Genomic DNA, 576,716 nt, shown 5'->3' with positions numbered 1-576,716 from the left:
CCTCACCCCAAATTTTGGTATCATCAGCAAATTTATACAGGTTACTTTTCACCTCATAGTCCAAATCACTGATAAAAAAATTGAACAGTGCGGGCCCAAGGACCAAGCCCTGGGGGACTCCGCTGCCCACTTCCCCCCAGGTCAAATATGACCCATCTACCACCACCCTCTGAGTACGACCCTTGAGCCAATCTGCAATCCATCTGACTGTGTAGGCATCAATGCCACAGTTGCCTAATTTTTTAATGAGGATGGGCTGGGAAACGGTGTCAAAGGCCTTGCTGAAGTCCAGAAAGACTACATCCACGGCGACACCTGCATCCAATGCTTTTGTGACCTGATCATAAAAGGCAATCAGGTGGGTCTGACATGACCTGCCCCTAATGAAACCATGCTAGTTGCCTTTAAGCATCATCCCTGAAGCCGGCCCATCACAGATGCGCTCCTTGAGGATCTTCTCAAAGAGTTTCCCTAGGATTGAGGTAAGACTGCTGGGCCTATAGTTGCCTGGGTCCTCCTTTCTCCCTTTTTTAAAGATGGGGACCATGATGGCTATCTTCCAAACATCTGGCACCTGGCCTGAGCACCATAAGCACTCGTAAAGCCGGGCCAAGGGCCTTGCAATAACCCCTGCTAGCTCCCTCAACACCCTGGGGTGGAGAGCATCTGGACCCACTGATTTGAACACGTCCAGCCTCTCCAGAAGCTCTCTAACCTGGTCCTCCCCAACCTGAGGTCTGAAAGTGTTCCCCTTGAGTCCATCCTTCATCACGGTGGGGAAGTCCTGGTCCCTGCACAAGAAAATGGAGGTGAAGAATTGGTTAAAGAGGTCTGCTTCCTCCTCTGGCACAACCACCAGATTGCCCAGCATATCTTGCAGGGTCCCCACGTTTCCCGGTGCCTTCTTCATCCTCCCTATATATTTGAAAAAGGACTTTTTATTATCTTTGATCTTGGACGCTAGTCCTAGCTCTATGTCCTCCTTAGCTTTCCTGACAGCCCCCCTTATGTCTGGGTTTGAACTGGCTATTCTGAGGGCGAGTTCTTCCTGTTTGTTCCCCATACTAGCCCAGGCAGAGGAGGTATACTCCTCTTTGGAGCTAGCACCCCCCTTCCACCGGGTGTATGCTGCCTTTTTGGCAATCAGGCATTCCTGGATGCCCTTGGGGAGCCAGGGGGGATTTGGGACACTCTTGCCCCCCCTTGCATCTTGTTGGGATGGTCACCCCTTGGGCCCTGAGTATCGTCTCCTTAAGAAACGACCACTCATCTTGGGCACTGAGTTCCCCTGCCCTTGAGGACCCCAGCACCTCTCCCGCTAATCTCCTCAACTCATTGAACTTGGCCCTCTTGAAGTCTAGGGCTACCGCCTTGCTGCAGGCCCTTGGCACCCTGCGCTGAATGGTGAATTCCAGCAAGCGATGATCACTATCACCCAGGTGGTCAAGAACCTGGAGGCCCCCAGGACCAGGTCAAACAGGGCATTTCCTCTGGTGGGACTGTGCACCTCCTGAATTAAGTGGAGGTCCTGTATCTCAGCCAGGAACCTCCTGAAATGGTCCGACCTGGCTGACTGTTCCTCCCAGCAGATGTCAGGGTAATTTAAATCACCCATGACAACTACATCCCTTGCCTTAAGTGCCTCTGCAAGCTGGCCCGAAAATTCCTGGTGCAGCTCCTTCCCTTGGTTGGAAGGTCTGTAGTAGACCCTCACCGTTAAATCCCTCTCCCCACGGCCCCCTTGTATCTTGACCCAGAGCACTTCAGCTTGCCCCTCCTCTGACCCCATTCTGCTGGCAGAGGATGTGTACAGCTCCTTGACATAGAGCGACACACCTCCACCTTTCCTTCCTTCTCTATCCCGCCTGTAAAGCCTATAGCCCCTAATGCTAACTGCCCAGTCGTGGGATGAATCCCACCATGTTTCTGTAAGCCCTATTATGTCTGGGTTTGAACTGGCTATTCTGAGGGCGAGTTCTTCCTGTTTGTTCCCAATACTACGAGCATTGGTACATAGGCATTTAAGGCCTTGCATAAGCTAAACTGAAAAAGCTGTCCAACTGGAAGAAGAGCTTTCACATAAAAAGTTATAGTGGGCTGAGTGTAACACTTCTATTTACACACAAGGGATTTCTGTGGGCAAAACCTTTTATTAGACCAATTGCATGAAACTTAGAAAGAAGGGTAGATGTGCACCTTATAAACTAACCAAAATGTGTGTGAGCGCGTCAGGGTGGCCATTCCTCTGGCTTTATAGAGCACAGTCTGGTTTTCTAGTCCTCTGTCCTCTACTGGATGCCTTTATGTCCTCTATTTTGCAGCACACAGCACCCTGCCCTCCCTCCTCCACACGTCAGGAGGCTGGGGGGGCGGGGCACTGTCCTCTATTCTTGAGATACCTCAATGGTCACTGTGTATGTGTGTGTATAGCACAAGCTTTCATTAGCTAAAACTTACTTCATTTAGATCCTATATAAGGATGTGTACCATAGGTGCCAAGTACATAGGGGACCAATAGCCCTGGCCCCCCTCAGGAAGAGGGCAGAGTGACCACCCATCCAAAAGGGGAATATCAAGTCCTAGTTCTGGGCTGCATGACTCCAGGACAGCATTTGTTCCAGATTCACAGTATTCTGCAAGGAACCAGGTTTTCTGTTCACTGTGGAAAACCATGGGAAATGGAAGGTTTCCCCTTGCGGGCTGGCTGAGTTCCAGCCTACAAGGGGCTGTAGTGAGAGGGACACAGGGGGCACCATATACATGTGCTTTCATGTACACATGCACATGGCCAGGAATACTGCCCCAAGCAGCAGTGGAAAGCAGCTTCCCCAGCTGCCTCCAGGTAAGTCAATGTGGGGCAGGCAGATTGAGGCCCCCATGGTGAGGCAGGGAGTGGAGCAGGGGCTGAGCCATGGACAGCTCATCCAGGGGGCAGAAGGGGCAGCCCCCTGCTGCTGTGTGCACTCCTGGAGAGGAGGGCATGGGGCACACACGTGTCACCCAAATTTGTGCGCAGGGTGGGGGCAGATGTGGGCTGCCCACTGTGGGCTTGGGGCTCCTTGCCCTGCTGCCATGGCCCAGCAGGGGTGGCAACGGAGAGCCAGGCAGGCAGAGGGTGCCTTACCATGGTGGCATGGCCAGCGCAGGGCTCCCGGGGACAGGGCAGCAGGATGGGGAGCTCTGAGCCCAAAGTGGTTAATCCACATCCATCCCTGTTCCCCCACAGGCTTCACTCAGTTCTGCTCCAGCTATGCTTCATTGGGGGGCATCACCTTAGGCCACCATCTGGCAAAAATAGAAGCCGGCACCTATGATTTGTAGAAAGCAAAGTATACGGAGAAAGAATTTAGAATACAAAAGACAAGGGAGGAGAGAGGGAAGAGAGAAATAGGGGGAAGAAGGGGTGGGGTAGTGCTAAGAGCACAAGTAAACAATCAGTAAGCCCATAGGAACAAAGGAGTCACCAAAGCTAACCCAGATAATGGACTAAGAAACCGTAGTCCCTACTTAAACTATACTTAACATAGTCCAGTCTGTGGATGAATTCTTGTTCTCCAATTTCCCACTGAAATCTGTTTTTAAATGTTTGCTCTCTGAGAACAGCCACTCTTATGTCAGTAATGGAGTGTCCAGGGAGGTTAAAGTGCCCTGCCACAGGTCTGTGCGTCTTTCTGCACAGAATCAGAGCTGTATTCTTTCTTTCTGTTGCATTGGGATCACTCAGTCCGTCCTATGTAGGCAACAGAGGGGAACTGTAAGCAGGTGATGGCATTTATGACATCAGTGGAGATACAACTGAAGGATCCTTGGATGTTACAGTCCATGCTATTCAATCCAGTGATGATGTGGTATGTATTGATGTTGAGATACAGAAGGCATTGGATCCAATGTGAGACCTGCTGCCTTGGTAAGAACGGGAGTTAAGTAGTCTGTTGCTTGAGAAACGCCATTTGAGGTTGGGAGCTGTCTGTGAGCCAGGACTGGTTTGTCCGCCATGACTATTTTGACCTGGTCATCCTTTTGCAGGAGGGGTGGGAGGTCATTAATGATATGTCTAAGGGATTCAAACCAGGGGAAGTAGGGGACAACCAGAGGGATTCTGTTGGTGTTGTCCCTGAATTAGTATATTGTAGCAGGTCAGAGTGAGGTCTGAGTTTGGCTCTGTTGATTTGAGTGGCTACACCCCATGTTATTCTGTTATATCATTCCTAAGCAGACAAGCCCAACAGCAATATTTACTAGGGCTGTGCGAGGCTTCAGACTGTGCTTTGGATCTGTGCTTCGGATGCTTCACTCACTGTACCTCACTCATAATTCTCTTAATCGTTGCTATTTAACTCATTAACACCTAATTAACACCTACAAAACTACAGACTAAGAGGAGGAAATAATCAATACAATCAACTGCCCCAAGACAGACAGTCAGTTGCACAAGCACCCATGTCACTAGTTTTGCCTGTCAGCAGCTAGAGGTGCAGGGCCCCAAAGCCCAGAAGCCCTGCACCAATCTCCTCAACAGCTGGCAGGCTTCATGGCCTCAGCAGGGGCTAGCAGGCCTGCAGCTGTCACCCCCGCTATGCCTTAACACACACTGTGTCACCCATGTCACGTGTTTTGCTTGTCCGCAGCTTGAGGTGCAGTTCCCCCCAACCCCCTGCACCAATCTTCTTGAAATTTGGCATGCCATCCCTGTAGTTTCCATCCCCCTGTGGTATAACACATAGACATGACATGAGTTTTGCTTTCAGGAATTTGGGGTGCAGATCCTCCCAAACCCCTGCACCAATCTTCTTGAAATTTGGCAGACTTCATGCGCTCAGCAGAGGCTACTACCCCTGCAAGTTTCACCCAAATTGGACAAAAAACAAAACAACAAAGTTATAGATATTTCATTGATTTCCCCATTATACCCTACGGCCAGATCTCTGAGGCAGCTCTGAAGCTTCGGAGCCTCTTCAGCCGGTTCGAAGCAGGAACCTGGTCTGGATCTCCAGATCAGATCCCTGGCATCTGAAGCAGCCAGATCTGAAGCTAGATCAAATAGTTGCCTACTCACGCAGGCCTAATATTTACTGGCTTTTGCTGATTGTACTTGACTAGAGGAATTGGACTCACCCACAAGCTGTGTACCATTAAAGCAGTTGTCTCCAAAGTGGGGTGCACGCACCCCAGAGGGTGCACAAGATGATCCATTGGGGTGCAGGAAGAAAATATTAGAACTTCTATTTATATAGATAGGGGTACACAATCAAAAAAGTTTGGAGACCACTGCATTAAAGGATTGCCCTGCTTGTCATTTTTGTCATTTCATAACTTGAAAACAAGTTTGTTAGAAATGGAGGTGGATCACACTGGATTAGAACTGCTTCAGGAACTGCAAAGGAGGAATACCTGCCACAAGTCACTTAGCACCTGCGTATCACCATCTATGCTGGTAATTCAGACAGCTCCTACTTGAATTTATTAATCTTTAAGTTTTTTTTCTCTAGTCTCTTTTTGTTGCTGTTTCTGTTGTATGTATGTTTTGCTGATGGTCTTTTGTGCACCATTGTGCAGCTGGGGGCTATGGCGGCAGGAGGGGAAAAATAAAATGGCAAAGACATAACTAAACCCATGGGGCCTTTGTACATGCCACAAAATTCATTTAAAGCAGCTTAAATGCTCCTTTGCACCCCTTCAGTGGCATTACCGTTTGCACGCTCGGCAGTGCATTCCACTTTAAATGAGTTTGTAACATAGTTTGCTACCCAACCAAGTGCAACAGTGCATGGGGTGCTGGAAGCCAATGTGCTCAGGGAAGCTCAGAGCAAGCGTGGCAGGAGTCACACTGTGGACCGTCCCTGCCACCAGCACACCGAGCTGCCCTCCTGCCAGGAAGCACCAGTCCCTGTGCAGCTCAGGGCCTGTGTGACCTGGTGGCAGCCCATGCCTGACAAAAGGGTAAAAAAGTAATGGTGACAAGCCTGATCTTTTTTCTTTTTTCTGTCTTGGAGCCTGCCTGCCTGAGCTGCACAAGGGCCCAGTACTTCCCTCCACAGCTGCGGGGGGCTGTTCCCTCTGTGGCTGTGGTGCCCCCCCTCTCCCCACCCCTGTCCTCCCCACCACTGGAGAGGTAGCTCTAAGGATCAGGCCCCCACCCTTGTGTACATGCTCTGGGGGTTTAGTTCGGTTTAATTCTCCCTAAATTGAAACGGTGGGTTTTTAAAAACCAAACTGAATTAAACCCCCATGACATGTATAAACGCCCCTGGATAGTTAAAACAATACAGTTACATGTTGCTTTTTAATACTATGTTGAAAGCATTTCATATGGATGATTTTTGAGCATGATGGGCTTTATGTTTGTTGCTTTGATGGGTACATAGTACTAGGTCAGCCCTGCACTGATTAAGCAGAAACATCTGTATTCTCTGAGAGTAGGCTGGGCAAGAATTTTTCCAGTCTATAGACTGTTCATAATGAGTTCTCATGGCTCCATAAAAGCCAAGTCTTCTCTCCAATATATTCTTATTTTATCACTACATCAGTGCCAGAAATGTTGAAGGGAAGGCCTATTTTCAATCAGCAGCAATGCCAAAAAGGATAAATTTTGCCATGTCCATGACTGCAGAAGTCCACAGCTGTAGCAGAGCTGCTACAGCATTTATGAAATGCCTCAGAGAAGATATTAATTCATCCTGGATCCCAGCTCCACAGACTCTCTTTAGCTGCTATTGCTCTAAGCCAGGGGTGTCAAAGATAAGGCCTGTGAGCTGTATGTGGCTCATGGAGCCCTATCATCCAGCCTCTGGTGCTGCCTGTGGGTCTCAGAGTTGACCTACAGACAGCATGCAAGGCCTGCTGGATGAACCTATGTGCCATCCATGGTGCCCACTCCACCCACTCTGGGACTATGCACCATGTGGCCCCCACTCTACCATGCATCCACTCCAAGCTGGCTCTAGCACATATCCTGGAGCAGGCAGCATGTGCTATATGGCCCTGAGTGGCCAGACCAGGCACCATGTGTGGAGCTGGTCCAGGACTGGCTGGTCCAGGCCTGCACTGCACTCAGTGCCCACTCCAGGTGCTTGGGGACACATGCTGGATATAGCACGTGGGGCCAGTCTGTGGGCCCAATCCATGGACCAGCCCTGTGCCACTCATCTGACCTGTGGGACCAAATGAGTATGACATCCTTGCTCGAAGGGCATTAAGGTAAGATAGGAAGGGGGAAGGTAAAATGCAGGTGATGGGGTAGAACTATCAGATTTAAAGTTACATACATCCATCATCCTTTGTTCCAAGTAAGCAGGTAAACTTTGTCTGCAATATCAGCTAAAGAGCTGTCTTGGGGGAGTATTTAAAATCTTGCCTCCACAAAGAAATCTAATCCAGAGCCTAGCCATTCAGAAGGCATGCTGTGTCCAGACCTGGGGCAAAAACAAGCCTCTTAAACTGTTTTTATCTGGATTCCTAAAAATTTGACTTTGTGCTGTTAATGGTTCAACACTAGTTTTTTTGTCTGCAAATACAATACCAATATGCCCCATTAAAGGCAAAGAATTCATGACGCACTTAAAAAGGTGCCTAATCATTCTGTGTACAGCCATTTGCTTCTTTTGTCAGTGTTTTCCTGCATCACATAAGCTGACTGTGAAAAAAGTGAGACTAACTGACTCAGAAACTCTCTGACCTGTATCTAGGAGTGCCATCTGGCTCAAACAAGTGGTTCCAGATCACTGGAACACGACAGTTTGTACACCTCAAAGGCTCGTAGAACAATTTGGCTATATTAACAAGCACAAACCTGCAAAGGTGCTAGTCTCATACATTTACACTGCAATCTTGTGACCAGCTGAGTCAACGTAACTGACTGGCTGGAACTGAGCTTGTGAGAAATGCTAACTTTAATGAAACATAAATGAAAATTGATTCAAAGAGGAGAAATGGTCACATGAAAGCTAAGAGAATGTGGATTATAAGAGTTCAGGTTGTTATACTCAATGAGTGCATCTCCATGTGCAAAGGTGTGTGTTACTAGGAGCACAAAAAGCAGCTGTACACATTTGTGCTGCTGCTTTGTGCCCCACGGCACATCCCTGCACATGCACTCCAGCATGTGCCAAATTGTCCCAGGTAGGGTAGGGAAGGCTGGAGCCAGCACCTGGGCTGGCCCCAGCAGCCTTACCTGAAATCCATGGGGTCTCCTGGGATAACAAAGGCATCAATCCAGCCACATACAACCTGGCTGGCAGCCAGAGCATGGCTCTGAATGGCCAGGCTCCATTTCTGGTAGCTCACACTGCTGCCACATCTGCTGCTCCGCTTTTTGCAGTGGTTTCTTTTTTTGATACGAGGACTTTCTGGTATCAAATTTTGGCCTGACCCTGCAAATTTCCAGTACAATGCACATTGCACATTCGTCATGTATGGCTTGCGGTGCCACAAACAAGTTTGAGGTGCTGCAAACTGCCCATGTGTACTTGTCTGGATGCACCCAATTAAACCATGTATTTTTATTTTGAAAGTCAGTGGTTAGGAATAACGTAGCTCTTATTTTAACTAATGAGAGTAGTGTGTTAAGGTTTCCAAAATCAAAGACGTCATCCAGAGTTATTGGGTTCTGATTTTGCAAATGCTCTGTGACTAGGGACAGACATTACACATAAACTAGTTTAAGTGATCAGTGGTTTAAACCTGTAACAGAACAGATGCCCAGTGCACATAAACCAGTTTGAAAATGGCGGAAACTGGTTTGAGATAAACCTGGTTGAATGTAGTATCATAATTAACTGATTTGGCTCAAATCAGTTTATGCAATGTCTGTCCCAGACCCCTTCATGATTTAAGATAAACCAGACACCCCCAGCATCCAGGCATGCTCTCTGGGCTGGGCGGGGCTCTCTACTCCACAGCAGAGCTGGCCCCTTGCCTCTGCTCCTTGGCTACAGATCCGGCAGTTTCTGCAGGCATCTGCCTGGCTTCTGCTCCCCACCTCCCCTACCCGCTGTGTGCTAAGCAGGCATTCCCCCATCCCTCACAGACACCTCAGCATTAGCTATCAGACCACGTGCTGACTACATTCCATTCTGCGGGAGAGGACAGAGGCAGACAGGCTTTTTGGAGCCAATTAACAGATAGCTTAATGTCCTTCCTTTGAGATGCTGTTTAAGAGCTGCTTGATCTCCGCCTCCCCACTCCCTGCTAAGCAAGAATTGGCCCCTCCCCTCTGCCTTGCTGTGGAGGTGTCTGTGTATTAGCTAACAGACCACATGCTGGGTCCATGCTGAATCAACAGGTAGAATCAAGTGTCAAACACGATTATCTACCCCCTCAACCCTGGCTTGCTTGCCCCTCAGTTTGCTGCAGACAGTATACAGAAGCAGGGAGGGAGAGTGAAAAACTTTGTATCGTCAACAGATGCATGCACTGCACACACACCCCACCCCTTGCCTCAGAGTGCTAGCTGAGGGCTGCAGGCTGGCAACACTCCCGTCTCTTGAGCAGCTGGAAGGGAAAAGCCTGGGACTGCAAGCAGGGTGGGGGTTTACACCCCTCCCTATTAAAAGCCCTGCTGGGGGCTAGCCATGCCCTTCTCTACTCAGTTCTGCAAAGGCAGGGAGGGCTGCTCTAGCACTCCCATGGTTCCAGTCTGAGCCACTGCAGGCACGTGCCTGAATTTCCTCAGTCCAGAGGGATTGTCTGTATGGTTGGAAATAGGCTTAGCCTAGCCAGGTTAGACTAATCTGCAAAGGTTGAATCACTTCAGGCTTAGGCTTCTTGAATATCTGTCCCTATCCTGTGTGTGGGAACCCCAGTAACTTCAGTGGAAGTTTTGCTCATGGAAGGTTTACAGAACTAAATCCAAAGGCTAATTTTCTATGTGCTCATGCACACATACACACACACTTAACTGGATAGAGAGGGAGTAGTTTGAAAGGGAAAACAAAAGAGCAAAATCAAAAAGTGAATAGGAGGGGCAGTGGGGTGGGAGGGAGGCAGCATAAGAAATGCAAAAAACATAGAGCACAGGAACATTTAGAAAAGAAATGTTGCAATAAACTTTAGAAAAGTATTGATGAGAGACTGTAAACTCAGTTATAAATGTTTGAGAGGTTGTTAGGAAGAGCGATATTAAGAAGGATTGTAAAAGTAATGGCAAGTAGTATCATTTTTAAGTAATTGGGGAAGCAATGTATGAACTAAGAATGGTGATCTGTGGCTATGGGACTTCAATAAATTTAAGAAAGTTTATCATTGCATTTCATTTATTGCTATCACAGGAAATACTCATGCATAACAACTTTAAACGAATTGAGATAATTGATCACCCAGGGAAATGCCTAAATGCATTCAAAGACAAAACATTCAAATAGCAATTTTAAATGAACAAGAAAAAATGATGTTAAAGCCCATCAAGGGAATATTTTAAGTTATTAATAGGACACCAAGTCCTTTAGAGAAGAAATATACTCTGCTTTACAAGCTACGTGAAACTTACTTCAGGGGAAAGAAGTGTTTGCGAAGCAACCCTTCCAGTGCATCTCAGCTCCCACCCACAACGCGGCACTCACAAACAAAAATGCAGGTACATAAGCTGTTAAAGAAGCACACCTTCCAGTCATTCACTAGTAGCCCAAAGCCCAGAAGGTCAGCTCAAGCTGTGACTGCCTGTGCGCTTTTAGTTGTGGCTTATTGTTTTGCAGATTATAGTCCATTCTGTGTTGGCCACAAACAAATGCACAGCTACAGAGTCACTGCTCTGAAGATCTTACATTTAAGTCAGTCAAAGTATAGGAGAAAGAAAGTATCATTAGACCCACTTTATGGATGAAGAACTGAGGCAGAGCAGGCTTATGTGACACCCTGAAGATTACACAGAATCCATGCCAGAAGCTAAACCCAGATCTCCCAGGTCTTAGCCCTTAGCCTTCCAAACCCAAGACTATTCTTTCTGCTTGTATTCCCCACCCACAACTATGATGAGATGACCCTTCTCAGGATGATCTTATCACAGAAAAGGGACAATCTACCCACGCAGACAGGGGAGTTGAGAAACTCAGGGACAGGAGCTGTAACTGTTGGGTTCTCAGGTCCTTAGGGTGAGGCAGAGTTGTAAGTACAAGGGAATATGAGATGAGGAGAGAGTGAGTAGGGGAAGTGCCATAAAATTGGCATAAAAATGTGTACATGTTGACTGAGTATATAGGTATCTTGGTGGCAGAGTCAAAGTGATGGGCATGAGCTGTGGGCAGAGTGGAAAAGGAAGGAAGGAGATCCTGAAAAGGCAGTTAGAAAAGATCACCAGGAAATGGGGTATAGGGAAGTGGAGGGAGAAAAGGAAGGAAAAAAGGACAGAAAAGAAGAAAGTAAAAGGAAGAATCGAGTCTCATGAACAAATATGAATGAAAGAGAAAGGAGACAAAATGGAGAAGATAAAAAATGACAGTATTTTTTTTTTTTTTTTTTTATAGATTTCATAGACATTAGGGCTGGAAGGGACCTCGGGAGATCATCGAGTCCAGCCCCCTGCCCAAAGGGCAGGAAGTCAGCTGGGGTCATAGGATCCCAGCAAGATAAGCATCCAATTTACTCTTGAAGGTGTTCAATGTAGGTGCTTGAACCACCTCCGCTGGCAGACTGTTCCAGACCTTAGGGGCTCGGACAGTAAAGAAATTCTTCCTTATGTCCAGCCTGAAACGGTCTTGCAGGAGTTTGTGACCGTTCGACCTCGTCATCCCATGGGGCGCTCTGGTGAACAGATGTTCCCCCAGCTCCTGGTGGTCACCCCTGATAAACTTATAGGTGGCCATCAGATCACCCCTGAGCCTGCGCTTTTCCAGGCTAAAGAGTCCCATGGCTCTCAGCCTGTCATCGTAAGATCTGTTTTCCTGATCTCTGATCATGCGCGTGGCTCTCCTCTGGACTCTCTCAAGCTTCTCCACATCCTTTTTGAATTGCGGAGCCCAAAACTGGACGCAGTACTCCAGCTGCGGCCTCACTAAGGCCGAGTACAAGGGGAGAATGATGTCCCGGGATTTGCTCGAGAAGCATCTATGGATGCACACCAGCATTTTGGTCACTTTACTAGCCGCAGCATCGCATTGGAGGCTCATGTTCATCTTGTGGTCAATGATGACCCCCAAGTCTTTTTCTTCTGTAGTGCTATCCAACGTAGCACTGCCGAGCCTATAAGGGTGCTGCAGGTTTTTCCTCCCAAGGTGGAGAACCTTGCATTTTTCGGTGTTAAACACCATGAGGTTCTCGTCTGCCCATTTGCTGAGCTTGTCCAGGTCAGCCTGGATCACCCGCCTATCTTCTGGCGTGGATGCTTTGCCCCAAAGTTTGGTGTCATCGGCGAACTTGGCCAGTCCACTCCTGACTCCAATGTCCACATCGTTAATGAAGATGTTGAACAGTATGGGTCCCAGGACAATTTGGAGAGAAAAAAATAGAAATCAAGGGATAAAAAGGAAACTAAGGGATAGAAGCCAAGAAAACAGCATCAGTTACAGTATTAGGGAAGTTTGGTGGCTGGATGAACTCCCTGAATATGCTCAACAGTTGATTTTATATGCTAGTGAGATCTTGTCACGGCATTCACAGCTTTAATCACTACCTCTTTACAGTGTTTCTGAGTCTGTAAGTAACAGGTGCTTAAAACGGTTGGTGAATTAAGGGGAGGTATGGTAAATTTTGCAGGTGATTCATAAGGTATTCTCTCTAAAGCTACATGCCTATGTGCCAGGCAGTTTAGTCCTGCCCTGAAGGAATTGGAAGGCAAGTCACATGAGCTGGAGGAATCCCATTGAGTCACTATGATAATACTCTCCATCTAAATCACAGTCCAGGCTCGGGGGAGAAGGCTTCAGCTTCCCACCTGCCCCATCTGCTCTTTAATAGATGCCCATGCTCTCCTGTCCACTCTGCTCCTACATGACTCTCACATTCCTCCTTCCTCCGGACTCTTTCATTCTGCTTATGTGTTCGCTGCACCCTGTTCCTTCAAACTGTCCCAGCTGCCTTTAAAACAATGCAGAACCCTTTGAATGTTTCATGGAGGAGGAGCGTATACATTTGCTGACAGTGTGTGCTTCATAAAGGCATTTGTTTGAAGATCCTCCACTAATTAAATTGCTAACTGATGTGAGATAGTTTTAAATAAAACCATGCTGAAGCAGGGAAACCAGATATGTGAGTTGTGTTTATTTTTACTGCAGATGAAGCAGTTTTAAAACTCTGAAGAAAAGTGGAAAATTAACAGAATATTAAGTACAATAAAATAATGTATTGGTAGCTAGGAGAGAACTCTCTTGTAGCTTGGAGGGGGTTACTGAATTAATTTGTCAATTTATTATAGAAAGCTAGTGACATTTGGAAGCCTTCTGCCTTGTAAACTCAAACATGTTCTGGCTGAAACTCAGCAAAGAGTGGAGGCCAATAGAGAATTATTCTGCATAATAGCATCATCAAGTAGATAATAATAAGAGAGCAAGCCAGTTAAAAAGGTATCTAGTATTGGAAACATGGGGTTGGACACTGATGTTCCAAATCCATGCTTTGCTTGGCTGACTGTTTTTTTCCTTTCTTTCTTTCTTTCTTTTATTTTATTTTGGGGGGGGGAGCTGTTCCAACTCCCAGCTATGCGCACCTGGGACCTCATCATCAGAAAGCAACTACAATCCATCTCTGCTACATGTGGCACCTTTAATGGAAAAAAGAATGGAGAAACACATAAAAATCTCTTATTTGTCTTCTTTCCCTCTCTTCAGAACTGCACCTCACTCCCTGTATGGCTTAACTCCACAGACAATTTCTTGTTTGCTAGAATCTGCCCAATCATCCCACTGAAGAACAGAAATAGTAGGCAAGGCTGTGAAATAACACCTTCCTGGAGACTCTCTCTGTGGGCTGGGTAAGCAGTTATTCTCTGCCCTGGAAATAGCTTCTTCCTACTTATTTTCAATACAAAAGTAAACATCCCTGCCTGGGATTTCACAAACATCCACTGAATCCTGAATGTTTTGAAGAAAACATCTCAGGCACAGCAAACTGATATTTTCCATCAAAATGTTGCTCTTTCAAAAAAAATTCCAACCAGATCTATCATATAGCACCTCGTTTTTCCTTGTGCACCCAGACACTAGATAGGAAGGGGTGAAGTAAGTGGAGCCAGACAGTTAGGCCAATGTTCCTGTTATACTTATGGTGCAAGTCGGTCAAAAGCTGTTCTAATAAGTTCTTGCCTCAGATGTCATTCTTCAAACTTCCCTCAGGCTTCAACCACTTTGTTACAAGGTCAGATAAATGTTGCAGCAAAGCCCATGGATCCTTTTTCTCTCTTCTTCTTAGCTCTGAACACCTGCCAGTAGGTCTCAGGGTTAAAATCCAGCCAGTAAAAGATTTCTCTCTTTACTTTATAATAATCCATATCTTCATCCTGCGGCATAGCTCCATAGGCTGCTTGGGCTTTTCTTATAAGCAATACTCCCAGCTGTCCAGCCCAGTGGGATTTCTCAAACCCAGCTGCCAACACTGCCCACTCAAAGCTTTCCAAGAATACCACTGGGTCATCATGCACTGACATCTTGGGTACTCTGAGTTCCACCGCATTCCTCTGATGCCACGCCTGCTGCTGGATCCAGCCTTCCTCCAGGGCAAGCTGACGAGCCCACTGTTGTTGCTATTGCTGAAGGACTTGACCCATCAAAAGTAACATCTGCTGAATAGGGTCTCTTCTGCCTGCAGCCGCCGCCATCAAGGCTTCCATATTTTCAGCTTCCCCTCGGCTGTCGTCAGAGTTCCCGGCCAATGCACCACTTTGTCAGGAGATCACCGTCTATAGGTGTGGGCCTCTGTGTCCCGTTGACATTCACTGGCTTTCTTCTTTCCCAAGGCCAGCACCAGTCAATCTTCCTCGCTGTTATCTCGCCTGCCATGACTTTGATGACTTGATTAATTAGGAAGGGGTGATGACTCCCCAACCCAGAGTTGACTGTCACTTGCCCCAGTGTCAGACCAGGTAAAAACAACAACAACAACAAAAAAACCCTCTTTGCAAAGGAAAAGAAAAACAAATGAAACTTACTGTTTGTTCAGTGGTTCTTCTCCCTGCTGCAGTGAACTCTGGTGCTGCCTCTTTCTCTCCCTTGTCCTTGATCAACATGCACTTAATCACCAGAGCCACGATATAGTGGGTTTTTTTCTCTCTCTTCCAGTAACTGATGCCCCACTGGCTCAATTGACCACCTGTGGTGGCCAATTAATGCAGAAGCATTTTGTTTTGTTTTTTTTCTCTCTGAGCTCCTCTGAGCTCTGAAGACCCTGTGGGCCTATTGTCCCATTCCCATGAACTCCAGTTCTGGGCATCAGATGGGCATTTACCCTCTCTGCCTGCCCTTTCCCTCTCCTTTACTGTACTCCTTCGTCAAAGGTGTCCAGAGCTGGGAAAAAACCCCGGCAGCTTAATCAACCCAATCCACCTCACCCCACAAGTTGATAAAGTTGCACCAGGGTAGATTGGGAGCTCCCTTCAGAGCGTGCCCATGCTGTTGCAGCTGGGCGGACTCCCCTGGCCAGGGGTCTTCTCCCGGTACATACTCTTCATCTTTTCACAATGCGGTAACTTCACTTAAAACACAAGCACCCCCATGTTCAAGCTGTAAAACACACGTTAAGCGTGATCATATTGTGGCAAAGTTATAACCTTCCACAGAAGGAATATTTCCAGATTGTTAGGTAACATGTGTTCAGAGTCCTCCACAGAGATGATATGAGTTCAAGACTCCAGTGTGGTGTTAAACAATTCATAAATTCATGGATTTTAGGGCTGGAAGGGACCTCAGTGGGCCATCTAGCCCAACAACCTGCCCCAGCAGGCAAGAAAAGGGTCACCAAACATGGGGTCATGTGAACCCAGCCAGGTGCCTGTCCAGTCTCCTCTTGAAGACCCCCAAGTACGCGATGAGCACCACCTCCCTTGGAAGCCCATTTCAGATCCTGGCAACCCTGACCGTGAAGAACTTTTTTCTAGTGTCCAGTTTAAACCTTTTCTCCGATAGCTTATGGCCATTGTTCCTTGTTGTTCCAGGGGGTGCCCTGGTGAACAGATCATCACCTGCTTCATGTTGCTCTCCCCTTATGAATTTGTACACTGCTACAAGGTCCCCCCTCAGCCTTCTCTTGGAGAGACTGAAAAAGTTGAGGTCCCTTAGCCTATCCTTGAAGGGCCTTCCCCACAGGTCTCTAATCAGATGAGTGGCTCATCTTTGGACTCTCTTCAGGCTCTCTGCACCCCACTTGAACTGCAACGTCCAGAACTGCACACAGCACTCCAGCTGTGGCCTGACCAGTGCCACATAGAGAGGAAGAATCACCTCCTGGGACCTGTTTGTGAAGCACCTATGGGTGACGACTCATGTTCATCCTGGAGTCAACAGTGACTCCAAGATCTCTTTCTGCCTCAGTGGTGCTGAAAAGATCGTCCCCCCAGCCTATAGGTATGATGGCAGTTCTTTCTTCCCAGATGCAGCATTTTGTACTTGTCCTTATTGAATTCCATCCTGTTGCTCTCTGCCTACTTCCCCAACCTATCTAGGTCAGCCTAGAACTGGTTCCTCCTCTCTGGGGTGTTAGCTTCACCCCATATTTTTTTGTCATCCATGAATTTAGACAAGGTGCTTCCCACCCCCTCGTCCAGGTCACTGATGAAGATGTTGAACAGCACCGGCCCCAGAACTGAGCCCTGAGGGACTCCACTACACACATCTTTCCAGATTGACACTGACCCATCCACCACCACTCTCTGAGTGTGACCCCTGAGCCAGTTTGCTATCCAGTCTACCATCTAATCATCCAAGGCAAATCTCTTCAGTTTATTTATAAGGATGATATGGGATACTGTGTCAAAGGCCTTCTTGAAGTCCAGATAGATAACATCCACCTCGACTCCTGCATCTAAACATTTGGTGGCCTTGGTGTAAAAAGAAACTAGGTTAGTCAGGCAGGACCTGCCTGCCATAAACCCATGTTGGTTACCTCTTTGCATCACATTAGCCAGCAGGCTCCCACAGATGTGTTTCTTGATGATTTTTTCTAGGATTTTCCCAGGGATAGAGGTAAGGCTGACTGGTCTATAGTTCCCCAGATCCTCCTTCCTCCCCTTCTTGAAGATTGGGGTGACATTGGCCCCCTTCCAGTCCTCCACAACCTGACCCAAGCACCATGAGGGCTCATATATCCTTGCCAGTGGTTCAGCTATGACACTTGCTAATTCCTTCATTATCTGTGGATGGGGTCCCTCCAGTGCCAGTGATTTGAACATGTCCAGTCCCTCCAAGTGTCTTTTTACTGTGTCGGCACTGACCATTGGTCAGCTGATGTTCCCCTTGTTGGTGTCCATGCTGTATGTTGAGGGTTCGCCTAAGTTCCTATTTAAGAAGACAGAAGAAAAAAACTCATTGAAGAGCTCTGCCTTGTCCCTGCTATCTGTCACTAAGCCCCGCTGCCTGTCCTGTAGGGTCCTATGCTACCCTACCCCCTCTTTTTGCTCCCAATGTACCTAAAGAAGGACTTTTTATTGTCCTTAATCCCTGCCACTAGCCTGAGTTCTAGAGCTGCCTTGGCCTTCCTGACCAACTCCCTACAGGTGCAGGCCAAAGAAGTGTACTTCTCCTTGCTAGGTACCCCCTGCTTCCACTTTCTGTATACCTCTTTCTTTTCCCTTATGGTATGCTGAATGACCCTGGCTAGCCAAAGGGGCTTCCTGGCCCCTTTGTCCCCTTTCTTCTGCCATGGGATTGTACCACTCTGAGCCCAAAGGATGGTTTCCTTGAGGAATGACCACCCATCCTGGACCCCCAAAGTATCTAGGCTCTTGGTTCCTAGTACCCTGCTAACCAGTCCCCTGAGCCTATTAAAGTCTGCCTTTTTGAAGTTTAACACCTGTGTCCTGCTGGGTATAATGCCTGCCCTTCTCTGTATAGTGAATTTTATCATTTGGTGATCACTATCCCCTAAGTTGCCTTGAATCTGCAGGTCTCCCACCAGGTCATCCCCTGTGGCCAACACCAAGTCGAACAAGGCATTACCCCTGGTAAGACTCCTTACCTCCTGTGTTAGCTGGAGATCCTAGATACAGGTTAAAAACCTGCATGAGTGGTTAGATCTAGCTGACTGCTCCTCCCAGCATATGTCTGGGTAGTTAAGGTCCCCCATGACTACCTTGGTCTCTAGGCCACACAACCTGTGAGAGCTGCCTGGAAAATTCCCAGTCTAGCTCATCCTCCTGGTGTGGAGGCCTGTAGTAGACCCCCACCACCAGGTCCCTTCCCCCCACTGATCCCCTTGGATCCTAACCCACAGAGTCTCTGCTTGTCCATCCTCTGATCCCAGTTTGATTAGGGAAGACGTGTACTGTTCTTTGACATAGAGGAGGGAAAAAAGGAGGGGGTGTTGCTCTCTCTCTCTCCTATCCAACCTATAGCACTCTATTCCTACCTCCCAGTCATGAGTAGATTCCCACCATGTTTCAGTTAGTCCCACTAGGTCAAAGTTATTGCTCGCAAGCAAGAGTTCTAGTTCCTACTGCTCATTTCCCATGCTCCTGGCATTTGTATATATACACTTAATTCCCCTGGTGGATGCCCCTGGAACTCCCTTATACTGCTATCTAATAGATTCTTCGATACTTACCTGGGCTGACCTTGTGGGTGTCTCATGGTTCAGTGTTCCATGGTGTAATAGTAAGAGCTTTGCTAAGAGCAAGAGTTTTGCATGCTGATTCCATAGTAGGCCCATATAGCGGCACATAGCCTCCTGCTCTGTGAGTGTGACCAGGCCATGAACCTAGATAGTAGAATGTTGTGATACAGTGGAATGTGGCAAACACCAGGTGTGTTGGATCACGACTCATCCCCACTCTCCTAGCTTGAGATAATGTTTACTTCAGACTATATAAGCTGTATATTCTTGGGTTGCTATGGGTTCCTCCACTCTGGCAAGAGTTCCGACTTGCACGGAGCCCCGGCACAGGCTATCGCATCCTCGGGATTGGAACACTCCGGGGCCAGGGGAACCACACGGGGTAGTGACTGCTGCCTAAGGTCGATGTGAGGTGACCGTCCTCTCTGCTCTGTTCTATCACCTGCTTCTGTGAGTATCCTTAAATAAAGCTTTGCAAGGGTGAAGACAACCATGAGTACGTCCTTTGTTCAAGTGTGGGGAATCTGCTGAACCCAGGAGTTCAGTCCAAGACACATGGATCCCTCTGTCCTCATCCTCCCCTTCCCCCCAATGAATCTAGTTTAAAGCCTGCCGGAGGAGATCAGCCAACCTGAAAGAGAACACACACTTACCTTTGGGGGACAGATGAAGTCCATCCCACCCAAGCATGTCTCTTGTTCAGAAGTATGGGTTGTCATCCCAAAAGCCAAAGCCTGCCTTGTAACACCAGCTCTGGAGTCTCAAGTTGACCTCCCTGATTCAGTTCTCATGATGTGGTCCACATCTGCTCACTGGGAGAACAAATGAAAAGACCACCGGTGCCCCTGTCTCCTTCAGCTTGGCCCCCAGAGCCTTGTAGTCCTTCATGAGGTGGTCTGGAATGTTCCTAGCCACATCGTTAGTCCCCACATGGATTAGGACCATGGGGTAATAATCAGTGGGCCGGATAATGTCCAGGATCATCTCTGTCCTGTCCCAAATCTGAACTCCGGGCAAACCGGAGACTTCACATGTCATGGGATCCAGCCCCTCTGTCCCTCTCAGGATGGAGTCGCCTATGATGAGCACCCAGTGTCTCTTTTTCTGGGTATTCTGGCCTCCTCCAGTCTGTGCTGTGCATGGAGTGGCCTCCTCCCCAAGGGTTTCCTCCTCTCTTTCCTTTTCCTCCAATGTTGCCAGGGCCTCATACCTGTTCCCCAGCTCAACTGGGGGAGCTGATACTGCACCACCATGATTTTTGGTCCCAGCCCCAGGATTACCCTGTAGCCAATTCAAGACTGCCAGCAGCAGAGACCCAGCTTGCCCCATGAATTCAGCAGCAGCTGCTGATCTGGCAACAGTTCCCTATGCCTCCCTCTGCTCACCACCAGCAGCAGTGATGCAGCTGACCCTGGCATGCCAGGGGTACGCCCTCTAGGACTGAGCAGCGCTGGGTACATGGTGGGAAGGACACAGGCTCTGGGCAGGGCTTGCATGTCCTCATGAGCTTGCAGGTCCTCATGAGCAGACCTACGAGCTGCAGTGCCCCACGCTGTGGTCAGTGTTGGGGGGAGCAGGGAGGCACACACAGCTTTAGACCTGTCAGAACAGGCTGAGATCATAGTAAGCATTACCATGCAACTGCTCAGAACACACTAATTTTTAATAAGGCACGGCATACTATGATCAAAATAAAACACCTGCTAAGTGTCCCATGTGACTTGGAATGAGAACTTTATGGTCTGCTTCTGCTTTAGAATGAGAGAGATGCAAGTACTGTGGTTAGTATCTTATTCCTGGCAATGGGAACAACTTTCTCTGTAGTCTTTGAGCAGTCATAATGGCATATAGGAGAATCTGCAGCAACATGATGTTCTGGGCTCATTAGGCATGTTCCAAGACAAGAATTGACCACTTATTTCAGTTACCTTTATGGATGTTCTTAAGGAATAGAGACAAGATAAGAGGAGAATGAGTTCATTGCATCCTCTTCTCTCATCAGAGTTCTTCACAGCCTTGATTATGGTTCAGAATTACACACACAATGATACTTATTTTAATAAAATCAACAAATGTCATTTAACATCAATTTTCATTACAGTTTTTCATATCTTTCCTTCACTTTACCTTTCTCTCTCATACAACAGATTTATTGATTCCTTGGATTCTTTTATTGTCTGCTATTTTAAAAGCCCTAATTTTAAAAGAAAACAATACAGAAAACAAATGCTACTTGAAAACTGGTGCACTGTCTAATATATTTGCAAGTAATGGATAATGATGGCCTCTTTTGGATTCTCTACAAAGGAAGGAATTCCTCTAAGAAGTTTAAAGATTTCTAAAATCTTTCTGTATTAATTATAAAATACAATTTGTCAAATAGGGGTATACATTGTAGCCGTATTGGGCTAAGAGCATAGGCAGACAAGGTTCTTTGGATAAATCTGATACCTTTTATTAAACCAACTAAAATAGTTAGAAAAATTCTTCTTTGCAAGCTTTTGGGTACCCAAAGAATTTTTCTAACTATTTTAGTTGGTTTAATAAAAGGTATCAGTTGTCAAATCAATTTTTCCAAATCAAAATTAAATTAATGAATTTTTTATGAGGGTCTTGTTCTCAGACAGAATCCAAAATGGCAGCTCACCATACCTGTCTACCTGGTGAAGTCCAAATGTGGTACACAATATTAAAAGGCTCAAGTAAGGGGTAAAATTTCTTAATAGAGAACACTTGAAATATTGTAAGATAGTCATTCATTTCCTTAAGATTCAGGTTCTAAATACGGATCTCATGACCACCATGCTATCCTGATGTAAAGAGGGCACCTGATACAAAAAGAGGACTTTGTTTATAGAGAAATCTCAGAACCATTGGACTAGCATGAAAAGCTCCTAAAAACCTGGTGTCACGATTCCCAGTAGAGTGTAGGCAGATTTATGACTAAAATGAGTGATGTGCCTTGAAAGGACATTTTAGATGGAAGCTTGAGAGAGCTGATGTGCATAACTCGAAATCCTGCAGTGAGTCATCCACTAGTAAGTCTTTTTAGTGTAGTCAAATACACTGAAGGTGTCCAACATTTCTGTTTTCTGCAGAAATTTGATTTTTCCCAAAACAAATTTTTAGACTCTCTGCCTCTCTCTCAAACCTATTTCCCCTCTCTTATTTGGAGTGGAAAATCTCAGCCGACTCCAGCTTTGGGGAAATTTGAAGGCCTGTGAGGAAAAGAAATTAAAGGGAAGGCTTGCAGACATTTACATGTCCAGATATTTTTCTTCCATGTTAAATATTGCAACATCAGAAATATCTAGTTAAAAAGGTGAGACTGTCTTACAGGTCTTAAAACTGTATAGTGTAGCCAGACCCTTATACAACACTGCCTGTTCCCACAGACAGGCCAATCCACATCTGCTGTCAGCTTAGTCAAATAGAGAACTTGAAGTTGAATTTGATGTCATTAATTTCAATGCATTTAAGACTGGAATCAGCCTGAGACATAGCATGGAAAAAATACACGAAGGTAGTCTTCTCTCTCCCTTCCCCCCTCCCAGATCTCTGCTTCTACATTCTCACTTTCAAGTGCAGGAACAGCAGCAAGTACAGCACCAGGAAATGTCATGGTGTGCAAGGCACTCTGGGAATCCCTAGAGTAGTGGAGTTTGCTGCTGCCAGGGAAAAACGTTCATCCTTTTTTTTTTTTTTGCTGCTGAAGGCCAGGTCCTGAGGGCAAAAAAACTGCTGATTTTAGTTGCAGAAAATGGGGATCCATTCTTTCCCTCAAGAGCAGCAAACTCCACTGCTGCTCTACAGAATTATGATTCCAAGAATGCTTTGTGTTCGGTGATGCACATTGTCTAGGCTGGCAGAGCTCAAGCAGGCAGAGCAGAGTGAGGCAGACAGTAGCCCTGGGATCAGGCACCATCTTCTCATTCTTCTGGGGCCACTCAGACAGCACTGGAGGCACTAAACCCCTCTCTTATCCCACATTTATGCTACTGGAATCAGTGCCTTAATGACACAACAACTGATCCATGGAAAAGACATTAATTCAGACAGACAATCGCATCTTCCTTGCATCAGATCCTCATCCATATAAAGATGATCAGTCTGCCTAGAACCAACTCATTTCAAAACATCCTTTTTCTGACTCTACTCGATAACCCACTAGGCCAGTGAGCTCAAGCTTCTGGCCTTGTGGTCTGGTTGAGTAAGTAGAGTTAGTCTATGGAGCAGATCCTATTGGCAGGGTCAGCAAGCAGTCTGTGAGTGCAATCCAGCGGGCTGGCCCGACTCTGTGCAGGATCCAGCTGTGGAATGGCCACACCGCTGCTGCCTCACCATCACATTTCCAGCTCCATGGGGAGCCCCACAGGATGAATGACCCAGCCCTGGAGGCCGGCAGTTGAGCACCATTGCCCTAGGGAATACTTGTTTTCTTCCTGTGCTCCACTTGCAAATTCTGAAACTACTAATTTTATACAAAAAACCAAAATGATACTAGGAGAGTAGAAAATGGCATCATAAGAAGTTACTTTATTCTGTTAGGAACACAAGAATGGAAACAACCATCTGAGTCATCAAGTCCAGCCCCTGGGAGTCACAGGTGAAAATATAAGGATGGGAAGTCCAAAGGGGTCCAACAAGAACTCCTATGTATGCTGTGAACCACAAAGCAATTCTTGACATGTTATAATACATTTAGGATCTTTAGGACAAAATCCCAAAGGTCTCAAAACTACAGGGTTCTGCACAAAGAAAGCAAGAGACTGAGAGTACTACAAGTACCTCTGACTGGCTAGGAGTATATTGCCAATACAGCATTAAAAGCATGGAGTTTTACTGCATGTCTATCTGGCTCCTGCCCATTATGCAGCTTATTGATGGCTGCCCTCAGGATACTGGAACATGCTACCACTGTTAATGCTGGGTTATATTTGCAGACTTTTTCTTCCAAAATTGCACCTCTTAATTGAGTAGAAAATGAAATCTACTGCATTCAGCAGAGGGGATAGAATCAATAACTCTATGCTTGCAAAACAGTAAAAATCAATAGGTGTTTGATGGAGTCTTTCAGGGCAATAGAAATTTCGTGCATTTCTCTACATTTTTCTTATTTCCCCCACTGTAGCTTCACAGGAACTAAAAAAAGAAAAGGGTGGTTTTCTAGGCTTTCTTAATGAAAGGGGATACAGTTTTGAGACTGTCAGATTATCAGCAAGCATTTGTTTCATTTCTTCATTTCCAATACACCGCATTTGTAGCTCTATCTCTGAAGATTTCATTGATTTCATAGACATTAAGGCTGGAAGGGACCTCAGGAGATCATCAAGTCCAGGGGCAGGAAGTCAGCTGGGGTCACCATATCCCAGCAAGATAAATGTCCAAATACTTCTTAAAGGAGTCCAGAGTGGGTGCTTGTACCACCTCTGGAGGGAACCTATTCCAGGCCTTGGGAGCTCAGACAGTAAAGAAGTTCATCCTTATGTCCAGCTTAAAATGGTCTTGGAGGAGTTTGTGACTGTTGGACCTTGGCATCACTTGAGGTGCTCTGGTGAACAGGCGTTCCCCCAGATCCTGAAGTACACCCCTTATTTACTTACAGGCTGCCACCAGGTCCCCCCTCAAGCCTGTGCTTTTCCAGGCTGACGAGTCCCATGGCTTCATAAGGCCTGTTTCTCCTGTCCTCTGATCATGTGCATGGCTCTCCTCTGGACTCTCTCAACCTTCTCCACATCCTTCTTGAATGGTGGAGCCCAGAATTGGATGCAGTACTCCAGCTGCAGCCTCACTAAGCCCGAGTACAGCAGGAGGATGACATCCTAAGATTTACTTGAGAAACATCTACGGATGCAAGCCAGAGTTTGGTTTGCTTTACCAGCTGTGACATCACATTGGTCGCTCACGTTCATCTTGTGGTCAGTCATAACACCCAAGTCTCTTTCGGACGTAGTGCTAGCGAGTGTAGCACTGCCGAGCCCATAAGCGTGCCACAGGGTTTTTTTCCCCCCCGAGGTGGAGTACCTTATATTTGTCAGTATTGAATGTCATCAGGTTTATACCTGCTCACTTTTTCAGCCTATCCAAGTTAGCCTGGATCACTAGCCTATCCTCAGGTGTGGACACTCAACCCCAAAGTTTGGAGTCATCAGCAAACTTGGCCAGTTCACTTCTGACACCAGTATCCACATCATTGATAAAGACATTAAAGAGAACAGGTCCAAGGACAGAGCCTTGGAGGACATCACTGGTCATGGGGTGCCATGATGATTCACTTCCATGGACCACACCTCTCTGAGTCTGGCTTCGGAGCTAATTCCCCAGCCATTGGACTGTGGTGTAGCTGAGGCCACAGTCGGCCAGTTTTTCCAAGAAGAGATCATGGGACACCAGATCAAAGGCTTTTTTAAAGTACAGATATATGATGTCAATCTCTTCTCTCTTGTCCAGGTGATATGTCACCTGGTCATAGAAGGAGATGAGCTTGATCAGGCAAGACCTACTGCAACAAGCCCATGCTGGCTATCCTTCAGGATGCTGCCATCAGCTAACTTGTCAATAATGGTCTCTTTGATGATTTTTTCTAGAATCTTTCCAGGGATTGAGGTCAAAGTGATTGGCCTGTGGTTCCCTGGATCTACTTTCCTCCCTTTCTTGAAGATGGGCACCACAATGACCTTCCTCCAATCTTCAGGTACTTCACCTGAGCACCAGGAGTTTTTGAAAATCTTTGCAGTGGCTGGGCTATGACTTCTGCCAGCTCCTTAAGTACTCTGGGGTGTATTCTGTCAGGACCCAGTGACTTGAAGGTGTCCAGCCTCTCAAGGTGTTCCTTTACAAGGTATACACTGATGCTGGGTATAAATTTACCATCACTCTGGCTGTCTCGCATCTTGCTAGGCAGGGCAGTCCCTTTGGATTGATGAAAAACCAATGTGAAGTACCCATTAAGCAGGTTAGCTTTTTCCTGGGTGTCAGTTGTCAGTTGTCCCATTTGGTTTAGCAGGGGTCCAATGTAACCCTTGAGTGACATCTTTGAGTCTTACCTGGACCAGAATTCTAGTGAAGCTGAGTGGTGATATGATGGTTCAATTATGAAATTACATGTTAGGAAATCACAACCATTAAGTGAGACAATATGTAGGCTTACCATAAGGAAATGCAGGACATTCACCTAGGATATTTAGGACACTGCACATGTCAGGCACTCCGCACTTCTCTGACTCTTGGCCAGACTGTGTCCTTTGCCCCTGCATATCCAGGATGCCCATTAAAATTCTCAGCAGCTGGCTGGGCCTGGCCTCTGAAATCTCAAACTTTCCTGATTAAACCATGACATATGATGGTCACCCCAACAATATGGTATTATTGAAGGAAATTATAACCTAAGATATGCGCAAGAGAAGACCCATGCTCTTGCTCAATATTCAGGCAGAAGAGGTCTTCTATCCCAGGACTGTCCAACTTCTGAGCAGCCATGGGCATTGGCAATGAGGTGGAGGGGGCATGGATTTCTGCACCAACACCGTGACACAGGGCTGCAGTCTGGCTAGAGTCAGGGCCCAGCAACGGTGGGGGTGGCGGCAAAGGTGATGTAATTTCTGCACCAGCAGTGTGGCATGAGGCTGCAGCTCAGCTGGATCCAACAAGTGGGAGTAGTGGGGGCGGAGGTGGCAGTGGGTGCACAGAGCTGTGTCCCTCCCACTGTCAGCACTTATGCATTGCCTATGACCAAGGGCAATTGTCCAGGATACTCCATGGGATGTAGACTGCAAACCAAGGATCCACTTGCCATGTAGACAGCACACCCCCCAGGGCTCTCCTATGCTGCATTGCCTCTCCTAATGCAAAGGCAACCCAGTCTGGGTCTGCTCTTCAGTGGCATTGTGGGTTCACTGAGTGTCTGGGGCCAGGGGGCAAGGTGAGGGCATGCCAACCACTGTGGACAAGTGGGGGATGGATGGACAGAGGTGGGTGAAGGGAAGAAAAGGCCTGCCTACTTTTCCAGGGTACTGCTACTACTGTACCAGTGTCAGCTCTACTCCAATGGCAGCAACACCATGGCCAGGCTCCCTGCAAACCATTAACTCCCTCTCTCACCATGCATATATATTGGATGCAGGGCTATAAGGCTAGTCAGGAATGAGAGTACTATTCACTTACTCCCCTTGTCCTGCACCCTCAGATATACCACAGGGCGTGGAGCTGCCCTGCTCAGCTCCTGACTGGGCAGAGGTGGTATAGGACCGCCACCACTGTGTCAAAGACTCCTGGCAGAAGGGATCCCAGTACTTGGGGTGAGGGCTCTGCTTCTCCCTCCCTCATTACACTACTGTTCCCCACCAGCCACACACACACAGTGTAAACAGCCTGGTGCTCCCCAACTTCCCAGCTACATACACTGCCTGGGCAGTCTAGCTCCCCCCCAACTTCTCAGCCACATGTGCCTCATAGGCATTCTGGCTGCCCCCAGCTTCATTGCTATTTCTCAAATAGTGTAAAGTAATATCATCATATTCCATATAACTTTAGACATTTCTCATAGTATTGCCTACCACGTATGTCAGAATCCAAGAACTATACCTGGAAAAATATGCAATAAGCTGTACTCACTCAACTTATTAAAGTACACAAACAGAGTAATAGTCTGCTGGCATAAAAAGACTAAAATAATTTTCATGGTCAATAAACAGTATCTGAGGAAGCCCTTCCTCTTTGCACAAAGGTACATTTGGTCCTTCATAGTTAACTTCCTCATACTTTTTGCTGCAGAAAGCCTTTGTTATTGGTTGAGAAATAAATGAATAATACATAGTTGCTAAGTACATTATTAAAATATAGAACCCATTGATAGATTTTATCATAGAGAAACTCTAAATCAATAGAAATATTTTGGCAGATGAAATCTAGGTTGAAGAATAGGTAGAACCTTCCTGACTACGAGAGTGGTCAAGCACTGGAACAGGCTACCCAGAGAAGTTGTGGAATCTCCATCCCTGGAAGTTTTCAAGAGGCAGTTACAATGAGACTTGGCTGGGATGGTTTAGTCAGGGATAATCCTGCCTTGGGCAGGGGCTGAATGAGGTGACCTCACTAGGTCATACATGGGCCCATTACGATAGCCCAAAGAGTGCTAGTACAGCTGGATGAGAAAACAAACCACAAAAGGTTACAAATGAGACCTTCAGTAAATAGAATAAAATTATGTGCGAATAGAAAAGACGATATGACCATATGTTGTATTAGTTTAGAAATAAGATGATCACGTATGAACAATGATTACAAATGGCGTTCAGTTCTCTGATCATGCTGTTTATCAGCTAATACAAAGACATCAATATCCTATATTTGCTACCAACTCAGGGGTGCATTTATACCATCTTGCAATTTTTGATTAATTCCATTAAGTTAAATGAAGACTATGTCATCTTTAAACCAGAGCTTTCTTCAATAACTAAGATTTTATTGAAAGATGTATGCTTTTTAACTGCACTTTCACACAACAATAGTGAAATCCAGTGAAAAAGTAACTTATCTAATAGGATGTATACATGAGTGAGAGAGAAAGAGAGACAGTCCTTTCTAGACTTTTCAAATCTTCACTATAAAAATATTTTAAAAAACCCCCAAAAAGTCAAAGTGCAAAAGTGTGTGCCACTTGCAAGGGCAAAGCAGGAAACACTTGTCAGTAACAAAAAGCCTGTATCAGCAGGGACTGAAACCCCCTACTCCAAACAACCAGTTACACATTTCAGACTAGCTGTCTTGCTTCTAGCTGAGTGCTCCCACAACACAATGTGGTCCACAGTTTGTTGCAAGATGATTCAACTTAAATGAGATACAAGAAACGGGAGAGCTGGAGGGCACTTTGGAGCTGACCCCTATAAGCTGGTGTCTGCAGATTTTTTTAAGTCACCATCTTGGTCTGTTCCAAAAGAGAAAGAGTGAAAGAGAACTGATGAGGAGAGAAAGAATAATGAATTCTTTTTGTCTGTTCTTGTTAAAAAGTGTATTGGTCTTAATTTAAAACAACTCCTAGTAGCATTTCAAAAACAAAACACTGTACATAATTTCACATCTAACTTTACTTGTGGACAGTAGGTTAGAACAGTAAAGACACTTCAATGATCATCATCCCCCCGCAAAGGACTCATTATGGAAAAATTACATTAGACAATTTAAACAATGTAGCTGAAAATTTCACACCAAACACTTTGGATGTAGCTCTTCTTAACAGAACTGAGCACTATATTTAGCTCAACAGGGTAGAAAACGTGTTTTGGATAAGAAATGGGTTTTTATAAGACAGAGAATAATGAATATCACATCTACAGAGATAGGAATGTTAGGTTATAACATTTTATCATCATAATAAAATTATTATATTTTCTTGTGGATTAAGAACTTTGCCTGACAAGTTAATGTGTTTCACACATAGCTGTGGAATCAGTAAGAATCAATACAGACCATATCATACTCAAGATTCATGGCTAAATATTTTACAAACTTTAAAAAAATGACAGGAAGAAAATACATTAGCTTACACGATTTACTTTTTAAACTTTTACTATAAAAATATTTTTAAAAGACCAATGTGAAAGTACAAAAGTGTTCGCATTACATTACATTAAATGCATTAGCTTAACTTGTCAGATATAAGTTAAAATAAAAATAAAAGCATCTGAAAACTAAGCAAGAGCTAAAAACAGAAGAAACATGGTTGGATTACATTCTGTCATTAGACATTTCTGTGTTGTCCCATTGGGTTAAAAGAGTGCAACCACATGAAGGAAGAATGTGGTTCTTAAAACCGAAGCAGCCAATGAAATCTCACAATCCATCACAGATAACTTTAGTAGAAATCAAGGAAATGACAGTACCTGGGCAATCACATACATGAAATCTTGTGTCAAATAATAAATTTTTCATCTTTAAAGACAGCCAGGCAACTTAAGGTTCAAAATAAGGTAAGACTGATTGTTCATGTTTTTAAAAGACAGTAACAGTAGAATCGGGCTGAATACCCTCTGAATCAAATTAGCACCCGAAGCTTCACACAGCCCTAGTTCTCCCTGCATGCTAGGCAGTTTACAAAAACTGAGAACAGACACTGTACTCCCAAAGCCCATACACTCTAAGGAATCACAGAGGCATCTGTTCAGATTTATCCACATACATTACCCTAGAGTGAAGGTTAAAATCAGCAAAGTTTTGAAAGACAGCAGTCAGAGACCAAAGACTGAATGAAATGAAGGTAAGCGACTCTTCCAGTTATAATGTTCCATGCCATCGTTGCTTCTATCTTACTAAAGTGCTTCCTTCATCCACAGTCTCCATAATTGTTAACCTGGCACCTTTCACAAGCACTCTGATTACTTGAGGGCGGGGATAGTTTTTTAACATCTAAATGGCTTACAACTGTTATAGCCCTGGATGAGATAGCTCAGTGATCCCTTAGCAGTGGAAACCTGTTCCACCCTTTTTTGATGATGAAGCAGCCCCAATATTACAAATGTCAAATGAGACTGAAGAGGAAATGAGAAGTTTTTGTATTTCATTATGAGACTAAGCATGATACTTGGCAGAGAGAAAAAAAAAGAAAGAAAATTAAATGGAGAGAAAGGAAAGTGAGAAGGCAACCTAAGTGACTAAACAGTTCAGTTGATTTGGAATCCTGATTAATCCAAGATAAGAGCAAAAAGTAGAGGTGAGAAGGTGATAAAGGAGTTTTCCAATGTGGCAACAATTTAGATGGAAATCTACAGATAGATCTATTGAATTGTCACTGAAGAACTCCAAAGGATTTCCATCGACTTCAAGGGCAACATAATTTAGAAGTTTTTTTATATACAAATTAGGAAAAATATTCTTAATAGAGACCTAGAACCGCCAAAGACACAATAACTCATACTGATTTTATTCTTTAAGAAGATTTAATGGTGGAGCTAGTCAGTGCAAGTGTAATGGAGGGCTGAAGCTAATACAAGGTTTGCCATTTATAGTAAAACCTTTTTACAGCTCTTGGACAGAATAAAGGGCTTCCAGGTGGCTGTAACTTATTTTGTACTCACTGAAAAGCTCCTTTACTTTGCCTGGGGAATGGAAATATGCCTTAATGTATTTGAGAATTCAAACCAGAATAGCTACTTTAAAAATTAGCTGCATGGCAGTCTAAAGGTTTAGATCATAGCAATGAAAAATTACCACTGATATGCTGGGATGAAATACATACCATAAAAACCATAAAGCAGTCAGACTATAGGATAGAAGGAGGGAACATGTATACTAGATTACCTGGATTTACTACCTGAAAATAGGGATGGATCCCAGGGAGAAATGGGAGATGCAGTGGTATAGCTGCACCCCGCTTTGATTCTGCTCCATTCAAAGAAATCTCATGAGGTTGAGCAAGGATAAGTGCAAAGTCCTGCACTTATGATGAAATAATCCCATGCACCTGTATAGACTGGGGGCTGACTGGCTGGGCAGCAGCTCTGCAAAAAAGGACCTGGGAGTTATAGTGGACCAGAAACTGAATATGAGCTAACAGTGTGCCCTTGTTGCAAAGAAGACTAATGGCATACTGGGCTGCATTGGTAGGAGTGTTGCCAGCAGGTCAAGAGAAGAGATTCTTGCCCTCTATTCAGCACTGGTGAGTCCACATCTGGAGCACTGTGTTCAGTTTTGAGCTCCCCACTACAGAAAGGAAGAGGATAAATTGGAGAGAGTCCGGTGAAGGGCAACAAAAATGGTTCTGGGGCTGGGGTACATGACTTATGAGGAGAAGCTGAGAGAACTGGGCTTATTTAGTCTAGAGAAGAGGAGACTGAAAGCAGATTGAATAGTAGCCTTCAACTACCTGAAGTGGGGTTTGAAAGAGGATGGAATTAGACTGTTCTCAGTGGTGGCAGATGACAGAACAAGGAGCAACAGTTTCAAGTCGCAGCAAGGGAAGTTTAGGTTAGATATTAGAAAGAATTTTCTCAGTAGGAAGGCATTAAAACACTCATGGGTGACTGGTGCCTCCTAATACTTGGGAAACACCAGCAACCGATCACTGACCGGGAGAGGGGAGTCCCCCAGTGGCCGATCGCTGACACCAGCAGCAAAACTGGAAGTGCCAGCGGCACACCCGGAAGTGCTGCCAGCGCTTCTGTCAGAGGGGCACGGCCAGTTTCAGGAGGTTCATGTGCACCCGCATGCACCCCCTACATGGCACCCGTGAAAACACTGGAATAGGTAACCTAGAGAGGTTGTGGAATCTACATCACTGAAGGTTTTTAAAACCCTGCTATACAAAGCTTTGGCTTGGATGATCTAGATGGGGGTGGTCCTGCTTTGAACAGGGGGTTGGACCAAATGACCTCCTGAGGTCCCTTCCAACCCTAATTTTCTATGATTCTACAATCTGTACACTCTTTTCAAAATCCAAGATTTGCCCATAGGTAGTTAGTTGTGTTAGTCTGAAGTTTGGCAAAAGGCACTCTATAGGCTAACCCGTTCAGAGGTTTACCACCTTCATCACAAGACGAGTCCAATGTCCATATAAGTCAATTTATATCAAGTTTCATTAAGCTAATGGGTAGTGGATCTCCTTCCTGTTTTGTAAACCTTTTTTCTGATACCCTTTTGTCCATTTGTCCTCTGATTTTCTGTTTTCTATAAGGGAAACAGGAACCTTTGTAATCCATCATTCAGAACACAACATAGGTACAGAGTTAGTATAAAGTAAGAATGATGTTGTAGCCGTGATGTTCCAGAAATTATGTGAAAGGCAAGGATTTCTTAGGGTGATGCTTTTCATTGGACCAACTATGTAGTTGGGATAAGCTTAGGCAAGCTTTTGAATGCAAGGCATTCTTCATCAGGTTTCCAAATTACTATATTATGATTCAGTTAGTCCAGAAATGTTAAATTCATTATGACAAATACTCTTTATAAATATGCAGATATTAACAGCCTAATGAGACTAACAGGAAGATCTCTGGTTTGGTAGAAGAAATTTTTATTAAGAAATCTGAACATCACTTAGAAACAAACTACAGAGTTCTTTGTAGAAGATGGTGAACTTTCTAGCAATCACACTTTATTGCTTCAAGTTTTATTATAGCTGGCTTATAAAAGATATAGTAATGCTGAAGCATACAGAATACCTAATTCAGCACTGCAGAGTTATTATCAGCATAAAACATTCTAGCTAGAAACTTGATCTAAAGCCCATTAAAGTTGATTGGGACTTCAACTGTTGGAACGGTTATGCTGGAATTCTATACTGCTTTTAGCACCTGAACCAGTGTAGGCTGAACACATTAGGCTAAATTAGTAGTTGCAGTGAACCCAATAAAATGAATCAAGTGATCCCCTTGATTTGACACATTACTATACTACTGTGTCATATTATCTGATTTCAGTCCATAAGAGTAAATAATTACATTGTAGTTACAAGATAACGAAACTTTGCACATATTTTTATATATAATTAATATAAGCAGAAAATTAAGGCTTGAATTACTCTATAGTATTATTCTTAATACATATATGAATAGACTAGGGATATATTAATTACACTGCGTATTCATTGCAAATATTCACAATTATACACTGAAGCTTCCAATTACAGGAAAAGGTGGTATTATAGCTATCGAAAAGCATAACTTACAACATAAATACAACATAAATATATTTACTGCATTAAAAATGTAATCTGTTTGGTAAACACAGGTTAATTTAGAAGTGATGAAAGGTTCTGAGTTGGGAGCAAATATTATTTAGAAGATTCATAGGCAGTAACAATGCCCAAGCCCAGCAAAAGAAAATATATTCCTAAGGGGAAAGATTTTTGTAGGCTTTTGCTTCTCAAAATAGAAGAAAAAAAGAAGATTCAGAAAACTGACCTTGATAATCATCCTTAACACACAGTGGGTGCATCACACATGCAATTAATACAACACAATAAACTGTGGAGCAATTTAAATCAGGGTAAAATACTCCCGGGGGCAGAGTCTACACATGTGCCTGGGACAGCAGAAATTTGAGCCAGGGTGCAGCACGGCCCCAACTGGCCGGGCTGACTGGGCGTAACTTACACCTGCAGTTTATGCCTGAAATTTACATGTGCATTTCAGTGCAGTAAATTACTCTGCCGTATGATAGCACCGTCTCTGACCGTACCATTTTTCAGGTCTTGCAGCTGAACACTAGAATAGAGTTTTTGTGCACTGCAAAACAAAGTTGTAGGTTTCTTTATCAGAAATTATCTAGGATTCAAAAAAATACTTATACAGACATGCTACACTGAAATATTTTGGCAGCCAATGATAGCATTATAAATGTGGCTTCTAAACTGTTATTCCTGGATATGCTTATTGATATAGAGTCATTAAGAACTGACATGAAGGATGAGGCTAGAAGCTTCATACTTTATGGAGCTGTATAAAAGTAGAACGGGTTGACACCCAGCTCTGATCACCCATGAGGCCAGCTTGCATAACCCACTTGTTAGATTTTCAAACCAATGTTTTTGTTCCTTCGCACAGGCTGTCTTCTGAAACACTACCGCATTATTCTTCTAAAACTCTCCTTTGTTGTGATGCCCATAAAAATGATAATGTGTAGGCTATTTGTCTACTAAGACCACTGTCTATCAAGTAATCAATGTTCTTTCCCCGTCCCTCTTTTTCACAGTCATTGCTGCCACATGTACTTACAGTGCTTTTTCTAAGTCTGCTTACTAAGTCACCTGACTTGTCTCACTCAGTTCTTTCCCATATGTTGTCTTCTGTCTCAACTTCAAGGAGTGAAGTGGAGGATAGGTAACATCAAATTGTCCATACAGCTGAGTAATTGTCCTATTACTTTTGCAGTCCACATCCTCTTTCCCTTTTCCTTTCCAATCATGTCTCTCTAATGACCCTCATTTTTTCACATGAAACTTAGACTGCTGGCCCTTTGTAAGTTGCTTTGCACATCTGACATGTTTATCAAATAGAGTACACAGAAATATATCAGTAATGTTAGAGTAATATGTTCTATGGGCCAAATAATGGCTTTCTAAGCTGCTGGAAAGAATGGGGTATAGTAGGAGAGAAAAAGCCCTGTATTGCCAAAAGGTATGCATAGAAACTTTATGTCATTAAAATGATGCCCTCAGGAACAAGAGGGGCATGGAAGGGAAGGTGGGAAGCAGTGCTTTTGCTAAATGTTTACCAAGGTGTAGTTTATGTGCAACCTCCAATGCAGCCAGGTGAGCATGGTTATATGGTGTACAGGGTCAAGGGGACATCTCTCCATGCAAACTCTGGTGTGGCAAGCACTGGTGGCACGCTCCCCTTCTCTCCTAGAAAAACTGTGACTAGTTTCTATGCGAGTGCTGGTGTGGAATGGAGTGGAGGAGCTGGAGATGAGAAGGAGTTGCCTATGCCCTTCTGGCTTCTCTCCCTCCTTATTGTACCAGCCATAATTTGACCCTGCATTCTTTTTATAATTCCTCTTGTTCCCCAATCTGCTTCTTTGCACCACCCAACCACCACCCAGGAAAATTTGGGGGCATTGTGCAGCAAAGCTTTTACAATTGTCTTACCTGACTTAAATCATCAAAATATTAATAAAGTTAAAACACATCTTTTGTAAACAAATCCACAGGCCTTATTTTGATTAGAAAAGAAAAGAGGGTTAGCTAGCACATATTAAAATCCTAGTACAGAACCACTTGTAGTTTGAACATGCTTTGGGCAGTAAGATAAGATTTGTGCTGTTCTCTAAGGTTTAATTTGGCTAGTTAAGGTGCTATAAAACATACAATTTCTTCTCTAGACACATGTCTCTGCCTCACAATATTCACTCTGGTTGCTTTCTGCTATTTTTTCACCTTACCTTTTAAATGAGCTTCTTCAAACCATAGGGATGGAGCTGGTTCAGTGCTAAACAAATGGAGTTTGCAAATCCCTGCATCATGCTTTCCAGTGGTACACAGCACAGCAGGAATGCCTGCCCTCACTCTGCTGCTTGATTATTATTGAGTCATTTGTCCAGATAAATGAAACTTCATTAATTAGAAGTAATGACTTCGGAAGAGAGACATCAAATCTCATTGGCAGAAGATGTGCTATTTTCACTTTGAGCTCTAACCAATTGCTCCTTCAATCACTGCTGGAACAAACATGGTGAAATTTTAGGTTGCAACAGCATTAGTAGAGTTCATTTTTGAGAATATGACTTCTAACAGCAGATTGCATTTAAATGGGTGGATATGTAAGTAAGTAGTCTATGATTCATCTAGGCGCTGTGATCCCTTGCTTTCTGAATTCATTATTCTAGTTAAAACTCTTCCCCTTTCCCCTGGTAAATAACATAACTGAAGATTTTAATGCATGAGTATCACTTCCCCTGACCCTTAATTGGTAAAATAATATAACAGATGAACATTCTGCCAAAAATCCTGTATTTCGTTTCCAAACTCTCCCAAAAGGCCCACATCAACAATTACTTTGAAAATTAAAGTAGGACTGTTTACAAAATGTATTTGGAAAGATGAAGCAGTTAAAGTTTGTGCTAAGAGGGCACAGGCAACCATCAGCTAAGGTGGCCTCTTCTTGCCAAGACTCAGCATCCCTAGGCTACCAATCAGATGTTTCTTCCCTAAATAAGTCACTTTCCTAACTTTGATAGACATAGCACCTCTAAAGTTTAGTGTCTATAATTAGGGACCTACCTGAATTGCAGTGCAACAAAGTGATTTTTGTGGGCTGCTTGTGGCGCACAGAACCAATTTCACGGTCTTTTCCGGGCAAGCCCCCCTTTGCTGCTGACAGTAGCCCTGCCCCTTGCTGCTGATTGGCCAAGTGGCCAATCACTCATCTTCAGACTGCAGCATTACTGCAGCATTGCATCTGGCTGCTTAAAAGATGGCACCAAAATCCTTTCATTTTCCTGACTAGTCCCTTCACTGAGTCAACATCACTAGCTCAGCCTCAGTAGCTCTCTCTCAAACCACATGCTGCAGGGATTGCTACATGTTCTTTGTATTCCAGTCAGCTTTTCTGGGGGTGGGGAATTCTGCACAAAATCGTGGGAAACACCATTTTTCAAGGTGATTGCAGAAACTGATGCTTTCTGTGGTTTCCATGAAAACCATGAAACTGCAACTTAAGTAGGTCCCTATGTGTAATGTAGGCTACTAGTGTTTGATACAGGAACAAATTACACAGCGCTACTTGTTTAATGAAATAGATATTCATCTTCTGTTGCAAAGGTTGATAAGACACGTCTGTAATAGTTCAAAACTAATACATGAGTTTTTCTCTACTCTCTTTAGGCAGAATCTTCAATCCCTGGAAATTTGTAAATCACCAATATTTTGCTCAGTAGCAAAGGACATCACTGAAAAAAAAATATTCCAAACAACATATCCACACAAAGTTAGAGGCAGCAGGTGCTCACTACCAACTAGTCTACTCATTTGAGAATGCAAGCTTGTTACCTAGCCTGTACTGTGACAGCTGATGTTTCTTACTGGAGCTGTTGCAGTTCTGCTGCTCAAAGCCACTGGATTTTACAACAGACATCTCAGTGAAGGTGACTTTTTATTGGTCTGTTTTTAATAGAAAAAATGTCTTGAAAAGAATCATTGATCATGGCTGTTAACAACTAAAATATTACATGGTATAATTCATAGAGCAAGCTGTTCAAAAACAGAGCATTCTTGACTCTTAAAAGAATGTCTAATTCATTTAGGAACTGCTTATGGTAAGAACTGTGCAGAGAAAAGCAAAATTCCAGGGCTAAGGAAACTATTAATGTAATAAGGGAAAAATAACCTCATCATTATTAGATATGATCACATGTTGGCTACTGTGGTGAGGGAAGTTTCCATCCCCTGCCGCTCCTTAACGAAAGTTGCTGTACCGTTCCATGCAATATTAAGTCATTTTTATTATTCCTCTTTTTGTTAAGTCCTCACTGTTTAGATCACCTCTCTGTCAGCAACTTGCTTTGACATCCAGACTTTGTTAGGACTCTGCTATGGGGCACACTCAGAGTGAACTCTCATGGGCTGGAGCAGCACGTTTCCAGGGGGTAATACTAGCTAGTGTGTTTCCCTGCTGCCAGAGTTCTTCCAGAGACTAAAAGGATTTTTAATATTTGCAGCTCAATGTGAAATACTCAGCTATTTGTACAAGGCTTTTCTCAGCAAAGTGGGTGGCAGAAGAGCTGCACATCACTTCTGAAAGATCATCAAGAACAATTTCGGCCTAAGACTGCAGAAAGGCCTTTCAAAAAAGCATGGTACTTGCCATCCTGAGGTCATACTGTTGACCACATGCAGAATAAGTGAGAGAAAAAAAGAAAACTTTCAAGCATGTATGGTCTGCTGAAGAGAGTCCTGAAGCCAAGAGATGCATGTTATTTGGCAAAATGTTGTCTGTTTGTGGGACACAGGTGTTTTGATCATTTGTTCTGTCCTCTTCACCCCCAAACAGCTAGTTTGTTCTTTGGAACAACAAAAACTCTTTTCATTAAACCATAAAGTCTCATGTCAGTTTTTTTTCCAGGTTTCTCAAGGAAATCAAAAAATGAAATTTCCTTTCAGCCTTTGCCAGCCTATGGGGACATCACAATCAAACCCTATGTGGGAAAGTAAGGTTCAGAGATAAATTTATCTTTCTGCATCCTATGTCTTAAGCTGGCTCACTTGAAGCTAATAAGAATTTACACAAAGGAGTGCAGCCAGGATAGAGGGAAATGGTACCAATGTTGTGAAAAGATATCAGTTGTAATGCTTAGCAGTTGCATAGAGCTTTTCACCTCCAAACGCTGTTGCAAAGATTAGGGAAATTCCTTTAAAAAAAAGATTTCAGTTTACATTTACAGTTTGGCTTGGTTTGGTTTGAACATCAGAGAAAGGAGCAGGGATAGCAGGCAAGGATCTGAGGGCCTGACGCTACAAAAAAACCAAAACAAAAACAGGAAAGAGAAGGATTCTGCTTGAAGAGTGAAAAGAGACAGAAGAGGAGCAAGGTGAGAATGGAATAACCTAGTCCCAAAAAATAGGTGTTTCCCATAAAACCTTTATTTGAAAATGAAAGGTGCAGGGTTAGAGGGACATAGCATTTTCCTGTCCCATCATGAACACGTGCCTGGCAATCTTCATTCCCATTCTAGAAGGTGCACTGAGTACATACATTACTGGTGCAGAGCTAGGCAAAGGAGGGAGGAGCATCAATAGAGGGGACCAGTGATGATTTTAGTGAAAAGGATAGGTTTGGTTTCACCACATAAAAGTCACCAATGAAATCTGTGACACAGGACACCACCCGGTTACTATTAGCAATTCCTGCCAGCTTGTTTTGCAGACAGGCATGTAATTTCTCCCTTGAAGTATAGCAATTGAAACCAAGAGATGAGAGGATGAAGATGTTTTGTATGTGGTTTTTGAAAAATGAGTGAATGTTGTAGAACCTGTAAGTATTAAATCTGAAGGATGCAGAGCTTTAAGACCCCATAGGACAAAAATAATCTCAGAGGAACTTGCTAATTCACTGCAGGAAATTAAATATCACTTTATAGAATGAGTAGCAATAAAGGATGTCCATATGGCTGCAAACATCCTAACTAATCAAAAAGGAACAAGGTAGTGGTACTTCCCAAAGACTGACTGCCTCTGCACAGGCTCCAGTGCTAAAACACAATGCATTTATTTATAGTACCTATCCTAAATTATAATGACCTTACTGTTTTATAGGAAAGGAGACCTGATGTAACTGTGATTTATAATCCATTTTATTCTCTTCAGACGATATTCCTTTTCCACATTCAAGGATACCCTGAATTCAGATACTGTATTATAAAGACAGAATGATCAAACCTCACAATGAAATCACCATGTGCTCTCTCACTGACTGAATTGTATCAGCTTCATAGAAACTAAGACACCAAAGCTGGGGTTTGTGAGTAGCAGCTCTAAGCAAGCAAACTGAGGGAACTGTTGAGCAAGCCCACGTTCTCTATCCTGTCAGCTGGCAATTGCATACATATTATATAGAAGGAGGCAGGGAAGGGTGGCGCCTTGGAAACTAACTTCCAGAGAGGCACGACCTTTTATGGGTAACAGTCTACTCTGCCACATGTTGTGATCTACAGTATTGTACATAATGCTTCCCTTCACCTGATATTTTTTTACAATTAGCATCCTGCAAATCTTTAATTCTGTCCTACCTCAAAGGAGATTCTTCTCCCCCTAGCGCCACATACTGCCCTTATGTAAACACAGAGCCATCTGGGGTAGCCAGATGAACAAAAAATACCTCTAGAGATGTGCACCAGTTCAAGACTGACTACTGTAGCTGTTGGGAGACTAGTTCGGGCTGCAGTAGACTCAGATTCAAGCCCCAACTTTGAATCACACAGAACAAGGACACGAAGTTGCCACCCCCACAGTGCAGGTAAGTTCCCTTTCCTTGTGACTATCTGTGGCAGCTATTACTTGTTTTCTTACAAAGTTTTGGTTTTGATAGATCAACATTTTCTGACCAAAAAAACCTCAAGCCCTAACCAGAACAGAACAAAACAAAACAATCAAATCATCAAGGCTAGGTAGTGACATTCAGAAAGCCTGAGGTAGAATCAATCTGAGTTGCACTGTTTTCTGTAAGTGGCATAGCTTAGATCAGTAGCAAACAGAACACATATTCACCCTTGGGGGAGCAAATCCTAGACCAGTTTCCACCATTTTTAAACCTGTCTGCATTGAACTTCTGTTCCATTAGGGGTAAAGACCAGTTTTTGGTCACTTATACCGGTAAAAGTGTAATGTCTGTACCTGGCCCAAATGTCTGGCTGCATGTCACTGTTCTGGCTGGAATCACTCTCTCCTACTTACTGGGTGCATCTACACAAGACATTTACTGCAGAGTAGACTAATTAGCTCTGCAGTAAATATTGCATGTCTACACATATGCCCCTATTAGGCTGGAATAAACTAGTTAACTTCACGGGAGGATAGTACTTACAAGTACTATACAGATGCAGAGTTTTTTACTCTGCAGCAGTGCACATGTAGACACTTCCCCAGCTGGCTAGGGCATGAGGGTATAACAGTATGGAGGCTGCCTGCCAGCTAGCCCCACACTAGGGCACCCTTATACCTCAGCCAGCACCACCACAGCACATTGAGCTGTGGGGGGAGCAGCCCTGGCCTGGCAGGCTGACCCCTGGGGCCCCCTGCCAGCCAGAGCTTTTCCAACCCAGCTCAACATGCTGCAGTCTCATGCGTACATTCAAACAGCATGACCAGGAGCAATAAACTCCTGTGCAATAAGCACTAAAGCTTATTGCTTCACATTAATTGCATGTGTAGATGGGCCTACTGTGACTCCATTTAATGGTATGGTTGGAAGAAAACCTTATACTAAAAAGCATGAGCCCCTTTCTCCCAAAGTTACTCCCTGCCAAGCCAATTCTCTGTAAATCTCCTTAGGCCTATTTTCCCCCCTCTCACATACCTATTTGGGAATTCCAAGATCCTCACCTTGTACCAGAGAGACAGGACCATTCCTTCTTCTCCCATCCTAAGAATAGAAGTTGGATGGTTGAGGTAAAGAGAAACCCAAAATCAAAGGCTTCTAGAGTTTGGAATAAGAAGCTGTGGTTTACCCAACCAAAGGCTTTCTGTTGATTTAGGAAGACAAGGCTGATGATCAGACAGAAGAGTTCCACAGCTGTTAGCAGGTCACATAGCAGAAACAGATTGTACTGGATGGTTTTGCTGGGTATGCAGTAGCTCTTTTTGGAGCCTACAACTGAGGCTATGGCTGTTTTGAGGCAATTGGATAGGGGTTTGGTCAGAAATTTGTGATCAGCACATGAGAGATACCAGCCACAAATTCTTAATGTCACCAAGATCTCTTTTGTTTGGCAGCAGCATGAGGACTGCACCACCAAGAGCTGACTACTGGTAGGATGCCTTCTTTGGGGCTTTCCAGGAAGATGTGCAGGAGGTCTGAGCTGAGGAGGGGCCAGAGAGTCTTGTAAAATTTGACAGGTAATCCTTCAAGGCTTGGCTCCTTCATTGCGGTGAGGCCCTCAATGGTTGTGGTCAGCTTTGCCAAGGACAGTTCTTGTTTGAGCTCATGAGCCTCAGACATGGAGATTTTGGAGAGGGCCTGGTGCAGGTGTTGAATAGCTTCTGGGTGGGCAGGCTTGGCTGCAAACAGCTCTGTGCAGAAACTAATGGCACATTTTCAGATCTTGGCCAGATCTGAAAAATACTTGGCCCAATGGGGTTTTTAGTTGGTTTATGTTCTTTTGTTCTCCTTCTGTGCACTCCTTCTCTAGGGTGAAAAAGAATTGGGTCCATGCATTAGATTCTGTTAGCTCTTAGAAGCAGACTTGAGTTCTTGACCCCAGGTTTCACCCTATCAGTTCTCTGAAGCATTTTTTCCTGGAGCCTGAGGCTTTTATGCAGCCGATGGTCATTATTAGTATCCCTCAGGGCAGCCTGAAACTATACAATGTCTTTATCAAGCTCTTGTACAATGTGGCAGTGGGCTTGGATCACCTGTTGTGTATATTTTTTTATTTGTGCTTTTCCCACTTCCAGGAGGGGAAGTCACCTCTTGAGGCCACTCAAGTCTGGCAGAGCTATGTGAAGCAGTCCCAAAAACTGAGGGTCCTGCAGAAAGCTAACATTGAGGCACCACCAGCAAGATGCTCAGCTGCAAGGCGAGTCAAGAAAGTCCAGTTCACACCAAACTAGGCTGTAGTCTGAGATTCCTGATGGAGTAATACAGCTACAGTGAAGCAGAGGCAGGTGGTGTTCAGTGGTGTAGACCCAATCCAGGTGCACCATGGAGAGCCCATTGGCACTCACCTTTACCCAGGGATATTGCCTCATGCTAGGATGGAGATAGTACCATGCAACAGATAGACCTTCTGCCTGTAGGGTGATCCATAGCTATCAAGTGGAGGGTGGATGGGGTTCCTGCCCATTCTGGCCAAGCCCTTCCTGGTGAGTACAGTTAAAATCACCCTGTAGGATGAATAGGTAATTGTTATCAGCTGCAGTCTGTAAGAGGTCAGCCAGTATCTTGAAAAACTGCACCTTTTCCCACCTTTCATTGGGTGCCTAAGTATTAATTAGAATGAGGCGGTGCTGGTCTGAAGTTACTCAGACCATTAGCAGCTGACTGGGGACAACTGGGAAACCACTGAAGCCAGAATTTGTGAGATTTGTGAGCAGAGGATGGTAATGCCCACAGTGGAGCTGGAGCCATGGCTAAGTTGAGCTCTTCTCCTCCAGGCCGTGTTCCAGTCTTCCTCCTTGATCCTGGCTGTGTGCATCATTTGCAACAAAGTGACTGCCCTACATTGCTTTCACAAAGAGCTTGTTCACTACTTGCTCAATTGTTTCAAACCATTTGAGTTTCAGACCCTGCTTTCTTTTCCTCCACAGTTGGCCAATGGCCATGGTCAACCTATCTTTGCAAAAGTGGCATTGACTTGGACATAAGAAAGAGGGAGACAAAGATGCTATAATTGCAAGAGCTGCAGCTTTTCTTGCAACTCTTACCTAACTGGAGTAACCAACCCAACATTACTCAGTATCCTGGCATTAGTGGCATAGATAAATGATTGATTTGAGGGAGATATCCATGACCTCTCACATGAGAGGATCTAGGATGCTGAAAAGAGTGATACAACAGCAGCCAAGACTGGAACTCTCAGCAACGAAGTGGTGGTGTACAGTACACCACTACACCAAACTGGATCCATCCCTGTCTTTTCTACACCCTCAGGCCAATAAGGGGACTCTAACATGAAGCCACAATACTAACACAAAGATGAACTTCCCTATATCTAGCAAAGCCAGAACCAGGATCAGTGCTAAGGCAGCTCATTGGGTTACAGGGAATACTCTTATTACCCACCAACTACATTAGAACTAGTTGCAACAACTGTAATGAAAAGCCTCAAACCAGCTTTCTTATATGAATACTGGCTTAAATGTTCATGCCTTTTAAGCCTCAGAAGGTTTTCCTCTACTACCATCACAGTGAATATGTTAAAACTGGAACCTCACCTTTGTCTTTTAGATATTTATTCCTCCAGTATGCACTGAAAGAAGCAACTCTCTGGTGTCAACTGTAACTTTATTTCCATTGTGCAAAACTGGTAGAGAGGTGGCTCACTGGAAATTAAATTTCCTGTTAGGCTATTTCAATTAAGTTTCTATTTGTAAAACAACGCATTATTTTTCAACCACCAGAAAATTTCTGGAAAAATAATTACCTCCAGCTGACTAAGTTAAATGACACTGCAGGATCCATTCACATAATTCTACAGCAATTTCATTTTAAGACCTACAGAACTCTGTAGGGAGCTATAACAAGGGCTATATTTCCTTAAGCAGATACAATACATGCTTTTTTGCAACAATGTTTTCTCTAGTTGAAAACTAACACAAGTTTCTCTCCTGTTCCCTAAGGACTTGTTGCAGAAGGGACTTGTGTGTTAGGAGCTATGTACATTGAATTACAATATGGGTGTGTCTATACATGCATATTAATGTGAAACTTATTGCTCTGAGGCATCATTTGCAAGTGCACCCAGGACTGCATCATGTTGAGCTGGGTCAGAGCAGCCCTGGCTGGAAAGGGATTCTGGGGGTCAGCCTGCCAGCCTGGGGATGCTCCCCCCAGCTCAACATGCTGCAGAAGGGCTGGCTGGGACACGAAGGTGCTCCAGTGTGGGAGTAAAAACAAATGCAGCAGACAGTACTTGTATGTACAGTACTTAGAAGTATTACAAGTACTATCTGCTGCAGAGTAAATTAGTTTATTCCAGCCTAATAGAAGCATGCATGTAGACAGACAATGTTTACTGCACAGCTAATTAGACTACTGCACAGTAAGCATCTCATGTCTACTCACCCTGTATGCACTTAAAAGGGATAATTGAGGAAGTCTAGAGGGATTGCCTTGCTGCCCACCACAGGAAAGACTGCAAGAACCCTCCTAAATCATCTACTTCCACTTGCTGAAGAGCTCCTCCTGGAATCTCCGTGTAGGTTTAGGGCATCACAAGGCACAACAAACATGATCTTCACTGCTTGCCAGCTGCAGGAAAAATGCTGGGAACATAAATCTCTCTATATGGCCTTCTTTGACCTCATGAAAGCCTTCAATTCTATCAACTAAGAAGCACTGTGGAGGATTCTTCTGAAGGTGCAGACGCTCACTGAAATTCGCCACCATTCTTCGCTTGCTCCATGATGGTATGTGAGTGTTAGTTCTCAGTAATGGATCTATTACAGGTCCCTTTGAGGTTAAGACTGGAGTTAAGCAAGGCTGCATCATCACTCAAAATTATTTTAAGTATTCCTTGCCATGATACTAAATCTCACTAGCAACAATCTTCCAGTTGGAGTGGAACTAAACTACCAAATAGATGGTAAAATGTTTAATCTCAGCCAACTCCAAGCCAAAACCAAGACTACCCTGGCCTCAGTCATCAGGCTCTAGTACACTGATGTTGCAGTGCAGGGGTGTGCAAAATATGGCCTGTGTGCTGGATCCAGCCCACCAATTGATTTTATCTGCTCTGCAGGTGGGTGGCATGGGTGGCAGCACTGTATGGCAGGCCTTGGGTAAGCTGTACTCAAGCCCCTGCCTCTGCTGGTGGGCAAACAGGGTAGTGGCTCCAGCTCTGGCCTCTGCTGGTGCTATGGGGACGTTGAGTGGAAGCAACCCCACCTGCTTGTTACTGAGTGGTGACCTGACAGATGGAGTCTGGACCACCCAAAGCCTATGGGACCAGAATTCATCTTCCAGGCACCACGTGGGATAGTGGGCAAAAGCAGCCCTGCCTGTCCACCTGGTACCATGCAGCACTAGCACAGGCTGAAGCCAGGGCTGTTGCCTGCACCACCCACCAGCTGCCTGAGCACAGCTTACCCAGGGCCTACTGTGCAGTGCCAGGTGGGGCTGCTTCCACCCAGCATCCCCCATGGTGCTTAGGAGATGCAGCCCATCCCTACAGGCCCTGGGCAAGCTGTGCTTAGTCCCTGGCCTCTGTTGCTGGGTGGCACTTAGGTTCTGGGGGACCAGACTGCATTTCCTAGGTGCCATGGGGGACATCTTCATGCGGCAGGCCATGGGCAAGCTGCACTTGGGCTCTAGTGGCTCCGGATCCAGCTCTGGCTACTGCATGATGCCAGACAGGTGGGCAGAGCTACTTCCACGCAGAAATAACAGGGGCCTGAGCACAGTTTGTCCAGCCCTTGCCCATGGGGGATGGATCCTGGCTGTAGGCCTCTGAGCTGTCCCATTCTGCCCTGCCATCAGGGCTCCTGGGAGCTGCAGGGTGGGTGGGGGAGGTGCTCATATGCGTACCAGGAGTCCTGATGGTAGGACAGGACAGTGTGGAGGCCAGGCTCTATCTCCTGCTCCCCCAGGTACAGATGCTGGCTGGTGGGGGTGCAGTGGGCTGGAGCCAGGGAGCACGCACACACACACATGCGTGTGTGTGTGTAGCCCTTGACAGCTCACCAAAACTCATTAAATGGCCCTCCAGCCCAACAAACTGCCCACCCTGCAGCAGTGTACACTTACTCTGAAGCAGAAATTCAGGCAACTGTCATCTTTACCAAGGCATACAAGAAAATGGGACTGACATTTAACATTCAGAAGACTAAAGTCCTCCATCAACACACTCTTAATGACCAATCCCCAGCTCTGGCAATTCAGATATACAGAGACTCTGGAAAACACTGAGTATTTTCTGCATTTCAGAAACATCACTTCAAATGTGCAAGTGCAGCCTTCGGACTCCTAAAGAAATGTATGTTTGAAAATCATAACATAAGATTTGAAACTAAGCTCATAGTTTATCAAGCAATCTTGATCCCCACCTTACTGCAGGGAGCTGAGACATGGACAATAGGCCCCAGCAAAGGGGCTAGTATTCACTTTGGATTTGGATTCAGCCAATTCATGGCACAATGATTTGATTCAGTGATTCAAATCACCGTCCTAAATCGATTTGGCCGAATCTTATTTGGAGATTCAGCCACATCCAAATGGGCTGAATCTCTGAATTGAATAGACCCCATCCCCTACCGGTCCTACCCAGCCCCAGCATTCTGGCACTTAAAAAAAGAAGCAGCCCTGCACTTACTAGTTCCTGCCAGGCCGGGGGGGGAGAACATTCCCTGATGCCTCCAAAGCCCCCAGAGGCCCCAAAGGCCGCTGCAGCAGCCAGTGTGTGAGGTTTTTGTTTTTTGGGTTTTTTTAAAAGTGCCAGGACACCAGGGCTGGGCTGGGGAGCCATTGATGGGGCTGAGAGAGTGGGCAGGAGATGGGGCCTGGTGGGGGTCTCCCCATGGTCCTGTTCCCCCTCCTCCAGTTCTCCCCCACCACTTACCAGCATGGAGTCTGGGTCCAGCTCCCTGCAGCAGTGAGCAGGGACTTCCCAAATTTCCGAATCTTCTCCAAATCTTTTCTGAATTGATTCAGAGGCTTTGAATTGATTTAAACCTTTTTATTGGTCTCCCAATTCAGATTTGAATCTCCTCCAAATCAAAACAGCAACCGAAGCTTTGCACAGCCCTAGTGGACAATATACAGAAGATACCCCAAGCCATCGGAGAAGAACTATCAGTGCTGCCCATGGAAGATTCTTCAAATTCAGTGGAAAGATAGATGTACCAATGTTAGCATCCTCTTGCAAGCAAACATTACAAGCAATGAGGCAATGATCATCCCATATCAGCTTTGCAGAAATTATTTTTCCTTTCCCAGCTCTGAGGACCAAACTTAATCCTCTGCTGTTCAAGTCCTCACAGAGTTGTGTCAGACATAATCTTCTAACCTTCTATCCAAATTGTATTAAAATTTGAAATGGCAGCTTCAAGAAGTCTGTTTCATGTCACCAATGAAATCGTTACACCTGGGATTAGGTAGCAGTCAGAAGTAAACTTAACCTCCTGGAAAGGAAATATAAGAGATGGTACATTAACCACTTGGCGCTACAGGTCTGTATTAGTCATAAGCTCCTTGACTTTAGTTAAGCATCCACAGCATTTCTAACACATCAGATATATTTTGTTCCTAGTAACTGGATAATAATGCATAATTGCTACAGGCTGTTGGTGCAATTTATCACTTCTGGTTGCCACTGTTTCCCTGGTATTTTTTTCCTCTCAGTTCAGAATTAAATTTATTTCACACTTTATCAGCTTGTGCTTCATTAGCCTTCTTTCACCACATTTGCATTATATATTTTTTCCTATACATGTCATTGAATCTTGTGAAGAATAGTGATGTAGGGGAAAAGAGGGAGGAGAAATTAATTGATATAATTTCCATCAATATACTTCTAAGCAGTAATCATCAAGATGCCTCTTATTTCACCAGCGGAGCCAAGAAACATAATTTAGGATATCGATCAGCGCTGCATAAATTAAAATGAAATTTAGAGCATCTTAAGGCAATAATTCCTTCAAGGCAATGAGTTTTCATTCATTTTCCAAGTTTCTTTCTTGATACTTTCTTTCAGAACACTATTTTCTTTAAAAAATTGTCACTGGACATTTTTTTTTTTTTAGATGCCTGGTACCTACAATTTCCAAATAGCAAAGACAACTGACTACATGCTTTAGAAGGTCCAGCCAGATATCTAAGTAGTATTTGGAAAAGAAAAATTCCCTATAGCTTCCAAAGTAAAATACATGAAAAAAACAAACCAACCCTTTCAGCAAAGAATTGATAGGGGGGACCTAAAAGCAACTGTTGCAATTATGAATGAATAGCATGGATAGCCAATGACTAAATGAACCGAAGTCTCCAGTGGCTTCCTATACAAGGTATCAAAAAAAGTGTAGCCCGGGCACACCCAGGGGTGTGCCCTGTCCGCAAGTGGAAGGGTTGGGGTGGTCAGACAAGAGAGGGGCCTGCCTCTGGAGAGCAGTTCCCTCTTTGCTCTATAGAGCCAGGAACTTAGCCATATACAAATGTAGTGCTATACAAAAATAAATATGAATAAGGGACATTAAATATTTACAGTAGACTTGGTATGTGACACCACAGGGCGTGTGTAGATGAAATGGGGGCCCTAAATTGAAGCAGCGGGTTTTAAAAAACACAACTTCAATTTAGGGCTGATTAAAACCCTGTGTTGTGCATACACCCTGCAGACTTACCTGCCTCTTCGGTGGAAAGGGGAGGGCAAACTGATGGCAGGCTGAGCAGTCCCTGGGCTGTGGCAGGGAGCTTGTGCTTTCCTCCATGGCAGCAGTGGCACCACCCCAGGCGGCACCTGCCTGCAGGCACCTGGCTTGGGCGGTCCCAGGGGGAACCACAGTCACGGAGGGAAGCACCAGGCCTCTGCGCAGCTCAGGCAGCCAGGGAGGCTTCCGGGGGCGGGGGGGGAGAAATCAGACTCACTGAGTTTCTTGGGTGAAGCCTGCTTTCCTGGGCTGCTGCCAGGCTGCCTTCAAGGCAGGGCCCAGAGCTTCATTCCATGGCTGTAGGGGCAGCAAACAAACTCTTTGAAGGAGTTTCAGTTTGCTGCACCCCAAGTCATTTAAGGCATGTTACGCCACCAAATTTCCCACAGGGGCTGGAACTAATGTGCAATACACTACCGAGGCGTGCAAACACTGACACCATTAAAGCAGTGCAAAAGTATTTAGCCCACTTTAAAGTGTCATGCACACACGCCTCTCATTTCATCTACACACAGCCATATACAATAACCTTCAATCAATACATTGCGCCATTGCAAGGCACTGCAAAACATAGAACAGGTAACTGGGAACTTGGTACAGGTGATCCACAGTGTAGGCAATAATTAGCCCCCCCACCCTTGCACAGGTGAACATTAACACTCTGGAACAGGTAAGTCAAGGTATCAACACAATAAACACATATAAGCATCAACTCAGATAAACCCAGGTAAGTTGAGGTAGCAATGCAATAGATTACAGAATAGAATAGAATACAGGCCACAATACTGGTAAGTTCAGATAATAGGCAGTAAACATATATGTTACCTGTCAGCAATGAGTTCTTAGGGAACCCTAGCACAGTATGCACCCTGTCTGACTCACAAAGGACTCCACCTCCCCGCTCCCCACCACCACACACACACCTCTGTCTGACAAGAACTAGTTAGAGGAAGGGCTTACAAAAGTCAATGAAGATGCAGGGGGAGATGCATCTAAAACCTTCCAGACAATAGCAATAAGAGTGAAGCAGCTCCCCTGGTCTCATTTACATTGAAGATGGAACCAGATGGCAACTCATTTACATGGGACATAGGACAGGAAAGCATCTTCATTAGCATTCAGGATGGAGAACAGAGAGTCCAAGGCAAGGACCGCACTGAACTCTGGGACCAGAGAAGCAGGGGAGTACTGCATGATGGGGGATCCCTGCTCCAAATGCTAAATCAACCCACATCTGTACATACCCAGCTCATCATTTATCAGACCAATTCTAGTAATGACTCCATTAGTGGTATCTAAAACACTGAATCTGCCTGTGTGTTTTGTGAGCTCCCTTCGAGTAATGCCACCCATAGCCAGGAGTGATCTGTTCCTATTATCCAGCATATGAGCTATCATTTACCCACAAACAAACCTAGTGCTCTCCCTTGAGCCATTGTTAGTTCTCTACAAAAAACCCCTACCCAAGCTCAAGTTTCTGTCCTGGTGCTTGGATCCAAAAGCTGCACCAGTTCCACTCCTTTTCTGCCTGGAAGCCCTCCACTGGCCATGCTGAGGGCTCTGCCTGTCTGCAAGCTCCAACAAACACCTGGGAACCTCAACTGGTTCAAGCTTCGCTGAGTGGTGAGACTCCAACTCTCTCTCTCTCTGACTCCAGGAACCTGACTTTTGCTTTCTTATGCCAGGCACAGCTTTCTAAACCTGACTTTTGTTGATCAAACTTGAACTAGACTTCCATAAATACCTAATTGAAACTATGTAGTATTGTAACTGTTTTATTTGTCTCTCTTGTATGGCTGTTACTACTGGTATCATCATAAGTTCATACACTTGGCAATAAATAACTTTTATGGTCAAGCTGGTTGCTTTAGTCTGTCTGAACCTCACTTACTCTTCCTTCCCCTTGACCTCCCCATTTGCTCTGCAGTAACACTTCTTTTACCTAAGCCAAAGATCCCTGCAATCCCCAAAACTACAGTGGGGTCTGCTCATCAAGGGAGTTACTACTAGGACCATTGTGACAAGAGATTGGGACGTGCTGAGTTTTGAGGTGCATGAGGGTATCAGCTGAAAATGATGATCACACCTAGCCTGCTCAGATGTACTCTGTTAGCGTGTGTATGTGTGTCTAACTGCATTTATCATTGATCTACTAAAATAAGGGATGAATAGAGTTCAAAGTATATGAGAATGTCAGCCTGTCAATGCTGAATAACTCAGCCTGGCTCAAGCGTTCCCTGCTAATGTGTGTGTATATGTGCATATGTTTGACTGATTTGGTGGTTGGAAGAACCCAGCCCCATTGAAAATGAGTCCTGCAAGATAGCTCCATTGGGGATTAGTGCTTGCCAAAGGGAGAGATACAGCTCCATAGAGAAGCACAAGTAACACAAGCAACACATTGATAGAATTACAGAGATCCCAGAAATAAAACCCTAACAAATGAGCACAGCCCAAAGTGATGGGCAAATCTGGTAACATATACAGATAATGAAGACAGGTAAACCCATATAAAGGAGTACTCATAACTATATTAACATCTACAGTATGAAGCAAAAATCAATCACAAAATATGGGGTGCAGAACCCCACAGGGTGTTCCCTGGAGCCCCTCCCTTTTAGGGCCCCAGGATGTGGACACCCCTCCCACACACACAATGGAGGGGGGTGGAGGCTGCACCCATTTCCCCAGCAACTCCCGCTCCCACTCTGAAGCAGATAAGGCTCATCCCCTGGTGGCCAGTCAAGCCAGGGCCTCTCTCTGGAGGGGCTTCTGGCTCTTCTTGGTGGCCTGGTGCCCCGCACTGGGCAACCAGGGTGCTCCTATGGGAGTCAAGCCCTTACTGGCTCTGGTTCCCTGGCCTCACACAGAGGGTCTTTCCCTGTCCCGGGCCCAGCTCTGGGCACTGGAGCTCTTTTAGTTTAAAGCTGGGCCACACTGCAGGGCTCCAGTTACCTGGCCTAGAGCCAGGGCGAACTTGAGCAGCCTTGAGCTGCTCTCGAAGTCGGCTCTCCCTGAACTGACCATGTGGGACACGAGCAGCCTTGAGCTGCTCCTAGAGCCAGCTCCCCATGTGCTGATCCATGCACCACCCACCCAGCCACTTGCCGGGTTTGCAGGCTCAAGCCGCCTCGAGCAGCTCCCAGAGCCTGAGCACCGTGTGCCAATCCGCACAGCATTAAGGCTCAGGTGGGGTCCCGATGACAGTCTTCCCCGGAGCGCCTCTCCCCTTGCCATCCCTCATCACGTCTGCTCCCAGCCTGCTGAGCATGTCCCTTTTATACATTTCAGGGGCTCTGCCCCCAAAGTCCAGTGGACCTGCCGTGCTGTAGTCCACAGGCCAGTCAGGGAGCTCCTCTCCCCGTCCTTTCTGGAAAGAGGTGGTGCCCGCTTTCCCACAACTTGTTCCTAATTGGTTGATTGGCCCCGCCAATCGGAATTCACGATTCTTGAGCCCCTGGACATGGTGGAGCTCGATCAGGTAAGTTTGTCACAAAAGTAAAGCTTTTCTACTGTGTCACTTTACAAAATATTTATTCCAAAGAAAGGCAGTGTGTAATGCATCTTGTTCAACAGACCTGTTCCCTGTGCTTTTGAATTACATCTTTGTAATTCACCTTCTGTTCTGCTGTAGCTCCTAGTCTTCCACATAAATAAATCTTCCTTTATTTTTCCAGCTGTTTCCCAATAGGGGCATCTCTCCCATAGTCTGTCTCCTGCTGATCATTTCCTTCAGTTTTTAAAGATGTGTCCTTGTCTCTTGCCCTTCAGCTGTCATTCTAGACTCAGAGCCTCGTCAGCAGAACATTTTCTATACAGGCCTCATGATCACGAGCCATCCACAGGAACCATTCACAGCATCTGCATCTGACTGCTCTGGGGCCTTCACTACCTGTCCTTTATAGCCTTACACATGTGTAGATGAGAGCAGGGATGAGGCCAGAATTTCTTCTTTCCAGGGACTGAAATACCTTGAAACCAGATCTAACAGGATCCTGAATATGCACACAGCTACTCGAGGCTCTAGTGAAAAAAAAGCAATGAATCTAAATGACCATGTATTTGAAATGCATACACTTTACTGTTTCCTCATGGTCATGCCTTGCTAGCCATATTTCACCACTTTTGTCTGAAGAGGAGTTAGGAACTATGTGAGATATTTGCCTTGAAGAATTAAACAGATACAATAATACATATAGGAGGCCTTTCCTTCTAGTGACCAAAGAACACTGCGATTGAAGCCAATTGTGCCTGGTTCTGCTTCAGCAGTTTTTTAGCCAGTCCACAGAGAGTAATTACCCTTTAAAGTAGCTGGCACAGTATGGTTTGGTCAGACATATTCCTCCATTTTCCAGCAAAAATGCCCTGGGAGGCCCTTAAACATGGGAAACGAATTCTTTAAAAGCCTTATACATAGGGCCAAACCAGCCAGACTTGTGAAAAGAGGAGATTAAATGAGCACAACAGTGACATCCACAGGTCAGAGAGCAGTAATCACACTTTTACCAGACAGCATTTAGAGCACAAAATGAGCTCAGAATTCTGTATACGCTTCCTACAATAGTACTAAGGCACTGTATCGGATTCCCCCCATCCCTCACACATGCAGAACTTTTGCTGAGCAGAGGCAAGATAGTGAACATTCTCTTTCGAAAGACCGTTGGCAAACTTTTCCCTCCTCTCTCATGCAGAAAATTAATGAAGCTGCACCTTTCCTGCAGTCTTCTGTGCTCAAAGGATCTTTAGACATTGCCCACGCATCTGTTACATTCTGTATAAAATTACTGTAAACCCTGGTGTGTGGGTATGGGCATAAGTATATTGGGTATGTGCATGTTTCTTGTACCTGATCTATGATCACGCAGCTTAAAGCAAGCCGTGTGATCACAGACTAGAAGCAGCTTGTGCACACATTGGCTGCTGCTGAGAGCTGTGCCAGGAACCCAATCTAAGACGGGGTGGGAGGGATTGGGGGAGGACTGGCAGTTCTGCAGGGGAGAGATGTCTGTCTGAGGGTGGAGGATTCGGGGGGTCAAAAATAGCAGTGTCAGGGGTGGGTAGGAAGAGTGAGGCAAGTGTCTGGGTTTTCCCAGACCTGGGGCTGTGCTATGAATATGCGCAGATGTTTGGTAGATGAGACTAACTTGTTCCTGAACTAACTTAGTTCATATCCACAAGATCTGAGGACATGATCAACCTAACCCAAGTTAGGTCAACTGAAGTGTAATGGCTGCACAAACCCATTGAGGTACATTATAGATGTCCCATGGACTTGAAAGTAAGAATTATATTACTTACACTATCTGAAATTTTGCAAAATGTGTAATTTCCATATTTACTCAACTTTAAGATGGTCCTGAATTTAAGATGACCTCCCCCATAATTATTAGATTCTATATATAGAAAATTGATAAATGTGTTATAGTTTTCCAGGTATAGAGTCTAATTATTGGAAAGTTTGCCTTGAATTTGTCCCCTTCCACTGCTACAGCAAGGAAAATAAATCAGGGAGGGGGGTGGTCAGGCAGCCATAAATCAGGGAGGGGGGTGGTCAGGCAGCCCCCTTGACCTCTGCCACACCAACTTCTTCCCCTTGCAGCCCCTTCCTGCCCCCCCCCCACTTACTGCCAAACCCTGCTCTCCCTGAGCATGTGGAAGTGAAGGGAACATTTGAAAACAATGACCTTTAACTAAACATACAGGTAAATTACTATGGGTACCTATAGACTTAGTTTATCCAGAATTGATGCTTTTTCCTTTTTGAAACTGCTGCAAGTTTTAACACAGGTAGTCCATAAACACATTTTTAAGCAGCACTTTTGTACTTATTTATATATAGCACAACCTATGCATAATATCAGTCCAGGGCCAAAAGGCTCATGACTTACCATATAATTCATTAGGCTGAGTCCCAACAGAGTCCAAAGCATTTCAAGCCACGGTGACCCTACAGCTCAACACTGCTCAGTATGTGTGTGTCCTCCAGATACCCCGCACAAAGGATCCATGTGCTAATTAAACCTCCCCCAGTCACTCATGACTGGAACCAGAAGTTTGTCACAAGTCCTGTGATCCTCCAAAAACTGATATACAGATTAGGTGCAGGGTGAGCTGATCCAGCTCCACCTCCTGCAGAGTAGGGCCACACACATCATATGTGGCAGCCTGAGAGAGGGGTTAACAGAGGGATTCTGGGTGAACTGTTTAGGGCCCTGTTTAGTGATGAATGCCACACATTTAAGGCTGGTGAAGAAACAGGAATCATTGGAAATGGGAATGAAAGGCACAGTTCAGCTGTGGGAGTGAGGAGGGAGTTGAAATGTATTTACTGTAGTGGCTCAACATGACTTGGAAAAGAATAAGCACTGAGGGAGGGCTGAGCACAGTGGGCAATACCATATATTTTATTTAGATGGCTTGCATTAATGTAGCTTGTACGTTTGCCCAATGCAGGCCATGTATTTTATAGTCATGCTTGACGTTGGCTACATTTAATAAACTTTAGAGTTGATTTCCATTACTGAGCACTAGCTGTTTTTAGCAGCAGTTTAATGATAGACAATGTATTTCATAAGGTTTCCTTGTATGGAAATATAAGACAAGGAGCTGTTTTCCCCCATGCTGATTGGCGGTGGAGGAGTAGGACCTTGTCTTCTACGTGAGTAAATACAGTATCTGGGGTGCCTAAGTTGAGAACTTTTCTAGGGGCCTGACATTTCAGCGAGCAAGTACTAAGGATTCTTTTGAAACTCAGGTTTCTAACATGTTTCATAAGGGGTTGCAAAAATCTGAGACACCCTAAATTACTTGTTTCTTTTGTAAATGTAAGCTGAAGTGGAGCTGATCCAATATGAACTCATTTTAAACTGACCCCCCTGCCCAATTGGTCTTTAGTGCTAAGGAAAAGAGAGCACTTTTCTTAGAGGTTTCCCTTTGCTGTGTTATTTCTTCACTTTTAAATGTTTATACTGGTTGTTTTCCAATCAAAATAGGGGATGAGGGAAACCCCTGTTCTCTCTTTTCCTGCTCCTCCATGATAATTCAATAATACCCTGGGGTTGCATAGCATAAAAGTTCAGATCCAACCAAAACCTTATTTTCATTGAGATTTTAATTTTAGGAAAATATTTCCAGTTATATCAGGGATCTAATATTTTCCTTTCCAGTATTGTATCCTTCTCAGTTCTAAGCTGTCTGTCAATAAGCTAATATAATCCTGTTGACTATAATAGAGTTAAACAAGCAATAATTTGGATCTATCATTCCTCCAAACAGATAGTCCTCTTTTCCACTCTGCCCCCCTCAGTAGCTCTAGAAGGTTACAGTGTCATATGCTTTCCATGAAATTAATCATGGGGGTTACTTGAATAAAGACAGTTAGAAGATTGGACCCTCAACAAGGAGAATTATTTGCTAAAGTGATTATGGAATGACCTTTTATATTAAATTTAAGAATATAAGAACTGTCATTTACCACACAGCTTCATCTGGTATCCTGCATTACAGTGGCAGCATGCTGAAAGGGAGAGTGAATAGGGTCTGACCAGGGTTTTTTCCAATGTTTCTCTCCCACTTGTAGCCTCCAACATTTAACAGAAGATACTTTCTGGAAGAACACATTCATGGGTTGAAAAATAATAATTTTTATCGTTTGGGCAAACCTAGCAGAATGAAAAAAAAAGAATGGAATAGAGGTCTTGACATCTGGGTTTCAGTAATAAAGCTAGAATAGAGCTCTACTGCTTGTAAAGGACACAATGCTTAATACATTTCATGTTGCTATCATTAGTATTATGGAAATGACCTGTACACATTGAAGAGCAGACTAGACCCACTTGACTTATTTCTCTTCCTCAGGTCTGCAAAGGAAGTGTTAGAACATCAGGAAGATTTACAGGAGGGCTATTTAGAGGCATGTAAGGAAGAACGATGCAAAAAAGAATGCACACCAGATGTTTGAGAACTATGACTCCAAGGCAGGCAAGCTGTACTAATAAAGTGGCTTTTTATGCTGATTCAGCACACCTTGAGTGTTCTGCACAGATGCAGCTACATCAGCTCATCCATGCTGATGGCTACAAACCCAGAACAGATGAGCTCTTGCTCATCTACCTGTGGAGGGTGGCATTCCAGTTGCTTGCTTTTTCTGCAGCTTTAGATGGCTGAAATCACTTTTCTATATCCCTGTTCCTCAGCCACAACAGCTCTCAGTCACCTTTCAGGTCTCTTCACAAGTTGTGTCATTTCCTTACCTTTCCCTATTCTCCTAATGATAATTTGGATGAATAAGAAATTTGAGATACTTGAAAGATATACAAAAGTCAAGTTGTACATAGCAGTATTGTAGTTCTTTATATAGCATTTTCACTTTCATCCATGGATCTCCGAGTACTTTTCCCAAGCGGCAGATAAGTATTATCATCTCCATTTTAGAGATGTGAAGCTAAAAAGCTGATGCTTTGTAGCTTGCATAGGAAGTTAGGCTTCATTGGCTGTGTCAAGACAGAGAAGACCAAGCTTTCATTCTCCTACTCTGGAGCTACATTCACTTTCTTGTCAGTCCCACTGTGGTTATTCTGGCCATTCACAGAGCACCTGAAGGGCCTGGAGAGTTCACGGCCAGTGGAACTTCTGCTATTGTTTTTGTTATGTTTTGGTTAGATCCCAGAATAAAACCTTTTTTGTGATACAGAAACCCTGCCTTTCAGCCAGTTCTAGTCCCAAGTACTCTCTGCTAAAGAGACTCTGAAGGTTGATGTTTCCTCAGCTCTGATAATTTCATACTTTGATGGATAAGTTGTTCAGCACTAGCTGAATGTTTCTAGGGCTAGGGACACAAGTTACTTATAAACCAGTTTAAGTGACCAGAAACTGGTTTAAACCTGCAACAGAACAGAAGTTCAGTGCACATAAACTGGTTTCAAAATCACTGAAACTGGTTTAAGATAAACCTAGTTGAATATAGTATCATACTTAACTGTTTTGGGTCAAACCGATTTATGAAACTTCTGTCCCAGACCCTTTCCTGGTTCACGTTAAATCAATCAAAGTCCCCCAGCATACTTTCCAGCACTGGGATGGGCTGTGCTGTCTCCTCCGGCAGAGAAGGGGAGGTGGGGGGAATAGGGGAGAGAGAGGGGCAGGGATTACTCTCTCCCGCCCCCAGCAATTCCCGGCTGGGGTCTCGGGCAGTGGTAAACCCCTGTCCACTAAAAACTTACTTCTGGCTGCAACTGTGGATTACAAAACCCAGAGGCACCCGGAAGCAGGAAGAAGTAGTGATGAGCAGCCCTGCAGAGTTCTGCTGCTACAATTCTGGATGGACCTCTGGGGCAGCAGGAAGAGGGAGTGCCAGAGAGTTTTGCTATAGCACCCCTCCCCCCACCCCAGCTTCTGGCCTGAGCCACTGCAGGCAGGTGGCTGCATTTCCTGACTCAAAGGTAAATGTGTATCCAGTTGTTTCTCAGCTTAATTTTTGCAGGTTAGACTAACCTGCAAAGACTGAATCGGTTTGGCCTCAGGCTTTATCACTGTCTGTTCTTAGCCTAGGTGACAAGAGAGGTGGGGTGGAATTGCAGTAGGGGTCTAATACAGAAGGAAAAAGGGGAGCAAGACTGATTTTCCTTAGCAGAAACATCCAAAGAATGGGGCCTAGTGGTAAAAGGGCTTTAATCACCGAAATCTATTAGAAAAGCAATACATCAAGACACAGCCAGTTCCACAAGTCCCTGGAATGCATTGTGGACAACTTTAAGTTTCAAAATGTGGAGGAAATTATTAGAGTAGCAGCTATTTTAGATTTGATTCTCACAAAGAAGGAGGAACTTCTGATGAATCTGAAATGGAAAGGTAATTTGGGTGAATGTGATAAAAAATGATAGAGTTCATGACTCGGGAAAGGGAGAAGTGAGAGTAGCAGATTAAGGACAATGATCTTCAAAAAAACCCCAGACCTTGACAAGCTCAGAGAACAGGTAGATAATGTTTTTTGAGAACAAGTTCTAAGGGACAAAGGAGCTCAGGTTTGCTGGCAGTTAAAGGAACAAACTATCCCATTAAGCACAGAAAATATAGGGTCTCGAATGAAAGATCTGCATTGCTGTATGAAGATATCTTTAAAAGGAATCATACAAAAAGTAGACACATGGGCTAAGCAACAGCACATGGAGATATAGTAGCTAAGGTACAAAATAATTTACAACTACCAAGGGAAATGAGGCATAAAAGAGACTAAGAGACCATGAGAACAGCTTCTATAAATATAATAGAAGCAAGAGGGAGAAAAAAAATAAAGTTCAGGAAGAGAAAACAATGGATGGCAATGAGAAGGCTTACGTATTCTGTGTCTTTTTTTCTTCCAGTCTTTACAAAAAGAGGTTAACTGTAAATGAATTGTGTACACAACGCTATTAATTTTACCAAGGAGATAAGAGGAGCATGTCAGGGGCCCTAGCAGGTATCCCAGACTAGGTTAATTGCCTGGTGAGCCACAACTGCTTGGGGCTTTGACTGGCAGCCCTAACCTAGTTAATGACTCCAGTTGTCCACTGTCTGGGCTTTTGCATTAGCTACCAGGAAAGCAGCTTCTCCATTAACCTCCAGCTGTGGCAACGGACTTCAGGCCAGCCCGCAGTTCTGATTAAGGTTTGCTTTAGTAAGCCTCTAGATTGCTGTGCTCTCCGGCTTTCCTAGTTCCTGATCCTGGATGGTGCTGTTCTTGGACTAAAGCTTAGGGATTTCCCCTTGGATTTGGCAATTTAGCAGCGAATTCCTGGACTCTGCCCCTGCATTTCCTTCTGGATCCGGTAACTCATTCTCAACCTCCTGAACCTTGACCAGGCCTTTGTTTTGGACTTTGCCCCAGGGTTTCCCCCTTGGATCTGGTAACTTGGCTCCCAAACCTGACTCAGCCAGTGTTTTAGGCTCAGCAGCCTAACCACTAGGTGAGACCTCCTAAAACCTGGTCTATTAAACTGCAGCCAGATTAAGGGAAAAAAGAGTTTAAAGAATATTTAGATATATTTGAGTTGGCAGGGCCTGATGAAATTCACCTAAGTGTACTTAGGGAACTAGATGAAAGAATCTCTGAACCATTAACAATAATTTTTGAACAAGCACCAGGGACAGGAAAGCTCCCAGAGGACTGGAGAAGGTCAAACAAAGTACCTTTAAAGTACCTTTAAACTTTTAAAGTACTCTTTAAAAGGGGCAAAAGGAGAACCTAGAGAATTCTAGACCAGTTACACAAAAAGAATACAAACACAAAAAGAAACAAGCAATGTGCAAACACATAGAAGATAATAAACAGCCAATATAAATTTGTGAAAAACAAATTGCATCAAACCAACCCATTTTCATTCTTTGATCAGGTAACTGGCCTAGTCCACAAAGAACAGAATGTAGGGTACATCTTAACTTTAATAAAGATTCTGAAGTTGAACCACATGGCCTTCTTATAAGTTCGGGAAATATGGTCTACAGGAAAAATCACTGTAAGGTGGATATATAACTTGTTGGAAAAAATAAATACATAGTAAGAGAATTATTAAAGGTCCACTGTCAAACTGGAATGGAATTTCAAATGGGGTCCTGCTATTCCAGGTCCAGTTCTACTTAATATTTTGGTTAACAACTTGGATGACAGCATAAATTTGAAAAAAATTATTAAATTTGCAGAGGAAATTATAGAAAGGGTTGCAAGGACTTTAGAATACAAAAGGACCCTTTCTCTAATTGATCAAGGGCAGCATCAACAAGGCAAAATTCAACAGAGAGAAATGCAAAATACTACACTTTAGGTGTGTCTACACATGTCGATTTAAGGCGCATTAGTCATTTTTAAGGCTCATTAAGGAAATGGGTCTACACATGCATGCCCGTAATACACCTTAAAATGGAATTTTTAGGCTATTTGGACCTAACTTTGATACCTGCAAAATTTAGGTGCAAATACCAAAAGCACCTTAACATATTTAGATCTGTAGGTGCATTAACACTGTGTATGGTGACTGACTTGGGACTAACTTTAGTCACAAGTCAGTTTGCACACTATGTTAATGAGCATTAGTGCATGCACATGTAGACACATACCTAAACCACCTTAATGCACATTAGGCAAATGTGCATTAAGTTTAGGTGTGCATAAATGCATGTGTAGACATGCCCTTTAAAAGGATAAATACCCAAGAGAAAATGTGGAATAACTGGCTAGAGAATAGTACCAAAGAAGAGGATCTGGGGATTATAGTGGATTCTTAACTAAGTTGACAATTTGATGCAGTTGCAAAACAACCCCCCACCCTCAAGAAAAACACAACAAACCCTTCATATCTTTCTAGGATTTCTGGCAGAGATGTAGTATGGAAGGCATGGAAAGTAACTGTTCCCTGTACATGGTATTGGTGAGGTCTCACTTAAAGCATTATGTTCAGTTTTGGATGCCACTCTTTAAGACAGCTGTAAAAGCACTGGAGAGTCAACAGGAGAGCAACAAGAATACTAAGATGTTTGCAAAAATAGAAAAAACTATCCATGAGAGAAAGTTGAAAAAGGAGGAGATGGATATGATGACAGTCATCAAATATGCCAAAGGTTGTTATAAAGAGGATGGAGGTCATATGTTCTCTGTGTCCTCAGTAGTAGCACTCAGCTTAAAGGACAGCAAAGAGTTTGGTTAGATATTAAGAAAACTTTCTAATTGCATGGACAGTCAAGTGCTGGAACAACCTAACTAGGGAGGGTATGGAAGTCCTTCATTGGAGCCTTTTTAAGAACTGGTTACACAGACCTCTGTCAGGGATGGTTTTAGTCTACAATCATAATGGTGCCTCAGATCAGAGGGCTGGACTGGATGACCATCCAGACCTTTGTATCTATGATGTTTTATTCCATAATGTATGTGTCCTCCAAGCCCTGTCTTCTTTCAAACAGCTTGCACCCACTGTATTATTATGTGCAGTGACCATATCATTAAGTGTTAGTACAGCCAAATATTTCTACATTTAGCCTTTCAAACCTGAAGCTATAACAACAGCCTTAGGGTTGATAAATGTAGCACAGCTGTTGCTTCACTAATGAAGGGGAAAAGAAAGGTCAGCTGTAGTAGAAAAGGAAAAACACTCCTTGTACAGCATGAGGCTAAAAGCAAGTTTTAAAACCAAAAACGTAGGTATCTAAAGCTACCTAGCAACTACTCATAACAACCACTGCAGACATATACAGTCATCTTGTTTTCACTGAAAGTTATAGCACATGCTGTTTAGTCAGGCATAATGGTTAATTATTGTAGTTTTCCCACATAAAATATTGTATATTCATTTTTTTTATTGCTATATTAAGTCATTCATTCTTTTAAAGAAATCTTAAAACCCATTTAATTTGAAAAAGCAACTGAACCCAGTTCCCTGCAGATCATTCTTACCCAGCTTTACACAGTGCAGAATTTTGCTGTCCTCCATCAGCAACCACTACAGTATGGCTATGGCATTTTATGCCTTCTTTCATTAAAGACAAAACTGCCAGGCTTCATGTACTGGGGAGCACTGGTGTTCAGTCTTAAACTGATTATTAAATCAAGAGAGCCCAAATGTTCTAAGAGCTTATATCTGTGCAATTTTTCCAACTATTTAGTTGTCTAATAAAAGATATCACATTTAACCAACGAACCTTGTCTACCTACATCTATGTGAGGCATTTGCTTTGTATGCTGCTGTGAGACAGTTATCATTACACTGTTTTTTAAAATCTGCCCCCTCACTACTCCTCATGTAAATTGCCACAACTTTGGTAGAACCACACACTATTTTAAATGAGTGAAGTGAAGGGTCATCTCCACAAGTGTGAAGCAAAGGCTGGGGGGCCTCTTCACATCTGCCATCCTAGCCAGAGTGAAATGGTGCATAACCCCAGCAAGCTCTCCAAGTGTAGATAAAGGATACGCTACACCTGTTTGCAATGTGCTGAGATATTTTATCTGCTGCATAATTTAGGGCAGGGGGGATGGGAGGCATGATGGAGAACAAGGAACTGCAGATGCACCAGGTCGTATCATCTTCACTGGCTTCAAATCAGCACTCTCCAAAGGGAGTGGGAGTGGTGAGGGGAGCTGTTTCCCTAGCCAAATTTTCTTTATCATCTGTCACTTGAAATATTAAATCCTAATCTTGTATCTAACACTAACATAACACAGCAGTTCATAAATGCATCGGTCAATAAATAGAAGAGTCTGAATAGGCACAGTGGAGAACAACAAGATAGTGGAGCTATTAAGCGTGAAATGTTGCTTTTGATAGGAAGCAGAACCTGTGGTTACAGAGCCCCAGATGAGGAAGAAAGAGTGGGCCATTGTTTTCTCAGCAACTCAGTCTACAACTGAGATCAGCAGTGTCAGCAAATACCTGAAGATGAGCCCTGGTTTTGCACAATATGGCCAAAGCCTGGCCAACAGTTTGGTCTTTCCCAAAGCCAAAAACTGCTCCCTCTCAAGCCAGTGATATAGGAGGGGATAAGAATAGGACAGGGGCTAGAGACTCATCTGTCCTCTGTGGTTACTGCCTTCCACCTCCTAGCATGTACACAGTATGTTTCTTGGGCTCCCCCTGCTTGTGAGGAATACTTCCGCTTGGGATTCTTCCCCTCTGAGATAGCTTCATCTGGGCTCAACCTCTTCTTCAGAACTATTCCTGCTAAAACAATTGACTTGGGGAGCAAAATCCAGGACACCCTAAAGATCTTTCAAACCAGAAGTTATTTTCAAGACTTACTGTTCTGGCTAGTATGGCCTACGTACTATTGTGCCGAAGAAAGGTTAATTAGCTTTAGTGAAAGGCAGAACGAAATAACTTGGGTGTACTGTGGCTATACTACTTGAGTCTAAGAAGCAGATGCCTGAGCTGGAATCAGTAAAGCAGTATTCCCAATTAGACAGCATTATGCTGAGCCCATAGAGATAGCCTGGTGCTACAGAGACATTGCAAGAAGTCTTTGGCAATTCCTTGCAGCTGAGGTTGACTGTCTTCCATGATTGTTTTATCTGTGTATTTGCAGAGAGTAAATGGGAAACAACCAATCTAGGACCAATTTTCTAAATTCAGGACAAAAATCCAATTCAGGGAGCCTTCATGAACACCAAAATGTAGCCTTGAAACTGTCTCAGAAAAGTTGGGACAGTTGATTAAGTACTGCTGTTGAGCTGGGTTGCTCCAAATCCATCAAGAGGCTTCCTCCACCCCTGTCTCTTTCCTGCCCCTTGTTTCCTAGCCCTGAGTCCCCTCCTTTGCCTGCTTTTTCCCTTTCTTACCTAGCCTCCTCCCTTCCCCCATGCTTGCCAGTCTCTGAACAACCTTCATCTCCATACCACTAATTGTGTCTTGGAATAATGGAAAAATGTATAATTTTTGTTTTCAACATGCATCATCATGCTTAGGTAATGATACAGAGAAAAATTACTCATTGGAGGATGCCATCCAATCAACTGGGTGGGGCCCCAGACTGCTTAAACCAGGGGTGATCACCTTCTGGCCCGTGGGTCAAATGAGGCCCACAGAGCCTTGGCATCTGGTCCACCAGGCCCCCTACATGTTAGGAAATTTGGTGATGAGGGAGTGGTGGCAATTAATAGTTGCACCCTCATGCACTACCAAATTCCCAAAGCCAAAGTCCCATGTGGGTCAGAACCAGACCACACCCCCTTCTCTCCATGTGACTAGGTTGTGGCCAGGCCACCCTCCCTCCCCTCCCCATCCCAGTGGGGCCAAGTTGGGGCCATATCAAGCTCCCTTCCCCCTCTACAGGACCCTCTTGAGACTGGGCTGCCCAGTCCCACTCCCTCTCTGCAGCCAGAAAGGGCCCTGTCATGCCCACTCCAGGTGCTGGATCAGGACTGCCAGTCAGATCTGACCTGCAGATGGACCAGGCAAAAAAGTTGAGCACCACTGGCTTAAACAAGTCATTCTTACCCAGAACAAAAAATCCATTTTAATCCTTGCAACTGGTTTGCTTCACTTAAGGTACAATGTGTATATGTACACACCAAGCTTTCACATTTATATAGCCTAATCCATCAGCAAATCTCACCCTGCTGGGCAATTGTTAATTTAACCCCTACAAGAGCTATTTACATTAGGCATTATTCTCCTATTTTGTGGATGGGGAAACTGTGAGAGAGGACAGACTAAAGCCTAAAAGTCTTTGGTTTGGTTGGGTTTAGAGGGGTGTGGTTTCTAAGAGGAAGGAGACATTTCAAGTCTCTGAATAGGGAAGAAGGATATGGCAAAGCTCCTGAGCTAGGTAGTGGAAATTTGAGTTCTGTGAAATGAGGGGAAAGGGTTCTTAGTGAGAAATCTTCTGAGACAAGAATGAGAGGGTGGATGTTCTGACTCTGGAAAGTGCTAAGGGGTAATCAGGAAGAGATGCACAGAAAAAAGGCAGTACACCCCAATACTGTGATTGGACCTGCATACCACAGAGTACAATTGAGCTATTCTCCAGAATGCCGAAATTGCCTCAGTCCACACTAAGAGCAATTTAAAAGTTTTTGGAAAGATTTGCATGTTTATGAGCACTTCACTTCTGTAAGAGTGATCAATATTCTGGAACAGCACAAATAGAGAAAACTTATTTACCCTTTTTGGAAGTCTTAACATTTTATAAGTGCTTCTCGTTGGGGAAAAAATAGAGTTCTGTACTTGTCTGGTGCTGAGAGTACTTCAGAAGTGCTTTACAACTGCAGGAGGGCTGCAGGCTCCATATACTCCAGTAAATCACAGCAGAAAGTACAAGTAAGCAGTCCCTGCTGATTAAAGGGTAGTGAAATGATTTTATTGACTGGGAATAAAACCCCCAGAGATAGATCATATTTCTGATGGAAGAGTAAATTGCACCTCTTCTGCCCTATCAAATTAGGTATTTTATTACCTGCTTAAAAATAAAACATTCTTCACACTAAAATACACTGCTAAAAATCCTATTTCATCTTCTTTTATTTTACTTAAGTAAAATTATTATTTACTTAAGTACTGCAAGGTAAGTACATAACTGATTGGATCACGACACTTGATAAGTAGTTATCAATAGCTCAATGCCTATTTGGGAGAAGGCATCAAGTAAGGTTTCCCAAGACTCTGTTCAAGGTTCAGTATTGTTCAACATCTGCATTAATAAGCAGTAGGATTGAGTACAAACTTCATAAATTTGTGGATGACACCAGTTGGGTGGAGTTGTAGACACTCTAGAAAGCAGGACTGGGATCCATATGGCCTGTCTGGATAGACTAGGAAAATAATCTTCAATCAAACAGATGAAATTCAACAAGGACAAGTGCAAACTCCTGTACTTGGGACATAATAATTGCATGCACAAATACAGAATGATTTGCTAGGCTGAAGTACTGCAGAGAAAGACCTGGGGGTTGCAGTAGACCAGGGGTTCCCAAACTGTGGTATGCATACCCCTAGGAGGCACAAGATATCTCTGGGGGATATGTAGGAGAAATCATGTAATGGCAGATTTAGTTTTTATTATAATAGTAATAGGCATTTAAGGGGTTAATATGATGGTGAGGTATGCAGACAGCTGGTAAAATCTGGATGGGGGTATGCAATAAGAACAAGTTTGGGAACCTCTGCACTAGACCATTAGCTGAATATGAGCCAACAGTGTTCCTGTTGCAGAAAAGGCCATACAAAGGTTGTATTAGCAGGAGCGTCACTTGCAAATCAAGAAAACATTCTTCTTCAATATGCAGCACTGGAGAAGTGTCACCTAAAATACTGTGTCCAGTTTTGGGCCCATACTTCAAGAAAGATGTGGATAGATTAGAAAGAATCCAGCAGAGAATGACAAAAATGATTAGGGACCTAGAAAGCAAGATTTACAAGAAAAGACTGAAAGAGCTAGGGTAGAAAAGACTAAAAGAGCTAGGGTTAATGTAGCTGGAGAAGAGAACACTGAGGCGGGATTTGACAACAGTTTTCAAATACCTGATGAGTGATCAGAAGGAATGGAAATGGTTTTTCTCTATAACCATAGGGAACAAGACCAGGAGCAATGGAAATGTAGGCTGATGATTAGGAGGAAGTCTCTGACTACATGGGTGGTTAAGGATTGCAACAGGCTACCCTGAGAAATTGTAGAATCCCCATCCCTGGAAATATCCAAGAGCAGGCTAGGATGGTTCAAGTTAGAGATGATATTGCCTTGAACAAGGGACTGAACTAGATGACCTTGTGAGGTCCCCTACAGCTCTACTTTCTATACACTTCCCATTTTTTTCATTCTTTCAGTGGCATCAACTCATGGGCAGATCCAGGATTTACTAGAGGGGTGTAGAGACCACCCCTTGGATTATGGGGGTGGAGGGATGGGAGAGAGGTGTGTCTGGAGCCCCTGGGTTTGGCAGCTAGGCAAGGAGCAAGTGCACAAAGTGGGCACCTACCTCAGGCAGGGACCCATCCCAACCCACCAACACTGCTGCCACTATTTCCAGCTGACTTGGGAGAAAGGGCAGGGGACAGAGCTTTTCTTGGCCCTACTCCAGCTTTGGGCTGTGGGGAGTGGCTGTGGGGGGTGCTGGACTCAGCAGGAGACAGCAGCAGCAGTGCAAATGTTCCTTCTTCTAGCACCTGCTTCCTGCTTACCCATCCCCCACAAGTGTCCCCTCCTGGCCAGGAGCAGGCACTGGCTGGATGAACCTGAGTGTCACTACCCCTGTCCCCAGCCTATCTTGACTCCCTGTTCAGCCACTCTCTGTAGCTCATAGCTAAAGCAGGACAGGAGTGCTTCTGGGGCTCCACCTCTACCTGCGTCAGCCGGGGACAGCAGTAGCGGTACACAGGTCCCTCTTTTCAGTGGTCATTTCTGGCTAGTGGGTGACACCTTCAGGGGAGGGGAAGGCAGGGAGCAAATGCTGCAAGGAGGATCCTGTGCACCACCACTACCATCCCCTTCTGAACCTGGCACCCTACACTATTACAGCCCACAGTTGGGGTGTCACACAACAAGCTCTAGGGCTTCCCCTGCCCCTTGATCAGCTGGGGATAGCAGTGGAAGGGGTTTGCATCTCCACTGCCACACCTCTCCTAGATCTACCCCTGCAGCAGCCTTAATGCTTCCCTTATCTACTCACCTGGTGCCATTTCCAATGGCCTGGAATTAGCTGCCATCTTTACCCCTCTCAATTCCACAGAAAGTGAACTAAAATGAAAAAGCTTAGAGGAGTAAAACCCAGGACACAGTCTGGAATCAGAGGTAGTCCAGGCCACTTCTGAGTCTGCCTAGTCTGTATTGTGAGCATGTTAATTATTTTGCTGAGAGACAGAGAAATCTAGCTCGGGCACAGCAACACATGAAAGCTCCCATCCTGCTTGGGAGGTAACCCATGGCTAACTCCTGAATTGGGAACAGGACAGCAGCATTCACATAGTGCCAGGCACCATTGAAGGAATGTTAGTAGGAAACAGTCTTTCAAATTTCAGACAAAAGCCCCATTTCAAGATAATTTTAGGGACACAAATTTGGACCCGACCTGGAAATCTGGAATGATAGGTTGCCTGAATACTTCAAGAAGTTGGGAAGAGGGAGGATGTATGGAAAGAAAAGTTTATTAGAAAGTATGCGGAGCAAATGTTATTTTGCTCCTAGCAATGCTGATAAGGATTGGGTGTCATTTCTTGGCAACCTGACATGAGACAGGTTTACAGAAGATTAAACTTTTGTCACACTATCCTATAAAAGCAGATAAAGAAATGAATAATGCTAGTTTAGAGAAACTCAAATGGAGACCTGTAGCAGAGAAGTCAGAGTATTGGATATTTGTCAGTAGCTACAAATCAGCACCTTAATGGTATTCTGCTCATGCAGCCTGTTATTCTTCTCAGGAGAGTTCCTTGTACAGCACTATATTGGGTTGTTCAGGTTGATCCATCTGGAGTCATTGTTCACTGCCTGTTTTGTTTTTCATGTCACTTCTGATTGCACCAGAGAACAAGTGTCATTCTTTATTCAAGTTAGACACCTAGAACTAACCCTCATGGGCAATTATGATGCATGACATCAGTAGGACTGGTTATAGAAAGTTTAAGGGTGCTTTTGATGCTTTGGGCATTATGTCTGGTATTTGTGTGTGAGGGTTGTTTCCTGAAGTTTTTAAATAGCAGGTTACACAAGCACTTGTGCTGGAACACTTGTAGCCTACAAGACCTTATTCATCTCTGAATTAGTTACCATCTAAGGGTGCCTGTAAGCATGCCTGTAGACACGTAATTAAGCACGTCAGAGCAGACTCGATTAATCAAGTCTGCTGGAACATGCTAATTAGCATGCCTCAGCATCTTGTGTAATTGATTAAGAAATTAAGTCCGTTCTGAAATGAAAATAGGCCAAATATGAAATAAAAACAAAAAACAAAACAAAACGCTGTTCCAGTAGTGTTTAAATAAAATGTTTGACTGCTTCAAAATTGCTCCCCCAGATTTTTCAGATCAAAAGATTAATCAAGAACAGTTTGTTCTCCTGAAACTACGTTTTTCATAACATCTACTTACCAGGCTTTAAAAGCAACTTTCTGTTTCAAGTCTAACATTGTCCATTGTGCAGCTGTGGCACTGTTTGGCATCACGTCATGGTACAGTATTTCTTCTGTCCTAATTGCTTGATGCACAAAAAATCTGTTCAGAACATGGTTGAAAGCTTTGAAATATTTTTGGTTTTGTACTCTTTTTAGAATTTTTTGCAAACTAAAAATGTTTGATCAGCTAGAGAGCTGGTCATCAGCTTTCCAAATTGGGGGGGTATTTTCCCTTGAAACCCCATTTGCTTTTTATGAAAAATCTAGAATGCGATTTTTAAGGGTACAAAAAGCCATTCTATCCCCTGCTCGCCACCTAACTCCTTTTGAAAATCTACCCTTTAGTAAAAAAGATATCAAAATTAAAAAAATTCCAACTAGCCTAATACAGGGATTGGCAACATACAGCTCGCAGGCTGGATCTAACCTGTAGGGCCACAGGGCTTTGCCTTTGCCTGTGCTCAGGTTTTTCTGGCTTACAGCTCGAAAAAGATTTCCAGTCCTTGGTCTACTACACAATTTTATCCTACATTATTTCAGGATAAACTGTCTGTTTAAATAAGCTTAAGTTAGCTGGAGCTTTGCACTACAGGTTTTGTTTTTCTGCCTGAAGTCTCTGCACTAGTAATTCGACTAAAACATTGTTAAAAAGCTGTAAACCACCTCTTATCGCTCAGTTGGATCCTTTGAGTACATAAAGTTTTTTTTTCTTTCTTTCTCTCTTTTTCTTTTTTTTTTTTTTTTAAACTCAAAGGTCTTTTTTCTATTGTAAACAGCAGAGCATTGACTGCAGAAAAAGGGTTTTGAAAAGGTAACTTTACCAAAAAGAAATGAAAATTGGGACACTCATGATTTGCAAGCTATTGTCAATGAGTAACACCTCTACAGTGCCATGAGCAGACTTGTCTTTTTAAAAATATGTCATTACATTGCTACTCAATAGGCTGTGCAATAACTTTTTATAAATAAAAGTTTTAGTTGTCCACCAAGGAAAAGTACTCTTTTGCACCAAACTTGGCACAGATCTGTGCAAAACTTAGACAAAAGACAAAGTAACCCAAGTAGCTTCCCTTTTTCTTGGGCATCTGTATCATGGCACCAAAATTTATGCTTGGACAATGTCTTATCTCTGGTGGTAGTACTAACCAGTGATGGTAATATGATACCCTGAGTGCTGTATCTACACTTCTAAAAATTCAGATAGCTACCTGGGGAACACAGCCCCATCTCTTAGACCTGCGGTTAGCAACTTACCATTTATGGGCTGGAGCTGGCCTGTAAAGAACTTGGATTTGGCCTGCCAACATCTGATTTGGTGAAGGGGAGGTGCCAATTTAAAAAGGCTACATTAAAGCAGCCAATTAAAGCTGCCTTGACACCTAATTTGTTGTTCCCTGATGGGATTCACCATGGCTTTCAGCAGCCCCTGGTAAGCAGAACTGAAGGCACAGAGCAAGGAAGGGATCAGCAGCAGGGATGCAAAATAAGCAGCTCACAGCAGTGTCTCAGTCTCAAGGACCTGATGCACTGCTGTAAAAGATTGTGAACCCCTGTCTTAGGCTAGAGGGTCTTGCATGGGAGGATTCAATGATCCTGCCATCCCCACAATGGCAGGATCATTGGCTTGGATTCCACGCATACATTACTCTGGGTAGCTCCTGACAGGGATTTTTTTGAAAAAATTAAGTTTCTTGTTATTTATGCTGATAGATAACAAAGCAAGAATTAAAAGAAGCAAACCAAACAAAAAAGAAACCCTTAGTTGTATCTAAATGTCTAGCAACACTCCTACTCAAAAATGTACTGTAGAACTCTCTACCCAAACTTAACTCCGAGGCTGTCACTTTAAGAACCACTTGATTAAAGACATATTTTAAAACTACTGAGCTATCCACATTATGCTCTCTTACCCTCAGGAAACTGCATTAAAGAGCTTAGCATGGAACTTAAAATACAGCAAAACTTATGTAAGTCAGATAGCCAGTGTGTGAGAATACTCAACAACTGTTGACTTTCTAATGAGAACCATTGTAATTTTAATTAGGGCAAAAGTTTCTAATTTAACTCTGTGTTACATCTTGGGGGGGGTCATCCTTTTGTTGAATTCTATTGCTAGATATGCTGTAAAAAAATACTGCGCCTCCCCAGCCCCTTTCTTTAACAAAATTAAAATCTGTAAAATCCTGATGTAGTTGGCAGGAAACTTGCCTGTATCTGTCCTGATTTACTACAGCACATGAAGCTCATAGCTCTCCTGTGGTTGTAAATGTTTTCAAGGATGCATGTTTTTAAGGGGCATCTGATTCTGAGTGCATCACCTGAGGCATCCAAGGCCTGATTCAGAAGTATGTGGAACACCTCCAACTGAAATCAATGGCATCTCCAGGTTCACCATACCTCTGAAAAATCAGACCCCAAGGGTCTCAACTTTCTGCTAGAACTTTCTGCTCCAAGCAACTGCTAAACTGTAATTAAATTCCAACATAGAGGATTTTTTTAAAAAAAACCTTATAGGTTTTGAAAAGCCCCATTGTTTATCTACAGCTACATTTATTTTCAAAGCTGATTAAGTCTGTCAGCTGATAACAACAGTGTGGCTTCCAATCTTCATTTAGAAAACTTGAGCACCTGAAAGCAAAGGAAGTGAATAGTTAAGGATACTATAAATTGTATGCTTGCCCTAAGCTCAGGCTCATGAATGCTTATGCTTTAGTTTGCCCTGATTTAGTCTATACGGTGCAAATCTACCCTGCCTTCTTCCTCGTGAACAAAGACATTTTTACCAAGCATAATGAAATGGATATTTCAAACACATCCACTTTCCTTTCTTTTGACTCGAGCACCTCACTTGAAAGAACATGCTTTATATTAGACCAAGCTGGTTGAAAATTTTCTGTGGGAACAGTTTTCTGCACCCCTTTGCGCTGTTTTTCTAGTGGTGTCTCAAACGAACCCAAGCTCAGCAGTGACTGTTACACACTTTTACTTTACATTTTCAATCTTCGTTTGGAACTTTAGGAGCTGCCAGTTTTAAACAAGTTCAAACTACACAGGTTTGGAGGACCATTAAGAGTAGCAGACAGGACACTGTCTGTATAAATATAGCCATGTTCTTGCATAGCATTATTATTGTAGCATCACTCATACCTTTTTCATGCACTTCCTCTGTAGTCATTGCAGAGGAGGATTACTGCAGAGGAAGTTTATGCCACAGATTGAGAGTTTTGTCACTAACACAGTGGTTCTCAACCTGTGGCCCAATCAGTACACTACTGCAGCCCTTGTGACATGGATACACAGGAAGTAAGTTGTGTGGGTGTAGCCCACATAACACATGGCAAGTATGGTCCACTATGGCAAACAGGTTGAGAACCACTGCTCTAGTAGCTAACTCAGAGGCCTACTTGCTATCCCAGAAATGTTGGCAGAGATAGTTTCATAGTTTGTAGGGTCGGAAGGGACCTGAGCAGATCATCTAGTCTGACCCCCTGCCATGGCAGGAAAGAGTACTGGGGTCAAATGACCCCAGCAAGGTGTTCATCTAACCTCCTCTTAAACACCCCCAGGGTAGCCTGCACCACTTCTCTTGGAAGTTGGTTCTAGACCCTAGCCGCCCTGACTGTGAAGTAGCGCTTCCTGATGTCTAACCTAAACCTACCCTCTGCCAGCTTGTGACTGTTATTCCTGGTCACTCCTGGTGGTGCTCGGGGAAACAGTGACTTCCCCAATGCCTGCTCATCCCCCCTGACTAGTTTATAACAGGCCACAAGATCCCCCCTCAGCCTTCTTTTGTGGAGGCTGAACAGGTTCAGGTCCTGCAGCCTGTTCTCATAGGGCCTGCCCTGTTGTCCCCATATCATATGAGTGGCCCTTCTCTGGACCCTCTCCATGCTGTTGACATCCCTCTTGAAGTGTGGCGCCCAGAATTGGACGCAATACTCCAGCTGCGGCCTGACCAGTGCTGCATAGAGGGGGAGGATCACCTCCTTGGACCTGCTCGAGATGCATCTGTGGATGCATGCCAAGGTGCGGTTGGCCTTCCTTACCGCCTCTCCACACTGCCGGCCCATGTTCATCTTGGAGTCAATGATGACCCCCAGATCCCTTTCCGCCTCCGTGCTGACAAGAGGGGAGTTCCCCAACCTGTAGGTATGGCGCCGGTTGTTCCTCCCAAGGTGCATCACCTTGCACTTGTCTGTGTTGAAACCCATCCTATTCTCATCCGCCCACCCTTGTAACCCGTCGAGGTCTGATTGAAGCCTGTTGCATCCTTCCAATGTTCCCACATCCCCCCACATCTTAGTATCATCAGCAAATTTGAACAGGGTGCTTTTTACCCCCTCATCCAAATTGCTGATTAAGATGTTGAACAGTGTGGGCCCAAGGACCGAGCCCTGCGGAACCCCACTGCCCACGTCCTTCCAGGCTGAGAAGGACCCATCCACTACCACCCTCTGGGTGCGGCCCTCCAGCCAGTTGGCGACCCATTTGACTGTGTGGGTGTCTACACCACAGCCCCCCAGTTTCTTAATGAGAACGGGGTGAGAGACAGTGTCAAAAGCCTTCCGGAAGTCCAGGAAGACTATATCCACTGCTACCCCCGCGTCTAATGATCTGGTGATCTGATCGTAAAAGGCCACCAGGTTGGTCTGACAGGACCTGCCACTGATGAACCCACGTTGGTTGCCCCTAAGCATGCAGTCCCCTGCTGGCCCCTCCTGGATGTGTGCCAGCATAATTTTCTCGAACAGCTTGCCTAGGATCGAGGTGAGACTAACCGGCCTATAGTTTCCTGGGTCCTCCTTCCTGCCTTTTTGAAGATGGGGACCACGTTGGCCCTCTTCCAGTCCTCCGGTACCTCACCAGAGCACCACGAGTGCTCATAAAGTTGTGCCAGGGGACTTGCAATGACCTCGGCCAGTTCCTTTAGAACTCTAGGGTGGAAATCATCCGGGCCGGCTGACTTGAATACGTCCAACCCCTCCAGAAGCTCCCTAACTAAATCCTCGCTAACCTGTGGCCCAGGTGTGCCTCCCCCGGGGCCTGAGGGGGGCCCAGCAGGGAGGAGGCTGTTTGGTCCCTACTTAGGAAGACGGAGGCAAAGAAATCGTTAAACATGCTAGCTTTGCCGTCTGGTGTGACGACCAAGTTACCCATGTCGTCCTGCAAGGGCCCCACATTACCCGGGACTTTCTTTTACCCCCTACGTATTTAAAAAAAAGACTTCTTATTGTCCTTAATCTGGGAAGCCAGTCCCAGTTCCATCTCTGCCTTGGCCTTCCTAACTGCTATGAATGAAAGGCCTGGCTCTGGTCCTCAGGGGAATCCATGGATTTCTCAAAACAACAAGAAGCAGGAAGGAATGAGAATGCAAGTCCAAAGTTTAAAAACAAGAATATTGGATGGGGATACTGAGGAGAAAAGATGTCCACAGTGCCTACTGATCTGCTAAGGAGTCCAACGAGTCCATGAATGCCTCCCATAAGAGCTCTGCCTCATGGCATGAGAGAATCAAGAAGCACAAGTAGACCACGCAGTCATAGAGGACTTCCCCAGCAAGTTTCATCACCTTCGACTGATGGGTAGCCATTCAAGCCACCACTAGGAAAAGACCAATGCTCAGGTCTCACAACATACTGTCTCAAGCAGTGAACTTTTTGCTGAAGGTAGTTAGTGAAGAGCAACACTATCTTCCTGTCATGGAACATACTCTTGAATTTCAGTAAATAAAGAAGTCCCAGAGAATGCTACACGCTGCAATGCAAGGAGCTGAACCAACGGCTATTATCACGTTATTGTTGCTGGTCTCAAAGTGGAATCTGATTTATCAATTTATTTTTTTAATCGGCCTTTCTTTGTAGAATAGCTCTGAGCCTCCTCCAGTCCCTGTCCCTTCCTGCATTTAGAAGCACCAAATAGAGTGGGTAAGGATAAAGGAGAAGGTGGTAATGAAACAAACATGCTAAGATGGTTATAACACAACAGAGCTGCTGAACTAGGTTCTGACACGTGATATACAGTACCAGCAATGCCAATATGGGAAGGGTTTGAAAAAGTGTGCAGATCAAGTACACCTCAGGTGAACCTGGCATTAGGACTGCACTGAGATATGTCTCCCTGCTGTTGCTAGGTGACAGGGGATAACAGATCCTTCCCCCTATTGTCATGTTTGATTTTTGCTCTGCTATATTTACATGAGTTATTTTATTATCGCTGTTTCCCCTCACTGGTTTCTGTTACAGCCTGGAGGAAAGAAGAAAAGTGCCTTTTGAATCCAGCCATACAAAGAAATCCAAGCTGGTAGCTATATCTTAAAATGTGTCTATAGTTCTTGCCATTGCTTCATTTAAGTGACAGAGAAACCCAGCTCCTCCTTTTTGGAGTGTGACAGTGCAGAACAAGGAGGCAACCTTATGTGTGCCTGGGCTGTCTTGGAGAATAAGAGCAGCCCTATAATGAAGAATAGGATTCAAACCCTTCAATTACATTTAGGTACCTAACTTCATTTGAAACCTGGTTGGGTCAGTCACAGCTCAGCTTGACAAGACACTCTGTAGGAGTGTGTGGTACCTGAAACAACCCCACAAAATGGGAAGTGAAGACAAATACCCACAGAGTATCCACAGGCTAACTGATTCACCCCAACAATGAGTATAGGTGTTGCCATGCTCCTCATCACTCACTCGACACTGGAGATTTACCACTACTGTCCATAAGAAACCTTTTCCCTGATTCCAAAAGACATTTTGATCAAACTCAACTTAGAGACAACCAAATGACGTCCAGTGACCAAATGACAAGGACAACCGCACCCCCATGCTTATACCATGAGCAGCTCTTAAACAGTGAAACTAAGGATACCACTACTGCTCCCTCAGAAGCCTGTCAGTCTCCATCACCACTTTATTCAACCCTTTTTCTCTTGCTTTTCCCCCATCTGTGTAAATAAAAGTGCAATTTAGTTAGAGAAAAGTCATCAACCCTTACAAGCTTTTACCAGAGATAGGCTTTAAAAAAATAAAAATAAAAAGCCAACCACCACAACCTCAGCCACAATATGCATTCCTATTCTGGGAAAAAAAAAAGATTGCTTGGTGCTGGAGCAATTTAACATTGCATACAATACGTGTATTATTTTCCAGCAACTACACGGAACGCACTTGGAAAAAAATGCATTTTCTATCTCTCTCTCTTTCTCTGCACGTGTGTCTTGCTATAAGAAGACTTAACAAAGACTAAAGCCTACCACTTACAACTTAACTTCTCCCCACCTAGCAAATTTTATTTGATATTGTAAGAAATTTGTATATGCTGCACAAAATAGTTAAATGAATTATAGCCTGCTTCCTTAGCAACAGTGGAAAGAGGTGCTTGTGAAGGAGTACTTGCTTATATCTTAGATATGCCAATTACATTTTGTTCAAAATTGTTTCTAATTTAAAGAAACCTGTTCCACTCTATTGCCTTTGCCAAATGCAAACTATCAGCTTAAATACATCTTGCAGTTTGCATTCGCTGGAAACAGCAATTTGAGCTTAGTTGACAATGAGATTTTACAAAAACACACACACATAAAATTGTCATATTCACAAATGCATTCATGAGTGTAGCAGCTGGAATATATCAAAAGTATCCTGTCACCTTTTCTGGCACCTTTTTTGGTTTTATTGGGTGGGGGGAGGGAAGTTGTTGCTAACACTAAAATATATGCACAGTAAGAAATGAACTCATTATACCATCTGCTACACCTGAAACCTCTGTCACAGAAACAGACACAGCGCATCAGCTATTCAATCTGATTCATCAGCTTTTGAACAAACCCATGCTGCGTAACAAAATAAAAAACACTAGTAAAAATGTGAAGGTCAGCAGTAGCCATGGGACACTGACTTAAAGGAGCCCTATAGTAAAAATAGATGTCACCAAATGAAGTGGATCAGCTTTACCGGTATGTGTCCTGGTACAGCTGATCGACTTCATTGGGAGAAACATGTTGCCCATTGTCCTGCCTGTTGATGCTGCAGGACACCAGGTGATATGTTCTCCCAGGGCTTGAGGGGCCTGCTCCTGCACAACCCAGAAATTTCTGAACAGAATCAGTCCCCTCAAGCCCTTGCTTTCCCATTTACTAAGGAGCATGCCCAGGATTTCTGGGGCTCATGTTGTTTCACCAGGAAAATCACAAGAAACCCCTGACTCACTAATCAGGGAAACCCCAACCTAAAGGCAATGTTTATAACCCTAGAAGCAGATCCTGTACGCATGGAAGTCCATGGTAAGTTTGTGGACTATCCCAGACTATCCCAATTGGAGTCAATGCAGTTAATTCACTGCTATTTGCAAAACATCCTAGAGGTCTAGAGGGTCCAGCATCAGGGTACTAGGCACTATATAAAAGTAGCAAAAGCTGGTCCTTGCCCAAATAGCATAAAAAGTACATACAAAACAAGAAAAAATCCAGCAAATACAAACAGCTGGGCAAACATGAGGGAATAAGGAGAGAAAACAGGTCAGCATCTTAACTAGTGATCTTTACAAATCAGCTACCTAAATACTGATGAATCTTCTGTAAATATCATAACAGAGATGAGTTTCAAGGGGTATAAGTTTGACCCAGATCAGTGATAGTATTTAAAGTCCCAGTTGCCCATCCATTTAACACACCTGACTAGATTCTATGCTCTGTCTTACCTTAAATGGGTGTCTTAGGACAGATTTAGATGCAATTAGTAGGCAAAGGGTAGTTTACTGTTTAAGTGCTGTTAATAAGCAGTCCTCTCAAAGGGGCCAAATTCATTTCTGATGTCAGTGGATGCTGCTTTGCTGAAGTTTTGCTAGATTTAGAATTTGTCCCAGAAGAGCATTAACTGAAATTACCTATCCATGCAGAACTCTGTTACATCACCTTAAAGGGACAGCAGAGATGGAAGAGAGCAACTCCATGCCCAAAGCAGTGCTCGCTGCTGTGCTGCCACTAGTGGCAGTGTGGCCAGCTGTAATGTGGCTAACTGTAGCAGCAGGTATTTTGGGGGGAGGTGGGGAAGGAATCTGGGAGTAGAGAATACAGCCACCCCTGCAACACCACTCCCTGCTCCTGCACCCCCATTTACAAAATCCAGGATACACCCATGTGCATATATGCATTCATGTATTTTAGCTGTTTTGGACATACTGGGGTGGCATTATACCCCAAGGTAGTAGTATGCCTTCCCAGTGGCACCTAATAATACCTGAGGATTATGGAGCTAGTTAGGAATGGAAGAATGTATAAAAAGCCAAGACTTCACTTAGTATGTGAAATCTTTTTCTGAACTCATTGCCTTTCAGGGAATGAGTTATGATCTGGTCTGCAATGATGATCTGTCTATGGTGATAGATTAACTTCGGAGCTCCACTTAATATTTTACAAAGGCATGATTATAGAAAATAAAAATTGAGACCAAAATCAAGTCCAACAAACATCATAATAACTGACTATTCAGAAATAAAAATACCAGTGCAAGGGAGATAAACTGCTAGCATCCAGTATATAAACAGAATAAGATGACACTAGTTTTGGATCTGGCAGCTTTTGAGAAACTGAATCTAGTTAAGTATGTGCTTTCAGCTCAAGATGACACCATATTCATGCCTCCTGATGATCCTCTTGGCCATCACAGCCCAAACCTGGACAGGCTTCTTGGGTAGAAACCAATTGTTCCAGAACAGAAGCAGCAACCATGTCCCTATAGGAGGAAACGTACCTGCAAACACAACGCACATATGATGTAGAAAAAGGAAACTGGTCTTAATAGCCTATGGCTAATGAACTTTGTTTGTATATGCAGACACACGGTTGCCAGAAGTGCAAGTCAGCCAGATCCCAGAGTAAGGACTCAAGTCCATTAAAATTTATAGGAAAATTTTCTCACCAAAAATTAAGCAGAAACTGGATCTGATACTTTGTTGTCTGGAGAAGAAAGTGAAACCTCCTGAAAGGCTCACAGGGACTTGTCAGCTTCAGAAAAAGGGGAATAGGAAAGTAAAGACTCACACCAAAGAAACATTCTAGTATGCGAAGTGGGCCGTATTCAATTTGGATTCAGCCGAAGTCAGGGACAGTGATTTGATTCGTTGATTCAGCTCACTGTTCTAATTTGATTCAGCCAAATCTGAATTTGAAGATGTTTGTGCTAATTGATTGCATCATTATTGTTAAGAGGGAAGATGTGATAATAGAAGCTGTAGTTTGGAGATGCTCCCTTACTTATGCTACAGAGATTAGGAATTGGGAGATGGTCCCTCAGTTAATGAGCCAGTTAGATGGCAGAGGTCTGTAGAAGTTGCCTACTGCTCCACAATTAAAGTTTGTTGTTCTTGTCATTCTATAGTGTTACCATATTTCTAGTTTCAAAAAAAGAGGACACTTGTGGGGGAGAAGATGGGGAAGGGATATATGATTGGGGAGGGGCAGTGATATGCATGCATCTTGCCTATGCCTCTCACTCCTAACCCACTGTACCCCATCTCCCAGACCATGCTGGTGTCCCTCACTCTCAACCTGCAGCCCCCTGCCCCACCCGACCCTGCTACCTATGCAGCATTCTCTAACTCTCCCTCTCACCTGCCTGCAGCTGCAAGGCCCATGCCAGAGCAAATGATCCCCCAGCCTCCAGTCACCTTCCTCTGCTGCCCCCAGCCCCAAAGAGCCAAACTAGAAGTGCCTGGAAAAAGCAGAGGCAGACCAAAAACCCAGACATTTGCTTGCATTTCAAAAAACAGCCTGGATGGAGGATAGAGGAAACCTCAAATGTATGGTAACCCTCATTCATGTATACCTGTATTTCTTGAACTTGATGATCACGACATGATCCATCTTTGTGGACTCTGCAGAACTAAAGATCTTTACAATCTCTACAAAGGATTAGGGAAATTCCCACCATCCAGGACAGTTCTCCATGCTTGGCATTGATGGAGAGCCTCAGGACAGTCTGATGAAGAATAGCGTGACCTAAAAACATCTTTAAACAAATGTCTGCAGCATCTCTTGGAACCCACCTGTAGATCTCAAGAGACTGTTTATGCCAACTCTGTGACATTATCAAGATGTGTTTTTGCTGCTTTCTAAAATGTCAGCCACCTAACCTTTCCAGGCTCTTCTCACACACTGCCTGCTTTTCCAAAACTAATTAAAAATAGCAGAGACTTTGAAGCCTGTGTAAATCTTGCAGTGAAATGCAGTGGAGAGAGAATGTTCAAAAGCTTAAATCCTGTTCTTTGTTCTATGTTTCTGGCTCCCTGCTGCTCAGCTTCTTTATCATTGCCTGTGGTGTATTAATGGGAAAAGATGTACTCTCATCTACACCAGACTAGCCCATTATTGATCAAGTTCTGAAGCTCCATTGAAACCATAGGGGTTAAGGGCGTGCGAAATGGGCTGTATTCAATTTGGATTCAGCCTGAATCGGAGACAGTGATTTAATTTGTTGATTTGGATCATTGTCCCCAATTCGATTCGGCCGAATCCAAATCTAAAGATAAGATACTGATTTGGAGAATCAGCGATTCAGCCATAGGCATAGCACATCTCATGAATGCTGCGATGCTGGGGCAGATGGAGCGTCCCACAGGAGCACAGGGGGGCCCCCCCACATGCTCAGTGGCGAACCCGGAAGTGGACTGGAAGTACTTCTGGTCCACTTCCCAGTCCTCCAGGGATCACACGGGGGGGCCCTCCCTCCCGCACCCTCCTGGCTTGGTGATTGGCCACAGGGGGACCCCAGGTGCCCCCCTAGACCCAGAAGACTCCAGTCACCAAGCCAGGGAAGTGCACAGGGGCCCCCCAGAGTGCTTCCCAGCGGACCTGGAAATGGACCAGAAGTGCTTCTAGTCCACTTCCGGGTCTTCTGCTGATTGCGCGGTGGATCCTCTCTCTCCCCCCTGCCCCACCTCCCCATGGTCCTGTGGAAAGCCCCATCCACCCCACCATCTCAGCATTCACAAGCTACCTGGTACCTTGAGGTATGTAGAAAAAACATTTAAATCTGTGTCTATGTCTGAATCACCAAATCTTTCCAAAGTGATTCAGAGGGTTCCTATTCATTGATTCATAGATGCTAGGGTTGGAAGGGACCTCAACAGATCAGATTCAGAGATTTGGCCACTGAAGCCGGCCAAATCTCTGCCGAATCAAATCGGGGACCAAAGCTTCACACAGCCCTAAGGGGGAATGGCAAAAGTTGGCAAAGGTTGTCAGAAAGGGAAGACATTAAATTAACCCTATACTACTACATTTCTTGTCTGTACTGCTTTTCATGCAATACTCAAAGTACTCTAGAAATATCAATATCAGAGAGGTAGCAGCAGCATCCCCCATTTTACAGGTGGGGAATCCCGCACACACAGGGAAAAAACTAATACGTCTCAGTAGAATATGAACAGAGACCACACAATACGTTGTCAGGTGAGGTGTGATTTGACCTAGGCAAAAACTGAAAACACAACAGGGAACAATTTGGTGGTTCTACATTATTGCTAGGTTGCTATTTTCATTGCTTAATAGAAACTTGGTAATTTGACTAGATTGGTTTCTATAGTCTTCTGCTACTGCAAACAAAGCAAAGAAGTGTGTAAAAATGCTTCTGTTAACACAGTTTGTTCATACCACTGAAACTTTTTGTCACAAGCAAAAAATAAAAGTGCATCTCCAACCAAAAGACTCTGTTAACACGCATATTACATAAACCATTCTTCACTGTTTTAATTGTCGTGTATATAATTGACAACAGTGAGGTTAACAGCAAGCAAGGGCACAGCACATGGTATTTCAGGGCTGGAATTGGTGTAATGCTTTTTTATATAAAAGGTATAAGATATTGATTGTGGCTCTGAATTCAACAAAGGTCTCCACTTAGCTGTCTACAATGACACTCAGCTCCCTATCTGGAGTTGCTATATCTAATTTAGAACCATGTAAGATGTGAAAGCAGTAGCTAGGTCTTTTCTTCCTAACAGTGTACTAGTTATCAGCACAAAATTTAATTTACCATCCTGTTGCCCATTCACCTCCTTTACCTTGATTTTTCTGCATTTCATCCAAGTCCCCTCTGGTTCTGACTCATTTAAATAACTTCCTTTTCCCCCTGCAGCATAAGCTAAAATGGGGGGGGGGAAGGAGGAGAGTTTTAAAAATCTTTTTAAAAATTGATAAAAATGCATCTGTCTTTTCATTTTTGCAACTGAGAAAAAAAAATTTCTAAGTGTCGGGGTAGATTCACTAATTTTCAGATTCTTTCTTAATAAAAAGGTGAAGCTCAGAAGCAACAGCTGTTGTCATTTCTATGCAGCCCACTCATTTCTGAATACCAAACACAGAACACGGTACAAAGACCTAGCAACTGGAAAACTGTTCTTCTTTTTAAGTTACAACTTCAAAAGCTTTGAGCTCAATTGTTTACCATTGCATATGTATTTTAAATTTCTTGTTAATGCACTGAACAGTGGGCCACAAGATCCATGCTTATGGCACAGTCACAATGGGAGGGAGGAAAACAATACTGAGTAATGAAATGTCCAACACCCAGGCATCATGTCACCTGGTGGCATCCAGAGCCCTGAATTAGGCATCCAGCATTTCTCTAGAATGCACAAGGGAGGTTTAAGTTAAATCTACATCAGAAATACACACATACGCACACACAGACCTCCTCTCACTTGCATTCTGCAAACCCAGAACTGCATTGGTGAAGGTGCCCAAGCCATCCCTCTCTGTCAGCTCTTGGTCTCCTGTGTGCTTGAGAAAAGCTTCTGGGGACGACCTAGAGTAGCTTAATCTAGGTTTGGAGCAAGCAGGAACAAATGGGCAGGGGCATCTATGCTACTGTTCTGATATCCTTAGGGGAAAGAGCAAAGGAAGAGTTCTGAGAAGTCAGGCAGCTGTGAAATCTAAGAGTGGAGCTGGGGGATAAGGACTGAATTTTAAGCCCCTAAGCAGCAGATCTTGCTAGAAAGAAGTATTTATTTGTAAGTAAACAGGCACCTCCTTCCACTAGGCCTCCTCAGCCTGGAAGTTCTTTCCTGATGTTAGATATCTAAACATGCTTTTTCTCCATTCTCTAGCAAAAACAGAAATGAGACTCTTGACTAGCCAAAAGCCTAATAGTTAGACCACCAATCTGGGATAGTGGGCTCAAATCCAATTCTATATAGATAAGTGCACTAACCACCAATTAGCTGGTTTGGGGCAGGCTCTTCTTGGTTGTTTTTGCTAGAGCTGTTCTACTTTTTACTATATATTCACCAGGGGGCAACGCATAGGGGGTGCATACGGGTGCACATGCACCCCCTGAGCGTGGAGGTGCATCCCCTGCAAAAAGGTGCTCCCGACACTGTCAGTGGCATATGCGGGCAGTCTCTGCTCGCCACCCCGCCGCCAACACTGCCAGCGGCGTCTGCAAGTGGTCCACAGTTCCCGCTGGCCACCATTGATGCAGCCAGTGGTGGCTGTGGGTGGTTGCCAACCCCTGGTCAGCGCTCACCACCACCCCTCCCGACAGCAGCTGCAGGAGCTTACCATCACTCCCGCTGCCACCGTGCCTACCCCCACCACCAGGGGCACGTGCCATTTATGGTATTCACTAGGCAAGAGAGGGGAAGCACTGGCTGGGACATCTATTTGGGGTTGGTGAGAAATTCAAGTCCTTTCTCCAATAAATATTATTTATGCAGTGGAACAGCTTCAACAAAAAAGAGCATGTGGGACCCACTGTGGTAGAAACAATAGTTTGATAGGCAGGTGATTCACCTGGGGTGCAGGAAGTTCAAGTCTCTAAAGCAACCAGGCCAAATTTGGGTGTCTCTCACTGTGAATCATGGGTGGATGAAGAGACTCTAGATATCTTTTGTGAGGGGTCCATCCAGATAATCTGTGCTCAGAGCACACCTTTGCAATTGAGCAGACAGGTGAGGGGAACATCTGGCTTGAAAACCCAACTTAGGTTCCCCCTTTATCAGGGCTTCTCTTGAGCTATAGATATGAGCAGCTTGTTAGTGAGGCAGCCTTAGCACTGAGGTGATTTTATCCATGCTGACTGGGAGAAACTTGGGATGGTGTGGGGTGATGTGGCAGCTATACTGTTTTCAGGATATCAGTTGCCCAAGGCAGCTAAGCAGGTAAGTACCTTTGAGGATCAAGGGATAAGCCACTGATTCCCTTATATCTAATTTTCTCTGATTAGTTGTTCTGGGTTAGTTAAGTGAAATACTGGACCCCAAGGCAGAAAGCCCATGACAGTGTAGAACATGGAGCCATTTTAAAGCATACTGCATTATACACAAACCAGTTTTAAAAAGGTAAAATCAGAAGGTTTTTGGTAATCTGGTATACAGACAGTCAAAAAGTCCAAGGCTGTACTGATTCAGTTGTTGCAAGTTAGTCTAACTGCAGAGATTAAGCCAAGAAGCAAGTGAACAGACATTCACATTTGATTCAGAAAATGCAGCCACATTCCTGCAGTGGCTAAGGCCAGAAGCCGGGGTATGCTAGAAGCATGCCTGCCAGCTGTTACCAAAGGGAAGGGACTGAAGCTCCAAGGCTTTTCCCCCACTACCTGCTGGAGCAGAGGGGGCATGGCCAGGCCCCAGCTAGGGAAATGGGTGCTTTAAGCCCACTATGCCCCAGATGAGCCCCCAGCCTGGGTCTGCTTGAGTAGGGAGTCTTACGTAAAAAGGTGCATCTCCTTACAGGCAGAAATTTCAGAAAGTCCCTCTTGGGGAATCAGCAGGTAGTCTTAGGTGTTGGAGTGGGGATTCCACAGACCTGATCTCTACTTGGGTTTTCACAGGTGCACTTGCATCTCTTCTCCCCCTCGGGTGCCTTTACTTCAAGTGCTCTGACTGAAACACAGGCCTAAAATCTGGGTTTGGGCAGGTTTGGGCAGACAAAGCCAAGGCCTGCGACTTCCAGTCCCAAAGCCTTGTCACTAATCCGATTGGTTCTGGGGCCCATGGCAGCTTGCCATGCGTCACGGGAGCGGGGGAAAAAACAGTTTCCTGCGTATCCATCTCCCAGGTAAATTTCTGTACCCACACCCAACCTTGGGCTCACAACCTTCTGCCCAGGAGCTCACCCTGCTAACCCCTAAGCCAGGCAGCAAGACAAGCATTTGAGCGTTTCCCATTTTCCTGCCTACCCCAGGACCACACTCATATACATATGTACATACAGTACTACTGTTGCACGCTTCAATTAAAAAAAAAATTCAAACTCTTGATGGAGATCCCTGTGCCCCACAAGAAGAGGTCATAGGCAGCTACAAATGCCCCCCTTTTCCCTGCCAGCATCATGCTAGGCCCCAGAAGTACAATGCAAACCTGAGGGCCTGCTGGCTACTCTGCTGCTTGAGCTGCAACGAGCTTGGCTGGCCCAACATTCAAAAAGAAAAAAGCCTCCCCATTTTGGTCCCATCAACTTCCCCTTCCTCAGAGACACTCAGAGTGCTCTGACTGAAGCATGGGCCCAAATCTGGGCCTCAGCATGGCACTGGATTTTGGAAGGCCACGCCAAGGCCTGAAGACCAAAGGCACGCAACTAAATGATTTCACCAGGCCATGTCGACACCTGCAGCTTTCAGCCCCAGAGCCTTGCTCTAGTCCAATTGATTCTGGGGCCCATGGCCATGGTATTCAGTGTCTTTCGTCTCTTCTTAGGTAGTCCAGTCTCCCATCTTTTATCAGTTCTGCTTCATAAGGTAAATGTAGTTCTCTGCTTTCTTTTAACATGCCAGCCCAAGCAGTCCCTCTCCTGCTCCCTTACCGCCATCTCCAGCACATATATTTGATGATTGTGCTAGGTTTTTGCCAACACCTAGAACCTGTGTCTGGTCCTACAGGGCTTGGCCCTGTGCTCAGAGGTGGCAAAGGACCAATCCCTCCAGCCCCAACTTCCCAGTGTCTTCCCCCTCCCTCCTCCATGGCCTGGGGGAGTTGAGGGGAATTACGCCCCCTTATCAGTGGCTTGGCTGCCTCAGTCTCTGCCAGAAGTGGGAGGGGGTGAAGTCTACTGGTCTCCTGCCTGCTAGAGAAGTGGGGATTAAAGCCCCCTGCCAGACTCCAGCCTGGCTTTGCCTGTGGGGGCAGTCCCTCTCAGGCTACTGACCTCCCTCCCGCACCCAGCTCCAGTGGAAAGCAGGGGCATGGGCAGCACACAGAGCCAGGGAAGAGGGTATTAAAGTCTCTCCCAGACCTCATCTGGGGTTTGCCTGGGTAGGGCAGTCCCTGTCAGGCTGTTGCCCCCCTGCACAAGCACTGCCCCATGCCCCCGCCTTCTCCACTCCACCAGGGAAAAGGCTGGGGGGGCTTCCCTGCCCCCCACCCCGATCGGCAGACCCAGCTACAGTCCCCAGCCAGGTTTCCCACCCCCACCCTCATCAGCCAGTGCTCACTTCTCTGGCTAGGGAGCAGAGGGGTGGGGCCGGCCCTGCTCTCTGGAGTACACAGCACAGCCCAGCCCAGGGCTGCAAAGCATGCTGGGAGACTCTGATTTAACTTGAACCAGGAAAGGGCCTGGGACAGAAGTTCCGTAAACCAGTTTGACCTACATCAGTTAAGTCTGATACTACATTCAACCAGGTTCAGCCATTTTGAAACTGGTTTATGTGCACTGAACTTCTGTTCTGTTGCAGGTTTAAACCAGTTTCTGATCACTTAAACCAGTTTATGTGCACCTTTGGTCCCTAGCCCAGGAGTCTTCCTAAACACAATAAAACCTGCTCTCTTACCACCACTAAGCACTGACATAGTTCATGAAAATGCTTTATATACGTTAACCAACCTTCTCTCAAGGTTCTAAGTGTTATCCTCTTTTGCATGTCAGAATATAGATGTGGAGTTACTGTGTTTCTCTGAAACCAAAGAGTATGCTAGTATCAGAGATCAGTAATTCCTTTCTTCCATTTCTGTACTCAGACTGCTGTTTGACATAAGCAGCAGCGTTTGGGAGCTGAATCTATTTTAAAGAGTCAGCAGATTTGTCAAGTCATTAAAAAGTTCATTGTGGGGCCTGTTAGGTTTCTAAAGTCATTTGAACACTGGCATAACAGTTTGCATGCCAAATTACAGAACCTGAATCTCAATGCAGCCCTACAAAAAGAACTGGCTGAAATGACAACTCTGAATGTGACGCTGTGGAGATGACCTAAATCACAACAGGCATTTCTAAAAACTGATTAATGAGGAGCTAGATACCAACCTGGATCAATACAAAGCACTCATTCATGTTTCCTTTTTGAATAAGGCAAAGTAAAAATGTTATTTCTTACTCAGCACATGCACTTCTAATCCAGAGTCAAGTCCTTTCCCCACACAAGTCCTCAACCTTACTTCTTACATCCAGTTGATTGGCTCAAAAGCCACAGCTTAAGTTAACACAACTCCTCAACTTCCATTAAACAAATACATTGCCTATAAATTAAAAGATGACAACTAACCAAGTGTAATGAAAAGCTCAACCCCTACAGCAAAATAAATGTGATGACCTTGGTACAGAGTCCCCAGACTTAAAGGCAGAAATGGAGCATTTGGGCCTTTTGTGTGAAAAATACAACACTCCCTCTTCCCTCCTACCCTTTCATAGACCATGCTGACAATATAAAAATGTTTCAGTGTATAATACCATTTCTGAGGCTTGATGCCTATGTCAGAAACAAATAACGCTAAAGACGGTCTTGCCCAATAGCAAGGCTGAAGCCAATAAGCAAGTTGTTTACTAATATTTTTAAGCAAGAGAAAATGCTGCCAAAGGGCACTGATACTCAGTTTACCGAGAGGTGGAGAAAGCAAGCCTATGTTATTTTTCTTGAGGCTGATCAACACAGAGCAGCTGTTGCTCTAAGAATTATTAAATCAGTTAAAAGGGATTGGGGAATGACAAACATACTCACATTAATATTATAGGCCATGGGGGGAAATGAATGTATGTAGGTTTATAAGAAACATCTGCAGAAAGCTGATGATAAGATTGTTAATGCGAAAATACAGATTTTTAAAAACTTAGAGATATGTCAGCTTTACTGCAAAATATCTTTGTGAAGTAAAATAGCATTCCTGAATCCTAAACCAGATTCATGAAGCATACACACAAGTTGGGTTGGCAAATAGGCAATTGCCTGGTCAAATATTGTCAATTGACTGCATGATTTTTGATCTGTCAAACATTATAGCAATTTTATCCCCAACATTTTTTGTGTTGTTTTCTTGACAGGAATGATTTTTATTGTTTTTGACACAATGGCAAATTTGTGCTTTTTCTGTGTATTATTTAGATCCAGCGGCAATTTTTTTTTTTTTTACTGATATTTGACTGAACTTTATTTGATCAGTTCAGACCCATACACACAAGGAGTATTTCCCATTTGTATTAGAAACAAAACTTTACATTCATGATCAGGAAAATCTAGAAACTAAAACTCCTTAAGCAACATGCTAGTTTCAAGATAAAACCAGGCATCTTACAACCTTCAGAGGAATTCTACCCATTTGAAGTTGCTGCTTACCATCAGCATTATTTAAAAGCAATCTGGCTATTGATCATCCTCTTGGTAAATCTTAGCAATTTAAATGCACCTCCTGGTACTATTAAGAAATAGTCAATTCTGTGCGGCCGGATAGATTTGAACTCCTGTTATTTTTTTGAAGAGCTGTCTGGAATGATGAGTACTGGGAACACAGTATCTCCTTATTCATAATATCCCTTCAGTTCTGTATGTACAGTTCACATTATAACTTTAATAGGAGTCATATTCATGCAACAGAAGACTGAACAGCATCCTTTTATTAAACGAGATACTCTTGAACAAGTGTCTGCTTTTGTAATACAGCTCAATTTTGGAGAAAGCAAAAGAAGATATTTACTAGTCCTGTGCAAAGCGGCTAGTATTCGTTTCAGATTTGGGTTCAGCTAATTCTGGGGACAGTGATTCAATTTGGTGATTTGAATCACTGTCCTGAATTGATTCAGCCAAATCTGATTGGGATATTCAGCCACCGCTGAATCAGCTGAATCTCCAAATCAAACAGGCCCGCTCTCCCCGTCCTGTCAGTGGCTACCCCATCTGGCCCCAGTTCCCAGCTCTTTAAAAAACAAAAAAAAAGCTCCCACTCAGCAGTTGCTGGCTGGCGGGGGCGGGGGGGAAATATCCGGGGGGAGGGGAATATTCATCCCCCATCCCCTTCCCAGTCTCTCAGCTGACCCAAACTGTGGCTGCTCTGCCCAGCCCCAGCATCCCAGCTCTTTAAAAAGCCCCTCACTCACTGGCTCCAGCCAGGCAGAGGTGGGAGATGATCCCTGCTGCCCCCGCACTGCCCCACGTTGCATGGAGGGCTCTGCCACAAGCCCCCAGGGGCCCCAACGGCTACTGCAGCAGTCAGTGAATATGGGGCTTTATTTTTTTATTTTTTTTAAAAGAGCCAGGAGCCGGGCCGGGCAGGGCAGCTGGTGGGGTTTGGAGGGTGCTCAGAGGGGCTGGGGGGAGCAGGCAGAGAATAGGGTCTGGTGGGGGTTCCCCCATGGTCCCCTCCCCCTCTTCCAGCCCCCCCCCCCGCTTACCAGCATGGAGTCCGGGTCCAGCTCCCTGAAGCGGCAAGCAGAGACCGCCCAAATCTCCAAAGCTCCCCAAACCTTTTCTAAATCAGTTCAGAAAGCTTCAAATTGATTCAGACCTTTTTATTGGTCTCCTGATTCAATTCAGATTCTGGGATTTGGCTGTTGAATGGTGCCAAATCTCCTCCGAATAGAATCAGCACCTGCAGCTTTGCACAGCCCTAATATTTTCCTAGATTATAGGCCTTGCTTACACCAGACTGCTCCTGCTGCCTTAGCCTCTGGCATTAGAGAGCAGTCAAACCAGGGTAACTGCCAGAGTGTATCTACTACCGTGCAAGTTTTCTGTGGTTACATGCAGTTCCTGCCCGATCCACCTGGTTCCACAGAAGGCTGTGTTGTACAAAGTGCACCACGTTCAAGCACATCTGTTAGAAAGGGTGAAACAGCAGGCAGAAGACACCAGTATATCTACACGTCCCTTCTGCTTGCTGCTGGGTGGCGGCAGAAGCTTGCATTTCAATCACAGACCTGCTGTCGCTCTGCCAGTAGAAAGAAAGAGCTCTGTTGCTACAGGAGAACTGTGAGAGCTTTCCCAGCAAAACAGCAAGTGCATCCACAAGCTTTCTGGGACAGAAAAAAAGAACAACATCATCTAGTAGATGTGACACTGGACCCAAGTTACAGATCTACCACTAACTTGTCATGGGACTAAAGGCAAATCACTTCACCTCTTCCTACATTTCACTCTTCAGTTATCTTCTTTCATTTATTTAGATTGTGAAGTAATTCTGGGTCAGAGGCTGATTTGTGCGATGCATATGCCTAATGCATAGATGTTTTGCATACTGTGTGCTGGCCATTAACACAAAAGGACTCGAAGTCTGTAAAACTAAACTCTCTAATAAGAAAACTATGTACTGAGAAGTTCTAAATGCTGCTCTCATTCATACCTTGCACCACGAGGCTAGTGTACCAAATTTAGGACCAGAGCATCATGTGCCTCACCCAAAGTTTTCCCTCTTGTAACCTGTGCTCCTCCCCATTTTACCCACTCCCAATGCCATGGAAGTTGCTACAACAGACTCCTGTTCTCAGGTGGCATCTAGATGCTACCTGTATACAAATAAATAGCAGCAGCACATAATCTGCCATGGCTAGGATTTACCCATGTCAAAAAATGATCTGAAATGGGCAAAAGCCATGTAAAATTACATTCTGTTAATTTAGACCAGTACTGAAATCCCCATTACTATACAGCCTGATCCTGCTTTCATTAATGAAGTTTTAGTTATTATGCATACTTGCAGCAGAGTAGAGCCCATAAAATTACTCAGTCATATCAATCGTACTTCACAGAATTCCATCAAGCAGTTGTATGTCTTGATGGCAAATGGATGCCAATTATTTCCCTAGGTCATTTCCCTTGTATACAAAGTCTAGGTATTTTTGTAAAAACCAAAGTTAGACTAGCAATGGTTCTAAAGTTTTTACCAACCCTTTGTTGGTTCTTCAACTTGTGTATCCTGAATCTTCTAAGGATTAAATGCTTTCTTGAATAGGGTGAGGCTAAAATATGGTTTGCTGAATTCAGGCCTTCACTTATTCTCAGTGCTCTAAAAGAACATTTTGGAGGAGTGGAAAGCAGCAAATTCTTAGAGCAGTGAAAACAAAAAAAAAATTAGACTGTTTTGATTATTACCAGAAATCATTGCCCCAGAGATGTATACATTCTTACAAAATATTTACATCTTGTTGATTTAATATTTTTCCCTTGGAATATTATTTCAGCAGAAAGTTTTCAAATAGCTCTCACTCTTTTGCAAATAAGGTCTGGACTGGAACCCTGGAGACGAGCATAATTCACAGGTCTCTGCCACAGACACCTTGTACAATGTTAGGCAAGTCACTTATTCTCTCTGTGCCATGATTCTCCACCTGCAAAAGAGAAACATTGCTATGTCTCTCTCACCCTTCATCTCGTCCACTTAGATGGTAAGCTCCTCGTGGCAGAGAGCCTCTCTCTGTGTTTATACAGTGCAACAGGGTCCTGGTTTCAGATGAAAACTATACACAGATTTAATACAAATAATCAACAGGAGGTTTACCCTGAACAGCTCTGAGCATCTCTTCTTCCCCTCATCAAATAGCATAAGCAAGGGGAAATGGACTAGCTCCTACTCTGAAGGAGGAATGTAAAGCCGGGAAGAAGATTAATAACTAGTGAGAAGCAAACCTTGATAAGTGTTTTTCCCCAAGGTAGTCAAACAGAGATTTTATTTGACCCCTATTATAAATTTTATATTCAGTTAATGCTATTAAAGTCAAATTTCCAGGGTGCTGGAAGCTTTCAGGCTTTTTAAATGATTATTTTGGTTTGCAAAAGGAAAACTAATGATATTCTAAAGTATCGTTTAAGAAGCCACATTTTTCCTTTGTTCTTCCAAAAAGTATTTGCATAAACCTACTGGCAACAACTATAAGGAAAACTAATAAAATTATAGCTCATCTATATGTACATAATCTATATTAAAAACTGAGTTCTGGTTCTTTAGGATATTGAAACTTGTCTTACTGTTTTGGAAACTTTCCCAAGGATTCCTGACTTCACTGGCAACACAGAACTGATATTTAGTTATAAAGCACCTGTAACTCTACTTAAGAGTTGTATTTCAGTGCCTCTGAGAGCTAATCACATAACTGTAAATAAATAAATAAATAAAATATCACATTACTGCTGTTTTGTGGATCTTTACCCATGATGGACTTTGTCCAACTTTCCCTACTCCACCTTAATGTAAAACAAACTCTTTAAAAAAAATACTAAATTTGAAAGTGAAGTTCACAACAATTTGAAAATGCCAAAAGGTGTCCAGATAACCTTGTTTCTGCATTTGACAGCTTCTTATAGGAATAGACAACCCGTGGCATGGTTGCCAGCATGTGGCACTCAAAGGCATTTTGCTTGGCGCACATGCCTCAGGGCAGATGGCAGGAAAGGGGCAAGGGCTGCACTACCACAACAAGGATTGGGCCCCTCACAGGTCCCCTGCCATCCAGCCCTGGCATGCCAACATCTTACTAGTTGAAATTGCAGGTGTTTTTGACACAGCCCAAAAATGTTGCCAACCCCTGGTTTATTAGATGATCAAGGATTTTCAATGTTTCATTAATTAGTACACAGATTAAACAATGGTCCATTAATGAGGCAATTAAGCATCCAGTATAACTGCTTTGTTGCATGCAATAGGGTTTGAAGGGAATTGAACACACTTCGTTCAGTCCCTAACCTGAACAACAAAGATTCTGTAGAAATAGTATGTGACCATGCATAATAACAAACAGAGTTAGGGTTACATGCTTGGCTGTCTTAAAATACATTTTATTTAAATGGACCCTGGTTGCCAATAAATCCAAATCACTCTGTACGAATTCTCCTTTTCCATCATTATTTACCAGTAAGCAGATGTTTGTGATCTATCAGTTTTCATCAGCAGCGGTTGTATATTTGTTCCAGATTATAATGAAAATGCTGAATGCCATGGGCCTACTGTCCAGCCCTACTAGAAACATTAGTAGAAACAATGGTTTCCAAATGACAACTTTGAGGCCTGTCAGCCAGACCAATTCTCAATTAAATTTAATACATGCTTTACCACTATTGCACAGTGCTCCTATTTTAATTGGAACACTGCACAGAAGTCTAAGTATTGTAATTACTAAATTTTAAGATGAGGTTATTTTCCCTATTTATCATGGGGAAAACAAAGCCTTATCTTCAAACTGAGCCTCACAGCTGGGAGCTGGGAGAAGGCTATGCGGAGAGTCCAGCTGGGGCAGGGACAGCATCAGTAGCATTCAGCAGCAGCAGCTGTTCTTTACCTGGATTCCCTCCCCTCTTCTCCTTCCCTTGCTGGCAGAAAAGCAGGCAGGGAAGGAAGAATCTGTGTGTGCTGCTGCTTTGGGCCTACCCTACACTGCAGGAAGCAGCTGCACTGAGAGCCTGTGGGGAAGCAAGGGAAGGGAGCAGGGCAGGGAAGGAGAAATCCTCAGGGTGCAGAGTTGGGCTCCCAGCACAGCTGCTTCCTGCAGCATCAGGAGCAGCTCTGTAGCTCCACTTGCGCACAGACCAACGGGGAAGTAGGAGAAAGTAAGTGGTGGGGTGGTACTCACCGGGGGACAAAGGATGAGGCGAACAAATGCTTTCCTGCCCCTGCTTTCCTCCACTGTTTACCCCTGCTTCCCACTACATCTGCCACCTCACTTCTGCTTTTCCCATTGCCTGCCCCCTTGCTGCTGTTTTCTGCTGCAGCAGTGTGTGTGTGTGTGTGTGTGGTGGGAGAGGGGGAATTTAAGATAATCCCTCCCATAATTAGATTCTAGACATGGAAAATTATAACAAATAAAGCAAATACAGTAGGTCATATCTATAGAGTTGTTATAATCAACCAAGATTTCTGATTTCATCAAAGAATCAGATGCTTTTGACAATACCTACTCTGCATAAAATCACGTTGACTGGTACTCCTATGCTCTAATTATTAACATAATTCCATATTGGCTGGCTTTTCCATTATTTTGCTTGGAAATGATATTAGGCTAAGTGTCCTATGGTTACCCTGCATCATTTCTCTTGCCTTTCTTGAATACTAACAAATTACCATGGGGTGGACAAAATATGGTCCATAGGCTGGATCCAGCTGGCCAACTGATTGGATCTGACCCACACTGTTGGCACCCACCGATTGATTGCGTCCAGCCTGCAGTTGCCACAGCCTGCAGTATTCTACATGGGATCATATCCAGCCTGCAGTACTTCACATGGGGCTGAGCTCCACTTGCTCTGGTGCAGGGCAGCCCATGGCTGTGGTCCCACCAGCCCTGGCCCCAGGCCATCATGCACAGCTTCCCAGCGGCGCTGCTCCCAGTGCAGCTGCAGCCACTCAGATACCACTCATTTCCCCACCGTCTCGAGCAGCTGCTCCTCCTCCTCTTCCTGCCCCTGCTGTGCTGCTCCTGGCAGCAGGAAGCAACAGCAGGCATGGGGATGTGCACTGAGCACATGCTTAGCCAGGTGGCTCCTGCCCCAGTGCACAGGGCTCCAGCTCTCAGCTGCCTTCCACCCAACTCTGCCACTTTCCTGGGTGGAAAATCGCAAGGAGCTGAAGCTGGAGCCCTGCACAGTGGGGTAGAAGCTGCCCAGCTGAAGTACCCTCCTCCCCCAGCTTGGCATGGTGCAACAGGGGCAGGAAAAGGAGGAGGAAGAAGAGGAGCCACTAGAATTGGGGAACCGAGCAGTACCCAGGCAGCTGCAGCCACAATGGGAGCAGCCCCGCCAGGAAGCTGTGTGCATTGGCCAGGGCCAGAAGCATCCTGCGGGTGCAGTTAGGAGTTGTCACAGGTGCGGCGCTGTCACAGGTGGGAGTGGGCTGGGTTCAGCCTCATGCAGAGTGCCACCGGGGCAGGCAAATGCTGGACCATGGGGGGAGAAGCAGAACACACCTGCAACAGCACCACCCCAGCAATGTCTGCAGCACCCGCTCCCTGCTCCTCCTCCCTCCACCCCCATGGCTTCTAAGACTTTAGGGAGTAAGTTCTCAAGACTTGTTGATTTAAAAATGTATCCCTGATTAAATATTTTTAACATCCTCCTTTATGACCTATGAATGGGAAGATACCTCCCAATCCTCATAAAAAGATATATTATCCTGCTTTGGCACAATGAGGCCCCCATGTAAGAGTGGGGCCTCATTGTGCCAAATGCATTACCTACAGAATGAGAGATGGGCCATTCCCCAAAACACTTTCAGTCCAAAAGGAAGTATTAAGGCTGTAATTTTGTCCATGTTTGTAGTGCACTTACTACAATGAAGAGCGATACCCAACCTTGATTGAAAGACAAATAAATAAAACAACATTCATCCGTTTACTGGTACAGAGAGATTAAAAGGCAAAGCAACTATATCAAGGTCACCTTGAAAGTCTGAAGAAGAGCCAGGAACTGAAGACAACATAATGCTTGAACTGTCCTTTTTTTTAGGCTCATCAGCTTCATGCTAAAGTACAGAAAATTACAATAATCAGGTCTAGAGGTCATGAGTGTTGGCTGCACTCTGGGGAAAGACAAGTCCAACTCTGAAAAGCATGTAGTCTTCCTGACAGTGATAGAAAAGGGGCACTCACAGCTGTCTCAATTTGCACATCCAAAAATCAGCAAAAAGTCTAGGAGAATATTAGCAAGTTTGGCAAATCCCTCTCTGATTTATCCCCAGGATATTTGTGTTTGTGTTTATATAAGCATGCTTATTTTATTTTATCAGAAACAATATTTCCTGCTTTACATTTTCTACTTTGTTTTTATAACACCACAAAAGTCTAGAGAGCACTGGTGGCATTGTACAAAATACCTAACTTAAATCTAACCTATTACTCATGCTTAGCAACACGGCATACAATGGATGTCCTGTTGAGTGTCCTACGTTTGTCTTTTTATCAATATTATTTTATAACAGATGTTGATAGTTCTTATTCCTTTGGTAGATGACAATATCATTAACCAAAGAAACAACTTCAAAATGCTAATAACCTCATATAGTGCAAATTGGCTGCTGGTCTGTGACTGAGGTTCCAGGGCAGTAGAGTGAATAAAGCAAATTTCCATATAATTGTCCAAGCAGATTTGAACAGGGACTCTGAGTCACTCTAAATGACCAGGAGCAAAAGAAAAACAATACGGTTATTTTGCCATTAGAAATAGTTCTGCAGGAGGATTTACATAAAGTACTATGATATAAGCCCATGAATTTAAGTCTATGGCATCTCGCATTCTGCCACACTAAATAGTTGATTGTTAGTGTTGTAGCATTGAAGCAACTGGATAAGCATTTAGACAGTGATGGACTACACTGCCCCCTGCCATGGAAACAAATAAACCCCCAAAATTGTAGCCCAGTCCTGTTCCCTGTATATAAATGAAAGTTTTGGAAATGTTTACACTTTTGACCTGTTGTCCTAGTTTAGGAAGTTGGGCAGCACAGAAATTTGTTCTAGTTCTGGCAGGAGCTTAAGATGAATGATAGGAAGAGTTGCATGATTGTGGGGTAAAAGCAAGAGTGATTGGTTGGAAGGTAGAGAGTGATACAGTGAGAAATGAGTGACAGGTACAAGAGTGACATGTTGTTACTAAGTGGGAATGATTGGATAATTGTTTCTGTCAATCATTTGAAGGCTATGAAAGCTTGTTTTGCCACTACTTGAGTGTGGGTGGTGAGAGTTCATGGGGGATTTGTTCTGTGGAGTTTGAAGGGAGAGAAGACTCCAGTGAAAAAGCCATCTTAACAGGAAAGGCCAATGGGTGAGGACCTTTCAAGACCCCCCACTCCAGTGTCCAGGAGGCACTGGTCAGGAAGGCCCTGTGAATATAGGTGTATGGATATGGATATCCCCTGTTCCTGTCATTGTGCTTACTGCTATATTTCTCTTCCACTACTGTTAATAAATTCGGATTGGTTGAAGCCAGACTCTTTTAGCTTCAGTAATCGCTATCTTTCTACCCACCCTTTTGCTTCAATTGATTACTAATTAATCAATTAAGTTGGCAACACCATTACATGTGAACAGGTAAATGCATGCAAATACATTAATTACATGTGAACATGCAAAGCAGACTAGAACACCAAGACCTGTGTAGAGTTTTTGGGAAATTGTTTAATTCAGTGGAATGGGAATTGGGATGTAGTAGGTAAGCAAGGAGTAAAGCTTCCCACACCTACAGAACCAAAGGACAGAGAAAAAGGTCCTTCCAGATCAAAAGCAGAAGCCGTCTTTGCATGGATCGCTAACACCTTGACTCAGTCATACTAATCCAAATGTCTCCAGCAGCCTGGCTTTGAGCCCCTGCCTCAATCTTCACCTCTAAATCTTGGCAGAAGACCCCACGAAGCAGGAAAAGACAAACTTTATGGTACCAGACAGAAGGAAATGGTCCTGCTGCAGAAATTCCTTCTTCCTTTCTGAGGAACCAAAGCAGCTGTCACTCCACAAGAACCCCTCTGCTCATACAAATCAGTTGTCCAGCCCCATGCTTTGATCAAGCTGGTTCTCTCCTCCAGTACATCTGCAAAGAAAACCTGAATTAGACTAAACTGAAAAATATTTTAAGAGTACATTCTAATTAATCACTTCAAAACAGGAAACAAAACACAAACCACTGTCCTCTCACTGTTTCATAGACATTAGGGCTGGAAAGGACCTCAGAAGATCATCGAGTCCAGCCCCTCACCCGAAGAGCAGAAAGTCAGCTGGGGTCATAGGATCCCAGCAAGATAAGCATCCAATTTACTCTTGAAGGTGTTCAATGTAGGTGCTTGAACCACTTCCGATGGCAGGCTGCTCCAGACCTTGGGGGCTCGGACAGTAAAGAAATTCTTCCTGATGTCCAGCCTGAAATGGTCTTGCTGGAGTTTATGATTGTTCAACCTCGTCATCCCTTGGGGCTCTGGTGAACAAACGTTCCCCCAGATCCTGGTGATCACCCCTGATAAACTTATAGGTGGCCATCAGATCACTCCTGAGCCTGCGCTTTTCCAGGCTCAAGAGCCCCACGGCTCTCAGCCTGTCGTCGTAAGGTCCGTTTTCCTGACCTCTGATCATGCGCGTGGCTCTTCTTTGGACTCTCTCAATCTTCTCCACATCCCTTTTGAATTTTGGAGCCCAAAACTGGACGCAGTACTCCAGCTGCGGCCTCACCAAGGCTGAATACAAGGAAAGAATGACGTTCTGGGATTTGCTTGAGAAGCATCTACGGATGCAAGCCAGCATTTTGGTCGCTTTACTAGCCGCAGCATCGCATTGCAGGCTCATGTTCATCTTGTGGTCAATGATGACCCCCAAGTCTCTTTCTTCTGTAGTGCTAGCCCACATAGCACTGCCGAGCCTATAAGGATGCTGCAGGTTTTTCATTGAGTCTTCATACTGTTAGGCTCCTGTCTTTCCAGAGTCACTATTTTAACTCATTTGGTACCTTTCACTCAAGGATCTCAAAAACTATTTTTCAAATGCAAACTAACCTTCACAACCTCCTTGTCAGTTACGTCAGTGTCTTTCCTCCTCTCTGGAACCAGTATATGAAAGCACAGGATAATTTAACACCTTTCCAAAGGCTATACAGAGGGTCTGTGGCAGACAGAGGTTTGGAACCTAGGTTTCTGGATACTACCTGGTGCTTTCACTAGTTAGTGCTCTCTTTGCACAATATGGTTTGCAACACGTAGTTCAAGGGTGTCAAACATACAGCCAGCAGGGTAGATCCAGCCCCTCAGCCGGTTTCTCCAGGACTCCCAGAGGGGCCAGAAATTGGGAGGCAGAACAAGTGGAGGATTAGGCCTGCCACAGAATTCAGGGCCACTGGGAATAGCCTTCGGCAGGTGGCGAGCAATGGCTATTCCAACACAGCATCACTTGCTTCATCACTGCTTATCCCAGATCTGGCCCCCAAAGAACCTCCTTGTCCAGATTCAGTGCCAGGCATGGGAGAAGTTTGTCACCTCTGTTGTAGTGATTTACCAAACAGGAACTGGAGTGCATGCCCACGTGAAGATAATAGCTGCCTGGTTTCATGCTCTTCATTCTCAACAGCTTCTGGCTGGAAAAATATAAATCCTATCCTGTTTATACTCCCACTTGGAGTAGAAGAGCTGGATACCTCACAACAACACCGTGCTTTTGTAAAACCTCCTCCCTACCTGAGTACTTTCAGTCTCAGGAAAGTTAAACAGCTTGGACCAATTTCATATTAGCATTAGGAAGACCAGCTCGAAAGCACTCCTTTAGCCAACTGCAGTCTTCCTCAAGCTCCCTCATTTTGACCTGTATTTGATGAAATAAGTGATTGTCTACAAAATCCCAGGCATCAGGGTGGTACTCTGCCCTGCCTTCAACTACTTCTCCTCAGGGAATGAAGGACAGGTCCAGTTATGGTTTGCTTTCCATTGGTATTTTCAGTCTACTGAGGAAGTGCAGAAGCATTATCTATATAGCAACGTGACACAGCTACACATACATCCTGACTTTTGGGTGCCTGCAAGTTCCAAAATGGTACCAGTTATAAATCCACTGTATTTAAAAAAAAAAGAAGAAATGAGAAAACAGAAAATCTCATTTTATGTCAGTCTCCACTGTCAAAATAATAACAATAACAATAAATAGTGTCAACAAATTGAAACAAATTATAGTTGTGATAACTGTAGCTCTACTCCTAACAACAGAATCAGCCTTATTCAACTTGAGTGGTGTCATTCATTCTTGGCTGGTCAGCAGCAAGCCCAGAAAAGCAGTGGACACAAGGAGGGAACAGACTTCTTCTCATGCACTGGCAGATCACTAATAAACTATAGAGGGAAAGCACTTTAGAGAGAGAAAACCCAATACTGTAAATGCCTCCAAGCACTTACTTGTATTTTCAATCACGTAAGACAAAACCGGTGTTTAAATTGGGGTCTAAGACACTGAGGTGGTGAAATGGGAAAGAGAGTTATCATTCTACAGCCAATAAAGCTCACTCAATGAGCAAACTTCAGGTAGTCTGCTGCCCACCACCCACTCCACCTACCCTCCCCCTAAACACAAATCCAAAGTAGAAATGTGAAGGAAAGGCCAAAATTACTTAAGTCCCAAAATAACAAATGTTAATAGTCTCCCCTGCTTCTTTTCTTTCCTTATGCAGTTCAAAGAACAAACAAGAGAAACAACAGAGCTCATGACAGTCCTAGTTCTAAAAAAACCAAACAATTTTTGAATATTCATTTCCCCTACCTTCTCAGACAGAAATGATCTGCATTCTGCCTGTGAAGGCTTAACTGATCCTTAATTTCAAGCAAAACGATATTTTTGCATTTTTATGCTTCCTAGCGTGCTTATTGTAATTCAAGATTTGCATAGCAGTAACTTGTGGATGATCACATGTAGGATTACAAAACCATTCTACAAGACACTGTATAAACATAAGACATAATACAAGGCTCTCTCAAAGATCTTGACACTTGCGCATTCTATCTCCCTGCCAGGCAAAAGTTGAATCTGTGCAAGATAATCTCTATGGAACTGTACCAAAGCCAGTACAGGTTCATATGAACTATGAGAATGTGAATCTAGTCATAAGATAGAAGTCTTATTGCTGTATGCAGATGTAAATGCTAGCACTTCAGGTACGGTGTATTGTCCAAGCCAAACAAAGCCTGCACACAGCTGAATGAGGAGCTATTATATTCTCTACTTTACCCTTACCCACACTTGAGAGAAAGGAAGATCCATTCTCCCTAGAGTAATTTTAGTTTTTAGCATTTCCAGTGTTAAAATAAAACAGATGCTGTTTCAATCACTAGTTACGACATAATCTAAAAAAAAGGGTGGGGAAGGGAGGAAGAAAGCACCTTGTCTAGTTGATGAGCTGCCTGAGCTAGAACGTTGTCTGACACTTTTCCATCTGTGTAATAAATGACAATATATAGTTTTATTTCTGTAACATAATACTCTCAAGAATTCTAAGGTACTGAAAAAGCAACAGTGATATATAAAATACAAAATAAGGAGGTAACATAGAACCAGAGAGAAGCAGGGCTAGAAAGGACCTCCAGGGATGATCTAGTTCAACTCCCTGCCTGAGGCAGGATCCTCCCTATTCAAACTACTCTTTACCATCCATAATCTAAACTTTACATAAGACTACCATCAACCCTGACACAATACATACCTAACACCCTAACCTGCCACAGGTGAAGCAAGTGAACTATGACAGCCAACATCCTGCTTCTATGAAAGACTGTTAACATATGGTCAAGAGATCCCAGGTAGAGGGCTATGCCTTCCCAGCTACAGAGAAAGGCAAAAATCTCCACAGGCCACAAATTAATCTGACCATGGGCCAAAATTCCCCCCCATATATGGTGAGTGGTCTGACCTTGAGTGGGGGGGCAAGGCCTTCTAGCTAGGAACCTCCAGCTTTGGTCCTAGCAGGAGTATTGGCACACCCCTGTCAAGTCCCCAGCCTTGGCTATAACTAACACCCAATGCCTCTAAGGAAGACTTAAAAACACCCTGAAATACATAGCAGAAGGGGAGGTAAGTGCAACCAGCATAGCTCAGAAGCATGCGAAGTACTCATATGCTTAGATCATCCCTGACCAGTGGCTACGCAACCTCTCCTGAACACCTCCAGTGGTGGAGTCCACAACTTCCTAAGCAGTCTATTCCACTGCCTCACTGTCTAACAATGTTTTTTTTTCTGGGTATCCAATCTAGACTTACTTTGCTGCAACTTCCATCCATTGGTTCATGTCCTCCTCTCTGCACCAAGAGAAAAAAGGTGCTTTCCTCCTTCTTTACAGCGGCCCTTCAGGTGTTTGAAGACTGCTATCATGTCCCCTCTTAAGTGCCTTTTCTACAAACTGAACATGCTTAGCTCCTTCATCTTCTCCTTGTAGGACTGCCTTCCAAAGTCCTTGAACATCTTTGTTGCCTGCCTCTGGACTCTCTCTAACTTCTCCATGTTCTTTGTAAAATGTGGATCCCAGAATTGCACACAGTACTGCAGATGAGGCCAGCCAGTGTCGAGTAGAGAGGCACTATCACCTCCCATATCTTGACCTGATGCTTTTATTGATGCAGCCCAAAACCGCATCTTTTGTGCAACTCATATTGAGTCTGTGGTCTACCAAGACTCCCAAGTCCTTTTCCATAGAGCTGCCATCCAACCAGGTGTCCCCCCATTTTGTATATGTGTTGTTGATTATTCCTCCCAAGGTGTAGCACCTTGAATTTGTCCACACTGAACTTCATCCTGTAGCTCTAGACCAACTTTCCAATCTGTTGATATCCTTCTGAATTGTGTTCGCATCCTCCAAAAAGTCTGCAATCCTTCCCAGTTTTGTGTTGTCTGAAAACTTGCTCAAGAAGCTTTCTATGCAAGTGCCCAAATCATTAATAAATACATTGAACAGCATATCAGACCAAGGACAGATCTCTTCAGGACTCCACTTGAGACCTTGTGCCATTCTGACAGACTCATTAATAATTACCCTTTGCTTGTGGCTATTGTGCTAGTTATCGATCCACCTTGTAGTAGTTTTATCTAGCCTACATTTCTCCAATTTGTTCATGAGAAGGTTGTCATGAGGGACCTTGCCAAAAGCCTTTTTGAATTACAGATGCAATATACCTACAGCATTCTCTTCATCAACCTAAGTACTTACTTTGTCAAAGAAGATCAAGTCTGCTTGATACAATTTGTTTCACATAAATCCAGGCCGGCTGCCTCTGATCAGCCTTTCCTACTCCAGATGCTTACAAATGTCCTTAGGATACGCTCCAGTAACTTCCCAGGTATTGAGGTGAGGCTAATCAGTGTGCAGTTCCCCAGGTCCTCTTTTAAAAGAGAGGCACTATATGTTGGCTCTTTCACAGTCCTGTGGTACCTGACCTGTCTCTCACTACTTCATGAAGATCATTGCCAAAGACTGAGATCTCCTCTGCCAGTTCCTTCAGTACCCCAGGATGAAGTTCATCCAGCCCTGCTGACCTGAATTCATTCAGAACCAACACAAGTTCTGTGGCCACCTCTTTTGTTATCTTTTTGAGCTTGCCCTCTTGCTTATCCAGATAATCCCTATTAGGCGTCTAGCTGCTGCTTAATTTTTTGGGAAAGACTGAAGCAAAGTAACTGCGTAGATCTGCTTGCTCTGCATCTTTAGTTAGGAGTGTCCCCAGGCTCATTAACAGAAGACTCACAGCTTCCTTGGTACATCTTTATAAAACCTTTTTTTGTTGTCCTTAACCTTCCTTGCCAGGTGCAGCTCGTTCTTTATCTTTACCATCCTGCTTTCATCCATGCAGGTCCTTGCTATTTCCTAGTAAGCTTCTTGGTGACCATTCTTCCATTGCTTCCCTTTTATATCGGAGGCCATTAGAAGCTCCTTGGGCAGTCACAGTGGTCTCTTGTCATTCTTCTTGTGCTTCTATTGTGCCTGGGCAGTTTCTTGCTGGGATTCCAATACTGTGCCCATTAGAAGTTCCCAGCCCTCCCGAGCACCTTTATCCTCCAGTCTATCCTCTCATAGTAGTTTCATAGTTTCAGAGTAGCTAGAGTCGGAAGGGACCTAGGTAGATCATCTAGTCCGACCCCCTGCCTTGGCAGGAAAGAGCACCGGGGTCAGATGACCCCGGCAAGGTGCTCATCTAACTTCCTTTTAAAAATCCCCAGGCTAGGAGCCTGCACCACTTCCCCTGGAAGCCGGTTCCAGGCCCTAGCCGCCCTGACTGTGAAGTAGCGCCTCCTAATATCTAATCTAAACTTACCCTCCTCCAGCTTGTGACCGTTATTCCTGGTCACTCCTGGCAGCACACGGGGGAACAGGGACTCCCCCAATACCTGCTGATCCCCCCTGACCAGTTTGTAGCAGGCCACAAGGTCCCCCCTTAACCTTCTCTTGTGGAGGCTAAACAGGTTCAGGTCCCGTAGCCTCTCCTCATAAGGCCTGCCCTGCTGACCCCTGATCATACGAGTGGCCCTCCTCTGAACTCTTTCCATATCGTCCACGTCCCTCTTGAAGTGTGGCGCCCAGAACTGGACGCAGTACTCCAGCTGCGGCCTGACCAGTGCCGCATAGAGGGGGAGGATCACCTCCCTGGACCTGCATCTGTGGATGCATGACAGGGTACGGTTGGCCTTCTTGACTGCCTCCCCACACTGCCGGCCCATGTTCATCGTGGAGTCAATGACGACTCCAAGATCCTTTTCCGTCTCCGTGCTGGCAAGAGGGGAGTTCCCCAACCTGTAAGTGTGGTGCCGGTTCTTCCTCCCCATGTGCAACACCTTGCACTTATCAGTGTTAAACCCCATCCTATTCTCATCCGCCCACCGTTGCAACCTGTCAAGGTCAGCTTGTAGCCTATTGCACCCTTCTAGTGCACCCACATCCCCCCACATCTTAGTGTCATCAGCAAACTTGAACAGGGTGCTTTCTACCCCCTCATCCAAGTCACTGATGAAGATGTTGAACAGTGCGGGCCCGAGGACCGAGCCCTGCGGAACCCCACTGCCCACGTCCTTCCAGGTCGAGAAGAACCCATCCACTACCACCCTCTGGGTGCAGCCCTCCAACCAGTTGGCGACCCATTTGACTGTGTGGGCATCGACACCACAGTCTCCCAGCTTTTTGATGAGGACAGGGTGAGAGACAGTGTCGAAAGCCTTCCGGAAGTCCAGAAAGACTACATCCACAGCAACCCCTGCGTCTAATGATTTGGTGATCTGATCGTAAAAGGCCACCAGGTTGGTCTGACAGGACCTGCCACTGATGAACCCACGTTGGTTGCCCCTAAGCATGCAGTCCCCTGCTGGCCCCTCCTGGATGTGTGCCAGGATAATTTTTTCAAAGAGCTTACCTGGGATTGAGGTAAGACTAACTGGCCTGTAATTTCCCGGGTCCTCTTTTTTTCCCTTTTTGAAGATAGGGACCACATTGGCCCTCTTCCAGTCCTCCGGCACCTCACCAGAGCACCACGAGTGCTCATAGAGCCGCGCCAGGGGTCCCGCAATGACCTCGGCCAGTTCCTGTAGAACCCTAGGGTGAAGGTCGTCCGGACCAGCGGACTTGAACACGTCCAGCCTCTCCAGAAGTACCCTAACTAACTCCTCGCTAACCCCTGGCCCAGGCGTGTCTCTCCCAGGGCCCGAGGGGGGCCCAGCAGGGAGGTGGCTGAACTGGTCCCTACTTAGGAAGACAGAGGCAAAGAAATCGTTAAATATGTTAGCTTTGTCATCTGGCGTGACGACTAAGTTGCCCATCGTGTCCTGCAGGGGCCCCACATTACCCGGGACCCTCTTTTTACCCCCTATGTATTTGAAGAAGGACTTCTTATTGTCCATAATCCGGGAAGCTAGTCCTATCTCCATCTCTGCCTTGGCCTTCCTGACTGCCCCCCTACATCCTCGGGCGACCGTAACATAGTCCTTCTTGGTGATGACCCCATCCCTCCATTGGGTATATGCCTCCCTTTTAGCAAGGAGACATTCCCAGATGCTCCTAGTGAGCCATGGGGGTTTATGTGCCCTCCTGCTCCCTTTGACCCTTGTTGGGATTACCTCCCTTTGGGCATGGAGGATCGTCTCCTTAAGGAGCAACCACTCCCCTTCGACATCTGGTTCCCTTCCCCTCTGGGTCCTCAGCGCTTCCCCAACGATCCTCCTTAGCTTGTTGAAGTTAGCCCTCCTAAAGTCTAGGGCTGTTGCCTTGCTGCAGCCCTTTGCCACCTTACGCTGGATGGTGAATTCCAGCAAGCGATGATCACTGTCTCCCAGGTGGCCCATCACCCGCAGCCCCCTCACCAGGTCATCACCCGTGGCCAGCACCAGGTCCAACAAGGCGTCTCCCCATGACACCATGTCTATTAATTCCTTGAGGCACATGAAATCCACCTTTTTGAAAACCAGTGTCCTTATTTTGCTGACTTCATGCTTTCCCATCTCAGAGTCTGGAGTTCTATTATATTGTGCTTGTGTCCTCCCAAGTTTCCCATCACCTTCACATATAATATACAGGCTGTGAAATAGGAGCTTCATTTCCAGGAGGCAGGTAACAGACAGTAGCAATGCAGACCAAAGGATAGCTTGATTGGTAGAACTTCAAAAACAATTAAAAGGAAGAGAAAGTCATTAAGACCTGTGGAATGAAGAGTTTAGAAGGAAAATCCTTGTGCCTGAACCATAAGGGACCTCACTCCCCTCCCCCCACACACTTTCTTTGGACTCTTGTGACCAGAAGTCAACTTATTTTGATTAACTGTTGGTAGCTTCTTCTGTATAATGGTTCAGGTTATAACAAAGCATCCCTACATTTGCTTTGTGGTCCCCAAAGTAAGTGGGGACCACAGAGCAAAAATATTTACATTAGCTGGTCCATTTGATGGGATTCATTTTTATACCAGAGGGCATAATGTGTGATGATTATTAGGAGGAAACACCCCCTCTGCGCATGCTATGAGTCAAGTATGGGGTCTCTTATATTGAAGACAAATCTGAAGAATTTGGTTATGGGCCACTCCCAGAGGAAGAATTCTGGTTTAGAGGAACCACTGGTTTAACTGGGTTTGGCTATTCCTGCATTAGAATGAAATTAATTTTAAGACTCACTTCAAAACAAAAAAAGGAATTGCTCTTTATGGTGTTTGATAGTTCACTATGAAGGGCAAAGAAGAACACTTATAAAAGAAAGAAAAAGCAGGGTATTGTCTAAAATCTTTCCTTAGGAACAGCGAGTGAGCATTTCACAGGACAGCGGGAGATGCATGAAAGGGGAGAAATAAATTTCATGATCATTTTAATGAGATGTTTGCTGTCATGTTGTCAGCAGAAGAGATAAAGAGAAGCAGAAAAGGGCATGAAGGACCCATATAATAATATTCCTGTCAGCCACAGAATTCAAGCAGATATGCTTGTTTGCTTACATTTGAATTAAATCTGCCCCTGTAATTTTCCCTCTTCCAAGATGAATAAATTGCATTTTTTTTCTGAAGAGACAACAATCAAGTGTCAATCACAGTGATGGGCTCCAAGAGTACTGGTCTTTAAATAAATTAATTCTGCTAAGATCTGATGGTGCTCAGCTATAGAAATGCACTGCACTGACACTGTTCAGAGATTATGCACCTGACAGAAAGCACAAGTATAAGAGCAGCCCTGGACACACTTAATTTTTTTTTTTAAGTCAGCAACATTGAGTCACTTATTGTGGCCAAAGGAACGCACACAACCAGGGTCTTTTGTTTAATCAAGGATACTTAAACACAAACACTATCATTTGATAAGCACGCAAGACTTCTCCCATTGTCTTTAATTAGCTACACAGCTCAAGTGGCATAGTAGTTATGCTACATTTTGATGATGGCTACCCACTGTTGTGGTTCAGCGATAGAATCCTTGTCTACCACATGAGACCTAGGTTTGATTTCTGGGCATGCATATAACACTACAGTCATCGAGGCACCAAAAGCTGAGACTCGGTCTGGCCTCTGGATTCTGTCTCAATGGCCTAAAAGAGGGGTGGAAGGTCTGGGCAGCCTCCACCCCTCCATACTCCCGGCTAGGTGCACGTGTCAAAGATCCTGGTGACCTCTCATGCATACACTATGATCCAGAATGACTGATGGTTGCTTACTATCTAATGAAGGATGGACCTTCTGCAAGGATGGCTATTGCAAAATTCTATGGCGATAGGGCTCCAAATATGTCTGGACAACATTTTGGCATGCTGAATTCACCAAAAAATGAGTCCATGTCCATCCTATAATAATTTGTGAGATTACTGAATAGTTTCAGCTGGGAAAAAAGTTGAAGGGCTACATTCACAAAGCCACCAGAGGTGGAAGTGACAGAGGAAGCTGCAGCAGTGTCCACCATATCTCAGTAGTTAGAACATTCACCCAGGATGTGGAAGATTAGGTTCAATTCCCTCCTATACCTGAGTTCAAAAGGTCTTGTGAAAAAAATTCACACCTGCGCACCAGGCATGACCAGTGTTTTCAGTCAAAACCATTCACATGTGGATTCTCTCTCTCAGAATTTCTTCTGGGAGGAAGCTCAAAGATGCCTCAGAATTTAAGCTGTATTGATGTCAAACATAAGCCTGAATGAATTTTAAAAAGAAAATGTTGGAATAGATATTCAGCTTCATGTTTTGAGCTGCAACTGGAAGAGTTGCCTGCCCTGAAATTTCCTTCTTTTAAACTTTCTCCTAAAACAAATCCAGACCCATCCACTCTGGAGAAGACCATGAACACTAAAGTCACAACTTATATACTATGTTTACTTTTAGCTCATCGTTTCAGAGAAGAGATTCTGTCTCAGTTTGCTCTTTATTTCATCCTTCCTTTGGTCAGTTTATTTTTCTCCTGGATGCAAGCCAACCAGTTTTGCCTGTTACCACCAAGTACTCCATGGGCCACAGAACTTCTGCACTAGCTTGACCTACTGCTCTCAGATGTTGTTCATCCTGCTATTAAACAGATTTTCCACATCCCTTTGTAGCTGAAGGGAAAGGAACTGTGCTGCTCTTCATTTCCCTATAATTTACCAGTTCCTTATCTTGAGCGCAAGTCTTAAGCGTAGTTTTAGCAGAAGAAAATAGACTGCCTGTCATTAGGTAAGTCTAGTGTTTACTTCTGCTGCTTATGCAGGATTGATATACATCCTTAGGTGTCTCCCATGAGGCAGCAGCCAACATTTCCCTCTTATTTACCTGTTGTCACCATGACAGACATTATCAGAAGTTAAACCCATGGAGAAACCCAGGGAACCATGCAATTACAGATAACAGGGCACAAAGAAAATGTTGGAATCAACTGTACTCCACTGCTTGCTTAAGGTGGTGGACAATGTAGGGAGATTTCACTAAAACAGAAGGCCAGTTGAAATAAAAGGAGTAATAATCTGCAACACAACTGAGGTTGATGTAACCCTGGCACAATTCAGTTTTTTGTTTTTACACAGAGTATACACAGAACTCTGTTTTTCAAGCAATAATGCTCTTACTCCTTAGGCAGTAACATCCTTTAAACTATCCTACTATTTTGGTTCCATTAAAACTAAAATAAATGAGGACAGCAAACCTGGAAATCTTCAGCTTCAGAAGGACTGCTTGGGCTCTTATTTTCATGCAGTTTGATAAACTTACAGCCTGCTGTGGTATCAGACTGTGGCTGATAGAATTGGTTTCAAAAGCCTGTGGATTTGTGTGCACCTGCACACACTAAAAGCAATTTCTTTTACTGTTGGCATAAGACAAGCATGGAAGACAATTATCCTCGACTGCAAGAAATTGCTCAAAGACAACTGTCAGCAAAGCACCAGGAGAATTTCAGACCAGCTGCAGCTATTTTCAGAAATAAAAACTCTTAGTTTAGTAGAAGACCTCACTTTAGCAGAAGTTACGTCTGCAGCTGCAGTTGGAGATGCAAGGCCAAGACAAATCGAAGGCTGTTGTCACTACTACCACTATCCTCAGATAACTGGGCACAGGGGGAGCACCCCAGAGTGGCTCCTGACTTGCTCCGGCCACTGGCTGTAGCTGCATAGGGTGCTGTGGGGACAATGGCAGAAGATGGATGACTTCCTCTTTCTGCACCCATTACTCCCCCGCTATGATCCGTGCTGGCCAGGAGCAGAAGCTGGAAGGAGGTACCCACTCCATACCACTACTGCTGTCCCTGGTTGACACAATGAAGGGAAATCACAAAAGCCCCCCGCCTCACTCCAGCTGTGGGCTGCATGAAGCAGCTGTATGGGGTGCTGGGCTTGGCCAGACACAGTGACAGCCATGCACAGGTTCCTCCTTCTAGTGCCTGCTCCCAGACAGAAGGGGACATAGGGTATGGTGAGTACCCTGAGCAGCTGTTCCTTGGAGCCTGCAGCTAGAGCAGAGCATGGGAGTGCTCTGGGGCTCTTTCCATATCTAGGGGACAACTGGGCACAGCAGCAATACATGGAGCCCCCATCAAGTACCTGATCTCTATTTCCCCAGTTCCCTGCCAGCCTGGCGGCTTCAGACACTCCTCACCCCCATCCACCACAGTCTGAGGGGTGGTGTGCCAACACCCCAACCCCTTAGGAAATTCTAGATTCTCCCCTGAACAAAGCTAATTCTTAAAAGCATGCACTAATCTAATTTACAAATATATGAGAATAGATTGGAATAGGGAAGGCAAAGGCCTTCTTAACTAAACCCCTTTCCCCCTCCCCAAAATGGTACATAGAACTAAAAAGGTGATTTTAGGGTACACACACACACACGCGCGCGCGCGCGCGCACATGCACACACACACTTTGTCTTTCCAAACTGGTATCTTCAGGATGCACAGTCTATACCATAAACCGCAGTCTGGTGAAATGCGGAATAGGAAGAGCTTGACCCAACAGAGACTAGCAGATACAGTGAGAAAACGGAATGAGAAGAGTGGTTAAGGTAGGAGAACATGTTAGGAAAATGGAGGAGGGGGGAAGAGAGAAAGAGTGAGAGCATGCACACAAGAGAGAATGAGTGAACACAGAAGAGGAAGAAACAACAAGAGGGTGGGGAGGAGAGAGAGAGACTGGGCTTTGTGCCTTTTAACTTCAGATACAATTCAGCTCTATAGCATTTATAAAACTATGAGAGAATACTGAAGGCACTGCAAAATATGCAACACATCTCTTCATTGACCCTGCTCAGGATGGGTTGGAGGTTGCCATTAAACAGTGTTGCCAACTCACATGACTTCATCACAAGTCTTGCAATAATTCAGTACTTTTCATCTGACTCCTAGAATCAGATTAGATGAACATCTCATAAACAGTAAAAAGAAAGCATTATTTACTTTAAGCCAGTCTTTAAACTTGATTTTTACAGTCAGTCACATCCGGCATTTTGGGTCTAAATGCACAAAGTGGGCAGGACTGTACTAGGGAAACCAGGGAAGGGATGATTCAGTCCCAAATTACATTAAGGATCACTTGATCCCAACATGCTGTGCAGCTAGCATGAGACGGTTGCAGCTGCTATTCTTGTTGATTCCAGGCTAAAGCAGTGACAGTTGGAGAATTGGGCAGCTACCCTAAAATAAGACCCTAAGTTTAGGGGCTGAGTCTTTCCCCTTCTCAGTACCTTCCTAACAACTACTCTAAGCTTTGCAAGGGTGAAATACAATTCATCTTAGAGGAGATAGGAGAGAAATAGACATAAGCAATCATCTACTACTGTAATTCCCAGTGTGCAGCAAGAGCAACAGAAGTGTGCTCCGAGATCCCTATGTGAGGAGATAAGTGCTCTCCTCCACCATAGGCTCCAACTTTTAATTTTTGCCCAGGAGGGGCCCAAGATGATGGACATATGGAAAGATTTACATATTTCAGGTGACAGCGCTCTTCCTGAGGGTCCTCAGGTCCCCACATACTTGGCATCTCTGCCCCCCACCCCAATTTGGCACTCTGCATCTGTCCCAGCTACTCTAGTAGTGCCTGCAGCTGCTCCTATGAGAACTGCTGCTGCTTTCCCCTGCCTTTCCCTGTCCTCAGGAAGCCCCTGTACTGCCCAGCCCCCTCCCACACACTCCCAGCAGTGCACTCTGCTGCAAGTGAGTGGATGGATACACAGATGGAGCTGTGCTTTGAAGCCTGGCTCATCCCCTTTACTCCTCTCGTGCTCCCAGGGCTGGCAGGAGAAGCTATGGGGGTAGCTGCCAGATTGTGAGAGTAGGACTGCCCTCTTTCCCTGAGGTACAAACTGAGGGAGGAGAAGAGAGGCAGTGGAAAGACAGGGCACAGCTGGGTGAGGTCCTGGTCCTGCCCCTGCCACCCTTAAATTGCACCAGCTAGATTAGTACATCTCAACTTCTTTACCCTCAAGGCCCCCTCCATATTTCTTATGAATTTAATCTCAGTGATTTTCGACTGGGGTGTATGGAGGTGAGTTTTGAGGCTAAAAAGCTGGAGAATCACTGGTATAGAGGGTAATCTTTTGCTTAAAGAAAGATGTTTTTGGTGTCTTTTTTTTTAAAAAAAACAGTCCATCTCAGAACTGATATGAGTTGTTCTGGCAGGGGGATGGGTGTTTTTTTGCGGGGATAGATTATGTTTTTTTTGTAGGGGATGGAAATTACATATACACACACCTACCCCTTTTCAGGTATAAGACTGAAGTAGGCTGCTACTTTGAATTTAGACAAAAAGTGTGCCCAGGTATTAAAAGTTTGGGAAACACTGACCTAGGACTTTATGAGCCTTAAAATGTTGACTGCAGTTTTTCTTCATTGACTGCCATAAAGATGGCCTCATCTAGAAACCTGAAGAAAAGCTTATTTTAAAATCTTCAGCCAGGGATAATTTAAGGGGGGAAAAAAGGCCTGATTCTTATTGATCACTGTGGCCTTTTCACCACTTCAGCAATTTAGACAGGCCTTTAGTTTTTGGATCTGATACTGATGTAAACTAAGACCCAGTTACATTCTCTATTTGTAAAAATCCATAGACCCAAAAGAAATTGTCAAAATCTCACTTTTAAGGGGAAAAACCCTCAATGTTTCTTTTTGCTTTTGCAAGACATCATCAAGTACACAACACAACCCCCCAGCCACAGATAAATTAAACTCTAACTGCCTCAGTCTTGCTGGAAGGCTCTCAGGACTGCAGCTTCTATGTTGTTTGATCGTACTGCAAAGCTGACTGTCTTTGCCATTCCTGAAGAAGCATGCATTGTTAAGCCTCGATTTTTTTTGCTACATGTATTCCTTTATTTGCATTTCTACATATTCCATCCATGAGTATAAAATTACGGGGCTTCTGAGACCGCAGAACAAACAATAACATAAGAGCAATCCTTTGAACAAATGCTCAGTTAGACTAACACTTCAGCAATTGCAGTCTTGACAGTTATGCATTCCCTGAACAAAAACAATTTCTCCAGTTTTTTCCTTCCCCATCTTCCCTTTCTGTGTTAGGTAATAAATAAGAGTTTGTTTGCATAGGTCAACCTTGTCTGACTGGCCACAGTCTGCCTTAATTTTACATCCCTAGAGCCCCCTTGCCACAGAGGCTTCACTAGGGTATAACTGGAGGACGAACATATCCATGATTCTGAATATATTCACTGAAAAGATTTCCCCTTTGGGCTGAGTGGAAGTGCATATTCACCAAGTGAATCATGTGTACACTGACAGATTGTTCATACTCAAAAACAAAACAAACAAACAAAACAAACAAACAAACAAACCACAACCAAAAAAATCCCCAACATAACAACTCCCCTTCCCCACAATCCTGCCAGAAAAACTGGAGTGGTAAGAGGCTATATTTTGCCCACAGTGCCAGGTGATGTGCTTGCCTAATGGGAGAGAAAGAAGAACAGAAGGCAAAAGGAGACTGGAGACAGATACAGAATCATGTGGGCTAAGCCAGACACATATGTACGTACACCCTTGTTATAATTCAAGAGACAAAAGTTAATAAAAGGTACACAGTATTCTATGAGGTGTAACATTTCAAATACTATATACAAAAGCTTCATACAACTCCCCACAACACGCTCTGATAACTGGCTACAATCTGACCCATTAACTAATAAAGCCAACTCTTCTACACATTTCAAGTGCTGCTTTTCCATTTCCTCATTCTGGCTATTTCAAAACTGCCCTTCTGGCAGGTTATTTCTAGTTACAGATTTGAGCCTACATAAAAGGTGCTAATTATTTTAAGGCTGGTTTAAAGCTTTTGTTTTATATTCCAGTAGGGATCTTTGAACAAGAGCTGTGGACAATCTCTTCACCACAGTAGTAAAAGTAATATCCAAAACATGACATTTAACAAACCATACAGAAGAGGTATGCCACAAATATAACTGTGTTGAATCATTACAGAAATTTTTCTTTAAGTGCCCCAAAGCAAAAGCTTGTCTTGAGGTGCTTTGAGATTATATTGGCAGGTCCCCCCAAACACCAATCATCCAGAGCTTTCACTGTTTCCACTTTTCCAAAAAGGCGTTCAAAATGGGACACAGAGAAAATACGGGGCTTTATGGAACATAACATAATTAGAATTTAGACTCGTTTTTTATTCAGCCCAAATATGTTCAGCCTTTCAAAGAAAAAAAATAGCTACTGATAAAATTTTAATTAGCTTCCTAAGAAGACCATTGTAACAAAAAGCACTATACACACTAACAAGTTTCTTGTGGAAAAGGTAAAATACCTTTTAAAATTACTGATCAAGTTTTCTTGCTTCCATCCTAATTCACACCACTGTGTGATGCAGTCATGTGCCAAATGGATTTTTATGACACAGCCATATCCCATTAACACCCCTGTGAGCATCATCGGGTTTAACTGAAAATGCCAAGGCTTATTTTAAACATTGCCAATTAATTGCAGCTGACCTCCAGATAAATCTTGGTGAAGAAAACGTTAACATACTGTGGCAGGGCACCTGTGGTGCTTGCCACTTAAAGAGCAGCAGACAGGCAGGAGGCTAATGAGGGCAGCCATTTTGGACCCAGGGACATAAGCTGGGCTGCAGTTCACTGCAGGAGGAAGGAGAAACATCAGACGGAGAGGCTGCTCTGGCCTGATCAGGAGGTAAGGGCAGGGGCTATGTGGAGGAGGTGGCCCCTCGTCCTGGGTAAGACATAAAACTGCACCCTGCCAGTGCCTGTCTGGTGGGGCTTCTAGTGGCATAGGGGCCCTCAGGAAATGCCAAGCCAGTTATCCCCGCAGTGAAAGGTGGGTCGGGGCACCTTATAACCCCAGCCCCACATCCCTGGTAGTGTTATAATGAGCAGGGGAGCCCAGGGTTCATTAAGGAGTCCTGAGCCAGAGCTCAGGCCGGAGGAGGGACCTGGGGCTGCGCCCAGGGGGCAAGGAAAAGCCTGTGCGAGAGGGGCGATGAACAGAGCAGCCCGTGAGTGTGGGCAAGTGAGGATGCCCATAGTAGGCTGGTGAGGGGCTAGGAGTGAAATAGACCTACAGTCATACAATCACTCAGTCTACGCTCAGGTGTGGGTAGCAGGAGATATCCAACAGTCTGCACCAGGGCTGACAGAGGAGAGGAGAGCTAAGCCCAAAGCCCGGTGAGGCCAGGCAGCATGAGTGTGGCCCCTGAGAGAGGGCAGTATGAAAGAGGCTGGGTGAGAGCTAGCAAAGTGAGTGGGACCCGGGTGAGAGAGGGGTAGTGTGCAAGTGGCCCTCCGGGGCTGTAGAAAAGAGCTACATTTGTGTGCCCTGTTTGCCCAGGCCATAGGCCAGAGAAATAACATCAGAGTAATATCTGCGAGGCATGGAACCTGTGGAGGGGAGGTCAGAGTGGGTATTAGGCCCTTGTTAGCAGGGCAAGTAATGGGTAGCCTCCCACCTTATTAACAACTCTCACATTTTTCCATCAAGGCATGGCAGATGAATGAATCGGGTAGTTACCCCAGGAGCAGGGCAGTCAGTGACAACCTGATGAGGAGGCCACCCTGTTACACATACATTAACAGAATCTGGATCTCTGAAGAATAAAGTTTGCTTGCACAGTTGCTAACACTGTAGTCTGCATTATTATTTGTTTTTATCCTCTAGAAATCCTAGATGAGATTAGGGCTTTGTTGTGTGTGGCACGTTCAAACATCTAGTAAGAGACTGTGCCCTGAAGAGTTAATGATCTAAACCAGCAAGCTAGATAAAGTGTTTTAAAAGGAAGCAATAAGAATTTGATTTTACAAGGATATTTTTTTTAAGCAGCACACAAAACCATACAGAACATCTGCGGCAGAGCTAGGACCTGAACCCAAACTCTTCAGTCCCAGCCAAATGCCTTAAGACAGAGGTGTCAAACATATGGCTGGTGGAGCCCCATGAGCTGACCCTTGGTGCTGCCTTTTTTTTATGCACCAGAGCATGCCTGTGCACAGTGCCCAGGAGGTGCATTGCCCACTTGGGTCAGTCCCAGGCTGAGCTGTCCACAGTGCTCACATGGGCTGGGTCTGGAAGTGGTCTGAGGGCCTGATCTAGCCCATAGACTGGTACCAGCTATAGCTTGTGAATGCTGAGATGCTGGGGTAGATGGAGTGTCCTACAGGTTCATGCTCCATGGTGAACTCAAAAGTGGACTGGAAGTACTTCAGCCATGGGGGGACTGCGGGTGCCCCCCAGACCCAGGAGGGACCAGTTGCCAAGCTGGGGGGGATGGGGTGAGGGCCCTGCCTGCTCTCCAGTGGACTGGAAGTGCTTGTGGTCCACTTCAGGGTCTGCTGCTGAACACACTGGGGACCTCCTCCCACCCACACTTCCGTGGGACACTCCATGTGCCCCAGCATCACAGCATTCATGAGCCACCTGCTACCTAGAGGTATGTAGAAAAAAAACATTTAAAGCTGTATCTGTCTGAGTCTCTAATTCAGAGGTTCTGATTCAATTTGGAGAGATTAAAGGGTGTTTGGATTTGGAGATTCAGCCACTGAACTGGGGCACATCCCTGTTAAATCAAATCAGGAACTGAAGCTTCGTATAGCTCTACTTTTTACCATCAAATAAAATACATTGGGATGCATACAGTTTTATCCATATTCCAAAGACATTTATTTAACATTGGACTCAATCCTGATCCCACTGAAGTCAACAGGAGTTCAGACAAGAAGGAAAAAAAATCACCTATTTAGACCTCACTCCATCACTTCTGAGAGTTTTTTTCAGTTTGTGGAGAGTGAGAGAGACCTAGAACATCTAAATGAATTTGCTCAAAGCCACAACCTTTCCAGCTGAGAGACCCTGTCTCTAACATTCACTTACCTACTTACACTATTAGTATGTCTCTCTGTCACTACCTATTCTTACACCAAGTAGATAACAATTTCCTCCATTGGCAGCTAATTTAATTTCCAAATTAATAGGTAGTGATTAATAACTTAAAAAACAGCAACAATAATGTAGTAGGATACACCATGTAGGTACAGCACAAGATCTCCTGAAACTTATTTAGGTTTTTCAGAGTTAGACTGGAGTATGCAAGAGAGAACTTTCTTGCTTATTTTTCCACAGGAATGACTTGCGATAATTAGTCACACATGGTTCATGTGGAGGAAAATGTTCCCTTTCCTACTCAGGATAAGAGTCTCTTCCCCTTATCGTTTAAGCATCTCCTCACCTTACCTTGGTTCTTCCAATCGCTTTCAATTCATCTACAAGAGGCAAGCATTTTAGTAACACTTCAAGTTCATCTGATTCCATTATGCAATAATGGAGCCATGCTATAGCAAAAATGGCATACACTGGTGACATCTAGTGGACATAAGGAAGAAAAACACAAAGCCAACCACACTTTCCAAATTCTATTTATAAACATAATATTTGTCTGTCTTTCTACCCATTCTCTGTGCTCTGAAGGAATCATTTTAATTTACTTTTGCTAAAAAGCCTGAATGCATTCAGAATCATAGTAATACATATCGATTTATGCATAAGGAAAATGAAGTCACTGGAGTCAAGATACTATCCACACATGCTCACTTGTGGGTGAACCTGATGACCTTGGGTGTCAGGGTGCAGGAAAGCATAACTAAGGGCAGAGGGGGGGCAACTGGGGCAGCAGCCCTAATCACCAACTTGGGGTCAAGGGATATAAAAATAAAAGGTGCTGCTGGCAACTGAGATCTGCTGCTGTCCTGTGTGCTGCCAAAGCCCAGGGCACAAAGCTGTCCTGTTACGTCTCTGGGGGTATGACCAGGTGTTGGCAGCTGGGGTTTGATCCCAAAGCAGGGATTCTTTTAAGGATGTTGCACAGTATTAACGCTATTGTGTATGCTAACACCCACAGGATTCACAAGATAAACCCAGAGGGATGCATCACAAGATAAACCCCAGGGACAAATAGCAGCTGCACATTTTCCTGCCACTGCTACTTATTCCCAGGTATGCCCCTGCATGCATGCTGTGGCACCAGGCAAATTGCCCTAAGTGAGGTAGGAGAGGCTGGGGCCAGCACCTGGACTAGCCCTAGCAGTCTTGAGTCCTGGGGACCTACCGAGGCTGCAGTGGCAGCAATCTGGACACAACGAGCCTGGCCAGCAGCCAGAGCATGGCTCTGCCTGGCCAGGCCCCAGTTTGGGTGGTGCACACTGTTGCCAGATGAATCGCCCCACTTTTTTTGGCGTCTGTGTTTTTGTTAGTTTTTTGTTTTGTTGGTTTTTTTTTAAAAGATACCTGGATTTCCCAGTATCTAATTTTGCTCCTGCGTTACAAATATGCAGCAGAGCAAACAGATTAAACACGTGCTACATGCATTTTGTGGTGCCGCAAAAGGCTTTAAGGCACCACAAACTTCACATTCCTGTTTGTGGAAATACAGCAAGAGATGTCAAATAGGAATCCTTAGACACTGAGCTCTTGTGTTTTTTCTGAGTTCTTTGTAACAAAAGTATTGCTCTATTATTTTTCAAAATGTCAAAAAAGTGAAAGCTCATAGCTGGCATTTTCCAATAGGAGGTACAGGGGCTTGAGGCTAAATAGCTTGAGAACCAGAGTCACAGAGGGTCACAGGCCAGAGGGATCAGGAACAGAAAAGATGGAAAGCAAGGATCCCAATTAGAGGAAACCAGGAACAAAGAATCAAAGAGCGAGAAAACTAAGAACAAGAAATCATTAGCCTAAGGCTAGGCAGAGAAGTATTTGTCCCAATAGCCTGTTGGGCAATGAAAGAGCTGCTGGCTATAAGCAGGCAGCTGTGCCCATGCAAGCAACTGCAGCCAGCTGGGGGTTGATAGGCTACTGGCAACCAGGCCTATGCAAGTGAACAGGACTAGCTGGGGAAGTTTAGCCTGTCTGTTGCCCCAGCTCCTGACATCAGGTTTACCTGAGATGCTTTTGCTCTAGAAGTACCCATAGAGTAAATTCTAGCCCTGCCCCTTCTCATGTCCCATGCCAAGGGAACAAAGGCAGGGTTGCTAATCCAAGTTTGTTTTTGAGGGTTTTTTTACTGACAATCTGCACACTTTTTTCTAGACAATCAACTTTTTTTTTTAAACGCAGAAGGTAAAGAGTGTACAAAGTACCAAAATACAGAGACAACTTTCCCAACTACTTCACATCGTAATCTCCTGCCTGCCTATACACTCCAGAAACTGCTCCAGGCATCAGACACTTTCCCAAATAAAATTCCCTTCTCAGTACAAGGAGGGGGAAAGGTGGAGCTATCTCTGAGATAGCTGAGATGCAAAGGGTCTCCTGACTGCTCCTCCCCTTGCGGGGAGCAGCAGGTTTCTCTCCCCCATGTACTGCTCCTCCCCTTGCAGTAGATAGGAGAGAGAAACCCACTACTGTTGTGAATGGGCTGTAAGCAGCACCCTTTTGCTGCAGCTGCTTCTCCCTGACTTGTTGCAGCACCAAAAGGCCTGCTCTGCTTCAGCAGCAAACATCTTCTCCATGCGGAAAACTGTAGGGAAGCAGTGGAATGCACAGGGGGCACATCTAGGAGGCGGTAGGAGACAGGGTGGACAGGAGAACTTAGCACAGAACAGGGACACTCAAAGCCCTTCCACCCTGTGCATGGATATGCTCCCTTTGCCTTCACTTCCCCTCTGAGGGCAAAGTGAGGAGAAAAGCTTAGTCTTCTGCATGCAAGACCCAAAGAGTTTACAGAAACACTTGAAGGTCTCAGTGGGCAGCTGTGGGAGGAAGCAGGGTTGCCAGGCATCCATTGATTTTTACGACCATCTAAATATTTTGTTTAAAGACTTTTAACCATTTTTTTAAACAGGCTGTCCATAAATTCATGAATAGTTGGCAACCCTAGATAAAGGGCAGTCTTTACTTCCTGCTCCTTAGCTGTCTTTCAGTAGCAAAGTCCTGTCTAAATTTGACATCAGTGAAGAGGGGCAGGATGGCAGGAATCTAATGTGAAGAACTCAAGGGCTAAGGACATAAATTACACACAAACAAATATGAAGGATCAGAAACCAGTTAAAATCTGTAACACGATAGAACTTCAGCACACGTGAACTGCCTTCAAATGGCAAAAACTGGTTTAAGATAAACCTGGATGTATGTAATACCAGACTTAATTGAATGAGGTTAAATTGGTTTATTGAATTTCTGTCCCAGATCCCCTCCAGATTCAAATTAACTCACAGTCCCCCACTATCTCAGGATGCTCTGCACCTCCTCTGCAAAACCCCACTTCCAGGGTGGACAGACTAGCCTTGGCCCAAGCTGTCTACTCCAGCGGAGAATGGTGCTGTTCTACCATTCCTGGATTCTGGCCTGGGCCACTGTAGGCATGCGGCTGCATTTCTGGACTCAGAAGTAAATGTCTGTTCACTTACTTATTGGTTCAAACTATGCAGCTTAGACTAACCTGCAAAGTCTGAATTAATTTAGTCTTGGGCTTTTTGACCGTTTGTTCTTTGCTCAGTTTCTGTTAAGTAACTTCGTTTTCTTCTACTTCTAGTAGTGCCCACATATACTGTAGAGTTCCCAACCTGCTGAAGAGTGAAGCATGTCCTGAGGTCTTTGCTAATGGAATGTCTGTTCCTTTCTAGGGGGCTCTCCTTAATGACAGTCTGTACTGGTGGCAGTGTTGGGAGTCAACCTCTCTAAAGTTTCTAATGAATGGTACTTGAATTTGTGCTTATTAGGCAAGATGAAACAACCCTAACAAGCAGAGCATGGCTCTGGAATACGTGGGTCTTTTTGATCCTGCAGCAACTACTCAGAATCTCATTTTGAGGATTCATGTGTAGCTGTGTCCTAGCGTGCATACTTGCTTCATTACCAATGGCCATGAAATTCAAGCCTCCTTATAATCCTGTTGCATTGATTCTGCACCCTTATGGCAATGAATTCTACAGGTCAATGATTCTGGGTAAAGCTGTGCACAGTATTTCCTGTCTTAATTCGGTTGCCTTTGGTTTCCATCACATCTTGTCATTATCTATCCACTTTGCACTCTATTTTCCATCACTAGTGAGGCATTCAAAGTTTAACACATTCCTCAGGCCAGCACTTTTTGGCACATCCTGGTTTTGGCTAGAAAGCTGATGTTCATGAATGCTAGTAATGTAGCCTTGCTTGTCTCTATTCTGGTAAACAGATGCATAGGGCCCCATGACAGTTTGCAGAGTACTCCTGCTTCTGACAGCAGTAATAAACATCACATATGATGCGAGAACCAAATGAGGATGTGTGTGAATGGTTAAGCCTCTTTCCAGAATGCCTCTCTTTCTCTACTGGTACAAGGCTGCAAAAAGCTAGGAGAGCCCTCTGCAAGGTTTTGGGGAAGTTAGAGCTGAAGCCATCAAGTTCAAAACAAAATTATTTGTAAGCTTTCTTATTTAGAAACAGACAGTGTGGTCCAGGGATAGGAATCTTGAGGCCTGGTTTCTAAGCCATACTGTGATAGTGACTTGTAATATCACGCAAGTCACAACATCTCTTTCAGTCTCCTCATCTGCAAAGTAAGACTATTTACCTATTTTATTGAAGCACTTTTAATGAAGATGTTTAATGAACATCTCCCATGCTTGTTCTCATGGCTATTTCTAAAGTAGTTTAAAATTTGCTAGCAAGAAGCTTGCCATGCCTAGGAAACCCACACTTGTTACTTGTTGTTTCCTCTTTTCTGTACTTGTAAAAGCCTTCAAATTAAAACGCTATATATTTCCTTTCTCTGTGAAAAAACAGCAAATATATTTTTATACTATAACATTTACATGTAATGCATCACACACACATTGAATTGCTGTAAACGTTGACACAAATAGTAGTGCCTCTTGTAGTATGTGAATTGATGGATTATGCCCAAAGCAACGTTCCCTCCTTCTAACAACTGAGCTTGTCACAATGAGTACAGCTGTTAAACTTCACTAAGGAGAATGAATTAATCTTAAATTAATCTTTAACTCCCTGGGAAAATAATCACTGGCAAACCAAATTGGTTCTTCCCTCAGTTATTTACAATTTATTCTGAACACTATTTTAATGCAGCAAACATCTAATAATTGCATTCATTTGCTCCACTTAATGCTTTCATGTTTAGGAAGCATCATTTCTCTATTCACTTTTTATTATGTGACAATTTATTCATCTTAGCTTGGATTTGAATGGCAACATGTTGATGGAAGTGGTTTTTAGAAACCCAGTTATCTAACATACATTAATTAATAGGAGTTCCAGTTAGTAATGCCAAAGACTTTGGGCAGCTAAACCCTAAACCAGTAACACTTTGTTGCCTTGGAAATGTGAATAGAATTATTTCAAATTATTTTACAAGTACTGAGCCAGCCTCATAAGTTATCATGAAGGAGGGTTTAAAATACATAGGCATCACTTTGATCATCCCTGAAATATAGCCAGTTCTGGGATGGAAAGTAGACATCCAGTAAGCATATAATCAACACCAGCAACAGTATATATAGAACAGTGGTTCTCAACCTTCTTAGCTTTAAGGCAGCCCTCCATAACTTTTCTGGATTCAGTGGGACTTCATTTCAAAAACCAATTTGTTTCTTATAGAATTGATCTCTCACACCCTGCACCCTTCAAGGGTCTCATAGGATGACAGAGCACCCCTGAGAGCACAGCTGGGGATGGTGGTGCATGGTAGTGGCAGATGCTGCTCAGCACAGCAGATTGGGGAGCTTGAGGTGAGTCATCAGTAGGCCTGTGCAAAGCAGCAAGTATTTGCTTCAGATTTGGCCAATTCAGAGGGGCAGTGATTTGATTTGGAGATTCAAATCACTGTCCTGATTTGATCTGGCTGAATCGAATCTGAAGATTCAGTGCCACTTCGGAGATTCAGCCATAGACTAAACAGACAGCAGTGCTCGACCATGCTGGACACAGCTGCCTCCAGCTGGTAAATCTGTTGTGGTGGGTGGAGAGAAGGGGCATGGGGGGCCAGATCAACACCCGCACAATGAGGGAGGGATTAGGGCTGGGACAAGCTGCCCAGCTGGGGCAAAGGGGAGCAGGACTCAGGGAGGGGGGCACAGGATGCAGGTGCAGCAGCACTGGGAGTGGGGACTATGCCCTGCAGCTACTTGTCCAGCCAGGGCAGGGGGTGCAGTGCAGGTGTGGCTCGCTTCAGGTGGAAGGGGGAAAGTGGCAGCAGGGCATAGCTCTTGCTCCCAGTGCTGCTGTGCCCACATCCCATGCCCTCCTGCCCTGACTGGGCAAGCAGCAGCTGGGGCAGGAGGGCTCAGGATGCAGGTGCCGCAGCAGGGCATAGCTCCCACTCCCAGTGCTGCTGTACCCACATCCCGCCCCCTCCTCTCCCCCACCCTGAGCCACACCGCCCCCTCCCACCCTGGCTGGGCAGCTTGTCCCAGCCCCAATCCCTCCCTCACTGTGGGGACATTAATCTGTGCCCCTATGCCCCTTCCCTCCCCCCTCCACCCACCACAAGACTTACCAGCATGGTGCAGACTGCTGCCTGTTCAGTCTATGGCTGAAGCGGCGCCAAATCTTTTCCCAGTCAATTTGGAGGCTTTTGATTCAATTTGGACCTTTTAATTGGCCTCCTGATTCGATTTGTATTCAGAGATTTGGTTGTCGAATTGAGCCGGATCTCCTCTAAATCAAGGTGGCTACTGAAGCTTTGCACAGCTCTAGTTATCAGACCCCCTGAAGAAGGCAGCTGACTCTACAGGAGGCAGATAAGGGGGTGGAATCTATACAGGCTATACACAATGGAACATATACAGGCTATGGACATCAATAAATGATTTTTGTTTAATCTAAAAAACCAAAGCGAAGCACTTTTAGGGACAAAGGCTGCTTGCAGACATTAAAATAAATAAATAAATAAAATGTGCTTTATTGGAAGCAGCGTGTTACTTCAACCTGGCTCTGCATCATCTCTATAGATCAGGTGCTTTAGTGGGGATTTTTTGGTGTTTTTATCTAATAGATGAACTAAATCAGCTATTATTGTGGCAGGGGAAACCCCCACAGGGTTTGGAAACACTGAGGGCAGACACCGGAGCTCCCGAAGAAGGGAGCAGGGACAGCCATGCCCCAGAAAACTTACCTCCTAGGCAGGCCGGAGTGGAGAAAGTTGTGTGAGCCATCATTTCGCTGGCTCTTCAAGAGGCTGTTCCTCAAGCTGGGCAGTGGTCAGCTGATGTTAGCTGGGGCCACTGCCACTGCAAAAGATTTAAAAACACCGCCAGATGGTGGGGAGGACCAGCTGGGAGAATGTCAGGCACACCGAGACCCAGCGTGCCAATAGCAACAGAACTAATGACTCTGCCCAGGGGCAGGGGAGTGAGGGCAGGAGCTGGATCCTGGCCGGGAAGTTTGCAAAGCCCAGCCCCAGAGCGTTAGGGGCTCTAGGACGGCGATTTTCCCTGAGAGAGTCAACCAGCTTTATATACCCTCCCGCCGGCACTTAAGGCCTTAGGGTCAACCTGGGAACCTGGGCAGTCAGGCTGATTGCCCAAGCCTGCACCATGTATACAGTTGTGGAGGTGGATTCACCTCAGGGCTATGCCTGTGCCATAACCCTAAGTCAGGGATACGGCATGAAGACTGACGTGGCTGGCAAGTGGAGGAAGTGTAGGGGAGGTGGAGTCCTGAGAACAACCAATGGCAATCCCATAAGTATCCCATCTTTGGGTCTGGGGGAGGGAAACATCACTGAACCCCCTCTTTACAATTCCATCAAGCTGTGGCAGGTGAGTCAGGGACCCAGACCACAGAGCAGGAACAGACTCACAGCACTAACTGGGGTGCCAAAATTAGATAATAGCACCAAAAAAAATTAGATAATAGCACCAAAAAAAATCCCCATTAAAGTGCCCAATCTATACAGATGTTGGGGGACCCAGGTTCAACTAACATGCTGCCTCTTCCAGGCATGCAACTGGGCTCAGCAAATGAATTTGCAATTTGAAGTGAAAAGCCATTTTGGGGTTTTTTTTGTTTTTAAACATCTGCAAGCAGCTGAAGTGACTGAAGTGACCGTTAATGGAAAGTCATTGTTTCACAAAATAAAAAAAAAAAATAGAAGAAAGTATTGGTTCTGACATTTCTTTTCATTCCCCATTTGAGTGACAACTAGACCTTTAGAAATTATTTTTTGTGAAAAGAAAAACTCAGCTTAGAACAGTCATTGGTCCATTGGTATTGTCCGACACATGGAAAATCCAGATGCAGGTTCTAAATTTGGCACAGCAAAACTTTCCACATCTCTGGAGCATCCTAGCCACTGAGTGGCTGGTTACTTTGGACTGGCTCTGTGTATGGACTTCAAAAACCTTCCTGGTGAAAATGATGCTGAAATAGTTCTGTAGAAAGTTTAGTTGAGTTTGCATTTTTCAACAACAAAAAAACCCATTCCATCAACTAATTCCTTAACATCTCTGTTCCTAATACCAGCCACAATGCAATGCTTCATTAACTTAGGAAGGTATACCCATTAATCATCAGTAGCTTCTTCTGCAGTACCAAGGTAGTTTAGAGGTTCTCATTCATGTAGCAACACAATCTAATGCTGGTAAGAGGACCTGCTGCACAAAATCAATTGAAGGTTGCTTATTTTCAAAGGGCAAAGATCAGTATCTAGTCTGTATGAAATCCTTATAGAATAGTAGCTTTGAATTACCTAGATGTTTGACTTAAGAGAAAGAACTCTATCTATAACTTCAGAGCAGTATTTCTGAGATTTTGTAGGTCATGTACCCCATTTTGAGACTTTTGTACTGCTAGAATCCAATGTTATGGATAATAAAAGTAACCCTTTATAAATCACAACCATTCAATGTCTCCAGCAACCATGAGTGACTATAGAACTGTTTTTCTTAATTTTGGTGTTTCTTCCCTTTTCTCTGTTTATATTTGTTTTCTCCCCTTCTGCTCTCCCAATCTTTCCTCTCTTGTACCTTCCAAAAGATGGCTGCATACCCTCAGAGATGCTTGTTCCTGTTTATAGAAATTTAGCTATTTGTTGCACTTCTGCTACACTGGCCATGGAACCCCCCTCTCTCCTTTAAGTCTCCATCAAAGGCTTTCCAAAGTAATATAGTCACAAACAATAGGAACCATGATGCTTGCTTTTTCTTACTGAGATCTTCAGTTCCAACTTCATTCCTGTGGAGTGGCTCAAATACTATATTTACTTGAAATCAAGACAAGTTCCTCTTCCCCCCTTCCCCCCCAGCACAGGGAAAAGAGCTTTTTGTCTTGGATTTGAATGCAAGGTAAGGTGGCAGGTGGCTGCCACCCATGACACCACCCGCTCTCTACCACCTCTGCCCCCCTGCACTGCCTTGCCCCTACCACCAGCCACCCACCATCAGTACTTATCCTGTTGCAGGTGTGGCTCCAGCACCAGCTTCAAGCATGCAACACATAGTGGTTTTGCTCCCTGCCCCTGCCAGGTAGCAGCAGTTGCAGCGGCAGCAACTCTGTCCCCAGGGACAGGACAAGGTCAAAGCCCAGGCCAGGGCTGAAGCTACTACCGCCACTGCTGCTTGGCTGGGTCCCAGCTATAGCTACCATGTTGCTCTATGCCCCAGGCTACAACTAGAGCCACAACAGATGGTAAGCACAGGCCCAAAGGTGGGGGGGAAGGAAGGAAAGGGGAGATGAAGCGGGGCTATCTGGCCTCATTGCAGTAGTGAGGAGGGCAAAGTTTAAGATGATCTTCCAATAATTAGATTCTAAACATGGAAAAAATTACCATTTATAGAATCTAATTATGGAAGGATTGTCTTAAATTCCAATTCAAAGTAGATTTGGATTCAGGTAAATATGGCACTCAGCAAAAGGATACAAGATATAATAATAATAAGTCCTTCTCCCACCAGCTGTGATTAGGGTTCTCTCACCTTATATTCCACAGGCATGTCATATCCTGCATTACCTTAGACACAGGGGTCAATATGTGAAAGGGGCTGCAGCTAAGACTGAGAAAAGGCAACAGGGCAAACAGATTGTAAAAGCCAATTACAGCTCCTGCTACTGGGTCATGATCTCATTGTGACCCAGAGGCTGGTACAACAAGATGTCCACCTAATTTCTTTTCCTTTCTTGTTATCTGGTTTCACCATCTTCAACAAGAAATGTCAAAATACTGCTGTACATGAGCAGTATATAGAACAGGAATAAGAAAAAGTAATCAGGAACTGCTAAAGTGTAGAGACCTATGATTCAAATACAGGAAAGTAACAGTTAGCTGTGATGGAGTTGAGAGGAAAGACAAAAATTTAGCAACATATGCTGTAAGAGTTAAGATTAAAACAACAGCTGCCACTGTTGAACAATAACTTCTTAAGAACATAATTATGGACCTGACTCAAAACCCCCTAGTTTGAAATCCAGATCTAAATTTTACAATTTATACCTATCATTACACATTTGGGAATTATTTATGCAAGAGAATCTGTACTGTAGTAAGATGGTTAAGACTTTTCAGTCATATTTTAAATCATACATACTTTGTTTGCTGGAAACTTCTGGTTCAAAAGGAAGTGGAGGCAACTTCTGTGCACTAAATTTCCATGACAGAGTTTAGAACTGTTACCATTTCCCTTAACTAGTAAACACATGGAGAAAGCTACTTACTCCAGAAAAAATGGTTTATAAATAAAATACTAAATTAGTAGTTAGGACAGATAAAGTGTTTTAGAGTAATGCATAGTAGCTCTTAGCCCTTTCTTGCAGATAGAAAGCTAAAGAATTCCCCCCTGCTCCAATCCCTTTCCCCCCACAAATAAGCAGCAGAGTTGGGTCTTTAACCTAGGTCTCCTGACCATGCCAAGATGAGATGGTTACTTCTGAACTCACTTTATCAAGCCATGCAGAAAAACAAGTAAACAAGTTATTTTAAAAGCTGCTACTCACTATACATAGTTAAACTTGTCACTAAGAGAGAAAAGGAGTTGATCTGATCAGGATTAAATTTTCCAAAAAGTGTTTAATCCCTACTGACTTTCGACAATTTACGAGGCTCATAACCACCTTGTAAATTGTATTCCAAAAAGAGATCTTTCTGACTCAATACAAACAACCTGAAACAAGAGAGACTCTCTTATTAAAAAAGGATAATATGCTCATAACCACATTAAAAGGACTAGAAACCTCTACTTATGCTGCAGCTGACACAGGGTTAAGTCTACACATTAGGAGCATTAGTGGAAGTAAGTAGTCCATTGGATTTCTAATGCTATCAATATTTAGATCAGGCTCATCAGCTCTCACTCTATACTGCTCCCTTTTACTGGCCCAAGTGGCTTCACTGAATGAGTATTCATTCAAAGAAAGATTTGCAGGTTTGGGTAAACAGCTATGAAGTTTAAATTACCCTTATTTATTAATATGGAGGACAGAGACTACATACCTACCATTGCAAGAGCATTGGGATCTACAGGGGGAAAAACACAACAAAAACAGAAACTCAACAACCAAATTTATCTTACATATGTGAAAGAGCAGACTACCACTACTTGCATTTTACTTGTGCATAGAGGCTCAAAACAAAACAACAGCAAAACCAACAACCCTTCTCCCCTTACCCCCTGCCACCTACAGTAATCTAGGTAACATTAAATTAGGAGGCAGGATAGATCTGCACTGTTTAGAGTGACCAAAGTACATAGATAGGGAGGTTGATCAATTAAACTTTTGTGAATTGAAGCTCACTTCATATTACTCGCTTTACTATATAGACAGCTGCATCCTTACATTCTGACGGATTAGGAAAGGATGTTCAGTTCTTGTTTACAAAACTTTTATACAGGAAGTTAAGATACAAAAATAATAAAGACCATCCTCCTCTCCCCCCTCCCCTAGAAGTTCCAAAACATGGTGCAACCGGCTACAGCAAACGTAACAAAAAAAATCAGCCACTGGGTTTTGTAAACAATATGTCAAGTGGTTTCTTAGCCTTTACAATTTAAGCATCTCAAAATAGATGCTAATATAATCCATATAAATGTACTGTTTTATCTGGTCACTTATATTTAAATAGTTGCATCTTTTACTTAATAAAAGGTAATAAAGCAACACACATGGAGGATTACTTTTTTTTAAAAACCTTACAAGGTAAGATACATGTGGTGACTTTAAAGATAGAATGCGAAAACATGGTAAAATTTTATTTCAATCCTTTCATATGAATGAGGACTGACCTAGAAGAATTATACCATAGAGACTCCATTAGAAGAAAAAAAAAGTTTTGTAAATGGCTTGCATATGTTTTCCCTTGGGGATGCAACATTAGAGTATATAATACCTAATAGAAGTACACTGTGCTGGTTGGCCCATAGTATGCCAATCATTTCTAAAGCAGAACTCCTCACTAAAAATCAAACGGAGAATTTTGCTAAACACAGATGATATCGTGTCATTATGACAGAAGAAAAGCACAGCACACAAAAATATTTTTGTGCTGTCGCTGTTGATTACAGAAGGAGCTAGGTTGCAAAATTTAGCATTCACAATGAAGGAAAAATGTACTATGCACACAAGTAAGTTTACAAGACAAGACTACAGAACCTGAGGTTTTCTTGTAGAAAGCTAAATAGAACAACTTCCCCTAGGAGTTGAACAATCCAATCAACTGTTTCTCTCAATATTATAGATTGAGTCTATCCTGAAACAGTTTAAGAATATATTGTATTTCAATACCTAATTTTCAGCCCCCAAATTAACAACATGCTGCTACCCTATATTTAAGATTTGATCCATGTTTTTCATAGTGAGCCAAACATGTAATTATGTACACTTTGAAAGTGATTCATTACATTTTAAATGTAAAACAGATTTAATTTACTTTTAAGGTTTAAATCTATGTTCAAGTATATAACTTGATGTTGTAATTAAGTTTTAAAAATGTGTAGTATTCATACTGATATTGAACTTCAATGTTTTAGTTTTAAATTACTGTATTTGTTGTTTAAATCCTTCTTCAGTAACCTGCTTCAGACAGATTACATTAGAAAGATTTGAAAAGTACAGTAATTTAATAACCTACTATACAGTCCTTCTTGGCTGCAAAAAGTGTAAGTTAATGTACCTAAGTATGTTTAAAGAATATTACAATTTAAGAAATATTTTTCTTTTAATTTCCACTTTGAATATTGTGAGCTTTTTTGACCAGTTACCTCCTCCCGTCTGCATGATTCACTGTTTTTATTGCTCACCGTAAACATAAGCAATGTAGCGCATCATAATTTTAGATCAGAGAATTGCTTCCCCAGCCTTTGGCTTTAATGCTGAAGTTTCATTGCTTCTGCTAAACAATAACATAAAATCCCAGACTTAAGGGGTGAGAGAGACAAATCATTTAAACAAGAGTGTCATGCTGGGAAATGAAATTTTGCAACTGTGTTATTTTATTTCTGCATCGGACACATGACCCAAAGTCTGCCAAGATACTAGGGATTATTAGTTTAAAGCTTAGAATTAAAGAAAACACTTCTTAACTTTTAACAATGCTTTTGCATAGCATGTTCGTAAGACTGTGAACATTGCATACTTTCTTTGGCATTTACTGAAAGCTGTTTTTAAATTAATCACTGTGTTAGCTCTGCAGGTAAAGTGCACCTTCCTCCACAACATTAAAAAACAAAAACAAAACCTGACTCTGTTGGGGATTGCTGAGTTAGAAACCAAGTGTTATCAGGTTTTTGTCTTTTCACACCTCAACATGAAAAGCAGGGCTGTCACTGGGAAACTGAAGGCCACAATGATTTTTCTTATAAAGCCTAATATTTAATACAAGTGTTTACAATTGTGCTAGGAACAAATGCAATTAAATGCATTTTTTTATCTTAATTAAGAAAAAAATAAATAAAAGTTTCTCCCACATAAAGGGGCAGTACCTGAGTGCTAGGTATTATTTTACGGAAGGGAAAAAAAAAAATCAGGAATATTCTTTTCAGTGCAAACCTTGTAATCTTTAAGAAAGTCTGATTACAAATATCTAAATTCAAATGTATTTTTTTTTAACTTAAGTGGAATGTTGCCTCACAAAGTATGTCTAATGCCTTTAACCAAGTTGCAGCCTTTCAATTAACCCTCTCAAAGTTAAAAGTTGTGCCTAAAACTTAAGTGTTTACAAAAACAGCATAATTTCTTAGACAGTGGCTGGATCAACTGCCCTCAACCATTGTATCCATCAATAATATGAAGGCCAAAAAACGTTCTGAATTCAGTTGCTGGTATTGGTTACCTCCATGATATAAAATTGATGCCAAAATGTAATTTGCTACTAGACTGGCATCAAAAAACTCTATAGTATGCAAGGAGATTTTTGCATGCATATCCTCTGCTTGCAGGAGTACTCTTTTTGAAATTGGAAAGAATTCCTCTGCATGCTAATGAGTTCTTTAATGCACATGTTAGACTTCAGCAGAGAAAGTGTGCCTGATATTTTTGAGGGAAAGGAATACAATTAATTTAGATAGTCAATGTGTGTTTAGATATGCATCCAGAATAGTTTTACAACACTGTGCTTTTGAAATTATTAGCTGGCATTTTAAGAAAACTGCAAAATAGGCACCTTATTACATACTTTAGAAATTGCTCCTCATTACAAAACTTCTGGTACTAATGGCCGCATTGCTTCAGAAAACAGCAGCATGAAACATCAGATGGACAAGAACTTTTAATTTTTGTTCTCCTTAAAAAAAAGAAAAACAAAAAAACCCACAATACTTTAAACCGCAAAGCACTCAAGATAGAAATTCTCTCTCCAGTTCATATATAGATGGCCGACTAGTCTTGCTCTTCATCCTGCATAAAGGCACTGTGCAGTCTCTGTTCTGACCTTCCACATCAACATCAAGTAAGGAGGGCATATGGCCTTTAGTTCTCTTCTCAGAATCTGGTAAAAAGTTAACATGCGGGCCTAAATCACCCTCTAAATAATCTGCCTCTGCAGAGTTTGGTTTTATAATCTGTGGAAGCAACTGCCAAGAATCTATTTTGCTTCTCAGAGAAGAAGGTCGAGGTCTAGATATAATATTGATGTTTGTTTGTTTTTGTGGTGACATATCACTTGGTATACTTCTTTGTGGAGATGGAGAAGGAAGGATTCCAAAAACTGGGAGAGTAGACAACTTGGAGACTCCATTAGCTGAAGGTATTCCATTAGCTAGATCAAAGGGAAGACAAGACAATGTTAGATGATCACTTGTAACTTTATCTTTCCTCAAATTTGTAAAGAGGACAAGCAAAGAAAGCAAGTGTTAATGGTTGAACTTTATCTCCATTAAAATTTATAAAAACTTAGTAGGAATTAATGATGTCCCATAAATATTCAGCACCATCAGATACAATCTGGCTCAGATAGTCAAACCTCATACAGAAATAATTCCTTTGAGTCAATATTATTCTCGTGCTGGAAACGCAGAGTTACTGACTGAGGAAGAGAAGTAGGCTGTCATCCCAGTAACTGGATGCATGCCATTACTGGAACAAAGTGGGCAAAATTTGATTATCTTTTCAAATCATTTTGTTTAAGCAAGGCATAAACACACAGTGACAGGGGGCTGTCCCCAGCCAAGCTCAACATTGGCCTGCCCACCTGTCAAGGGCAGTCTGCCCTCACTTGTTTGCCACGCCTTGAGGTCACAAAATAGATGAAAATGCAGGAAGCTGCCCATTATAAGCCCTGATGCCAAGGGCAAAACACACAGCTCCGACCACCTATTTACCATCTCATGCCTTGCAGATGGCACCCAAACTGCTGGCAACTCTGGCCTGTTGCTTGGCCAAACTCTGCCCTTTGCCAAGCCTCAATCACACTGCCCCTCACTGGGCCTCACCCATTCTGTCCTACTCTGCACATCCCTTTGGGTTCCATCCCGGGGTCTACTCTTTGGGCTTCATCACTCAGACATTTCAGCCAGCCTACCTGCAAGGCTCGCTGTAGACTCTCACTGCCTGCCTCCAGCCTCCCCGCCCCCGAGACATGGCCACAAGTGCGGGCTCTGTTGGGCACGGCCGCCGCAGCTGGAGCCAGCTAAAAGTGGTGCAGGGGAGGGGAGGGATGAGGACTTGTGAGTGGAGGGGGGGATGGGGGGCGGAAAAAAGAGGCAGCCCTGCTCCCCACCACCAGCTGCGCTCAAGCCAATCCTGCCAGGGGACGGGCGGGGATGGGCTATGCTGTTCTAAAGACTGCATAGCCTACACTCTTGTATAGCCTGCATCCATCAAGTTTGTAAAAATGTGTATAGCCCACAGGCTATATGCGTGAAAATACAGTACTTCAGTCTTTCAGCCCACCCACAGGCCCTACTCTACATGGTCTCCAGCTTTCTGTCCCACAACAGGCCAAACTCAGCCTCTAGTCCCTCTGGGCCACTACACTGCCCCTCACTAGGCTCCTGGGCCTTACACCCCTTTGGCATCAGGCCCCATTCAGTGGACCTTGACCTCTGCCTCAGGCCTTGTTCTATGGGCCTGTGCCCTATGCTTTTCTGCCAGGGTATGCTCCCCTAACCTTTCTCTTCCATGGGATACCCACAAGGCAATCGGGGGCTGAGGCTCCATAGCGCCCTATCTTTGTGTTTTACTGGGGAGGCACAGGTGTGGCATTTCCTGGAGTCTACCCCATCACAGCATCCAACCCCAGCAGGGTGCAGTTTCAGGTCTTACCCATGACCAGAAGAAACCTCTTCCATCCCAATAGTTCCTACTCTGACCTCCAGGTGTTTCAGGAGGTGCTGTACTCAGGTTGGGCTATGCTGCTCCACTGGCCCCTGCCTCAGCTCCTAGGGCCAGATCTTATACCCTGGCTGCCCAGCCCTCATCCAATGGAGGAGCTCCCCTCGCAGTCATGTAACCACCTAATTGGGCCTAACTGCATCTGTCAGCTGCTCCACAGCCCATTCAAGCCCCTTTAAGTGGTCCTCCCACACGCACATTCAGAGAAAAAGAACAGTTTGAGGAATTCAAAAATAAATTATGCGTCTGAAGAATACTGCATTGCACTGTGGAGCAATACTATTCATAACAAGAGCTCTGGGTATGTTACCCAGAACAAAATAATTCTAGTATCATAAATAACTACCCATTTCTCTCTGCTACTAGTAGATTTGAGGATAAGATTTAAGCTTCTATTTGTCTTAGAAGTTGGGCAGTCCTGAACTAAAAATCAGAGGGGACCAGCAGGCACTGGGGAAGTCCCTGTTCCCCCCAAGCACTACCAGGAGTGACCAGGAATAACAGTCACAAGCTGGCAGAGGGTAGATTTAGGTTAGATATCAGGAGGCGCTACTTCATGGTCAGGGTGGCTAGGATCTGGAATCAACTTCCCAGAGAAGTGGTGCAGGCTCCTACCCTGGGGGTCTTTAAGAGGAGGCTAGAAGAACACCTTTCTGGGGTCGTTTGACCCCAGTACTCTTTCTTGCCATGGCAGGGGATTGGACTTGATGATCTGCTCACCTAGGTCCCTTCCGACCCTAGAAACTATAAACTGTTAAGTTCCAAAGGGCCACATGCCCCATTGCACTCTCCCCCACCACCCCAAGTGCAGTCCCAATTTCATCTCCCCCTGCCAGTGGCCCAGATTCCATCACCTGCTCCCTCTTACTGCCCCACAGTCCAGACTCACCCTCAGCTGTGTTGTACTGCCCAATCCCCTGGGCTAGAGGCAGTAACCAGCAGCTGGAGAAAGGAGGGGAGGGCCTGGAGACTCTGACTGCTGTTAGAGCCAGGTGAGAGTTGAAGGGTGTAACCAAACCCTTTGCAAGCCACATGCAGTCTACAGGCCACTAGTTGGACAGCCCTGGTTTAACTGTTAAACATCCAGCATGTGACTGGACTCCCAGAAAGCAGTCACTAAAGTGCCACCCTGTCCTAACTAATTCAAAGGCATGAATTTTCCTATGCAACAGCCTATTTTGTGGACTTCAAGATTGCTCAAATCTGTTTTTCTATAACTCAATAAATGAATAGTAGTCATAGGGCACCAACCAGCCTCAACTGACCAATTGTCAAGCTATTTTAAAACTATGTTTAGGATTTCTTTCTGCCACCTGAAGCCCAAATACTACAACATTTGCAGAAACAGCAATGCCAGCTACTATGCTTGGTAGTTTTGTTTCAAGACCCAAAGTATGAAGAGACTCCTTAATACAGGACCAGTTTTGATGATTTCATTGGCAATACTGTTCTAATGCATGCTGTTCACAGCAGGTTCCAGAAGACTTCCATCGAAGCAGCCTGAAACATTAAGTGAACCTGTATTGCTGTTTATTAGCAACATTTTTACTGGACTTCAAGGGCACTCATACACAAGCGCAAAGTCTGCTCCGATGTGCTGGAATTCCAGTGCATTGGAGCAGACTAAATTAATCGAGTCTGCTGGAGCGTGGCAATTGCTGCCACCTGTGCCTTGTGTATCACTGTCTCCATGCTTAAAAATGGTGGTGGAGGTGCTTTATCTAAAGGTCAAAGTAACTTTAGTTCAAGCACCCCCACTGCCATTTTTAAGTGCAGGGATGCTGATACACAAGGCACAACAGTGATTTAATTAGAGCAGCTCTCCTTCCCCCAACCCACCCCAGTTGGGGCACATATACAAGTGCCCCAACTGACCACCTCTCCTTTAACAACTTGTTATTATTTATCAGTAACTTTCAGAAACTGATGAACTGCAGTTCCATAGGATTTTCATTTCTACAGTAAAAACTCCTTTTTTGATATTTTGTATTACTTACTTGTAGTCTGGCAAGCATTTCCTTCTGACAAAGTTCGTCGGTGACCCAACACCCTCAGTTTTGAGGAAGAAACATTTGGCACATTTTCAGATTGCTTAAGAGGATGAATAGGAGATGGATTCTTTAACATTGCAGTATCAGTGTCAAGAACCAGCTTTACCCTTTGTTCCTTCTTACTTGCAGGAATTTCAGATGAAAAGCCAGCAGTGGGAATGGTTGGGTTACAATCACTGGGCATAATGCTTACAAAAGCATCTTCACTGTCAGACTGAAGCAAGCATTTTGTGGAAATGGAAGAGACAGAGAGAAGGTTCACAGTATTTGCAGAAGGATTTAGGGATGGAATATTTGTTTCCTCCTTTTTGGACTGCAATCGTATAGGACTTGCACTCCTGCGAAACTTTGAAGCACGCTGAAATATTCCATCCCGTTTCTTCTTTTCCTCTTTGAGCATGAGTTCATCTGGAACCTGCGATCTGTTCAGCTCTCTAATGTCCAAGCCCAAAGCTACAGATGCAAGGAGAACCGCACATCCATACAACACAGAGTCAGTTTTTTTTTTCTGTGATGTTCTATTAAGACTGTTTGTAGGAGTCATTTGTGGAGTACTATTTGCAGAACTAGTAGAGGTTCCTTCTTCAAAGCTTTCATGATCTACAGCACTCTCTCCCTGATCATCCTTCCAAAGAGGTAGATTAATATATGCCTGATTCGGCAACTTAATTGGCTTTGGTCTTTTACAGTCCAAATCTTCAGGGAAAAGTCTCTGATCTGTACAAACACCTATAACGAAGTATTAATACTTTAGTACTCAAAATAAAATGCAATTTCCTCTACCTTGCTCCCTATATGTACCTCGAGATTTTTTATATTTGTTATTTTTGCTGTGAGTGCAGTCTGCCTCATTTATGTATTTTACAGGCTCAAAGAAGCAAACCCTGTATGGAGCTGAGACGTGGACAGTGTACAGGAGATACCTCAAGCCATTGGAGAAATACCATCAACACTGCCTGAAGAAGATTCTTTCCAGGTGCTGGGGATGATGACCAAGCAGCAATTGTTCTCATTAATATTTTAATCCTAACTCTATATTTCTGGTCTTTTAGATATTATTTAATAGCTATTATATTGTTTTGCAGGTAGATTCCTCTGCCCCTACCAACCCTGAAGTACTGCTTAACTGATTTAGCTCTTTTTCAGAAGAGTTACTCTATTTTAATAATACAAAGAGCCTTGGCCTACATGGCAGCATGTAGGTCCTCAAATGTACATTCTTTAAAGAAAATTAGCAAATTTACAATAAAATTTGTTTTAGTCTTAAGTATCGAGAAAATAATTAAAAAAAATACAAAGAAAATGTAAATGAACCAGACAAAGATTACTTAAAAAAAACTCTAGTCTTCACAAAACTGAGATGTCAGCACAGTGTTTAAATGTATATACCAAAGCAGTTTAAGTTCTATTTTTGCTTCAGGTAAAGAGTATGCATAAATCTTTTCAGAAGTGGAGCGCTAAAATAATTAGGGCAACTTCTACCTTAACACAAATAAACACCTACCTTCATCTGCAAATAGTGAAGCTAATGGAACTCCTTTCTGATTTTTCATTAAAATTGTTGACCAAGGATTGCTGCCGTCAGAGAGAGGTCTTATTCTAAAATAAGAATGATTCTTTTTGACACAGTCCAGACCAGCATATTTATATAAAACGTTTATTAGGAACTACCACAGGCTAAAATGAATAAATGTTTTGCAAATTAGACATTTACTGTACACTGCATGCAACATTAAAACCTTCATAATTTAAAGGATCTTAAAACAGATTAAGTGGGTTGATATGGGGTTATAAAATGCATTATAACATCTTTACAGGAGACCTATGCAAAAACAAGTCAAGAAGCGTACAAAAGGGAAGCTGCATTTAGCAGTTACGATTGTATACTGAGATATGCTTTCAAATCATAAATGTCCATTTTAACTGATAAAGATTTAAAAATTGGATAATAATTTACTTTCCCAGAAAAAAAGTAAAACGGGTCTAAAAGTAACAAGTAGAAATATTATCAGTAAAATCTCTGAGGTTTTACTGGTCTCAAATGAAATTATTTAAAAGCACACTGCTTTTCAAAATCAGGAAAAAAAATTTCTGCAGCACATGAATAATGTAGAATTCATGGCTGAAGCTAGTAATATACAACATAAATTTGAGTCTTTTCTTCTCCACGATAGACTGTTTTAGCATGAACTACCATTATACTTATGTATGTTAAGAATGACATGGGGGAAATAATATTACATTTCAGAAAACTCAGAGAGCTTTCTGAGGTCAGAATAAATTTTCCTGAATGCAGTACACAATTATCCAGGTAATTTTAGGATTCTTTTAAAAGTTTTCCTTGGTATGAATCTCATTTATGGTATGTATTCATGCTTCACACAGGCAAAATAATCGTCTTTTAACTAACAGTGTCCACTGGGGCCAAGCTTGAGCCCTCCGTGCTTTCAACTTGTAACACCCAATGGTATAAGAGACAGGAATGCTGACTTTCTTTTGCTTCCCTCGTTAAATTCAGAATCTCAGGAAAATACTCAAAAGGAGTAGGGATGGAAGGTCTCAGAGAAGACCAAGTTCATGAGAGGATGCCACCTGTGAGGACAGCTAATAGTTCTCAGATGAATAAACAAGAAGAGTTTGAGAAGTCCTAGCTACAACTGGCTAGCTAATGGCTGCAGAAAACTGCCTTCTCAACTTGGATATTTGATCTGTGCAAGAGACAAGAATTCATGTGGATGATATATTTTATTGGACTAACTAACTGCATGACTGGAATAGACACAGCCAAGCCTTCCGGTATCACAGCACCCTTCCTCTCATACTTAATCTAGTCACAAAAAACCAGTTTTCAACATAGTAGTCATACCTCTCCTTACAATCTGCACACTCTTTTGTTTGAACAGAGCTTGGCCCCCATGTACAACCTTTCTTTTTAAAATTTCTCTTCACATCTTCAAATTCCTCTTGGTGAAAAGCTGCGCTTCTTCCCCAAGTTTTATTGCTGTCATCTGAGGTTACTAGAGATGGAGAAGTAGATTAGCAATCATTAATGGTCCTTGCAAAATCAGAGAGATATTTAGATTTTGGCAGAACAGACTTCTCCACTCTAACAACATTTACCCCACAGCAAATAAAGGTGCAATTGAAAGATTGAGATGCATTTTTTCCATAGAAAAGCCCATACATATACTGCAACAATTCAAAAGATAAGCAAGCAAGGAATAATTTGTAAACGGGAAAGGAAGGTGCAAAATTAACAAAAAAGTAGGAAGGATTCTTTTTCATGCTTATGACTCAAAATCTGACATTGAAAAGTAATGTGGTAAGTGAGGTAGATTGAGCACTTGGTTAATACATTTGTTCATGGGCATTTGTGATCATATATCTTTATGAACATATCAAATTAACTCAGTGTCACACTCAAGATATCCATCTGATTAAATGTGGTTTTGTTTTTCAATAAACAAACACTGAAGAGATTTTCTGCATACGTGCTCAGTCTATCACTTGAATTCAGCTATAAAATTAATACAACCAACCCCTTTACAACTGAATTGAATCTTGCCTTTTTTCATAACCCCACTGGGAAGCTCATATTCACTTGTGATATCTACATCTTGCTGGTACACATACACACTGTTTCTTCGGCCATTAGTTGCATTTGTGTCTGTTTTGGAAAGCACTAAGGAAAAATTAAAAGAATGCAGTAGAAATCTTAGTTACTTTAATTTATAAATCAAAGGAAGGACTGACTCTTTCTTCATTTTAGATCTTGGAACAGAAATCCAGATCTAGAAAGCTTCCAAGCACCTCTTAATAAGAGCTTAGCATTTACAGCAAAATGTGAGGGTGCACTGCTCATTCAAGGATTGGCCTTGATTTGTGGATATGATTCAACTAAACGGATTCCTGCATCAAGCCAGGTCTAGGCTGATAACTGGAGAGGTAAATCTACTCACAACCAAAGTTATTGTACAGACATAACAATATCAAACTCAAAAACTTGTTAAAAGTCAGCTTCATGTATAGACTGTTTAGACTTCACGAGTTCGAGCTCTCTTGCTGCGACCCTTCTCCCCATTCCCTTTTAAAGAAATTAACCTACTCTACATATCATAGCTGATGATTTATCTTCAGTAAGCTATGATATTACAACTGAGTTTTCAGATTTCTAAAGAGTTAGCATTAGCATTCAAAAATGGAGTTCATTTTTTCTGACTAGTTTTTTTTGTTTTGTTTTTAAATGAGGAGGAGCTTGGATTCTTTCATTTTAGAAAGCTATTTAGATTTGGAAGCCAGAGGATATTAAGACAGAGGGTTAATCAAGCAACCAAGTATTAAATATTCTTGTTCAAAGTGCTCATACTTGAATAAATTTTAACCAAAAGACATTTTGAAGTTAATCAAGATAAAAACAGCACTGAAGGGGGGTATTTATTTTTACACAGGCACAAGGGATGTGGAAATTAAGCTGTCTGAGCCAAATAGCCTTGAAAGATCTAGCAGGGCTTTTTGACAAACCTTAGCAATCCAAACTCAAAGAAAGCAAGTTCTTCATTTGAAATCCACCTTTGCATACCTGATGGCCCTATAAAAGAAAATCCTACTTGGAGAATTAGGTCCTGAAACGGAATGCTTCACAGGAAGAAGCCTACACAGATGAAGCCTCTTCCAAAATATAAATGTCAATTATTTTCTACCTCTCCAAAACATTAAAAATTCTAGAACTAAGCTAATCAATGGCTTCTTTGTTTGGTTTCTATGGTGATGAGTGTCACAGGTAAGATCTAATAGTAATCAAAAATAGCATGCTAGCATGAAAAGTTAGTTTTAAATGAAGGTGAATACCAGCTAATTTCTCTTAGGACTGTAAAAAAGGTGGGGGGAGGGAGGAGAAGAGAGCAGGGGGCATTACAACTATACTAGTTAACATTCTGAAAAGGATATCACCCCTGAATTTTCCACTGAAGCTTTTTTCAAGCAAAATTTGAGCTTCATTGGGACAGGCTGTATCAGACTCCCTTCGTTCTTAATGAGGAGTGCAATAACTGAATGCTCAGGACCTGGGAAAATTAGATCTACTAATTGTTATTACCTTTTTTTAAAAAAAAAAAAAAAAAAAAATCTTTCAGTGCTTCCAAAGCCAATTTAAGAACAATTTCCTAAAGCAATATTTTAACTAAGAGATGCATTACAATTTACTGCATTCTTTTCAGCCAGTTAACCTGAAATAATCCCTAAAAACAGTCAATAATCCAGGACAATTCTTTCTTTATCCACAGTAAATTGTCATGGAACATGTAATTCTATCACATCAATGTTCAAGTCCACCTCTAAGCTACAGCTACCAGTATTTCAATGCACTACAAACAAACATTCACATTGTTTAAAGAAATTAAATAAAATAGTGATGAAAACTTACATTGTATAGCTCGAAGACGAGGCATTATTGTAGGGCTGCTTGGTGGACTAGAGTTGTTACTGTTTAAACTTCTTCGCTTATCCAGATTAGGGGATGCTTGAACTGTTATTTTGTGCTGGAAATCTGTTATAAAATAAGCAACACACAAATTACAGCTTCTAAATAAAGTTTTGGCTTTCTAAAAGATTGCACTGCTGTAATTTAGTCAGAAAGAAAGTTGTTAGTTTCTTTCTACGGTAACACAGCCAAATTGAGTACATTACTAGTGCTATTGGTCTGAATCTTCAGTCACAATTGTAGGGGTACCACAGCTTTACTGTTACCACTTGATGGGCCAAGTACTACTGTGAAAGCAGTCTGGTAGCCCAAGGAGGGCTGAATTGATAAACACTGACATCAAAAAAATGTGCATCTTTCCTGGAGCTCAGCAGGAATACTGAAGATAAACAGGATATGGTAAGAACTTGTTTGATTTCAGAGTGCCTTTATAAGTTGGCAAAGCATTATGGGGAAGTTGTACAGCTTTGAAATATACTTTTCCTGTTACAGAATAGCCAAGGGTTTGTAATCTCTAGGGCTGGGGGGGAGGGGTTGGCATGTTTAAGCATACTTAATTCACATATACCAAAAAAACTGATGAAAGAAGTGTACACCTGCCAGAACAAATTTTCATTAAAAAAAAATACAGACAGTGAACTAACTGCAAGGAATATGTCTGACAACATGTTAAAATAAACCTACCATTAATATTTAAGTACTGCAACACTTTACATAGCAAAATTTATCCATTTAGCTTTGTTTTACAGTTAACAAAATTAAGATAAGATTTTATGCATGTATGTAAAAATACATATGCAAACATTCACCTTTCAAGACTTCCAACATAGTAAAAATGACCTGTTAGGTGCATAAAACAAACACTGTAAAAGTGCAGTAAGTAAGATCCATAACCTGAATTGGGGGGAAGGGGGTTAAACATACTATTTGAAGACTAGATCTGTAATAAGGTACACAGTGGAAACACTCAGGTTGGAGTATAACCATACTGCTGTCACAGGAGTGCACACATTTTAAAGACTTTGGAAGATCAGGAGTTAAATGGCATACTTGATTAAAAGTACCAATATATTATTACTACCTTCCTCAAAATATGGGAACCACATAGTAAGCACAAAAGACTAGTTGTCAGTAAGGCAAGATGTAAACCTAGTTTTTGAAGACATTGGGATTAACATAGTAAGCCACTGGGCTGTGTTATGACAAAGTACGTTTCTTCAGGACAGGAAAACTTGCATTTGAAGAATGCTGAGTAGCACTCTAAACCATCCTTGCATTGTTCCATTTGTCTTTTATTTCTGTCCCAAAAAGCTATGAGAATATTAAATGGTAATAAAAATCTCTTATTGCACTGACAGTAAAAGGATGTTACCAATGTTAGTAAAATCTTTCACCTGATTCTCTAAGTTTTGACTTCCTATGATTATCTAGCAACACCTTTAATGAAATGTAAGTGAAAAAACTGACTCTTGTAGCAAAACTACTTGGGGAAAAAGCATGGTTGTATGTCCCTAGGGTTTAGATACTATGATGTTCAGGTTATATTGCACGTCAGAAAGTGAAAACAGCATATCCTCTGTAACCCACTGGGTGTACTGACATGGGTATCATCAGCTTTGCTCTGATCTTTTTCTTCTGGTCAACGTGATTAAAAAGTCTAACTGACAAAGGTCACGTTTGGACAATAAGGAGGTAGATTAATAAAATTATTCCATCACAGATGTTTTAGCCTCCATTTGTGTTCAAGTTCTGCAAATCTGTATACCAACTGCATATTTGCAACACTTAAATCGAAACCAGTCAACTGACACATCATTCTGAGAAGACAGATTACACATTTTTGTCCTCACTTTGAGAAAGGTTACTACCACTTCTGCAGATTTCAATACAAATAGTTTTGTTTTACACTACTGAATCACTTTCAGTTTCCCCCAATACCTCAGAACTTGCTTATGTGGGAAATCAGATTTTATGGAACTATTCTGCCTGCTTTAAAGGGCATTTAATTAAATTAAATGTTACATCTTTAAAAGATACTTCCCCAATATTATATGAGGTGAAAACACGATGTTCATTATGCAAGTCATTAGGTGCATTTAAATCCTGGACTTTCAGCCCTGGACATACAGTCATTTGTGCTACACATTTAGTTGTCTGTGCACCAACCAGGAGAGGGAAACTTGATGTACACCTTGTTAGTAGGTTACTAATTTGCCTAACAAAAGTAAAATACTGGAGACTATAAATCATGAGTTCTATTTCTGGCTTTGGAAGGTGCCTATTGTTCTGGGACAATGCAAGTCTGGTGTCTCCCATATTAGAAGCATGGGATTTATTCCCAATTCTGTAGGAAGCAATATTATGCCACCTCTCAGTCTGTTAAGAGATCCAGAGCTGGTAGTTCAAGTACATGATCTTATCAAGGGTAGGGTAAACAAAGCAGTGGGCAGAAAAAGGTGAGTGAAATTCAGATACCATTAACAGCAATAACTACCAGACAAATAAGAACTCATGATCCTTTGGATCCCAATATAGCACACTTTTCCTAAGAAACATTTTTGAATAGGAAGAGTATCTTCGACTGATCAACTGAAAGGAGGAATGTTCTGCAAAATATGATTTAGTTGGAAGTTCTAGTTATATCTGTTAAAGGCTCTCTTGAAAAAAAGAAAAGTTGTTTTATACATTTTATACTAATAAAGGTCAGACACATGGGTATATTAGGCATCTATCTTCAGGGTTAATATATAATATCTAGATGTTAAAGCAAAGGAATCTCAGTTTATATAGTTCACTGTGAACAGGGGAAGAAAAAAAAAAGGCATCAAACCTGAAGGCAAGCTAATTCTATGTCCATCCTTAAGTTTTAACCGGCTCCTTTTAAACTTCCCCTTCCTCTTCTTTACATTAGGGTTCTCTTGATTTAACTGGAATATCAAAATTTTCAGCTCACGCTCCAGGACATCAACCTCCCGTTCCACTAACTGCTGCTCACGACGTTTTAATAATTCTTCCTGAGATTTCTGCTGAAGGGCTGCTCTTGTCAGTTCTTCCTCACGTGATCGCAGCTCCTTAAAATATGATTTACACAAACATGGATCAAGGAAATTAGAAAGAATTGTACTATTAGTCTTTTTTACAATGCAATATACTAAATTAGTCCTTTATGAATTTTCCTTGTACTTTATAAGTAAGTAAGAAAGTGTGGGCTAGATGAATGGACTGGAAGGTAGATAGAAAACTGGCTGCAGCATTGGGCTTAGAGCAGGCTTGTCCACCATGCGGCCCGTCAAGCCATTTTCTGAGGCCTGAGGTGCTGCAATGGGAAACAAAAGTAAACACTGCCTGTTTTCATTCCCACCCCTTGTCCCGCCCCCAGCCCTTCAGCAGCTTCCTAATGGAGAAGGGGGCGGCGTCCTTTGGTCAATCCACTGTGTGATAAAAAGTTCATCATCCAGCCCCACATTCAAAAAGGTTGGAAATCCCTGGCTTAGAGGGTAGTGATCTATGGCTCGATGTCTGGTTGGCAGCCGGTATCATTGGGCCTGGGGCCAGTCTTGTTCAATATTTCCAATAATGACCTGTAAGATGGCATGAGTGCATCCTCAGCAAGTTTGCAGATGATGCCAAGCTGGGAGGGAGTAGTAGATATGCTGGAGGGTAGGGTTAGGATTCAGAGAGAATTAGACAAATTGGAGGACTGAACCAAAATAAATCTCATGAGGTTTGATAAGGACAAGTGCAAAGTCCTGCGCTTAGGATGGAACAATCCCATGCACCAGTACAGCCTGGGGGCTGACACTAGGCAGCAACTCTGCAGAAAAGGACCTGGGATTTACAGTGGACAAGAAGCTGAATATGAGCCAGCAGCGTGCCCTTGCTGTGAAGAAGGTTAATGGCATATTGGGCTGCATTAGTAGGAGCATCGTCAGCAGATTCAGAGAAGTGTTTCTTCCCCTCTAATTGGCACTTGTGAGGCCACATCTGGAGTATTGTGTCCCATTTCGGACCCCCCACTACAGAAAGGATGTGGACAAATTGGAGAAAATACAGCAGAGGTCAATCAAAATGGTTAAGGGGCTGCAGTACATGACTTCTGAGGAGAGGCTGAGGGAACTGGGCTTATTTAGTCTAGAGAAGAGAAGACTGAGGGGATTTAATAGCAGCTTTCAGCTGACTGAAGGGTGGTTCTAAAGAGGATGGAATGCTTGTAGTATGGGCAACAAGCAGGAAGAACTCACCCTCCTGCTGGCTGACACCAGCCCGGACATGGTGGGGATTACAGAAACGTGGTGGGACACAATGCATGATTGGGCGGTGAATGTCAAGGGCTATAGGCTGTACAGGAGGGACAGGATAGGAAAGAGAGGTGGGGACGTGGTGCTCTATATTAAGGAGGAATGCACATCCTCGACAATTAGCAAGGAGTCAGGGGAGGGCCACTCTGAAGTGCTTTGGGTTAGAGTACAAGGCAGTCGAGGGGAAAGAGACTTAACAGTGGGAGTCTACTACAGACCTCCCAACCAGGGAGAAGAGCTTGACCAGGAATTCTTGGGTCAGCTCACAGAGGTAGTGAAGGCTAAGGATGTGGTAGTCATGGGAGACCTGAACTTCCCGGACATCTGCTGGGAAGAGCAGTCAGCCAGGTCTGACCGCTAACATAGGTTCTTGGCCAGAGTGCAGGACCTCCATCTAACCCAGAAGGTGTACAGACCCACCAGGGGGATGTCTTGTTGGACCTAGTGCTGGCCATGGGTGATGACCTGGTGAGGGGGCTGCGGGTGCTCGACCACCTGGGCAACAGTGATCATCGCCTGCTGAAATTCACCATCCAGCGCAAGGTGGCAAAGGCATGCAGTAAGGCAGCGGCCCTAGATTTTAGGAGGGCAGATTTCAACAAGCTAAGGAGGATAGTTGGAGAAGCGCTGAGGTCCCGGAGGGGAGAGGAGCCAGGTGTCCAAGAAGAGTGGTCGCTTCTTAAGGAGACAATCCTCCAAACCCAAAGGAAGGTAATCCCAACGAGGATCAAAGGGAGCAGGAGAGCACACAAGCCTCCGTGGCTTACCAAAAGCATCCGGGAATGTCTCCTTGCTAAAAAGGAGGCTTACACCCAATGGAAAGAAGGAGTCATCACCAGGGAGAACTATTCTGTAGTTGCTCAGGGATGTAGGGGGGTAGTTAGGAAGGCCAAGGCAGAGATGGAATTGGGACTAGCTTCCCGGATTAAGGACAATAAGAAGTCCTTTTTTAAATACATAGGGGGTAAAAAGAAGGTCCTGGGTAATGTGGGGCCCTTGCAGGACGCGATGGGAAACTTGGTCATCACACCAGATGGCAAAGCTAACGTGTTTAATGATTTCTTTGCCTCCGTCTCCCTAAGTAGGGACCAGAACAGCCACCTCCCTGCTGGGCCCCCCTCGGGCCCCGGGGGAGGCACACCTGGGCCACAGGTTAGCAAGGATTTAGTTAGGGAGCTTCTGGAGGGGTTGGATGTATTCAAGTCAGCCAGTCCAGATGATCTCCACCCTAGAGTTCTAAAGGAACTGGCCGAGGTCATTGCAAGTCCCCTGGCACAACTTTATGAGCACTCGTGGTGCTCTGGTGAGGTACCGGAGGACTGGAAGAGGGCCAACGTGGTCCCATCTTCAAAAAAGGCAGGAAGGAGGACCCGGGAAACTACAGGCTGGTTAGTCTCACCTCGATCCTAGGCAAGCTGTTTGAGAAAATTATGCTGGCACACATCCAGGAGGGGCCAGCAGGGGACTGCACGCTTAGGGGCAACCAACGTGGGTTCATCAGTGGCAGGTCCTGTCAGACCAACCTGGTGGCCTTTTACGATCAGATCACCAGATCATTAGATGCAGGGGTAGCAGTGGATATAATCTTCCTGGACTTCCAGAAGGCTTTCAACACCATCTCTCACCCCGTTCTCATTAAGAAACTGGGGGGCTGTGGTGTAGACACCCACACAGTCAAATGGGTCGCCAACTGGCTGGAGGGCCGTACCCAGAGGGTGGTAGTGGATGGGTCCTTCTCAACCTGGAAGGACGTGGGCACTGGGGTTCCGCAGGGCTCAGTCCTCAGGCCCGCACTGTTCAACATCTTCATCAGTGATTTGGACGAGGGGGTAAAAAGCACCCTGTTCAAATTTGTTGATGGTACTAAGATGTGGGGGGACGTGGGCACACTGGAAGGATGCAACAGGCTACAATCAGACCTAGACAGGTTACAAGGGAGGACGGACGAGAATAGGATGGGTTTCAACACAGACAAGTGTAAGGTGATGCACCCCGGGAGGAACAACCGGCACCATACCTACAGGTTAGGGAACTCCCCTCGTGTCAGCACGGAGGCAGAAAGGGATCTGGGGGTCATCACTGACTCCAAGATGAACATGGGCCGGCATAGTTTCATAGTTTCATAGTAGCTAGAGTCAGAAGGGACCTAGGTAGATCATCTAGTTCGACCCCCTGCCTTAGCAGGAAAGAGCACCGGGGTCAGATGACCCCGGCAAGGTGCTCATCTAACTTCCTTTTAAAAATCCCCAGGCTAGGAGCCTGCACCACTTCCCCTGGAAGCTGGTTCCAGGCCCTAGCCGCCCTGACTGTGAAGTAGCACCTCCTAATATCTAATCTAAACTTACCCTCCGCCAGTTTGTGACCGTTATTCCTGGTCACTCCTGGCAGCGCACGGGGGAACAGGGACTCCCCCCCCAATACCTGCTGATCCCCCCTGACCAGTTTGTAGCAGGCCACAAGGTCCCCCCTTAACCTTCTCTTGTGGAGGCTAAACAGGTTCAGGTCCCGTAGCCTCTCCTCATAAGGCCTGCCCTGCTGACCCCTGATCATACGAGTGGCCCTCCTCTGAACTCTTTCCATATTGTCCACGTCCCTCTTGAAGTGTGGCGCCCAGAACTGGACGCAGTACTCCAGCTGCGGCCTGACCAGTGCCACATAGAGGGGGAGGATCACCTCCCTGGACCTGCTCGAGATGCATCTGTGGATGCATGACAGGGTACGGCTGGCCTTCTTGACTGCCTCCCCACACTGCCGGCCCATGTTCATCGTGGAGTCAATGACGACTCCAAGATCCTCTTCCGTCTCCGTGCTGGCAAGAGGGGAGTTCCCCAACCTGTAAGTGTGGTGCCGGTTCTTCCTCCCCATGTGCAACACCTTGCACTTATCAGTGTTAAACCCCATCCTATTCTCATCCGCCCACCGTTGCAACCTGTCAAGGTCAGCTTGTAGCCTATTGCACCCTTTTTGCAGTGTGGAAGGCCAACCGTACCTTGTCATGCATCCACAGATGCATCTTGAGCAGGTCCAAAGAGGTGATCCTCCCCCTCTATGCGGCACTGGTCAAGCCACAGCTGGAGTACTGCGTCCAGTTCTGGGCGCCACACTTCAAGAGGGATGTCGACAGCATGGAGAGGGTCCAGAGGAGGGCCACTCGTATGATATGGGGACAACAGGGCAGGCCCTATGAGGAGAGGGTATGGGACCTGAACCTGTTCAGCCTCCAAAAGAGAAGGCTGAGGGGGGGGATCTTGTGGCCTGTTATAAACTAGTCAGGGGGGACCAGCAGGCATTGGGGGAGTCATTGTTCCCACGAGCACCGCCAGGAGTGACTAGGAATAACAGTCAAAAGCTGGCAGAGGGTAGGCAGATATCAGGAGGCGCTACTTCACGGTCAGGGCGGCTAGGGTCTGGAACCAACTTCCAAGAGAAGTGGTGCAGGCTTCTACCCTGGGGGTGTTTAAGAGGAGGTTGGATGCACACCTTGCTAGGGTCGTTTGACCCCAGTATTCTTTCCTGCCATGGCAGGGGGTCGGACTAGATGATATGCTCAGGTCCCTTCTGACCCTAGAAACTATGAAACTCATCAGGGGAGGGAGACGACAGAACAAGGAGTAATGGTCTCAAGTTGCAGCAAGGTAAGATATTAGGAAAAAACTCTCTCACTCGGAGGGTAGTAAAACACTGGAAGAGGTTACCCAGACAGGTGGTGGAAGCTCCATCCTTGGAGGTTTTTATTTTAAGAGCTGGATAGATAAAGTCTTGGCTGGTATGAGATCTAGTTGGTGATGGCCCTGCTTTGAGCATGGGCTTGGACTAGGTGACCTCCTGAAGTCCTTTCCAACTCTAATTTTCTACGATTCTATGATTTTAAAGCACACAAAAATCCATTATATTCACATTTGCTTAGTTCTTTACAAGTCACCTATCTTTCTGTAGAAAAAGATCTTCCAGGCATTGCACAGATCTTTTAGGTATCACTTTTACATCACTAATTATGTAGGCTGAAGCAGAAGCAGCACTGTGACTAACATCACCATCCTATGTTAAATCAAGGACTTGTAATGAGACCTCTGGCGATCATAGAAAATGTGTTCTAGTCAGCTCTCTCATTAGGTTATAAATTCCCTTTCTTATTTTATGTTCATCTTGCACCTATACAATGTGCTTTATACAGCATGTCTATACCATAAAGAGACCTCTCCATGGTTATATCCTAGCAAAATTGCTGCTGGGGTTAGCTATGCATATAATGGTGCTGGTGGTATGAAAACAACTGTATAGCTTCTCTTTAACAAAGAACTATTTCAAATTGAGTGGCATAACTATACCCCAATCACTCTTGAAAAAGATATATACAGTTCTGAAGACTTCAAAGCAAGTCACAAGACAATCTGTATGTACTTTCAGACATTATTCAATCCAGGAATTTTTAATTATTTTTTTTAACAGAATATGCCAAACAGAATACGCCATACAGAAAATGTCATCGCTACATTTTGAGGCCTTCCTTGATATTTTTAATTTAAACGTTAATAGATTAATAGTAAATATAGGGTGTAAGTATTTAAAAATTTTAACAAATGTCATCAAAAAGAAAATTCACTAAAATTTAATTTTAAAGAATTCAATTAAAAACGCCAAAATATTTATTCTACCACTTTGGTTTTAGTAGATAGCAACAGAATCACAAGTCTACTCATTGAAAGTTTTATACTGTAATGATTAAAAACTGATGAGAGCGGCAAATTATGACAGATCAGTATTACAAAGGAATTTGGATGTCATGGCTAAGAACCTGCATTGGCAATTATGCTGTCCTTTCTGACTGAAAGGACAGTACAGAGCTAAAAAAAAAAAAAAAAATGAGGACTTCCTAGAGAAGCCCATCAGGAAGAGAGGAACTGGTCACTTAAGAAACCAGAGAGAGGAGGGAAGGCAGAGTAGGACCTCTGGCAGTTCATAAATATCAATGACAAAAGGAAAAGGCAACAAACGCCTAAAAGCAAGCAAGACTGTAATTACTTAAAAGAAGAGGAGCAGCAGAAGTTTGCAATTATTATCATATCCTCAGTGTAGAAACAGAAGTGACCTCTGAAGATCTTGCTGGTTACACAGAATGCAAAGCTATCTAAAACAGTTTTGAATGGCTACTCAACCCAAACCACAAGAGAAATCAAGCAGGCCCACAAGAGATCTTCAGCCAAATGACTGGGTACTGACTGTGAAGGAGTCAGAGTAACGTTTTGGGGACTAGCAAACTACAGGATAAATACGCCATCTTCTTGGACCTTGGATACAAGATGCAACTTTAAAACTGAAAAGGCTTCTGAGGTCAACAAACAAAAATTTAACTGGGATGGTTCACATTGTTGCTCAGAACATTGCTTTACAAGATATCATGCAAATTGTTTCCCTTCTGTCATCTTCCTTCTACTGCTTAGAAAATGGTGTAACGTGAGAAAATTTGGTTTGGGGAAATACTGTCTCCTAGAAAACTGGTTCCCCCTCTGCTAATCTGGAGGCCATCAAAACACTATTAACCCTTCTCCTTATAGAAGATGAGTTAGTCTTCTGGGGGCCAAACATGCTAGACTTTAAAAGAGGGTATATTAAACTAACAGAGGAAAAAAGGAAAGTGTTACCAAATAAGCATTTAGGAAAAATCAAACATGCCAAAGGACACTCAGGAAATTACATACCCATGTACCAATGCTAAAATAAAAGCCTCAGTCACTGCAAACAATGAAATTGCTATCTTGGAACATAAGTTCAACCTATATGGATGGTACTACTAAAACCTGCTGGAACAGACTCATGTGACTGGAATGCTTACAAATGTTTACAGCTTGTTTAGGAAGAAGACCTAAGTAGTATTCTGTTCAGATTTTGGGGAGAAAAGTCAAATGATAGATGAATATCATATGCTAAAATGCTTTATACTCCAAGGACTAAATAGAGGCTATTTTAAAAAAGATCCCAAAACTAGAAATTTTTAAAAGTCAGCAGCTCCAAATAATTTACACTGAATAATTTTTAAAACATCTCACCGAGGCACTGTTTGGACCATTTCTTCCCTAATGTTGCATACATTTTTAGATACATAAGTATGCCTTGCAAGTACAGTAAAAGCCGTGTTTATCCAGCTCTTTACAAACCAGCACGCTCTACTAACTAGCATGCCAGTCGACACGCAAAATTGAAACTAGAAGTGCCCACCGTGACACTTCCAGTTTCATAGAATCATAGAAGTCGGGTCGGAAGGAACCTTGTACATCAAGTCCGACCCCCCGCCTGGGCAGGAGAAAAAACTGGGTTCAAATGACTCCAGCCAGGTAGGCATCAAGCCTCTTCTTAAAGACCCCCAGGGTAGGAGCCAGCACCACTTCCCTTGGAAGTTGGTTCCAGATCCTAGCCGCCCTGACAGTGAAGTAGTTTCACCAAGCCCCTACGGCCTGAGGCAAAGCAGCCTGTGCTGCCAAGCCCCCACAGCCTGGGGCATAGCAGCCGTTCCCCAGTGTGCCTGGGGCCCCCTTCCCTGACCTCCTGCACTGATGCAGCAGGAAGGGCGGGGGCCTTAACAAGCAAAGACACCTGTTCGGGCCTCTCAGGTAACTGGTATATTTGGTTATTCGGCACCCCCTGTTTCCCATGGGTGCCAGATAACAAAGCTTTTGCTGTAGCACATGTATCTAAATATAAGATGATCCTGATTATAAAACGACACCCCAATAATTATATCTTATATATGTAAAATATACTAATTTGCTATAATTTTTCAGGTGTGGAATCTAAATAATGGAGGTTTGCCTTGAATTTGTCCAGTTCCCATTACTACAACAGGGAAAATTAATTGGAAGGGGGACAGGGCAGGGAGAAGAGTCAGGCAGCCTCCTTCCCGTTTGCCTCCACCTTACTGTTGGACCAGACCCTGCTCTCGCTGAACACATGGAAGTGATGAGCAAATCTGAAAATACTGACTTTGAAATTAGAGATGGGTAGAATAACTTGTATATAGTATCCATTGGCTACGCCATTATCATACCTTTCAAGCAGCACTTTGGCACCTACTTGTATATACTACAAACTATGCATGATATTAGTCAAAAGCCAAGAGGTTCCTGATTTATCATGCAGTTTATTGGGGTTGGCCCCATTAAAGTCAGCAGGATTTCAAACCAAGGTGACCCCACAGTTTAGCACTGCTCACTATACATATGTACTCCAAATAGCCCCCAAAAAGGATCCGTGTACTAATCAGTCTCCCCACTCATGACTGGAACCAGTTGTTCTTGTTATGACTACTGGGGTCTTCCAAAAATATGCAGATGAGGTGCAGGGCTACTTGGTTCAGCTTCATAAATCTTTGTTGATTGGTGGACGTTGATACTGATTTTTCTTATGATAGATTTGACAAGTTCAGTTAATTAAGGTAAAGATGCTGATGTTTTATTGAATATATTACATATAGTTGACTTGGTATGCATAATATTTTAATTATATAACTGAATGAAACAATCAACACGAATGGATAAAAAAAAGAAAACAACTACCTAATAGTTCTCAAAAGTAACTGTAAAGAAGGAGTTGTCATTAAATGGGGTGTTTTTAACAGGGTGGCACAAAGACTTGCTTTTTTTGGTCCCATATGTAACATTTTATTGGGAACCGAGAAGGCCAAAAAAAAAAGACCACTAAAAATGTGTAGATAATAAGATTGGAAGAGAGGTAAATAATAAGGATGACAAGTCACTACAATACCTTGTGACTAAACAATGTTAGTGTGGCTAAATGCAAGTCATACATGCAGGAAGGGAGACTATAAATATTTATGGCCGCTGAGGAATGTGAAAATAAAAGGAAACAGCATTTTACTTTCAGGTCAGCACACTCGCACCAAATGCAGCACATGCCCGGAAGAGAAACTGCATCAGTTTGTCCCTGCTTGCCCAATGTCTGTATAGATCATGCACTTGACCAGGGCTTTTTGGTGTTTTTATCTAATAGCTGATTCAGCTATTAGATATAAGTGCCAAAATGCTGAAGCTTGCAGTCTATGTAGATGCTGGGGAAGCAGATGAAACTGATGTGGTTCCTTTTTCAGTAAAGCACCAGGGTTTTTTTCTGCCAGTGACCAACATGATAGATGACTACCTTAAAAAGAAGCAATGAAGAAAGACTTGTAATTTGGGGTGGATATTAGCTGAACAAGAGCAGCCAATGCAGTACTGCTGCTGAAAGAGCTAATGTATGAACAAGGGAATACTGAGTAGGGAAATCACACTACTGTTAAATACTGAGGCAATTTAGTGAATAGTGACCAGTTTTGATGTACATAGCTCAAAGAATGCTGAGGGGGAAAAAAGAAAGGGTTTAGAGAAGTCGCAGAATGATTAGAGGATTGCCTTATATCTAGGGACCTACTGAATGTATGGCAAAGTGGGTGTGCTGTGGCCCCTTTACTCTTATAGGTTCCCCTGAACCCCACACCAATTGGTGAAGGGGTCCCACTGGCAGCTCACTCCTGATCAATGGGGAGACAAAAACCGTGGTTTTAAATATGGCGCTGTTTTTGCCTCCCGCCACCAATTGGCTGAGGGGCCCCAGAGAGCCTTCCTGTCTGCTGATGACTGGCAGGGCAGCAACAACGGCGCAGTGGTTAAAACCACAGTTTTAGCTTCCCTGATTATCAGGAGGGAGCAGTGAGGTCCTCCACTAATCAGCAGTGGGGGAGGGCATGGTGGCAAGGGGCGCTTGGGGGAACATGCAAAATTAAAGAGCCACTGCGCACTACTTCTGCTGTGAATTTGGTAAATCCCTACTTGTATCAGTAGTGCTCAACCTCCAGTCTGAAGGGCTCCCCCCATGGGTCTGAAAATTTGGCACTGTGGGAGTGGTGGCAGCATCAACTGCCACAGCAGTTGCAGGAAGTGGCAGGAAACTATTAATACCACTGCTCCCTGCCAACAAACTTCCACACCTGTGGAGAGCCTTATGAGCCAGATGACAGTACCTAGGGTGCCAGATTAAGGTGGAGCATGAAGTTACTCTATGACTGCATCCAGGCCAGTGTGTTAGACTGCACCTATGTATTGACCCCATGCACCAACCCCATGCTGAGTCTGGCCCATGACTGACCCTGCCTGCAGGATATGACCTATAGGGCCAGAAGGTTGAGTACCACTGCCTTATACTGAAAGGCACATGGAGCTGAATCCAGTACGCTTAAGGAGTAAGAATAAACACTTCCTGCAAGAAAGTGTGGGGTAGGGACTTGCTACAGAGCTGCTGACATATAGTAACTGATCATCTACTTGCTCCTACCTTGTGATAAGCAAAAGGTAAGCCAAGACAATTTACCCTTCAGTGGAACAAGGGTAGTCTGTTGCACTTCAGCTCCCATTTACTCTGGGGACAGTTTACTCAGTTACTGAATATCAGCTACTCTATGGCAATTACCCACCTACTTTTAATTTGCTGCAATGTATTTGTTTGCCCATATACAAACAGAAGGTTAAAAGGCAAGTTTCAAACGTTGATCTAATCTTGCCATGGATTTCCTATACCATGAAACAGTTAAAGACATGTCCACCAAAAAGGAAGTTTGTTTTGTTTTTAACTTTTACATATAAACAGGATTTCAAACCATAACTATGTAAAAAGGAATGATTTTTCCAGTCAGTACTTAAGTTTGAGCCCAGTGTTCCTACTGTGTGGAGATTAAAAAAAACAAACACACAGAACAAAAAAACTGGCAAAACTATACATTGGTTGACTTTCTGCATTCTGCTCCAGATTTATAGGCTTTATTTTTACTTGTTTAAAACTAAAGCATGAAGGAAAAAGCAAAAGTCCTTGAACTCTGAAACAAACCATGCAGTTATTAGCTCTATAAATTATTTTGAGAATAGATGATATTCTAAATAAAATTGGAATCAAGGCAATTTATACAGTTAAAAAGGGCACATCTGCACAGACAATGATGTTCAAGTTTACCTATAAGAAAAGTAAAAATATAGGGTAGAGATTTCCAACATTATTTTTAAAAATTTTTAAAATTGTTTTACTGCTGCCTGGCTTTAACCCCAGAAGCTCAGATGTGACCCCAGAAGCTGCTCAGCTGGGTAGACAGGGGCTCAGAGCAGGGGACTCATGCAATGACCCCACAGCTAAACTGCCACAGCCCGGTGGTTGGGAATCTCTGATATAGGAATTATCTTAGGCCTGAGCTATACACATATTCAGACTTCTGGCATCATTCTGGAATACTGCCAAAAAAGGTCCCAATCCCACTTGTAAAAAAAGCCTGTACCCACTAACCTATACACCAGCAGTTCCTAGTTTTCCTACTCCTTTATTACAGTTATTATAGTTAGAACTGGAAAAATCCACTTACTTTTTCTTTAGTCCTCAGTTCATTGAATATTTGTTGTATTTCTAATTTCCAGTCATCTTGCATGGAGTGAAAGGATTCTTGAGGCATTTCAGTCATAACTGCCTCTTCAATGGCAGTAAGCTGTTCAAGAATTAAGGCAAACGATGGTCGAATATGAGGATCTTGCTCCCAACATTCTGAAATTCATCAAAATCCAATCAGTTACACTATAAGGAGAAGCTTACAATTATACAATCCATAGTTTTCCAATTCAAAGTTCAAGTGCTTACCCTCTTCCTAAGAATTGCCTACGTTCTCTTTGTTGCTGTAAGTCAAGCTTACCTACAGTATCACAGGGCTTTTCAAAGTGTTATAAAAGTCAAATTTTTTTCCAAACAACTTCTATTTTTAGGATCTGAAGAAGCAGACTACCATAGAATTATAGAAAATTAGACTTGGAGGGACCTCAGAAAGTCATCTAGTCCAACCCCCTGCTCAAAGCAGGACTAGCCCCAACTATATCATTCCAGCTAGGCCTTTATCAAGCCGGGCCTTAAAAACCTCCGAAAATGGAGATTGCACCATCTTTCTAGGTAACCCATTCCAGTTCTTCACCACACTCCTAGTGAGAGAGGTTTTGTTTGGTTTTTGTTAAATATCCAACCTAAACTTCTGTTGCTGCAACCATTGCTCCTTGTTCTGTCATCTGCTACCACTGAGAACTATAAGCACTATGTTAATAAAATGAACAACCAGAAGGCAATCTCTGACACTGCAACATTAGTCCGCAGTTCCCTCACTTCTTTTTAAAGAAGGGATGGCTGAAAAGAACATGTTTGGACATCAAGGGATGACTGTGACATAACTGTGGTTTCTGATGGAAGTGATTTTTAAAGTGATGCGACACAGTGCTGTATGGCTTATACCAGGAAAGTAAAAGATATGGGCCCTAGGTTGGGTCTGGCCTGTGGAGCCCTATCACCTGGCGCCATATGCAGCTGGCAGCACAAAGGGCCAATCTGTGGGCCCAATCAGCCCGAGAACCAGCCCAGCATCACTCATCCAGACCACGGCGTTTGACAAGTTCGACACTCTTGGATTACGCTGAAATGTGCTGGAGTGGCAGGAAGGGGAGTAAGGGTAGAGAGGAATCACTACATTATACTTGGTTGGCATACTACCAGATGAAGTGTTTGAGTTTTAAAGTGATTGTATAACCCAGCATAAAGAAAGCACAGATATTGCAGAAGGACATGTATGTTTTGAAGAATAAAAAAAGCAGTATAAATACCTTTCATTAGTTTAGCAAATGGTTCAGGACAGGTGGATGGAATGGGCAAAGTAAGCTTATTGACAGCTACTCCATAAGCCACAGCAAGACCATCAATGCCACGGTAAGGAACTTCTCCTGTAAGCAGCTCCCACAGCAACACTCCATAACTATAAAGCAAATTTTAAAATGGTTAGTTTTATCTTCCAAATATGTTTATTCAGAAACAAACCAGTTAGCACTTTGTCCAGTTATGTACTGTAATAGATAAGGTCTTTAGTGTCATAGGTAGGGACCTACTGAAATCCACAGGATAAAAAAGAAACAAAAAAGAAAAAGCAAAAAAACTCAACTTACCAAGCACTGTGGCAGCTTGCTGGGGGGGAGGAGGAATAAAGAAGGTGCTGCCTGCTCAAAGGGGTGCCAGAAAGATGGCTGCTGCCCCCACCCCTAGTCACTAATTGGCTGAAAGGGCTGCCTATCATGTGCCCCCACCCCTTTCCACCAATTGGGTGCAAGGTGCAGGGCTATGTGATGGACAGCTCTTGCAGACAATTAGCAGTGAGGGGTGGGGCCACCAGGCCCCTCAGCCAGGGGGCAGCCCCTGCAAATTAGGTAGGTCCCTAAGTCATAGGCGAAGGGACTATTTCACTTTTGTCACCACCTCTTTCTTATATCAACATTTAATAACATTGTGTATACTGGCCAAATGCAATGGCTCGCAGTCCACTCACTGCCTTACACTGACTGACAACATAGCCACATGAAAAACTTGGGAAGAGAAAAACAAACCAACCCTTTTTCTATTAGGTACTGTGTGAGGCTTGATGGAAAGAAGATGAGTGGGATTAAAGGTGGGAAAGGAAAGTATAAGGAAGGAAAGGCAGACTTTAAAAAGAAGCCTTCTAGATATCACTCCATTTCAATATCAACCAGACCAAACCAGAGTTTGTCCAAACATATAAAGATATCATTTTCCCTTCAAAAGAAAAGACACTATTTGAAACCTGAAATTATGCTTTCCCATGACACACTGTAAAGTAACCTCTTACTTTTTTAACCTTCTTACAATTCATGTAGCAGGACCTGAGATACCGCCACATATACAATTTCATTTTTCTAATCTGGGGGAAGATGGTGAGGGGAATATATTGTCTCTGTCAAATAAGCAGAGGAGGAAAATGTCTTGAATTTTAAAGCACTAACATTTTGCTTCTTGATTTTCTATCAAATACCAAAACAATTAACTATCCTTATGACTGTTAATTATATTACATTAGCTAAAAGAAACTGTCAGAATTTCTTGAACTGACTTTCCCCCCCTTTTTCAGCTAGCTCTGTGGACTCTGTTACCACCTTATACTTAAAAAGTGAGCCTTATAGTTATTCTTTTCACTCCAATTATACAGCCACAAGATGCAGGAAAAAAAGACACTAAGGGTAACCTTCTCCTAATTTAGCAACTGCAGAAGGAGCAGCCTAGGAAAAGGAAGAAAAACAAAATAAAACAAACAAAAAGGGTAGATAATATTCTCTCCACTCTCACCCACACAAGTCACCTGCAACACTGCTTTTCCTCCACAAAATGTGTTGGGTCAGCAAACAAACAGAAACAACTGCATCGTTCTCTGGCTTTGGCTCTCCTTAGAACAAAGTTGTTTAGCATTTGTATGAATTCTTACTGCTTTATCAGAAATACCAAGACACTATATAGTGCAACACAAGTACCAACAGAAGACAGTTTAAAAATGTACATTAACTGAATAACAAGCAGTGTCTGTCTAGAGCTACATTCAAAATCTTGACTTCTCAAAGCCTTATGTTCTCCTTGATTTGGATATGCAGGCTACTGAACTAACATTTGTTTAGAATTAATGAGAAAAAGCACTGAAAAAGGTATACGAGACATATTGGTGAAGTCTTGGGCTTTTTCAGTAAATTGATTTACCAAAGAAGAGATGCTCCCAGATAATATAGACCAGTATGCATCATCCAAAGAGAAAAGCAAACTCACACTCCAACAACATATTTAAGTTCGACATAGTTACTTGAAACAATATTGAGTAGTTCAAACTGTACTGAACTTTACACAGGTGAAGATCTCTACCAAACCACTTTCTTGCTTTTAAGCCCAATTCTGGGCACGTAAATAAGTCTTATGCTTTCTGGTATGGTCATAAACTCTGCTCCCAAATATAAAGCAGTGAATAATCTGTACTAAAATAAACCAAAAACGTGTGTTGAGAACTTTAAATGAAGTTCAGCAAAGCAGCAATGCATTTGGCTAAGGCGGCAGGGGAAAAATGTGCCTCAACTAGATTTTCATTGTACTGTCCAGGTTCAGTTACCTTCTGAATTCAAAGTTTCTAATGCTACATAGTTTTTAACACTGACAGAAAGATAGCTGTGGAATTCACTCACACCAACACAGTAACAGTCTGAGAATGCCCATTTTAATTATAGAGACTGAGCATTAATCTCAAGAGCTGTTCAAGAGCCAAAACCAGGGAAAGGAGGGGCAGTGGACGGAGGGGGAGGAGGAGGAAATGAAGGGGGGGAGGGAAACCCACAGTCTAATTTTACCAAGCGCGGGTTTTGCGAGGCACTGTTCTATCATTATCTCTGATAAGTAGTTATTACCTCCCTCAGCTACAGAAGAAGCTATTTGTGCAGTAGATTCTGTAAACCCAAATACAGTCATTCTAGGCATTTATTCCCAGCATTTAACAGGAAGCACCTTTTAAAGAAAGTGCACAGAATCGTCTAGCTATTCTTACATCTTCCTGCGTACAGGCATTAAGCCCTTGAAATGTATTCCCTAATGGTTGAACCTGTTAAAATTTAGCTTATTTTTCTTAACGCCATGGAAGTGTTTCACTATTTAAGTCCATCCTCAGGTATTAAGACAGAGTATCCATTACATATTCACTTAAATCTAGACTCATGATTCTTATAAACAATTTCCTACTCTTATGCCAGACAAACAGTTAAACTGAAATAATGACTGTTTTTGAAAAATACATTTTATTTTCTCCTCCACTCTTCTAAACAAAACAAAAAGACTACATGCAGGCGACCTCGTCCAGATGAACTTCCCAGCACTAGTAGATTTTGAAAACCTGAACACTGGAAACCTGTCAGTCTCCAATGCTTTTGGTTATTTTTTTTTTCTTTTATATAAAGTCCTGAGGAGGATTGTAAATACTGTGTATATTTAGTTTAATGCTAAAACATTCCAAAAAGAAAAATCTGTCACAATTTAGCTGTTCTCCATACGACCTGTAAAGTGCCCTACTGAAACTCTTACATGTTCTTCATCCAGAATGCTATTTATTTAAAAAGGAATAGCATTCAGTGGGACTATATTGTGCAACCAATTTATTCTAGTTTTCTATTAAGGAAAGAGTATAGAGGAACAGAATAGATCAAGAAGCAGAAAGCAGGCAATAGACAGCAGGACTGACAGCAACGTGTACAACACAAGCCTTACTAAATAAAAACCTCTCCTGTTAGGACTCCATCATTAAACTAAATACTTACATTTTTACAATAGAGGCGTGCAGGAGAGAAGGCGAAGAAGAGAAATACTGTAGATTCCAAAAATGTAAACTAATGTTGCAGAAGAATATAAAATAATTGCACCAAAGCATACCCCCTCAGATACCTAAAAGACTGGACAGGACCTGTAATTAAGCATGGAATACAGCTGGTTAGGGAAACACCTCCACCCAACCTCCATCCCAGCAACATAAAAACAACCTGGTTTTCTCAAATGGCCACCAACTCAGACTGATGCAAAACATCTGGCCTAAAGAATGAGGGTTCAGACTTCTTACAGATAATAAGTACATCAGAAACTAGGAGTGCAGCCTACAGAGCTATCCTGATTTTACCAAAAACATGACTTCACAGTGCAGAATAGCGGTGACATATCTAAGCTGACCCTATATGAGTTAAGAACCACACATCACAGACCTTGTACAAACTTAGATCAGGCAATAGATTATGTAGCATTAACCCTTCCAAATTTGTTGCTTATACATTTACTTGAAAGAGCTAAAAATTTGAGGCTATATTTGGAAGACACAGCCAAGAGGTAGAGGGGAGTGGCTAAGCAGTGTGCGAGTAGAGAAACTTGGAACCCCCTAGCCAGTGGTGATTGTTTTGTATAACGCAAAAAAAAATAATAATAATAATAAAAAAATGCAACTTACCTGACCACACAATTATTTCTTCCCTTTGATACTCAACATATTGTAAACTGCATAATTCAAGGAGCACTGATCCTAGAATTCTACCCAATTCACTCTTAGATTACCCATGGATTTAACTTATGGAAATCCCCACCACCCTAGTGGTGAAGTAAAGTTGTTTTTGGCTCAAATACACCTCTATCTTCCTCATGCTAATAGAAACTCATTTAATGTCTATTTATGTATAATCTCTAATTTAAATTCAACTTCACAGTTCATATCTAAAAATAAGCACTTGTTAGATTCATAAGTAACAGCACCAACTTAAGTTAACATTTGGCAAAGTTAAAGTGACAGCCTCTTTACCTCGATTTGCAACTTTTATTCATTTACCAGATTTACTGCATATGAGGTAATCATCAACCAGTCTCAGTACTATGTCTTACATACCAGGCAAACTTTCCAGAGACTGGTTAAGAAGTTAATGTATGATCTGCCTCTTCATAGACTACTTATGCACCAAGGGTAGGAATCCTTGTTTCCCCTATGTAAAATACCTATGGGCATTTTAACAAAAAGAAATGACAGGCTTCTCTTACCGAGTAATTGATTTAAGATATTAATGTTAAAATAAAAGGATAAGAGAATTATGACTATTTAGACAGGCCAATTGTGGTATATTCTGAAACAAGAATTATACTCAACAGGTGGTAAAATAGAAATTCAGAACACCTTACAAACAAAGGGTTTCTTCACATATCAGTTTCTCCCTGCAAAATCTTAAGAGGAGAAAATTGCTTTTAAGCAATCTGATGTAGTAATCTGAAGTAGACAAAGCACTTACCTCCAAATATCACTTCCTTTAGAAAACATTGAGCACTTGATAACTTCTGGAGCCATCCATGCATAGGTGCCTGCTGCACTCATTTTAGTGGTTTTGTGCCATTCCCTAGCCAGACCGAAGTCTGTAATCTTCAAAGTTTTATTAAAAATGTCATCATTCTCTATCTTCTCCAGTAACAAAACTACGGGGGGGGAAAAAAAATTTTTGTGAGCATTTCAAAATGTAAATTACCTGCCACCACAAAATTTGAGTAAAATGCTGTTTCAAATTAAATTACAATGGTGAATCAAATGGGCACAATCATGATACTTAATTTAATTTTATTATAGAATAAGGGGGAAAACTGCAAACTTTAATGCTGCAGTATATTACACACATTCACTCTGAATCGGACTTATTTAAAAGTAGGGATGCATTGCCAATGTGTAGGGGGTGCAGGTGCATGCACGAGCATTTTCAGCCCCTGAGATTGGCTGTGCACCCTGCTATGAAAAGCACCACCGGTACTTTTGCCAGCGGTGATTACCTGTTGGGGGACCCCTCTGCTGGCAGTTGGCTGCTGGAAGGACTCCCCCAGTATTAGGAGGTACCAGTCACCCATGTAGGGATGTGAAAAAATAAATAATTAATTGTTTAACCGATAAGCCCAGTGATAACTGGATATAGCTTCCTGGTTATCGTTTACTGCAGAATGGGGTGCAGGCCAGCAAGGAAAGAGAATTTGGGAGTGGAGGGAGAAGGGAAGCTGTGCAGTGCCCCAGAAGGGACTAGATAGCAGCAGGGCTGGTGAGAGGGAGGGAGGAGCAAGGAGGAGGGGAGGGAGGTGCTGTTTGTGGCACGCAGCCGGGAGGCTGCAAGCAGTTGCACTGGGGTCTGTGGAGGCTACCTATTAGATACTAGTCCCCCCTCCCCCTTCCTGCTACTCTGCTGTCCACAAGGAGAGCATCTCAACTCTGCTCGGGGGAGTGCAGAAGTCAGAGGCGACCTCTTTGTTCCCCATGCCTGGCTAGGTGTAATGCCTTTTGTGGCTGAAGCTACTGCTGCAGCTGCCACTGCTGGCAATGCCCACACGTGCCTCCCAGTCAGACCCACAGGGGCTGCAGAGCCTGGCAGGGCAACATAGAGGTAAGGGGGCATAGGCTGGCTCCCCCAGGCATGTGGCTCAGCCCTACAGCATGCCCTTCCTGCATGTCCTGTCTGTGCCCAGGACCAGAGAGGACCCCCCTGCCCAGCCAGCTTCTGAGGTGCGGCCCTGGGGAGCTGCTGAGTCCCCGCTGTACCTCTGAGGGCTGCAAGTGCTTCACTGGTGCTGGACCGGGCAAGGGTGCCCTGTAAGCTGGGTCAGAGCAGCCCCATGTGGGCCAGGTTGGGGGTTGCCATGTCACTTAATTGTTTAACTCTTATAATTGCAACAGGTTAAGTGGATATTTTCTAATCAGTATTTACATCTATTTAAAACCTTAACTATTATGTTCCATTACAATAGTTTTGTGATATACCTCCTATAAGCTATAGAAAACTGTGATTGATAGTGTGTTCTGACTCATAACTGGGCAGAAGACAGGGTAGAGATCCATTGTATAGATTTGTAAGAGCTCACTTCATCTTAGACCTATCAGATATAATTAACCTACAAAGTGCAGCTCTACCTTGCCTCTTTTGTGACTTGAGAGTAACATAGTACCCCTCTCAACTTATAGTTGAAATCCAGATCACCACCTTACACAAGAATATCCTCCAAGCTTACTCATCAATGCCAAGTTTCTACTATTCCTGCTGACAGCAGCAACCTCTTATTTTAGCATTTAGATCACAAAGATCAAAGGTTAAACAACAGATAAGACTACTTAGCACATAAGTGTTCTCTAAAAATACAAGCTGCAAGGAACAGCATAACAAGGTAACCCACCAAGTAAACAGTAACTGAGGCATTACCTTGCTTTATGAGGAATTTGTTCCAGAAAAAACTAATGACCTTGTAGCTGGCAATTGCAATAACTGAGCACTATTTTATTTCAGAGCAATTAAAAAAAAAAAAGTCATTCCAGTCATTTAAAAAAAAGTCTTAAAGTAAATGTCATGCAAGTAAAATACTGAACAAGTATTCCATTTCCAATAAACTTTTTAATACACCACTAGAGGCAAAATTAAGGCCCAAGTATAAAAATAAAGATCTAGGCAATTAGTACCAAGAAAACAAGTTAAAATTATGCAAAAAGTTTATGCATTTAGATTTGAATGAAAGTCCTATTGTTTTCAATTCTATTTCAAACATGTTCAGCAGAATTCCTGAAATTCCTTGTCAGTCAATGTGACCGAAACCCAAAACAGCCAGTTTTGCAAAGGTAACAACTGGCATTTCACCAGGTTTCATCCTACAAAGGGACAAAGGTTCAAAATGTTTCAGACTTCCCCTTCCTGTTGGTAGGAAAAACCATAGTACTGTACATAGATTACTTAGTGGGTGGAAAGTAAAATGCTCAACATACCTACTAAGAGATAGTAATGCAACTGCGTAAATTCCTGTGGTTTGGTAACTTAGCAACCTGTACTAGACCATCCTTTGGTGATTTCTATAGATTTCTGACTCTCATTATCTTCATTCCATAATAATTAGCCTTTACAACCTTGTATTTAGCTCATTTACTGACTTAATTCCAAGCTACTTGGATTTTTCACATAGACAGAACCTCCACATATCTGTCACCAACTCATTACATATAAAAGGAGACCAAATCAGGTGACTTCAAATTTAAGAGAATGAGAATCAAGATAAAGTGAACATTAAATATAACATTTTCTAGCCCAAATGAAAACTCCAAACTTTTAAAGCCAGCGTAAAGCACAGAGGCTACAGAATGAGAGATTTCTGTAGCAGCAATTGGATGTTGGAGAGACTTGAATAAAAGCTCTCCTGGTATTGTAACTAATGGTGGGTCCTGGGCACTACTTGTGGAGGGATGCAAAAATGTCCACCACCACCACCACTGCCGAGGGCACAGAAATGGCTTGTTAAGCCTCTCCTTTCTCCCCCTTTCCAGAAGTACCCCGTCTCCTATTACTGGGGGAAATGGCAAATACCCCTATGACAGTGTCATCAGAAGCAGTTTAAAATTTTTACATGACAAAAGTTGTGGAAACCTAGCACACAACTTAATTCAATGCTATATTTCCTAATACACAGGGAAAGCCTGAAATAACTATATTCAAATCATGCATGTGCTAAAGGCTTAAAGAGTAAATAGCTGCACACATACCATGTACTGGCTGAATAATTTTTATACCCTTTCATGGCTTTCAGGGGAATTTTCTGCCCTTCAAAACATACATGTAGATAGGAAAAACTCTCTCCGAGTCAATTTGACAGCAAACCTGAAGGAGGATGCAGACAAAACAACTTCCTATCACTGTGACAAGGGTTGTGTGCGCAAATGGCAGGGACATGTGGCAAGGGATCATGCCATCTGCCCTGCCCCTCACTGCGGGGTGCAAGGGGGGGCGGGGGTGCAGGGAGGTGAATTTAAAATGGCCTTCCAATAACAGTTTTCCATGTAAGGAATGCAATAACAAGTTTATAATTTTCCATGTATAGAATCTAATTATTGGGGTTAACTTATATTTGAAGTAGTCTTGGATTCAGGTAAATATAATACTGTCTATTCTGTTCAAGGTAATTCCCCCGCAATTACAGACTTCCAACACCTTACAGTGCACTGTTGCAAAGGAATCCTTTTGACTTTCTGATTAGCTTTATTTATAGCATAGATTGTTATAATTAGCTTTATTTATACTGTACAGTCTCTATACTACACATCAGGTCAATGCCAGCCTACTAAAAAGACTGGTGATGAACACATGCTTCTGACTTGTGCTGCAGCTGCAGACAGAAACCAGTACTCCACTGTGCAAGGCACTATATACACATAACAAGAGACAGGCTCAAGGTTCTTCTAGCCAGGGAAAGATTTACAGAAATGCTTAAGTCCCCCAGTATGCGAATGGAATTCACAAATCCAAATGAGGCACCAAAATCCCATATAAAGTGAAGCAAGAATTTTAGGTGCCTAGATCTGGGACTCCACTAGCATGTTAAGCAGGGACCGCCTAAGCCAGACAACAGAAAACATTAAAGAAAAAGCATGTCTGAAATCCTGTCTCTCTGAAGCCTATGTATGTACCCACAGCTGAAGTAGTTATGAGACTGGAATTCATTGCCCAAATCCGATTCTCATCCTTACATTTAAGATTACAGGCAACTGTCACACTTTTCAAAAAAAAAAAAAAATGTGATGTTGCCATTTTATTCTATAATTGCATATTGCTTAGAACACTCTTTGGACAAAGGCCCTCCACTGTGGTTCAAGGCCTTCCTCAGCCTGAGCGAGTTCAAACCAATAACTCCTACCTCTTTGGAGACAGCCATAACCACCAGGCTATTGAACGTTTGGTATATTCTTTCTATACCTACTGTTGAAGCCAGGTCACTGCACAAAGAAGAATGCAAGCATCATGGGATCAGAAAGAATAAGCAAAAGGAGACTGGATTTGTTGCCCAGCTCGGGTTCCCTACTCCACTTCCAATGCTGTTCTACATATCATTCAATAACTCTTTGGTGTAAAGTAGCAGCAAAAGCTGGACCTAGAATTCAGAGCCTTACCTACCAGACAGTGCAGCCCAGGTCTCCCCAGCCATTCACATTCTTTTTGGTTTTTATTAGGTGGTTTAAGGAGCACAAATATGCAGCATGCCTGACAGGATTCTTCAGATACACGGAGATTTCCCCTTAGCACCGGCATTTCCCCTCTCTCACATATTTGTTCATTCTCTGCAGGTCCATTACATCTGAAATTTCCGGCTGTCTCAGGCTTTTTCACCCCCTCCTTATAGGGGGGAAAAGTATATAGTTCCATTTAGCATAGGCTACTACATCCCTCTAATTATAATTGTTTTATACCCCTTGTTTAATAAATGATACATAGTTTCATAGCTCATAGATTTCATAGACATTAGGGCTGGAAGGGACCTTGGAAGATCATCGAGTCCAGTCCCCCCACCCAAAGGGCAGGAAGTCAGCTGGGGTCATAGGATCCCAGCAAGATAAGCATCCAATTTGCTCTTGAAGGTGTTCAATGTAGGTGCTTGAACCACCTCCAATGGCAGGCTGTTCCAGACCTTGGGAGCTCAGACAGTAAAGAAATTCTTCCTGATGTCCAGCCTGAAACGGTCTTGCAGTAGTTTATAACCATTCGACCTCATCATTCCTTGGGGCGCTCTGGTGAACAGATGTTCCCCCAGATCCTGGTGGTCACCCCTGATAAACTTATAGGTGGCCATCGGATCATCCCTGAGCCTGCGCTTTTCCAGGCTAAAGAGCCCAATGGGTCGGACTTGATGATCTGCTCTGGTCCCTTCCTACCCTACCAACTATGAAACTGCTGATCGTTTTAGCAGAAGTACCCAGTTAACATGATTTTCCACACCATCTCAAACTTCATAGTTATCAAAGAATCATAGAATCAATGAGTAGGAAGGGACCTAGACAGCTCATCTAGTCCAACCCCCTGCCATGGGCAGGAAGGAGCACTGGGGGTGGCAGGGGTCATAAGACCCCAGCCAGGTGCCTATCCAGTCTCCTCTTGAAGATTTCCAGGGAAGGTGAGAGCACCACCTCTCTGGGAAGCCTATCCCAGGCTCTGGCCACCCTTACAGTGAAGTAGCTCTTCCTAATGTCTAACCTACACCTATTCTTCCTCAGCTTGTGGCCATTGTTCCTGGTGACTCCAGGGGGGGCCCTGGTGAACAGACTTTCCTTGAGTCCCTGCCACTGGCCCCTGATAAGGTTGTAGGCAGCCACAAGATCCCCCCTCAGTCTCTTTTTGTGGAGACTGAAGAGATTCAGGTCCCTCAGCCTCTCCTCATAGGGCTGGCCACAGAGGTCCTCAACCATACAAATGGCCCTCCTCTGGACTTCTCCATGTCCTTCTTGAAGTGTGGTGCCCAGAACTGCAGTGTCCAGCTGCGGCCTGACCAGCGCCACATAGAGGGGGAGCAAGACCTCTCTGGACCTGTTAGTGATGCCCCTGTTGATGCATGACAAGGTAAAGGTGGCAGGGTTTGAAGGGACCTGAGCACATTATCAAGTCCAACCCCCTGCCATGGCAGGAAAAAGTACTGGGGTCAAATGACCCCAGCAAGGTGTTCGTCTAACCTCCTCTTAAAGACCCCCAGGGTAGAAGCCAGCACCACTTCGCTTGGAAGTTGGTTCCAGATCCTAACTGCCCTGACAGTGAGGTAGCACCTCCTGATGTCTAGCCTGAATCTACCCTCTGCCAGCTTGTGACCATTATTTCTAGTCACTCCTAGTAGTGCTCGGGGGAACAGGGACTCCCCCAGTGCCTGCTGGACCACTGTGACTAGTTTGTAAATGGCCACTAGATTCCCCCCTTACCCCTTAGCCTTCTCTTGTGGAGTCTGAACAGGTTCAGGTCCCGTAGCCTCTCTTTGTAGGGCCTGCCCTGCTGCCCCCTGATCATGCAAGTGGCCCTCCTCTGGACCCTCTCCATATTGTCCAAATCCCTTGTGAAGTGCAGCGCCCAGAACTGGACGCAGTACTCCAACTGCGGCCTGACCAGCGTCACATAGAGGGGGAGGATCACCTCCTTGGACCTGCCTGAGATGTTGCCAGGACCCCTCAACATGTGAGGTCTACTGCCTGCCTGGAGCAAAGATTCAAGACGTGACAGGGATGATCCAGGCCATGATCCAGCCCACCGATTACTACCCCATGGTCCTAATCCACGTGGGCACTAATGATGTGGCTAGGAGAAGCCCTGATCACCTGATGGTGGACTACCATGCTCGGGGTGGGGGGGCATGCTGAGGGAGATAGGTACACAGGTGGTATTTTCTTCTGTCCTACAAGTGAGTGGACATGGAAGATGACATGAGACCTGCATGACAGAGACCAACTGGTGGCTCCGGGAATGGTGTCTTGAGACAGGTTTCGGCTTCCTAGACGACAACCCGCAAATCACAACGAAAGACAAGTAGTTATCTTTATTTTTATGACTGGCAAACTTCTTCAATTCAGATTTTACGTAAAAGTAATGACATAGTCTGTTCCAATTATTTCAGTCCTTAGCCATTTAACGTAACTTGTTTGTGGTCCTCAAAACTGCTATTTGGGGGAAGCTACGTCCAACCTTTGAGTGCTTTCCAGGACAGTCTTTAAGGGTCCTTCACCTGAACTATAAACACTTCGATTCTAAAGCAGCTACCCTGGATCTTTTCTATTTATATCTGCTACCACAATTGATCATATCTTGTTTTTATTTTAAAAGGAGTTCTAGGTCATCAGCAGCCTTTGCTACTGTCTTATCTATGACTTCTATAAATAGTTCAATCTTGTGCTAGTTAGCTTGAATTACACTGATTAATAGCTAAGCAAAGGTAGCCCATATGCCACTACATTTGCTGCCACTGACAGTGCGTATGCTTCAACAAGAGTAAAGACTTGACCACACAATAACTTTCATAGGCAGCATCCTCATGTTGTCTTCTACCTTCAGCTAAAGTACTGTTTGTCATTTACGATTCCTGTTAATTCATTTTTCATCAATCTGCAGAGCTGATCTGGTTGCCCCACATTTTTTCTTGTAAAGCAACAGACAAGACAGAACCTTATTTAATTTGTTGTATGCAGTCAGCAATCACATATGTTACAGCAGTGAATACTTTTTGTGCATGGAGGGAGGTGCTTCTATCATAGTGACTGATGTCATACAGATTAGTGCTTTACATTAAGGTTAACTTCACTAGTATGAAATAATATTTTGGCCAACTATATGAGGGGAAAGTAGTCTTAAACCTGTTGAAAAACATTGTGTGCAGACAGTGCACATCCCTAAGATAGTATAATTCCATCCAATTAGCACCAAATATACCCCAAAATGAATCAAGAATAATTTTACACTAAGTCCACTTTCCCTCTTGAGTTCAGGCAATTAGTCAGCCAAACAATCTAACAGTGCTTTATGGCTTGGAGGTGGCCACTAGAACCTAAACTCAGACCTCAGTGTTTCTGGGGTAAGAAACCAGATAAGACCTTCCACTTTTAAATCAAATGCAAAGGGACCAATTTTCCCCTTAAACATAGATCTTCACAAATCAGTCAATTCATACACTCACCCACCAAGCCACCAGTTGACACCCTTTAAATAACTTAGTCTGTGGAGAAACTGCAGTGCAAGAGACCCATCCTGAAAAAAATCGGAAGAGTCAGGATGTGTAGCCCATCACTACGGTAAGGACAGCTGCCTGGAGCCCCAAGCAGAATGGCAAGCAGCGCAGGACAAAGGCAGACCTGAGCTGGCTGACCTTTGTTGACAATACTAGCTTTGAACCACAGTTTGTGGTTGAGTCTGGCTAACAAAGGAGTCATATCAGCAATGTGGAAATAGCCCAAGGCAAGGATCTCATTCAAAGACTGAACTATCTTGGTACCAGGGGCCCCACCTACTGAAGAAAGTTTATATGCCACTGTACCAACATCAGTCAGACACTTATACTGCTGCCTGCTGCTCCAGTCAAGTCACCCTTCTGAGAACTTTGTTGCCAATACGGCAGGTGAGGATTTGACAAAGAACTCCCTTACAAAGTTCCCCAAATTAGTACAGCAAGGTCAGCATATGAATTCAAACTGAAAAGCTTGTTCTTACAGTAACTGTCAGTTAATTCAGAACCAAAACACCCCTCTTTCATTTGAAATCACAAGCAACTGGTCTTGTGCTCACTATAAGCATGATATTTGCCATCCATTAGGTTACATCAGTGAACTATGCGCGCCAAAGACTTGCCTTATAACACATTAACATTTCTGGGGACCCTAGTTTCCCCTCTGAACCATTACATTGCTCCTCTCTGCACCATCCCAGGAAGTAGCAGCAATGAGCATTTAGTGAGGTCCGCAGCAAATTTTACAGATGTTTCCACTGCCCATTCATTATAGGGACAAGTGTTACATCAACCAAGTTATGTACAGCTAAGAAAGGAAGAGGGGTCTTAAGGGCATCTCCCTACTACACCCCCACCCTCAGGGTGAACTCATACAGCTCCAGAGCCACATGCCCCTTGAAGGGTGGAAAGCACATTAGTCTCCTAATTCCCAATACCACTTATCCCAGAAGCTCATTGGCATGAAGCAGCAGGAGTTGCTGGGCACAGATAGCTCCCAGTCCTAGAAAACCCTGGTGATGGTAATGGGCTCCAGCAATAGATCCTATAAATTAAAGGAAAGCTGTTCTACCTGAAAACTGACTTCTTGGTTCATTTCTCACCTTCAAGGGGCAGCATCAGGGATTCCAAGCTCACTAAGGCAAAAAGCAGCTCCGTGCATGGTGAAAATGAAAGGGGCAGGAGAGGCAAAACAAAAGTGATGTTGGGGGAACCAGTCTCCTTGTTGGAGAAGATGGCAAAAGTTGCAGAGAAGTAGTCCTCTTAGAGAAAGTGCCACTGATGTGTCTAACAAGGTCTGCATTTCACTCAGGGCAATAAGAATACAGCAACGATAAGGGAGGCTGTGGCTATGACAAGGGAGACAGCTGGGGGAGGGAATCTGTGTGTGGAATATGAAAGGGAGATGTAACTGTCAATGACTTCCTGTCCTGCCAGACTGTACATACAGGAAGTGCTCTCACTTGCTTTCCTGCCTGCCATTTTCTCCGGGTGGCCGTCTAAGCACCTTCCACAATGCCCTTGGGAGAACAGCAAGTGGGCAACAGTGTTCTGAGTTCTTTCTAGCAGCCAAGCTCCTTTTGTTCCCTCCGAACACCAAGCAAGTTATATGCTGTAGCACTGCCCCTCACAGGACATTCAACCATAAACTTACTGCTATGTTGCTAATAAACTAACAGTTCTTTTTTTGAGAACAGGTACCATGGGAGTAATGGTAGATTGGACTGGCAAGAATCAATGGGGATGATGGTCACCTTGTTGATCAACAATGCCTTCCTTGTCAGGGAGACCAAGGTTGGAGTTGAACACCCTGCCAGATCATCCACTGGTAGTATGTGTTCCAATTGCTCAGTCCTGAGGTCAGCTCAGCAGTAAGTCTCAAGAAATATGGCCCCTGTCATCCTAAAGTTAACATACCAGTGCTAATCACCTCATATCTGTGGCATTACCCTCTCCCAGCTGCCCATGGTTACCCACAAACAAGTAGAAAATATTCTGGAGATGGCCCAAGAGCAAGCCCCATTCTCAGTGGTGTCCATGGGCACCTATATATGTGCTGTAATTATAGCACATTGGAGCAGACTCCAGTGTCATATGCATCAGCATCCCTGTGCTGAAAAATGGCAGCAGGCCACTTTGGATGCTTTAACTAAAGCTCGTTTGAAGAGCTTTAAGTCTACCCCATCGCCATTTTTCAGCACAGGGATGCTGATGCACATGATGCTCCAGACACTTTAATTAAAGCGTCAGCCCTCCCCCCTTCCCTGAAACACATGTATAAGCACCCTATGATTTCTTCCTCCACCATCTTACAATCACTGCCCAAGAGACTGATACACTATTCCACCTTTCAGTTCTAGTGAATCATTTCACCCAACTGGGTAATCATGTGGTTGAGGCTCAAGAGGAACTTTTATAGTGATACCCTGTGCAGGACTAGAGCCTAACGATGTTGTGCATTCAGAAGGTAAAACAGCTCTAGGCAGCAGGCACCTATGACACATTTTCACCACACAACATGAAAAAGCACCCGCACCCTCAGCCTGATCTTCCTGTCTGGCTTGTCACCAGTGGAAACAGAGGCTTGCTTTATTCCAGCCATTACTGTAACCAAGGACCTCTCTAAAGTCAGAGGTGGTTGTGTCATCTCAGGTCTACAGGGCTCCCTAAGGGGTGCCTGAAAACCTGGCAGCAGGGGAGTTGTGATAGCATTAACTGCTGCTCCCTCCTACCCAATTTCTCTGTCAACATAACATAATGTGTCTTATGATCACACCAGGGCATGGGGGGGTCCTCCTGGCACACAGCTGGATCTGGGCATGTGGAATTATATAAAGTATACTATATATAATAGTATAAATACACACACATAAGAAGAAGTCTGAACAAAGGTACTACCAACTGCAGAGATAAAACTTGAGGAAACTAGCTAAGAAAAGCCCTTGATTGCAAGAACTGTCCTATATATACTGTCCCATTAAAGAAAGGAAAAATGATCAATAACTTTGAATAGCTGGGGCAGAATCATTAGATTATGTGGGATCGGCATGGAAAAGGGATAAGAAAAGAAAATGTCAGTAGTATAAAATTAGATGAAGTATCAGCTACAACTTCAGTACTCTTTGTATCCATCAACCCTCTACCCTTTACTTCTTTAAATGCCCAAAGATGCCGTAGTGGTTAAGTGACAATAGTTAACAGAATTAAGTACTTTACATAGATTACTGAGGACAGCACAAGGAGGTGGGATATTATCTGTCGCTGAGATAGCTGGAACATCAGGGTTTTTTTTCCCCCTTTTTTTTTTTAAATTTATATTATGCCTGGGAGGATGAACCACAAATAGCAATTCATTAAAATACAAATATAATGCATTCATAAAATGGAAGTGTTAAAGCTCTCAGTCAAATTATTACAATAAACTTGAATAACAAACATTCTACATTTTGTAAATGTAGTGGCACCTCATAGTTTTTCTATTAAAACTCCATGTTTACATGTTACATCACTAACATGCCATTTCTGAGATTCTGCATTATGCTGATATTAGTAACCAAAAAGAAACTCAATTTGAAAACAGTTTAAAAAACACAATCAATCCTGGTTATGTATCTGTCTACAGCAGTGGTTATCAACTTCTTTAGCTTTGAGACAACCATTGGAAAAATATTAGTTCTCAAGTTTTCAGAGTCAAAAAATGAGTGGAAAAAATAGAAGAGAGCAGTTTTCTATTGCAAAGAACTCAAAAAGACATGTCAAAATAATTTTAACGCTATAGATTTCTGTTTGAAATCTAAGTTTATCTTGTGAAACATATTTGCACGCTTGACAGTGCAAGTATTGTGTAGCACCCTGATGCACCCCTGAAAGGAGTTCAAGGCACTACAAGGCACATTGGTTGAGAATCACTGGCCTAGGGAATTTCTTTTATAATTTTTTATATTCCCACACATCTATACTTTTCTATTCTTCTTTTAAACATTCTCTTCTTCTCCCTTTTGCTTGTTTGCCTTTCATACAACCAAGACGCGAGAAAAAATACTGCCCATAAAAGAACAAAACCAAAAAAAACTTTAGTGTTAACTTGTACTTAACTAGCATCTAAAAATCACTTTGGCCAAAGTTTTTATATTTGAGTCAGTTCATATCAAAGGGAAGTTATCCATTCAAATAATGTGAAGGGCATCTAGAAACACAATAAGTGAGAATTTCCTTCAGCAACTTCAAAAATCTCTAAAAGCCTCAGGCCTACTCTTCTTTTTGCAGAAAGGTACTTTGTGCCCAAAAGCCTGTTCAACATCTCTTCCAATAAAGACAGTCCAATAAAAGATATTACTAACTAAACATTGCTTCTATCATATTCTCTGGATCATCACAGCTACAGCACTATAACTGTACTGTACTAAAAGTTGAACATTTCAACAAGTGAGATCCTGATGCTTACCCAGGTCTCCTCCTGTCTTGGTGATTTGAGTTTCTTTGAAATGTATTTACTTAATGCAAGATAATTGTAACAGATTACATTAAATTTGCAGTTGAAAATATAAGACCTAAACTAAAGTTAAAAATAATTTTTAAAGGAAAAAATGTTTTCTAAAAATCACCTTTTGATGATTTGTTTAAATTTTAACTCCAGAAAAAATATTTTTCATAAACGGATAAAGTTTTTTCCATTTCTGGATCACTGATAGTTAGTGTGGTAGAAAGACTCAAGGCAACCTGAAGGCAAGCTGCAATGGGTCCCCTGCCTTCCGCCCTTGAGCTGTCTCCTGGTCCTAGCAGACAGCCTCCTACATGCAAAAGTAGCATTTCATATGCATCTTTCCATGGACTTTGGAAAACAAGAGTGCACTAGGTTCACATTTACAAAAGTCTATCATTAATAAGGCCTGAATACATTCTTTAAAAAAAATTAATTTAGGATTCTGTAGAATTGAGCTGCAGTCACCCAGTGTTTGTAGTGCAGAAGTTGCTTCAAATCTTGGCCAACAGTAAGTCTGCATTAAGTGCCTGAAGTAAGGAGAGTTACTAAACACCTATGTTCTATTTATTTATTTGCCTCTAGCTTTCCATCCCTTTCCAGCAGGGTGAGCCTTCCAGATTATATTGCAGTCAGTCATACAAGTTCTGAAAATAATGTTACAATCTGATCTTCAAGTCAGCAAGTCAAGAGTTTAATTATAAATGCAAAGCTTTTTGAATGATTTCCAGGATTGTTTTACTTGTCTAATAATGAACTATAGCAAGCATAACTATTGCATTACATTTTTTTGAGAAACAGAGGGGGAGGGTTGGCTTATCAGGCCTGAGTTAAAAGCACACCTGCCAAAACACAGATTTCAGTAGCTATGAAGAGAACAAAGCATGATTATACTGCCAACATTGGCATGTCTGCAACTGATTTAACTGGAGCTATGACCCTGAACATAAAAGCTTCAACTTTAGAGGCAACTTGAGGGGAGGGAGTATTTTTGTGATTTTACATGCATAAAGATATGGCACAAACTTGCAGCAAAAGCAATGCATGTCGGAAGAAAGCAAAGGTGAGTAAGTATTTTAGGATTCCAGGTGAAACCCTAAGAGAGTTTAATTTAAAATTTTGCTTTCATTAATGCTAAAAGTCATGACATTTCTTACTATTCTTATACAGTAAACCTAAGCATTGAAGTTAAACAGAAATTAATGACAGCATGTTTCAGTTTGTTTGTTGAAATCCATTTTGTTATGCCTGCTAGTTCTACTTTTTGAAATACAAATAATTAAGTGCTTAAAACATCCCATCCCTCCCCCCTCCCCTTTTTGGAATCATCATTAACTTCAGGAGTTAGAATTAGCTTCAGAAAGAGGAAAGTCCATAGGCTTTTAACTTTACTCTGTAAATTTTACAAACACCTATTGTACAAAGCCATTTTAGTTCAAACTTCCTACATGGGAGCTTGAAACATTTCTAGATAAGAAACTGACAAACTGCAAACAAAAAAAACCCATTAGCTTTAGCTTCTAAAGTTGAAGTAGCCACAAACTGGCATTCAAGTTCCAGAAACAATTTGAGGGCTTGAATGTTACTTTTCAGCTCTTTACAACTCATAAACTAACCTTTCAATTGAATTTCTTTATTCAAAAAATTCACGATGCTTGCAATGGTGATCAAAGGTACGAAATAAAATTTATAACTGGAAAAACCAATGAAGATCTCTCTCACTTTTTTCCAAAGTTCCACCAAATCTCCCAGCATCAACAGCTGTTGGTTATTATACTTAAATAAGCATACTTTTCATTTCACAAAAGCTAAGGTCAGTTCTCAACACACTCCAGAGGTCTAGCTAAAGAAATAGGCCGTATTTTAAAGGTAAATAGGAATTTTCAAAACTATTTAAGCACATACTTTCAATTTTAAAAAAGTGAATTTGAGACATGAATGGTTCTACAAAAAATAATCCCACTAGGCATTTATCTACATCTTTAGGAGGCTAAAGAGTTTTAAAAATCTGACTTGATACTCCTAATAGCCATGTATAAAAGTTATTTAAATATTTAATAGTATTTTAATGCTTATTGTAAATATCAGTGTCCAAAATATAGTACGATAAACTGTAATGTGACCACAAATTAAAAGCTCCAAAGTGCAATCATTTTCTTTCCAGAGGGATTACAATCAGAAGTTGTCAGAAAGGCTAAAATTGGACTCTGCTTTTTGCCAAGAGGCAGCCACTGGGAACCTTGGTGAGAGCAAGTTCCATGAAGAAACCCGACTGGTGAGGTTCCAAGATATAGCCAGAGCAAAGAAATTTACAGTTACAGCAGTAAAACAGTTCCCCTGTGACTTTAGATGTGAAAATATGTTACAAGAAAAATGGGGCAATCACTGGGGCAGGGAAGCAAGTAAAGCCAAAATAACAATCGGAGCAAGATTTTATTTTTAAGAGTCGGGCAAGGAGACAAAAGGGGCAAAATGCAATCCTCTCTAAATAAAAACTAATATATCAGCATTAAAGTTGTGCATCTAAACATAACCTTTGATTCTCATACCAATGGCAACAGTAGTGCTAAATGAAAGTGTGTTACAGTAGGCATTAGTGTTGTATTGTTGTTCTGATAGTCAACTAATTCTTGGAAGTTAGCTTTATTGCATGTGACATGCTGTTTTAACTAAACATCTTTGCTTTTCAGTGTCAGTACTATGAGGAAATACCATACACTTGAACACCCTTTATTTTAAATGATGTATATGTGCATTTTCAATTTATCTTCACTTGTTAGTATCTACACTAGATGTAAATGAAGGTCAAAGACACTGCAACATTTAAAAGGTGAATAAATCAAATTCAGTCTATAGCAGTTGTGTCTTCAACCTACATAAGAGAAATCAGCTAGAACATTATTCATTCTCAGGACACTTGTGACCTCTAGAGAAATAGTGTATGAAATAAACTAGTAGTTGGCAGCAGCTACCCAGAGCTGGGGCTGGCTGCAGCTGGGAGTCTGCAAACAGCTGCATGCATGGGGGGGGGCAGTGCGGGGGGGCTGAGGCAGCACAACCTCGGCCTCTCCCCTGCTGCCAGCACAGAGCTGATGATTGGGCTCCGGAGCTCCATGCAGCTGTTTGTAGGCAGCCTGGTCTCTGGGCAGCTGCAGCAAGCAGTAGGTAGGCTGCCAACAGCTGCACCGGGCTCCATAGCTCTAGCATCAGCTCCATGCTGGCGGTGACTGTGCATGCAACGTCAGAGCAGACTGCAGGAGGGCTGCGCTGCCTCACCCCAGTCATCAGCTCTGTGCCAGGAGTGGGGGAGACTGGGGTTGCGCTGCCTCAGGCCCCACCCACTGCCCGCTTCAAGGTGCACGCACTGGTACAGAGCTAATGCCCAAGCCTGGCGCAGCTGTTTGCAGCCTCATTGCTGCACCCAGCCTTGGCTCTGGGTAGTTGCTGCCAGCCATGGAGCAGGCTGCTTGGAGCAGGCTTGCAGCTTCTGAGCCGCCTGCTGGGAGCAGCCTGGGCTCCATGGTTGGCAGCAGCTACACAGAGCTGGGGCTGGTGGTGGCATGCCAAGCAAAATGGCCTTGCATGTCATGCTTGGCACATGTGCCAGGGGTTGCTGACCCCTGTATACCGAATCAGAAAAAAAAAAAGCTTGAGAAAAGCTCAGAAGAAAAGCAAGGCAAAGCATTCATTCAAACAGCAACTCAATTTTACAAACAATACACAAATAAGAAAGAGAAAGCAAGCACGCACACAATTTTTTACTTTAACAGGCCTTTCCCTTAGAACAGATCTCCCCCCTCAGGAAAGACTAATTTTTCAAGTTGTTAGAAATGGATGCTACTTCACCAAGTCAAGTGAAATCTGCACCTAGTGTACTGTGTTAGAACAGCATTCTGAAGTGTTTTCTGCAAAATAAACCGTATTGATTTTTTTACAGTCTTTATTCAACTTACTTCAAAGCACTTCAGATTGGGTAATACAACCATTGCAGAAAAGGAAAGTTAAGGGATAAAGGCATAAAGATTTCAAAAATCAAACAAACCATGCCTTTGCTTCTTATTACTGTATTTTAATAAGTTCCTAGCTGCAGGATGGCTCAAGTTCTGTTTCAGAGATATTTTAGTTCATATTTCTTCACATACAACATGCACCCCAAAGTCAGCTCCCCCAAAATGGAGGGGAAGGGGCATGTTTTAAGCAGGTAAGCTGTTTGGGGTTTGTATTTTGGGGAGGGGTTTGGCTGGAAAAGCAAGCCTGGAGATGCTGCATGCTATGTAGCTGCCAAAATGCAAGGATCCCATGTTAACCCTGTCAAAGCCATAGCTATTGGCCGAGGACTGTAGCTTGTGCCTGAAGCAGTGAGCGACTGATACACAGCATCTTTGACAAGGCTTACAATGCACAGAGGACACTTGATTTACAGGAGCTTGCATAAAGAACTGCTTGAGGTAAAGCACTGACAATCTTGCTACCGCCCTTGCAATGGTCTGAGGCTCAACCCTCAGACCACTGAGGCAAAGAGCAAGCCCTCCTAGGAACAGTGTCCAGGCAAACCTAGGGACAGACCTGGCAAGGCAGCTGGCACAAGGAACCTTCTAATGCCATGTTCCCTGGACACTAGGGTCATGTCCAGATGAGTGTGGCCATGCTGTATATGGCGCCACAGACACGCCTGCTGTGCCACATACTGCACGATCAGTGGTTCTCCATGCTGCAAGCAATCAGTGCAGAGGGTTTTTCTGGATATCCAGGGGTCAAAAAAACCCAAGTAAAAAAAAAAAAAAAAAAAAGGAGAGACCCAGAGCCAAAGGCTGGCAAGCTAGAGCTGTGATCCACTGCTGACCAGACTCCTCATGGCAGGATCACCACTGTTGCAGCCCCAGAAGGTCCCCAGGACAGGCTGCTGCGGGGCCCAGTGCTGGCCCCAGCCTCCCCGACCCCACCCAGGGTAACTTACTGTACACAAGAGCACACATGAAACAGGCATTCCCCAAGGACAACTAGCGGGGGTCACAAGGTGTGCCACCGCTAGCTGTCCCTGGGGAACCAAATGTCCACACATCTAGACACAGCCTATGAGTGCTTATGAGCGGGGAGGGAACCCATTGCTTTACTTTCAGCTTGGTGTATTCCTGTGCCAAACACAGCACATGCCCAGAAATGGAATCGCATCAGTTTGACCTAGCTCCCCAGAGTCTGCATGCACTTCAGCGGGGCTTTCTGGCACTTTTATCTAATAGCTGATTGGATCAGCTATCAGATAAAAGAGCTAAAGAGCCTCTCAAAAGCACATGAGCTACACAGATGTTGGGAAACTAGATCAAACTGACGTGATTTCTCTTCCAGTAAAGAGCTGTTTTTCATTTTTTTTTCCCCATGTCTGTCAGCATCTTATGTTCCCAGGAGGATTTACTCCTTATCACAGAGTGGGCTATGCCTCTGGAAAAATCTTTAAAAAAAATAGCCTTCCAAGAACTGGGGGCATGTTTTATGTGAGAAAATACAATGTTTTCCTTGCCAACTCAACCAGTACCTACCTAGGTCTTTCCTTTGAGGGCGATGAGTAGCTATATTAATTTTCATTATATGTCACTCTGAGTTCATTCCCAGGCAAAAATAGTTAATTAAGACTTAAAGCTAAAGAAAGTCTCTCTCTTAAGGGCACAAAAACATCGTTGCAATGTTTTTATTATAAACTCACATCAGAACACAATTAGACATTAAGGACCTGTTATTTAAAAAAAAAAAAAAGATGCTATTGTTTGTTTGTGACCCCTGAAACATCTTCCATCTTCTAACAGTCAAGAGAGGGCACACAAACAAACCCCACTTGCCCCAGTGACTCAAGAATTTAACAGTTTTGAAAGGGAGCTCTGAGTTTGGTTGTGCCTACCATACCCAAGACAGCTCACAAATTCAGAAACAGGCAGCCCTAAAAAAAGTGTGAAAGTTGACCAGAATTTAACCTACTGAAAACCAAGAGCCTCTGCAATGAGAACCAAGAAAACACACAAAAAAGAATTCTGTGAAGTTCAAAAGGAACAGAGGTGTTTACAAGAGCTCCCGAGGTCATCTTTTGAACGCTCCTCTCTTTCACTACTTTTAAAGATTCTTAGGTCCAAAATTTGAGTTACCTTGCTAGGAGCCAACTTTGGGAAATGCCAGGCCACAGAAAATTTTCATCTTTTCTTCCTTATCTACCTGGACCTAACCCAGACAGAAGCAGGTTTCTTTAACACAGTATGTGCCATACTGCACCATGTTTCTTCATTCTGCTTTTTAAAAAGGTCCCAATTTCAGTCTTTCTAATTTTATATTACATTGGGCTCTCCATGGCCTGTGGTTTTATTCTTCAGTTTGTGCATTTGATTCCTTTCACCCACTGACCCCAAAGGGTATGCTGGGGCACCTGTGTGTACTGGAGCACATGAGTGTACTGTGAAGAAGTGGGCTGGATAGTACCCTGGGCATGCTGGCCCACCATGACAGGATTAGAGCCCAACTGAGCTAGCACTGCATGATGAGGCCCACTAATGAGATCTGGCTCATAGACTAACCCAACACCAACCCAACATCACTTAGCCCGCAGGGCCAAAAGGTTGCATTTTATTTGCATCAATGTATATTACTCTCAAAGCAGCGAAGAGAGAACAGAGGAAGGAAAACAAGAGCAATTCTAGCCTATGGCCTACTCTCCCCTACAGAAAAATCTGCAATTTCTGCAGATGGGTTTGGGGCTCAAGGCTTGGACTCTTAAGTCACCTCAAGACCCATAAATGACCTAGGATAGTGATAGTCCTCAAATCCAGGGATTGCCGCCACCAACAATCTATTACACACACTATACCCACACACATCATTTTGGGTATAAGAGTGAAGCATGCTGCCAATTTTAATCCAGAAAAAAAAAGTGAATGCACCCACCCCGATATCAAAAGTTTGGGGGAAACCCCTTAAACTTCAAGATTTTCACCATTAGTATAAGCAAGATACTCTAAGTTCCCCCATAAAACTTCCTAAAACCTGTATTAAGAACACACAGGCCTTTTTCTTTAAGTGCATGCAGATAATGAATACTCTAAAAATCAAAACCGGAATGACAAATCATAGCCTGGCTTAGAACAGGATTTTGAACATGAAGGATATTATGTACTACCTAAACCAGACCAGACTCGTACAAAATTCTAGCCTAGACAAGGCCCTGGCAAGTCCCCACAAGGCTTCTATAAACCCAGATCTCCCCTGTCTTCATATGTAGTCACTTGCCCATGGGCAAGTGACTTGATTCCCTGTGAAGACTAAGCAAGTAAAATTGGTACATCCTTTACTTTCTGTGTCTCTCCCATCACGTAACTGAGAACCAGACTTAGATAAACAATCACCCTTTCCAGTTTCATTAAATGACTAGAAACAAAATACCTTGAACATTAACAAACCTGTACAATAGTTAGGGAAGACCTAGGTTTATTAGACTCAGGTTATAATTGAGAGACACAGTTAAGATGATACTGACAGCCTAATTGCAATGTTGCCAGTTACAACATTTACATTTTCTTTAAAATGTCAGACTGGTACCACTTTCCAGCCAATTACTTCTGTGTCAAAAACAAATGTGGTTTCTTCAGGGTTCTTTTATGTTACAGAAAGGTTAAGTCCTTTTTTAATCTTGATTCTATGTTAAAGGAAAAATCTACCTGGAAAACTTGGGTCTGTCTTTCTGGGAGGTGGAAAGGGGTGTTAAACAAAAGCTTGGATTGTTAACTGACAAGAGATTTTATAGGACACCAAGAACAGGACAATAGTGTCTCTCATCTCTCCTCACCACAGCTATCCACATCTGGGAGGTAAGACTTTGTAAAACATACACATGCACGCACACAAAGTGATAAAGGTATATTATTTTCATCTTTAAACATCTTTTGTTTTGTATACTTGCATTGTTATAGGTAAGAACTCAAATAGGATGGGTACCTCCAAGTAGGAGTCACCCCATATAAATGTGCCTGTTTCATTTCGTTAGCCTTATAACAAAGGTTACTTGTTCCAGTGGCACATTCCTTTCAGATTCACGTAGATAATGTTATGAATTTAATTCAAACAACAAAAACGCATTAGCGTAGTAATGGAATGCCACTATATGCTCCCTGACCGTCTACATTAATTACTTTCCCTTAACTGTGAGACAGTTTCCCTTAACTGTGAGAAGTATCTGAAATCCTGCCATATCCTTGACCTGGTATAGACCTGGTACTCACAAAGAATGTACTGATCAATGATCACCTCCTGTGATAAATGAAGCTCAAGTTGTTGTTATTGGCAGGTTTATCACCTGTGCTTGATACTATTGAACCACAAAGTGCTGACCTTAAGCAGAACCAAACGAAAATGCACTTCAGCAGCTTCTTTCTTTTCTTTTGGCAGAGCATCACAGGTAGTTGCAGGTATTTTCTGTTCCTTCTAAAGAGCTCTCCAAGGCAACAGACCCTTCTATTACCTCTGGTGTTAAACATGAACATTAGTGGCATGAGCAACACTGGAAACAGCTAGCTGTAGGTGTCTTGCTCATGCAACTCAAACAACTTGTATGACTGTCTCACACTGTTTCATGCAGATTCAGATCAGACAAGCAGCCAGCTGAAGCAACTACACAACATAGAGGAGGGAGGAACACTGACCACACAACTAACAAATGTCCATCTGCCTTGAAATTTTAGGAAAAGCATTTCCTAAAAATCAGACCTAGATTCTGAAAGAATCAATCCTAGCGTTCAGAGCTTAGGTCTGATTTCAGGAAACCCTTTTCCTCCCCTCTCCCCAACACAACAAGTTTTATTAGATCACATAATACAAGCTGGGATGTCAAATTCATTCATCCTCCAGGGCCAGATGAGGATTGCTAGGCTGGTCTGCAGGTCAGACTGGACCAAGCCTCCTAGCAGCACCAGCAGTCCAGCCCCTTCACCAAATGCAGGGCATGCTGGCCACCAGAGCAGCATGGGGGAGGAGTGGGGGAGCAGTACAGGGCTCACTGTGCATGCAGTATGTGGGGCCAGCACAGGATGCACAGACTGGACCTGACCTTGCACATGGCACAAGAAGTCCAAGGTATGGGCTGCCTATGCCCTCCCGCACCCCTGCCAGCCTCCTGTGCTATGTGCAGTGTGCACAGGACAGGGTTCAGTGGTGCAGGGGTTGAAGCATGGGGTCTGTTCAGCAACCGATGAGCCAAATCCTACGGCTCCACAGGCCAGCTCTGGCCTGTGGGCCATGTTTGACACACCTGTTATATAGGAATTAAGATACCTTTTTAAGTACCATGTCTGAATACATACTGTAAATTTTCAGAGGCAGACCTTGCACCTGTTACTAATGCCTTTGTCACATGAAGAGTCTGACATACTGAAATGATGTCTGTGTAAGGCCTAAACCAGATACTGAAAATGCAGCAGCTCTACTCAGTGAATGGAACATGGCTCCGACATCCTGCATGCGTACGCTATTGCCAGCATTTAGCTTTTTGTAGGGAAACTTGCCTGCTCCAAAGATCATCTCTCCTTGTGGCCGGCTGCCACCACTTCAGCCAATCAAAGTACTTCAACCAACTGTTTTGCCTAGTCACTCTCTTCCAGTAAGCATATCATAACACTTATCTTACCGTTCATAAATGAATGGCTCTCTCATTGTTTCAGTTAGTAAGGCCAGTCAGCCTACTCACTGGAGGATGCCCCCAGACACATTTTGCCCACAGGATGGATTCTGAGGGACTAAGAAAGATGGGAGAAAAGAGTTGGCTTTAGCATTCCAGGTTTCCCCAGAAATCAAGATGTAGCCAGGCAGGGTTGTGTGTGCAGACACACACAAGCACACAACTTAGGCAGCAGAAGAGTGAGGTCCCCCAAGTGGACCCTGCAGGCAGTAAGACAGTGATTCTCCACCATGGCGCCATGGCACCCAAAGGTCCTGTGGGATCCTTTGAAAGGTGCTGTACAATAGTCATGCTGTCAGGATTCACAAGATAACTTCAGACTCCGAAGAGTCAGAGAGAAGTACAACTGAAAAGGAGCACCAGAGCTCATCTAATCCAAACCCCCTGCTTGAGGCAGGCTCATCCCCATCCAAACAATCTTCTATAGTCATCATCTAAACTCTGCAGGAGACCATCTCAACCCTGATCCAACACAGCCCTAAACACCCTCAACTATCACAGGTAAAGCAGGAGAACCATGGCAGCCAATGCCCTGCTTCTATAAAAAGTGTTGTCAACATATGCTCAAGAGGAGCCCAGTGTCAAAACCCTTTGCCCGGTTCTTCCACCCCAGGTTCTTCCCACCAGAACTGCTCCAGCATTTCTCACTACCAGCCACCTCCCAGCCCACAGCGCACTCCCCCCTGAGCACAGCAAGACTTCTGCAGACAGTTCCAGGGCTTGGGCTTGAATCACCTCAAGACCCACCCATGCCCACGGCAGGGACTTTTCCCTGAATCGGAGGAAGAGACTGCCAATGACCAGTAAGCCTGCAAAAGCTACCAGCTGGCATTTGTTATGGGGCACCTCAATGATAAGCATCGCTGCTGGATGAGACCTGCAGACCATAAGGGGCCCTAGCAATAGGGCCAAGGAACGGGGGTGAGGGTGGTCAGCTCTTTCCTTCTCGCTGTCCCCCGACACTCAGCAGCCAAGGCCACCCCCACAGGCTTGTCCCAGGCAAGGATCCTAAGGGGGCATGTGTAAGTGTGTTGGCAAGTGTGAGTATGTATGTACCATCCTGTAGGTCACTTGGAAGTGTGAGCGTGTGTAAGTGCAAGCATAGTGTCTGTCCCCCCCCATGACACTTACTGTTGCTGGACTTGAGGTCGCGGTGCAGGACAGGCACGGCCGCCTGCTCATGGAGGTAGCGCATGCCTTGAGCGATCTGCACTGCCCAGTTGACCAGCACGTGCGGGGGGATTCGGCGTCCCCGGCGGGCCCCGGCCCCGGCCAGGACGCGGTGCAGGGCGCCGCCGCGGGCGAACTCCATGACGAGGCAGAGGTGGGGAGGGCGCAGGCAGGCGCCCAGCAGTCCGATGATGTTGGGGTGCCGCAGGCGGGCGAAGAGCGCCGCCTCCCGCCGCACACTGTGCGCCGCGCCGCCGCCCTCGCTCTCCTCCGCCGCCGCTGCCTCCTGCCGCGCCGCCTTCACCGCCACGTCGCGACCGCGCCAGGTGGCCCGGTACACCTGGCCGAAGCCGCCCGCACCGATCAGCTCCCGCAGCTCCAGGTGCGTGAAGTCGATCTCGGCCAGGCCGGGCGAGCCAGGCGCTCCCTCCTCCGCCTCCGCCGCCGGACAGGTACAGCTGGGCGCGGCGTGGGACAGGGGAGCGCCGCCGCTCCCCCCGCCTGCGCCGGCCCCCGACAGCGCCATGGCCGGGGCCGCGGCACCCACCGTCCGCGCTCCCGCCTGGGCATCCGGGGGAGCCGCCCCACGCCGTGCGCCCCGCCCAGCGCCACCGCGCCCGGCAGGTAACGCCACCAACTGACTGACTAACTGACCCGGCGGGCGGTTGGCCGGCGGCCCCGCCCACTGCCGCGCCCGATTGGTCAGATGAGTGCGCGTGACCAGGAGGGGCGGGGTAAGGGCGGAGCCCCGCCCCCATGGGTGAGTTGAAGGGAGTCTCCTCAAGTCCCGCCCCGCTGCTGACCGGGCCCCGATTGGTCAGAAAAATTCACGTGACTGGAAGGGGCGGGGGTTAAGCGAGTAGCCCCGCCCCTATGGCCTGGGTTGGAAGGGGGATGAGGTGTCAAAAAAAATTTTTAAAATTAAAAAAATAAAATAGATAAAAAAATAAAAAATAATAAAAATAATAAGAAATGAAAAATACAAAATAAATACAAAATAAATAAAATACAAATAAAAAATAAACCTTGTGGCAGGGGTGGGTGGGGTGGTGGGGGTCGGGGTACTGCAGCTGTGGTGCGGTGGGGGCTCCCCCTTGTGTGTGTGAGGGAGGCGCTGCTGGAGTGGGAGGCAGGAGGGGAAGGAAAGGCTGGGGGCGCTGGGGTCGGGGAAAGGGAGGTGGACATGGACACCTGGATTTCCCTTGAAGAGGAGCTAATGCTGAAGAACCTTACAGAAGCACCATTTGGGAACAGGAGCTCATTAAAATAACTCACAGGGTTATAGGTGTGACCTGGTGGCCAACCTATGTGGGCTCGATGTAACAGAGAGCATTGCTAGCACCTCCCAACTCCATTAATGTGAGGTTTACAGTTTTACTCAAATCTCTTGAAATCTTTGAACCTGCTCCTTAGGGTTCCTACTGAAGAAGCTCAGCAAGACTTTCCCCTGCCTCACCTACGTGGAGTATTGTCAAGTGGTTGAGTCCACCCAACCTACTTGTTTAGGAAAAGGGGCTTATTCTGCAAACCTACTGCCCTCCCAGGGAGGAAAGGAGTGCGTGGGTTGCTCGAGGGGATCTTCACAGACAGCTGTAACCTTGACTCCTTTGCATCAGACTGCCCTGTGCGGAGCCTTATGCAGAGAAGGCGCTACCCAGATGTGGACCTTCCTGTTTTGGTGCCTGGTAAGGAAGGGCATATCAGCGGTTCCCAAAGCCAGGCAATCTGCATCTGTATAATCTGTTTCAATACAAAGGAGCACTTGAGGTGGGAAGAGGAACAAGTAACAGATGCACTGCCTGTGTGAGGAAACCTGATCAGGAGTTAATGCAGCCCCGGGGGTACCTCCCCTGGCTGTGGGAGTTTGGGATTTCCTAGTGTAAGTGCTGGCAGGTGGAGCCCTCTTAGCTTATCTGCATCAGAGTCATCCTTGCCAGGAGTTTGGGAGACCTCCTGGACCTTCTGCCTAGATGGCTGGGATCTCACTGCTTAGATGGAATGACTATTTCTCTCTTGTCCAACCCGCTCTCCCCAAGGGTAATTTAGATCCAAAGTACTATAGATCTTTAAACAGAACAAAAATTGCAACTATGAATTGTGAGGCTAGAACAACATGCTGTATTATCTAGTATATGCCATCAGCCAAACCTTTTAAAAAGCATAAAGTCCATAATTCATATGCTCCTCTTGTTTTCTGCTGTCTCAAATTATAGTTGTATGGATAAAAAGCCAAAAAAAAATGTACAGGATATGTTTTAGTGAAGTACTTTTTAAAAGCAGACAAATTATCAAGGATCCAGTATGGTTTTCTCGTGTCTCATCCTCTGTCTTTTAATATAAAGGAAAGCCTCAAAGTCACTTGTGGAGTAATGATAACTATTTCCCTTATATGCATATTTGCCCAGTATTAGAAAAGCTGTAAAATATGTTGTAATATAAGTGTTCAGGCACACAAACAAATGCTGCACTGACCTTTACCTGTTATCTAAAAGAATCCGCAGGAACTGATAAATTGTGTAATGTTTCTTACGTCAAATGAGGTACTGGCTACAGCACGGAGAAAGGTTTTATATATTACTCAGGTCAGGGTTGTCCAGCTTCCAAATGGCTGGGGACTGAATGCCCCACGGGCTCCATGGGCTCACAGTGCAGTGAAGGGGGTAGAAGGTTTTGTACAGGGATGTGGTGTACCAGCAGGGACTGTACACTCATAGGCCATACCAGGTTGAGCCACTGGCTCCCCTGGACTGCACCATGCACCTGCTCCTCTGTTCCACTGTTGTACCACATGCCCAGTAGGGCTGTGCAAAATGCCACTGTTTTATTTTGACAAAGAGCTCTGCATAGCCCTGGACCCAGCTTGCCCTGCGCTGCCCTGCCTTGCCCTGCACAGATTCAGGTGCACAGGCCCCCCCCCATGTCTTCCAGGATGAGCGGTGCGAACAGCAGCGGGAGCCACCAGATGAGCAGGTGAGCACCAGACCAGCAGCTCTTGGATGAGAGGCATGCAGTGGCAGGAGCCACCATTCCTCCCCTTCCCCCCCTGCACTCCCCTTATGAGCCATGACTCCATCCCACGCCTGCTCCACCCTGGCTAGGCAGCACTCGTCCCAGCCCCAGCCCCACTCCTCCCTCATTGTGGAGGCCTTGATCTATCCCCCCACCCCCACTCCCTCCCCTTCCACCACAGACTTACCAGCTGCACGCAGCTCTCCAAGCTGCCAGGCTGTGCTTCTAGCTACCTACATGTTACGCTGTGGCTATGCATACGCAAGGGCATTTATTGACCAAATTATCAGCCACATCAGGATGATTTCCAATATGATCAATTTTCTTTATATAGGTGCCGATCTGATATCAGACCAATATGTTCGTGCACCTCTATTAAATGTACATTTTCCCATGGCACCCTCTAGTGGATTTTTTCTTTAATCAAACAGAACAGACTACTCACAAAGTGAAATTTCCTGCTCTCTTCATTATAGCCTTCTCTAAAATAAAAGCAGTGCCCACATGCTTTATCAGCAATGCCAAATTAACATTGGACTATAATATTGTATGTCCACATTGCAATCACAGCAAGCATACTTATGGAGATTCCTAGCTGACAATTTCAAAACCTCTTCTGGTTATCACTTTATTCCAGCTTTACTAGAACCATTTTCCCAGGATAAATGTCATGGAATATGTCCCCAGAAAAAAATTAGGAAATGCCTAAATTAAAGCTTCCTTTGCAACCACAGTTTGGCCTCTTGTGCATTCGCAGTATGATATAATCTTTACATCAATATCAATCTTCTTTCCATAGGACCTCTGTCTAATTTAGTTGCTGATCAATAGTTCAGTATTTCTTGTTTTTCAGTATATTGTTCCAGGCCTTGTTTAATGCCACTCTGCAACCATGGACTGAATGCATGGTCCCGTTACTGTCATATCTGAGTGTTTTATAAACTTTACTGAATGTATCTTTGCACACCTCTCTAAGTTTACCTAGCATTATTGCCCCCATTTTTCAGCTGTGCAGCTGATTCACAAGTACATGAAAGCCAAAATTATAAAAATATCCATTATCTTTAGGTGCCCTGTTTGAGACAACTAAAACATGATTTTCCAAACCCCTCAGCATTTTTAGAGTGGTTTGCAGGTTCAAAACACAACTCTTATTGACTTTAGTTACAGTTGTGAATTATCAGCATTCCTACAAATTTGACACCAAATTTCTTTTGTTGGCACCTAGAAAATGAAAAAACAAACAATTAATGGCCAGCCATGATTTATCTAGTCTCAGATAGCAACTCTGTGGTACAGGCCAAGTTAGAATTCATACTATCCTAGCATTCAGCTTCCATAAACCTTCTACATCTTCCCATTTGCAACAAATGAAGCAAGGGTCCTACAGAAAACAACCATCCTCACTTTATCACTCTAATTCATTCTTTGAACACAGTACATCTTTTGTACTAAATGAGGCAAAAAATCACCATAGGACAAAAAGGACTTTAATTAAACATAAAAATATAATGCAAAGGCACAAGAGAATTGTTTGTATGGGAAACTACTTTTAGCACTTCCTAATTTCTGGATGCTTGAATGTGCAACCTTGATGTACTTTTAATCTAATTTATAAATGTAATATCTATTTTTCTTTAGGAAGCAAAGCTTAAAAAAGACCCAGTTAAATATCATGATGTGGAACCATACAGATCCTCAGCTTGTCATTGACATAATTCAAACCTTTGTATCTACAGCATTCTAGACAGAAACTCTTTCCCTGCCTTTACCAGTATGAGGAATGCAATCCCAAATTTTAGCTGCACCTACAAAATTTTTAATTCTGGAACTACAAATAGAGTTTATTCTGATAAAGCATAACAGCAAGTTTTGTTTTAAGGTCAAATGGCAATAGAACAAATTACCATTTTATATGGTCACCCAGTTCTTTGCCAGTAAGCAGTCCAGGATATTTGAACAATTCTGAGAACATCCAAGTCATTGCATGAGAAGAATGCACACATGGAGAGAGAATGTGATCATTAGATATTTTTATAAACGATTATTTTTGGTGATTGTAGATTTCATGTCCATTACCTCAGCCGGAAGACTTACATCATAACCTTCCTGCAAAGACCTCTTACATCCTATTTTTCATATTTCTGGAAGATCTGTGGCCAAGCTTGCTGGTTTTGCAAAAATCAAGCATCAGTCAATGAAAAAGCTTTCCACTGAAAGTGAAAAGAGCTGAGAAAGAGACACAGAGAGGAGAGGAAGAAGGTAGACTAGGCTAGAGGCTGCACCCCAATCCAGGTGACTCCTTTGGGGTCTTAGAAAAGACCCCAGAGCTAGAGGTAACTGTTTTATAGTTTGTGCACACATTTGATTTATGGTTTATACTGCCTGGGGCGTGAAATTGTCCCACAGGACACAGCATAAGTCATATATCAAATACATACACAAACAATAAAACAGTTACCTTCAGCCCTAGGGTCATTTCCCAGACCCCAAAGGGAGCACTGTGGCACAATGTTACCACCTCTACTGGTAGTGCACACTCATTCTCTCAGCATTCTTACCTGGGAGCCTTTTAACTTCTTTGGGGCCAGCCAATTATCCTCCTCAGCTGGCCCAATGCTCCCATGCAGCCAGCAATTTCTTGCTGCCTGCAGCTGGTCTGCAGTTCCTCAGACACACAACCTGTTACAGTGAGGTCTATAAATCATCTACTGTAAGCAGACTGGACTATAGTAACTGTGCTGGTTATTTAGATACATCCAAGGGGCACAACAGGAAGGTAGTCCTTCTGACAGAACAAATGGGAAATCATCAAGGAAAGAGCATGTAGAAGAAAAGTGATTCTTTGTTCTTTCATGTCATCCTTGGCTATACGCATTGCTTCCCTGGGCAGGCCACTAGAGAAGACTTGAGTCATTGGTGAAGCCAGACTAACCAGTTACAAACTTGCAATATATCCTATATGCATTAGAAGCTTCAACAAGGCCTCCACTTCCTAATTCTAGACCAAAAAAAGACAATAATGACACAGCCAGAAACCTTAATTATCAACTCACCTGGTCTGATTTTTCAGTTGGGATGTATCAAGTTGACTGTATCTGTCTACTACCTGACTGGCTGAAAAAGCTGACAGGGCCCAATATTAGCCTATTTGCAGCAATAGTCTGAAGACTGTTTAATATTAGCGTAGCTTGATTTGTGTTTTGGTATGTGGTTCTGACTCCTGGTTCTGTTTTTGGTTCTTGTTTATTCATTTGTGACTCTCAGAGTCTATCTCCTATCATTGATCTCCTGACTCTTCCTTCTCTTCCCACACCACTGAAAAAACCCCTCAAACCCTAGAAGATGCTTGAAATCCTGTTTTCACCTTTGTTATTTTAAGGGACATCTTTATTTCTTATTTTTCAGTTCTATTTATTCACTTTTTTTGTGGGGAATGCATCTGTGTGGGAAATACATCTTTAAGACTTTCTCAAAAGTAAATGTTAAATTTTTGTTTAAACTAGTTAATAGAGTCTCTAGGGTTAAAGGGTAGCATTGTTTAAGTTGTTATTATGCCTGGTATAATAATTACCTCTATGGAGTGGAAATATTCTGCATTATTGTGGGGATAAGGGAAAACAAGAATATGCACAAAAATGTAATAATAGCAAGACTAATGAAGGTATTATTATTCACCTACAGTACTTGTAAGCTGTACTTCTCTATGATAAATCGGAGGACTTTGCCATCTGTATTGGTACCGCTCAAACCAAAGGTCTAAGAATACGAAAACTTTATCGCAAAAACTGAAATTATAACATAAGTCTCCTAACCCCTTGTTAAATGCAAAGCCATCCTTCCTTTACTCAGTTTTTTGCACATAATATAAGAATGATGTAGCCATGACAGTCCAGGAATGATGCAAGAAGCAAGGATTCCTTAGGGTGATACCTTTTATTGGACCCACTGGGCACATCTACACGAGGTGCTACTGCACAGTGGTTACTGCGCATTTATTTAATACTTGTACAAGTACTAAATAAATGCACAGTAACCAGAGTTATTGCCCAGTAGCACCAGTGAATGCCTTTTAAGTGATGGTACTGTAGAGTAGCCTAATAGTACTGTGCAATAGCATCTCAGCATGGTTTTTGCCACGTGACGCTACTGTTCAGTAGTATCAGGCTACTGCGCCGCCAGCAGCTCATGCAGACCGGCTCACTGTATACCTGGGGTAGAGCTAGACAAATTTTCCAATGCAAGACACTGCTGAAGAATATCCTACATGCGGAACCTTGTCTAACTCTACCCCACCTATACAGTGGGACCAGTAAGAGATATCCCAGCTTTTGAGTGCAAGACATGGATGAAGAGTGCCTTGCATTTGACACCTGGTCTAACTCTCCCCCATCTCAAAAGAGATCTCCCTAAGAAATCCTCGCCTCTGGCAGATAACGCAACACTTTTTAGATCTTGACTGGAGTTTGGAAACCACAGCAGCAAGCTCTGCACCTTCTTAGCTGCAGAAAAGAGGACCTACTACTCTCTGCTTCATATTTGTAGCCTTTTAGTTCAATTTTTTCCCTTCTTCCTGCAGAAAACAGAACTTCCTGGTCTCCACTTCGTATTAGTAGCCTTTTAGTTCAACTTTTCCCCTTCTTTCTTACTTGTGAGCTAAGCAGGAACACTGCTGCCTTTGTCCCCCACTCCGTGGATACTTCCCTTCTCCCCCCTCCCCCCCCCTTTTCCTTTCTGAAACTGCGGGGTCACTTTTTCAAATAAACCCCATAAAAAAAAACAGGTCCACTGAACTGGTGTATTCTTCCAATTTGCGTAACCTCAGGTGAAGGAACGTGGAAGCTACTTGCTAGGACTTCCCCAAGAGGCCTGATGCCTTTTTGTTATTCTCCCGCACGAGAAGCAGTGCTGTTTGAAAGGCGGAGGCCGCGGGCTGGGGGTGCTGCGTCTCCTCCCGGGCGCCGGGCACCCTTCTCCCCCGGCGCAGGGTCGGGGGGACGGGCCAGCGCGGCGGCAGCAGGGAGCAGGCGCCGGCAGGGCTGGGGGCGGCATCCTCCCGGGCGGCGCGGGGCATGATGGGAGAATCCTTGCAGCATCCCGCCCGCATGGCAGCGCGGGCGCCGGGCGCAGCATCTTTGGGGCCGGGTGAGGGCGGCGATGGTGTCCCAGGCGGTGCAGCTGCTGCGGCAGGGCGTATGGGCGGCGCTGACCGGCGGCTGGTACCACGACCCGGAGCACAGCACCTTCACCAACAGCTGCCACCTCTATCTGTGGCTCTTCTTGCTGATGCTGCCACTGGCTCTGCACCTGGTGAGCGGGGCGGAGGGGGGCTCTGCCAGGGCACAGAGGGCAGTGTCTGTATGGGGGTCCAGGACCAGGTCGGGGAATTGGGTCTGCGGGCAGGGGAGAGGGGTGGAAATTAGGGGGAAGGGGAGACGTTCACGTGACCCCCGTTTAATCAGGAGGTTGTTCCCTTCGTGCCTTTAAAAAAAAACACAAAACAACAACTTTCCACCCCACTTCTCTCCCCCTCCTTCCCCTTTGCTGCATTAATTTCTTCCTTGATGGGCAGTCCCAATTCCTCTGCGAGTGAAACTGTCTGTTTTGCTCTTCCTCTTGCTGAAGGGAGTGAGCAGAATGGGTTCCCTGCCATGGCCAAAGAGGAATAAATAAAAGGAGTCGGCATTTGCGGCTGTAGTTGAGGCAGTGTCATTTCAAGGCCCATCCTCCCGCTGGCTTTTCTCATTTTCCTGGCAAAACTTTCCTGTTTTATCCTGAAGTACTGGATGGCCTTTTGGTCTAATGATCAAGTTATTCTGCCGGGAGGGACATTAACAGCTTAATTGACACTAGGTAATGCCTGGGGCCAATCTGTTTCACTTTTGTATAGCATCATGGATGCAACATAAACCATGTGTAAACACACAATACGGACAGGAAGCTGCCTAAAAATCTGTTTCAGACTGACCTATCACTCACCCACACACATTTAAAATTTCCCTGAAGGTTAAGCGCTATTGTAAGGCCCAGAACCACAAATCCTATTGAAGTCACTGTGCTATTCATATAAAGGTGGCAGGGTTGTCTCCTAGAATTTTTTGTGAATCAACATCTACATCTGTCTACAGATTTTCCCTTAAAACACCCTTGTTTTAAGTAAACACTAGTTTGGCCTTCTGAAAAGGGTAGATAAGTAAACGGAATACAAAATCCCAAATGTATGCAGATATGATGGATGCTAAATTTCACTGGCTACACCACAAATTACGACATATCTTCTTAACTCAAATTTGCATTCTGTTGGCTAAACTTGAAAAATATTAAATGTTTAATCTAGTTTCAGTGGTCTATAACACTGGTATTTAGGACTCAAAAAGTGGGTTTGGAAGGGGGCATTTTGTTAGCTAGTGTGTGAATTTAGTGATTTATTACCTAATATCTAGCTCCTGACTTTACACTATTAGCATTTATTTTGGCATTATGGTCATGGATTCCTTAAATCTACAGCATTTTTTTTTAATAAAGAAAATTCCACATTAAACACTGTTCTTCCTTACTGCTATATCTCAGAGCCTATTGGCTTGATTTTTCAGAACCACTTTGTGTCCTTCTAAAGTACATTGAAGAGGCAAATGATCAGTTCTGGATATCATGTTATATGACCTACTCATTGGGTTCCCCTGGATGCTCATGCACTCCAGTTAAAGTAACAACACACCATGCTTTTTTTGAGTATGTCATGCTAATTTCCAAGGCCGTAAGAGCTTTAGGTTGCTGTTGTAAATGAGCACCCATCAGAGTGTGGGGACATCTACACATTCATTAATGCGCTTTTCCTAATGCACATTAAATTTATTACCTACAATGTGAGGTACTAAATAAATGTGCATTAGGCTGCCCTAATGTGCAGTAGCAAAAGCACACACTTTTTGGGACACTTAATGTGCAGTAGCTTATTTTATGAGCATTTTTGAGCATTTATTAGCGTATTTGCATGATTTCTTACACAACACTTCAATGCACAGTAAAATAGGCTACTGCACATTAAAGCATAACTGTAGACATGCAATGTGACCTGCAGTAAACAAAGAAAAACAATCTTTTTTCCCCTTTTCCCTAGGTGTACATAGAGACGCATATACAGGAAATACAGTTTCCTGGAAGATTTTAGAACTAGTAACTTATGGGAGAGGCAGTGGGAGTTTAAAAGACCATCAAGCCCCAAAACTGAGGGATAAAACAGAGATCAGAAAGTGGGAATCATTAAGATGAAGGTGGAGAAGATTAAATTTGTACACAAACTTTATACTTCCTGAGTTCCTTCTTCATTGCTTCAGCAAGCCTTGCTTTCTGCAGGCTGGCTGATTTTCTGATGAATCATCTTGTCAGATGCAGAGCCTGTGTTTTCAGGCTAACATACCACAATTGGCCTTTCTTATCCTGGATAAGAATATTGCATGTAGTAGGCAGGCTGATTAAGAATAATTGTGTCTTTAAGTCTTTTATTTTCTTTTAAGTGCTTCGCTTTTGAAAATGATATCAGAAATAGCCAAATTATTGGAACTTGGAAACTTTAACTTTTTTAAGCAATTTTTTTACTCTGGGAATCTTTTTTATAATTTTTTAATGCAGTATTCAGATTATACACACATGTATAATACACAGATTATACACACATCTCTTGCCAGGATAAAGAAAAAAATGCTTGATTTTTATTTTCCTTTGTTCCAGTTTGTCTTAATCAAAACTTTTGAAATCATAACATCTGTTTGGATGTTGATTGAAAGGGCAGATTTTGACCAAAAATCAGAATTTTTCTGACAAGTTTTAGATGAGGCATATAAAAACTGAAACAAAAACAGCATGGGGAAGCTTGTGCTATGTAGGCTGAATCAGTGGTACAGACTAAACATTTTTGTCTCTAGCACTTTTTGCCATTAATGGTTTTGTTATCAAAAAATACCCACACCTGTGGTTCTCTTTCTTCACCAGGTTCATTATTGTCTGTTTCTAATCTTTATGATAAATTAAAAATGTGCTTTGAATAAATATTTGGGACATAATTGAAATTATCATCAGAACTCCAAAACTGTTATATGTCCTGTAACTTGTTTTATTGCACTGGTCTGAAAAGAGATTAGGTGAATTAATTAAAAGAACTAATTTATAATCCATATCCTGATCCAATCTACTTTTTTTTCTGAGAGAATACTGTTGCTTCTTTTACAAAGCCATTTGGCCAAATTGCTTCCCCCCAAGTAATCCTGTTGAAAACAAGAGATGAATTCATGTCTGCTTGTGACGTAGTTTATTTCACAAGTTACAAGACAATGCATGCCCAGATTTTGGTGAGTCACTATTTGTGGTTTTAGTGATTGTTTTTTCTGCCTCATTTTAAACAGAAGGATTCCCTGAATTTACTGATTGAAAAACTCATTGCTTCTTTTGCTTTAGGTACACAAATTACATTATGATGTGATAAATCTAGATGTGACATTTGAGCTTATTCTTACTCAAGCAGTTTTATTTTCCATGTGTTTTCCCAGGTGATTAAATTGGATTGTCAAGTGTTCATCACTCAGGATACATAAACTTCAAAATCAAATGTTTATCTTCGCAGTATCTCTAGCTCTCTTTTTTCTTGCCAGTTAATTGCATGTAGGTGTATTTGGAATTTAGTTGTTTTTATCTGGTAACACATCAATATATAAACCAGCTTTAATTCTTCTTTCTAATTTTCAAGCTGTGATGTTTTCTTACAAGGTGAAATATCTTTCTAGTAAGAAATACCTCTGTAATATCAATAGAAACCATCCTTCAATAGAAGCCTGAAGGACACTGACATTTAGCATTTTGAGTATTTAGTGATGCCTGGAAGCACTGTAAAAGTGTAGAGATGCAATGTAAGATCACTACTTTCTATTAATATACTAATCTGTTTGGCTCATCAGAAGACCACAAGTGAAGGGGTACACAAGGTTTATGCATGTTTGCTTCTGCAAAATTATTGATGCACTGTACTTGGATATTGTAAGGTGTTCTCTAACAGCCACTTATCACCTGGGAGTACCTAGCAGGTGCCTGTAGGGAATCCCTACATTGTGATATAGAGTGGTTTCTTTCAAACACATTCCTAGAGACTATTTAGCACTTAACATTGTGTACAAAACCTTGTAATATTAAAATACATCTTTTGAACATTTATGTTTAATCATAAAATAAACTGTAACTACCATTGACGACCAATTGTTTTCCTTTCTCTATTCTACAAGCTGATATTGGCCTTGGTGGGAGAGTTGGGGGCAGGGAAGGCTCCAACCCAATAAAGTACATAAGTGCATGCTTAACTTTTGTAATGTGAGTCATCCTTTCAGCTTCAGTGGAACTCCTTGCATGTTTGAAGTCAACTGTGTACTTGAGTACTTTTAATTAGTACTTTTGAGTTGAGATGCAGTGTACCTATATTCAGGTAACAAACCCATTACTGTAAATACCTAAACTGTCCACTCTTCTGTAATACTTTTTATTAATGAATCATAAAAAATGAGACAAAATTTTTCTTTCCCATGAAAATCTTGCATGTATACTTACAGCTGCACTCACCTGATTTTGGATCAAGAATAATAATTCCTACTTTCATACAAGCAACAAAGAAGTGGAAGTGATCAAATATATTAAACTTCAAGATCAAGATAAACGTAGTGGTTTGTGGTCTGTTTAGATCTGAACAAAAAATGAAAATAAATATATTCTAATTTATGCACTTATGCCTATACCTACAGACATATTGCTAGCTACACCTGTCCTTTAGAAATGCCAAATTCCCTGCTTGAAATGCACCATGAAGTAAAGCAAGACTTCTCTTGAAATCTGTTTTGCATGCAAGTGACCCTGGAGTGGTGACCATCAAAATACAACATTTAGGGAACAGTCCAAAACCCATTACAGTTAGAATCTGTCCATTGAGTTCACTATGCTTTCATCAGACCTTTCTGTAGTAGAACCCCTCTCTCTAAGTTGTGCAGTGGCACAGTAAAGTTTATCTGAAAAATGCCTGATTTCAAATTTTAAACCTTTTAGGCAAATGTGACTAAATACAGAAAAAAACTCAGTTAATATAATAATCAAGGCTTTGATCCTTCAAAGAGAACTGGAGGGATCTATCTGCCCACTTCTCTTTGTACAAGACATGGCCTTAATCAGTAAAATGTTGCATGTCTCTGGTTTCTATCATTTGAAGGGACTTTCTAAGGATAGCTGAATTCCTGCTAACTCATTTTAATTATTAGGAGAGCTGTTGCTGGTCATTAACATTTGCAAGTTAGCATTTAAGCAAAGCTTTAAAAAAACAAAGAGAAAAACAAAGCTACTTCACAAAATGGACTTTGTCCCTTTCTCTTTTAGAAGTTCAGATTATTTGTTTAATACTCCATTGTACACCAATAAAGACACTTGTGCAAAACCAGCAGTCTTAGTGATGGAAGATCAAGCTTAAATGGTTTTTTTGTTAAATTCTTGTTATTAATTGGGATGAGATTGACAGTAGTTTCTTATTATTTTTTTATAGATTAAAAATGTTCTCCTGATTCTATGTCTGTGTGTATGTTCCTAAACAAACACACAGTGGGTGCATCTACACAGGGGCTTTACAGTTTATTAATTAGCTCTACAGTAAAATGTCACTGTTTACATGTGCACCAGTATTAGGGTACAGTAAATGAATTAACTCTGCCATAGGAGGATAGTACTATCCTACATTTGTGTAATTATATGTGCTGAAATACATTTGTAGATGGTGATGGTCTGGCTGCGGCACAAGACTGCTAAAGTGCAAGGGCTGCCTGTCACTTAGTTCTGCACTGTAACACCCTTGTGCCTGAGCTAGCTCCTCTGCCACCCAATGCTCCCACCTGGAGCCCAGAACTGACCCCCTGGATGCCCTGCCAGCCATGCTGCTCTGCCCCAGCTCAAACTGCTGTGGTCCTGGACCCATGTACAGATGCTGTGCTTGGGAGCAGCTGACTCCAGCCTAAACTGTGCTGGAGTTTATTACATCGTTTTAATGGCATGTGTAGATGCACCTACTATATACACTTCTTTCACCTATTGCCAGCCCATGGTTGGAGGGGAAGATGTTTTAAGAGGTCTCAAAATAATTATTGTAATAATTTTTTATTGATTTTTGATCAAGTAATTTTCATAATCGATCAAAAGTACATCTGATATCCAAGTTTGAAATCTAAATACTCCATAAAGCTTCAACTGAGATGAAATAAAAAACAAGAAATGCAGCCATAATTCAAGTGATGGGAAAATTTTACAATGTTAATTGTTTCAGGCAATAAGAAATTAAGGGTAACCCCCCTTCCCCCCGACATTGTGAGTAAGTAATAATATCTTCTTGTGATAAGTTAGTATCATTAACACTCTCTCTCATTTCTTTCCTTAGGCTTTCCCACCAAATGCAGTAACAGTTTTTATATACTGCAGTTCTGTGACTGTGTTCTTCATGATAATAAAGGTGATCAGTTATCGTCTGCATGTGATGTTTGATAAAGGAGAAGTAATTCAACAAAGGATCTCAAGAAAGAATGGAAGACAAAGTAAAGATAAAGAGGCCACAACAGAAAATGTAGGTCAGCGCTCTACTCTTCGGTAAGTTTTTTATTATGCAGAGCTGTTCTATAACAATGACAAGTCCATGTCCCAGTCCTGCATAGCAGACTTTTGTTGGGTTTTATAGCAATTTTAAGTTGTGCAAGCAAGGACCTAATAAGTCCTCTCAAAGGACTGGCAACTCATGTAAGTGGATCCAGCTTCTCTGATGGGACAGGTATGTTACAACTGTAACTGAGGAGGGTGGGGCAGCACCTAAGATTAATAAAGGTGTAAGAAGAAGTAGGAATAGAGAGCTGATTGGGATCTGATAAGGAAACCCTGGGGAGAGGTGAACTAGTTCCTTGAAAAGACTGAAGCAGGAGTGAGAAGCAAAGCAGTTTGCATGTGTAGCTTTCTGAGTTGAGGGTGGAGAAAGCTAAAGCAGAAGGGGAAGAGCTGATAGGTTTATCTGTGACTGAGTTGTTTTTTGGGGCTGGGGAAGGCAAATAGCAAGAAAGTCTTGCTTGATGGAGTCAGAGAAATGAGAGCTGGGGAATCAGTGGAGAGATTTCACCTGCTGACTTCTACAACCCAGAGCCAAAAGGGGTTGAACTCAAACAAGAATATCAGAGGCCTGCCTTTTGCCATTTGAGTCAGAGAATAATTAATAGTGTCTCCTCCCTCTGTGAAGAAGAATTTTCAAAGAAGTAAAACCAGGAAACTGTGTTGGACAGGGTTCTCACAGGGAGGGAACTGAGAAACTTCCTTAGTAATGGCAGATGAGGTTAGATTTGGGGTCTCTGTTTCCTATGTACTTGTGGAAGTTTTCTAATGTGCTTGTTTTAAGATTCACTGGGCACATCAGACAAGCACGCAAGTGCCTCTTGTAGCATCTCAAAGCCCTTTGAGACTCTACAAGAAGCATGTGCAGGAACAAAAAAAGTTTCCCTGAACTGCAAATTTGTAGTGCAGGGGCAAAATTAGGCCCCTGGTATCCAGGGGCCAAAAAATACCTGGGGCAAAAAAAGCGGGGCAGGGCATGGTCCAGGACTGTGACCTGAGGCAACCAGAGCCTCGGGTCTTCCACAGAGATGCTCTGGTATCCTGCCACAGCATCTCTATGGCTGGCCCTTGCTTTGGTGCTAGCCACAGGGAGCTGGACCTAGGTTCCATGCTGGTAAGTAAGGAGGGCAGGATTGGAGGAAGGGGGGTACCCCTGCCTGGCCCCATCCTCTGCCTGCTCCCCAAGCCCCCTGGATTACTTCCCTGCCCAGTCCCATCCCCTGCCTACTCCCCCAGTCCTCCTGATTGCTGCCCCACCCACCCCAGTATCCCTGCACTTTAAAAAAAAAAAAGCCCCATACTCACCAGCAGTAGCAGTGGCTGTGAGGTCTCTGGGGCCTCCTGGCAGAGGCCCCCCACACAGCCTCTGCTGCCCGATCAAGCCCTACCCCTGATGGCCCCCCTGCCTGGCCCCAGCAGTCCAGGACTCAAAAAACCCCAAAACCCACACTCACCAGCAGTAGCAGTGGCTGTCAGGGTCACTGGGGCCTCCTGGCAGAGTCCCCCCCTACACAGTATGAGGCAGTGGGGACCGGCCCTGGCCGCATGGCACCTGCACTGCCACTGCCCCATCGTGCAGGTGTGGCCTAGGTTGGCAGGGCACCACATGGCTCTATGCACTGTCAGGCACCTGGGGCTGCTCAGGCTGAGCAGTTCTAGGCTCTGGGTAACAGCTGCAGAGGCCCCAGCTGCCTGATAGTGTGCAGAGCGATGTGGTGCCCTGCCAACTGGCGGCCATACCCACGTGATGGGGCAGTGGCAGTGCAGGTGCCAGGTGGCCGGGGCTGATCCCCAGGGCCAGTCCCCACTGCTCCCAACACACCCCTATGGCCCCCCACATCCCTCCACAGCCACCCACGCATCCCTTGCACTTCTGGGTCAGTGCAATTGGCTGCGGGGGACCCTCCCCCCCCAGTTGCTGACTGGCCACTGGGGGGGTGGGCAAGTGCCCCCTGACTCAGAGGCACCAGTCACCCATGCAGCCAGGAGTTGGCTGGGACCTGCCCCAGACCTTTGTCCCTATGTGCATGGAGTGGGAGAGCTGTGCAGCAGCAGCTGTTTCCCAGCCCTGTGCACATCAGGACCCCTCCCAATGTGTATGGGTCATGAGACAGCTGTCTCATGCCCACAGAGCTTGGCCCTGTGCTCCCTGCCAGCCCCTGAGCTAACATCCAAGAGGAGCCTGACTGCTGCAGGAGGGTAGAAGAAGATGGGAGCAGCCCTGTATTAGGTTTCTTCCACTGGGAGCAAATCTGCTCCCAAGAGGGGGCAAGTGTAGATGTGTTCCTGGTGGGCTTACTGAGCAGTATTTTTACTATTGAATTAATAGCATGTGTAGACACACCCACTGTGCCCTAAGATAGTACTGTCCCCAGCAGTATTATCTTAGGGAGCAGTTAATTTACTGTGCCCTAATACTGGCACACGTGTAGATGATGACTCCTTTACTGAGGAGCTAACTAGTCAGCTCTGAACTAAAGCACATGTGTAGATGCATCCATTGTTGGGGTTTTTAAGGCCCATTTGTGGGGATTCCAGTTTGAAGAGAGCTCCACAGCTGTGGGTTGCTGGGGTAGCAGCCTAAGCGGTTAATTGGGCAGAACCTGCAGGCGTCACATGATTGGAAGGTGGCAGGGTTTTGGGGCATATCAGCCCAGGCCTGGAGCTACCAGGGGGACTCTCTGTCTCTTGTGCAGGAAGACTCTAGAAGACTCCCAGATACCTAGGGCTAGGGGCATGTTGCACTAAGGGTGGAAGTTTGTCTCCTTAAAGGGACATAGCATGGTTGTCATTGCTAGTGTTTATGTATGTGTTCAAACAGGGGCTTAGACTTGTGTTACTGTTTGAACCAGAGGACTGGGATGAGGCTATAAGGGGAGGTTTGGAGGCCTCATCAGTGTCTGGAGAAAGGGGCACATTATTCAGGTACAGCCTAATGACAGGTGCTGAGAGAGAGAGGTGTCAGAGAGAAGGCCGCAGCTACAGGGACACACAGAGCCCAGTGCCAAAGAGAGGGGTGCAGCTACAGAGGCCTCAATGAGCCCTGGGGCAGGGATGTAGGGGCACAGGGAGCCCTAGTGCTAGAGTGGTGCAGGGATGCAGGGGTTCAGGGAGGCCTAGCACCAGATGGGTGCAAAGACACAGGGGCACACTGCCAGGGGGGTGCAGAAATGACAGGAGTATAACACCTGCAAGGCTTAGGACACAGTAAAGGGAAAGTTGGAGCTGTGTATTGCATCCTTGTTTTTAGGGCATAAAAGGGGCAGCTTCCTGCTTAGCAACAACTTATTAATTGCATCAAAGGTGTGGTGGGTAAAACAGTGGGCAGGCTGCCCTAGACAGGAGGGTGGGCTGATGTAATGATAGGCTTTGGGATGGCCCCCTGTTGCAAGGACATTTGCTTGAGCTCTTATATTAATTTAGAGAGCCTTTGTGGTAATGCCCCTCACTGCTTCTTTCCCTATCTATGGATTATTCTGGGTCCTTGCTCTAGTCCAAAGGAAAGCAGCAGCCTTCTCTGTTTAGAGTACATAGTATATTACACCTTTTATGTCTCCCCTAAGACCAGAATCCCATTCCTAGTGAATCAAATACTTTCATGCCCATGTACACTATTTTCATGAGGAGAACATTACTCTGGAAACATTCAACAGGTGTTAATGAGACCACTTACAGAGTAAGACACTAGTCAGAGTGCCTGTGGGCATGTCCAGAGAAGCGCGGCTGTGCAGTATGTGGCGCTGCAAACATGTTTGCAGTGACACATACGACACAGTCTGGTGTTCTCCGCACTGCAAGGGTGCACTGCCCAAGCATGCACTGGGCCGGGTTTTTTCCCACAGGTTTTTTTTTACCCCTGGATTTTCAGGGGTCAAAGAAGTGGGGGAAAAACCAACAATGATGCAATGCACGCTCAGCCAGCATGTGCTGCTGAAAAGCAGAGCCAGGCCACCCAGAGCCATGTGGCGACTGCCAGCCGGGCTTCCCATGGCAGAATTGCCATGGATGTAGCTCTGGGAAGCCCCCAAGATCCCAGGTAAGGCTGCTAGGGCCAGCTCAGTACTGGCCCCAGCCTCCCCTACCCCACCTGGGGCAACTTGCCACATGATATAGCATACATGTCATCGGTGTTCCCTGGGACAGGTAGCAGTGGCACAAGGTGCACCTTGTGCTGCCACTACTTGTCCCTGGGGAACCAAATGTCCATGCATGTCTGGACATTCCCTATATGGCCAAATTAGGCACTAGAGTGTAGCTTCCTTGGATTCATGTTAATTTCAAACTATGTAAGAAAGTCATTCTTGTTTCTAACTTATAATGGAGTAGAGAAACAATCAATTCATTATGAAAGCTGAACCTTTGTTAAAGTACTCTGGAAGCCGGTGTTTGAAACTTATACAGGAAAAAGTTACCAGTAGCTTTGTGTATTTGTGAGCAACTTGGTGGATACGGACAGTCCTGAAGCCTGTAGTACGGCATCTGTGCTGCTGGCACAGAAATGGCTGTAGTGTAGTGTACAAATACCTAAGCCAGCTTTAAACTGTTTTTTTGGGTTGCTGGCAGTAGTTCAGCTGCAGCAGTGCAGACCTCAGCATAGGATAATTTATCCAGCTTCTTGGGTAGATTTTGCAGCTCACTGTGGTTTCTGTATAGTTGTTGCTGCCTACTAGTGGAATTCGTGTTGGATATCTCTGAGTTGCTGTAACTTCAATTTATATTCCTTTGAAGACTTCAAAGTTATTAGCTCACAAAGCTATTATTTCCTTTTTCTGCTATCAGATACATTGATAGGATAACTTAAGAGGCTTGTCTTAAGCTTCACATTGTTTTGTTGTGAATTAGTGTAACCATTAGATGACCAAGGTATAAAAAGTGCACTTAGTATGACAGGGTGTGGCAGACCCACACTTGCAGCACCACCCCTGGTATGCTCTGCCCACTTGGGTGCCACCCCAAGGCCTACTCATCTGCCATGACTTGATGTTATCTGAGATTAGTTGGAGGTGCTGCTTAGTGCTTCCTCTAGCCCCAGGTTGCTCAGCTGATAGGTCTTCTGTGAGGCTCCACCACACCTACACTTTACCCCTTTCCACTCAGGTGGTCCACTCTGGTCTCGGTGATCTTTGTGATGGGCTGCTGGCCCATCTCTTGGCATGCCTGCCTGCACGGTCCTCCACGGGAGAGTGGTGAGGCCTTCTTGACTAATGACTGCACAACTTAGCATTAATGAACCTGAACATGTGCACATGGTGTGGGCAAGCAGGGCATCAATGCTACCTACACCCAACACTTTACTTCAGTGTTCTGCACTCAGTGAGGCAGGCTTCACCTGGTCCCCGCCAGCTTCCCCTTTGTGGGTATTCCCTAGGCAAGCTGGAGTTGTAGGCCTAATGGCACCCAGCCACGTACCCCAGTACTTTGGGCAACATCCCCTCATGCTCCCTAGGGTCCTCCATGGCCACTACTGGTTTACCATCGGGTTTTGGGTCTGTACCTACTCAAACACAGTGACAGTGGCCACAGGGGTGCCAGGTGGGTTTTCTTCCCCGGCGGGCTCTATTGGTTTCTCTCAGGCTGGCCTCCTCCCATCCCAGCTGCCCTTGCGGTACCTTTCAGTGTTGTGGTGTGTGAGCAGAGGCTTAGTCAGGGCTGCACTGCTGGGTTTACCCATCCAGGCTTCCGTGCCAATACCTGCTCTTTCTCCTACTGGTGTTTGGTTGCCTATGGCATCTCCTCTTCTGGTGGGGCCTCCTGCCCCTTGAAGGATTCCCTATTGTGGTGCCACAGGTAAGTGTGTGGCCTGTTTCCAGAAGAGAGTTCTGGTAGCAAATGGGGCTCCTGCAGCCTGGCCTAGTAACCCGCCCCTGTGGGGGTATGCTGGCCCTGCTCTAGCTGCAGGGAGTTTCAGGTTGCACTTGTGGTATATCCTCTTTCTCCCTCCCCCATGCTGCTAGTGAGGAGTTCCAGGACCGGACAACTCCACGGGCCCTCTTCTGGTCACGTGGTGTTGGCCAATTCCCCAGCAGACTGGCTACCTGGACACTGGTGCTGTAGTGAGTGTGCCATGGGCCTGTCACACAGGGCCACAGCAGAGAAGCTTAATTAATTCTTTCCATTGGTTTTTACTGCAGAAGATATTGGGAGAATTTCCACATCAGATCAATCCTTCCTAGTAGATATGTTTGAAGATCTGAATCACACTGAAGTGATAATAAGATGTTTTAGAATAAATCAAATACTACTAAGTCATCAGAACTAGATGGCATGTACCTAAGAGTTCTGAAAGAACTCAAAAGCGAAATTGCAAAACTATTGGCAATAGTAGGTAATCTATTGTTATAAGCAACTGGGGATAACCAACATAATACTCATCTACAAAAAGCTCTAGAGATTAACCTAGAAACTACAGACCAGTGAATCTCACTTCCATCCCTTGCAAATTGGTAGAATCTATAATAAAGAATAAAATCAGCTGCACATGGACAACTGTGACATGGGGAAGAGTCGGCATGGTTTCTCTAACGGGCAGACTGCCTCACCGATCTGCTGGAATTCTGACTATCATGTAGACCCAGGGATCCAGTTGACAGCATATATTTAGATTTTCGAAAAGCTTTCAAACAGGTCCCTCACCAAAAAGCTTTTAAAAAAAATGAGTTAACATGGCATTGGAGGGAAAATTATTTGCAGACTGAGAGTTGATTGAAAGATAGGAAGAAAAGGGTAGTGCTAAATGGCCACTATCCAGGATGAAGGGAGGTCAAACATGGGGTCCTGCAGGATTTGTGTGGTGCCTAATTTTGCTCAATGACAATGACCTGGAAATAGGGATGCAAAGTGAAAACTCCAAGTTCATAGATGCAAATTATTCTGGGTAGTCAAATCTGAGGCTGAAGGAGAGCTGCTCCAGAAAGATCTCACAAAGCTAAGTGAGTGGGCAAAATGAGTGGCAGATGAACTTCAATGTCAAGCTATTTCATATGGGGAAAAATAACCTTAATTATACATACACAGTGGTGGGTTCGGACCTAGCTCTGACAACTTAAGAAATGGACTTTGAAGTCATTGTAAAAGCTCTGTAAAAGCATCACTTTAGTGTGCAGCGACAGCCAAAAAAAGCTAATAATATATTGAATATCACTAAGGGACTTGAAAACAAAATAGAAAATATTATCATGCCACTATATAAATCCCTGGTGTGTGCACATCTTGACAACTGTGTGTAATTCAGTGATCTCCCTCTAAAGGGATTACTGAATGTACTACTTGCCACTCTTAGGAACAGAATACTGGCCTAGATGCACACGGATGCGGGGGATCCAGTTGGTTTGACCCAGTATGGCACTTATGTTTTAACATTCCAGTTTGTTGAATATTTTGATAACCAGTGAATAGAATAATCATACATTTTCATAACTTTAAGTGCACCCGTCAGGCCTCGATCATGTGGTCCGTCGCCGCCCGGCCCTGGATTTTGGTAGTAGCCTTCCGCTCCGTCCCTCACAAGTGGAGTGCTCTGGTCTCCCGCCTTGGGCGGTCTTATCCCCTCCTAATCCCGCCTGCCATGACTTGATGGAATCTCAGTGGAGGAGGGGTCCGACCGTCCGGGTTCGGCTACCCCAGGCCAAGGCGTGATGGTCTTTGCGAGGCTCCAACCTCCCCTGTACCTTGCCCTATACCCAGCCCTGACAGCGTGCTCCTGGTGTTTTCTCCACGGCCAAACCTCTTCCTATGCAGGGTCCCCCTGGCTCCCCCTCCCGGGACCAGTATGAAACCGGAACTCCTCTGCCTGTTAAGCCCTAGGAAAACTCCGTCCCCCTTTCCCCTTATTCCAGGGTCCCAGGACAAGTTAATAACTATCCCAGAAGTAACAAAAGAGAGAAAAAAAACTATCACCACCTACATGTGCTCCTAATTTTAATCTAGCTGGGGCCTTACCTCAGAGCGCCCATGACGGAGTGCTCCCCTTTACCAACTACCCCCCCTTAATGCTACTTCCTCTAACTATGTGGTATATCGGACACGTGTCTGCCTTTGACGTCCCCTTCTTTCTGCTCAGGACACTTCCCTCGACAGTTCCCCCGGGAGCCTCTGTCCCAGATGTGAGGGTTATGCTTGACCCTTTTACTAGCTGCCTCTTTTCCAACAAGCCGGTGGGTCCCTGTTTCAGTTGATGGGTTTCTTCCCGCCGAGTCTCTTCGCGGCCCGGTGGTGATATATAACTGGGATACCTGGGTCCCTTTTGATCTAGCAGCAGCATCTCTCCATGGAAGCAGCTCTTGCCCCTTCTCTGCGCTGGGTGCAGCGTTCCCTGGTTCCTCTGACTCCTTGGTAAGCCCAGGGATATCTCTCTCTTCCCCTCTTCTGCCTCATGGCCTCCCCTTCTTATACTTCCGGGGCGGGTCTCCTTTTCCTCTTCCTCAGCTGCTTCCCCTTTAAAAAAACCTTGGCTACCAAGCTGCACGGGTCCCGTCGCCGCTTCCTGCCGCCAATAAGGTATTTTTATTTCTTTCTCCCTTCTTCTTGTTCTCCCCGGGGTGTATTGTTCCCCAGGATCCCCCTTTAGCCCTTCTGGGCTCATATCCTCTCCTTGCCCCGGGACAGAGCTTTATATAGTTATTATTTTTTACCATACTTTTTTTTTCATTAGTTAACAATTAGTTGTTCTGCTACTAATAGAAAGCCCAAGCTAGCATTTGGAACAACAAATACATTTGTAGACAAATATAGGGCTGACTTAGGTGACCTGCTCTGTGTACAAGAGGCTGGAGTGATATCACTGTTTAACATAGCTATGTCCTGCTTTCCTGGAATAACATAATCTTTTTGCGCTGATGTTCTTTTATTTTGAGGCTAAGGAAACATTGAAATAATGTAATTCTAATACAGATCTTCCAGTGCTAGAAATGGTGTGTGTAGATGGTTGTATCATATACCCAATCTTCAGTTTGGCTATTTGGGGAAAGATGGGAAGGAGTGTAATGAAAAACATGGAGCGCACTATCTGTTAAGGGAAGGCCCTACAAATCATCCCAGACTCTGCCTCCCTAATTTAAACACTATGGCAATGACATGTCAGCAGTACTGCATGAAATACAGTGAGCTTAAGAAACAGTGTTACTAATTTTCTACTTTCTTATTTTTTGGATCAGCAGAAACAAAAGAGATAATGCTAAAATTGAAGAATTCAGACGAAATGAGTCAACTCCAACAATCCGTGGCAGTTCTAGAGTACAGGCTATACACTCGCGCTACTCTTCAGGGGTTTTGGTTAGTATACTGTTTTTTGATGTTGGCATCTTCTTTCTGGGCAATGCTATGTAATTTACGCCATAATATTGTGTCAAAATACGTATCACTTGAATTAATTGCTTGATTTTGCATAGAGCCATGCAGAGCTGTTCTCTGCATATGCTTTTTAGCAGTTGGCTATGTACCCTCACACTTTGATGCAGAAGAAGAAAAATGCTTTATGTATGCGTTTAGTGTGTTATGTTCTACACTAAACTGGTCAGTTCCTCCTTCACCTCAGAGGAACCAATATACAAAGATATCAGGAACTTGCTAGGCATCCCAGTAGATAAATCTTTACATTTGGTTAATCTTATCCAGAGTAATTAGTACTTGTCTTTGCTGCTGCAGAAAGAAAAAGATGCTTTCTAGAGGCAAAGTGAGCACTTTTTTATTTCATGCTGCTAAATCAAACATAACAACCATTTTTGTTGTGGAATGACTTTGCTTCTGGATAATTAGTAACTGGTTTGTTGCTTCATTTTTAAATTTGTGAAACTGAGACTTATCACATGTCTGCACACATATACTAACCCTTTTATTAAACGTATGCATTTGACTTGACTCCAAGATCTGCGTAGTAGATGAAACAATGCAAACATGTCATACCTGGAATGGGTAAGATTCTAAAGCTAATGGGATGTATGAACCTGGTGGACAAGGTGTATACATATTGCATACAAAATATCTACATTAAAAGAACATTAAGGTTTCAAATTCATGGACTTGCAAATCAGCAAATGCTATAATTGTCTGTCCAATCTGAAATTTCCCTCCCTTGTCTTTTTATGATACAGTTTTTAAATGTATGATCATATACTGTTTATTTCCTCAGGACTCCTGCCTTATTGAGCATGGCAAATGTATAGTGTTCCTTGAATACATTGCTATTTTATGTTCCATTTCATGTGCGTTGTTCCATGTGCATTCCTAGTTACTGCAGTATTGAAACCCTGCTCTGAATATAAAAGTGTTAATTTCCCTCTGCCATTTTTACTTGGATGCTTATCTGTGTTATATGTGTATGGTTAAGAAATGTTTTTCAGGTTACCTTCATAACCCCCCTGTGAAGTCAGGTGTTTATATAACTCCCCCACTACATCTTTGTCCCTATCTCAGTTCCCTCTCCTTCCTTCCCTTTGCTTCCCTTTGCTTGCTTGCCTCAGCATATCTGCCAATACAGATTCTACCTGGTCTTCTCACCTCTTTGCTTTATAGTAAGGTATTTTTTTCCTACTCTTCATTGGCCTGCCAGTGGTATCATTGACAATGTAAGAGAAATTCCCTGCTTCCAGTTCTGGGACTTGATCCCACAAGAGTTTGCGGATGTCAGGAAAACTAATGCCACCTTGATTTCCCCTTTGCATCTTTTTTCAAGATATCAGTCCTGTCTGTGTTAAATAATTTATTTTTCAATATTTTATAAATAATACCAAATGATAGAAAAAAAATCTTACATTTTACTAAGTAGCAGCCAGTAATAGGGGAGAAGTAAAACTGATATGTGTGATCTTGGTCCTCTTAGATTAAAAATCCAGAACTGGGGCTGCTGGATTTCAAAATCCATCTTTGATTTCTTTTGTGGTATTCCAGGGGAAGGGAATGTGATTGACATTATCAATCATGCAAATAATACCTTGCACTTTATCAGGATGAGTGTACAAATCCCACAGATGCTTATTGTATACTTTCATAAACCAGTGATAAGGCAACTACTGAGTTTATATCTTGCATTTTTTTTAATGCACTGAGTTAAAAAACACATGTTAACCTTGTATTTGATTTTTAGGAACTGCCAGCCCGTGAAACTGTTGAGGATCTCAAAGGTATCTTGATGGCTTTTTACCTTTTTAAACTGTTTTTCTTTAAACATTGCTTGCCATTTTTTTTTTAAATGAAGAGTCTGTACTAGATGCTAACCTGGCCCAGAAAAATGGGTGGCTGCTGCCTCCCTTTTCCCACCTTGTGGATAATTAGTTGGGTAGTTGTGAACTCTCCAGCTAGATTAGAAAAAATCTACCCCTGCCCAGGTAAGGAAAAGTTCTGTTGCATTGGTTTGTTCTCTCTCTCATCTTTTCCTGAGGGAGAGACCTCTGTGTACTAGCATAGTATTTGGGTTTAATAAACAATTTTTGAGAAGCAGAGGGTGATCCATGGGTTTTTATTATATATACATGCTCCTTTTTCTTGATTGTGGGGGAGGGAGGGGAGGAAGCACACAAAGGGTAGACCTACAATTTATAGGCTCCTGAGACAGAAAAACTTGCAAACCGTTAATGGTCTGACTTGTATGCATATATCTATTCACATGAGTGAAACTATATTTTCAGGTAATTTAAAAGCAAAATATTTTTTTCAAACAATTCCTAAACTAGGAAACACTATCCTTAATTTTTTAGCTAGATGCAAAACGTTTTGGAAGTTGACAGAAATATTGACATCTATAAAAACTTTCTAAGATGACTCTTTTCTAAAGTAATTGGCAACAGTAATCTGGTTTTGGGTTATTTTTGGTGCTTCCTTAGTTCTGCAATCTAGTGTTAATGTTTAGATGTATAATGTTTTTTGTTTGTATGGCCTCATTTTACATATGTGGTATTGTTAGGAGTTATGGTGTTAGAAGATCAAGCTGTTCCACCAGTTACATCTACTTCACCTGATGTCAAAGCAGATACACTGCCTGTTTCTACAGCCCTTATGACAAGTTCTACCACCTCAGCGATAGTGACAAAACCAGTGACTGTGGAGACTTTTACTACTAATGGAACAAATGAAAAAGAAAATAAGGTGCAGCCCTCTGTTCCCCATACATCAGAAGATATTCTTGTGTATACAGATATGGCTAAAAAATTGTCAAATATCTCTTTGTCACAATGTGATGGTTTAAGAAATGGCTTTCCTCTGGAGCCATGGGGCAGTGAAAATTCAGTTATTTCAGAGCATTTAAGTAATCCAAAAAATAACAAGAGAGAGAAATTGTCAGATGGGTCATCTTATGAAAGCTTCAGTAACAACTGTCCACAGTGTACTGCAATTGCAGCCAAAGAGACTGATGGTCAAAGGGAAAATTCTTGTAACCTCGATAACACTAATGAGGATCTTGATTATTCAGATGGTGAGGTTGCTGTTGCTCTTGTTGACAGCTCTCAGCCTGGAGACCAACTTAGTCTACATGAACCCATTAAAATAATAATTACTATGAGTAGTGCTCCAAACACTGTGAATGATTTAGAAGGTTCTGTTCACCTGAAGGTATTAAGCACTGAGAAAACCAGCTCAAACCCAGACTCTAGTGCAGCTACAGAAGATCTGAACAGTCAGCAGAATAACGAACAGCTCAAAATTCCCATTATAACTTTTGAATTTTCTGATGGCAGTAGAGGTAATGTTTATCCAGAAGCCAGTGAGAGTGAAAGAACTTCAGAGCATTTAAAGGTTGATATATCATCCAACCAGTGTTCAGGTTACGAATCTGGTGATCAGGACAATGCAGGAAAGGAACAAAGCAATCCTGCAAATACACCCATAGAAACTAACACTTGCTTAGGTCCAAATCTGGAAGATGTTTCTGAGAATTTGCCAGTCACAGATCTTAATTCTAAAGAAGATCAACTAAACCTTGATCCAGGATCTCGTAAAACTCCCCATGAAAAGAGACATGTTCGTGTGCTGAGTGTAGACAGTGGGACAGACATTCTTTTAAGTAAGAATTCTACAGAAATAGTTAGTGATAAAGAGAAGGCTTTACCAACCTCTAAATCTGACCTAGAAGCCAAAGAAGGACAGACACCTAATGAATCCAACTTCCTGGAATTTGTCTCTTTACTGGAATCCATTAATACCTCAAAGATGAAGGCATCCAATCAATCCAGTGTCAAAACAGAGAGTACAAAGGATAATGGATCTGTTGGAGGTATGATGCATGATTTAAAGTTACTATTTTCTAACAAACTGCCAGATTATTTTGATTATCATAAATCCAGAGCTTGTTGGGGAGACCCTTGATCTATAAAACAAGGACCGTACCTTTTTTCTGTTCTATTATGGGCTTTCTGTATTGAAGGTTACAGCATACCTGCCTGATACTAAGAGACCTGTGCTTTACTGGAAACCAAAGCACAATCTCATCCAGCATTCATCTGAGGTTGTATAAATACTAGGCCTGTGTGAAGCAGCTAGTATTTGCTTTGGATTCGGATTTGGCTGATTCGGGGAACAGTGATGCGATTTGGTGATTCAAATCACTGTCCCAAATCTGATTCAGAGATTTGGCCGTCACCGAATCTCCAGATCAAACAGGCCCCATTCCCTGCCCACTCTCCCAGCCTCATCAATGGCTGCCCTGCCCAACCCTAGCATCCTGGCACTTTTTTTTAAGCCCCACACTCACCGGCTCCTGCCAGGCTGAGAGGCAATCCCCGCTGCCCCGTGCTGTGTGTGTGGGGGCTCTGCCACAAGCCCCCAGAAGCCTTAACAGCTGCTGCAGCAGCCAGTGAGTGTGGGGCTTTTTTTAAAGCATTGGGATGCTGGGGCTGGGCGAGGCAGCCATTGATGGGGCTGAGAGAGTGGGCAGGGGTTGGAGGCACGGCTGGGGGAGCAGGCAGGGGATGGGACCTGGAGAGGGTCCCCTCATGGTCCCCTCCCTGCTCCTCCAGCCGCCGCCCCTCCACCCCCTACTTACTGGCACGGAGCCCAGGTTCAACTCCCTACAGCAGTGAGCAGGGACCCCTTGAATCTCTAAGTCTCCTCCAGATCTTTTTCTGAATTGATTCAGAGGCTTCAGATTGATTTGGACCTTTTTATTGATCTCCCAATTTGATTCGAATTTGGAGATTCGGCTGCCAAATTGGGCCGAATCTCTTCCAAATTGAATCGGCAGCTGAAGCTTCACACAGCCCTAATAAATAGAAAGACATACCAAAAATAAGTATGAAGACATACTTACTTATCCTTCCAGGAATTGTATAGGTAACCTCTGGATCACAGTGGTGGGCTTCTTCCATCTATCCAGGGTAGCAATTAATTTTTTTTAACACAACGTTTCTTACTAATTTTACATTTGTGCAGTGACTGGCTAATGTTGTTTCTAAGGGGCTTTTTTCCTTATAAAGACGTTTTTGCTAATAGAAAGTCCAGGGTTCACAAAGAGTGCTGTTTTTATCTTTTTAAAATGTGTGGCTTGGTAGTGTAATGTCTTGTGTCCCACTCAAACCAGACAAACCACAAGCCTTCTTACAAGAGTAACAGTCCGGGTAGTTAGTATTATTGCCAATAACTTTCAGAATTTTGTGGTTTAATTGACCTAGTGACTCTTGGAATAAATCTCCTATATTATAGTTTTAGCAGGTAGGAAAAACTTATACAATAGCTCTTAGCAAATGAGGAGAGATTTTCATTTACACATTAGCTTTACCTTACATACATGAATATGGCTTCCCAGTGACCTTCTATTTGCTCCTATTTTTGTCAGCACTCTATCCCAATGCCTTCCACTCCAGTTCATAGGGCTATTGTTTGTAAGTGTTGTAGCATCTAAGTTTCTTCAAAACAATAGCTAAATTGAGACATCTGTGGTTAGATGACTAAAACTGAGGAAGCACTACATATGAGGAATAAAATTAAAAAAACACTGCTGTGTTCTAGCTAAAAAAAAAAGTTTTGAAATGACAAAAATAAAACCAATTTATAAACAGTTTTCAGATGGAGAAAACTGATAGAGTTAAAGCATGATTTATTGTCTTCTCAATAGCAGTGTTAAACTTAAGTAAAGGAAGTAACCACTGACCAGAGTGGATCAGGATGTCCACAGATGCCATAACAAAACTTAGGGGATATTATTAGTTCATATACACAACTGGTAGTCTCCCATATGGACAGACTTAAGTTGTCTTTCATCTACAGCCATGACTGTCCACACATGTGAGAATGCTGTCCCTTTTTTAAATCAATCCTATAATTTTATTGGCCAGTACCGCTGAGCATATAGGAGCTTTCCCTGGGCTGCTGTGTTAGGTGAGGAGACAAATACTGCATGTCCAAAGGCAGTCATTTTGGCCATGAATACCACAACCCCCCTCTCTACCTAGTACATATTTAGCTCCTTTTACCTACATCCCTGAAGAGGAAGGATATATTATCACTATTTTACATTTTGAAATTAGTGCCATAGATTTCTAAAAACACTTTAGAAGAGAAGTGTTTTTAGAAGATAGGAAAGAATCAGTTGTTTACAATGGCAAATTCAGTCCTGAAGTCTTGAAATAATTTGGCAGATTTGTGACTTACTTTTCCGCTCTTGGGGAAATTCTCTGTTGGAGTGGTTTATGCCAGAAATATGATTACAAAGTGAGAGCTCAAATACTTTTTCAGTATTGGGTTAAAGCATAGAGTTCAGGATAAGAAAATATTTTTCTCTTTCTTTCGCCCCCCTCCCCAGGACAGGTAGAAGTTTTGGGTTTAGTTCTGTTTGTAAAGTGTCTAGTGCAGGGTTGTTCTTGTCCATAGGGCTCCAGGGCATTCTGTTCAGACAAATACATAATAGGGAGTTTCACACTTGCCAAGAAAGGGTAGCAGGGAAGCATGGGCAAGTGACATCCAGTACAGCTGAATCAAGCAGTACAGCTGTCCGACAGTACTGGAATAGTTGGCTTGGTAGAAGTAAAGAGAATACCACTGACTTACAAGTTAGCAAAGAGCTAAGGAGAGCAAGAGAACTGAGTAACAAATCAGCTACAATGGAAAGAGACTGGATTTTAGCACTGCTTCTCTGTCCTCAGACTCAGTTGATTCCAGCTCAGCATATAACATCTTAGAAGAAGCTGGAAAGGGATGAGGAAGAATGCCTAATGTAAGCTAAAGCATCTTGCAAGTAGCAGTTTGAAAGTATTCTCTGCTAGTGTTCTGAATAAACTTATGGGGTTGTTGGAGGACACAATAAATGTGAACTTTTCAATTACAACCAATATAACAAGTTGCAGGGAATCAGGGCTGCCAGGATTAGTGTCAGTTTCAGTACCAACTGTTGGATGCCCGCAAGTGTTATAACAAAACTTGTTGAGCGCTAAATGGAATTGGGTATCAATGTAAAATGAGCGCTGTAGTGAAATAGCACTAAGTGAAACAGCCTTAAGTGTGGGGTGGCCTGTATAGTGGCTGCAAGCAACAGCATTATGTACAATGCACTTAATAAAGATCCAGTTACTACTGTTTAGATGGAGTCCATTTATTGTTGCACAGTGCTGTATGCATGAAAGAGTCAGATACTTAAAGAACAATTATTTTTAAAGGCAAGCAAGTTTAATCTGGTTTGCGGGCACTAATCCAAAATAAACACAATCTGATTATTGACTGTTGCTGCAAAATACTGCTTGATTTCTTTGACACAGACCTTTTCTTATTTTTTTTTATGGCATTGTAATTACAAGCTTAAAGTTCCTGGCTCTGCAGCAGCAGTTAATTACAGTTTGTACAATAATTAATAAAAACCCATATTTGTATTAAAATTATATGCATGTGTGGAAGGGTTGATTTTACAAAAAATGAAAAGTATCTGGAAAAGTCAAACAACCTCAATGGAATTACTTAGGCTAATTGCACCTTAACCAGCTTAATTGACAGAGGGTTAGTCCTCCTTCAAATGGGTATAAATATATGGCATAGAAGAGCACATTAAGGAATATGAGAAACCTGGACCTCCAGATGCATTCTTATTTCTAGAAAGCTTAGCATTCAGAAATTTAATGTAGGAATGACTAAACATTTTGTGTAATTTGCAGAGAGCAAGTGATCAGGATAATTTTCTTGTAGTGATTGGAAGAGGTTTGGAACTAATTGGTCACGTATAAATGAAGAATCTTGTGCTCAGATGAAATGCAGGAAACCCAGTATATATCACTTTGTCTACAAGAAGACCTTACTACTTACATTATTCACTAAACTGTGACACAAAGAGATTCAAAACTTATTTATTGTTTCTTACACCATTGTTAAAATAGATTTTGATTTTTAGAGATTTTGAAATACTCTGACTTTCAGGCCAATAATGGTTTTAACCTTGGTTAAACTCTTACCACCCACACAGAAGTGCATTTCAGTCAGTGCCTTGTCACACAGGACTCTAGGTATGTGTTAAACTTTGTGGACCATTATGCAGTGTTAAAGTTAGAACATGTTCTGAGCAGTTGCACAGCCATATTTACTATGAACCTTACATGCACAGCTCATACTCTGCTTCTAGAGGGCCAGCAAGCAGGCTGCCTGACATGTTGTGCTAGCATTCCCATATTTCTGATACCGGCTGAAAACAGCCAAATGTAGATGAAGGTGCCTGTTAAGTGAGGTGAAGTGATGATGTGATGTGACTACTGGTGAGCCCTCTATGACTTACTGTTCCAGATGGCACCAGATTTCCAGGGGCATTCTGGAGATGAGTAGAGGGCTGTGTAAAGCTTTAATCGCTGATTTGATTCAGCCTGATTCGGTGGCCAAATCTGAATCAAATCAGGAGACCCACTAATCTCTCTGAATCGATTCGGAAGCCTCTGATTTGATTCAGAGAGATTTCCTGATTTGGCCATAGATACAGCTTTATATATTTTTTTCCTATGTACCTTGAGGTACTAGGTGTGGCTTATGAACACTGAGATAGTGGGGTGGATAGAGTGTCCCATGGGAGTGCGGGGGAGTCATCCATGTGCTCGGCAGTGAACCACATACTTCTGGGTCCACCGTGGAGTGTGTGGGGGACCACCTCACCCCCCGGCTCAGTGATTGCTGTCTCCTGGGTCTGATGGGACACCCAGGGTTCCCCCACAGCCGATTAGTGAGTTGGGGGCAATGGGAGGGCCCCCACGTGCTTTGCAGCGGACCCGGAAGTGGGCTGGATTCTGGTCCACTTCCAGGTCCACCGACAAGTGTGCAGGGGATGTCCCCACACTCCTGCAGGACGCTCCATCTGCCCCACCATCTCGGCATTCATAAGCCATAACTTGTACCTCAAGCTATGTAGAAAAAATATATCTTCAGATTCAGATTCGGCCGAATTGAATTGGGACAGTGATCTGAATTAGCGAATTGAATCGCTGTCCCCGAATCGGGCTGAATCTGGATCTGAATACTACCAGCTTCGCACACCCCTAATGAGTAGTGGAATCAAGCAAATCCTTGCCTTGATTGCTATAATCCACAGGCACTCCATGCTTCAGCATAGCATGCTCATGGCCCTGGTGAAATGCTTCTCTGAGGACCGTGACACTGGCATGAGCATCGTACTGGCTCATTTGCAGGAGGAACAACATGCTGCCGTGCAAGTCAGGGTCCTGTGGGTCCAATATCAGACCTCATCATTGCTGGGCACTACTGGTGAGCTCAAATGAGTGGAAGCAGTTTCTGCTGAGATGACAAGTAGTGGCGGTGAAAATTTACAATGTTGTGTGACACATTCATGGACATTTTGTACCAAGCTTCAGTGCCAGGACATTGGGCTTTGGCACTCTGTGTCCGTTGAGAAACGCATGGCCCTGGTTATTTGGAAGTTGGCAAACACCCACAGCCTCCATTCTGTCACCAGCCAGTTCAGTATGGGGTGGAAGATGGCGAAGACAGCCAGGCATGAAGTGTGTAACGCCATCCTTAAAGAGCTGGGCCCTCAGTGAATCTGAAGTAGAGACTTCTGGAAGGTTATCATTGGATTAGAACTGATGGGCATTCTAACCTGTGAGGGCTGTCAGTGGGACCAATGTACCCATTCTGTGCCCCCATCAGTGCATCTCAGATTACATAAACTCTAAGGAGTTCTTTTCAGTTATGTACCAGGGAGTTGTGGACCACAAGGGGCTCTTCGCTGACTTCAGTGTTGAATAGTTGGACCGGATACAATACACGCACATTTTCAGGACCTCTGGTGTTACAGAGATGACAGAGCAAGGGGCTTCTCTTCTGGTGCTTACACAATGGGTGTGGATGGGCTGACCTCCACTGATCATCGGGGAGCAGACCTACCTGCTACTCCCCTGACTCATGAAGCCATACATCTGCTTAACTAGGGTTAACTGTAACTGGCCCAGCCATTGATCACCTTAATTGGCCCAGTAACCTGTACTGATTGCTGCTGCTGCACCCAGGTGAATGTTGAGGCTTTCAGTGGGTGCTCAGGGTGATGCCATATGGTCTGGTGTCACACCCCCCATAGCAACCAGGGGATGTTCTTCTGGGGTAGATACCACCTCTCTGGGCAGTAGAGTGGGGTGCTGGGAGTGGGTAGCTTGGGATGCTAGAGAACCACAAACTGTTTGTATTAGCTCCACAGAGCCGGCTCATGGTAACTGAACATGTGTTACTTAATGGGCATGCCTACATGTACTTTTGTGTGCACCTAAACTTAATGCGCATTTGCCTAATGTGCATTAAGGTGATTTACGCATGCGTCTACACATGCACACACTATGGCACCTTAACGTGGTATGCAGACTGGCTTGGGAGTAAAGTTAGTCCCAACTCAGTCAACATACCTTAATGCACCTTAGCACATCTACACATGTTAAGGCACTTTAGCTTTTCACACATAAATTTGATACTTGCTTTTGTAGGTATCAAATTTAGGTGCGAATAGCCTAAAATCACCATTTTTAAGGTGCATTAAGAGTGTGCATATGTAGACCTATGCCCTTAATGCTCCTTAAATGGCTAATGTGCCTTCAATCGGCATGAGTAGATGCGCCCCATATGATTTGGAGATACTCCTTGACTGAAAAGTTTTAAGTTTTCTATGACATGAGTGAACATAGCATGTATTAAGTGATTTTAACATGTATGAAGTGTCCCTTGTAACCTGGCCCTCTGACACAGTTTTAAAGTCTCCTAGGAAAAATCTCTCTAATGCACAGGTTTGTGCAAATCAAGGTTGTTTCTGTGCTGGCTGATTGCTCCACTGACTTGTCTGTAGCAGAGTAAGATTTGTATATATCAGACTTATGTGGGATGGAAGCTTTTGTACTCTTTGTTCTGACATAATTGACTTGGAATCTAGGACAGATAACATTATCTCTCGGGAAATATGATCTGCTATAGGAGTAGAAACCAAGACCGAATGGTTTGGCCTGAATTCATTTGTTGCACCATCTGGTTTTATTCAAGGTACTCATCCATGTTGTGGACTGTAGAAACAACACCCTTCCTCTTTTCTGGGGTTGGTACCTGCAAAGGAAACCTTTTTTTTTTTTTTTGGGGGGGGGGGTCTTTTGTATCTGCAAAGAAAAACATTTTCTATGTTTAAGTTAGAATTTACTTTTAAGGACATCTTCAAATTTAAGGCTAGCAAGGTAATGGCAAGTTCAAGCTATTTTTGATGCTGTTAAGGTAACTTTGAGTTATCAGATTAGATCCAGTAGGATTCAAAAAACTTGGTTTTATTTTGGCCTCTGAGGTGACCTTGGGGTGTTACTTCTCTCTGTCCTCAGCGTTTACACCTCTAAATGGGGGTGATGATAATGATACTGATCTACTTTAAAACACTGAGATCTTTTCATGCAAATTGCTTTAGGATGTAAGTACCTATTAACCAGTCACTGAAACTTTTGCTTTTGAAGAAGACTGGAAATATTATTCTGGGACTGCCAGCAAAGGCAGACAGTCTTAGCCCTGTGAAGTGCAAACTTCTAACTGGGGATGGTGTAGCAATTTTGAAGGGGTGAACACTTGTAGATATCTAGGGACAAATGTTCATGGAAAATGAGATCAATAGTTTTAAATCTGCTGTTGAAAATATAGATGTGAAATTTGTCAAATTATACTAACCACCAGCTGGAAGGTTTCAGAGCTTTGCTTTCAGACGAGCTAGAGATTATTGGGAAAAATAAAGAATGAAAAAGAGGCCCACATTATTACCAAATGAGTTGGCTAGGATGTTATATGCAGGCCCCAAGTTAAAGTGCAGAGGGAAGTAAGATAGTATATGACATCAGTGATTTATTGCTAAAATCGCAATGCATGATGTTACATATGCTTATTTAGCCAAGCTTTTAATCAAAGGGAAACCTGTCTTTCATGATACGCACACTCACAATTCCTCTTGTTCTGTAGGCACAAAATTTGGTCTTCTGCAATGATCTAAATCAAAAAAAACCCTGAACATAAAACAGAAAAGAGTGCTTCAAAGGGTAAAATTCTGTCCCTCTTTTTAGTGTGTTGCCATTGACTTCCGTGAGGGTACAAGTGCATGGCTCATGGTACTTTCACACTCCATCAGGCTGTTCTCTGTTGGGTCTGAGGAACACTGTTGAAATGAGTGGTTGGCAGCAGTGGTAGAAGACACAGACAACTAGAATTCTCTGTACTCTTGCAAAAAGCTGCATAAATTCTACAGCATTCTAGTTTCTGTGGCAGACACCCTGGGTGCTATCACATTCTGTCTCAACATCAGATAACCTTATTTTAAAATAGATTTTTTGCACCATAGCAAGCAGTTTGAGACAGTATAGAAAATCATGTTAACTAGGTACTTCTGCTAAAACAATCAGCAGTTTCATAGTTGGTAGGGTTGGAAGGGACCTGAGCAGATCATCAAGTCCAACCCCCTGCCATGGCAGGAAAGAGTACTGGGGTCAGATGACCCTGGCTATGTGTCTATCTAGCCTCCTTCTGAAGACCCCCAGGGTAGGAGCGAGCACCACTTTCCTTGAAAGTTGGTTCCAGATCCTAGCTGCCCTGACTGTGAAGTAGTGCCTCCTGAGGTCTAGTCTGAATCTACTCTCCGTCAACTTAATGGCCATTATTTCTTGTTACTTCCAGTAGTGCTCAGGGGAACAGGAACTTTCCCATTGCCTGCTGGTCCCCCTTGGCCAGTTTATAGACGGCCACCAGATACCCTCTCAGCCTTCTCTTGTGGAGGCTGAACAAGAGGCTCGTAGCCTCTCCTCATAGGGCTTGCCCTGCTGCCCCCCTGATCATGCCAGTGGCCCTCCTCTGGACCCTCTTGATTCTGGCCACATCCCTCCTGAAGTGCGGAGCCCAGAACTGGATGCAGTACTCCAACTACGGTCTGACCAATGTTGCATAGAAGGGGAGGATCACCTCCTTGGACCTGCTCGTGGTGCATCTGTGGTGCAATTAGCCTTCCTGACTGCATCCCCACATTGGTGGCCCATGTTCATCTTGGAGTCTATAATGACTCCAAGATTCTTTTCTGCATCTGTGCTGATGAGAAGGGAGTGTTCCCCAACCTGTAGGCATGCTGCTGGTTCTTTATCCCTAGGTGCAGTACCCTGCACTTGTCAGTATTGAATCCCATCTTATTCTCATCCGCCCACCCCTGTAACCTGTCCAGATCCAATCACAGCCTGTTCCTCCCTTCTAGCATGCCCACTTCTCCCCACATTTTAGTGTCATCTGCAAATTTGAACAAAGTGCTTTTCACGCCCTTGTCCAAGTCGCTGATGAAGATGTTGAACAGTGCAGGCACAAGGACCGAGCCCTGTGGAACCCCACTGCCCACATCCCTCCAGGTCGAAAATGACCCATCCACCACCACTCTCTGGGTGCAGCCCTCCAGCCAATTGGTGACCCATCTGACTGTGTAGGCATTGACACCACAATCTCCTAATTTTTTAACGAGAATGGGGTGAGAGATGGTGTCGAAGACCTTCCTAAAGTCCAGAAAGACTACGTCCACTGTGACACCTGCTTCCACGGATTATGTGACCTGGTCATAGAAGGCCACCAGGTTGGTCTGACAGGACCTGCCTCTAATGAACCCATGTTGGTTGCAAGTAACCAAGTGAAGTAACCAAGAATATTGTCAATTACAATCTCATCTTTAAGTCTCAGAGGGTGCATCTACATGAGACGCTGACTGTGCAGTAGCCTAATAATACTGCACAGTAGCACCTAACAGCACAGACAGTGCTAATACACTACTGCGCAGTATTAGGCTACTGTGCAGTAGTGTCATTTAAAAGACATTTGCCAGTGCTACTGTGCAGTTACTCTGGTTACTGCTCATTTATTTAGTACTGGCTAATACAAGTCTCATGTAAACACACCCAGAGTATATACCCCATAGGTATGAATGCCTGTTCATACCTGCTGTGAACACTGGAAATGTGAAACCATCTGAAAACAAAATTTAAATATGTAAGTAGGTGGGCTAAAAAATAAAATATTTTAAAATGGAAGTGTATGTTCCAGAGTGGAATTCTGCCAAAAGGAGTGGATTCTGTGTTAAAGAAATTAAGGAGTAGGTGAAACCCTGACCAGAGTAGTGCAGTTCTGTATGAGCAAATGCAGATTTCAAACCACTTGGCATTTTGAAATAATGTAAAATAAAATGTCACTGTAAAAGTAAGAACTAAATCAAACAGAAGTTATTGAGAGATAGATAGATCATAAGCTTTCATGAGCCTCAACTCAGTTCAGTAAAGTGAGAAGTAAATAATAAAACGTCGCTGTAAAAGTGAGAACTAAAATACAAGCTAGATGTTATTGAGAGAGAATTACATTTGTGTATATATATAGATCTATCTATATAGATCATAAGCTTTCCTGAGCCCAAACTCACTTTGTTAGGTGCTGTGAAAGGAGAGATACTGCAGTTTATAAAATAAGGAGAGTGATTTTAATACAAAAAGCAGGAAGGGAAGGGAGATTGGCAATTCTGGGAGAGGTAGACAAGCAAGCAATTAACCCACAGGAATAAAGGGGTCAGAAAAGCTAATCCATATAGTGGGATGAAAATCCGTAGTTCCTGTTTAAAATATACTTAAGACAATCCATCTGTGGATATTTTGTTCCACAGTTTAAGTTGTTTTTTTTAAAGTTTTACTGCTAAAGAACAGCCACTCTGAAGTCTGTGATGAAATGTCCAGGAAAGTTAAAGTGTTCTGCTGCAGACCTTTGTGTCTTTCTGGAGCTGATGTCAAATTGGTGTTCATTCATTCTTACACATAGGGGGTCACTCCATCTGTCCTGTGTAGACAACATGCAAGCACTAAGCAGGTGATGATGTATATGACATTGGTAGAGTTGCTGGTGAATGAACGTTGGATATTATATTCTGTGTTGTTTGGTCCAGCAATGATGTGGTCTGTATTAATGAGGGGACACAGCTGGTATCCTGTCTTTTGTACTCAAATCACTCTCCATTTTATATACTGCTCTGTGCATGTCTTTTCACAGCATTTGATGAAGTAAGCTTGGGCTCACAAAAGCTTATGCTATATATATATCTCAGGCTTAGTTAGTCTGTAAGGTGCAAATTTATCCTGCCTTCTGCCAGACTTCAGGCTAGGATAGCTAGCTGTGGTACTTTTCACAATATTTTAAAACAGAAACAACAGAGCTCATAGAATAATATTTAGCTGAGACAATTACTTGAGACAATAAAACAACATCCCCCACAAATAATGACCGCCATATCATGTCAGATAGACAAGTTGTCAGTACACACAAATGTTTTTATTATAACTATAATGATGGATACAGGACATATCTATATAAGGGAAAGCCATACAGTTATACCTGAAGTCTCTCCCCCAGGTTCACAGCTTACTGCAGTGCTGCTCAACTTTTTTACAAGTGGAAAAAGCTTAAAATCAGAAACGGCCTGAGGACCGCATAGAAAAGCATTGCTAGAACTTCACATGCTCAGTTAGCTCTCTCAGATCACCAGTTGTCGGTACATGCTCTGGCTAGAGTCATCGCTTTTGCTCAGTTTTGAAACTCAGGAATGACTGTCACTGCCCCTAGTTCCCTCTTACTCTGTTACTAAATTTAGTGGATGTGAAAAAGGGGGCAGGCAGTGATGTTTAATCCCTGGGCTCTGGAGTTATGCAAAAGTGGCTGCTGTGGCAAGAGCCCATGCTAACATACGGTGAGCTCAGACAGGAGCATGGTGTTATGTGATAGTCTGTTCCCATGGGCTTTGCAGGGCACATCTGGCCTGTGGGGATCATAGGCTGAGCACCATTGGCTTATCCTGTCAAAAGGATTCTTTGATGGCATATGTTAAACCCGTTTTCTAATGGAATAAGTTACATAAGCCAGATGACTCTCTTGTTAGCAGAGCTGTATTTACATTAGGGATTTTGCCAATCCATTGTCAGGTCAGGATGCAATGATTATTTTGTGCATGTGCACCAGTGGTTCTCACCCTTTTTAGACTTGGGGCACCCATTGGAAAATGCCAGATCTTAGCTTTCACTCATTTTTGGAGTACAGAAAAATAATAGAGCATTCTTCTGTTGCAAAGAACTCAGAATGACCACAACAAGTCTGGAAGTTTTTGACTCTATGAATTTCTATTTGACGTCTCCAGGTTGATTTTGTGAATCATGTAGGCGTTTATATACCTAACGGTGTTAATATTGTGTGCTACTTCATGGAACCGTGGTTGAGAATCACTGGTATCTACTCTCAAGTGGTATAACAACAACTTATAAGTATCAATCAAGCCTAAAAGTACTTACAGAAATATAGATTATTCCCATGTAGGAATAAGGATGGAGATTCCTCAACCTCCCTGGGTAACCTGTTCCAGTGTTTTACTACCCTCCTACTGAGAAAATTCTTTCTAATATCTAACCTAAACTTCCCTTGCTGCAAGTTGGGCCCACTGCTCCTTGTTCTGTCATCTGCCACCACTGAGAACAGTCTAGTTCCATCCTCTTTCAAACCCCGCTTCAGGTAGTTGAAGGCTGCTAGTAAGTCCCCTCTTGGTCTCCTCTTCTCTAGGCTAAATAAGCCTAGGTCCCTCAGTCTTTTCTCGTAAGTCATGTTCCCCAGCCACCTCAACATTTTTGTCACCCTCTGCTGGACTGTCTCCAGTTTGTCCACATCTCTGTAGTGGGGGACCCAAAACTGAACATAGTACTTCAGATGTGCCTCACTAGTGCTGAATAGAGGGGAATATGCCATTAGCCTTCTTGGCAACAAGGACACACTACTGGCTCATATTCAGCTTATTGTTCACTGTAACCCCCAGGTCTTTTTCTGCAGAGCTGCTGCCCAGCGGTCAGCCCCCAGCCTGTGCTGGTGCATGGGATTGTTTCGTCCTAAGTGCAGGGCTTTGCACTTGTCCTTGTTGATCCTCATGAGATTCCTTTTGGTCCAATCCTCCAATTTGTCTACGTCACTCTGATCCTAGCCCTATCTTCCAGTGTATCTACTACTCCCCCCAGCTTGGTGTCATCTGCAAGCTTGCTGAGGGTGCATTACATGCCCCACTCTATGGGGTTGAACCTGATAATTTGTTTAGGTCCCTTCCGACCCTAAGCAATATGATACTATGATTTTCCAGGTCACTGATGAAAACAATGAACAAAATTGGCTCCAGGACCAACCCCTGGGGTATTCCACTTGATACCGGCTGCCAACTAGACATTGAGCCATTGATTACTACTCTTTGAGCCCAATGCTCCAGCCAGCTTTCTGTCCACCTTACAGTGCATTCATCCAGCCCATACTCCCTTAGCTTGCCTGTGAGAATATTGTGGGATACCGTATCAAAAGCACTGCTAAAATCAAGGTACACCACATTCACCTGTCTCCCTGCATCCACCAGTGTAAGATGTTCCAGTGTAAGGACAGCTTTATCCTGATGTAATTGTATCCACATTAGGAGTGGTACCAGTATAACTATATCAAGAAATACCACATCCCCTAACCAAAATAATCTAGCTGGTACAAAAACTGTGCACAAACTAGTCTTCAGTTGTGCGTGCACAAGTATCAGAATTTGTTTCCCAGATTGACTTAACTAGAAAGTGCAACAGTTTCATCCTAGTGAATTTGAGCGTGAGAGAGACTAGGTTTTTTGGTCAGAAGTCACTCACTGCAGCCAGATCCGGGGGGTGCTGGATAACTGAATATGCTGGTTACCTGAGAGGCATCCTTACCTGTTTGGGTTGCCGCCCCTCCCACTGCATCTGGTGCTCAAGGGCTTTCACTCCCTGCCGTCAGTGTGCCAGTGGACAGGGAGGGGGGCTCCATGCAGGCTGCTTTGCCCAGGGCCGTGGCAAATGAGGAAGAAGTGAGACTTGGTGAAACCAGAACTGCCGAGGTAGAACTTGCAGTTTCACTTTCGCTGCGTCGATCGGCAGGTGGTTTAGTTTTTACCGCATGTAGTATCAAACTTAACTGATTTGGGTCAAACCAGTTAATGAAACTTCTGTCTCAAACTCATTCCTGGTTCAAGTTAAATCACAGTCCCCCGCATGCTGGTTAATAGAGCATTCTGGATGGTAAAGTGCTGGATAACACAGCTTTTAGTGTACTGACATATCTTTCTAGTGCTAGGAGAACTAGATATTTAGTATTTATTATTATCTGGAAGGCCTAAAATATAAAAAAAAAAGAGAATTTTTTTAAACCACTAAGTAATAGAGCTAAAAAAATCTTTATAATTGTTCTAGCCCTACAGCTGGCTTTAGGTAGTGTGGGACCAATTAGATTATTAGAGTCATGACTTTTTGCTGGCTATGAATTATTCTTAATCCTTAAATATCCCGAGTCTGTTGGGAAAGTAGTTTCAATTAGATTTCCCTAACACCCTCAGCCCTCAGGGTTATAGTTATAAGATTATGGAGATGCCTGGCTTAGAGCACCTCCATAGTTAAGATAGGGTGAAATTTTGCTCTTAAGGTGAAGTTAAAAACCAAATTAGACAATAAAACGCACAGATAAGGAGGGAAAAGATTAACCTTGCAGTCCTTCTTCACAGTTCTTCTGCCATATTTTTCAAAATACTGCTCCTTTTTGAAATATGCTTTTCCTTTTCAATTCTTCACAGCAGTTAGCCTATCACAGCAGAAGCACAGAGTAAGGAAGCTCATAGCAAAAAAAAAATCCAGACAGAACAACAATCGTGTTGTTACTCGCCTTTGCTAATGATAATTTGTTTTTCATTATAGAGGCCTTTGGAACACTGGGTCTTGTAGACCTTCCATGTGGCACGGTCTTCCTGGCTCTGCTGCCTGGCCCAGCTGTCTGCTGGGGTATCCTGGCTTATTAGGTAACCTTTGGGACGTAAGGTTATAATAAGGTTTATGCTCTGCTCACTGCTCTCCCTACTAGGGGCTGAGATTTGGTGAGTAAGATCTGGTCTTGCAGTTCATGTTGTATCTGTAATTGGTTTTCTCAGCGATAGTGGCATAGGTTGTGATGCAGAAAAGGAAGTGTATTTGTTGTGCAGTTCAGCAGTTTGCAAGTGTTTGGGGGACTGCTATTTCTCTTGTACATCATGTGAATTGAAGTTGGCAGGAACATTAAGGTTGGCTTGCCCAATGACTTTCTTGAGGTTTAATAAGTGTTTAGGCAGGAAATCCAGTTGTTGAGCAACCCTAAGTTCAAGGTAACTTGAACATTGCTGTGGTTTTCTTAATGACGAGTACGTTTCTATGGCATGTATCATTGTAGCACTTGAGCAGCAGGTATTGTGAGGAGGTTGGATGGATACTTCCCCAGGGAAAGCTGGAAGCCAAGGACTACATAGGGTGTTTTTCCAGTGGATTGCCTGGCCCAACAAATCCCAGAATTCTTCATTTAAAACCCAGAACTGTAGAAAAATCACTGTTCTGGTTACACCTGAAAGCACTTAAAGAAATTATTCTTCCATTATCAATATGTTGTTCCATGATTTTTAGTTAATCAGTGCAAATATTATTAACTAATGAGGACCATCACTATGTGATAACAAAGTGTTCAAAGCTAGAAGCAGACTTAATGTGGTCAGTGGTAGAAAATAGCTACTAACTCACATCTGCCTCCTCCACCAGTATACCAGCCACTGGTGCATAAGGGGAATAGTCTATTTCTGATATAGACCTATTGCAGATTACTTTCTTATGGAGCAATGGGGGAAGCAGGGCAGGAATTAGGACCTTCTTGGTTATGTTGCCTGTGGCCATGTGCTGAATCTCACAAACTGAGACAGTGGAGCCTGTTAAGAGTAGCACCAAGCACATGCCCCAGTGCTACCCTCAGGTTGTTTTGGGCATGCTTCCTGGCATGTGCTCAGGGATGCTCTTGGCAGGCTACACTTACTTGTTTCCAGGAGTCTGGTATGCACTAACTGGGAGAGCATGAATAAGACATGCCTCTTAAAGCAACATAGTTATGTGTTCCTCAGGTTGGAACTACATTTAATAAAGTTGTTAATAGCTGCCTCAGTCTTTAACTTATTCAGAAGTAAATGAGAATAATTTCTTAGGGAGACTGTACATAGGTCACTTCATGTGTCTTTCAGATAGCCAGGCAACAGAGAAGAAAGAAGAAATGATGGAAATGGAAAAGCACTGCGAGCATGTTCCTAAATGGGAAAGATCAGATGTACAAAGTCAAGATCATGCTAGGAGTAGTCCAGTGTTACCAGAATCTGGCAAATTTACAGCACTGTAAGGGCAGTTTATTTTACAATTTTGCACTTCAAATTTATGATGATGGTAGCTGTTTTGTTTCACTGAGTAGAATTGACTTTTAATTAACCTCTCTCTCTTTCTGTTTTGAGAGCAAGAAAAAAGTTCCTCATAGTAGTTTTGAAACATTTTTGTGTCAAGTTACCAGGGCAGCAGGCAAAGGCAGATAATCTACCGGGTAACTTCCCAGCAAGATAGCTCTGTCTTGCAAGTTATAAGTGGACCCGAGGCTTCCATGCAAGATGAGATATCTGTGGATGCAATGCATGTTTTCATAGATGAAAATGGTAAGTGTTTGAAGCTGTAACTTTTAGACTATGAGGAGAGAATTTTAAATAGATCTTGGAGTCTCTAAAAAGGTATATCTTTTTATTTTACTGAAAAGAACATTTTCCGTGTCCATCAATTGGAAGGTGGCTCAGTGGTCAAATACCAGATTTAAAATAACTAAAGTGTTCTAAATGCAGTAGAGTTATCTCAGACCTGTAATCTTCTGACACACAGAGTACAGTTTAACATATTTTAAAGAGGACTAAAGACAAGCCTAGTCTGCTTCTCTTGGAGGTTGCAAGATCTGAGAGCTCTTTTCTTGTGAGTAGAGATTTGCTTGAACAAAATGTTCCCAACCCTTGCTGTCAGGGCTTTCAGCTGAATGTGAATAGGTGATAGCTTAGGTGCCAGCAGCCTCCCATCACGTAGGGTACCCGTCTCTCAGAACCATAATTCTCTTCATAATATGTAATGGAAAAAACACTTTCCAGTACCTGAAAAGTACTGACCTTGGTGTAAGGGAGCTCCAGATGAGCAGCTTGTGAAGTAGTTACTCAATAGTTACCGTTACAGGCCCTTACCACTAATGTAACGAGGTAATCAGTCCCAGGTGCTGACTTTGTGGAGGGAGCACAAAAACAGCCAGAACTGCAGCAGTGGCTGATCACGCTGCTGTGATCAGCAGCTGGTGATGCCCTGGGCATCATGTGGTTACCCCAGGTGGAGAAGCTGTCTGGCTACGCCTTTGGTTTTAGTAGCCCAGAAGCTGTTGTTTCAACACCTGTTTTACAGGCATTGGCCCAGTGGGTCTGCATAATAGCAGCCCAAGAATTCTTTCCTCCTTTAAGGAGGAATCTCCTGCAATCTCCTTCCAAGACACATGGAGGAAGCTCCTATGTAGTTGGCTTTTACGGTTCCTAAGGTCCTGTCTTTCTCCCTTTTGCATTATATTCTCTATGATGCCATGGGAGGACAGCTGTAAGGAAGCCAGGGTAGTAGCATGGCCTGTAAGTTAGTGAATCATGCTTATCGCTTGCCTAATTAATGTATTTTATTGGAGGTGGGGAAGAGAATGGAGAAGGAGTAGAATATGGCCACCTTAGTTCTATTCTCTGCTGTGTTGTCTCTGTCATCTAACACCTTTACTGAGGGTAAAAATGTACACAAATCAAATATTTCCACTTACACCAGCACGTTCTTAGGCTTGCTTTGCACACTTACAAATGACTGTGCAGTCATTAAGGGAGTATCGGATAAAGCATTTTGTGTCCAATTTTGGGTAGGATTCTACTTCTCCTTTCTCACAGAACTCTTTTATACTGGCCATGAAAAAAGAACCAGAATTTTGCCTTAAAATTTGTATATGTTGGTGATTTTGTTTTGGGCCTTCCATTATTTGTTTAACATTCCTTTTTTTGGGGAGCTTTAAAACAAGCTTATGTTGCCAATCACAAATATAAAGAAGTAGTGAAAGTGTTTGTTTTATGGATATAGGGCTTTTTTGATTTAAAACCAGATTGCAACTAAATGTTATGTACACACAAATAATCACATCCTCTAACTGATGTTTTTGTGTTTTAAAGGGGAAATTAAATCCTGTTATTTAAAGGCTGGCAGTCAGAAAGAAGGACATTTTCGACATCAGACATCAAATTGTGATTGCATTTCAAATGCTCAGTAAGTAAATGCTTATTTTTAGACATGTTAGATTTTTCAATGCTGGAGGATATGAAGCTGATTGTAGCTGTAAGAGAGACATGTGAAGAGGATGAGTGTAGGATAAATGTGTTAATCTGTTTTAGATATGTGAAATCATGCCATCTTTATGTTCAAAGAAACCAGGGTTGGGGGAGTGACCACACTGTATGGTAAGTATGTGGAAAAGAAAATACTAACTGCTGTATGCTTTCACTGTCAGCCAAAGGAATATTTGGAGCTATAAATGTGCTTGTAATTAAAACAAAGTGAAATAGATCTGGATGGTATAGGAGGCCATCCTTTGTCTTAATCCTGTTGCCTCTCAGTCATTGTCCACTGACCTCTTATTATTTTTACTATCCTGTTATACGAGAGCAAGTGATCATGCTTTACTGGGTGCAAATCCTGCCTGAAGTCCATATAACAATAATTTTATGACTTTTCAGAAGCAACTCAACAGTATTTTTTTTCCTCAAAGGTGCTTTTAGAATGGTCCCACATCCTAATTGTATTGTCTCTGTTTTCCATTCCTCTCCCATCCCTTTGGTGTTATAATCCATCTAAGGTTTGTTGGGTTTTATTTAACTGCTCAGAAAGGTGTTTTTAATGAGTATACTGAAGGGTATGGTCTCACATCTTTTACAGCACTTGGAGGATTTTTATAAAGGCTGTGGGTGGGAGGGATATTTTTCCTGACAAACTAGGAATTTCGTTTAGTTGTATATTTAAACTAATGTAGTGAAACGATTCCATTGACCTAACCCCATTCCTAGCATGGGCATACAGACATCTTTGCAAAATGTCCCCTGAATATCCAACACTAGACCTGGTTATTTTGTTCAGTGGCCAAACCAAAAGATCAAAAAGCAAAGTAAAGTTAGGGACAGCCCCATGGGCCAGATGAGTAGTGCAGGGCCAGTCCATGGGTCAAATCCATTGAACAGAGTTGGTCCACAGGCCAATTAGTGGAAAATTAGTGCTGTCTTTGGGAGAACAATATAAATGAAATGTTGACATTGACTTGGAATTAAATATTTCATTTCATTTTAGTGTTACCTAAATCTCTTGTACCTTTTTTTAAAATTTAGGTCAGTTTTGAAAGGAAAGGTTAATGTTTTAGAAATGTTGATGTGAAACCCCATGTTTTGATATTTTCTCCCCCTATTTTTAATCCACAAATATTAATCAAATATTTGACCAAATTTCATTACTTCTTTTGGTCTCCCTGACACTTTTGAGAAATTCTCAAAAACATTTACTTTTTTGTTTTAAGAGTGTTGCAATTCTCAGAAAAAATGCAGCTTTGATACTGCTTTCTTTAGTGAATGCTCACTTACCAGGCCACTGGATTTTGTCTCAGGATACTGGTCTCACATGTTTTTAAGTTTCCTTTGGTTTAAGTAGGTTGCAGTCCACTTTTTGTTCCTTGGTCCCTTCAGTGCTTTTTGGGGGAAAGCATCCTCTGCTTCCTGCAGCACAGAAATGGGGCCAGCTATTCTAGGCCCCAGGAGCAGTGCTGACCTTCCCCATCTCCCTAATAGCTTCTTTCCAAGAACTCTACTTTGTAAGCATTCTGGGTTTACAGTTTAATTTTTCAGGGGTATATATGTGAATCAGACAGATAACACAGATTTTGCAGAGTTATCTAGACAAGTACTTTTTATTGAGGTAGGGCCTAAGTTTTAGTTATGTGTTTCAACTATAGCCCCTGACTGTCTTCTGGTATACAGTAGCTCCTCTGAGCAATGCACAGACAGACAGTGGAGAGTTTATTAAGTTTCTCTCTTTGCTTTGCTTTATACAAACTATAGACTAATTACTGATAGCAATAGTAATAAAATGGAGGCCTCATAATAAGAGATGCACAGGGCTCTGTATAAGGCATAGCTCAAAGAGTGTAGTTTACGTTGGACAAAAAATCAGTGCAAGGTCTAGTAGTAATACTTCTGATGGAGTTGATTACTGAGCAGAAAAACACAGAAAATATTCCTAATTAAGTTTTTAACAAGAGATCTTTTTCGAGAAGGGTAGGAGAGGCACCCTTTTTGGAGGGTAGGAGAGGCACTTTTCCAAGTGTTGGGCAGCATGAAGGAAGATGTAGAATTTGCGTGATAAATAAGAAGAAAATACTGGGAAGAGTGGGCTGTGGTATAATTTATTTGCTCCAGGGACATTCTGTAACAGCTTGCAGAAAATTTCTCTATCCACCCTGGTCAGAGAAGCTGTTAGAGCTGCCTGGTCTAGCAACACAAACACTACAAGAAGGAATGCAGTGGTAGTAGCATGGAACAGAAGGGGGTATTATATTTAACATCTCAAATAGTAAGTATTCTGTCCCCAAATAGTACTAAAAATTGTACTTAAAGGAACAACAATGACACGTAGAACCTTTACAACTGTCTTTTTTAATGCCAGTCTGGGGATGTGATACCACTTCTAGTACACACACACACACGCATACACACATACTGTATTAGTCAGGTAGGATTCTTGCCAGTTTCAAAAGGACACAATGATTGCAGGCAAAAAAGCCCTTTTCATGACTCCTAACTTATATATTCTTATTATGAAAGACAAAAAATATCAATTAGAATAACAACACATAAGTAGTAAACAATGGTTACTTCAGTTACAATCTCTTCTGTATGTCTGTCTGTGGAGAGCTCTCAGCAAAGACTATGCCTTTGAGAGTGGGCCCTCCTTTGATGGCCCACTCTAAAAGCATAGTTAATCAAAACTCCAAAATCCCAGGAAAGAACAAATGACTGGCTGAAGGCAGAGGTTCGAGTTGAGGTGAAGTCAAACTCCCTGATGTATCAAGGTCAGGTGTGGTCTCTATGCCAGGAGTATGCAGTCTAACCAACTAGGATTGAAGGTTTCCTTCTTGGTGTTGTGGTGGCTTTGTTTTCTTCAGTGTCTTGTTGCTGCTGTTTGTTTGCTTGTCAAGGTCAGGTGAACAGGCAGAGTTAATTAAAATGTGTAAGAATATGCAAGAGAAAGAGGAGGATTTTGTACTTTTTCCATAGGCTTACTGAAAGCAGAAAATGTCTCTCTGAAGGTTAGCTTATTTCAAATATTGGCTGCTGCCATCTTGGGATGGTGTCTGTAGTATCTTCACCTTATTCAGTCTGTTGATATATATGTAGCAGGGTTGCAATTTTCCCACTGGTTTCCATTTTTATCTTTGTGACAGGAAGTTCTAAGACCATATTTAAAGACAGTCTTTTAATTCTTTTTTTTTTTTTTTTTTTTTTTGCTTAATTTTACAAGACGTTCACAGCAGGGCTCCACTGAAATTGAGATTCTGGTCCAAGCTCTTCTATTTGCAAAGCCTTTCCATTCTTAAAATAGTCTTTACATTTAATTTATTCTTAGAGTGTCTAAACTTAAATGGTAGTTCAGTAAATTATTGGCTTTCCTTCTTAACAATCCTTTAACAAGTGATTCCAGTTTCCTTGGGTATGAGTTATCTATATATAGCCAAATTAATATATGTATTTTATACTCATCACTTGCTAACTTAGTGGTCTTCAACCTATGGACCATGGGCCCGATCTGGTACATGGAGCTCTGTTATTGGTGCATAGGGCACTCCACAGGTGCCACAGAAATTAATTCTGTCACTGCTTCTGCACTATCAAATTTTCAGGCCCATGGGCAGTTCCATGGGTTAGACGACATAGCTCTAGACATCAGATCAGGCCTGCAGGCTGTAAGTTGAATATCACTGGTTTAGTAAGATAATAAGTCATGGGTACACAATACTTGTATTCATTTGGCTGCATGGGCTGGGCCTGTGGACCAACTCTGTTCAATGGATCTGACCCATGGACTGGCCCTGCACTACTCATCTGGCCCATGGGGCTGGATGGACTGAGTACCACTATGTTAACTGGTTATAACAAGGGCATTCTATTCTATATTTGTTCATAAAACATCTCTCTATTCAGAAAACAATGGTGTTAGTCAGTAATTATAGGAACTACTTACATTTATTTGCAAATAAACCTCAAGAGAACCTTATATTTTACTGAGAATTTGAAGGACAACCAATGTTTTTACTTGCAAAAGGAAACGTATTAGAAGTGTCCAGTATCTTCTGTAAACACTTTCCAACCATATATGTTCACCTGAAAATTTGAAGGATATTTATAAAGGAGTTTGGAGCATTTATAAAAGAAATAATTTTCAGGAAGGAAGTTGCTATTATCTTTGTGTGGATCTGAAGTAAAAGATTTTCTCTGTGAAGAGGAAGGTAGAGAAGCCCACTTTGTGACACAGAAGCTGGACAGCTCTGTGCTAAGTGTTTGGGGGCCGAATGTCCTTTGGGCTGTACCAGTGCCCATGGTCCACACCAGGAAGAGCCACAGCCCCTGCATGCTGAGCGAGTACCCCCACTGCAGCTGTGCTCAGAAGTCCCTCCCACTGCTGCACCATGAATCCATGCTTCCCCTCCCTCCCTTGCTGCACTGGACACCTATGACCTCCCACACTGCTGCAATGCTTGCTGGTGTACCGTCTCCTGCTCCTACCTCTCCACTGTGCTACTACTCTCCCACAGCCCTCTGCCCTCATTGCACCATACACATATACTATCCTGTTGCACAGCAGGGCCTCAAGTTCACTCTGAGCTCCTCTGGCTGGGTCTCACTGCATTACCCTGCCTTCTGGATCAGTAGCAGGCAGAGAAAGCTGGAGATGGGAAGGGGAGCCTGGAGATTCTGGTTGCTGTTGCAGCCAGTGATGGGGGGAGCAGTGGACAGGCAGGAGCGGGGGAGAGTGGGGGGGTACAACTTAACCCCTGACAGATGGATGGCCCTGACTTAGCACGTTGTTTTGCTAATACTTTATAAGCATTACTTCTCTCTGAAATTACTGCTGGTTAGAAATGTTTCAGGAAAAAAGGCTTCTCAGGCAATTCTGATTTGCCAGAACTGAAAATGGGTATATTTTGTTAATATACTAGTTAAGGTGTTTTCAACTCCAAGGTGCAATTTCTCATCAAAACCAGGAAGATAGCAATTCACCTTAGGAGAGCCTACAGTTTAGGAATTGGGGAACTCATCTGAGATTTGGGAAATTCAGGTTCACGTCCCTGAATCAAGCAGAGCAGAGACTTGAATCTGGGTTTCTTATATCCCTGGGGAGTGCCTTAACTCTTGGGATCTTTGTTATTTGGAGTTACTGTTTCTTACCATCTCTTGTTTTTTTCCCTTTAAATTTCAGACAGTCATAGCTTCATCATATTGTACAATGGAAAAAGATATTTACATTTCAAAAAAATTAACAGCATGGGAGAACTAGCCCTGATCATTTCTATTTGAAATATTCTGCATGAAAGTGTTCTAGTATTCCTTTACCTGACCAGGTTTCTTTCTGAACCATTATTATCCTTAGAAGCCTCTCCCCACCCTTCAAAGAAATAAAGGGCATGTCTGTACCAAACTGGTATTTGGCTTAAGTCCTAGATGTTCTGTTCTTTGAGAAGACACTTTTGATTGTTTGCCTTTTGACCAACTGGTTCCTAGTTACAGCCTACTATTTGCAGTGTGCTTACGATTTATAACTGGTAATTAAAACTCCAATCAAATATTCTATACATAGCATAAGTTGTAATCATTATCATTTGTATAGTCTTAAAACATAGGTCAAAAGAAAATAATATTCAGTGTAAAAAAATAGATGTTACAAAGCTGCATTCCAGATTCAGTGAAAACACAGTGGGAGGTAATAAAGATGGTTTTATGGTTAAGGAGGTGTCATTCTCATTGACACTTTCAGTGTCTGTCACTGGTTGACAGGAAGCAGATGCTTCCTAGGAATTTCCTTAATTACTTTAAATGTTTCATTTCATTAAATAACTAAATTAGTTTTGATAAGCAGCCAAAAACATGAGCATGCGAGCTCTCTTTTTTCCTAAGTGTCAGATGTATGAAATTGTAAGTATCTCATAAAATGAGATAAAGGGAAAGCAATCTTTTAATAAGCTACAGCTACAATAACTAGTAATTTTATTAACCATTTTTGCATCAATAGTGAGGTCTACCCTGTATGGTGTAGGAGGTCTGCAAGATATGGAGCAGTGTTGGTATGTGAACTACAGAATAATCAGATGCTTTGTGTATATTTGCAGCACCAAGGTAACATATCTGCAAACATATTTAATTATTTGCCTAAACTATGCTCTATTTACATATGAGGATTCTTGCTTAGAGTTTGAGTGGCCCTCTAATGTAAAAAGAAAAGTGTGTCAATATTTGTTACCTTCTAGTAACACTGCTTTTCTGAATATGTCTCTGAAATATTGCCCTACAAGAGCCCTGTCTTTTTAAATGTCTAAGCATGGAAGAGATTGATCATTTGCTATGTGGACATTTTATACCTCCTGGTTTCACATCAGTCTGAAGCTGAAGTCAATTAATGCAAGCTACTGCACTTTTTTCAAGTTACAAGTGCTGAAGTGACATACTGTCTGAACCTATAGTCCAGAGAAGCTGAATACTTGATTACCCTTTGTTTATCTGTGACCTACTAGAGTGATGGCCATTTCAGAATTATATGATAGGCTTCAAAGGCCTATGACCATTTCACTCAGTACTACACCTCACATTCAGAAAGGTTAGAAAAAAGTGACTTTAGATCAATTTAAGATTTCTGATATATAAAACACAATTGACTATTTTGAAAATTTCAGTGTAATTTTGCTATTCCTGAATTCTTTGTTGATAAATTTTAATGCTATTAAAAAATTAAAACATTAATATTTGGAGGAAACTTGAACGTGAGTTACAGTATCAAACTGTGATCACATTAAATATTTGGCTGCCTTTATAGGATAGTCTCAGAAACAATAAGATGTTCTAAGTTTTCCTCATTTTCCATCTTGCCATTTCAAAATTATTTTGCTGCTTTTGGTAAAAATTTAAGTGAGAAATTTAGTTTCACAGATATTCCCAAACTAGTGGAGGAGCCATCCAATTCTGGTATTGTTCATAGAGGTGCTTTCACTGTAAAATTCAACTACCTTCTACCATAGATTTTGATGGTGTCAATCCTGAGGCACTATTTCTTTCTTAATTACAGGGTTTTGCTGGGATATTGAGTAAATTTTGTGTTTGGATGCAAGTAATTGTACAGTATTTGCTTAGACATAATTTAGAAATGAAATATTACATTTTCCTGTCCTATTTTCTTCTGGAGCATCCGTATATAAATTCTTATATATGTTTGTTCCTGTTTCAGGTATTCAGATAACCATGTTGCAAATACTGTATTTGGCTGGCAGATGTGAGCTAATTTGCTGTCTTTAGTTTATTTTCTTTGTTGATATATTTAAACTATTTTGAATGGAATAGAACCGGTGGGGAATACTGAACAACAAATAATCCAAGCGGGGTAGCTGTATAACACACATGGGTTGATTTATATTGGTATACAGTGGATACCTTTTTAAATGGTTTGTTTTTCCCAGCTAGCTGCTAATCATGACATAACCTTTTTGGTATAAGAGTGTGTGATTAACTTGTTCAAATATTGTAATTTCATTATTATTGTTTGTATTATAATAGCCATTGAGATCAGGAGTCCATTGTACCATACAAAAGTATAGCAAGCAATAGTTTCTGGCTAAAGGAGCTAACACTCTAGCTAGATGAGTTGCAAAAGGTCAGAGAAAGGGGTACAGCATATGAGCAGAAGACTAAGAATTAAAAGGTAGAGAAGTCAAGTGTCTTGCCCAAAGCTGCATAGAAAATCTGTGGTAGAGTAAAGGGCAGAAATTGTTTCTCTTTGGTCCCCCTTCAGTACCTAAGCCCTGTCTTTCCTCCTTTAGTGACACTTGGGTGATTATTTAAGCCCTTTATGGGAATAAATGTAGGGATGAGCTAGTTTGTTCAATTCTTCTTATAATGTTATTAAAAAAACAAGAGAAATGAGTCCTCCCATTCACTGTGTGGAAGCTGGTGGCCAGTAACTGAACTTCTTTGTTTAGTATCTTAGATGGGGCCCAGCTACTAAGCCTAAGCTGTCAAGAAGCCTCATCATAGTGCAGGGGCAAAATACAACCTGCAGGCCAGACCCAACCCTCCAGGCCATTCTATCTGGACTGTGGGGCCCCTAAAAAAAATTAGAAAATTAATTATTATCTTCCTGGGGCGCTCTGTCAAAGATGACAATGTGCCAGCAGCAGCAGGACCCAGGAAGAGCTAGCAGCAGGACCCAGCAGCAAGGTCCACCTGACCTCACCTTACCCCCAGTCCCCAGACAAAAGCTTCTGCCTAGAAGAGGCTTCTGGCTTGGTGACCCTGGGGCTGTTCCCCTGCCCTCCCTCCATCCAAGAGTGGAGACTCAGGAAATAATTGGGTGGAGATGGCGGGGAAGATCACTGGTGCAGCAGGAGCCAGCCCGGCCCACCGGAATCTTGTGGTTCCCAGCTGGCTTGGCCATGCAGCCGGGAACTGTGTACTACCGGAGTGGTGGGCAGGTGTGGGGGGTATGGCAGGTGCGTGGTTGGGAGGTGCAGTGGGTGGTCAGGCAGGCGATGGAGAGTGGTGGGTGGGTGGGCAGGCAGGGGGAGCAGTGGGCAGGTGGGAGGGCAGGGGAGGGAGCAGCAGGCAGGGAAATTAGAGAAGCAGCAGGGGAAAGGCAGTGGCAGCAAGTGTGATGGGAAAGTGGCAGTGAGTGTGAGTGCGGTGCCCCAGGGCCAGCCACAGCAGGAGCTGGGCTGGCTTCTGCTGCATTCTGCTGTTGTAGTTGGGAACCATGAGCTCCTGGGAGGTGCCAGGCTGCACCGGGCCAGCTCCATGCTGTGCAGCACAGATTTTGGCATTGCACCTGGAAACTGTGCAGCACAGCATGGAGCTGGCCCGGTGCAGATGGGCAACTCCCAGCAGTGCGCAGTTCTCAGTTGCAATGCCAGGACTGCAGAATGCAGCAGGAGTCCTGGTGTTGCAGCAGGGAGCCATGCTGGGCACCTCCCAGCACCATGTAGTTCCCAGGAGCATGGCACTGAGCCGACCCAGCCAGGTCCATCCCTTCCAGGCACTATACGGTTCCTGGCTACAACACCAGGACCTATGCAGCGTGGCATGGAACCATCTGGACCAGCCCTGCAACACATGGTTCCCAGCTGTAATGCCAGGACCTACACAGAGCCAGCCCAGCCCAAAGGCACACTAGTGCCAGGAGCAAGGGGGAGTCCCACTCCATCAGGCTGGGCCGACTCACAAGGTTCCTAGCGCTCTAGCAGGGAGCTGCACATGGAGAAACAGTCAAAGTCCTGTGAGGCCCACATTGCAGCCAGGAACTACATGGTGCCCTTCCCCATGCTGCGCGCACACACACACACACACACACACACACACACACACACACACACACACACACACACACACACACACACACACACACACACACACACACAATCTCCATAGCCACCCACACCTCTCCACATACCGCTGCAATGTACAAGAGTAAGATTTTGCTTTGAACTAGTATACAATCATCTCTATATACACAACAAAACACACACAAATTAGGGCAAAAGTATTTTTTGAAATAAAATATGTTATTCTAGATGTGTGTTTTTTAGTATATAATTTACAGTATTTTTGGTTTGAAGATGGTAACCCCCCACTCCCAAAAGGAGTACTTCCGGGGCAAGGGGAGGGATGTCTGGTGGCAACGGTCAGGGGCAAGGGGCCAGACTTCCAGTCTGACGATGGCAACCAGGGGGCAGCACCTCTTGAGGGGCAGGGCTATCCTTGCAGTGCTCAACAGCTCACCAAAGCTTGTTAAGCAGCCCTCGAGCTGAAATAATTGCCCACCCCTGTCATAGTGTATAATATAAAACTAATTACTGTTCATGCTCAGTTTAAATTCACCTGTTTAATTTGCTTGGTCTGTTTTCAGGATAAACTCTTTCAATAGCATCAGTTGGGTCTATGGGTTAAAAAGAACCAATTGGAGCAAAAACAATGACTCTGTAGCAAGTACTAAGAAAAAAAAATACTCTGCCAGTGTAGCTTTTAAATGTTGTAAAATTCCAGTTCTTGGCCTCGGGCTCATGAGAAAGCTTCAGCTCAGTGACTTAAGTTATTTGATTCACATTCAACTCCATAAAGCAGCTGCTGAGTACTTTGTACTGTAGGAAAGCATCTATCTGAACACCTTAGCGCTAACATTCATCTTCTGAATAAGCACATTAATACTTCATGGCGTTCACCCTTGGAAAATTCCCCAAGCCCCCTACAGATGTACCTTTTGCACTTCAAACTTATGTTGAAATGGTAGCATACACTGTTTTTGATCTATTCATTACTAAACGATACCACATCACTAAAGCAGCTTTTTTTTTTCTTTAGCAAGGTGACTTAAATGACAGGGACAGCCTCCAGCTCTAGTAGCAGCAAGCTGCTGATTCTTAATATCTAATGAAAAAATCTCATTTTGCCATGTAACTTGCTTATACAGTTACTCAAAAACACAGATTTTTAATTGTATGCCATAAATATATGTGGTATTTCAGGGTTTTTGAGGAGGAAACCCAGAGACCCAAACCTACCTGATTTACAGGGTGGAGGGACAGGTTGATTTTTCAGATCAGTTTTTTCCTTCTAATTTCCCTTTAAATGTAATACTTCATGAATGATTTTTTTTCACTTAAAAATCTTGTTGCCCTGTTACTTGCAGTTTTTGTCTTACTTTTAAGTCAGATTTTTCTAAATCAAATGGTAGAGCACCAGTATGAAGTGCAACCTTTTTTTGCCATCTCTCTGGCATCCATGCAAGGGGCTAAGTACAGACAGTCAGAAGTCTGAGGCTGAATTGATTCAGTCTTTCCAGGTTAGTCTAAACTGCAGAAATTAAACTGAGATATAACTGGACATGGATTTACTTTTGATTCAGGAAAAGCAGCCACATGCCTGCAGTGGCTCAGGCCAGAAGTCGCAGGACACTAGAGCATGGCTCTCTGGCATATATCTTCCTCTTCCTGCTGCCCCTGAGGCGTGCTTGCTTCCTCTTCCTGCTGTCCCTGAGGTCTCTGGGATTTGTATTCCACAATCACAGCCAGCAGTAAGTTTGAATGGGGAAACGGGTGTTTAACACCCATTCCTTGGCCCCAGATCCCAGCCAGGGTTTGCCGGGGGGGCAGTCCCTGCCTCCCCCTCTTTGACCCCCACTAGCTTTCTCTGCTGGAGTAGACATCCCAGCCCAACCCAGGGCTGGAAAGCATGCTGGGGGACTGTGATTTAACTTGAACCAGGAAGGAGTTTGAGATAGAAGGTTGATAAACTGGTTTGACCCAAATCAGTTAAGTCTGGTACTACATTCATCCAATTTTATCTTAAACCGGTTTCAACCATTTTGAAACTGGCGTATGTGCACTGAACTCCTGTTCTGTTACAGGTTTGAAACACTTTCTGATCACTTAAACCAGTTTATGTGTAACTTCTGTCCCTAAGGAAAAGTCTGTGGAACACAGTATAATCTATATTTCCATTTAGAATCCCATTCTAGATTTGTGGGTGCTTCAGCATCCTTTCTTTTCGTTTTGAAAAGGAGTTATGAGAAAACAGAAGTGAGAGCATTGCCACAGGAGGGCAGCAAAACTCTGTGTAAATGCAAAGGTCTTTGCAGAGCTGTAGTTTTTAGTGCTTAGTCAGGAAGAACTACAGTAAAGCTGCTCTTTTCTGATGGGGATATTTTGAAATAAGTTCTCTTGAGATAAGGGAGCACCAAATGTTTTTAATATATTTCTATTTCCAGAACAATATCTACAAAATACCTCCTTTAATTAAAAAAAGAAAGGCCAGCTAAGCAAGATTTTCATGTTTTGTGTTTTTTTCCCCTTTAAGATATTCCTTTTTTTAAAAATTGTAAGTGTATATTAACCTATATTAGCAAACCAAGACTATGATTAGTAACAGATAAGGTTGCAGCCAGACATACCCTATCCCCACAAATCTTAAAAGCAGAAGATAAAGGGAAAGATTTCTGTGTTTCTTTCTGCCCTCATGCTGTCCACAGTGCTCTTGTTAACACACCCCAGCACTCCATAAAACTTTTCTTTCCATACCTGACAGCCAGGTTCGTTACACTTGCACTTCAATGCAAAGCCTTAACAGTGACCTCATATGGTTTATAGTGATGATATCGACAGTACGTCTAAACACTTCATGTTCAATGCATTTGGAAAGCTATTTTGCTTCGGTGCTTCTGATGATTCTGGAAAGGGTTTATGGTTTTTCTCTTCCATGCTTTCAATTTTAGCCTCCTTGAAAGTGATTAGCAACATTTTACATGTAGGAAATTTTTTACCATCAAAATAAAATTATGTTGGTTCAGATCACAGCATATATGTGCAACTATCGTTCAAAACTTAAACACATATTAGACTAATGCTACTTATGTATGAACACACAACTATTTTTCAGCATAATCTCCTTCATTATTGGCCTTTTCCTAATAGTCAACATGTTCTGAGATCGTACAAATGTCAGTCAGAAATAATGCTTCATAACTTTTAGTTCCTATGTAAGCCGTGGACATGGAGGGTGTTCATCTTGACTTCATGCATCCAGGAGCCACAGAAAACTCAGAGGTCAGTATGTCAGTTCTGAAGACACTGAAACCTTGCATGCAAACAGCCCATGTCAAGAGCCATATCTGAGGTGCTGCTTTTGCACAGCCATACTCACCCACACACCACAGAGGCAATCCTATTGTTTGGATGAACTGTGCTGCCCCATCCTCCATGCATCCAGGAGGAATGAAGGACAAAGTATGAGGGCAACGTTTTTGGGATGACAGTTATGGATTGATGGAGTCTGTGTGACAGTGGCTGCTCAACTGGGACAAGGACTTTTACAATGTCAGGATACATGCTACTGTTCTTCAGTGAAAAAAGGCTGTTGATGGAGACTAAGTTGGAAAATAGCTGTGTGTTTAGGGATGTTGTGCAAGTTTAATATTTGGCTGAGAAATAAAAGGAGGCATTACTTTGTGACTGCTTCGTGTATAATTGATGTTAAAAACTGACACGTCTTTTGGCAACAGTGTTGCTTGGAAACTGTTGCTTGCAAAGTTTCAGGTCCTAAAATGTTGTAGAGGTACAAGGAAAAGGCAAAAAAGGGGGTGAGGGGAAAGTGATTTTTTTCCATGACTGTTTGTACATTTTCCAGAACTTCAACTACATAATATTATGACAATTAAGATTAATTTAAATGAGTTTTTAAAACTTCAGTAGTAACCATTGATTTCAAAACACACATACACACCTTCCTTCAAAACTCTGCTTTTACCCCCAAATGTGTTTTCTGCTTTGAGAATCTGAAACTGCCTATTTAAAGAGTTTACCTGATTTCATGAATGCTTTCTTATCTAAAAAATTAAAAATGTAAAAAGGGAACTTAGACAGCAAAACATAAGGTCTTTTTGAAAAATTATTTCTAGTCTAAGCTGCTATAGATAGTATGGGAAGAGAAATTTTAAAATATCAGTTTTAAGTTGAGACTATCTCCTTCAAAATTATAATTAGTGAGCTTCCAGAAAAAGAGCCAAGATCGTGTTCTGAGCTTCACAGGATTTTTCTTCTGATGCCCTGATTAGTTTGATATGTAATTAGCGGATCTTCCCAGTGCTCTACTTTCAATCCATATTTCATTTTGCCTCCTAATTTTTAAGAAGAAAGTTTTGTCTTCTAATGTCATAATATATTACATGTAAACTATCCATGTTGGGGCAGGCAGACAGGAGGTGGCAGTCCTCAAAGAAACAGCTACAATGCTGCTGGTGTAACTAGGTTCTCACCAGGGATATGGGTTTTCCGTTTGCTGCAGAAAAATGCAGATTTTCTCTTTTAATGGAGTAAAATGTGGGAAATGGTGGGTTTCCCCTTGCAGGCTAGCAGAGTTCCAGCCTGCAAAGGGCTGCTTGGGGCTGCAGGGAACAGGAGGCGAGTGATCAGGGGAGGGGGGGGCTGTGGGTCAGGAGTGAGGGGCACTGGCAAGGCTGGGGGGCTGTGGCTTGGGAGGGAGGGGCAGTGGTATGGACATAGCGCTGACATATTAGGGCTGCTCAGTGACACAAAGTAGCAGGGGGGACAGCCACAACTGGACCCACATCCTGGTGAGCAAAAAGGGCAGGGGGAGCTCTGATTTTTCCATGATAAAAAATGCAAAATCAAATGCCAAGGTATTTAGTATTTATTTTATTGTAATGATTGAGGCACTGGTAGGCTTCCACATTGCTTTAAAATTGTAAATATATCATCAATAAATAGTTGTTTTCTATTGATACCAATTTAGTGTTTCATTTTAATTGTGGAAAAACATGGATTTTAGCAGTTTTAATCATGTTTAATTAAACATGGATTTTAGGGGTTTTAATTGTGGAAAAAAATGGATTTTAGGGGTTTTAATCTTAATCACAAGAATTTGTGATTTTTAAACAGAGAAAACCAGGACCCTGGGTACTCACATGGGCTGGGCAGCATGGCACCCTTAGAGAGATCTTATGGCAATGGTTGAGAATCACTGGTATAGGCGGAAGACAGCAGGAGCAAGGATGGTGGTATTGTAGTGGGAATCTGTGCAGAGGCTGATTTAGGACTTTGAATCTTTTCCTATCCTAAATGTAGATGGTTGTATTATTACAGTGAATTGACAGAGCTTCTCACAGAGAACAAAAGTCAAGAAATTCAGAATTAAGATTATCAAGAATATAGATTAGTAGTTCTCATCCCTTTTAGACTTGAGGCACCTCTCCTTAAACCTAGGCACCCCTCAGAAAATGCCAGCTCTTAATTTTCCCTTGGTTTTTTTTTGACTTTGGAAAAATAATAGAGCAGTTGCAAAGAACCTAGAAAGATCAAAACAGGTCAAAATGTTTTAATGTTATGGATTCTTATTTGAAATCTGTGGCTATGTCCATACAAGTGAGCACGTGTCTGTTGTGGCATCTCAAAGCAGTTTGAGACACTGTAGGAGGCATGTCACCAATGAAAAAATGTTCCCTGCACTGCAGATATGCAGCACAGAGTCTAAGTTTGATACCAGGAAATCCCAGAATTGAAAGAAAACAAGCCAGAAAAAAGCAGCGCCTCTGAAGCAACTGGAGACTGGGTCCTCCAAAGAGATGCTCTAGCACCTGGCCAGAGCATCTCTATGCCTGCTGCATGCCCCTGCTGCTCCAGCATGCTGCCTCAGTGTGCTGGAAGAAATAGAAACTGGGCACGGCTGGCAGCAATGGCTTGGAGTTGGGAGGGACCCAGGTTCTGTCCCTAGTAAGCAGGGACATGTGGGTAGTGGGAACCGTCTGGGGGGGGGGTTGTGTGAGATGAGCCCCCCACCTACTCCCCCCCCCCATGGTGCCCAGGGCTCATGGCCCACTGCAGGCAGAGTTCCCCAGCAGTGAATGGTGCCACCAGAGACCTGGGGACTACATATGGTACATGGAGCTGACCCAATTTGCTGGTGCACACCTTCAGACAGGACCAGGCTGGCTCCTCGTGCCACTTCAGGTTCCTGGCACTGCGGGCAAGAGCTATGTGCTATTGGACCAGGCCAGCTCCTGCACAAATCTGAAGCACAAATCTTTGGCACAAATTTGTGCCGCTGCTACTTGAGCTGCTGCAAGCACATATACCTGCATGTGTGGACGCACCCTGTGGTTTTATCTTGTGAATCATGTTTGCACACCTAACAGTGCTAGCATTGAATAGCATCCCAGGGTACACTCGAAAGAATTTCAAGGCAGCCCAGGTGCCTCTACACCCTGGTTAAAAATCACTGGTAGACCTACAACTGTATTACTATCAGAGGATACTGATACAAGATGTTACAAGGCAAGTGCTATGTCTGCAGGAATGCAAGTGTAGCAAAACTCTGCTTTTAACATTGCTTCATTCAAGACAAAAGTCGGGGTAATTTAAACTAACTTGTATCATTCCAGGTTTGTGTTTAAAGACCTTGCACAATTTTAAATATCAGTTGGTTGTTCCGAAATATATAAATATCATCCCTTTTGTTGCCCCCCTGTTACTGGATTAGTGAAGTCATGCCTTGTGTCTGCTAATCAAAATGTGGTTTTGGCTAAAATATTTTAGTAGGATCAATTTATATGATATTTTATTAAACTCATAATAATCCAAACGCTAAAACAGGAAACATTGTGTGCACAATGTATCCAATTAATAACTTATTAGACATATTCCTGTTGCCAGGTTGTTTGCATTATTCGTTATCATCATAACATTATTTAGTGCTTCCTGTCTTTTCCAGTACAAACCCCCTTTCTCATACATAGTTTAAAAGAAAGGCCAACTCAGAAATCAATAAAAATAATTTTTAATTACATTTATAATTATATGAAGTACCCTTGTAGTGAGTTACCTCAAATTCTAACATAATAAAGGGGTTAGTCCATCTGTCTGTCTGTCTGTCAGCCCATAACGCTCTTGGAGCACTCTGATTCATTGTTTCAGTAACCAGTATAGTGCTCCAAGAGCGTTATGGATAGGAGGCGGTGGTGGTAGCACAACAGAGCACTGCCATGGTGGCAGGCATGAAGGGGATGGAGCATGGGAGTGAGGCTAGCACTGCTGGCCTCAATACCCCCACAGCCCTCCCGGCCTTGCTCCCTGCTGCTGTAATGGCATGGACAGAGTGGGAGAGCACTGCTGGCCTTGTTCCCTCTCTTCCCTCCGGCCCTGCTCCTTGGAGGAGGTGGCGTGGGGTTCTGGTGGAGAGGGACAGAGGGGATGGCAGGGCAAGCTTCTCCTCCCCCCCGCCTTGCTCCTGGGAAGTGGTGGTGGCATGCAGTGGGGGTTAGAGTTGGGGTTAGGGTTAGCAAGCTTCCCACCCCTCTGTCCCTGCCCACCCCTCCCTTTCCCCCCTACCCCCCTTCATTCTTGATGGGCAATTAGCTAGTACCTTCATAAGGGGACTTAATAACTATTAGAAAATGGGTTGGCATGAGCTATGCTGTAGGGGATTGATTTTTTTTTTTTTGGTAAAAATTTCAGTGGCATAAAGGGCTTAGTCTGTCTGTCTGCCCAGGAGGAAGTTTAAAACAGATTTTAAAAGGTTTGTTTAGCTACAATGAAATATTTTCCATGTTGTGCAGCTCCCCAGTGACATTTTACTTTGTTCTGTTACAGAACTAGGAACAAAAAAAAATGTAAAAACTTAATCTTTTTTAACCAGTTACCAGTAGAGGGCGCTATGTACCTTTCACATTCACCACGTGTACATTAACTTGTTTGCCAGGTATATTTTTAGTTATTCATTTACAATTCAAAATTTAGCTTAATTATACCTTTGCTTATATTAGTGGTGCAGTTTACTGTAGTAGATCTTGATAGCATTAATTTGATTTTGCAAACGAACCGCTTTTCTGTTCATCAAGGCCTTAACTTACACTGTGATATTTAGTTTTATGTTACAATTATTTTGTAATTAGGAAGTGTTTTCTCCTATTTATACATTAGATATTCTAATTATTTTATGGAAGCCAGTTATAGGCTTATAAAAACACAAACACAACTAGGATTTCCTGTTGGCATTCATTATTGGTGCAATAGTGATGTCATTAGTAATGGTATATATCATTGATATGCTCAAAATTTAAACTGTTCAGCCTTGGAAAGGGGAGGTAGCAGGTGAATGTGAGAATAATAAATCCCATTTGGGCTATGAGGGAAAATGAGGTGACTAAGGGAGTGGTGTTGAAGGAAATAGGAACTAAGAGGAGAATAAGAGACCAGCTAAGGGAAGAAGTTTTCCAGGGGCAGACTCTGTTGTTGAACTGCTGTTTTTCCATCTCTGCCCTCCCAGCTGCACATGTTTCACTCCTCTGGTCCAAGTGCCCTGGTAGCATGCTAGTGTTCCCGACTCTCTCAACTGGCCTCCTGGTGGCTGACACGCTCTATAATGACTGCTTTGGCCAGTCATTTCTGGTGGGTGGAGTTGTGAATGCTGTGGCTGAAAGGAAATAAAGAAAATAAAAGTCTGTTTGCTCTCCTGGGTTCACAAAGTTTTCCTTTGGTTTGGTGGGAGGAGGTTATCTCAAAGGGCAGACTTGATAGTGGGGAGAGGTGCCGTGGGTCAGAATAGAGACTTTTGAATTCTGAAGATTGTTTGGCCGCAGTGCGATGGCAGTGTCTGACCAGGATGTTGTGACATGCTTGTATGTACATGCATACAGAGCTAGTATCATCCGGCTTGGCTTGTCTTTGATAGACCCAAACAAAAAGAGTATAATCAAATTTAAAACCTATGCCAGATAACTGACTAGGGAAGTAAGCAGATGAGTTTGGAGGTGAACTGTGTGAGGATGTAGCATGTGCTTTTTACTGATCCTGTTTCCTATCCGTTTTGTCTGGCTTACACACAAAGAAGCTCTTACGGAAATGGAAAATCTGGCTCACTAAAGGTGAAAATATGGTCCAAAGGGTAGGATGTGAATGTGGGAGTCAGAAACCCTGAGTTCTGGTCTCTGCCAGTGGCATGTACACGCGATGGGGGTTTAGTCCTCAAAATTGAAATGGTGGGTTTTTAATTGTAAAGATTAAAAAAATCCACCATTTCAATTTACAGGCTTCTGTCACTGTTACGGTGAGAGACCTAATCCTGTTTTTTTCCTGTCTCTCTGCAGAGCCTGCCTGCCTATCTCATGGCTGGGGGTGGGGGGAGTGAACTGCTTCTGGGATGAGTGGCCCCTGAGTGGTGGGAGTCTTGGTCCTTCCCTCCATGGTGGCGGTACCTCCTAGGGCCGCCTGGATGAGCTGCTAGCAGGCAGGTGCTCCCCAGGGGGCACTGTCACCATGGAGGGAAGGTCCAGGGCCCACTGGCAGCTGGCCCCCTGGCTGTGGGAGAGGTGGGCAGGCTTTGTGAGAAACAAAGAAAGGATCACGCCTCTTGCTACTTTTTTATTTCCTAAGCGGAGCCTGCCTGCGCGAGTTGCCCCTGGGTCCTGCAGCCCCTGAGTTGCAAGGGAACGGAGCCCACTGCCCTCCCTGGAGCTGCCAGGGCAGGGTGCTTGCTGTGGGGGTGCTGCCTCAGCCTGCAGGCAGCACCCACCAGATCCAGCTCTTCCCCAAGCCCACGCAGGGAGCAGCGCCCGGTGGCTTCCAGTGCATGGGCTCACGGAAGAGTTGGATCCTGTGGGTGCTGCTTGTGAGCTGGGGCAGCACCTGTGCAGCTAGCACCCTGCTCTGGTGGCCCCGGGGGGCGCCGTTACCGTGGAGGCAAGGACTGGCCCCCCCTGCAGCTCAGGGACTGCACAGCCCAGTTGGAGCTTACGCGGGCAGGCTCCACGGAGGGAAAAAAAAGTGATGAGGGACCTGATTCTTGTTTTTCCCCCATGTCCACTTCTCCCAAAGCCAGGGGGTCAGCTGCTGGTGGGCCCTGAGCTGCAGGGAGCCCTGGACCTTCCCTCCATGGTGGCAGCACCGCCAGGGTCACCCAGGTGGGCTGCTAGCAGACGGGTACTTCCCAAGCTCACAGGTAGCACCCAGTCTGATCCATCTGTTCCCTGAGCCTGACCTGGGGCAGCACCTGCCTGCTAACAGCCCACCTGGGCAGCCCCAGGGGGCAGCACCACTGTGGAAGGAAAGAGTGGGGCTTTCCACAATTCAGGGTCTGCTTGGCCCACTGGCAGCTTGCATATGACTGTGGGAGACATGGGCAAGCTCCACGGGGGGAAAAATAAAAAGGGATTGGGCCTCTCACTGCTTCTGTCCTCAGCCCGCCTCTCCCACAGTTGGGGAGCAAGCTGTCAGAGGCTGCAACATTACAAAAGCTACATTGCAAACTAAACTACATGTGGATGTGGTTTAGTTTGCAATGTAGCAAACTCATTTAAATTGTACAAACCCCCTCTGCATGTGTACAAAAACAGCCAATTTTCATCACATGTACAAGCAGTCTGCCTTCCTACAGAATTTCTATGTGACCTCAGGCAATTCATTCAGTCTGTATATGCTTCCCTTTCCTTTCTGTAGATAGTAGTACTAAGAATTCCCTATTCATAGATTGTAAGGCCAGAAGGGACCTTGGAAGATCATCGGGCCCCGCCCCCCTGTACCAAACAGGAAAGACAACTGGGTCAAGTGACGCCAGCAAGGTGACCACCCAGTCTCCTCTTGAAGATTTTCAGGGTAGCGATTGCACCACCTCTGGAGGGAACTTATTCCACAGTCTGGACACCCTAGCTATGAAGAAACTTTTGCTAACATTGAGCCTGAAACTGTCTTCCAGGAGTTTGTGACCATGGCTCCTGGTTTCCCCAAGGATGCCCTGGTGAACAGTTGTTCACTGAGCCCCCGATGTATACCCATGATGTAGCAGTGAGCTGTTACCAGGTCCCCTCTCAGCCTTCTCTTCTTCAGGCTGAAGAATCCCAGGTCCCTCAGCCTTACCTCATATGACTTGCTGTGCACGTCTCTGATCATATGGGTGATTCTTCTCTGGACTCTCTCAAGATTTTCCATGTCCTTGTTGAAGTGTGACACCCAGAATTGGACACAGTACTCCAGCTGCAGTCTCACCAATGCTGAGTAAAGCAGAAGAATCACTTCCTTGGTTGTGCTTGAGATGCATTGGTTCATGTATGCCAGAGTATTGTTTGCCCTGCTAGCTACAGCATCACACTGACGGATCATGTTCATACTATGGTCTGTTATTACGCCTAGGTCTTTTTCAGCCATGGTGCTAGTCAGTTTGGCAGCAACAAGCCTATAAGTATGTTGGGGATTGTTGGTCCCCAGATGGAGCACTTTACACTTCTCAATGTTGAACTTCATCTGGTTCTGATCTGCCCAACTTGCTAGCCTGTCTAGGTCCGCCTGTATCTGTAGCCTATCTTCAAGTGTGACCATACTCTCTCATAACTTGGTGTTGTCTGTGAACTTGGCCAATGAGCTCTTCACTCCTACATGTAAATCATAGATAAAGATGTTGAAAAGAACTGCACCAAGCATGGGCCCCTTCTCACCAGGATGATACAGATCCATTCATTAGAACTCTCTGAGTCCTACCTCACAGCCAGCTTCCTACCCACCTAACTGTCGAGCAGTTAATCCTCCAATTTTCCCATGAGAATATCATGGGATACTGAATCAAAGACCTTTTGGAAGTCTAGATATATAATGTCGACCTTCTCTCTCTCTTTTCCAGGTAGCGAGTTACCTGGTTGTAAAAGAAGATGAGATTGATAAAACATGCCCATGATGAAGCCATGCTGGCTGTCGTTCAGAATCCTACCTTCTGCAGTGTATCGCACATAGACTCCTTGATGAATTTTTCCAGGATTTTACCTGGGATAAAAGTTAGGCTAATTGACCTATAGTTGCCCGGGTCCTCTCTCCTCCCCTTCTTGAAGATGAGCACTACAATGGCCCTCTTTCAGTCTTCAGGGACTTCCTCCGAGTGCCATGAGTTTTGGAAGAGTTTTGCCAGAGGTCCCATGATGATTTCAGCCAGCTCCTTCAGCACTCTTGGGTGAAGTTCATCCAATCTTGCTGACTTATAAATGCCTAACTTTTCTAACTGATCATGCACCAGCTCAGCATCAACAGTAGGAAGGCAGTCATTCCCACCATGCCCATTCTGAACCTTATCTAGCATGATTTTCCCCTTAATCTGATGAAATACCAAAGCAAAGTAGTTGTTCAGGAGTTCAGTTTTCTCCTGAGTGTCAGTAACCAGCTGTCCTGAGTTGTTAAGCAGTGGTCCCACACTTCCACTTGTTTTCCTTCTGTTCCCTACATACCTAAAGAAGGACTTCTTATTGTCCTTGATATTCCCATTGCTAGCTTAAATTCAGTCACCACCTTAGCCTTTCTAATCTTCTCCCTACAAATGCGGACCAGTGTTGTATAGTCCTCCTTGGAAACTATCCCAAGCTTCCACTTTCTGTATTCCTCTTTCTTCTTTTTCAAGAGGACCATGATATCCCTATTAAGCCAAGACGGCTTACCAGCAGCCCTTCGGCTACCTTTCCTCCGCACAGGAATGGTTTTCTTTTGTGCTTTGAGGATTGTGTCCTTGAGGAATGACCACTCTTCATGTGCTCCTTTTACCTTTGGTCCCTGGACCCTCAGTGCTTCCATTACTATTGCTCTGAACCTGTTGAAATTCATTTAAGTCCAAAACTCCATCCCTGGTAGCTGATTTGCCTGTCTTGCTTTGGGCACACATCTACACATGCACATGCTAAGGTGCATTAACAGTGTGTGGACTGACTTGAGACTAAAGTTAGTCCCAAGTCAGTCAACATACACAGCGTTAATGCGCCTTAGTGCATGTACATGTGCATTAAGGCTTTTTAGCTATTCATGCAAAGAGCCTAAAATCACCATATTTAGGGTACATTAAAAGCGAACTTGTAGACCCATGCCATTAATACACTTTTAAAATGGCTAATATGCCTTAAATCAGCACATGTAGATACATCCAAAGAGTTGCATCTCTGTGCCATTTAATCCTTGACATCCCTACTGAGACTACCAGCTATAACACCTATTATGATAATGGATGAAGATAACGTTTTTCTATTTAGAATTGTAAAGCAGCTTTTGGATAATTAGTAACTACTCTGGACCACTAGGACCTAGGATAGATTTTGTCAGATGGGATGGAAGGTTCCATGTTCTGTTGCCAGTTCTGTGAGCCAATAGTCCTCCTAAATTGTTTTAAGTGTTCTTAACCTCACTTTTTCTAAATCCATTCCATTCTTTTTATCCCTATTGCACAGTGAAATACAATTCAGCTCCTCTAGTACTACCACTTCAGAGAGTCAGGAACCATCTTCAGGTGATCAAGCAGCAAGTGCACTCCAACAGCAGCTTCTACTGATGATGGCTCGAAGAACCCTTTCAGAAACGCCCAGGGTATATATAATATTTAATTTTCTAGAATTTTAATGAATCATGTTCCATTAATATGTGGCAGAAAAGAACACCTGCTGTTGATGCAGTTGCACTAATTCTTTTGTATTGATTAGTTTAGTACCGCTCTACTGAGTTTTTTTAATGCTTATTATGAACACAGTTCTGCTATTGGTTCTCACACACAGTAATATCTTCCTATATTCGGTATCCCTTTCACTTCAAAGGTGCTTTTTGCAGAATAAGGGATCATTTTTTGAGCCAGGGTGGTGAAACTGTAGCCTAACAGAGCTTTTTTAGTAGGGTAAAAACGACAGTTTTGCCACAGTAATTTTATTTTTCTTTCATAGCATTTAAGGATTACTGTGCATCTAATGCTGCCAAGCATTTGTGTAAGACCCATGTTAGCTGTTCAAAGAGAATACCAGTGTATAAACAGTCAGTTTCATATCCTGAAACTTACTTAAGTTTGAATAAAAGAGGGCACCACTCTGGGGATCTTATGCACATTTCCCAAGTTTAGTAGTATGACAGATTTACTATTTAGATTTATATGGGCATTTAAGCCTAAAATATTAAGTCAGTCACCACTTACCTGAAGTGCGCAGAAATACTTTTTGGTCTTGGATATTTTTTGTGAAATGTCAGGACAGTCCCAAGTCCCAAAAACTGGAGTTGCCCACTACTTAACAGAATAAGGCCTTTCGAGCTAATGTATTTTGTAATAGGACAATAACATAGTTTTGCAGTGTGTGTAAATCTGAGGCCTGTGTGACTCTCTTTGGGCTATCTTTAAGAATCTGGACTCTTCCGCATCACAGGGTTTCACCTCAACTTTTCCAAATGCCTATTTCTAGTTTAATGTTTGTATTAATAATTCAAAGCATCAATTTTTTTTTTACTTAGTTTTTTAATAGGATCTAGGAGCTGATAGCCTTCAGTATGGGAAGGTGACTGTTTTCAACTTTAAACTATGCTTTTGCCTATATTTGTAATAAATGCATATAAAATTATTATTTGGATTTGTAAAGAGACTTCTATACTAGGGCTTGAATTCTTTACACAAATATTTAATCCTTTAAAAAGCCTGTGACCTTGGGTACTATTTTTCACCTTTATTTTAGCTACAAGAAACTGATGGATTAAGAGTTGAATTGTTTAGTCCAAGATGGTACTGCACGTTTAAGGCAGTCAGGCAGAGATCTCCCTTCTTTTTGTACTTCTATTCTTGTGATGAAAAAGTGAAATCATGATGCTATGAAAGTCTGGGGGAGTTTTGCTGTTGACTTCAGTGAAGCTAGAATGTAACTCAGTGCCTCAGACATTAATATAAATTACTTAGGTAGTGTTTCCTTCATTTTGTGGATAAATGAACAAAAACACATGACTTCTTTAAGGCTACACAGCTGGTTGGGGACAGAACTCTAAATAAAATGTGAAAGTCCAGATCTAAGCATGAACCCTGCAAACCTGTGTGGACATGTTGAACTTTTATATATATATATATATATATATATATATATATATATATATGCGCGTAATTCTCCAGAAATCAATGAGGCTACTCACAGGCTTAAAAGTAGGCACACACTGAAAGGATTGCAGGATCCTAGGATCTATTTAGATGGTAAAACTCTTCCTCTGCTACCTCTGCCCATTTAGAACTCCTTTTTCTTCTAATAAAAACCAAATTAGAAAAGTAATAGAGTTCAAAATACGGGTTTTTAAAATAAAAATTGAATTGGAGTGTTGTTGTAGCTCTTATTGTCCAGGAAATATGCAAAAAACAAGGACTTTTTTGGTGATATCTTTTGGACACAAACCATACAGTTGGTCCAATAGAAGATATCACCAAAATAACCCCCAAACCCCTTGCTTCTCTCATGAAACCTCTCAGTGCAGACATAATTAAAATGAAAGGGTTCTTAGAAACTCACAGATGCAGTAGTCTACAAGTGTGAGTATTTAACTTTAGCTTTTTCTCTTCTATCTAAATTCAGGATTTGGGGTTTATCAAGATGAGATTGGAGAGGCTTGTATCTGATGGTATTTATACATTTACACCAAAGATGTCAAACATGGCCCACAGGCCAGCTCTGGACCATGAAGGTTGGTCATCCAGCCCTATAGGGCTTCTCATGGACTAGACCACTCACATCTGCAGTCCAAACATGGCACATGAAACTTATTGCTGCAGCTATCAAAACCTCTGTGGCAGCAATTTTATTTCCTGTGGTTTCAGAGTGGCTTTGGAATCCAGGGAATTAACTCTGCTTATCTTTTCTCCCCAGTCCTCCTCAGCCTGCTGTCAAAAGTGGTGGTTTTAGTTGCCCCAGTGACTAAAACCAGTAGCAGTGTGGAAGGGAAGGAAAATGGCAGCAGTATGAACTCCCTGAGTTCCAGAGCTGTGCTGAAATAGCACTTTCAGCAGCCTTAGGGATTAGCACTCTGGCTGCCCACAGGTTATGTATCCTGCAGAGCCAAACAGGTTTGACACCTATGATTTACATGAACTTGATGTGATTTTTTTTTCTCTGTTTTACTATTAAACTTAGTTCAGTTAAGAATCTTGTGCACCTATACATATGCAGTGAGGCTTAAAATTAATCGAGTCGCCTGGAGTGTGGTAATTACAAGGGCTGTGCGAAAGGAGGGAGAATCTTTTGAATTTATGCTCCACATGCCTCAAGTTTCCCCTAGAGCCAGGTCTCCTTCCCCAGAAGGCACTTCAGAGGAGGATGTGGTAGAGGGTGCGGAGCAAGTGGCTCAGTTGAGTCCTCTACTCCTGTTGCTGTGCCTTTGCCTGCTGAGGAAGGGGAAAAGGTAGCATCTCAACATGCACCTGCACCCCAGAAGCAAGTGGGTAATGTGGGTTCATTTTGAGGTGGCAGATGATCCCATATATGCTATCTGCCTGCACTGCTAAGCCAAAACCAGCCAGGGCAAGGAAACGAAACCCATAAGCACCACAGGGATGCTGCTGCATTTCTGCAGGCATCACCCCCTTGCTCTTGCTCCTCCTCAGCCTGGCACCAGTGGGAGTGTGCCCAAAAATAAGTCCCCCTCTCACTCCAAAGCTCCCGTCCCCCCAAAGCAGAAGCAGGCCATCCTGGAACAGTGGGAGAAAGGCAGACAGAAAGGGGGGCAAGTTACAAGGGCGAGCGAGATCACCCAGAGCATTCAGGCAATGCTTGCTGTGGATGGCTAGCCTTTCTCCTTCATTGAGCAGCCAGGGTTCAGGCAGCTCATGGTGCTCATGGCTTCTTCATACCAGGTGCCCACATGCACCACCTTCAGTAGGGCAGTGGTTCCCTCCCTGTATAAGGTATACAGGGAGTACTTGAGGGAGGAGCTGCACAAGGCAGGTCCACAGGTGGCCTTACACTTTACCTCGGACATCTGGAGCAGCCAGGCTGGAGATCACGCCTACCTCTCCCTCACAGGGCACTGGTGAGACCAGTCAGGTTGTCGGTGGGCTCTCCTTCAAGCCAAGGTGATGGACAAGTGCAACAGAGATCATGGGGGCCATGAACTGCTTCATGCAGGGTGGCTCATTGGACAGGGCGAGCTCACCCACGAGTTCATGATCACCAGCAATGGGGCCAGTATAGCCAAGGTGGTCTGTGATACCAACTTTGTTGGCATCTGCTGTATGGCACACAAATTCCACCTCACTGTCAGGGGGACAGGGCTGCACCACCAGCAAGCTCATTTCAAAATGCAGGAAGGTGGCAGACTACTTCCACTGGAGCATTAAGGGGGCAAGATGCTGCAGGACAAACAGGCAGAGCTGAACATTCCACAGCACAGAATCATCCAGGACATGGAGACTCGGTGGAACTCCACATACCTGATGCTCGAGAGGCTGGTGGAGCAACAGAAGGCCATCCATGAAATGGCCTTGTTCGGGGAGACTGGGATCAGTGGCTCCCTTAACAGAGCTCAGTGGGATACCATCTCCCAGATCTTAGTGGTCCTCAAGTCCTTCCTCAAAGTCACTGGGACCCTCAGTGCTGGCGATGCCCTCTTTAGCCAGGTGATCCTCATAATGAGGGAACTTCAAATGGAGAAGTTGCAGGGGATCAATGTTCCTGGTTGGGGCAAGCTGCTGTCACCAGATGTGCAAGCAGATGTGAAGAAGAGCATCAGGAAATGGCTTGATCTCTTGTGGTCCAGTATGGTCCATGTGCTGGCTGCCATGTGTGGGCCAAGTGCATGGCTTATATGGTGGAGTCCATATAATGGTGCACCAAACCCCACCATCAGGCAGGTAGTGCTCAGGCCTTGATGGCTGCCTATCTCACTGAGGATATAGAGCTGCTGCTGTGTGACCCCTTGGCCTACTGGACAAGCCACAGCTAGATATGGCCAGATCTGGCCATGGTTGCCTGGGAGCACCTGTCCTGTCCACCAACCAGTGTTCCAAGTGAGAGAGTGTTCGGCTTTGCTGGTGATGTAGTGATACCCCACCTTGGGTCCGGTTTGGTGGAGCACCTGCTGTTCCTCAAGGTGAACCTCCCACTGCTGGGGATCCCCAAGCTCTAGGTACAGATGGAGTGAGTGCCACCCTTCTCACTCCATCCACTTACTGTTTTTTCAAATATTTAAAACCATTTAATGCCCTGCTCCCAGAGCTGGAGGTGGCATTCACTGCATCACCAGCCAGCATGGGAAGAACATGTCCCTGCTGAGCTCCTGTGTCAGGATGAACTTGGAGGTATGGGCTGGGGCTGTGGGGAAGGAAGAGACCCCAGGTCCTGGGCATGACCACTAAAATGGCACTATGCCAGGACCAGGAGGCCTGATGGAATTGTTGGTGGTGTGGCAGCCCCAGGAAATGCCAGGACTGAGGATCATCTCCCTGGTGAAAGGTGGGTAGGAGGCGCCCTAACCTTCAGCTGCCACACGCATACACACAGGCCTGGCTGGGGAAAGCTCAGACCCATTACGTCCGTGATAGGCCTGAGGCTTGCTGGTTGCTGTGGAGTTGTGAGGCTCCAAGTGAGCTCAGCTTAGCTGCCTGGGGTGCTAGCTTTCGGGTTGAAAAACCCTTTGTCAGGCTTAGGAAGCACCTGCAGTTGGTGTGTGTGCTGTTCCTGGATGGAAGGAATAGTAAAGAAGCCAGAGGCTGGCATGCAATGCAGGCAAGGAAGCCAGTCAGTGAAAATGGAAATAGAGACGTCAAGGGGTGAGGTACAGGCTGGGGTAGGGAGGAATGGGTGTAGCAGGTAAAGGTTGAGAGGTACCTAGGGAGTCAAATGTGCAGCAGGTTGTAGTGTGTCATAATTCCAATGTCTATATTGAGTCCATGAGTTTCTGTACATAGGAGGTTGATGAAGTGCAGTTCATAGGTTTGTCTGTGAAAAGTGATTTGTAAATTCCATTTAAGGATCAGGTCTGAGGGATTGGAGACAGGCAGTGTGCACTCATTCTGGTGTGCAGTTATTGCTTCGTGTCTCCTATGTATTTTCCATCTGGAAACTTGGTGCCCTGATGGAGATATCTATTTTACTGTGAAGATATCTTCATACTGGAGATATTGTTGGCAGGTTTTGCATGTCTTGGCATGGCATGGCATGGATCCATTTGGTGTGTTTTGAGCTGTAGGAAGTTGGCTTCTGGTGATGAGGTTAGCGAGGTTTAGTGCTTGTTTGAATTTACAAACCACTTTTCACACAGGAGCCTATGAACTGCATTTCATCAATCTCCTAGGTGCAGAAACTCATAGGCTCAATATAGACAGTGGCACACTACAACCTGACTCCCCAGGTATCTCTAAGAGCCGCACTGATTAAAGCACCTCATTCCCGGAAATGTTTATGCATGCATAAACACCCCTTGTGATCTGAGACACATACCTTATCTGTCTTCGGGGATATTACCCCTGAGACATCCAAAAAGAGGTAAATAGTCCTGCAGCCTGTGATGAGAGGTAGCAGACAAAGTGTCCAGATTGTAAACAGTGCTTTGTATGTCAAAGATTAGAATTTTGTCCCATGAGGTGTGCTCTAATTGGCCTAACACTTGAGAAGAGTCTAAAATCTACAGACAAGAGATGGAGTCAGAACAATTAGACACATTGTGATATGTTAAGTAATAAGTAAGTAATATGTTAAAAGGAGTATTAAAATATTATCAAAAGGTTTTTTACATGACTGGTAAAACTCCTGACTATGTGCAAGAAATGAGGTTAATGCCTCATGTTTTTTATTCTTAAAATGAAGAAAACAAATTCTTGCTACTACTCATTTTATGAAGATATTGATAAGAATATTTTCATGCAAATTTTTGCCTCTTAGAAAAACGCACTTTATTAGCAATAGTATGTTCATATGAAATTGTGTGTGCGTGTGTACGTCTGTGTGGCTGGTTTGTTTTTGTTTTAAAGCATCTGAGTCAGGACCTCGAGGACTCTTCATGTTCTTCAGTGCAACGAAAATTTAACAGGCAATTTTACAAATTCATTATATTTCCTGGGAAGTGGATTAAAGTCTGGTATGATCGACTAACCTTATTGGCTTTGCTGGACCGGTAAGCTTCCTCCATTTTCTCCACTTGCTTATTTTTATGCATGTAATGAACTGTGGCTTGAATTGCCCCTTAGGGCACTGACAGAAGTGCAGCTTCCTGGTCTAACGGAAAGTGACATGAATTACTTGACTCCTCCCAACCCAACAAATGTTAACGGTTGGGTCTGCAGGTTTGGGGATTGAACCCCATACAGGGACAGATGGGTTTTCTTCAGCCTCTTCCAGCCCCCAGTGCTGCCTTGGCATGGGAGGGGGAGGTGGAAGGGGAGGGAGGTCCATTTTGGGGTTTTCCCAGTCTGCGCTGCAATTGGGGTGGGTGGATTGGACAGCCACCCCAGGGTGGCTCCACTTCACCAGTCCCACCCTTCAGCTTCAGCTTCATAGTTTCATAGTTTATAGTTTCTAGGGTCGGAAGGGACCTGAGCAGGTCATCTAGTCCGACCCCCTGTCATGACAGGAAAGAGTACTGGGGTCAAACAACCCCAGCAAGGTGTTCCTCTAACCTCCTCTTAAAGACCCCCAGGGTAGGGGCCAGCACCACCTCTCTTGGAAGTTGGTTCCAGATCCTAGCCGCCCTGACCGTGAAGTAGAGCTTTCTGATATCTAGCCTGAATCTACCCTCTACCAGCTTGTGACCGTTATTCCTGGTCACTCCTGGCAGTGCTTGGGGGAACAGGGACTTCCCCAGTGCCTGCTGATCCCCCCTGACTAGTCTGTAACAGGCTACTAAATCCCCCCTCAGCCTTCTCTTCTGGAGACTGAACAGGTTCAGGTCCCGTAGCCTCTCTTTGTAGGGCCTGCCCTGCTGCCCCCTGATCATACGAGTGGCCCTCCTCTGGACCCTCTCCATGTTGTCCACATCCCTCTTGAAGTGCAGCCCCCGGAACTGGACACAGTACTCCAGCTGCAGCCTGACCAGTGCTGTATAGAGGGGGAGGATCACCTCCTTGGACCTGCTCGAGATGCATCTGTGGATGCATGACAAGGTACGGTTGGCCTTCCTGACTGCATCCCCGCACTGCTGGCCCATGTTCATCTTGGAGTCAATGATGACTCCAAGATCCTTTTCTGCCTCTGTGCTGACAAGAAGGTAGTTCCCTAACTGGTAGGTATGGAGCCGGTTGTTCCTCCCCGGATGCATCACTTTGCAATCCCTAGAATGAACTCCTTCCTCTCTCTTCCCCCCCTGGCACTTTGCTTTGGCATGCCTTCACCTGAACCCTCATGTAAGGGATTGGGCCCTTTTAAAGTGCTCTGCAGCTGTGTACTTGTGTTAGGTTACAGCTGTAAAGTGTTTTTAGGGGCCAGATTGGGCAAACATTTCACTTCTGTCAACACCCTTGAAGTTAATAGCACAAACTATTTATTGAAGGAGTAAATCGTGGATTATTTTAAACATATCTGTTTGATTTAAAGATGTGAAAAATATTTTTCTATGGTCTGAGCTTCGGCCTTCACAGCTCATTTTTGTGGCTCGCTGTCCTGAGAAGTGACCTTGGTTCATATCGGTGTTAAAGTATGAGATAGTCAGTCTCTCCACATTCACAATTACAGTTGCCTACCAAAATTAATTTTTTTACCATGGCATTTCTCCTTTCCTTTTCTCATTTCAGTTGGAATTAGCTGTTTTGCCAGTTCCCATTACTAGATGTAATATAATATGTTAGACTACTATCAACCCAAAACTTATAAGACAACATAGCCAACAACTGTAGTCTGGCCTCTCATGAGCTTTGATCCCTGTTAGTGTGGGTGAATATATCATATAGTCATGCTAATATGAGCTCCACTGCAGAAATGTCAGAAGACAGCTTTAGCATGCTACAGCAACCGTAGTATCTAACCAGAAAACTTCTAATGTATGAGGCATATCCACTGAAGCACTCTTATTTACAAACTGAAGGCTGGGTTCACTTTCCTAGGCACCTGTGTTCTAACAGTTCAGATTAAATATGTGAATTGGATATAGTGTGCTTTTGTAATGTATATAAGGACAAACTGTGTTTAAAGCAATTTTAACCTGGCAGTGGTATACAGTTCCTTCTTTTGATCACATACTATATTTTGTCTTTTGCCTTCTAGTTAAATGAAGGTTTCTCTCTCCTCAAGGAAAACTATACATTAAACTTTTTATAAAGCACAGACAAATATCTGCTCAGATGTACATGTTACTTTATGAATTCCTATTCAGTAAGTCAGGTTATACGGTCATAAGGGTCATTGCTGGCTTTCAAATCTATGAAATAAAATACCCAGATGTTTTTGTGAGGTTTAGGTATCATAATGATAAACACAGCTATGAAGCCTCAGGTACATGAGTTTTATATGTAGGTAAGTAGGTGTTGATGCAGAGTTCTGGGTAAAGAATCTCAGGTGCTATCAGTTGTAGTTCAAGTCAGTAGAGCAATGACATTTTATACAGGCTGACGGTCAGGCCCTTGATAAATAAATAAATCCTTTTTTTCTTCCTTTTTAAAAGTAACGCCTATTTATTTTATTCATGTAGGACGCAAGACATTAAGGAGAATGTGTTGGCTGTTATTCTAGTAGTTCTTGTTTCTTTTCTTGGATTCCTAACACTAAACCAAGGCTTTTGTAAAGATATTTGGGTCCTCTTGTTCTGTCTTGTTATGGCCAGTTGCCAGTATTCCCTTCTAAAGGTAAGGGGCAAGTCTGCTTTTTCTCTAAGAAATTGTGTGTAATCTTGTGGAAGGAGAATCCAATAAACTTTTTTCTGTTCTGTTTGTAGAGTGTTCAACCTGACCCTGCCTCACCAATCCATGTAAGTCTAAGCGGCAGAACACGGGTGTTTGCGTTTTACATTTATTGCTTTTGTGCTAAATGGGAACCAGTTGGGATAGTGAAAGTTTAAAAACATGCAGCTTTTGTACAGGTTGCAGGTTGTTTATCCAGAAAGCCCCAGAACCAATTGGTTGTAGCTTTTGGGACTTCAGAACTACATTTATTAATGATTGATTATTTGAATTAACTCTTATCCCTGGAAATTATATTTTTTCTATATGCCAAAACATGTAATAAAAATGAATGCATCTGAATAAGGTTATAAAAATGTAGTCATATGGCATCTGACCAACCCTTCCTTTGTTTTCCTTTAATCACTCTTAGGTCCTGAAAGAATAGTAATATCAGAGCTACACTTTGGACGTGTCTACGCAAAATGGTGTGTTGCCATAGCAACATGCAATGGCAACGTAGCATTCATAGGCATCTACACATGATCAGCAGCTACTTTGCTGTAATGATGTGCTTCCTTGGCATAGTACCCTGCTATGGCGAAATAGTTGCTAAAAATAACCATGCACCATGTACATGGTGCAGTACAGGGTGTTACTACACCATGATTTAGGACTACCAAGGAAGTACTAAATCACAGTGCAATAACAACATCACCATAGCAACATGTGTAGACATACCCTTTGATCCTTAGCCCACTGAGCTGAGAATCCATCTTCAAGACTGAGGATTGATGGGGTTTTTTAATCTGCTCTTGTTGAGGTTTACCTCAAAATAACTAAGAAAGACTATATAATTGTCTGATGACATGGCACACTGTCACACTGAGATGTGGGTGGCTAGATCTGGGGCCCCTTCGGCAATCAAGACGCTGATCAGGGTCAGGATAAGTAAGCAGTTTCAGCGGTCAAACCAGGTCAGGAAGCCAGAGGTTCAGTCAGAGAAAAGGGTCTAGGGGTGAGCTGAGTCTGGAAGCTGGAAGATCAAACAGAGAGAAAAGGCCAGGAGCAAGCCAGTTAAGAAGCAGAGAGATCATATACAGAGCAAAGCCAAGGAGCCAGCCAGAGGGAACAGCACAGTGGTCTTGGGTCAGGTTGAGCCCTGTTGCCTGGGCACTTCCTCTTTCAGTGCAGGTGTTTATAAGGGGGAAGTGGAGGGTCAGCTAACCCCAGCTAGCCATTTCAGTGACAGGGAGTGGGGTGGAGGGTTAGGTCCTACTAGAGGCTTCAGACCAGCCTTGGCCAGCTTAAATGACAAGCAGCTTAAATGACAAGCTGTGTTGCCAAGTGGCGGCCTCAGGGCTGAAGTTGTGGCATGACACACATGCCTTCTTCTTGTTAAATTCCTCTCCCTGCCCCTCCACCCCTTCTGTAACTGTGTTCATATAAAACACAACCATTTGTCATGAAGACTGAAATACCACCATTGGGAGAAGGTTAATTGAGGTTTCAACGATGGGTTATTGTGAATTAGCCTATATTAAAGGAAGCATGCAGGATCTGCTGACTGTAGTACACAATTACAAGCTATCTTTCTATTCTATATCATTACATCTGGAAATACTGCATATAGGGCAGCAGTACATTAGAAGTACTGATTCCTTGCTGGAAACACAATTATCTGGGCATATTTCTCTGAGGAAGGGACTGTGCCTCTGGGAAATAGATCCAGTATATATCTGTTGCTTTTTGAATTGTGAAAGTAAGGAAAGTGGGGTTGTTGAATATATTACAGTCAATAAAAATACATGTGCTCTTACACTAATCAGTTTGATCAGATGAAGGTGGAAGGTAACCTAGTTAAGGGAAAGGAATAACATCAATATGCTCAGTCTCCTTATTAGAAGATATTTCTAGCATAAAGGCATGAGTTTGCAAACTGCAGGAGGAGGAATGTTTTCTTCAACTCAGAATACTCAGCTCACTGCAGGTTGGAAGGTCTGAAGCTAGGTAAAAGAGCTCCTGTATGTTGCTGTTAGGTCTATTATGGTTATACAAGGATATTGGCAATCACGAAACTTCAAACTGGCTCTCTACTCCATCACGTTGGCTCTATTTTTTTTGTCAGTTGAAAGGCTAGAGATAGAAATTCCATTTTAAATTAAAGTTGTTTGCAGTTAGCAATTGTAGGTTCTACCCAGATGAATCTTAAAGGATCCTTAGTTTTCCTTTCCACCTCAGTCATTCATAGGATATATGGAACTGTCAGATATCACACATTTGCAGACAATTGTCTCCACACAAAGTAAGCAGTGCTGATAAACAGCAAATTCATTTACAGTGCCATTCCTTGTATTGTTATATTTCCAGAACTTTAAAAAAAAAAAAATTCATACCTCAGTAAAGAGCTAATTTTCTCAAGGCCAAAAATAGAATCTGCTTGTCAGTTCAGCTAAGACATGGCTAGGCACAGTAATGTGAACAGTAATCAAATCAACTGCACATGCAGACATTAATAATGTGCACATTTGTTTAAAATGGGTGGTAACCAGGTTAATCAAAACTTCATTTTAATCACATCAGTCTGATTATTTTTAGCATCAAAGACAAACAAATGAAGTTTAATCAAAGCATTTTAAATATAAAATCCTAGGTATAGTTTTATAATCACAGTAAAAACACTGTTATAGTATCAGCCATCTTACTGTGTCATGCAACATATAAAAAAATAAAGAGACTTTTGATTTCTTACCTCCACCGCAAGTCCTCTCCCAGACATTTTTCAAATGTGGCTTGTTTGATTTTGTATCTTAAAAAGAATTTGTGGTGTGCCATAACAATGCTGATGGAAAATATTTTACAGTTTTGTCATTCAGTGTTTTGAACATGTAAACCATATTTAACATAAGATTTAATTCATATGGCATAATATAATGCAGGCACTTAAAAATAATATTTTTATAACACAAGATATTTTCACAAAGGCTTGCTAGTGCTAAAGAGCATAATTGAAAATACAGCAATAAGTAGGCATGAAGGGCTACCATACTGTACTGCTTCATAATTCAAAATTCTACATTAAAATTGAAGCAGAGAACATTACTTGATGCTAATATGAGGATGCAGAACAGCAGGGAGGTTAAAGAATAATCAGTGTTCTAGCCATAAATGGCAATGCAGATGAGATTTTCAAAAAAATAACACAGTTAATGTTACAACAGTTACAAACGAGCCATGGGATAACCTGGGGATCATTTTGAATCTGTTCATGTTCTTCAGTTCTTAGGTATGAGTGGCCCAAAGTACTTGTCATAGTCTGTGTCTGGCTAGCAAACTCCAAACTTCTTCCGTACCTTTTCATGCAAACTTTTCTGTAATCAGCTGGGGCTCTGTCATCTTTAGGATATACTGCTTTAACGGTCTATGTAGGATTACTTTTGAAGGCCTCCCAGAGTATTCAGGAAGTGTTAAATGGCCCCATGGTCCTGTGCCTCACTGTGAGCATACAAGGTTAGTGCTCCAGTCTCTAGAGTAGATTCTTCACTTCCTGGTGCAATTTATGGTGTTTCTAACTTTTTAAAAAGCCCTGCATAGCTTGGTATGAAGAGGAGTTTGCTGTTTTCTTTCAACGTTGTGGTAACAATTGGGATCATCTGGCATCCTGCATCACTGCACGGAAGCTTAGGTTAGGTGAACTAGGAGATCAGGGTGATAAAAATGGTTTAGACAGGTAGCTTAGTGCCTGCCTTTCACTCTAACAAATTATCTTCTAGAGATTCAGGTTAGTTAGCATCAGTATACAATACAATACAGTAGAGTTTATTAATCTGGCTAATGCTTAGATTTTGTGTGCAGTGTGTTGAAGATCTGCTTTTATGGTTTTGTTTTTAATTTGCTTTTGTGTTTAGTTGGGGATTTCTGTTCTCCTACTCTTTGCTTGCCAATTATAACAGGAGGTCTCTTTTAGTCCTGTGTTCATGTTGCACGAGGTGCAAAATAGCAGAAACTCAGACCTTACAGACATGTTTTTTATTATGACAGTAAGATGCTGTAAATGCTCATGGTAGCAACAGTTGGCCTTTGGGTAATGGGTAAAAGCCAAAGATCCATGCATCAAGATAAGCAAATGGATGGGAGGGTAGTGAGGCCTTATCTTTGTCTTTGCCCCTGGGTTGCATGTGCAGTGAGGGCCTCTGGACTATGTTTGCAGTCTTTATTTGTCTAAGTACATTTGCAAACAGGTGCCTAGCAGGGTTTACAAAAGCACTTAAGCAAGTTAGTTACCTACCTCCCATTGAGTCTTTTGAGTCCTAATAGGTTAAGACACTTTTGCTAGTCCCATGAGGCACTTCTCTGCAATCATTAATTACCATTGTAAACAAAGCCCTGTGAGATTTCACACATGCAGGACTCCTCTTAAACCTATAGTATGTATACATACACTAATATGAGAATAATTTTAGATATCATTGTGATTTTTCCCATCAAAACACTTCTCAATCTAGAATGGCTTTTTAAACAAAGCTTTTCTCTTTTTTCTTTAATTTTTCAGAATCTTGAGGGGAAAATAAGAAACTTTTGAAAACCTCTTTTTTGGGAACACTAAAAACCAAGCACCTGAAAATTCAAAGACAAATGTAGATGAAATTAGAATAAAATGTGTGTGGGTTTGGGGTTTTTTTTTTACATTTGTCACAGGGGAAAATATAATTTTACCAACCCATTCCATATCACATTAAAAGTAACCAGCAAATCCTTGTAAAATGACATCTAGGCCAGGTACAGACATTATATGTATATCTAGTTCAGTGCTTTCCCTCTAAATCCTGTTGGAGTCAGGATATTCAGCTAGACAGACCATTTGTCTGACCCAGTATGATACTTCTTACATTATTACACTGTGTTCTTATGTTCTTTGCTTTAATTTTTATAGGCACATGGCATTAAAAACAGGAATAGGCTCAGTCTATGGCTGAGTCGTGATCAAAAAGGTTGTCAGTGTTGAATTAAAAATCGTGGTTCGTTTCTCGGGAGGAGGAAAAAAACTTCAGCTACAGACACACTTTATTAGCAACACAAAAGGTATATATTTGCAAATAGGGTCAGAGAGAGAGACAAAAGATCAATCACTCTGCCCCCGGGCACAATCATTAGCAGGCTTTTATCCCCTCTCTCCTGACCACGTGTGCAGAAGGAGGAATTTTTACAACTCATTTCCGGTTCATACAAACATATATGTAAACATGTCGCTTCATACGTCCCATGTGCATTATAATTAACTACTTAAGTATGCGGGGCGGGTAGGCTTAATATGCATTAGGTTATCACGCGTGCGTAGATGGGACCCAAGGTTACTCAAGGTTCAGCCTGAAGGCAAAAATGGCATTTGCTCTTATCTTAGCCTAAGAAAGTGGGGGTCATGAAAGAAAGTGTGATTTAGTGTAACAAAGAGATAGTAAATTTGCAGGACAGAGAGGGAGTGATACCTTAGTACAAAGGGCCTTTGGTGTTTTTCCCTTCAATTTCCAACCCCCACCCTTCCCTCTCCCATTAAGGAGACAAGGAGGGGTAGCAGCTGTGTTTTTTTTTCTAAATCTGCTATTGATAATGCATTTTTAATAATATTTCTAACAATATCCCCCCTCGAGATGCTTTCTGATCTTTACTTCATTCGGGCATATCAAGATAATTACGAGGAATTTTTCTGAGGACCATGACCTTTGCAGCAGTCTGTGCTTTTAGAGGGACTGCTGCGACCTGCATTCCTTCTACCGTGGTGGTTATCAATCTAGTGAGACAAGGAATAAGGCAAGGGATAAAAATCAAACCAGTTAGAGCACACAAAAGCACAAACCCTACCTTTTTCCTGTACCATTATTACTGATGCAATACTCTCCTAACGCCACTTGGGAAAGTTCCCAACTGTGGTTCTCATCCCATTTTTGACTAGTACTTTTAACATCTGCCTTACTACTTACTAGCCATTTCGGGGCCAAAGGAAAAGCCCTCCAAGGCCACTGGCCTCTGGCCTCCCGAAGCCCCCCACAGGCCCAGCAGTTGGTAAGATTAAAAGTACCTGCAATTCTTTCCATCATATCAACATACAAATTTGTCCCTGGGGGAGCAATTTGGGAAAGCGAGGGTGTGAGCCAGCGGTTACGGCTGCTCAATTCTGCTTCTTTCATTATGCAGATAACAACAAGGCACATTAAGATTCCCACCATATTTTCCCTTTTACTTTCTTGTCTAATTTTCTGAGCTTTGATTAAGCCGTCTCAGGCGCACTTGGAGATCACCAGTAGGTTCACAGCTCCACTTGCTGGCTTCTTGTTCCGAAGACGACTCAGCTTCCGGAGTGAGTTCGTCTTGGGAGATGTTGTCCTCTGACGCTTGTGGATGTCGTTTCACACGGGTATGGTGTATCCAACGATCATGGCCAGTAATCTTTACAGCGGTGTGGGTTGTTAGAAGTACCTGGAAAGGGCCACTCCACCTCTCAGTCAAAGGCTCCTTTTTCCACTGCTGCACCAAGACCCAGTCTCCCGGGGAGAAGTCATGTACCGGTACATCTAAAGGCAGACGCTGAAAGGAGGCTGCATACCTGTGAAGAGAAAACAAGACAGACTGCAAGGCAATAACATATGTATGAAGTTCACTATTACCTAATTCAAAAGTTACATTCTCTCGCATCCCAGGAGGTAAGACTCGAGGCGGCTTGCCAAACATAATTTCATATGGGGTCAATTTGAGGCCCCGTCGGGGAGTGTTTCGAATGCAAGTAAGAGCTAGCGGCAATGCTTGAGGCCACTTAAGGCGTGTTTCAATACAGATTTTGGTGAGCAAAGTCTTTAAGTTCTATTCATGCGTTCCACTTGTCCTGAACTCTGTGGTCTCCATGGTGTGTGTAGTTTCCAAGTAACCTTGAGAGCTTGTGCGACTTCTTGAACCACTTTTCCCACAAAGTGTTGTCCTTGATCCGACTCGATGGACTCAGGCAGGGAATACCGGGGAATGATGTCCTGTAACAAATACTTCACTACTGTAGCTGCAGTGGCAGTCCTGGTGGGCCAAGCCTCGACCCAACCAGAGAGCTGGTCTACCATGACAAGTAAAAACCCGTGATGTCCGGACCGTGGGAGCTCGGCAAAATCAATCTGCCATGCCTGTCCAGGGTACGCTGCCCAGGGTCTACCTCCCATTGGCACAGGGGGTTTCCTTCGAGGGTTTACTTTCTGGCATGTAATGCACCTGGTAGCAATGCGCTGAGCTTCTACATATAGCCCTGGGGCTACTGCTTGGCGGATCACTAGATCACCCATGGCCAAACCTTCCATATGGGTTCTTGCATGGAGCTGTTGCAGCACCTCCCGAAGCCATGGCCTGGGTATCATGACTTTCCTTCCTGGTACTATCCACCACCCCTGGGAGTTCTTTTCTTCACAAGCTTTCTGTGCAAATTTATCTTCTTCAGGGGAATACTGTGGGACTAAATCCTGAACGTATGGCCATATGGCATGGGACATGGCCTGCTTGGATACCTCTTCTGCTTCTCCCCCAATAAATGCAGCTTCCTTTGCTGCTGCATCAGCCTTTGCATTTCCAAGCTTATGCTTTTTCTCAGCAGCCTTCCCATGGGCCCGCACATGAATGACTGCTACCTCTTTAGGCTGGTGGAGTGCCTCTAGTAGTTTGATAATCTGGGGGCCATTAGCAATCTTATTCCCAGAGGCAGTAATGAAACCCCTTTCTTTCCACAATAGTCCGTGCGCATGGACTGTAGAAAAAGCATAGCGAGAGTCAGTGTATATATTAACTCGCTGGTCTGTCCCCAGCTGTAATGCTCGGGTGAGCGCAGTGAGTTCTGCGGCCTGTGCTGACCATGAGCTCGGCAATGACTCCCTCCATACTACCTTATCCAAGGTTACCACTGCACATCTTGTTCGTCTTTTTCCATCGATGACAGAGCTGGAGCCGTCCACAAAGTATTCAACATCTGGGTCTTCAATTGGGTCCTCAGCAAGATCAGGTCGCACCTGCGTGGTCTGATTCAGGACCTCAAGGCAGTCATGCGTCGGTTGCCCTGGCTCTGGCAGCAAGGTTGCAGGGTTTAAGGCTGTAGTATGTTTGAAAGTAAGTCCTGGATTAGAGAGCAAAAATATCTCATACCGTGATTGTCTGGAGGGGTTAAGAAATTTCCCTCCCTCAGTCCCTAGGATCTGGGGAACTCCATGAGGAGTGAGTATTTCCATATCCGCACCCATGACTATCTTCTGGGCTTCTTCAACAACCACTGCTGTGGCTGCCACAGCCCGAAGACAGGCTGGCCACCCGAGTGCAACTGGATCTAGAACCTTTGAATAATATCCCACAGGTCTCCAGGTCGGGCCCGATGGCTGTGTCAGCACCCCTGATGCAACCCCTCGATTCTCATGAACATACAGTCGATATGGCTTTTTACTGTTTGGGATGGCTAAGGCTGGGGGCTGGGTTAATGCTGCCTTCAGCAGATCAAAAGCATGCTGCATTTCTTTATTCCATTTCCATTTAGTGAGACTCTCCTTAGTCAGGGATTCATACAGTGGTCTAGCCTTCCCACCGTAATCTGGTATCCATAGTCGACAGAACCCAGTTAGCCCTAGGAATGCTCGCAGCTCCTTGGGTGACATAGGTGGGGTTAGACCTTGAATCACCTGTATGCGATCTGCACTCAGGGCTCTGACTCCTTTTGAGAGCTTATATCCCAAAAATGTGACTTCAGGCTGACATATTTGGGCTTTTTCTCTAGAGACTTTATATCCTTTTTTTCCCAGAGTGTTTAGGAGTGACCTGGTGGCTTCCTCGCAGAGCTGCAAGTTTGGGCTTGCAACTAGCAGGTCATCCACATACTGGAGGAGAGTCACTGCGGGGTGTGATCCCTTCCATTCCCCCAAGTCCTTCTGAAGGGCAAGTCCAAAAATATGGGGGGCTGCTATAAATCCTTGTGGAAGAACTGTCCACATGAGTTGGGCTTTATGGAAAGTATCTGGATCCTCCCATTCAAAAGCAAACAATTTTTGACTCTCTCGGTGAAGAGGAATAGAGAAGAAAGCATCTTTCAAATCTAGCACTGAAAATATTTCAGCTTCCCCCGGTACTTGTGTCAAAATCGTGTGAGGGTTCGGGACTACAGGATGGTCTGAAAGGACCTTCTTATTTACTGCCCGTAAGTCTTGGACCAGTCTGTATGAGACCCCATCTGCCTTTGGCACTCCAAGAATGGGGGTGTTATAGGGTGAAGACCCTTCCACTAGCCATCCGTACCTCTTGTATTTCTCTATTAACGGCTTGAGTCCAGCTCTGGCCGCTCGGCTGAGTGGGTACTGCTTTACCCGAACGGGCCCCTCCCCATCCTTGAGTACGATCCTTACCGGGGAGATGAACTTAGCTCGCGCAGGGGTTCCATCAGCCCATACTGAGGGGTCTACTCCAGTCATGTGATCTTCTGGACTTACTGCAGGGCGTCGGTCCTCCAGGAGAGCCATCTGATAGTTCGAGCACTGCTTGACAGGTAGCTGGACCACCATCTGATCGTCTCTGAAAAAGATCTCAGCTTGCAATTTTGTGAGTAAGTCCCGCCCAAGGAGTGCAACCGGGCAACTTGGAGAATACACAAAGGGGTGCTCGAGCAAATGGTCTCCCACCTTGATGAGGAGTGGTTTACAAACAGGGAGTCGAGTTTGCATTCCCTCAATCCCTTCTACAAGTACATGCTGTTCACTAGTTCCTGCACAGGGGGGTTTTTCTGGAATCATTGAAAATGTAGCCCCAGTATCCACCAAGGCTTCAAAGTTTTTGCCACCAACCCTAATGGTTACCATGGGATCTTCTCGGGCTCCAACCCGAAGGGTAGTGGTCTTAGATCCCTGTCCCCTTCATTCTGAATCCTCACCCTTGTCTTCTGCCTGCATGAGGTGACCTCTCGGTTCCCCCTCTCTCTTCTCCTTCAACTTCGGGCATTCCCTCTTCCAGTGTCCTTTCTCCTTGCAATAAGCACAAACATCTGCTCCCACTCTTTCTCCCTTCCTCTTCTGTATCCCAGCCTTTCCAGGGTTCCCTCCAGTTATAGCAGCTGCTAGTGCTGCCATCTGTCGCTGAGCCTTTTTATCCTCCTTGCGCTCCTGCACTTGCTCACGATTCCCATACACCTTATATGCAATTTCCACCAGCTCTGAAATCGGTTTCCCAGCACCTCCCTCAGTTTTCTGTAACTTCTTACGGATATCAGCAGCAGATTGACCAATAAACATAAGATTTACCATGCGCTGGTTATCTGGGGCTTCTGGATCCAGATCCGAAAACCTGCGAAACGCCTCATACAGCCTCCCAAGGAAAGCTGAGGGATCCTCCTCTCTTCCCTGTCTCACCTCATACAATTTAGACAGATTGGTAATCCGAGGCACTGCCTTTCCCATTGCTTCCACTATAATTCCCAAATACCGTGCACTCAGCTCTCTGCCCTCTGCAGTATGATTGTCCCATCTCGGCTCTTCTACAGGGTAGGTATCACGCAGAGTACGACCAGCAGCACCCTCTGACTCAACTCTGGCTGCCGCAATACGCTCTGCTGTACCTAACACTAATCTCCTCTCCTCCGGGGTTAGGAGGGTCTGGAGCATCATCTGGACATCAGCCCAAGTGGGTCGATGAGTCTGCCCAATAGATCGAAACAAATCCCTCATCTTTTCAGGGTCTTCACGAAAAGAGGGGCTCTGATTCTTCCAGTTAAATAAATCTGAAGTGCTAAATGGGGTGTAGACAAAAGTTGCAGTGCCTCCTTCCCCAAGAACCTCTCGCATCGGACGGTTCAACACCGGCTGTGACTCTACAGGCTTGCGCAAATAATAACCCTTATTTCCTGATTCAGATGAGGCACTTGGCTGAGGCTCACGCTCTAACTCATTAGGTATGCATTGGTACGTCGGTGGTGGTCTCTCTAAGGGAGGGGGCGGTGGTGCAGAAGGACTGGATGCCGAGGAAGCGTCTGACTCATCTTCGCTACCCGACAGGGCAACCGGAGCACGGGTCCAGTACTTAGCCAATTCAGAATCCCCCCCCTCATTAGACTCAGGAAGTACAGGCGGCCCCCCCCGAGCCTTTTTCTTAACAAGCATCACATGAGACTTTGCTAAGTAATTCTTAATCCAAGGTGGCTGATTTTGAACCACCCACAACCAACAATCAATATAAGGAAACTGATTCCAATACCCATTTTGCATAACAATTTCATGGATAGCTATCACTTCTTTTAGCACAAAGGATCCTTTCGGGGTCCAGTGGACCCCAAATGTTGGCCACTCGAGTTGACAAAACTTAGTTAAATCACCTTTTTTCATTTTTATTCCATAATCGGCCGGCCTTGCAAATTTATTAAAATGACGTAATAAGACTTTTAGAGGGGTATCAATATTGTTTTCTACACGAGAGCTACTCGTACCCATTTGCCCACAAAAATGCGCCCAATGCACACCAAATACCAAAAAGATCTCAACAACAGATGATTTACAATGAGAGCTAAGCCTAGAATTTCTCAGCAAACTTACACATCCTTTGTTTTAGATCCGTACACCAGATTGGGCAAAGGGAATTCGTATACTCACTCAGATACCCCAGAGATCTCGATCCAAATTCCAAAGTGTGTCTGCCTCTCCAGAAACTCAGAATTTACATAGGATACTTCCTTTAACTTCCCGGATATTTGGACTTAAACCTCAAATACCAGGGCGAGTCCAAAGTCGGCTCGGTGTGCACAAACCCCTGCTACCGGAGGTGCTCCGTCACTGAATTCCGGGGTAGTCCTCGAGAAGCCCCACGTTGGGCGCCAATTGTTGAATTAAAAATCGTGGTTCGTTTCTCGGGAGGAGGAAAAAAACTTCAGCTACAGACACACTTTATTAGCAACACAAAAGGTATATATTTGCAAATAGGGTCAGAGAGAGAGACAAAAGATCAATCACTCTGCCCCCGGGCACAATCATTAGCAGGCTTTTATCCCCTCTCTCCTGACCACGTGTGCAGAAGGAGGAATTTTTACAACTCATTTCCGGTTCATACAAACATATATGTAAACATGTCGCTTCATACGTCCCATGTGCATTATAATTAACTACTTAAGTATGCGGGGCGGGTAGGCTTAATATGCATTAGGTTATCACGCGTGCGTAGATGGGACCCAAGGTTACTCAAGGTTCAACCTGAAGGCAAAAATGGCATTTGCTCTTATCTTAGCCTAAGAATGTGGGGGTCATGAAAGAAAGTGTGATGTAGTGTAACAAAGAGATAGTAAATTTGCAGGACAGAGAGGGAGTGATACCTTAGTACAAAGGGCCTTTGGTGTTTTTCCCTTCAATTTCCAACCCCCACCCTTCCCTCTCCCATTAAGGAGACAAGGAGGGGTAGCAGCTGTGTTTTTTTTTCTAAATCTGCTATTGATAATGCATTTTTAATAATATTTCTAACATCAGTGTTTGATGTCATTTTGTATATCATGAAATCAAGGTGCAATGGAAGCACACTAGTTCATGGCAATCTGATTGATTCCAGAAGATATGGTAGATCAATTGATATTAGGACTAAGGTATGAACCTGGCTGAGAACTAGGAAATTGTGGTCACTGTGTCCCTTCATCTGGATTAAAAGACAGATTCTGAAGATGTGCTCTTTTATTATAGAAGAGATGCTCACTTTAAATTCTACTGTACAAATACAGATGGGTTTACAGCAACATTTTACAAGGCAAACCTGAATCCTTGTCACTTTGATCATGGCTTTTCACATTCAAGGCATCCTTGAATTGCCAGTGTATAAAATGTCCCACTTACCCTTGAGCCTGCTGTCAGAAGAGCTGTTAATATTTCCTTTAACTGTCTGCTTCTGTTTTTTTCAGCCCTCACCTGGCACAAAAGGTTTTGAACTACTTGTAGCCAAGTAAATGAAAATGTTGTAACTTGTAAATTTACAGCAATGTGCACCCTTCCTTTGATGCATTCTACATGGGCAAAACTCCAAGACTTCAGTAGGCCAATGGCAATCTTCTCACTCACAGCTAACATGCTGCCACTTCTGAAGAGGAATGCTGCTGCAGTGGTTTGTTAGTACATAACGAGCCCAGAGGCCCATTTAGGTTAGGGAAAAGAGTACTGTTGTTTAGCAGAAATTAACAGGGAATTCTTGCCTAGCAGAATATAATTGTCCGGATTAGAGCTGAGAAACGACAAAACATTAACACTCTTGTGAAAAGTGCACTGGGTACAGTCAGGGCCTCAGGAACAGCACGGGGCATACGTTCAATAGTAGCATAGAAATTAAGAGGTTCTACCTACTAAATCAGTAAGACTCAGTCACTTCCTGGAGAGTTTTCATTAGAAGTCTCTCCTTCAAATGCTGACAAGACCTTGCTTGTGAGAGTTGATGAGCGTGTGGCCTCAAGCAATATGGCAGTAATTCAGCTGAGTTTCAATTTAGGAAAGGAAGAGAACAAATACTATTTGGCAAAAATATAAATGTAAATAGTGATTTGTTTTTGTTTTCGTTTTAAAGCAACTTTGGGACAGAACACAGCATGGCAAGCTCATCACCCAACTACACAGGGCATGAGCAAAGAGAAGCAAAGGAATTACATCTTTTTAAAAATGGAAGTCCTGAGAAATGACCTGTATATTTAAGGGTTGGAAAAAGTCCCTTATGAGCATGTATTGCATTTTAGGGGAGACAAAACAGCTGAAGACAAAACAAGATCCAACTTAGCCTTCTCTCACAACTTAAAATTGACTCATGGGTCTGAAAGCAATTTTTATCTTCATTTTCGTTCCCATTCTTCTCAGCAGATCTGGATGTTAGGTGGCTTGCTCAAGAGATTTTTAAAGGTATTTCTGGCTTGCTTGGAAGCACAAAGTATAGAAAACATTTGAAGAGCCTGTTCTCTAAATTTTCAACCCAGTTGTTTTGCCCAACCCTGTTTCAGGGGTGTGGAAGTTTCCACACTTCTATAAGTGAGCATACCACGAGGTATCCCTGTGGGTGTTGTACCCTAGTTCCCTCAATGGCTAGCAGTGTCATCTTTGAGCTTGTACAAATATAAGCATTTCCAACATTAGACTTTGCAGGCAGTAGCTTTGGCTGGACTCCAGTAAGCATATATTTTGTAAATGATTACATTATTAGAACTAAAGATCAACCCAAGCCCTAGGCTCTGTTCAGTCCTGAGGCCAGTGGGTTTGCTGGAGTTGCTTCTGTGTAGGGTGACTGTATTATTTTTAAGGAAATCCAAGACACTGCCCCACTTCCCCTATTAGTAGTACTGCTGCAGGCAGAGGCAGGCAGGCATGGGTGCAGGGCACACTTTGGTGGGAGATGGAGTGCTATGGTGCACCAGGTAGGCAGGCAGCAGCTGCTGCTGCTGCTGTGTGACTGCAAGCTGGCTGGACTGGCAGGACTGGCATGGTGCCCAGTTTAGCCCACCCCCTATCTCCAGCCACTGCTCAGGAGGATCTGGGCTGGGCGTGTGTGTGCAGCAGCAGCGATATCTGCTTTCCTGCCTGCCTGGTGTGCATGCTACTCTGCCTCCCTGCTGGACTGTGCCCCACACCACTACTTGCCTGCCTCTCCTGGAAACTGCTGCTGCAGGCAGAAGCACTTTTCTTTTAATTTTCACCAGCTGGCTGAAATGGCCTACAGTCTGGAACTGTCCTGACCAAACTGGGACATATGGTTACCCTAATTCTGTGCCATCCTTTTGTATGTTTGCAGTCACTGTCTTCCTCCATTTCCTGCCTGCTGATGACCTCTATGCTGTACTATTATGTCTCCCTGTGGCCCCCATCAGCAAAAGGCTGCCTCTCCCTGGCCCTCAGTTTATAATCCCAGCTCTCAGACTTCTGGAATTGTACCTTTCCCATGACCAACAGGCTGTGCTTGTCTTCCCTATTCTTAGAAGGTTAGAGAGAACTCAACCAGCTGGATGCTAAACCTGGCAAAGCAGTGCTCTGGACTATCCAGATCCTGTCAGCTGCTTTGGTACTGTATTAAATAGAGGGAATTTGTAAAATGCTTCCTTCTAACTTTTCATTGTTAAGTAAGAAATAATACAAGCTGACAGAATGCCTGGCACGACCTAACCTATTAGGATGTGTTGATGTATAAAGATAAAGGTTAATTCAGTTCTTCCATCACTTTTAGATAGGTGGCTGATCGGTCCAGGTGAGGTGTCTTGAGACAATTTAGGATCTGGGGTGAACAATCTTGAGGCAGGTCTCCTGGGAGAAGGCTTGATCTGACCTTTGACCTGGACAAAAAAATAAAGGCACTAATTTGACTCTGAACTGTGTGAGGACTTTTTCATAGCTGGTTGTAAAAGGTGCCACCTTATGTGGTGAATAGTAGCCATGTACAGGTATTATGTTTCTATTAGGAGAATTGCAGCTCTCCTGCTAGAAAGTAGGAGCGTACAGTTTCTCAAGCCCCCTTAGAAACTCCTAGTCTGAAGAGTGTGCAGGGGGTTTACTGCACTACTTCATTCCCCTCCCAAGCCAGTCTATGGAAGGGGCGTAGTGTGAAGAGGAAAGATTCTCAAGAATGGGAGGAGTGGAGCAGCTGCTGCTCTCCAAACCTTGCTTAGACTGGGATCACCTGATCTTGGGAAGGTGCAAAGAGCAGGGGTGATAGGGCAGTTGCAGGCTGAACACCTGAACTGTTCTCTCTCCCAGAAATTTTTCTAGCAGTGCAAATTTCTGAGAAACTTTTAAGAAATATCCACGACTAGAAATGAATGCCTGTTTGTGGCCGGTAGCAATGCCTATTGTAACACAGGCAGTGCTCCCCATTCCAGTAATGATTTGTCTCAGGGTAAAAATAGAAAGGACATATAAAGGAAAGTTTAGAAATGTTTCAAGTTTCGAAGCCATGCTTACTTGGCCTTAGTGCCAGTCCCAGGCAGCAGCAGCAGCAGCCTGCTGTCATCCCATGCATGGATCCAGGGGGGTCCACATGACCCCAGCACTTTTTCCTGCCACTGGCAGGGGATCAGACTCAATGATCCTTTGAGGTCCTTTCTGACCCACTAGGAAATCTAGTCATAGCACCAGACAGCAAAGCTAACCTATTTAACAATTTCTTTGGCTCCATTTTTTTAAGCAGGGACCAGGTCACCCCCCCCACACACACACACACCAGGACCCCCAAAGGACCCAGGGGAAGTGCACCCAGGCCTAGGGTCAGTGAGGACCTAGTCAGGGAACTTCTGGAGGGACTGGACATATTTAAATCAGCTGGTCCTGACAATCTACACCCCAGAGTGCTGAGGGAATTAGCAGAAGTCATTGCAGGACCCCTGGCACGGCTTTATGAGCACTCGTGGTGCTCTGGTGTGGTGCCAGAGGACTGGAAAAGGGCCAATGTGGTTCCCATTTTCAAAAAAAGGGAGGAAGGAGGACCCAGGAAACTATAGGCCAGTCAGTCTTACCTTGGTTTTGGGTAAGCTTTTTGAGAGAATTATCCTGGCGCATGTCTGCGAGGGGCCAGCAGGGGATGTTACGCTTAGGGGCAACCAACATGGGATCATTCAAGGCAGGTCCTGTCAGACCAACCTGGTGGCCTTCTACGACCAGGTCACCAAATCCTTAGACGCAGGGGTAGCAGTGGATGTAGTCTTCCTGGACTTTCGGAAGGCCTTCGACACTCTCTCATCCCATTCTCATAAAAAAACTAGGGGATTGTGGCGTCAACATCTACACAGTCAAATCGGTCACCAACTGGCTGGGGGGGCGCACCCAGAGAGTGGTGGTGGACAGGTTTTATTCTACCTGGAAGGACGTGGGCAGTGGGGTTCCGCAGGGCTCGGTCCTCGGGCCCGCACTGTTCAACATCTTCTTCAGCGACTTGGACGAGGGGGTAAAAAGCACCCTGTTCAAATTTTCAGACGATACTAAGATGTGGGGGAATGTGGGCACACTAGAAGGGAGGAATAGGCTGCAATTGGACCTAGACAGGTTACAGGGGTAGGTGGATGACAACAGGATGGGTTTCAACACTGACAAATACAAGGTAATGCACCTGGGGAGGAAGAACCAGCACCAGACCTACAGGCTGGGGAACTCCCTTCTTGTCAGTACAGAGGCAGAAAAGGATTTTGGAGTCATTATTGATGCCAAAATGAACATGGGCCGGCAGTGTGGAGAGGCAGTCAGGAAGGCCAACTGCACCTTGTCATGCATCCACAGATGCGTCTCAAGCAGGTCCAAGGAGGTGATCCTCCCCCCTGTGCAACACTGGTCAGGCCACAGTTGGAGTGCTGCGTCCAGTTCTGGGCGCCACACTTCAGGAGGGATGTGGACAATATGGAAAGGGTCCAGAGGAGGGCGACTCGCATGATCGGGGCAGCAGGGCAGACCCTATGAGGAGAGGCTACGGGACCTGAACCTGTTCAGCCTCCACAAGAGAAGGCTGAGAGGGGATCTAGTGGCCATTTACAAACTAGTCAGAGCGGACCAGCAGGCAGTGAGGGAGTTCCAGTTTCCCCGAGCACTACCAGGAGTGACAAGAAAGCGGTCACAAGCTGGCAGATGGTAGATTCATACTAGACATCAGGAGGCGTGACTTCCTGGTCAAGGCAGCTAGGATCTGGAACCAACTTCCAAAAGAAGTGGTGCTGGCTCCTACTCTGGGGGTCTTTAAAAGGAGGTTGGATGAACACCTTGCCAGGGTTGTTTGACCCCAGTACTCTTTCCTGCCCATGGCAGGAGGTCAGACTTGATGATCTGCTCAGGTCCCTTCTGACCCTACCAACTATGAAACTATGACCCTAGCATCTATGAATCTAACAACACTTACTGTGGATACCTCTGTTTGCTACTTAGACTAGAGGTGGTAGCAGCCTGCGAATTACAAGAAGATTCCTGCTTCTCATGTATGTTCATGAAATAAGGTGAAAATATGCAGTTCTATTTTGAGTGGGTTTCTGCTCTGACCATCTGTTTGTGAATTGGACTACTCTAAAAAAGAGGTAGCTAGGACTTTGCAGTGAGGTGAACCTGATCAGCGACAGCTCACCTACCGCCTTTCACCTCTTACCAGTTAAGAGCCATATTTGAATTCAGCCATATCCCTTTTTAAAGGTTAATATTTTCTTGCACATTTATTATTCTTTGGTTTGGGGATGGTGGCCCAAGGGTCATTCTTGTGCATTTGTTCAAACTGTGTATTAATTTTATGTAATGTGACCACCTGTTTAGCAATGGTATCTGAATTAGGATCCTCAAATAATTTTCTTTATGATCATTAATAAAAAGTGCCCTGTTCTAGCTGAACCTAACTTTCTAAAGTAGAAAGACTGAAGCAGTAGATGCATGAGCTATCAAACTTTGTTTTTGACAATAACTACATTACCTTAACACCGTGTTTCTCCATCTGGGATATACATTACCCTGCGTAGATGCAGCTTACTTTTAGATAGTACACACAAGGAAAGAATGGGAAAGCATAAGAAGGGAAAGAGGAAATATAAATAGAAGAGCAAATAAAAAGAAAAAATGAAGAACAACTACAGTCCCTCTTAAGTAGCTTGAGGGGTTACATTATGGTTAAAAGAACTATAAGTTATAGGTTCCTTTTCTATTATCCATAACAGAATCAGGGGGATACACAGAAGAGTAACAGACTTACAAAAGGTTTCCCAAACCAAAGCAGTTTGAGGACTGGTACCATAACAAAATATAATTTAAAAACTGTAACTTTAGTGTTCTTTTCATAAATGCTAAGTTAAAAGGTCAGGATATGCAAGTAGACAGTGATTAAAATTAAATAAAAATGTAAATGCTAAGCTCATTATGGCATGATTCAGCTACATATACATTTTTTCTGTATATGATAGTAGCTATTATAGAATTACTATATCATTTTGGAAAGGTATGGAAGAGTTAGATGCTTAGAGGCATAAAGGGTACCGAAGTTTGTAACTGCCCTTTGTGCCTTTTAAAAATCTACTTTGAGGTTGATAAAATAGCTTGCAGCATTTTATTGCTAATTAGGAGGAATAGTTCATAAAATCTTTGCTGATGGACCCACATTCCATCTCCCAGTTTTATACAGACTGTAGACAGGGTCATGATCATAAATAGAAGGACAAAAAGCAACATTAAGAAAGATTTTGTTTGCTCCTTTTTTTCAGGGACACAATCAAATCATAACATACAGCAGACCTGTGTATTTTTGTATATTGTGTGGCCTTATTTTGCTGCTAGATGGTGGATCAAAAGATAAAAATCCTTCAATATACACAGTGTACGGCTTGCAGCTCTTTTCACCTGGATCTCTCCGAACAGCCAGAGACCATATAATAGGTGAGTCAATACTTTGCCTGAGACACTAAAAATGAAATTGGGAAGCCTGCATTTTCTTATGTTTACAATCAAATGAACATAATGGAGGAGTGCCTTTGGGCCTTGAAGTCAAATCTGTACAAAGAACCAGAATGACTTAGTACACAGGTATGGTGGGGTCATTCCCTTAGCCTAAAACAGTCCTAGTGAAATAAGGATTATGTTAGTATTCTCTGCAGGAAGCTAACAAGTTTAGAATGATATTAGAAATAAACACCAGTTGTGAAATTCAGTTCATCTTCATAAATAATGTACCTATGGCTCCAGTAGATGTTACATTTATGACCCGATTCATTTGTTAGTCTCATCATAAATAGTAACTCTGCCAAGAAAAGAGAAAACAGCCTGTAAGTGGGTGCATCCAGGGACGTCTCACTCACTTGCAGCTCTGTTTCTAGATCACTTCCCACTCATCTGCCACACCTTGATGTTTTTAATAGTAGAAAAGAGAAAAGCGAGGTGAAGTATTATCCAGTCAGCAGTATGACTTGAGGGCAGAGATTTTCTTCACAGGGCTTGTCCTCCCCTACACCCTGCACCTTGCCACTTGCTGTTGGACTGTGGTTAAGGTCTTGTCACATCCACCTTTACACTGCATCCTTGGGCCTGTTCTCTCAGTTCCTAAGTCTACTTATCGTTAGTAACTCTTGGCCTCCAACATACCTAAGGTTAAGATGCCTATTCACTAATTTATGGATCCCCCGACTTATCGATTTTAATTTATAAAGCCTGTAATTCCTCAATTAACCATCTATTGTGTATTGGTTTATTAACTCAATCAATTATCATCCTTACCCCTTATTGTTTAGTCCATAGCTTGCCAGCTCATTAACTTAATCAATGATCCTTGTAATTCAATGCTTAATAGTCCATTTCCACCTTAACTCAAGCAATGATCCTCTTAACTTTATCAGTTAATGATTTTATATCCTGCTGGTTTATCAGTGTGCTCACCTATCTTTGGGGAAAGCTTACCACATCTCCATCAGTCTCCTCAATCACTGGTTCCATCTAGTCCCTCCAGCTGCAACTTGGCAGTGGGACTTCTCATCCCTGGCTCCAGTTCTGGCCTTGGCTCTGGATCTAACTCCAGTTCTGGCTCCAGCTCCACTCTGGCTCCAACTTCAGGTTCAGCTCTGGCTCTGGCTCCAGTTCTGTTCCTTACTCTGGTTTCATGTCTCCATGTGGCTTGCTTGGTACTTGAACTTTCCATGCCTTCCTCTCTCTGTGGATGAGAAAGTGTGCCAGCTGCCCCTTTGAGCCTCCGGTGGAACTCCCAGGAGCCATAGGGAGCCAGCTCCTGCCGCATGTGGTTGCCTGCTGCCTGCATTAGCCCCTCCAGTCCCTGCCAGCATATGGACAGCTGACAGTGCATCTTCAGAGCCCATGCTGAAACACCCTGTTCTCCTGGTAAGTCTTCAGGTGAGCTCTGGTCCAGCTGGCATGCGTGGACTGTAATAAGGTTTGGGACCCATGCCTGCTACAGCCATAAAAATATACCACATTAAACACTGAAGATTTTTGCAGTTGGTTTCCATTGTGCCTTATATTGAACATGTGGTAGGGTACCTACCACACAGTACAATGCCTGCTACATGGCAGGGCTTTAAGCTTACAAGCTGGTGTAGAGTGGCACAGGAAACTGAGCACACATGGCATAAGCTATCTTGCACTAACTACACACATGAACATTCTTAGTCTGCATATTAAGGCAATGGACAGAAATTACACACAAACTGGTATAAGTGATTGGAAACTGGTTTAAACCTGTAACAGAACAGAAGTTCAGTGCACATAGGCTGGTTTCAAAATGGCTGAACCTGGTTTAAGATGGACCTGGATGAATGTAGTATCAGATTTAACTGATTTAGGTTAAACTTCTCTATTGAACTTCTGTCTCAAATCCCTTCCCAGTTCAAGTTAGGTCTCAGTCTCCCAGCATCCCAGGATGCCTTGTACTCCCCCACAGCCCCCTCACAGGGCAGATAAATTAGCTTTGGCTGATCTGTCTGCTTCAGCCAAGATGGGCTTGCCCTGCCCCAGGCTGTCACAGAGCTCAGGCAACAAAACCTCTGCATCCTACCTATGCCTGTTAGCCCAGTAGGGCAGGGCTGGGGAAGGGGGAACAGAACCCTCTGTCCCCCACCCTCCCAGGTCCAGCTTTGCCCAGAAACCCAGGTCTTCCCAGCTGCCCACCCCCTCCCCTGTGTTCAACCTGCCTCCACATGTGGGAGGTAGCTGCCTTTCCCGACTGAAAACTGAATGCGAGTTCAGTTTATGGGTTCAATATTTGGAGCTTAGAGAAATCTGCAAAGATTGAATTGATTCCTTTTCAGGCTTTTTGACTGTCTGTGCTTAGCATAAGAGTTTAACTCAAAACTTTTCATTTCAGCAAATAATGCAGAGTAGCTTTTATGCAGTTGCTATTGCAGTCCACTTTCTTGTGTATACAAGCCCTAAAATAGCTTTATATACAAGTATCTCATGACAGATCACCAGGAGTTTTTCTCTGCACTGCTCTGGGGCAGTCACGCCTAGAATTCTGAGTTCTGCCTGGGCACTTCTTTACTGGTAAATTATTTACTGGTTGGTGATAGTTGAGACAAAAGCTGAAAAAATTATTAGGAAACTCAATAAATGTAATTGTATGCCATGAGTCTGGGTTATGTAAAAGCAATGACTTAGGAGGAAACATGGTAACAATTGTCCTGTATAATGAAGGATGTAAGTACAGGTCTGACTAGAGTGATTTGGAGAAGCACAAGGAATAATGGGATAAAACTGAAAGGTAAAATGTAGGTTAGGATTAAAACTACCTAAAAGCACAGGTGATGTGGTGGGGTGCATGGAGAGGCACGTGCCCTGACTGAGACTGGCCGCCACTGGAGCCACTGCTGGCTCCCATGGGCGGTATCTGCTCGCCACCTGCTTTCCCCTTCCCTCACTGCTGACATGGCCAGTGGCATCTGCAGGCTATCACTGCTTGCCACCCTCACCCTCCAGTACCGCCACCGGCATCTGTGGGCGGTTCCCGCTCACCCCCGCCAACACCGCTGGCTGCAGGCGGTCCCCGCTCACTGCCATAGTGCCCCTCCAGTCTCAAGAGGCACGAGTCATTCATGCCTAAGAGTGAACTATGCTTGTTGTGTAATAGTCTCCCCAAAAAAGTGGCAGAAGCCTAATTATTTAGGACGTTTAAAACCAGAAAAAAAAGAAGTATTGGATGAAGGAACTTCGTTACAGAGCAGATGACTTAATTGGCCTTATCTCTCTGTGATTGCTATAGCTGCGCTTAAAGTCTGGTCATCACCTCCTACAAAAGTTCTGTTTTTAGAATAATATGCAGCTTTTTATATGTGCTCTTTGGCTCTTGTTTCTCCTCCTCTCAAACTAGGAAATAATGAAGACCTGCATCACTTATTTTCATTAGCTTCTTTCATTAGTTTCCCTTGCTCTCATTACAGTTTCTTCTTACATTTTATTCTAGCTGCCTGTCAAAGGTGAACAGTAAAAATGCTGATAAATAATTCAACAAGAATCCTAAATGACTCCTGGGATAAAGATAAATGGAAAAACTATAGCAACCACTATAGGATAAGTGACGCTATAAATGTGTTAATTTTGGCTGGCCTCAAAGAGATCGTGGAACAGAATTTTTGAAGTGGACTAAAAACAGGGAGGAGGGGGACTACAAACTCATATTGCCATTTAGCTTTTTTTGAAAAAATGGAAGTCACCAACTGGCAGAGGCTTTCCACCCATTTTTACCTTGTAGAACAAGTAGACTTACAGTGCTACCTATTTGAGCAGAGATCGGAGCCTCCAGCCTGGATCAGTAGTCTGACCAAAATCTTTCACTTCTTTTAATTTATGAGCCAGGGGCTTTCTGGTGTGAGAATGTGGAACGTTGACTTAACACCTACCGTTCCATCTAGCATTTTTCTTCTTTTATAATACAATCCCCCTTCATTGCAGCAACAACTGCTTTGCAATACTTCTTAACAGCCAAGGAAATTAGATAGCCTCTTGTTGCTCTCAGACAATAATATTAATATTATGGTGAACTTTTTGTCTTTCCCATTAAGTAGCGGAAACATCACTTCTCTCACCAAACAAAAAATGTTGGACGTAAAGGCTTACGTCTCATATCCGGTCACATATTGTGCTTCCAGATGAATGTAGCTACCTGGATATAAATAGTTCTCTTAGATGGTGAAGATATTAAAGTGCTTGCATTTTGTGTATTCTCAATTGTGCTAAATATGGGAGATGAAACCTTGGCCCTATCAAAGATGGGTGGTTTGCTCCATTCCATCTGCAGTGGAGCTAAGATTTTACCCATAATGTTAATTCCTTATAAATGCTCTTCCTAGTTATGCGTTACCTGAAAGGAGAGGCAGAGTATCCTATCTCAACTGTAATATATTTATATATTTTAGACTTGTATAAACTTGTGTGTGTAAAGTCATGGTGAAAGGAAGCTAACTTTTTTCCACAGTATTGTGTTGTTCCAGGTATCTATGAAACAATAATGAACAGATAAAAAAACAAAACAAAAATTGTTCTTCTTGGAAGTCTGACTAAGAAGCTGGTCATTCTGATGTTGTACAAAGAACAATGAGATTTATTTCAAGGATGTGAAACAAACCCAAATCAGTTGCAGCAGTATCAAACAGCTAAGATCTTTTAAGTCAAAACTAACACCTTCCTCCCAAATAGCTCAGCTATTATTCCCTTGGAGGGAGCGAGTTGTAGTGTTGCTTTTCTACACAGGGCTTAAATAAGAAGGCACGCATATGCTGTCTGGGATTCTTAATACAACTTTAACTATTTAATCAGCTTCTTTTAACGCTCTTCTCTTCCCCAGGAAAACCAGATGATTCCTAAATTCAGTTCCTTTAAATACAATGGCTTTTTAAGTTTCCTTTCTCTAGGATACTCTTTGGTGCTGGGTAAGATTACCATGCATCAGGAAATGTCAAGCAGGGCACGAATGGAACTTGGCCTTGGACAGCCAACCATCCTCATTCCCTCTCACATGTGCATCCATTTATTAACACACACACTCTTCTGACACACTGGCAGTGAGTTCTGCTTCCTGTTCTTTTCATTTTTCCCCCTCCTGTTGTACAGGCTGTTCTGGAGTCATATTAATGCAATAATTCAGATACCAAGCGAATAGTAACATCAGGCTAGCTATGTAGTGAGTCCCTTGCCTCAAAGTGAGGATCTCTCATTACTTTAGTGCCAAGCTTTTGTAACACTCTCCTAAATTTCAAGGCACTGAGGGACTAAAAATCTCTGGGATCAAATGGAGAATTCAGGATAATCCCTAAAGCAGCTTACTTGCCATGTCTCTCCTAAGTAGCAATCCAAGAATAGTTTGGAATAGATAGATTGGATGGCCAAAAGGAGAAAGGAAAAGGTAAGGAAGAAGAGCTATTAGTACCATCTACAAGCAAGAGATGGAGAATGTAGTATTTCTCTATGCTTTTTTATGTATCTAATTTGTCAGTGGTGGATGATCATGATATGCATGACATAAATATGAACTTAGGTTTTCATTTAATTGGGTCTGACCTATTGTGCCAGTATTCAGACACTTCCATTCTTTCTGTCTGATACTGTAGCTTGTCCTTTTCCTCTTATGTTTGACTACTTCTGCAAGATTCACAAAATTATGATAGAACAGGGTGAAGATGAATTCAGTCAGAGTTAACACCAGTGTATTACTGTTTTATTTTAACCCAAGATGCATTAACACAGGCAGTTATAAGCAAAATGATATAATTAACATTTAACAAAGGAAACAAAGATGAGCGGTAACATTTTAAAAGTCATCCTGGAAAAAAAAGAGAAGATCAGTAGATTGTTTCATTTATTAACAGGCCAAATAAGGAAAAAAATGGCAGCCTAGCAGGTGTAACTAACAAGTACACATTTGAGTACAAGGAAAATCATGAGAAACAGCAGAATATTTTTCTATGAGAAATGGGGCGTGTACTTTGGGAAGCAATTTTCCAGTCTCTCAGTGATCCTGTTAACATAATAAGTGTTTGTTTGCTTTCTCTTTGACTATTGACAGAGACTGGATCAGGTTTTCCTTTACCTCTTTTTGATGCAGCTTCAATTTGAAGCAGTATTGGCAGTAGTTCAAAGGCTGTCCTTTCATAAAAAAGCATTGCTTCCATTTTCACAGGTCTTACCACGAATGTCTCTCTTCAAAAGTTGTTTGCTCATCTCATTTGTATTTCGGTTCTTTCCCTCTCACTTGGTTTGTTTGGTGGCAGTCTTAAGCTTTTGCACCTCTCAACTTACTGTCACCTTCTTCAATTTATCTGGTTTTAGGTTCCCCATATCAGTGATTATTTCCACTCATTCAAGTAGTATTGCCTACACAGGGCATGATAGTGCCTGGTGAAGAGCATTCTGGCACCAATCCAGCAAAGCATTTAAGCACATATTTTTCTTTGACCATACGCATAAACCCTTTCAAGTTAGTAGGACTAAACATCTGCTTAAAATCAAGCCTCTGCTCAAATGCTTTCCTGGATCAAGAGAGTGAGCCCTCAGAAAGGTGAAGATGTTGAAGGTATGACACTGGAAGTCCAAATACCTGAGTGTTAATCCTGGCTTCTTAGAGGTTTCCATGCTGAAGAAATGCTATGTAAACATGACCCTTTACTCAGTAGATAAAGCTTGCCTTTGGGAGCATCTACATGTTGCCCTATTGTGACGTTGTTACTGCGCCATACTTTAGTACTTTTTTGGAAGTGCTTTAGTAAGCATGGCGCAGTAACATTACCATACGGCAATATGTAGATGTGCCCAAAGGCAAGCTTTATTTACTGAGTGAAGGTCCATGTTTACTGCGCCATGTTGTTACTGCGCTGTGCTTTAGTACTTCCAAAAGCACAGCACAGTAACAATATGGTGCAGTAATAACACGGCACAGTTAACATGGCCCTTTACTCAGTAGATAAAGCTTGCCATCTACACGTCGCCCTTCTGGAAGTACTAAAGCACGGCACAGTAACCACCTTTATTATACTGCACACAGCACACAGTTAGTTTTCACCTCTACTTTGCTGTTGAGGCATGCTAAAATGGGGGAGCTATGGTGATGTAGCAGTGGATCATGTGTAGATTTATGTGATTGCTACATCACTGTAGTGCGTTGTACAGCGATATAGCACATTGCTGCGGTGACATGGGACAACGTGTAGATGCACGCTTTATATATCTGCTTACTTTGTTGCATTTTTAAAAATTTATTCACATTGGTCTTCCAGGGTCAAGGCAGTTATGTGAGAGTGAGATGGATACTGTTATCACTGGCATCACCAGCAGCTATCTTCCAGTTGCAGAGTCTTTAGTGACTGTCAGGCAAAATGCACTGTCAGAATTCAGTCTGACTGACCCATTTCAAATTCACTTGGCAGAACCCCAGGTTAGCTTTATGCTTTAATTCAAACTGAGCAGATTTGATACTGAGAAATGGCTAGTGCAGAATGCACAAAACCATTTATTCTGCCAGTCAGTGTTCAGCGTTGAAGTGAACTTTAAACTATGTATATTGCTTTAACTATATGTAAAACAGGGGGATAATATTTACATCACAGGCCTGTTGTGAGAAATAATGTTTGTAAAGTTTTTAAATAGCATTGTGTGAATGCCTTATAATGTTGCCTATTATTGCTATTAAAGAAACATTGAATAAAAATAATCTTTAAATAATAAAATGTCTCTAAAAGATAATCATGATTTCCAATATTAAAATCCACTCACTAGAAATCCATTGAAACATAATGGAAAGGTTAATTATTGCAGCATGATGCAGCTTCTCTCAGTTTTCTATATGAATACAAACATCCAGTTTTTGTGATACTCAGATACACTAACATCTATCTATTTTATTTCAGTGTTTTTGTATTGCTTCCCTGCAATTTCTCTTCTTGGCCTATTTCCTCAAATCAACACTTTTTGTATATATGTCTTGGAACAAATAGACATGTTGCTTTTTGGTGGTTCAGGTAAGTAGCATGTTATCAAGAGCTCATTGTTTCATGCCTTAGATTAATCTGTTTGGCAGTACATTTTTAAGCCCATCCATGCTTGAGTTGGCAATGACACAGTGGTATCATAGTTTCCTGGACCAGATGTTTCTCTGAAAGTATAGGCTCTCTAACTGTAGACCACCATTGCAAAAGTGCATTAACGCTACCAAATAAGTCTTCTTCCCCCCACCCCGCATCTTGGTCCATCCTGAGGAAAATATGTTAGAAAAACATGGTAGTTGCTTCTAATTTTGTTAGGTTATTTCAACCATAGTACACTCAATAAGAACTAAAGAAAAAACAACAAGAGAAAGGGAGTGCTTAGTTAGTTTTCTCCCCTTTCCTGCCTTCTTTTTCTCTGTTGCTCAATCAGGAGAATACATTTTAAGCTTGCTACAACCAGCATGAATGTCTAGAGCAAAGGTTCTCCAGTTTTAGATTGAAGGCACCCCACATTAGACTCAAGGCTTTCCGTGGAACATGCCAGCTTTTAGCTTTTACTTATAACCAGACTATGGAAAAATAATAGAGCAATTCTTCTGTTGCAAAGAACTAAGAAAGCCCATGACAGGTCAGACTGTTTTTGTTACTATATATTCTGGTTTGAAATCTCTGGGCTTATCTTGTGAATCATGTGTAAGTGTTTGCATCATACCTAACAATGTTAATATTGCATGATGCCCTTAAAAAGATCTTACAGTACCTTAGTTCAGAAACAGTGGTCTAAGGTATCTTCACAGTATAAAAACCTGTAGCATAATTAGAAGTCCTTTAACCTAAGAGGCATGCTGTAATGGAGTGCAGAAATATAAGGCATTTATATAGAAGGCATTTTAAAGTACCTTCCATTCTTTACTTCTTTAAAAAATTAAAAAGGGACACACCAGGGGTGAACATTTTTGCATGACACTATTCAGGATAAAGAACAAGTCATCTTTCAGGTGAAACCATGGGCCCAGTGACCACTAGGGGTGTGTGTGACAGTGTGCATGCTCAGGACCAGGTCTCATGCCAGCCTGCCCATCTGTCTCTCTGGGGCAGTCCGCCCAGTCTTGCCTGCCACAACTTTGCTGTTCCCATAAACTGATGGTATAAGGTGGGAGGTTGCCTATTCCCCACCCTGATGCCAGGGGGCATTGTCTGCAGCTCCAAACCTGCCCTACACTGCATCCCATGCCTTGCAGATGTCATCCACATGATGTAATCATAACCTACACCACGACTGGTGCTCCAGGGTCTCACAGGGACTCTCCCTCCCTCTGTGGAGCAGTAGGTCATTGTGCTTGCCCTTTAGGTCTTTCTTTCATTCCACTCTCAGCCTCCTTGCAATGGAGGACTTGCTAAAACCAAGACTCACCATTAATTTGGCTTCTGGCCCAAACTACAGCTTGAAGCATCCACAACCATGCCTTGGCTTCTTCCCCACACATGGGGTTACTATTATATCCCTGCTAGGGCCTTTATACCATGCCCTACCCTAAGGCCTTCTCATCTTTATGATCAACTACTCATGGGGATGGCCCTTCAGGCTTACTCCCAGTTTGGCCCTGCTCAACATGCCCCTGGGACTGCCGTCTGGGCCTACTCCCTATTCAGCCCTACTCAGTCTCCCTCATGCGCAGCCCTTCAGGCCTACTCCCATTCAGCACTACTCTGTGTGGGCCACACAGCTACGCTTCCCATGCTACCCCCTCTGGGGTCTCCAAGATATAACTTCCCTGCTGGGCTCAGGCACCTACACATGAGCATACCTGTCCCCCACTAGTCCCACAACTCTACGCTACCTGCTCTGGGGTCTCTAGGATTTCGCAATCCTGCTGGGCTCAGGTGGTACTCTGCTTGCCATGCCTGGCCCCACTACACCCACAACTGCCTCCAAAGCCCGCCCGAAGATGGGGGCTGGAGTTAAGGCATCCCATCCACTTTTCACTGGGGAGGTAACTGGCCTGGCATTTCCTGGGAGCTCCCACACCAGTAGAAGCCCCACCAGGCCACCCATCCCCAGCAGGGTGCAGTTTTAGGTCATGCCCAGAACCAAGAGCCTCCTGCTTTTACCTTCAAGATGTTCTTGCTGCAGCTCAGCCAGGTATTGTTTCTGCCTGGGCTGGCAGCATCAAACTTCAGCCTTTGTATCCCTTGTTCTCAAACTGACTGCTGCCATTAGGCACCTGGTAGCTGCCTGACTCTAAGTGGCAGGCACCCAAAGGTGTCCTGCCACAGTGTATGAAACAGGCCTTATTCCATTCAGATTCGGACTTATTCAATTCGGATGTCTATGTCTGAATCATCAAATCACTCTGAATCACTCCAAATTGATTTGGAGATATTAAAGGGTCGCCTGATTCAATTTGGATTTGGAGATTTGGCTGCCAAATTGGGCTGAATCTCCAACAAATCAAATCGGTGACTGAAGGTTTGCACAACCCTAGTGACCACTCATTGACCCATTGAGGCCCTGATTTTACCTTTCATCTCTGAGGAATTAGTTTGACTGATCAGACAGGAAAGGTTTTCTTTATACAGCTAAGATTTGACATCTAACCTTACTGAATAACATTCTGGTCATGTAAGTCATCTTTGATTTTTCTTTAGGTTACATTTTCTCTTTGCATTTAGAAAGTAACAAACTTTGATATTTGTATTTCAGCTGCTGCTGGATTGGTATCTGCACTATATGGTATTTCTCGAAGCTTTGCAGTTCTGGTTGTACTATCCACTTTCTGCTTCAGTGCAGTGAAGGTAAGTAGACATAACGGCAGTGGTAGAATGGACCTGCTATGCTGAAGGGCATTCTCTGGTCTAGTGACTGGCATTAGTCCAAATTCTTCTTGAGCCATTTTATCAATTCTTGTTATCAAGCCAACTTAAACACGTGGTACTGCATGTTAGCTAAATGGAAATATCTTAACATCTTAGAAGTACTGGCATAAATATTAACCTGATTGATTGAACATAACACTTATGCATGGCCAACCTATATAAAATACTGAATTGCTTTTTCAAAGCAAAAGGACCTAAGCAGCTCCTGGCATGGAGTACTCAAGGCACTCTGACTTCCTTGAAAGTTATGTCTGTTTATGCTGGCATTTTCTAAGAACATATATTTTCCATTACAACAGCATGCAGCACAGTTACTCCAAGTTTGAGCTTTGTTATATGTCCTAGAAATTAATCTTAGTCATAACTAACAGCTGGTTACCACTAACCTGTATCTGTATGTCCACTATGTTTTTGGTAAGAGGTTATTGTTAAGTCACCAACACATGCTTCATAGTGAAATTTGGCAGACAAAGTCCATAGCTGAGAAGTGAATTGATATATAGGATGATATGCTGATATATATAATAATATGTGTATGTTTATGTGCATGTATGTAAAATTGTATAATAATATTAATATATTATGATACATAGCAAAATAGGCCATTTAAACTGCTTTGTCATTTTATGTTTGGTCTAAATGTTTTCATTGTAAATATTTTACTAAAATATTGTTTGCAGTCAGTTTTAAATGTCTTCTAGACATGGTATGTTGCAATAAAATAACAGAAAAATATAGGATGAAATCCGGGCTCTACTGAAGACCACAGAAACATGTCTATTGACCATTAAGGGACTAGGATTTCCTCCTAGACTTGTGATAAAGCTACCTCTTATTAAAAATTAATTTAAGTTAGTTTTATCATTCTATTTTTAATAATATTATATTACAGTCTCAATATTTGATTTTTGTTCTTGTCAAGCATCTATGAAATGAAGCTTCAGACATGTATTAAGGTGCGAAATGTGTCTCAGGCAACTCTTAGCATCTACCAGACATCACCAGAAGGGGCAGCTTCTTTGGTGTCCCACTCTACGTACTGTCCCTTTGTGGGCTACAATATAGGTTCCTGGAGCATCATATGGATGCAAATGCCAGTAAGTCATAAAAATACTTTAGGGATACTTACACAGAGTCTGTTAAAAAGCACAGACTTGAGTTAAAATGCTGACCTCGAGTGACTTTGTCCCCTTTTCTGTAACAGTTATACCAGCAGTGCCCAAACTTTTCACTCCATGGGCCGGATAGGTGGTGGTAAGTCTGTCTGCAGACTCAGTCTAGCTTGTGGACCCAATCCAGTATGCAAGGCAGGTACAGCAGGGACCTGAACTGATGCACAGGGCAAGTGGGGCCCAGCCCTGATCCAGCCACGTGGCAACAGCTTGGCCCCCATCTGGCCATAGGGTGGGGTCAGTCCAACCATGATCCAGCCATACGGGGGGGAGGGGTTGGAGAGGGGGATGGAAGGGGGTGGCCTGGCTCTGATTTGGTGTGAGAGTAGGGCGAGGCTAGGCCAGGCCCAATCTTACTCCTGTGTGGGAGTAAGGCAGGGCCAGCTCAGTCCCAATCAGCTGTACAGGGCGTGGTAATTTGGAAGAGAGGAAGGGGTAACAGTATTAATTCCCACCACTCCCCCACTGCAAAATTTTTCAATTCATGGGGAGTCACAAGGGCCAGATGTCATAGCTCCATGGGCCAGATTTGTCCCATGGGCCAAAGGATGAGCACCCCTGAATTATACCAAGGCTTCTTGTTTCCAACTATATTAATGGGTCAGCAACTGACAACTGAGAGTGGGGCTGCCTGGGAGTATGTGTCTGTGTGCAAAAGGAGAGAAAGTTTGGAGAGTCAACCAGGGAGCAAGTGGAATAAACAGAGATGAGGAGATGGAAAGAGAAGGAATAGTGTTAGGGCATTTTTGAGGACGCAGATTATTTTAGGTGTCTGGGAAAAGGCCAGGTCTCTTATGGAATAGGAGGGTTCAGCATCTGAGGGCAGAAGAGGCAAGGTGATAGTAGTGTAGAGAGTTTAAAAATAGATTTTGTAAATAGTATCAGGGAAAAGCCTCTTAAAAATTCTCCCACTTCTAAATCTTTCTTTTTTAGCATAATAGTGTAAATTGCAACATGCAGGTGGCTTTGTAGATAAGCGATCTTGCTCATGGATTAGACTTCAAACTGCTTAAAAATATGCTTATAATTTTACCTTGGAGTTCTAGAGTGCTGTGAAAGATTTACAAGATATCTGCTGTAAATTAGCCATATTAAGTACAGATTTTCTGTTCACATAGAAATTACACCTAATTTTAATTTTTATGGTATTGGGCTCCTGAAGACATTTTTAAACAGGATAATTTAAAGCATGTAAAGATGATTCCACTTGCTTCATCTTATAACCTTAGTCCTCTTGGGTATTAGAATTCTCCTATATCTCTTCTTTGTACCACATGAAAGGAACACTTGCATTAACCTTCCTTTCTTCCTCAATCTTTTTTAACTCTTTAGCCAGCTACCTAGGGAATGATTCCTGTCACCTTTACCTATGATTAGTGTCATTGGCTTCTGTGGGAATGTAGAGGAGGAGTACTGCTCAGCTTAAGGAATGGAGAGAGGTAATTAGCCAAGGTAGTTTGAAGTCAGGCAGAAGCAGCCAGAGCAGCATGGCACCTTAGCCTGCTTGTACATTTCACAGGGGTTTACTTTGGTTTAATTCTACCTAAATTGAAGTGGTGGGTTTTTAAAAACCCCACATCAATTTAAACCAAAGTAAACCCCCATGCCATGTACACAAGATTCGGGTCCTTACCTGCCCCTCTGGTAGCAGGGGGTGCAGCAAGGCGAGCTGCTGGCGGGCCAAGCAGTCCCTGAGCTGGGGGGGAGGGGCCGGTGGTGGCAGAGCAGTACTTCCCTGTGCTGTGGCGGCAGTACCGCCCACAGGCACCTGTTCCAGGCAGTCCTGGGGGGCCACCGCAGCTGCAGAAGGAAACACTGGGCCCTTGCACAGCTCAGGCAGGCAGGCAGACAGACTCCAGGGAGAAAAAAGATCAGGCTTGACACTTCTTTTTTTTCTTCAGTGGAACCTGCTTGCACAGGCTGCCGCAGCTGCCTGCACAGCCTCTGAGCTGCACAGGGCTTAGTGCTTCCCTCCACGGCTGTAAGGTAGCAAACTAAACCACTTTAGATATGTTTTATTTTGCTGTGCTCCAAAGTCATTTAACATGCAATGCACTGTTGACTGTGTAAACAGCTACACCATTAAAGCTGATTATGCCGCTGACAGTGTAAACAGCCACACCATTAAAGTGGTGCAAAAGGGCACTTAAGTCATTTTAAAGGCCAATTTTGTGGCATGTACAAAGGCCCTTAGGGACTAACATAAATGTTACAATCTATAGACTAGAGATTTTTACCTGGCTACCAGAAATTTTTCTTTTCCTTTGTAATACCTTTCAAGTCATTCCTCCAATTCTTTTTGCCTCTTAGCAACTTTCTTCGTTGCTCATAGGTACCTGTCTGTTCTGTGAGATGATAGAATTGCACCAAGTGAGACATCAGCTTATTGAATACGTGCAAGAGTAGCTGTAGAGCCCAATCCTTGAATAATAGTCCCTTCTGCATTTATCTCATGTGAAGTCCATATTTACCAGTCCTGAATATGGTGCAGAGTTCTTCCTGAGGTTTCTTCTTTCTTCTGCATTCTGAGCTCTTCTTTCCTCAAAAGCCTTCATTCCACACTTAATGGACTGTTTCCAAGCGCTTTGATCTTCAGTAATCTTTTCCCAGTCACTTGGGCCAATGTTCATTGCCTTCATATGTCTCTTGAAAGCATCTTTGAAATGGAGATAAGGATGTCGGTGTGGTCTTTTTGTGATCCTTGGGTGTATAGCTGTCATCCATTCTCCACATTTGACCAAACCATTTAAGTCAGCCCTGACTGAAAAGGGAATGGATGCTTGCAATGTTGACCTATTCCAAGATCCCAGTGTAGGCAACTTTGTTCTGCCAGGAAAATCCTAGAATGCAGCAGAAGCAACATAAGTGAAAGCTGTTGAGACACTTTTCTTAAGTAAAGTATGTGGTCCAGGATTCACTGCCATACAAAACCATGTTGATGATGCAACTTTGACCTAGGTCTTAGCAATCGTGTTGTTGTTCCACACTAACCTGCAGAGTAATCTCATGGTACCTGAGGCTAGTGTTCAGCCTCAAGTGACAGGCTGTTGGTAACAATGAAACCAAGGTACATAAATTTACTTACAACATGCAGTACATTTTCACCTATTGCGATTGTGGGTGGTGAATCCAGGTTCTGGCCCATAACATTGGTCATCTTGATGCTGACTGTAAGACCAAAATCTAGGCAGGCATGAGCAAAGCAACTGATGAGCCTTTAAAGTTACTCTGTGGGCTATTATTGCAGCAGCAAACATCACCTCATGTATCAAAACTTTTCAGTCTTCACTTTAAAGCATGTGACATTGAAGAATTTTCCATCGAAGCGTATATGTAAATTCCTCTAGTGGCAGTCCCAAAAGCATATGTCAAAAGAAGAGAAAAGAAAAAAGACCCTAACAGGGTCAGGACAAGGACACAGTCCTGCTTGATTCTGCTTCAGATCTCAAAAGCCTCAGATATTTTTCCATCATAGACGACTGTTCCCTGCATTCTGTCATGGAAAGAGTGGATTATGTTGAGAAATTTTAGAGATAGCAAGTCCTTTCCAGTGATTTGAAGAGGCTTTTTCCGCTGGCGAGGTTGAAAGCCTTGGTCAGGTCAATGAAGGCAATATAGAGTTCTTTTTTATTCTCTAATTTTTTCTTGGAGTTGTCAGAGTGAGAAGATCAGATCTATGCTGGACCTACTCATTCAGAAGCTCCACTGTGACACGGGGTAAATGTGACCAGCAAGGATGTGAAGTCTTCCAAGGACCACTCAAGCGATGATCTTTCCAACAATGCTTATTAGTGAAATGCCACAATAGTTGTTACAGTCATTTTTATTCTCGTATAGTGTCACAGTATTGGCATCTCACACATCTTATAGTACTGTCCCTATTGTCCAGCAGTAAGAAAGAAGCTTGTATAGGTGGGGAAGAAACACAGATTTCCCATGCTTGATCATTTCTGTGGGAATGCCACCTTTTCTTAGGGCCTTGCTATTGGCCAGATTGTCTATGATCTTACTTAGGTTCTCAACAGTTGGAATATCACCAAGCTCTTCAAAGACTGAGTGTCAATAAAGTTAAGGGCTGTCAGTGGCATAACTTTCTCTTGAATAGAGTTTAAGATGATGTTCTACTCATTTATCCATCTGTTGCTTCCAGTCTTCTCCCGATGCTGTCCTTAATGGATCTAGCTTATTTGTAGTTGGACCTGCCACCTTCTTGATTCCATCATATATGCCTCTGATGTTTCCAGTGTCATATGGAGATTTAATTTCCTTGCACAGTCTCAGCCAATGATCATTGGCACAACAACTTGTGATTTGTTCAACAACAGTCCTTGCTTTCCTCAGTTCCTTCGAAGTTCCATCTGAGGCATTCTTCTTCATAGCTATTATTCCTATAAAACTCTATCTGGAATATAGTTTTGTTAGGCATTTGGGTCATTCTTTGCACTGGAGTATCTAATAGTATTAGTTGTACCGCTTTCTCCTTCTCTTTAGCCGGCTTTGGCAGCATAGCGCGTAGTGTAAAAGTGTCTGTGCTCACTCTGTTTCTGCTCTAGATTGTAGTTCTGTAATCTTGAGCAAAATTGACCAATTTAATAGCCATTTGTCACAGGGTCATCTGTTCTTTTAAGAAGGGGCTGCCAGCCCTGATAGGACATTCAACTGCAGGGCATTTTACTAATGAGGGAGTGTCCCATGTGGAGATTTAAAACTCTAGAGGAGAGAGCAGAAAGGGAGATGAACTGTAAGAAATCAGTTTGCAGAGAAGAGAAGCCAGGTTGCTTGCACTGGGGAAAAGCCAGAGCGGAAAGTGGCTCTAATATCTGCAGAAGATGGAGATCCTCTCCAGATATTTGTTCTGTTTGTGTTGTTAGAAATTGAAGTGTTTGCCAGGAAATGAAAAGGTGGAAGGATGATAAAGGACCTGCATACACCATGCTTCCCTCAGCCAGTGAAGAAACTATATTTGTATTTCTTGGATTCTCAGATACCCATTAGATCCTGGAGACATGCAGCCCAACCTCTTGACTCTTACTGCCTAATAAGCCTATACCACCTCTCTCCATGTTTTTTTTTCCTTCCTTTTTTGCCACATCTCTGGACATTTAAAGGATACTTTTTAAAATGTAAGCCAGAGGTGCTGAGTACTTGGGGGCCTGAGGGCGCTACCCTCTCTGGGAAGAGGGTGGTCACCTGAAATGCAGAAAACTTCCACGTGTCCATCATCTGAGCCCTGGCAAAAATAATAGTTGGCACCCATGATGTAAGCCAGATCTTTTATTTTTTTCACAATTATTAAAAATCAAGGGTTTAATGGATTCCATTTCTCTGTCTTCTATACCAGTTACTTACTCTGCTCTAACTAATATAGTAGTATTTTGGTGTAAGGCAGAGTAATGCATCCCGAATGATGTTGGATTTACCAGTTTTTTTTCTTCTGTGTTCTGTTCCAGCCAGCTGGCTTTGATTTGAAGCTTAGCCAGAGCCAGACAAATTTTTGTACAGCTTCTTTTAATTGTTAAAGAAATTTGTGGGTTATCTTAATCAGAGTGGAAAAGAATTGGATATTAATTTGAAATAAATTTACTCATATGTGGCACAGCTGCATGTTTCATTTTTAGATAATTGCAAATTGTCTTCACAGGAGTTATATAGTCTGAGTGGCTCTGCTACATATGCCTGCTTAAAAACAAACAAACAAAAAAGAAACCTCCCCAGATAATATATATACAGTTTTTAGTAGACATTTACTAAAATAAGTATGTATTTTAGCTCTCATTCTTAACATCTCACAGTTTATTTAGTTTAATACTTAGTCTGATTCAATACCAAGCTCATCAGTTATAATAATGAGGCAGAGTAGTGCTTCTTTCTACCTGCTTCTTAACAACACTTTCTTCATCTGTATGCTAATAATTTTGACATGTATTTGTCTTAATTAAGGTTTTACAATGGCAAAGCTCTCTTTCAAATTGCTAAGACTGCCTCAAAATGTTTCTAAACAAGATTGAATGGCCCCGTGTGTATACACAGAATTCCCAAATGTGCAAGTGACCAAATATAGAATTACAGGAAAGTTGAACAGTTTTATTTCTCTCACATTAAAATACTTCAAACCTGCAGGAGACTTCTGGATACAAGGCTTATCATTGTATATATTTCCCCATTAAGACCCATGAGAGCCAAGCAAAAGCCATTAGGGATGTTAATTTTGGAAGGAGATGGCAGATATTATGCTTTTAGTTAATGATTTGTTATTTGTAACCTTTTACATGTCCAGAAGTATAGGTGGTTTATATGGTGTATTCAGTGCTTTCCGTGGGTGATATCACAAGCAATTCACGTACACCTAAATATAGAGATATGCATTCTTTCCTGGATTTAACACAATAAAAATAAAATGTTTAGAAACCTGTCTGTACAGACTGAGAAGTTCCAAGATCAGTTTATGTGAGAAAATAAGTGGGTTATGATATAGTAGTACTTCACAAGGAGTCCAAAACTCTGGAAGCAACCACCAATTCTAAGTAATTCTAACCACCAATTTTAAGTCTTTTCCAATTAATACATTCAATACCAGCTAAAAGCCAGTGTAGCCCAAACATAACAAAAGCTTGATTTTTAAGGTTTTGTTTTTCAAGGCTTAGAGGTATAAAGTGTCTTTTTTTCATTTTTGGATATTTTACGAGATCATGATAACTTGGTTGAAGTTTATGACAAATATAAAGAAGGCAACACAACCTCAGTAAAAATCTAATTTATTTGTCTTGCCATAGTGCTTAGCAGCTCAAACCAGGGAGCAGGACTCTACTTTGCAAGGACTCCTCATTATTATGCATGCAACACAAAAGAAAAGACAGCTCCTTTTCCCAGAGAGTCTAAGCAGAAAGCAAGAGAAAAAATAAAGGGACAGACATGGAGGAGAACAAAGAAATATTGAGATGATGGGGGTCAGCATGACAGGCAGTGTGGTTCCAGCATTCCAGGAGTCTGATCTTTGTCAAGTGTTTTAAAAGATAAAGAGGTAGCTGTGCAGATGTTTACAGAGAATTCCTCCTACCTTTCTGAAACTGTCAGACCATCCAAATACATCAGCATTCTGATCCTTAATTTGTAGTTCTACACAATTAGTCTAATAGCATAATAAATGCTTCTAGGACAATTGACAGTTCCCAGTCATTAGTGCTCACTGAAAAGAGAATATGCTGCTTACAAATCTACCATTAAATTTGTACAGAGGTTTCAGTCACAGCTTCCAATTTCCATCTGCTTTCAGAACGATTCTTCTTTTTGGCTGAAGTTTACTTTTATATGGTCTCAACCAAATACAGATGTTTTACAGGTCTGGGAATGGAGCAAGGAGCCTTTTTTCCCCACTTAAATTTGTTAACATATTCTTAAAAAATAGAGAAATTATGGACAGTTGATTTTCATAGCCTACCTTGCAGATTATGCTCTATGATGAGTAGTATGTGCTTCATGACATAATTTGGGGTAGATAAAAATGGCAAAATGCTGATAGAATTGTTAAGTTATTGTAAGTTAACTTCTCATCATGCACTGTACCCATTTTCTGGGATATTTATGGTTCAGGTTCAGGTTTGCAGCTTGTATGCTATCCCTGACACAACTGCGGCCATCAACACTAGCGCTTGTGACCATGCAAATTTCTAGTCTTGATATTTTTTGCTGCTGTTGTTGTTGCACCAGTCTGCATTACATCTCTGACGGGACATCTACACAAGATGCTACATCGCCATAGCAATGAGCTACTATGCCATAGCTTGTTGTTTGGTGACCTAGCATCAGTGGGCATGAACCATGACGGCATTACTACTGCACAGTAACAACTGAAAATAACGATGCGGCAATGGGACTGCACAGTGACTGGCGTTAAGCAAGAACTAAATGACTACGCAGTAACACCTGAACAGTCTGGCACATGTGTAGATGTGCCCTGAGATGAGGAGAGTGTTGTAGAAGAAAGCAAGGAGGTTTAGTTCCTGTTATCCAATGATTCTGCTGTGTTGGGGGCATTCTTTGCCTCTGGAGTGGGAAGTTCACCTTGAAACTAGCTGGAAAAGGTCTTCAAAAAGAGAGAAATAACAAGAGACTGTAGTTTTTGAATATACCTTTTTTAAAATGTATTCTTCCCCCACCCCTTCCACCTTACCAGGATAACACATTTTAAAGTTCAAAGAAACCTTTATCTTCCTTTTTATTGGGTCATTCTGGGATTAGGTAGACCTGTGGTAAAACAAGACTTTTTTTTCCTTTTCTTTTCTTTTTGGTCTCAGTGTTTGTTTTAATTCATCACTTTTATCCTTAATTCTTCACCACCCTTTCACTTGTTTTAAAAGCCAGTATTTGTGCACTTGGATCAAAATCAAAATTTTATGAGAAAGAAAAGAGAGCAAGACATCACTGCCATAGAATACATAGGAAGTCAAACTCCCTGTCTAAAATGACAGGCAACATCACCATCCAAGAGTAAAACCTATTATTCCTATTCTCCCACTGAGACAAATTGTTGTCCAATTGTTGACTATGTTGTTCTTTCACCTTTTAAAAGTAGAGCTCTACCAGACATTAGTCAGGAAGGAAATGACAAAAATGGACTAGGGTTCATTACACTGAAGCTAGATAAATGACTAGAGAAGTGTATCTGCACATTTTATTGAACAGTCTGGCCCAAGCAACACACTATCTTCCTAGGCTGGGGGAGAGGGGTGTAAGAGCAAAGCACCCTGGGAAGCTGGAGGACTGTGCTGTGGCTCCTTTCAGAAGAGAATGTGTGTGTAAATGGTCATTCTCCCAGGACAAACTCTCTTGGGAGCGATTTAACTTCAGTTGTTTCTGGTTTATTTTCCTCCTGAAGTAGCCATTTTTGCTCAGGGAGAAAAATCCTGAACATCTGTACACTGGTGATTTCTAAATATGGTACAGCTTCTTTTGTTTGAATATCAAATATATTACTTTAATGAGATTATTAGTTTTTCCTCTAGTGTTTCATTAAAGGGACAAAAAAGAATCTTGCCATTGTATGTAGTTTTCTAGTATCTTTTCTAATTACTGATTACAGTAGTATTACAGTATGTGCAATCATGAAGTATGCCTGTAACCTCTCAGCCATTCTCACAATAATAGATTGTAATGTGAGAAAGGGCTACAAATCTAGTATATGGCATATAAATGGAAGTGCTGGAGGTCTAGTATTATATATAGGCAGTGATTTCTTTTAAAAACCTAAAAATTGCTTTACTAAAATACATGCTTTATTATTTGTCCTTCCTGTTAGGAACCATGGGATGCTCAACACATTCCAGCATTGTTCTCTGCTTTCTGTGGCCTTTTAGTTGCACTTTCTTATCACCTTAGCAGGCAAAGCAGTGATCCATCTGTTCTTATGTAAGTTGTCAGAAGACTTTTTTCCTCATTGATTTTTCTTTGTGGCATATAAAGTACAATTTTGCACACAGTGATATTTAAATCTAGATTTCCAAATTCTGTAATTCTGATGCATCTTCCAGTGGAGCTCTGTGGGGAAAAAAAGCTGATACAGAAAAAATTTGCAGAAGGACTTTGTATATACTGTTATCAGTGTTTTAGAAAATACCCTCTTTTGGAGAGAGCGGTCAAGACACCAGCAATGAAATATGTTCTTGCTTCTAGATAAATGGTATGTGAAAGGCTGTGATCCATAAAACATTCATGCATGTGTTTAATTTTACTGTCACAAGTATATCAGTGGAAGTTGGTGAGATTATTCATAATAGTAATGGTAAGTCCTTGAAGCCTGGAGTCAAAGATCATTGTTAATGTTTGTTTGGTCATGTGTGAGAAACAGTTTTAGGTTGTGGTTCCTTCTAATGCCCAGGTATCCCAGTCACAACCATCCAATCAGACTAATCACTCATTGGTAGTTCTGTCAGTGGTCTCAACAGAAAAAACAAGAAATAAACAAACAGAAATCAAACTTTTCAGCTTACCAGTGGGACAGTTCCCTGAAAATTATTGTGGTATGGTAGGGAGCCTTCATACCAGCTGTACATGATGTTCTACTAGTTCTGTACATAAATAAAGGACTTTCACCAGGGCTGTAAGTCTGATGCTTTTCTTAGTACCAAATTCTCTGGGCCAGATGTTTTTGTTTAGCAAATAATTTCTTAACAACTAAGGAGCTAACTAATCTTTAGGTCGGGGTGACCAACCCACAGTACATGTGGCAGAAGTGTCATGGGCAGCTCTTATGTGTGACACATGACCCCTTACACTTAATAAAAGGAGGCACATGAACAGAGGCAGGAAGGCTAAAGCCTCAAACTGTGTGGAGCAGAGAGGTGGCTGGACAGGGGAGGTGTTAGGTGTTTTTCCACCACAAGTCAGGTTGACCCTTCTCTGGTACTTTAGCCACCTCAGGGCTTTGGATCCTTTCTCACATGGAAGCAGTTACAGGGCCAGGAAGTATTTACCTGGCTCTTGGTGGTGACATCTCTCATAGTGGTATTCTGCCTCAGCTCCACACTGTAGCCAGAGGTTCAAACCTTCCTCCTCCATTGGAGCACCCTAGGGCACTAACTGTATCAGGTACACCTCTGGGAGGCAGAGCTTAATTTGTGGCATGCTTACCAAAAAAGTCAGCTATCACTGCCTTAGGGGATGTCCTGGGGTCTTCCTGATTACCATAGTTTCAAGAAATGTGTATAAAAGCATCAGAGAAATGGTATACACTATCTATGAAACAGGCCTGCTTTCCAGCAGTTGTCCATAGTTACTTCCAATTGTCTTTGCCTCTCCATAGCTTTTAACTAGGCCTGTGCGAAGTGGCTATTACTCGCTTCGGATTCAGATTCAGCCGATTTGGGGGACAGTGATTCGATTCGGTGATTCAAACCACTGTCCCAACTCAATTCAGCTGAATTCGATTCGGCGATTTGGCCACTGCCGAATCTCTAAATCGAACAGGTCCCATCCCCTGCTGGCTCTCTCAGCCCTTTCAATGGCTGCCCCACCTGGCCCCAGCCTGCCAACTCTTTTAAAAAAAAAAAAAAAAAGAAGCCCGGCACTTATCAGCTGCTGCCAGGCGGGGGAAGTGGGGAGCCTGCTGCCCCCCACTGCCCCATGCTACATGGGGGGCTCTGTCAGGAGCCCCCCTCCCCCCTTCCATTCTCCCAGCCCCATTGATAGCTGCCCGTTGAACACTGGGGCCAGGCGAGGCAGAGCAGGGAGAGCAGGCATGGGTTGGGAGGTGCTCAGGGGGTCCCGTTCCCCCTCCTCCAGCCCCCAACCCCTCGCTCCCTACTTACTGGCATGGAGTACAGGTCTAGCTCCCTGTGACAGCAAGTGGGGACTGCCTAGATCTCTGAAGCTGTCAGAATCCTTTCCGAATTGATTTGGAGAGCTTCAAATTGATTTGGATCTTTTATTGGTCTCCCGATTCTATTTGGATTCAGAGGTTTGGCCACCGAATCAAGCTAAATCTCCTCCCAACTGAATTAGCACCTGAGGCTTTGCACAGCACTACTGTTAACTTCTCTTCTCCTTTGCCCTCTTGTCTAAAGCAACAGCTTAAGTTAAGGAGTCTGTATGATCCAGTTGGGGATGGCCCTGCTTTGAGCACGGTGTTGGACTAGATGACCTCCTGCGGTCCCTTCCAACCCTAATTTTCTATGATTTCTATGATTCTACTTGAAAAGGAGTGTGCATTAAAAGCCTATTAAAATGCCATTCTACAAACAGGGACAGAATCAAGGAAGAACCAGTAACATAGTAGATCTGAAAACTGGTTTGATATTAGCAGATATGCATGTAGAAATGACAGGTTTCTCCTTCTGGGGAAGGGGGAAGGGTTTTTCTGGCATTCATTGGAGGATACAGGAGAAAAAACAGGAATGAGAGGGAAGTTAATTCCCAAGGGAAGGAAAAAGTAGAGGCATTAATTGGAATTGTTCAGTTCTTCAGATTTACTGAGATGTAATGTAGTTATCCTCAACCTCCCAGACAGAGGACATACAAATCAGATGTTTGTATAAATATTTACATTAATGCAAAAGAGCAGTCAGAAAAGTGCTTCCTCTTACTTTCTTTGAGCCAATTGAACGCCCGTAGGATCTTTTTAATTGACTTCTATTGACCCTAGACCTACATGGGTGACTTTTGGTTCATTGCACATTACACTATAGAATCTAGATAGGACTATAGAGGAGAAGAATGTGCAATGCCCCTCATACTGGGGAGCTGTATTGACTTCCTGCATAAAATGCACACAAAAAAATATAAGGACTGTACTGTGAGTTCTTGACATTTTAAAGAACTTACCCTAAGTATATATTTTCTCAGGATATACTCAAGAAATAATCCCCAGGCAATTATTTTCTTCAATTGAGTAAAAACTCTTTCCTTTTGTTTTAAATAACGTGTTTAGAGTCCTTGAATTCAGTTCTTGGTCACCTTGAAAAACTAGTTTCTAATCCCCTAACAACCTTAATCAAATCCTCAGCAGTTCAAATTGTTGTTAAATGTCTTATTTGGGATTAAAATATGTATACAACACATCAAATATTCATTGTGTAAGCATGATTAAAATGTATAATCCCTAAAAAGAGGTTTAAGATATTTTTTAAACTACACTGAACTTAATTAAATAGATTTAAGGGGATTGGAAATAGTATTTAAGAGATGGCCTCCAGCATAAACTTTAAGATGAAGAGAAGGTGGGGAATTAAACTAAAATTTGGGATGAATGTGATCTATCTGTTTTCCATCACTAACATTTTGACAACAGAGATGTTACTAAAGAGCCCCCTTTCTGGCCTGACCGTCTCAGCTGAGATGTTAAAAAATAATAAAGGACAGGGATACTGAATTACCCTCTCATTAGGCCCCAGGCAGCCACTCAGTTAAAGGTGCAAGAAGATCAGATTCCTAATCCCAACAATCACTTCTCTTGTCCTACTACATAGATTTGGCAGGAGGCATGATTGTGGGATCAGGGATCAGATCCTGATCATGCCCTGTTGCCAGTGCAGAGGGAGCCCAAGATCATGATCTCAGGCTCCCCCTGCACTGGCAGGTAACAAGCTGGTGTGCTCAACTTGGATCATCAGTCAGCTGGTCAGCATCCCTAGCCTTAGGAGCACATGAGTCAAAGGCTCTGGTGCACCCCTGAGGCTGGGAGCCCTGCCACTCCCAGCCTCAGGGGCAAACTGGAGTCATGGGCTCTGATACGTCACCAAGCCTGGAAGTCCTGATCTCAGCCAATCAGCCTGGCTATGCATTCAATTTAAGGTGCAATGTTAATCATCCACAATGTTAATAAACAATTTTCTGTAATAACTTTGTGTCTCATTCCCTGTTTATTGTGCCATTAATTGCATGAATGTGTAATCAGTTTACTACTTAAGATGTGATCAACTGGTTAATCATGTCTTAAATGTAACATCTGCTAGGGGCTATAGTTTCCTTCGGGTTGAGTCTGAAGCATTTTGGTGGGCCACTAAGTTGATCTAAACTGAACTACCATATTGCTGAAGAAGCTAATACTGCTTGGGCCAGAGGTGCAACTGTTCTGTAGCAGTTTCCAGCTGTACATTCATAAAATAGCCAGTGTGGATGTAGAGGTAAAATTGGCCCTGCAATGTCTGTTCTTTTCTTAGTGAGGGCACTAATTCTGTTAGCTGAAAAGCTGTTGTTCAAATGTATCCTAATTGGGAATCTTTTTATAACAGGTCACTTGTTCAATGTAAATTTTTTCCTCACTTACTACGTCAAAATTTGGAAGACTCATCAATAGATCCACTTCCAGAGAAGATGAGAGAATCAGTGGTAAGAGTTCTTCTCCTGCTTCCCTTTGTTCAGTTTATATACTGGAAGACTGCAGTCCATCCATATGGTGCCCCTTAGCAAAGCTCAGCATTTGATAGAAAACACAGAAAATGGCAAAATACATATTCTGTTTCTTTAGTAAGAAAGGGGGCTAAGGAAACTTCTACATTTAATCTCTACAGGATGGAAGCTGGGGGAGAGCTGTTTTGTTTGCTTTTAAGGTTTCTTTCCAATGTTTCAAGACAAGCAGCTCTAACATACTATCATCTTATGGTATGCACAGTTTCAGAGCATGGGGAACGTGAAAGGGTCACCTAGCTTAGACTAGAAATCAGCTGATGAAGAATTATGTGCCCTGCAAAGATTTACAGCATGCTAACTCACTTTGCAGGAGTTTAGAAAGTCTATCTTACCTAACACTTCAACAAGGCACAACAGACTGAAATTGTGACACCACTGAAGCTGGCAGCAAAACTCCCATTTACTTCACTAAGAGAGAATTTCAGCCTTAGTTTTGTCTGGCACAGATAAAACACTGTGGTTCCTCCTCTGGATTTAGGGAGAGATGCAGATGATCTGCAGGAATGCCTCTCTCTATGTGGAGAAGGCAGCATTACTGGCATGTCAAACAGAAGGCATAACCTATTTGCAGTTTGGAATGAGAAGAAGCAATCAGAATCCTGACCAGATAAAAGGCTACAAGACAACCTCCTCCTCTTAGTCTGTTCTTCGCTTTTTTTTCGAGCAGGCCAAAATGCCGTACCGTCTACCTCTCTTCTCTGGTTATACCACTGCACTTCATCCTCAACTTCCAAAGTGACCCTTTTCTACTTTCCTTGTTATCGGGTACTCTGGGCAGGGTCCTGACATGAGGAGTTCAAGCTAGTGGAGGACAGGGTTTCTAGAAAGGTTGATATGGGTTAATTCAATCCAAGGTTTTTGAACTGTCCTGCTTTCCAGTAACCAGGAGCCTTACAGCAGCATAGTGACCACCTCCAAGCACTTGCATGTGTTAAACCACATACGCAGGTTTAAATAGCTTGCTTTTAGAAACCATACGTGGGTGGATCTAGAAGTGGTGTGGTAGCACAGTCACACTCCCCTTTGGCTGTGCTGCACATGAGCTCTCAGAGCTTTCATGTGGCTCTGGAGCTGGGGTTGAGTGCTGCCGTTGCCACTTGTCCCTTCCTTACCTATATCGAGGGAAAGGAGGAGAAGGGCAAACAGCAGCATTTTTCAACCCCTGGTTTCCAGAGCTCTGGGAAAACATGGGCTCCAGTGAGACCTTGCCCTGATCAGCTGGTGAGCTCAGAGCTTACTGTACATGCACAGCACAGCCAAAGTGTGGGGCCTCATCCCCTTGCCCTATTCCTGGATCTGCTACTGAAACCTTAGCCTTCTAATTAGGATCAAATTGTTTTGGATGTGTTTGGCTACCAATTAAGGTTTCTTCAAATATATTAAATGTTTGTTATAAAGCTACCAGGGCCAGGGCCCACAGCTGAGATGGATGAGATGCTGGTTGGAGCCTGTGGACCAGGTATAGCGCTGTCAGCCTAAGCCAGAGTCCCAGTAAGCAGACAGTGGTGGAGGCCAGGAAGGCTGGTGCCCCAACAAGGGCATAGAGGACTGAAAAGGAACAATATTAGATGGGTTGAGGGCCCACTGAAATAATTGGTGAGACCTGAGAGCCCGGGCATGGCTGTATGGGCTGTCAAAAGCCACAAACAGCCCTTAAGGCAGTTGGTAACTAGAGTTAGAACAAGAGGGACTGGATCAGTGGTCCCATGGGGCCTTTGAGCCGCCTCCCAACCTTTTTATTTCTAAATAGTATCAAAGGCATGGCAGGTAAAGAAGAGGGTAGGACCCAAGACCCAGAGGAAGCAGGAAACACAGGCCACCAGGGGGCATCATAACCAACTCAAGAGCCTAATCCTGCTACATTTCCCCCTCCCCTCAATTTAGTCCTGACTATATGCCAAAATGAAATACTGTAGCTAGGAAAAATGCTGTGTTGTAATGTGGTTTTCTAGTATGGTTGTACTGTTAAGATAGATAGGACCTCTTTGTCTTGGTCCCCCTTTGTGGTTGAATATGTTTTCTGTTGCCTTTCCCTAATGAGAAACTGATTTCACACAGCGCTGCTCAGCTGTACATATCTGCAGTATATGTCTGACATGTAATTTGGTCTTTCTGAAAAAGGCTATTTTCACTGTTTGCTGCAAGAGCCTGCTAAAACCGTGCCTTCCTTTTTTCCTATGTTTGGGTTGTGTCCCTTTTACATACTAAATTTAAGTGAAAAGTCTCCAGGGTAAATTGGTGTGCACAGTGTTCACTCTTTCATGCTGGGACACAGATAATATTCTCTGAAGAGGAGATAGCAATTGTTGTTTAGTGCAGAGGCTGTTTGTCTGAAGCCCCTAAGTGCCTGGCACCTCTGTCTCCATTCAATAGTTTAACCAGTCTGTGTGTAGATTTTCACAATTGTTTAATAGGGTAGGGACTACAAGCAACTACAAATATATGTGAATTAGGCTTGAGGGACACAGTCAAAGGGCAATCTATCTTGATCTCATTCAATTGTAGTTGAATAGCTATCATATCCATCTCTGGTCTTGATCACTTTTCAAAAGCAGACTAAAAATAGCTTTTGAAACCACTGCGAGAAACTTTGATCAGTCTTTGAAGTGGGTATAATGTTATACAAGAATGAAAGAGAAACTTTACATGGCACATCTGTCTCCTCTTTGTTTTTCTTAGTATGCCCATGTGTAATGGCCCCAAACAAGTTTTTTAAGCCTCACCCACTATTTGCTGTATACCATGACAGGGAGCACACAATGTCCATTGCCCCTTTGATCTTTTCACCCATGTATAAGACATGCATCATATTCAATCTAAATGGGAGCCTTTTGACATGATTTTGAGAGGCAAATAACTGTTTCACCTCTCAAGGTGAAAGCAAGCATTTAATATTAAAATGAATTTGTTGTGCTATATGATGGTTCCATATGATGGTTCCATATTAATGTTAATAATAATAAATATACCATATCTAATGCTTAGCTACGTGACCTTTACTGTTTTTGCTTTGCTTGAATGGCTGTGTAAGAATCGTCAGCTTTGGAAACTGGAATAACAAAGCAGCTGTGGTGGATAATTGACCATTCAACTTTGAGAATGGAGCTTCCTAGCATTATAATTAATTTCTATAGGCATCCCTATGGTTGATTACTACATTAACCAGTGGCCTCAGGGTGTTAATGTATTACATTCAAACCCAGCTTCCTTCCTTGCCTCTAGTGCAGAGTTAGATAGTTAATAAAAGGATTTATACAGTGCTCAAAATGTATAATTAAAGACAAAAAGATAAAATAACAGTCTACAGTATGTTTTACTGTTTAATCTCTCAAGCAGGAGACATCCAAAATAGCTTTTAAAAACCATTTGTAAAATGAAGTGAGGAGGAAGTTGCCTTTTTGTCTGAATGTTCTGTGCTTATCCAAATTATAACACAATCCCAATGGTCGGGGTTATTTAGTTATTGAGTTTTTATTGTGATTGGAAGTCAACCTCATGCTCATAGGGCTAAATGCAATAAAGGGCTTGAGGTACTGAGATATGAGCAATTTACCAAAAGCTAGATGTAGGAGCTGATGCCAGCTGTCTGTTGCTGTGTATTAACTGCCTGTATGCACACTCCTGTCCCACAGTAAGTGGAAGCTAACCTGTAATAGCTTAACTCTTAGTGTAAGAACGGTCAGTTGCTGCACAGCGGCACAGCTTCAATAGGATGAATGGGGAGTGACCACTCCCCATGGAGGATAGGGATCCTGGAAGATGTAAGGTATGGATTTGAGTGTGTTGCGGAGGACTTTGAACTTTCTGGTTGAGTATTCCAATCAATAGACCATTGTTAAACAGTGGGGCAACATTAGCTGCTTCTCTGGTTGTGTTTTCAAAGAAAGACAGAAACTGGTGAGAAAAGTCTGAAATTATGACCTGAGTGGATGCTTACTATTAAGACAAATCCATGATTTCTTGAGACCTTATTCTTGATTTTGAACCATGGGGTTGGTTGTATGGTTTCAGCCAGTTATTTAGAACCAAGGGGCATATATAGACATGGTCTGTGAGGTATGGGGGTGGTACCTTAATTAGTGCAGCTCAAGAGCTGTGCTAATTAAAAGTGCCCAGTCGTTATGTGTATCAGTGTCCCCACGCTGAAAAATGGCAGTGGGGTACTTTGAACTAATGAGCTTTAGTTTAAAGTGCCCTACCACCATCAAACAAGCTTCAGTTTAAAGCTCCCCACCACCATTTTGCAGTGACACTGGAGTCTCCTGGAGCGCAGTAATTACCACACTCCAGCAGACTCAATTAATCAAGTCTGCTGCCACAGGCTGTAATTATAGTGCGTTGGAGCAGCCTCCCTGCACATGGATAGGAGCCCATGGTGTTTAGTTACCTTCTGGCAGGGTATCAACATAGTTCTTGAGCAATACAGGAATGGGAAAGGAAAGGACAATTTTGAAGACTTGGCTTGAACAGAGTGGAGTGCTAGGGGACAAAGAAAAGGCACTAGATAGGTGTTCTGACTCAACAGTCAGTATGTATGGTGTGGAGTAATGTGGTCCCCAGGTTGGGGCATAAAGGTAGTTCTTTTGTAATGTGGGATAACTTTTACAGAGCTTTTGCTAATCACCAGATAGGGCCAGATAAGTATTTTCCCCCATGTGAATGCTCCTGGCTTTTGGTGGGTTTGGGTTTTTTTTTCATCTTCCTCTGAGGCATTAGGACTAACCACAGCTAAGGCTGAGGATTTTTGGCCTGGAAATACTGATGTTCCTGCAGGAGACCTATGGTTTTCTGGTTAGACGGCCTTGCTCTTCTGCACAGGGTCATGTACCAGTCACCTAATTGGGGTCAGGAAGACATTTCTCCCATAGGGGAGAATGGCATAGACTGTGAGGGATTTTGCCTTCCTCTGTAGCCTGGAGCATAATCCTTTTCTTAGGATCTTCTGAACACATATTAATACATTATTTCTGTGCTATTGCAGTGGCAGAGCATTGACAATACCTTTCTCTTCCTTACTGTAAGCTGTGGCATGTTATAGGTTGTTTTTAGTGTTTGGGGTGTTATGCCTTGCAGTTGTATTTTGGGGGATTTTGTGGGAAGGTAAATGATTGCCTGCAACCACAAGGGACTGGACTAGATATGCCAGGAGACCCCTTCCTGATCTGAGACAGAAGTTCAACAAACTGATTTAGCCTAAATCAGTGAAGTCTGATTATTACATCCGTACAGGTTTATCCTAAACTAGTTTTGGCCATTTGGAAAACAGTGTATATACACTGAACTTCTGTTGTGTTATGGATTTGAACTGGTTTCTGATCACTTATACCAGTTTATGCGTAATTTCTGTCCCTAGCCCTTGAATCTCAGGGCTTTACTCTGTTCAAATGCCAAAAGTGGCTGCAAAAAGTGGTGTTGTTAATGCATTTTAGAAAAAGGTCACAAGCCTTTTGGATACCAGAAAGTGCTAGGCAGCCTAAAAAAAAGTGGTCTGTAGTAGCTTCCCCTCTAATTTTCTAGTTCAGTAGTTTCTTCTCTGGAATATTTTCTCCCCGTTCTTGGGGCTGTTATTCCATTTCTGCTCTATATTTTCTCCAGCCTCCCTGCATAAGCACATGTAGGTTAGGTTGGCTGTGCAGCTGGAGAACACTGTAACCATCTTGAAATCAATGATGATACAACCAACATTTCAAGTCAGATGTTGGTATGTCCCAGTCAGCATTTAAGTATTTAAGAAGTAAATATTTAAATAAAGAACTAGCTGTAGCCTGGCATGGACTGGCATTAAGAACCTCTTTTTATCATAAATAGGAAGTATTAACCCTCTATAGTATGTGTGATCATACATCTTAGCCAAGTTTTTCACTTACTCACTGGAGACATTTGTGGCACCTCTAAAATACATGTGAACATTTTTAACACAGCCAAAAAAACCTTGTAAATATGTTTACTGACAATGACATTTTAATCAGATGGGATATGAAGGATATGATATATACTATCTCAACAAAACAAAATTAGCTTTATAGATAGTCACTTAAGAGCACAGTTAATGTTTTCATTATCTATGCACAATGTTAGAGTTAAGCCTTCATCTGAAAAACCCAGATCTTGAAAAAATTTGGACTGATATTCAGCTGGAATCAGTTTAGATCCATCTCTCTATCATGTAATAAATGTATCAGCCTTACATCTCGGAATACACTACAGAAATTCTCTTCCAAAGAAAAGCCACTTACATGATGTAAGAAAAAATAGTTTCATAGTTTCTAGGGTCAGAAGGGACCTGAGCAGATCATGAAGACCGATCCCCTCATCAAGTCCAACCCCCATCAGCTGGGAGTCATTTCTATGCCGCAAATAGGAAATGAATCCAGAATTTTAATAAATTGCTGCCATTTTAAAAAATAGAGAAACTCTATTGCAAGTCCATTTTATAAACTGATACAAATTTAAAAAATCTTTTTATTTTTAAGTTTTCAAGGGCTATTGCCAACAAAGTTTAAAAATATGTCTTTAAAATCAATTTTAATAAATGTGAATAGGTTTGGCAGGGGTTTTTTCGACAAACCTAGAATCTGAAAGAATAATTTCACAAAGCATAGAACAGAATATACTTTTATATTAAACAATAACAAATGTCATTTCAGTGCATGCTGTCAGTAATTCAGAAAAGATTAATTTAATTTATCCAGTTAAAAGAGTATTAACTTGCTAATTTTATATTAAACATTTTTCTTCATAGAAGGAAATCTTGAAATCAGATCTCATTGTCTGCGCAGTAGCTGCTGTTCTGTCATTCGCAGTCAGTGCCAGCACAGTGTTCCTGTCATTAAGGGTATGTATTATAATCCCCTCTTTTAATTCTTTTTCTATGGTATTATCTCTTTTTTGCAAAACCATGCGGTGTCTTACTAGGAAAGAATAGGGAGGAGATAGGTTGAAGAAAATGTATTTACTGACAAAGATAATTTCAAGGCTTTTGATGCATGCTGCAGTTCAGTTATAGATATTTATATTAGGCACATTATTACAGGTTTGGTCATTGTTTTCCCTAAACTTTTCCATTGTATTCCTCTTTTATGATATAGAAGCTGGGGTTAGAAAGGGACTTGAACAAAAAGATACAACTTTGCTTTTTTCCAGTTTTAAAAGAACAAAGTTTGTTGCTTTCATTTCCTTAGACTCACATCTGCTCCACACCTGTGGAGCTAGGAACTTTTTTTTTAAATTGATATTTGTTGTCAGAAATATAAGAAAGATGAAATTGTTGTATATTTAAGGATGTTGTCTAAAACTATTGTCGATAAAACCTGATTCCATTTTTCCCCTCGTTTCAGCCGTTCCTCAACATAGTGCTATTTGCATTAGCATGGACCGTGGGATTTGTAACACATTACATACTTCCTCAGCTCCGAAAACACCATCCTTGGCTGTGGATTTCGCATCCCATACTTAAAAACAAAGAATATCGGCAGCGGGAAGTGAGAGGTTTGTAATAAATATTCTCTCAGTGTTGAGTGATGTCGCCTGCAGCTTGTTTTAAAAGAAAAAATAATCTAGCAGCGTTTTAAAGGCAGTCAATTTTTTTCAAAGCTGTTTTTTGTTTTACTTAGAAATATCCAAAGTATCACATCTGGATTTTTATAGTTCTTTTGGATGGCCTTGCACAAAGGCCAGAGAACTAAAGTATTGTCTGTCGATGGTAACACCATAGTAGGCAGATTTATGAGTAACATCTTTTCCAAAATTTCATTTTCATTTTCAGATGTTGGTTTGAATTTTGTCCACAGTCTTTTATTAAAACTATCCAGGTTTGGTGAAAACCAGTCAAGCCCAAATGTCTATGTAAACATTCTTCTCTATATTAACTATAGGCTAACAAAACTGCTAACAAAACTTTGTTCTTTATGAAGTTAGTATTCCATAATTCTCTGGTGCCCCTGAGGACCTATCAGCAGAAAGAAGGCAGGCCAGGGGAAAAAAAACGATTCTGTCATTCTATTCTCATTGAAACCAGAGTTTTTGGTTGTAGCTGTGTTGGCCTAAGGACATAGGTAGGCAAGGTTCTTTGGGTAGATGTGATATCTTTTATTAGACTGACTGAGTAGTTGGAAAAATGTTCTTTATAAGCTTTCAGACACAAGTGCCTTTCTTCAGGCATAAGGAGTGAAGTTCGTAGGCTCGTCTATGAAAGATGTTTTGTAAGTTCCCTTTGAGGGTTAGAATTGAGGATTAGAATTGAGGATTGGAACTACAAAACACCTTTCACTTCCTAATTTCCAGCTGTTTACTTTTTCACAGGCTGCCTCTTTTCTACCTTGGAGAACTCCGCTACAGCAATCTCCCTTGCTTACCTTTAGCATTATTTCCCCCTCGTTTACCCCCTCACCTCCCTTCTCTACTTGTTGTTTTCCTGATTTCCAGTTATTTACATTCTCACTGACCTCCTGTCACACTTAGCTTCTTTCATTCCTTGGAGATCTCAGATCAACAGAGACTCCCTATGCCTGAAGAAGGGTACTTGTGCTCGAAAGTTTGCAAAGAACATTTTTCCGACTACTCAGTTGGTCTCATAAGACATCACATCTACCCAAAGACCCTTGCCATAAACTTCACTTGACTTCAGTGGGAGCAAGATAGGCATTAGAGAGCCACACTTTGATTCATATTTAAAATGCTTCTTAAAATTCCAAGCTCCTCTACCACATATCCAGTCCCAAATTCTCCTCTTTCCCTTGGTTACTTTTGTTGTTTATTTCCTTCCCTTTATTAAATAGTTGCAAATGAAGATTCCTACCTCTTTCTCTTACCCAGACTATCATGGGGCCTGTGCAATGTACTGGTGTCATAAACAGTCTCTCTTTCATAGTTGCTGCTAAGTGAGCGGGTAGCCCCATCTCTCTTAAGTGTTACATTTCATATGTCACTGACCTGAGCCTCCAAGTACTGGGTTTAGTGATTAGAGCATCAGGGCTTTTCCTTCAGGCTACTGGGAACCGAGCTGTTAGCCCACCTAGCCTTTAAACCTTACTGTGGTATAGATCTGAGATACTCTTTCCCCTCTGAAATTGGATATAAAACTTCATGAATGCTCTGACCTCTTGAGGCTTGGATTCAAATCTGAATTTACTTATTCACAAAAGGAATTATAGCACATTTCCAAGTGGATACATACTGCTATTTATTAAGCATCCTTTTAACTCTCTTTTGTTAAATGTAAGTTGTTTTATGACTGGAGTAATTTTGAGTGTGTGGGAAAGGGCTGCTGTTTCCTTTGGAAGGTAAAGGATCTTTAGAATATGAAGGAGGATGAAAATTTAAATATATTTGCCTTTCACTACACTGGCCCCTAATGCATGTTACATTTGTGGTACAGCTAAGGTGCTAATTGCACCATAAATAGTAACCCTGCCAAAAGATAAAGCCAACTTAAGGCATTATAATATAGGAAATGAGCCCAAAAGATTACACGTTATTCATAGAAGTTTAGGACTGGAAGGGACCTCAAGAGATCATCAGGTCCAGCCCCCTTGCTCTGGGCAGAAAGGACTGCTGGGGCCAAATAACCCCAGCAAGGTAATTACCATGCCCTAGTAGACTCAATTAATCAAGTCTGCTCCCACATGCTGTAATTGCAGCATGTGGGAGCAGACTTTAATAGTCTGCTGGAGCATGGTAATTAATGCGCTCCAGCAGATAGCTGGAAGAGTCTGCTGGAGTGTAGTGATTACTGTGCTCCAAGAAATCCCAGTGCCACGTGTATCAGTGTCCACACACTGAAAAATGCTGGCGTGTTGCTTTAAACTGAAGTTCGTTCAATGGTGGTAGGGCTCTAAAAACTAAAGCTCATTAGTTCAAAGTGTCCTGCTGCCATTTTTCAGTGCAGGGACATTGATACACGTGATGACTGGGCACTTTTAATTAGCACAGCTCTTGAGCTGTGCTAATTAAAGTGTCTCCCCCACTCCCCACCTTACAGACCACATCTATAAATGCCCCTTGGTTCAAAATAACTGGCTCAAACCATACAGCTAACCCCGTGGTTCAAAATCATGGTCTCCTTTTGAAGATCTCCAGGGTAGGTGCCTGCACCACCCCTGCTGGGAGTCTATTCCCAGAGTTTGGTCAGAAGAACCATGCAGAAGGTTTGGGTTTGTTTGTTTTTTTTAAACCCAGTATGAGACGTTATTCTAGGAGTTGATGACCACTGCTCTTGGTTTTCCCCTGGGGCACTTTGGTGAATAGTTGTTCGCCTAGCCCCTTATGCTCACCTCTGATATATTTGTAAGCTACCACCAAGTTCCCCTGAAGTCTTCTCTTTTCTAGGTTGAACAATCCCATATCTGTCAGCCTTCCCTTGTATGGCTTGCTCTAATCACATGAGTGGCTCTTCTCTGCATTCTCTCAAACTTTGCTACATCCTTCTTGAAGTGTGGCACCCAGAGCTGGATGCAGTACTCAGCAATGCTGAGTAGAGCAGGAGAATAACTTTATTAGTTTTGCTTGAGCTGCATTGGTTGATGCATACCAGTGTATTGTTTGCTGTGCTCATACTGGTGGATAATATTCATTTTATGGTCAATTATGACCCCCAGGTCCCTTTCAGACATGGTGATAGCTAGCGTAGCACCACTGAGCCTGTAAGTTTGTTGTGGACCTTTCCTCCCCAGATGGAGCACTTGACACTTCTCAGTGTTGAACAACATCTGGTTCTGGTCCACCCATCTAACTAATCTGTCTAGGTCCTCCTGGATTGTTAGCCTACCCTGAGGTGTGGCTGCACTTCCCCATAGCTTAGTGTCATTGGCAAACTTTGCCAGTGTGCTTTTCACCCCCCACATCCAGATCATTAATGAAGATGTTAAAAAGCACTGGTCCAAGTACTGAACCCTAGGGGACTGCACTGGCTACCTTCGACCAGGGTGACACAGATCCATCTACTAGTACTCTCTGGGTCCAACCCCGCAGCCAGTTTCCCATCCACCTGACCTTTGAATTGTTGAGCCCAGCCCCTTAGTTTTACCTTGAAAGCCTCACAGAACGCCAAGTCAAAGGCCTTCCTAAAGTCCAATAAATGATGTTGACCTCATCTCTATAATTTAAGGTACAAAACAGATGAGCTACAAAAATATTATACATTATAGGTGAACCATGTTTGTGGCTCATCTGTTTCTTACTGCTGTTGAACCGATCAGCAGGATGGGAGCAGCCCCAGGTCCTGGATCCAGTACCTATGTTGGATCCCCAGAGGCAGATGTGGGGTCAGGGAGAGAAGACTGAGCCTGGTATTCAGAGAGCATCTCCCTGATCTTGGGTTCACTGTGGCCCAGATTTAAAAGCTCTAGCTCTAGCTGCATGCCTGCTTCTTTAAGTTCACTCATGGAAGTGGCAGCTGAGGAGCTGGGAGCTCCCCATTCCCTAGCTGCAGGCAGTGCTGTGACAGCTGAGAGTTGTCTGTGTGATGAAGGTACTTGCTGAATGCTCTGTGAGGATTAGACCAGGTGTTTCTTGTCATTTGTTCATGTGTTGTTGCTAAGAGCTTAATTAAAGTAAAAGATTAGTGAGGCCTTGTATGTAGTGACGCAGTTAAAATTAAGCTCATCAGAAAAATGCAAAGGTTTGTACTGCTATTGGTCAATCATAAGGAAAGTTCGTAGTGTAAAAGTGTAAGTGGCTGTGAGTCAACAGCGTAGCTTGGAAGTTATAAATTGGCTAGCACATCCAGAAATCAGCAGAAGGAAGATGCAACATTGTGAGAGAAGCTACTAATTTAAAGATTAGCTGCTGACCTGGATTCAGTGAGCCCGTGGATCTCAAGGACTGAATACCAGGGTCCTTCCCAGTATCCCTTGGACAGTGCAGTTCGAAGACGCCTGACTTTGCTAAGCTTTACAGTAGAGGAACTTGTTGTACATCAGGCATCAGAGGGGACTGCTGATAAATTGCTGATGTGAATTGTTATTGTTTGTCATTGTTGTCTTGTTATACTACGCGTAGTTGTATGTTTCTTAAGTCAATAAACCTTTCTTACCTTTTTATTCCTGACCACTCTCTCAATCCTAAACCCTCCCCCTGGCGGCTGGAACAGGTGCTTTATGGTGTGGGGTACAGGCAGCTGGGGAGCAGAGAGCTCCTAGCTCCCTATCTGCCCATGTTGTGCACATTGGATCTCAGTACCCAGTGAGCTTTAAAGTTCATACCTGCAGCTGGGCTGCAGCTCCCTTTTTCAAACCTCTCCAGGCACTTGGACCGAGGCACTGAGGAAAGGCTCCCTATTTTCTGGCTCCCAGCACTCAGAGCTCTTTAAAGCTTTCCTTCACCTCCACCACATGGAAGCAGCAGCTGGGGAGTAGGGAGCTGCTGTTTTCATGGGCAGGAGCTCCCATCTGCATACCCACTTTTTAAAGGTGTGGCATGGTGGGGGGGAACATTGTGAGCCTGACTTCAGGAAGAGGCTCCCCATGTGGAATTGCCCATAGAAGCAGCATGTGGGAAGTGGGGAGCTTTCACATAGCACCAAACTGCCTTGCTCTGTAGTTTGCAAGTGGGCTGCAGGGCATTCTGCTCACACAGGGGGAGCCCTGCAGGCTCCCAGCATGTAACTCCTGCATGCTGGCAGCTGGCAATCACCTGACTGGGGTTTGAGGAATTTTATGCCCTATCCCCAAAATTGTGTGACCTGGCATGCCCATCTGGCATGGCATGTGTCTCTCAGTTTTTGGGGATAAGGCATAAAATTTCTCAACCCCCAATCGTGCAATTGCCTTAACATCTGCCAGCACCCACTGATTTGCCATTTCTGAGTCCTGTGACCTAGGTGTAGGACACTGACAAACAGGCTAACATTTATACTGGGATTATTTGCCACTTTATGTTATAGAGAGGAAAGTGCTTTCTTTTAGTAACACACATTTGTTAAATACCCAAATCCTTTCAGAGAAGTTAAAGTTACCTGTGATTAAATCTTATATTAAAAAAAAACTTTTGAGGCACATATAGATAGATAATGCATAGATATAGCCAGATAAATTCATATATATATGCCTGAGAAGTTTATATACTTGTAAATGATAGAATCCATTTTCCCTGGATTTCTGCAGGGTGTAGTACTTTGCTAGCAGAAGTAATATAGAAGCTAAAATAATGCCTTTCCAAGGCTCCTGTGACAATGGGAACTCACTTGATAACACAATGATGGAATGATGCAAGAGAAGGATTTAAAAAAAATATGATTTCTCACAGTAGAATTAAAAGTGTGAATGCAGAATCTAACACCAGTGATCTTTTATCTGGTACCCTGTTTTTATGAATATAAATCTTAATGCTTGTTTATCCAGACGTCTTGTAAGAGAGGTAATACAATACTGAGAAGTAATGTTCAGCTTTCCCATCTTTTCACTAGTAACATTCAGTTCAGCAACCATCCATACTTTCTATTCATTTTTACCTGTTAATTGGTGCACCTGTAGTAGCTGTAGCCTGAGATGACTGAGCTACAGCTTTTTAACTAACGTAGCGGCGTAACGTGACTCCTGAACATCCTGTGGCAGCCAGGCACAGGGTAGTGTCCCTGGCTGTGCTGCCAGCAGCACAGCAACTATCAGTCTGACAGTGCAACGACTTCTATTTTTCCACACCTCTTACAATAGTGAAATAACCCTTGTACATCACAACCACTTTTATACCATGTGTGCTATGGTGTAGTCTGTAAGGAAGACACGTGTATTTAAAAGCTAGCCTAATTGCTAGGAGATTTCCTTGTTTAAAAATTTGAGGCAGAACTGTTTTTACTCTTAGACATATATACTATACAATTTGAAGGGCATGGATATTGAAATCTGTAAATTTTGATCGCTTGCATCTCAAGAGGAAAGTTAAAGTTTAATGGAACAGTGCAACTTTATTGATAGTTTGATCTTGCTAGTATCTGCAGGCTTCAGCAGGTGATGCCTTGATATGTAGGAATAGCTGTAAATATTTTAGCATCTCAGGGACTGCTTTCCAGTTCTTCTGCAGTTCTTTTCAGCAAGCAGTCTAGTCAGCTTTCAGAATTATGGCTTTTTTCAGTCTTGTCTTTGCTCCCAGCCAGAAATTTGCTTGTCATATCTTGATGGATCCTATGCCTTAATCATCCTCAGTATATGTTCGTGAGGTGTTTGAAGAGAACATTGTCAGAACACAGACTACTGGGGGACCTCAGTCTCTTTAACTAGACAACAAAAGGATTCAGATTTCTGTCTGCAAAACCATGCATTAAGGATTTAAACCTCTCTGAAAACTCAATCTTCAAAACTATTACTTTCAATCTCAAACTTGGGTATGCAGAAGCACCCGAGAGACTTGATTGAAGGTTGCCTTTTAACTTTTATTGCAGTATGCCGAAGAAAGTGTGCTAGAAATGCAAATCTAATTAATGATTGTATTCCAGCTGAAATTTACTGTTTATACAGGGTTCATCTGCTTAATAATCAGCAACTCTGTGAATACTCTGGTTTTGTTGTTATGACACATGAATTTAATCATAGAAGACTGCTAGAAGATACTTGCATTTGTCCTGATTAAATCTGTCTTTATTCATTGAAAAAATTTCTTTTTCTTAAAGATGATGACTCAGCTTTTTAAAAGGCTGAGGCCAGGCTAATCCAGACTGATTTGTTGTTCTTTGGGATCAGTGGTATCACTCTAATGAACAATTCTCTGGGTTAGTGAGGTGGAACCAGGGTATTTTCAGACTATTTTCTAATACGTTTATATAGTCTGTATTGAGTTTAAACATTACAGCAATGTGCCCAGAGTCGTATATTACAGCAGCTGATCTCTCTTTGCTCTCTTGGGTTGATGCAAAGTCTTCCTACTCTAGGTTTGACAGAAGATTTGTATAATCCTTGCTATGGAGGAATGTCTGAAGGACCAGTTACATTTTATTTAGAAGACCTTCAGAAAAAGTTTAAGACTAAAACTCGAGGGTCTATCACCCATCTGAAGAAGAACAGTGTCCTGGCATTTTAAAATGTCAACGTGATGCTTCTCGAGACTATGAAAGATTCACATGACACACATCATTACCCATTGATAGTTTTCACTGCTGGGTCTTAAAAATTGAAAGAGCACCTCAGAGAGAGAATGATTGTTTGTAATTAGAGCAAGTGACTAGGGATTTAGCTTCCATAGGTCAGTTCTGGGCTCTGTCACTGACTTTGGACAAGCCATTTGGACTCCCTGTATCTCTGTAAAATAACTATTATCATAATGCCTCCCACTACACCCTTAAAAGGTAGTTAATCTATCACCTAGTATTATTTCACTAAGTGCAGCCAGCAACTTCTGTTGTACAGATCTATACAGCCTATGCAGAGATACAGGAAGCAGTCTAAGGTCAGAGCTAGGTAATCCGAGCATGCCACAACTCATGGCTTCACCTGTGTGCCCTGGCAGCTTATATGTGTCATTGCTCCACCCATTGTGAGGGGGAGGGGACACCCCTTTCCTTTTGGAGTAGCCTGTGAGAAACCAAATATTTATGCAAGAGAATAGTTGGTATCTATTTGGTTTGATGGGCTAGGACCATTATATTTTCTTTCTCCTGTCACACCCACAGAGTCGCCTTCAGTTGTTGTTGGCAGAGGTCTACACAGCAGAGAGTCATATCAACTCTGCAGAGAGAGAACAGGACAGTTCATGCTTTTGACTCTGGCTATCTGGTGGGTCAGCAGTTATCTCTAGAACTGGTCAGCACACGTTTGCCAAAAAATCATCTTCCCAAAATATGGTGTTTATCTGAAGCCAAATATTCAGAGACACATTGATTAACCCAAAAACTTTACTAGAAAGATTTGAAAAAGAGAGGAAGAGATCATTGAACTGTATAGCTTTGTGGTTAAGGCCTCGGCCTACACACACACACTGTCCTGAATTGGAAAGCTTAGGTTCCAGTCTGAAAACAGATATTTTAACACTATTCCGTTTTTGTTGACACATTCCAAATGGTCTGCCTGTGTTCCAATATGGAACAAAAACCAAGTTTGAAACCTTAAGGCCAAGTACAAACACTGGAGGAGGTTAAATTGGGTTCAAAATGGCCACCTGATTTAAACTTAGCTCATCCCGGTGCCAACTACACTTACAGACCTGGTCTTAGTGACCAGCAATCAGTCTAAACCTGTAACTGTACAGAAGTTCCATGCACACAAACTGGTCTAAAAATTGGAGAACCCAGTTTAAGATAAACCTGGAGCTATGTAGTATCAAACTTATTCAATTTAGGTCAAACTGGTACATGGAACTTCCCCTGTACTGGACCCACCCTGGGGGTGCTCTTTTCACTTCCCCCTTCCCCTCACACTTGTCTGTTTTTTGCCCCCCCCTCCCCTCTCATCCCTCCCCGGACCCTTGCTTCCCCACTTCAGTCAGCACTCTCAACCCCCATCCCACAAGCTGCTCCAGGTGCAGCTGCTTTTATCCGCATTCACTACTGCTGGAGCCAAGCAAGTATGTCCCAGTGCAGGGAGGGATGGTACGTGTGCTGGAGAGGGGGGCAAGGTGCTAAAAGTAGCCCCTGATCCCCCAAGCCATCCCATGCAACTTGCAAACCCTCCTGATCCTGTCAGACACACCTGGACCCCAGCAAAACCTTGTGGGTTGCACCTGTCCCTTCCCCACCCATGGGTCACACCTTCCCCACCTCACTCACAGGTCATGCCTACCCCCACAGGACTCCTGTGGGTCCTGCCTGTGCTCTCGGCCCACCTATGGGTCGCACCTGCCTCCCCACCCCTCACAGTCATGCCTTCCTCATCCCCCAGGAGAGAGCCCCAATCTCATCCAGCCTGCTGGACCCCCAACCTCCCTACTAGCCCCCACCCCCCTCCTGACTTACCTGATATTGGACAGCCATGTTGAACCAATTTAACCTCCCACTAACACCCCTGAATGTCTATACTTAGCCCAAAAATTCATGAGACAGAATTATCGTTCTCTAACCAGTTCTCTTTGCTTCTGCATTGATTACATTCAGGACATGTTTTCAAGTATTTCAAGCGTCTGCTCTACTCATACAACCCAAGAACAAAGACATATGTCAGAGGCCTGCATTACCTATTCCTTAATCAGGCCCTGAAACAGCAGTATCAGTGGATAAAAGTAGAACTCAGGAAGCTTTGGTATGTTTTATTCCAAACTCTGCCACTGATTAACTGCATGGCTTTTGGCAAATCATTTAATTTCTCCGTGTCTCTGTTTCTCTACTGGCAACCTGGGAATAATGATATTTTTATAAAATGCCTTAAGATCACTAGAGAAAAAGGTCTATGTATATGATGCTACTAATATTAATAATAATTAGTACTGCACCAAAAACAAGTAAGTTTATGAAGCATCGAGATCTTTAGATGAAAGAGGTTGTTATGTAAGCATTTTCCCTCTGAAAATTCCTGCTTTTCTCCTCTTACTGACATTTTGAGAGAGAAGATTGACAAGATTCAAACTCCCCCCTACTCTTTTTTTTCATGTTCTCTCTTCTCTTTTTAGTAAAATTAATGTTGTCTCTCAACTGGTCTCCGGTCTCATAACTTTCTTTTCCCTACTTTCTTTCATTGTCACCCGTTAATTGGCTTGTCACAGTTCTGTAGGTCTCTTTCCTTATAATACAAGAATAATTTGGTATTCTCCATCCCCACGCTGTCCACCCATAATATTTCTTGCATCTCTGATTACCACTGACTCCTGTCTTTAGCCTTTCCCTCTTGCTTCCTGAACATATAATCTGCAGCTGCTACTTTGAGCTCCTCTCCTTTCATTCCATCCTGGGGCCTCTTTAATCTACCACTTCCACTCCATTGAACTTGCCCTTGCTAACATGTTTCATCTTTTCAGGCTAGATTTTGAGACCTTTTCTCTACCCTCTACCTTTCTTCTGCTTTTGATCTTGTTAGTCATATTTTTCTTGTCATTCCTTCCTCAGCAATCTTTCTTGGTCCTCTGTCTCTTTCTAGGCATTTCTTCTTGCCTCTTTGGGTGATCTTATCCGCACATGAACCATCAGTCATTTTCTCTTTGTACCCTGACTCCTCTCATGTATACAGTCTATTCCTAGTTTGTCTCCATCCATTCATTCACCCATCTAAACATGTTTACCTTGTGGCTAGGGACATACATTACACATAAACGGATTTAAGTGCTCAGAAACTGGTTTAAACCTGTAACAGAACAGATGTTCAGTGTACATACACCGGTTTGAAAATGGCTGAAACCAGTTTGAGATAAACCTGGTTGAATATAGCATCAGACCTAACTGATTTGAGTCAAACTGGTTTATGCAATATCTGTCCCAGACCCCTTCCTAGTTTAAGTTAAATCAGAGTTCCCCAGAATCCCAGATGGTTTGTTGGGCACGTCTCTGCTCATTGCACCAGCATGGCAGGGCTGGCCACTCCCCTCTGCTTCCGAACTATAGCTCCGGCAGAGACTGCAGGTACAGCAGGATCTGCCTGGCTTCCTCCTGCTTTCCCGTTCCCCCTCACCACTCCCTGGTAAAGCAGGGATTCCCCTGTCCCCTTTGCCTTAAATAGACACCTGTCAGCATTAGCTAGCATACCACACGCTGGCTACAGTCTGTGCTGTGGCAGACAGGACTGTGGCTTAGGGCTCTCTGGAGCTAATCAATAGGTAGCTGGTAATGCCCCTTTATTCCTTCATTGGAACAAGTTGTTTAAGTAGAGCTTGAACTAATGAGAGATCCTTTTGTTTTTCTGATGGGGTGATAAATGCTGTGTAAACCTCTGCTGGATCCCTGGCTGACCAGCGAGGGGGAAGGGGAGGAACCCCTCCCTTATTAGAGCATCCTGCCAGGGCCTGGCCATGCCTCCCTTTGGCTCAGCATTATGGAAGGGAAGGGAGGGCTGCTCTTGCACCACCCCCAGCTTCTAGCCTGAGCCACTGCAAGCATGTACCTGCATTTTTTCAGTCCAGAGGGGATGTCTGTGTGGTTACAAACTGATTCAGCATAGGCAGATAAGACTAACCTGGAAAGATTGAATCAAGTCAGGCTCAGACTTTTTGAATGTCTGTTCTTAGCCTGTATGTCCTAGCTGCCTAAAGTTTAAATGGTCTTGTTTAGTAACAGTATCTTCTTTCTTAAGCCCTGCTCTTTTCCCTGCATTTTGTGTAGCTCCATTGTTCTGGTCTGAGGGCAAAAGGAGGGATAGATAATTCAGAATTTTCCTTCCTCCTTGTCCCTTACTATATTGTTTTCAAATCATTCCATCTATTTGTCCATGCCCTTTGTAAAGTCTGACCTCTTCTTTGTTTCCACATTGCTAAAACTCTCTTCTGGCCTTAACCACCTCCTTCCTTGAGTCTTGCAACCATCTGCTCTCTAACCTGTCTTGATACATTGATCCTCCCCACTTTCTCTTCAGTCCATTCAACATGTAGCTGCTTAGAAGAGTTCAGTTTTGGGTTGGGGCAGGTGGGTAAGCCTGTGTTGCAGAATCCAGGAGCGCTCTGTGCTCAGAAAAGCCTCTCTTTGTGTTTATGTGCAATGTTAGAAGGGAAGTATAAAGAGGTGCTCAGCCTTCACAGGCTGAAACCCAGCAATAGGTGACTGGCAGTAAAAAGTCCATGCCTTTGGGAGTCTGGGAGTCAGCTGCAACTGATGATTAGAAAATTAGGGTGGAGCCATGAGGAGGGTTAAAAGCCTCAGGAGCAGTGTGCAAGAGAGATGAGCAGACTGTGATGCTAAGGAAGAAGTACAAAGCCTGTGTGGTCCTCTTCAAGGCCTGAAGAAAGACATCAGATTTTAGTTTTGTTTTTTTATTTGCATGCTTGTTTGTTTTGTTTATTGTGGGGATAAGGTGGCCACATGTAAAATAAAGTGGCTGGAAACCCTGAACACAGAAGCCTGTCCCCTGCAGGGGTATTGCTCAGTATTAATTTACTTTCTGCAGAATATGGGTGTTATTTAGAAAACTTCCCTCTGGTTACCCATGTTTTCCCTGAAACTTAAAAGGCATGAACCTGTTTTTCCCAAGCAGTAGGTTATGCCCTACTGGGGAGAAGCATGACCGTCTCCTACAAGGGATGTGCACAAATTGCAGTGACGATTGGCAGCACCCCATGTCAGCCATTCTCATGCCACCCTGCTGCCGCCTCCTCCCCACCTCCCCAGTCACTGGGCAAATTGACACCAGGGTGGAAGGGGCAGAGGTGGCACAGGGTTTGGGAAACACTTGCATACAGCATTTATTTCCTAACTAGTGAATATACTGGTACATGACTGGAATTCTGCCTGTGAGATGGGCTCACTGTTGCTGACTGAAGTGGTCTTTGTACAAAAGAAACTGGAGAGAATTTTACCCCCCTTGGGAGCAAGGTCACATGTAGTTAAATCTGAAGCATGTTTATATCACACATTCATCTTGCCCTTCCTTCACCAGTGCAGTAATAATGAGACATGACACATATGTAGTGTAGTGTAATTAAAATGTTGCTCATTTTTTAGTTCCAGTGTATATACATAGTACTTCGTTTGTGCATATGAGACTCTCATGGGGGCAGAGCACTTGGCTGCTAGTAACTGGTGATTCTAATAACTGGTAGAACACTGCTGGATCCACACAAAGCATATCTCCTGCTGCCATTGAACTATCATGTTGATCCTGTATCCCAAATGTATATTTTTGTTAGAAATCCACTAGAGCAGCAGTCAGCAACCTTTTAAAGCTCTAGGCCAGACTGATCCAAGTCAGGGGTGGTCAAGTACTAGGACCCAGTCCCTGCTGCTGCTTTTCTGGCAGCAGCACAGGAAAAGTACCTGTGCTAGTGCTTTTCCCCATGGTGGCAGAGGAAAGCGACTATTGCCAAAGGCTTCTTTTCCCCTGACTAAGTGCCACTGAAGCCCTATGTCTGTGGGCTGGCTTAAATGGCTCTGCAGGCTAGTTCCAGCCTAGGGGCTGTAGGTTCCCAACCCTTTTCACTGAAGCTGAAAATTTGGTTGCACTAAGTTCAGAAATCCCATAAGCTCACTTTTTCAAATTGATACCATGGCCTAAAAGATCACAACACATGACTGAAAGTTTGCTGACCAAACAGAGCCAACAAAGACATTTTTCACAAGGTGTGAGACCTCTCTAGTGGCACACCAAGCTAGCTGACACTGACTGTCACACTAATTACAGCCAATTTGTCACAATTGTAATTATGTTGCTATGGCAAAAATGGAAATGTGTTTGATATCCAAACAAGGTTGTTCTTGTATCAGGTACTCCAGTGCTGGAAAATTTCTTTTCCTGACGTTCTGCTTTTATCAGATATGTTTGTGTCTGGCTTCTGCTCTATCTCCTTTTTATAACAGCTTATTTTTAAGGGTTCCTTTGGGATAACAGCCTAGCTTCTATATTAGTGCTTCTATACTGTTTAGCTTCTATATTAAAACTTTTCATGGCTAGGTTTCAAAGCCTGGTCCACTTTACCAAGGAGGTCTGTATAATGATTCCCATTTTACAGTTGGGGAAACTCATTCACAAACTGGTGGAGTAACTGGTCCAAGATTATCCAGTAAAACTGGGAGAGAGAATCCATTTGTTCTTAGACCTAGTGCTCTGTCTGATAGACTATACTGCCCCTCCACCCACATCCCAGCCACTTGAAGTGTACAATCTATTTAGTAATATTTAATAATTGGATTAGTTTAAAGCAGAAAAGTGGCAAAAATATGAGAAATAACAGGTTTTTGACAGCCAAAAATATGACATTAACAAGCATCTGCCTTTAGCATGTACCATCATAATTTATTTACCCATATTTTCTCATATACAGCATACCCTGGAATAAGATACATTCCTGGTATTTTAAAGGCAGCATGAATTTAAAAGATCTTTCCTTGTAGTGACTGAAGAGTGGCAGCTAGGGAACTGAGCCTGCTTGTTGTTTCCCTCCTCCTGTGAATCACATGCAGACTTTACTTTTTCTTTTGCCTGGCAGAAGGTTAACCAAACGAAACTTATTACTGTATTTCCTTGCTTGTAATGTATGCTTCAGTATCCAGCAGCTGGGTTTTTTAGGGGGAGTTTTATTTTATTTTGGTTTTTTATTTTTATTTGGGTGGGGGGAAGAGGGGAAGAATTTGGTTCCTGTGGCTGAGGGATACAATAAGAAGAAGCAAATACTTGCATAGTATCCATAACCACAGATAACTACTATATGACAAAACAATTACTGTATTTTTCGGACCATAAGATGCACCTGACCATAAGACGCACCCAGTTTTTATGGCAGGAGAGACTATGTGTGCCGGTGGCCGGCCATTTTTATTGCCGGCTCCCAGTGTAAACAAGTGGCGGATGTCCCGCTCGGGCTCCACCGCCTCCGCGGGCAAGCTCCGCCCCGTCTCCCCGGGACACACACCTTCGGACCATAAGACGCACCCTCGTTTTCCCCTACTTTTGGGGGGAAAAAAGTGCGTCTTATGGTCCAAAAAATACGGTAAGCATTCCATTAGGTGTTGTACCATGTAACTAATGTACCAGTTGTAGCAGGCAAATTATTGTTAAGCCTACCATATGAGACTAACCTATGTGAAATCCAGAACTCATTTGTTTTTTCTCTTTTATTTATATAATATGTATAAAAAAGTAATAATTTGACACAATGGTCTGCTATCTGGGTTTGTATTTCAGATGCTGCTCATTTAATGTGGTTTGAAAGACTTTATGTATGGCTTCAGTGTTTTGAGAAATACATCCTGTATCCAGCAATAATATTGAATGGCCTCACCATCGCTGCTTTTTCAATTACCAAACACAAGAAATTTGGTACACAGTAAGTTGATTATAGTTCCTAGCCCAAGATTAATAATGATATGATTTTGTATTTAGATTAATGCACAAGAGATGATGAAGTTTAGTGTTGCATAAATGAATCTAGTTATTTGTCATGGCTTGGTTTTGTACAACTAATGAATAATAAGTACTAAATCTGATAATTATTGGCTGTAGTAACATAGTTGAAACCATTTTAGCATACGATAAAGAAGGTGTTTTAGCTACTGCTGCAACAAAACATGACCAAGAATAGAAAGACTGAAATTTATAAAAGCAAATTAAAGAATCAAATGTGTGTAGAAAACCTAAATGATAGTTAAAAACTGGAGATAGTATAACAGTCTGCAGATGTTTGATGGGTGTATACACAACAGGGATGCTAGAATTAATGAGATGAAATGAAAAATCTAGGCTGCCATCAGAAAATACATCCTAACTGTGAGGTTTATGAAACTGTGAAATACCTGGAAACCTCATCACTACAGTCCATTGAAGGCTAGACTGCACAAAGCATTCAGCAATGTAGAGTGGTGAGTAGCCTTGCGTTAACAGGAACATGAGAAACACAGTATAAGCTTTTTCCATGTCTGATATCTCTGATTGGAGGTAAATGCTGCTGTTCCTCAGTATTCTAGTGTGTTCCTTGAAGACAACCTTTTATGGTAGAGATCTTTGCTTGATGACCTACAAAGTGCCATACATTAACTGTAGTGACTGGAGTGTCTTTACTATGCAGAATTTCAGCAGAGATTTTTCAGAATAGCAGTAAATTAAAGGCTAGTTTTTTAAAATCATTTTTCAAGATCAAAGCTCCATTAAAATGGAACATATTTTTATACTATAACAATAAGATTAAAAAGATATAACAAATGGATGTTAGTTTAATTATGATTACTTTTTATTATAGTAATACATAGGGGTCCCAGGCCCATTTTTCTAGGGACTATATAGAGATAAGAAAAAGATGGTTGTAGCTCCAGAGAACTTCATCTAAATAAACTGTACATGTTTGCATATTATTCCTGAACTGAACGTTTTGAATTTCTATTCTAAAACAACATTTAATGAAAACTAGTATTATGTAGTTCCATATTGTGCACTATCATCTGTGAAATGGAGGTTTTGCAAGATGAAATGTACCCTTTGTGACATCTGTCAGCCCAGCTGTCTTCAAACTATGCCCTTATTGCCACTTTTTTTTCAAGTCCATTGCCTGCATTCAGCTTGCAGACTACTAACTGGTAGGAATTTACAGCGACATTTTCAGAAAGGCCTATTTCCAAAAGTGAATCGGGCACTTGGGAAGCTAAATCTGACCGAAAGAAGTCAACATCCTACTGACTTGGGAGCCTGTGTGTTGCGCAGAATAAAACCAGGTCATTCTCACAGCTGCATAGGTTGAACAGGGCTACTAAACTTCACAGACAGGATTTAATTTGCTGCTAATCTTCAGATGCATCTGTGACACACTCAAGGAGCTGATCTGCTGAGTAACAGGATGCTACTTCTACATAGCTGTTTTTCAAAATAGAATCACACTTTAAAATTGTCAAGCTCAAGTGATCAAAAATCGTGAATTGATCTTGCAGCAATCATGGGATAAAAAAGAAAGAAAGAGAGAATGTTTTTGGGTCAGCCCTCTGATCATTTAGCCTTTAGGGAAACGGCACAACTCTCTAAGGTATATGTGATCATTTATGGATTTTAAATTTGCTTATCAAAATACTTAAAAACAAACCCACAAAAAATTAATGTTTGGCTCCTCTTCAGAGTAGAGTCCACATAAGCTATGCCTGCAGTTCAATCCAAGACGTTACTGCTGATTTTTTTTTTATATAGACATATTCAAATTAGTTTTAAGTTGGCTTGCTTAGATACTGGTAGCAGTCTTGCCATGGTAGCATGCAGCTCAGTATGGGCTGCAGAATATACCCCAAAATCTGTATGAATATTCAGGGAGATAACCAACCCTGAGGTACATGTTACTGCAGCTAGCTGGCCACTGGTATTTGACCTAAAGCTACTGTATTTGTTGAATCAGGATGGGGAGGGGGGAAAAGACATTAGATTAGCTTAGATTCATGTACAAGTGAAGGGAGGAGACAGGCAGCTGCTCTCAGAATTGAGACGTGCAGCAGACTCCTGACCCCCACTCCACTTGCCCTCTGCAGCTCCTGGCCGCCTTTCCCCCGCCCCTTTACTGTCAGGCAGCTCAGCTTAAGCTTGGGCTGGATTCCCTCCTGAGCACAGAGCACAAGAAAATTTCATTCCCTGTCCTGGCAAATCAGCAGTGCCACTGCTGCTGCATGGGCAGCAGGGGCTGCAGTTCCATGTGCTATGCTCTGGGAAGGAACAGAGCCCAAGCAGCCAGTAAGTGGGGCAGGGAGAGGCAGAGACTGCAGGGAGATGGGTGGGGGGGTAGGCAGAAGCTGTGGGGAGCTGGTGGAGGGGGTGAAGGTGTCAGAGGGGCAAGAAGGCTGCAGGGGGAAGAACTGAGGGGGCAGAGATCAAAGGGGGGCTACATGATCCCCCTTAGCCAGTGCTTTCCTTGTTATAAGGGGGGGTGGAGGTGTAAAACAACCCTGCAATAATTAGATTCTATACCTGGAAAATTATAACAAATTTATACATTTTCCATATATAGAATCTAATTATTCAGGGGTCAACTTAAATTCAGGGTAATTTAGATTCAAGTAAGTATTGTAGTTTGGATATATCCACGTGAGTGGTAGTGACATCTCTGGATTGCAGTCTGGATGTGCCTTTCATCTTTCTTGTCCCATTTGGTATGAAGGGCAGCCATTCTAGGCCTTGCCAGCCTTATATCTTGGAGAGAGAGAATAGAGAGTGAAGGGATAGTAGCTGTGCAATACTCATTCTTCCTCCATTCCCTTCCCACTTGCCTATTTTCTCCCCTTTCTTATCACTTCCTTTCCTCCCTTGCATTTCCCAGCAACTCATTCTCCTCCAGCACTCCTTTTTCCCATATGTCATCTTAATCAGCTTTTATGCTGCCTCTGTTCATGCATACTCCCTTTCATTCTGTCCTTTCTACCTCACAGTCCCTTGCAGTTCCCTCAGTTTTCCCTCATTTCTCTGTTATCATGAACTTACCAGGATATCTGCCTGGTAGTTTGTAGTCTTGTTACATTCTCCTATATCCTACCTTGCCCTCACTAAGGCTATGACTACAGGGCACAAAGCAGCACTGTGATGAGACACTCCTGAGAGGCAGAATTCAATGGTATGCATGCCACATTAACATGGCTACGCTGCTTCTAGTTTAAGAGCTAGCAGGCACGGCATCTCACATGACACTGCCTTGCATCCTATACACATACCTGAAGCGGCACTATCAGCTTAGCAGGGGTGGGCAATTATTTTGGGCTGAGGGCCACTTGCCAAGTTTTGGCAAGCTGTCAAGGGCCACATGGGTAGCCCTGCCCCTTGACGGGTGCCCCACCCCATGGTTGCCATATTGTGACCTGAAGTCCTTGCCCTTGCCCCTAGAAGTGCTCCTTTCAGCAAGGGGTTTTGCCATCTGAGAACCAGAAAAATACCAAATTATATTCTAAAAAGTGAATATCTAAAACATTCATTAATTTGATTTAAAAATATATTTTTGCCCTGGTTTACATGTATTTGTGTAGTGTACATAGAGGTGAAATGAACTCTTACTCTTGTATATTGTGGGAGGGTGAGGGCTGGGTATAGGTTTGTGGGGTAGGGGGGACAGTGTGCGTGTGTCTGTGGAGCTGGATAGGTGTGGGGGTGTGAGGGAGCATGTGGGTGTGTACATGGATATGTGGCGTGTGTGTGGGTATGGGGTTTGTGGGGAGTTGCAGGGGGAGAGGGTGGCGGGGGTGTGTGAGGTATATGGTGGAGGGTATACATGTATGGCAGTATGAGGAGTGTGTGGGAGCATATGTATGGTGGGGGGGGGTGGGACTCACCCTGTGAATGAACACACACACGCACCTCCCATCCCTGGCCCTGTGTTCCCATTGTCTAGCGATGCAGCCGGGAGCCATGTGGTGCTGAAGCAGTGCGCAGACAAGAATGCAGAGAAATGACAGGGGTGGGATGGGGCTGGGCTGCTGGGCCCTACTGCCCCTGACTCCTGTCATCTTTAACAGGCAGCCAGGAGCAGATAAATATTAATTTTCTAAATTTTTTAGGGGCCCCGTGGGCTGGATAGAATGGCTTGGCAGGCTGGATTCAGCCCATGGGCAGGATTTTCCCCACCCTGGGTTAGCCCTGTTAAGATGGTGGCCTTTTTAGACATTTTATTTTGAGACCAAAAGGGACTGTTTTGTTGATTTTTGTCTGATCACCTGTATAAAACAAACCACTTAACCTCACCAAGTCATTTTCACATCAAGCCATAATGTCTGGGTGAGCTATAGCTAAAAAACTTCAAGTGATAGAGAGTGTTTCATATCCTTAAGAAGGTTTTTTCAATGATTAACTGCCTTTCAGTGTTAAAGGATAAGAGTTGAACTCTAAAAGTTTGAACATAGAAATCAGTAGATTATGAAAACTTAAGAAGAAAGCTAAATATTACAAGAATTAAAATAAACAGAATGACTGGTAACTCTGGTTTTAAGACAGAATTCACGTTGTCTGACCTTATAGTTTAAGTTTTAAAACACAGCTACTTTCAATTTTAATTTGGCTTTCTCTCTGAAAGAAGGTGTCAGAACAAAGGCCAGAAGGTTCCAGCGTGGGCACTGTTTAATATATATATTTTTAGATTATGTAATTTTTAAAGAAGCTTCTTTGAGTGGAATTTGGGCACCCCACAATCCTAAAACAAAGTGAAAGTGTTGATCACTGGTTATAACATATGAGAAGAAACTCCCTGCTAGAGACAGACATTACGCATAAACTGGTTTAGGTATCAGAAACTGGTTTAAACTTGTTACAGAATAGATGTTCAGTGCACCTAAACCAGCTTGAAAATGGCCGACACTGGTTTGAGATAAACCTGGTTGAATGTAGTGTCAGACTTAACTGATTGGGCTCAAACCAGTTTATGCAATGTCTGTCAGAGACCCCTTGCTGGTTTAAGATAAACCCCCAGCATTCCAGCATGCTCTCTGGGCTGGGCAGGGTTCTCTGCTTCACAGCAGGTATGGCCTCTCCCCTCTGCTCCCTGGCTGGGTCTGCTGGCTTCTCCATGCCCCCCTCTGCCTCTTCTCTCACCACTTGCTGCTTAAGCAAGGATCCCTTCCTCCTCTCTCCACGGCATGGACCATAGCCAGCTTGTTGTATGCTAGCTAGTGCTGTATAAGGCTCCGGCAGCGACTGCAAACACACCGGGGTCTGCTGGCTCCTCCCTACCCTACTCCCCACCTTGTTGCTCAAGCAGGAAATCCCCCCCTCCCATCTCCCACAGCACAGACCCCAGCCCCACGGACTCTAGGCATGTGGTATGTTAGCTAATGCCAGTAGGCATCTCTGTGTGTGTCTCTCCAATTTCACTGGGACAGGCAGGCAGACAGAACAGGGCTTTTGGAACTATTCAACAGGTCACCCTGGTAAGCTGTTTAAGAAGAGTTTGAAGTAATGGGTGAAAGGCTACTACTGTTTTGCTAAGTGGGTGGTAAAGACTCTTATCAGCTCTGGGCTACCTTGCTTACCTGTCAGTTTTCTGCAGACAGTCTGACAAGCAGGGAGGGAGATTGAAAAGTCCCGTATCATCAACAAATGCATGCACTGCACACCCCACCTTGCCTCAGAGTGCTAGCAAGGGTCTGGGGACTGACAACTCTACTACCCCTTCAGCAACTAGTGGGGAAGAGCCTGGGATGATGAAGGCAGACACCACTAATGAGAAAGTCCTGCCGGGGCCTGGTCATGCCCCTCTCAGCTCAGCATTGTGGAAGGGAAGAGAGGGCTTCTCTAGTGCCCCCTGGCTTCTTGCCTGAGCCACTGCAGGCATATGCCTAAATTTCCTCAGTCCAGAGAGAATGGTTGCCCAGTTTCCAACCGGTTCAGCATAGCCAGATTAGACTAACCTGCAAAGATTGAATCAATTCAGACTCAGGCTTTTTGAATGTCTGTCCCTAACCTCTAAGGCTATGTCTTGGAAGTGATAAGGTACGAGTCCAGTCAGTGGACAGCAATTCCAAAATCTTGGGACTGGTGCCAGTCAGACACCAATATGTTTTCTCCAGAGGCAAACAGAGGAAGGAAGAGAGGGAGAATCAAGATACCTTCAAATATATATTTGTCTAGAAATGTGCTTGCTGGTAGTTAATAAGCCTGAACCATAGGCTACCTATATTACATAGTGCAGGTGGATTTGTGTACCATGATAGGTCTTTGTTGCCTACCTGTTGGAGGAGGAGTGTTATATATCTGAGAGTTGGAAAAAGGGAGGTTACTTACCATTATGACATTTTAAGGCCATCTTTCATGATTCTTATTCACATGCTCAATTCCCCTCTGAGATCAATGTAATGTTTTTGAGGTAATATCTTTGCAATTATATTTTCTAATTTCATTTACTTTTGTAATTAAAATTTTTAATTGGATTTTTTTTCTTGGAGGGGAGCTGATACTTTCTGCACAATTAGGAACTCATTGGAAGTTTCCAGAAGCAGAAATCCTAGCTGTTGATGAGGCTCACTGGACAGGCTCACATGGCTTCCCTTGTGGTCTGCTACTCTTCCTGCCTCAATAAGTTAAAAAATCATAGCTGAGTGAGTGCAGTTGTATCCTTTCTGCTACTGGCATTTAGCACCAAAGAGAGAACTTTCCTAAGTCGTATCTTTAAAGAAACAGAATTAACAGAAAACAATTTCCCCATATCCTCTAACACAGGGATGGGCAGTTATTTTGGGTGGAGGGCCACTTACTGTGTTTTGGCATGCCATCGAGGGATGCATGACAGGCAGCCAGGGGCAGATAAATATTAATTCTCTAAATTTTTTAGAGGCACCGTGGGTCAGATAGAATGGCCTGGTGGGCTGCATTTGGCCCATGGGCTGCATTTTGCCCACCCCTGCAGCAGGAGGGTATGTTTATAAAACTTCTGTCTGCCGAAAGTTTTAAGGATAGCAGAGGAACATCAGTAATGATTTGCTTAGGGAAAAGGGTCTTTCAGCATTATCTATTGCTGCTGCTCCACGATCTAATTTCTTCTCTGCATTAATATCTTCCTCATTGCTCCAAGAATTTTCATTTTGGATGGAACAAATATGGTCATCTCATTTAGATGTGATTCATGAGAGGTTCAAAATGTTTTTACTCTAGTTCCTGTTTTTTCAATCAGAAATCTGCAAATAATTGAAAGCACCAGCTCTAGCAGGGTAAGAAATGAATTCTCTAGCCATTTCATTCAGACTGATGCCTAAGTGATTCTTGTGAGTGGCCTGAACTCAAATAAAGTTGGATCTGCAATAAAGGATAGCTGCAATGAATAAATGCAACATAAAATGAAATCAACTGAGCTGCACAATCTGAGAGCTTTGCTGAAATGACAGAAATGCAGTTTGAGCCAAGATATCTGGGTGAACTCAACATTCTTTTTAAAGTTTTTTGAGCTGTTAAGTGTCAGTGACTTTAGCAGGCATTTTACTGATTTGTTGCTGGTGTGAAGGAATATTTTTGTTGCATTTTGCAACCATTGGACCTGATTCTGATCTTACATATTGGTGACTTCAGGATCCCTGTCTGTGGTTGCCGGCATTTAAAAAGTACTTCAGGGAAAGTTCTGTAAGTCACCTGTGATTGCAAGAAGACAATTAGTCTGCATTAAAAAAGAGAGTTGCATATGCACTGTGGTGAATTTTAGGTCATTCTTTGAAGGCTAAAATCAGTGAATGACTTAAGTGCCTAAAGTAGGGTTTGGACTTATTTAGACTTGTAAGCCTAAATGTACTCTTTATAAAAAATATTATTCAGCTGCTGCCTAACCTTTGAGGCATTGGAGCGTACTAGATTCCTCCCCATTTTCACTTTAAAGCTCCCCATGTGCCTAGATTTGTGCCTTCAAGTTCCCAGAAACCACCCAAGCTTGGCGCCTGTCTCCTGTCTAAGGTTAGGATCTTATTTGCAGTCAAAGGGAGGGTCTGACTTTCAACATGGGTAAACTGAGAGTCACAAATTAATTGTTAAAGATCTTTGGAGGTTGAATAGCCAAATGCTGTACTCTTATAGTTGGACAGCCTTTCTTTTTAGTGGAAAACTCATTTAGTTTTCTGAGCAGATACCTACTACTTAGAGTCCAGGTTACGTTCCCTTTCTGTAGCTTTTTTTCACAGGTAGCAAAACAGACTGTATGCACTAGGTGAGTTAGTTTTCACATCAGTTTATACAAGTTAAACTGTATTTTATTGAACTATATCATTATAAGGGACCGTCTGCCTAATGAATGCTTTTCTTTTATAATACAACATTGTTCCTGTGTTAGAGTCTGTTAAGTATCAAACAAATATGTATTATTGGGAGCATAAAGCTATGCTGTTATGGATAAATTAAGCAAACATAGAACAAAGTCATCTATAGGCTGCATGCATATAGACACACCAACCAAAAATGGGTCTGGTATGGCTGTCCACTTTCATTAAGTGTCAATTATTTTCTTTTTTGTTTGTTGTTACTTTGACTTAATTAAATGTATTCTTTTTCACCCCTACAGCTGTGATATTATCCTGATAACAGTTGCTGGAATGAAGCTACTTCGGTCCTCATTCTGTAATCCTATTAATCAATTTGTTACTTTAAGCTTCACTGTAGTCTTCTTCCACTTTGACAGTGGAGAGAGCTCAGATGACTTCTTGCTGAATTTCTTCATGATGTCCATTGTGTTTCACAAGGCAAGTTTGCAGACACCATTATTTTCTTTCATCTTAAATATTTTCATGGATTTAACTTGTCTTTCCAGTGTTACAACATTAATAAATGGATAGCAATTTTTTAAGATGACTTATTGTCTCATTTTATCAGAGACAGGCCATTGATTAAATTCTCTACAGCAGTGGTCTACAAACTTTTTTGATCGCGCACCCCATCAGTAAAAAATTTTGGGCCATGCACCCCCAATATATGTGTATTTATATAAATATAAATAGAAGTTATAATATTTTCTTCCCATACCCCAATGGATCGTCTTGCGCACCCCACTTTGGAGACCACTGCTTTACAGGACTGATCATTAGCTTTAAAGTTAAATGTCTTCTGTCTCTCTGCAAAACATCAGCATTCATAGGATGCATTACTTCAGCATTCATAGGATGCTATGTAAGTTCAAACTTGTGATTTAGTTATTTTATATATATTCAAGAATGGAATCATAAATGACTTGGAAAGGGGCCTCTTGAGTCATTAGTACAGGGCTGCCCTCTAGATGAATTGCTGGAGTGTGTGTTTTTTTTTGATCTAGGCTTACTTTAAATGTCTCAAGTGTTTGACTCAACAATTTCCTTTGGGAAATTATTCCATTTTCTAATTGTCCTTATGATAAAAAATATTTTCCTAATGTTAGACATAATTTTTTCCTTTCTTAGTTTCAAGCCATTACCCTTGTTGTGCTGTCCTTAACCTTAAAGTCAAGGTTTTTTCAACCCTTTTACATCTTTAACTCTCAACTTCTATGGACTGTCTTCACTTTGGTTTTTTTCTGAGTTATACTCACAATTCTGAAATTTATCTACACCAACTGTGGGACTGGATTCTGCCCTGAATGCTCATTCACAGAAATCAAAAGCATATTTAATTGACATTGTGCTTAAAACCACAAGAAGTCACTGGAGCTGTGTCTGTGTTAGAGCTTCCAGCACTATTAATGCTAATTACCTAAGCTTGGTGGGAACATTTTTTGTTTTTTTTAATATGGTCCCCTGTCACTATGGTATCAGTCCTGATGCAGTTGGACCCACTAATAGCACTGGCAAAATATTGTTGCTAAAATATCTTAGTGTAGACATGGTCTGTCAGTGTGACCCAGCTAACTTCCATTACATAACTGAGAGGGGATTGGCATGATACTATGGTTGCTGAGCCTGTATATCAGAGAGGTCCGACAATAAAAGGACATATGTCTAGCCTCTGAGCACAAGGAGATCAGCCCTCAGTGTCATCTCTACTTAATATCCTAACCTCAAGAACTACTGGGATTTGAGGGCATTGGTGGGCCTATGTTTAACTTCTCTATTATTTTTTTTAGGAGTGAAAATGTGGGTTTCAGGTGATAGATATTGGTACTTGATGAGTCACATGATGGTCTTAATCACTCATCAAGATTCTTGGGTGCCCTGGTAGACATGGCATCAACCTAAGAGAAATTGTTGATTATTTTGATTATTTTGATTAACAGAAATTCCTGGTTATATTGATATTTTCATTAACTAAACAGAGCTTGTTTGTACATAGTGTGTGGCTGTTGGACTGGCAACTGCAGCAAGAGCTGTGCAGTCACCCTCTGAAACTCGTTTCTATGCTTTTTCAAATTGGACAAAAAGCAGAGGCTCCTAGGATCTTTAGTTCTTCATCAGCATGTTACAGTTTCTATGAAGAAAGCTCCATGTTTGTAGATTGGGAGTTTACAAGAAACTTTTTTTGTTCCTCAAATGCTGGGTATATGAAGCCTCCTAGAGAATTAGCAAGTTAGGCTTAGAAGAGATAGGTTAGTGAGGAGAATGAGAGTGGCTAGGGGCAGATATTAAAACCCTGAGCCTGAACTGATTCAATCTTTGCAGGTTAGTCTACCATGGCTAGGCTGAGCTAGTTTGTAACAGCACAGACATCCCAGACATGCAGGCACATGTCTGCAGTGGCTCAGGCTAGAAGCTGGGGGGCTCTAGAGCAGCCCTCCCTTTCTTTCCACAGCACTGAGCTGATGGGGGTGTGGCCAGACCCCAGCAGGGCGCTCTGATTAGCCCAGCAGGGAATTGATGACAGTGTTTATCACCCCCTAACTCAGACTTTACCACTCCATTAAGAAAACAACAGAGGGACATTACTAGCTACCTGTTGATTTTGCCTGTTGATTCTGCTTGTTGATTCAGCACTGACCGTAGCCAACATGTGGTCTGCTAGCTAATACACAGATATCTCCTCAGCAAGGTAGAGGGGAGGGGGAATTCCTGCTTATCAGGGAGTGTGTGTGTGTGGGGAGGGGAGTAGCCTGCAGCCTATGCTAGAGCTCCAGCCAGGGAGCAGAGGGGAGGGGCCAGCCCTCCTGTAAAGCAGAGACCCCCACCCAGCCCAGGGAGCATGCTAGGATGCTGAGGGAGTCTGATTTATCTTAAACCAGCAAGGGGTCTGGGACAGACATTGCATAAACTGGTTTGAGCCAAATCCATTAAGTCTGATGCTACATTCAACCAGGTTTATCTGAAACCAGTTTTAGCCATTTTCAAACTGATGTATGCGCCTGAACATCTGTTCTGTTACAGGTTTAAACCTGTTTCTGATCACTCAAACTGGTTTATGTGTAATGTCTGTGAGATAAGTAATGGTGTATGCTAAATTAAACATGGAGCCCTGTGCTTTGAATTTTTATAGGTTTGCTAAAATAAAAGCTTCAGTACCTGATTGTAAGTATATATTACAGACATGATTTAACAGTGCATTTTCAGCATAGTTCCATCACATTTTCAAAATCCCATTAAACCTGAACTTTTGAAGATTCATTAGTTCATCAGGTAGCCTTGTCCTTGTGGCGTTTTATAAAAATTGAAAGTAAATGGCTGAAAAGCCTCTCCACGCAATGGTTATTCATGCTCTAAAAAACAGCATTATAGCAATTTAAAGTCCTATTAATTTCAAATCCAAAAAATAAGTTGTTTTACTTCAATTAAACAATAGCCTATGATTAGTTCAAAAAGATTTGATGGCACTCTTATAAAATCTTTCTTTTCACTTGGAGCTAAGGATAATATCAAATAAAGATGTATGTGCTTTCCATGCAACAAGTTTTAATCAGACTGTATCTGGTTCTGTTCCTAAAAGCTTTATGAGTCTTTACAACTTCAGCCGCCGACAGCTTCAATCGAGGCACAGGCTAGTCGTATCAGTATTCACAACTCTTTTTAAGAAGACAGAATAAGAAGTTTATATTACCATCACCTTTTGACTATGTAGAAATAACCCATAAAATGGTACACTAAAAGCTCTGTTATCCAGCATCCCCTGGGAATGGGTGATGCTGAATAACAAAATATGCCGGTTAATTGAGCAGCTGCGGCTGTCATTTCTCCTGCCCCACCCGCGGCATCACCGCCCTTCCCGCAGCATCGCTGCCCATCCTGCAGGGCCTGCAGGACAGGGAGGTGGGCCTCACATGGCTCCACACAGACTATGTCCCTGGGCTGTGGAGGCTCGGCAGTGCAGGCTGCTTTGCCCCGGGCCGTGGAGGCTTGGAGAAACCGGAAGTGCCGTGGTGGGCACTTACGGTTTCACTTTATCTTACAAGCTGGCAAGCGGGCTAGTGGAGCATGCTGGATTGTAAGATGCCGGATAGTGCATCTTTTACTGTAGTCAGTATCTGCTTACTCATTGAAGGTGTGAACTTTCCACTGTCTGGATAATGGGACTTTTACAAGTGTTACATCCAACGTAACCATATTGATGGCAATTTTTGAGCAGAGGGAGTCCACAAAAAAACATTTGCTTGCTATCTAAGTGATATTGCATTGAATGTACACCTTTTTTTTTTTTCTTCTTCTGCCAGAGACTGGAGGAAACTACATTTAAAGGCAATATATGTTCACAGTTTGGTTAGTGGCTCATTAGGCAGATTTATGCTGAATAAGCTTCATTACTAATGGCAGGTAGAATATTTCTGAATCTATTGGTGATCATGTTTCTTCCTTTATGCTGCTGTGATGATACTATTAATACAGTTCAGTCAAATCAGAGAATTCAAATCAACATGACTGCTCACCGAGCAAATCAGGGCATTAAAACCACAATGGCTGCTCACAGATTTCTATCTACATTTACAAATAACCATGTCTCCCACGCTAAGGCAATTATATATCAACACAAGAGGAGATTTTTTTGTTTAATCAATGTGGACGTTTTTGTCCTTTTTAATGCCATATAACTTATTAAAGCCACATGACTAATTTTGTGCTCTTTTGAAGGTTTTAACCCTTATCTGCATTTTACAAGTTGTAGAATTTAAAAGTTTAATATTAGAAACAGGGTAGATAAGCATGAATTGAGTACAGTTTTAGGTTTCAAATTACCTTATGAAAGGACCAAGGTAAATGATTAGAACAGCTTTGTATGTTTTTTAAAGAATGGCTAAAACCTTGATTCAAATAGAATAGGGTTTCTTAACCTTTTTCATTTTTTGCTATTTACTATGGCCTGTGGCACACATTACACTTAAGATGTGATTAACCAGTTAATCATATCTTAAGTTGTTAGCAGGCCGCATGGTTAATAGGTGGTAGATGGTTAATGTTTAATAGGTAGTAAAACAAGGAATAAGCTACGAAGTTATTACACAAAACGTGTGTAATAACTGTGGTCGATTTCTATCACACCATTAACTGGATGTGTGGCCAGACACATGACATGCCCCTGTGATGGGGCTCTTAGAAATGTCCATTCTTTGAAGTCTTTAAAACAAAAAATGTGTAATACAGAGATAGCAGCTATATCTCAAACAGAAATTATGGACTTAATGCTTAGACTACATCTTCTGTGATCTTAAACTTTGTGAATCTATGGAAGCACTTCACGTGAGCCACTGGTTCTCCCTGGACTTCCTGGGAGACACTGTGAATATCATGTGATGGTCTGAGCTATTCAAGTTAATTGAAAAGAGAGCCAGGTACAAAGCACTGAGAAAAATATTGATTGGAATCAAGGCAGTGGTAGAACAGGAAATAAGTGCATTTCACCCTGGACTTTTTGGTATGTGAGAGGAATTAACTTTTGAAGTTATTTCCATATTCCATATTTCATAAAGTGAAAATATTGTTCAGTTCTTGGTGGAAGAAGAAACAATGAACTATTTGGAGTCATTAAAGAAAGCAGTTAGTTCTTGCATCAGTCTGATATCTATCAACACAATAGTTTAATAGAGCTAAGTTGGGGAAAATCATAATTGTTTAACTGAATGGGGTTTAAGCAATAGTTCATGCCTCAGAAACATGTTTAAAAAGGAGTATGGCCAGTACAGCTCCTTCTGATAGCCATGCTACTATATGAATTGGTTTTAGAGGATGCTGCAAGATTTGGTTATTCAAGACTAGGAAGAAAGGGAGTGTAATGAAACAAGGGACCACACAAGCAGCAAAGGCTCTAGGCTTAATACAGGATGACTGTCAACAGGGATGATGTCAATGGGAATCCTCTCCAGCACACTTGCTAGGTTTGTTAAAAAGGTAGCTTTGCACTTTCCTCAGTGCAGTAATGCATTGTAAAACCACTGTGTGACAAGTAGGCCATTGATGTATTTTAAAAGCTTGCACAAACCCCTTCTGGAGCCTTGAATGCTAAAGACACACTTAGCATTCCTTGAGTTCAGGGGAGGGAAGGTAGATTAGCTGTGGCTGCCTTACATGAGAGCACTGGGTGGCATGGGCGGGTCCAGAATTTTGGAAAGTGGGATGTGGGAGCAATGACCTGTGTTACAGGAGTGGCAGTCCCCCAGCTCCCAGCCTGCCCACACAGACTCCAGCATGGGCACACTGTGCCAGAGGGGCAGTAGTGGGGGATTTTTTGTAAGTCCTTCAAGCAGGTAAGGATCTTCCCTTCCCCTCCATACTTATTCCCCTCCCTTCCTCCCCACCTTTCCCCCACCCTCCCCCATCTGCTGATGCTTCTGTCCCCAGGGCTAGGTACAGACATTACACATAGACCAGTTTAAGTGGTCAGAAACTGGTTTAAACCTGTAACAGAACAGATGTTCAATGCACATAAACCAGTTTGAAAATGGCTGAAACCAGTTTGAGTTAAACCTGGTTGAATGTAGTGTCAGACTTAACTGATTTGGCTCAAACCAGTTTATGCAATGTGTCCCAGACCCATTGCTGGTTTAAGATGAATCAAACTCCCCCAGCATCCTAGCATGCTCTCTAGGCTGGGTGGGGCTCTCTGCTCCACAGCAGAACTGGCCCCTTGCCTCTGCTCCCTGGCTGGAGCTCTGGCAGAGAGTGCAGGCTGCTCCCCCTCTCCCCTCACCACTCGCTGCTAAGCAGGAATTCCCCCCTCCCCTCTGTCTTGATGAAAGGTGTCTGTGTATTAATTAACTGGAAGACCACATGCTTGCTGGGGTCAGTGCTGAATCACCAGGTAGCTGGTAATGTCCTCCTGTTGTTTTCTTGACGGGTTGATAAGCACTGAGTTAGGGGGTGATAAGCACTGTTATCAATTCCCTACTGGGCTAATCAGAGCATCCTGCTGGGGCTTGGCCACACACCCCTCCACTCAGTATTGTGCAAGGGAAGGGAGGGCTGCTCTAGTGCCCCCCAGCTTCTAGCCTGAGCCACTGCAGACATGTGCCTGCATGTCTGGGATGTCTGTGCAGTTACAAAGTGATTTAGCCTAGCCAGGTTAGACAACCCTGCAAAGATTGAATCAATTCAGGCTCAGGCTTTTTGAATGTCTGTCCCTAGCCCAGATGACTCACGGTTACGGGGCCTCTAGAGCTGCTCTTCCTAGGCTGCACATGGAGCCAGGCTTAGCAGTGGCAGGAGGTGGATTCCCTTCCTGTGTCTGCATCCATGCTGTCAGGGAACACTGGGGGGGGGGAGGTCCCTGCTCACTGCTGCTGCTGTCTCTATATGTGCCTGGCTCTGTGTGAAGTTTGGCTGGAGCAGGTAAAAGTGGCTTTGGAGCTTCCCTGCTCCTACCCCAGTGCAGCTGGAGACAGCAGCAGTGATGATCAGGGAGGTGGGGAGGGGAGTGGAGGTGCTACTGAGCATGAAGGAGAAATGAATGGGGAATTCTTACTTGCTTTGTGACTTTAAAAAAAAAGGTCTCTGGCTCCTACTCTTTTAGTGTAGCTGACTTAACACAGGGGGCTGCATCCATGCCGCTACACCCCCCTCTGGATCTGCCTCTGGTGGGGGAAAGGAAGAGAGGAATGCCCTCCTCCCTCCTTCCCAGTCTGCTTAAACCAGAGCAACCATAATTGAGTCATTTGGATATTGTACTTAGTGATTTGGTCGTATTCAAGCACACCAACAGCCTGCCCTATGCAGTGTGATTAGATGGCACAGGCCATCTTTGTGTACTTGATGAGGGGCTACAGGGCTGAAGGGCACTGCACATAATTAGTCCACGTCTTCCTTTTATACCTGAGGTATTGGAACTTTGTCTCCTTAGTGCATTTAGGTATGCTTCAAACTATTTTCTGATTGTTAAGAAACCTGAGACTTTTTAGATTTGGTGAGTCTCCACCCTGTACTTTTTGAAACAAGGATGGGGTGATGATTTGTCTCCATGAATCTTCTTTGTTAGTGCATAAACAAGTGAATTGGGCATGTCCTAGTGACTGATGTAGGAAGCTGCCATGTACAGTCAAAGCAACTGTAGCTGGAGAATTCTCCTAGTGGTCTGTACTGCTCCCTCTCTCTGCCTGTCTGTTATCTTTCTCAAGTGTGGCAGCAGGCAGCAAGGTGCTTCTGTGTCAAACACTCTCAAATTCAGTGCTGCAACTAGGGTCATTGTCACGGGCTTCCATGTGGAATGCCAAAAGAAGAAGAAATGCATTTTAAATTTTCTCTGGCCTGGTGACTTCTGCTGAGCTCCCGTTGTTTTAAAGAAATGGGACCCATATTCTCACGTATCCCATCTGTACATATCAGACCCAATAACATTAACCCTCTAATCAGTAAGGCTACAACTTAGGGTTTTTTTCTGTCTCTAGTATGTTATTGGCAGGCAGTCTAATGGCCTCTTAATTTGTGTGTGTGGATGAACTAATTAGCAATACTAAAATATGAAATCACCTTATATTTTTCTGATAATCAGATCCTCTGAGGGTTCAAAATTTGTCTTCATGCATAAGACAGAATAATCAAAGAACCAGAGCTTGTTAAATTTGCCTTCATTAACACTGCATTCATTTGCCTAAGTAGTCTTACCCCTGCTGAGCTCACTTATGGATACGTTTTCCTTGTCTGTTAGTCTCTTTTTATTTCCCCTCATTGCATTTGCCAACTTAGAAGTAAAAAAAAAAAGTAAAGTTTTTCTTATTTTTATTGAGGTTGTTTTCTTTTAGCAAAGAGGAACAATACTATTGTATGTTATATAAGTTAATCTTCATGTCACAGCAGCTCCAGCTAACATAGGCTGTAACAATTTGCCAAACCTGTACAAATCAGGCTCAGCTCTTCAAGAGTTTCATACCCCTACCATGATGATTCCAGTGGGGCAGAACATATACATAGCATCTTATTTTTTCTTCATCTGATGAGAAATTGTAACCTTTGACCATCTTCTTACTTTGCTATAGTCTAGTAATTAACCTCGTTAAACCTTTTAAATTGTCTTTGTGGGCACAAACCACAGACCTCTTAGTTAACTTACTAGCTTCAGTTAATTTAGGTGCTACCCTAAGTCAAAACCCTTGCTCTTTTCTTTTCCCCTTATAATTTTCAGACTTCCTTTAAAGTGATGATGTTTTACTTCAAAACTTCTGTCACTGAATCATTAATTCATATTCTAATCCATTTCTTGCCATTTGTGCACACTGAAATCCAATGTCTTAATCAGCTGCTCCCTCTTAGCTCACAGCTGTTCCATCAACTTCTGATATCTGGCAAATAAATCCCTGATAAGACACTTCCTGTTGAGTAAATTACCCAAGGCTACATTTGATATTTGACAGGATAATCGTAGTGGTTACTTTTTGGCTGCTGTAGCTGTGGTTTGCATTGTGCATTTTATGTTTCCTTTTAATATTGGAAACAGTTTAAATTGCTTTCTTTTCAGTCATCCTTCCATCATTGACCTCTATCTCAGATTTCAACCTAGATGAAGATTTTTTTTTGTCTTTTTTGTATTGAGGAACCAAGACAGTGCATACATGTGCCTTTACTGGTTCAGGAGGCTATATTTAATGCATACACTCTGGGCTAATGAGGGTAGCAATACCATAGGGGAGTAAATGAGTCACGAGTGCACCGTATCTGGATATATATGAAGTATATATCTAGGTGTCAGTAGCTGGTACTCCACAATGGTTTCTGCCCCTCTCCTCCTTCCCCCAAGTGGCTTCCTCTATGAATTATTTTATGTCAGTTCTTAACAAAGTTGGCCCACCGGATCTGTAGGAAAGGATACAGTTTTAAGTGGCACTTATAGGGGACATGAGTACGGATACTTCATGGGGGATGAATCAGTACAACTCCTAGTGTGTCCACTGTAACTGGCTTTGCCTACTTTGTAAACTGCACTGGCTACCTATGTGGCCTCTACCTACCTACCTCCTTCTTCCCAAACAACAGAGAATTGATGGTGTCTTATGGCACTGTTGATCACCTACCTCTCTGTCCTACTACTGCCAGCTCAGTGTTGGGTGCGGTACAAGCCTCAAGTTAATCAGGGTCATTACTTTTCTAATAATCTCTAACTGTTGTAAGCCTCCTCATCCTATGCTCTGGGCCCTCTCCATCCATATATGTCCTGGATGATTAATGACTTGATGATAAATATCTCATTAGACTGTAAGAAGCTCAGATCTGGTCACTTGAGCTGTCTGTGAAATACTACACACCCTTCTGGTGCCATGCACAAAATCTCTTGTCAATGAATATCAGGACATTTCAGGAATTATGCTTGGAGTTTCAGGTGCACACTACTTTGTAGCTCTTCAGTTTTTCCCATAGGCACCTTCTTTTTTTCTAGTGGAATTAGTATTTTCTCCAGAAAAGAGAGGCAGTAACAATCAGTAGCTTGTCCAATGCTTTTTATATCATGCTTGTCCATATAAATTTACTATGCTTAGTAGCACTAAGAATACAGATTTAACATTTTTCTTTTACATGCACAGCAAACTTCACCATGCTTAAAAACAAAGTTTCACATTAATTTTTATAGACATAATTTTTATGGATGCAAGCATAAACAAACACGTTTCCCAAAAGAATTAGACCTATTGTAACAGATCATAGCTTACCCTGAGGAGGTGGCAACAGTCAGTCAGAATTGACTGCACGCATGGAAAATTAAATGGTACAGTAAATCCTGAGAGTGCCGGTCTAGTTCTTTCTTGAATGCTCCAGTGGAATTTTAAGGAGCATCCATTTCTAGTCAGGACAAAATTGCATATGTATATGTAAACATTTTTTTCCATTTCCTAACAAAAAGTTATGAGCACCAGATTAGCAAGTAAATTTTCACAGATGTGCTTTAGATATTCCAAGTCCTGTTTTGGTATCTCTCCATGTAGAGTCCTAGTGAATGGCTTACCACACAGGCAGAAGGGTTTGGACAGGCAAATCTTTTCACAGGAAAGAGGCATTGCCAACTTTGATCTCAGTTTATTTAAGTCACCCATTAAATTCCTTATGGATTATGGAAGTGAATGAGATCTGAGACCAGGAAATATTTAAAAAACTGAATAAACAAAAAAGGAAAACTATATATGTGATTCCAGCACTGGAAAACAACCTTAATGTAATTAATTTCTTAATTTCATTATTGAATTTAATCTGTTGTCTCAGGGGTATGCAAGAGAACAAGAATAGCCATATGTAAGGAAATTAAGAAACATTTTTAAAGATTACAGTTTTTAGCTCTTCTTTATTAGTGTACATTAAAAACAGAAGATATTTGTTGAGGAAGAATTCTGTAGAAGCTTAACAGCTTTACCCAAGAAAAAAAAACTTAAGATGATCAAGATCATAAAGGGTATCTCCATATAAAATATACATTTTGCCTTTTCATTTTATTTGACAGTAACAAGGATGAAATTATTTAAATTTTCTGAATTGATTATACTGGTAGTTTTTACTAGTTATTGAACAGGAACAAACTGTTTACTGTGCAAAACTGTCATATGATGAAAATTTAGGAACACTCAAGATATACATACCTTAAAAAGTGTATAATTTTTCTGCTCAATGTTCTGTACAAAATGCTTCAGAACTGAAGAGGAATTATGCAAAGGATACAGTGAGATAAATTATCCTATACTGGGGAAGTCTCATGTAGAACTTCATGCACTCTTGACAAATATGTAAGGTTTAATATACTCATAGGGACAATATTTTTTTTTAACTTTCACACTATCATGGAAACTTTTTCCTTGAGATCTAATGCTGCATTTAAATATACCTCAGACATATCTAGAATTTATTACCGGCTTCCCCAGTCAAAATTAAAATATAAAGTGTACTAAGTGTACATTGTTTGTATATTATCAATAAGTCGTTGTCATTATTGTAAGAATAATATTCTAGTACTGTTTGTTGAAGTTGGAGATTATTTGTATGACAGAGAACTGAGCCCTTTGGTTGTCTTTGGAGAGATACGTTTCTGTTATTTCTAAATCAAAAATAATAGTTCTTGGCAAACCCTTTGAGTTCTCAATTCAGGCAGGGAAGAAGGAAGGGATAAGTGATTTATAATCTCCCTGATAAGTGAAACAAGTAATAAATGAAAGCTCTTCAGGTTGATCTAGCAAAGAAAAGTTCTTTAGCACCTGAATCTATACAGGCTAGTGTCTATATAATGAATGAAGCAACCATGTTACCTTTGGCATATAGTCAAGTTATGCAAAGTACTGGAGACTACTTCATGGTTGAGGGATTCTTCAGAAGACCGCACAGAAATGGATGAATTGGTGGAAAGTTCTGGTTTCAAGCTTGAGATGCTTGAGTATCTCAAGTCATAGAGGCACTGGGCAATATTCATCTCTAAAGGCATGTGCTATCTAGAAATTCACATTTTAATAACTTTTTTGAACAATGTAGGAATCTCTCAAAAGCTAAGAATGTAGCAGAAACTTGATAGAATTCCTTTCTTACCTCCATTTTTTTGTTGCTGAAAACATTATCTCTCATTCTTAGTGGATAAAAGATAGGTGATGGCAAGTGGTAGAAAACTCTGGAAATCTCTGAATTTGGATTGGCTCCTCCTTATTTTACTTATTTGCTTTCCCTGCTCCTATCAGCAGTTGACAGAGAAATTGAGTACTGGCTACTTGAAAAGAGCACCTTTTTAAATGTTCTCGTGGAAGAAGGAACAGTAATAGTTCTGGGTGGCAGGGAATAAGGAGCTCAGACCTATCATACATTTTTTGCAAAACTATGTGGATATTGGAGACATGAAACTTGTATAATAAAATACAGAACCAGAAGAGGCTCCCCTGGTTTTTGTTCCTTACAAGATCCAGGATGTGAACTATGAGGTTTTAAAACCTTTTAGTGAACCCTCGGAGTTTTTTTAACACTTCTTGGCTGATTTATGGCTTTGTGACTTCCATCTGTAATAGGCATATCCTTAGTGGATTTTTTTTCTTTTTTGCTGTAGTTGTACATGGTGTTTGTGGATGTTCCAAATGTAGCTTATTAGTCTGAATTGTACTTGAATCTTTAACAAAAGATAGATTTTTCTCCTGGCTGTTTGTTCACACATTTCAGAGAACCAGATGTTAAGAAAAGACCCTGAAGTGTTAAAACTCCATGAATTAACACTATTCCATTTGCAGTCAGGTTTTGCTGCATTCTATGGCAAATGTCATAGTTTTTCAGTTATATAGAGTGGCTTTGAGAGAAACAAGGTGAACAAGATTTGAATTTCTAATGGAAAAAACAAGCACAGATTCATAATCAATCTGCGTTTGAAAGAAACTGTGACGGGGCAATTCTTGGGGTTGGATCTCTTGCCAGCCCACCCACTTTTTCTCTATGGAGCAGTCTACCCAGTCTCACTGCCACGACTTTGTTGTTCCCATAAACTGATGGAATAACACGGGAAGCTGCCCATTACTCACCCCAATGCCAGGGGATACTGTCTGCAATTCCAAACCTTCCCTACACTACATCCCATGCCTCGCAGATGGCATCCACATGATGTAATCATATCCTACACCACAACTTGTGCTCCAGGGTCTCACAGGGACTCTCCCTCCCTCCCTGGAGCAGCAGGACATTGTGCTTGCCCTTTAGGTCTTTCTTTTATCCCACTCTCAGCCTCCTTGCAGTGGAGGACTTACTGGGGCCAGAACTCACCATTAACTCTTGGGATGAGCCCCCTGCTTGGCCTCTGGCCCAAACTACAGCCTCAAGCATCCACAACCGTGCCTTGGCCTCTTCTCCATGGGGTTCCTACTATAGCCCCGCTAGGGCCTTTACACCATGCCCCACCCTAGGGCCTTCTCATCTTCATGATCAACTACTCAATGCACCCCTGGGGCTGCCCTTCAGGCCTGCTCCCTATTCAGCCCTACTCAGCCCCTCTCACACACAGCCCTTCAGGCCCACTCCCATTCAGCCCTTCAGGCCCACTCCCATTCAGCACTACTCTGTGTGAGGCCACACATCTACGCTCCCCACGCTATCCCCTCTGGTGTCTCCGGGATCTTGCAGCCCTGCTGGGCTTGGGTGGCACTTTGTTTACCATGCCTGGTCCCACTACTCCCACAACATCCTCCAAAGTCCACCGGAAGATCGGGGCTGGTGCTAAGGCATCCCTCCCTGCCTTTCACCAGGGATGTAACTGGCCTGGCATTTCCTGGTGGCTCCCACGCCACTAGGAGCCCCACTAGGCCACCCATTCCTTGCAGGGTGCAATTTTAGGTCATGCCCAGGACCAAGAGCTTCCTGCTCTTACCTTCAAGATGTTCCTGTTGCAGCTCAGCCAGGTAATGTTTCTATCTGGGCTGGCAGCAGCAAACTGCAGCCTTTATATGCCTAGAGCTCAAAATGACTGCCCTCATCAGGTACCTGGTAGCTTCCTGACTCTGCCCTTAAAGTGGCAGCCACATCAAGGTGCCCCACCACAGAGATCATACATCCTAGTTTTACTAGGAGTGTCCTGATTTTTCCATATATCTGGTTATGTCTTCACTGCAAAATGTCATTGAAGTATAATTAGAGTGTTGCCCTTAATTTGAGTCCCATACATATGTGAAACTCCTTAGATCAATTGGAGTGATGACTTAAGTTGTCTGGCATCTCAGGGGTTGTGGCTTAAAGCAAAAACTAGCATTACTTGTCAGCTGCTAACAGGCATGGTTCATAGTGTCAACATAGACTAGCAGCTCTTCTTGAATATCACTGGTCCTTCATTGCATTCCCTCTATTTATCTGTGTACCTAGAAAGTTCTCCTATAAATCATTTGAGAGAAATTTTTAGAGCAACTCAGTGTACCACAGTGTGATGTACATTGGGACTTGCTACTAGGAGTGTCAGTGTTGCACATAAGCAAGAGTGGTGCTAGCAAGGACACAGTAGCTCAAGCGTTGTTTCACAATGTGGCCACTCTCACTCACAAAGTAGGCTAACCCATGAGAAATAATTTAAAATAGAGGTAATTTGATTGAACTTTCAGTGAAGAAAACCTTCTTAGTTGGACTTAGAACTTTTATCAAGGTGTATAAAATGTCTTTATTTGTCTTTTCATCCATCAGAAGTTTTTGAAGTACAAAAATGTTTGTTCAAAGTGTATTGAACAAAGTCCTGTTTCATTCTCCTGAAGTATATGCATGTCACTTCAAAGCGTCCTCAGGTAAAGATACTGCAATATGAGTCATGTGACCCAGCCCAGTCTGCTGCCATCACCAATGTGAGGATGCCAGTTGTTTGCTGGAGCTCTTACAACACTGGTAGCAAGCATGGGGATGCTAGCTGTTGCCGGTGCTCCCATGGTGGCAGCAGGGTCCCAGTAGAGCAGTGGTTTTCAACCTTTTATCGTTTGTGGACCCCTAAACATTTTTTAATTCAGGTGCAGACCCCTTTGAATTATAAGTGTGGGTATTCACATGCTTTTGATGGATCATGGTCATCATTTCTGGGCCCCTTGGGTATAGTCTGCAGACCCTCAGGTTGAAGGGGGTTTGCAGTATAGGGCTCTGAAACAGGTCCTTGTTGCTGGTTGGGCTATATAGAACATCTGCGCTCTCACATATGTGGCACTACCTATGTAATGAGTGTCCATACCATAAGAATATCTTAAACAAAGGTCAAGACAAATATGAGCTTTTATTTATTTCCTGAACAAAAATAGTCAGCAGCATGAAAGGAAATTGGTGCATACCAATCTCCAAAAGCTTTCAGTAAAGATGTTGCATATAGATTTAGGTGCAAGAGGTCCTGACTCTAATAGGGGGGGTCTCTGCCAGCAGAAATACGCCTTACTGTCAGATGTGAAGTTCTTCTCTTCAGATGCTAAAGGAGCACCACAGAAGTTAACAAATCAGACTGCAAGTTATGAAGAAAACCGAGTTAGCATGCTCAGAGCAATATTTAATCCCTAATTAAGCAGAAATATTTTTTAAAAGATGATCATTTGGGCCCCAATTCATAAATGTACTTAAGCTTGTGCCTAAACATAAGCATGTTAGAATTCAGTGGGACTGCATGTCCTTTAAGATAAGCATGTGCGTAAGTATGTTGCTATATCAGGACCTTAGTGTCAATGAAAAACATAGCATAACAAACTAAATTCTATTCATTCCACTACAGGTTTGTAAAAGGTTTATCATTTTCTAGATGTTTCTATTGGAAGTGACTTTAATAACCACATGTGTCATCATAATTGTTTTTTTTTCTCTTGGTTTCAGCTATGGGACCTATTGCAAAAATTGCAGTTCATCATGACATACATTGCTCCCTGGCAGATTGCTTGGGGGTCTTCGTTTCACGTGTTTGCTCAGCTCTTCGCAATACCTCATATCCTTTTATAGGTTTATTTTTCTTTACTCTCAAGTGCCCTGTTGATATGTGTGCAAGGTTTGAACAAAGAGCATGACATTTTTAGATTTTTTATTTTAAAAAATGTGACAGTACTTGATGTTGAGTCTGAAAAATATTCTTACTTCTAATGTGGTCATCTTAGACATGGGAGAAACAGTTTTGTTTTACTTGGAGGCAGGTGCAACTGGAAAATCTTAGTGCAGTCAGACCAAGATGTTTAATCTTATGCTCATTTGTTCCCTTCTCCCATTCCTATGCAGTAGGTGACTTTACATACAACCTCACTATACAGAACTTTGAGTATCTGGTATAGAAAATACATCTGCTGTATACTATCTCCATCTGGGATGGACTTTCCTCTTTTGTAATGCATTTAAATCCTTATCCTGTAGAGTACTGGGCATGCTGCAGACTGGCCCTAAAATGCTAAGCCTTTAATAGTTTTCCCTGGCAAGTCTGAGACAGTGAGTGACTTATTAGTTTACAGCATGTCTGTCCAACTACAGCCCACAGACCACATGAAGCCTGCAAGGGGTTAATGTGTGACCCCCGCCCCAGGCTTCTACCCAGCCATTGTTCCAGCTGCTGCTGCTCTGGGGTTTCTAGGCTCCCCTTCCCTCATCTTTCGCTTTCTGCTCCCACCCTGGAGAGCAGAGCGGTGCAGACCACAGTGCTGGGGGAGTCTGTGGCTTGGTACAGTAAGAATGCTGAGGGGCTGTCTGGGCTGGCAGTGCAGTGCTTGTATGGGCCACATATGGTATGGGAGAGGAGGAGAGGCTGCTTACATAGATGGAGGAGCATGGGGTGTGGCCTGGGGACTAGTGGCTTGCACTAGTGCAGCCATTGCTGGTGCAGACTGCACCATCTTCAATCTATGGTCGTTTAGAAGTTGGAGAGCCCTAGTTATGTCATCTGTGATTCTAAATATGGTGATATTTTTATATATGTAAGGGATACATCACTGTGTGCTTACAGTTGTCTTATTGGATCATATTTAGGGACCTGCTCAAATCATGGCAAGAGAAAGGATTTTTCAACTGCCCACTACTGGCGTGCAGAGCCAATTTTGCAGGCATTTCGTAGTAGCTCCACCCCTTGCCACCGATTGGCAGAGGGGTCCTGGCCTCCCCTTCCTTTGCTGCTGATTGTCCAAAAGGCAACAAACGTATACTTAAATAGAGAATTCCATGGGAATATCATATAGACTACTGTCTTATTATAGATCCAAGTATTACATTTAAACCTTAGTTTTCTGGTAAGTTTTTTTTTTTGTTTTTTTTTGGAGGGGGGTGGAGGTTGTCCATTCCATGGAAAATTGCAGCCAATGCCATTTTTTGTGAAGACCGCCATTTTTTCATGAAGATCACCATTTTTCTCAGCTTCCGCGAAAACCACAAAACCATAATTTAAGTAGGCCCCTACTCATATTAGTGTTCAGAAGCAAGGTGGTTCTAAGATACAAAATATCGTAGAGTAAATGGAAGCACAAACAGAACAATCCTCACAGGGAAAGTTTCCAAAAAGACATCCACAAAGGAAAAATATTGTAAACCTGTACAGCTGCTTTGGCAAAAGCCATCACAAAACTCTGCATTCTGTATTCATTTGAATCCCTATTTTAGTATGACTAACGATTTTTTGAAAGAAAATTTTATTTAAGTTTCAGGACAGGATATTTCAAAACTGAAGATTATATTTTAATGAGATTTCCCTTCAATCACAATTTTCTGCAGTGGCAGTAACTTTAATATTAATACAATCACGAAGTAAACTTTCCTAAAAGGAAAAAGCAGCTAGCTGAATAGGACTTAGTTGATTTAAATAGTTATGGCTGAAGTGCATTAGGCTGGCTATCTATTATTTATATTAATGATATCCTTGTTAAATGCAAAACAGTATCTTAATGCAATGTTATGGTTAAGAGTTTGAATGAATAAGTTATTGTTCCCACAGCAACAATAACTTTGTCTTTTAGTATCTGCATACTACTTTCTATTAATGTGTATGCATTATCATCATAAAGTAATGCAAAAGTACATATGCACAAAAGGGCTAACTTTATGTAGAGTTAATCTAGAAACCATAATTTGGAATTGACCTAGTTATATTTATGTAAATTTAAAATAAACTAAAATTTTTTTAGAAATGGAAAAAAAACCTAATAACTGATCACACTGCAAAACAAATATTACATGCATTTATTTAAATGTACTCACTATGTTCATCTGAATTCCTGTATATGTACATTTCATAGACATTAGGGCTGGAAGGGACCTCAGAAGATCTTCAAGTCCAGCCCACTGCCCCAGGGGCAGGAAGTCAGCAGGGGTCATAGGATCCTAGCAAGATAGACATCCAAACATCTCTTGAAGGCATTCAAAGTAGGTGCTTGAACCACCTCCAGCAGCAGTCTATTCCAGACTATGGGGCTCAGACAGTAAAAAAGTTCTTCCTTATGTCCAGCCTTAAATGGTCCTGAAGGAGTTTCTGACCATTTGACATTATCATCCCTTGGGGCACCTCTGATGAACAGATGTTACCCCAGATCCTGGTGAACACCCCTTATAAACTTATAGGCAGCCATCAGATCACCCTGAGCCTGCACTTTTCCAGGCTGAAGACCCCCATAGCTCTCACCCTCTCATCATAAGGTCTGTTTTCCTGACCTCTCATCATGCACATGGCTCTCCTCTGGACTCTCTCAAGCTTCTCCACATCCTTTTTGAATTGTGGAGCCCAAAACTGGATCCAGTACTCCAGCTGCAGCCTCACCAAGGCTGAGTACAGTGGGAGAATGACAATTTGGGATTTGCTCAAGAAGCATCTATGGATGCAAGCCAGTGTTTTGGTTGCTTTACTAGCTGCAGCATCACATTGATGGCCATGTTTATCTTGTGATCAATCATGACCCCTAAGTCCCTTTCATCCATAGTGCTAGCCAGTGTAGCACTGCTGGGCCTATAAGCGTGCTGCAGGTTTTTCTTCCCAAGTTGGAGAACCTTGCATTTTTTGGTGTTAAACACCATCAGGTTCTTGTCCTCCCATTTGCTGAGCCTGTCCAGGTCAGCCTGGATTGCTTCCTGTCCTCAGGCATGGACACTTTACCGCAAAGTTTGACGTCGTTGGCAAACTTGGCCAGTCCGCTTCTGATTCCAATGTCCACATCATTAATGAAGATGTTGAATAATACAGGCCCAAGGACAGAGCCTTGAGGGACCCCACTTCCGTCAACCACCACCCTCTGGGTCCTACCACTGAACCAATTCCCCAGCCAGCAGACTGTGGTGAAGCTGAGGCTGCAGCTGGCCAGTTTTGCTAAGAGGTTACCAGATAGGATACCAGATTGAACACTTTTTTAAAGTCAAGATATATGACAACAATCCCTTCTCCCTTGTCCAGGTGATAGGTCACCTGGTCGTAAAAGGAAATAAGATTGATCTAGCAAGACCTACCCATAACAAACCCATCCCTCAGAATGTTCCCATCATCCAGTCTGTTAAGAATGGTCTCTTTGATAAACTTTTCTAAGACCTTCCCCAGGATAGAGGTCAGGCTGATGAGCCTGTAGTTTGTTGGATCCATTTTCCTCCCTTTCTTGAAGATAGACACAACATTGGCCTTCTTCCAATCTTTGGGCACTTCACCAGAGCGCCAGGAGTTTTCAAAGATCTGTGCCAGGGGCTGAGCTATGATGCTTGCCAGCTCTTTGCATATCCTGGGATGTAAACTGTCAGAGTCAGCTGATGTGAAGGTATCCAGCCTCTCAAGGTGTTCCTTACACAAGGTCAGCATCGATGGAGAGTAAGGAATCTCCCTCACCCAGGCCTTCTCATCCCGTAATGGGCAGGGGCATCCCTTGGGACTGGTGAAAGACCAACGCAATTTACACATTTAGCACATTAGCTTTTTCCTGGGCATCAGTTGTCCCATCCGGTTTAGCAGGGGTTCAATGTTACCCTTGCTTTTGCTCTGGCTCCCCACTTATCTAAAAAAGGACTTTTTATTGTCCTTGATACATGTAGCTAGCTGGAGTTCTGTCACAGCCTTGGCTTTCCTGGTTCACTCCCTGCAGGTCCAGACCAGTGCAGAATCCACCTCCTTAGAGGTGGATCCAGTCCTCCATCCTTTGTAGGCCTTTCTTTTTAGCCAGTAGAGGTCTGCTAGTTCCCTGTAAAACAAGGGAGCTGGTGTGCCCTTTCCTCCACGATGGAATAGACTTAGCTTGTGTATCCAGGATTGCTCCTTTGAGGAGCAACCACTCATCCTGAACTCCCTTCCCCTTTGGGTCGTGGTTCCTTAGGGCCTCTCTGACAAGCCTCCTGAGCTTGTCAAAGTCAGCTTTCCTGAAGTCAAGGAGTTCTGTATTGCTGACTGACTTGCCAGCTTTCCAGCAGATGGTGATCAGCTCGTGGTTACTGTCACCCAGTTTCCCTTCAATCATAAGGTCACTGGTTAGGTCATCCCCCATTGCCAGTATCAGGTTGAGCAGCGCTTTACCTCTCATCGGCCCATAGACTTCTTGAGTCAGATAGAGTTCATCCACGCATGTGAGGAAGTTTTGTGACCATTCAGATGGCCCAAGCACTCTTCCTACAAGATGTCTGGGTAGTTGAAGTCTCCCATGACAACCATGGTCCTGGAGCATGCAGCCTCAGCCAATTCCCTGGCAAACTCCTGGTCACGTTCTCGATCCTGGCTGGGAGGTCTGTAGTAGACTCCCACCCTTGTGTCCCCGGTGCTGTGTTTCCACCAGATTTTAACCCAGAAGGTCTCCAGTTGTCCACCCTTGGTGCCAGTGTTGGTTTGCAGGGACGTGTAGCTCTCCTTGACATAGAGAGCTATACCCTCACCCCTTTTGTCCTCTCGATCTTTCCTGTACAGGGTATAGCCATCTATTTTGAAACCTTGCTTTCTTAACACTTCATTAATTTTATGAAGCCCTTAGCACATAACCTAATAAATACTCATCTTCATAAATTACAAACCCTTGATACCAGCATATTCTCTGAACATAATGAAATTACTTCACTGCTCATATTATATGTTTAATTTATCCAACAAAAAATTATAGTGAACAAATTGATTTTGGAAATCCTAAAGAATATTGGGCATGTGAGAGTAGAACAGAGTGGTGTCCAATCTGCAAACAGTTATAAATGAACATAAGATAATTTCCAAAACACATAACTCAGAGCTGTCCAACTTTGGTGCTGTCAGGGGCTTCACATGATACCTGTATGTGGCAGGGTGCATACTGCCCAGGTGGCCCCCTGGGAACTCTCCCATTGTTGGGCTGGCAGTATGTGGTTTCCCCCACCGGCAGCATGTGGCCACCTCCTTGCCGCATACTGTGTGGGCTGCATAGGTGGCATGTGGACCCCTAGGCCTTTCTCTACTACACAGCAGCAGGAGAGGCAGCCACCAAGGCAGCAGGCCACCATAACTGCTTGCTGGCCACCAGTTGGACAGCCCTGATATTACTAATTTAGTCCTATTTACTTGTGGTGTAAAGCCCTTATCACTTTTGTGAATTGGGCTTTGGTTTCTAAGGCACTGAGGGTAAAGTTACACATTACACTTAGAACAGGGGTTCCTGAAGATTTTATGCTGTGGCCTGGCAAACCACAGCCCGGCAGTGACAGCCTACTGTGGCAGGAATTTCCAGCCAGAAGACAGGTAAGGATACCCCCGACCCCCAAGTGGGGGTATGGACCAAACCCTGCGCTGCTGCGGGCCCTGCAGAAGGAGCCGCGGCCTCCCCACCCAGCTCTGAAGGGGCCGCAGTTTTGTCGGTCTGCAGCCACTTCCAGTTCAGCAGCCAACTGTGCTGCAGACCAGCAGAGCTAATTAGTCTACCCTATAGTGAAGCGCTTGTGTAGATGCACCCTCTAAAAGTCAAATGAGAGTTGTCTTCTGAGTTGCATATAATAGGGCAGTTTATCTTTTGGCCAACAGAGAGATTGCTATTGTTTTGTATTTTTAACTCAAAGGTTTTGAAGTTAACTTTCAAATTCCCTAACTCATGATGCTAACAACTATCATGCTGTTAATTACTTTGAAGGAAACTTCTGCCTGCTTTTGTCTTTCCTTATTGTTTCTTTTCAGCTCCTGTGCTCTTATTTGACACTTGCAAATAATTCTTTAGCCTTTACGGCCAATCCTAGTTATGCTTACGGGGTAATATGAGAATTTAACTTTGTTGACATGTGTTCTTCTTTCTTTGTATTCTCTCCTTGTTTTTGAACTTGTAACTGTCAAAGGAAGTTCAGCTTGCAAACTCACTTGTGTTCTCAGGCTCTATTCCAGATCACTCTCTTAATAAATTGAAGGAATTTCAATGCTATCCATGTTTAAATGCTTGCTAATGCTGACTGTTACTTCCAAGGCAATTGATGAACTAGATTTTGAGGGGGGAAAGGGGAACCAATACGACTACTGTTGACGTAAGTGAAAGTCAAATATGCATCACAAATTGGACTTTAATCTTTCTAAGAATGCAGAGTGATATAATTGCCATTATTAGAACAGGCTGAATCAAGAGACTGCTGATCCTGAGTGCCTGGACTTTAAGTTTGGTTTCAGAGAAGAGCCACTGCTTTGATATTTGTTGTACTTTAATAGAAATTATTTACTCCAGAAGAATAATTGAATCCAACATGCATATTGCTTTGGAACTACGTACAGCATTTCTCCACAGAACATCATTGTGTCAAGGGCATGGGATAATGAAGAGACTATTTGACTTTGACTTTCTTTTTAATTGTTCTTTAACTTACATTCTTTATAGCTGTCTCTTTACTGTATTGCCTGGATCAATGGTTCTCAACCTTTTTAGACTCAAGGCACCCCATATTGATTCAAGGCACCCCTCCATGAGTTTTGTGAATTGGGTGGCATCTCATTTCAAAATTAATTTATTTGTTATTGACAGGCAGGGCAGCAGGAGCAGGGGAACTGCTAGGCAGGGAGATCCTGAACCTGCCATTATCCACTTATCCCCTCACACCATCAGTGGCACCCCCCAAAGGCTCTTGGGGCACCCTGGTTGAGAATCATTGGCCTAGTCACATTTTTCAGCAATCTCAAATGAACTGCTATATGAAACAGGCAGACATCCTGGTTTTTATGTTCTTTACTCACCTGCAATGTTCTTCTCATTTTGTGTCCACTTCAGAAGTTACAAATGGTACACTCTGGAACTGTCCAGCAATATTGTAAAAACTAACATGAGGTTGACTTGCAAGAACCACTTCCCTTTAAGCGGGTTTGATAATGGCCACATTTCTGTAAAACAGTATTAATAATAATCTTTTTTTTCTGTCATTTACACAACTCCCACTGTGTTAGTTCTAGAATTTCAGCAAAAATTATTAGAGATAATGCGTTAGTGGGGTTAGAGCAGCTGAAAATGGCCAGTAAGTTTGCCTATCCACAGGAACTCTGTTCTGGAGGAAATCAAACAGAGGGCTCTCTGCTGTCCCTGGCAGCTGACACTCTACGCCGCCTTTTTGATTGTAACAGTGCTCGCTACTGGAACTGTTTAACTCTCATAGCTACAGTGCTTATCTTGATAATTAGTTATTTGTGTCTGACCTGGGGAAATACGGTAAAAATAAATAGGTCAAGAGCCGTCTGAAGAATGATTTTAGAAGTCTGATGAAAACATTTGTGTTACCTTAACTTGAAATGCTCAGACTCTGCTATGCTTTTCTTTCAAACTCTGGGCACCGCGATCTTTTCTGCTCCACTGAGTCCATTTCTTGGTAGCGTCATTTTTATCACATCATATGCCAGACCAGTCAAGTTCTGGGAGAAAAACTACAAGTAAGGCAATTAAGAGTTGCATGCACCTGTTGTTTTTAAAATTTTACTCTTACCAGTTTCATTTCTGTAGGTTTCCTCTCCCCTGTACCCCACCCCTACAAAAAAAAAATTATACTTTACTCTGGAATATGAAAGTAAGCTTTTTGGTTGAGTGTTGATTCTACCATATTAACTTTATCATATTCATTCAGTTATTTTTAAAAATGTATTTAAACAATTATCGGGATGTTGCAGATGAGATGTCACATTGCACCTATGAAGCAGACAGAACAACAGAGCTGTGTAAAAGAATCACAACAATCATTTTTTATTATCTTAGAAGCCAGCTTTAGGAACTAAATCTGTTAAGCCTTTGGCACTAGAAGTCAGGTTGTGTTAATCCATTTTACATTAGCCTGTTAACATTTTACCAGTTTGGAAGTGGTGGGGAGCTCTCACTGCAAAATGTGAATGGGCAAAGTGCCGAGTCTCTATTTTAATTGGTTTTTAACACGTCATCTTTCATAAAGTTTAGCACCAGATTTGGCTAGTTCTGTTTGAATGTAGTTTCACCTCTTCCAGTTATATAAGAAAATGAACTTTAAAGCATAGAAATTATTGGATAATGACATAATTTCCATTTATGTAGTGCCTTTTATCCAGTAGATTCTCAAGGCATTTAGCTATTGGTGTCTGTAACAGCCCTCCACTGGGGAAATGGGCAAAAAAAGCCTAACTGGTTTTAAGATGGAGCTAAGTGAGTTTGCGTAAGGGAGTACCTGACATGATATCTGTGGTAGGAGGCTGGATTCAGTGACTTCGTCCTCTGTTACAAGCTGTACATAGACTCTTCACCCCTCATTACAATGCAACCAGCATTGGACTAAAGTATTGCACTTGTTGAACCATGCATAGAAAGCCACAGCAGCTTAAGGCAGGAAATGAAGAATATATTATCCAAAATAGGATTTGGCCAGAGCAGTAGGGATTAGTGTAACACATTTTGTTGCACGTCTGTCACTTTTATGACCCCACTTAACTATAGCACCTGAGCAACTCCTAAAGAATTTTTAAAAGAACAATGATCTATTTTTCTGCTTTTCTAACTTATTAGAGGAGTACTTCAATGTGATTTATAGAGTTTTCTGTTTGGTTTGGCTTTGTGTGAGTTGTGGGAATGTATTCATTCAGTGTCCATCGTACCAATGTAATATTAGCGTTGGTGGTATTAGAAGAATGATGGGTTAGAGGTAATCTGATGGAACTCACAACAAGCCCCCTTTTCCCATGGGTCCCACAGAGGGAAACTTAAGGGTATGGACAGGCATTCAGTTCCAACACTGCAAAATTCTGGGAAATTTGCAGCTCTGCAAATCCTTATGAGACAGGGAATGTATAGGTTGTTCCAGCCTGCAGCCTGCCTCTCAACTGTATGGGCAAACTAGGGTTGAGATCTCAGTACTGTTGCCCAGGGTTCCTGACAGCCACAGAGAAATGTTCCCCTATACCTTTATAAACCCAGATAACCCGGGTCTGTGGAAGGTGTGGGTGGACAGCAGCATCTGAACTCTTCCCAATCCCAGGAGCAGTTCAGTGACAAGGATATCCCCTCACCTGTTTCACAGACTGGAAGTATCTCAGGGCATGTAGCTTTTTTATAGATCTGACACAGAAGGCAGGCAAGCTGACATATTAGTGACTAACTGGTTCAGAGACGCATGAGCTTTTGTAGGTGCCAGCCTACTTTGTCAGATAACATCAGATCTTGCAGTAGTCTGTTACTTATGAAAACTTGTGCCTCTCTGAACCAGTTAGTCAGTAAGGTACCACCCTGTCCTGCCTTCTGCCTGACTTTGGACTAACATGGCTAACTGCATTTTTTCTAGATACTAGTTGTGGAATCAAACCTAGTGGTCATGAATGGGTGGTTCACATAGCGAGATCTGTCTGGCAGAACTGAGCCTTATCTTCATGTTATTTGTACATGGAAGTAGGTGGCTTTTTTCTTTCTTTCTTCATTATAGGATTTTTAGACTTGAGATGCCTGATGTTTGGTATCTTAATAATGGATCTGTGATCTTTTTTCCCGTGGTTTTTCTGACTCCCATTAAATGAACAGGAACTGTAAGTGCTTTTGAAAATCAAGCTGCTTATGAAGGTCTCTTGGTTTAAGCTTTTTAACTTGTAATGCCAAAACTTTTTCTCTTTTAAAACAAGCAAAGAATAGATGTATCTTAGTCTTCAAGCTTTTGGCTGTCTGTGAAACCTGAGGGAGAAAATTAATTGTGAGCAATAAGGAGTCATCTGCCGATTTAACTTTTGTCTAGGCCCTGATAATCTGAATGAATGCTGCCTATAATGCTTAAACATTTGTTTCTGTATTTCAATTTTAATTTCTGTTTTTGCTTTATGGCATCAGATACCACAGCATAACAGGGGTGGGTATTTACTGCACATATGCTCCACAGTAACTACTTATGTGATGCTCTTCCCATAGCACTAAGTGATTGAAAGCTTCCCTTTAGTAACCTAGACCTCTTTTATTGGGTAGGTCTATATTGCTAGCCTGAATCTGCTGACTGCCTATATTAAAATCCCTTTTCTTTAGGTTAGCAGCTTGCAGTCCAGCCCATCTCAGGAACCCTCCTTGTTCCTTCTTCCTGCAGCATGTTCATAACCCTTCTGGGTGCTGTAGGCTGCCAGGACAGGAAGTCTACCAGCAGTAATCCCTGACAGCTTTGTGGCTGACTTCCAGCCCATCTGCATCCCACTTTCCTGTACCCACTTCTAATTAGAGTCAAGCTTAGAAAGAGAGACAAGCACTGTGCAGACTAATTCGTGAAAGAGCAGGACTTGGTCATCTTGGTGTTCAGCTACCACAAAGTGGGGTGGCATGGGGGCTAGTCAATGGTGACCCTCAGGGCAAATCCTCACTAGGAGTATGGACATACACACTGAAGGCTAAGTTGCTGCTGATCACTTTTATCTACTGCGAGCCAGTATCATGAATGTGGACAGTTATTGTGGAGCATCTGACACCCGCTAAATCCCAGACCCTTTTTACTACAGGATAACTAGTTTATGTACATCCCCTTATGGTTTTCTTTTTCTCTTTTTTTCCCCTTCTTATTTCATTTGTTTTCTTTACTCCTTTCAATTTTTGTCTGCTTTATTACATCCTTCATCCTTGTCCATGAGTTTTAATTTCCAAGTAAACTCTCCTGTCTTCCTTAATTATTTTCAGACCTGTGCTGCCATTCTCCCTCACGTCGAGGAGCACCTTACTCCACAGGTATTCCCACTGAGCTCATTGGGACTGCACATGGCCTGCAGTGCTACTCTTTCATGAACAGGGGTGACACAATTAGTGCTTTAGTACTTTCCATTGATCCACAAATCATTTATACTGGGTATACACTTGACTTCATATGTTTTCTTTTAAGCATCCTGTGTATTCTTGGTGCCTTTCTGTGGTTCTGTTTTGCTAACTAATTTACCCCACATAATATACTAATAGCATGTACCCAAGGGGGCAGATCTACAACTGGTATAAATTGCCATAGACCAATTAAAGTCAATGGAGATGTTGCAGTTTCACAACCAGTCGTTCTTCTATATTTATTAGTAGTTTGTCATTCAGAATATTAATACTGTTGCCTGCCTTCTCAGTGTTGGTCATTTTGTATATACCACATTTCTTTGCCTAATTTGCTCTCTGTTATGCATTAGACATTATAGTCTGGTTCCTGACTTCTTTTTCACCTTCTTTTTTAATATGGAAATAAAAAATCAGACTTGCAGAAGTCTGATACTCATCCAAGTGAAATAAGTGTTTGTCTGAACCTTTGGTACCCTCCCTCCAAAATGTAAATGAAATCACCCTACCTACATTTATATTCATTTTGTCATTAGCACTTCTAGTTTAGGTTCTCTTTTCCTTCACTTCCATTTCAATTTGTTACTGCTTTCATGAACAATTGAGCTTTGTAAGCAGAGCGAGAGTTTGGTTTAGGAGTTCTTGAGTCTTTAAGGCTAGGGACAGACGTTCAAAAAGCCCGAGTCTGAACTGATTCAATCTTTTCAGGTTAGTCTAACCTGGATAGATGGAACTGATTTGCAAGTGAATAGACATTCACTTTTGATTCCAGAAATGCAAGTACATGCCTGCAGTGGTTCAGGCTAGAAGCCGGGGGGCACTAAAGCAGCCCTCTTTTTCCTTCCTCAGCGGCCGCAAGGCTGAGGGAAAGCTGACCTGGGGGTAGGGAGACACGGCCAGGCCCCCAGCTGGCAGCTAAGTATGATTGGGAAGGGGTTTAAATTCCCACGCTGGCCTGCGGGGACCCCAGCTGGGGTGTGCCTGGAAGGGGAGGGGGGAAGCAGCCCTTGCCAAGCATGTCCCCAAGGCCAAACACCGGCATGGGCAGCATCTCAGGTGAAGTGGGGTAGGGAGAAGAATTAAATTCCCCTGTCTCCGCTCTCAGGGGTCTGCTCAGCTTTCCCTCTGCCCCCGCTGGCTGCTCGCACAGTGGGGGGGTCTGGCCAGAGCCAGCTGGCATGGTCCTGCCATCAGGGCTGCAGCTGGGGCTGGGGCTGTGGAGCTGAGTCCAGCTTACTTGCAGGCACTTCTTAGGGTGGACATGGAGGGGCCAGACCAAGGTGGACCATGGGGGGGGCCCAACTAGGCTGGCCGCTGTCTGCGGCTTCGACTAGGATCACAGGAGCTGCACTGTCAGATTGCTTCCAGCTCCTCGTGCCCAGGCCAGGCAAGGCTGTCACACAGCCACAGCTGGCTGGGAAGGGCTCAGTGGGACTGGCCTGGGTCGGGCCATGGGGGCAGGGCCTTTCCCAGCAAGCTGCAGCTGTGTGACAGCCCAGCCTCGCACCATGGGCAGCACCTGGCTGGGCAGCGGGCTACCTGGGCTGGTTTGGAGGTGGTTCAGAGGTGTTTCCACAGCTGCCTCCATGCCCCCTGTCCTGTGCAGTGCCTGGTGGCTGCAGCCACAACACAAACTGCAGGGCTATTCTGCCTCCTTTGCCTCCAGCTGCCACTGCTGCCGCCCTCTGGGTGAGCAGGCGGGAAGCTTCTGCCCAATGTATGGAGCTCTGGCTTCAGCTTCTGAACACCTTCCATCCACTCCAGCTCCCTCATGCAATGAGCAATCCCTGTGGGTGGGCAGAGTGTATGGACGGCATCTGGGATCTGGACCCACATCTCCTGAAGCTTCCACCCGCCTGGCGTGGCAGGAGCAGGAGCCATAGCTGGAGGTGAGGGGAGCAGAACAGCTCTGCTGGGCCCAACCAGCTTCTCCTTGCCTCCAGCAGCTCCTTCTCCTCCCACTTCTGCCCCTGCTGCACTGCTCTGGGTGGTGTGTGGGGAAGCTTCAGTTGGGTGGCATCTGCCTGGCACATGGAGACCTGGCTCCAACTCTCATCTACCTTCTACCCACTCCATCCGCGTGCAGGGGCTGCTCAATGTGCTGGGTGGGCAGAGCAGATGGAAGGTGTCTGGGAGCTGAAGCCAGAGCTCCATACACCGGGCAGAAGCCACTGGGCTAAAGCTTCCCGCCCACCCACCCAGAGTGGGGCAGCAGTGGCAGCTGGATGAGAGGGAGGCAGAATATCCCCACCAGCCCTGGCCAGCACGCAGCTTGTGGTACGGCTGCGGCTGCTGGGTGCTGTACAGGACAGGGGATAAGGTGACAGCTACAGGCATACAAACCCCTGCAATGTACAGCTGCCTGGCTCAGGTCCCACCAGTGCCTCTGACCTGTCCCAAGCAGCCTGCTGCCCAGCCAGCTGCTGTCCATGCCAGCAGGCCAGGCTGTCTCTCATCCATAGCTGGCTGGAAAGGGCCCTGCCTCCCCCAGCCCAGGCCAGCCCTGCTGGGCCCTTCCCAACTGGCTGGAGCTGCGTAACAGCCCCACCAAGCCTAGGCATGGGGACCTGGGAGCAACCTGGCCATGCAGCTCCCACAGCCCCAGCCTGAGCCACAGCCAGCTGAAAAGGGCCTGGCCCCTCCATGCTTGCCCTCAGCAGTGCCCACAGGCTGACTCGGGTCAGCCCCACAGCTCTAGACATGGACGAGGCAGGCAGACGGTGGGGCCATGCCGGCCGGCTCTGGCCCCCTCTCATCCCCACCCCTGCCACTGGGGTGGAGAAGGGGGATAATGCCTTGCAGGTGCTGCTCCACCCTGGCTATGCAGACCCTGGCTGCCAGTGGGACAAGGGATGGAGAGGGAGATTAAATCCAACTCCCTCTCCCCATTTGCTTCAGGCTGTGAATGAAGCTGGCCATGCCCCCTGGATGCAAGGGGGGGTGGGAATACTTGACAGGCTGCTACACCCTGGCCAGGCAGACCCCGGCTGCAGTCCCCCAGAAGGGGAGGGGAAGGATAAACCCCCTTCCTTTTCCCTTTGATTCAAGGGACCATGTCGGGCTGGCATTTGGCCACAGCCCTGTCCTTGTACTGGCTAGCAAGCAGAAGGGAGGGGCTAACTCTGCTCTCTGAAGCAGAGAACACAGTCCAACCCAGGGCTGCAGAGCATGCTGGGATGCTGGGGGACTCTGATTTATCTTAAACCAGGAAGGGGGCTGAGACAGAAGTTCCATAAACTGGTTTGACCTAAGTCTGATACTACATTTAACCATGTTTATCTTAAACCAGTTTTGGCCATTTTGAAACTGGTTTACATGCAGATTTTACATGCTGCTAGAAGTTTAAAACCAGTTTCTGATCACTTAAACCAGTTTGTGTAACTTCTGTCCATAGCCACACACTGTTCCAAAAAAAGTCTACTCATTATATTTGGGCAAGGAACACATGGATGAAAATAATCGGATTGCTTCACTGCTTTAAATTCTGATATGCCAAACATTATTTATGAGAGAAGTCCTTACTTACACAAATAGCCCTGTTGAAGAAAGTGAGACTAATCCAAATTTTTAAGCTCTTCAATACTAAAATATCTATGTCACAGTAAGTGCTGCATGAAATTTCTGTCCAGTCCTGGGCAACCAGCAAATATTTGAATGCATTAAAGGACAGAAATTATAACGGGATTACAAAGAGTGCAGGAGACTCAGGAATTTGATATGGAAGCTTGTTCTGGTTCCTCCCCAAAGCCTTTTTAGAAGAATTCAACCATAGGGTAACTTTGCACACACTACCATGTACAACAGGCAAAGTGCAGCAGCGAAGTGGCAGGTGCATAATAAGCAAGTGGTATAGGATCAGTGTGCCATGGTTGTGTGTGACATTTAATTGAAGAAAACACATGTTGTCCTATTTTTGCAAGGCAAAGGCAGAGAAACATACATAAGAAGCACTGGGTGCTGTTTTTATTATTGTTATGTATTATGCATTAGCGTGGACCCAACTGGGGGAAGAGTAAAGATGGAGAGGAGACATTAGGCTAGTAACCTGGGTACTAAGCTTTTTAGCTATTTAGTGAAGTGCACTTTGGGTCTTTCTGTTGAGTTCATAAAGCAGTTTCTTTATTGCTCATCCGCTATTTTAACTCTATCTTCCAATCCCAGTTTTTCTCCTGGGGTTGGACAACGTGGTTCTTGGGCAACATGCCCTAAAACTGTACAACATGGGGAATTAGAGCAATGACTGGTTTTGAAATTGAGATGGAGAAATGTTGCTTGATAAAGACGAATTAAGTGTCCTGTGTTTTTCATCAGTTGTGCCCAATCCAAAAGCCAGTTCTTTGTGACAGGGTTTAACAGGGATCCCTTACCCTGTTACTGGAAAATGGCATGGCCCTTTAAAGGCAGGGTTTTTGTAGCACAGGCACAGGAAACCCCTGGGGAGAAAGTTAAGGAACAGCCCTGTGGTCAAGTCAGCTGATGGGAGGTAGGTGACCAGAAAGGGGCAGGGTTTAGTACTATATAATCCAGAGCTTGAACCAGAGCAAGAAGTTAGACCTGGAAAGCAGCAAGGTGCAAAAGCCTTGCTGGAAGATTGCTGCTACTGATGACTGCTGGGTAGGGAGCTATGGGAGTGCACCCAAGGGATCAGATTCAGGGCCCAGAAGAAGTATGGTAACCATAGTGGGCTGGGGGCTTGTATTGCTGCTGCAAGGCTTAAGTTTGTGTTTTAACTGATGGTTTGGATGGAACTAGAAAGGGGTGGCTTGGAGGTCCCATTAGTGCCCGAGTGGCATATGATTGCCTTGAGCCCTGCCAGGGGTCAGGCTCAAGGCACAGACAGGGGCCAGAGGAACCCAGAGCCTGAGAAGGGCAGGGCTTCCCCTCCCAGAGAAAGGCAGAGCTTGGGGCCAGAGGGCCTAGAGCCTGAGAAGTGCAGAGATAAAGGCCCTGGAGGGCAAGATAAGGGGCTGGAGTCCAGAAGCCAGGTCTGGAACAGTGGGTCTGGGCTAAGACACCAGCTAGAGTAGAGGGGCTAAAGCCAGGAAGATTAAAGTCCCAACAAGGGAGTAAAGGCCTGAGGTGGCTTGGTGACTTTTGAGACAAGTGTCCCTCTGGATGTAATGTTGCACAACGTCAGTGACTGTGGCATAGGCATGATTATGGGGGTAGCTGGAGGTCACAACTTAAGTCCTTAATGCAAGCTGGGTCAGGACAGTTGACTCCTGGAGAAGAGAGAGCTACTTAGGTGTCAGTCTCAGATGGCAGCCTTGCTTTCATCAAGTTTCCATCAAAGCATGGCAGGCAGGAAAATGAGGTGAGACCTTGCGAGACAGGACAGAGAGAGAGCCTAGCAGGGATAAAGCAACCTGTAGGGGCATCCCAATGGTCCTCAGGCTCTTATTCTCTTACACAGGGACTCTGCTTAACTTGCATGTGTGTGCATGTGCATGTGTGTGTGTGTGGCATGTTATGATATCATATGCAGTCCTGGAAACAGCAGAATTGTGTGTTTATAATAAGAATGCATTTGCCTGTTATCTCCAAGCTCTAGTAATCACTCCAGGTCATGTTTAAAATAAGTGTCTGGATTTCTGGGGTGGGGGTTGATTGTTGAACAAGAGAAGAGATGAGAATGCTGGGAAAGGACAAATTCTCATGCATCCATTTTGTTTATAACTTTGCAATCTCTTAGATGACAGTGCTTTGATGGAGAAGAGCACAAAGTTATCTTGCTGCTGGCAAGTTAGTTTTCCCATGGGAGTCTGACTGAGAAATGTTGTATTTGTCCTTATCAAAAAAACATGATGCAAAATCCAGCTCTAGCCTCTTGCTAATCTGTGTTCTACTCTTGGTTTGGAGAGCCCTGTTTTACTCTTTATTTTCACAGCTGTTCAAATGATTAGCCCATACATGTCAAGGGGAGTGAAAAGGAAATAGCAGTAAATCTTGTTCAACGTATAGGCACTTTAAAGCATCAAGCATCTGTTCCAAAGCTGTTTTCATTCCTTCTTTAAACAAAAAAACTTTATAATGCCATAGCTCTGCTTTCCCCTACTCCTCCCTTCCTCTTTTCTCGTTTTATATTTTATATGTAGGAATGGATAGACTATCACAATAAGCTTGCATTCATTCTAGACATTTGATCACACAAGCACCTGCTAAAGATAGTTTCTGCTTCTGCTCTGATGCATCCCAGTACGGAAACTGCCAATGGAAAACTTTGGATTTTACTAATGAGCCTGTCTTTTGTCATCCTCTTCTTCTTTCTTGTTTCTGTTCTTTGTCATCTGACTTGGTTACTGTTTTGGAGCATGGTACAGTTTGCATTTCTTTTGGGTGTCTAAGTGTACTACTGCTTGGTATAACTAAATCAGTTAAGTCTCCCTAAATACATTAGGATTAAATTTCTAGTCACCTTATTTCCATCTTCCTTTCTTTACTGAGAATATATTAGCAGGTCTTTCTTTTCTGCAGGTTTTCTAATGTATAGATTACTGTTCAAGTTGTGAACAGAAATATAGCCACCTAAAATGGCAAGATTTCTGGGAAAGGAGGGATAAGAAGCCCTAAACTTACTTATATTTACCAAGGACAACATTTCTGTGTTTTAGTGGATAGTTTAAATTCCTGGTGACTTCCTGGCTGCAGAGGGGAAAATGTTTGCCAGTGTGGACACCATTAGCACTGAGCCAAGATTGCAGAGAGATGGAGCATGACGTGCTACATAAAGTGAGAGGTGCCCATGCTGCTCCATCCTCTCTACCCTTTGAAATAATTTTCCTTGCATTCCTTCCACAATAGTACCTCCTGCCTGCCGTCCTCCTGTGTAAGTCATGGTTTCTGGATATGCACACACACAAAAATGCTCTCCATTGTCTTCATATGCAAGCTATACAGGCAATTGTTTATATTTTCCTATTCACATATGTTAAAATTCAGAAAAGTCTTCACTAGCTGTATTCTTCAGTTTTCCTTTGTTTCACAGTGGTATTGTTTGCAAAGGAATGTAGAAGCTATTGTACTCTTTAGTACAGTAGCCTGTGTTTGGCATTGATCAGTACTAGACACTTCAAAGTAAAGTACAGGAATCTCTGTAGCATACAATTATGGAATAACTAGACCCTAAGGGAAATTTTTTCCAAACCTTATGAATTTCAAGGTTGGCTTATGCCCTCAAGCATAAGCACCCTCTTCTACACTTTGTTATGTCCTGTCTAATATCACTGTGGGTGTTCTCATTACCCACATAAACATCTCAATATTTTTTAATATTACTAAGTTCATGGCCTCAAAGATGCATTGTAGCAGTAAGTGTTACACTGGATGGGATTGCATTTTAAAAAGCAAAACAAAGAAAATCCTCTTACAGGTTTTAAATGTAGTTCCTTTTAGTTTCACTGAATGCTTCTGGTCCTTGTATTGTTAAAAAAATTAGGTAAGGGGTACTGATTAGTATTTTGTATATCTCAATTATGACCATTCCTATTCATCTCCTTTGCAAAGTGCTGGGGTACATTTCCAGCCTCTCAAGCTTCTCCTTGTACAGAACACTTCTGTGCCTCTTGTTCTTTCTGCTTTCCATCCCTCATCTTCTCCAGTTTCTGCAATATCTTTTTGAATGGAGTAGCTAGAAGTAGGCGCACAATTCTAAGTCAGGGCATACCATCCTCAGTATTATTTACTGTCCTATTTTGTGCTCACCATTACTTATTTTGCTTTTTTGACAGCCACTGTCCATTTAGTAGAAATTTTCATTGAGTTGGTCACAACATCTCTCTTATCTTTTCCTTGAACGGCTACAGTTAATTTACAGGTCGTATACATTGGAACTCTATATATAAACTCTACAGTAAGCCGGTCAGATCAGTGTGCATGTAACCATAGTAGTGTATTATAGACACTCTTGGCCTGATTTCAGTTCCTCGTCTCTGTGTAGCACTCCTATTGATTACAGTGGGAGTTAAATCGTGAAAGGATTGGAGGATGGACTGAGAGGTTGTTAGCTATTATTTGGTACCAACTCTTTGATTCCAATGGCTGATTGCAGTGGCTAAAATAAGTTTAGATTTTAGAAACATTTATTTATATATTAAAAGAATATAATGGGGCACAGTTGATAAGGTATTTCACTACAGCTTCAGAGCAGGGTTTGAATTCATGCCAAAGTCCCCATGTACCTGCAGTTGATCCAGCTGTGAAATGGGTACCGATCATTCAGAACAGCGAATCAAAGACGGCCAGATAATGCTAGCCATATCATTCTTTTGCATGCTGTTGGGTAAGACATGGGCATTTCTCAACTACACTAGTGCAAAGGGCTGTTAGGCTTGCATGGACCTTCCTAATAAGATGGGAGGCAGAATTTTCCTTTATTACTTTTTGATTATTATAACTAGAGAGTACTGCTGTTTCCAGTCAAGTATTCTTTTGGGGGAAAAAATATGTACTCCTCTAAGATGAAACCGTAGTCTGTATATATTCATAGTAAGATGTACCTTTTCTTGAAACTGGGCAGATAACTAGGGAAGAATACAAGAGCACTTAGACAAATAATTAGGGGCCAATACTGATAGCAGACTTTTAAGGAGGCATATCCGATTTCTGATATACAGCCCATTAGCTTGAAGAACAGTGTCCAACTGGTAGGTCTGTTGTGGTAGAAGGGGTGGGGGAAGGGAAGGAGCATGGGGGGCAGATTGAAGCCCCTGAGATGAGGGAGGGTGTGAGGCTGGGGCAGGGGCTGGGGCAAGCACTGCCCTGCTGGGGCAGGGCACAGCATAGAGCCATGGCTCATCTAGGAGTGTATGGAAGGGGGGACGACTCCTGCCTCTGCATGCACCCCAGGAGGGCATGGGGGGGCATGTGCCCCCAGGATCTGTGCAGGGCAAGAGTGGACTGCCACTGTGGGCCAGGGCTGGGGTTGCACCAGGCTCTTCCTGGTGAAGGGTGGTGATGGGAGGAGCACTGCAGCCACCCCAAAATTCTCCATAGCCCCCTTGACCTCACCTCCCAGCACCACCCCTGCCTTCCCTGAGCGCAGCTCAGCCCAGCCCAGGCCCCACCTAGAAGAGCCCAGCTGAGCCTCGTCTCCAGCCCTCAGTGGCAGCCCACCCCATCCCACACAGATCTGGGGGCACATGGTCCTCCCCCCTGCCCTTCTGGGGTATGTGTGCAGGGTGGAAGCTGCTCCCCCTGCACACCCCCAGATAAGCTGTGGCTCCGTCCTGTTCCCCTGAAAGTAACAGTGCCTGCCCCAACCCCATTCAACCCCTCACCACAGGGGCCTCAATCTGCAGCCTCGCATCCTCCTTCCCTCCTCTTTCCCCTTCCACAACAGACTTATCAGCTGGATGCAGCTCTCCAAGCTGCTGGGATGTGCTACTCACCACTTACGTGCCGCGTTGTGGCTCCACACATACACAGGGCATTTATTTGTCAAATTATAGGCCACACCAAGCAAAAATGCTATTTTCCAATACAGTCAATTTCCTTTATTTTGGTGCCGATCTGATACGTTGGTAGCAAAAGGAGTATCGGGGGAAGTGTGGGTCCCTTACTGAACAGAGGAGGCAACCCTGTGACCGAGGATGCAGAAAAGGCCAAAGTGCTCAAAGCCTTCTTTGCCTCAGTCTTCATAGGCAAGGTCAGCTCCCAGACTACTGCACTGGGCAGCACAGTTTGGGGAGGAGCCCTTGGTGGTGAAAGAACAGGTTAGGGACTACTTAGAAAAGCTGGATCTGTAAAAGTCCATGGGGCCAGATGGGATGCACCAAAGGGTGCTGATGTGATGGCAGAGCCATTGGCCATCATCTTTGAAAACTCATGGCGATCAGGAGAGGTCCTGAATGATTGTAAAAGGGCAAACATAGTGCTTATATTTAAGAAAGGGGAAAAGGAGGATCCAGGGAACTATAGACCAGTCAGCTTCACCTCAGTCCCTAGAAGAATCATGGAGCAGAACCTCAAGGAATCCATTTCTAAGCACTTGGAGGAGAAGGAGGTGATTAGGAACAGTCAACATGGATTCACCAAGGGCATGTCTACGATGAGATGGCTGGCTCTGTAGATGTAGGGAAACCAATGGATGTGGTGTACCTTGATTTTTAGTGAGGCTTTTGATACTGTTTCCCACAATGTTCTCGCAGGCAAGCTAAGGAGGTATGTGCTGGATGAATGCACTATAAGGTGGATAGAAAACTGGCTGGAGTTTCGGGCTCAGAAAGTAGCAATCAATGGTTTGATGTCTAGCTGGCAGCTGGTCTCAAGTAAAGTGCCCCAGGGTTTGGTCTTGGGGGCAGTTTTGTTCAATGTCTTCATCAAGAACCTGGGAGATGGCATAGAGTACACCCTTAGCAAATTTGCAGATGGCACCACGCTGGGGGGAGTAGTAGATATGCTGAAGGGTAGGGCTAGGATTCAGAGTGACCTAGACAAATTGGAGGATTGGACCAAAAGGAATCTCATGAGGTTCAACAAGGACAAGTGCAAAGTCCTGCACTTAGGACAGAACAATCCCATGCACCGGTATAGCCTGGGGGCTGACTGCTTGTCAGCAACTCTGCAGAAAAGGACCTGGGGGTTACAGTATCCAATAAGATGAATGAACCAGTAGTGTGCCCTGTAAGCCTGTAAACCGGCCTACTGGGCTACATTCATAGGTGTGTTGCCAGTAGGTCAAGGGAATTGATTATTCCCCTCTGTTTATCACTGGTGAGGCCACATGTGGAGTAATGTGTTCAGGTTTGGGTCCCCCACTACAGCAAGGATGTGAGCAAATTGGAGAGGGTCCAGCAGACAGTGACAAAAATGGTGAGGGGGCTGAGGGACATGCCTTTTTAGAAAGACTGAGGGAACTGGGCTTATTTAGTTTAGATAAGAGGAGTCTGAGAGGGAACATTAATGGCAGACTTCAACTACCTGAAGGAGAGTTCAAAGGAGGTTGGAGTTACACTGTTTTCAATGGTGGCAGATGACAGAACAAGTCTTAAGTTGCAGCAAGGGAAGTTTAGGTTAGATCTTAGGAAGAGTTTTCTCATGAGGAGGGTAGTAAAACACTGGAACAGGTTACCTCAAGAGGTGGTAGAAGCTCCATCTTTGGTGGTTTTCAAAACCTGGCTAGACAGCCTTGGCTAGGATGATTTAGTTGGGGCTGGTCCAGTTTTGAGCAGTGGGTTGGACTAAATGACCTCCTGAGGTCATTTCCTACCCTGACTTTCTATGAAATGCATATATACTGACTTGAAAGTAACAGAATAGAGATTGCAAAAAGTTAAGCAGATAAGTGTGTTAGTTTGTACTTTCTAGGATAAGAAAAGGTTTGATAGAGAAGAATAGAAATATTTGCTAACTGGGCAAACCTGGTATTTAAAGAACTATGTTCAAAGTTGCTAAGAGCTTTACAGAAATGGAGAATATAAAAAATTCAAAACTTTTAAAAAAGGTTGGCAGTATCATTTTAACTATTAACACTCTTCTTAAATTTTGCCTGTGGCAGTTAGTAAAGTAAATTGAGGCTAATTGAATAGGAGTCTGATGCATGAAAATTAACTGGGAGGACATTGGAGGTTCAGCACTCAGTAGTTCCCTGCCGTGTTAAAGGCGCATTCAAAACTCCAATTCGTTGAATCATTCTAAGAAAGACAGAGTAAAGCAAAAATAGGGAGTCTTCAGAGAGAGAACACGTGCAGAGACCAGGCAAGAACACAAACAGAGATCAAAACCCAAACCGGCAAAACAAAAAAGAAATGAGAAAACCGGCAAAACAAAAAAGAAGGAAACAAAAAAGGAAAAATCATGCAGTGAAAAAGAATCTGAATAAAAAATGACATAGGGTCATAATCAAGAATACCAAACACAGAACCAAGCACAAAGAAAAAACAAAAAATTATAAGCAACAAAAAAGAAAACAGATTTTTTTTTAAAGAAGCATTCAAAAGAGAAGTCAATACTAGGACATTAGAGAACTGATGATAATTCTACAAATCAAAGTAAAGGAGAAGAGCTGGAAGTTAGCAGATTTTGAAGTAAGTTGAAAGAACTTTTTAAGGACCAGTGTTTTGATTTGGATTCAATGCGGCTGTTCTACAAATTCTGGAAATCTGACAAGATCAAATAATCTTGAAATTTCTGTAATTTTGAAGCCTTAAAGTCTACTGGAATTGAAGAGAAAAGGGCATGACCTAAATTTACTGTTTGGATCTGAACCATGCTAAAAATTATGGGGTGAATTGTGTAAGGCATAATTGAATGTGTGTAGATCAACTATGCCTGACAAAAGACACCGTTGTGCCTTTTAATACATGAGCACCTCTTGGGCTAAATTTTCCAGCTTACACAACTATGTAAGCTAACTAACACCCCCAAAATTGGTGTGCATGTATGAAGTAGGCAAACTAATTTTCTGCCTGGATGGAAGCACCCTGCTTTGATTCCTGCCCCACAGTACGCAGCTGTAGTATTATTATTTAAGCAGCTGAGGAAGTCAGTTGACTTAATGGCTTATTGTTCTTCATTCCATAGGTTTGAACAATTGTCTCTGCTTTTCAAAGGTCTTGATTAGTGCTAATCAAGCTAACCTTTCTTAGGGTAATTTTGGTATCTTTTAACTTATCCTGGTTTCTTTCCTTTTATTTCACAGTCCTGGAGTCTTTAGCTCATCTCAGAATCACACATCCATCTAGGAGAGCAGTCTTTAGCAGCACCTAGGGTTTCAGCTTTAATTAAGCAGGACATGGAGGACAAATCCCTGCTCTATACAGTCATAACTCTGGAAAAATCTTTTTTTGCTTCAGTCTGCCTTTCAAAAACCAAGGTGTGCATTACATTCTGGGGTGTGATGTATGCAATTAAAATATGATTCAGGCTCCCTTTTATTGTAGTGAGCATTTCAACCTAGACCTGGGGTGGGCAAAATGGTGGATCCAGCCAGCAGCCAGACTCCATTTACCATCATCCCTTGCCTGCGTTGCTCTGTCTGGTTTCCATGGATACCCCAGGAGCAACAGGACCATGACAGCGCAGGGCCAGGGTTTTCATGGAGACCAGCCCAAGCAGTGCTGGCAGGGTGCACAGCTAGGTGGGGAGCTGCTCCAGGGCTGGAATCTTGTGGCGGTGATGGTGTGGACCAGAGCCAGGGCAGAGCTGTGATCTTTTACCCTTATGCTCCAAGCAAAATCCCAACCCCAGTGTGAGAGGGGAGGCAGAAGCCCCCCCAGCATGACCCGGACCCCTGATCAGCGCACCTCAGCACTTACTGTAGGAGCCGAGATGAGCAACAGCTAGGAGAAGTGACCACAGATGCAAGCTCGGCAGTTTCACAGCTGCCTGAGCCTGCGTATCAGCGAGAGCTGGGGGCATGGCTTCCAAGCAGCATGGACTGCTCAAAAGGCAGCAGGGGAACCAGCTGGCGGCGAGCTGGGGAGAGAGGAGGAGAGCAGCAGCTGGGAGATGCCGGCTCTGGAGCTAGAAGGCTCCAGCTCCAGCCATGGGGGAAGGAGCCAGCTGTCCACTGGGGGACCACAACTGGTGAGACAGAAAGCAGACTCGGTGATCAACCAAGGCAGGGGAGCTCTGTGGAGGAGCAGTAACCAGGAGGGACACTGCTGGGGAGCAGCAGGACTTCGACCAGGAGCCTGGGAACCATGGTTGAGGGCGAACCCTCAAGCCTGCAGCCATCCTGAGTGGGCAGAGCCCAGAAGCGGGAGAGAGGTGACGCCAGTGATAAGGACCAGGGCAACAAGACCTCAGCTCAGCATGGCTCCAGGGCGGGGACGCCAGAAGAACTGGTAGGAACGGGGGGCAGGGTCAACCTCAGTACCCACGCCTACTAGAGGAGAGGGGATGCACAAATTTCCTGAAGAGATAAAAGGGGCCCCGAGAGAGAGAGGGTGATGATCTCAGAAGCTCTACTGGCAGGAGCCGACATTTGCAGTTAAGTTGTAGTTGACCCTGGCTGGAACAAGTTTATTTCTTAGAAGAGGGGAAACCAGCCTGAAGACAAGTGGTGGACCCCTGAAGGTTAATGGCCAGGAAGACCCAGCCCTTTCAAGGCAGGCAGTGCAGGGAAGACCTGTGGGGAGCCGCATCTATCCAGGCTGAGGATATGGTAAGGGTGGGGTAAAGGGGAGGTTTGGAGCCCCACAAAGATCTCCCCTATGGTCGAGACCCCTCTGGGCCCCCAACAGGGAACTGCCTCCCCAACAATAACATCGAATACGTGGCAGGCAAGAAAGGGGCAGCGTCCAGACCATCTAGGTGGCACCAGAATAGAGTTTCACTCTGACGTTCCTGGGGGGCAGGGCATCGACAAAGAGGTTCCCAAAGCCTTACAACAACTACCAGTGACACCCAGTCCCGGCCCTGGTCCTGAACCAGCTCCCTGCCCAGCCACCCATGTTGCCAGCACGGTTCAAGTCAGTCTCCATAGAAACTGTTGCCTCACATAATTGTGGCCCTGCCGCTCCTAGGACCTCCATGGAAACAGGCGCAGTAACATGGGCAGGGGTTGCTGGAAAATGGAGTCTGCTGCAGACCAGATCCAGCTATGGACCAGACTTTGCCTGCCCCTAGCCTAGACTCTTGCTTGCCTTACAGTTGACCAGAAAACCACAAGATGTTTGTGCCAAAATGGACTGTTCAACTTTGTTTCTATAATTGTAATGGAATCATTCTGCTTCTTTCATGATATTGAACACACTTCCAATTAATCCCATCATCTCTGCCTTCTGATATCCTTTACATCTTCATGTCTACCTACTGCTTCTCCCACTGGAGAATTCTTGCTTCCCTACTTACCTACCCAAATCCACTTTTCTTAACTTTAAGCTTTCTCTGCCTGGTGCAAACAGCCTAATACTTCCCAAAAGGAAACTGAGGGACCCTCCTTCATAAAACTTCTACAGCATGGTGCTTTTTCTCTCCTGGCTGGATTAAGGTAAAAGTGTGGATCTTCTGGTATTTACCTTTCAAGCACCCATGAACGACTGGTACCTCCCGAAACTGGGGGGGCACCATTTGTAAGCGGCAGCAGCAGTGACCAGGGACCGCTTGCAGATGCCGTCAGTGGTGTTGGGAGTGGGAGGGGAAAGGGGGGTGGTGGATGGTGAGCCAGGACTGCCCACAGATGCCGGTGGGAGAGGGTGGGGGTGGCAAGAGGTTAGTGGAGACCACTCGCAGATGCCAGTGGCCACATCAGCAGTGGCGGGGGAGGAGGGAGTGACGACCATCCACAGAAGCTGGCAGTGGCTTTGGTAGTGGCCAATCACGGGGGGGGGGGTACATGTCACCTCTATATGTCACCTGTGCAGGCACCCTTCCCTCTATTTGACTGAACCCCTCCTACTATGCATATATTTTGCACATTATTACTGTCCTTCTCGATTCTTTTTATTCTGTTTTCTTGATTGGTGTGTTTAGAGAACTTAGAAGGAAGGATAGATACAAGTGCCATTGCTGTATTTGGTTCTTCAACCTGCCCATAGGGGTACTGAATAAAAGAACAAGAGCTAGTGAGAGACATCAGGAACCAGATGGGATGTTGACTTTAAATTCAGTTAGACGTTTAGAAACATTCAAACATACTTGCTTTTCAGGGGAAGCGCCCAAAGACTTGCTCAGAGTTTCTGTGAAATAATGTTATTTAGTAAGAAATCCCATTACTAAAGTAATTATCAATTTGGGTGAGGCAGGGTGACCAAATTTGAAGAAAGAAAGTGCCTGTGGAAAACCCAAATTACCCACACTCCCTGAAGTTCACTTTAAGAAGCTCTGCTTGACAGCAAAAAGCCCAGAAGTAAATGTGCAGCTGAGTTTGGGCCTTGTTACACCCTGTACTTTGAGCTGCTCAAGTGTTGATCAGTGCTAGTGCTAGCTCAAGTTTGGAGCTTTTCTGACTTCTCCACCTGCACAGCTATGAGTTGCCATTAAAGAGCTGGCAAGCAGAGTCCTGACTAGCACCTACCTCTGTGAGTTGCCATTACTGGGCTGGTGACCCCAGACAGGCTTCTATACCTGCTTTAGGTGGGAGGGTGTGAGAAATGGTTTGGGGGAGCAGGAACATTGAGTGGGGAGGTGGAGAGTTAATGGAATGGGGGTGGGTAATGAAATGGGAGGTGGAAAGCAAATAGGGTGCGTGATGGGTGGTGAAATGAAGAAAGTCAGCCACTTAAAATAAAAATTAGTTAAAAAAAAAGAGAGAGAGAGACTCATGTTTTAATAAATTGGGATCGTGTCATATGTGGGGCGTGCTGGTTTTACTTCCCAGGGTGCCTGGGAGGTGGGAGCAGTGAACGAAGGCACATTTGGGGGATCTACTTCTCCTGCCCCAGGAAGGAAGCCCCAGCTCAGGGGGACTGAGTCTGATCTCCTGCCCTGTTCCTCCCTCCACCTCCCTTAGGTCCCATTCCTGGACCTATCCATGCCCTGTGATTTGACTACCTGGCATGTGCTCTGCAGACTGCTTGCATGGGGTTGCACCCCTGGCAGGTGGGAAGGTCACGCCCCCGAGGGCAGGAGGAGGAGTGCCAGAACTTCCACCTGGGCAGTAGAGTTCAAGGGTTAGAAAGTTTTTTCAGACAGACAGGAGGGTTGGGGAGAGGACTTAGCATCCTGGGATGCTGGGGACTGCAATTTAGGTGGCTCATTTATAGGGAGTGGCCACACATTAATGGAACACGAGCTGGGTAACAGATCAGAGACAAACCTGCCCTGGAGTAGTGTAACTTTAAGTTACCTAAAATGTGCTTAAAACTAGTTTCAGGTGTTAATGTGTGGGCAGTCTAGGGGTTAAGAACTCCAGGAGCTACCTAAAATGAATGTGTAGTAAGTCCCTTTGATTATTGGGTGCAGTATAGGATAGTCTAATGTTATGCAAATACTTTTAGCCTTTAAGAAGATACAAACAAAACTTCAGTTCCTATAACTGTGGAAGATTTTGAAGTCCAGTAGGGACTCACCGTAAGATATTTCAACAATTTGTACTTATTTCATTGTATTCAGTATGTTGCCCTATGTCATTACAAAAATTAAGTTTATGCTTTGAAAATATGTGGATGAAGCCCTGGGTTTTTCCTGCACTGTTAAGGAAATCAGCATTCTTCATCTGGTATATTAAGGCTACCTTGTTCAAGGCCTAAGTTAAGTGATCTACAGTACAGTTTAGATGACAGCTTTTAAAGCTGTGGCATAGCTGCAAAAGCTGCTTTTCTTTCTTTTCTATCTTAGCATTCAGTCTGCATTACCTGCTTCTGAAGCTACTAAAGTACTTTTGCTTTCCTATAATTGCTTCATACATATATCAGAAACAGGCTTCCACAGCAATGTTCTGAACAGAAAGATTTTTCACTCATAATTTTCTCAAGTAATGATTGATTTCTATGGATTGATCTTTATGGAAAAAAAGTCTCTATTTTATCACCAGTATCTGCTTAACTTTGTGCTTCAGGTGGTTAGGGGGTCTCATGAGAAAAACCTTCTTACTGGCTCTCAGGTTCTCAGATGGAAAAATGTGTGTCAGATACAATATTGACTTTACATCTGATATTGTCTCATGGAATTAAAAAGCATCATGGAATGTGATTATAAACTAATGCCTTAATATACCTATTTTGAATTCATCCATGTTGTTTGGTAAGAATGGGAAATTGCTCAAATTCCATGACATGGTCCTCATTTACCTTTTTAATTCCCTCTGCCAGGCATCATAGAAGATGGGCCTATGTTCTCTGACAGACAAATTCTGGCAATCTAATCATATTAAAATAATTCTTCATATTCAGGATTGCTGCATAAGACCACCTCTGCTCTTACCCTTTTTTTACTGCGTTAGAATTAAAGACTTTCATTACATCCCACCAGGCCCACTAGAAAGAAAAGTAATTGAGATCAATAATACATCAAATTAAATGTTAATTCATGCAGATAGTGCGCTAATATTAACTAAGAGTTATATGCACACCTGCAGAGTGAGCCACATGGAAAACTTGCTATTTCTAAGCAAAGCTCAATAGCACATGGAAAGCTGAGGAAAGCAGTATTATCTCTCCAGCACTTTCTCTGTGAAAAACCTTGTACACATTTCTTATGGTTGGCTTTCTGTGGCTTTCATAGAGGAAATATTGCTGCAAATTGGAGAATGAGGCAAGAGAGGTTTGTCTTTTTGCCCTTAGGAAAGCCACTGGCATTTTCCCAGCAAGTTGATTTTGGAAATGTTACAAAAGGCAGTGATTTATTAGGGTGATATCTTTTATTGGACCAACTATGTAGTTGGGATAAAGATAGACATTCATTGTCAGGATGGCAGTAGCGTACAAAAACTTCAGCTCTAAAATTTCATCTCTCTTGATTGGGATGTGCATGATGGCAAAGGGAAGAGATGTGCTGCTAAATGGGACAAAATGGGAGAGAAGAGACTTGGGGAGTAGTGAATAGAGAAGTGTGGGCTCAAGCAATGTCAGCACTTCTACATGAAAATGAGATGTTTGCATATTAAAAAGCACAGATCCTTCTCTTGTTCTGTCAGTGGAAACCGCACCCCCCCATGACCACACAGTGAAGCTGGGACTCTGTGGTTTTTCCTGTCTGATTTTTAGCATTCCTCAACTCCAACCCTGTAAAGGAGATGTTCATTTAGCATCCAAGCCAGTTGATGCCCTGCTTGACACACTTAAGAATGAATCCATATCTATGGATAGATAATAAACCAAAAGAAACCTGGAATTATAACTCTTTCAGAAAAGTTGCCATTATGCCATTATGCCTATCGCTGTTATAGAAATGGAATGATCAGTAGCCACAAAAAATATAAAATATCCTTGGGTTAGGGTATTCATAGATTCATAGATGCTAGGATTGGAAGGGACCTCTATAGATCATCGAGTCCGACCCCCTGCATAGGCAGGAAAGTGCTGGGTTCCGACAACCCCAGCCAGATGCCACCCAACCTCCTCTTGAAGACCCCCAGGGGAGGGGAGAGCACCACCTCCCTTGGGAGCCCATTCCAGACCTTGGCCATCCTAACTGTGGAGAAGTTCCTCCTAATGTCCAGTCTCAATCTGCTCTCTGCTGGCTTATAGCCATCATTTCTTGTGACCCCAGGGGCACCTTGTTGAGTAGGGCCTCACCAATTCCCTTCTGCGCCCCCGTGATGAATTTATAGGCAGCCACAAGGTCGCCTCTCAACCTTCTCTTGCAGAGGCTGAAGAGGTCCAGGTGCCCATATCTTTCCTCATCGGGCTTGGCCTGCAAGCCCTTAGCCATACGAGTGGCCCTTCTGTGGACCCTCTCCAGGTTATCCACATCCCTCTTGAAGTGTGGTGCCCAAAAGTGGACGCAGTACTCCAACTGCAGTCTGACCAGCGCCCGATAGAGGGGAAGTATCACCTCCTTGGTTCTGTTTGTCATGCATCTGCTGATGCATGACGAAGTGCAGTTAGCTTTTTTGATGACTTCGTCACACTGACGACTCATGTTCATCTTAGAGTCTACTAGGACTCCAAGATCCCCTTCTGCTTCCATGCTACCGAGCAGGCCATTTCCTAGACGGTAGATGTGCTGGACATTTTTCCTCCCTAGGTGCAGCACTTTGCATTTCTCCTTGTTAAATCGCATTCTATTGTTTTCTGCCCATTTGTCCAACCTGTCCAGGTCTGCCTGTAATTGTTCCCTGTCCTCCGGTGTGTCCACTTCTCCCCACAGTTTTGTATCATCCGCAAACTTGGATAGAGAACACTTCACTTCCTCATCCCAGTCACTGATGAAGACATTGAAGAGTATCGGTCCAAGGACCGATCCTTACAGGACCCTACTGCCCACTCTTTTCCAGGTCGATACCGGCCCATCCACTACCACTCTCTGGGTATGACCCTTTAGCCAATTTGCCACCCACCGGACTGTGTAATCATCCAAGTCACAGCCTCTTAACTAGTTCACCAGTATGGGATGGAATACCATATTGAAGGCCTGCTTGAAGTCTAAGTAAACAGTGTCAACCCCTACTTCTGTGTCCAGGTGTTTTGTAACCTGGTCATAAAAAGAGACCAGATTAGTCAGGCATGATCTACCTGCTATGAACCTATGCTGGTTTCCCCTCAGCATAATTTTTCCTGCTGGGCTCTCACATATATGAGCCTTAATAATTTTTCCAAAGACTTTGCCAAGGATGGAGGTGAGACTGACTGGGCTATAGTTGCCTGGATCCTCCTTCTTCCCCTTCTTGAAAATACAGACCACGTTGGTCCTTTTCCAGTCCTCTGGGACCTGTCCCGTGCACCACGAGAGCTCAAATATTTTTGCCAATGGCTGTGCAATGACATCAGCCAGGGCCTTCAGTACCCTTGGATGGAGCTCATCCAGTCCTGCCGACTTATACACATCCAGTCCTTCCAAGTGACTCTACACCATCTCAGGGTCAACACTTGATATATTAAAGGTTTTTAAATAACACTAGAGGTAATCAGAATATAGTGGCCCTGAAAAAATAGAAAAAACTTTGGGATACAATAATGTTAAAATCATTTCAGCCACCACTTTTATTTTATTTTATTTTATTTTGTATACACTGCCATTACAAATTTAAAAAAATGTATTTTGAAAAGTTTAGGAAGATATTTTATGTTACTGTAGGTGAGAAGGAAGCCTAAATTTAAAACAAAACCATTTTCCTGGCCTTTTAATAGTTGGATGTTGCTAAGCCTGTACAAGTATTGCAAGGATTATGACTATATCTATCCTGTTGTGCTGCCATAAATCAGGGATGTTTGGATGATCCTGCCTTGAGCAGGGGCCTGGACTATATTACTTCATGAAGCTCCTTCCAGCCTTACTTTCCAATGTGCCTACATTGTTTTGGCAGACAGCAGCCAACACAAGCCACAAAACTGTGTACATGCACACACGTTTAGCAGCTCCTTGTGGCTCAACTGCATAGCTAAAGCACCAGAACACAAAATGCAGTATGGGAAGGCAACAGCTGCTACGTGAATTGTGGGAGCCAACCAGAAGTACTGGAGTAACTGCAGGCACCTTCATTCACCATTAGGAAGCAGGAGAAGCCCTCTAACTCTGCCAGCAGAGTGGAGGTTTCTACTGCCACAGAAGATGTGGGTCTGAAAGCCATTCAAAGTTTTACCAGGAGAACTGGAGAGCAAATGAAACTGAAGAGCTTGTGGTGTTACAAAAAAGGAAGAGCAGGTGCTGGTGGTCTCAGAACAGAATTAAGAACCCTAAATTGCTTGGGCAAGATTCTACATTGTGCTTAAGAGCAAGCTCGCAACCCAGCAGGACTGTTATTAATGTGGGGCTAAGCCATCTTTCTACAACACCAGGTTTGGGCTGCTCTAGGGATGAGAGACCGTCATGAAACTTATGTTGGCTCTCACACCTCTCTGAATGAATGCAGTTCCTCTAAGCTGACTTACAGATTACAGTGTTGCTCAAAATCTCCGGCATGCCTTTCCCAGGTGCTCCCTTGGCATGTCCCCTTGCTAGAAGATCCCTGGAAGAACCCTTGTGGTGGTTTTCATCAGCTCCTGTGCCCAGTGAATTTATCCATGGCTGAACCCTTGGAGTCCATTCCTGCTGCTTTGTAGGGCTGTGCGAGGCTTCAGACTGTGCTTCAGATCTGGAGAAGCTTTGGATGCTGAAGTGTCCGAAGCAGCATGTCCATATTGAAGCACTGGCTTTGTTAGGCTTTTTGAAGTGGTTAGGAGCTTCTGAACTGCTTCGGAAAATCTTTGGAGCTGCTTCGGAGATCTGGCCATAGGTTGTAATGGGGAATCAATGAAATATCTATAACTTTGTTGTTTTTTGTTTGATTTGGATGAAACTTGCAGGGGTGGTAGCTTCTGCTGAGAGCATGAAGCCTGCCACATTTCAAGAAGATTGGTGAAGATACAGTTTGAGGGGAACTGTACTCCAAATTCTTGAAAGCAAAACTTATGTCATGTATATGTTATACCACAGCGGGGTGAAAACTGCGGGGGTGGTAGCCCCTGATGAGGCCACAAAGCCTGCTAAATTTCAAGAAGGTAGGTGCAGGGGTTTGGGGGGAACTGCACCTCAAGCTGCAGACAAGCAAAACTCGTGACATGGGTGACACTGTGTGTTAAGGTGCAGCAGGGTGAAATCTGCAGGGATGGTAGCCCCTGCTTATGTCCTTGAAACTTGGCAGGCTTTGTGGCCTCAGCAGGGGCCACCACCCCTGCAGTTTTCAGCCCACTGCACCTTAACACACCCAGGGTCATCTATGTCACGAGTTTTGCCTGTCAGCAGCTTGAGGTGCAGTTCCCCCCAAACCCCTGAACATATCACCTTGAAACTTGGCAGGCTTTGTGGCCTCACCAGGGGTACCATCCCTGCATTGTTGACCCCCCTGTGACTTAACACATAGACGTGACATGAGTTTTGCTTTCAAGAATTTGAGGTACAGTTCCCCCAAAATCCCTGCTTTGGAGCCACTTCAGCCAGATCAAAGTGGGAACCTGATCCAGAGCTCCAGATCGGAACCCTGGTATCCAAAGCGGCCAGATCCTAAGCTGGATTGAATAGCTACCTACTTGCACAGGCCTACTGTTTTTGCCTTTTTCATCAGTTTAAAGGAACCGGAGAGGTTATGAAGACATCTCACTGATGTAATCCTGACACTGGCACCCTTTATAGGCTTGGTGTAGCAGGGCACTAGGGTGCCTGCTACTGATAACAGGAATATGGGCTCAGCTGCCACTCACCAGGGCAGCACAGGTGTGGGTTGCCAAGGCAACCAGTCTGGACAGCTGACCAGAAGGGGGCAGGGCCTGGCCTATATAAACAGAGAAGGCTGAGACCAGAGTCAGTTCTCCTCTGGCAGTGGGGGAAGGTGTAGCTCTGTTGTAGTATGCAGAGCATGTAGAGCAGAGAAGCCTGGTGATCTGCATGAGGATACTGGGGTGGAGGAAACCCTAGGAGAGATATGAAGGAAGGTTAGCCAGGTTGGCTGGGAATTTACGTTATAGCCAGGGGATTTGTATTTTTGGTTTTGTTGTTACACCGGAGGACCAGGCGAGGCTGGGGGTGGAGGAGGCCTCATAGGAGCTCCCCAGTAGTGAGGGGGGTTTCTAGTGTTCGAGAGTGGTGCTGCGTTTTGGGGTGTCCCAGCCCCAGTGGGGGCAATATCAGGAGGAGCCCAGTGTGGGCGCAGGCAAAAAGCCCCAGTGGGGCGTAAGACCCGGGAAAGGGGTCTGGGGGCCAGGTAAGGCTGAGGCTGCCTGAGCCCAACTGGGGGAAGCCCAGCAGGCGTAAGACCCAGGAAAGGGGTCTGGGGCCAGGTAAGTCCGAGGCTGCCTGAGCCCTGATTACGGGAGTCGCAAGCAGGCCCCCAGTGTGGGCGAGCACGAGGCACAGGCCCCGGTTGGGGGCGAGAGCATGGGGAGCGTGAGGCACAAGCCTCGGCTGGGGGCGAGCGCGCACGGAGACGCCCCAGGTGGGGGTGAGCATATTGAGCAGGCCCCAGTGTGGGTGACGTGAGTGTGGGGGACAGGCCCAGTGCGGGTGACGGTAGGACTTACGGGGAGCCCCTAAGGCTAGAGTGCACCGGGGCAACTGGACAGATCATTGGCTAAGTTACATCAAGGCACTGTTTCAAAGCAGATAGAAAAGGCAGCCTCCCCTAAACATTTAAAACATCAAAGACGTGGCGGGCGAGATCGGTGAGGATGCATTGACACCGGCTTGACACGGTAGCCAGTGGGCACTAGGGGAGGTCACGGCACCCCTAAAGGTTGTCACACTTGGCCAAGTGAATTTTTTTTTTTATTTTATTCTCATTTTATTGAAGGACATAATTAATTCTCCCAGACCTGCTTCTCCAGGCTGCTGTAAGGATTAATAATGTGTATTAAGGTAAAAATTTCAAGGGGATGGGGCTTAGGAGCCTATCTTGTATTGGTGCTTTTGAAAAGCTTATCTGTAAAACCTGTGAATTACCACAGAGAAGAAAAGTGCTCTGTAACGACCAGACACATCACCTTTGGCTGCCTCTACTTGGGGATTCCTTTCCATTCATGTTGGTATAGAATTAGCCATGACTGCTAAAAGAATATGTATTTCTAACTGGACATATTATATCCAATCCCATTGGACCCTGAGTTTGTTGCAGTGATCAGTGCATTTTTGATCCCCAGATTTTTAGTACCGCTCATAATGTCTAGGAACGTAGGCATGAGCTATCTAATAAACTGTCTCTTGGTCCAGGAGCTTCCATGACAGCTGTGCTCCCTGAGACAATGAAAAATACTGACTGATGGGGGAAGGCTCTATAATATGGGAGGCAAAGTTCTTGCAAGCTTCACTTCTCTCAAGAGATGAGAATAACCATGGGCCTTCGTGTTTTAAAACTAAATACAGAATGCTTGTATGTGATTTGCCTTTCCCTCGGCAAATGTTGCATCTGCACATGTATATGGAAAAAAAACCTGTAGAATTTTAATCAAGCTATTTCTTTTAAGGGCTGGGAAGGAAGTAAGATATAATTTATGTTTTTGAATACTTGGGAGGTACTATGGAGATGTGTAGATGCTCCCAGTATGTCTCAATATTTACACCAAGACATTTATGGCAGAGCTGCCTAATTATCTCCATAGTAAATGTCTCGGCATCTACACGTGCGACCCTGTTAAGCCACAGGAAACTAATCAACTCCGCCACAGGTTAGTACTTGTAAATGTAAGCACTGTCTTTCAGCAAAGTTCATTAGTGTGCAGCAAGGCATGTATAGACACTGATGGGGCTGGCTGGGGCACAAGGGTGTTTCAGTGCAGGGGGCTGTCTACTGGCTAGCCCCACACTGGAGCACTCTTGTGCACCAGCCAGCTCCTCCACAGGCAGCTGAGCTGGGTTGGAGGGAGCAACCCTGGGCCCCCCACCTGGGGCCCCTACCATTTGGGGCTACTCCAACCCGGTTCAATGTGCTGTGGTCCCAGGCGCACATTAAAATGTGGTGCCCAGCGTGGTATACGCTGAAATTTATTGCTCCATGCTTATTGCATGTGTAGATGCACCCACGGTGTAGTATATTGTTACAAGTGCTAGCTTTCAGCCTGAGTCTGCTACACTTGCTTGACATCATACCATAAGAATAGCTCCACTGGAATAAGAACAGTGGGGGACAAAAAATGATCCTTTTTTCTTAGTTGGCTATATACTTTTTGCTTAAGATGCATTAAAAAAGAACTAATAGTAATAACTGTGTTTGACTATTAAGAGCAAACCAGTTTCCAGGTTAGGAATATGAGCTCAATGATCATACAAACAGGATGTATGAGAAGAAATGTTAGAAAGAAAAAATGGGAAATCTTGTCTTCAAAGGAAATTGGTTATACAAAGTGTCTTTTCATTTCTAGCACAAGAAGAGTGGACCATTCCAATACAAGACTGGCAATCCAGATTGAAAAGGACCCAGGTATGGCATGGGGTGTTTTTCTAAATATTTTTCTAAAATGTGATTTATTTATTGTATTGTGGCTGTGTTTTGGAAAAGTGTAAAGCAGATGCAAAGTGCTTAATCACTATGTGAATTAAAGCTGATCATTTAAAATGTAATAGAGATTAAAAACTGCAAAGATCCTGATTAAGTCACGTGGTTTGGTATGTAAATACATTCTTTATTTTTTGGGGGTTGATTAGATAGCTGCTGAGTTGTGAATCACTTATTCAATCATAGAGTCTCTGTGTGTCCATGTATATAGCAAATAACAGACAGAGTAGGTCAACTTGAAGGTCAGCTGTTGGTCAAATAACGATCTGGAAGAGTCAGTGTAAATACCCCCTTTCCACTAAGTATGACGATGAGCATTGCTTTCTAATTCTGTTGATGACCCTTGTGGAGAGCGTGTCATCTTGGGGTGAATAGAAATTTTGCAAGAAAAGAGACACAGGAAAGCAAAGGGATAAAGTGCACCTTGTGATGCTATATTACTTAACAGTGTATTAAAGGTAGCTTTGATTAATGTTAATATACAGCAGAGGTCTAGATGGTTCTGAACATTTCCTGAAAGAAAGGAAATGCTCTAAGGGGGCACGAAAGGCAGATAGCATCTTGCAAAAAGTGCTAGCATTTGGCAGGATCACATCCTTACAGAAGAAGCTGATGTAAACATTTTAGGTAAAATCCTGATCCCATTCCAGTCAATACCAAGGCTCCTACTAAGTACAGCCAGTATACTATTGGTTAATTTTAATTTCTACTTTAAAAAAAAATTGTAAAATGTAACAAAATTGAAGGGGAAGTATGAGAGAGGGGGGAATGAAGCTACAAAACTGAATAATCTATCTTCCTTTACACAAAGGATAAACTTGCTTTCTGGGTGGTAGGAACAAAAGCTACTTCTAGTATATTAAAGTGAACAAATGTGTCTTTAGATAATGGGAGAGCGAGGCATCTTAATGATCCACATTCGTTATTTTCCATTTCAAGGCATGAAATAAAAACATTTTGCTAGCATTGCTGTCAAGTGACAATAGCCTTTTATTATAATGATGTATAATAATATTGTTAAACCCAATGTTCAGGGAAAACATTTGCTTTTTCTAGTGTGGTTTAAATCTTAGTTTTCTGACTAGTTTAGATCTTCATCAAAATAGGCCAGTGGGAATATAACTCAGTGTGCGGTATAATGACCCAAATACAAAGGCAGCCCATTTAATATGAACATGACCCAAGGAGCTTGAGTGGCCTTTACAGAGTATTGGGGTGAGCTGCTGATGCATAGCAGAAGATAAATGCACTTGCCAAACCAGACATGCTCATTAAATAAGGGAATTCAAGCACATTGACACTGTATTAAGCCAGGACACACAGTTTTGGAAAGTGTGAAGCTTTTAGTTTATTTCACTAATCATAATGAAGTGCTAACTTTTAATCCAGTTTCAAAATGCACTCACATGAGTTTTTAGACTCTGTTTGGGATGCTCCTTCTCCCACACATCTAAAGACTAATTGGCATTAGAGATGCTTATTAGTACTGCTGATTTTTACAATTAATAATAACAATTCCAGTGAAGATTGAACCTTTACACTCTTTCCCTCACTATGCTCAATTTGTGTTTTTAAAAAAATGTTTTTACAGGTAATTTGATGATGTCATGGTCTTAGTTATCCAACATCATTGGCAGGGATGGAGACTTTCTAAAGTTACTTAGAAGTTTACCCCCACCACTCCAGCTGAAGATAATAGGAGACAAAATCCCTTTGTTGGCTATGAAAGTATATTTTTTCAGCTATTAAATGGCATGTTTGGATAGTAATGGCCTAGGGAGGCATGCAATTCTTTAAAATTCATGTTAGTAAGCAAAAATGAAACTATCTTAACATAGTAGAGAGCCCTCAAACTAATTACTCCAGTGCTTCCAGAAAATTTCTGACGTTATTAAACAGGGGAGATATAGTGGTCCAGATTTGATCTGCACATCGTCTCACATCCAGTCTTCTACTTTCAGCATTGTTTTTTTTTTTTTTTAAATAAAAATCACATACCTGATTCTATATAAAGTAGCTAGGAGCTAGTGCAGTAGCACTTTTAAGGAGATGCTGTCACCTCCCAGGAATAGGTTGTATTATAATAACTAGCAAGAAAGTAGGACCAGATTAAAAATGGTTTGATATATATAATATATTTATCCAGAGTCATAGCATGCTCATTGAGTGAGTGCCTGAGATGGGACAGGGGAGCAGGAGAGGTCTTGGAGTATGTCAACCACTGTAAACTTGGGGCAGTGGGGGGTGAGGGGAAGAGAAGCCCTTCCTGTGCTGCTGCTGTTGCAGCACCAGTTCCTTTGGCAACAAGAGCCCCACAGCCAGGCTCCCTGGGACCCAGCTCTAGTGCCAGTTTGCTCTTCCGAGTCCCAACACATACATATTGGCAAAGGCTTTCCTGGGGAGGGGAGGGGGTACACCATTCCACTCCCTTCACTCACTCCCTGTCCTCCAGCTACACAGCTTGGTGAAGTACTGTCCTGCCTGAATCCTATGCCTCCACTGTAGCAAAAACTCCCAGGGGGTGATTCTGGTGCCCCTTCAAACTCAGCCCCCAAGGCCCATGCCCAGTTCACACCATCTAAGTTATGGTACTGAGTTTACCTATAATAATGTTTGTTGCTGTGCTTATAGGAAGCGATGACAATAATCTCAACTCCATTTTTTATGAGCATCTGACCAGATCTCTGCAGGAGTCTCTTTGTGGAGATTTGATTCTTGGCCGCTGGGGAAACTACAGCACAGGAGACTGTTTTATTTTGACATCAGATTATTTAAATGCCTTCGTTCACTTGATTGAAATCGGAAATGGCCTTGTTACCTTCCAGCTCAGAGGACTTGAATTTCGAGGTAAGGAACTACGTACCTGGAGGAGTAGAAGACAAGCACAAACAAATTAGTTGCTGGGCTTTCTTCACATACTGAAACTCCATAGCCTGCTTATGGTACAGTAGACTGTTGAAAGGGCATATCTGGCTATAATGGCAGCCCAAAGCATTGGGAAATTGAGTTAAGTCCCTCAACACTATATATGATTTGAAAACAATACAGGAATGTTGTGTTCTTTTTATTCGTTCCTTGTTTCTGAGCCTTTTGGGTATGCTTGCATTATGCTCTTGCATCCTCAGCCATGACAGCTGCGATTCTTATAAAACTGTGTGACTTTAGGAAGTGGAGCCTGAGAAACGGTCATAAGATTGCCGTCAGATCATCCCAGTTAGCAGGAACGTGAAGATGAACACCTGTCTGGTATTGACATGGTTAAGTGTTGGCATTAGGCTGCTTCTGGCTACAGTGACAGCATAGTTTGTCCTTTGAACTGGTGCTAAAAGCTGCCCAGAATGGCTGGGGTCCACTCTACTTCCTACTTGGCAGGAAGAGAAGGAGGGAGTGAGGAGCCGATTCCTAGGTTGGCATCCTACCTCCCAGGCTTAGGAAATACAGTTGCTGAGACAGTTGTTGGCAGCGGAGGGAAGGTGGCCCCACTTTGTCTCTTGCTGGGAGAAGGACTGTTGCTCACTGTGAGTGCTTCTAACCGGCATTTGTGGTTCCATGTTCTTTTTTGTGGTCACTTCTGTCCTGTGTGCGTTGCTGCTAGGAAGAGAAGGAAAAGATAAAGGAAACTGCAGACCTTATCAGCCAGCTTTTAAACTCTCTCCAGGTTCTTTATACTAGGTGAAGTCGTCTAATTATTTATTTATGAAACATACAAGTGTTCTGGTAGTTTCTCAGATGTAGAAATAGTATCTCCCTGCCCAAGAGAGCTTAGGATCTAAATAGGTAACATACAAAGGCGTGGGTGAAGAAGGTATACGTTGACGATGTGGCAAAAATATTCAAAGCAGGCTCTGGGTTCTCTGGGTGGTGCAGCGGAGAAGTGGGGATAGGTGTCCTTGTAGGTAAGATGTTAGGTTGGGAAACAAAAATATGGGTCCAATCCTTGACTCTGTCATGGATTGCCCTTGTGATCTTGAGTAAGCTCTGTAATATAGCGGGAGGGTGAGCATGGGGTTGTGAAGAAAAAATCATTTATGTTTGTGAGGCCCTTGGACCCTGTGGTAATGGGGCCACAGAGAGCACAGACAAAGCACAGACAGACAGATTGTAAAAAGAGGTTACATGAAGGAAAAGTAAAGAAGAGAAAGTATGCCCTATAAACTCTTATTAACAATGACAGATAGCTCTATTGCTTTCTTCATCTTCAGAGACATCTGTACAGACATTAACTTCTCCTCATGTCGCTCTAAGGTAAGCGATAGCATCCTTATTTTGAAGGTAGGCAAAATGAAGGGAGAGGGGTTAAGCACCTTGTTAAAGGCCACAGAGGGAGTTCATCGAAATTTTCCTGAGATGCTGATTCTCTTGTTTCAGGCCCAGGCCAGCAAACTATACATCTTTCCTCATTCTTTATGCATGAACATAACAATAAGCCGAGACAGGACATGCATTATTAGGTCACTGGTATAACAGTGTGACAGCTTGAACCAATTAGTTCTGCCTTTAGCAAGGAGTGCTACAGTAGCACTGGCTTCAAAAGGAGATAAAACTTTGTGTTAAATAATTAACTCCTTTGAAGCCAGTACTAGGCAGCCTGAATGCCTCTTAGTTGCAGTTTATCCCGTTTTGCTGGAAGAAGGAAAAATAAGACACACAATATGTAACATGTATTAATCTGAAAAGTAGATTCCTGTAAGAATTGCCCTATCCCTTTCCCTATGCAGAGACTTAAATGTGTTTAAAAAAGGTTTTTAGTTTAAATTCCTTTTGGACTTTTTCTGAGTAGCAGAGCGGAAGTAGCTCTATTACATGTAGATAAGTCTCTGTTATTTGACGTTCTTGTTTGGATTAAAATATCTCATTGAGGAGCTTAAAGTGCCTTTGATAATATTACCACTTTACCTCACTACCACTTGTTTGTCTCCATATTTCCATTCCCTAGGCAGATAGAAGGCCTAGAAATGACAAATAGCAAAAGTGAAAAGATGCCCCCAACTCTGTCCTTGTTGGGAGAGAAGATGGGGGTATAGCAGGCAAAATTAATTAGCTGGAAATAGAACCATGTAAAACCCAGTGGTTTTGTATCAAAGTGGTCCATGTGAACATTGACTTTGTTTTTGATCCAAGTTTGTACATTATCTCCAAGTAACATTTTTTTTTTCATTTGAATTTGAAAGCAAACTAGTTTTAAATTGCAGAGGCTCACTGGCACACAGACTGAGCATACACAATTACATTTCATCACTCGAATTGCAAATTTTACATTATTAAAGGGGAGCTGATAGCCCCCCAGTATGTGAGGGTTGTCTGCTGGTTTCCCATGTAAGAGATTACTTTTGATTACTTTTTTCTCTCCTTTGCTTATGGAAAGCTCTTAGCATCTCCATTGTTTGTACTAGGTTTGTGGAATTCGATAAAGACAGCCCCTGGGCCTTTCACTTGTCCCATGAAATCCCACATAGGTTTGGCTGAATTTCAGATTTTTAAAAATCAGGACCACATTCCTCAGGAGCAAGTTAGCAGGCTGCTAAAATAAGTTTGTGCCTGAAAGCTTGCAAAAAAATTTTTTTCAACTATTTAGTTGGTCTAATAAACAGTATCGCATCTACCCAAAGAACCTTGCTAATAACCTAACATCATCATTCAAATTGCTGGGCCCACATCACTGCAGCAGCAGCAGCAGCAGTGGCAGTAACAATAAGCACCTAGAACTGGGAAGGCATGGGAGATATTGTAATAGTTGTAACACTGGAAGTGGAGCAGTTGAGGTAAGAATTTTCCTTCCTCTCTCTCTCTTTCGCACACCTGCACTCACACCAACTTAGACTATCTCTCTCCACACCTCAGAACAGTAGCCAATTCCCCCCCTTCTGGGTGAAGAAGCTTACCCAAACATTGTGAGGAGGGAATGAGCCAAACCAGATATCTCCTGACTACTCCTACAGATCCAGTAAAGGTAGAATTATTTTTCCTAAAATAATTGTGTGCCTAAATTGAAGCTTTCTAGCTATCGACCTAGGCGTTCTTGATCCTGGATGTATGCCATGACCACATAAAAATGTGTGCATGCAAAATGAACATACACCATAAGGCTATGCACTGGTTAAGCATACGTGTGCATTATCTGAGCCTGAGTCTTGAAAAGATGCCCTTGGTGGTGGGAGGCCTCCATGCTGTGGCTTCAGTATGGGAGGTTAGGGTATACACCCAGAAAGTTGGAGACCCGGGTTGAAGATTCCCCTTGTCCAGATGGGGTTTGAACCTCGGTATTTGTGACTTCTCAGCATAGTGTTTAATCATCAGGGATCCTGGTTTTCACTGTTAAAAAATGCAAAATTCTCTGATTAAAACCCCCAAAATCTGCATTTTTCCACAACTAAAATGAAACACACCACTCTCTTCCCTGCTCCATATATATTAGTTCCCCTGCTCCATATATATTAGTTAGGTATCAGTAAAACATTGTGTTTATCTATCTATAAATAAAACATTGTATCTAACTGATACGTGTGTGTGTGTGTGTGTGTATATATATTAAACACAATTTTTGATTGATATATTTACAATTTTAAAGCAATTTGGAAGCCTACCAGTGCCTCAATCATTATAATAAAATAAATTCTAAACAACTGCATACTTTGGCTTTGGATTTGGGGGTTTTTATTATGGAAAATCAGAGCTCCCTCTGCCCCTTTCACTCACCAGGATGTGGGTCCAGCTGCAGCTGTCTCCCCCCACCCCCCACTTTGTCATCTGTGCTCCTCCTCCCCATTGACTTACTTTCAGGGAACTGTGGGAGCTGCTCTCTATCCTGCTGCCTGGCTGCATTGCCACATGTACACGTGTGTTTGCACATGCACGTGGCCCCTTGCCTCTGTTCACCCTCCTTCCACTCCCCCCAGCCCCAAGCAGCCCCTTGGAGGCTGCAACTCTGCCTGCCTCCAAGAGGAAAGCTGCGGTTTCCCAGGTTTTTCTCCTTTAAAGAGGAAAATCCATGATTTTTTCCCACAGGAAATGAAAACCCAGATCCCTGCTAATCATATCACAGGTCAGACATTATCTTGCTTCCTGTCTGATGAGCCTTTTGAGGCTGAGCCACTGCCCATTGTATTTAATAGTTATTGGATAAAATGGATGGAAAAAAGTGCAGAGGGGAAGTCTCTGCCCTAGAAAGAACCTAGGACTTGTTCCTTCCAGGTCAGCATCTGCCTCAGAGCGATACATCATCTACCTTGTCTCCCCACCCCACATATTTCCCTCTGGGCTTCCAAAGATGACAGCTTCAAAAGGAGCACTGAAGAAGGGGGTCTGGATAATACCAACTTGTGGGATGGTGTTTGGAGCCCTGTGACGGAAAGTCTGAAAGAGGTGGGCCCAGAGCCAAGGTCTTTGGCTTCCAGGGCAAGGTGCTCTAATTGTTCAACAGTTGTGACCAAAATGTGACTAGTCAGGGCTCTCCTCTTCCAGTCTAACACTCACATGTCCTAAGACACATGTTGAGCATGTCCTTTCACAGCATCCAAGTGGGCTTCAGCCCATGAAAGCTTGTGCTATATTTATTTCTCTACTTTGGTTAGCCTATAAGGTGAAAACCTACCCCACTTTCTGTAAGAAACTCAGCCAACACCCACACAAACACAGGCCACACAGCCATCATTCCTTGCTGCCAGCTAATGTAACTTTTGTTCAGGGTTGAAACCCTGCTAGGAATGCATAATGGGTCTGGTGTTTCAGTTGTACTTATTAGACCTTTTCCTACAATATTCCTTAAAATAATAGTAGGGAAAACATAATTTTAAAAATCCACCAATATTAGTTTGTAAAGTCAAGGAATGATTGCATGTGCAACTTTAATTCGTCTCCTTTGTGTACTTGCATCATGTTCCAAGCTTATGTTCTGTGCTTGTATTCCGCTTTTTGTGCAGGAGCCCAACCTTAGTCAAGAGCATGGGATGAATGCAGAAGCTGTCAAAGTAAGGTTACACAGAGAACCTTAAATCTGGCATTTTCTCACTTTGACTTCTTGACTTTGCAACCAAAACCATGTTCATTTAACTTAGATTTTTATAAATTAAATGATCAAGTAGAGTCCTAAATTAGCCCAAACTTTTTCAAGATTTCAACTTTCACTTGAAAGGCTTGTGAAGCTCAGTGACCACTTTGTAATGTTGGAATTAAGTGGTTTCTGGATTTTGCTGTGAACATTTTGCACTACTATAACTAGAAAATGAGAGTTCAGCGAATTTGGTTACAGAGCTTTCTGAACCAAAGTTTGCTTTTTAAGGGTTTGCCATCTATTTCAGATTATTGGCATTAAAGGAAATCTTGGTCAAAACTCCCATATCATTATTGGATAACAGTCTTCAAATCCTTGAAGGGCAATTACAGGAAGGATGGAGAATGGGCTTTTCTCTGTAGCAGTAGGGGACAGGAGTAGGAACAATGGCCTAGAGCTTCAGCAGCGGAAATTTAGTTGGAGATTTGGAGGAACTTTCTGACTATGAGGCTGGTTAAGCATTGGAACAGACTACCTAGAGATATTATGCAGTCTTCATCTTTGGAAGTTTTCAAGTGGAGATTAGGCAGACACCTGGCTGGAATGGTCTCATCAGAGCAAGAGACTAGATTAGATAACCCTGTGAGGTCCCTCTCAGCCCTTCCTTCCTATGATCATATGGAAAATAGGGGTACTGTTTAACTGTAAATGTCTCTTAGTTCATAGTATGGAAATGGACTAATGCACTAAAAGAAGTTAATCACTATAGCTGCTGCCATGGACTAAGATATTTTAGTAAGAGCAGCATGCCAGAAAAAATAAATAACTTGTGTGATTTGAAGCTTAGAAACAAAAAACGGGAGAATGCAGAAGCACTGTTGTCGGCCAAAATGAGCTAACTACAAAATGGGAAAGAAATTATTTTTCTGTTGAGTCAGGGCATCAACAAAAGATCATTTGGAGAAAGTCCAGTTAGCCACATATCTTGGAAAATTACTCGGGGACAATAGGACTGGTATCTGGAGGTATTGTTTTCTAACTCACTCCCTTTGTCCTTCAATAATGTAATTAACTACTATATTTCTCCTTTATTTTTGTTACTGATGTTGTGGATGTATTATTCATGCTTCACTTGGAACTTTGTTAGATGAATTGAGGAAGTGGGCACGGAACAGACACAGATGTAATTGCACATAGTGGAAGGCAGCTGCTATAGTGGGAATGGAATTGCCTGTGGGGTTTTCTGTGTATTTGCTAGTTTATTCCTCTCACAAAATGGTGCATGAACATCATGGGTAGTTTAGATTATGCTCCAGGCACTGTAACGATGTTTAACAAATAAGACCAGATACTACTCATATTTATGATATATTTGTATGTGCACTCTTTGTAGTTTTATTACAGTAGTGAGCAGAGTACCAGTGTAGGGAATATTTATTGGTATTGGAATGTTCTGTCTGAATGTTCTGTCCTGTTCTCAGGAATCGTTCTGTATTGAAAAATGGCCAGCACTCTCATTTTTTATTTTTTAATAAACAATCACTCCATGTTGTAAAAAGTAAAGGTCCCTTTCCTTGTCTTTCCTGAAACCACATTGCTAATGTAATGTTCTTTTCTGGACACAATTTATCACAAATATATTTGTAAATTGAAGGGAGCTGGATAGGTATGATTTAGAAAGAGAGATCAAAGGGTTAGGAACATAACAATCTACAAATATTAGACAGGTGTGAACAAGAAGCACTGCTGTAATATGTTTTGGATCATTTAAAATTTTTACATGATATCTACTTTTAGCCCTGAGAAAAGGGTAATGTAGTAATCTAGCTTTCAAGTGGGTCTCTGCGGCAAGCTAAACATCAAATTCGTCTTGCCTGTTGTAAGTGAAAAAGATTATTACTCCAACCACTTTTTTTTATAATTGACCCTCTTACTACGTCATGTGGTGTATCCAAAGATTAGATATAATATTAGGAAAAATGTTGCAAAGAGAAATGCATTTGGAGGGAGATAGACTGGATGGCATAATAACAGTTGTTTGCCATCAAATAACTTCAATGATTCTACATAAAGCTAGTCTTCTCCCTCAAGGAATTGTTGTGCAAATTACTTCCCCACAAGATATCATGGAACCGTAGTACATAACTGTAAGGTGGAGAGGGAAAGGAGCATGGGGTACACCTTCCAAATCATCTCAATCCATCTTTGATTCCTCTGTTCTTGCCACATGGAGAAGTGGTAGAATCAATTCTTTCTTTTGTTTGCCCTACTCTTTTTTGCTGGTGAACAAAACAAAAAGGTTAGTGGTTTTGATGGGGGTAGACTGGTTATATTTTTACAGCACTAATATGTTTTGCTGGAGCAAGTGAAAAGACCAAAGCTGGGGTCTTGGTACTACAAGAGCTAAACCATGAATAGCTGCCACCATTGCTAGTGTCCAGAGAGTGTCCATTCTAGAAACCTGTCGGGCTGCCACCAGGGAGTCCAGTGCATCCTTTTATAAAGCGCTATTGTTTTTTCTCAGTTCTAGAGCCAAATCAGATGCTTATTTCAGGAGGGGATAATGTTTCAGTCTCTCTTCATTGCACTTCCAGGGCTATTTCCATTACTTAAGAATCTCCTTTATGGAGGTGAAAAGGGAGATGTTTAGATAGTTGGGGGATCTTAAGAACCAAAGCTAGAAAAGTTCATAATCATGTCTAATTAATACACACATGTATGGACCCTTAACCACTTTACTGCAGGTACTGAAGATGACTTGAGTTTCCTGCAGTAATTCACATTAGTTCCTACAGACTGTTGCCCAAGCCTGATTGAAGAGTGGGAGACTCACGTGATCCCACCCCAGGAAAAATAGTGTCCCAAGACCACAAATGGGAATGTGTAGAGACTGGGAAAAAAGATGCATTGTTGGGCCTCCTTGGCCATGCTCCCACTGTGGTCTTGAGCAAATCATTTACACTTTATAGTGCTGTGCCTCATCTGTAAACTAATGTTGCCACTTTGCTGAGGAGGAGCAGATTTCCAGAGCCTTCAAGGAAGCTTCCCATTATGAGCAGAAATTGGTGATGCAGAATCAAATGTTTTCTTATATGTATTTTGTAAATAAAAATTTACACTAACTCCTGTACCTTCTGAGGGTGGTAACAAACAGCATGTAAGCAACTAGCTGCCTTCTTGCAAATCCCTCCTTTGTGACACCCTTGCCTCCAAAAGCAGGTGTTTTAGGACTCTGTTCAACAACCAGGTTCTACTTCCCATCCTACTTGGTCCCTGAATCCTATGCCTCCTTATACCCCCTCGTCCAAGGCTGTTTACTGAGGACACTTTGCTTTGAAAGGAAACATAGTGGGGTGTGGGGGTGAAGTGGGTGAGACAGAAAATTGTGGGGGCTGTGCTATACATCTTCTGGCCAAAGATACTTATTCCGCTGGGCTGGGAATGCCACACTTCTAGTCGGTGGGCAGGAGTGGGGCAGGCTCAGCTGCATGGGGAGGGTGGTGGTGGCCCAGTGGGGGGAGGCCCACTTGGGAGGGGTGGCTACAGAGGGGCTAAGGGCAATTTTGGGGTGACTCTCCCCTAGTGCTGCCTCTGCTTGTACTGCTTTTATCCAACACCAGAGAACTTCAATTGTCAGAAAAAGGAGAGTGATTGAACCCACACAGTATCTATAAAAATGATATGGGTGTGGCTCCTGCATGGCATTATTAGCCCTTTCTATTTTGATTTTTATACTCACCACTTATGTCAGTGGTCCCTAATGTACAGGTCATTAGCACCTTTTGTTCTACTCATGTATTTAATGTTAATCCACATCATTAGGGTGTTTTAAAGTTTAGATATTCAGTATGGAAATGAGAACTCCTCTAGAAGTGCAGCATGTTGTTGTGTTATCATATTTTATGCATGCCCATGCACAATTAAAAGTTTTTTTCCTCCACTCAATATGATTGCAAGTTGAAAATCAAAATGCATGTTTTTATTTCACTCGCTATTTTTGGAATGATTAAATGTTTTCTGCTGGATAGGCAGTAGTCAAATCAGGTGTTGTCGTATATGCTGCTTGCAGCCAGATTACAGTCCCAAATTTCAATTTCCTAATTTTCTTGTAGGTCATTTAATTCTGACAGAGTACAAGTGAGTTTTTAAATTCTGATGTGTCAGGAAAATAGTGGTCCATTTCTTACAAGTGCTTTTCTGCTGGTCTCAACTAAATTGACCTTGCTTTGTTGAGGTAGCACATGTTTTTGCATTAATAGGAGATTTTTGGCAAGCATCCATTGTAGATATCATGCAAATGAATCAGTCTTATCTATATTAACAAATTTTCCAGTGGATGACTGCTGTGGAGTTGGAAGTAAGAGAGGTGACTTAACAAAACAAAGAATTTTAAAAGATATTTCCCCTTAATTTAGAAAACACTCATTAAAAATAAAAGCATTTTCTTGTATGTTAATATTTAATGGGGTCACATTTAATGATATTGCATGTCTCAACTGCACCTTCTGCTCCATTGCTCTTCAATTTTATAAATAATTCTCTTAGAACTGGATCAATTTGATATTTTATTGCAAAGCTTAATAAGAATTGGCATGTTAATCATCAGTTTGAAATACATGATATGCAAAAGTGTAGGGCCCACATTCTGGAAAATATATATGCATTGGCATAACTTTATGCACTGCATGTTGTCTCTTTGGCCTTTGTGAGCCTAATCACACTACATGAAGTTAAGCATGTACGCAAGGCTTTGCAGGGGCCTAACATGGTTAATTATAAATGGCATCGAAATACAGGCTATTAGTTGGAATTTCCCAACAAAATAAACATTGTGAAGTTCAAGTTCTGGCTGTTATGATTGTTTTTGAAGGCAAAAAGAAGGACTTTGTAGAAAAGGCACATTTGAATTCTGCTACTAGAACTAAGGATAGGGAAAGACAGAGATCTGTAGGGCCTGTAGCTGCAGGTTCACATCCCATCTGAGCAGACCTGAGCACTACTTCCATCGGAAGTTTAAATCATCAGAAATCAGACATAAAAAAGATGAGAATTCAAAATGCCTAAGTAGATCTGTTTTCAAGGAGGTGCAAAAGAAGCTGCTGCTAAGATCTTAAGGCAGGAGTTTCCTAGTTGGTCTGTGGACAGTCAGAATCCTAAAACCCAGATGACAAGGGAATTAGCTGAGGTCATTGCGGGACCCCTGGCACGGCTTTACAAGCACTCGTGGTGCCCTGGTGTGGTGCCAGAGGACTGGAAGAGGGCCAATGTTCCCATCTTCAAAAAAGGGAGGAAGGAGGACTGAGGAAACTATAGGCCAGTAAGTCTTACCTTGATTCTAGGTAAGCTTTTTGAGAGAATTATCCTGGCACATGTCCACGAGGGGCCAGTGGGGGAGGTTATGCTTAGGGGCGACCAACACGGGTTCATTAGAGGCAGGTCCTGTCAGACCAACCTGGTGGCCTTCTATGACCAGGTCACCAAATCCGTAGATGCAGGGGTAGCAGTGGACGTAGTTTTTCTGGACTTTAGGAAGGCCTTGGACACTGTCTCTCACCTCATTTTCATTAAAAAACTAGGGGACTGTGGTGTCAGCACCTACACAGTCAAATGGCTTGCTAACTGGCTGGAGGGCCGCACCCAGAAAGTGGTGGCGGATGAGTCATTTTTGACCGGGAGGGATGTGGGTAGTGGGGTCCCCCAGGGCTCGGTCTTCAGGCCCGCACTGTTCAACATCTTCATCAGTGACTTGGATGAGGGGTAAAAAGCACCCTGTTCAAATTTGCTGATGACACTAAGATGTGGGGGGATGTTGGCATGCTAGATGAGAAGAACAGGCTGTAATCAGGCTTAGACAGGTTACAGGGGTGGGCGGATGAGAACAGGATGGGTTTCAACACTGACAAGTGCAAGGTGATGCACCTGGGGAAGAAGAACCAGCACCATACCTACAGGCTGGGGAACTCCCTTCTTGTCAGTGCAGAGGCAGAAAAAGATCTTGGAGTCATCACTGATGCCAGGATGAACATGGGCCGGCAGTGTGGGGATGCAGTCAGGAAGGCCAACCATACCTTGTCATGCATCCACAGATGCATCTCGAGCAGGTCCAAAGAGGTGATCCTCCCCCTCTATGCGACATTGGTCAGGCCGCAGTTGGAGTACTGCATCCAGTTCTGGGTGCTGCACTTCGGGAACAATGTGGACAACATGGAGAGGGTCCAGAGGAGGGCCACTCGCAAGATCGGGGGCAGCAGGGCAGGCCCTACGAGGAGAGGCTGCGGGACCTGAACCTGTTCAGCCTCCACAAGAGAAGGTGGAGGGGGATCTGGTGGCCTGTTACAAACTAGTCAGAGGGGTCCAGCAGGCACTGGGGGAGTCCCTGTTCCTCCGAGCACTGCCAGGAGTGACTAGAAATAAAAATCACAAGCTGGCAGAGGGTAGATTCAGACTAGACATCAAGGAGGCGCTACTTCATTATCAGGGTGGCTAGGATCTGGAACCAGCTTCCAAGAGAAGTGGTGCTGGCTTCTACCCTGGGGGTCTTTAAGAGGAGGTTAGACGAACACCTTGCCGGGGTCATTTGACCCCAGTACATTTTCCTGCCATGGCAGAGGGTTGGATTTGAGGATCTGCTCAGGTCCATTCCAACCCTACCAACTGTGAAACTATGAAATAGCAAGGTCTACCTCAACAGTTTCTGTTAAGGTGGAAGGTGTTCATTAGAGCATTGAGTGATCTACCTTGGGTGTGTTTAAACAAGACATTTCCTTCAGAGTCGACTAATTAGCTCCACAGTAAATGTCTTGGCATCGACACATGTACCCACTAGGCTGGAGTAAACCAATAAACTCTGCAGTGGGGTAGTACTTGTAAATACAAGTACTACTGCACTGCAGAGTTTTTCAGTCTTCAGCAGCACACAGGTAGATGCTGATATGGCTGGCTGGGTACAAAGTTTCTTCAGTGCAGGGGCTGCCTTCTGGCTAGCCTTGCACTGTAGTACCCTTGTGCCCCAGGCAGCCCCTCCACAGCATGTTGAGCCAGACAGGAGAAGCCCTGGGCTGACCCCTGGGGCTACCCAGGGCTGCTCTGCCCCAGCTCAGTGGCTGCAGTCCCAGGTGCCTGTTCAAACAGCACACCAAAGAGCAATAAACGCCAGAGCAATAAACACCAGAGTTTATTGCTTTGCATTCATTGCGTGTGTAGATGCGCCACTTGTGTCACATCCAAATGGAAGACAAAAACTAAAATACATTGAACATTATAGAAGTTAGTAAATACATAAAAGAATAAGCAGTGTCTCTTCTGAGTGGTTATAGCATACATTCCATTGATATAAACTTTGTAGTACAGAAGAATTAATGAAATCATTTACTTACATTGGATAAGTTATTAATAAATGAGTTAGCAACACTGCATGAATTCGAGACAGTAGAAATCCTGCTGTTTGTGCAATTTGCAGAGCTGCTTTCTAGGAAGTTAATGTGGAACAGGTTTGAACAAAAGAGGGGACACCCTTTAAAGGTGAATGTCACAAAGGAGAGTCCACCATCAAAGAATAAGTTCCTGATTCATATTTATTAAAGATAAAATCTTAATTTTGGCAAACCCAGCATGAGTTAAATAGAACCATGTACTGGGGAGTAATACAGGGACAAAAGAAAAATGAATATTTTCCTATGGTCTGTAGAAATGCAGCTTGTGTGTGCCTACTCAGGTGGAAAATGGCTGGTGTAAATGGCCATGAAAACCACTCTTCCGCCCAGATCAGAGCAAATCCTTGTAGAGTAGCTCTCTATGGCATGAAAAGGGTGAAGAATCTTTCTGTGTCCCACTCTCTCACCAACCTCTGCTATGGACTGGAACTACAATATAGTATGGTACATCCAAATCCCATTATGGTATTGGATAGCTGATTATGTTTTATGTTCTTCTTAAAGCCCCAGCTACTGGAGTCATGGGGCTATGCAAGAAACTCCCCTTTCAGTTAGAGAAACATAGCTTTAAAAAAAAGCTTATTAGTTTTGGGAACTTGACTCAGATTTTTGAATACTTGGAACATTAAATGCTTGAAACTGATAACTGTCCTACTGGCTTAGGACCCTGCTGCTGGGGGGACAGGAAGGGGGCAAGATTTGCTGTTTACCATGACTCCAAACACTCTGGCTTCCAGATGACACTCTTCCCCATGATGAATCTGGAACTTGATAAAAGAAACCACCCATAACTGTTAATCTCAAACATGACTTCATGTTGAGCATGAAAACAACAACCAACCCCCCCACCCCCCCCGCCCTGCTCTGGCTTCTATTATTTGTTCTTCAGGATAGATCAGCAATGTAATGCTGAACTGCTTAATTTCCAATTCTGTCCCTGCCTCAAATGCTAAAAATAAGGAATAAAAGAAAAGAGTGGATATCCTACTTTTCTTCTGCATTCAGATTATACAAAGCATGCATTTTTCTGCCCAGTTCACTTTGAGTACAATATCTTTTGACTTTACTTAAGAAAAACATCCATTGACCCAGAGCAGTTGCTGCCTTTTTTATTGTTGAGCGCTAAGCATTAATTCATGTAGAAATCTGTGAAATGTAAGCAGAAGCAGCTCACTTTATGTCTGATTCTACTGGAAATATCAGATTGATAGGTCTTTGTTTTATACTACATAGGACTCTTGAGAGGAGAGATGTTTATTTTATGACTATTTGAAGGGGTATCATATCTGTCATATAGTATACTCCTGTAGTACATGCACTCCCCAAACAGCAGTGCTTATTTGTGAGAGCCACTCTAGAATACCCTCACGTAGTATACAGTAGGAGCTTTCCATTTCAGAACACTAATTGGAGGATTTGGGAGGAAATAGTTCTCTTTCATCAGTGTTTCAATAAAAGACAGACAAATATTTGCTAACTGCTATTTTTTCACTTCTCTCAATCTTTCAGGTTTTCTTTTTTTCTCTCTCCTTTCTAGCTAATGTGCTCATTAGCTTATTGGATGGAGAAGAAATGGAAGGGGATAAAACAACAATGTTTATATGTCAACATGTTTTGAACTGTTTTGCCTTTAACTTTGTTGGAGCCAGGATTTCATCCTGTGTTTTGGTGGAATTGAGAACCATATGTGTACTTCCTCCAGTAAAATAATACTATTACGAATAAGTAGAGACTGAGAGAGAGAATTTTCTTTCAGTTATACAGATGCAACACAATTGGCATCCCTGGGTTGTATCTGCATGGCTGAAAGAGGAAATTGATCCATAAAAATCCTGTATGGTTATGTCAACCAAATTAATATTGTATGTTGGTTTCACTCTTATATATGCAGTCTAAAGCAATCACAATCATGTTAAGAATTGCAGAAGTTAGTTTTAACCATTGGGGTTTTTTTCTTTAACTAAACAAAAAACTCAGAGTGTTTTAAAATACAGAGTTTCCTTTTACATTTTTTTTAGCTTTAAAAACAGTCCTGGAGTATACTTGCTCATATGTGAAAACGGACATGTCATACTCACCACAGGTATAAAGCTAAGTGATGATGGGGATGCAAACATAAACCAAGCAACAATTAAGCTAATGATGATGATCTTGTTATGGACATTGTAAAAAATAGACAAGAATGTGTCTGTAAATACTGTCACCATCATTTCCACTCAAAAGTGCTCTATTGCTTGTGCTCTGTTTTGACAGCTAAGGTTTTAGTTACTAAGAATGTCCCCTCTTTTGGCTGCAGTAAAATCTCTGGCAGATTTCTCTCCTATGAAGACCACCTGGAAGCTGAATGTACCAGCTGTTAGTGAACAATTTTCCTCCATTTGTACAGGTCTCAGTTAATGACCTCAAAATAGGCTCATGTGTGATCTAAGTGGTGAATGAGCCCATGATGGTTACATTTTATTTCATATAAATAGCCACACCTCAAAAGCATAATTCAGGTGCTTTGTGAACTGTAATGTCAACCATGGCTCTCTGGTGCAACTTGTTAACCTTGCTTTTTAGTTCCTAAATGGTTTGGGGATAGATTCATGTAGCGTAAATCCAGAAGGCACCATTATGATCATTAGTCTTACCTTTTGTCTCACGCCAGCCATAGATTGACACCAAGTGTTTCCTGCTCCAAGGCTGTAACTTTCATTGGGATAATTTCTTTTTTCTAGAAAGAAGCCTAACTTTAAATTAAAGAATTTAAGGCTGTGTAAGAGACACTATGTGAGAAACTGTATCTCTCCTCATGGTTCACTGATATAGCTGCTATCAGGTGGAAGCATTTAATTTGAAGCTGCTTGGACTTAATTGAGAAGGAGCTGCCAACTGCATGTTCTCTTTAGAATGTACTTCCCAAATCAGAATCCAGATTTTGTTAGTGTTCTTGCACACAGCAAAAACTATGTTTTGCTACCTGTGCATTTTGGAGGTGGGTTGAGAATTGAAGTAGTTGTCTTATCTGCCTGGGGTGATGAAGGGAGACTCCTTTTGTTCTATTCTGTTGAGTTGCTGAGGTGAGAGCAGAAGTCTTTTATGTGATTTCATGTATATTGGAATGCCCAGAGTATGCAATTTGGCCTCTTTCGGCTGCTGTAGATTTAAATAAATAATTCTCGTATTTTTGTTCTCAGCTACATATAGATGACTTGATGTGCCTAATTTATAGCTATAACTCTTTTTATTAGATTTCCATTAACTGTTCGAATATATATTGTTTCTTCCTCTAGTAACTGCTATTGTGTTATCCTTTTTAACTCTCAAGGGACATACTGCCAGCAGAGAGAAGTGGAAGCTATAACAGAAGGAGATGAAGACAATGAAGGCTGCTGCTGCTGTAAGCCAGGTCATCTGCCTCATTTGCTATCATGCAACGCAGCCTTTAACCTCCGATGGCTGACATGGGAAATAACTCGAACCCAATATATCCTGGAGGGCTATAGTATCATTGATAACAATGCTGCAACAATGCTGCAAGTGTTTGACCTGCGAAGAATACTCATCAGATATTACATAAAGGTACACTACAAGTGCAGTGAATTCTACCTTCTTTTCCAAGTTTGGAAATTTTCGCTAGTTAAAAAGGGAATGAGAAAGGGCTATCTAACAGAAATAATAGATTTTAAATAACAAGGTTTACATCTGCTAGTTTGCACTGACTGCAAGACCTGTTGTTGAAACGGTAAATCCTGTGATTTGTTCTACAAGGAACAAATTACATTATGAAGTCAAAGCCATTGAATCACAAAAGACACTTAGTTCCTTTATTTTTGATTATTACATTTCTTAAAGAACATTCTATATAGTGGTGCCTTGTCTACATGCTGACTTGTTCTAGATTAACTGAGCTGGTTTAGCCAGTAAAAAACCCATGAGTGAGTACATGGTTTTCATTTTAAAAAGGGGTTTTCTTGGTCTAGCTTATCGTTGTTTCATAAACATGTGACTCATAGAATCATAGAAAATGGGGGTTGGAAGGGTCATCTAGTCCAATCTTCTGCTCAAAGCAGGACCAGCTCCAACTAGATCATCCCAGCCAAGACTTTGTCTACCCAGGTCTTTAAAAATTCCAAGGATGGAGATTCCACAGCTTCTCTGGGCAGCCTGTTCCAGAGCTTTACTGCCCTCCTAGTGAGAGAGTTTTTTTCCTAATATCTAACCTTAACTTCCCTTGCTGCAACTTAAGACTGCTGTTGCTCCTTGTTCTGTCATCTGCCACCACTGAGAACAATCTAGCATGTAGTTAAAGACTGCTATTCAATCCCCCTCCAGTCTTCCCTTCTCCCTATGAAATGAGCCCAGTTCCCTCAGCCTCTCCTCAGAAGTCATATACCCCAGCCCCTTAACCATTTTTCTTGCCCTCCACTGGACTCTCTCTAATTTGTCCACATCCCTTCTGTAGTGTGGTGCCCAAAACTGAACACAGTACTCCAGATAAGGCCTCACCAGTGCCGAATAGAAGGGATCACTTTCCTTGAGCTACTGGCCATGATCCTACTAATGCCACCCAACATGCCATCAGCCTTCTTTGCAACAAGGGCGCACTATTGATTCATGTTCAGTTCATTGTCCACTGTAACCCTCAGTTCCTTTTCTACACAACTGCTGCTTAATCAGGTTTTGCCTAGCCTGTGCCGGTGCATAGGGTTGTTCTGTCGTAAGTGCAGGACTTTGCACTTGTCCTTATTGAACCCCATAATTTAAAGTTGTGCTTCTTTCTTTTAAACCAATCCTCCAATTTGTCAAGGTCCTTCTGAATCCTATCCCTACTCTCCGATGTATCTATTGCTCCCTGCAACTTGAAGTCATCTCCACACTTGCTGAGGAAGCACTCCATCCCATCTGCCAGTTCGTTGTTGAAGATATTGAACAAAACCAGCCCCAGGACTAACCCCTGAAGCACTCCACTTGATACCAGCTGCCAACTAGACATCAAGCCATTGACTGCTACCCTCTGAGCTTGACAATCCAGCTAGTTTTTTATCCACTGTACAGTACATTCATCCAGCCCATGCTTCCTTGGCTTGCTTGCACGAAAGTTGTGAAAGATTATCAAAAGCCTTGCTAAAGTCAAGACATCCACAGAACCTGCATCCCTTCATCCACAGAGCCAGTCATCTCATCATAGAAGGAAATTAGGTTGGCCCGGCATGATCTGTCCTGGGGAAATCCATGGTAACTTCCTAATCACCTTCTCTTCCTCCTGATGCTTAAAAATGGATTCCGTGAGGAACTGCTCCATGATTTTTCCAGGGACTAAGGTGAGGGTGACTGCTCTGTAGTTCCCTGGATCCTCCTTTCCTTTCTTAAAGATAGGCACTATATTTGCCTTTTTTCAATTATCCAGGACCTCTCCCAGTCGCCATAATGGTTAGTGGCTCATTATCATTGAGAATAGGTTAACCCATCTCAAGTCAAGCTGTCCAAGTTTTAAAAAAACTCCCAAAACTTGATGCAGCCTCTACAAAGAATAGAGCCCCACATCCAACAGGAGCAAGTTTCCCCTGGACAAATTTTCACATGCTTCTAATGTCTGCTTTGCAAAGCACAGCTTTCTCGCTGATCACACTTGCAAATGCACAGACTGTTCATTTGTGCATAGTTGCCACTGTGCTTTCTGATCCAGGTTTATGCCTCAAGCTTCACCTCTCTGGTCAGGCATCCTGGCCAATTTGATTTCAGCTCAGCTGAAGTAAATTTGGTGTAAAATTAGTCCTGTTAAGCACAGACTTTTGCACTATATCATTTAAACATATTAAACAATTTTAAACTATTTAATTTTATTAAGCACCATATTATTAAATTGTATTAGTGTAAGATGGAACTGGAAATGAAAAGAAAGGCACTCTGTGTGTAGACAGCTCTGTACTGCTGTTCTGTACTGAATTTCAGTCCAGAAGATTCTCACACTTGGTTTAATTTTTTAAGTGTCAGTAAAATTGAAAAACAAGCTGAGTTAGAATCAAATCAGTTCATTAGTTTCAGATAACTAATGTTCTTGGCAAGTTGTAGCTTTTTCTCTAGCTTTTTCAAATTAGCGGCTTAAGCTGAGGAGATTATGATGCCATCCTAAGAAGTCAGAAGAAGGTGATCTTTATGGAAAGGTAGGTTAGAACATCTGGTTTGGGGACACATACGTGGGAGTCAACATGTAGCAGGACCAAAAGATATGCAGTAGTAAGGTATGTGGATGGTTCTCCTCTTCTTGGACCATAACATTGTCATGGTAGATAGGCTTGTGTGTTCCAGTGACCCTCAAAGCAATGTCATCTGGAGTCTTGTACTCCTGGTAGGGTCTCTGTTGGTGAACAGATATGAGGTGAGGTCCCAGACTAAGCATGGTCCAAACCCCTGAAGACCCCAACAGTGGAACAGGAGTACTTGAGGACTTGCTGGACAGATGCAAGACCTGCTAGGCAGATAAAGGCCAGCTGAAAGAAGGAGGTGGCTATACCTTTTTTTGGAAAGGAAAGTCACCTGAATAGAGGTGCATTCACAGGGTTGGCTTTGCCATCAAGAACAAGATTGTCAGCCAGCTTTCGGAACTCCCTGTGGTCGTTAATGAATGCCTTATGACTCTCCGCCTCTCAAGCTCAGTAACAATCAGTATGCTACAGTTATCATTGCGTACACCCCCACACTTGATGATTAAGCCAACAAGGAACAATTCCATTGTCCTTTTGACACAGTCCCGACTGTCATTGCCAGGAAAGACAAGCTCATCCTCATGGGTGACTTCAACACAAGAGTTGAGCAACTCTCTGAACTCTGGAGTTGCACCATTGGAAAAGACGGGGTAGGGAAAGTCAACTCCAGTAGTGTCCTCCTCCTCAGCAAATGTGCAGAGCTTGACTTGCTCATCATGAATACCATCTTCAGACAGAGTGACAGATATAAGACCACTTGGAAACATCCACACTCCAATAACTGGCACCTTCTTGACTATATTATTGTCAGAGCCAATGATTGTACTGATGTCTGTATCACCTGAGTCCTAAGAGATGCAGTTGACTGCTGGATGGACTACCATTTAGTCAGATCAGTCATGGACATGCAGCTTGCACCGTAACATCATAAACAACTGAAAGGAATGTGGAAGAGATTTAACTTCAAGGCACTCCAGAACCAAGTTATATGTGAGGCTCTTCAGCAACACCTTACTAAGAGGTTCTCTGGCCTACCTGATGACATCAAGAACATCCAGACATATTTGGAGGAGCTTAAGAATGTTATTCACAAGGCATGAATCAACGTGATATTCCACTTATCATCACCAAGGTTGGTTTGACACAAACAATGAGGAAATCCTAGCATTTATCTATCAGAAGAGAACCGCATTCTGCAGTTGGCAAAATGAACCCTCCAACCAGCAAAAATAGGAGGCTTACCACCAGCTCAAAGCTGTAGTTCAGAGGAGGCTACAGGACATCAAGAACCAGTGGTGGCAAGTGAAGGCCATGGAGATCCAGAGTTTCACTGATCAACATGATATGAGAAGTTCCTTTCAAGCAATAAAAGCCATCCATGGGCTACATTCCAATGGCCCAACCCCTTGTGATCCAAGGACGGTTCCACCTTTCTCGCGGGAGATGTATTCACCAAACAACAGTGGAAGGATCACTTTAAGATTCTACTCAACCATGAATCTGAGGTATCAGCTGCCACCATTAAGTCCATCCCTCAACACCCAGTAATAAACCTCTTGCTGATCTTCCATCCTTCAAAGAAGTCTGGCATGCCATCACTCAGGCCAAGAATAACAAGGTGCCAGGCCCAGATAGTATCCCTGCAGAGGTCTTAAAAACTGATGGAACAGCACTAGCACAAAAACTTCACGAACTTCTCATCAAAATATAGGTTAATGAGGAAGCTCCACCTGCCTTAAAGAATGCCAACATTGTAGCCATCTTCAAGTCAGTATGTGGGAACTACCAAGGCATTGCCCTCCTCTCCATTGCATCCTTCTGAATTGCCTCTTCCCCTTTGCTGCAGATGTCCTTCCAGAATCCTAGTGTGGCTTTAGACCATCTCGGCATATTACCGGCATGATTTTTGTTGCATGACAGATCCAGGAGAAATGTAGAGAGCAACACCAGGAGCTGTTTATGCCATTTTTGACCTAACCAAAGGCCTTGGAGTACCTGCCCCAAGTCCCCCAAGGCAGACCTAACCAAGGCCTTGGTCTCCATCAATTGTAAAGCCTTACAAAAGGTGCTGGCTAGGTTTGGTTGTCCACTGAAGTTCATCTGTGTCTACAGACTATTCCATGATGGGATGACTGCCACAATCCTTTGCACTGGATCAGAGAGAGACCCATTTACCATCCACACTAGTGTCAAGCAGGGCTACATCATTGCCCCAACCCTTTTTTCATCTATCTTGCTGTGATTTTGATTCTTATGCGTGACTGCCTTCCTCCCAGAATTGGAGTTGAGTATCAAATGGATGGTCAACTTTTCAACCTGTGGTGCCTTCACAGCAAAATGAAAGTTACTGAGACTGAGACTGTCATCACCAACCTTTAGTATACTGACGACTCTTATCCTTGCACACACTGAAACCAATCTGCAGTCCACCCTTGACCTTTTTTCAGGTGCCTATCACAGCCTAGGACTCGTCCTTAATATTGGGAAGACCAAGGTGCTCCATCAGCCTGCCCCAGCACAAGCTGTCTCCTTTTGTAGAGAAACCCTGAAAAACATTGAGAATTTCCCATACCTTGTCAGTCACCTCTCCCAGTCAAGCGAGTAAATGTAGAAATAGAATGTAGGATTTGCTGTGTCAGCATATCCTTTGGAAAGCTGCTCTTTGCTGACTGAGATCTGCAGATAGAAATTAAGATCCTGGCCTACAATGCAGTTGTTATCCCCATGCTCCACTGTGGGTGTGAGATGTAGGTGACATTAAAGCCATCAAGTGCCTGGAATGTTTTCATCAGTGTTGCCTTCACATTAGATGGGAAGACCACTGTACCAATGCCAGCATCATCTCTGCAGCTAACAGAACCAGCACTGGGGCAAAGATCACAAAACTTCAACTCCACTGAGCTGGCCACTGTGTGCAGATGGCTGGCACTCGTCTCCCAAAGCAAGTCCTCTTCTCTCAACTTAGTCATGGTAAGAGGTCCCATGGAGGACAGAGGAAGCACTACAAGGACACCTTAAGAAGGGTGGCATCAAGCTACAGTCCGCTTTGAAGAGAACCATCTTGCTCAGGAAGCCAAGAAACAGCAGAGAAGGAAGGAAAGTGCATGAGATCCTGGTCAACAGTTGTGCCTCTCCCCTTCCCCCTGTCCTCCACTAGCCCAGGCATCACTTATGTCTGTGGAAAAACTTGCATATCATGGATTGGATTCCTCAGCCACCTTAAAACTCACCAGTAATCCCCCTCTCTCCCCCCTGGCAGACATCATCCTCATATCAAGGGAGAACTGATGAATAGGACTATCTTCATTGGCTATAGCTTTAGTAGGGTTCTGTGATTAAGACAAGGCTGTTCAACCTCTAACAGGTCGGGAACCACAGCCTTGCAAGTGGCACCAGCATAAAAGACTGGTTCCCTGTGCCACATGCCACATGGGTATTGCTCCCACTGCACTATGTATTTACCCACAGCTTCCCCAGCACCAAGGGCTGCACCACTATGCCCTGCCCTCTGGGGTGCAGCCAGGAAATGACAGCTGGAGGAGGGACGGGGAGCCCAGAGACCCAGCTGCTGCTGCAGCCAGAGTAATGGGAAGAGCAATGGCTAGGTGAAAGCCCAGAGGCCACAAATTAACCCCTCAGGCTAACAGTTGGACAGCCCTGGTTTAAGAAAATTATCCTATTAAAGGGTTAGATTGAGCTTCTTGAGTTTAATCCATTTCATTTGCCATTACACTGACTGCCAGGAAGCCACCTTTTTCTTCATGTAAAAGGATTTTTACTTTCCTCCAATAAACTGGGTCAGCTTCTGTAGCCTTTTTGCATATGTGTGAAATAATATCCTGCCTGACTACTGTGAGATTTTTTCCTAGTGCTCCCTCTATCTCCTCTCAATTTATTCTTGTTTAAATACCATTTAGTCAGCAAGAAGTTGTCTTAGTCTCTGAGTCTGTGCATTTCACTACCCATTGTTTCTGTCTCATTCTTCTTAAAAGAAAGTGTGCTTATCTCTCTGCATATACTCAAAATTTGAGACTATCTTTAGTTTGTATCTGTCTGTCTTATTTCTCTAGAATGCAGTTTTCCTTTTGCATGTATTTCATATTATTGAAATAAGAAATAGATTTAGAATTTTTAAACAGGGATTATTAATACTGTCCTTTTTAATGCCTTAGCAAAGTTCTTCACCTTTACAGGCCTTCATTCATTTCAATATCCAATTCAAAATTAATCCATTATTGATTTGCTCTGGTGCCAGCTGAAAATCTTGCTGTTCTCTACTCCCATCCCTGTTTCCTTCAGTCATGTTGACTCAGGCACCTTATTCTCCTCTTAGTAAGGAGACTTGATCCTACATTTTCTGTGCACTTAAACTGCCATTGACTTCAATATGAGCAGAGATGTGTAGCTGGTTTTAATATTGCTATTGCCGATATGAGAATCATTTAATTTGCAATTACTGTCCTCTGCAATACTGACCTTGTATAACCTTGTCTTCTGCTTATAAATATATTGTAACTCCATTGCCACTCATTTTTTTTTCCCCTGATGCTCCTAGATCATTCATCTGCAGGGATTAAACCTTAGGAACCCTGATGGAGATATGGATCTTGTTACTTTTTCATTAATTTATGTATGTGCTAAAAAATGTCTACTGAATGTGTTCCTTATCCGTCAAACTTTGAGAGAGATGATCGATGATCAGTCATTGTTTCAGATTCACTTGTGAAAAGCTTTCCAGTTTTTCTTTTTATTTCACTAACTTCATCAACAGTGTAGCCAGGGGTGAGGACTAGGCCTTCTAGTGGTGGAAGTATTAACCAATGGCTCTGTTCTTTATTCCCTTCACTGTGGGTTTGCCCATTTGGAAGTCAACAAGAGCCTCCTCTGGGGTTGGGGTGGCCTGCAACTACAAGTCTCCCCCTTCCTCCTCTCCTTTCTGAGCCTTATCCCTAGGCTCTAACTATTCCCCTTCCAGATCCCTGGTTGCTGCCCTGCCGCTCAGCTGTGGCTAGCCCAACTACTCACATCCCTCACTCCTGGATCTTCAACCGCTTGCCATCTGTCAGCTGCTGCATTTCCCATATAGTAAGGGAGGGGACTTCTGGTGTGGCTTCCCTCCTTGGGAGCCTCTCTGGTGCTTTACCCCCTGCCTGCTCTCTCCAGCCACTTCCGATAGGTGCAGCCCCGCCAGCCAATCTGGCCGTTCCACCTGCCCCCCCCGCAACTGTCTCATGGTCATAGAATGCCACGTCCCCTCGCTGTGCCCTATTCCCAGCCAGCCCCCTTCCCAGTCTGCAACCCAGGTGTATAGCCTAGGAAGGGTTTTCTGGGTTGCTGTGTTGCCTGGTAGGTGTCCTGTGCCCAAGCCTGTGTTACAAAGAGGCAACTACAGTATATTTATTGCCAAAGCAAAACAGCAATTAAAATAAGGTTTTTCAGAGCTATATTTTACACTTGGAAGTTCTCATATTTACAGTTAGGTTCTGATAGACATGTTCCTCTTAAAGAAACGGAAAGGTTGCATTCTCAGAAATCTGAAACTTCCCAAGAGGTGAAACAACATCAGACATTTTTGGCCATGTGTAAACTGAAAATCAGTTTTGCAAAATCTGCAGAAGCCTTGATCAATATCATTGTCATTTGCAGTAGACTCCCTAGAGTAACAGTCACTTCCTCCAATTAACTAAACAGGTGTTGAAAGCATCAATTCCAATTGTAGTGTATTGCTTTTCATTAATATTCCTTTAAGTCACATTCATTTACACTCGGTTAGCACTCAGCAGACTTCTTCCTTTCTTGTTTGTCTACTATTTAGATGCAAATTATTGCAGTCACTCTAGATAAACAGTTTTGTGAATCACTAATGACAAAGACCAGGAATAATACATAATATTGGGGATAATTAATGCCCTCTTAATCTGATTTTCTGTCTTTTGTGAAGTGGTTCAAAAGTAGGTACAATGGCTAACAAGTTTGCATTTTTTGTCAACAGAGCATAATATACTTTACAGCAAGTTCGCCCAAAATCTTAGACTGGATAAAAGACGAATCAGTCCAGAAGACACTACAACCCTATGCCAAATGGCATTATATTGAACGTGACCTTGCACTGTTCAACATTAACATTGATGAGGATTACGTTCCATGCCTTCAAGGAATAACCAGAGCTAGCTTCTGCAGTGTTTATCTAGACTGGATTCAGTACTGTGCCAGAAAAAGAATAGAGGTAAGCATGTATCTTTTAATTCCTAGGATACTGAATTATAGAGCTATTGCACTGGAGCAAATAAAAGAGTAACTAAAGTCTATTATCATATTTTGTCACATATAGTACTCCCAAAATATAATACATGCCTTCTTTTTGAAAGGAAGAATAAAGAAAAAAAAACTTTTCCTTGTAGCAGCAGCTAGGGAGCAGAGCCTGCTCATTGTTCTACTCCATGAGTGACATGCAGATTTTACTTTTAACTTTTACTAGTAACAGGTAGAAACTGTTCTTATCATATTTCTCATATATAATGAAAAATGCGATTTCCAGCAACTGTTTTTGGAGGGAAAAGTGTGCTACATGCAAGAAAAGACAGTATTTTCTTCAAACTATAGGGTAACGTATAGTGGGAAATATGTTTTGTACAATACGCAAAACATTTGTGGAGCATGTTAAAAGAGAAAATGGGGAAGAATAAGTAGTTTCATGCACACTATCCATCAGCATTAACTTTATTACCTTTAGTAAACCTGCATTTAAAATCTTAAAAAAAAATGATTGCTGCTAGTGGAAGTGCACACCCAAGGAAAAGCCTAAGTATGGTAACAGTGTTTAAGTTGTCATAACTTCAAAGCATCACTGCTGTAGGTCAAATAATATTGCGAATTTAGGGTGAAAATATCAATCTAGTTACACATAGGTGTAATTTTCAGCTGTCAAGGAATTACAGACCTGATTAGCCAGGAGTATCAGGTTAAATCTGAAAGGTCATATTTCAAATACTGTGTTGCAAAACTATGGAAACTTACCATCTAACTGGAAGGAGTTAACAGTTACCCATTCATAGTTTCTGAAACCCTAACATTATTCAGGTTCAGCCATCCTTCCTACACAAATGTATTATTATGTTTCATGTTGCAGTTAGACATGCAAATTTCACGGAGTTTAATACTTTGTTGATGACAGCAGAATTAATAACCAGCATAACTTTTTCTAGTCCTTATGTCTTTTGTGTGTTCAGGTTCTTCAACCCATACTTCCCATTAGTTGCTGCTGTCTTTAACCTGGGCAGCCTCCTTGAGTTTCAAGATTCGTTCTCCCCTTTCTTAGGATTTGTTAAGCTTGCCTGTCATCACCACCACACCATTTCCCAGGTGGATCACTACTCTAATTCCTGTTCCACTGAATTCTTCCTCTGTGTCTCCCATCTCCTTTTCCTTCTCCCTTCACAATGGGACCCACCACTTGTTCAAATTAAGACAGGATAGAAACCAGCTATAAAGTTGCTACATTTTACAGCACTAACTTTATAGCTGCTTGGCTCTTTTTATAGCTAGATATTTTTATGTCATGATAATTACTTTGCACATGTGGTCAGTCAAAATTTATTATGAAATTAACCAGTTTATTGTATAATATACATAATGTGTGGCAGGGGCCTTTGACTGTTGCAGCTCCCCACTGTACTATCTCCAGGCCTTAGCTCTACTGTGTCAAACTGAACTGGTGCTGCAGATTAGGGTTACTGCAGGCCAGACCTGGACCACCCTGGGGCTTGCTGCAGCACATGGAGCTGGCATGGAGTGCATGACACCCATAGCTCATGGGCTAGACTCCGCACTGCAGGCATCACATAGGGTCAGTCCAGGGTGCTACATGCCTTTGACCCCTGGTGCTACACATGCTGCATATATCATGGGGCCAGCACAGGGCACACACTGCATGTAGCACTTCATTGGACTGGCTTTTCACACTTGTTCTGGAATGACCCAATCTGGACCAGCCCCAGAGGCAGCATGGAGAGCCAGTCAGTGGAGTGCTACATGAGGTATGCATCCTGGACTGACCCCCACCCCCTGTGCTGCGTGCAGAGTGTGCGATGCTGGGTCCAGCCTGTGCCCTACATGCAGCATAAGGGGTTGGGTCCAGAGCCCATATGTTTGACACTGCTGGTGTATGCACATTTCCACTGTGTAGGAATATTATAGTTAGAGGAGTATTGTTACTTTGTTTGATAATGTTTGTATGAAGAACTAATATATTGTCTTTATATCTTTCCAGCATCTGGACAGTGATGAAGATTCTCCTTTAGTAACACTTTCTTTTGCCTTATGTATTCTGGGGAGGCGAACTCTGGGAACAGCTGCCCACAATATGGCCATCAGGTAATTTCTAGAAATACATTTCCCCCATCTTAAAAAAAGAAAACTGATCAGCTTTTTCATTTAGTGTCAAATCTGAAATTATTCTTGGATCAGAGATCATTTCATTGAAAAATGAATATTAAATGCTGCCCTTGGTCACAATTTTTCTCAGTAACCTGAACAATAAATTATATTAACTTTTTATTTTTTCTTTTGGCAAAATAGAATTTTATCCTACGGAATTTTCAGAGTAGTGATTCATTTTAGGTTGAATCCTGGCCTGAGGTAGTGTTGCGAGGACTTACTTCCTAGAGGAAAAATATGTTAACTGATCTGTTCAAAGAAAGTTCCAACAAAATATGGATTAGTAGGCTAAATAATAAATCCATAAGCTTCCTGTATTCCACAGAGCTGAACACCTTAGCTGCTATGCAACTGAATAATTTGATGAAATGTTGATGGTAGTAACCCACAGAATAAGAATTTGATTGCTCTTTGGCAAGCTTCACACTACACCACACCAGTACCACAGGTGACTGGAGGGGAGGTCCAGACATGTGCCCTCCTTGAGATTGGCCCCTGATTCAGTACCACTCAGGATGGGGCAATTTTTTTTCCCATGCAGGCTTTTGACCCACGTCTGGGCCTGCCCATAAATTGTGCCCCCCCCACCCCCGACTCAGGAGGCACCAGTCACCCCTGCCAGTACCCACTCACACATTGTTTCAGTTTTAACACGTTGTTTCACTAACAAATGTGTTCAGTTTTAATTATGTTTGACCCTGAGATAGATTCCTTTCATCCCCCCCTTTGCTAGTGAATCTTTGGCTTTACAGGCCTGCTTTAAGATAATCTAATATAATAAAAGTCTTAGTCTGTCAGTCTGTCTGTAACACTTTATTTGCACTCTGATTGGTTGTCTCGGCGGCCAATCACAATGCTGACTGAAACGATCAGAGTGCTCCAAGAGTGTCCTGCATTGGCAGCAGCACAGCAGAGCACTGCCATGATGGAGGGGACAGAGCAGGGGAGTGAGGCCAGCGCTACTAGCCTTGCCCCCTCTCCTCCCCCAGCCCTGCTCCCCCTGGAGGTGGCAGCAGCATGGGGTACTGGCCAAGGGGGGCGGAGAGCGTGGCAGGGCAAGCTTCCCCCCTCCCCCCTGCTCCTGGGAGGCGATGGCAGCATAGGGTGGTAGGTGGCAGTGCTCTGTTCCCCCACCTGACCTCCCCCCCATCATTCCTGATGGGCAATTGGCGAGCTAGTTTTATGTTGTCATAATATAATTATCAAGTCTAAGCACCTTGGAAGGCAAAAGGGTGCTTCATAGATAAAATTATTACTACTACAACAGAATGGACCAAGTTTTGATCTGATTCTATACATGTTGGAAATATTTGAGCTAAGCAAGTGGAAGAAAGCTTTTATGATTGTCATGGTAGTGGGATGGAGCTCTGTGCTATACTGTGATGTGCCCATGCTGTTTTCCCTTCAGTAAAACCCATATTCCCCTGGAGTGGATTTTGGGCTTGCCCTGCATCATAATTTTTTTATGATCAGAGGACTGGGTCATGTTCTTCTGCAGTTCACAACCCATTTCAAAAGAAGGTAGTGACCAATACAGCTCAGGCCTCAGTTAACTGAGTTGCTTAGAAAAAAAGTAGGGTGAAAGACAACTGGAGAAAAATCATGGGGCATCAGGTTATGAACAGTTGAACAGTCTGGGAAAAGCATCATACATTTCATGCGTATTAGGCGTAGAAGATCTTTGAAAGGACTGAGCCAGGAAGCAGTTAGGCAAGAGCAGGGTATATTCTAAAGACAAAAAGGTCCCATTCATATAAATCCAAAAAAATTCAGTAAAGTAAACTGGCATTGTAAGCACTACAGTGTTTCCCGCTCTAGTATTTCCTAGACTACAGCTTACTCTTTATCCACAGACTCATTCTGCTATAACCTCTTCCCTATTGATCTGTTCCATCATCTTCTTGTGTCATATCACAAACGTAGACAGTAAGCATTCTGAGAAGGGGAGAGAGAGTCTGTACTGCTTCCTGTACAATGATTCTTGACTGGGACCCCCAGATTGAACCCCAGACTGTTCAAATAATTAAATTGAAGGTCTGGGCTTGGCAAACCAAAAGCAAAATTCTGGCAAAAAGCAGGTGGTACTGTTTGAGTGATATCGGGGACCCCTGTATAATTCCTAAAAAAGACACAATTACCCTGAGAGAAAAGTGTCTATAACCAGTAATTCTCAACCTTTTTAGACTCGAGACCCCTTGGATAGACTCGAGGCATTCCTTGGAAAATCCCAGCTCTTAGTTTTCACTCATTTTTTTCACTACAGAAAAATAACAGAGCAATTCTTCTGTTGCAATGAACTCAGAAAGACAGTGGTGATATGTAGGAAATGCATGGGGGTGCATGTGCACCCTCTGAGAGCACTGGTGCACTCCCTGACCAGCTGCATTTGCCGCTTGGGCAGGGGGGCAGGTGGGAGCGCCAGTGCCCCCCCTGCAAGCACCGGCCGGGGAGTGGGGTGCTCTGGTGCTCCCAGAAGCAGCCACAACCACTTCTGGAAGTGGGCACAGTGTTCAGCCACAGCAATCGGCGACGGGGGGGATTTCCCCCCTGGTCGCTGACTTGTTGCTAAGGGGGCACATGCCCCCCCCACTCAGGCAGCACCAGTTGCCCATGCGGGAAGACCACAGCTATGGATTTCTATTTGAAATCTTTGGGTTTATCTTATGAATCATGTTAGTAAATCTAACAGTGCTAACATTGCGTGGAACCCTTGAAAGGAACTCAAGGCACCCCAGGGTGCTGTGTTACCCTGGTTGAGAAGCACTGGTTTATACCAGTTTCAAAGTGCTTATTCCTATAGAGAAAGTGGAATAGAAGATGTTCGCAAAAGGGGTCATAACAGTCTGCCTATTTTGATATTTCTTTTAAAATCACACCCATAATTGACAGTTATATTGATACAAAAAAATTTTAGACGGGCTGTACACTTACCTATGCGTAAACTCCTTTACCTTATTTAAAGGGTTAAACAAAGAATAAATAAAACCAAGTTTCATTATTTTGAAATGCATTTTATAGAATGTTTCAAGCCTGTCCCTTCTCAAAATAAAGCTATCCTTTAAATACTTGTTTTAGCTTTCTAATTTTTTATTTGAAATGTTTGCAAAGTCTGCTATTATGTCTTCCTTTGAGCCTGTTACTCAAAACATCCCTGGACCCATGTAGTGTGCTTCTGCTGTCTGTTTTTCTCAGTAACTTTCTTGATATTTTTGCTATTACCACCTGCATGCTGCTTTAACTTTATTTTAGATAGGACTGACTTTTTCTTTCTGCTTTCTTCCATTCAAATTGGTGTTATTTTTCATAAATTAACAATATTCCAACCTCTGTCCTAAAGTTACACTTTTCCCCCCATACTGCCCCTGTTTAATGGTGGTCTATCTAGCCAGTGGTCTATCCAGTGGTATCCTGTACCTCACCAAATACATGCCATTTTTTCAGTGAGATACAGGCTACTGGGCTAGATGGACCACTGGTCTGACTCAGTGTGGCACTTACTATATTCTTATTTTCAGAGGAAAGAGTAAAGTAGTTTTGACCTTAGACTTCCAGTAAACCCTACCACAGCAATAGGTACATTAGGACTGCATGTAAAGATACCAGTAAAGATGCTTAAAAGTGTTGATATACTGGAGTTTTCAGTTGCCATTATGAAAGTGCACTGGAATTCTTGCAGTTACTGAATTCAAAGTTAGCTGTTTAATCAGTTTGTAAGGTAATGGCCAGCTGGAAGGGTTGTTAGTAATATCTTTGTTATTGCAAACATACAAAATTATCATAACATTCCAAAGAGTTAACAGAGAAAAAACTGAAGTTAAGTTTATTTATTTCCAAGAGCTGTTGTAAGGATTTTAACTGTGGCCACTGGAGATAGGTAGTAGGAGTCAGATCGTATTTCCTCTTCATGCGCCTATGTGGTAGGTATATTGCCACCTAACTGCTGTTTTTGGCACTTATGCACATTTGGGGATGAAGATGGATTCAGAGGGGGTGCAGTGACAAGGTCACACCCCCCTTTTTGGGCCACAGTGCAGGAGCACCAGCCAGGGACTGTTTTTGAAGAATCCCCCCTATACTTTCCTCCATCCTCTCCTCTCCTTATCTACCTACTGCAGCCACTGTCCCTGGCTGACCCAAGGTAAGGAAGGCTGAAGAGCTGCTTCTGCCCTACTCCAGTCAGGATTTTCGGGAGCACTTATGCAGAGAGCCAGGCTCAGCTAGGGACAGCGATGATGGAGGGGTCAGTTCCCCCTCTCTTCCCTGTACTACCTTCTGCAGATGCAGGGCAAGGGAACCCATCTGCTGCCACCGCTGACCCAGCAAAGCCTGGTTTCCTGTACAGCCACTCCCTGCAACACTGGTTGGAGTGGTGCAGAATTTGCCAGGAGAATGGCAATGATGGGTGGACAAGAAGGGTGATAGGAGGGGACAAGAGGTGCTGCTGAGAACAGAGTCCCCTGTGGCCACTGGGATGCTGAGAGCAAGGGGAGGGGGAGAGGGACTCTTATCTGTAGAGGTTAACCCAACTTGAGAAGGCAGCCAATTGATTTAGCAGGCAGATCACAGGGCTGACCATCATTTTCGAGGGCTTATCATGGCTGTCCCCTCCCCATACCTCTGATTGCCCTAGGGGCCCTGGTGGCCCCTGCCCCTCAACACTGATTAGTGGAGAGGGGTGTAGCCGTATGACAGGCAGCCCTCTCAGCCAGTCAGTGGTGAGGGGCAGCCTTTTTGCATGTTCACTTTTGTGCCGGCAGCCTCCCTCCACGCTTTCCCCAAGTGAGCTGAATGGCCGGGAAGATTGTTTGGTCCCACTGGGGAGCAGGCATTTTATTTTTAGTAAGTTGTGTTTTTCTGTGAATTTTTCTGAGATTGCCCAATTTAGCAATTTCCACAAAAACCATGCAAAAGCAATTTGGGTAGGTTCCAACTTATCTGATTCAGGGACTTAAGGAAAAGTCCCTGGGTCCTGCTCCCATGGCATGGTCTTTCACTGCATCAGTGCAGTACTGGGGGAAGGTTGGGAATGAGTGACCACTGCAGCTCCAGTTGCTTTTCAAATTCCTGGATCTGCCAATGTCTGGAGAGACCCTGTAGCCCAAGCAGAGCTGACCAAGCCTGCTGTACTATCCAGATGCTAGAGTATAACAACACTGGGTTCCTTCTACACCTTTTTATTTAGGTTGTCTAGAAATGACCTTGGATTTCCATTTGGCACAGGCAGTTCTGCTGTGAAACAGTACAAGAGTAATATCCCCCTCTGCGATGCCTGTGTACCTAGTTTTATGGAATCGTAGAATCATAGAAAATTGGGGTTGGAAGTGACTTCAGGAGGCAATCTAGTCCAACCCCCTGCTCAAAGTAGGACCAGTCCCAACTAGATTATCCCAGCCAAGACTTTGTCTAGCCAGGTCTTAAAAATGTCCAAGGATGGAGATTCTACAACCTCTCTAACCTGTTCCAGTACTTTACTACCCTCCTAGTGAGAGAAGTTTTTCCTAATAACTAATATCAGCTTCCCTTGCTTCTTGTTCTGTCACCACTGAGAACAGTCCAGCTCCATCCTCTTTGGAGTCCCCCTTCAGGTAGTTGAATGCTGCTATGAAATCCCTTTCAGTCTTCCCTTCCCCCCATGAAATGAACCCAGTTCCCTTAGCCTCTCCTCAGAAGTCTTGTGCCCCAGCTCCCATGATTTTTCCAAGCTCTGCAATCACATCAAACAACATTCTGCATACCCTTCGGTTATTCCTGTCCATCTCCATGGACAGACATGTCCAGCTTTTCTCAATACTCCCTAACCTGTTCTTTTGTCACTGTTGGCTGCTCACCTCTTCCCCAAACTGTGCTGCCTGGTGCAGTAGTCTAGAAGCTGACCTTTTCTGCGAAGACTGAGTTGAAAAGGTCATTGAGTACTTCAGTCTTTTCTGCATCATCTATCACTAAGCTGTCTTCCCCATCCAGTAACGGACCCACACTTTCCCTGATCTTCTTTTTGTTGCTGACATACTGGTAGAAAACCTTTTTGTTACTTTTCACGTCAATTATTAGTTGCAACTCCAATTGCACTTCCGCCTTCCTGACTTCATCCCTGCATGCCCAAGCAATACTTTTATACTTATCCCTCGTCCTTTGTCCAAGTTTCCACTTCTTGTAGGCTTCACTTTTGTGTTTTAGCTCACTGAAGACTTCCCTGCTAAGTCAAGCTGTTCTTTTGCCATACATCTTAGTCTTTATGCACATCAGAATGGTTTGTTCCTGCACTCTCAGTAAGGTTTCTTTAAAATGCAACCAGCCCTCCTGAACAACTTTCCCATGCAGACTGGCCTCCCAGGTGATTTTGCCCATGAGTTCCCTGAATGAGTCAAAGTCTGTTTTTCTGAAATCCAAGGTCCTTACTCTGCTGCTTTCCATCCTTCCTTTCCTCAGGATCCTGAACTCACTCATCTCATGGTCACTGTTGCCCAAGTTGCCATCCACTACTACATTCCCCACCAGTTCTTCCCTGTTTGGGAGCAGCAGGGCAAGAGCACAGCTTGTAGTTGGCCTCTCTAGCACTTTTACCAGGAAGTTGTCTCCAACACTTTTCAAAAACTTCCTGGATTGCCTGTGCACTCGTGTATTGCCCTCCCATTAAATGTCAGGGTGATTTGAAGTCCTCCCATGTGAACCAGGGCCTGTGATCAGGAAACTTGTACTAGCTGTTTGAAGGAAGCCTCACCCACCTCATCCTCCTGGCCTGGTGATCTATAGTACACACTTACCACATCACCCTGTTGCTCTCTCCTCTGTCCCTAACCCAGAGACTTTCATACTGGAACTCTGAGAAATCATACAGATCTTTTGCATAAACCACAACTCCTCCTCCTCTTTGCCCCTTCTCTGTCCTTCCTGAACAGTTTGTCTCCATCCATGACAGTGCTTCAGTCATGCAAGCTCCAACCAAGTCTCTGTTATTTCAGTCATGCTATAGTTCTGTGATCGTGCAAGGACTTCCAATTTCTAGAGCTTCTCTAGGAATTTGTGAGGACATTCTGAGCTGTAACAGGGCTGCACATTGCGCTTTTTTTTCCTCTTTGCTAGTTATTTCTGTTAAGTAGACCTCATGGCAGGAGGTATGCAATGTTAACAGTAGGCCTGTGCAAAGCGGCTAGTATTCGCTTCGAATTCAGCCAATTCAAATCCCTGTCCCAAATCGATTCAGCTGACTCTGATTTGGAGATTCGGCTGCTGCCGAATCATCTGAATCTAATCACACAGGCCCCATCCCCAACAACTCTCCTAGCCCTGGCAATAGCTGTCCTGCTCACCCCAGCTTCCAGCTCTTTGGAAAAAAAAAGCCCTGACTCACCAGGGGCTACTGGGCAGGGGATGATCCCTGCTGCCTCCCACTGCCCCACACTGCATGAGGGGCTCTGCCACGAGCCCCTGACCTCCACCTGCTGCCCCAGTCCCCCCCCCCGCTGCTCCCAGCCTTTTAAAAAAAGACAAAAACAAGGACCCCAGACTCACCGGCTCCTGCCAGGTGGGGGGGAATCCCCGCTGCCTCCCGTTGCCCTATGCTGCATGGGGGGCTCTTCCAGAAGCCCCCAGAAGCCCCAATACCACTGCAGCAGCCAGTGAGTCTGTGGGGGAGGAAGGTTGTTTTGTTTTTTAAAGGGCTGGGATCTGGGCAGGCAGGGCAGCCATGGAGGGGCTGGGGGAGCCAGAAGGGGTCAGGGGAGCTGGGGGAGCAGTCAGGGGATGGGGCCTGGCAGGGGTCCCCCCATGGTCCCCTCCCTCCTCCGCCAGCCTCCCTTCCCCCCCTCCCCCCTCACTTACCAGCATGGAGTCCAGGTCCAGCTCCATGCTGCAGCCAGTGGGGACTGCCCAAACTGTCAAAGCTCTCCAAATGTTTTCCAAATAGATTCAGAGAGCTTTGAATCAATTCCGACCTTTTAATTGGTCTCCTGATTCGATTTGCATTCGCAGATTCAGCCACTGAATCAGGCTGAATGTCCTTCAAATCGAATCAGCACCTGAAGCTTCGCACAGCCTTAGTTAACAGATACGATGGAAAATCTGTGGTCTTTGAGTTATATTCTGTTTTCTGCTGTCTTGATGTCAATATAGAGTATTTTCACTGATTTTTAGCAAAGACTAACATTAGTAGAATGAGCCCTTACCTATCTTGGGGAGCTCTAAGTATCTGTCTCTTTAGCAAAAAATAATAATGCAGAGGTAATGATCAGAGAGTTGTCTTGAGATGTGCACAGTTTCATCAGATTTGAAGTTTACATTGTGTATGTCAACTATCAATTTGCACTCATTACACATGATTTCCTTCTAATCTATTAATCAGTAAATGTTAATGTGTAAAACAAGATTTGAAATCTTCTTATATAATATATGTAAATAATTTTTCAGTGTACCCATTCATGCAAATGTCAGTACAAACTCTACATTAATACTAGACTGCACAATAAATGTACTCATTAACACGGCAGAACATTGCTATGCAAGTCATGTATGATCTTAAATTGTCATTAGGCAGCATATCAAATATATAGGCGGTGTAGCTGGAAGAATGACATTGCTTAACCATTGGTTCCCTCAAATGTAAATGTCATTTTTCATTGAGTCGGGCTTGTGTCCGTGCGTGTGTATGTGTGCGTGTGAAAAGCAAACACCCCCCCTTTAAATCCTCTGTCCTAGTATTGCCAATACACAAGGCTGAATTTTAGAATCTTTGGGTACTTACACGCTCTGTGGCAGAATACCATCTCTTCATGTGACCCTGAACTGGATACCTTCCTGAGGGAGAAGGAAAACCTGCTCCCTCTGCCTATGTGACTGGCATCATGTACCAAGATGAGGGGCTTGGGCTCCCTATTGTTCTGAGCAATGCCAGTCTACCTGGCAACCATGATGCATTTCAAATTGGTTGGCTGGCAGCCAACAGGTGCTGGCCTTCATTGGACCAGGTAAATGAGGTCATAAGATAGGGGCAGGCAGTTATTTTGGGCAGAGCGCTGCTTACTGAATTTTGATGAGCCACCACGGGCTGCATGACAGGCAGCCCAGGGCAGATAAATATTAATTTTCTAAATGTTTTAAGGGCCTCGCAGGCCAGATAGAATGGCCTGGTGGGCCCCATGCATTTTGCCCACCCCTGTCATAAGGTCTATATAAGTTAAGGATTGCCTAGGAGAAGGGACACTAGCCATGATGAAAAGTCTGAGACTTGCTCTCTCTCTTGAACCTTGTGATCAGTGAACTGCCTGCCTCCAGAGGGAATCTCCACCTCCCTCTGGATGATACTTATGATTAAGCTACCTGATATCCAACTAGTTATATAGCTTGCATTAACTCAGATGCATGATCAAAGGCTACCCAGCCATGCCAGTTTGCTCTATGGGATTTCTCTGATATTTCTGTACCCTGTACCCTATTCCAGACCTATTCCTTGTAACCTATAAAGTTCTCCTTTGTACCTAGTGTGGGAGACTTATTGGGAGTGGGTCTAGATTATGCTTTGGGGTCCCCTTGGTTCAGCTAACTAAGGGAGATCACTATTTGTGCTTCAGATTGAGGGAAGCACCCCAAGTTCTTGAAGTGGGTCGAGTACCCTCAAGAACATGGGGCACAGAGCCCAAGATCAGTCCAAATCCTGGATGGTGGCAGCAGTACCCCCAGGCTAGCGGGTGTGCTCCAGGAAGGGAGTCAGCCAAACATGAGGTACCCCCAGGTAGGTACTTGGAGCCTGGAAGGTGGTCAGATGCAGTGAGGTGGGTGGCCCAGTGCAGGAGCAACCCTACTGGCCCGCCACATGTTCTAACTTTTACATTTTACACAGAGCACTTAACTAACAGTGAGATCGATCTTAACAGATGGAACCCTACTCCGTTATCCATCAGCACTGCAGTGTCCTTCTTCCCCCTAGTAGCACTTCATAATGGAGCCAGGAGACAGGAATGACAGAACAAGGCTACAGTATGTCTTTAGCGCTTTTATGATGCAAGTTAAAGCAGCTTCGTGGAGGCAAGGGCTCATCAGAGAAGAAAACAGGGAGCCCCAGTCAGCTCACTGTCACTATCCCTATGTCCACTATGTTTCACCTCTTGTCTGGCCCTGGGAGGTGATTCAAACTATCTTTAAGACCATATAGCCATTATGATTTCTCTTGGTTTGATATGCTTTCTCATAAGGCTCTAAATGAAAGAGAGCAGTACAGCATGAATGTAGTGAAGACATACAGTAGAAGATAAGCTTGTTTCACTCACTAGAACAAGGTCAGGGATCCTGGTCTGTTGTGTTTGTGTAATTCCATGAGCCTGAAGAGGAATTGCATGTGTATAATGTGTATCGCCAGTAGAAGACCCTGCCCTCACAATCACAAAAACATTGTGTGTGCTACTATTTGATAACTGGTTATGCCTAATTGGTGCCATAGATTGTCTAAATGTAATGCCTGCAGGGTTTTTGGGGGGTTTTTTGTTTTGGGTTTTTGTTGTTGTTGTTGTTTTTTGTTTTTTTTTTGGGTGGGGGGAGGAGGAGGAAGGGGAGGAAGTGGTTAATTAGCCTAACATGAAACACTGAAGTTCCATAAAGAAAAGTAACAAAAGCGTTAACCAGCAATGAACTATAGTTTAATTGTGATGCAAACTAATCTTCAAAGACTACCTGAAAGTATGTGTTGTGTGTTTTCTCACATCGATATTTGCAGGAAAACTACAGAGAGCAATATATAATGCTCATAGAAAGAGAGTAGGCCCATAGCTAATAACATTTTCTGATCCAGCATATCACATGATACTGATAAATGTACATGGAAGACAGCAGAAAAAGACTTCCTCAAATCATTATGGACTTTGAGAGCTTTCTCCATCACACAGGTGGATAGACTTCTTTGCAGAAATGTAGGGTTAAGTATCAAATCTGATCTATGAACTGCTCAGATTCTAAGTGACATGTTCTTGAGAGAGCAGAGAGTCTTGAGTTTCACTGTGACACTTTTATTGGGTCTTGCTAGTTCTCTCAAATAGATTGACAAATCCATCTCTCATCACTATGTAGAATTGCCATATAGATGTGCCCTGAGCAGTGTAAAATGACAATGGCATTTAAAATATTGATGGCTGCTCATAGCCCTGTCTATAATGTTGTTTCAATAGTGCAGCTGAGCCATAGTTAGGTTTTTTCAGAAAAAAAGTCTAATGTAAAGACAACTGTTGTTTTCACAGAGAACTCTTGAGGAGCAGGGCAGTTCTGCTTTGGCTTTGTTCTTTTCCTTGTGGGCATCGATGATGCAGCATACATTACAGCTCTAATGATGAAAAAACTAGTATCATATGCCCAACTTTCTTCCTAGGCACCTTTCTACTGTAGATTCAGTGGTCTTACCTGTACCATGGAGTCAGTGTTAGGAGTTTTTTTCTTAATTTTCGTCTTGCAAAGAGGATTTAAATTCTAAGAGGGAATTCAGCTGCATGATGGATATTTGTCCAAATGGGTGAGTTCTGAGTTCTAACCAGTTTTATGTATAGGTGCGTTTTACTACAGTGGATCTACATCATTATCTTTTATCTAAACTGGTGTATTACACAGACTTCCTAAACTCTAATCAGGACGTTGTCATATATAACTTAGCAGTTTCTGCGTGGTACTGATAGAAAGTTAAAAGGGTTTTGGGCCCAGATTTTCAATATTAGTTAGGTGCTATGCTTCTATGGAAATTAAGACTTTAAGTACTTTTGAGAAGCTGGGCCAATTTACTAACTCAGGGTGAAAATCCTGCACTTTATTACTAAACACTAATAAATGCAAACAAGTTAAAAAATCAGCATAGTCATAACATTCCCAGCGGTGAAACTGGTCAATGCCTTATAGTCTGGCCTCCTGATTAGCTGGCTTGTATTACACCGTACCTTTAAAAAGAAAATTAGTATCCAGCTGTTTCTTTCTATTTCTTTCTCTCTATTATAATTTTCAAATTACGCTATCCACTAAAGGCAAAATTAGAAATGTATCACAGCTGAAGACAGGCTGGGCAGCTGCCTAATCTCCGGTCTTTTTTTTTTTTAAATAAGAATTTTTATTTTTTCTTCTCCCAAAATAATTAAGAAAGCTCAATTAGGTAGAGAGAGAACACATTCTCTAGAGAAAGCCTGGATGGTAATAAGAATCTCTAACATCTTAATGCTTTTTCTCCTAAGACCCTACAGAATGTGAAAAAAATCCACCCTTGTAAAAGTGAGCAAAGTCACATCAGGTAGATTGAACAGTATACTCTGAGTTTGCACCAGATGTCCCAAGGTTTGATTCTGTTTCTTAAATATCATGACCAGCTTCTTCTAAATAGCATTATTAGAGCTGTTAAATAATTTTAATTAAGAATACAAACTTTGGGTAAACAATAAACATGTGCTGTGTAGTTCTGGGAAGCATTTTTGTCCAACCTTATAGCTGAACTCAATAATTTGCTTTGCAGGGGCTTATGCAAATGCTTTTTTCTTCACTTTTGATCTGCCTGAATTTGGACCTCATGTATCTAGCTTTGAGTGTCAAGCTCCAAGCCAAATTCAATCTGAACAACAGGGTTCTACCTAGTTCCTTTTAAAAGCAGTCAGTTTTCCTCATTTTGATGGAAAACACCGCAAGTGTGCGCAAAATTTTTCTCAGATAACCTTGACAAGTTCCTTAATCTCAAGGTACTTAAGTTTCTACATAAACACAATCTACTAAAATTTATTTATACTGGACTTACTACAAAGGTCAATAAATGATCCTGATCTGCAGTATGCAGTTTTGCAGGTACTCTAACTGGCATTACTGAGGCTACTTTCCATTTAAGATGCCACTCTCATTTTGTAGCCACTCCTTTTGCAGAGCACAATACAGGAGAAAGTTGTTCGTACAGGAAGCTTGGCTTCTAAACAAAAATGCGCCATATGATTTTTAACATCTGTATAACACAGGGATTTGTACTGAGGTGCAGCAACTCAAATGGGGGAAAAGGTTCTCACTCTATCAGTTGCCATTACTACCAAAAATGGAAGGTTGCTTGAAATTACTGGTTCAGTTCAAAACTGCTTCAGGGGTAACTCATTTCATTATTTTACAGTTTAGATTCCTTTCTTTATGGCCTCCATGCTCTATTCAAAGGAGATTTTCGAATAACAGCAAAAGATGAATGGGTGTTTGCAGACATGGACCTACTGCATAAGGTTGTTGCTCCTGCAATCAGGATGTCCTTGAAGCTACATCAGGTAGGTTTTTCCCTGTTACTATAGTACTCATTTTCCTGAGGATATACAGGAAACTTTAGAAAGTGGTCCAAGAGAAATTGGGATGTAAATGTATTTATTGCAGCCTTATTCTGAGTAAATTGCTGGAAAAAATGTAGTAAAGCACACTTTCTTATCTTCTTTTCTTTCCCCCACTCCAAACTTAATAATTTGTATTCCAGGGGCTTGAGACAGAGTTTTGACTCTGTCAGTGGGGGTCAAACTTCAGGTGAGGTTTTCCTTGCAGAGGAACTACAAGACTGGTTTCTAGGTTCTATTTTTTCTAATAGAAAATACATTGTTTGACACTGTTTTATTTGAAGGGGAAAAATACAAAGGGAGAAATTGCTTAGAAAATATAAGGCTTTTCTAATTGGTCAGCTGTCATAGATGTTTCATGGGTAATGCTGGAATGTTTCTGAAAGTCGCCTCTCAGTTACATTGGTGTGAACCTGGAGTTTCACCACTAAGGCTGTTGCAAGTCTGACAGATTTGTGCCTGTAGACTATGAGTAGATTGTAATCTTATGGTTCAGGTAAACTCATCCAAAAATAAGTACACAATATAGTTGTTCTATGTGAGATGCCATTTTAATAGAAGACATTTTCCACAAATTGAAAATGGTAATTCATTATGTATAATGTGAAGAAAACAATAGAGTGGGTGTACGTTAATTGTCTCCTTATACATTTTCGGGTGCAATTCCAAGACAAAGTCCTACTTCCAGGCCCCAACCTATAGTTGGGCAGCTAGATTGCCATATTTGGCAAGCTAGAAATCAAAAGGATACTCAATGGTTGATAGGACTCTTGGGAGAGAGCTGAAGAAAGGCTGTGAATGGGGTCATAGATTTCATAGACATTAGGACTGGAAGGGACCTTGCAAGATCATCAAGTCCAGCCCCCCACCCAAAGGGCAGGAAGTCAGCTGGGGTCATAGGATCCCAGCAAGATAAGCATCTACTTGAAGGTGTTCAATGTAGGTGCTTGAACCACCTCCGATGGCAGACTGTTCCAGACCTTGGGAGCTTGGACAGTAAAGAAATTCTTCCTTATGTCCAGCCTGAAATGGTCTCACAGTAGTTTATGACCGTTCAACCTCGTCATCCCTTGGGGTGTTCTGGTGAACAAACGTTCCCCCAGATCCTGGTGGTCACCCCTGATAAACTTATAGGTGGCCATGAGATCACCCCTGAGCCTGTGCTTTTGCAGGCTAGAGAGCCCCATGGCTCTCAGCCTGTCATCGTAAGGTCTGCTTTCCTGACCTCTGATCATGCGCGTGGCTCTTCTCTGGACTCTCTCAAGCTTCTCCACATCCTTTTTGAATTGTGGAGCCCAAAACTGGACGCAGTACTCCAGCTGCGGCTTCACCAAGGCCGAGTACAAGGGAACAATGACATCCTGGGATTTGCTTGAGAAGCATCTATGGATGCAAGCCAGCGTTTTGGTCGCGTTACTAGCTGCAGCATCGCATTGCAGGCTCATGTTCATCTTGTGGCCAATGATGACCCCCAAGTCTCTTTCTTCCGTAGTGTTAGCCAGCCTAGCACTGCCAAGCCTATAAGGATGCTGCATGTTATTCTTCCCAAGGTGGAGAACCTTGCATTTTTCAGTGTTGAACACCATCAGGTTCTCATCCACCCATTTGCTGAGCCTGTCCAGGTCAGCCTGGATCACCCGCCTGTCTTCTGGTGTGGATGCTTTGCCTCAAAGTTTGGTGTCATCGGAGAACTTGGCCAGTCCACTCCTGACTCCAGTGTCCACATCATTAATGAAGATGTTGAAGAATATGGGTCCAAGGACAGAGCCTTGGAAGACCCCATGGTCACAGGACACAATGACAATTGACTGCCATCAATTACAACCCTCTGGGTCTGACCACAGAGCCAATTTCCCAGCCAGCGGATCGTGGTGGACCCAAGGCCACAGTTGGCTAGTTTCACCAAGAGGTGATCATGGGATACTAGATCGAAGGCTTTTTTTGAAGTCAAGATATATGACATTAATCTCATCTCCCTTGTCCAGGCAATAGGTCACCTGATCGTAGAAGGAAATGAGATTGATCAAGCAAGACCTACCAACAACAAACCCGTGCTTGCTATCCCTTAGGATGTTGGCCTCGGCCAATCCATTAAGGATGGCCTGTTCAATAAACTTTTCTAAGATCTTCCCCAGGATAGAAGTCAGGCTAATGGGCCTATAGTTAGCCGGATCTACTTTCCTCCCTTTCTTGAAGATCGGCACCACATTGGCCTTCTTCCAGTCTTCGGGCACTACACCAAAGCACCAGGAGTTCTTAAAGATCCCTGCCAGGGGCTGGGCTATGACACTCACCAGCTCCTTGAGTACCCTGGGGTGCAGATTGTCTGGGCCGGCTGACTTGAAGGTATCCAGCTTCTCAAGATGTTCCTTCACGAGGTCAGCATTTATGGAGGCAGGGGATCTCCCCGACCTGTCCCATAGTGGGCATGGGTGTCCCATAGGACTGATGAAAGACTGATGCAAAGTACCCATTTAATAGGTTGGCTTTCTCCTGGGCATCAGTTGTCAGTTGCTGCATCTGGTTCAGCAGGGGTCCAACGTTGCCCTTGCTTTCCTCCAGCTCCCCACATATCTAAAAATGGAGTTTTTATTGTCCTTGATGCTCAAAGCTAGTTGGAGTTCAGTTGCAGCCTTGGCTTTCCTGGATTGCTCCCTGCAGGACTGGACCAGTGCAGAATAATCCTCCTTGGAGATTAATCCTGTCCTCCATCCTTTGTAGGCTTTTCGTTTTAGCCTTAGGAGGCCTGCTAGATCCCTGGAGAGCCAGGGGAGCTGCTGTGCCCTCTTGCTGCCTTTCCTCTGAGATGGAATAGACTTAGCTTGTGCATTGAGGACCGCTCCCTTGAGGAGCAACCACTCTGCTTGAACTCCCCTCTCCCTGGGGTCATGGCTCCTTAGGGCCTGACTGACAAGCCTCCTGAGCTTGTCAAAGTTGGCTTTTCTGAAGTCAAGGACTTCCACGTTGCTGACTGACTTGCCAGCTTTATGGCAGACGGTGAAGGTGATCAGCTCGTGGTTGCTGTCCCCCAGATTCCCATCGATCACTAGGTCGCCGATTAGGTCATCCCCAGTAGCCAGTACCAGATCGAGCAGTGCATTGCCTCTTGTTGCCCCATAGACTTCTTGAGTCAGGTCATTTTGGTGACAGAGGATACCCATAGCCGAAAAAAGATACCAGTCTTACATCATTTCAAACAAGTTAGGCCTCTGCAGTTCCCTTGGAATGATAAGCTTCAGGGAAGGTAAACATGTATATAGACTGTTAATTGTTTTAGGATCTTTTATCCCCTGAAAAACATTTATTTTAAGAAGACTGAGGTCAATGCAATATAACCACTGATTGGAGCTGCTGGAAGGAAGAGAATTGCAGGTGTACTGAATGTAGGTCAGATAGGCTGAGGCAATTGTAATGGATACAGAGGAAACTTCATCCCAGGAGGAAGTGTGAGAATGGGAGAATCGGATGATTCCACCCTGAAAAGTAATGTCTGAAGAATAGAGAACAGGGAAGAACTCAGAGAAATGTAGTTAGGTTGTGCTGTGAAAGTAGAAAAACACTGCCTTTTCTGGTACACAAGGATTAGCCATACATAGTCATAATTAAGGAGCATACTAGTATTGGTGGTATTCAGAAATGTTTTGGGGAAACCAGAGGGGGGGAACTTGTCATTTTTAGAACTGCTGAAATCAAGTTAAAAGCACTATGAAAGTGGATTAACTTCTGTACTTCACTGACATTGTCTCTGCACAAATACTGACAATATTGTCAGGTAAAAGAAAATAACATATTGTGCCTATTGTGATATCTCTTAATAGCAGTAGTTGCCAACATTTTTTAGACTTGAGCCACTCCTCAGAAAATGCCAGCTCTTAGCTTTCCCTCATTTCTTGACTACAGAAAAATAATAAAGCAATTTTTCTGTGCCAAAGATCTCAGAAAGAGCACACTTGGGCAGAAGGTTTTTAATGCTGTGGATTTCTATTTGAAATTTCTGGGTTTATCTTGTGAATCACATGTAGGTGTTTACAAACCTAACAGTACTAATATTGTTTAGTATCCTGCTGCACCCTTAAAAGGATCTCATGGCACCCTGGGGTGCAGATGTACCCTGGTTAAGAATTGCTGCTTTATTGGTTTCTCAATTTTGTACTGTTTTATAAGAACTAACATGCCACCCAAAGTACAGAACGTTACAGGTGGCTGCACTTCAGTTTTTTGCTGCATGAAGGAATTTTCAAGTCCACATTCTCCAATTTCAGACTTTAAGAAGAAAATAGTTAAAATACCTCTCTTCGAGTCTTGTCCTAATAAAGATTTTGCACACAACTAACATAAACACTAATGTCTTAATGTGGTGTTAATGCTGTGTTACTGTGGTGTGAATTGCTTTGTCGCTCTTCCTTCAACCTTCACTCCGGACTATTGTTACTGTCATTTTTATGTTTACTGTTGCAGTTAATGTCAATCAGTGCTATGTCACTGTCTTCAATGAACTCAGGATCTGGTTGATCATCAGTTCCTATTGTCTTTTGACAGAGCTGTCTATAATCATGCCATTCATTTAATACCAGGACCAGTTCACCTGTCCAGATGAGTATGAGGATCCAGCAGTCCTGTACGAAACAATCCAGGCTTTTGAGGAGAAGGTTGTAATTTGTCATGAGGGTGACCCTGCCTGGCGCAGTGCTGTACTTTCTAACAGAGAAGAGCTGCTTACTTTGAGACACGTTGTAGATGAAGGGACAGATGAATACAAAGTTATTATGCTCCACAAAAGTTACCTGAGCTTCAAAGTTATCAAGGTACCAAAGTTATCTTTCTATTATTGCAGCAGCTCATGTGCTACCCCTGTTTAAAGTCTTCATCCAGTGAATCCTTGAGATCTGTCTATCATTTTCTAATAATACAATGTAGTTAGGAGAGTGAGGTTGATAATAGCTAGGAGCTAGGACTCCTGGGTTCGATGCCTGATTTTACTCTGAGGTTAGAATCATTTTATGTCAATTCTCCACCCATCTGAAGCAATAATTTAGTCTTAAGTGAATATTGTTTGTTAAGGTCCTGAGATTCACAAATAATAATGCAAAGTAATTACTACTATTCTATTCAGGTAACATACTTATGTTAATACATTTTTAAATGGGAAACATTTTCAAATGGTTTCATATGTCTCTACCTAACTGCAGGTAAACAAGGAATGTGTCCGAGGGCTTTGGGCTGGGCAGCAACAGGAGCTGATATTTTTGCGCAATCGTAATCCAGAGCGAGGCAGCATCCAGAACAATAAACAGGTCCTGAGGAACTTGATTAATTCTTCATGTGATCAGCCACTGGGATATCCAATGTATGTTTCCCCTTTAACCACCTCATACCTGGGCACACACAGTCAGCTGAGGAATATTTGGGGTGGACCTATCAGTTTGGACAACATTAAAACATGGTTCAGATCCAAGTGGTTAAGGTAGGTGTTGAGACAATAATTGACCTCTATTATGATATGCAGGGCAGGGGGAGTCTGGAGGCACTCAGCCACACTTTATTTTCTGTGAAAAAAAGTGTTCACTGTTGTTTGAAAAAATACTAATTTTTGATAGTGCATCCAAAGCAAAAATAGAGAGGACAGCTCCAAAACTATCATAGAAAGCACTAATACAATTCAAATATAGCCCTCTGTCAGACAAGCATGTTAGCTTCATTTTACTTAGTATTATAGGCATTTCTGAGATGTTCCTCAGGAAAGGCTGCCTTCTTTAAAGAAAAATAATTCAAACCTTTTACTCTTTTCAGATAACAATGTAGTCTTTCTGCATTGGAGACATAATTAGAACTTGGGCATAGGCGTTAGCAGGTTCAGCTTCAAGTGCTTTGGAAGTTGGGTTCAGATGAGCATACCTAAGTCATGACCCTTATCCAAAAAATGTCTTAGGATTTTTTTTCTTTGAAAATCTGACATCAGCTACCCTTTACACTGGATATACCCCAACTGTTTTCCTCTCTCTACCTCTGTACCTGGCATCTTAATGTGTACACTTCTTATGTGATAGACTTACCTTTTGTGTCTATAGAGGAGGGACCAGACCCTACCCTTTTGGACCCCATCACTGAAGTTTTACTAGCGCTCTGGGATTTTCTCAGTATAGTAGTTTCTCAGAGTATATCCTATCCTTAGAGCCCCAGAGCAAGTGAGATTTTGGAGAGGAGAGTATACTCATTGGCCACCTTATATAGAAATTAGCCTTTGGAGATCAAACTGACATTAAATTAAATGCATTGAGGGGTTGTGGGATGCCCAGACTGCTTACCAAACCTCAAGAAAGGTTTGGCTTAGATAATGTATGAAGTTGCACATTCTTTTCTTTTTTTCTTCCTTTGACCAAACTAACGTATTCACATCTACTGTAACTGTGCTGTGATATAATTACCATCCTCAAAATGTCATGCAGCATTGAAAAGGTTAGGGAGAGTACCGTTGTTCATTTGTACTGCGAGTTTGTCTGATATCCATCCTACGTATTCTAGTAAACACTAAACTCTTGATCATGTGTCTGTTCACACAAACAGAATGCGAAAGGACTGCCATGCCAGTCACAATAGTGGAGGTAACATTGAGGAGGTGGATAGTGGTGGCGGTTCTTCATCCAGCAACCATTCAACAAGAAATTCAAGCCAGAGTAGTAGCTCGCAGAACACGAGGAATGAAACACCGCAATTGCAGGCTTCTCCACATGGTGCTTATCAGCATGCAGGTATTTGTACCTACATTTTTGCATTTATGAGCCATGTATGAGGCGTGTCTGCATTGGACACACGGACTGGGATGTCTGGTGCTTTCTCATAGAATTTAGAACAACCATCGCCTAGAACTCTAGGTTCTGTAGTATCAAACTATACATATTGTGATTCAAAGAATTGTGCTTTTTGGTGATCCTGGCCTCAAAAAAGGATCATAGTTCTTGGCAGGGCCAGATCCAGAGGTGGCACAATGGCACAGCTGCATCTGCCCCTCTCAGATTGGTCTAAGTTGCTGGAGCCTCTGGGGCAGTAGAAACGTCTCCAGAGCAGAAGAGAATCCCCTCTTCCACTCATGCTCAGAGGTATGTCGCCTCCGCACCCTTTCCTCCACCCCCCACCTGCTGTGGCTTTTTTTCTCCCCTGTCCCAGGGGCAGCTGAATCTTCAGAGCTGCTCCTGCCACTCCAGCTGAGCTGCACAGGGGCTGCCCTAGGTGAGCCCAACCACTACACAGCACAGTGGAGCAGGTAGGAGCGCCTCTGAAGCATTCCCTGCCCTTGGGACAGTGGGGAAAGCAGTAGTGACCGGAGGAAGGGACAAAAGAGGAGGGGATGGGGGGATGTTCCTCTTAGCATGGAGGGGAAGAGGGGGATGCTTACTTGCTTTGAGGAAGTCCCCAGAGGCTCCTGCATTATGGCTTGCCTGTGCCAGAAGGTTGGTGAGAAGCAGGATAGGAGCAGGGGTGCAGCCACCCCTTCAGTGCAGGTGGTTGTTCCCACACCCCCTTCTGCCAAATCCTGGCTCTGCCCCTGGTTCTTGGGCCACTAGATTCTTAAATATACAGTATGAGTATCCACCACTATTCACCTGCACTGATAAAGCAGAGGACAGCACAAACATCCAGTCCACTCTTTCCTTTCTTGTTGAGCATATACCAATTACATGTCCCAAAAAAGATAAACAGGGGACAGAGACCAAGGTAGCTGCTGAAACTCAATAAAGAGTTGGCAGACTCTGAAACTAAAACCAAAGTAACAAGTCTAGTTTGGTTAGTCTGAACTTGGATGGATTGCATGAACCTTATGTGAGTAGTAGATAATGTGCATCCCAACCCACTGAAAGAAGTGGCACATTCAATTGTGCTTTCAAAAGCAAAAATCCTAAATTACTCAAATTGGAGAGCTGGAGTACAGAAGACAAAAGGAGAAAATAATGATCCAGACTACCAGAGGCCTAGGAGTCCAACCTCAATAGTTTACAAGGCTTTAGAAACATTTTTGAAGGAAGGAATAAGTGAAAACAGAGTTAAATTGAGAAAGGGATAAATTGCATTACTAACAATAAGATCATTCCAAGCTAATCTAATATTTTCCTTTGAGAAGATGGATTTAGATCTATCAATTTTTTCATTGTTTAGAAAGATCAGTTATGTGAACTCTGGTGAAGCATTTGATGCAATGTTAGTTAGGAAATGATTAGTTAAGCTGGAGAAAAGAGGATTAGGTATTGATCTTGGGATTGATTTTATTTAATATTTTCATTAGTAGTCCTGGCACAAAAAGTAGGAGTGTGATGATGAATGTTGTTGATGACAAATTTGGAAGTATTGTTAACACATAGGAGGTTCAGAATATTCAACAGAAAACTGGATGACCTTGAGTATTAGAAATACCTTGAGTATAAAATGCAAAAAGAAAAATAATAACCCAGATTTCCTCTGTAAACTGGAGGGAGATCATCTGGTAATTGTCATTTGGAAAGGACAGTGAAGAAAAAAGGCTTGCTTATATTTAATTGATCACAAAATGGCTATGAAGTAGCACTATGATGGACATAAAGAAGGCAAATGCAATAATAAGTGAGGTGTTTATTTCCAGCAGAGATGGGAAGTTATTAATGCCATAGTACTTATCACTGGTGAAACCTCATCTAGAACAGCATTTTTCGTTTACCCCTATTCAAGAAAGATTAATTCAAACAGAAATAAATGCGGAGAATGGCTAGGGTGATCAGGGGAATAGGAAATGAATCTTACCAGAAGAACCAAAAAATGCTTGGCTTATTCACCCTAGCAAAACAAAGGGTGAGACAGAATCTAAGTGTTCTCTCTAAACACATCAGAGAGGTAAATAACAAGGCAAGAAAAGACCCATTTAAGCTAAATGACAATATTGGTGCAAGGACAGTCTGGCCATGAAGAGATGTTTCCCCAGCCTGATGAAGGCTGTTTGTACCTGAAAGCTTGCAAAAAAGATTTTTTCCAACTATTTGAGTTGGTCTAATAAAAGATGCTGGATTTACCCAAAGAACCTTGTCTGCCTATCTCCTTAGTCCAACATAGCTACAACCGATACCGATACAACTGGCTATGAATATATTTACTCAAGAAATAAGGGGGTTTCTAGCTTTGTAAAGGGTTCTAGGGGGATTCTGGAACACTTTTCTAATAAAAAGCACAGTGGTCAAATAAGCTAATTTTAAGATGGATCCTGATAATTTTTGAAAGGTGCTATATGCTGTGCTTTTCTGCAGTAGCAGGGGATTGGATCAGAGAGCCAGGATGTCGCTTTCCATCCTGTTTCGCTGCATTCTTATCACAATGCTGCCGAGATGTTTGCTGAGTCATTTGACCTCATACGAAATTCAGTGTTTTGAGAAGTTTTAAAAGTCATAAGTGATGATGCAGGTGAGGACGTCCCCTGTATCTGACGTCCACTCAGTGTAGCATGTTAGAGAGTGATTGGTAGGAAGTTGGATAGGGCTTATCATTGAAGCCTGTTCTACCATTTCTTCTGGCTAGTTACTACCTGATTCTACAGCCATCTGGACAGCATAAAAGGCCTTAATGAGACAATTAAAAGAAATCAAATATCCCACTGGGAGATCCTAATTTGAGAAAAACAGAAGTGTCAACGTCTTGTAATTGCCAGGCATATTTAGGAAATGGCCTTCTGGCATGCTTCTCCAAAGGTTCCCCGGCGAGTGTGGTACACTGAAGCCTCCACTAACAAATTACTTGGCTTTCAGTCCCTGGACAAAGGGATGCATTTAGCTGTGGTGAAAAGTCAAATGCAGATGGAAGGGGCTTGTTGAATTCAAAAGGGTGAATTCAGCAAACCCCATTATTTTGCATTGTCCATGTGTTGGAAGCATCCATGCTATTTGTGTGCACCAAAATCTTAACCATATTTCTAAATGGCAGACACTGGGAAAAAATCACTAAATGTCCTCATTATTTGAGCAAGAGGGTTTCCTTAAGGAAATAGAGGAAATAATAGAGGATAAAGCAGTGGAGGGGGGAAAAAATCTTATTATATCAATAGGGCAGTCATCAAAACAAAAAACCCAGCATTTAGATTTTGCCAGTGATTCTCTTATGAAGTAATTCTTGCCTTCCCCATATATGTACAAAAACTTCCTAAGCTAAAACCTACTTTACATTATGGTAATCTACAGAATAGGATTAAAATTCTTCACATTGGGAATCCTGATGTGACATTATTATTAGGAAACTGAAGATATAAAATTTATGACATCACTCTGGACTCGGGATTTGTTGACTGTGGGCACATCTATACAAGATGCTTAATGTGCCATAGCCTAATAACACTGTGCAATAGTGTGCTGGGCAAAAACTGTACTAATATGCTACTAGGCAGTAATATTAGGCTACTGCACAGTAAGCATCACAAAAAACCCCAACATTCGTCGTCACTACTGTACACTAAATGTAGGTACTGCACATTTAGTTAGTACTTCATTAATTAAGTACTAAACTAAATGTATAGTAACTATGGTGCATTAATGAACATGTAGCTGGCTCTTTGTGAACTAACTGACTTTACATCACATTTATGGTATGCAGTGTAAATTAAGGAAGAGAACTAAAGGGAAATGGTACTTGTTTTCTTTCTAGCTCAGTCTTTTTGACCTGACATTAAAGGTCTTGCCAGGTATATAAATCATATTGTGGTATAAAAATAACTGCTGCTTTTAATTGAGTACAGTGTGAGAGTTTTCCCCACATGGTCTCATAGTTTGACAGCGTAGCAATCAGAAAGGCAAGCTTAATTGTAAACTAATGATCTTGAGCGGCCCATATGATAATGAATGCTAATTGGGAACTATTTACGAACATTTCATAAGGTGCAATGTAGCCACAATGGAAAGAGAAGGCCATACCAGTTCCAAAAGAAAACAACTAGACTTAGAAGTGAAGTAAATTGTATATATATATACACATTTTACATTTATGTATCTAAATAATTTAAAAGGGGAAATTTATAGTAATAAATATAAGAATAGAAGCTAGGGCTTGCATTAAATTGGCAAAGGAACAAAAGGACACACGTGGAAAATTCTGGCTAGCAGAATTTAAAACAGTAAGAAAAAATTGTAAGACTATGAGAAACAAAAGAAGTCCTAATGATGTTTTCTGTCTACTATGAGATGGAAATGACAGAACTGCCAGTAATAATGCAAAAAATGCAAAGATTTGCAGAAATAAATATTTCTGTTTGGCATTTGGAGAAAAAGCCAAATGAAGTTGTCATATCTATTGTTTTTACAGTAGATGTTTTTTAAAACAGTTATCCCAAAGATCCCTTTGAGCTATTAATAATTATTTCCTTTAAGTTTTGGAATATTGTGGAAGAACCAAAGGACTAGACTTAAAAAATTTTTAAAACAGCAAGTGGAATGACTGGGAAAATAGGCCTGTCAACCTGACCTCAGTCCTGGATGCTACTGCAATCCTGTGTCAAATTCTGGTACGCACACTGCCAGAAACAATGATGATAATTTGGAGAGGCAGCAGAGAAGTTCCATGAGAATGATGAAAGGCCTGTTTTTTAGTGAAAAACTCAAGGAGGTTAATCTTCTTATTTTATCAAAGAGGAGACTAAGGAATGCCTTGGAAGCAGTCTATAAGTGCCTCCGGGGGAACTGGAATATGGTAATAAGTAGGGTTGTGCGAAGCAGGTCCTATTCCAATTCGGCCCAAATCGGGGACAGTGATTCGATTTGTTGATTCAGATCTCTGTCTCCAATTCAATTCGGCCGAATCCGAATCCGAAGATTCGATGCTGATTTGGAGAATCAGTGATTCGGCCATAGACACAGCTTTAAAAGTTTTTTCTACATACCTTGAGGTAGAGGTGCAGCTCGTGAACGCTGCAATGCAGGGGGGATAGAGCATCACACAGGGGTGCAGGGGGGCCCTCCACATGCTTGGTGGTGACTGCAAGAGTGGACTGCAAGTACTTCCAGTCCAATTCCGGGTCTGCCAGGGAGCACACTGGGGGGGCCCCCTCACGCTTCTCTGGCTCAGCGATTGGCCACAGGGGGACCCCAGGTGCCCCCCTCAGACCCAGGAAGCACCAGTTACTGAACCGGGGGGTGCAAGGGCTCCCCCAGAGGGCTCCCCGGCAGACCCAGAAGTGTAGCAGAAGTGCTTCTGGTCCACTTCTGGGTCTGCCGCCAAGTGCACTGGGGAGCCCCCTGCACTTCTGAGAGACACTCCATATGCCCCAGCATCGCAGCACTCACAAGCCCCTGCTACCTAGAGGTATGTAGAAAAAACGTATAAAGCTGTCTCTGTCCGAATCTCCAAATCTCTTTGAATCAATTCAGAGGGTTCTGATTTGATTTGGAGGGATTAAAAGGTCCTCTGATACGATTGGATTCAGAGATTCAGCTACCAAATCAGGCCAAATCTCCGACCATATCAAATCAGGGACCGAAGCTTCACACAGCCCTAGTAGTAAGTAAATGGTTCCTCTATCTAGCAGACAAAGAGATAATGAAGCTACACACATTCAGAAAGTAAATCAGGTTCACATTTTAAACAGTGAGTGTAATTAACCATTGGAACAACTTACTAAGGGTTGATGTCGATTCTGGAACATTTTTAATAAAGACTCGATGTTTTTCTAAAAAAAATCATTTGGGAAAGTCCCATGGCCTGTCACACAAGAGGTCAGAATAGATAATCACAGTGATCTGTTCTAGCCAGATAATTGACAAATCAAGTGACTTTAGTGCTTTTTAATTGAATATGACATTTTGCTGGCTGGTGCCATTCAGTCTGAAAATAATTAAATAATATATATACAATTAAAATAATATATATATACACATAAAGTGAGGAAAATGAGAATTAAAACTGTTTTGGGTATACCAAGAAGTATACTAATTTTATGATACAGTACATAGAATGGTCAGTGTTTTTTAAGCATTTTCAGAGACTGAGTTATTTATGTGTAGATATGGGTGGTCTACTATACAGTGCTGTAACCACTGAATTTGGGATGAATATAGAATATTTTTGGACAGTAGTTAGCTTCACTGTTTAAATCATGAACAGATGTTTGGCCACCGTAGACGTTGAACAAACTAACACATACACAGCCTCTTTGTGCTTAATTCTTATCTGTCCTTTTTATTTAAAAAAAAAGTAACACCTTAAAATAATCATTAGACGTAGAAGCCAAACTGTGTAACCAAAACATCCCTCCCTCCCTGAGAGTTTCAACAACATCGATCTTTGGGAAAGTCAGAACCACATCTGGACATGAACTTTGCAGCTTTGACCTGTCTGTAATTACAGTTTACACCACTCCCGTTATCCCATCTAAAGTGCATGGAATCTAAGACATGTTTTCAAACCTGTGGACAGGGTTAGCTACCTTAGTCATGTCGATTTTAAAAGGAGTCATGGGCTTGTACTAAAAAGGCTATTGCTGGATTTTTTTAAATTTAATCTTTGTTGTTCTGAATATGACAATAGAAAGAATGAGATATTGTAAATGATGTTCTTTTCTTGTCAGGCCATCAAATGTTATCTCAAGTGGCTTCAATCATTTTATTGGCCAGGTCTGCCACATGAGTCTGACCTCAGTTACCTAACTTCTCTGTACCTGCAAAATGAAGCTAATAATATTTCTCTGAGAAGCACTTTGAGGTCTGTGTATATAAAGCACTCATTAAGAACTGAGTAATAGAGGGATCCTTGAAACAGGATTATTATGCTACATTAATTGAAGTAACTAATAAATGCAGCATAGACAATCAGATTTCTAGAAACTTGTTTGGCTGAGAAATGTCAGTATCTGAAGGAATTTTCTTTTTCAAAGATTCCTGCAGCTCTCTTATAACCCCCTCTTCCTATTTTATGTATCACAAAAAAACCCCAAAATACAAAAACCCAACAGGCTCAGAATCCTTGAAAAGCAAAACTGGCTCCAGCATTGTAAAGTTTTAAAAATATTGAGATTTTTTTTTAAAACCTGCAGTTATGGCTATAACACAAAGCTTCCACCATGTGTTAGTATTTTGGGTTTCCTGGATAATGGAAAGCCAAGTAAGCATTCACATGAACACACATTTGCTGTGAGGCAAGTATAAAATCATATAGAGGAGCAACAAGGGGGGTCTTTTGTGTGTGCCAGCCTGTTGTTCATTACCTAGAGAGTGCATTGTATCCATAAGCAGGTATTTAGCATATTCAGTAGCTTCTGACTGGACTTTTTTGTTAATTATTCTGTGTATATTCAAACATTCCAGAATACGAATTACAGAGATTGGCTTGTGTGCTGACATATGAGGTTTAGTATCCCATCTACATTCTTTTTGTCATTAATTATAACTCCAGATGCTCTGGATACCCTGGTAAAAATCCAGTCCAATATTAAACACTGTTAAGATCTTGGCCTCAATAGCTTTCCTGTAGCATACACTTTCTGTTCTCTGATACTGATGTGGAAGAATCCTCACATTCCTAGTCCTAAAGGGCAGGAGTAATGTGATTTAATTTGATTTTGTTTAAAAACTGTACTTTTTGCAAACAAACTGTATAAAGCTGTAGAAACAGGATGTTTCAATGGGGTTGGTGTTGTCTTAAGTTATAGGCTCAGAAAAATAGAGTTGGAAGGCACCTACTCAGCCATCCTGCTCAGGGTAGGATCTTCAAGTGTTTGTCTAACTTGCTTAAGTAAATTTCCAAGAACAGGGATTCCTCACCCCCTCAAGGTAATTTGTTCCAGTGCTTAAGCACCCTCATAATGAGAAACTCTTCCTAATATTCAAACTGAATTTCCCTCATTGTGGTTTTAAACCATGTCTTCTTGTCCCATCCTCTGTAGCCACAAAGAATAATAATGTAACATCATCCTCTTTATACCCACCCTTCATGAATTTGAAGACTATTATCAAATCCCTCATCAGCTGCCTTTTATTCAAAATAAATGGTCCCATTTTTTTTCATCCCTTCCTCATAAGTCATGTTTCCCAACCCTCTGATCATTTTTGATGCTCTCCAATGGACTCTTCCCAGTTTCTCTACAACTTTCTTGGGATGCAGGCCTCCATGTGTGTTCCTAGTGCAAAGAAAGCCAACAGTATACCGGGTTGAATTGAGAGGAGTGGTACCTGCAAATCCCAGGAGTGGAAAAACCACTCCTTTTAATACAACCTGGTATGCTGTTGATTTTCTTTGCAACAAGAACACACAGTTGACTCATATTCAGCTTGAGGTCCACCATAACCCCCATGAGGTCCACCATAACCCCCATGTCCTTTTCTACAGTAGTGCAGCCTAATCAGTATTTGTGTGTGTGATTGTTCTGTCCTTGTGCAGAACTTTGTACTTACCTTTACTGAATTTCATCCAATTCATTTCAGACTGTTTTGCCAATATATTGAGGACATGCCAAATCCTAAGCCTATCCTTCAGAGTGTCTGTAGCTCCACCAGCTTGGTGCCATCTGCAAACTGGCTAACTGTACTTCCTCTAACTCCATATCATTAATGTTGTGACAAATACTATCATCAAAGTCAGAGTTGACTTCAAGTTGATATGAAGTAGTCAATAGAATAATGGTTCCTGGATTCTGTTCTTATGTCTCCTACTGACTTCTGCATAACTTTAAATAAGATCCCTGATTTCTCCAGCTACTCCTCTGTTGAATTTTTTTAATAATTATGTTATTTACCTACCTCACCTAAGGTCAGATTCTGTCCTGATCCAAACACAAGAGAATTTTGGGAGCAGTCCATACTGGAAACAGGATGGACTAGATGTTATAAGAGGTTTCATCAGTCTCTAATTTCTGTGGTTCTCCAAATGTTTGCAAAAAGTCCTTCAGATCCTCAGCATAAAACTACATGTGCTATAAAGAATGATCTATCTATGGTACACCCTACTCACTAGACAGAGGCAGTAATGCATGCTTTGATGGGACAATGTTGAAGAGATTTAAAATGGGGTGTAATATTTTTGTTTTAAAGGCAGAAGAAAACCCAGGAGTCAATCTGCTCAGATGCATGCTGCCTTAAGCCAGCGACCACCTGTTTCAAGTCATTCTGGACCAATTGTAGAAAGCTGCCAGCCTTTTATTCGAGCTTCCACATCTGCACATGAAATTGCTCAAAGGCTTTCTGGCAGTCAGCTCTCCTTCCACAATTCTATGACATCTGTATTTTCTCAACCCCCTGCCGTTCCTGCTGCTGGCCAGCTGGCTGTTCAGGATCAAGCTGGAGCAATGTTCAGGTCTGGTCTGACCTCCTCAACCAGCTCTACCCTCAGCCTTCTGTTCGGCAAAAGAAGTTTTTCAAGTGCTTTGGTCATTTCTGGGCTCTCAGCTGCAGATGGAGGTAACACCAGTGATACCCAGTCATCCAGCAGTGTCAATATTGCCATGGGTCCCTCTGCTAGAGCAGCAAGTCAAGCAACACGGGTAAGGCACACAAAGCATGAGCTACTCTCTTATAGTCAGGTTCTTATATTGCCTTCCTTCCCACGGGATCTGAGCACCTTGTAGTAGTAGTGCATTTTAAGGAGTGGTTCCTAAAATCCGTCTGGCATGGCTTGTTTTTTCTGTCCTCTCTACCTGGGAAAAAAACTAGTTTTGTTTTGTAAAGTAATGGCACGGTTTTGAGGGTTTTTTTCTGTTCTCCACCAAGTTGAGCCATGAGCTTTCAAAATAGATGAGAAAACCCCACCCATTAATAGCCAATAAGCCAGTTGTTGGGGAGTTCATCGAGATGCCACCCAACCTCCTCTTGAAGACCCCCAGGGTAGGGGAGAGCACCACCTCCCTTGGAAGCCCATTCCAGACCTTGGCCACTCTAACTGTGAAGAAGTTCCTCCTAATGTCCAGCCTAATCTGCTCTCTGCTAGCTTATGGCCATTATTTCTTGTGACCCCCAGGGGTGCCTTGCTGAGTAGAACCTCACCAATTCCCTTCTGTGCCCCCATGATGAATTTATAAGCAGCCACAAGGTCGCCTCTCAACCTTCTCTTGCAGAGGCTGAAGAGGTCCGGGTGCCCATATCTCTTCTCATAGGGCTTGGCCTGCAAGCCCTTAGCCATACGAGTGGCCCTTCTCTGGACCCTCTCCAGGTTATCCACATCCCTCTTGAAGTGCGGCACCCAAAAGTGGACGCAGTACTCCAACTGCGGTCTGACCAGCGCCTGATAGAGGGGAAGTATCACCTCCTTGGTTCTGGTTGTCATGCATCTGCTGATGCATGGCAGAGTGCAGTTAGCTTTTCTGATGACTTTGTCACACTGACGACTCATGTTCATCTTGGAGTCCACTAGGACTCTGAGATCCCTTTCCACTTCTGTGCTACCGAGCAAGTCATTTCCTAGACAGTAGATATGCTGGACATTTTTCCTCCCTAGGTGCAGCACTTTGCATTTCTCCTTGTTATATCACATTCTATTGTTTTCTGCCCATTTGTCCAACCTGTCCAGGTCTGCCTGCAGTTGTTCCCTGTCCTCTGGTGTGTCCACCTCTCCCCACAGTTTTGTATCATCCGCAAACTTGGATAGAGTACACTTCACTCCCTCGTCCAAGTCACTGATGAAGACATTGAAGAGTATCAGTCCAAGGACCGAGCCCTGCAGGACCCCACTACCCACTCCCTTCCAAGTTGATACCGACCTATCCACCGCTACTCTCTGGGTACGGCCCTCTAGCCAATTTGCCACCCACCGGACTGTGTAATCATCCAAGTCACAGCCTCTTAACTTGTTCACCAGTATGGGGTGGGATACCATATCGAAGGCCTTCCTGAAGTCTAAGTAAATGATATCAACCCCTACTCCAGTGTCGAGATGTTTTGTAACCTGGTCATAAAAGGAGACTAGATTAGTCAGGCATGATCTACCCTCTATGAGCCTGTGCTGGCTTCCCCTCAGCATAATTTTTCCTGCTGCACTCTCGCATATACGAGCCTTAATAATCTTTTCAAAGACTTTGCCAAGGATGGAGGTGAGACTGACTGGCCTACAGTTGCCTGGATCCTCCTTCCTCCCCCTTCTTGAAAATAGGGACCACATTGGCCCTTTTCCAGTCTTCTGGGACCTGTCCCGTGTGCCACGAGTGCTCAAATATTCTTGCCAGTGGCTGTGCAATGACATCAGCCAGTGCCTTCAGTACCCTCAGATGGAGCTCATTTGGGTCTGCCGACTTAAACACATCCAGTCCTTCCAAGTGAATCAGCAACATCTCACGATCAGTGCTTGGTAGTCTGTTGCCCAGCTGTTGCCTCTCAACCATGTGAGACTTGTCTTGCCCCTCGTTTAGGAAGACTGAGGCAAAGAACTCCTTGAGGAGTTCAGCCTTGTCCCCCCTGTCTGTCACCAATTGCTTTTGCCCATTCAGTAGTGGTCCTATTCCACCCTGGGCCTTCCTTTTACTCCCTATATATCTGAAAAACAATTTTTTGTTATCCTTAACTGGGGATGCCATCCTCAGCTCCATGGCAGCTTTGGCCTTTCTAACTGCCTCCCTACAACTGCGAGCTGAAGAGGCATACTCCTCTTTAGTAACCTCTCCGTTTCCACTGCTTATATGCCCCCCTTTTTGCCCTTAGGCTGCTCTGGATTTCTCTGGTCAGCCAAGGAAGCCTCTTGGCCCCTTTCCCCCTGCATCGATACCATCTCCCTCTGTGCCCGAAGGATCGTTTCCTTAAGGGACAGCCACCCTTCCTGGGCTCCCATCTCGCCAAATCTCCTACTCTGCAGTGCCTCATTGACTAAACGCCTGAGTTTGCTGAAGTCAGCCTTCCTGAAGTCTAGCACTTCCACCCTACTAGTTACTTTACCCACCCTACACCTTATGATGAATTCTATTATTTGGTGGTCACTGTCCCCCGGGTGACCACTGATCTGTAAGTCCCTTATCATGTCATCCCCTGTTGCCAATACCAGGTCCAATGTTTAATTACAGCACAGCCTTGTTAAAACAAAACCTTATGGGACTGTAAGAAAAGGTCATTAAAATAAGGTGTTCACTTTAACAGGGTTTGGGTGATTTGCTGCTGAGAAACCTTGATGAAAATCTAGTATGAAAATGTTTGGGGTCTGACACATCATCATGTTCTGACAGAAAAACTTTTCACTGAAAAATTTGCAACAAGTTCCCATCCATGCTCTTCCCTGAGAAAAATCTCTGTGCGTGCAGTTTGGTGTGGTGTTTTGCTGGCTACCTGACTGTCATTTAATTTTTAGTTCTAGTTAGTCACCATTCCATATCCCATCGTCTTCACTACAGCACCCAGGGGCAATGAAATGAAATGATAAAATCATTAGCCATGAAGCAGTTTGGCAATTCCAGTAAAAGACAAAGTGCGAGAGAGCATAATTACTCTCTGGTTCATTTGACACTAACAAATGGAACCAAGTAAGTTTATAGTGCTGTCATTATGACAAAATTCTTTTCTCTGACACACAGCATAGGATCATGTTACTACATGACACTCCTTGTTCAAGCTTCAGATGGCAGAGCCCCCTTGACATACGTACTTCATCCCAAACACATGTAAGGCTCAGTCTTACTCCCGGTGAATGCAAGGAACTTTGCCATAAACTCCAAGAGAAACTAGACTGAACATTACTTTCTATGGTCTAATCTTCCATCATTATTCATACAAGTAACACTCATTACTCTTCATTATTTCTGCAACACCAATAAACATGCTTGTCACTACCCAAACAGATGGTAAGATGCGTCTCCTACCCCAAAGAGGTTGCCATCTGAATCCTGGAAGATATGGATGTCACCTTTCCATTTTGGTCAATTGTGCTGAGCACTTCCCATAGTCAGGGTCTAAAGTAAACTCTGCAGTAAAATCTGTACTTAAATCGGCTGCAATAGCATGATAGTCTTCTGGCAAAGCTGGAACAGCATCAGACTCACTACATTTGAGGATAAAACATTTTTCTTAGCCTGATAATCTTCTGTTGTTCACGGTTCATTGCAAGTGAAATTTAAAACAATCCTGTACATGCCTCTTATCTCGTGCTTTATGCCGTTATTGTATGAAGGGGGACACGTATGAAAGTCATCTCTGGTTTCCTTTCTAGCACTTGAAATGCCCACTGTAAATAATGAATGTTAAGAGCCCTGCTCAAGCTGTACCTTGTTTCAAAATGTCATTCTGAAAAAAAACCCTATTAAGCTATTTCCTAAACTCTTTTATACTTTTCTAAGCAATTCTCTGAGACGTGTGAAGCAATGGATACTACCGAATCGAGACCCCGGAGAGAGCTAGGCCCTGCCCATGCCATTTTCATGGCTCAGAACCTGGAATGCAGGAGGGCTAGCCAGGAGGATATGGCCCTGGAGGACACAGCCTCTCAGCACAGCTTGTCGGAAGAGCAATAAAGAAAACTCCTACTTAAAGGACCATGCATTCCTTAAAATTCAAATAGACATGGCTAGGTCAGTCAGCTGCAGATGGTTTTATTTTTCAAATATAACAACAAACCTCAAAACATTTATTTTTCTAACTTCTGAGAGAGCATACCATTGGGGCAGAGGTTCTTCAGTAAAAAGTCTTGGCAGGTGGGGATGGAAGGATCTTCAAAGAGTTTCAGGATGTCCTAAAATGCAGTGCCACTTCATCTCAGGTTCTTGTAATTATTAGAACAACCAATAAAATCTGACTGCCGTTCCTTCCCCTGCAGAGGTGCTGACACTTCTGGTGGAATTTTATAAGTGCCCAGAAAGAATAATGTTTGGAGTTGGGAGTGAACACAACCGGAAATCTTAATGCAACTCAGTGAAAAGCCCATAGACATCTGTTTCCTGCCATAACTAAAAAAGATGACTGCATGTTAAATAATTGACATTTTATACATAATGTATCACAAAGACAAATTTTGAATAGGAGTAATGAATATGTAATAGAACTGTACAGTGACTGTAATATTAGAGCTGTATCTAAGAATTTTTAATGGCAAACCTATTTTTTTTCTTTTCTTTCATGTGTTAACACAGGTAGTAATTATGTGTAGCAACATATTAATACAGTGTGCATGCAGCCATATTGAAATAATGTATGAATGAGCCAGACTGCACATTGCTATAAGGCAGGTTTTGAAAAAAAAATATAGCCAGTGCATGGAAAGCCTTCACAAAGCATATATGGTGCTCCTTATTTGAAAACAAAGCAGTTTTACTTAAAAGGCTGCTCTTACGTATAATTACGCACTCCTGTTGCATTTACAGGAATGCATGCCTATTTCTGAAGCCTATAGCAGGTCCTTAATGTACTATAGAACATAACACACTTGCTTCTCATTTTTTTTGTAATTAAAAAATTTCCAACTATCAGTGTCCAGTGTTTCTTATTATTGTACCTACAGTGGAGTCTTTCTTCTTTCTAATTCTTATCATGGAAATCCACAGCCAGGTGCCTTCTCCCACCTGGTGCAAGATGGAATAGGCAGTTCTGTAGCAAAGTTTCGTTACCTTTCACTATTTAGTGTTGCTATCAGATCTTCATACTGTGTCCATCACCGTGACATATATATTTAATGCTATGGACATTAAAACTCAGTAACACCAGTAACAATAAACAAGCCTAGGCCATTTTGTGAGAAAGTAATTCTTATTTTCTTTTAATCATGTTTATATGATTTGTACCAGATTTGCAAACTTTGAAAATCCACATTTTGTCTTCCATCTTATTAATGAATGAATTAGGTTCTAACACGCTGTATGTTATGGCAAAACCCATGCTCTTCTGCACTATGGTCATGCTGGCTTCATGATGAGCCTCTCAGACATCCTGCTGCCACATGGCCAGCCTAAGTAAAAGTGACAGCAGCACATGTAATGCACCTACACCACAGATGAGCTCAAGATCCTAACAGGACACACTTCAAGTCATATTCCCAGTTAAGAGACCACATCCGTTTGTGGACATACAGCGTACCAGGTAAGTGCTTATTATGATGCCAGTCTGCTGCTCCACAGATTGCCACACAGATTGCTTCTTACTCCCCACCACTCCCAAAGCACAAATGACTCAAGCCAAACCAAGTTAGATGTAGTTCTGTAAGTTTTAGTTGCTTGGAAGATTTTTTTAAGTAACTATAAAAATGGAGCTATTCCAAACAGTTCATTTCTTTTTAGCAGCTGCACCTGTGTTACTGATTTTTCCTTCTGATTTTTAAAAATGATTTTTATTGGAATAATTTGAATAGAAGAGGAAAGTTACATCTTCACAATGCTAACAATTAGCAATTAGAAATTAAAAAGTGGAAAAGAAAACAAAGTGTTACAGATATTCTCTAAAACAACAAGCTATAGGTTTGAGGGAAACTTTGAGGAATGGTGTGAAATCTTTGATATGTTTAAAGATAGAAATACTATCTACATAGCATTAAAGATCTGTTGGGAGTCAGAGACCATGCATAAGCTTGTATTGAACACAAGGTTAGTTTGCTGGGGTGTATTTTTTACCTGGAAGTGAGAAGACTGAAAAAAATGACGTTAAAACTAAGGCCAAGATCCATAGAAGGGCTTAGGTGCCTAAAATGCGCTTTACGTGAGATTTGGGCATCTAAGGTTAAGGCTACACAAGTTACCATGAGAAAGGTATGGATATGAATTTACAGTATGACCACTGCTCCACAATTACTCATATGTACAGGGTGAGGATGGATATGAATCCAGGACTTTCACTACTTAGGCAGGTCCTAGCTGCGTAGCTCAGGCTAGGGCAGTGCTGGGCAAGGATGGAAGCAGCAATTTAGACAACTAGGAAACTTTCAGGTCAAACAGGGAGGTGGCTGAATTGGCTAGGCAGGTGATGAGTATCTAGATGGACTTCAGATGGCTAAGTCTTGTTGCAGGTGCCTAAACCCTTTATTGGAACTGGTTTGTAGATCTGGATCTAAGTGGTTCAGGTTGAACAGTTTGTAGATCTTATGTGCTTGGTCTATACAATGACGGGGGTAGTTGGAGAATGGCTGTGACTAACACTATCAAATAGCATGATCTTAACATGTATATATCTTGGACATATCTGTGACACAAGGTTTTCCAAAACAACAATCATAGAAAGCCACTCAGTCCATTCTGTAGCAAGGAGCCTGCTTACTGCTCCCACTGCTTGTTTGCCAAGTCTCAGAATATGGTCAATGTGTGGAAGTTAGCACTGCTGTGAAGCAGACAGTGAATCAGCTGCCAGATAGATCATGTATTTCTGCTTTACAGCAGTGAACATTGCAGCCTCCGAGGAGAGTGCATTAACTCTCTGAGAACAACTAACTTAGAATTTTTAAAAAAGAGTCCATGTATGTGCTCCTTTTCAGACAATCATTGGAGTGATGAGGGAATGAAGGCAGATTTCCATTCACTGATCCCTCTTGGGAAAGCCCTAACCCCAGACACCATCACGGCAGGTGAAGGTGCGGAGTGTAAAATCTACCCTGGAATGGTGGGGGTTTACTTTAATCAGAGTAGGAGAAAACCAATCGTGAATCCTTGTAATGCACCAGGACTGGACAAGGCAACAAGGAATGGGAAACAAAGGGGAGGAATGGCAGCAGAGTAGGAAGGGGGCTCTGTGGAAAAACAAGTGTCAATGCTGCAGAACTAGCCTTCAGATTAACCGTGATTTTCTTTCCCTTGGTTTACCTCCCCATTATAGTCTTTCGCTAGTTTGCTCTTGCTTACACCATACTGTAAAGATCATATGCTCAGTTCATTTGCACTGATGAAGATAATGTTAGAAGCTGCCCAAAGGATCAAAGCAATTAACTTCACCAACATTACTGAGTCTAGCCAAGGGCTGCTAAATCAGTTGTGTCTGCACCAGCACCTGGTTACCACCTGGCAGTCCCTCAACTTGGCCTATTGCCTAGCTGTTTCCTACTGCAGTCAGTAAGAAAGTGACAATAACACTTGCGCAAACTTTGTCAAGTGACCTTTGTATTTCTGTTCAACCAAGAGTACAAATCCAGGTCTGACTGGCAGCTCTTATAAGTGAAGACCTACTGGCGAGGCCTAGGACTTTTCTGTGAAGGCACAGAAAGATTCAGTATCATCTTGATCAACAGTACTTATAACTCAGTACTATTTCCCTTCTCCAGATTAAAACTGTTTTGAATTCCCTGAAATCATCAAGTTTTGGGGAGCTTTCTGGGTGCCAATCACAGGTCATTTTCTTGGGCTAGTAAGGCAATGTTTCTCAACCTTTGCAGTCACAACCACTTTTCTGAATGTGGCGGCATCCCCAGTTGAGACCCACTGTTGGTGCTAGCTCAAATTACTTCGGTGTTTCTCTACTGCATGCTGTGACCTCCAGGTTCAACTGCCCACCGTGCCTGCTGCAGTCAGCCTGGGACTGGCGGTAGCACACATTGCTAGCCCTCTCTGATAACCCTAAAGCATATGGGCCCTGCATGCCTGTTTCTGGGAAGTGTGGGGGCCTTTGGACTGGGCTATAGCCCAAACCAGCTGTTTGTTTCAGTGCAGCAGTTGTCAACCTTTCTGAACTGAAGGCACCCTCATTGGACTGGAGTAGCACCCAAGTTCAAAAGCTAATTTATAGAATACAGAGCTTTATTCCTGAGGGGGCAAAGGGGGCTGGCAGTGGGGGTGGGGGATTGTCCAGGAAGGGAGAAGCCTGACCCTGCACTTATCTGCATATTTATCAGCTTAGTTCCTAACACTTCACTTATCTCCCCATCCCTCCAGACACCCTAAAAAAATCTGGTGGCACCCTGATTGTGAAACAGTGCTTCAGGGTTATTAGAGAGCCCTAACACAGCAGGAGGGCATGTGTGCCACAGCCTTAAATGCAAGGCAGGTTTACCTGGCTGCTACAGAGGCAGTTCCTGGATTGCAGCACCCCACTTGAGAACCACTGAGATGGACTGAAGCCAGACAAAAAGATACTGTTCTCCCCCTCCCCTTCTTCTATCTCCAGGATGCTCTTTGATGGAATTTGGACTCAGAATTAGGTTTATTCAAGAAGCTGATGTTGAGAGGTTTGTATGGACTCAAGTTTTCCAGCTGGGTATAATAACCATCTCATCTACAAATTATTCCTCCTCACTCTCAGATGAGTGCCATTTTTATTCTGCTTCCTGCAATGGGAAGGATGGCATTTCATTAGCGAACTTTACCAGTACCAATTAGTTCTGTAAAACTGATATTTCCTAGCCCTGTTATTAACTCTGTAGCAGGGCAAGCGTGATGAAGATTTACCATTCTCTTTTACACATATCAGTTTGTGAGTAAAAAGCGGTCTGACACATGATAAATAATGCAGCCTCTGTTTTTGTCTTACTGCCTGCGCAATTTTATGCTGGAACTGCTATACGCTTCCTTGCCTTCCTTGATTCTCAGGATTGTACAACGTATGAGGCACCAGTTATTCTCGCCTTTTTCACAACAATTAAAATGTGCAGGTGCAGTAATGTTGTCATCCGGGATCTCACTGATGTGTCTAAGGTTATTTTCACTAAATGTTTGCCACTGGTAAATTAGCTTGTCGGGAGAACTGGGAATGCTGTGTGTGTTGTTACAGTGCTCTTAGGGTTTTCCAAATATTCTACGCCTGTGAGACCACGCACTGCATTTTTACATCTCTAAAGTAAATGTAGGGTACCATAGAAGCCGAGCTTAATTTGGGGCTGTTAGTTTCTCACCCCTTTATAGCAGATCTGAAACTGGCAACCTGCATTATCTTGGCATTGCATCAGACTAGAAGAAACTATTACTATCATCTATTTTTTAACCAAGACACAATTTCCCTCAGCAGTTCAATCTGTATTTTGTGTGGAGCCAAAAATATTTTCTTTAGAAAGGCACCTACCTCTTGCTCTGAAAACACAATCCTGGCCTCATGGAAGTCAAAATTAGGGGTGCACTGATAGAGACTTCTTGGGCCAATACTGATGGCCAATTTTTAATGATACATATCGGCTAATACCGATTTGATTTTGATATGCAGCCCCGCAGTGACCGGCTGCTAAGTCTGTTGTGGGGGAAGGGGTGGAGGGAAGAAAGGAGCATGGGGAGGGCAGATCGAGGCCCCCACTGTGAGGGAGGCAGTGGGACTGGTGCTGGGGCAGATGCTGGCCAGTCAGGGCGGGGCATGGGATGGAGCTGAAGCTTGTCCAAGGGGTGCGGGGGGCGGGGGGGGTCAAGTCCCTGCTACCGCACACCACAGTAGGGAATGGGGGGCATGTGCCCCCCGGCTCTGTGCACAGGGTGAAGGCAGGCTGCCACTGCGGGCTGGGACTGCTCTGGGCTCGTCCCAGCGGGGGCTGGGCTGGGTTGCACTCAAGGCAGGCAGCAGTAGCACTGGGAGCGGAGCTATGGTGAATTTTGGGGTTGCTGCAGCCCCCCTCCCAACTCCCTCCAGTGCTCCCTCTGCCTGCCCCAAGAGCAGCCTGGCCCATCCCCCATTGGGAAGAGCCAAGTGCAACCCCAGCCCACAACAGCAGTCCACCTTCACCCTGCACCCAGATCCAGGGGTCACATGCCCTCCTGGGGTGCATGCAGTGGCAGGAGCTACCTCCCCAGGCTCCTCGGACAAGCTGCAGCTCTGTCCCGTGCCTGCCCCACCCAAGCTGGGCAGCACCTGCCCCTGCCCTAGCCCCAGCCGCACTCCGTCACCATGGGGGCCTCAATCTGCTCCCCCTCACCCAACGCCCCTTCCCTCGCAACAGACTTACCAACCAGACCCAGCTGCTTTTCATGCTGCCAGGCTGTGCACGTGCATGCAACATTTATAGGCCATATTATTGGCCACATCAGACAAAAAGCTAACTGCCGATACTCCTAATTTTTCTCGTATTGATACCGATTCGATATGGGACTGACATATTGGTGCACCTCTAATCAAAAATCCATCATAGCCTTAAAATCCTGGATATCAGAAAATTCCTGTTGAATTCAGCAGGACTTCAAGTGGTGGAGACATTCAAGTGATGGAGAATCACATTGACATTATTATGCCCCTTGATAAGTGGTTTTCTATGCGCTCTATAAAAATATACGCCATATTTCTAGTCTTGAATTAATGGCCTGTTGGCTACAAAGGAGCAAGTCATAATAAATTCTAGTTTATTGGACGGGATGTGAAGTTACCAATAAAATCATAAATGCAAACTTTTGAGTTATGGGTGGTACGTCACCTTAGCACATACACACACATGCACTCACTCATTCCAACCCATGTAATATAGTGTGTAGCGATTGTGAGAGCACTGGTGTGACTATATCTACCGAGTCCCTGGAGTCTGCTGTCGATGGTCAGCTTCTTTCAAGGAGATGTCTTCTCTAGAAGGGGGTTGCCTGCTTGTCCTTCTGTCTTGGTAGGCCAGGTGCTGGATGAGAGGGCACCACTGAGGGTCATGCTTCACTGCCTTTTATCCCTTTCTGGCAGACTTGTGTAATCCCCCAGCATCATCTTGGCTACCCAATCTGGAGGTCACTCTCACGTGGGTTTTGAGTAGTACATGACCGCTGTTAGTTACAGGGGTGTCTGCCTGCTGTTACCTGAAGTTTTGGGAGTCCACCTTTGACTTCTTGACTTAATGGCTGTATTGTCATGGGTTGCAAGAATAGTCCATAGGGTAAGTGCCTTGGCTTGATTAGTTAAAAATGGCTATTGTCACTTAATTACATACTGATCACCATACACTCACATTCATTCAGAGGACCACCCAATATAGCAGATTTTATCACTTTACAATTACAGTTTCAATATGGTTTTTAACACTGGTCTAGGGTGTAACTTCATTCTAAAGGGAGTACGTTCCTTAAGGGTTTAAAAGTATAAAATATAAAATACAAAATGCCAAAGTAAAAATGAGACAGATGAAATATAAAAATGCACTGTCAGAAATATATAAAAAAGCAATGTGAGATAGTGAGGATCACAAGCTACTAGGGACAGTAAGTGAGTTACGTTAGCACAGGATATATCTGCAGTCTTCGCAGTGGATATTTTAGTTCTTCTGTTTTCTTTAGTGACACTGAGCTTAATCGATAGTTAGATGTAGTTTCTAGGTTCTTCCTATGGAAAGCCACTTCAGCTTTCTCGCTTCCTCAGAGCCTTGCCACACCCTGCCAAAACTGAGACGGAAAAGAAATGCACAAAATGGGGGGGGTGGAAGGGCCGGGGGTTGCAGGCAAGAAGGGGCTTCTATTATATATCAATCTCCAGAAGGGAAATGTACAAAGGGGGCTTTCTGCTACAGGCCTACTAAGCAAATTCTCACCCCACTTGGTAGGGTTTGTGAATTAATTTCTAACCAGGTAGCTTCTTCTTTGTGCACAGTATTCTACAAACCAGACGTCAGGATCAGCAAAGCGCCATACAAGCGCTCAATAACAAGACAACATATCCACCAAAGTGGATATTATGAGCCACTCACAGAAATGCAACTGAAAAAGTCTTGTTGACCAAAGTAGGACTTAGAAAACAAACTAGGTTATTCAGACTCTGCAGAACTGCAGCAGCCATTTATGCTTAACCTGTGCCTTGATTTTATTTTTTCTTTAGAAGTCATTTCTCATTAAGCACCCAGTTGTGCTTGAAGTCTTACAAGTCTTTCTCATGGACTTCAGTGCTGAACAAAACCTGTTCCTAAATGGCCCAGTTACAGTTTATTCAGTGTTCTGCTCAATGCCAACTGACTGCTCTGGAGAACAAGAAGCACTTGGCAATTATTAATCATTGAAAGAACAATTATTTAGATGGCCCTTACCACTCACGGGCATTTTGGCCCTGCAAAAGTAACCACTTTGTTCCTTATCCTGTAAACATCTGAGGACATGTTCTAAAGACTCAAAACTGCTGTAATAACACCCATGCTTTCTGCTTCTATTTTAAAACTAGCCAACTGAACTTTCTAATTATAACTTATAACTTCAGCTGACAATGCAACAAAATGTTGAGGGCGGCTGTACTGCACAGAGTGTCTAACACAGCGTTGGCTTATGTGGGGGAGGGAGGACACAGGATGGGTGTGTGTCATGGTGCACAAAGTTTCCCATTAGGGCTGTCCTACTTCTGGGCAGCCAGGGGCCACGTGCAGCAGAGGCCACAGACCCAGGGAGTGCATGGTACAACGGCTAGGCCTACCCTGAGCTCCCTCCCCTGCCGCATACACAACTAGCTTCCTTTCAGAGCATTTATTTGCTCCCCTTCTGGCTACATGCTGCACAGGCAGCCTGGCCTCCTCCTTTGCCAAGCACACAGCCCAGCATCCTCCCCTGACACAAGCACAGCACAGGCAGCCTCACTTCCTCCCACGGGGCCAGCCTGATCCTAGGAGCAGGGCAAGAACCAGAAGCCAGAAAAGGGAGGGAGAGCTGCCTGGTGCCACTCCAAGAGCTATGGATGGAGTACCAGCCAGGCAGGAGGCCACAGGCAGTATGTTAATCCCTAACAGGCCATATATGGTTTGGGGGCTGCCAGTAGGACAGCCCTGGAGTAGGGCATCCATCATACAAACTACTATACAAACACATAGGCATCCAGAGTTTGGGGGCTGCCCTGGACCCAGTGCCCAGGGTGCCAGACAGAGCAGGCGGGCAGGGTCTCCATGGAGATCAGCCGGGACCCCCAAGGGCAAGGCATGCTTGATCAGGCAGATGGGATGGGGCAAGAGGTAAGCACAGAGTAGTGTCTGTGTGTGGGACAGGCAGACAGGACAGTGACAACGAGGCCAGGTCCTGGGGCAGAGCCATGATCTCTCTGTATGGCCCTGCAATGGGTACCAGTTCTGCAGGCAGGTAGTGGATTAGGACTCTGCCCTGAGCCCTGGCCCTGCCTGTCACCACCCTGTAATCCAGGCCCTGGCACTGGCCCTGCCTGTCCATCCTGCTCCCAGATGCTGCTCCCCACCTGCCCAAGGGTCCATCCTATCTACCCAGCAAAGCACACCCTGCCACAGGGGTCCCAGGCTGGTCTTCAAGATCCTGCCTCCCCGCTCTGTCCAGAGCCCCTGGTGGGGGGTGCAAGGCAAATGGGCCAGGGTACTCAGACACTGGCGCTGGGGACGGCAGAGACGGGGGCGGCAGAGACTCTGGCGGCAGCAACCAGAAGAAATACCACTGCAAGGACTGCCAGGAATCAGGGGAATGGCCACACATGCTACAGCCCAGGCTGCCACCAGCACCTGGGCTGAGCAGAGCCGAGGGACCTGCTGCAGGCCGAACAGAATCCCCTGGTGAGCCAGATCCAGCCCCTGGGCCATATTTTGCCCACCCCCTGGATTAGCCTACTGCAGCACAGCCCACAAGGAGCTCAGTGACAGTTATACTTTCTTCTAAACTGGCTCAGCCAATACTGCTTATTAAGTGAATCAGAGAAGGAATGGTCCTATGGTCCCCTCTCAACTCTGGTATGATGTTGTCCAGTGGTCCATAGCCAGGTAGTGTTTCTAACAGGTACTCATACCGTAAATGAGAGAGAGTAAAGAGTTCTTTACAGGCTACCCACAGCATTCTGTGCACCTGTGAAAAGGCCTGTCGCCATCTGGCAGCGCACGCAGAACTTCTGCTGTTGGAGCATAATGGTGTGGGAATAAATGACTGAGCGACTACAACGCAAGTTTTCACATGCTTTTAAACCAATGTGTTCACTTAAACATTTGTTGCCATGTACATCAGAAATCCAGGAATAAGGAAAGCTAGATTCTTAACAATTTTTAAAGCCGAAGAATGCTTTGTATCATGAGAGAACAAGTCTGCACCTGGCTGGGAATTAAGTTTTCATGACATGCAAAACTGATTAAGTGGTAAACACTTCTTTTTCCTGAACACATTTACAAACCTCCTGGGGATATATGTCATCTAATACTCTCAATCATGTCTTATTTCATCATTAACCAAAAACTATGCGCAGGATTGAAAAAGGAAATAAACAGAAATCATTAAGCATCAATAAACCCTTAATGAATTGTTCAACTTGAATAGTCAAATGTAGCATTAGGTTTGAACTTATTTTTTTAATATTTCATGGAATAAAAGCATCTGCCAAGGAAGCCAGGGTACTAAAGTATTGTCTTGTTTTTCCCTGCCATCACATAATTTGCTAAAGAAATATAGAACAGGCAATGCACCCCTCAGGCAGCAGTTAAATGATTTAAAGCGGGCCTTTTCTATAAAGATGCCATCATCAAGCTACACAGTGCTTTCTCTCTGATTCAAGATTGAACTCAGCTTACCTGCTCTATACTTTCTGTATTGGGCTGTAATACTGACCAGCCAAAGCTCACTGGAAAGGTCATGAAGGCATGTTTAAATAGCATGCCTAAACTAGGTCATTTTGGAGGCGATGATAATACATATAGAAAGTAATGTAGTTCAGACAAGATTCTATCCTGCTCTGCAGATACCAAGCACTAATTCTGTAACATTTGGTATAGAAGTATTTGGTCTATAAAATAGCCCCAAGTATTTTAATTTGCCTCTGGGCACAGCTGGCCATCTATGCACTATGTTTTGCAAAACCATGACCTAAATCAGTACTTCAATTGACTTTAATAGTTAATTGGATATGCATAACTGTGACCAGTTGGTTTCAAACCCCAGGATGAGGCACTGTGGCAGGGAGAGGTTGTGGAGCAGGGTGCATGTCCGTGTGAGAGAGAATCCTGGCAAGTTGTTGTTTTTTCTTTTATTTATAAGGAAGTTACAAATATGGGACCGCACCAACTTATTTTTCACTTGAGTGCTATCTTGCTCACAATGAAGACTGTAGTGCCTTGGTGCAGGTGTAGGCCTGTGCTTTCCTGCTATAAACTAAAATAAGAACTTATTTTTCTTACAAAAAAAGAAACTTGTCTTCATTTTCTGCAATTCTGAACGGTTGTCACAATATCCTCCAAAAGGCGGTCTCTATTTTCCTTAGTAACCTAGAGAAAGAGAAATAAAAACTAACATGATTTGATGACTAATAGCCTCCATCTCACTCAAGGTCCCCCACCACCAGTCAAATCAAACATGCACCTCCATATTAGCTGCTTCCCCTCACTATCTAGAGCAAACAATCTATTCCCATAGACCAACATTAGCTCTTGTATATTTGGTACTTTCTTTGATTTATTACCACTGATATTTTGTAATTTTATTCAATTGTGATTGACTGACAGGAATCTTACAAAGAGCCACTACTTCCTTTTCCGGTAATGAGAAGCCCTTTCCAAATACCTTATACCACTCACACACTACATAGTAGTAGTTTTTGTGCATTCAGTATCTGATAGGATTATATTTTAATAGGATGTCAAATTTAGTTTTTTCAGACACTTCTTCAGTAAAAAATGAAAAAGGTTCTCCTATAGACATCTATTTTAATACTGCACCGAAGCGAAGATATCCAAGTTTCCCAAGATACTTGGGAGAGGAAAAAAAAAAGGCAATTCCATGGAAAGGTTAGGTCCCTTTGATAAATGCAAATATCAGCACATCTGCTCAATATTAGTGGCTGTATAATTGTTGTGTTTTGTGGGTGCAAGCTGTAACTTGTGCACATGAAGTGTTTACACCTGAAATAAACCAGCTCAGTGGGAATTATGCCAGTGGGGGGCTAGGATTTCACCTATTTTATGTAGGAACTGCCTTTCTGAATCAGTCCCAAGATCCATCTAGTGCAGTATCCTGCTTCTTAGAGGGCATATACACACTGTAGCCACAGCAATGATTGTAGAATAGTGAAAGCATACAGGAACTGCCTTACCTCAGACACCTTTACCATTTTAGTCATATACAGAATAAGGTTGGAAGGGACTTTAATGGTCATCTGATCCAAACCCTGGCCTAAAGGCTACTCCTAGATCATCCACGTCAAATGCTTATCTAACCTCTGACTGAAAACCTCTAAAGAAGTAGATTTTGCAGCTTTTCTGGGCAGTTTATTCTAATGCCTCACTGCAGTAATGGTAAGGGATTTATTCTTGGTATCTAACTTAAACATATTTTGCTGCAAGTTAACGCTGTGGTTTTGCATCCTGCCCTCTGCATCAAGGAAGAAAAGTTATTCTCCTGTCTTCTTTATAGCAGCCTTTCAGATATTTGAAGACTTGCTACCATGTCCCTCCCTAATTGCCTTTTCTACCGGCTAAACTTGCCTACTTCTTTCAATGTTTCCTTGCCTTCCAAACTCTTTAACATGTTTGTCACCTGCCTCTGAATCGTCTTTAATTCCTCCACATCCTTCTTAACATATGGAGCTCAGAACCACACACAATACCACAAATAAGGCCTAACCAGCACCAAGTAGAATGGTACTATATCTTCCCATGTCTTACACCTAATACTGTACAGCTGTTGCTGTAGCATGGAGTTTATGTGGGGTAATTTATCCTACACAAGGTGCTTCACAACAAGGGGCAACTGGCAGATGTTTGATATACTGCCCTCCGTAAAAGGTCTCTAAGAGACTGGCTTCAGAACTGAAGCCTGAGGTTTTATATTCCTACTAACACACACCAATTAACATATTAAATCTGGATATTCCTGTTATGCCTCAATACCATTAGAGGCCCAGCTTGAAATCTGACCCCAAATATAGCAGCATCTGTTTATATATATATATATATCTTCACATCTAAGTGCTAGAAACACACAGTGAACACAAAGACACAGCCAGTAAATGTACATGAAGAAAACAACGGGTTGACAGAAGAAGGGCACTTTAATTGTGCTATTGACACATGTTCTAGGACAATGACTTTCAACCAAGGTGCCAAGGCACCGTAGGGCGATTTGAGGTCTTTTCAGTGGTGCCATGCAATGTCAGCACTGTTAGGTGTGCAAACATGATTCACAAGATGAACCCAGAGATTTCAAATAGGAATCCAGAATGTTAAAATTATGCTGACCTGCTGTGGACTTTCTGACTGTTTTGCTGCAGCAGAACTGCTTGATTACTTTTCTGTAGTCAAGAAAACCAAGGGAAAACCCACAGCTGACATTTTCTGAGTGGTGCCTTGGGTCTAAAAAGGTTGAGAACCACCGTTTTAGGAGCACTCCAACCAAAAATTACTGAGAAAGGCACCTTAGGACTTCAAAGTACAGAAAACACAAGGGCGTCGGATTCTAGATCCCACAGGAAGTATTTCAGGAAACATGATGAACGTCATTGCCACTGCTTTCCATTATCTCAAAGTATATATACATTCCTACTCAACTAAAGCTTTAAAGTATACCATGCAGCAAGACTATCAAACAGCAGATTGAAAAGATTAGGAAATTTGTCATACTATTTTGCAAAAACTGTTTTAGTCATATGTTCTGTTGAGTTACTTGGGTCTAGAGGTTGTTATGGTTCAAAGTTGCGGCTTACTTTTCTAGACAAACTTGGCAAGACAAAAACACAACCACCCAATAATGCCTACAGTAGAAGTTAGAAATGAGTATATGTTTTTATTCGGAAAACCATAAGTGTGTGGACATCACTATTACAATAATGCATTTAGGTAAGATGGAGAAAACAACCAGGCTTCTTCTACACATGCACAAATAATATGAAGTTAGTCAAGTGGAAATATATTTATTTTATTTATTTATTTAGGGAAAGATAGTCTTGCAAAATCTGTTTAACTGGAACCTTTTTTTCCTGAGTGTGGGAAGAGAACAGGAGTAATAAATCCATATTTCTCAATGCTTTTGTCAAAATAAACTGACACAGATGGATCAGGAACAACTTGGACATTTGAGTTTATTGATTTTGTGTCTAGTACCTCAGATTTTACTAGGCTCAATACAAATAGGACTTGACATGTAGTTACTAGATGCTACGAACCAAATGCAACACAGCTATATCAAGAGCCTAAGTGAGGAAAAGAAGTGTTTTGTTACCAAAAAAAAAAAAAAAATGTTGTGACAGAAAGGGATGGGGGAAGGACAGATGAAAACTGAAAAGGGAGAAATGTTCTTTTTGGTAGCCAGGGAAATTCTGTGGCTCAGAAAAAGGTCAGGTTTCAGAGGGCTGAATTTGTAAGTTATAAATATACCTCTTTAATGCTAGGTGCATTTCATTCTTCTGACAGTGTGTGCGCGTGCACTTGTGCACACACTTGCACTTCTACTAACTGGAAGATTTCACAGATTTCATAGACATCAGGGCTGGAAGGGACCTCGGGAAATCATCGAGTCCAGCCCCCTGCCCAAAGGGCAGGAAGTCAGCTGGGGTCATAGGATCCCAGCAAGATAAGCATCTACTTTGCTTTTGAAGGTGTTCAATGTAGGTGCTTGAACCACCTCCGCTGCCAGACTGTTCCAGACCTTGGGGGCTCGGACAGTAAAGAAATTCTTCCTTATGTCCAGCTTGAAACGGTCTTGCAGGAGTTTGTGACCGTTCGACCTCGTCATCCTTTGGGGCGCTCTGGTGAACAAACGTTCCCCCAGATCCTGGTGGTCACCCCTGATAAACTTATAGGTGGCCATCAGATCACCCCTGAGCCTGCGCTTTTCCAGGCTAGAGAGTCCCATGTCTCTCAGCCTGTCATCGTAAGATCTGTTTTCCTGACCTCTGATCATGTGCGTGGCTCTCCTCTGAACTCTCTCAAGCTTCTCCACATCCTTTTTGAATTGTGGAGCCCAAAACTGGACGCAGTACTCCAGCTGCGGCCTCACCAAGGCTGAGTACAAGGGAGAATGACGTCCCGGGATTTGCTCGAGAAGCATCTATGGATGCAAGCCAGCATTTTAGTCGCTTTATTAGCCGCAGCATCGCATTGCAGGCTCATGTTCATCTTGTGGTCAATGATGACCCCCAAGTCTCTTTCTTCTGTAGTGCTATCCAACGTAGCACTGCCGAGCCTATAAGGGTGCTGCAGGTTTTTCCTCCCAAGGTGGAGAACCTTGCATTTTTCGATGTTAAACACCATCAGGTTCTCATCTGCCCATTTGCTGAGCTTGTCCAGGTCAGCCTGGATCACCCGCCTATCTTCTGGCGTGGATGCTTTGCCCCAAAGTTTGGTGTCATCGGCGAACTTGGCCAGTCCACTCCTGACTCCAATGTCCACATCGTTAATGAAGATGTTGAACAGTATGGGTCCCAGGACAGAGCCTTGAGGGACCCCACTGGTCACAGGGCACCACAATGAGTGACTGCCATCAATTACAACCCTCTGGGTCCGACCACGGAGCCAATTTCCCAGCCAGCGGATTGTGGTGGATGATGTTTGGTTGGTTTGTACACACTCATCCTCATGTCATAAAGATGAGGATGAGTGACTATCAGTGAAAGAATATGCACTGTTTATATCATGAGTTCATTTTTTTGTGTATCCACCATTATATTCTGGTTCCTACAACTTTCTGTGATGCAGTGGGTCTTGCACCTTAGCTCTCTTGCACTGCTAGACAGTGCTCCTGTAAGAATTTTCCAAATTGAACCCCACAATGGTCCGTCTGTCTCTCTCTCCTTTTAAATCAAACACAACTAAAACATCACTAGGAAGGTACAGCAGAAGGCTTTGATAGAGCAAAATTAGGTGTAAGCCAGCTTCCAAACACAACCAAAGCCTTTACACACCATTTATAATACTGGGCCTAGGACAAGAAAAGTTAAAATGAAATGGGGAATGAAAGTAAACCATCTTGTGCTGTCAGTGGGTGGTGGACACTTCGAAGTAATGAGCAAGACTTGCTTAGGTCTCCTACAGAATGACTCTGCGGGGCTAGTTTTAGGGCAGGGTTCCAACTGGATGGAGGTGCCTCCCTTCAGTTCTAGATAAGGCTCCCAATAAACAGGAAAGCAAGATTTGTTCAGCAATTAGTGTTCCTATTGTCTAGGTCTCAGTAGCTCCATGCCTGGTATGCTGGTATGTTGTGGATCCCATATGAAGTACATAATCTCTCCATACCACGTACAAAGATGCCTAGATGCCAAGGCACCCCCCACATACCTAACAAAGGAGCCAGAATGCCTAGGTGCCTATGTCTTTCATCCACCTGGCTCTAGAAACCTGCTAAGACCTAGTTGGAAGATGCACAGGTGACATTCACGGAGGAAGGTGTAGCCTGTTACTGAAAAACAATGTTGGCTTTTCTGGGTTTAAAAAATAACCAAATAATAAGCCATCAGCCAAACTGAGCAGCTTAAGAAAAAAATATTAGGGTATGAAGATGTTGATCCGTAACTCTCAAATCTTGTTGCAGATGATGCACAGATGATTAATGCTCTGGACCACATTGACATCACTTAATCAGAATGACACTGTAATATTGCCATGGGGGGAGGGAGGGGAACATCCAATCCCACTGGTACAATTTCACACAAGGTAGCACTTAACAGCGTAAGTGAATCTTTGGCAGGAAGGGAGAACTGAATTGCATAGTAAGCGACTTTTCATTATGTGCTTCAAACAGCAAATTATGAATAAGATCATTAAAACACAAAAAAACACTGTCAAAATAGTGAGTTCTTTCCTTCACCATCCATTCACTCTTCTCCACACAAAACACGGTAAGGACTCTTACCATATTTTACATAACCAATATATACAGTATATACTGCATGAAAACCTTCTCTCCACTTGTGACTTATGCATCTTTTTTTTTGACAATTACACATGGTTCTGCCTACAAAATATAACTGTTTACTACTTACTGAAAACAGAAAATACCCATTATAGGGCAGGGACCAATGTTTTTACTCATTTTATAAAGCATCTAATACAGTTTAGGTTGCTTGAACAGATATCTAAGAACAGGCTACCTAACTGATAGGATACAGATTTGAAAAGTCGATCACTAGAGTTTTAAAGCACAGTTCTGCGTAGAGAACTACATCTGCAAAAATTGTATATGGAGCTCAGTATGCTAACTCAGTGATTCAAAAAATATATGCTCCACTTACAAGGGTTAGAGGAAGTGTTTCCCCTCTAATTAACAGTCTTGCAAACCTTCTTTTGAACTCAGATAACTTAGTGAGGTGCTTTATTTGTCACATATCATCATCACTAGTAATAAAGACCAATTTACAAAGACTAATTGGAGTTAAAAAACTTGACCCCTTAAACATTATAAGTGATACATAAAAATTATGATCTACAACCCTCATGCTCTGTGAAACAATAACAGTGTTACTCCTACAACCATTATGTGATTTTTTTTTCTGGTACTATGAACACCTGCCTTTTAAGAACTAAATGGATGCTACTGGATTCACTTCAAATGGGCTTTCCAACAGTCATTAATTGGTAATTGACTATGCTGCTACTTTCTCACCAAGTCCCCTATAACTACCCTTCTAGGGAAACCATGACAGCTACAACTATGCCCAACGTGCTCTTGATCCCCACCATAATGGTACAGAAACATCATTCATTTGTAGCAATGACTGATCATTAAAACAAAGCCACATGCAAAATGGCAACCCAGAAGTAAAAGGCTCCTTAAAAGATGTTTAAGATTACTTACACTGAATACCTTAACATCCTTCCTACTTCGTATTTCTTCCACAAGTCCCAGTGGCTTGCCTTTAGGTATTGGTATGGTCCCAAGTATCACAGTCCCTGAACCGACCAGAGTTTGACGAACAGCTTGAATAAAAGACTGACTGAAGAGTTCCATTTTACCAATCTCATCTATTACACAAACTTTTTTCCCCATGCCACTGTCAAGATTAACCTAAAGAGAAAATACACAAGAGATTAAAAACAAGAGTTTTGCATCAGCACTGAAACAACTGTTGCCATTTGCTGTGACAGAAAAGGAGGCAGAATAAGCTAGCTCAGGAGTAACATTTCTAGAAAAAAAATTGTTGCTGGAAATTGATGGCACAGACGTCATCCAGTCACAAAGAATACCAGCAGTCAGCCAGCCTGTAATCTAGCAAAGCAACAGGATACTGAATAAGGAAGGGGTGGCAGAACATTTATTGTCCCTCGTTAAGTCTTGCATTATTATAGCAGAAAAAATCACCAGACTGCTCTGTTAGATACAGCTTTATATGTTCCTTATCTCGGGATCAGTGCAGAGGTTCCAAAGAAATACTGTCCTGTGGTTAATTTTGTGATGTGATGTAGGTGAGGAAGTTGTGATAAGCAAGAGAATTTGCTCACTGCCCTTATCTCCCAAAGCAAGAATCTATTCTCAGTGAAAGGTTGCTCCTTATGACCAAGTCATTGATGTCTAAACTAAGTTTTTTTAGAAAGAGGAGAATGGCTGTATTCCTTTTATCCACCTCTGAGAATGAAGGTAAACAACCAACTATGGTAAGAAAGTACCCAGGCTGTGCACAGATGATTTGTCCTCCAAGGAAAACTGACCTGCAAAGTCTCAACAGCTGCTACCACTTAGCACACATATGTGAAGGAGGTTAAATCTGACATTTCGCCCCTTCAAGATAACTAACCCCCTTTAAAAATTAATCCCTGCAATAGTTATCCAGTTACTCAACCAGGCCACTTCTAGTCTGTCTCCCTTTCCTCATACCAGCAAATCATTTTTCCTTCTTTAAACTCCATTTTTTAACAAATCTTATGATATATTCCTTTGTATTATAGGATGTACACATTAAAATAAGTACAGTTGTGTTTAATTTGTTTGTATGAAGTGGATACTGTATCAAGTAAGATGTGCCTCAGTATGATGGAACAAGAGGCCAATATGTATAAGGAAATGGGGACAACACACAAAAGCTAGGGTTAATTGAAAGGTTATACTATAGATAAGAATACAAGTTCACCACTCTCTTCTGAGGAAATTAAATTAAAAAAAAAGAATCAAATTCCACTATTTGTGTTTGTTAGGGGCCAACTGACCCAAGTCAAAATCTTCACAGTTAATCCATGAATAACTGCATATACCAACTAACTACATAACTGAAGAAGAAACCAATTTAAACATTTTCCCTTGTGAAATAGAAGTTCTGAAGAAAATGGAAGAAATGCATAACATGCTCCCAAAACCTTTCAAAACTGAGTCCCTACTGGACAGCTGTTTTATCTAAAACCCTTTCAGAGATCAGTGAGCTGAAAAGCTAATGCCTGTCATTAGATCAAGTACTAAGAACCTGAATTTTCACTCTTGTACAGAATCCCCTGTCCCTTTAAGTGAAGTTTACAGAGCTCCAAACGGGAACACACTCTAGGATCCACACTTTCCCATTTGAAGTAATGGGAGATGTCCCTTGAAGAGTAAAGCTGTGGATAGATATACTTTTAACTATTTTAAAAGGCTAGGAGGACTTGCTGCTTTGGAGCATGTATCAGCTGTTCTGATACAACTGCTAGATCAGCAGGAGTACTGTGTGTAAGACAGTGCCACTACTTAGAATTGGCTTTAGCTAGGGTATAAACAGACACTGCCAAATGAAGGGGGATCAGCTGTGGCAGAATGTGTCCTGGTACAGCTGATCCCACTTCACTGGGTGAAAAAACACGCGCTGTCCCACAGGGTCCTGTGAGACAACACTCAGGGCATCTCTATGCAGACAAAGGAATCCCCAGGCACTCCTCTATTAGCAAGGAGACCTGGGGGTTCCCTTTTGTAGAGATGTGTTTCCAGAATCTCAAACTCACTCCTGTATGGTCCCAGGAAATTCCAAATAGGGGAACCCAAGCAGGAACTCCTTGGGCTTCAGGGGCAGCTGGAGAGGATGGGAAGCTCTGGGCTACTGTCTTAAAGCAAAACAGACATCAGCTGCAAAACAGGTGGTATTTTGTGCCGCTGTCACAACCACAAAATTTGGGCACTTGTGGGGTAACAAGGGGCACAATGTGTCTGCATGGCCTTTGTGCTGCCATAAAAAAATTTAATGGTGGCACAAAAGTGATATCTGTTTATGCCCCTAGAATACTGTGGGCAGTTGTGGGGTCCATACTTTAAAAAGTATGTGGAGAAATTAGGATCCACAGGCACATGACAAAAATGATAAAGGATCTGGAAGGCAAGCCCATAAGGAAAAGTTGAGGGAACTAGGCATATACAGCTTGCAAAAAAGACGATTAGGGAGGGACTTGGTAACGCTCTTCAAATATCTTAAAGGCTGCCGTAAAAAAGATGGAGAACCACTTTTCTCCCTTGATGTGGAGAGCAGGATATGAAACAATGGCTTCAAATCTTAGAGCTCTAGCAATAAAGTAGATTTAGATTGTATATCAGGAAGAACTTTGTTACTGTTATAGCAGCGAGGCAGTGGAAGAGACTGTCCAAGGAAGTTGTAGAATCTCTTTTACTAAACAATTTCAAGAAGAGGTTGAGTAACCATTGGTCAGGGATGATCTAGGAGTGGCATTCACGTTGAGGGTTAGACCCGACGGCCCTTGAGGCCTTCCAACCCTATGATTCTATGATCAAAATAACTGGTGTCTTAACATTTTTCAGTAAACTGTACTGGAGCCACGTGACACTGAGAACACTAATGATCTTGTATATTTTGTTATTTCTACACTCTCCAGTAAAAAAAAGACTATCTGCTATATATTGCTTCCTATAGAAATATCAATAAAGCCCCACAAAAATATTAATGAGACATTTGTGGATTAATTACTCGTGCTCCAAGATTAGTATACTTTTTCAATTAGTCTTCAACCCATCCATGCTCATCCACAAAAAAACCCTCTCCTTATATTTCTACTTTGCTTCCCCTGCCCTTAATTTTGGTCTATTCTTATTCCCGTTCACTATTATCCTTCCCTTTTACTCTTTTCTTCCCCCACTTCGTACCACGCATAGCCATGGTCTTGTTGCCACTGAATCATTGAGAATGTAATTACTGATTAAATGAAAGCAGAACCAGGCCCTTTCTCACTTCTCAGAGCCCTTTCTGCCCCTGATTCTCTCTCTCTCTCTTCTCCCCTCCACCCCCCCACTGATCCACTGAATGCTTGTAAAAAAACTCCACAAGTGAATTATTTTACACTCTTTTATTACTATATTAAGTAATTGCACTAGTCTAAGTCCTTATATAATAAAGTCCTTCTCTACATTTTGAACCTTTACTATACAATAAGAAAGTATTACTAGTGTCTCTTCCGTTATGTCCTCCTGCTCCCTGTATTGCCCCCATCCTCCTTATCCACACACTGTTGAAATATTTTGTTCCTTCTCCTGATACCTTGAAGGGCAAAAACCAAAACCTTCGCCTTGTTCCCTGCATCTTTTATCTCCGTTCTCAGTGCCCCATGGAAGTTACTCTGTTCTCCATTTAGCAACACAGAAACCACTGAGGATTTCTAGTAGTTATCCCAGCAGCTGTTGCCCACGGTTTATTAGAAGACTAAGAAAATCAGGTCTGTTCTTGTTTAATTTGGGGTAAGGGGGGCAAAGGTGGAAGTGGAGGCAGAAGTTTCAGTAAGGACATTATTGACTACCCAACCATCCCAAGTGGAAAGGAAGAGAAAGATGGTGCAGAAAACAAGGGAACACATACTGGATGCATTAAATCATTCTCATTATGGGAGTTCTCAAACATCTGGATGTACAAATTTTGCCATCAATAACTTTCATAAGTGAAGAAATATTATTCCCATTACCATGTGCAAAGAAATATTATTCCCATTACCATGTGCACAGCCTGGAAACAAAAACTGTGAATCCAGACCCCAGTGTACATGACTGGGTGGTAGTCAGAACATTTTCATTCAGTGATGATGGCAACACTTGTTCTGTGGAACATGCTTTGAACAGACACTTCTCAGAATGGAAACCAGATCCAAGAAATTATTAGTAATAAAGATTCCCACAATGACACAACCAGATTGCTCCTTAAGCAGCAGTAGAAGATTCTCAAGTTAGTAGAACTACCAGCAACTGAAGATGCAACAAGTCCACAGGTAGTTTCAAAAAGGGTAATTTAACATTTTTTTAAATACTGTTTCTGTTGGAAGCATTCTCTCCCCTTTTATAGGTGGAGAAAAGTTGATCAAGTAGGTCACAGCAAGGGACAAATAAGTTTTGGCTTTGCGGCCAGTTTTCTGTTGGGGGACCTATGGAAATGCTTCTACCAGAACTCTGCAGAAGATGGGATCCGCAGAAATAAATTGAGATGGCAATTCTCTAAAGGCAACCTCTGCTGCCAAGTCCTCCAACATTACAGGTTTGGAAGGACTTCAAGGTTCATCTAATCCATCCTCCCTTCAAAACTAAACAGAACGCACTGTTACTAAACCATTCCAGACAAATGCCTGTTCAGCCTCTTTTTGCAAGCTTCCAATGAAGGAGATTCTACAACTTCTTTGGACAGTATGTTCCAGTCTTATACTTTGGTTAGGAAGTGTTCTCTGAGATTTAATCTAAATCTGCTTTCCTGAAGTTTCAATCCACTGCTTCATATCTTGCCTTGTGTGGAAAGGGAGAACAGTTGTTCTGCCTTTTCTTTATGAGAGCTTCTTAAGTATTTGAAAGCTGCTACCCTGACCACCTTAATCTCTTTTCTTCCTAACTAAACATACCTGTTTTTCTCAACCTTTCCTCAAACATCTTACACACCAACTTCTTTACTGTCTAAATCCTCCCACACGTCTCTCTTTCTTAAAAATATCAAGTCAAGAAGTGGACACAATACTTTAGCTGAGACCTAACTAGGGCCAAGTAGAACGATATTATCATGTCCGATGACTTACAATATTCCATTTAACGCAGTCCAAAATTACACAGTTTGTTTTTCTTTCTTGGTGGATTTAAGGGGTGGGGGAGGAAGAAAGGCAGGGAGGAGTGGGGACAGGGGAAGGCAGGGTTGTGACTGCATCACATCATCAATTTAAATTTGTGTTTAGTCTGTAATCCACTACAACCTTCTCTTCAGCAATGCTACTGACTAATAAGGTCTCTCCCATTTTGTATTTGTGTATTTGGGTTTTTCTTTTTCATGTATAGCTCCTTACATGTCTTCGTTGACTTTCACTTTATTGTCTAGCACCCAGTTTTCCAACTTAACAAAAAATCTTTTGAAATCTAATGTTCCATTATTACTTGCTAACACCTTGAGCCCATCAGACTTTCTGATAATACTTTTCAAATAAAACTACTTCCTTTTCAGAAGCTTTTACTCACATTTCTCAGCACAGGAAGAACCAATTGCTCAAATGAAACTAGGTCCACTACGTACTGCCCAACACGATATTCACGTCTTGCAATAGTTGAATCAGAACTGAATTTAAAAACAAAGCCAAACATTTTCTCATAAATCAAAGAAATCATGAACATAGTGAAAATCTGCAGCAGTAATTTTAACTGGGCTTTACAAGAGTGGTTATCCTAATAAGGCACATTTCCCCCTACATTCCTTGGCTAATATTGAATATCATACTGCAGATGGCAAAATTAATTTTATTATATATGTTTTTCTCTAAGTAATTGGACATCCTGGAAGTTACTTGACATCAGTAAGCTTTGTGGGAAAATTCAGAAAACAAAGACAAGAAGCCAAAGGGTACCTGCACATTAAAGACAAAGTTGTGATTGCAGCTCACATATACCCATTTGAAGAGATGTGTATACATGAGCTGCCCCTAGAGTACTCCTTCAACTATGCTTCAACTATCAGCATAGTTGAAGCAGTCTGGAGTTGAGTTAATGGGCTATAAAACCTACCTGGGAAACTGAGTAAACACTTGTGGAGGGTGAGCCCACACTGAACTCTGTTGCTGCAGCTATACCATTATTGGTTCCCAAACTAGCAAATGTCAGTGGTTATCAACCAGGGTGCCATGACATCCTGAGTTGCTGCAAGACCTTTTTAAGGGTGGTGGGGCTGCAATGCAATATTAGCACTATTAAATGTGCAAACGCCAACAGAGGATTCCTAAGATAAACCAGAGATCTCAAATAGGAATCCACAGCATCAAAAATATTTTGATCTGTTGTGGTCTTTCTGAGTTCCTTGCAACCAAAACTGTTATTTTTCTGTAGTCAAAAAATGAGCGAAAGCTAAGAGCTGGTATTTTTTTAAGGGGCTGCCTTGACTCTAAAAAGGTTGAGAACATCCTTTTGACTATAAGGTACACATGCACCTAGTATAAGCTTTTGCATGGAGTATGAAATGCTAAGAATGTGTTTGTGAAGCAGAAGACATGAGCCCCTTTATATCTGAAAGTGGGGATCTGAAATATTTGTTTTCTTGAAACCCTACTTATAGGATTTGAAAGACAGCCAGCAGCTTATTGCAGTAAGTTTATTTCAACTTCTCTGTCGTTAAATTTCAGCTTCTAACTCCTTTATATTTGAAGGAAACAGTAGTATTTTTTTTTCCAAATAAGAGGCAAAAACACCATCTTGGATCATGAAACAATAGTATGCTCTATATTATTATAGGATAAGTCAGGTCCCAGAGTGAAGTGGCTGGAACCAGTATATTAGTTGCTCTATACCTTCTGTAGTCATTTGCAACAGCGTGAAGGGGATCTTTCTGATTTGTTAGGTATTTTTAGTGTGCTCTGCAGTGATACGAGCATCAGTGTAAAGTGCTGGATAGAAGTCAATCAGGCCCAGAGAATCTAACATAAGACCTAAACATGCAAACCCTTTTCATGTAGAAATCCTATTGACTTCAAGGGGCATGACACATAGAAGGGTCACAGGATCAACTCTAAAAGCAGCAGGCACATGACAGTACTAAAACAGCATTACCCAACTTTTGATAAAGTTCCCCGTCCTCCAGACAAAGTGACAACATCAAAACCTGTTCTCCTGCCATCCTCTCTGACTTCCTCTGTATAAAATCCATCAATAGGGATTCCAGAGGATTTCAGAGCTCCAGTTGCTTTCTGGATCAATGTAGTCTTTCCAACTCCTAAAATTAAAATAAAAGGAAACAAATGAAGTGTCCATTATTACACATCTTTTACACTAAAGTGAGATTTCAAGTTCCAAGGAAGCATTTGCATTTAACAAAGAGACGATGTACATGTAACAGAGAGACATGTTATATATATCAATTATTTTTCTCATTATTTCATCAAATATTCAAATTTCATTCTGAAGCAGGGAAAATAAACAGAAGTAAAGTTTCCTGAGGTTGATTTTTAATTTTGAAACCTTATTAGTTTTTGAATAAGTCTACACTGCACTGAAGCAAAGACATACCCAAACTAGCACTCTCCAGTCCCAGAACAGAACTACCCCTAACCTTTTGGCTACATCACAAGTAAGTCTCTTGGCTAGATCACATTTTAAACTCAAATTTATGTCTTCCCCATCACACAAAATCCAGGGTTATCACTTACTCTTTATCATACCAGTGAATTCTTCTGTCAAAATAGGTTTATTTATGGATAAGTGTCACAAGGTGTGAAACATCTCACAGAACAGGTCTTTACACTCCCAGCGGCAAAAAGCATAAGCCAGATTTCAAAGGTGTTTTGGTGCCTGAATTGGCTGACAGATGCCTTCTGGTACATTCAAAGGTGTGCAGGCACCTAATAGCCAGCATTCGTTTTTGCAGAAACAAAGTTTTTAAATGCACAGTTAAATTCTAGTGTCTGTGACAAACCCTACAGCTGGTTTCAGGGAAAGCAGGTCATGATATAGACAGAGTTGTAATGCAAATGAAGCCAGAACAATGAAAATTGAGAGGGGGCCAAGGACACGACTTATGAAGAAAGACTGAGGGACCTGGACCTTTTTAGTCTAGAGAAAAGGAGACCAAGAGGGGACTTAATAGCAACCTTCAACTGCCTGAAGCAGGGTTTAAAAGAGGATGGAGCTAGAGTCTTCTCAGTGGTGGCAGATGACAGGACAAGGAGCAGTGGTCTCAGGCTGCAGTAAAGGAAGTTTAGGTTAGATATTAGGAAAAACTCTCTCACTAGGAGGGTAGTAAAACACTGAAAGAAGTTACCTGGAGAGGTGGTGGAAGCTCTGTCCTTGGGGTTTTCAAAACCTGGCTAGACAAAGTCTTGGCTGGGATGATCTAGTTGGGGATGGTCCTGCTTTGAGCAGGGGCCAGCTGGACTAGATGACCTCCTGAAGTCCCTTCCAACCCTAATTTTCTATGATCCTAAAACAAGTGTAAGTGTTTAAACCAGGATACAATGGCTAGTGGGGCCCTATCAGCTTCATAGTGCTCTAAGGCCTTGTCTCCACAAGAGAAGTTGAACCAATAACTAAATAAATGTTAAATCTTCGATTTAGTTATCTTAATTTAATAGTTTACCAACACAAGGTGAATTTACTTAAGATAGGTTTAAATCAGTGTATGTTAATCTACACAGTGGGGAGGGAGAAGATATTAGCATTTTAACTGGATACATTTTTAAGTCAATTTTGCTTAAACCAGCATGGAGAAGGCCGCCTCAGCCTCTGGTGTTGTGCAGATATGATGGTCCTGATTTTCACCCATGCACTCACTTCCTTGCATCTTCTGCAGTCATTTTTACCTGTGTGGAGTAGGTGTAAAGCATTCCTGGACGAGAACAGGAGTATTTTACACCCGTTCCACATAAGGATAACTATGGAAGGTGTGAGGAAATGGGGAGAATCAAGCCTACTGTCTTATTTCCTGAACCTGAACAAGAAGGACCTAAGCAATAAGGACTGTCGGTTTATTAATTAACCTTGTAACAAAAGGGCAATTGTATCTATGTCCATTTTACCTCAGCAATAATCAGACTCTCCTACAGTGAAAACTACTCAGTCTCTTAACTCAATCTATGCATTTGGGATTCTGATTATTGCTCCAAAATAAAGGAACTGTATTACCCCATAAGTGTACCTTATTTAGATCAGAAGTACTAAATCATTACTATTAAGTTACAGAAAGTATTAAGAAAATCACTCATGCTAGTATTTTAATTGATGTGGGATTAATGGTCTAGGTGTTTATCAATACCCAAATGCAGGACAGGACCCAAGGACACAAGAGGGAAACTGGCTGGAAATACGTATTACCTGGGATTAATTTACAGACTCTGTTGAATGAATTTGATGTTTCCAACCTAAATAAGAAGATGAGAGAAGCAAGATACAGGTCTGCAAACTGCAGCTCACATACTTGATTAATTTATGGCAAAAGGTTTTTCTTGCATGTTTCAATAGAGCATTTAGAAAGTAAGTGTATATATTTACACACACACATACAATACAATCCCCAAACTGTAGCTGCTCAAATCAATGATGCCAAACTTAGACCTCACTCCGACCTGCTACAATACCAACTTTGGGCCAACGGCAACAGGATCCCTCTGGCTGTCACCTACAGACCCCAGCTTATACAGCTAAGACACATCATCAATGCCCTCCAACCCTTTCCGGAAAAGGGTGACTGTCCCAAGGTAGCCTTTGGGGACAAACCTGTCCAGGCTTACAGGCAGTCCCCCAACTTCAAACAGCACCTCTCAAATAACCTTAACGAACTCCTATCCTCACCAAGGCATGTCTATATGTACTTAATTTCTAAATGCTCTATTAAAACACCCAGGAAAGAAATGTGTGCCATGAGACAGTCCAAAGGCTGCCCTAAATTAAAAGCTGTGTGTGCATATGTACACATACGAGGTGTTGAAGGGGTGTGTGTGTGTGCATACATATACATATGAGGTTTTTAAGGTGTGTGTGTATATATGTGTACATATGAGGTTTTTAAGACTCAGGCAGACAAAGCCTTGTCTGGGATGATCTAGTTGGGGCTGGTCCTGCTTGCAGCAGGGGGTGGGCCTGGCTGGGGTGGCTGTAATTATACATTCACATCTATTCACATGCACGTGTAAGAGAGTGGTGCGTGTGCCATTACACATGCACACACAGCTGCAAACAAGCAGGGGCACGTTCACAATACACACACACGAACACACGTGGGCACACACAGGCAGATACGAGTCGGGGTGGGTGCAGTGATGATACCCACCCGCACATGTAAACGGGTCATTATACACACACGCATGTCAAAGGACGGGGTGGAACTACGCACATGCGTGTAAAAGAGGGGGCGCGTGTAATTACACACACGCGCGAAACAGGGGGAGGTGTAATTACACGCGCTTTGCACACACCCGCACGCCGTGCCCACCCCCGGGACGCGGCAGGCCGGCGCCGGCTGCAAAGCCGCGGCCGGGCGGGCCCCCGCAGCTCCCGCGGCCCCTGGGGCGGGCCGGGCCGGACAGCACACGGCCCCTCACACGAGCCGCCGGGGCGCCGGCTGCAGCGCGGCTCCCTCCCTCTGTGCCCGCTGCCCGGGGGGTACCTGGGGGTCCCGTGAGGAAGACATGCTTGGCCATGCTGCGGCCCTCACCCTGCGCGCCCGCACTGCAGCGCCTCCCCTGGCCCCGCCGGAGCCCGCGCCGCCGCCGGCCTTGCTTTGCGGCCTGCCCCTGCGCTTCGAGCCTGAGGCTGCTGGCTCTTGACGTAATCCCCGAGCCTCTCTCTTTTTCCGTTCATTTCTTACAGCTGAAGGTGTATGGGCCTGTGAAAAGCTCAGTGATCCTTTCAAAAGAAAACAGGACGTTTCTAGCTCTGCGTGCCTGCTGAGAAAAGCTTGGGGAATATGTAATCCTTTATTTTAGTGGGGTTTATGACAGGCACTTTTGAAAACCCCTGCCTATCTGGATGATTAGGTATCCAAGTACTTATTTTTAAAAACCTGACCATTAGAAATAGCCTCTTTTCCTGGCAGACTCTCTGTGGTCAGGTGAGGCACTGGTGCTACAGCCTTACATTTAAATGCTAAGTGGCTAGTGGGAAGAATTTCCCAGAATAAGGCATTGCCTGTAGTAGACATGCCATTTAGCTTCTGAATTGGGCAACCTTGAAAGTAAATTGCTTTTTTTTTTCCCTTTGCAAAAGTGTGTGCAATGGATACTGCAAAGGGCCTGGAATGAGAGGAGGGTGTAGGTAAGGAGGACTGTTCATAGTCAGCTTGGCCTATTATATTTTTAAACATGTTTATAGCAGGTATGTAGAGCCTTGTACAGGTGTTTCCCCTACATTTAAATAAGTAAAGTAACTCCAGAATGCCAGGAAACCAGTCAGCTGAAGATCAGCAAAGCTGTCCTCTTTTTCAAAGTCCATTTGCTGAGCTACAAAGATGCAGTTAACAAACTTGGGGAAATCTAGGAGGTTAATACACTAGACTCTGGCGAGGCTGAGCTAATTGGATTGCAAATGGAAACGAATTTAGCAACTTTGAAAAAGCCTCTTATGGACATCTGTGCATATCCCAAAACACCACATGCATTTGGCCTCATTATTTGTTTGTGCTCAAAGCACCAAGGTATGTAATTGAACAGGAGGAGGGAATACAAGTGAGGACAAAAGTGTAACGGCAAAATTCTGTGGAAGTCTGCACAGAAAATCTTGGGAAAATACCTAGCTTTTTAAGTATTGTTAGTTCTTCCCTCTCGTGCAAATCCAAAAATGTATCCAAATTAATTCAATATAAAAAGCTTGCTACATACTTTTTGGTGCTTGCTTTCACCAGATTGAGTCTCTCTTTCAGCTCACTGCCTCTTTCTATTATGCCTTTGTTTTCCAAGTGTCATCATTCTCCATGATTTAGGGCTTATCATTTTCACACAAGTAATGAGTATCCTTTTTTAGCCTTGAGAAGTACACAGATCAGCAACAGAAAAGTACATCACAGTAGGCAGGAATTTCCATCATTTGAAAAAAACAACAAAAAAACCTCAAGTATTTTTCATGTGTACATCAGGCGTGACCACTTTCCTTTGCTTTTTTTTTTTTTTTTTTTTTTTACCAGTTGTAGGTTGAAGGACAGCCCATTTTTAGTTACACTTTCTGCATCTCTAAGTGTAAAAGTATGGGTGTTGGGAACCAGGTCGGTGTGGAATGCTGGGTCATCTAAAAGCGTGATGGCTACAATAGATTATTTTAGCGTATAATAATACGCTTCTTTAGTGTATAATAATTGCACTTCTCTGGCAGTTTCCTTCTCAGGAACTGAAAGTTCTTTCCAGACACAAGTAAAATAAATTCTTGCGTTACCTTTATAAGGTAGGAATTCTCATCTCCAGAAACTGAAACAGGGGGAGATTAAGAGCCAGACTGAGTACAGGACTTAGATTCAGGATCTCCAAGGAGGAATCCAAAATTAGAGACCTATGTTCCCTAAGTAGTATATGGAGAGAATTACATTTCTCAGGAGGTATGTCTGTACTACACAATACCATACCATTTAAAGCTATCCAAGCTAGCTTGGGTACCAGAAGCACAATCATTGTGTTACATGGTGCTTACATTTGAAGGCACAGAGAGAAGTGACAATTTTCTCCCAATCTAGCCCCTGAAAACACTCCACAGCCATGATTTAACACAAGTTCATGGCTTCAGAGTACTTTAAAAGGCCTGATTCCATGACAATCTGAACCCTTGTTACATGAGGAATCTCTTTCCCAGAGGACTGCAAATATAGCAGACTATAAGTGAGCCCTTCCTGTGGCTGAAGGGACAGAAGGACAAGGGAGAAAGTGGTCAAGTGGCAGCAGAACTATGCTTAAGTACTCTCTTTGGGTTTCGGAGAAGGTACTGTATGATATAAGCGTTTGGCTTACGAACTGAGCTGTTTATATGAACTCCCTCGTGCCAGGAGGTAGTTTGCCCTGAGGAAGTAAAGACACTGGGAAAAGATAGGAAGTGAACCCAAAAAACAGTGTTTGAGCTAAACTTGGTTCTAGGGCCCGCACAGTTCAACATCTTCATCAGTGACTTGGACGAGGGGGTAAAAAGCACCTTGTTCAAATTCACTGATGACACTAAGATGTGGGGAGAAGTGGGCACGCTAGAAGGGAGGAATAGGCTGCAATCAGACCTAGACAGGTTACAGGGGTGGGCGGATGAGAACAGGATGGGATTCAACACTAACAAGTGCAAGGTGATGCACCTGGGGAGGAAGAACCAGCACCATACCTACAGGCTGGGGAACTCCCTTCTCGTCAGTGCAGAGGCAGAAAAGGATCTTGGAGTCATCACTGATGCCAAGATGAACATGGGCCGGCAGTGTGGGGATGCAGTCAGGAAGGCCAACCGCACCTTGTCATGCATCCACAGATGTATCTCGAGCGGGTCCAAGGAGGTGATCCTCCCTCTCTATGCGGCGTTGGTCAGGCTGCAGCTGGAGTACTGTGTCCAGTTCTGGGCGCTACGCTTCAAGAGGGATGTGGACAACATGGAGAGGGTCCAGAGGAGGGCCACCCGCATGATCAGGGGGCAGCAGGGCAGGCCCTACGAGGAGAGGCTCAGGGACCTGAACCTATTCAGCCTCCAGAAGAGAAGGCTGAGGGGGGATCTAGAGGCCACTTACAAATTAGTCAGGGGGGATCAGCAGGCATTGGGGGAGTCCCTGTTCCCCCGAGCACTGCCAGGAATGACCAGGAATAACGGTCACAAGCTGGTAGAGGGTAGATTCAGACTAGACATCAGGAGGTGCTACTTCACTGTCAGGGCGGCTAGGATCTGGAACCAACTTCCAGGAGAAGTGGTGCTGGCTCCTACTCTGGGGGTCTTTAAGAGGAGGTTAGATGAACACCTTGCTGGGATTGTTTGACCCCAGTACTCTTTCTTGCCATGACAGGGGGGTGGACTTGATTATCTGTTCAGGTCCCTTCGACCCTACCAACTATGAAATTCCTGGACCCACTAAAGAGCCCCTTAAAGCAGAGAAATCAGGATTCATTGACCCTGAGAGAGCAAGAAGAGGGATGTCTGCAGACTGGTGTCTTGGGCACTCAGCTGGGAGGCAAAGGGAATCCTAACTTTTGGTGCATTTCCTTTACATGAAATAGTCATTGGAGTCAATACAGAAACAGATTGTGAGAGAAGGGTCCAGATGCCAGCTCTCCCCCTACTCCTAGCTGAGTGCTCTAACCTGTAGATGATAAAGGCAGGTTCCCTCTTGCTTTCTCTGGCCTTGTGAATCCTGTATTCTTGGCTGCCTTGTAGCACAGCTTCAATAGGAGCAGTAGATCCTGTCCTCACCTCAGAAAGGGTTCTTAGATCCCTGTCTCCAACTTCATGGGCATGTGCCACTAGGATATCCTATGCATGATAGGCAAAAGCACAAACACAATGTGTTATAAAAATAATTGTCCACAATTGACTTTTCTAGGGAGCCTGATACGCTTGGTCTGTTTAGGCCAGTAGTTCACAAACCTTACAGACTCAGGGCACCCCTTGTTTGACCCAAGATACCTTTCCATTACTTTTGTGAATTGAGTAGCACCCCATTTCAAAAAACTAATTTATTGCAGTGCTTGCCTCCTTGCAGACAAGCTGAACAGGGACAAGCTGAGCTTGCACTTATCTTCTTACACCTCACAGCACCCTACAAGAGATCTCAAAGCATTTCAGCTAAGAATCACTGATGCAGGTATTTCCTAGAGCATGCCTACTGTCACACGCACGCCATAATGGTGGCATTGATGCGTGAGGCACCAAGATGGCAAGCCCCGCCCTCACAACCATCACAAAAGGGTAAAACAAACGCTGCCATACCATTACTTTTGTTATCAGAGCATCACCAACATAGGTGAGGTCAACTAGTCTGTAACGCCAAATAAGGCTGGGACACAGAACCTGAAAGGTGATAGGTGAAAACAGCCAGCTCACCATTGAGCGCCTCACCTGAGTGATATAAGGGAGCACACAGCTGCACCCAGGCAAGATCGTTCATCACCCGCTTTGATTATCACAAGGGACGCTAGCCTGATCACCTAGCTTCCGCCTCCCATTTGCGATTAGCAACCGCCGAACGCCGCTTCATTGCTGGCCCCAACATGATTAGCTGTCTACTTCTCTGCATCTTGTTTCTCTCCTCAATGCTCACTGTGAGTAAATAAACCTCTACCTTCAACTACTCTCCGCCTCCATGGCTATCACCTCACCTCCAGTCTCTTCTGGCAGCGTGAGCTAGACTTGCGTTAACTGTCCCATAGAGAGCTAACTAGCCCTTCTAATCCCGCTGTTCTGGTCCCTTGGGCTGTGATCGGAAAGCAGCGTGACACCTACCAGTATGAGTTCTTTAGGACAAAATGAAGAAATACCTGGTTTCTACATGCCAGTCAGGCTTGGGGAGGAGATGGGGCCAAGCTGCTCAGACTGGGGCAGTTTTTCGGTAAACACAAAAGCAGAACTCTAGATATTAGGCAGCAGCTCAGCAGAGGTTTTTGGATCACAATTTTGAGTTTAGGCACTTCCATTCCACTCTAAGTCCTGCTTCATACAGCTAAGTCCTTCACTAGACCTGGCTCGTAACTGATCCAATGTCTTGCACAGCAAGGAGAACAAAACATAGTAATCCTCATGGTCTGTTCTTTACCTTTCTTTCCAGATGACATGCAGATATGCTATTTTACTCCTAAACATAATTACTAAGAAAGTCCTTTTCCTCAGTTAATAGGGTGGTATCCTGATGGGTGGTGCTGCTCCTCAAAGGGTGTATGTACACGTCACCCTACGGTGATGTAGCAATGTGCTATGTCACTACGTTGACGAAGCGATCATGTGGGTCTACACATGATTGCAAGCTAGGTTGCCGTAGCAGCGCATGCCCTTGTTTTAGCATGTTGCTACAGTGATTAGCAGCAAAATCTAACCATGCACAAGGCACAGCACAGCACCATAGCAATGGCACCATACAGTGACATGTAGACGCACCCAAATACAGAGTAAAAAACAGGTTCCATGCAGCAAAGTTATCTATGGAAACAGTTCCCCATGCTTTCTGAAAACAAAGTGATGTTTAATAGCATATGTTCCCTTTGAGCTTTTGTGTGTAGGTGAGAGTCTGTGTGCAAGTTAGCAGCAGTGTTAACTTCTTGCTGGCTATGAGTGATGTTAGACATCCTGTTTAACCTAAAAAAAGAAATATAGAGAAGCCTTGCACTTTCACTGGATTATTAACACAAGAACAACTTATTGCAGCCAAAAATGCAGTTTATTATGCAGAACTTACTGTGATTGATATTGTAGTACTTAGTTTGTATAATAATAAATTTTTTTCAGACCCTTGGCTGGCTGCCCAGGCAGACCACATAAAGAGCCTCAGACAGTATTCTATTCAATATGCAAGGTTTTTTTTCAGTAGGTTTTATAAATCAGACTTCCCATTTCAGTATTACTTGCAGGGATTATTAGACCAATTGCTACTGTTTGATGGATTTTTTTATTTTTTGCACTGCCCAGAGGCTTTGAAACACTTCTGCAAATACAGGAATTTGTTTCTTCTTTGCACAGTCAAAGCACTGATCCTGCAAACTCTTGCACATGTGAGTAAAGTTAAACACATGGAAGTGTCAGGATCAAGGTTTAACTTTAATATTTTATCTGGATTTGTGTTGTACCAATAACTGGGACAACAAATGTTCTTCCTATCTGAATACACTGCTTTCTGTCCAGTTTGAGTTTATCCAAGAAATGTGACAATCAAAAGGAACCTGTTACTCAAGATAAAGTGTTCATTATTTAAATGTTTTGCTACTACAGAAAGTGTAGCAAACTAATTTGAAGTTTAAAATGCATGTATGTAGGATTTAGAACCATTTAGAGAAATGTAGATATCTATCATTGCCTGTAGGCACCTAACTCTATTGATTGCAGTTACACCATGAATCGATGTGAATTTCCAAATAAATTTTAAGAAGCTTGTACACCAGCCCTCCAGTTTCTGGGTGCATCTACATGTGCTATTAGTGAACATGAATAAACTCCAGAGCTTATTGCTCCCAGGCATCATGTCTTTATGTGCACCCATAAGCGTAGCATGTTCAGCCAGGTCAGAGCAGCCCTACCAACCTGGGGTTTGAGGGTGCTTCGGTGTGTGGCTAGCAACCAGGAAGCCCCCATGCTAAAGCACTTTTGTGCCCCAGCCAGCCAGGGCAGCACCTACGCATGCACTGCTGCAGAGTAACAAAATTGGATTTACAAGTATTATCCTTCTGTGGAGTTAGTTAATCTACTCCAACCTAACAGGGGTGCACTTGTAGACACACAACATTTACTGTGCAGCTAATTAGTCAACTGCACAGTAAACATCTCATGTCTATGTGCCCACTGAAAAGCTGCTGCACTAGTTTTAAACCAAAGCTGAAGGTACAGTTTATACTGATAAGCTACCAGGGCAGGGGAAGTCTACATTTATGGTAGACTGCTAATAGTACACTGAAAAACTTGAATGGATTTCTAGAGCTTTAGGTTGAATTGGGGGGAAAAAATCAATTAACTAGAAGTTTCCAGACCAGTGGCTAAGAAAAGAGGTCATTTATCTGATTGATATTCCCCAGGGTAGAAACTGGAAGGAGAAAGTGAGAGCAATCTTCTGTGTTTGACTTATACCCACCACTGGTAGAACTGTGCTATAAGGAAGGCTTAGCACAGTGTTATAGTCCTAGTTTTACCAGTAGGGATGAGTTTTTACTGCATCTATAGTAAGGTTCTAGTATTGTAGGGAGAGTTGTTTGTTTGGAATACTTTTCTATTCATTCACCTGGACTAGATATTTTGATACATCCTGGACTATATTACAATGAAAAGCATCTTTATGCATTATCTGAGTCAAGATAAAGTGGTGTAATTGCATGTTTTAACAGATTAAATTGTGGTGATCCTTCAGTAACATTGACCTTTCTTGTTCACTTGCAAAGATTACCATTGCTCTCAAACACAGTGGGCATGTCCAGATGAGTGCACACTTGCCTCTCGCAGCATCTCAAAGCCCTTTGAGACACTGCAAGAGGCACGTGTGGGAACAATAACATGTTCCCTGCACTTCAAATTTGCAGCTCAGGGACAAAATTAGACCCCCTGGATATGCAGGGGGAAAAAAGCTGGGCAGGGCAGAGTCCAGGACCATACCCTGAAGAAACAGGAGGCTTGGGTCATCCACAGAGACACTTTGGTAGCCAGCCAGAGTGTCTCAATGGATGGCCCTTGCACTAGAGCTGAAGCACACTGCCTGCCCTGCACAGGCAGGCAGCATGTCAGCCGCAGAAAGCTGGACCTGGGCTCCATGCCAGTAAGTAGGGAGTGGGGGTAGGGCTGGAGGAGGGGGACCATGGGGCCCCATCCCCCGCCCCCCATCACTGTTTCACCTGGCCCCAGCATCCCAGCAATACAAAAATAAATAAAAGAGCCCTGCATTCACTGGCAGTAGCAACTGCCATAGGGGTTACTGGGGTGCTGGGCACAGGTGACAGCCACAGTGACCCCAGCTGCCTGACAGCATGCAGAGCTACACGGCGCCGTGCTGACCCAGGCCACACCTGCATGATGGGGCAGTGGCAATGGTGGGTACCAGGCAGCCGGGGCCAGTCCCCACTGGCCCCCAGGTGCCCCGTGCTGTGGGGGGGGGCTCTGCCATGAGGCCCCAGTGCAGCTGCTACTGCTGGTGATCGCAGGGCTTTTTTTAAGTGCCGGGAGGTTGGGGCTGGGTAGGGCAGGCATCAGGGGTCTTTGGGTACAAGCGGAGTATGGGGCCAGGTGGGGCAGCCATTGGGCAGGGAGCTGCAGGAGCCAGCAGGGGATGGGGCCAGGTGGGGCAGCAATGCGGTGGGGCCAGGGGAGCAAGCAACGTTGGGGCACATGGGCCTGCAAGGGAGATGGTAGCCCCTGCTGGGGCCATGTGGCCCCTGTTGTGGGGGCAGTCCATGAGTTGTGCAGGGGGACCCACCACTTCTGAGCAGGCCTCTCCCCCACAGTCCCCCCCACCCCACATCCCCTCAGCACACACCGTGCATGCCCAGTTGCCAGACAGGATGAGATCTGCTGGTGGCAGGAGCTGTGGCTGCAAGGGAAGCTGTCCCCACATGCTGGTTTGTGAAGGGGTCAGAGGGAGCTCTAACTGCTCTATGGTAGGAAAACGAAAGTCAAACAGCAAAACATATAAGTATTTAGAATTCATTTTATTATGATGATAGAGACACTGGTAGGCTTCCAAATTGCTTTAACACTGTAGATAAATCAATAAAACATTGCCCAGTTGATCTCTCTCTCTCTCGGTCTTTTGTTTTAATTGTGGAGGAACATGGATTTGGGGGTATTTTACAGGGTGACTTTGGGATTTTTTTTTAGCAGGGATTTTTCAGTTTTCAAATAGGGAACACCAGAATTCCTGCTAGGGAAGCCAGTGCCAGGACCCAGGCAGAGGCGATTATTCACTTCGGATTCGACTGATTTGGGGGACAGTGATTTGCATCCCTGTCCCCATTCAATTCAGGCAAATCCGATTCAGAGGTTTGGCTGCTGCCGAATCTCCAAATCACCCAAGCCCTTCCCCTACCCACTGTCCCAGCCCAGCAAGGGCTGCCCTGTCCACCTCAGCTCCCAGTACTTGGGAAAAAAAGCCCCAACTCACTGGGTGTGGCCAGGCAGGGGGCGATCCCCACTGCCCCACGCTGCATGGGGGGTTCTGCACAAGCCCTCCCCACACTGTCCCAGCCCCCCCCCATGGCTTCCCCGCCCACCCCAGCTCCAGCCCTTTAAGAAACCCCCCGGACTGTTCCTGCTGGGTGGGGGGCAATCCCCACTGCCCCACAACCCATAGAGAGCTCTTCCATGAGCCCCCCCAAAGCACCGAGGCCACTGCAGGAGCAGTGAGTCCCAGGGTTTTCTCATTTTTTTTCTTTTAAAGGGCCAGAGCTGGGGTGGGCAGGGTAGCCATGGGGATGGAGCATCGCGGGGCTCATGCAGAGCCCCCCCAATGAAGTGTGGGGCAGCAGGGATTGCCCCGCCACTCGGCAGCACCTGGAACTGGGGTGGGCAGGGTAGCCATGGGGGGATTGGGGAAGCGGGCAAGGGGTGGGGCCTGGCAGGGGTCCCCCCATGGTCTCTTCTCCCGCCCCTACTTATCAGCTCCGAGTCTGGCTACAGCTCCCTGCTGCAGCCACTGAGGACCATCCAAATCACTGAAGCTCTCTGAATCTTTTCTGAAGATTTGGAGAGTTTCGGCTTGATTTAGACCTTTTAATTGGTCCCCTGATTCAATTTGGAGTTGGAGATTCAGCCACCGAATTGGGCCGAATTGCCTCTGAATCAAATCACCACCTGAAGCTTCACACAATGTGTGCTGAGGCAAAAAAACCCCGACTCAAATTTGCACTGCTTCTGTTTGAGTTGCTGCAAGTGCATGTGCCTACGTGTGTGATATATGCAGCTTATGAAATCAGCTATAATGTTCATTAATTAACTTCACAAGATTTCACATGGGCAGCATTATTATTCATGAATTTATCTGAGAGCAAAAAATGAAATCTCCTTTGTCTTTAAGCATATAAGAGGCTTGATGCCTACCTGGCTGGAGTCATTTGAGCCCAGTTTTTCTCCCGCCCAGGCGGGGGGTTGGACTTGAATATCTACATGGTCCCTTCCAACCCTACTTCTATGATTCTATGATATAATCCAACACCTGTTGGTTAATCACTGACACTGTGTTAAAGCAGGGATGTCAAAGATATGGTCTGTGGGCTAGATCTGGCCTGTGGAGCCCTATGATCTGACCTGTGAGTCTTGGACTAACCCGAGGTGACACACACAGCATGTGCCAGCTCTGCATGTGGCACGTGGAGGTGGTCTGGCATGTGTTGCATGTGGCAAGCAAAGCTACACCCAATACCATGAGCACTGCATGTAGCATAGGAACATAGCAGGGCAGTCCAGGGTATTGCACTGTATGCGGTACCCAAGCCAGACCAGCTGTGTGCACTGGCCACAGGGCCAGTCTGGATTGGGCCCACAGACATTTCCTAAGTGCCAGAGCCAGCACACAGGACCAGTCTGGTGTAGGCACCTCATGTGGCACTCACCCCATGCCAAGTCTACATGTGAGCCCCATGCTGAGGCTGACACATGTGCAGGTTTTGTGCAAGACATACACTACATGAGGTGCCCACACCAGACTGGCCCTGTACACAGGCTCCAGTACATGGGGCTAGTCTATGAACTCCACAGGGCCAGAGCAGTTTGACACTCTTCCTTCTGAGGAGAGACAAGAGCTCTCTCTATATCTACAACCTCTACATAAACTGCATCTTGAACTTTTCCCTGTGTACTTTAAGAGGGTAGAAACCTTTTGACATCAAATGTTCTAATCTTCAGGAATATAGTTGTTTCAGAAGTTTCCACTGAAAGTTTACAGCAGCAAACAAAAATTAAGATGTAAAATATTATAAATACCTAACATCGGAAATAAAGAATATTTGTGAAAGTGGATCCCCTTTATTGTAGAAATATTAACTCTCTCACTCTGTTCCTATTCCAGAACAGCATATATCATTCTGCCAGAAAAAAATGTTTCTCTCTCACCAGCCATCAGGTGATCCACATTATCCCTCAGGGAATGAGCTTCTGCCTTTACAAAAGAAGATTTAAGTTCCACAGAGGTGCATGCCAGAATGGACATTTGTGCCTGTAACAGGGGGCTTCTCAGAGCCAATCCATTGTTGGTCCAGCCACCTGTTTCTATGGACAACCACCCGCCTCCTCGCCTGCCATGCCTTGATGATATATAATTATGATATTAATTAGGCAGGAGGCTGCCCAATTCTTGCCCTGATGGCATCCACAGATCTTAACATCACCAGCCCCACACTGGGCCCCCTAATCCTCCAATCTAGACTCCAACTAGGTTCCTCCAATCAGGAGGCCTATTCCACCCTCATACTGAGCTACCTAGCTCCCTGAACTCTTCCTCCTCTCAGGCATGGTCCCCCCAGGACCTTTGGTCACATAAGCCCTGGTCTCATCTCCAAGGTCAGTCGAAAACCCCAGGCCCTCAGCTTAGGGCATCCCTCATGGTGGGCCCCTAGCCCTTTTGACCGTTCTGGTCCTGACCCCAGCATTGACCAGTCGAGGGTGTTTTAAATCAGGTTTCTGAGCCCCTAGCCAACATCCTTACCTGGGTCAGCGTTCTTGGCCCTACTACAGGGTAACCCACCTGGTTGTGGGAGCTGGGGTTATTAAGGCACCCAGACCCACCTTTCACCGGGGTGGTCACTGGCCTGGTATTTCCTGGAGGCTCCCACACCACTGGGAGCCCGACCAGGCCACCCACTCCCAGCAGGGTGCAGTTTTAGGTCATGCCCAGGACCAGGAGCCTCCAAAACATCCCCTATAGCTCCTGCCCTTACCTCTAGGATGTTGCATACAACCTTGCAGCCAGGCAATGTTTATGCCTACTCTGCCAGGAGTGAACTGCTCTGATTATATAGGCGGCCAGAGATCTAAAATGGCCACCACAATCAAGCACCTGCTAGTTGCTTGGCTCAGCCCTTAAAGGGGCAGGCACCAACAGTGCCCTGCCACAGTGCCCCAGTGAGTTCAATATGATTTTACACAGTTACAAGGATGTTTCCACAGGATTAAGGCCTGAATTATAGTTTTTCTCACTGGTAAACCAGGGATGACAATCTAAAGAGATTTTATTTCCTTTAGATGGTATCAAAATGCTCCTTAGCTTTTGGATGTAACAACTTCCCTACAGCACCATACCTAGACTTCTGGCAGCCCTGGGCGACCTTTTAGTATTGGGCCCCTGTTTGCCAGTAACAATAATAATAATAATTGGACAACAGGAAAAAAATTACTGCTTTTGGCCCCCTTTCTGTCTGGGCCCCAGACGGCCGCCTGGTTCACCCATGCCTGTGTCTGGGTCTACTTCCCTGTGACAAGAGAGATAGGCCTTTCTGTGCCACAAAATGGATGACTCTCAGTCATAACACTATTCACTTTAATGATGCCAATATGAGATACTTGCCAATCAAGCTTATAGTAGAACATGACCTCTAAAAACCAAAGTGTGTGAGAGAAATCAGAGCTTCTACCTTAGCTCAGGGAAGCTGATCAGAGGCAACTGACTTCCCAGTAAATAAAACAGTGATATAGTTATATAGAGCTTGGTTCTAGGTTGACAGATAATATTAACAAGGACTGGGTCTGTCTTTTAGGAAAGAAAAAATAAAGCAGTTTCTTTGGATAGTAAGTGGTTCCCCACCTTCACAGTGTTCCTCAACTTCTGTTATTTGTTTTGCCTCAAATCATTTGTTTACTCCTTCCATTTGTTGGGTCTGGACTTTATTGGGACAATAATACCTTTTTATGTTATTTTTTTCTGTTAAACCATACCAGTAAGTGCTGGGCTGTCTTAGGAAGAAAATTTTTTGTTTCTTTTTAAAATTTTATTTATGGAAGCAGGCCACTGATGTTCCTGCACTGTATTTCAGTTTGAAAATAATGAATACACAGCTATATTTTCTTATTCCTGACATGAGATGCATGCTAGTATATGATTAAAATGTTTCTCCCTTAAATACTAAATTCCATAGTCCAGGGATTCTTTGTCCAGTTCAAAAGTATCTTTGATCTAGTTACCATTCTTAGTTGTCATTGTGTGTCTGGTATTACAGAACACTGATATTTGCTTTGCTATTACAGCTGAAGATTAAATCTCATTTTTTCTAGTTGCCTCCACCTCCGACTTGTGTTAAAAAAATCTTTTTGGAACTTTGTACGCCACATTTCAACAATGTTAGAATTGTTTTTTCTAGAAAAGTTTAGTAAACACTAGAAAACGAATGTTAAAGTTAAGAAAATTCTGAAAATGTATCTGCAAGTCAGTTAAGAAAAAAAGGAGACATGGTGACATTGTGACATAAAAAATCTCATGTTTCATAATTTCATAAAGTCATATAAAATCTATTAATTTGCATAATTTGCCTACTGTATATACATTTGCAAATTGAAGGGGCAAAAACTGAGTTTCGGTGGGCTGGCCATGAATGAGGCAGGATTGTTTCACAGCAGAGAACATGCTGGTTCTTTTAGCTGTCTGTTTCCAGACGTTCTAATATCAGGGGCTGGGAGGTGGGGGAGGCTATTGGTTGAATATAGAAATTTGTCAAGAGAATCTAATTCTTGGTATGTAGATCAACTATCTCTTATAATGAAATGTTCTGTATATAGAAAACTTTGGTGCCTATGGTTCAATTAACTTGCCTTCTACGTGGCTGAAGAATTTAAGTAAAATCTTTCATAGGACAGATTCCATCAATGTATACCTCACGTGCTACCTCCACCACAACTTTTGGGGAAATGCCCCTCAGGTTAATTATTGCCACCATTTAACTTTGTACCTTATTTCTAGTTTCAGTTTTTCTGGCCTCAGCTTTCAACCCTCAGTCCTTGTTAGATCTTTGTTTGCCTGATCAAAATAAACCTCTGTATAAGCTATCTGAAACAGCACAGTCTATATTTCATAAATTGAGAGACTTGTGTGCCTCTCATCATAATTTTTTTTTCTAGCCCCCTGACAATGTTAAGGGATTTCTCTTTCGGGAGGTTATATTAATTATTAGAAAAATAAATTCCTTTTGCTCACAAAAAGGGGCAGGCAGAGAAAGAAGGAGAGAAAGAAAGAAGAAAAATCCATTTATTAAACAAATACCATTTGGTGCCACATGTGGTTTGGTCAAAGAAACATGGTTAGGCAAGTTACACAGAATAAATAAACTGCCTTTCCTGTAATAAAATCTACACAAACTCTGTCATGGCAGTCAGTCATTTGCTAACTGATTTGAAAAAACAAAGCTGTTTTGGCATTTACATTTCATGAGATGACTGTTGTGCTGTGTGGCCAATCTAATTCATTATCTGTAGGAAAAAACGGAGGTGAACAAGCAGATGGGTAAGAAATGTTATTATTAAAATGATAACATCATCCTCATGGTTACTATTTGCATTAGTTGCTATCTGTTAACATGTGGTTTCAAACTTCATTATATTTTTGTGTTTTTAAAATGTGGTCACCATGCTCAATTTCTCCATCAAAATATTTTAAAGGGCTGCTTGGCAGTGCTGTTTTTATCATTATAAATCCTACTTCATTGTGTTCAGATTATTATTCAGCAATCTTGGTTGCTGGGTATTGTGGTTTGTCTCTTAGCCAGACACTGAGGTTTTGTCTATCTCCCATGAGAACAGCTGTTCTCATTTACTTTGAATGTTCTTGTATGTAATATGTGCTAAGTCTGCATGACTGAGATTTAAATCCATTTCTAGCGTAGGTGTTGTTTGAGTAAAAGTCCTTAGTGACTAATAATCTTCCAAAGGAACTAGATTACCACCAAATGGGTAAGAATATCATAGCATGGAAGTACATTAAATATTTTAAAAACTGCGAAAAGAAAGCAGCCTTCTACCACTGTGTAGAGATTGGCCCTAGTCCTGTGAACACTTCTGTATGTGCTTAACGCGACTACTGTGACCTGGCAATGAAAGTCAATGAAACTACTGACAGGAGTTAAATGAAACAAATGCAGAAGTCTTTGCAGGATGGGAGGCAATCTGTAAGCAGTGATAAAAGACACGTTTCTTCACATTTAATTTTAAACAAAGTTCAAATAATGGGGGAGATTTGGGGGGCCTGAGTCCCCCATAATAGAGAGCCCCCCCCCATAAGAGATGTAAGATTTGAAAATCATAACTTGGGGGGGTCTCTGATTTTATTAGAGCATTGTGATGGGCAGCCCAATTTTTTTTTTGCAGACCTGCCCAAGAGTCAAAGTGTAATTCAAACCCTGATTTTAAATATTTAAGTCTATTTCCAAGATGTATTTTTACCAGTTTGTTGTTTCCTCAGGACATTCAGCATTTGAAATCCAACTGTCAGTTAAGCAGAAATTAAGTCTAATCATACAGATTGTCAATGGGCTGTTTAAAGAGCAGATCTGGAAGGACAGACTGGAGAGAAGAGAAGAGGTTCAACGTATGTTGCTTGTTAGGGTGTTGGGAAGTGAAATAGATAACCGTGCTCCCTAAGTTGGGAAGTGGGGGTCAGACTTGATGATCTGCTCAGGTCCCTTCCTACCATACCAACTATGAAACTATGAAGTATTTGGGGGAGGGGGTGAAAAAAGGAATTTAGATTCTAGGTGAGTGCTCTTTAATTGTCTAAATCAGAACAGTTCTGATCCTTATCCCATATATTTTGTATGAAGGAAACTTTCTTTGCTACTGTATTTTCCCCTTGGCTTAGTAAAAATGGTACGCCTTCTCCTCTAGGAAGCTTACCTTGAAGAGTCAGGTTTCAGCCTTCAAAGTCTTCCAACCATTACAGGAATGGTTGAATACAGATAAGGAGGCTAAACCTCTTTTGCAGCACAAACATTAAGACAACCTTAAATATGGAGTCATGGTCAGTACTTCTTTTCCCACTATTAGTTAAAGGCCTTAGCTAATAGTTCTTGCCTAAGTGAACATAGATATTTCATAGACATTAGAGCTGGAAGGGACCTCGGGAGATCATCGAGTCCAGCCCCCTGCCCAAAGGGCAGGAAGTCAGCTGGGGTCATAGGATCCCAGCAAGATAAGCATCCAATTTACTCTTGAAGGTGTTCAGTGTAGGTGCTTGAACCACCTCCGCTGGCAGGCTGTTCCAGACCTTGGGGGTTCGGACAGTAAAGAAATTCTTCCTTATGTCCAGCCTGAAATGGTCTTGCAGGAGTTTGTGACCGTTCGACCTCGTCATCCCTTGGGGCGCTCTGGTGAACAGACGTTCCCCCAGATCCTGGTGATCACCCCTGATAAACTTATAGGTGGCCATCAGATCACCCCTGAGCCTGCGCTTTTCCAGGCTAAAGAGTCCCATGGCTCTCAGCCTGTCATTGTAAGATCTGTTTTCCTGACCTCTGATCATGCGCGTGGCTCTCCTCTGGACTCTCTCAAGCTTCTCCACATCCTTTTTGAATTGCGGAGCCCAAAACTGGACGCAGTACTCCAGCTGCGGCCTCACCAAGGCCGAGTACAAGGGGAGAATGACGTCCCGGGATTTGCTCGAGAAGCATCTATGGATGCACGCCAGCATTTTGGTCGCTTTACTAGCCGCAGCATCGCACTGGAGGCTCATGTTCATCTTGTGGTCAATGATGACCCCCAAGTCTTTTTCTTCTGTAGTGCTAACCAACGTAGCACTGCCGAGTCTATAAGGGTGCTGCAGGTTTTTCCTCCCAAGGTGGAGAACCTTGCATTTTTCAGTGTTAAACACCATGAGGTTCTCGTCTGCCCATTTGCTGAGTTTGTCCAGGTCAGCCTGGATCACCCGCCTATCTTCTGGCGTGGATGCTTTGCCCCAAAGTTTGGTGTCATCGGTGAACTTGGCCAGTCCACTCCTGACTCCAATGTCCACATCATTAATGAAGATGTTGAACAGTATGGGTCCCAGGACAGAGCCTTGAGGGACCCCACTGGTCACAGGGCACCATGATGAGTGACTGCCATCAATCACAACCCTCTGGGTCCGACCATGAAGCCAATTTCCCAGCCAGCGGATCGTGGTGGAGCCAAGGCCACAACTGGGCAGTTTGGCCAAGAGGTGATCATGGGATACCAGATCAAAAGCTTTTCTGAAGTCAAGATATATGACATCAATCTCTTCTCCCTTGTCCAGGTGATAGGTCACCTGGTCATAGAAGGAAATGAGATTGGTCAAACAAGACCTACCCGCAACAAACCTGTGCTGGCTATCCCTTAGAATGTTAGCCTGGGCCAGTCCCTCAAGGATGGCCTCCTTAATAAACTTTTCTAAGAACTTCCCCAGGATAGTGTCATGGAAATTTTTTGAGTATGTGCTGCCAGCACAGAAGAGGTTAAACTGACATGCGCAGTTTGAAGCTGTGAGTGGAAATTTCCAAGGCTCACCCAGTCCTTGCCCCCTGGGTGACCTGCGGAGCTGTCAATCATTGCTGACCTACTTTCCCCACAGACGCATGCTCAGATTGTGTCAGCTTCTGACTGAGAGCATGCTCAGTCAGAACCTGACATGAGGTAATCGGACTAGAAATTTCTCTGCGGAGAGCACGTTGATTGGCTACTAAATTGATATAAAAGTTCTGTGAGCCCCTCCCTCGGGGGGAGATCGCGCGGACCAGAGACAGAGGCTGCTGCTGCAGGGACTGTTCTCTGAGTCAGGCTTCAGGGCCTATTGATCTCCTCCTTCGGTGGCTTCATAGTACTCGTACTACGGTTTTGACTACGTTCATCTGGCTTCCTGACTTACCTTTCGAACTGATTAACGGCTTACGATTTCGGATCACCCTCTGGACTTTGTTTAACCCGGTTCCGGACCATCGACCTCGGCTTTCTTCACCACCTACGACTCTGCTCATCCCTCCAACTGACGTCTCCGCTGCATCACCTTCTGGCTCCTGACCTCGGCTTTCTCATACGACCACCCGATTCGTCCATTGCTGTGGACTGGCATCACGCGGTTCATCATCACCGTGTTACAGTTCGTTTTATTGTTTGTTTCGTTGTTTGTAATCCCCATTTATGAGCTGTTGACCAGCCCTGGGACTAGGTCTTCGGACTGAACCTCGTGGGCCAACAGACCCCTTTGTTGTTAATTGTTTGTTTGTGTTCCAACTGTAACTGAAGACCTTTCTGCCTACGCCTGAAGCGTAAGTCAAATAAATTCACCTGTTTTCCTCAATCCGCTCCGAGTCCCTAACTCCAGACTCTACGCCGCTAATCCCACCTGTCCGTATCTAATTGCCACCCCGGCCCACCGTGACCTTGGGGCCCGATCCTTCGGTTTTCCCCGACATGGCATCACGAACAGGATCAATGGGAGGCGTATTGGAGTCGGAGATTATAAGGAGTTGCCCATGGAGCAACCAAGTCCGGCAGACCATCGGTGCCGAGGACTTATGGGACCACATAGCATTCCATCAGGCCGCACCGGCTGAAGGAACTGTGAGCGGGTACCTGTCCCTCTGGGGAGAAAGTGGGGAAGAATGGGCCGTTCGGCTCACCCCAAGTGCGCTGGGTTGTATTATCCAGGACCCTCGAGCCGTTTACCGCCCAAGGGGGGAGACCGGGACTGTAGCCCTGGCCCATAAGAAACCTTCGGGCATGGCAACCTCAGGCCCGGACCGAGAATTCACCCGGTGTATAAAGTATGTGAAGGAGGGTGGTGAGGATACCCCTCCTGACGGGTTTAACTGCCCGACCCTTGCTATCGGGTCTAGGGGGCATGAGCTCTTGGTCCAGCTACGAGAGTGCCTGGAGAAGGACGGCAGAAAAATAAAATGGTCGGGACCCCGTTGGAAGAAAGGCCGTATAATAAATGTGCTTTTCCGGGAGTATGTTGTCTTACTGAGGGAGCTAACTGACACTAGGGCCCAGCTCATGGCAGCAACCAGAGCTGTGACACAAAAATTGGCCGAGCGGCCATTACAAGATGGCGCCGACCAAACTGTCAGCGCGCCAAAACCAATGCTGACGTCACGACGCCCAGCTCCACCCATCCCGAGCCTGCCTTCCGGGAAAACCCCGTCTATGATTCCGCCCACCGAGAGCCGGCCTCCCACAACAGCGCCGGCTGCTGTACGCAAGCCACCGCCTCCGTACGTCAGCCAGCGCCACCAGGAGGACGTACGGGAGAATTGCACCCAAACGGACAACGAAGACTGCAACAAAGTAATTCAGCACAGCACAGGAACGGAAACAACTGAAACAACAAGCGAAGATAAGACTAACAACGTAACCATAAGGAAATCAAGAGTAAGCACGAATACTATTGGAACCGACACGAATGATGTAACAAGAAGCTTAACGATTAAAACGAGTACCATCAGAACAAACACAAGCAACGGATTAATAGAAATGACTAAACCAGTAACCAAGATGAATTATACAAATGAAATCATAACTGCTGATGAAACTGAGAACGACTTCATAAGGGTAACACGAAATAAACCAAGCCAACAACACAACGATTACACTGAAGAATTAGTGTCTGCTTTTCCCATTGCAGTCCAAAAATGGGTGACTGATCCTCAGGGTCAGACAAGACAGACCATCACGACACGAACCAGAACACGTTCTGAGATGAATGAATTGAAGAAGGAAACCGGCATCAGCAACGATGAAACACCGATTGCCTGGTTGGGGCGTCTAGTAGCGGAGGCAGGGAGTGAGACCATCAATCAAGATGAAGCTCTGCAGCTTGTACGCAATTCAGCTTGGAGCCGAGCTAAAGTAGTGGACCCGGTGCCAGTGCTGGCAAATTATTATTGGCCAATACCCATTCCAGCTCTGGTTACCGAGGCACTTCAGAGGAAGATCCACACCTGGCACGAGGGACATGCGGGTCGTGCGAGTGCTACCTCACTGGTGTATACAGTGATCGGAGCCTCATACGCCATGTGGAACCCAGCCCACCAAGCTTTGAATTTGACACCTGCTCAGGTGCAGGGGGCATGGCCACACAGATATGTACTGTCATCCGGAGACGTACCTTGTTTACAAGAAGCGGTCGATGCCGCCACTGAAATCTACGGTGGGAATCAAAGTATTACCGCGAGGTTATTACTAAGTACATCCGTGAATGGGCCCGTTATCCATACTCTGGGACAGCTCGACCAGTTAAGAGGAGCCATGGAGAAGCAACGACATCAAAAGAGTGTAAGCTTCGACAGGGATGAGAAATGGGAATCAAGATATGTACACATGATTAAGCACAATCAAAAAACTACTGATAAAAACCAACGGAAACCACCTCGAGTGTCACCACAGGAAACAAGAAAATATTACTCTCGATCTTCTCCGCCGCCAGCCCGTACAAGTTACTCACCGCCGCAGAGAACCCCTCTAGAAAGAGCCATGTTTGGGTTCCTTCTAGACAAGTCTGGCCTAAGTAAGGAACAACTGAGGGCCCTAAGAGATGAGGGACAGCGAGCTCTCGCCAGAGCTCTTGGGTTTGTTGAGAAGAAGAAGCCAAAAAACGAGTGATCGCCATCGGCGTAAGTCCGGCGATCGATGGCTTGACCGGCTCAGAAAAGCGACAAACGGACTCAGCAATCGAAGTAACACAAAGCGAACGTAAGCGAAACGAACCTAAACCGAACTCGAACGAGGAAATGATTAACGAATTGAAACGAAGCAAACTTAAACGTGATGAAGCAAAACTAAGCGGACAAACCGAACTGAAACGGCGTAACCCAGAACGAAACGAATCAAAGCGTAACGAATCTACACGAAGCGAAACTCAACGAAGCGAATCCAAACGACAAAATGAAAAAACCGAAGTAAAGCGAAGAACACAAACCGAACTTGAAGAAACCGTGATAACCGAACCAAAACGTACCAAAACGAAACAAAGTCTGAAGCATAACGAAACCGCACGAAACGAATCGAAACAAAACCAAGAAAAACCAAGCGTAACGGAAACTATTTTGTCTGAAGGAGTACAGGAGGGGGTTGGAGAAAAAGACATGGAAGCCCGAACCGGAAAACAAAAGATATTGGTAGCGACGAACCACATGAAACTCTTTGATAGCGATCCTCGACCGTACGCCTCAATAGAGATACAGAACCCCGATGATCCACACGACATCACTACAGCAAGATTCCTACTAGATACAGGGGCCCAGGTTAATGTCATCAAACCGTTGATCCCACATCATTGTACCAACAAGGTAATGATGGTTCAAGGCCTCAATGCTGCTACCGCAACAGCTCGTGTGAAATTTACCGTCAAGGGCCATCCCAAACGACTGGATGCGGTCCTCGGGAACGTGAACATTTTAGGAATCCCCGGCATTCGCACTTTGGAACTGAAACATAAAGTGTCAGAAGTCCTACCTATCATGACTGTACCTAGACCAGAGTGGCATACACCCTCTCTAAAAATCCACTCCCTATGGCGGTATACTCCGATACCAACGAAAGTGCATCTTCAGGATCCTCTGGACACCTTGCTAGACGACTTGGTCCGTGAAGGCTCCATCAGGCGAATACAGGCGAGCACTTACCTTTCCCCAGGTTGGGGGATACCAAAGCCTGGAAGACCAGACGCCGTACGCCTCGTTGTGGATTACCGTGAGGTTAATAGACGTTGTGTAGCACTGACCCAACCTTCATCGAGTACGCTGCCACAGAACCTATATGAGATGGCCAATTATCAAGCCCATGACTGGGTGGGCACGACTATAGATCTGAAGAACATGTTCTATTCCATACCTATCGACGACTCTGAGGGTATCCTCAACATGTGCATCAGAGGGAAAATGTTTCACTGGAACGTATGTCCGCAGGGCTATCGAAATGCTCCAGCCTTAGCCACCAGTGCTATGAATGACACCCTTGACAGATTCACCAAAAGCAACGAAATCGCCAAGTCCATCCGAATCTGGGCTTACCTCGATGACATCGCCATCATGGGGAGGAACGCAACCGAAGTAATCCAAGCCACGACCGATCTCATCCAACATTTAACTACTGAAGGATGGATCGTAAATAAAGAAAAATCTCAACTGCACCCGACGAGTGAGATCACGTTCTTAGGGACTACCTTTACTCGTGACCTCCGTAAAGGCGTGGCCCATGATGATCTCTCCTTTGATTTATGGAAAAACAAAGAATTATCAAAGAAGGTAGACTTTCAATCCCTGCTGGGAAGATTGAATTGGGTCCGACATTTCATCACTCCTGATCATCTCCCAGTTATAGCTCGGATTCAGAGGCAAATTCGAGAGAAGTCCAGGCGCCAAACCCCCTGGACCCCAAAGGATGATAAAGCATTACACAACCTCGTAATATCTATTCGGGGAACGAATCTTCACGCGATTGATTTTGATTCGCCATTAACGGTCACGGTGGGATTTACAACAGAGCACATTTTCACCACGGTAAAGAATACAGATGGAAACTTAGTATTTCTCGCTCATCGTACCATCCGCACGAACCAACATCGATATGGTGCCATAGGCAAAACCCTCCTAGCCGCTCAGCTGGCAGAACCACTCGCTGTCGGCCAAGGGCGATTGCAGGCAGTAGGAGCAACTTTGATACCTCGCCTAGCTCACGACCGACCCGATCCATGTTTCCATGGAGAACCAGCCACATGGAGTGCTTTAGTCTTAAATCACTTATACCATTGGAATGCATGGAAGTACGAGGATCTACCGCCGCCCCCGATCATTGACACAACACTACACCTCACATTGTACGTAACAACCCAGCCGGCTTGGATGGCGTCGGATGGTTCCACCCGTGAAGGCGGGAAGTATGGTTTCTATTGTCATCCATGCTGCATACACGATATCAAACCCGGCTGTGAGTCAGCCCAACGTAATGAACTCCTGGGATTCCGTGCAGTTACACAGCACTGCTTAGAAAACCACGACGCGACTCTCCCTGTCCCAATCATCGCTATTGATTCTCATTACATCTACGAGATAATAACTGGTACGACTAATCCGACTGAACACCTTGACATTTGGGAAGACACATACCGACTGTTGTCGCAGTTCACGATCCTACCACTAGTCCGCCACACACGTTCCCATAGGAATGACACCGACCCGGTACACGCTACAATCGATGAGTTGCTACGACCAGTACCTACTGATGAAGTACTCCCCCTAGACGATACGAGCGAACCAAGGCCACGACTAGTAACTAATGATGAAGTATTCACCCTAGACGAAACGAGCGAACCCATTTGTATTGACCCCTACCTCACTTGGTTGCACGAGCGATGGAGTCATCCAGGCCCCAAGGCATGCTACTCCCGATGGCGTGAGACCATAGTAGAAAAGCCACAGTATGGCTTACATCGTGACTGGAGGCGCGTAGTCCAAGCCTGCGCAGCCTGTGCAAAGGAGAAAGTACATCCAACGAGGAGCACACAAGGAGCCCTCGCAAAAGAAAATTTCAACCCAGGTCAAACCTGGCAAGTCGACCTTTTTGGGCCATTACCCGGAGCCTCGATCCCAAATAAGGGGCTACTCGTTATTGATCTCGGCTCTCGGCTAATGACCGTCGTACCCCTTCGGAAGTCCCACGCCGCAGCAGTTACTACAGCCTTAACCGCCGTCTTCGCGATGTGGCAAGTTCCCACCACAATACAATCGGATGGTGGGCCGCCTTTTACGTCAAACACTGTCGAAAAATTCGCTAGGTCATATAACATCACATGGCATCATCATCTTCCTTACCATCCCCAGTCCAATGGGGTTGTGGAACGGGCCATAGGACTTTATAAAGAAGCGCTCCGAGTAACGGGAAATGGGAGTTATCGAAATTGGACAGTCCGTAATCATGAGATCCTAATTAATCTGAATGCGACCAAACCCTTGTGGGAACAATCTACGGAAAAACCAGTCGAACCATGGGAGAAGAAATTTGCAGACAACGAGTTAGTGTGGGTCTCCCTTCCAGACCATAACCATCGCCATCCTAAAGTTTTGCAAGGCGTAATACAATCTGCAGAGAGCTATCCGAACACCTACTTGGTCACCCTTACAGATAGCGGACGGACCATACTCACCCACCACAACTGGCTATCGAGACGCTCTAATACAGAAACGATTCTACCACAAGACGTTAACCATACCAATGATACTACTTAAAGTCACAGCTCCTGTCCTCCCAGCAAGGGGGCAACTGTTTGTCCCTTATTAAGTGCTGGAAGGTACAGGAGAAAGAGGTCTATAGGAAAAAAGGACACGTTCTGTTGTTTTGTTTATGTTTGTCGTTTCAGGTTATCGGATCATTCCTCAGAGGATTTGAGAGGAGCCTGAAAATTAGAGTGACAACTTAAATCAGACAAGGCTACAAAGATGCCAAGAAGACAAAAGGACTTTGGAGTACTCTGGGTTTTGATGTGTTGTAAATATGTTACTTTTGTATCTACGGTATCGATCTCAGATTCTGAGCGGTCTCAAAATTCGGTTCTGTACTTGTTGTCAATGTGGGCTAATGCCACGGGAGACGACGAGAATGGTGAGGGATTGACCGCGTGTCTTAAAATCCCTCTGTCCGTAGAGGATTCGGTCCTCATCCCATATTCAGTACCGTTTGACATCGAAACATGGTTTACCAAGGTCTCAGAAAGTGGGGAGAATGTTATCAATATCTCTGTCCCCTTGATGGGAGGAGGCTATATTCTGACTAGTTACACTTGGCCCCGTGGATTTAATCTCACCACTCTCTCGCTAATCACTCGACCACCTCGTGAGGAGTGCTGGGAAAGGGAAGCTCCGTGCGCTTGTTCCACTATCCCATGGGGGATACACCCCGAAGGTGAGGATTGGTCTCGACCAGACATGTCGCTAAAGTGGGACCCCCGCTCAATTATCCCACCTTGGCACCTCACCCTCGTTCCCAGGGGAAGGAAAACTTCCAACCCTGAGGTCGTCCTCTCACCCCTCGTAAAGCCTACTCCCTTGGTGGTGTGGAACGAATCATTAACAATTGATCTAACTCAGCCAGGCCCCAGGGGAAACAATTCATGGTTTAGTTTTTATTACCCCATATTACGAGCGGTATTAGTAAGTGCTCTCTGCCATGGTGTGGAACAACCCATTAGACAATCCGGCCCCCCGGAAAGGACTAGGCATGCTTTTCCTGCCCCAGGTCGATGCTCTGAATTGAGTACACCAGCACCTCTGGGAATGGTATGGGCATGCTCGGACGGGCGATTGTACACCACCCTACCAGCTACATTATCAGGTGTACAGTGTTTCTTGAGTTCGATTTTATTTTGTCCACCTCTACAGGCTTCCACGGCACACCCGCCGAGTCCCCTTGTGTCACACCGAGATAAAAGATCTCGTACTCCGGTGTGGAGTTCTTTAACGAGTGGGGAAAAAGTTGCCCAGGGACTCAGTTGGGGTTTTGAGGGTCTCTTTTTCTGGGGACTCGCAATCGCCAAAGCCCGGATAGCATTAGCACAACTTTCTGAGCAGGTTGAGTTACTCGCAAATCATACGGCCACGGGTTTTGACCTCGTAGACCAACAGCTACAAGCAGTGTCGCGCATGACTATGCAGAACCGATTGGCGCTAGATGCAGTCCTCATCCAGCAGGGAGGACTGTGCCAGTATTTGAATCTGTCCCACGATATGTGCTGCATAGCCATCCCTAATGTCAGCGTCCCACTACAAGGTCAAATCATCAAAATCCAAAAAATTGCAGAGGAGGTCAATTCCATTGCGGGAATAGGAAAAGGATGGCTGTCTAGAATATTCAATTGGTTAGGCTTTAATGTGTCGTCATGGCTAACGAATTTGTTAACACCATTGTTATCGTTTTTATTCGTGTTCTTAGTTATCGTTCTTATCGTTAGTTGTATTTCTAAGATTCTGACACGGAAGTTTTCAGCTTTGTCTGTACACGTGTATTCCATCGTTCCCTCTCCCGATAAGTTTCGGAACGACGACAACACCGAGGGGGAGGAGGTATAATTCGGCCTTCTAGCTTCTGTGCTGACAGCAAGGGGGCATGTCATGGAAATTTTTTGAGTATGTGCTGCCAGCACAGAAGAGGTTAAACTGACATGCGCAGTTTGAAGCTGTGAGTGGAAATTTCCAAGGCTCACCCAGTCCTTGCCCCCTGGGTGACCTGCGGAGCTGTCAATCATTGCTGACCTACTTTCCCCACAGACGCATGCTCAGATTGTGTCAGCTTCTGACTGAGAGCATGCTCAGTCAGAACCTGACATGAGGTAATCGGACTAGAAATTTCTCTGCGGAGAGCACGTTGATTGGCTACTAAATTGATATAAAAGTTCTGTGAGCCCCTCCCTCGGGGGGAGATCGCGCGGACCAGAGACAGAGGCTGCTGCTGCAGGGACTGTTCTCTGAGTCAGGCTTCAGGGCCTATTGATCTCCTCCTTCGGTGGCTTCATAGTACTCGTACTACGGTTTTGACTACGTTCATCTGGCTTCCTGACTTACCTTTCGAACTGATTAACGGCTTACGATTTCGGATCACCCTCTGGACTTTGTTTAACCCGGTTCCGGACCATCGACCTCGGCTTTCTTCACCACCTACGACTCTGCTCATCCCTCCAACTGACGTCTCCGCTGCATCACCTTCTGGCTCCTGACCTCGGCTTTCTCATACGACCACCCGATTCGTCCATTGCTGTGGACTGGCGTCACGCGGTTCATCATCACCGTGTTACAGTTCGTTTTATTGTTTGTTTCGTTGTTTGTAATCCCCATTTATGAGCTGTTGACCAGCCCTGGGACTAGGTCTTCGGACTGAACCTCGTGGGCCAACAGACCCCTTTGTTGTTAATTGTTTGTTTGTGTTCCAACTGTAACTGAAGACCTTTCTGCCTACGCCTGAAGCGTAAGTCAAATAAATTCACCTGTTTTCCTCAATCCGCTCCGAGTCCCTAACTCCAGACTCTACGCCGCTAATTCCACCTGTCCGTATCTAATTGCCACCCCGGCCCACCGTGACCTTGGGGCCCGATCCTTCGGTTTTCCCCGACAGATAGAAGTCAGGCTAATGGGCCTGTAGTTAGCCGGATCCACTCTCCTCCCTTTCTTGAAGATCGGCACCACATTGGCCTTCTTCCAGTCTTTGGGCACTACACCAGAGCGCCAGGAGTTTTCAAAGATCCGTGCCAGGGGCTGGGCTATGACGCTTGCCAGCTCCTTGAGTACCCTGGGGTGCAGATTGTCAGGGCCAGCTGACTTGAAGGTATCCAGCTTCTCAAGGTGTTCCTTCACGAGGTCAGCATTGATGGAGGGTACGAGATCCCCATCACCCGGATCTCCCTGTCCCATAACAGGCATGGGCGTCCCGTGTGACTGATGAAAGACTGACGCAAAGTACCTATTTAAGAGGTTGGCTTTTTCCTGGGCGTCAGTTGTCAGTTGCCCCATCTGGTTTAGCAGGGGTCCAACATTGCCCTTGCTTTTCCTCCGGCTCCCCACATATCTGAAAAAGGACTTTTTGTTGTCCTTGATGCCTGAAGGTAGTTGGAGTTCAGTGCAGCCTTGGCTTTCCTGGTTTGCTCCCTGCAGGACCGGACCAGCGCGTAGTAATCCTCCTTGGAGGTGAATCCTGTCCTCCATCCTTTGTAGGCTTTCCTTTTTAGCCACAGTAGGTCCGCTAGGTCTCTGGAGAGCCAGGGGGGCTGCTGTGCCTTCTTGCTGCCTTTCCTCCGTGTTGGAATAGATTTAGCTTGTGCATTGAGGATCGCTTCCTTGAGAAGCAACCACTCTTCTTGAACTCCCATCTCCCTGGGGTCATGGTCCCTGAGGGCCTGACCGACAAGCCTTTTGAGCTTGTCAAAGTAGGCTTTTCTGAAGTCAAGGACTTCTGTGTTGCTGACTGACTTGCCAGCTTTACGGCGGATGGTGAAGGTGATCAGCTCGTGGTCGCTGTCACCCAACTTCCCATCAATCACTAGGTCGCAGATTAGGTCGTCCCCCGTAGCCAGTACCAGGTCAAGCAGCGCTTTGCCTCTCGTTGGCCCGTAGACTTCTTGAGTCAGGTAGAGGTCATCCACGCACGAGAGAAAGCTTTGCGCCCGCTCAGATTTAGCTGAGTGATCTTCCCACGAGATGTCCGGGTAATTGAAGTCACCCATGACAACCAAGGTCCTGGAGCAAGCGGCCTCAGTCAGTTCCCGGGCGAACTCCTGGTCAAGCTCGGGACTTTGAGTGGGAGGTCTGTAGTAGACTCCCACCGTTGTGTCCCCTGTGCTGAATTCCCCATGAATTTTTACCCAGAGGGTCTCTAGCTGTCCATGCCGGTTGCCAACATCAGCTTGCAGGGACATGTAGCTTTCCTTCACATAGAGAGCTACACCCCCGCCCCTTTTGTCAACACGATCCCTCCTGTATAGGGTATAGCCCTCTATACCCGTGGTCCAGTCATGGGTGGAGTCCCACCAGGTCTCCGTTATCCCAATGACATCATATTTCTTTGCACTGAGCAGGAGGACGAGCTTGTCCTGCTTGTTGCCCAGGCTCCTGGCATTAGTATACAGGCCGTCTTGTTCATTGCAATGAGAGAGTTCTCCTTGAAACCATGTGCTTGAGCAAGGGTCACAGGACTAAATTTGAAGTCTGTAATTGCAGTAGATAGTAATCCTGATCCTTTTAAAGTCACCATAACTCATAAAATAAGTTATTGCATCTGGTTTTGAAAATCATTATTATTCTATATTTGGGACTATTAACAGGTCAGGATTTACCACATGTGGTATCTGTGATGCACCAGTTACTTCGTGTTCTATAAGAACAAGAATTCTATAAGCAGAATTTTTTCCAGTATATCTGTTTTGGTAGATAGTGAGTTTCTTTGTGATTTTCTTTAAAAACCAATTTGGATAATTGAGAAAGTATGACAGGGGAAATGTAAAAAAGGCAAGACAGCTATATCCTCTGCTTGGGAAGAATAAGGCTGTGAACTCCAGTGTCCTGACCAGATTCTGTTGTTGGACTCTTGACAAAAAAACAAAGTTCCCACTACTGGTTCGTAATATTCTGTACTGTCTATCATAATTTGTTTAGGCTGTGATGGTGTGCCAAATGGATTGCTACACTTGATGCCAGAAGTGGCTGGTTAAGCATTCTGTTATTTGCACTGGTGGGTGGGAAAGTGGAGGGGAGAATATTATTTCCATAGTATAAATGCAGATTGAAAGGGAAATCCTCCATGAAAGGTGCTCTGTAAGTGTAAGATCATTATTGAGATTGCTGTAAAAATCTGAATGGCCTTTGGAGAGTCTTAAACTTTACTGCTGACAAACCATGTACTCACTACTAATACAGGTTCTTCAAGGCCATGCTTTCTTTAGTTAGAAAGGCAGTGGGGGTCAGGGTTTTTCCAACTGAGAAATTAGGCAATTCTGTTTGTGATAACTAGCAGTTGGTCAACAATAATAGGTCCCAAAGCCTTCCTACCAGGAGCCAATAATAAAGACTGTACCAATCAAAGAAGCATGCAAAGAACATACCAATATTTAAACCCCCTTATTTCTCAAGACAGGCATGCAGTCCCTCAAGAGATAGTGATATTTAAGCATCATGCCTAGTGAACAATGCCACTGAATGCTCACTGTGAGCTCTGGTTGCTCACGGTTCCTAATCAGCAGCAAGCCAGGTTCTGACATGTAGCTAAGCCATCTGTGCTGAGGTAGTAGTGAACATATATAAGTACTGCAGCTGCTATTCTTTGAGTTCTTTTATTTTATTCATTGACTTCTGTTTGGTCTTTGCAGAGCATGTGTGTTTGCTAGGTTTTACTGGAGTGTATTTTGCTTTCTGTCCAGTAACCAAAACTACTAATAAATATCTCATTCTCTCCTGGCAGATGAATTCAAAACAAAGTCTGAGTCTAGCCTTTCAACTGAAATTTCCCATCTAAACAGCTGGCAGTTCTGAGAGTCTCTTCTTTCATGTCAGATGTTTAGTAAAACAGGAGGCTACCAATTTTTACAGTTGTCTGTCCTCACCCCTTACCCCCTGCCTCCCTCTTCAGAAGTTTGAGCCATAAGACTTGCAGATACCCATGCAGTATGGGCATGTGAGGAGACTAGAGACTTGGGCCAGCTGCACAAAGGTTTTTTCTCTGCATTGGTACACAGCACCCACCACTTGCCTCCTTTACCTTTTATCAGTATACTACCATGGGCTCTCCCATACCTCTTTCCAGTGGGTTTTACAATGTGGACTGAAGCCAGCTGAAGCAGTATTGAACAGGTCAGCATTAATTCCTATTGGTTTGAAAGACTAAAATATAGTGCAGTGGCTGGCTGTCACTTTGTAAATGGCAGATGCCAAGCTACATAGAACCGATTAGGTGGTCAACTATGAATTTGGCATTTGTTAACCTGACATTTGAAACGTCCTGTGGCTTTTTTTATAGCCCAGCCTATTTCCTCCTTCCCCAGGTTGGCAACTGCTTGTTTATTTAACTGACTTCCTTAAAGTCCCTCAGAGAAAGGCAGTGCTTGGTTTCCTAAGTGTCCATTTTAATGGTTTTAGAAAGTTGCCAATGGCATGCTGTGTTGTTTCTAAAATATGCACACAACAAGCAGGAGCTTGGGTCAGCTCATTGCAGGAGAATGGCAGCTGGAGAATTCTGCAGCTAACCATCTTGTCATATGTACACTAGACTATGCTACACAGCAAAAGGAAAAAAATTGTGAATTTCACCAGTTGTAATGGAGGGAAGAACCTGAGACCGGTAGCATGACAAAGACGCATCAGTTTGCGTATCCCACCATTTCATCCCATAGTCCAAGAATGCTTCTCTTCCATAGATTTGTATCAACCTAAGCTAAGGTTGCTTTTAACTGATACCCACTTGCTTTTAACTGATGTACTGAGTGCCCGTAATGCATGAGGTGTTCTGCCATAAATTGCTCACCATTCATTTTAGTATGCCTAATTCTAATAAATGCATGATTAATTTGTAATCTTTGCCCATAGGGGTACAAGGTACAGCTATTGTTTTTCTTTGGTTAACAGACACTTGAGAATAATGTGTTAACCAGGAAATCTATTAAGAGCCAAGATCAATACAATCAGTATGAAATATTATGGTATGATGCCTCCTTTTGCTGTTACTCCTTTCCTTGCTATAGGCATGCATGTTATATATTTTAATACCTGTCACAAAATAATTAACTGACTAATATGTAGGTCCTGTGTATGCACAGAGCAGGGATTTTTCCTGGCCATCCAAGAAAGGGAGTTATGTGGGGCCAGGAATGAGAGAGTGAAGTAGAGGGCGTGTGGTTTAATGAGATAGCTGCTCCTTTGGGAAGGGGAACCTGGACACTAGCTTAAAACCTTGCTCAAAATGAGGCAGACCCTTGCATACTTTATTCATGACTATTAAATGTAAGGTGCAGTGGCTTTGCTTCAAGAGAAGGGTGAGAGAGGGGCCTGGATGATACCTAACCGGTAGTCTGGGAAATAGGAAGAATGTAGGTTCAAACCCTTCTGTGTGAGGTGGGGCTTAGAGCCTGTATGAGTGCCCTAACCATTTAGATATTAGGCTAAAATGCAAGGGCCATCCTCCAGTGTCCAACGTTTTCTGGTCACAGATTTTTGCCTGGTTCCAATTTCAAGACTTACGTATGCCCAGGTATGCACTTGCAGGGCCACCGGGCACGCCTAGTCAGAGTGCAGCCTCCTGTGCTTCCACGCTGCCATGGGGCAGGCTTGCGAATTGTGTGTAAGTGCCAAAAGCAGCAGTTATGTGGCTGAGCAAGTGCCATTTGGGTGTGTAAACTGAAATTGGAATCCATCCTGAGAGTAAGTTCACCAGCTTTCCCTCCTCACACACAAACAATGGCCATTGATTTTTCTCTCACTTGGTGAAGCTACTATTGGACTGGAATCCTGCAAGATTTAACCGCTGACTCTGGAAGAGGATTTAGAAAACTGACATCTTGTTAAACACTGCAGATGTGCTAGAAGAGCCACATCCAGAATTCTCTTCCTGTCCTTGACCCCTGCCATGGGGTGCACAACCTTTTGTCAAAACCTTTTATCAAAACTTGGTGGGGGACTGTAAAGGCTAACTCTTCACGACAGATGTGCTGCTGCTGCTCTGCTATTTAAAATAAATACAGGCGGGATAGAGAAGGAAGGAAAGGTGGGGGTGTGGCACTCTATATCAAGGAGCACTACACATCCTCTCCCAGCAGAATGGGGTCAGAGGAAGGACAGGCTGAAGTGCTCTGGGTTAAGATTCAAGGGGACCGTGGGGAGAGTGATTTGACGGTGGGGGTCTACTACAGACCCCCCAACCAAGGGGAGGAGCTGGACTGGGAATTTTCGGGCCAACTTGCAGAGGCACTTAAGGCAAGGGATGTAGTTGTCATGGGTGATTTTAATTATCTGGGCATCTGCTGGGAGGAACAGTCAGCCAGGACGGACCGTTCCAGGAGGTTCCTAGCTGAGATACAGGACCTCCACTTAATCCAGGAGGTGCACGGTCCCACCAGAGGAAACGCCCTGTTGGACCTGGTCCTGGCCACAGGCAACAACCTGGTAACGGGCCTCCAGGTTCTTGCCCACCTGGGCAATAGCGATCATCGCTTGCTGGAATTCACCATCCAGTGCAGGGTGTCAAGGGCCTGCAGCAAGACGGTAGCCCTAGACTTTAGGAGGGCCAACTTCAACAAGTTGAGGAGACTAGTGGGTGAGGGGCTGGGGTCCTTGAGGGCAGGGGAACTCAGTGTCCAGGACGAATTCTCGTTCCTTAAGGAAACGATACTCAGGGCCCAAGGGGAGTCCATCCCAACAAGATGCAAGGGAGGCAAGAGTGCCCGAAAGCCCCCTGGCTCACCAAGGGCGTCCGGGAATGCCTGCTTGCCAAAAAGGCGGTGTACACCCGGTGGAAGGGGGGTGCTATCTCCAAAGAGAAGTATACCTCCTCTGCTTGGGCCTGTAGGGGGGCTGTCAGGAAAGCTAAGGCGGACATAGAGCTAGGACTAGTGTCCAAGATCAAGGATAATAAAAAGTCCTTTTTCAAATACATAGGGAGGATGAAGAAGGCACCAGATAATGTGGGGCCCCTGCAAAGTACACTGGGCAATCTGGTAGTTGTGCCAGAGGAGAAAGCGGAACTCTTTAACCAATTCTTCATGTCTGTTTTTTTGTGCAGGGACCGGGACTTCCCCGCTGTGATGCCAGACGGACTCGAGGGGAACGCCTCCAGACCTCAGGTTGGGGAGGACCGGGTTAGAGAGCTTCTGGAGGGGCTGGACGTGTTCAAGTCAGCGGGTCCAGATGCTCTCCACCCCAGGATGTTGAGGGAGCTAGCTGGGGTTATTGCAGGGCCCTTAGCATGCTTTACGAGCGCTCGTGGTGCTCAGGCCAGGTGCCGGATGACTGGAAGATAGCTAACGTGGTCCCCATCTTCAAAAAAGGGAAGAGAGAGGACCCGGGCAACTATAGGCCTGTCAGCCTTACCTCCATCCTTGGGAAACTCTTTGAGAAGATCCTCAAGGAGCACATCTGCGATGGGCCGGCTTCAGGGATGATGCTCAAGGGCAACCAGCACGGTTTCATTAGGGACAGGTCATGTCAGACCAACCTGATTGCCTTTTATGATCAGGTCACAAAGGCAATGGATGCAGGTGTTGCCGTGGACATAGTCTTTCTAGACTTCAGCAAGGCCTTTGACACCGTCTCCCACCCCATCCTCATTAAAAAACTAGGCGACTGTGGCATTGATGCCTACACAGTCAGATGGATTGCAGATTGGCTCAAGGGTCATACTCAGAGGGTGATGGTGGACAGGTCATATTTGACCTGGGGGGAAGTGGGCAGCGGAGTCCCCCAGGGCTTGGTCCTGGGGCCTGCACTGTTCAATTTCTTCATCAGCGATTTGGAAGACGGGGTGAAATGCAACCTGTTTAAATTCGCTGATGATACTAAAATTTGGGGTGAGGTGAGCACGCTGGTAGGGAGGGAAAGACTGCAACAAGACCTGGATAGGTTACAGGGATGGGCTAACAAAAACAGGATGCGTTTCAATACTGACAAGTGCAGGGTGTTGCACTTAGGCAGTAGAAACCAGCAGCACACTTATAGAATGAGAAACTCCCTTCTTGAGATCACAGAGGCAGAAAGGGATCTTGGAGTGATTATTGACCCCAAGATGAACATGGGCTGACAATGCAAGGTCACGGTTGGCAGGGCTAACCGGACCTTGTTATGCATCCACACGTGCATCTCAAGTAGAGCCAGGGAGGTGATCCTCTCCCTCTACGCGATGCCGGTCAGGCCACAGCTGGAGGACTGCATAGTTCTGTGCGCCCCACTTCAGGAGGGATGTGGACAACATTGAGAGTGTCCAGAGGAGGGCCACCCGCATGATCCAGGGACTACAGGCCAGACCCTACATTGAAAGACTGTGGGACCTAAACCTGTTCAGCCTTCACAAGAGAAAGCTGAGGGGGGACCTGGTGACAGTTTATAAACTCACTAGGGAGGACCAGAAGGGTTTAGGGGAGACACTGTTTCCCCTAGCGCCCCCTGGCATGACAAGGAACAATGGACACAAATTATTAGAGAGTAGGTTTAGATTAGACATCCGCAAGAACTACTTCACAGTTAGGGCAGCTAGGAGCTGGAACCAACTTCCTAGGGACTCATTTGAGTCCAGTCTTTTCTTCTGCCCAGTTGGGGGGTCGGACTTGAAGATCTACAAGGTCCCTTTCGACCCTATTTCTATGATTCTATGATTCTATGAAATGGTCTCGGTGTCTATTTGTGTATTGTCCATTTACTTACTTGATTGAGGATTAGTGCTTATTGTAAAACTTAAATGCCTCCAGCTTGGAAAGAGCAGTGCCTGACTCCTGGATTGGAGCCCAGCAGCCTATGTTGGGTGCATGGGCTCTCTATTTGGTACACGGAGAGTCAGGCACCTCAGAATATCAACCATAAAAAACACCAAGAAGGGAGTCACCTAGTGAGAGCCAGTTGAAAATGCTAAGAACTGGGGTGTTATTGAAACACTACTTCTCTCCAGAGGTCTGGGGCCTCTGTTCACCTTGGATACAGAAGCCGGAATCCTCTCCCGAGGTTACATACCTACATCCATTCTTTAACCAAGCTGGAGCCCTGCTCAGTTCTTTAAAAGGACAGCCGGATGTGGAGGTACCTTATATACAATAGCCTTGTGGCTAGAGCACTCTCCCAGGAAGTGTTAGGCTCAGGTTCAGTGACATTATCCATCGGAGAGGATTCAAACCAGTATCTTCCTCCTCCCAAGAGAATACCGTAACCTCTAGGTTAGATTATTTGAGTAGGGAGACACTCTCTACCTCTGCCGCTGAAGATGCACTACTTTACTGAGAAGAAATGGAAGATCTGTTGAGCTGTGCAGTCTTGCTCCCTCTTTCTTAGGCCCACGTCATTCAGCTGAGGGGAGGAGTCCTGGGTTCTGATCCCTGTTCTCAGGATTCTCTCTTTTTATTCACTTCATATTACACAATCATTGATTTAAAAAAAAAAAAAAGAGAGAGATAAGAATCCAGGGAGCAGGCACCACGTCTCATCCCTCCCAGCTGAATGCCCTGACCACTAGACTACAGGCTATTCTTGCCTGGTCTCTTTGTAGCCCAAGCACAAAGGGGCTGGACCTGATGATCTTGAGAGGTCCCTTCCTGCCCCTGACATCTATGAATCTATGAACCTTTTAATAGAAGTAGGATGTTGTCTGCTGTGGTTCCTCTGCTTTACCTGTGGCAGGCTAGGGTGTTAGGCCCTGTTGTGTCAGGGTTGACAGTAGCTTTACAGAGAGTTAGATTATGGATTTGTGTGCTGTGGTTTGATAGGGATGATCCTGCCTCAGGCAGGGGGTTAGGCTGAATGACACCTGGAGGTCCCTTCCAGCTCTGCTTCTCTATGATTATCCTTCTGCCTCTTTCTTCATGCTGAACAAGCAGTTTTCTCAAATCTTCAAACCATTTTAAAATGGGCAGTGTTCAAAATTGTTTTTAGAAGTCAGTTTCTGCCAAGTGAATTTAAAAGTCAGAGGAGGGCCCTCCGCATCAGGCTTCAGACAAATTGGTGGGGCAATGCGGGGGAAAGCTGAACAACCAATGTCTATGTTATATATGTTCTATTGATAAATGGAGCATATTAAATTTCCAGCACTACTCACATTAGACCCTTCACAAGTACTAAATTCAGAAAAATGAAAGATACCAGAAAATCAAAATATCAAATAAATAGCATAATTGTTTCCACAAACTATAGGTTAATGATGGATGAACCACAGAAAGTCAAAGTGCAGTCTATATAAGCATCCCACATCTCGGATGGTGTTCAAAAACATTTTTAACCTCTCGATTCTATAAAAACTGGTGACATATCTCAAAGACTCGCCACGTTTCTGGTATAAATCAGGAATGGCATGTAAAAAGCTTTCTTCACAGTACTTCATCATTTCAGAACAAAAGGAAATGGGAAGATGATGACCTCCTCTATGAGCTTGGGTGGGTTGTAGTTTTATTATGAGGCAAACTATATAGGGAGTGCAGGAATTCCTTTGTATTAAAGTTGTTTTCTTCATGCCTACTAAAGTTATACAAATAAAAAGTTGATCAATAAAAGATAATAAATCCAAGATAAAATTAAAAATTTTTAAAGTTCTGAAAGGCAAAATAGCACAAATTTTCATCTTGGATGTGGTATTGAAACTTTAGAAATCTAATTTTAAGTTGTACAGAAACATCAATCAAGTATCTACATTATAATGGTTTGGAAGCTTTTCCCAGGCTATAAATAATTTCATCCTATTTCAGTGTGCCATTGTAATTAACTTACATTGGAGAATAATGCCCTATTTTTAATTTAACTCATTCCATTTAGCTCAAACAGTCCTCTCATTACAATATAGTTAAACAATAACCAGAATCTAGGGAACTACACAACTGAAAATTAACATCTGCTGTAATATGTTGGCAAACACTAGGCCTAATGTTTGTTAGTATCTAAGCAGATGTCTGCATAGTTTTAAAAAAAAGAAATATTAAAAAGAACACTTTTTAAAGCAAATTTATAAATTAATTAAACCCAAACTCTTAATTAGCATTGTTTTGATCAAACTGCTTTGCTTTTGTAAACAAATTGGAGAAATATGGGCTAGACAATAATAAATATGGGCTACTATAAGGTGGATAGACAGCTGGAAGGCCCCTAAAAAATTTAGAAAATGAATATTTATCTGCCCTGGGCTCCTTGTCATGCGGCCCTCGATGGCTTGCCAAAACTCAGTAAGCGGCCCTCTGCCCAAAATAACTGCCCGCGCCTGGCTTAAAATGAAGTCTTACTTTTGTATATTGGGGGGGGTATAGGGGGGTATAAGTTTGTGGGGGACTGTGGGTATGTAGGGGGTGTGGGAGGGTGTGGGTGTGCGTGGGGGATTTGTGGGGAGGTGGATAGGTGTGTTGGGGTGGGGTGGGATGAGGGAGCATGTGCGTGGATATTGTGTGGATATGTGGGGTGTGGGTGGGTACGGGGTTTGTGGGGGATGTGTGGGGTAGGGTGGCTGGGGTGTGTGTGGGTGTGGGGTCTGCATGTATGACAGTGCGAGGGGAGGTGTGGGTGCATGTGTATGGTGTGGTGTGCGTGTCAGACTCACACACACACACTCTGTCCCTTCCTCATTGCTCTCTCTCTCTCCCTCTCCCTTATTGCACGGATGCTTGCACACCCCTCCCCCCACAATCTTGGCCCCGGGGTACCAGCGTGGGCCCCACACTCTGCAGTCCAGCCCTGCAGCCGGGAGCCACATAGTGCAGGAGCGGCCAGCAGGTGGGCAGGGAAGCAATGAAAGTGACAGCAGGTGGGGGAGGAGTGAGTAGGTGCATGGGAGCACAGTGACAGCTAGGTGAGAGCAAAGGGCTGTACCGGTGCCAGCGGGACCCAGAGCACGTCGTCCCAGCCAGCAGGTGCTCTATGGAGCTAGGCTGGCTTCTTTCTCTCCCTGCTGGTGCAGCCCAGCTCCATAGACCCCTGCCAGTCCACACCCCACACTTCTGTCTCCCCGCTTTGTGCCCTGCCAGTGCTGGCCCTGGGACACCAGTGCAGCACTGCACTCCAGCCCAGTTGTCAGTGCTCTCCCGTGCACTCTCCCACCTACCACTACTTTCCCCACTTTCCTGCCTGCTGCCACGGCACTCCGGCACAACATGATTCCTGGCTTCATGGCTGCTACTAGAGGACTCAGCAGGAGCCTGCTTGGCCCCATGGACTGACCATCTTTGCATGCCCCCCTCTTCTTATTAGAATTTCCCTATCTGGCACAGAGAGGCAGGAACAGCGCCATGGTCACAGGCCAGAAGCCTCTGCTAGGCAGGGCCTTCTGGTTGTGGGAGGTAGGAGGTGTGGAGGCTGCAGTGAGCAGGGCCAAGCAGGCCTTGCTGCTGGGTCCTGCCATTGGCTTCCCCTGGGTCCTACTGCCCCTGGCTCCTGTCATCTTTGACAGGCAGCCAGAAGCAGATAAAGACTATGTCACGGATGGCCCCGCGAGCGGCCGTGAGCTCGCGAGCGCTCCCTTGCCGTGCCAATTAGGGTGGTCTGGCACCCTCTTCTCGCCCGCCACGTCTTTGCTGTTAAAGTTCAGAATGGGAGGCTGCCTACTTACGCCTAACGGCACCTCGATGGTATCCCCTCCGTTCCAAAGTGGGGTACTCTCACGCCAGCCTTATGGGCAAATGCGTGCCTCCCGGGGGACGTTGTCTGGTCCCCTTCCTGTTCTGCGCCCTCTCTGGGGCCTGTACCGCGCTCCCCGCGCCGCGCCCTCTCCGGGCCTCACCCTCTCTGGGGCCTGTACCGCGCTCTCCGCGCCGCGCCCTCTCTGGGGCCTCGCCCTCTCTGGGGCCTGTACCGCGCTCTCCGCGCCGCGCCCTCTCTGGGACCTCGCCCTCTCTGGGGCCTGTACCGCGCTCTCCGCGCCGCGCCCTCTCTGGGGCCTCGCCCTCTCTGGGGCCTGTACCGCGCCGCGCCCTCTCTGGGGCCTGTGTACCGCGCTCTCCGCGCCGCGCCCTCTCCGGGCCTCGCCCTCTCTGGGGCCTGTGTACCGCGCTCTCCGCGCCGCGCCCTCTCCGGGCCTCGCCCTCTCTGGGGCCTGTGTACCGCGCTCTCCGCGCCGCGCCCTCTGCGGGCCTCGCCCCCTCTGGGGCCTGTACCGCATGCTCCGCGCTTGGGGATCAGGTGGCCGTAGCCGTGCCTGGCCCCCTTGACCCTTTCCTGGGTCTTTTCTCACCACCCACCTGGGCAAAGTGCCGTCCTTACGGGCCGGGGTCCAACCCCGTGCTCCGTGCCACGCCGGCACAAACCTGTACCGCGCTCTCCGCGCTGTGCGCCTCCCGCGCTTGGGGCTCAGGTGGCCGTAGCCGTGCCTGGCCCCCTGGCACTGTGCCCCTACTGGGCACCCGGAGCCCCCAAGCTGCTGGGGAGCCCCGCTGAGGCCTCCTCGCTCCCCTACAGCCTCACCCGGTCCTCCGGTGTAAACCGTAACTCAAAGTCAAGCCCTCTGGCTCCAACCTAAACCGAGGCTCCACACGCCTAACAATACCTCCAAGCCCTGCCAGGGCTCTCAGTCCTACCTGCAGTCAGGGTGATCTTGTTCCCTGCATCACCGCAGCCTGTTAGTGGGGTAAGGCTGCCCCACTTGCCTCAGGCTGCTCAGCTCAGCCGCAGAGCTCCTGCTCCTGCGGCAGCCAGAAGGGAACTGCTCCCTAGGCTTTGGCCTAGCTGTTTATAAGGGCCTGGCCCTGCCCCCTCCTGGCCACATGACCGGCCTGGTTGCCCCAGCAACCCCCATCTGTGTTGCTCCAGGCCTCTCCTCTTCCTGGGCATCTCCTTAGGAGCGGGGCGCGGGAGTGCCCCGCGACAGACTAATTTTCTACATTTTTTTAGAGGCCCTGTGGTCCAGATAGAATGGTCTGGCAGGCCGCATCTAGCTGTATTTTGCCCACCCCCACTGTATTGTTATATTATTCTCTACATACTGTTTAGAAACCTCTTTCCATTAGCCAAAAATCCAATCTCTTTCATTCACCTGTCTCTAGACTAGAGGTTCCATTTACATTTCATAGTTATTTTCCTGCTAGAAATTAAGACCCCAGTTTCCAATGAGATGGGGGCTGTGTCTACATGAGATGCTGACTGTGAAGTTGTTACTGTGCAGTCATTTAGTACTTACATACCCAAGTACTATGCAGTAACCGGCATTACTGTGCAGTAATGTCCCTGCACTGCTTCATGGTGACACTGACTGCACAGTAGCATGCAGTTGTCACAATTTGTGCCTGCGATGCTACTGTAGTAGTATTGAGCTACTGCACAGTAATCGTCTTGTGTAGACGTGACCATTGAGGCTTTTTTGGTCAACTTTCAGCCGTTCTCTCTGTGCATATAGTTTGCAGACTAGATGGAGATTTGGATGGCAATATAGATTAAATAAGCATTAAATTTATTATGAGAATACAAGGATTTCCAACAACATCAACATGTCTTTAATCTTTCCCGTCTCCTAACTGAGCATCCATCTTCTTAAAGAAAGCATGTATTAGATAATGTGTTGACCACATCTTGTCGAAAAGGAAGCCTTAATAACTGACTGATTTCATCATGACATTCTCTTTCCTCCCTCACTGTTCCTTCAAATCAGACAGCACTTGAGAAGATGAATTGTTTTTTGGATGAGTCAGCAAATAACATTGTCTTTTATCTTTATTGCAGACAGAAATTTGCTGTTACTATGTCTTGATAATGTATAATGATGTATAAAATGGATTAAGTCCAATGCAGAGCACAGTGAAGAATAGTGGTGAACAATATCCATTACTTCATTTAAATTTCTGGGAACAAAAAAGAATGAACAGAATGAAATAGAATTGAAATCTTGAGTTTTGTGGGCTGCTGCTGTTCTGCCCATAAAAGCTCAAAGTACAGTGCCATAGTTACCAACAAGAAGTTTTTAAAGGAAGTCAAAAGTTTAGCATGTCTTAATTTAAGCACCTTTTCTGTCTCACCGGGCACATCTACATGAGATGCTACATTGCTGTAGATTGTTGCTATGACAATGTAGCATCAGTGGGCACAAACTGTGATGCCAACACTATATCTCCATAGCAATGAGCTACATCACCATAGCTTGTTGCATTGGCAACATAGAGTCTAAAAATAACTGTGCACCACCGGGACTGCACAATGCTAGCAGGAACTGCTCAGTCATTTACTACTTGCTAGAGCTTCAGTAATGGCTCTGCACTACCAAATGCACAGTCAGGGGCACATATAGACACACTCACTGAATACTGCATCTGGTCACTGTATAGCTCTTTTTCTAAGCAAAGGTTTCCCTCACCAACTATGGTTTTGCCAACCATGGTTTTGAGCATCCACACTTAATATTCTAGATACCATTTTGGCTACCACGGTATACAGTTTTGAGTAATCACAGTTTTCCATGGCTGCGCATCAGCCTGCCACCTGCCATTTTTCCCATAAGCCTTGCCAGCCACAATTTTGCCAACCACAGGAACTTTCAGGAACCTAACCCCAGTGGTTGACAAGGGAAACCTGTACGGATTTTATCTTTCAGGACCACTACAGGTTATTGTTCAATGTGGCACAGTAATATTATTTATTCCTTCCTATAATAGAGAACATTTTACTAAATGGAAAGGTGTCAAATTTCAGACTGATGAAAGGAAATATCTTTTTACATTATGCAAAGTTTACTTGTAATTCACTGAGTTCATTGGATGAAGAAAAGAAAGTGAAAGGATTACAGAGCTGTGGTATAAATTAATCACTAAATGATGGGGAAGACTTGAAAGAAACTTCTCTTGGAAGAAAGGCCATTTTGTAATTTATGCATTAGGAGCTTTCTGTTGCATTCCAGTGAAGCATCTGATACCTGACCACTGTTGAAGAGAGGCTACTAAATTGGATAAATCATGGCATTTCTTATCAGACCAAGTATACAGTGGGCATTTTCTGGGATTTAATAGGAACATCCAGGTAGAGGTGTAAACCCAGAATGTCAATTCATGAAAATGAAAAGTAGCCCTTTCTTTCATGCTCAGTAACCCTGATCTTCCAGGAATATATTCCATGATACACCCCAACCATCAGAAATGTGCAGCTAGCTTCATTGTTTACTTGAAGTAATCTTTGCTCGACAAGCTTACAGGCAACTGGAAAAATGGGCTGTTAAAGAGCAATCTCCAGTGATATATCTGGTCTTAAATAGCTTATTTGAAGCAAAGCATATGCATGAGTTAGCAGATTTATTTACTTTGAGTTGTTGGGTGACATGTAATGGAAAGCTATAATTTTTACCTGACTGAACTTTAAGAACATAACCATGTTGCTTTCTCATCTAGTAGATTCCTATAGGGCCAAATGGTCTTCCATATTTATCATCAGTTATATAGAAGAAAATCATTTTGCTGAAGTCTGTGTATGGTAAAGATCAGAGTGCTAAAATTTATGAGGACAGGTCACACAAACAGAGCAATCTGGAATGCTTTATAAACTGATGCTTTCTGACTTGCATTTTAACACAGCCAAATGAAATGTCTTGTGTCTAGGAAGAAAGGAAGAGATCACAGGAGATCACACACTTGTAGAAAAGGAGGAGAAATCCATCTTGGAAAAGTGTGAGTCTAAAAAAAGCTTTGAGAATCACAGTGAATAATCAGCTTACATATGAGCTCCCGGCACGATGCTCTGGCTAAATGACTTGCATAATCTTGGGATGTGTAATCAGGAGACTACATAGAAGAAGTGGTGGTGGTGTTTTATTTCTCTGCAGCATGAGTGAGATGACTAGTAGAATTGTGGTTTTCTAATACCACCAACATTCTTCTGTCAGCAAGATTGACTCAAGTTCTGGTCTTTTGTAATGGGAGACTCAAGGATCTCTGTCTACTTAGCGTATGGATGAAAAGGGCAAAAATGACTTAATCAGCTGGGGAGAAAAATTCTGGTAGTAGAAGGCACTCTAACTGCACAGATGAAAAGTGTGAGAGGAGACAGTGTCTGATGTTAGAAGCACTCAAACTGAAAATATGTTGCAAATTTTTAACTGAAGGAGATTTGAATTTGGAACAACTGGCCAGATTCTCCATCATTTAAAGCCTTTTGGTCAAAGTTGGATGCCTTTCCAAATGGTATGCTCCAGTTCAATCAGAAGTTATTAGGTATAACATAGGAATTACTGGATGAGTTTCCAGTCTTGCTAGGCAAGAGAACAGATTAGGTGATCAGAATGTTTCTTGCCAGTTTTAAACCCTATAAATTATTATTTGTAAGTCATCTAAGAACCTTATCAGGAGCAAGATTTCCATTTTATTATAAATATGAAATGTTGTTGAAATTTCAGGTAGCTGGAATAAGCTTCAAGGAAGGCCTTTATCAGAAACTGAACTGAAAGTTATGCTTATGATCTAGTAGTTACGCTAGTCTAGCTCTCCCTGGGCCCAGGTGATGACTGCTCCAGCACTGTTTTTCAGTGGTGCTCCTATACATCTTCGATGCACTAGATTCTGTTAATCTATTTAACTTTTATATTGGTATCACTTTTTAATTTTTGCTCCTCGCCCCCAGCACAGCGCTGGTCATTTCTATCACAGGGGCTCCACGCCGCATGCCTGCAGCTCCACACTTGCAGCGGGAAAGCCACGGGTAAGCAGGGGCAAGGCTCCCTCCACTCCCTGCAGGGTGCAGAGACCTGCGCAGCAGGGAGTGGGGGAGGCCACAGGCTCCAGTGTGGGGCTTCCCCTGCTGCAAGTGCTGGAGCTGCAGGCATGCAGCACAGGGCCCTGGAGATAGGGCAGGCTCTGTTCTTTTCCGCCCAACGCAGCGCTGTTCAGAGCCACATCCCACTGAGTGCCTGCGCCGGGCACAAGTGCCCTGACCTCCCTGCCTGCTGCTGCTGCCAGGAAGTGGGGACTGCATGCTATGGGGGGACTGTGTGGGGGGTCTCTGCATCCCCCACCCTCACACCCACACCCTGCCCAGCTGAGCTCCATGCTCCTGCTTCCTCTCTGTGCGCAAGCTCTGCACTGTGCTCCTGCTTCTGCCTAGATGCAACTCCACCCCCACACCAGCCCCGCTGCTTCCCTACCTGCTGCCCTGAGTGAGTAGGTTCTGGCTGCAGCAAGAGCCCCTCTCAGAAGCTGCTGGCTGGCCAGGGCCTTTCTGCCCAAGAGGGTGGGAGCAAGGCCCACTAGGGTATGTTGTGGGGTTGTACATGTGGGCGCCTTGCTCCCACCCTCACAGACAGAAGGGCCAGGCAGGGTGCAATTCAGTGGAGGGTGCCACAGGCCGGATGAAAGTGCCTGGCAGGATGGATTCAACCCACAGGCTGTATTTTGCCCACCTCTGAGTTATGACATATCACCCCGCTCTGGAACCTATACAGAAATTCCTCAAACAATTGCAACCCATACTAAAAGAAAACTCAGTTCTTAAAGAGATCTTCCCAGAACCACCCATCCTAGCTTTCAAACAAGCACCAAACCTCACCAACCTCATCAGCAGAAGCAAACTTCCTATGGCCCAAAACACACCAAATGGATCCAGGCCATGCCATGACAAGAAATGTAAAACCTACCAACACATCTCCACCACCCCCACTATTACTACACCCCACAACAGAGCCATCAGCATTACTGGATCTTACAGCTGCACCTCCAGAAATGTAATATATCTCATCCAGTGGACCAAATGCCCTGATGGAAAATACGTAGGAGAGACCAAACAACTGCACACTGGAGTGAACACAGAATACCCAATACCTGTGAAGGCACATTTCTCACAAGAAAACCACTCTCAAATCTTTCAGTTCTAGTCATCAAAGGGCATTTACAAAACATCTTTGCACAGATGGGCCTATGAACTGCACTTCATCAACCTCCTGGATACAAAAAAGCATGGACTAAATACAGACATTGGATTTATGACACATTATAACCTGCCTAACATCTGATTCCCCAGGTACCTCTCCACTATTTACCAGCTATGTTAATTCTCCTGCCCTGCCACCCTCCACCTGTCTCTCACCCATTTACTCCTCAACTTACACCTTCACTGGCTGCCTGTCTTACATGCATCCCAGCCTCTGGCTTCTTTACTATTCCTTCCATCTAGGAAGAGCACACACCAACTGCAGATGCTTCCTCAGCCTGACAAAGGGTAGTTATACCAGAAATTTTTCTTAGAAGAATTTTTCCAACTATTTGAGTTGGCCTAATAAAAGATATCAGATTTACCCAAAGAACCTTGTCTGCCTTTTAATTTAAGCTTTCTGTTGAAAGTCATAGTCAAACATATCTGTAGGAGCTTGCAGTGGTTGATTGAAAATATAATTAACTTTCATCCTCAAAAAGGTTGGTGTCCTACTTATCCAAATGCTCTAATCCTACTAGTGCAACCCCCGTGGTATAAATATAAGAAAATTTCAGCTGCTAGATGCTAAGATCAGCTTGTGCTGGACAAACTGGCCTGTGTTGAGGACCTAATCTGATTTGTACCTCAGTCTTCTTGTTTGATGACTGAAACTGATCCTTTGGGTCTGAAAGAAATGATCCATGTCCACTCTTTATACAGGAATGTGCCACAATTCACAAGGGGTGAGAAGCGCAGTGATCTCTGGGCAGAGCTGTCCCTCGTGTCGGGTGAATCAAGGTATCCACCCCAGGCCCTGTGCTTCACAGGGCCCTGCAGAGCTGGCCGGAGCAGCCATATCCCCTCCCGTGGGGCACACCTGGAGCTGGCAGCTCAGCCCCATGCCGTGGAAAAAACGTCCAGCCACTCGTCACCGTTCCCCCTCCCCCCACAAGCTGGTCTGCTGAAGAGTGGCTCGTCCAGGGCGCATGGGATCTGCTTGGCCATGGACACCAAATGTTATTGCTGTGGCATTGCCATGCCCTGCCTTTGCGAGGGTCCCACGGCTCCACGCAGCGTTAAAGGGGCCCCGCACAGGCTGATTTGCCCTGGGCCCTGCACCCCCCTAGGGTTGGCTTTGTCTTTGGGGTATCCTCAAGTCACTGATGACTTAGGCCTCAGGCTGCAACCTTTCTTGAAGTGGAATATGGTCATTTCTCTCTCTCCAGAGCAGGCCGTATGCTGAAGACTCCTCCAGTTCACTGTGATTGCTTCAGCAGGTCTGACATCAGTTGTTTTCTCTCATGGGCAAAAATGGGGATTATACAGGATCATCCAGCTTTCTTAGAGTACAGAGTTAGTTATTTCAGAACAAAAACATTACAGAGAAATATTAAGTCAATAGTTTATAAACATACTTAGTTTACCAGCTGGTCACCCATCTTCTACTGTGAGATCTCCCACAGGACTTATTTTTGCTGGTCATGGCTTTATGTCTGCCAATAGAGACACTCTTTCCTCCCCTTGTTGTTTTCTATAGTTTGGTATCCTTTGTCTGCCCTAACATATGAACCAGGCTGGAACATCCTATGTGCTTTTTTTCTCCTGGAGGTGCGGTGCTGATCCAAAACTTCAAAAGCTTTCTCCGCAATATTTCAGCAATGAGGATTTGCATTAGTTACCTCTCATTGCTTTCAACCAAAACTGAAGAATTTTTCTTACCCATTTAGCTAGGAATAAATGTCTAACTGGCCGTTAAAGATTATATCTAAACATGTATAAAACTAATACAGCAGTCTTTGAAAACTCCATGACACCTGTCACAATGCACATTTATTAGGCTCTATTATGTGGGGGTTCTGCCTTCCTGCTAAGCGTTCAACACTGGCTGCTTAGCATTCAGTCTCTGTTACACTAGCAAGCTTTTGAAGAACACAGTGGTGTGGACTACAAAGAATGAAATAGTATGAATGGTTTGAAGTAGAAACTTTAATTAAAACGTGGTGATGATCAATGTGTGTAGATAATAAGAAAAATTGGAAAGATCATGAGAAATTACAATTCCTGTTCAAACAAATGGGGAGTAACAATATTTAATCTCCCTGTAAAAGACTTGTTTTAAATTCAGTAAGGTAGGTGGGAAAGATTCAGAGCTGTCAGTCTTAGAAGCCACACTAGGAAGCCACAACAATGCCGGAAAGCATGATAGTAAAAACCTACAACCAGTTTTTCTCACTGGGGATGGGGAGTTTTGTGGGAGTTGTACAGTCTTCACAGATTTTACCTAGGAAACACATCCAATGCAGTGCATCTCAGAAGGAAGGGCAAGGAAAGTTAATCAGAAAATCCCTCCTTTCCTCCTTCTAGAGCTCTGCTTTCTTTTATTGAAACTTCTAGAGTAAATGCTGGTCTGCAGTGTGGATTTTTTTGTACATGTCCCCATTGTAATCCCCTTTCATTAGGGTTTATGAGAACAAAGGAAGGTATTTTTATTCAGTCTGATTCTTGAACATGGCTGTGTTCATCAGCCAACTTCTTTTGCTGCTTCCGTCTTGATTTCAGACCTGAGGCTTAAATAGTTTGATTTTGCTATTCTTGATAGTACTGTTAATAAAGGTAATATTTAAGATTTTATTTGAAGTTTCTTTAAATATCTAATACCTGTAGATTTCTGTGGAGCAATTTTCAGCACTAACACAAGAGTACTCTAATATGTGTCTATAGCAATTACCATCCACTAATTGATGACCCCCCCCAATTTTTTTCCAAATTGAGAGCAAAATTCTGACATTATCTTCATGTTTAGTGCGTAGTGCTGTAAGTATTCCATCGGCTTCAGTGGTGCACGACACAGTTCTAAGTACAATGTCTTGTTTGCTCTATTAGTTTTATGTCCACAACTCCCTTAATTCAGAGACACCTTTCAGTTCACCATTAAATGAAAATCAGAAGCTCAAAGCAAGCTACTTGTCTATAACTACTGATATTAGACTGTCCTCAAGGATGCCAGCCTGCTTTTTCATTCTTCAGCTCTGTCTGGTTTATGAAAAAGATGACATGACCTGACAATGGGTAGACTGTATCAGATAATAAATTAGTTTTCCATGTAAAAAAAAAAGTGTTTATTTTTCATGAACACTTGACAAAGCCACAACTATAATTTTCATACAAAAGTTCCATTTACATGAGAATTGTTAAAGTTTTTTACCCTAAAACTCTTCTCTTTTCAACAAAAAAATATGTTTGATTAGTGCCTGGGTTTGGTTTGGTTTGGTTTGGTTTTTTTTCAAGGGTGGGGAATGGGGGAAGGTTATGGTTTTACAGCCAGCTTCAATTTCTGACCATTCCTATAAAAGTCAATATTTAAAGTTTGTTTACTTACAGATAGTCTATTTAGTTAAAACTTATTAATTTCCCCACTACTCAGAAATGGCTGAGGACTTTAGTCACATATTCTAGGTCAAAAAACTTCCGTCACTTAAGAAGCTGAACATGGCATTTTCAGAGAAAGTCATTTTTTCCCCATAAAGCTGTAAAACACTACTTTTCTGAGATTTAAAACAGATGTTGTTTGGGACACTTTGGGTCACCAAACCAGACAACATAACACCATAATGTAACTGAAGAAATTTTCTCTGCGGGAGCATTTTAGTCCTTCTCTGGCACAAGGACTAAGCAAGCCCTTCTTTTTTCACTTTTCCCTGAAACAAGAAGTGGGAATTGGTTTAGGAAGGTCAGAGGAGATGTAGTGGAAGAAGGTAGTAACTTAGAAAAGATGTAACGGTAGAGCTGTGACTGTCAGATCAGAGAAGTTTGGACAGGGAGACGCCAAACTTTTTTTAAAAGACCCAGCTGGAGAATTTGGCATCTTAAGGAAATGTAGCGTCAACATGGTGGGGGAGATAAAGGCAGGATTATGAAATGCACACAAAGGAAACAAAAGCTGTTTAGAAATGACTGAGAGACCAATCTCTAACAGCTGCCTTAAAGGATATAGCTTTGTAATAAAGGTTTGGTATGACTGCAGATACTTTGGGATTGGGGTAAAATCCAGATCTGGTAGAGCTAAGCCTAGGGCCCCAGAGCCCTGAGCCATGTGATGAGGGAGCAATTTCAGCTTTGTTGTTGGGAGGTTCGAGAAGAAACTAGCTTGGTTGAAGAAAAAAACTTTGAAAAATAAAATCGAACATAACCAAGGCAAGGACACTGTTTGCACACTGATAATACAGCTTACAAAATAGATGTGAAATGGATAAATTATTACAATTTGACCTGTGAAGCCTATACATCTATTGATCCTACTGAGGCTCAGAAATAAAATGATTTCTCCTCTTCCTTGTTACTGTCCCACTTACTTTTTCTGCCTTTCCTTTTGTTGCTCTTTGTTTTTCATACCAGAAGCTAATTTTCTTGCTGGCTGAACCTGCTGGTTTCTTTCTTCTCTATGCATTTTCTTCAAAAGACTTGAAATGTCACATATCTGTATGTCCTACTGAGATGCTCTTGTCTTATTAATGTAACAACGGGTGTTTTTTAATTAGAAGACATAAAAGTTCCATGAACCTGTCTCCATGTTACCCCATATGTATCATGAGAAAATGGCATTGTCAGCTCTGCAAACAACTGGGAATCCATTTTAAGGATGTTTGACTGTATAATCACAAAAAGGTATTTGTTCTTTATGGGATTAGTTAAGCGGATTTTTCTAAAAATATATTATAAGCTCAATATGAATAACTACAAGTATCTACATACATCTTGTTTCAGGGAAACAAGCACCACATGAATTTTTAATGCTACCAGACAGTTGGAGCCTAGATACCGGAGTGATAGGTTTATCAGAAATGCAGGCTCTGGTATGGGTCTTCAAACAGAGGAACCAAAGTTTAGACACTGTAACTGCCATCCATGCCTTGACTTGCTCATTCTGAGCTCATGTTTGTTACAATAAAAGTATTGAATTTCATAGATTTCATAGACATTAGGGCTGGAAGGGACCTTGGGAGATCATCGAGTCCAGCCCCCTGCCCAAAGGGCAGGAAGTCAGCTGGGGTCATAGGATCCCAGCAAGATAAGCATCCAATTTACTCTTGAAGGTGTTCAATGTAGGTGCTTGAACCACCTCCGCTGGCAGACTGTTCCAGACCTTGGGGGGCTCGGACAGTAAAGAAATTCTTCCTTATGTCCAGCCTGAAATGGTCTTGCAGGAGTTTGTGACCGTTCGACCTCGTCATCCCTTGGGGCGCTCTGGTGAACAGACGTTCCCCCAGATCCTGGTGGTCACCCCTGATAAACTTATAGGTGGCCATCAGATCACCCCTGAGCCTGCGCTTTTCCAGGCTAAAGAGTCCCGTGGCTCTCAGCCTGTCATCGTAAGATCTGTTTTCCTGACCTCTGATCATGCGCGTGGCTCTCCTCTGGACTCTCTCAAGCTTCTCCACATCCTTTTTGAATTGTGGAGCCCAAAACTGGACGCAGTACTCCAGCTGCGGCCTCACCAAGGCCGAGTACAAGGGGAGAATGACGTCCCGGGATTTGCTCGAGAAGCATCTATGGATGCAAGCCAGCGTTTTGGTCGCTTTACTAGCCGCAGCATCGCACTGGAGGCTCATGTTCATCTTGTGGTCAATGGAGACCCCCAAGTCTCTTTCTTCTGTAGTGCTATCCAACGTAGCACTGCCGAGCCTATAAGGACGCTGCAGGTTTTTCCTCCCAAGGTGGAGAACCTTGCATTTTTTGGTGTTAAACACCATCAGGTGTTCGTCCGCCCATTTGCTGAGCTTGTCCAGGTCAGCCTGGATCACCCGCCTATCTTCTGGCATGGATGCTTTGCCCCAAAGTTTGGTGTCATCGGTGAACTTGGCCAGTCCACTCCTGACTCCAATGTCCACATCATTAATGAAAATGTTGAACAGTATGGGTCCCAGGACAGAGCCTTGAGGGACCCCACTGGTCACAGGGCACCACGATGAGTGACTGCCATCAATTACAACCCTCTGGGTCTGACCACGGAGCCAATTTCCCAGCCAGCGGATCGTGGGATACCAGTTTGGCCAAGAGGTGATCGTGGGATACCAGATCAAAGGCTTTTTTGAAGTCAAGATATATGACATCAATCTCTTCTCCCCTGTCCAGGTGATAGGTCACCTGGTCATAGAAGGAAATGAGATTGGTCAAACAAGACCTACCTGCAACAAACCCGTGCTAGCTATCCCTTAGAATGTTAGCCTGGGCCAGTCCCTCAAGGATGGCCTCCTTAATAAACTTTTCTAAGAACTTCCCCAGGATAGAAGTCAGGCTAATGGGCCTGTAGTTAGCCGGATCCACTCTCCTCCCTTTCTTGAAGATCGGCACCACATTGGCCTTCTTCCAGTCTTCGGGCACTACACCAGAGCGCCAGGAGTTTTCAAAGATCCGTGCCAGGGGCTGGGCTATGACGCTTGCCAGCTCCTTGAGTACCCTGGGGTGCAGATTGTCAGGGCCGGCTGACTTGAAGGTATCCAGCTTCTCAAGATGTTCCTTCACAAGGTCAGCATTTATGGAGGGTAGGGGATCCCCATCACCCGGATCTCCCTGTCCCATAGCAGGCATGGGCTTCCCATTAGACTGATGAAAAACTGTCGCAAAGTACCTATTTAATAGGTTGGCTTTTTCCTAGGCATCAGTTGTCAGTTGCCCCATCTGGTTTAGCAGGGGTCCAACATTGCCCTTGCTTTTCCTCCGGCTCCCCACATATCTGAAAAAGGACTTTTTGTTGTCCTTGATGCTTGAAGCTAGTTGGAGTTCAGTTGCAGCCTTGGCTTTCCTGGTTTGCTCCCTGCAGGATAACTCTCCTTGGAGGTGAATCCCGTCCTCCATCCTTTGTAGGCTTTCCTTTTTAGCCGCAGGAGGTCCGCTAGGTCCCTAGAGAGCCAGGAGGGCTGCTGTGCCTTCTTGCTGCCTTTCCTCCCTGTTGGAATAGATTTAGCTTGTGCATTGAGGATCGCTTCCTTGAGAAGCAACCACTCTTCTTGAACTCCCATCTCCCTGGGTCACGGTCCCTGAGGGCCTGACCGACAAGCCTTTTGAGCTTGTCAAAGTCGGCTTTTCTGAAGTCAAGGACTTCTGTGTTGCTGACTGACTTGCCAGCTTTACGGTGGATGGTGAAGGTGATCAGCTCGTGGTCGCTGTCACCCAGCTTCCCATCGATCACTAGGTCGCCGATTAGGTCGTCCCCCATAGCCAGTACCAGGTCGAGCAGCACTTTGCCTCTCGTTGGCCCATAGACTTCTTGAGTCAGGTAGAGGTCATCCACGCACGAGAGAAATGTTTGCGGCTGCTCGGATTTTGCTGAGTGATCTTCCCAGGAGATGTCCGGGTAATTGAAGTCACCCATGACAACCAAGGTCCTGGAGCAAGCGGCCTCAGTCAGTTCCCGGGCGAACTCCTGGTCAAGCTCGGGACTTTGAGTGGGAGGTCTGTAGTAGACTCCCACCGTTGTGTCCCCTGTGCCGTTTTTCCCACGAATTTTTACCCAGAGGGTCTCTAGCTGTCCATGCCAGTCGCCAACATCAGCTTGCAGGGACATGTAGCTTTCCTTCACATAGAGAGCTACACCCCCGCCCCTTTTGTCAACACGATCCCTCCTGTACAGGGTATAGCCCTCTATACCCGTGGTCCAGTCATGGTTGGAGTCCCACCAGGTCTCTGTTATCCCAATGACGTCATAATTCTTTGCACTGAGCAGGAGGACGAGCTCGTCCTGCTTGTTGCCCAGGCTCCTGGCATTAGTGTACAGGCAGGCAACTGTGCCCTTAGGGGCTCTTGCCTTGCCCACAGATTGTGCCAGGGCTGGGGCAGGGGTGGGCTCCCTTAAGTGCCTTGGTCTGCTGGCTTTGCAAGGGTTGCTCAGCAGGCCAGCAGTGGCAGTAGTCCCCGCATCCCCCAGCGGGCTTAGTTTAAAGCCCGGTGGAGCAGGTCAGCCAGCCTGGCTGAGAAGAGCCTCCTCCCCAGGGGAGAGAGGTGGAGGCCATCTCTTCCCAGCAGCTCGCTGCCTCTCTCGCCAAAGAGCGGGCTGTGGTCATGGAAGCCAAAGCCTTCCCGATGACACCAGCTCCACAGTCTTTGGTTGACTGCGTAGACCCTCCTCTCCCTCCTCAGCCCATAGCCCGAGACTGGGAGGATTGACGAAAACACCACCTGAGCTCCCAGACCCCTAAGCCCCGCTCCCAACTCCCTGTAGCGCCTCATGACCTGGCTGGGGGTGCTCCGAGCCATATCATTGGTGCCCACGTGAATAAGGAGCATGGGGTAGTGGTCTGTGGGCCAGAGGAGCTGCGGGATCCTCTCCGCAATGTCTCGGATGCGGGCCCCCGGGAAGCAGCAGACTTCCCAGGCTAAGGGGTCGGGGCGGCAGATTGCCCCCTCAGTGCCCCGCAGGATGGAGTCTCCTACAACAAACACCTTTCGCTTTGACTTGGGGAGACCGGGGCCAGTAGCTGTGGTTGAGCCTGGGTTGCCTGCGGGAGCTGGCAACTGAGCAGGCTCTGCTGGGGCTGCAAGAGGTGTGAACCTGTTGCTAAGCTCTGGCGAGGGAGGGGCCTTGGTGCGGCGGGCCTTCGGGCCCTTGACCACCTTGGTCCATGCCCCTGACTGGGCAGAGCGGGAGGTCCCAGAGTCCTCCTTAGTCATGGAGGGAGACGGTGCTCTCCCCTGCGGCTCCCGGGGGAGAAGGGCCTGGCAGTAGGAGTCTATCTCCTGCTCGCAGTCCCTGATGGCACGCAGTCTCTGGACTGTGGCCTGGAGCTCCTCTAGCTGGCGCGCCAGAGACCCCAGTAGGGAGCAGACCCCGCAAGGGGAGGTGGCCATGCCCCCGGGCCCCAGAGCCTGAAAAAGGGACAGGCAGCCCCCGCAGCCAAGAGCCAGGGGCTCCGTCTGCATGGATCCCGGAACCATGGGCTCCGTCTGGGTGGCCGTCTCTGAGGTGCCCGATGTGGGGGCCGCAGAGCCCGAGGGGACCCTCGGGGTGCAGCGCATGCCCATCCATGTCATGCCTCTGGTAGGCTGGCTATGGCTGGGGCCGACTACTCTGGGGGGGGTCGCAGGCAGGGTCTCATGCCCTCCTGCGCCCTCCCCTGCGCGAACTCTGCGCTAACTCAAGCGCCTGTTTACGCAGCCTGTTCACGCGGCTCCGGTCGCGGGGCTCCCTGGGGGGCTGGGCCAAGTAGGGGCCTGGGCGGGGGCTTGACCCGGCCCGGCTCCACGCAGCCGCCTCCTCCCAGGGAGCGAGGAGTTAACCCCTTCCCACCACGAGCCCGCTTACCTCCGGCTGTGCTGGGGGTCGGCAGGGGGCTCGGCGGCTGCTGAGGGGATGTCTGGGGGCTTCGGGGGAGCGGGGGCGCAGCAGGCTTCACCCACGCGTCTCTCACCGCTCCGGAGCCTAACTGAGCTTCTTTTTTCCACCCCCCCCCCCCCCCGTTTGGCGGGCCCTTTTAAACTGTGTGCATGAGCAGTGGGCCTGCCATCGGGGAACGCTGGTTTCTCAGGCCAGGGGGGCCCTGCCCGGGATTTGGGGGGCCCTGCCCTACAGGAGGGGGACTGGTGAGTACCCCACTCTTTCTTTTGTCACTCCCTAGGGAATCCAAGGAGAATCATTAGGTTCTTATGTAATCAGTCCATTGCTATGACTGCCCTGGAGAGGATATGCACACGTAACAGTCTTAGCTACAAAGATCTGGTTCTTTTGTTCAAGGTTCTGCTTTTCGTTCTGGAAATCCCCAGTTCAGGCCCAAGTGTACTGGCCAAGATGCTGGTTGTCACATCTGGCACTTCTGAATAATTCAGTAGGTGCCTCGACATGGATTTAAAATCTAATTTGCAGCTCGTATAGGCAGAAACTCTGGGTCTCCACTGAAAAGTATAGCCAAAGTAAACACCATTATCCTACAGTTTAAGTGGCCCTCATTTTGGAAGGGATGTGGAAAAGAGAAATCATAACTGGCTTAGGACTTAATACTTCTCTGAAGTACTTAATACTTAAGAACTTAAGTACTTAATACTTAATACTGAACTTGAAATTTGTGTCTGCCTACTGCTGCATTGAGACAGTTGCTACAGCTTGTTAAAGGAGCAATTGGCTGTACTCTCTCACCAAGATTTTTATTTTTGGGGTTTTTTTACTCCTCTCTCCCCTCCAGGAAACCTAAAACAAGTGTTGCTGACTGGCATGAGTAAAAGTCTAAATACCAAAATGTTTATGCCTAGTAGTTTTTTGTTTTGTTTTTAAATTAATTTACTTGGGTTTTTTGCTAGCTTCAATTTTGGATTGCTCAACATGATTGCTTTGACTTTTATTTTTAAATGGCTACCAGGCAGGCACTTTTTAAACATTTCTCAAGTTGAGAGCCAAATTCATGACATCAGCAAAAAGCTTGTCTGGAGCAGTGGCAGAGAGCAATCCTATGGCAAATTGGTACTTTTGACATGTAAATGATATTCCCTGTGACAGTGCCATAGCTGGGGGGAGTGTGGGGAGGGGCAATAGAGTACTGGGTTTTGTTAATGGCAGTCAAGGGAAGTGTTTTTCCCTTCCCTCTCTCCATGACTTTTCAACACTGGTGTGGTAACACCTGAGGTTTTTGCCTCGTTTTGAGCACAGCGCTTCAAGAAAGATAGGGATATACTGGAAATAGTCCAGCAGAGAACAACAAAAATTAGGTCCCGGAAACGTTACGTGCAAGGAAAGGCAGAAGGAACTGGAATGACTGCACTCTCACATGCATCATGCCCCAGAATTTAATATGCACCTTGTTTTTGAAAGGCAGAATAAAGAAAAAGATCTTTCCTTGAAGTAAGTAACTGAGTAGCAGCAGCAAAGGAGCTGAGCCTGCTCATTATTCTGTTGTATGTGAGCAGTGTGCAGATTTTACTTTTGCTCATAACTTGCAGAAACTGTTCTTACTATCTCTTTCACATATAATGCACATAGAAATTTCCAGCAGCTATGTGAAGAAATAGAGGGAGGACTTGATAAGTCTTCAGCTACACTAGTGGTGCTCACAGTTTTGCCCCTGTGGGCCAGCTGAATGAGGCAGAGCTGGTCAGTAGACCAGGTCAAATCTTGGCTGCTCCCATATACCAGGATCAGGTTCAGGGGGCTTGTGCTGTCTCTACCCAGCTAGAGCCGGATCCCAAACGGGTGTGGGCAGCACCAGTCACCAGAACCCAATCCTGGATGGGGCCAGGTGGGGGGCGAAGGGGGGAGGTACAGGGCCCTCACCCAGCCCCCATGCAGAGATTGGCCCCTGTGTCACTGCATGCCCGAACTTGGGTTCAGGGCCACAACCAGTGGGGCTCCCCACAGACCAGGGTTGAGCACTCCTGAACTACACTATTCTCAGTAGCTGCAAGGGACAAGACAAGAAGTAATAGTCTTGAATTGCAACAAAGGAAACCTTAGGTTGGGTATTAGGAAGAACTTTCTATCACTGTGGCTAAGCACCTGAACAGGCTGTGGAATCCCAGGGACAGAAATTACACATAAACCAGTATAAGTGATCGGAAACCAGTTCAAACCTGTAACACAACAGAAGTGCAGTGTATGTAAACTGCTTTCAAAATGGCCCAAACTGGTTTACGATACACCTGGATGGATGTAGGATCAGACTTAACTGATTTAGATTAAATTGGGTTATTGAACTTCTATCCCAGATTCCCTACAGATTCAAGTTAACTCACAGTGCCTCAGCATCCCAGGATGCTTGGCACCTCCCCTGCAAACCCCACCTTGCAGGGTGGACAGGCTGGCTGTCTGCTTCAGCCAAGCAGGGAGGCATTCTCTGGCACCCTCTGGCTTCAGGCCTAAGCCACTGCGGGAATGTGGGTGCCTTTCCAGAATAAAAAATGAATGTCTGTTCACTTGCTTATTGGTACAATCTATGCATCTTAGACTAACCTACAAAAATTGAATCCACTCAGCCTCAGTCTTTTTGACTGCCTGTATTTAGCCTGAAAGTTTTTAGGAGAAGGTTAGACAAACACTAGTCTAGAATCGTTTGGACAGGGAAGATCCTGACTTGAGCAAGGGGTTGAACTAGATGACCTCCTCAAATCCCTTCCAGCCTTTTTTCCGCTGTGATTGCTAGCTTTAGAGCCTGAATATGCTCTTGCTTCCACCTGAAATAGAGTTTTGTCAAAACTATAAAACTAATTGGCATGTGAGAGCAGATTCTACCTACAGTCAATTTACAGCTAGGTAAGGCAGTCAGTAAAAAGGAGTCTTGAAAAAAGTAGAGCAGGAATAGGGACATAAATGAACCATTTTTAGGGGATTATTATTTGTTGATTGCTGTCCCCATTTTCAAAGTATGCAGATGAAGGCTCAAGCAGGGCTCAGTGTATAAATTATTGATGAATCTTAGACTAAGCACAGAAATTGGGAACACTCAGCAGCACACTCAAACCCCTTCCTGTATGCTGACTGATATTCTTTTTAAGACCTGGCTTATGTTAGTGTTATCAGTAGTAGTAAATATATAAAGCTGGCCTCATTTCCAGATAACACCTGTATTTCTCTGCCAGTCCTTACTGGGATGTCATGGAAGAGAAATAAAGGCTTGCTATGAAATCATGGCATGGTGCTGGAAACTCTTATTTGAGTCAGTGTTTCTAATTAATGTTCAGATGAGGTGATGTGTTTTTTTGTTTCCTTTTGGGGACTATGTATCTTTGGTCCCAGTGCAACTGCTTGCACAACTAAGTTCTTTGAGAGGATAATCCTGCACATTATTGATCAAAATGTATTACAGCTGTAGCCCTAATTCCTTCCATATTGTATTTCATAGTGACACACACACAACATGAGTGTAATTTTTGTTTAAAAATATCATTAAGCTGCAAGATTGAGCACTAGATAGATAGGAAATCATACAATTCGTCCCTCTTGTTATGAGAGCATCTTTTAATATAAGTCCTAAGCTGTTCATCTGATTGGTCCCTCTGATGTCACAGACCTCCATTCATCCATAGTCTTTGTCCCTACTGGTGGCTCAGTCCCAGTCTCTCTGACTAACCAGTCACAGTTCTTGCCTCACATTTTTGACTTGGTATATATATGCTCTTTGTTTTTTCTTGCCAACTAGTTTCCAGGGCCAGTCTTCTTGTCCAACTAATCCCAACTTTTTCTATCTACCCTCCTTTTATCCACGACTTCCAGTCCTTCTGTTCAACATCCAGTTATCCTCCAAAATTTCTTGTCTCCTCTCTATTCACTTCAGGAAGCTTTTTCTTCTATGTTTACAGGACATCAAGAGTTGCAATGAAACACACTGTTTTCAGTTCTGGGGTCTACAGCTGGGCCTAAGCAGTGGGCTAGAGCGAGTATCATGTGGGTGAAAACTCTGGGGACAAAGCTTCTGAGTGCTAACGAGTCTAACAAGTTACCACTAAGCATATGCATTTTTTTTCAGCCTTGTGTCTTGGCTAAATTTTGGAAGATTTCCTAGAGAAAGGCAAAAGGCATACCCATGACTCAAGGGCTGTTCCCTGTCAAAGTCAAATCTTTGGTCAAAGGTTTGGGGTGTTACTGATTACCAAGTAAAGTCACCAGAATTTACCAGTGGCAAAACAATGAGGTTGAGTTGTGTTGTTTCATTTAATTTTTTCCCATCCTCCTTCTCAAAAACGACTAACAGCTTTTTAGCTGGAACATAAAACTTAAATTGGGGACAGATACATGGCTCCCAAAATTTAAATGTTGGACCAATATTTTAAAACTATAGCTTAAAAAATTAAAAACAGTAATTTTCATTACTCAAGCTGCTGAGAACGTTGAATTATAGGTGGTGCTGTTCTTGACTCTCTGGCCCAAATGACTTCTCACTCACAGGTGGGACAACTGCACATGACTTTGGTATGGTGCTGGACTGAGTCTCAGACTTGGACCTCTAGATTCATAGAAAGAAACAGCTTAATCTGCTTCAGTATGTACATATTTGTGTAAATGCAAAGGATACTCCTTAGATGACTAGTAGCCTGGAGGCCACCCACTGCAAATGGATCAGGCTTTGAAATAAATAACTCGTTTTGATTATCTACTCTATTAAAGGCTATGCATTTTTTAAGTTGTCATAGTAGTATTTAAAGCCAGAAAAACTGATTTCTAATATGTTACAAATTATCACTTTTCAGGAACATAGTAGCTAACAGCAGGGATTTAGAAAGGGCATCTGTAAGTAAAATAAAAGAAGCAACAAAGTTCATTTAAAACACAGCTTGCCAGTCAAACTTCGTCCTTGGTTCTACTGACTGTAGCAAAAAAAATGGCTGTAAGACCAGAATTTCAGTCTTGGTATGGTGTGACAATAAATATTTTATTTTTCTTAGACTACAATCTGTAGTTGTCCTCTAAGCAATCAGGGCTTAAAAAATCTGAGTTAAATCCTGCCCTCATTGACTTCAGTGGACAGTTAGGGACCTGCCAGTCCACTTGAGTATATTAGCACAATATACTGGAGTATGGAGTGAGTTTGCTGATGTCTTACCCTGTCTTCTAGGGGTAGCAATGAATAGCTAAATATGATTCAGCTATGCTCCATTTTTAACTTGCTTACCCCAACTTGAAAGCCTAGGCATATACTCTTTCATGCTGAGTATATTTAATGAGGACCATTTCTACTTGGTTAAGACCCCATTGCATCTCTGTAGCGGTGTTAAAAGTTGTCAGTCAGAAATGCCTGGGCTGCACTTTGGGATATAGAGCTTTTATTTGAAATACCTTATAGCTGTGTGTGGATTTCATGTGTATTAGATACATAACATATGTTGTCCATGAAGCATGTGAGTGTTTATTTGCACATCCACCTGGCTTCCCTGCTCTGGATTTGTTCATGTGCTTGTACATAAGCATCCACTATCATTACGAAGGCCTGTATGAATAAACACTGATAAGAGATGCTTAAATATTGTGCCTGAACTGTGTTTTGACAGCTGTCTGATGCACACCCCCAGTCAATCTTTTAATTACATTGTGTTAACACAGTGTTTCATCTGTCATCCTTGGCTGACTGCAGAAAGGGCCAAATTTAGCCCTGGAGAGAATGACTGCAGCTCTCTTTAATAGATCTGTGTTTTCTAATGCCAAGGTTGAACTAGGATTCATGAGTTGGTTATCATGGCTAGAAAAAGAAACATCTGCATAAGGATTATTAGAATAAGGTACAGGTTGTTAAATATCTGCTTTCTACAATGTTTTAATCTAGTTTCTAAAACATTGTTTGCCTGATTCTGTTGCACGATTTAATTAAATCCCAAGAGTTGACAGTGTTCTAACTGGCTAAACGTTCCTAAACATTAGACCTGGGGGAAGAAATATTCTTAACCTTTCAGTGATTAGCAATTAGAATTTCACTTCAACAATGTTTATACTTCCTGTTTTAGTTTCCATAGTCGTTTTGTTTGGATACTCATGGAAAATACATTTTTGAGCCTTTTGGATGCATTTATGAAACTTGTTTCATGAAAGTAACAAAATCAACATGACTAATGTCATGTGATATACTAAATTTGTACACAGTCGCTTGGATTTCAGAATATCAGGAGTGTTTGTACAGAGCAGTTTGTGCAGCCCGAAGAGTGAGACCAGTTTTAAAGAGAATATTCAATTGAATAGTTCAGAATATGAATATGTTTTCTAAAAAAAATGAAGCCAGTCTGGGGATAATTAATGGGTGGGTAGAAAATTAAATTTTCTGAATATATTATTTGCTAATTGTTTGCGCAGCTATACTGAGAATAAACAAAAGATGATATTTTGTTACAATAAGCATTATAACTTGGATCTGTGCCTAACCTTGAGACCAAACAGTGAAGAGTTCCTCACATAAAAAATCTTCTGAGCTACCTGAAAACTATTGTTCTGCTTATTTTTTTGTTAGCTACGAGAAGCACTTTTAAGGAACTATGCAACAACAATCCAATGTCTGTTCTGCAATTCTTCAATTCCTAATAGGGTAAATAGGAATAACACCGTTTATGACCGATAAATTGCTCTATCTTAATATTTGGGGTTTTTTCTAGCATAGCATTCATTTAATCTCTTCTATACTCCAAGGTCCTGGAAAGGGAAAAAAGGGTGAAACTGCACCTGCTTTGAGCAAAGAAGGGGCAGCTGAACTTCAATGCATTTCAATGCATTTCTTCTTTCCTTGTATCACCTCTGCAGTTGACGTTTTTACCATCTTGTAGGGAGAGGGCATGGACTGAATAGGCATGGAAACTGAATTATATTTCCATCCTATGGACAGTTTTTTTCCAGATCATAATGCAGTAGGACAACTTGCACTGACCCTGCTCAGGTGGTAGCTCTTAGGCCTGGGAAAAATAAGATGCCTATCCAAATGGCAGTTTTGACACATTTAATGGACAAAATTGAGAAGACCTAGAGCTTCTGCTTATAGAGATACCACTCTAGGTACCAAGGCAAAGCCTCTACAGGTCTGCGAAGCTGCCTGTTCTGGGTTGACAGAATAGATGCCTGTTACACTTCTGACTTATTAAATGTTGTGCGAACAGAACATAAAATAACCCACTCAGTTCCTCTCTTGTCTCTCGCGTATAATATACATGGCTGGCTCCCCTCCTTCCCCCAGTGTTCCAGTGATACTACTAAGAAAGCAGAAATGATACAGGTAACTTGTTTTTCCTGCTCACAACATTAATAACTCTTGTGTTTGATCTGGCACTTTCTGTTGTCCGGGGTCTTTGAGTCATTTGTTTCAGAAGCAGCTGACTTATTGGCAAGGGACAGACATTATACATAAACTGGTTTAAGTGATCAGAAATTCATTTAAACGAGTAACAGAACAGATGTTCAGTGCACATAAACCAGTTTGAGAATAGCTGAAACCGGTTTGAGAGAAACCTGGTTGACTGTAGTATCAGACTTAACTGATTTGGCTCAAACTGGTTTATGCAATGTCTGTCCCAGACCCTTTGCTGGTTTAAAATAAATCAGACACCCTCAGCATCCCAGCATGCTCTCTGGGCTAGGTGGGGCTCTCTGCTCCAAAGCAGTGCTGGACCATCCCCTCTGCTCCCTGGCTGCAGCTCCATAGACTGTGGGCTGCTTCGCCCCTCCCATCACCATGCCCTGCTAAGCAGGAATTCCCCCCTCCTCCCCCTCCCCCTGCCTCGCTGAGGAGGTGTCTGTGTATTAGCTAGCAGACCACATGCTGGCTACAGTCTGTGTTGAATCAACAGGAAACATCAACAAGTAGCTGGTAATGTCTCTCTATTGTTTTCTTAATGGGGTAATAAACACTGTTATCAATTCCCTGCTGGGCTAATCAGAGCTTCTGCCTGAGCCTGGCTATGCCCCCCTCAGCTGCATGCTGTGGAAGGAAGGGAGGGGTACTCAAGCGCCCCCTAACTTCTAGCCTGAGCTACTGCAGGCACCTGCCTGCATTTCTGGGATGTCTGTCCGGTTACAAAACTGATTTCATTTAGCCAGGTTAGACCAACCAGAAAAGATTGAATCAATTCAGGCTCAGGCTTTCTGAATGTCTGTCCCTAGCCAGAGTGTTCACCATCTCCTATATGATGCTTCTTATTTGTCCATTCACCATGTCCTCGTGTGTGACTATTTTTCCCTTCTCTGTTCTGTGCTGGGCTCTCTCACACACTGAGGGAAGAGGGGGAGGAAATAGTAGATGATTGAGTGTGCTGTATTCAAAGAAAAATGCACTTAAAGGTTTTTTTCTTGACGGAGGTCATCCACAGGTCAGATGGGTGAGTCAGCAATGAATCATGAAGCTGAGTAAGAACAGTCAGTTTGGGGTCATCTTCTCCCCCTCTCTCTCTCCCCCCCCACCTTTGCTACTCTGCTGCTCTTCTCACTGAAGTTTAGGACCCTTTGGACCCTTTGAGAACTTTTTTGGGAACAATAAAAAAAACAGAGAGGTCTTTTCTGCCTTCTGTTTGACAATCTTTTACATAGAAAGCAGACTGCAGCTCACCATATGTGGTACCCATGTATTATTTGGTGTCTGTGTGTGTGCTGCGGCTGCCCTAATTATTGCTCCCTTTTATTCAATAATTTCTGTTAATAGGAGGGAAACATTTTGTGTATCTGTGCATACATGAAGGAGCTGATAGCCTTCCTAAGGAGGGAAGAGGTTAGTGGATATGCAAAGGGTGTAGGGAGCCAAATTCTTCAAGGCATCTGGCATCCATGTGTTCTGAACATCAGTTCCTATGGCCTTCACTATGTGGCCCTATGGTATTCCCTGCTTCTTCCAGCTACAGAAAGCATGGTCTGCTTGAGATGCATGCTGCCAGAGCATCCTTCAGTGCTACAAGAGAAAGCCAAACCCACTGAAAAGCTGCCAGGATTCTTGCAAGCAGCATTAACTGCCAGATAAATCCACTGGACGTTGAGTGTGCTGTTGAAGCCCTTTACATCAACAGCCTTCTGGTTCTCCTGAACCCCACAAAGCCTGACCTGTACAATCTTAATGTGGAAGGGCTCCCACTGGGTCTCTGGGAACATGAAACAAAACCCTCATGCACAACCTCTCTCTTTTCCCAGACCTCCACTGTTGTCTTTTTTTTTCTTGTGGTTCCTGTAGCCCTTGCCTCACTTTTCCTGCCGAGTTGTGGAGGGGTTGTCCAGTCATCTCCTGTTGAAGGAATAGTATCATATAGTTTCTCAAACTTACCAAGTTCTGTCTTTAAAAGCACTTAAGGTTTTTCTTTCATCATTCTCCATTGGAAGGCTGTTCTCATATCTGATGGCTCCAGTGTTAGGAACGTTTTTCTGATCTATTCCCATCTGAATCTATTCATGGCTAGTTTATCCTCAGTTTTTTGTGCTTTATAGAGTATCCCAAATATGTATTTATAGAGAGCAATTATCCCTTCTCAGTCTTTGTTTTGCTAAAGCAGGGTGCTCACACCCTGGTTTGCAGGCCAGATCCAATCCCCAGTGCCCTGTCATCCAGCCCCTGGGATTCCATGTGGGTTGGTGGAAAGCCCCATAGGCCATGGTATACAAGGCAGAATGGGGCCTGATCACAGTATGCAGGACTGGGCAGGGGTGATATGGGACCCTTGGGGTCCAATCCCAGTAGGTAGGGGTGGTATGGGGCCTTGTTGGGTCCTGCTGCCCCTAGGTCCTGATGTTGACTCCCCCTGGGTCCTGCTGCCACTGGCACCTTGTCATCTTTGACACAGGCAGCCAGGGGAAGATAATAATTAATTTTCTAAATTTTTCAGGGGCCCCACGGGCCAGATAGAATGGCCTGGTGGGCTGGATCTGGCCCACGGGCTGTATTTTGCTTGCTCTTGTAATAGGTGGTGTCAGAGATTTGTCTGCTGAATTCTTTTATGTAGTCTTCATGGTCAACGATAACTATAGCTCCTCCTTTATCTTCTAGTTTTATTACTATTTGGTGGTTGGCTCTTAGAAAGTCTATGACTCTTCCCTCTGAGAGGGAGAGAGTTTTATGGTAGCGTGTGATGTTGATTATTTTATTGTTCATGCTTTTTCTGAAGCAGTTAATATAGTGGTCAGGGTTTGAATTTCTTCCACTGTGAGGTGTCCAATCTGATGTTTTGTTGGTTTTGGGGGGTTAGTCTTTTCCTTGATGTAGTCAAAGAATGAAGCATTGTTGGAAGTGGATTCATTTTGGTTATGGAAACTTTCCTTGAGACAGAGGCATCAGAAAAATTCTTCTAGTTCTCCACATTGTACACGGTATTTTTCTGGACAGAAATTAAGGCCTTGAGACAGGACAGCTTTTTCAGCTTTGGTAAGTGTGTGCATGGAGAGACTGATAACATTGGAGTGTTGATTGGTTCCTTCAGTTTCATTGAGTATGATGAAGTTGGAATGTTGTAAGATGTTGGTGTTGTTTCTCTGACAGTTGTTTTGTAGCTGGGAAAGTTGTTCATGTAGTAATTGGTTCTATTTCTTCTTTTTATGTTAGATGGATGTTGTAAAAAAACTTTTGGTAGTCTCTTTGTATATGTTTTATAATGTTTGGGTAGATAAATCTGGATTTATCTCTTTTTAGTTGTTCCAGCATAGTCTTCCTTCCTGAGTTGATCTCTTTTGCTTCTTTTGTCTGACTAGACAGTCTAACATCTTGACAAATAACGATTTTTCTATACAGGTATAACACATAATTCTGTCTAGGAAACACATCTTGTTGAGAAGGATTAAGATAAACTTTACTGGTGGGATGGGCATCATCTTATCTGCTCTACAACTGACAATGAGAATTTTTGTCACAAACAAACCATCTTTTTCATTCAGAAAATCACGGTTGGTAACAACAACAAAAACTGTGCCATTTGCTGATGTAACTGTGAAAACTTGGAACTAGTTTTACTTGGCATAGATATGGCATTATGTTGAGCTTGGACATGTGACATTGTGTTAATTGAGATTTGTAAAACATGTTGAGTTATTGTGGTTCTGTACAAGCTATGCCATTAAGGAAATGGTTGCATTTTCTGAAATTTTTCTGATTTTAAAGAAAATAACCATCTTTATTTTTAAAAAGAAATAACAGAAAACAATACAATACTATTGCTGGAGGCAAAATCTTTGTAGTCACTGAGAAGGCACATGGGAATGTTCAACTAATGGAATGATCCAATTGGTTGAATATCTGCAGGTGCTTTATAATGGCAATAATTAAAAAGCTATTCTGAAGCTATTACCATATTAATTTAACTTACTGTATGCTATTAATTAGAATTCATGTATTATATATATTACTTTAGCAAGTAATTAAGTATCAGCATAATTGCTGTCTTGTATCTCTTAGAAGTGGAAAATTTTCTTTTTGTAATTAATTACTTTGTGAGGGTAATAGGTCAGAATCACCTTTGATGTAACTCCAGTTAAAACACTAAATTTATATACGGAATGAATGTGGTTCAAACTATTCTGCAAACCTACTGTCTTCTTCTGGTTGTGTGGTCTAGCAGCCAAAGCTGTCCAAAAGCTTTGCCACAAAATAAAAAATTATGCTAAACTCGCCTAATTCTGTGACTTAAAATTTATTTTCCAATTGAAAGTTATCCTTACAGTTTGGTCATTTGAGACCACCAATATTCCCCATGGTTTTGTCTTCCCTCTCCCCTCTCAAAAAAAAAAGCAAACTCTGTGTTTCTAATTGAATATTCAGTCAAGCACTTCGGACTCAGTGGCATGGGAACACGCTCAAAGTAAAACTGGAAGAGAAGTTCATAGAGGCTTTATGAAATAAAATAGCTAAATTTTGCCTACCACTTTTAGATGTTGCAGCTTGTTTGATCTAGGACACAAAAGCCATTGCAGAGCCACAGATGTAATGAAATTTGTAGCCTTGATCTACACAAAGAAACTCTGTTTTTCTCAGAACCATTAGAGATGCAGGTCACCAAGATAAAATACTGTGGTTTGGCCAGCACATTAGGAGATCCGGGCAGCAACTACACAAAATGCTTAATGCACAGTATCTTAATAACACTGCAGAGTAGGATGTCACAGCAGGGATAGTGCTGATACCTTACTGCACAGTATTATTAGGCTACTGCACAGCAGTATCACTAAAAAGGCATTCGCCAGCTCTGCCGCGCACTAACTAGTTACTACTCATTTACTTAATACTTCTTTAAGCAAGTACTAAATTAAATGTGCAGTAAATACTGTGCATTAATGGATATGTATTTGTGGCCACTGGGGGCACGTCTACACGTGCAAAAGCTGCTAGATGGGTTTACTCTGCAGTAATTTACTACAGAGTCAATCCACCCTAGGCAGGCATCTATACATGTAGGCATATGGGAGCAGATTTGCTGCTCCTGACAGTAGTTTGCTTTCATCTCCTCCGGCCTGCACCAGCTGTTTCAGGGGGATCTGGAGGCTCCAGCCACAGCTGCCTGCAGCTGGGGGGCTATCTCTAAAAGCCAGCCTGGTGCGCTGCTCCCTCGCTACCTGCTTTCCTGGCCCAGAGCAACTTGCAGTATGCTGGCACAGCCCTCTGTGACTCTGCCAGCAGAGCCTGTGTCTGCCATGTGATGGCTGCTCCACCCCCAAGTTCCAGGAGTGATGCTGAGTGCTCCAGGCTTCTGCTGGACACCCTGCCTGCCATGCTGCACTGATGTGGTGACTGCCACCTGACTGTAGTCAGTCTTGGCCCTGGCAGCCCCCTCACACAGCACAGCTGCGTGGCCAGGCTTACTGCAGTGTCTCAGGTCCTTTGCCAATGCACTGCTACCTCCTGGACCCCATGCTGCTATCCAGACCCTGGCAGGAACACCAACGATGTACACCTGGATACCACCACCAGTGCCATTCAAGTGCCTCTGGGGCTCCAGCCCCACCAGCTATGGGCCCACCTGGCCAGCCAGGACTGATGGCTACATGTCATTTAACATACCTGGGATGATAAGCAGTGGATAGAGTCATTCCAGATGACCTGGGCCATGTTCCAGAACCTCCTCAAGCAGCTCTGCCCACATCTGGAGTGGCAGGCCACCACCATGCAGTGGCCCCTCCCTGTGGACACTCGGCTGGCCCTTGTCATGCTCACGCTGGCCACACCCACCAGTCTGTGCTACATTAGTCACCTCTTCAGCATGGGCAAGGCAACCACTGGGAAGGCCATCCTAGAGGTGTGCGGTACCCTCCAGGATGTACTGGGGCACACCATGCTCCAGGTGCATGACCCCTGGAGGTGATGACAGGGTTCCACACTGGAGGCTTGACCCGGTACATCAGGGCCCTGGAGAAGACCCACATCCCCATCACGTGCCCTCCCCAAAGCAATCAACTGTACTACAGAAAGAAGGGGTTTCTCTCCATCATGCTCCAGGCCATTGTGAACTACCATGGCACCTTCACCAATATAAGCACCAGCAGCCCCAGTGCCTGTCTTCCACAACTCCACACTGCCAGCCCTGGTGGAGAGCAGGTGCTTTGCACCAGTTGGCAGTCCTGCCCTACCGTATTGGGGACCTTGCCTACCCCCTCCTCTCCTGACTCATGCAACCCTACACCAGCCAGCTGGACCTCCACCAAGCACACTTCAACTGAGCCAGACCTGCATGCTGGTGGAGTGTACCGTTGGCCACCTGAAAGGATGTTGGTGCACTGTCACTGCCTGCCTCAAGATTGTGGAGGTCAATATCCCCCCAGGTCATTATTACAGCCTCTGTGCCACATAACATTTGTGAGGCCCAGAGGGGAACTCTTCCACAAGGCCTTGGCAAAAGAGGTACAGTGGGTGGTGGATGCTTGGTACCAAGAGCACCAGCTGCGGTGGCAGCAACAGTGAGAGCCCTCCCCCTCTGACCAAGGTCCTGGGCGAGCTGTACACTTGCCAGTGGGGGCCTGGGCACTGAGTGTGAGAGATATTGGCTGACCACCTGTTCCTGAGCTCCCCACTGTAAGCCATGAGAATGGCTGCCTATGGACCCCAGCCCCACTGCACACCCCCAGCACCATGCTCACTGTGGACAGTTCTCAGAAAAGCACTCTTCTCCCCCTGCCACAAACACAGAACAGCCCTTCTCCTCTCCCCAACAAAAGAGCCCTTCCTCCCTCTCCTCCCCACCCCAGACCCCATCCCCATCTCCCTCCTGAACAACAGAGCCCCTTCGCTTTCTCCCCCTCTCCACAGAGCACCTCCACCATCCACCCCACCCACCACCAATAAATCACCCTCTTCCCTATGGAGACTCTATGCACTGCTGTATGCCCTTCTGAGGTGAAGGTACCTAGGGGGAAGAGCCTGGGAACAGATGCCCAGAACCCCAGTCTCTGGCTGCATCCCCACAGATGTGCACACTGCAGTGAGGCCAGCGTGTGGGGGTCTCATCCTGGGGTAACGGCAGGCACTGATGTGGCAGCTCCCCCTTCTGCAACCAGCAGGCTGGGCCTGCAAGGCTCACACATGGTGCTGGTCCTGTTGAAGGCAGCTCCTGTTCCAAGGCCACATAGAATCAGGACAAGTGGCAGGACAGGCCCCAAGGAAGTGGGGGTGGGGGGACTGGCTGGTGGGGGCCCAAGGAGAGAGCCCGGGGCAGAGTCTCCTGGCTGGTGGAGTCACCACTGCACCTCAACCCAAGTCCACTGCGGGGCAGGCAGCAGTCAGGGGGCAGGCGGGGCTGCAGCTTGGAGTTGGGCAGTGGGTGGTATGAAGGCAATCACCGTGGCCACCATTTCTGCTACTGCCACCAAGCCCATGGTGCTCAGATTCAGGGGGGCCAGGGGCTTCCAGCTGACTGGGACACAAAGTTGGTGGCACCTCTCCCAGAGAGCCACTCAAGAGAGGTGCCCTGGGGCCAGCACCCCCCCCCCCAATCCACCACCATCTGAAGGGGTACCTGTGGCTGCGCTACACATCCCTGCCCTCCACAGCTGAGGACAGTGTCACCACCAGCATCAACACATTCAATCTCCACATGTAAGAGGCTCATGCCTGCCTAGCTAAGCAGGTACAGGCTGCTCACTAAAGTTTTGCATTCACTCCTGCCTCCCTGCTGCCTCCCTGCTGTCAGGGGAGACATTGGGCGCCAGAAGCAGCTTGGCCAAGCGAGATGGGGCTGGGCAGGTGCAGGTGTAGGGGCAGGACTTATCTTATGGGCATGGCAGGCATGCCCAGTGGCCCGAGTCTGTCCCCAGTGGCAACAAAGATGTGTGGCTCCTGGTAGTGTCCTAGGGCACGGGGGCACGGTGCCTGGCTGCCTTGACAAAGATCCCCTCCAGGGAGGAGCTGGAGCTGCTGAGAACTGGTGATGCCATGGCTGGGTTGGCCTCCTTGGTGGAGCTATGCACCCAGAGCTGGCAGGGCAAGTGCTGGCCCAGATTGCTGGAGCTGCTTGATGAGGCCACAGGTGGGAACTGTGGTGGGATGGGCTCCTGGTATCCTGAGGGGCCCTCTCCTGCTGATGCCTCATTGCAGGTGCCAGGCCACAGCAGAAGCTTGGGCCAGCTGCCCATGCTGAAGTACACAGCACAGTTCTGGCCAGGGTCCCAGGACTCAAGAATGTGGTCCAGCTGTCACATAAAGTGCATTGACTTGCAGGCAGACCCTGGCCAGCAGTTGTGGTTGGTGATGGTGACCTACTGTGCCCACAAGGTCTTGACCTTTATGCAGCACTGACATGCTGACTGGTCATGCCCATGCTCCCACATGTGGCCTGACAGGCCCTCATAGAAATGCATATTGTGTTGGAGAGCCCGTGCTGGACAAACTGACCTCAGCCTTGCCCCACAGCTCCACAAGGTCCACTGTCTCCTCCTGGGCCCAGATGCAGCCCAGGGAGGCAGTGTGTGGCATCAGACATGATGTCAAAGTGGCTGCCTTGATGGCCTGCAGAACCTGCATGCAACAGTCCATGTGCTGCTGGGCCTCAGCAGATGCCTGCAGCATCCAGCACAGGGACACAGTGCAGGACAGGCAGGCGCGTAGCAATGCTGTGGTGGGGACCAGCGCTAGGGTCTGGGCAGGCTGCTGTGGCTGGCTGGGGGCTTCTGATGCATGACCCAGTGGCCAGAAGCTAGCTGCAGGTGGCCCAGGGTGCTGCTGGGTCTCAGAAGGTGCCTCCATGCTCAGTCCTCAGACTTACGACACACTTGGTTCCTAAAAAAACACATCTTAAGTAGAAATGTTGTAACTTGAAACTAATTTTCTCAATGTTATAAATGGGGGATTGGTTCCTGAACCAAAGCCTGATACCCTATTTTCACCAAAAATACCCCAGAATTTTGTACTCGATCAATCATAGATGAGTAATATAGCTACAGTAATATATTTATATTGTAAATAGCAATCATATTGATTTAGAAGGACTTATTTGAGGTGACTTTGCTGGACTTTCTGAAGGGCTCTTGAATGGACTTTTTGAAGGGTTCTTGGCTGGAGTCTTCTCAGGAGTTTTGTCTGCAGGTTTTTCTGGAGTCTTGTTTGCTTTCTTAAAGAAAGTGTCCAAGAAAGTTTGGACAGATGTTCTCCCGGGAGATGAGCAACACAGTGAACTGGTTTGCTGGCATGGCATTGCATCGGATCAAGCGTTGTAAGTCAAAACTGGCATGTAAAGTTGAAACAGGGTGTCAATTTATAAATGTTGTAAGTGTAAAACGTAACTCAAAACGTTGTAAGTCGAGGACTGCCTGTATAGCAAGATGGCATGGGACAGGTAGGCACATGGTGACACTGCGCTATGGACTAGTGCTGGGGTCTGGGCAAGCTGCTGTGGCTAGCTGAGAGCCTCTGCTCTGGGACCTGGTGGCCAGAGGCTGGCTCCAGGTGGCCCAGGGCCCCAGAGTCCCTGCAGCCTTTTAAGGACCTGAGGCTAGGGCAGGAAAAGAGCCACCCCAGCCCTGGGGCTGGAGAAGCTCCAAGCCCTGTGGCCTTGGCGTTAGGCTGAGGGTGGACCCCTGGTGGTGGGACTGACCGGAAGCAAATATGCTTCTGGTCAGCATCTACATGTGCATTAACGCACAGTAAGTACTCCGCAGTTAATTTGCTACCTGCATTGGCAGGTAGCAAGTTAACCACCAAGTAGAGCACATTACTGCACAGTAAGCATCTCCACATTTAGATGGTGACAATTTTTGCACAGTAATTTGGTCTACTGTGCAGTGAAGTGTCTTGTATAGATGTGCCCTGAAGTACCTCCCTTACATAATTCAGCACTATTGCTGTGAGCTGCAGGCCTGTGTCACTGTATTGTGGAACACAATTAAGAGAATGTCTAGGGCAGCTTCAGTGCCTGTGGTTTCTTACCTTCAATCAGAAAAGCGACTGGCCTGCACTTGTACAAGCAGTCATGAGCTAAAGACTTGCTCCTGTACATTAGCAGTCATCCATCATGAATTTGATTTGTAAAACAGCCCAGTGGGTGTTCTGCATGGAGTATCACATGCCCAAGGAGCATCAAGCAGTAGATTTTTCCAGTTCCTAGTATTAATTGGATTGTGGGAGTCCCTGGGGATATGTTTTAGCTTTCTTGTAAATACAACCCTAATATTTCTTAACTAGTTCCCCCACCCGGAAGTGTGTTCTTCATACCATCATAAACAAGCATAAATATGGTTTATAATTTCTTCTTTGTGACCATAGGCTCCCATTAATCCCATCTTAATCCACACTCTAATATTATTTATCCCTCTGAGCAAAGTTAAACCCAAAGCCTGGTTGTTATCAATATAAAGCTTGCTCTTTTCGACATTTACAGTTCTGAAACTGTGGGGTTTAGTGTCAAGTAATAGAAGGGGAGAGTGATTTTTTAAAAAAATAAAAAAGCCCAAAGAGAATTCTCTTCACTGTATTTTAGTCCTTTGTCTGATTTTGCCCAGCTTGTGTTTTTTTCTAGCCCTCCTATTTGTCGATATTTTTACTCCCATACTGGGTTATCCCAAGGTGCATTAATTTCAAAGCATGCTGTTCTGCTGTGTATTTTTTTAGCCTTTCTGGAAGAGTTATTCATCAGTCACCTAAAAGTCCCATATATCTCCACAGAGAGGAGGCCACTACTCCCCTCAAAAGCATCATCCCAAGGCCTTGCACAGAAGTCCATCCATTTCTCCTCCCTGTTGACCCCCGGCGTATCCACAAATTATGCTGACTTCTTAAAAGAAATGTCTGCAGGTGCTGAGTTCTTTGTTTATTCTGGCAAAGCTGAAAATAGCAACTGCTAACAAATATTTTGCCCTTCACAAGGCTTCTCACAGAGATGCAGCTGTTATCTCATCTAGTAAAAGTGCCAGCCCTGAGGGGAAAACAGGCACTTAATTAGGTTAGGATAAGCTTCAAAAGGTGACTATCTAAAAGTAATACCCATAATGCTCTGTGGGATAGGAGCCTTGAACTGAATCCTAGCGTGTGCAGTAGGGAACAATTATTTCAAGATTTTTAGTTTTTATTTTCCTCGTATCTCAGACTGTGGGCTTCATTTAATCATCCAAAGCAACAAAGCTTCACTCTTTCCATTGCATGCTGAAGTGGGCAAATCTCCGGGACGTAACCTTAAGCTTGGGTGGAACATATTCCCGTTAGGTTGCTAAATCTGAAACCATCATGCAGGAGTCTGCCCACTGAAAATCCACCCCAGGTTTTACGCTGAGCCAAGTGCATTCTGGGACAGGACTTGGGCCCTGTGAATATTCATACAACAATTGATGAAGCCGAGACATCTCTCACTACTGAATCTTAGCACCTTGATGTAAGGAGCTTCCTGTAATTAGAGGCACAGCAGTTAGTGCTAGACTTCCCAGGAATGAAACTGTACCAAGGTCAGATCCAATCATCATTAGACACGCTAGCATGCATATTGGTGTTTCCTTGTTTTCTGTCAGAAAATAGAAACAGGTTTGTGCACAGTGACAGCTGGCTATGAAATGGAGGTTAGAATTAGAAGTTTCTACACACAGGTGATGTCTGTCCTCTAGAAAAGGTAGCTAATCCAAAAACATTTTTGATAAGCTGTTCCCATGCTTTACAAGCTGCAGCAGCAACAGCAGACAAGAAGACAAATGCCTTCGTAGACTCAGGCAATCAGGACTCGTAGTAGAGATTATATCTTTTATTAGACCAACAATTTTTTTGCAAAAAAAATCTTTAATGCAAGCTTTCAGGCACAAGCACCTTCATCAGGCATTGGAGAAAAGATTGTAAAAGTTCTCCTGGGTAGAAATGAAAGTTTATATTTCGTAGGATTTCACAGAGGAGTCAATAGATGCAAAACTCCTCTGGGCAGTCAGCTCATACCTGGTATGGAGCCTCTCACCTCCTGTGAGGATCTGTGATGATGCAAATTACTTTGAAACAAAGGCAATAGCAAGATCTTGGGTTTCAGGTGGTCACAGTTGCTTCCTGCTTGGGAAAATATGAAGATTTCATTTTAAAAAATGGCTAAAATATGAAGATTTCATTTATAAAAATCATCTATTGACTCCTTTGTGAAATCCTATGAAATATGAACTTTCATTTCTACCCAGGGGAACTTTTACAGTCTTTTCTCCAATGCCTGATGAAGGGTGTTTGTGCCTGAAGTCTTGCAATTAAAGAACATTTTTTGCAAAAATCTTGTTGGTCTAATAAAAGACATGATCTCTACTATGAGTCCTGTGATGGTGATGTTGGTGGTGAGGATGGGCAGAGTGGGGACCACTTGCAGGCAGCCATAGCAGTGTTGGCAGCAAGGGGGGAGGTGGGGCAAGTGGCAACCACCAGCGGGTGGTGATGCAGACGGTGGTGACGGTCAATTTTTTTGGGGGGGGGGGGGAGGGGGGGCATATGGCTCCCTGTGCGCCCCCCCCGTGTCACCTATGGAGATAAATATTGTCCCTTTGAGGCATAAGTATATGCCTTCTGTCTTCAGACCTGGATATAATCTTTGTATGCAGATTGTCCAGGCGCTGGCATGGAAGGTCAGCAACCGTTTTGTAATAGTAGGCTGAATTAACATGGCTTGGCTCACAGGTGGGCCATCGTTACCATTGCCACCAAGTCTCCCTGCTGCTGATTTTCCTTCTCTACCACTGAATGTTGCCATGTGCCAACAATTCCCCACCCCTCACCCCCACCACCATGTGCTGCTACATGCCACTGAGAGCCAGATGCAATCCCTTGTGCAGGAGGCCATGGGTTACCAAACTCTGCTGTAGACCTTGGCCTGTATAGGCAACACATAAAAGGACTGCCTCCAGGTCAAAAAGGAATTATGTTAGTTGGAAAGTATAGGGTACCTGGAACCATTGTAACATCGGCTACATCAGTTCTAAGATTGTCTATCTGGCACCATTCCCACAGGCAAAATGTTATTTCCAGATTAAATAAAAAAAGGGTGGAACAGATCCCACTGCCTTTCATGATTTGTCTTTAATAACAGAATGACTAAACTGAGAATTTTAACGGGAAGGCATTGTTAAAAAGTATCGCGCAAGTATTAATTCCTAATTAATTAATATGAGCACTATGTAGACATGACACTAGATGCTGTAATTAGAATTTTTTTAAAGAAATTTCCTTTTCATCAAATCTGACTTAAGATAGTCTCAGACGGAAATTTAAAACAGCTAGGAAAGGTCTTTGGAGACATATTACTCACAACTTGCACATCTGTCCAATACTATACAGCGTTGAGGAATGTAAGGGAGAATACTGAACAGTATTTATTGAACCTTTTTAGAGAAAAGTGTGAATTGGAGCTTTTACCAGTTGTCACTGCCTTGGTAAAGTGTTCTGCTAGACATTTGCCAGGCTGCTGACTGGTTGCTGGCAGACCTGAGATGAAGTCCTTGGACTGAATTTAATTTAGCACTGCTGAAAGAGAGAACTGATTAAACTAGTTGTTGAAAGTTTTAGTTTAAAGAAGGGGTGTCAAGGATACAGCCCACAGAGCGGGGTCATCCAGCCTGTGAGGCTCTCAAAGGGTTCTTGGAGGAGGGAGGTTATCTGGGTGGGAAAGGGGGGAGAAGGCAAGTGAGTGACAGCTATGTTAATCCTTGAAGCTTCCTGAGCCAGCACAATGACACTCACCCTGATACTGGAGATGGGTGAGAATCCATCCCACAAGACTCCTTGTCATCTGGATTGGATCCAGAAGGAGTCCCACACTCCAACTCCAGCCCATGAGGTGGAAATGGATGAGTTTGACACTCTTACTTTGAAGAGAAATAATAAAAGTTTGTTAATATACTTGGCACCTTACTCCTTAAATATTTCCTTTGAGGTAATATCAATGTAATATAATTCCTCAAAATATCTAGGATGATGGTTAATTCAATTAATTAAAATGAATACATCATCTACAGCAGTGGTCTCAAGCTTTTTAGATTCAAGGTGCCCCTCATTAGACTCAAGACACACCTTCATAACTTCTGTGAATTAAGCCTAACCCCATTTCAAAAACAAATGTATTTATTAAAGTGCTTATCTCCTTGCAGAGAGGCTGGGCAGGGGGGGACAGGGAAGCAGCCAGGCAGGGAGAGCCTAAGCCTGCCCTTATCTGCTTATGTTCCCACACCCTGCTTATCTCTTCAGGCTGCTGGCAACATCCTTTAAAGCATCTTGCAGCGCCCCAGGGTACTTTATCACCCTGGGTTGAGATTCACTGATCTACAGATTTATCAACTGGAAACCTAACTATGAATGGATAAGATTTGAGAACACAATGATGAAATACATTTATATGATTCAAATAAGGATTCAAAGGAAAAGCAAATATCCTTTCCACAAGGAAATATTTGCTGTGGTTTTTGCAAGGCCCAGACATTTATTAGGAACCTTGCAAAATTGCTATGAAACTATATTAGTCCCAGCACAAAACGATTCATCCTAACTGTACCAGAATGATTGATGCTAATGAAGAAACCACAGGAAACAACACCCCCCCAAACCTCAACCCCCTTTGATATTTTAATGATCTGTTGACTAACAGGGGTGTGAGAAGCCAGCTGTATTTGATTCAGATTTGGATTCGGCCTGATTTGGGGGACAGTGATTCAATTTATTGATTTGGATCACTGTCCTGATTCAATTCAGCCGAATCCAAATCTGAAGATTCAATTCTGATTCGGAGAATCAGCGATTCGGCTATAGATGCAGCTTTAAATGTTTTTCTACATACCTTGAGGTACCAGGCACGGCTCATGTACACTGAGATGCTGGGGCAGATGGAGCATCCCACAGGAGTGCAGGGGGGCTCCCTGTGTGCTCAGCGGCGGACCCGGAATTGGACCGCAAAGTACTTTCAGTCCACTTCCAGGTCCACCACTGAGCATGTGGGGGACCCTCCCCCGCACCCCTTGGCTCAGCGATTGTTTTGTCTCCATCTGTGTCTATCTCCCCATCTCTCTTGCTATCTCTTCCTGCATCCATCACCACCTGTCTCCTTCTTTGTCTCCCTATCTCTGTCACTGTCTGTCACTGTTTGTCTCCTGTGTCCCTCCCTGTCACTGTCTCCCTATCACAATATCACTGTCTCTTTCTGTCTTCTTCTGTGTCCCTCACCATCTCTGTGTCTTTCTCTCTGTTGCCGTCTTTTCATCTCTGTTGCTGTTTGTCTCCTTCATCTGTTGCTTCTCTGTCTGTCTTTCATTGTTTTGTCTCACTCTCACTGTCTCCCTGTCTCGCTCTTGCTGTCTCCTCCTGCATCCATCGCCATTGCTGTCTCCCTGTCTCGCTCTTGCTGTCTCCTCCTGCATCCATTGCCATCACTGTCTCCCCATCTCGCTCTTGCTGTTTTCTCCTGCATTCATTGCCATCGCTGTCTGTCTCCGTATCTTGCTATCACTGTCAGTCTCTGTGTCATACTCCTTCTGTGGCCATGGCAGTGGCTCTCTCCCTCCCTCTCTCTCTGTGGCCGTCTCCTTCTGTGTCTTTGCTGTCGCTGTCACTGTGTCTGTCTCCTTCTGTATCTGTCACTGCTCCTCCATCTCTGTCTGTCTCTGTCTCCTTCTGTGTTTCTTTGTCCGCCTCCCTCTCTATTTGTCTTTGTCTGTCTGTCTGTCCATTGCTGTTGGTCTTGGTCTGTTTCCCTGTCTGTCTGTCTCCCTCCCTCCCTCTTTCTTTCTCTGTCTGTGTGTCTCCTTCAGCTTCTGTCTCCCTATGTCTCTGTTTCCCTCTCCCTTTCTCTGTCTTTCTGTCTCATTACCTTTTATTAGCTTACTTACCTGATCTAATTCATAAGTATGCTCTATGATAATTTCCCTAAACTTTTTGGCCTAAAACTCTACCTTTACACTTCCCACACAACATCATGTTATGTTACATCTTCTTCTTACCTTGCAACAAGTTTACACATTTTAGTTTAACCTTAGTCATCACCAAGTTTGAACAAGGCCTTTGCAAGCTTGTGCAAATAGTTGATATGGTCAGCTTTACTAATCTTAATTTAATATGGCCTTGGTGAACTTGTCTAACTCAATGATGAACATAGCTTTTGCTAATCTTGTTGTTGAATTTTGAGATGTGGAAATGTGGTTGGGGGTTTAACAGTTGTCCTAACTGTAGACTTTTTCAGCTACAAGCCAAGCGATTGGATCTGGTGCATGAAGTTGGGATGTTCATGTCGATTCAGCAGCAGGGGCCATCGGTAGTGATCAGGTATCAGGTCAACGCTGGTGGGGGGTAGTGGCAGTGGTGGCCAGGTCAAAACTGGTGGCTTACTTTCAGACTAACCTGTTAAAGTGCCTGAGTGCTCCTGAAAGGTTGCCAGTTCCTAATCTAAAGTATCTGCTTCTTGTCATGGTCAGTGGCAGGACACTGGGCTAGATAGATATTGGTCTGACCCAGTACAGCAATTATTAGGTTCTTATGACATGTGAGGTGTTTTGGGTTGTTTTTTTTTTTTTTGTGGGGGGGAGGTTTGTCTTTTATTTACAAGTTACACTAGCCATGTTAGTGGTTTTACCCTTTTATTTACAAGTTAAAAATGCATTTCTCCATTATAGGTTCATAAATTGCATAATTTAACAAGTACTGCATTAACATCTCTATTTACTTGCTTTAAGTAAGTGGATTAGTGAAACTCTGAACCACTTGAGCTCTGGTACTCCTGATTTGGATTTTATTAAATCAGTTTTTGTTTTATTCCTTTGACAACAGAAAATAAATTAGAATTAATTAGAATTAAATTTTAATTTATCATAATGAGACAACCCTTGTGCAACATCCTACGGTGTCCCTATTCCCGAGATGTCTTTCTGAAAGAGGGGAGGGAGACCCTGAATTTAACAACTTTCAAAAATTCTTAAACTATTTAATGCTAAATAAAATCAGCTTTCAAGACAATGAGAGGTGAATATGTAGATTCCACTGGATTTTTTTGTTTTGTGCTTTTGTGTGAAAGAGGAGGGCACAAAGTTATTTTACCGAAAAAATCCCAAACAGATGCCTGTCCTGTAAAGAGTACGAAGTACGGCTGGCTAGAATATATTGAATTACAACTATATCTGGTTAAAGAGCAATGCACATGATGAATCTTTGTTGAATTCTAATATGTGTACAAGTTTAAGATGATTTATTAAATGTGCAAAGATGAGGCTTATGCATAAACTATGAAGCTGGGCATGCTTTAGAACTGCTCAAGCTTAGTAAATTTTTTTGTCTTTGTACTCACTTTTATTCCCCCAGTTATTTCTTGTTTTTTGTTTTCTTAGTACTATTTGAATGGCTCAGTGGTCAGTGCTATTTTAATTTTGACCTAACTTTAGTATTCTTTTTAGTTTTCTCCTGGGGAAAGATGCCCTTGTCAGAATGCATGCTAGAAGCTGTATTGTGCAAATTTGAGGACGTTTTAAGCAACAGGTTCCCAAGATACAGCTACCCAGGAAAAAAAGCTTTAACAAGGCTTTGGAAAACTTGATGTCCCTGCTGATGGATGTTTGCTTTGAGGTCGAATCCATGTTTGCACTGATCTGTGACTCAAACTGTGATTTTGATGAAGCCTCAAATGGTTTCAGTCTCTTAACATTTACCCCATTTAATGCTGTACTCTCACTGCCCTTTGGGAAAGCAACATTACAAACAGCATTCTGTTACTGAAAGAACTGGCTTCTATAAATAGGTGAGTGCCTCACACTCACAAGCCAAATAGATTACACTGCACATGTCCATATTGCTTGTTGAAAGGTTTTCAAGGCTGCCAGTTTTCAGATGAGGTGTGTGACCATTGAGCCTGTCCTACCCAAACCAGCATCAGTTGAAAGCTAGCCTTTTGTGGAAATCTTACGGAGAAGGGTAGAAAGCATATTACTACAATCTACCTGTATTAAGGGGCCCTTTACTTTGGGGAAAGGCAATCAGAGTTCAGCAGAAAGTGCTTCAATCTCTAGGCCATGGAACCCAGTGCCCCTCTGAAGAAGCAATATTGAACATAGAGTTCAACAAAGTATTATGCTGTCTAGCCTACACCCCAGTATTATGCTGTCTAGCCTACACCCCTGCCCCTCTTGATGAATTTGACCTTCTCTCTCAATTTCTTAATGTGAGCAGCAGTGTTGCTGTTTTGAGGGATGGTCTCTGCTTCTTGTGCATGTCCTGGGAATCTGGGGCAAACTCCCACATGTGGTCAGAGCCTCTCTCCCTGCCCTACTATGAGAGTCAAGATTAGTGGAAAGTAGTGTAAAGCAGATGCTGTTCCCTGAAAGACTTTAATGAATTTGGGAGCCATGTCATGTTGGAACAGACCAATGGTCCATACAGTTAGGAGTAATTTAGTCATCGTTGGTGGATTATACACAGGAAGGCATAATGTTCCTAATGACTATCATGGTTGTGCAAAACAGTACCATGGAGGCCAATTGCTTTCTGTCCACTGCTATAAGAAATCTTCCCAGAAACAGAACAGCCATAGGCTATATGCCTAGTGTGAGCGCAGCTGCTCTTCTTGGTCATATGAGGAACAAATCCTGTTCAGAATCTACTGAAAGACAGGGCTCAGTAGTAAATCTTTGCAGCAGGAAAGTCTTTTTTTCCAACGCTTTGTTAAAGCAATTTTTTAAAAATATTTTCAAATGGACCAGATTAATACTATCATGGATTATAGCTATTATTATTTTATATTATTAAAGTGTATGTAATACTAGCATGTCTATATTGGAATTAGTGTTGCTATTGTTATGGTGAAGACACGGGATTCAGAGTAACAAAGGACTTAATGGGTTTCTTTTACTTCACTTGTGTTTTCCCCTCTTCTGACGTGATTGCTGGATTTCTGGCTGTTTACAGACACTTAGGCCATTAATGAATGTACTGTCCACTTGTACTTTAGGATATCATGTACTTTGTATTGCAGAACATACTGGACTTACCATGGATCATCTTTGTGTTTAAGTAGTCCCTTGAAGATTTGCTAGCTCCCTGGGTGGGAAGAGAGGGATGAGCTGTCTGTTACGCTTCCATTTTGTGTTCCTCCTTTAAAGAAAGGATGAGAGTTTTAGCAAGAATGCCTCCTCAGCTCTGTTGGCATGAAGTCCACTTTCTTACTGGGTTATTGGTGCAAATACTGAGAGGTTGGCAGACAGGAGTCAGGATGTTTTCTCCTCCCCAAGTAAAATATCATGCAATCCTCTGCTGCACATGAGGTGTTCTTGGTCTCTTCACACTCAAAACAACTAAATTCAGCCTAACGTGTATATTGATTGACTGATTTGATTGATGTACCATATTTATTGGAATACAAGACACGGATTTTTCCCCAGTCAGCATGGGAAGGGCAGACACAAGGGCCATGTCCAGACAAGCATGGTCGTGTGGTATGTGGTGCTGCAAACACATTTGCAGTGCTACATACAGCACAGTTTGGAGTTCTCTGCGCTGCAAGGGCACACTACCTAAGCATGCACTGCTCCTTTTTTTCCCCCCCCCAACAGATTTTTTTGACCCAGAATATCCAGGGGTCAAAAAAAAAAGCAGAAAAAACCCGAAGCAGCGCATGATCAGGCTGCATGCGCTGCTAAAAAGTAGAGCCAAGACACTCAGAGTTGTGCTGCAGCTGCTAGCCAGGCTCTGCCCAGTAGGATCACTGTGGCTGCAGCTCTGGGAGGCCCCCAGAACCCAGTTAAGGCTGCTTGGGTAGCACAGTGCTGGCCACATCCGCACCTACGCCACTCAGGGCAACTTGCCATGCCCCAAAGTGCACATAGCATGGGTGTTCCCCAGGGAAAAGCAGCAGCGGCGCAAGGTGCACTGCTGCTACTTGTCCCTGGGGAGCCAGATGTCCACACACATCTGGATGTGCCCAAGGAGGGCAAGGGGTGGGGAGGGGGGTCTGGCCCCTGCCCCACTACCACAGCAGTGGGGGGAAGGTGACTTTATGACAACCCTCCAATAAATAGATTCTATACATGGAAAATTATAATGAATTCATAATTTTCCTTGTATAGAATCAAATTACTTAGGGGTTATCTTGAATTCAAAGCTGTCTTGGATCCAGGCAAATTTGGTATATGTATTTCCGTACTTTCAGCAGAAAGATCAGGCCTGTGAAATTTGAGCCTGGAACCTCTGACTAACGCTAAAGCAGAATTTGGAATGAAAGCATGTAGACAATCTTATCTATAGCTCTTACTAATACACCAGAGGCAATTCAGTAAATTGGTTAAACAAGTGTTCAGAAACTTTTCAGTGTTTCCTAGTACTTTTTTTTAATCAAGTACAATTGTCATCCTTATCTCTTATAGAAACCATAGTGGGCAAATGGTTTCTAACAAATCATATGATAGGGAATAACTACATTTTTAATGTGCTACTTGAGTAGAGGTATCTTCTACTTGGCCTTGTTTTCTTTCCTTCTTATTTATTTTTAAAAATCTTTCAATCAGGACTCAGTAGATTTTTGCAAAAAAAATTCTTTAAGGAATTTTTTTTAGAAAAATCCTGTTGGTCTAATAGAAGATATCATCTCTACTATGAGTCCTGATTGCCTTTTGCTCTAGACCAATACAGCTACAACCTGGATACCTTAAAATCTTTCGGCATTCATAATAGTTTTTGCATGTATTAAGCTGGCTGCTTCATTGGGAAATTAGCCTTTGAAAGCCCATTTCAAAGAAGGGAATTTTCTTTACATTTCATGAAGTTACCAAGAAGCTTCAATAAGAGAGCTCCTTTTCTCCACTGTCCCATCATAGCTGGTTTGATAGTTGTGCAGTGAATTTTACTGCTTAAAGCTGCGTTAACTTGATTATGCAGTTTTACTTTAAGAAAAGACTTATACCCATGTTTGGTGTGTTTGTTTAGGAGATGGTGTGATGGTTTCTAGTTTTTGTAGTCAACTCTGTGAGAGGACAAAATTCCCCAAAGATTTAAAAACAAACAAACCTAAGTTTGAGTATGAGGAATTGAACGTGTTTGAGAAGGTCTGCAGAACTTGACTCTCTGGTATTTGCTGCACTATTGTAAAGCTGGTGTCTAGGGAATTATCTACTGATTGTTATCTACTAACAATTTCTTTGCTTCCATTTTCCTGAGCAGGGACTGGGTCACCCGCCCCACTGGGACCCCCGCAGGCCCCAAGGGAGGTCTACCCAGGCCTAGGGTCACTGAGGATCTATTCAGGGAACTTCTGGAGGGACTGCATGTATTTAAATCAGCAGGTTCTGACGATCTCCACCCTTGAGTACTGAGGGAATTAGCAGAGGTCATTGCAGGACCCCTGGCACAGCTTTGCGAGTACATGTGGTGCTCTGGTGCGGTGCCAGAGGACTGGGAAAGGGCCAATGTGGTTCCCATTTTCAAAAAAAAGGAGGAAGGAGGACCCAGGAAATTATAGGCCAGTTAGTCTTACCTCAATCCTGGGTAAGCTTTTTGAGAGAATTATTCTGGCACATGTCCACGAGGGGGCAGCAGGGGAGATTATGGTTAGGGGCAACCAACACGGGTTCATTAGAGGCAGATCCTGTCAAACCAACCTGGTGGCCTTCTATGTCCAGGTCACCAAATCCTTGGATGCAGGGGTAGCAGTGGACATAGTCTTTCTGGACTTTAGGAAGCCCTTCAACACTGTCTCTCACCCTTTTCTCATTAAAAAACTAGGAGACTGTGGCATTGACACCTACACAGTCAAATGGGTCACTAGTTGGCTGGAGGGCTGCACCCAGAGAGTGGTGGTGGATGGGTCCTATTCGACCTGGAGGGATGTGGGCAGTGGGGTCCCCCAGGGCTCGGTCCTTGGGCCCACACTGTTCAACATCTTCATCAGTGACTTGCACAAGGGGGCGAAAAGCACCCTGTTCAAATTTGCTGATGATACTAAGATGTGGGGGGACATGGGCATGCTAGAAGGGAGGAATAGGCTGCAATCGGACCTAGACAGGTTACAGGGGTGGGCGGATGAGAACAGGATGGGATTCAACACTGACAAGTGCAAGATGATGCACCTGGGGAGGAAGAACCAGCACCATACCTACAGGCTGGGGAACTCCCTTCTCGTCAGTGCAGAGGCAGAAATGCATCTTGGAGTCATTATTGATGCCAAAATGAACATGGGCCGACAGTTTGGGGACACGGTCAGGAAGGCCAACTGCACCTTGTCATGTATCCACAGATGCATCACGAGCAGGTCCAAAGAGGTGATCCTCCCTCTCTATGCGGCATTGGTCAGGGCGCAGCTGGAGTACTGCGTCCAGTTCTGGGTGCCACACTTCAAGAGGGACGTGGACAACATGGAGAGGGTCCAGAAGAGGGCCACCCACATGATCTGGGGGCAGCAGGGCAGGCCCTATGAGGCGAGGCTACGGGACCTGAACCTATTCAGCCTCCACAAGAGAAGGCTGAGGGAGGATCCAGTGACCATTTAGAAACTAGTCAGAGGGGACCAGCAGGCACTGGGGGAGTCCCTGTTCCCCCGAGCACTCCCCAGAGTGACTAGAAATTACGGTCACAAGCTGGCAGAGGGTAGATTCAGATTAGACATCAGGAGGTGCTACTTCACAGTCAGGGCAGCTAGGATCTGGAACCAACTTCCAAGAGAAGTGGTGCTGGCTCCTACCCTGGGGGTCTTTAAGAGGAGGCTGGATGTACACCTTGCCAGGGTCGTTTGATCCCAGTACTCTTTTCTGCCAGGGCAGGGGGTCAGACTTGATGATCTGCTCAGGTCCCTTCCGACCCTGCCAACTATGCAACTATGATTTACACTAGTATGGTAGAAATCAGATTCTGGGCTCTCATTCACTCATCTGTAATTTCCAATTTTTGGTTAAAAGATCAATTGCAGCGGTCATGCAGAGAAGAAGTAGGCTTAGGGTTACGGTCTATGTATGCTGATAGTGCAGCATTTGGATTGCTGAATCAGGCATTGGTCTCAAAGATCTACAATAACTTTCATGGGTCAGTAGTTACAGAGTCTATTTCTTTAATGGAACTGAAGCTCTAATTAACTAACTATAGTGAGAGGAAAGATGATAAAATATATTGGATAAGGAAACTGAATGATTTTTTGACAGATCTTTAGTATTATATACTAAAATAAAAAAGGCATTTGTAGCAATAATAACCATCAACGGCTGAGGGAGAACAGGAAGCACAGAGCTTGTTCATCCAGTACAGGAATATATTTCATAGCCAAAAAGCTATATTTCTGGCTGCCCCATTAATAACCTTTCTCTCTCCTGAACCTTGCTGATAGTGCTGAGATAATCTGGTTTCCTCTTGGGACCATTGAGAGCAGCAGCTGAATTGCTGTCTAGTAGCAACATGAACTCTTTCATGGGCTGGAGGGGAGGGTGGGGGTTGTACTTTTTTGTTGCATGGTTCCAAGTGAACCTAAATGCAAGTCTTTTGTCATCTAGCGTACTTATTTGGTTAGAATAAGACTTTTGTTTGTTTGTTTGTTTTGATTTTAATTTTGCTACCGATGTAATTCTGACCTGCCAAAGTGATACAATGATTGACTCATCCTTAATAATCACCCTGCTCTAAGCAAATTGCACAAGGTGACTTGCAATTTATGTGCCATATGGCTCATTCTTCAACAACCACTAAAAAAAAAAATCCCAAAACAAAACAAAATGGACCCACTCCCCCAACACACACAACGGCATACATTGTTCATTTCCAAGGAGCACATCATTTACAAAGTATGTAATCAGGGAGTATGATCCAACTAATTAGTTGAATGATACCCCACTATTTATTTAGACAGTTTACTGGCTTTGAGGTTTCACATGGGAGCTGTCATTTACAGTTTCTGATAGTAAAACTTAATTGAAATCTCATTCCTGTACAAGCAAATGCCAGGTTACCAGACGGTTCATAATTGTTATGCCCACATATTTTGTATTTGATTGCGTCATACTCTGTTCCATGTGACTTTTCCAAAATCTGAATCCTAGGCATATTTGGCCATTACTAAACACAAATATTTATTGTTTTAAAATGTTGCAAAATCAGTCATTTCAGCATTTGATTAACATTGTACAGCAATAAGAACCCTGGGAATTATAAAAAAGTGGTGTGTTTTTCATAGTCAGTCTATCAATTTTGGAAGCATGATGAAGTAATGGGCTCTTATTTGCGTAATTGAATTGAAAAATAGATTGTTATATTAAGCCATAGCCCTGCACTGTGGATGGTACAGAAGCAGCCTGTTCTAACAGTGACTCCATGATGTACAATTGGAGAAGTAAATGTCTCCTTGGACATCTGTGAAGTGCAGCTATTACAACATCCTCAAGACTCAGAGAGGATCTTTATGGGCAGCAGTGTCCTGGCACCATTGTTAGACCCACACATGGGAGGCAGTCTAACCCATAAGGTGGAAAATCGCATAAATCAATCTAAGTTACAGTGTCAGGTAGCGTTCTGCTTCTTTGCCCTTCCATGATTTTAGCTAGGAATTCAGAGTCCTTTTCCCCCTTTAGTCATGTAAGCTTAGGCAAGAATGTGGTCTTTAGGTTCGAGCCATTATTCTGACTTACACTGTACAGTGATAAAGTAGTAGGAAGTAATGGTGTTGCAGAAGCTTTTTACAAGGGCAACAAACTGGGCTGTTATGAGTGGATGTGAAGAGGAAGCTTTCATGCAGAAATAAACATTACTCCAGGATACTTAAGGAGAAGCTAATATGGTCCTACATGACAGAACCAGCTGCCTTCTGGGACAAAGGAATCAGGATGACACACAAATGTGAAGACAGCTTTTGAGTGCAGTAACAGAGGATACAGTGCTTTAGGAATTCCCAGACCACTTACCGGGTCTATTCTCCCCCAGCCCCCAGCTATTTGCAAATAACTCACTTGCATTAAGGAGAGCTGCATGTACATCTGGAGAAGAAACACTAAAAATATTGTTGGTGTTCCTGAAGAACTCTCATGGATGGGAGACATTAGAGAAAGTGTGACCAAGTGTGACCAGCTGTCTTATGACTAATTCTAAAACTGTTCAACCAGGTGGAAGGAATAGTTTCTCCTCTCCTTCTAATGTCTTTAAGTTTGCTGGCTTTAGTTATGCCAGTTTCCTGGAAGTATACAATAAAGCATGTTTTGTTCTACTTTTATTCATTATTTGTTAAGAGAACAGTAGAGTGGTTCTAAAATGAGAGGCAAAAAGTCCTATTAAGAAATAGTTACGCTAAATAGATGAATGAAATCTAGACTCATTAATTTTATAGAATCAAGATGTTGGCTTTGATCTATAAAGTAATTTAGATCTGGACTGCTTAAATGTCTCTCCTGCTGCAACATGATTGTGGTTGAAATGTGTTGAGGTGTGTGAGCTCTCATGTGGAAAAGGGGGTGGAAGAAAGCTGTTTTCCATCCATTGAACTTCCCCCTCTTCCTCAGCATCTTTACTAGTCTGATTTTTGTTGACATTTAGGGCATCTATAAGGCAAAAGAAGCAATCTGGGAAAGTGATCTTTTCTGATCCTGGAAGGAAGGAGACTCGTTCTGTTGTTAATATTGTAAAAGTGTAGTTTTTCTCCAAGTAGGTTATTTCGGTGTTGTGTGTGCTAAAGTTTTGAGTGTGGTTTTTCTTTTTGGGGGGGAAGGGAGGTGGGGAACGTTGCATAGGGTTTTTTTATCTTTGTTTTTTATAAATAATTTGATTAATAAATGTTGGCACTTAACCGCTTACTAAGTTTTTAGGCATTAACGAAAAGGCTCAAATAAAAATATAACTGCTATGACCTGAGTTACTGCTGAAAATGCAAGCCCAAAACAAAGTTGGGCATCTCTTCATTTCCTTGTCCTCCTGGGAACAGGAGAAAAAACTACAGTGAGGGAGGTTATCATCACATTAAACAGGGAATAAATGAATCTGGGTTTGTAATGGGTTTTTTCCCTCAAAAATATCAGATGGCTTCCCTACGCACTCCTAGAACGTCTTTCATGGCACATGAATTATTATTTTTTTAAGTCCTTTTAGAAGGCTGGGCAGTTTTTTCCACCTCTTGGTTAGCTTCTGACTTGAAAGATTTCCAGGTCCATTTTACAATGTAAGGAGGTTCAAACAAGGAGTTAGAGGAGTGTCCTGAGATTTACCCTGAATGTATTGTTATGAACAGCCAAATAGGATGTTTGTGAGTTCAATGTCAGAGGGATAGCATCTCATGGTTGGTTGCTATATTGGAACCATGTTTTGGAAAAATGGAAGTTGGATCTAGGATAGAAATGTACCATATATACCTCAGTCCTCAGAACGGTTCAGTATACTTTTCTTTTTAATGAATCAAGATTAACGCAATTAAAGTAAACCAATGCTTCAGTTTAAGAAACAACTAGAGGGCTAGGGAAAGGATATAAGTAAATGGAATCTCAACGCTAGCAGTTTTGAGTGCATATTCGACATGTTAGATTTTATTAAATAAATAATTGGTCATTTAATAGTCATTGCTAAGTGGCAAGTTTGTTGCTCAAGTTGAAGAGAAGGGATCAAATGTCATGTTTTTAACATTAAAAAAATGAGTCTGCTTTAAATAAGTAAAGTTTGTATGTGCCAGAGATCCATGCTTGGGCTGAAAGGATGGATCCAGAAAAAATCGTTAAACGGCTTTAAAGAATTTCTGCTCTTGCATTTAGAGAGAGAAATGAAAGCGTATACAGAGCTATTTGCTAAGAAATCTATGAGTCACATTGGCTGAGAAAGCTGAGGGCAAGTGAGGGAGGCTTGTTCTGATTGAAACTGTAGCTCCAAAAGAGCTGTGATGGTTAAATCAGAAACAACTCCCCAAAATTATATTATATTTTTTAAACTTTGCTAGAGCTATGCAACAGTATACAATTTTATATTATTTAAGATGTAACATGTCAGAGCTTCACAGATATACCATTATTTTTCTTTTTATATTTGGGTTTTGCTATAATGTCTGAATCGTTGAAGACACTTTGTCCTTTGCTCTCCTTATGATTAGCATGATTACCACTGATAATCAGCAGTGCTGGGAAGGATGAAATGACTGTGATACAGAGGAGATCAGACAAGATGATCTAATGGTTCTTACTGGTCATAAATTATGTTTTTGTAAACAAGACCTTTGAGAGCTCTTCAGGCAAAATAACAGCCTCCAGACCAACCACAAGGATGAAAGAAAAAGTGGATATACAGCAATTGGATTGTGAGTTCCAGAGCTATGTGTAACCCAGGTACACCCAAGGATGTGCCCTATTCTCAATCGGAAGGGATGGGTAGGCAGGAGGGGGTGCTGTGAGAGGGATGCCAGAATTTTGAGCAGATCCCTCTTTCCTCCATAGAGTTAGCCCAAGCCTAAAGTTCTTAACTATATACAATTTGTTGAGTTATTATACGCATAAACATAAAACTAAATATCATATACATATATTTGCACAATGAACATTAACCAGTAACCAAGGTCAAACCCTAAATAACACTATTTAGCCATCACAATAAAACGATTTCAGCAGCATCAACACAACAACACAATACAACATTTCAATCACAAAATATAAGTCACAAACATGAACAATCTTAATAACATCTATTCCTTAATACAGTCCCTGACCCATGGCAAGAGATAGTCCTCCTTCCAATGGGGTCCCTTGGGGGGGTGTCCGGGAAGCACCAGGGGCCCCTCCCCTTAGGGCCCTGACCAGGCAGGGGGGCTGCTCACCCAGCCCCTTTTCTGGGTTTGCCTGACCCAAACGTCTTTCCCCTGTGGGACCCAAGGGCCCAATGACTCACACTCCCTAAGGTGGCGGTGTGGGACCGGCGCCAGCATGCCACCAGTCCCAGGCAGCAGCAGCCAGCTTCTCTCATCCGGCAGGCAGATTGGGGGCCGCCACCCTAGGGGGCCACATCCCCTCACTCCTTGCTGAGAATCACTGCTTTAGACTGATAGTAGAAGAATGAGGGAGAGG

The 576,716-nt window shown here is 43.6% G+C and overlaps 5 protein-coding genes across 8 annotated transcripts in view; 2 read left to right on the top strand and 3 right to left on the bottom strand.

The window, feature by feature from the left end:
• Positions 1–132,175: 132,175 nt before the first annotated feature.
• MAP3K21 (mitogen-activated protein kinase kinase kinase 21) lies at positions 132,176–187,043 on the bottom strand. 2 transcript variants are annotated; one of them, XM_090044241.1, is made up of 11 exons: positions 186,314–187,042; positions 162,764–162,944; positions 157,748–157,896; positions 156,478–156,653; positions 144,617–144,857; positions 141,730–141,852; positions 139,873–139,989; positions 139,174–139,324; positions 137,812–137,906; positions 136,254–137,036; positions 132,176–132,682 (listed from the first exon to the last, which is right to left on the bottom strand). In XM_090044241.1, the coding sequence occupies exons 1-11, from the start codon at positions 186,876–186,878 to the stop codon at positions 132,261–132,263; spliced, it is 3,003 nt and encodes a 1,000-aa protein (XP_089900367.1). In that variant the 5' UTR covers positions 186,879–187,042; the 3' UTR covers positions 132,176–132,260. The 2 variants fall into 2 exon arrangements, with proteins under 2 accessions (XP_089900367.1, XP_089900376.1); XM_090044250.1 differs by lacking the exon at positions 139,873–139,989 and having other exon boundaries at positions 186,314–187,043.
• Positions 187,044–194,518: 7,475 nt separating this feature from the next.
• On the top strand, positions 194,519–464,260 carry PCNX2 (pecanex 2). Its single transcript, XM_090044227.1, has 34 exons — positions 194,519–194,671; positions 200,811–201,016; positions 210,175–210,292; positions 212,103–212,139; positions 212,919–214,226; positions 230,547–230,694; positions 230,857–231,002; positions 232,569–232,662; positions 255,439–255,574; positions 261,960–262,102; positions 264,608–264,761; positions 264,851–264,883; positions 283,993–284,164; positions 292,126–292,236; positions 294,908–294,999; positions 305,548–305,657; positions 309,977–310,073; positions 316,897–316,989; positions 317,492–317,642; positions 332,828–332,969; positions 341,619–341,796; positions 357,676–357,786; positions 365,505–365,632; positions 394,358–394,416; positions 397,123–397,338; positions 413,225–413,478; positions 422,098–422,331; positions 424,375–424,478; positions 437,641–437,785; positions 442,417–442,647; positions 443,032–443,306; positions 444,407–444,591; positions 453,862–454,310; positions 458,076–464,260. Exons 1-34 carry the CDS (start codon positions 194,519–194,521, stop codon positions 458,247–458,249), a joined length of 6,387 nt encoding a protein of 2,128 aa, XP_089900353.1. The 3' UTR covers positions 458,250–464,260.
• Positions 464,261–464,933: 673 nt separating this feature from the next.
• Positions 464,934–487,133, bottom strand: NTPCR (nucleoside-triphosphatase, cancer-related). 3 transcript variants are annotated; one of them, XM_090044191.1, is made up of 5 exons: positions 486,979–487,133; positions 483,432–483,594; positions 481,857–481,953; positions 476,277–476,486; positions 464,934–469,759 (listed from the first exon to the last, which is right to left on the bottom strand). In XM_090044191.1, the coding sequence occupies exons 1-5, from the start codon at positions 487,010–487,012 to the stop codon at positions 469,691–469,693; spliced, it is 573 nt and encodes a 190-aa protein (XP_089900317.1). In that variant the 5' UTR covers positions 487,013–487,133; the 3' UTR covers positions 464,934–469,690. The 3 variants fall into 3 exon arrangements, with proteins under 3 accessions (XP_089900317.1, XP_089900328.1, XP_089900339.1); XM_090044202.1 differs by having other exon boundaries at positions 483,437–483,594; positions 486,979–487,117; XM_090044213.1 differs by having other exon boundaries at positions 483,437–483,594; positions 487,027–487,103.
• Positions 487,134–511,326: 24,193 nt separating this feature from the next.
• Positions 511,327–512,980, top strand: LOC149873404 (uncharacterized). The gene has a single exon (XM_090034396.1). The coding sequence runs from the start codon at positions 511,355–511,357 to the stop codon at positions 512,978–512,980; it is 1,626 nt and encodes a 541-aa protein (XP_089890522.1). The 5' UTR covers positions 511,327–511,354.
• Positions 512,981–572,619: 59,639 nt separating this feature from the next.
• The window catches only part of MAP10 (microtubule associated protein 10), a 15,969-nt gene continuing 11,872 nt past the window's right edge, over positions 572,620–576,716 (bottom strand). Inside the window, exon 1 of the mRNA XM_090044178.1 lies at positions 572,620–576,716. This exon is cut by the window's right edge and continues 11,872 nt beyond it. The gene's annotated coding sequence lies outside the window, so the exon portion shown is untranslated.

Source organism: Crocodylus siamensis, chromosome 1 (genome assembly GCF_052110815.1).
Source record: "Crocodylus siamensis isolate JL-2025a chromosome 1, ASM5211081v1, whole genome shotgun sequence".
Classification (NCBI taxonomy): domain Eukaryota; kingdom Metazoa; phylum Chordata; order Crocodylia; family Crocodylidae; genus Crocodylus; species Crocodylus siamensis.
The sequence above is the reverse complement of the archived record's forward strand: the minus strand, read 5'-3'. Positions and strand labels throughout refer to the sequence as shown.

Bases quoted from the DNA above. Each gene is read 5' to 3' on its own strand.
- MAP3K21 (XM_090044241.1), bottom strand. From the start codon at position 186,878: ATGGCGCTGTCGGGGGCCGGCGCAGGCGGGGGGAGCGGCGGCGCTCCC. The intron at 157,897-162,763 runs GTAAGTGCTTTG...TTTGCTTTATAG, and splicing joins AAAGGAAGTGATATTTGGAG to TTATGGAGTGTTGCTGTGGG. The intron at 139,325-139,872 runs GCAAGATTCAAT...CTCCATCTCTAG, and splicing joins CAGTGGGGTTATGAAAAAAG to TAACCTCAGATGACAGCAAT.
- PCNX2 (XM_090044227.1), top strand. From the start codon at position 194,519: ATGGTGTCCCAGGCGGTGCAGCTGCTGCGGCAGGGCGTATGGGCGGCG. The intron at 212,140-212,918 runs GTATCTTGATGG...TGGTATTGTTAG, and splicing joins AACTGTTGAGGATCTCAAAG to GAGTTATGGTGTTAGAAGAT. The intron at 292,237-294,907 runs GTAAGTAGCATG...TTTGTATTTCAG, and splicing joins GTTGCTTTTTGGTGGTTCAG to CTGCTGCTGGATTGGTATCT.
- LOC149873404 (XM_090034396.1), top strand. From the start codon at position 511,355: ATGCCAAGAAGACAAAAGGACTTTGGAGTACTCTGGGTTTTGATGTGT.
- NTPCR (XM_090044191.1), bottom strand. From the start codon at position 487,012: ATGGCCAAGCATGTCTTCCTCACGGGACCCCCAG. The intron at 483,595-486,978 runs GTACCCCCCGGG...TTTTAATTTTAG, and splicing joins CTTCCTCACGGGACCCCCAG to GAGTTGGAAAGACTACATTG. The intron at 476,487-481,856 runs GTGAGTAAAAGC...TTTTCTCTTTAG, and splicing joins TTCTTCCTGTGCTGAGAAAT to GTTAATCTTGACAGTGGCAT.